The 545,186-nt window shown below is 35.3% G+C and overlaps 31 protein-coding genes and 2 long non-coding RNA genes across 38 annotated transcripts; 22 read left to right on the top strand and 11 right to left on the bottom strand.

The window, feature by feature from the left end:
- Positions 1-46,828: 46,828 nt before the first annotated feature.
- On the top strand, positions 46,829-50,341 carry LOC136813340 (protein Wnt-7b-like). The gene is made up of 5 exons (XM_067069852.1): positions 46,829-46,914; positions 48,117-48,156; positions 48,533-48,701; positions 49,223-49,494; positions 49,796-50,341. The coding sequence occupies exons 1-5, from the start codon at positions 46,829-46,831 to the stop codon at positions 50,291-50,293; spliced, it is 1,065 nt and encodes a 354-aa protein (XP_066925953.1). The 3' UTR covers positions 50,294-50,341.
- A 28,937-nt stretch (positions 50,342-79,278) lies between these two features.
- Positions 79,279-86,018, bottom strand: LOC136813441 (uncharacterized). Of its 2 annotated transcripts, XM_067069963.1 has the most exons (5): positions 85,774-86,018; positions 84,756-84,941; positions 83,388-83,654; positions 80,542-80,799; positions 79,279-79,864 (listed from the first exon to the last, which is right to left on the bottom strand). In XM_067069963.1, the coding sequence occupies exons 3-5, from the start codon at positions 83,644-83,646 to the stop codon at positions 79,851-79,853; spliced, it is 531 nt and encodes a 176-aa protein (XP_066926064.1). In that variant the 5' UTR covers positions 83,647-83,654; positions 84,756-84,941; positions 85,774-86,018; the 3' UTR covers positions 79,279-79,850. The 2 variants fall into 2 exon arrangements, 1 of the variants encoding a protein (XP_066926064.1); XR_010847470.1 differs by lacking the exon at positions 80,542-80,799 and having other exon boundaries at positions 79,527-79,864; positions 83,531-83,654.
- A 19,606-nt stretch (positions 86,019-105,624) lies between these two features.
- Positions 105,625-200,539, bottom strand: LOC136813427 (TBC1 domain family member 2B-like). 2 transcript variants are annotated; one of them, XM_067069946.1, is made up of 34 exons: positions 200,320-200,539; positions 197,166-197,208; positions 195,906-195,936; positions 195,558-195,626; positions 192,498-192,563; positions 191,369-191,492; positions 189,073-189,127; positions 187,959-188,079; positions 187,617-187,685; positions 186,839-186,876; positions 186,364-186,400; positions 185,917-185,955; positions 185,303-185,378; positions 184,630-184,679; positions 183,800-183,850; positions 183,448-183,483; positions 179,751-179,796; positions 178,686-178,744; positions 178,011-178,110; positions 173,389-173,465; positions 172,810-172,861; positions 171,165-171,271; positions 168,807-168,892; positions 130,745-130,847; positions 116,076-116,178; positions 115,432-115,512; positions 114,912-115,148; positions 114,516-114,640; positions 111,635-111,713; positions 111,057-111,121; positions 110,067-110,133; positions 109,420-109,464; positions 108,149-108,361; positions 105,625-107,654 (listed from the first exon to the last, which is right to left on the bottom strand). In XM_067069946.1, the coding sequence occupies exons 1-34, from the start codon at positions 200,452-200,454 to the stop codon at positions 107,550-107,552; spliced, it is 2,790 nt and encodes a 929-aa protein (XP_066926047.1). In that variant the 5' UTR covers positions 200,455-200,539; the 3' UTR covers positions 105,625-107,549. The 2 variants fall into 2 exon arrangements, with proteins under 2 accessions (XP_066926047.1, XP_066926048.1); XM_067069947.1 differs by lacking the exon at positions 187,617-187,685.
- LOC136813330 (uncharacterized) lies at positions 142,072-145,287 on the bottom strand. The gene is made up of 3 exons (XM_067069843.1): positions 144,481-145,287; positions 142,549-142,620; positions 142,072-142,317 (listed from the first exon to the last, which is right to left on the bottom strand). Exons 1-3 carry the CDS (start codon positions 144,922-144,924, stop codon positions 142,072-142,074), a joined length of 762 nt encoding a protein of 253 aa, XP_066925944.1. The 5' UTR covers positions 144,925-145,287.
- LOC136813431 (uncharacterized) lies at positions 146,771-157,998 on the top strand. Its single transcript, XM_067069952.1, has 8 exons — positions 146,771-146,958; positions 147,157-147,759; positions 150,229-150,376; positions 151,345-151,470; positions 151,718-151,896; positions 152,439-152,595; positions 153,962-154,059; positions 155,946-157,998. The coding sequence occupies exons 1-8, from the start codon at positions 146,878-146,880 to the stop codon at positions 156,252-156,254; spliced, it is 1,701 nt and encodes a 566-aa protein (XP_066926053.1). The 5' UTR covers positions 146,771-146,877; the 3' UTR covers positions 156,255-157,998.
- On the top strand, positions 158,366-166,230 carry LOC136813426 (uncharacterized). Its single transcript, XM_067069945.1, has 4 exons — positions 158,366-158,475; positions 161,062-161,765; positions 162,780-163,007; positions 163,741-166,230. The coding sequence occupies exons 2-4, from the start codon at positions 161,072-161,074 to the stop codon at positions 165,855-165,857; spliced, it is 3,039 nt and encodes a 1,012-aa protein (XP_066926046.1). The 5' UTR covers positions 158,366-158,475; positions 161,062-161,071; the 3' UTR covers positions 165,858-166,230.
- Positions 200,540-200,664: 125 nt separating the features above from the next.
- Positions 200,665-208,246, top strand: LOC136813439 (adenylate kinase 2, mitochondrial-like). Its single transcript, XM_067069960.1, has 6 exons — positions 200,665-200,876; positions 205,504-205,626; positions 205,991-206,104; positions 206,457-206,551; positions 206,813-206,885; positions 207,593-208,246. Exons 1-6 carry the CDS (start codon positions 200,784-200,786, stop codon positions 207,800-207,802), a joined length of 708 nt encoding a protein of 235 aa, XP_066926061.1. The 5' UTR covers positions 200,665-200,783; the 3' UTR covers positions 207,803-208,246.
- A 4,055-nt stretch (positions 208,247-212,301) lies between these two features.
- On the bottom strand, positions 212,302-231,723 carry LOC136813432 (sorting nexin-17-like). 2 transcript variants are annotated; one of them, XM_067069953.1, is made up of 13 exons: positions 231,517-231,723; positions 222,892-222,966; positions 222,277-222,462; positions 221,529-221,733; positions 220,630-220,714; positions 220,174-220,243; positions 219,509-219,601; positions 218,200-218,340; positions 217,351-217,416; positions 216,325-216,501; positions 215,531-215,605; positions 214,446-214,481; positions 212,303-213,399 (listed from the first exon to the last, which is right to left on the bottom strand). In XM_067069953.1, the coding sequence occupies exons 1-13, from the start codon at positions 231,574-231,576 to the stop codon at positions 213,310-213,312; spliced, it is 1,359 nt and encodes a 452-aa protein (XP_066926054.1). In that variant the 5' UTR covers positions 231,577-231,723; the 3' UTR covers positions 212,303-213,309. The 2 variants fall into 2 exon arrangements, with proteins under 2 accessions (XP_066926055.1, XP_066926054.1); XM_067069954.1 differs by lacking the exon at positions 214,446-214,481 and having other exon boundaries at positions 212,302-213,399.
- Positions 231,724-232,003: 280 nt separating this feature from the next.
- On the top strand, positions 232,004-244,995 carry LOC136813438 (chitinase domain-containing protein 1-like). Its single transcript, XM_067069959.1, has 10 exons — positions 232,004-232,236; positions 235,889-236,035; positions 236,960-237,303; positions 237,594-237,686; positions 238,447-238,545; positions 239,687-239,823; positions 240,407-240,422; positions 241,266-241,343; positions 244,013-244,058; positions 244,821-244,995. The coding sequence occupies exons 1-10, from the start codon at positions 232,084-232,086 to the stop codon at positions 244,917-244,919; spliced, it is 1,212 nt and encodes a 403-aa protein (XP_066926060.1). The 5' UTR covers positions 232,004-232,083; the 3' UTR covers positions 244,920-244,995.
- A 3,426-nt stretch (positions 244,996-248,421) lies between these two features.
- LOC136813436 (uncharacterized) lies at positions 248,422-250,802 on the bottom strand. Its single transcript, XM_067069958.1, has 3 exons — positions 250,383-250,802; positions 249,828-250,053; positions 248,422-248,782 (listed from the first exon to the last, which is right to left on the bottom strand). Exons 1-3 carry the CDS (start codon positions 250,749-250,751, stop codon positions 248,619-248,621), a joined length of 759 nt encoding a protein of 252 aa, XP_066926059.1. The 5' UTR covers positions 250,752-250,802; the 3' UTR covers positions 248,422-248,618.
- A 158-nt stretch (positions 250,803-250,960) lies between these two features.
- On the bottom strand, positions 250,961-254,196 carry LOC136813339 (uncharacterized). The gene is made up of 5 exons (XM_067069851.1): positions 254,170-254,196; positions 253,610-253,786; positions 252,839-252,944; positions 251,792-251,974; positions 250,961-250,992 (listed from the first exon to the last, which is right to left on the bottom strand). Exons 1-5 carry the CDS (start codon positions 254,194-254,196, stop codon positions 250,961-250,963), a joined length of 525 nt encoding a protein of 174 aa, XP_066925952.1.
- Positions 254,197-262,266: 8,070 nt separating this feature from the next.
- Positions 262,267-263,920, top strand: LOC136813442 (uncharacterized). Its single transcript, XR_010847471.1, has 2 exons — positions 262,267-262,795; positions 263,809-263,920. It is a non-coding gene; the product is annotated as an uncharacterized lncRNA (long non-coding RNA).
- Positions 263,921-263,946: 26 nt separating this feature from the next.
- LOC136813434 (uncharacterized) lies at positions 263,947-270,519 on the top strand. The gene is made up of 6 exons (XM_067069956.1): positions 263,947-263,972; positions 264,844-264,949; positions 265,808-265,990; positions 267,034-267,440; positions 268,097-268,322; positions 269,775-270,519. Exons 1-6 carry the CDS (start codon positions 263,970-263,972, stop codon positions 269,954-269,956), a joined length of 1,107 nt encoding a protein of 368 aa, XP_066926057.1. The 5' UTR covers positions 263,947-263,969; the 3' UTR covers positions 269,957-270,519.
- A 13,748-nt stretch (positions 270,520-284,267) lies between these two features.
- On the top strand, positions 284,268-297,553 carry LOC136813429 (uncharacterized). The gene is made up of 12 exons (XM_067069948.1): positions 284,268-284,500; positions 285,255-285,435; positions 285,905-286,080; positions 287,596-287,741; positions 288,491-288,831; positions 290,633-290,814; positions 292,794-292,883; positions 293,577-293,701; positions 294,510-294,624; positions 295,139-295,363; positions 296,175-296,327; positions 296,988-297,553. The coding sequence occupies exons 1-12, from the start codon at positions 284,377-284,379 to the stop codon at positions 297,353-297,355; spliced, it is 2,226 nt and encodes a 741-aa protein (XP_066926049.1). The 5' UTR covers positions 284,268-284,376; the 3' UTR covers positions 297,356-297,553.
- Positions 285,252-351,173, bottom strand: LOC136813430 (heparan-alpha-glucosaminide N-acetyltransferase-like). Of its 2 annotated transcripts, XM_067069950.1 has the most exons (18): positions 351,034-351,173; positions 349,415-349,536; positions 348,680-348,795; positions 348,007-348,076; positions 347,511-347,553; positions 346,873-346,947; positions 346,346-346,392; positions 345,520-345,596; positions 345,064-345,234; positions 344,617-344,729; positions 343,699-343,832; positions 343,092-343,218; positions 342,041-342,127; positions 310,311-310,385; positions 309,499-309,569; positions 308,100-308,212; positions 307,022-307,215; positions 285,252-285,335 (listed from the first exon to the last, which is right to left on the bottom strand). In XM_067069950.1, exons 1-17 carry the CDS (start codon positions 351,118-351,120, stop codon positions 307,043-307,045), a joined length of 1,701 nt encoding a protein of 566 aa, XP_066926051.1. In that variant the 5' UTR covers positions 351,121-351,173; the 3' UTR covers positions 285,252-285,335; positions 307,022-307,042. The 2 variants fall into 2 exon arrangements, with proteins under 2 accessions (XP_066926051.1, XP_066926050.1); XM_067069949.1 differs by lacking the exon at positions 285,252-285,335 and having other exon boundaries at positions 306,078-307,215.
- On the top strand, positions 301,738-305,947 carry LOC136813435 (selenoprotein P-like). Its single transcript, XM_067069957.1, has 5 exons — positions 301,738-301,938; positions 302,500-302,636; positions 303,567-303,755; positions 304,481-304,711; positions 305,201-305,947. Exons 1-5 carry the CDS (start codon positions 301,747-301,749, stop codon positions 305,406-305,408), a joined length of 957 nt encoding a protein of 318 aa, XP_066926058.1. The 5' UTR covers positions 301,738-301,746; the 3' UTR covers positions 305,409-305,947.
- On the top strand, positions 312,744-323,853 carry LOC136813329 (putative leucine-rich repeat-containing protein DDB_G0290503). The gene is made up of 6 exons (XM_067069842.1): positions 312,744-313,259; positions 313,553-314,743; positions 315,221-315,558; positions 316,579-316,845; positions 320,082-320,604; positions 322,513-323,853. Exons 1-6 carry the CDS (start codon positions 312,744-312,746, stop codon positions 323,851-323,853), a joined length of 4,176 nt encoding a protein of 1,391 aa, XP_066925943.1.
- On the top strand, positions 325,207-327,270 carry LOC136813423 (uncharacterized). The gene is made up of 2 exons (XR_010847468.1): positions 325,207-325,952; positions 326,699-327,270. It is a non-coding gene; the product is annotated as an uncharacterized lncRNA (long non-coding RNA).
- LOC136813422 (uncharacterized) lies at positions 334,142-336,325 on the top strand. The gene is made up of 2 exons (XM_067069943.1): positions 334,142-334,196; positions 334,991-336,325. The coding sequence occupies exon 2, from the start codon at positions 334,998-335,000 to the stop codon at positions 336,042-336,044; it is 1,047 nt and encodes a 348-aa protein (XP_066926044.1). The 5' UTR covers positions 334,142-334,196; positions 334,991-334,997; the 3' UTR covers positions 336,045-336,325.
- Positions 336,794-340,283, top strand: LOC136813328 (uncharacterized). The gene is made up of 3 exons (XM_067069841.1): positions 336,794-336,811; positions 338,630-338,964; positions 339,986-340,283. Exons 1-3 carry the CDS (start codon positions 336,794-336,796, stop codon positions 340,254-340,256), a joined length of 624 nt encoding a protein of 207 aa, XP_066925942.1. The 3' UTR covers positions 340,257-340,283.
- Positions 351,174-355,525: 4,352 nt separating the features above from the next.
- Positions 355,526-362,403, top strand: LOC136813421 (ferroportin-like). Its single transcript, XM_067069942.1, has 2 exons — positions 355,526-355,563; positions 360,777-362,403. The coding sequence occupies exon 2, from the start codon at positions 360,782-360,784 to the stop codon at positions 362,336-362,338; it is 1,557 nt and encodes a 518-aa protein (XP_066926043.1). The 5' UTR covers positions 355,526-355,563; positions 360,777-360,781; the 3' UTR covers positions 362,339-362,403.
- A 4,080-nt stretch (positions 362,404-366,483) lies between these two features.
- On the top strand, positions 366,484-380,932 carry LOC136813420 (tRNA (guanine(10)-N2)-methyltransferase homolog). Its single transcript, XM_067069941.1, has 14 exons — positions 366,484-366,569; positions 366,847-366,915; positions 367,216-367,289; positions 368,181-368,262; positions 368,732-368,824; positions 369,272-369,394; positions 370,160-370,273; positions 370,728-370,774; positions 371,177-371,289; positions 371,851-371,982; positions 376,055-376,130; positions 377,085-377,216; positions 377,633-377,756; positions 380,714-380,932. Exons 1-14 carry the CDS (start codon positions 366,519-366,521, stop codon positions 380,831-380,833), a joined length of 1,350 nt encoding a protein of 449 aa, XP_066926042.1. The 5' UTR covers positions 366,484-366,518; the 3' UTR covers positions 380,834-380,932.
- Positions 380,933-381,135: 203 nt separating this feature from the next.
- Positions 381,136-383,833, top strand: LOC136813419 (uncharacterized). Its single transcript, XM_067069940.1, has 2 exons — positions 381,136-381,609; positions 382,418-383,833. The coding sequence occupies exons 1-2, from the start codon at positions 381,204-381,206 to the stop codon at positions 383,701-383,703; spliced, it is 1,692 nt and encodes a 563-aa protein (XP_066926041.1). The 5' UTR covers positions 381,136-381,203; the 3' UTR covers positions 383,704-383,833.
- A 2,971-nt stretch (positions 383,834-386,804) lies between these two features.
- LOC136813417 (methylcrotonoyl-CoA carboxylase beta chain, mitochondrial-like) lies at positions 386,805-420,560 on the bottom strand. The gene is made up of 15 exons (XM_067069938.1): positions 420,398-420,560; positions 413,466-413,532; positions 412,948-413,032; positions 412,214-412,315; positions 411,407-411,534; positions 410,471-410,583; positions 409,677-409,790; positions 408,765-408,829; positions 406,753-406,852; positions 405,062-405,157; positions 390,840-391,056; positions 390,250-390,406; positions 389,473-389,587; positions 388,551-388,648; positions 386,805-387,019 (listed from the first exon to the last, which is right to left on the bottom strand). Exons 1-15 carry the CDS (start codon positions 420,524-420,526, stop codon positions 386,902-386,904), a joined length of 1,704 nt encoding a protein of 567 aa, XP_066926039.1. The 5' UTR covers positions 420,527-420,560; the 3' UTR covers positions 386,805-386,901.
- LOC136813418 (uncharacterized) lies at positions 400,666-403,139 on the top strand. The gene is made up of 3 exons (XM_067069939.1): positions 400,666-400,746; positions 401,587-401,710; positions 402,633-403,139. Exons 1-3 carry the CDS (start codon positions 400,708-400,710, stop codon positions 403,076-403,078), a joined length of 609 nt encoding a protein of 202 aa, XP_066926040.1. The 5' UTR covers positions 400,666-400,707; the 3' UTR covers positions 403,079-403,139.
- Positions 420,561-424,221: 3,661 nt separating the features above from the next.
- Positions 424,222-437,426, top strand: LOC136813416 (uncharacterized). Its single transcript, XM_067069937.1, has 2 exons — positions 424,222-424,284; positions 435,908-437,426. Exon 2 carries the CDS (start codon positions 436,114-436,116, stop codon positions 436,783-436,785), a length of 672 nt encoding a protein of 223 aa, XP_066926038.1. The 5' UTR covers positions 424,222-424,284; positions 435,908-436,113; the 3' UTR covers positions 436,786-437,426.
- Positions 437,427-442,990: 5,564 nt separating this feature from the next.
- On the top strand, positions 442,991-445,284 carry LOC136813415 (uncharacterized). The gene is made up of 2 exons (XM_067069936.1): positions 442,991-444,540; positions 444,717-445,284. The coding sequence occupies exons 1-2, from the start codon at positions 443,029-443,031 to the stop codon at positions 444,894-444,896; spliced, it is 1,692 nt and encodes a 563-aa protein (XP_066926037.1). The 5' UTR covers positions 442,991-443,028; the 3' UTR covers positions 444,897-445,284.
- A 2,952-nt stretch (positions 445,285-448,236) lies between these two features.
- Positions 448,237-454,243, top strand: LOC136813414 (selenoprotein Pa-like). Its single transcript, XM_067069935.1, has 4 exons — positions 448,237-448,560; positions 450,580-450,670; positions 451,804-452,034; positions 452,458-454,243. The coding sequence occupies exons 1-4, from the start codon at positions 448,275-448,277 to the stop codon at positions 452,657-452,659; spliced, it is 810 nt and encodes a 269-aa protein (XP_066926036.1). The 5' UTR covers positions 448,237-448,274; the 3' UTR covers positions 452,660-454,243.
- A 13,980-nt stretch (positions 454,244-468,223) lies between these two features.
- Positions 468,224-472,308, bottom strand: LOC136813413 (probable ATP-dependent RNA helicase DDX41). The gene is made up of 4 exons (XM_067069934.1): positions 472,162-472,308; positions 471,553-471,675; positions 469,772-470,604; positions 468,224-468,917 (listed from the first exon to the last, which is right to left on the bottom strand). The coding sequence occupies exons 1-4, from the start codon at positions 472,277-472,279 to the stop codon at positions 468,246-468,248; spliced, it is 1,746 nt and encodes a 581-aa protein (XP_066926035.1). The 5' UTR covers positions 472,280-472,308; the 3' UTR covers positions 468,224-468,245.
- A 9,836-nt stretch (positions 472,309-482,144) lies between these two features.
- On the top strand, positions 482,145-483,583 carry LOC136813412 (uncharacterized). The gene has a single exon (XM_067069933.1). It carries the CDS (start codon positions 482,277-482,279, stop codon positions 483,414-483,416), a length of 1,140 nt encoding a protein of 379 aa, XP_066926034.1. The 5' UTR covers positions 482,145-482,276; the 3' UTR covers positions 483,417-483,583.
- A 555-nt stretch (positions 483,584-484,138) lies between these two features.
- LOC136813338 (uncharacterized) lies at positions 484,139-486,193 on the top strand. Its single transcript, XM_067069850.1, has 3 exons — positions 484,139-484,151; positions 484,340-484,507; positions 485,116-486,193. Exons 1-3 carry the CDS (start codon positions 484,139-484,141, stop codon positions 486,132-486,134), a joined length of 1,200 nt encoding a protein of 399 aa, XP_066925951.1. The 3' UTR covers positions 486,135-486,193.
- A 29,263-nt stretch (positions 486,194-515,456) lies between these two features.
- Positions 515,457-530,743, bottom strand: LOC136813411 (elongin-A-like). 2 transcript variants are annotated; one of them, XM_067069930.1, is made up of 14 exons: positions 530,547-530,742; positions 528,269-528,325; positions 527,215-527,356; positions 526,735-526,949; positions 525,737-525,872; positions 525,222-525,305; positions 524,332-524,385; positions 523,379-523,433; positions 522,985-523,027; positions 520,937-521,044; positions 520,189-520,354; positions 519,393-519,593; positions 518,764-518,812; positions 515,457-515,694 (listed from the first exon to the last, which is right to left on the bottom strand). In XM_067069930.1, exons 1-14 carry the CDS (start codon positions 530,634-530,636, stop codon positions 515,661-515,663), a joined length of 1,434 nt encoding a protein of 477 aa, XP_066926031.1. In that variant the 5' UTR covers positions 530,637-530,742; the 3' UTR covers positions 515,457-515,660. The 2 variants fall into 2 exon arrangements, with proteins under 2 accessions (XP_066926031.1, XP_066926033.1); XM_067069932.1 differs by lacking the exon at positions 528,269-528,325 and having other exon boundaries at positions 530,547-530,743.
- An 11,177-nt stretch (positions 530,744-541,920) lies between these two features.
- LOC136813337 (golgin subfamily A member 6-like protein 25) lies at positions 541,921-543,167 on the bottom strand. Its single transcript, XM_067069849.1, has one exon. It carries the CDS (start codon positions 543,073-543,075, stop codon positions 541,921-541,923), a length of 1,155 nt encoding a protein of 384 aa, XP_066925950.1. The 5' UTR covers positions 543,076-543,167.
- Between the last annotated feature and the right edge of the window lie 2,019 nt (positions 543,168-545,186).

Below are 545,186 nucleotides of genomic sequence, written 5' to 3'. Positions count from 1 at the left end.
TCCAGGGGTATCGAAAAGATCTTGAAAAATGCCATGCCCATGGGATGAATTTGTCCAGGGGTAACTTTTAGTGTCAAGTGGGTCGATTTGATGCTTGTCCAGAGGGTAAAACTCAGGGGGTAAAACGCGTGTGCAGGGGGGTGTAAAGTCGAAATGTCCAGGAGTAGATCATTGAAAAAAATAATATATCCACCCCCCCCCCCATGAACGAATTTTTTTCTGAAAGAGCCCATTTTTTTGTTTTACTCGTCCTATTTCCTTTTACCAATATCGTATTGTCATTGTTGTAGTTAGGGTACTGCCTAAAATGAGAGAGGTTGATTATTTTATTATACTTGATTTTCTGCCAATTTGTGCTCGTGTAGGCTACCTTTGACCGTTGTTTGTGTGTTGTCAGCGTATGCACCACGGCGTTAAAATGTATATAGATTTTATTTTACCCTCAATATTTTTAACATTTTATGTCTATTATGTTTTGTTTTTGAATAATATTTTTTTTGATTTTTCTTGTGTTTTGTTTTTGTAATAATTATTTTTTAAGAAAATCTTTTTTTTAACATACAGTATTACAAACATAGTGTGTTGCATTTTTTTAGAGACAGAAATAAACAATATCAAAATTTTTACTTCTGAGTTGTCTTTTCATAATTTTTTAGTTTACTTGGTTATTTTCATCAGAATTTTTAGTAAAATACTCGAACTAATTTTACACACCTCTTTCTCACAGACCCGGTAGGATTTTTTCATCCAGTGGGGATAAAGATAACGGACTGAAACTCATTTTTTTCTCATAAATTTCTCTTAAATTCTTTTGTTTTTAAGTAAGAAAATTCAGTTAGGATGGGAAAAATAGCATAATATTTTGCAGTGAGGATTGGTATTTCTGATTATTATCAGTGGGGACAAAAATTGGAGAATAATTTCCCACGGGGACGATATTTTGAAGAATTTTTCCAGTGGGAAGGGTGGTGAGAGTCCCAGTGAGACTGTGAGAAGGGGGTGTATTCCTATACCAATACTTCTTTGGAAAAATAATTTTGAAGCTTTATCTTTATTGAGAAATTTCGGAAAAAAAAAGAAGAAAAAATGAATTTTTCTACTAGACCAAAAATTTTATAATTTTCTGATACTTTGAAGTTCAGATGATTTCAAATATGAATTCATACAGCCCTTCCACAAAGAGTCCATTTTGCCCGTTTGTAGCAATTGTTCAGTCTATATTGGAGGGTTGTAACTTTTTATCAAAGAAAGATACGAAATTCCTTAACCCTTCGAGCATTTTCCTCTTTTTTTTTACTAGGGAAAGCATCTAAGGGGGTATTGGTAGGGGCTCGAGAGAAATATTGAGGCATTTGAGGCTACTACTTTGACCTTGCCCCGACTTTTTTGAAAAGTAATATTTTAGCATTTAGGCCGTAACTTTTGATGTAGTTAACCTAATTTGACAAAGAACCCCTCAAAATTTTAGTTTATCCTTCCTCTTTCCAATGTGAAAGGATCGATTCTTTAACAGTTCATAGAATTCAGGAAATTTCACTTCAAAGAGGGGGGCTTTTTTTCTGGAACACCCGGTATTTGCCTAAAATGTTCTTATTTGGCGGTATTGTTCTTATAAAATTGTTCCTATAAAAAAAAGAGTGTAATGTTCTTCTCAGGGGACAGGTGAACTTTTTAAACATTTTCCCATAATTAATTTTGTTACTTTTTAAGTGACCTTTCTGATTGATACTGACATGACAGTCATGGTAATTTATGATCTAAAACTTAATCTTCACAAACAGGTGTCTTCAATTGAATGAAAGCATTAACCGGAGAATCTTAAAGATTCCGAAGCAATGGGCTTTTCCAGAAAAAAATTTGAATATGGGGGGTGGAGGATACAACTTTTTTTAGAAATTTACCCCCCCCCGGACTATATGTGAATTTTGAAAGCAGGTCTGAACCCCCGGACAAGCATCAGTTGACCGCCTGAACATTCAAAATAATCTTCAAACCGAGCAAAATTACCCCCAAACAGCAAGTATACCCCCCAGACATGGCAAATTTCGTAGATTTTTCACTACCCCCGGACACTATATCCCGCACCCCCATCTATGGACATTTCTGGAAGAGCCCAATTTCGTTTATAGATTCTATTTAAGACATGTGTTCTTCCGGACAGTTAAATTTCCCTTTAAGGTATTTACTACCCCATATATCAATATTCTAAGTGCTGCGCGCATTCTCATTGATATTCTTATTGATAGACTGCCTGTCATAACAATTTTTGATTTAACTTAATCTTTATAAAACAGGTGTTGATAAGTCTTTGGAAGTTTCATAAAAAATTCCGAAGCAATTTCGTTTGTGAATTGTTCCTACTTCTCTACTTTAAACAGGTGTTCTTCCGGACATTTAAGTTTTCCGTTAAGGTATTTATTACCTTATAAATCAAAGTGTTAAGTGTCATTTAACGTCATTTAAAAGTTTTCCTTTCAGCTTAATGTATGATTGATTGAAATGACTCAATTTAACTCAATATCTTTACATAAGTCAAGTATCTATAGCTTTATTATCCGACGCGCTAAATAGCGACTTTTGATTGACTTCTCTACTGTTTTCCGTTGAGGCTATATATATTTCCAGAAAAAAAGCTACCAAGATACCAATTTTATAACCTTAAGTTGGAATTATGCTTGAAAACGAGTAATTTAGCTTCTTGCTTCTCTCTCTTCTCTTCTTTACTCGGCAAAGCCTCGTCTAATATCTTTACTCGCACGCCCAATATTTTAGCATACCTTATCGGGAAAAAAATGTCGGGGGAAAGTGACGAAAATTTTTAGGGGGTGACGAAATTTTTCCCCGATATTTTATCACCCGACCAAAACTTGCACCCGATTGTGTTATCCCCGAGCAAAACATTTACCCAAAGTTTTTAACCGCAACCAAATTTCAAATCTAATTTTTTTACACCTTTATTTACCGAAATTTGTGCTTTAAACCTCGAATTACAATATCCATTTTTCCCCGATATTTTATCACCCGACCAAAACTTGCACCCGATTGTGTTATCCCCGAGCAAAACATTTACCCAAAGTTTTTAACCGCAACCAAATTTCAAATCTAATTTTTTTACACCTTTATTTACCGAAATTTGTGCTTTAAACCTCGAATTACAATATCCATTTTTGAGCTAGTGAAGGAAACCATTTCTTTTGGACAGTTTAGTCGGGAGAAAGTGACGAATTTTAAATCTTTGTCGGGGAAAAGTGACCACTTTGAAATCTTGGTAGTGGTAAAGTGACGAAAATGCCTCTAGGTGACGAAATTTTTCCCCGACGAAAAAAAAAACCCGATTAAATAAAACTCCGCGACATTTCTTCCCCCGATAAGGTATTGGATTCGATCTTGTCCAATAACTTTTTAGTAGGCGTTTATATTTTCATTTGAACATCGAAAAAATTTTTAGGATGTTATTTACCCTAATGTTACTCCGGGACGAAGACACATGACTATAGCTCTGCAGTCTCTTTCTTCTCTACAATCATGGTCAGAATATGCTAGCATTTCTGCTGGGTATTTAGCATCCTAAAGTTCGGTCGAGAATGACATTTTTAGGCCTTCTACTTTATCTGATCATATATTTGGATGAGGGAGGAAAATATTGGCTTCCAGCCTAGTCAGGCCATTCATAAGCTTTTGGGCTAAGGTCATAAGTCTTAAGTCTAATATTAAAACTCAGCGTTGAATCCCTACTTTCCAACCCTAAGTTAAGGCACATAAAACTACTTGCAGTTTTTTAAATTTTGCAGAGAAATTCCTTTTGTGCCAAATATTATGGCCATAGTTGTAGATGCACTTGGGAAAATAATTTCGCAAACATCTGGGGCTGTAGAGGAGAAAACTATTGATTCTTTTAATTTTCTTTCCGTCCGTCCGCGATGTATTTTGTTTATAGTGAACGCGCGAAAAATTTGAAACATATATTCCTTTTATAAAGGAAAAGTATGTCGGTAAAATTTGAAAATATCATCACATAATGGTATAAGTATCTTGTATTTTCGGGGTCCCGCTTTCTGAGGGAAATTGAAATCTTTTTATAAGAAATTGATACAAAGGTCTTGTTAGCTTTAAAATTTGAGAAATATCTTTTTTCCAATTTCAAAGACTTGTAATATTGAATAGTCTTTTGACCTTAACATGCAAAAGAGCTCTTCCAAAGAAAATCCGTTATTAGATAGAGTATAGAGAGCATATATGATTTTTCAAGCATAAAATTATCCCTTAGACGGACTGAAATTTTAGTAAATAACGAACACATCTCATATGACAGTTTTCTAGAACCTATTCGAAACTCCTGGGCAATAGATTTTATCTAAGTTTTTGATTTTTTCTAAAAAAGCGATGTATTGTGTTTCGGGAGTATTACAATAGAATTCCCTCGACGAATTCCTAAGAGATTTCTATATTGTAATACTCCCGAAACAATCCCACAATGCATTGCTATTTTAGAAAAATCAAAAACTCCGATAGGATCTATACATCTTCCATCCTCTATTAACCTGTGCCTTTGGAAAAATATTTCTTATAACTTAAGCTTTCATGTAACTCAGAAAATATAGCGCGTAACAATGATTTTGTTTTTATTTTAACTAAATCTTCTTTAAAAACATATATTTCAAGAATTTCTAGAATCCTTGATAAAATATGCTATTTTGATGTTATCATGTAGCCGGAACATATTTCGCGCTCTTTTCATGTTTAAAGTTTTCAAACATTTTTTTTGATGTCAAGTTCCCCTTTTTTAAGAAAGATTTTTAGTATTGTTTTGCCGTACTTTTTTTTTGAAACGCTTTTTTTCAAGGTCGGAAAAAATTCTTCTCAAACTAAATTTTAAACCGCGGTGATGTTGAATTGTTATATTTTGCAAAATTGAGCTGAATTATGATCTTGGAATGTGTTAACAAGTTCTTCCTAAACTACGATTTTTGAACCAGTAATGTGAAAATGTTATATATTTTGCAAAATAGAGCTGAATTTCGATCTGGGAATGTGTAAAAAAGTTGAACCAATAATGTTAAAATGCTAGATTTTAGTTTTATGGATGGCTACATATCGGATGCTGTTTGCTTTTTGATTTGATTTGTTTTGCTTGAAATGATTGTGTTGTGACTGTTCTGTGTCCATTCTCAAATGTGTTGAGCCTCATTTTATGAAATATTTAATCTCCCAAACAACAGGCAGACTAGAGGGTAATGCGCCATTTACAATGTTTTTAAAACAATAAAGGCCTTATTAAGGCTCGACTGCTCTTGTTTTATTTGCACTTTGATAGTCTCAAATTGTTGTTATCGTTTTGTAATTTTAGGGCAAAATTGAGATATCTTTTAGGCTTATTTACCGGATTTCTACTAGTGTGACTTTAAATTATTTCAAACTAAGCACCGTCAAAATATATTGATAATTTTGATTAATTCCTCGTTTCTAAAAACTATTTAAAGTTCGGGCGAGAAAGTCGCTTTTGGTCTATTTGATCAATTTATTCGGAGGAGTTTGTAGACTTACAGGCTATATTCTGAACCCTATCGGACCATTCTTGGACTTTTAAATCCTCATATCCTAAGACTTTAAGTCTAGCATTAAAACTTTGGAGTTAAAACTCTACCCTTTCAACTTAATTTTAGAGCGCTTCCAAATCGTTTGTGGTTGTAAGTTTTCTTGGGAATTCCCTTTTTTTCCCAAATAATAGGACTTTGATTGCAGCATTGTTCTTATATTTGTGAGGATTCTAAGCCAAACGTTCTTATAAAATTCTTATTATAAGCAAAAAAGAGTGTATCGTTAGCATAACATGAGCAGTAATTCGAGAGTCACTAAGATTTACGCTATGATCGGTCATCGATTCCAGGTCTTCAAGGAAGTCTTCCAATTGCTTTCACAGGACCAATTCATGTTACTGCTTTCCAGCTGGCACACAACGTTGTTTTAACGTTCAAATAACGTTATTTAGACGTTATGAATGTCACATGGACGTTGTTTTGACGTTGTGTGCCGTCTGGGTTTCTATTCATTAGTAAATTGACAGATCTATTCATCATCTAAACGAAACAAAGCCAATATTTATACGATGGGTATATCGTGTCTCCGTTGAGTTTGAAGCCCCGAATGGGCTAGAGGCGAATTTTTAACCTTTCTCGAGCAAGAAAAAGTGAAGCCATTAATTTGGGCCACAATTCGGGTGAAGAAACTAACACTTTCTATTGTTTTACATTTTTTCAAATTCTGGAGCCAAAACTTACTACCAATCCAACGCCGGCATGATAACCACGTGGACCGTGGCAACTCGTGTAGTAGACGATATTATCGTCCGTTACAGTATGATAGTAAAGGCGGGAAATATGGCGTTATGGCGGTACAGAAAGAAAATCGGCGGGAGAGTTTCGAAGAAGACTGGCAACTCTACCGACTGTAAACTCTTTTCGGCAAAAAAGCCCGTTTGCGAATTTTCTTCGGCTTTTGGCTTTTTTCTTAGATAATGATTCATCTTAGAGTATTGCATAGTATACTTATGTAGGAAAAAAGGGGTTTCGAATCCTACAGAGTAGATTCGATCTTAGCCTTCGGATGTTCTTAGATCTTTTTGAGTTTTAAAACCTGAGTTGCTTAATTTCCCAAGAAAATTAGTATTTTGGAGTCCGCATTATTAAAATGCTCTTAACTTGTTCTTAATATTTTTACCATCAATGCCTTAAAGGCTTGGGGCCACGAATGTTTTTTTTCGCGTTGGTGCAATGCAACATGCTCCGTCCCACCAACCTGAAACGCTTTCTCGTGTCTCCACCCCATTTTTCTTTCTACCAATTAAAGTGAAATCGACAACACTTTTAATAACATTTGTGTGTCTCTCACTTTTGTTCCAGGGACAAAATCAGCGTGTCTTTTGGGTATTTCCTTCACTTTTTGTCCCATGAAACAAAGAAATAAACCACGAGACACTTTTTCCTTGTGCTGGTGGGATGGAGCATGTTGCATTAAGTACCAACGCGAAAAAAACTTCTCATGTCCCCAAGGCTTTAGATTCTAATGTACAAGTTTATTCTTATAAAAAAGAACATGTATTTAATTACACCAAAGACGCAATATTAATCGATGTCTTATTCATTATTCTTATTGAAGCCTCATAAAGGATCATTAAGAACAAAACAAACAAAGACTTTTGATGGCATTCCGCGAAAATCAATGCTGCAGTCATCTGACGTCATTACTAGGTTTTTAATGAAGGTCGTTAAGATTTTAAATATCCTAAATGGTTTTCCCTAAGGTCATATTATTATAAATAGTTTTTTTTGTGTTTCGTTGTTAATGACAGGATTAAAATAATGATCCTTAATGGCTGCACTGGTTCACAACCCTTCGATCAATGAAGCATAAGCCCGAACGGCTAGAATCGAATCTTTAATCTTTCTCAGGCGAGAAAAAGAGAAGCCTTAGAATATAAGCCATATTTTTGACGACGGACTGAATTTAGCGGTATCTTTGATTTTGAGTGGTATAAATTTTGAAATCTAACGGAGAATTTTCCTTTCAATCCGCAATTCGTATAAAAACCACACGGGCCGCTCAAGGCCGTGCAACTTTGGTAGGATTTAGTGGCCTCAAATTCTACCTAGGAGATTCGCTTCAAGCCCTTCGGGCTTATAATACTTCATTTGTAGCTACCATTGACTTCCAAGCCCGAAGAGCTAGACACGAACTCCTGGATGGCAAATGAAGCCACTTGTCCCATTTAAACGCGTTACCCAAGTGGTTTTCACAAACACTAGAAGTAAAACATCGCCAGATTTCGAAAAAATATGCCGCGTGATCAGTCAACCGCAAATTTTGTATAATTCTAACAATTCAATGAAGAAAAAAAGGGAAATTTTCACAAAATCTTATAGCCACAGACGATTTGGAGGCGTAGATTTTAACTCTTAGTTTTAACGATAGACTTAAAACTTATGACCTTAGGGTCTGAGGATTCAAACGTTTAAAATTGGTTTAGCGTTTTAATTTTCCTGAGCCTCCGAAGCTTCCCTTCTAATTTTTCAGTTAGAATTCAGATTTAAAAGAAATTTCAAATCTTATAGAGAGCCGCCCACACCATAAATTTGTGCAAAACCAATTCATTATTCTAACCGCTTTAGCTTGCACTTTATTTATAAGAACAAACTATATAGGAAGATAAGGCTTCGATGAACAAAATGTTAAGAACATTTTAAGGCTTTGCGAATTTCATAGGAAAATGGACAACAATACTCAAATATGGCGAAAATAAGAACATTTCAGGACATTTTTAGGCTTAAAACTCAAAAGTTAAGAACATCTCAAGGCTTTAAAAGATTTTGGATTTTCTTATAATAAAAACGTGTATTTCCAATTAAAGAAGAGTTTACGCAATATGGGATATTATGTTATTTCTAAAATGGTCTGATAGGTAGTAATTTCAAGTTCTAAAGATTATCCGACTTCAATTGTGTTTTTGGGTATGATAACCATTATATATTAATTAAGCAAAACGCAATTGATTGGTGAATATAACAATTATGCATTGATTTTGACATGTGACGCATCGTACAAAATGCGGCAGGCAACATTTTTATGCTTTCGCGCATTAAATACAATACCAGAAAAACGCTGCAATCATCATCATCACAATTCATTGAATTTCCAAAGAAAAAAATAGCAAGAAAAAAATCCTAACGAAATCTGAAAAAAATTGGGGATCAACAATACAGATTGGCTTTTCCAGTAATAGTCCGTGTCCCCTCTGTTGAGGATATCAGACATTCAGGGGGTTCAATGCTATCAGAATATCCTAGGGGATAGGACCTTATAAAAGGGAGAGGATGTCCAGGGGGTGCAAGACAAAATACTTGGATATCCAGGGGGTAAAATACAAAGTGCATGGATATTCAGGAGGTACAGGACAAAATGTTTAAATATCCAGGGGGTACAAGACAAAATGGCTGGATATCCAGGGGGTACAGGACCAAAACGCATGGATATCCAGGGGGTACAGGACAAAATGCATGGATTCCTTAACCCTTTTATCCACTCTATCCACTAGGATATCCAGGGAGATGTAGAACTAAAAAAAATCAGGAAGTGTACGGAAAGTTTCTGAAAAATCCCAATGGATGATTTACATAATTACTTTGAGCTCTAAAAATGACCCCCTTTTATAAATAGAGTGTAGTTTGCATAAATCGAACCTCTATTACCCGAATACTTCCTCAACTCGAAAAGGTTTGCTGATTTCCATAACTCGAAGAAATTTATGTCCCCCCCTGCATGTTCGAGTTATGGAAACTCCAGTGTATGGCACCAAAGCAATACAGCCCAATGGAATGAAAAGCTCTTGATATTGAAATGTGATCCGCCGCACGGATTAGCGTTTTTTTCATGAATTGTTGTAATAACGGCTGCAATTATTGGTTTTATTTCAGATGTCACTAAATTTCCACAAGAAATCCAAAATGAAGGTACTTTTGCAATGGCTTGTTAAAATACCAAATTTGGGATTCAGGCTGATTGATAGTACTATCCTTATGTATTTATAGATCTCCTTTTACGTGTAAAATTAATTTGAAAGTTCACGATTTATATATTTTATCCTGCGAAACAGGTTCCGGCTGCTTTCCATTCAAATTTCTTTAATAAAAAACTAATTATTTCGCTGGTTTCTAAATTACTTTGTGCAAATGTTTTTTACAAGAACATCTAAAATTCTCGGAGCCTTCGGATGCTCTTAACTTTTTGAGTTTTAAGCATAGTAATGTTCTTAATCTGTTCTTATTTCCACCATTTTGTCAGTATTTTTGAATCGGGTGTTTTAGAGTCCGCGAAGCCTCAAGATGTTCGCAACTTGTTCCCAATATTAAGACCATCGAAGCTTTATATTCTTATATAGTTTGTTCTTATAAAAAAGGGTTCAATTTATTTTTGAAAAAGCGTGGTAACGAATTAGAACCTCAAACGACCCAGCGAAGGTAATATTGAGCCTCATTTATAGAAATCTCAGGAAATTATTATAGTGGGCTGAAAACTTTTTGATTGCGTCTTTTGAAAATCGAAATTTCCTTTAGCAGAATTTCATTGATTTCTGAAATACTGTTGTTAACTATATTGTGTAAAGTAAAGCTGCGTTACACAAGAATTTCTCGCAATGTTTACAAATAAGCGTACTTTGATCCATTACGGGGGGTTATTTGATACCTCTAATGATACCTCTAAACCCCCCAAAATAAGGTAATTAAAGACTAAAACCAGGCTATTTAGAGCAATTCAATTTTCGAGAGCTTGAAATATTTTCAAAAATAATTAAACAACGAGTGTCTCCTTTCTTGTCCCGAAAATTCTCTGGATCCTATGAAAAATCGGATTATCGAGAATTTTGGGAAATTTCTTCTTCTATTAATCATTTTGAAAGATTTAAAGGACTTAAATTCATCCTTTCAAGGTTATCTTTCCAACAAGATATCAAAATGTGTTTACTGTGGTATACTAAATCGAAATTTGGGTGTGATTTAAAAATATGAAAATCACAGGGAAAATTCTGTCGTTACGTGAAAATTAGTACACTTCGAATTGGGTATAAGACCATGTTCACAATTTACTGTTCCGCTTCGCTCCGGTATGATTTTTGTTGCGGATCGAGTGTGTTCACATTGGATTCGGAACATTTCGGAGCAAGAAAACGGAGCAGCTCCGTCCCGATGAAAAAAGTGGAGCGAAACCGTTTCGATCTGTTTTACTTTGTAACGTCTTCTTTTTTGACGTTTCAAATTTTGACGTTCACACTTGTTTCGGAACCGTTTCGGAACGGAACGGAACCGTGACGTCTGCACATGGTCTTAGCCTGTTTCATCGGATTCGTGCATTTGCTACATGCTATTTTCTATTCAATTTAAAGGAGAGAAAATACACAAAATATGTGATGTGAAAAATACGTTTAAAGTATTTCACGTATCACCGTGAAACATGCGGAAGTGAATTTCGGTTCGGAAGCAAATTTCAGTTCGGAAGTAAATTTCAGTTCCATCTTTGGAACTCTGACAGTCTCATGACGCTTGCAGTCTATCCTCGCCATGGAATCCTGTATAACTCATACCCGATTAAGGACCATTAAATCTATGATTTTCTCTACTAAATAGGTACTTATATTCCCATTAAATTTTTTCATATTTTCTTTAAAAAAGAAATTAAATCCCACGTCGTTAGAGTCTCAAAGCCAACTCGGTGACGTGGTGTACAAAGTTTGCGTCTAAAACACGTTCTTTTTGACGTTCAAATTTCTAAATATTAATTTGCGAAAATATCTTTGTGAAGATTTCATTACACCGACAAAGGATTTAATTATTTCCCTTGATTATATCATTATAAAATATTTCGGTACTTTCTTTGCTTGAGTTTCCAAGTAATCCAGAAATTAATTTCAGCAAATACCATTGATTAGTTATCCTCACCTTCAACTTTTTTTATAAGAACAAACTATGTAAGAAAATAAGACTTCGATGGCTAAAATATTAAGAACAAGTTAAGAACATTTTAAGGCTTTGCGGACTGTAGATACGGTACTCGATTCCTTAGGGAATATGGACAAAAGTACTCAAAAAATGGACAAAATGGTGAAATTAAGAATATCTTAAGAACACATGAAGGCTTAAAAAAATCTTTGAATGTTCTTATAAAAACAAAAACGTGTATGTCATTTATGTGAGATTTTCCTTCTCTATTTTTCTTTACGTAAATGAAAATTTTGTTTCAGTCAAAATTTGTCAATGCTTTCAGCGTGAATCAGCTCGTTGAGTTAAAGGTCATTGTAAATTTCCGTTAAATTCCAAGTTCAATTTTTATTCTACTTTCTCGCTGCAAGCAGGAGCAGATACCGTCGTTTCGTTTCGTACCGCTAAAGAGGCAACTTCCGTTTTTATTTCATCCCCCCTATATGTGTATTCCCCTATTTTAACAAATTTTCAAACCCGTGCTATTTACAGCAGCAGTCCACCAGTCATTCAAAACCAAAAACATTGAAATTTGTATTAGAAATTATATAAAATTATATAAAATATGATAGATATTTTGAGAAAAAGTTATTATCCCCCTATTTTTACTTGACCCCCACCCCCTAAAATCTCAAACCCCCCATTTTATTTTGAAAATCTCTTATCCCCTTTCAAGCACTTTTGGAAGAGTTGTATCCCACCTTCTTAAGATACCCCTGTCTCTCAGACCCATTGGGAGCCCAGCCCCACTGGAAACATTGAAAAGAATTTCATCCCCGGTGGGAAAATATCTTAGAATTTCAGCCTATTTCATCCTCATTCGAAACTCAATATTTAAAAATTTCACCTGAAAACCATTGCCACTGAATTTTTTAGCCTTGGAAGAAAGGAATTTCTATTCCCATTGGCATTTTTTATTATCCCCACTGAGAAAAAAGTTTCACTGGGGTTGTGAGATAAGGGTGTTTTAAGGGTTCACTCTATGAACGTTCTGACATCCTCTAGTAAGTTCGTTTTCTTTATAGAGGACACTTGATTAGCGGTATGAGGTTTGCGATTGGAAGTGTGCTCATTTTGAAAATAATATTTTAAACAATGTTTTCTACCATTTGCGTTTAATTGTGAGTTTAGCAAACAGACAAACAAACAGAGTGATATATAGAGTCGAGACCAGGGCAAATTTTCAGTCCATATCAATTGTTATTGTTTGCAACCGGGATTTAGGAGGAGGAATAAATTCGAAAAACGGAGGTAAGCCCGGGGCGGTGTAGACAGTGATGGAGGTGTAAACCGCCCGTTCACGGCTCACATTTATATTGTCCTGCATTCTACTTTTGGGTACCTAATAATAGCCGGGGGGGTTGGAATAAGCGGGGGGGTTGGAGAAAATCTCAAAACTTAATAAGCGGGGGGTTGGAATAAAAATGTCCAGGGTTGGAATAAAAATATCCCGGGTGGAAGATTTTTGAAAAGGAGGCTAATACAGCAGAATTAGGACAAAAGAGGAAACTTTCAAAAACATTTTCTGAAAAATTAATAGTGGGAGGTTGGCCCGGGTGGAAAATTGTTGAAAAATTAATTAGCGGTGGGGACGGCTATTAGGTGCCCGAGAGTACAATAGTGATCTACACACAATGACTCAAATACTCAAACAATATAAAATTCAGGGAATTTATTGACTGTCATCTTATTTTCGAAAAAAATTGATTTTGAAGCGTTTAAAGTAACTTTGGCACTCGAGAATTGTTTGGCCTGCATCTCAAAAATAAGAAGTAAATTTTCTCATTCATTTGTAATATCGTTTTGTGAGTTCATCTGTTAACAAACAAACCGATTTCCAGAGTTTATTTTTTCTTCCTAAAAGCGAACCCATTAAAGCCAAAAACGGCCAGTCCAATATTTGGCAAAAACATACAAAACAAAAAAATCACTCATTGGAGAGAACCAAAATACAGCTTTAAAAGGTTTTTAAAATGTTTTGGAAAACTCCTCCACATTGAGAAAAGCGCAGCCCTAAATAAACAAACATATTTACCATAATAATTTTAGTCAGGCTTATTAAAAACGCGTTAAATTTGCTGTTGACGTCGGATATTTAAAAATACATTAAAAACACATAATGGACCCCTGTTTCAAATGTTTTCCAAACGTAATTCCATTAACTTATTCGACCTTCAAACAGGATGATTAATTTTTCCGACCCCATCCATCAACATTCTGGTTTTTGATGATACACATTTTTTTTATAAGAACATCCAAAATTTTTGAAGCCTTCGGATGTTCTTAACATGTTCTTATTTTCCCCATTGTTTATATATTTTTGTCCATTTTCCTAAAGAATGAGGTGTTTTCGAGTCCGTGAACCCTTAACATGTTCTTAACTTGTTCTCAACATTTTGGCCATCAAAGCCTTGTATTGGGCTCTTCCAGAAAAAAACCATTCATGGGGGATGGAGGATATATTGTCCAGGGGTATTGAAAAAAACCTGAAAAACTGCCATGTCCATGGGGTGAATCAGCGATGTCCAGGGGTAAATATTTGTGTCCAGGGGGTCAATTTGATTATTGTCCAGGGGTAAAACACGTGTCCAGGGGGTGAAAATCGAAATGTCCAGGGGTAGATCAAAGACAAAATAAGATATCCTCCACCCCCCATGAACGAATTTTTTCTGGAAGAGCCCATTCTTATAAAGAGACCGCGTACCATAGTACGCATCAGGTGCGGTTGATTTGCTTCACAGAAAGTAAAGTTCAAGGTTCTACCGATACGTTCCATTCATTGATGATATTGAAACACCTCCTTCTCACAGACCCGGTAGGATCTTTTCAGCCAGTGAGGGTAAAATAACAGACTAAAACTCGATGGGGATTAATATTATCATATTTTTATGACTAGGGATTTAAAATCCATTCTTTCCAAGTCGCAAAATTCAATGGGGATGGTAAAATTAGCATAATATCTTGCAGTGAGGATTGGAGGATAATTTTCAATCGGGGACGATATTTTGGCCAATTTTTCCAGTAGGAAAGGTTCCCAGTGGGTCTGTGAGAAGGGGTGCACGATGTGTTGAAAGCCGCCATCAACAAAAAGTTTTCTATTCGATACCCACCCTTATTTGGGTTTTAAAATTCCATTTACTTGGCTAAGATTCCACTGCCTGTCACTTTCCAGCATAAAAAGACCAGGACTTGCGCATAGTCGGCCCAAATTTACGGTGCGGTGGCCCTTGTCTGTGTTTATTTCTTCGATCCTATTTTGTTGCGAAAATATTTTTTGTCATTGCTATATTCATCGTGCATCGGATCAGTTTTTGGTATTTATCATAAATTCGACATTTAATGTTGGTATGTTTTTGGCCCTAGACTCCCTAATTTTGAACCAAGGGAACGCAAGGCTAATTTTCAGTAATTTTCCACTTTAAAAACAATAATGTGCAAGAAATTAAATGTCTAGGTTGTATTTACTTTAGGCAAGAAATTCTTTTTTAGAAAAAAAACTCTGACCTCAAGAATTCGGTTAAAAATATTGGATTTTCAAATCGCTGGTAGCAAGCCTTAAAGCTTTATATGTCTCTCGGCTGAAATTCTATTTAGATATCAACGACATACAATAACATGATTAAGGTTTAAAACAACCACAAATTAACAAATTGAAATGGTTTTGTATCCGTTTTTGATTATCTTGAAAGAAAAAAAAAATTTTCCCATTTCAAAAATAAACAACCTTAATTATACTTTAATTAAGAAAGTGCGCCTTAAATTATGGTTTTAATGGTTTGACTTATGTAAACTACTTTAGGAATTTGGTTTCTGTATTTTAAAACAACTTTAGAAGTATGCAGTGTTTTGTCACCAAAAGGGTTGAAACTGCGCCATCGTCAGCGAAATTAGTAGCAAAATTCTATTAATAAGGACAATAAAACAGCCGTAATGACGGCTGCTAACTCCGTTAATTGTCATTTTTGAATAGCGAACCATTATGCAAACATCTTTATCGTGGTCAGCCTTTTTTAGTATATCTAATATAAAATTTAAAAAAGTATATCCTAGTAAGTGCGAGCGCAAACTCAAATCAAATCGAAAAATCAAACCCGACTATCGCGATTAATCGGATTTACGCACAATTACAAAACTTCTTAACCGGAGTTTAATGAGGCCCCCGTGTTTGCACTTATTTAATAATATCATCAAGATGGGACAAGCATCATATTAGGACGGATCCCAAAATGATACAAGTCATCTGGATGATAGCCCGTGTTTGCACTTAATGGGAGGGGCAGGGTGGTCTAATAATCCCTCCCCCACAAAATGATTGTTCATAACATCAGATATACACTACTTTATAAGCAACTTCAATTTTTTGGTCAGCACTTGGGTAGCTTTAGCGTTCTAGCTCATTTTCTGAAAAAATTTGCTTTTACCACCCCTGATATCACACCATATTTATTATTGGATCATAGGTCCTCGACCACTCGACCACAAGTGTAACAATTCTTATTGATATAAATGGCCTAAAAAGCTAGACTCTTATTGGCTTAAAAATTAACTTTGCCACAGAAAGATAAATAGCGGCTTTTCTTACTTAACAAAGAGTCCTTAAATGAAAAAATCTAATGAACAGGAGACCTGAAAAATAAACTTCATTGTAAATCGATTAACAGCTAGAGTACCTCAATGTTTGTGTTTGATTTGAGGTGCTCGTGATATTGTAATCTAATCCCTTTGAAATATTGTTTTTGGAAAATTGATCCGAATATGACGTCTAGATTCTAGGCATTTTTCCTTTTTTCGATATGGTCTACAACATCGGTCAAAATATATGGAGAATTTCAGTCATTTCCTCGTTTTTAGTAATTTAAAGCTCGGGTGAGAAAGTCGCCTTTGGACTAATTGATAAATTTTATCGAATATTTCAATTCGGGAGGGGTTTATAGATGACTTCCCGGCTATATTATGAGCCCTATTGGACCATTGAACTTTTGGATCCCCAGATCCTATGGTCCTAAGTCTTAAGTCTAGCGTTATAACTCAGAGATAAAACTCTACCCTTCCAACTTAAGTTTGTATTTTGTATCTTTAAACTCAAAGGTGTTGCCATTGAAAAAGATTAAGCATCAATAAAAAGCCCTACATTTAGCAACCAGCTAAATCTCGAGGGCTCAAAGTTGCCAAACTTTTTTCAGGATCTCGTGAACGTGTACTGTAAACGTCTTTTAAATGATCTTGTAACTTTTTTCGCAGGATTTTTGTTTCTCTAATTGAGATATGAGTTTTAGAAAGACAACAGTATGACAATGTAAGACAATGGAAAAGAGTTCTTGAATTCTCAACTCAATTGAATGATGACAAAAAATCAATTTGTACAGATTTGAACATTCTCACTTTGTAAATTGGATAGAAAAAACATGTTACAGATGCACAAATACTATGAAATACAGTAACCCAGCAGGTTTCATTCTTCTATACAATATCCATGGAGGGCATTTAGAAAGTGGCTTTCTAACGAAAATCATGAAATTAAAAACTTTTGGACCAAAATTGGTCAAAAATTGACCGAAAATCTCTCAAAGGGTCCGGAAAACGTCAAACTTGCCTCGCTCTTTACGGTTTAGGAAAGGTATTAATGTACTTGAAAAAGTATTTGACTGTAATGGTAAATAAGTCGGAGGTGAACCAAAGGCTCCTCGTTCACTAGCTATCTACCCGAATGTAGGGGACATAGTGGGCAACACCCCTCCAACCCCCACCTGAAAAAGGTCACCCCCACCTACATAGGGTTACCCCCACCTGAAATCTCATATCAGCCCAACCCCCACCTTTTGCCAACACCTCGCCGGTAGAAAGGGGCTACACCATACTCCAACTCATATGCGAAAAACGACGCAATCGAATCACACCATCGAATTTGGAGGTCTTGTTCCTTTTAGGAACACTAAAGATCCCAGTTAAAAGTCCTGAGGACTACAAACTGGAAAGGAAAAGACTGGAGAAAAAATGAACTCTTTTTAACCTTCAGAACTTATGACAGTCATTTGTTTATATTTTTATCTAGTATAGTATGTGGAAAGTTGAAAAAGACAAAAAAGTACAAAGTCAAACGAAGTTAAATACAGAAAACTTGACAACCCCCACCTGAAAAATGTTACCCCCACCTACATAGGGTTACCCCCACCTGAAATTTCTCATCAACCCAACCCCCACCTATTTTTAAAAATCTGAAAATCCTCAACCCCCCCCCAGAATCCAGGGGGGGTGCCCACTATGGGGGAGGGCACTACTCTTTCTCCTTAGTCGCTGAGAATGAAGCAGAAAGGCATCGAGTACCATTTTCGTACTAAGTACGAAGTCATCAGTATGACCCGGCCAGGGAATGAACCTACGACCTTGCGTACCGTAGTTGCAATCATGCTCAAAATCTATTGAGAATTTAGCTTTTTCCTCGTTTTTCGAGTTTTGGAGTTCGGGCGAGAAAGTTGATTTTGGGCCATCTTTTAAATTTAATCGGATATTTCTTCCCTTCTAACCTAACTTAGAGCACTTATCCAAATCGTTTGTGGTTTTGAAAATTCGTTTGAATCTCCCTTTTTTCTTAAATATTACGATCATGATTGTGGATTTTCTTGTGGATCTTCGTGCTACAGCTGTACCCAGTCGACTGTACCAGTTCAGGAACAGTGAAAGTTTTATGATAGATATTTCTCTGAATTTCAATCAAAACTAATATCTCATTTAAGCATCCTAATTGGAAAGACACGTTTCGGGAGTTTCTCTGTGAAGATGTAACTAATTCATTTTCCATTCAAATTTTTAAGAAAATAATTTTCAAAAATGCCGATGTCAGTAGGAAACATTTTCCTGTCACATAAGAAATTAATTTCAATTCAGAAACATCCTTGAAAAGGTTCCGCCTTTAAATTTGATGATTTTTACATATAATATTGCAACAACTTATTTTTCTAGATTTTCAGCGCTACTGACTGATATTTGAACCATTTTTGCGTTTTAATGCAACGACAGAATAATAGGTTTATGTGGGAAATTTTTCTCTGTACCATACCTGTGTTTTTTCGTTAACCTGTGCTCGTTGCGCAATGGGCTCTTCCAGAATAATTTGAATATGGGGGGGGTGGAGGATATAACATTATTTGGAAATTTACAACCGGAAAATGGATCTCAACAACAGGACAAAGGATCAGTTGACCCCTGGACATTTAAAATTACCTCTAATCAGAGTAAGTTTGCCCCTAAAACAAGGTAAATTTTGAAGATTTTTCACTACCCCCCCCCCCCCCCCAGACAAAGTACCCAGTATATCCTCCATCCCCATGTACAAAAAGTTTTGGTAATAATTCTTTCTATTTTGCACAAACTTTGTCTGATTCAGCAGTCATAGCACTTTGTACTTGGGGATTTTTGATTTTTGGTCACTTAAAACATGATGAGTGACGTCATTGAAAAAAAATATTGCCAGGGATTTTGTATGCTAAATTCCAGTCAAAAAGACAAACTAGGTCAAAAGTTAAGGGTTGATGCAGGAAAAGCCACCCTCCCCAATAGTTCTGAAGCGGTGGTCCTAATAGGGTAAGAGTAGGTGAGAAATGGAGAAACCAATGCTCCTCTGAGCCTCTAAAATGTAATTACCACTCTCTTACCAGAGGTAGAGAGGATGCTTATGCCATACACTTGAAGAAATATACCCCTGTGTCACAGACCCGGTGGGACCCCACAGGAGAATTTGCCTAGAGCTTCGTCCAAGATAGGAAAAAAACCTTACAATTTCAGTCCCACTAGAAAATTGACTTTGTTTTTATGCCTATTTATGAAATTCAATAGAAAAAATTACACTCCAAACCCCTTCCCAGTGGATTTTTTTACCTAGAAACAAGAAATTTGAATAAAATAAATTTCTATCCTAATTGGGCTGTGAGATAGGGGTGTAAAAATCTTCCCTGAATCCCTTTATCCCTAAAAGATTTTCCAGTAGTATTTTTGACAGTTTAGAAGCTAGGCATGCCTGGTAACCCAAAAAGACTAGGGTAGCCTGTCCCAGGGGGGAGCGTGGGGCTTTAGGCAAATTTGGATACGGGACGTGCCGTTAATTAAGGTGAAAATGGGGAAATAGTTCAATTTTTTGCCCTAAAAAGATCCCAAATTTACCTAACATTCATATTTGATAGGGTCCACTCCAGCGTCACGTCCCCGTCGGCCGTCAAGGTCAGTGCCACCCCCGGGCAGTCTGTTCACATTTTTTCATATCTGCTAATTAAGGTGTTAACCGTATTCAGAAAATATTTACTGTCACTGTTATAAAAGACTTCCTACTATGATGCATTAAGAACTTGAATATATCAAGCATTTTTATGAATATTTGTTGCTATGGTTACCTAGTTGTAAACAAACATACAAACAAAACTAGTACATCATTTCCCCACTATGTCATCATCATCAGGATGACTTTTAACCAAGAAGTACTTCAGATGCCCACCTTAATTCATTTCCTATTTGATATATAGCATTACGTGTATGGTGTACGTTTTTTTCTGCAGCTAACGCTCGCCTCACGCCCACTACGTTCGCTTAACATAGTTATTTCCATACTAAACTCACGGCTTTTTTCCCGCTTGTTATTAAATTAATTTCCCAATTTTGCGAGTACGAAAAACGACTGAAAGCTGATTTTTTGTAACCGAAGTGATCCTGCAGTTATGATTGTAAGTGGGCAATCCTCGTATACAGTGGAGTTTCTACATTGTTAATCAAAGGGACCATAAAACTTGTTCGAGTCGAGGTTGGAGTTAAAGAGATTTCAATGTACTAACACAAGTATCTGTTACGCCTCAAGCACAATCACTTCCGCATTATAATGTTGTTAATAAACTTTCTTTTATTCCTTAATTTGAGGTAAAATTCATCATACTTAGTGATAAGATATTTAGGGTGTTTATTTTATTTTCAGAACTTCCTGATTGATATTGTACGTGGAATGAAAGCTATTCATGATATGCACCATTGCAATGTCTTCTACGGACCCAACAGCTGATTGGTTGAAAGTGACGTATTGACTGATTTTACGTCATTTACAACCAATCAGCTATTGGGTCCATGATAGTAATGTCAGAAGACATTGTAATGGTGCATATCATGAATATGGCCTGCATAGCTATTCATTTCGAAATATGTGACTTGATTTTAAGGCCGAGGTAAACGATTCCAACATTTCATCCAACATAGAAATTGAAATGTTGGACGAATGTTGGATGAATTTTGGAAAGGTGTTGGATCTCCTTAAAATCGTTTCGTCGCAATGTCCAACATCATTTTCATCCAACATGGGTGTTCATTCGTTCTTTTTTTAATTCATTCTTTTCAAATTAGAAGTGGCGAGGATTATTATACCCAGTGTAACCAGTGCCACTACTGCTGTTCACGCGGAAAATTATAGTCTAACAATTCTGGCGAAATATCGACTCTTATGGTGCAATTTCCTGAAATTTATTTATCTATTTCAAGGCAAAAAATGGTCAAATTTTCTAAAATTTTGCAACAAAAACTATGTTCTCATTTTTTACACACTTACAGTGCATTTTGGGAAGCCTGAAAAAGGTACCTTTAAAGGGTCACACCTCTACGATAGATCGCTTAATTTCAGTGCCCCTCCCCCTTGGTTTATTTTCCGAAAAAAAAAACATTCGAGCTAGTAGCTTCTCTACTATCTTTTTAAATTTGTTACGAGATTTTTCGGATTTTTGACAAAAAAACATTCGATTCTTATTCTAATGACGTTTTGGACCTACCCCGGTGGGGTGAAGGTCCTATAAATTCACCTCTGTCCGTTCGTCCGTCCGTTCGTTACCAGCTTTTCTCGAGATTGAATCATAGGAATCATTTGATTTTTGGTACAAAGGTGCAAAACGGTGGTGGCCAAAATGTGACGGAGCCTGATTTTCTAAAAAAAAATTTTTTGGGCAAATTTGGGCCAAAAAACGGCTAAAAAACGGGTTTTTTGGACTTTGTGAAAAATTGGATCATTGATTTTTTCTGATTTTTTGCATGGAAGTGGGGTACCATCATAGGTAAAAGATGGCTCAGGGAGATTTTTGCAAAAAGATTTGTTGGTCAAAAACGATGTTATCTATAAGAATCACTATTAATAAGCATACATCAATGTTCTTAGTCAAATTACTCAATTTTTTTTGTGAGATAGATGTTTTTTTTGCTCACGAGGGCTTTCTTTTGAAGCATATGTGTGTTTAGACAGAAATTTGGTTGCTTGCGTGTTTGTTTTTTATAGAAAAACTGGCCAAATTCGATATTTTTTTATAAGCACATTATCAATTACCTAGGTGTTAGCTTTTCTCGAGATTGGCTCTTTCATTCTTTATGATTTTTTGCACAAAGATGCATAACTATAAACCCTCGAATGTGACTGAGCCTGATTTTCGAAAAAAAATGTTTATGGGCAAATTTGGGCCAAAAAACGGCTAAAAAAAGGGTTTTTTGGACTTTGTGAAATATTGGATCGTTGTTTTTTTCTGATTTTTTGCTTGAAAGTAGGTAAAAGATGGGTAAAGCAGATTTTTGTAAAAAAACTCTTTAGCTCAAAAAACGCATCTTTATCTATAAGGATCACTATTAATAAGCATACATCAATGTTCTTAGCCAAATTACTCAATTTTTTGATGAGATAGATGTTTTTTTATGCTCACGAAGTCTTGAATATGAAAGAATATTTCAAGAGCATGAAATTTTGGTTTCTAAACGTTTTTTTATAAGAAACAAACGACTAATTTTAATAGATAGTCACTATTTGTGTTCTGAATGATTGTTTAACGTTCATTCTCACGTAGATATCAATTATATATGTGTTAAATGCATAACCAGGTAGGTCCATAAAAGTATCACTTGTTCCCCTTCAAATGTTGGATGTGAGCTGAGTAAACGAATCCAACATGATCCAACACGAAAAGAAGAAGTAAATGTTGGACAAAATGTTTGATGGCGATCAAACTCCCATCCAACACTTTTTTCTTCTTCCAACATAATTTTTTCTTCCTTTCCGATTTTTGCATTCGAGTAAACGATTCCAACATTCTGTCCAACAGAGAGAAAATGGCATGTTGGATGGAATGTTGGAATCGTTTACCTCGGTCTTTAGTCTGTTATGATTTAGACGATCCTTTCGTCTACACACGGTCACTGTCAAGGGGATTATTTAGGTAGCGAGATAAATTTGAAAACGGAGGTTAGCTCGGGCAGAGTAAACAGTTACGAAGTTGTTCCTGCCTTAAGGGAACTTATTTTGGCGGGAACTAATTTTGACGAGCGGCAAAAAGCCAGAAAATTTTTTAAATTTTGGCGGGAACTAATTTTGACGAATTTTGTCTAAATTCGCTGAATTCGCCAAAATTAGTTCCCGCCAAAATAAGTTTCTTTAAAGGTAACTTTTTCCCTCTAACGGGCGATAGCATCGTCTGCTCATGATTTAAAGTTTTATCGAGAAGTTATGACGTATTAAGACCTTTTCAAGTGTCATCCTAACCAATCCTGATTTTCCCATTGAAAGCTTACACTCGAAAATCAATACTTTTTAAAAAGTCTGGGGCACGAGTGTCCTTTGAAGGTTTTGAAGCTGGCGTCATGTCTTATGACAAGCACTAGTAAACATTGGCTTAAAAGTTAAGCTGAGATCAAACAGGAATATTTAGTTTGACCTATCTACAGAGCTGCTTTTTGGTTTTATCCTAATTGTTGGGTGTGATAAGGGTACTAGAACCTTTAAGGGAAGAAAATGTAGTGGAAAGTAAATTTGGCAAAGTCAAGATTTTTGAAAATTCCCAGTACCTTAAGGGAAGAAGCAAATTTGGCGTATTTGGCCAAAATCTGCCACATTAAGTTCCCGCCGAATTCAGTTTTTCCCGCTATCCACCAAATTAAATTCCCGCCTGATTCATATTACTATTTTCATTTTGCAAATGTGTGCTATTTCAGGCCTTGAAACATGTTATTTTGATAGTGTTTTTTGCCAAAAATAACCTTCATCTGCCAAATCAAATTTCCACAAATATGTCTTCCCTTAAGGTATTAATAAGCAAGGATTGCGAAAAATAGGGATATAATGATTCCTAGATACTCAAGATTCAAGGGATATGGAGTAAAAAGTCATTTATAATATGTTTGTAGGAGCATCGACCAAATGTATGACAAACCCATCCCAAAGCCTTACTTTTGGGCTTTTTGTAGCTAGGCATTTGTTATAGGCCTTCGGTTAGCTCGCTCGTCCGGAAAGGCTTAGCGTTTGTTTACAAGCTATAATAGGTCAATCTTGGTCAAGCGGTCGTAGCATGAAGGTAGAACATCTAGCTACGGTGCGCAAGGTTGTGGGTTCATTCCCTGGCAGGGTCATACTCAAGATTCTCAAAATAGTACTTAATGCCTCTCTGCTTGATGCTCAGCAATTAAAGAGACGGTTCAAGGATAAGTAGAGAAATCCAGGGAAAGGAGTGGCGTCCTCCCCTTCCTTCGGGTAGACAGTTAGAGAAATAGGAGCTTTTGGATCGCCCTCGGCTGCGGTCGCTAACTTACTTATCTACTAGGTGAAGCTTTTTCTACAACATTAATAAAAACACTTTATTTATAGATTGCGTAAAGAAAGTTTATTCCAATTAAGTTCTGGCTTTTGAATAGAAGCCAAAACGGCAATCGGTAAATTGAACTAATTCTTATCAAACAAAACAAAAATTGTTTGTCCACGTCAAAAATTGATGTAATATTCTGCAAAAGAAATTTTCTAATTCCAAAAATCTCCCGCAACTTAATTCCTCTAATTGCTTTCCCATTTTTGTGGTTAGGTCTCTGACTTTAACACAACATTGTTTCAACGTTTTAAAAAACGTTATGGATGTAAGATGAATGTTATATGTACGTTAGATGTATGTTATATGAGCATTAAAGATGATAGATGGATAATGTTTTAATGTTATACACGTTTTTTATAAGAACAAACTATATAAGAACATAAGGCTTTGCTAGCCAAAATGTTAAGAACAAGTTAAGAACATTTTAAGGCGTTGTGGACTCAAAAACACCCTATTTCTTAGGAAAATGATCAAAAATATTCACAAAATGGACCAAAATAAGAACATGTTAAGAACATTCAGTCTTAAAACTCAAAAAGTTAAGAACATTCGAAGGCTTCAAAAAATTTGTGTTCTTATAGAAAAAAACGTGTATACCATAAGGGTGACTTGGATAGACAATTATAGCTTGATTGCATAGCAAGGTTACTTATTTTGGAATGCTTAAAATGCTTTTAATAGGTCTCCAATTTATGAAGGCGACTTTTTGATATCATGCGTCTAGCGGCATTGACTCTGGCGTAGACGGAAATAGGTATTACCAAACTGATTCTTTGAACTACGATTGATTCCACAACTAGAGATTTAGATAATTTGGACACCTTTTTCATTGGGAAGATCGAAGATGGCCATTTAGATTCTCCAGAATAAAGTAAAAGCATGAAATACAACATCCCCCAGATCCAGTGGTAATGTAAATATAGTGTAAATATAACGGACCAAAACTATTTTTTTAATGGCTGGGATTTGAATTCCATATTTTGCAGTGAGGATATGCTTATCTGATAATTTTCAACGGGAACAAAAATTAAAGTATAATTCTCCACTAGGGACGATATTTTGGCCAATTTATCCAATGGGAAGGGTTCCCAGTTGTTTTTGAACTCTTTGAGTGTTTCAAGGCGCTAAAAATGTTTTCATTTTCGCCATTTGAAGAGTATTTTTGTACAATTTCCTAAGAAATTTGGTATTAATGTCCAGAGTCAGCAAAACCTTAAAATGTTCTTAACCTGTTCTCAATATTTTGGTAATCGAAGCCTTATGCTCTTATATAGGTTCTTAAAAAGCCGGGTTTTTGATGATCTGCACCGACAAAGTGTCTCACTGCCGCTCAGCTATTTCCTGCACTCAGTCTTGCCATGTAAGACTTCCTAGCCAGTTTTAAGGCACTCTTTAATGCTGATCCCCTCGAGTTATTAGCGAGTTTTTGTATCGGAGGATATCGGTGGCGAGCGACGGTGAGTGAAGTCGACTCAAAACAAAGTCGATAGTTGATGAACGGCTCTTTATCGCCTTTGCCCACCTAAACAGACGACGGTATTTTGGTGTTTTTGAGCGGACGGCGATTTTGGAGACATATCGGGAAGTAGGCGCTTTATACTATCTCTTTCGATTTATGTCTAATACATAAACTAGCTATTGGCATTGCCACTATGGTTTATTTCTACACCAGGCATCAGAAAAGATCCTATAAACTCATAGTCCGAATCACAGGCCTCTAATCTGAATCATAGACCTCTACAAAAGCACAGGTAGTGCAAGAAGCACGAATTTGCTAGTGGACGCCAGCAGCCTAATAGCGAGTTTATGTATCTGTGTTTTTCTGCGGCGGAGACGGTAAGGTTCTGATTTGTCTACATTCTGATTGACACTGAGGACGACGGAAAGTCAGGTTTTACGGGTCAAATCTGCGGGCTGTTCCAAATCGTTTCATTCACTCTGCCGTTCTCAAAAGTGCAAATACATACCTTGCTAATAGAGAGATTATGTATTGGAGATATTCTACAGCTACGGTTGCGGGGCTGCCCATGCGGGTCGTCACAAAAGGCGACATGTCGTTGTCTACTTTGCTCTGTACGGGAAAACACCAAAACATCATATAAGCAAAACCGACAAAATGCCGTACGTCAAATATCGAACTTGCTTTAACCCGCCCTTACTTGCCTTACTTGCCATTTCCCTTGCCGCTTTAACCGTAGCCGTAGAGAATTCCAGACACATAAACTCGCTAAAACACGCACACATACACGGAAGTGCTTTAAAACAAACAAATTACGAAACCATTAAAAACCTTGTATGTAATAATGTTACTCATTCACAAAAACCGAAAATATGAATAATGTATAACGTCAGTAGGCGTACGCTTGTATCAGAAAGTGCCTTGTAATTGCCATTAAAACCAAACCCAAGAAACTATATTATGTCACAGCATCAGTTTCGAGAGGCTGTTTCAACTGCTATCTACTCTCGGGTACCTGAGTGATTTGTGCATTTCCCCCTTGTAAATTGAATAGAAAATACCATGTAACAGATGCACGAATTCTATGAAATAAGCTAATAACTTTTCACTCGAAAAGTGTTTGTAATTTCGACAACATTGTGTCGTTCAGGCATTTTCCTATCCCCGGTCTTTCATTCAAGATTTCTAGATCTTTCCAGAGCCTTGTCGGCCTTGTAGCGTATCAATGAAGTACTAAGAATACAAAATGACACCTTGTTATTATACCACATTTATGTTAATAAGACCTATCGTTTGCCATGATTAGATTGTCTAAAAAAGCTTTTACTTTACGAGATAGTGAAAAAGAAGTGGCAATTGTCAGGGCTCGAGCCTTAGCAGCCTGGTTCCCAGCTGGCACACAACGTTGTTTCAACGTTCATTTAATGTTCATAACGTCTATATAACGTTAGTCAAACGTCGAAAAAACGTTGTGTGTCAGTTGGGTTGCTTGTTAAAAAAAAGTGTATGACTTGAAAACCACCTCCCATTATCATAAAAAATGACGTAAGGTTTATCAACACTACATCATTGTTGACATGAAGCAATGGTAACAAAAAATGGAATTTGCGCGAATTTTCCTTCCTATCCCGTGTCTTGATAATTTTTGCGAAATTTCCGCAAATGAGTCAAAAATGATAATATTCTGTGTCAACGGGTGAGTCATAAGAGCGCTTAAGGATAAGTGTATCCCTGATTATAGCGAATTTCCATTACTGATGCGTATTTGATGGATAAAGCCGGATAAAGTCCATTTCCAATTTGCTCAAAAATCTGGGACGAGATGGAGTTACTTATTTGATTTGGTTCTCCATCCCATCTGAAAAATATCTGCTTTTCAAACCAAATTTCTTATTATCATAGGATGGTCAAACTTTCTTATTCTGGGGAAATATTCCTTGCGTATTTCCGGGATTTTTTTTGGTTATACCGATAAGAATGATTTCTGCTGGGTGGGCAATACCCTCGGTCTTGGGACTGACCATTTATTTAGATATCTCCAATTTTAGAGAAAGGGGTATACACGGCTACACGTATATCACCCCTGTGCATATTGTGATTGCTTCACGATTTTCCGTTGAGCCTGCTAAAGCAATGACCGGTGAATAGGTAAAATAGGATGATTTAAACAGCAACACTTAACCAAGAGGCTTTATTTCAGGAAACTTAACATCAACCTACACTCGGGGAAACTGCACGTGCTATGCGCACTTAACGATTCTAACGAAGAAGGGGCTATGGCCAAGCTAGACTTCTTCTCCTCCTCTAGCGAAAAAAGGTTTCTTATAGAGGCAGCTACTCAGAAGATTGTCTTTCCCATAAAATGCTGCTTTTTGCCCTTAAATAGGAGGTCTGCGATTCAGGCTATCCCAGCTGGTACACAACATTGTTTCAACGTTCATCTAACGTTATATGGACGTTGTGAACGTTGAATAAACGTTGAAACAACGTTGTGTGCCAGCTGGGATGGCTGAGCAAAGCTAAATCAAACTGAATAAATTAAAGAAGTGTTTTGTACTCTCTTCTGTAGTGACCATTTGAATGCGAAAAGAAATCCCAGCAAAATATACTGCCGATATGAATAAACGGGAATCTTCATAAACTCACGCCAACTGGGTACCCCACTCTAGTAGAGGACACTCATAATTTTAAATAGGGACTCTACTGACTCAAGAAATTTCAGTTGCCTCTAATCTACTCTTTTCTGTTCTCCAAGCTTAAGCTGAGGCATATTTACATTACAATCAAGGTTACTTATTCTACCTCTTGGGAATTACGACTTTTTTAAATTTTCTTATGAATTCAGATAATTTGGGGAATTTCTTCAATTCCTATGCCATGTTCCTACAATGTTCTTCTTTTTCTCCTCAAATTTCAGCCTAAATGTTCTTATAAACTGGGCTCTAATAAAAAAGATTATATATTCTTCGAAGTAATACGTGAAGCTTTGTTTATTGCAAACCCACTCTCTGTGGATCGCTCGTGCTCGAGTGTTTCCGCATTTTGTTGTGTTGTGACGCAATGTAAGTGTGTTTGAATGATTGTTGTTTATGTTCATGTTTGTGTTTTATGGAGTTTCTTTAACTCGAACCTCTACAACTCGGACAAATTCTTTGACTCGAACAATACCCTTTTTAAGCTGTAATTTTGTGATGTAATTTAAGTGTGTTTGAATAAATATTGTTTATGTTAATGTTTGTGTTTTATGGAGTTTCTTTAACTCGAACCTCTATTACTCGAATGTCTCTTTAACTCGAACAATACCCTTTTAAAGCTGTAATTTTGTGATGCAATGTAAGTGTGTGTGAATGATTGTTGTTTATGTTAATGTTTGTGTTTTATGGAGTTTCTTTAACTCGAACCTCTATTACTCGAATGTCTCTTTGACTCGAACAATACCCTTTTTAAGCTGTAATTTTGTGATGTAATTTAAGTGTGTTTCAATAAATATTGTTTATGTTAATGTTTGTGTTTTATGGAGTTTCTTTAACTCGAACCTCTATTACTCGAATGTCTCTTTAACTCGAACAATACCCTTTTAAAGCTGTAATTTTGTGATGTAATGTAAGTGTGTTTGAATGATTGTTGTTTATGTTAATGTTTGTGTTTTATGGAGTTTCTTTAACTCGAACCTCTACAACTCGGACAAATTCTTTGACTCGAACAATACCCTTTTTAAGCTGTAATTTTGTGATGTAATTTAAGTGTGTTTGAATAATATATTGTTTATGTTCATGTTTGTGTTTTATGGAGTTTCTTTAACTCGAACCTCTACAACTCGGACAAATTCTTTGACTCGAACATACCCCTTTTTAAGCTGTAATTTTGTGATGTAATTTAAGTGTGTTTCAATAAATATTGTTTATGTTAATGTTTGTGTTTTATGGAGTTTCTTTAACTCGAACCTCTACAACTCGGACAAATTCTTTGACTCGAACAATACCCTTTTTAAGCTGTAATTTTGTGATGTAATTTAAGTGTGTTTGAATAAATATTGTTTATGTTAATGTTTGTGTTTTATGGAGTTTCTTTAACTCGAACCTCTACAACTCGGACAAATTCTTTGACTCGAACAATACCCTTTTTAAGCTGTAATTTTGTGATGTAATTTAAGTGTGTTTCAATAAATATTGTTTATGTTCATGTTTGTGTTTTATGGAGTTTCATTAACTCAAACCTCTATAACTTGGACGAATTCTTTGACTCCATTAGTAAACAGTGTCTTTTAAATCTTACTCCATTACTCAAAGTTTCCTTAACTCGTCGAACAAATTTGTGTTCCCGTAAGTTGTTCGAGTTATGGAGATTTTAATTATAATTCTTGGTCTATTTTGAGAGCTTACAGGACTTAATAGAGCTTTCAGAGCGCATTTTTAATGTTAAAATTTGTCGAAATCAAGCTCCTAGCGGTGATGAAAAAAATTGGCCCTTTATTTTCCTCAAATGAATTATGTACAAATCTTTCAATTTAAAATTCAGGTTTTGGTTTTTAGCAATACCTATTATCAATACAGACTAAAATGATTTCAATCTGCTGAAATATATGTTGTTAATAAGTTCTGTAAACTTTGACAACGGTTTCGAAAAGGATTTTTAGGAATCTCAAAACTTCAGAAAAACATGTACCCAAAAACCGCAAAAAGTAAACTTTAGTTCCGCGAAACCGGTTCCAAAAACCTGTTCTGAATCCTATCAAAACAAAAACAATCGCAAATGAGCCAAAAAGTTGCCATTATTCATTTTGCGAAGGAAATTTGATTTTGAAGAGGCTATTTCCATGTGTTTTTTAACAAAAATAAAGTCACGACTTCATTAAGGGAAAATGGTGGGTGTTAAAATTATGTAAACTTTTAGATGGGCTTTTATGTGATGCCTGCAAAACGATCATTTATCCGCGTCTTGGTAAAACCAACACTAAGCAACCAACGCTCCTTTCAGTGTATTTTTCTGAAATTAAAATGTATCGCCAGATTTGGTCAAGGCGCCAGCTTCTGAACCAAGGACATCAAATGATAGACTATCAAACTAGTTCAAGGGTTTCCAGTTCGATTCTCCCATTGCTTCCAAGGTTTCGTTCATTTTAAAGAAAGCCTGACTGTGGATCCCGTGAAAACAATCAAATGGCTGTTATGTAAAAGTCCTATATTATTCGGATATCCATTTAGAATATTGACTCGAACCATATGTTAAATGAAATGCGCTAGATTCAATCCATCGTTCTAAAAGTGGCGCAAGTCTTAAAGGCTTCACTTTTTCTTGCTTGGGAAAGGTTGATAATTCAAATTAAGTCCTTTGGGTTAGAAGTTAATGGATATGAATCGATTCTATTGTATTGAATAAGCTCCAAATAAAAATGCTGACTCTGTTTTCGATTTGTTTATTAAACACGCAGTGATGATGTCATTAGTGTGCTCTGTCAATAAACAAAGCACTTCACTGAGATTTAAGAATCATCAATAACAATTTGGTTTTGCACCCCAAACAAAGTGTCTCCGTCCTGGCACGTATAACTAGTTAAAATTTGAAAAAAAACGGCTTTTGAAAATGATAAATGACAATCCTCAAAAACCAGAATTTTCATGTATTTGAAGAAAAGGGCAATAATGGTAGCTAGGAAACTATTGTCCTTACACATTAGTTTTTGACTTTGAAAGACATGAATGAATTAAGATAGTGGGCCTTTGGATGTTCTTAACTTTTGAGTTTTAAGCCTAAAAATGTTCTTAACATTTTCTTATTTTCACATTTGTAAATAATTTCATCCATTTTCCTAAGATATTGAGTTTTTGATTGATATTTTGTTTTCAAGCCCACTAAGCATTGTTCTTTATATTTTGGCCATCGAAGCCTTGTGTGGGGGTTGTGTCCTTTTATAAAAAACCGTGTGTATTTTTATGATAATTTTCTGCATCGACGTTTTCTGCATAAATCTAGAGAGTGTGCCATTCTTTGCATGTCTACTATAACAGTATATGGTTTTCTTGTTCGTTGTTCAAGGTAAAAACTGTCTAATCTGTCTAATTGATATGCTATGAAAAAAAGTAAGGGAGCTCTATTCTAGGGTCCAATATATAAAATTGTATGATCAATTTGTCATTTATGATGAGGCATGACGATTAAAATCATTTTGGTATGATCTTGACATAATTTTATAATTTTCTTGACGTTAAAATGTGGTTTTTTGCTTGTCAATTTATTGCAAATTGAAATACATTTCTCCTAATAAGGAAATTGGATATTGTAGGTACTTTTTATTGGCAAAGAGTCTTCCTAATTAGAACTAGTATGGGAAACCTTGAACATGGTCAAAAATACCCCCTGTTTTTGTGACATTTTGTATATGATATCTTTAACCAAAGGTTTTTAGTTGATATAATGTGGCTGACACTAAGTTTATATATTCCTCAAAAGGGGAAAAGATCGAATTTCAAAGTGCAGAAAAAACGGTTACAATATCTCTTCTAGATATCCCTAAATTTCACTCTAAATCAGGTGATTTTTTGTGGCTTACATTGTCATGCGGCTTACGTCAGTCACAATTTTTAGAGAACAATTGTGGCTTACCAGGTATGTGTAAAACAAACAGCGAAAATTTCAATGAAACGATAGAGAATTAAAATTTTTATTAATGGGTGATGGATCGTGGTTAAAACTCGACGTGAAAACACGTGGTTGACATTTCCAAGTAGTCAACTGTAAATGGTTGTAAGCCACAAACCATCACCTAACAGAACTTTTCAAACTACTACAAGCCTAGGTTAAGCTTTGAACTTGAAGTGTGTAAATTTTCAGCTGTCAAAACAAATGTCAGCAACATTTATCACCTGAAGTGTAAAAAAATTGAAAAATTGTCAATTTTCAAATGTCACACTATTTTTGACCATGATCCCTTATTCGTTTGGTTCGATTTACAGAGAGAATAGAATTTTTCAACATAATTTGTATTTGTAAGGGTTTTTCCTAAATGACACCACTGTCACAGGCCCGCTGGAACCCCAGAACCCTACTGGAAATTTGCCCAAAATTTCCTCCCCGGAGCAAAAAGCAAACTGCAATTTCAGCCCACAGGGATATTAGCTTTGATTTTATCCCCACTAAAAATTCAATGGATAAACTTGCACTCCAAAACCATCCCCACTAGAATTTTTCGCCTCAAAACATTAGAATTTCTATGCTCATTAAGAATCCGATAGAAATTTTTATCCCCACGAAGCTAAAAACTTCTACTGGGGTTGTGAAGCAGGGGTGTTGTATGAAATCAATTTGAATTATTGGTTTAAAATAGGAAAGGTTCAAATTAGCGAAAGTCGTGTTATGTATAGCTAGTTTTTATTTAAAGATTTAAGGTATAGAATTTGGGGAATCAAGAATTTTTTACATTCGGATTAAAGGAAAATAGCAGTGCAAATTCCTTTATGAAATAAGGACTAAAAGATTTTTTTGGCATACCCTAGCATACTAAACCATTAATTCAGACATAGTACAAAATAACAAATTTAAGTAATGTAAGGGGCAAATTTTAGATTGTATAATAACGACTGATATTATCTCATAACAATGATCGTATTATCATATAACATCCATATTACTGTAAAACACGGATAATACCAACTGATAACAACATCTATGTTACTATTTAACACGGTTAACACGAACTCCAGTCTAATTTTGTCAGTGTATTTCTGGCACAGACCATCCTCATGACGATAAAAATTCTCCTCCCATCCACTTCAAATTCATCCAAATTTAAAAAGTTTAACCAAATCAAAACATAACGCTACTTAGGAGAAAATAACTTTTTTCACACACAACTTTATAATTTCACAAGAGGCTTTTCAACGTAATCAAACTAAAACTTAACGTTTTATTTCTCACGGTTTCTAGTCTAGCATGCTAGACGACTTAACTCAGTAAAAAATAGGAAGTAGAAACAAACTTGTCAGGAGCATCAATATAGTTTATTTTAACCATATCCCGACATAAAAATTTCCCGCTTTCAACAAAAACGTTATAAACGACTGGATTCCCAGTCTACACGGTTTCTGGAACTCACACGGAAACATTTGCTGTTTTTGGATAATTTCCACGCCTAATAACTCTCAAAAAACTTTCGGGCGTTTACACCCTTAATTGAGCGGGCAACAGTAGTTCCTACGTCCCTAAGTTATGTGTCTGCCATTTTGAACGATTTTAAAATGGTGAAATACAGTTTAGCCATTCACTCTTTTTTCAGGTTTGACCGTGAAATTACACGGAGTTCTTAGAGGTTAAAATTCAATTGATTTTTATTTTATTATTTTATTTTTATAAAAAAAACGTGTATTCCACTATTTGCTTTCATTGGGGTAGCGATTTTTTATACCTTCTGTGCTTTACTATTACGATCATAGAATGACTCGGGTGGGACTAGAATATGCATCTACGAAAATGATTTGACAAGAAGCGCAAAACGTGTGAAAATGGCATACTTTTTGCATGATGCATAGTTAATTGAATGAAACTCTGTCATTGAGGTTGAAAATGTTTGCACAGATCTTAAATAACGACTGGAATGAGAATCTTTAAAATTTACTTAGTCTTATCATGAATTTCTTGAAAGTCCACGTTTCTACGGCTACCATATTGGGGCTTTGCCAAATTGTCACTTGAAATGGTCAGGAAACTCAAGCTCAGTATTTGGGGAAGGGTTGGTTATGTGTACTTTAAGCGCACACATAAGCTGAGATTGATTTCAGCTCAAAGTGATGATCTAATGATTTGGATGACCCGGACGTGACCAAGTCTTGATTTTAGAGTTCAGTTTCAAGGTTTTTTTCTTCTATTTCTTATCTCCAGGGCTATAAAGTATAAATCGTAAGGTATTAAGAAAGTCAATATTTGAAAACCCTTCATCAACATACATGCCTAATGAATGAATGATAAAGCATTAAAAATTGTAATATTATGAAATATAAATTTCAAGTGTTAAAAAAGGTATTCATTTTGTCTGATGCTGACTCAAGTCTAGTGAAGTAAAGGCGTCCCTACTTTTACACTTTTTTTATAAGAACATCCAACAATTTCAAAGCCTTCGGATGTTCTTAACTAACTTAACTAAAAATGTTCTTATTTTCACCATTTTGTGAGTATTTTTGTGTGATTTCCTTAAAAAATGGGTGTTTTTTCAGCGAAGCCTTAAAATGTTGTTAACTTATTCCTAGTATTTCGGCCTTCGAAGCCTTGTGTTCTTTTATAGTTTGTTCTTATAAAAAAAACGTGTAAATGCAAGGCGTCCCCATTGTTTGATGACTATTTGAGTGTTTGATTAGGGTCATTCTTTTTTAATCGCAAAAGTTGAAGTTCAAGTCTCTTTGGTCTAAAGTCTTACTGTGAGGTCTAAAGTCTTGCTACTCAGATAATAGATATTAGAGAGATTATGTGTCAGAGATATTCTACGGCTATGGTTGCGGAGTTGCCCATGCGGGTCGTCGCCAAAGGTGACATGTCGTTGTCTACTTTGCTCTGTACCGGATAACACCAAAACACCGTATAAGCAAAGTCGACATAATGCCGTACGTCAAATATCGAGCTTGCTTTCACCCGCCATTACTTGCCTTACTCGCCATTTCCCTCACCACTCAAATCGTAGTCGTAGAGAATTCCAGATACATAATCTCGCTATTGGGTTATTTCCCACTGTCTCTCACCTTCGCAGTTATAGAAGTTCGCGAAAAAAGTGAACCTGTACTAAAATCTTCACTTTCAAATCTTAACATATTTTAACGTAAAAAGGAACCCTGGAAATTATTTTTTCACCGCACATACCACCAGTCGGTAAACCAACTGCCCCGGGTAGAAATATCAACATTCTAATTAATACACAGTAAGATGTCGAAATAAGGAATCTTGTGAACTTTGAACAGCTTCCAGTGTTGTGTAGGTTATCGGATATTATTTCGCCTTCAGTTTCAATTTGGTGACCTTTTACCATTTTCTCTTCCAAAACTAGTTTCCAACACCTTAAGGGAATATGACAACTTGGAATCTTTCAATTCATGTTTTTTTCTTAACTTTAAAGACTTGATGATATACAAGTCACTCTCTCTAATTCGATCATCAAGGGGACCTAAAATTTTCTTCGAATTAGAGAAAAACTCGACCTAAAGAGAGTGATTAAAAAATCTTTTAGCTACGGGGACCAAAGAATTATAGAAAGATTCGAAAAATAGAGGTTCGAATTAGTGAGATTCCCTGTATTTTATGTGGATCCCATAAATTCGACTTCGTGTTAGAAAATCTAAATTCTACCCTTGAACACAAGGCTTACATAACAATCGCTATGTGCTGTATTAGAGAGTTTGTGCATTTGCACTTATGAGGACGGCGGAATGACTGAATTGATTTAGAAAAACCCGCATTTTTGCCCCGCAAAGTCGAGGACGATTTAGAGTCATCCACAGTCAGTCAGGATGTAGACAGATTAGAAAAACACAGATGCATAAACTCGCTATTGACGGTACTGAATTAAGGCTTTGGCGGGGATTTTTAATTGTGCAATTCGAAAAATTTGAGGTATTGGCTGCTTCACGTCACCGATTCCTCAGCCCTGGCTCCCGAGGATGACTTAATCTTGGAAAGAATACTAATTGTTAGCTCGCATACCAACCTCTTACAAAAATGACGCAATGAATTCGAATCAACCAATCGTTATACAGTTTTCTCTTCCGTCCTGCATACTTTAAAGATTGAATTGATCTTTAAGAACGCTTGATTAAGAAATTGTCGCATAGCTTTTCTTATGTTAGATTGTCACTCATTCAAAACGGTTTTTATAAGAACAAACTATATAAGAACACAAGGCTTTGATGACTGAAATGTTAAAATCAAGCTAAGAACATATTAAGGCTTTGCAGACTCAAAAACACCCAATTTCTTAGGAAACGGACAAAAATACTCGAAAAATGGCAAAAAATAAGAACATGTTAAGAACGTTTTTAGTCTTAAAACTCAAAAAGTTAAGAACATCCGAAGGCTTCAAAAATGTTGGATGTTCTTTTAAAAAAAACGTGTACATTCTTACACTGCAGTTTTTCAATTCTAAGTTCCGAAGATGCCAAGGGAGGTTGATCATCTAGAACTATCAAAAGACTGTCTCGAAATTATGCGCCTGTTATGTCTTAATTCATTATATTTATTCCGTAATCGTTACGAAAGCACCCGAAAAAAGACCGGTTTCGTGACTTGCCTTTCAAATTCAAAAAAGTTAAAAAGATAGGAAAAATCCAGTCGTTTGGGGGTGTTCCCGTATGAAATATATTATATCATGAATATCATGAATATCGATTCTAATTTTAAAAAAAGTTGATTAAAGGTTTTATTTTTATTTTTAAGTGTTCCCGTTTCATATCAGACACATATTTCATATCAGGACAGTGTCTTCCTATTGTTATATTATTCTGATATATATAAGCAAAAAAATGTTTTTCTTTTCCTCTTTCTGACCAATCTTGCTCCACATCCGTGTCAATCCAATGTGAAAAAGTTTGTGAATATACGATATCGGCTTAACGAGAAAACTCAGATTTGACCTCCGAGAATTGTCCACAATGCTTTGCGCGGGAAAAGGCTCATGGTGAAATTTTTTCCTCACAAAGCATTGTGGGAAATTCTCGGGGGTCAAACCTAGCTTTCATGTAAAGCCGATATCGTCTATTAAAGTTGATGAGTAAGCAAACGATATCACTTTTATTTAAAAACAAGTTGTTTAATGCTTATAAGAAATCGCAACACTGAAAAGCCTCATGATTGCTCAATCAAGGCGTACAATAAGAGAAAGAGAAAAATAGTTGCTTGAGAGAAGTATGTATAGCGATAATCGTTTGAATCAAGGAGTCGGCATATCCCTTTGATGTAATTTATAATGGGTCATAGAGCGAGCTACTAACGACGTACTTTACTATCGATGCTTTTGTTTTTATTGTGTATGTGCTATTAAAGAGAAAAAGATTGGAAAGAGCGCAGAGGAGAAATCGCTATAAAAACACATGAATTGTCACTATTTTAAATCATTTTCATTTTTTCCAGCATTGAATACACATCAACTGCTACTACTAAAATTCGAATATTTTTTTTTACTTTTTTTACTCGAATATTGTATCACTACTGCTGGTAAGATTATTTACACATGCGCATGATTTGATTTATTGTAACCACAAGTGAATATTAAACGCAACAGAGTATATATTTTGGGAAGGACGCACTGTTTAACAGAAGATTCATCATGAAGTTTGAGCTTGCGTTTCTGGTTTTGGCACAACTTGTTCTGCTCTACGGGTAAGTAAATTTCTTCTCCAGAGCAAGCTGGTACACAACGTTGCTTCAACGTTCATCTAACGTCATTTGGATGTTTTGAACGTTGGATAAACGTTGAAACAACGTTGTGTGTCAACTGGGAGAATCATTAGTGTCAAACTTCTTTTTTGATAGCTACAAATCTTAGTTCTTAGTATTTTTTGCGATTTCTTGTAAGTTTATCCCGGTAAATACCTGGGAATTTGAGGTACTTTCTGGTCATTGTTATTTGCCCGTTATGACAAAGTCAATAAGATCATAAAAAAGTGACATGGGAAAGGAAAATTTGTAGTTCTAGTAAATATTTATTTTGTTTAAGAGGTATTGGGGTCTATCAATGTATTTGTTTTGCTTTTGATTATGTCAAGGCTCAAAAACCATTAGATTGTAGCCTAATAAAAGTTTGTCAATATTTACTGTCGAGTGGTAACTAAAAAGCAAAAAAATGTTAATGAGTCTTTGCGAAGGAGGCTTGAATAGACGATATCGGCTTTCCGAATTCTCCCCGAATGATTACCCATGATGCATTGTTAGGGTTAGGGTTATCGTCCGTGAATTTTTTTGCGCAATGCATCATGGGTAATCATTCGGGGAGAATTCGGTTAAGCCGATATCGTCTATTGGCTTAATTTTGTACAATAAGGTTACATTTTGTGTTCCACCGTGCTTGTTTCTTAAATATCGACATTCCTGAAATAGCGACAAGGAGACCTTTTTAAGGGGTTAGTTATTAGGCTTTTCGTGACTTACATTTTTACTGAATCAAATAGAATAGTAAAAGTGCCGTAAGCAGTAAAAAAGATTTTCAACACGGGAAAATATAATGTCCGACATAGGGTTAGCTCATCCTTTTTTTTCAAAAGGTGTTAATGGGCTTCACACTTCCCAATGTGTTAAACGTTATTCTCTGTGACGGTACTTTCTTTGATGTTCGGGGCTATTAAGAAAACAAAAGAGCATAAGTGTTAATTATCCTCCCCCTCTTTCCTCCAAAAAGAATCCCCGTAAACTAAATCCGTGATATTTCAAGAAAAACACTGGACATTGGCCACTAGTTACCGTACTTACCCATAACAATCCAAAAGTCCCCCTACCAATCAAAAGCGCCAAAATCGCGAAAACTCGGATATTGCTGCGGTATAACCACTTTTTTTGCGATTTTGGCGCTTTTGATTCTTAAAGGAGCGTTTGGATTGTTTACGGTATGTTTCTTGGAGTTGAGCTTTGTGTAAAATTCCCAGTCCTTTTCGAATGTCCGTATTATAGCTTACATCAGTCAAAATAGTAGAAATTCTTCTTAAATATTTCTTTAGTACAAAAAGACGAATTTCACGTCATTCATTAAAACGCATTGAAAATGTAATAAAATGTAATTACCAAGAACAATCAATATACTCGCCCTGTTTCAGGCTGATGAAACACATACATTTTTTATAAGAACAAACTACATAAGAACATAATGCCTTGACAGCCAAAATATTAAGAAAACTAAGTCTTTATTGACCTAAAACACCCAATTTCTTATCAATTTGCACGAAAATGCTCACAAAATGGTGAAATTAAGAACAGTTTCAGGTTTATGATTAAAAAAACTTAAGAACATCCGAAAGCTTCCAAAAATTTGGATGTTCTTATAAAAAAGTCGTGTGATTGATCAAATGTTGTTTTCTCATAAGACTAATAAAGCGGCAAGCTTTGATCTTTTTTCAAGTATGATTGACGATAACTGTTTTAAACGGCCGTCAATTTAACTGGTCAAAATTCATAGCGTTCTTTGCTAATCAGTGAAAAGATAAGGATGATTTTGTTGTTACTTTTTTCGCGAAATTTAAGATATTGATCTTGTCTACGTTTTTTTTTGCGGTTTTCTTGTTTGTACTATATATTGTAATGGCGGCTTGTCTTTTTTTTAATCCGTATATTATTATTCCAATATTTTGACCGATGAAGCCCATATCACTATTATTTAGAAGCTAATTACACGTTTTTTTATATGAACATCCAATATTTTTGAAGCCATTGGATATCCTAACTTTTTAAGTTTTAAGCCTAAAAATATTCTTAATTTCACTATTTTGTGAGCATTTTTGTGTAATTTCTTAAGAAATTGATTTTTTTAGAGCCCATGAAGCCTTGAAGTGTTCTTAACTTGTCCTTAACATTTTTGCCATCGAAGCCGTATGTTCGAATATAGTTTGTTCTTATAAAAAACGCGTAATGCATCATAGGGTTTTAAAAGATATTTAATAATTTGTTAATTTTGTCGGCATTTTTTTTAGGCATCTTGGTATTCAGTTTGCCTCTGTTATATTCTTGTCTATATCAAGTAAAGATCGATAATCTATCATCGTAAAACAAAGCCTTTTGAAAAGAATTTTTAGCGTAAAAGAGCGCATCTGTTGTTTTTAATGAGGACAATTTTGCGGTCATTTAATAATTTATTTGCATCAATTTTTTTTTCTTAACTTGAATTCTTTTGCCGTAACTCGCGCACCACAACAACAAAAAGCCAGCGTAATTCTTCAAAGGCTATCAAAGAGCGGTATTTGCTCTGTAGCTTGAATTTGATTAAGTTTAATTTAACAGAGTAGTCGACGTAAAGTAATTACCTTGCCACTTCTGAAAAGTCAAAGGCGTTTTCAACAAAATTTATTCATTAAATTGATATTTGAAAGTTTATTCAAAGGAAGGATAAGTTATTTTAGTATTTGAAATTAATGTTTTTAAAGATTCACGGAGGCGTAAAATCATTCGCTGTTTTGTAACCAATTTTACCTTTACTTACAACAAACGATTTTAAACACATCTAAATCATGCAAAGTCAACATATAAAAACAACGTCTTTAGATTCTTTATTTTGTCGAAACTTTCAGAAATTTGTACTCTTGAATTTCAAACAAAACAACTAATTTAGGCAATATACAATGCAAAGAAACTACAATAAAGTTCTAAAAGATATATTAATGAAACTATCGACTTAAAAGGATTGATGTCTCAGTTTTATGGGCGGAAATATATGAATGTTGATATGTTTAAACTAACACTACTTCAGTCTAATAAAGTGCTAATTGGCTAGTTCCTACTACATCCGATTACTATAAATATTATTTTGTGTCAAATTTGATGACGCAAAGAATCACTAGATATATTGTTGATTTCAATGATTTCAAAAAAGCTTTCTTCATCAGTTGTACCCACATGAAAAAAAACGAAAAAAGGTCTAGCTATATCAGACAATAGACCACATTTATCACTCAAACTGCCTGAATTTCTTTTTGACGTGGAAGTACGTATTATTTTTACTTCTCGAGGAAGTTAAGGAAGTTCTAAAGAGGTATAGTGTTTGACACCCTATATTTCATTAGTTTAGCAAGAAGAGATTTTTTACAGATTTGAGTCAGCATGCTAATAAGTAAAGGCTAATGTGTAAGTTTTTTTCAAAGAATCTTTTATAAGAACACTAAAAGAGTATCCATTCCATTCGTAGTACTGTACAAATCTATCGCTACTTTTTTGTCTAAATCAGGTTTCAGGTCATGGACTCAAAATAATGATTTTACATACTCTTAGTATACCTACCTCTGAAAATTGTATCTTTTTGTAATTTGGGCGAATTTGAAAGAAAGCTTATACGGCAGCATATACTTAAAATTAGAAATATTGTAAATCAAACAAAATGACATTATTTTTCACACATAGATCAGCGAGTAGATGTTAATAGGGGATAAGGGAAGCTTATGGTTTTATCATCCAAATTTATTATTTTTCTCTTTTCACTTCACTACTGTATGTCACTCATTCATACAAAACATGAAGGCTCTGATCATCATTTATGATATATTCCCAGCTGGCACACAACGTTGTTTTAACGTTAGATGAACGTTGACACAACGTTGTGTGTCACCTGGGTTGTGTACCGTACCGTAGTCTGTGATAAGCGGGCGCACCCTCAAAGTTGCGGAAAAGTAACTCTTTTTTATACTAGCAGTAGCGTAGACACGGGGGCGCAAAATTTGTGTAGGAAAGCAGAATTTTATGACACAGTAATTAGCTTTTATATTATGAATAGATTATTAAAGTGTCATAAAGATCACAAATTTGCGCCCCTCCTGTCTACGCCACTGGACTAGGATCTCATCTTTGCAGATAAAGTGCAAAGAAACTGCAAAATTCTTTTAGGATAAGCTTTAGGTTAAGGTCTAAGTTTAATCTTCTTTCTATGATTCGATTCTCCAAGTTCTATAACGTGTCAGGATAAAGAGACTTCCAAATTTGAGAAGCATTAAGTTACCGAGTTGCAGTTTGCTTTACAGTATTATGATTCTGATAGCGCTTACAATCGGATTGTGTTGACGTCCATCAGTAAAATAAAAATGTGATGCAAGTTATACTCTGAATACGAAAAATCTTATATTTGAAATATTACTGCATCTCCCAAGTTGAAAAGAGTGATTTGTTGACTTGTGTGTAATTGCAGGACCTTATACTTAAGGAAACCAACACTTGGAGGCTATTATAATCCATTCAAAAAAACCACTTGTTATTAATAAGGTCCCAAAAACCTCTTATTCGAAGTGTTATCAAGAGAGTTACTACTCTAAGTGTATTTGCTAAAGAAAAATTCTGAAGTAGCGTTAGACACACATCAAACAGCGACCGAACTGAAATCACTGAAGTGCCTTTCACACTATATAGTAATACTATTTCAAAACAGATCATCTTTAGCCCTTGTATAATTCAACGTGGTATCAGAAAGTGAAGTAATACAGGCTAAAATGTTTTTGATAAGGATTTTCAAGGAAGTTTATGTTTGTTTTTATGAGATTATGAGACAGATTAGTCCGTTCTTTGAATTCTACCGACAATTTGGAGGTACGGTTAATTTGAAGGTTCTCTTTCCCCTGAAATTAAGTCACTAGAAAATTTTATTTTTCAAATCAGTCACCAAAAAGTCATGACGATTTTCTAGGTGAACTCGCAGTGAAAAGTTGCAATCTATTGAGAAACTTCACATTTTCACGGTTAAGTATTGATAGAATGCAGATCACCGCGAATACCTCAAATGTCCTTTGTATATGGAATATTATGGAAGATACGTGTTTTATAAGAACATCCAAAATTTTTTAATCCTTCGGATATTTTTGAGTTTTAAGCCTAAAATGTTCTTATTTTAGCCATTTTTTTTTGAGTATTTTTGTCCATTTCCCTAAGAAATTGGATGTTTTAGAGTCAGCAAAGCCTTAAGATGTTCTTAACTTGTTCTTAATACTTTTGCCATAGAAACCTTATGTTCTTATATAGTTTGTTCTTATAAAAAAAGTGTATTGATAAAAGGGGTCTTTCTATTTTGATATGTTTGTAGCCAGTACTTGACTTTGTTGTTACACCGCATAAAGGAAAGTGATATGTACAGGCTAATAAAGCAGCAGCAAGCTATCCAGCTGAAATAATAACTTAATCAAATTTAACTGAATTAGTAGACCTTCAAAGAACATAAAGATTGAGGGTAAATCAGCCGGCACACAACGTCAAAACAACGTTCGTTTAACATTCATAACGTCCAATTAACGTTACTTGAACGTTAAAACAACATCAATATTGAGAATCCAAAGAAGACGGTTGATTTTTGATGTTTTTATTATGATGCTCTTGAGCTGTCTTTTTTTACAGTATTTCGGCATTTTCCCTCTAATTAGATCCTTCTTATCTATGTTTGATAGGTAGGGTTTGTTTTTATCACTACATGAGGACAGCTTCCGTGTTGGTAACATCTTTTAAACGTTTTTCTAACGTTACGATTTGGTACTAGTTTAGAAAAGCGGTGTAAATCAAGGGACTAATTTAGGGTCATAAACTCCATTTATGGATAACCCCCGCCGGGTTGCTTGAGATCTAACACTTTTTCAGGTATATAATAAACCAAAAATGTCACTTTATTCTATCGCTCTAGTTATTTCTAAGGGCTATAACACCGCTCAACCTCAAAACCTTCTTTTTAGAATTTTTCAATTAATTAATTCGTCTTTGCAGCGGATGATAGACATCTTTATCAGGTCAAAGACTTTTAATTATTGGTTTACTAGCTTTCTGAACAGTTACCGTTTTATTAAGATCAATGTCGGTACGTCTCCTCTGTATTAAGGCTAATTGACCAGCATTGATCCGCTATCAACATTTGTGAGCAAAAAAAGGTATTTCTTTAAAACTTCGATAGAAAAAGTAAACTTTGCTGACAAGTGAGAAGTTACCGCTTATAGTCAGCGGCTTTTTAAAAACCAATTTTGATGACAAAACATTAAATAGAAACTTAATTTCTATTACAGAAAAATGAGTTAACTTTGGGTAGGCTATTTTTAAGCTTCTATACGTGTTTTTGGCGGGTATATTATAAAAGTTTATAATGGTCAAACAATTGAGTATGTCGTCATATTACTGCGCGGTCTCCCGTTTGATTTTTTTCCAGGCGGTTAAACGCCTGGTAACGGCGTCAAATGTCGAAACGTTTTAAGGATTTTAATCTCTTTTAAATGTTCGGTTATTATATCTAAAGAAGACAATAGAAAGTCAATAGGTTTTTATAACTTTCTTTTTGTGTCTTTTTGATATAGCAATGAAGACAGCATTTTTCAAATTAATAAATTTTGATAAAGTGTAAAAATGGTGTTAAGAAAGAAACCCTTGAGAATCAAATGGGTGTCCGCGTCCGTCCTCTATTAGCCAATCATCAAATATATATGATGAGCTGTTTTTTCAAGAGCATAGTCTACAGTATGTGTTCATTATAAGGCTATCTATACTGAAATACCTATCTATATCCCTGAGCTCAAATGGCCTTTGGAAGATTGCCTTTACAGGCTTGTACCTATAATCAGCACTTAAAATAATAGTGATATAGTTATGCACTATCCAAAGAGCTTATGATGCGTGGACGATTATTGAAATCTCATTATATACGTCTGCGTGTATATTCATACTGCCCGCGCGAAGATTCTCTCCCGCCAGTTTCCGTTTTTCGTTTGTTTGGCGCATTTCTCTAAAACGTTTTTCTTTCATCGCTTCGTATCAAGAACTCGTGTAGAGGCTAAAGCGCTTATTACTGCAGGTCGTCTTTCTTTTCAACCTTTTGAAGTCATCGCTATCTTATACACGTTTTTTTATAAGAACATCCAAAATTTTTGAAGCCTCTCGGATGTTCTTAACTTTTCGGGTTTTAAGCCTAAAAATGTTCTTAACATGTTCTTAATTCTACCATTTTGTGATCATTTTTACCTATTTTCCTAAGAAATTGGCTGTTTTAGAGTCCGCGAAGCTTTAAAGTATTCTTAACTTGTTCTTAACATTTTGGTCATCAAAGCTTTATGTTCTTATATAGTTTGTTCTTATAAAGAAATGTGTAAATTATGTTTTCTTTCGCTTGTCGCTTCTTTATAGTGTACATCTCAAGCTTCCGCCTGCTTTTAATAAATACAAAAAATAGGGTATTTTATTTAATTACCTATATATAAAAAGGGTAATTAAAAACATATAATACCTTTTTATAATGTATTATATTATTGTATATTTAAAAGATGATGTAAAACGAATTAAAGATGTGACCGCTAGAATTTTTTTTACGCGTTTTTTATAAGAGCAAACTGTAAGAACATAAGGCTTCAATGGCAAAAATATTAAGAACAAGTTAAGAACATTTAAGGCTTTGGGGACTCTAGAACACACGATTTCTTAGGAAAATGGACAAAAAGTGCTAACAAAATGGTGAAAATAATAATATTTTTAGACTTGATCCCAAAAAAGTTAAGAACATCCGAAGGCTCCAAAAATGTTGGATGTTCTTATAAAAAATAGTGTAAAAAGCTTTGCGGAATGTAAAAAACCGGTCGGTCGGTAACACAAAAAAAAGTCGTAGAGAACACCACATGCTGATTATAATAGTTCCTTATCCCAGCTTTAAAGGTGAGAGAATCGCTAGAAATTGGATGCTTAAACTGAGTACTAAAGGAAGTCACCGTGATGTTATAATCTCTTAACGAATGACGGCTTTTAGAAGTTCGGTTTTTTTTTTCGTTTTACCTTAATGCTTTTTTTTTATAGTAACGTTTGATGACTTTTTTAGATCATTTAAATAATACAACTCCTTGATTAGTGAATTATAAGTAAATCAATGGCGGTAATACAGCTTTTCGACCGTAGCCGCCAATTGCCACACGGCCAATTTTTTGTTAGTTTTACCATTTTAAAACCGTCCTAGTCTTTTTTTCCGCACTTGAAGACAATAGAAAAAAGTGTAAAAAAAAGGATTGGTGGTAAATTAAATAATAAAGTGGCACGTGCCTGACCGCTCGACTACGGTCGAAAGAATGTATGGCCTAAAATACCCCGAACATATGTTCAGCCCTTTTGCTGAAAACACGTTTCTCTGAACCACTCTTTAAATTTATTTCGTAAATAGGGCGAAGGTTTCTCAGCCTCGTTCCCTGTGTATTATGGGTGATTTGATGTTTACTGAAAACGCCAAATAATCCCCAAAGAGGGTGAACTCACACTAAACTACACTAGAGTAATCTTTAGCGTCCATCATTAACGTAAAATAAAGCCTCGAATACACGGGAAGAAGTTGAAGATACCTTAAACTTTAGTTTGAAACTTAGAAAGAAAATAAGCGACGTAATTTTCCTTTTTTTTTAAATACCGCGATACTTCAACATGACTTTCACATATTTATCTATATTTTTTAGGATTATGGATTTAGTAATATACACAAAACGTACTAAAAACAGTAATGTTTTATGTACATCTTTAAAACCATTTTCCTCAATCATTAAGGATAATATGTGATAATCATGTTCAAGTATTGCGACATAAAAGGACAATTCTTATTTCATTTGTTGGCACCCCGTGGTCGAAAGCTAAGTGTGACGTCAAAAGAGTAATAGGTACCGCTCATATCTGATTCGAAAATAGAATTATGAATTTATGACGTCATGCCTATGAATAATTCCAAAAAGTTAGTTTCATCTTTGGTTATACATGATTTTTTGACACGGAATCGAACTCTAGCCGACGCACGCAAAGCGCTAAAACAAACATCTATCTAACGTTCATTCTTTATGTTAGTCGAACGTTGAAACAACGTTGTGCATCAGCTTGGATATACGTTTTTTTATAAGAACAAACTATATAAGAACATAAGGCTTCGATGGCCAAAATGTTAAGAACAAGTTAAGAATATTCCAAGGCTTTTGGGACTCTAAAACACCCAATGTCTTAGGAAAATGGACAAATATACTCACAAAATAGGGAAAATAAGAACATGTTAAGAACATTTTTAGGCTCAAAACTCAAAAAGTTAAGAACATCTGAAGGCTTCAAAAATTTCAGATATTCTTATAAAAAAACGTATATGAATTGGTCTGTTTTTTTATTTCAGAAAACCTAATATAGAAAATTCATACAAAGAAATCAATAGCTTACCCTTAATGACCCTTAATGGCATATTTTACAGGATTAAGAGGGAAACCAAGAAAACACCTATTGAGCGGGAAGCCGCGGGAAGCCATTAAATTCGCATTTAATTAGCGATTATGATTTTTAATTTTTGCGGACTCATTCATTTTGAAACGTGTACATATTGCAATGGTGGATTCTTTTAGTTTTTTTTCAATTCCGCCCTGAAAGAACATTTTAATGATACTTTAATATCTTCCGTTGATATTTTGATTGGCAACAATCGCACCTTTGTTTGTTTTGCAATGGATATATATTATCGGATTTTTTGGAATTTTCTATCAAAGTTACCTTTGTTTTTACTAAATTTGCTTAAAATTGCCTTCTTCAAATTGATGTTCCTCTAATTCGACGTTCTTCTATGCAAACTACATTATTCGATAATATTGAAAGTTACTCTTAACAAGAAACTATTCTTAACGACGCTCTACTAATCGATACGCTCTCGTATTCGATGAAGGTACACGATTCATCTTGGAGAAATTAAATCAACATCAATTGTTTACATAGTTGCCTGAAAAAGTGTCTCGTACAAAACATGCCATGAAAGTCCCAGTAGCAAATGTAGAAACTTTTGTATAATAATCAAACCATTAAATAATTATCATTTTATTAATTTTTAAGGCAGCAACGCGAGAAGAAGATCAAAAAGAAAGGAGGCCTGGTAAGTAGTGTGACGTCATTCATTCATTACATCATTTTGCACCAATCATTTATTGATTTGCAATCAATATCTTTCTTTAAACAGAATATAAAAGCATCATTGACCAATATTGAGATGGTTTAAGTGGTCTGCATGCAATACCGAGAAAAAATCAGCAATTGTTTCCTCGAATACCGTATTACCGGATAGAGGAAAAGGCAATACCGTATCACCAAAAACGTTGAATTCCATTCAGAGGTTGAAAATTTTGCAAACGCGTACTAAAAATGATGATAAACAATAGTGCCCTAAAACTCAACAATAAGAACTAAACAGGCCTTCTTGAAGTCTCGCCGTTTCAACATATGTTCTTCATTCTTCAATTTTTCTTTTCCAGAACTTGAAGAAACTCTCTAAACTGGAAAACGATGCAGTTTTACACGGATATGCAGAATCGTATGAATTTTGTCAACAAAACTTCAAATATGAACCATGGAATTGTCCTAAACCTCAAGCAGTTAAGAATGCTAAGCACCCTATCTCATTTACTGATATATATGAACATGGTAAGTTAATAGTCTAACATAACTAAATTTGACAAAAAAACTTCTTCATACCAAATATGTGATCAACCTTTTAGCCGGCACACGACGTTGTTTCAACGTCTATCTCACATTCACAACGTCCATATAACGTTGAATGAACGTTGAAACAATGTTGTATGACAACTGAGTCACTTCACCCGGTCAAATGTCTCATGCTTAAAAACACTCAGAAAAATTCATAAAGAGATTTTCAAAAAGCAGCAATCGATATGTGGCGAATTTGAAAATGTGTTTAACTACAGACTTTAAAGGGGACGTCAGCTTTGGAATATCATTTTTACCAATAATAAGGATTGCAATCAGGAGGATTGATGATTTAGAATTATTTTTCAATCAAACTCATTCAATCAAACTCATACCCAGGGCTACTTTCTTACTTACTGATGGACATGATACAATTGTGACCGCTACCAAAATGATAAGAAAAGTGCTAAGGGACTATATATGAGTTTGTTCTTCATTTTTTTTGTTTCTACTTTCAGCTACCAAAGAAGCATCGTATATCTACTCCATTGTAGCTGCTGGAGTAACCCATTACGTCATCCGAGCATGTCAACAAGGTAAAGACCGGAACTGTCAATGTAAAAGCAAGAAGCCAAAGAACGGCCTCGGCGCGCCAGTTGTGATGTGCCAAAGTATTATTGATCACGGTACAAAACGTGCCCGACGTATTCTAAAGCAAATGGATTTCAAGAAAGTTTCAGATCCTGTCCGTAAAGCGTTCAACTGGAAAAATGCTGCAAGCGGACTTCAGGTAAGCTGATATTTTTTTGTCGTTTAAATGACTGAGAACTGGTGGGCGGGCTGTCAATTGCAATAAATGTAGAAATTTGATTTTTCGGAGATTCAATCATGTGTTTTTCCAATCACTATTCATATTTATGTGACGAAATGAGAATTTCTGTCCAACTGTATATCTGTATATTCACTCAGGAGATTAGGGTGGCAGTTTAAATGTGTCTATGCTTACAGAACCGGGCTGCACTGTTGAGCCCCGGGAAGAACGAAACACTTGTCTATTTGTAATTAAAGTTTATTTTTTTCTATCTTTCTAGGTCTATCGACAATTAATGCCAAGGGAATGTCGATGCAGTGGAGTATCTGGTCACTGTACTGCAACTGTATGTTGGGAAGCTACTCCACCATCTTTAAAAGTACCAGCACAACAATTAAAACAACTCTACAATAAAGCTGTTAAAATCAAACCAACTGAAATTGAAAAACCATTTTTCCCAACTAAAAATCCAAACCGTAGCAGACCTGCACGTAACCTTGTCAATGATACAAAACTAATCTATATTACTGACTCTCCGAGTTATTGTAAACCTAATCCGTTATTAGGGTTACCTGGTACTTTAAACCGGGAATGTGACCACACACAAGACAATAGTTGTAATAAATTATGCAGTAAATGTGGATATAGAAAACATTCGGTAGTGAAGAAACATATCAATACGAAATGTAATTGTAAATTCCATTGGTGCTGCAAGGTCACGTGTGATACTTGTATTGAACGTCGATTGGTTACTAAATGTTATTTACCGTCATCCTGAAGAGAAGGGATTTCATTGGTTGAAAGATAAAAGAATGAGGAGTAGAAAAAGGGAGGAGATCCGCAGTTCTATGGTAACCCTGGAAACACTGGAAGACTTAAAAAAACAATCTGAATCAACTGATCCGCTTTGCGTAAGTCAGAGCCTTATAGCTTGCACACAATGTTGTTTCAACATTCATCTGACGTTACATGGACGCCATGAACATTAGATAAACGTCGAAACAACGTTGTGTGCCAGCTAGGCTATAGCTTGCCTAAGCTGCAGTTGACACACCTTCTAATTCGATTTTTAAGGGGATTATGTATTTTTATCGAATAAGGGAGTGCATCGAATAGTAGAGCGTCGCTCATGAGAGTTTCTTGTTAACGGTGACTTTCAAAATTATCGAACAATAAAGAATATCGAATAGTAGGCTGTCGAATTAGAAAACGTCAACTGTATCTGAGATTGGCATAGTATCGGGTAACAGGCTATCGCAATCAGTATTAGAATACAATGTTATGTAAATCAGACACCATTATGAATCGTTGGCGGTTATAAAATTCACAATTCAAAAGGAAAACTTTGGATCAAGCTGATTGGTTCAAATAAGTCGATGACGTCCCTCTCAAGACAGACCTGTACACAAGGGAGTACAACAAACATACACTTTTGAAATGGATTATAAAAAAGAATATTAATTTTTCCTGGAAATAGCCATTGAATATTACAACTATCTTAGATTTTAAGGGTTTCTTACGGACATTGTTTGGCAACTTTGATCAGCCTTAATTTTATCCCCATTTAAGATTCAATGAAAAAAAATTACACTCTAAAACTATGGGAGCTGGGAACAATAAAACTTCTATTCCCATTGAGATCTTCATTTCCACTGTGGGAAAGAGTTTCATTGGGGCTGTGAGACAGGGATGTTTTTAAGGTTGATTTAATAGGTCTAATCACCTCCGACTGGAGAAATTGTTTATTGTGATTAAAATGATAGTGACCATCATCATTCAAGATATGAAATATTTTTTATAGTTTTAAACAGATTTATTAAAATATTGTAGAAGAGAAAAACTCAGGTATTAGAATTAATTTATAAAACAAAACTTTTATTATTAAAATAAAGGCATACAGAAATTTTAATTTATATGGTATATTTTCTTTTGTTTTTTTGTTGGTGAATATACACGTTTTTTTTCTATAGGAACAGACTTTATAAGAGCATAAGGTTTTCATGGCTAAAATATTAGGAGCAAGATAAGAATATTTTAAGGCTTTATGGACTCTAAAACACTCAATTTCTTAGGGAATTCAAATATACTTTTATATTTTGGATGTTTTAATAAAAATCTTTAAGATCTTTAAGATCTTAAACTAAGTTGAATTTTTTCTGAAATTAAAACCTTCAAGCCCTCTAAGTTATATCTTTAAAAAAAGTTATTTTTGTTTATAGTGTAACAATAGTTTTTATAACTTTACCCTAGATTTAAGTTTTATTTACACTTTGTTATTATGCGTTAGTTCATTTAATTATTATAAAAAGAAGGATAAATTTATTGTACAGAACAATTTTAGTAGACGTTAAAAGACAACTAAATTATTTAAATATTAAATTCTTTTGTCACCTTATTCTCGTTAGGCGAGACCAATTTGATTAGTTGTTTTATAGGTCCAACCAACCTTGAAATTCCAAAAATCGAAATGAAAATAAAATTGATTTTGGCAGTACAATGATGAGAACCATAAGAAGGGACTGAATTTTTTCATGCCAAAATTAAATCTTGAAGACATGCAAAATTCGAAAAAAATTCTTCTCTTTGCACCAACTAAAATCAGTATTTTACTCCCCTCTGAGCATTTTAAAGTAACTATTGACCGAAAAATAAAAACTTTCCTTAGACCCTCTGGAAATTTGTCTCTAATTACCCCTGGCAAATGTTCGTCCATTCCCTTACATGTATATAAAATGGAATGACCCACTCACTCTCTGTAATACAGGGTGCCCCGAAAAAAAGTATCGAGTTCGAACAAAAAAAATGTTTTACAACAGTCATTATGAATTAACTTCAAAAAGAATGAAATTTCTATACAATTTCATGGATGACGTTAAAGTTATTGTGAAGGCATACAGGAAAACTGGGAGCCGGGAGGCGGGAGGCTGAACCGGGAGCCGGGAGTCGGGAGGCTGAAATCGAAAGTGGGAGGCGGGAGGCGGGAGGCTGAAAACGAAAGTGGGAGGCGGGAGGCTGAAATTGAAAGTGGGAGGCGGGAGGCTGAAAACGAAAGTGGGAGGTGGGAGGCTGAAAACGAAAGCTGGGAGGCGGGAGGTGGGAGTCGGGAGGCTGAAATCGAAGGTGATATAGGCTGAAAACGAATAGACGAAAGGCCGAAAGCGAGAACCAAGTTGCAAAGATAAACAAAATCTTGTGAAGATAAACAAAGAAAACGGTTTAAAAAGCACTCTCACGAGTTCCGTATCGTTTGTTAGTATACGCTTTTTCAATTATAATAAGGATCCTTACGGAGCCTGGAGTATGTAATTGATCTAAACAGTTAGCCTAGCCCATGAGGTCCAAGGTCAGTTCACCCGTATATGCAGTAGTGTTTTTTATAAGGATTTTTGAATTAAGCAGTTTCGTATCGGCTCGATAGTACATAGCTAGCGTGCCGGACTCAGAAGCATTGACAAGAGATTTTGGTAGTTCAAGCCGGGGTCAAATTTTCAGTTTTGAAAAAAAATTCTAAGTCGCAAGGCGTTCTAATCATTTAGCTACATTTCACTCTTGGTGTTTCAAGTTAGTCTTTAATTATTGGAAATATGAATTAAAAAGGAAAATACTTTCATTTGTCTTTTTTTCTACGCTCAATGTCAATTTTCAGGATAGGACTCGAGGTTTGTTTACATCAGAGGAAACCCCGTTCTATTTAATTGTTAAAAAAATTCCATGACACAGCATTCGAAAAAGTAGAATAATTGGGCTTTCCACAAGTATATTACTTTTTGATAAATATAACGAGATTGCTCACGGAAATATCTAACCCGGGCCTGTCAATCATTTTCTAGACCTGTCAATCACTTTTTTGGCAGTATATTCAGTCAGTTTTGCTTTTCTTTTCATCGTGGTTCTGAAAAAAGTGTTTATAAGATATAATAAAAAAAGACGAAAGCCGATTTTTTAGCATTTTTTTAGTTGAAAGTTTTGGAACATTAGATTTTCAAGACAAGGTTAAGTCATAACTCTTGACTCTTGACTCTCCACCCGCTAATCAACCTGATCCATTTTGAAATACTGTACTTGAATCAAACTGCATTGAGCTGAGCTGAGGGGGGGGGTTACCATTTGACAGTATGTGCGGCAAAAAAATTGGCTTTTAGAATCGCGCACCCTTACAGTGCATTTATCAAAAGTCCACCCTTACAGTGCATTTCTGATAAATTGGAAAACATTATACCCTTAACCGTTATCTGGTACCAGATGTGGAAATATGCTACGACACGCTTTGCTCTAAAGGTCCGGCATATTTTATATTGGTCCGCTCCTTTAGAGCTTTAGCGTGGGCGGCCGCCAATACGCCATCGGAATATCAGATAGCCTAAACCGCTGCAGATACCCGTCGCGGCGTCGGTCAATTTGCCTGACTGCCCCCCCCCCAATTTTTGTTTCTTAAAATTTTAACGGAAATTTTCAAAAATATCAATAAGAGCTCATAAAACCAGAAAAAGTTTGATCAATGTTGACAAAACAGACAAAATAACACAATTTTCGTCGCACCCGTATAGGATTCAAACTCTCTATAATCATTACCCTTAAGTTGCCGTTTCATCGACTTATCCACTCAGCCACGCAGCTGATGTGCAAGAGAAGGGAACAATGATTATCATGAGACCTTTATTTTGCCATGACTTGTATAATTTTACCCTGTCAAGGTATTGACTTCTTAAAGAAATGATTTTAGATTATTTCCAACATGCAAGAGCCGATTGCACTAAATTTATATAACACTCGAAAACTATCATGTTATATTTTTTTGTAATTAAATCTTGCATCAGCAGTTTCGAAACAAAAGCATGCTATATTTTTATGTAAAATTATTTTTATAAAGAGAACGCTTCCTAGATTAAAGGAAATAAACCAGCTGTGCTGGAAGGTCAGCCCGAAAGGATAAGAAAGATTAGAAGATAAGAAGATTAAAATAATTAATTCAAGGAAAACTAGTTGTCCCTTATTTTCCAAGGAAAATTAATTATCGCGTATTTTCCAAGGAAATTTAGTTATCGCGTATTTTCCAAGGAAAATTAGTTATTGCTTATTTTCCAAGGAAGATCACTAGACTGTATTTTCCAAGGAAAATCACTGGTCCGTATTTTCTGAGGAAAATAGTTGTTGCGTATTTTCAAGGAAAATTAGTTGTTGCGTTTTCCAAAGAAATTTAGTTATTGCGTATTTTCCAAGGAAATCACTAACCATATTTTCCAAGGAAAATCACTGGTCCGTATTTTCTGAGGAAAATAGTTGTTGCGTATTTTCCAAGGAAAATTAGTTGTTGCGTATTTTCCAAGGAAAATTAGTTGTTGCGTATTTTCCAAGGAAAATTAGTTATTGCGTATTTTCCAAGGAAGATCACTAGATCGTATTTTCCAAGGAAAATCACTGGTCCGTATTTTCTGAGGAAAATTAGTTGTTGCGTATTTTCCAAGGAAAATCCTTTGTTCCGTTCTTTCCCAGGAAAATCAATTTTCACATATTTTCAAGGAAAATCAATTGTTCCCTATAGCTAATTTCCAAAGGAAATCATTTCTGTCGTATTCTCCAAGGAAAATCACAGCACTTTATTGATTTTCTTTTGAAAGAAAAGGTATTTCCCTTGCAAAAAAAATAATTTTAAATAACTGAAATTCCTTGAGCAATCATTAGTTGAATTTTTCTTTTTGAAAAAGAAGATTATTATTCCCTTGAGAAACACACAGAAAATCAATTTCCTATGGGAAAATTCATAGCCTGTCTTATTTAATTGGAAATGCAGATTTTATTTATTTTTCTCTTGGAAAACTGCTCAGAATGATGATTTCACAAACTGGGGGAAGGAGTCTTCAAAAGTCATGCATCCGACATGCTCTATAGTCCAACAGCTAAAAAGTCCGATAAGGCAATCGAAGGTTGCTCCAGTTTTTCCGAACCGATTTTGTCCGGCAAAAAGTGTCAAAAGAATATTTGTTTCAGAAAAAACGTTATTAGCCTGTCTGACTAACAACCAACCAATTTTTAACACTTCAAAGTAGGCGGAGAACCGTGTCCGTCTAGTACAGACTTTTAAACTAAATTTAGGGAAAAAATCTCTCAAAGGTCCCAAAATCATCAAAATTTTGTCTCTCAAAGGGGCGATTTTCGATTTTTGCCTCGGACATACCTGTCACCTCGCAAACCTAGTAAGCCCCCCCCCCCCGGAGCATCCGTACCCCTTTTTGCCAATATCCCCCCCATGTATATCTCGAGGAAAGTGTATTGGAACTTTGTGATTCAAAGACAGATTTTGGATGAAAATTGTATCAAAAGTATCAAAAGATTAAAGGACAACAAAAAGATCTGCTATTTAAAAAGAAAAATCAATATTTTTGATTAGGTCTGAAATATTTTTGATCCCTGTGGATAGATTAGTTTAGAAAAAAAAAATACGGATGGGGGATTCGAACTCTGCACCATTTGACCTTAAGTCTAATGCTCTACCGACTGAGCTAATTATTTGTATATAGAATGTGAGCAAATGTTTTTATATTACCATAAAAAGTAATAAAAAATGACGTAATGTAATTGCGTAAAACATTTTCATTCGCGCATACAAACAATAGGCAGGATTTTCATTGTTATTTTGTCGATACTGGCGTAATCATTTGAGAGTATTCCGATCAGAATAACAACTGATACTTGCTTAGCGCTAGCCATAAGCGATGCTAGGTTCTAGAAATCCGTTAGGGAATGTTTTGCCGAAAACGTAAATCGGGGAAACACTTTTTTTGAACGGAAACGGATGATAACATACTATTTGAAATATTTTTTATGATGGATTGTGTGTGTTTATAAAAAATAAATGATCTGATTTTTTCTCAGCTCTTTTTTTACCTATCCCTTGACCAAAAACGTTTGTGCGTGGCCTTATAATTGAGCCTCTCACTTTTGTTTTCAGCCTCCCGCCTCCCACTTTTGTTTTCAGCCTCCCGCCTCCCACTTTTGTTTTCAGCCTCCCGCCTCCCACTTCTTTTTGAGCCTCCCGCCTCCCACTTTCGATTTTAGCCTCCGCCTCCCATTTTCGTTTTCAGCCTCCCGCCTCCCGCCTCCCACTTTCGATTTTAGCCTCCCGCCTCCCACTTTCGTTTTTCAGCCTCCGCCTCCCGCCCTCCCCGCCTCCCGCCTCCCACTTTCGATTTCAGCCTCCCGACTCCCGGCTCCCGGTTCAGCCTCCCGCCTCCTGCCTCCCAGTTTTCCTGTATGATTGTGAATTGTTTTTTGTAAAAGTTATTCATAAAAGATGTCCCATGACAATTAATGTGAGACAGAGAAAATCTTTGATAAACATTGCAAACACACAAGAACTTTCTTTCTATAGAAGTGGTGCAACTTGATGCTTTTTTTCGGGAAACCCTGTAGAATCTGATTTGATCTTTCTCATTCAAAGATGGAATGACTAGTAATTATGCTTTTGAGCTTGGTGATTAACTGATTGATCTAAGCATGTTCCCAGCTAGCACCATCTAACGTTATATGGACGTCGTGAAAGTAGACAAATGTTGAAACAACGTAGTGTGTCAGCTCAGTGCCGTAGCAACTGGGGAGGCAAGGGGGGGGGCTCCCAATAATTCTTTCAAAAATGGTTATTTTGCAAATTGCAAAGTTTTTCTTTTTTAATTTGTCATAATTTTCACAATTGAGTGCATTTTCAAGCAATCTAGAGCTCAAATTTTCAAAATTTTCCCCCTTGGGCCAAACCATCGTTGGCCCTCGCGGTGTCACTAAACTTCAGCCCCCTCAATATGAAAATGCTTCCTACGGCACTCCAGCTGGGTTGTTTGTTTAGTCCTTCTTTCAAAAATTTCAGGCTTAAATTTTCTTAATATGCTTAGACTCTTTTTTTATAAAAACCAGCAAATTTTAGTTGTGGTACGGCTGTTTTTATTATCTTGAAATTTTTAGCCTCAAATTGTTCTTGTACTGTTCCAATTTTTAGGGTAAATTTTGGATTTTCTGGCTTGATACCCTATTTTCATTTTGCCGTTTTGACTGTTTAATTTGATCATAATTCAGCTTTTCCATGCTGAGGGTTGTTCTGGAATTGTTCTTACTTTTCGGAACTTTTTATCCTCATTTTTTTGCTTAACCATGAAACCCAATCCAATTGCTACGAGTTAGACCAATAATGACGATTTCTAACTTTGCCCTCCTATATAGCCCATGTTTAGTATACTCGTCATTGGTATTTAAATTGCTAATTTGATCAAACTTCAGATTTTCCATCCTGAGGGTTGTTCTGGAATTGTTCTTACTTTTCGGAACTTTTTATCCTCATTCCTCTTTTAAAATTGTTCTAATAAAAAAAAGAGTGGTAGAGCACTTTCAAATCGCTTCCAAAGATTTTGTGGGAATTTCCCTTCTTTCTCAAATATTATGACCTATATTGTTAAATTAGGAAATGTGCTCTTCATCTTCGCTTTTTTGAATGGTAATAAGAATGAGACATAAAAATTTCTTATAGTCCGTCTCCACAGGTTAAATGTTAAGAGAAAGCTAAACTGCGGTGCTCACAGTAGAATATAAAGCTAAATCAGGCAATTTGGTTCAAAATCAATTCAAAATTTTTGATAGAGGAAAACAAAATCTGCATTTAAAGGCCAATTTCTTTTAGGGATCAGGAAGTTGAATCCATGTAGAACCTGACTTTTTAAATACCCAATAATTACGTGATTATAGAAGATGTACTTCCGTTTTAGTTTTTGGCAATTCTTTGGCATTGCTTTAAAGAATTGAATGCGCCAAAGACCTAAACCGCGGCGTCTGAGTTTCTTCTTGGTTAAATGGTTGGCAACTCACCTACGCTGGGATAATTTTTGTTTATGATTGTCGACGTATTTATAGACCTTATGCGATCCCTAATCAATAATTTTTAATAATGAAAAAAGAGAAATAACTTACAATACAATCCACTCTTACATTTTTTCCCTGCTGATTGCGAGGCGACCTTTTTTCAGATGTGTTCTGAGAGCATATTTCAGCTAGAAATTTTGATCTGTTCTAATCAGATCTTCGAAAATTAATCAGCTAGAAATGTCTAGAAAGGATGATGTGTTCTGACGAGACAGGGGTATAATCAAGGTCATCTAACGTGTTCTTGTTGTCTAGGTAATCCTAGAAGGCTTCAGAACACATCTTTTAAGGAGACAGGGGTATAATCAAGCAAAAACTGATGTAATCTTGTTGCCTAGCAACCTTAGAAATTTTCAGAACACATATTTCGTGGAGAAAAACAAATATCTTACAAAACAGTTTTTCCTGGATTTTAGAACACATCAAAGCATAAAGTAGTGATAAGTTTAGGGATACAAATATTGCGCTAAAGGTTTCCTTGAAATCAGAACACATCATTTGGATAAAAAATTGAAAGGTCATAACATTTTGTCTCATAGAAGATAAGAACACATATTTCTAAAAATTCCATTCGCCGGCTGCTTCTGAATCTTGAGGTCCCAAATTTGTTCAATTTTGTTTATTTTACTATTTATTTCTACCTTTGAAGAAATAATTTTCCAATCTTCTGTTTCTTTTTGTTTTTTTCCAGCAATTTTCAAATAAAATAAATCATAAGAAACTATTCAAATATAACCATGTCATGGATTATTACATAATCATTCCGAAAATGATGACAGAATTTTTATTGCCATAATAAAAATGGCCATCTACATTTCCTTTATACCACTGGTCATTATTTGTATAAGTTGCTTTTTGCGGAATCTCCATTGTTTTAGATTGATCAGTTGGATGAAGTAACCATACTTTCCCTCTTTTCCAAAGATCACCATGAAATTCATCAACAGCAATGACATGTCCTCCCCATCCTCCAAATTTTATACTCTCTGATACAAACGTTATCCCGCAAAATCGTTGGCCAATCTCTTTCCGATAAAAAAAGTATTTTGCATTATCAAAGTACAGTTTTCCATTTGTCATAAACGACGAAATGTGTTCATACCATTGCTTATAAGAAACACTTGGGTTCAATTTCTTAACTACCAACCCTTCCATAAACTTTCCTGCACCCCAAACGAGACTCTCCATTTCTGGCAATTCATCAATAGAAGTTCTCATCATGTCTTTCACTTTCGTTTCAATCTTTAAAAGTGATTTTTGTGATTTTTTTTCCAACTCGGTCAATCTCTTCACAATGTCACCATCTGTCTTCTGCATCTTTTCTTCAACCTCTATCATCTTTCTTTGAATAGCAACTAGGTCATCCTTCGCTTCCATTTTTTGAATTATGTCTGTCTTCATTGCAGCAAGTTTGTTTTCAAAACCATCAATCTTGGTTTTCAATTGAATGATTTTCTTATCTTTTTCAACGGAGTGATTTTTGACTTCAACAATTTTTGCATCAATCATGGCAAGTTTGACATCGTTTAAGGTAATCTTGTTGTCAAATTCTTGAAATCTTGCAACCTCATTTTGAAGTCGTTCAACTTCTTTCTCAAAAGTCTGAAATTTTGATTTGCCTTCATTTTCGTCGCCATAATAAGTCATTTTCGATTTAACCTCGAATTCCTTCTGCTCCATTTTGAGCTTCTCGATTTCCCGCTGGTGCTTCATTGTTTGAATAATATTGTCTTTTTCACTCAAAGTTTTTTCAAACTCCAACACTTTAATTTGATGGTCATAACTCAAAACTTGTATTTTGCGTTCATAATCTTCTTTCATTTTGGTCATTTCAGCTTTCAATTTTTGAATTTGGTCGCCATTTTGATTTGGTTTCAAACGTAAAGGATAGGTAGCACAATGAGCAGAATCCATTTTTGTTATCTTTACCTTTTAGGACTACGCTCTCTACTTAAGAAAAAGTATTATATCAAATAATATCATATTTTTTTTACAAAAATGCAATGTTGTAGTTTTTTTGTTAATTTCGCTTAGCGAAAGTATTACGATAGCCTTTCTGCGGCGGCGGCGGGGGAGAATATTTTTGGGGCGAAGATTATGGCGTTGGCGTTTGACCCGGGCGTTCTCTGGTTAGTTGGTTCGGTATACTATGGAGATAATCATAAGTCGCGTTTTTTTTTTTGCTCGAATATTAATTCCACAAATTTTTAGCATATAACTGTTTGTTTTTTTATTTATTTTCTTATAAGCATATACTTTATAAGAATTAAATCAATAACTCTTGATAGAAGGTGATATATCTTACGGTAATTAGTTCTTACAATAACAAAGGATGGCGAACAATATGAGCATATTTATTTTTCTTATGAACATATACTTTATAAGAATCAACTCAATAACTCTTGATAGACAGTGATATATCTTTCGGTAATTAGTTCTTACAAAGTAAACAAGGGACAGCAAACAATATGAGCATATTTATTTTTCTTACAAGCATATACTTTATAAGAATCAAATCAATAACTCTTGATAGACGGTGATATACCTTTCGGTAATTACTTCTTACAAAGTAAACAAAGGATGGCGAACAATATGAGCATATTTATTTTTCTTATAAGCATATACTTTATAAGAATCAACTCAATAACTCTTGATAGACGGTGATATACCTTTCGGTAATTAGTTCTTACAAAGTAAACAAGGGACAGCAAACAATATGAGCATATTTATTTTTCTTATAAGCATATACTTTATAAGAATCAACTCAATAACTCATGATAGACGGTGATATATCTTTCGGTAATTAGTTCTTACAAAGTAAACAAGGGATGGCGAACAATATGAGCATATTTATTTTTCTTATAAGCATATACTTTATAAGAATCAAATCAATAACTCTTGATAGAAGGTGATATACCTTTCGGTAATTAGTTCTTGCAAAGTAAACAAAGGACGGCGAACAATATGAGCATATTTATTTTTCTTATAAGCATATACTTTATAAGAATCAACTCAATAACTCTTGATAGACGGTGATATACCTTTCGGTAATTAGTTCTTACAAAGTAAACAAGGGACAGCAAACAATATGAGCATATTTATTTTTCTTATAAGCATATACTTTATAAGAATCAACTCAATAACTCATGATAGACGGTGATATATCTTTCGGTAATTAGTTCTTACAAAGTAAACAAGGGATGGCGAACAATATGAGCATATTTATTTTTCTTATAAGCATATACTTTATAAGAATCAAATCAATAACTCTTGATAGAAGGTGATATACCTTTCGGTAATTAGTTCTTGCAAAGTAAACAAAGGATGGCGAACAATATGAGCATATTTATTTTTCTTATAAGCATATACTTTATAAGAATCAACTCAATAACTCTTGATAGACGGTGATATACCTTTCGGTAATTACTTCTTACATAGTAAACAAAGGATGGCGAACAATATGAGCATATTTATTTTTCTTATAAGCATATACTTTATAAGAATTAACTCAATAACTCTTGATAGACGGTGATATACCTTTCGGTAATTACTTCTTACAAAGTAAACAAAGGATGGCGAACAATATGAGCATATTTATTTTTCTTATAAGCATATACTTTATAAGAATCAACTCAATAACTCTTGATAGACGGTGATATACCTCTCGGTAATTACTTCTTACAAAGTAAACAAAGGATGGCGAACAATATGAGCATATTTATTTTTCTTATAAGCATATACTTTATAAGAATCAACTCAATAACTCTTGATAGACGGTGATATACCTTTCGGTAATTACTTCTTACAAAGTAAACAAAGGATGGCGAACAATATGAGCATATTTATTTTTCTTATAAGCATATACTTTATAAGAATCAACTCAATAACTCTTGATAGACGGTGATATACCTTTCGGTAATTAGTTCTTACAAAGTAAACAAGGGACAGCAAACAATATGAGCATATTTATTTTTCTTATAAGCATATACTTTATAAGAATCAACTCAATAACTCTTGATTGACGGTGATATACCTTTCGGTAATTAATTCTTACAAAGTAAACAAGGGATGGTGTAAAGTATGAGCATTTTTACTTTTCTTGTAAGCATATACTTTATAAGAATCAAATAAATAACTCTTGATAGACGGTGATATACCTTTCGGTAATTAGTTCTTACAAAGTAAACAAGGGACGGCGCACAATGTGAGCATATTTATTTTTTATAAGCATATACTTTGTAAGAGTTCTTAAAGATTAAACAGTAGTTGATCTTAAATTGGTCTTATTTTTTTAGTGATTTTAAGTCTCCTCCTTGTTCTTGTAAAATTGTTTCATCAAGGCTCGATGTAAAGTAGATTTCAGATTAGCTGCAGTTCAAGTTCTAGGCGAAATTTTCGACTTCAAGTCGTCTTGTTGTTATTTGCAATACGATACTGTTTTCATGGGATGTTGTTCAGTTTTTTTACTATAAGAACAAACTGATAAGATAAACAGTTCATTTTGTTGCATGTACGTATACTCTCTTTTTTGTCTTGTTAGTCTCTGTGTAATATTACTGAATCCCAGGGAGGAAACTCAAGGCAACTGATCCACCTACGTGCGCCCCTTAAGTGTATGTCTTCGAAGATAAAAAAATGACCGTTAGGGCCGAAATGAGTGAAGATGAGTTAAGGTGGTTCCCCACTGGAAATGCTAAAATGCTCAATATTGGTCCAATAAACTTGATATTTGGTCACATGAAAGTATTTGAGGTAAAAATAATTTTTTTTTAAAAAAAATTTCAATTTCCCTAATTTTCCTCATTTTGAGCATGATTTATTAGCCATTTAGAGGGCTCCATTCTGCAGTAAATGGAGGACGCAATTTTGATCAGAATGTTTTCAAATTTTGCAGGTGCATTTTATATAGAATTTTCCATGTTCCCTATAAATTTCTAAGAGTTTGGACTATTTTTTGTTGAGCTATGCTATTTTAAGTACGCAGTTATTAATTTGGCAAAACTTGGAGAAACTTCAAATCGTCACATTGAGCTCAATTTTTTTGCTGTCTTAAAGAAATTTATAGGGAACATGCATAATTCTAATATAAACATTCCCTGAAAATTTCAAGTGAAAAACTCAAACCGTTCTTGGGTTATCTTCTGCAGACTTTCTAAAAATTAAATGGAGAAAATCACGTTTAAAGTTTTTTCTTTACATTTTAGCCAAGAAAAGGACAAAGAAGGTCTAATTGACCAATCTTTTTGCTTTTTTCTAAAAGTTGGACGTATCAGCAGTCTTAAAAGTCACTTTGATCACAAACGGCGAGCACTAACGGCGAGCCTTGTCAAATTTTCTTTAAATCTTAGGCGCAAAATAACTCCTTGTGGTGGGCGGGGAAATTCCCCAATGACCAAATAATTTCCCCAGAAGTGAAGTTCAACCAAAAGGAAGTCTTTCTAGGTCAACTTTGAAAATGGTATTTTCCGGTGGGGAACCACCTTAAAGTACTCTCTAAGGGTGTAAAAAGTTTTTATTTTTATTTTTCGCCGACCGACCGACCCTCTTTTTGGGGTAGCTTGGCCCATAAAACAACAAATTACATTACAGTGCCGTAGCAACTGGGGGGGGGGGGGGCAAGGGGGGTATTCTCCCCCAATAATTTTTTTTCAGAAATGGTTATTTTGCAAAATGCAAAGTTTTTCTTTTCTAACTTGTCATAATTGCCACAATTGAGTGCATTTTCAAGCAATTTAGAGCTCAAATTCTCAAAATTCCCCCTCGGGCCAAACCATTGCGGCCCTGGCGGTGTCACTAAACTTCAGCCCCCCCCCCCCCAATATGAAGATGCTTCCTACGGCACTGCATTAGCCTCGCCTTATGTTTGAAATATTAATGATAGATGTTGACACAATCGCTCTGGTAAATAACTTTCGTAAGCACTATCAGAATCATTGAGTTTTAAGCCTGAAGTGCTAAAGGCGAAAATTTAACCCTTCTCAGGCAAGAGAAATTGTAGCCACTTATTTTCCATCCAAAACGCGCATAAAACGCGCTGTAATCATGACGACGGATTGTATCGATCTCTATTGGAGGACTAAACTTTTTTAAATCTAGCGATAGATTTTAGTTTCAATCCGGTGTTTGTGTAAAAACTACGCGCAGGCGTTCTGGATGGGAAATACGTGGCTTTATTTCCATCCAATTAATTTTTTTGGGACACCCTGTAGAATCTGATTTGATCTTTTTCATTCAAAGATGGAATGACTAGTAATTATGTCACTATTGACATTCGGAACCACTAGATGGAAATGGTAACTATTGCCTTAACAGGAAGTATTTCCCGAACGGGAAGGTGAAAATAACCCGAAAAGGAAACTGTTTCCAGATTGAAGATTTCATCACTTTTCATCGTTCCCGAACGGGAAATATAATTTTGTAAATAAAGCAGATTTTGTTTCCCGATCGAGAAAAAGTTTCCAAATAGGGAAGTTTTTAAGTGGAAATGGGGAAAGTAGAATTAAGAAGCGATAACCCGGTGGATTTCTTAACTACCCGGAGAAAGGTATTTATTAACCCTCTTTTACAATAGGCATCAGTTATTTACCTTCCATGACTATTTTCGGAGTGCGCAGAGGTCACATTCCCGATCGGGAAACTGGCGAACTTCCTGATTCGGAAACTCTAACCATTTCGGGAAGTTTTTCACCTTCCCGTTCGGGAAATATTTCCCGTTAAGGCAATAGTTGCCATTTCTATGTAGTGGTTCTGCCTGATTGAGCTTGGTGATTAACTGATTGATCTAAGCATGTTCCCAGCTGGCACACAACCTTGTTTCAACATACATCTGATGATGAGTGGCTTCTCTTTGCAGAGGACACCCAGTTCCGTATTGAGTGGTCTAGGAGTCGTCTCATTAGAACCATCTACGCGATGGTTTATACTGCGACCAGCTTGTGAGACACTGACACACAGTTTTTGGATCGAGTACGTTAAGTTCAGCGTGAACCACTGGGGAACAAGGCCAGCGCACTCTCACCTCATCCACGATGGATTGTGGAATCGATACCTAGCACAGTCACTGACAGGCTTCTTGTGTTTCTGTCTACTCATTCCCAATTCAATTGTTCTTGTCCTGTTCCAATTTTTAGGGCAGATTTTGGATATTTCTGGCTTGATACCCTATTTTCACCGATTTGACCCTTAATTCTTTAAGTACCACTGTCATTTTTTCTAAGTTTTTTAAAGAAAATTGCTAGCTCAAACTTTAAAGGCTTATATCTCCGGATCTAGAAGGAGCTATAAGCTTGTTTATAGTTCGTTGGATAGCTTAGAGTCTTTTCTTTCTTTAAGGCACCTTTAGCGCTGCCCAATTCAGGAAGACCAGGGTGGGCGGTGGTAGAGTGGAGGTTAGGTTAGGGGAATTAAAGCTGCGTGGACCTGCCTGAATGATAAAAAGGTGCCCAAAATTTCAAATCAATTCGCTAGAGGACAGAATCACGTAAGGCAGGGCCAATTTTGGAGGTTCTTGAATGAATCGTTGACCAAAAATAGTCAGAAAACGGTCAAAATCTTAAAAAAAATGGATTTTGTCAAAGTTTTTTTACTTTTTGTCTTAAAATCTCGCTTTTGTTTTTTTTGCTTAACCATGAAACCCAATCCAATTCCTACGAGTTAGACCAATAATGACGATTTCTAACTTTGCCCTCCTATATAGCCCATGTTTAGTATACTTGTGATTGTATTTAAATTGCTAATTTGATCAAACTTCAGATTTTCCATGCTGAGGGTTGTTCTGGAATTGTTCTTATTTTTTGGCATTTTTGAGCGTCATTGCTCTTTTGAAATTGTTCTAATAAAAAAAGAGTGTTAGAGCACTTCCAAATCGCTTCCAAAGATTTTGTGGGAATTTCTCTTCTTTCTCAAATATTATGACCTATATTGTTAAATTAGGAAATGCGCTCTTCATCTTCGAGTTTTTGAATGGTAATAAGAATGAGACAAATTTCCTATAGTCCGTCTCTGCAGGTTGAATGTTTAGAGACAGCTAAACTGCGGTGCTCACAGTAGAATATATAGCTAAATCAGGCAATTTGGTTCAAAATCAATTCGAAATTTTTGATAAAGGAAAACAAAATCTGCATTTAAAAGCCAATTTCTTTTAGAGATCAGGAAGTTGAATCCATGTAGAACCTGACTTTTTAAATACTCAATAATTACGTGATTATAGAAAAAATGTACTTTCGTTTTAGTTTTTGGCAATTCTTTGGCATTTCTTTAAAGAATTGAATGCGCCAAAGACCTAAACCGCGGCGCTTTAGTTTCTTCTTGGTTAAATGGTTAGCAACTCGCCTACGCTGGGATAATTTTTGTTTATGATTGTCGACGTATTTATAGACCTTATGCGATCCCTAATCAATAATTCTTAATAATGAAAAAAGAGAAATATCTTGCAATCCACTCTAACGTTTCTTCCCTACTGATTCAGTTAAGATCTTCAGGACCCATCGGTTTTGTCTTTTTTACGACGTATTTCTACCGTTAAAGAAATAATTTTCCAACCAATCTTCTTTTTCATTTTATTTTTTTTTCAGCAATTTTCAAATAAAATAAATCATAAGAAACTATTCAAATATAACCATTATGAACAATTTCTGGACGCTCTAAGAGACGCCTTTTTCTACCAACACGTTGATGAACCAACCCGAGCTAGAGGGACGGACACACCTTCCCTTATCGATCTAATCCTGACAAACGAAGAACACCAAGTCAATGATCTAATCTATCTAGCCCCCCTTGACAAAAGCGATCATAGTGTTCTCTCATTCACATTTGAATGTTATTTTGAAACCGAGCCTGTAGGTGCGAAATACAATTACAATAAAGCAGACTACGGAGCGATGAAAGGAGATCTTGAAAATTCTGAATGGGTTACTGATTTCATTAGCAGGGCAGACGTCACACATGTTAATGAGTGCTGGAATATGTTACGAGATAAACTTCTTGACCTTAGGAACCAATACGTACCATGCACAAAAGAAGAAAACTCTTATAAAAGAAAGAGGAAATTTGCGATTTCTACAGAACTTTGAAAAACCATCAAAGAAAAGCGTCGCCTACACCGCAAATGGATAAGGTCGATTGGCACAACAGAAATCATCAACAGAACAGAGAAGTAGAGCTGAATACGTGATGACAAGAAACCTTGTAAGTAGAAAAATAGCACAGACAAGAAGGAGGCTAGAAGAACAAATCTGTGATCAAGCGAAGAAAAGTCCAAAGAAATTCTGGAAACATATTCGCAGCTCCATGAAAACAAAACCGGGCATTTCTCCTCTCCTTCTTGACCCGAAGGATAACTCATCACTCTGTTATAGGGATGAAGATAAAGCAGACGTACTACAGGATCAATTTTGTAGTGTTTTTACACAAGAGCCTGCTGGACCACTACCAGAGTTTGCATCACGTACAGACTCATGTGTAACTTTCGATCTCAACATTGAAATGGTCCGAAAAGAACTGAAAGGCGTGGACCCTAACAAGTCACTGGGACCAGATGAGATACATCCTGCTATGTTGAAGGCGTTAGCTTTCTACCTATATTGCTGTCCCCCTATACATTGTTATGTCCAAATCCTTCGCAGAAAGTACACTACCGGATGATTGGAAAATTGCGCACGTATCCCCGATCTATGGAAAGGAAAAAAGAACTTGGCAGAAAATTACAGGCCAGTTAGCTTGACATCTATTGCTTGCAGATTGATGGAAAGAATTGTTAAGGACCAAATAATGAAGTTCCTAGTAGACAAAAAGTTACTTTCTGACAAGCAACACGGATTCTTGGGGAAAAGATCAACAGTCACACAATTATTGAGTTATCTTGATAAATGTTCAGACTCAATATCAGAAAGTAAAGTGGTAGATGTTATCTATTTCGACTTTGCCAAGGCCTTCGATACAGTTCCACACCGCAGATTACTCAAGAAACTCGACGCATACGGTATCAAAGGATTCACGTTAGACTGGATCAAATCCTTTCTGTCGGATCGATATCAGTATGTCAAGGTAAATGGTAAACTATCAAAGGAAGGTAAAGTACTCAGCGGTGTCCCACAGGGAAGTGTTCTTGGTCCATTACTTTTTGTGTTATATATCAATGATCTACCTGAGGTTACAAGCTCTGATATGTACCTCTTTGCAGACGACACTAAGCTTGTTGAGGAGATAAATAGTGCTGAAGATGCCACTCGCTTGCAACATGATATCGATGCAATGGAAAGATGGTCAAAGGACTGGCTACTCAGATTCCACCCAGATAAATGCCACGTGCTAACACTTGGAAAATTTTGGAACATCAAACATGCCCATCCATACAACATAGACGGGTTAATCCTGGAGCACGTGGGTCAAGAAAAAGATCTCGGAGTGATTATCGTCGGGGAACTGAATTTTGAAGAACACATCTTCGGTAAAATCAAGAAAGCTAACTCAATCGTTGGTCTGATCAGCAGAAGTTTTGACTTTCTTTCACCAGAAGACCTCATCTTGAGTACGCTCAAGCCGTTTGGTCTCCACGACTCATCAAACACATCGATGCGATCGAGAGTGTTCAGCGAAGGGCCACGAGACTGGTTAGCTGGTACAAGAACAAATCTTACGAATACCGTCTCCGTAAGATTAACCTTCTGACACTGAAAATCAGACGTAAAATTGGCGATATGGTTGAAGTATATAAACATCTTTACGTTTAAATCATCGGCCTGTCAAAAGTTTGTCCTTCGCGAACGCCCGAAACGTCAGCACGATTACGAACTACAAAGAAACTTTGCAAATGATGGTGTCAGAGGGTATCAAACAAATTCGTTGTTCTACAGAAGTATTGACATATGGAATGGTCTTGGAGTTGATGTTGTAGCTGCAACATCTGTCGCCGACTTCAAAGAAAAATTGCTCACAGAATGGGAAAAAGATCTCCATAAATTGTAAAATGTTAAGCATGATTATTTCATAGAGGTCGATAGACCTGGGAAATATATAAAAAAAATAGTAAATAAATAATAACCATATCATTGATTATTTTATTATACCGAAAATGATGACAGAATTTTTATATCCATAATAAAAATGGTCATCTACATTTGCATTTACATTAAGCCACTCGTCACGATCTGTACCACTGAAGTATTTCGGAAGCTCCAATTTTTTAGAATGATCGGTTGGATGAAGTAAAAAATGAAAAAAGAGAAATAACTTACAATACAATACAATCCACTCTTACATTTTTCCCTGCTGATTCAGTTAAGATTTTGAGGAACCAAATTTGTTCAATTTCGTCTATTTTACTATGTATTTCTACCTTTGAAGAAACAATTTTCCAATATTTTCTTCTTTTTTTTCAGCAATTTTCAAATAAAGTAAATCATAAGAAACTGTAATAGATATATATTTGAAATTCATACCTTATACTTATAACAAATCATTATTTTATCATACCGAAAATGATGACAGAATTTTTATTGCCATAATAAAAATGGTCATCTACATTTCCATTATAGCACTTGTCATAATTTGTTTCCGTTCTGGTTTTCGGAATTAGACCGCCAATAATCATATTTTGTATTCTTTTCGTGTTTCAGAATCTCCAATTTTTTAGATTGATCGGTTGGATGAAGTAACCATACTTTCCCTTTATTCCAAAGATCACCATGAAATTCATCAACAACAATGACATGTCTTCCCCATCTATTCCATTTCTTCCTCTCTGATAGAAACGCTATCCTTCGAAATCGTTCGTCCATCTCTTTCCGACAAAAGAAATAGTTTGCATAATCATAGTACAATTTTCCATTCGTCATAAACGACAAAATGTGTTCATACCATTGCTCATAAGACGGAGCTGGGTTCAATTTCTTAACTACCAACCCTTCCATAAACTTTCCAGCACCCCAAACGAGGCTCTCCATTTCTGGCAATTTATCAATAGAAGCACCCATCTCTTTCACTTTCGTTTCCATCTCCAAAAGTGATTTTTGCGATTTTTTTTCCAACTCAGTCAATCTCTTGACAATGTCACCATCTGTATTCTGCATCTTTTCTTCAACTTCTATTATCTTTCTTTGATTTTGAATGATTTTGTTATCTTTTTCAACGGAGTGGTTGTTGATTTCAACAATTTTTGCATCAATCATGGCAAGTTTGGCATCGTTTAAGGTAATCTTGTTGTCAAATTCTTGAAATCTTGCAACCTCATTTTGAAGTCGTTGGACTTCTCTCTCCAAAGTCTTAAGTTTTGATTTGCCTTCATTTTCGTCACCATTGTCGGTCATTTTCGATTTAACCTCAAATTCCTTCTGCTCCATTTTGAGCTTCTCGATTTCGCGTTGGTGCTTCATTGTTTGAATAATATTGTCTTTTTCACTCAAAGTTTTCTCAAACTCCAATACTTTAATTTGATGCTCATAATTCAAGACTTGAATTTTCCGTTCGTAATCTTCTTTCATTTTTGACATTTCAGCTTTCAATTTTTGAATTTGGTCGCCATTTTGATTTGGTTTCAAACGTAAAGGATCGGTATCGCAATGAGCAGAATCCATTTTTGTTACCTTTTCCTTTTGCTCTCTACGTTATCTACTCAAGAAAAAATATTATATCAAATCATATCATGCTTTTTACAAAAATGCAATGTTGTGGTTTTTTTGTTGTTATTTGCAATACGATCTGTACTAATTTGGTTTGTTGTTTTTACTATAAGAACAAACTGATAATATAAACAGTACATTTTGTTGCATGTACGTATACTATCTTTTTGTCTTGTTAGTCTCTGTGTAATATTACTCAATCCCAGGGGGATACTCAAGGCAACTGGTCCACCTACGTGCGCGTTTTCCAAGATAAAAATGACCGTTCGGGTCCAAATGAGCGAAGGTGAGTGAAAGTGAACTCTTTAAGGATGTAAAAAGTAAGCAAAACGAAGTTTTTTTTGGCAAAATTTTGTTCCTAAAAATGGATAAAAGAATCTTCAAGACAACGTACCGGTCGTTGACACCATAGTATAAGAAAGCCGCGGTTGGAATATGTACCACATTGTCTTCTCAGTTAATTGCTGTTCTATCTCTGTCTCCGAGCTTTATAAGAACATCAAGATGCTCAGTTTATTATTGGTAGATAGTTTTTGAAATTTTTCTCTTATTTTTCTTAACAAAAAGTTTTTTTATTGCTAGATATCTTTGAATCTGTACTAAATAGAACACTTGAACTAATTTGGACATATTTTAGGGGTATTTTGTGGAAACAATAGTTTTTCGCCAAAATTGAAATTATAAGAACTATATTCAAGATGACAACTTTCTTGTCAGTTTGAATGATAAATTTTGAAGGTGTTGGCTTGAAACTTTCACAGTATTATCTAGATGTACTTTTTCATTGATTTCTAAAAAGATTTCACTGAAATATTGCGAAGGCATTCGAGGCACTTTGTTTATTTTGAGTTCTTTCAGCCCAGACATTTTGTGCTTGATTAAATTTCTTATTGTTGATCTTTCCTTTACAATGATTTTATAATGCAAGTGTATTTATTATCAAAGGTATATCATTAATGTCTAAAACACACTGAAAAGTAAGTATTAACGACAAACCAATAAAATTTACAATTAAAGATGCTACATTACTGATCTCTTGATAAAAAAAATAGTCATCAAATACGACAGAGATAAAAATGGATAAAAGAATCTTCAAGACAACGTAACGGTCGTTGACACAGGATTATTGCAAAAACTCATCTCTTGCTAAAAGAAAATATGTAAGACGAGTTAAGTAATAAATTACTTAACATAACAAATATTTTTAATTTCGATTGGTAAGGTATTTTACTCTATTACCGATGGGCCTCGTAGTTTGATTTTAACTACACCTACGTTGTGGGGGCCTCGAACCAGCGTTTTGACAACCAGGAGTGTATTATTGAAAAGGTTTTACTTAAAAAGATTTGCCCTTAAGATTTATGATTTAAAACACTCTTAATCACATTTCCAAACTATGGTCAAAATTATATGTTCGTATTGTAAAAAGGTCTCGAGAAATCACTAAAATTGCAAACCTAAGTTTGGGGGCCATTAGAAAAAAACTACCTATCTTTAAGCGATCGAAAGATATCGTTGAAGTTGAAAATTTTGAAAAACTCTATTGTACGAAGTCGTAGAGCGTCGAATGAGAGAGTTTAACTGTATTTAGATTTTTTTTGTATTTTTGTCTACTAAGTAGAGACAGGGTTAATCAAATAAACCCGGAGATTGGGGAGGGGACTTACTAAGGCAAAAATCATGGTACTAGGTATGTGTGTGACTTGAGAGTTGGGTTTTTCACCTTCCCAAAGTCTCTCTAAAACGGTAACCAAAACATCAGAAACTAACACCAGTCTCTGTAAGGGTGTTTTAAAAGTATTGGATAATTTTATTTGAAAATCGAAGAAATTATTGGGTCATCTTTTCAGCAAAAGTCGGTCTCTCTTAGGGTAAGGGTTCGAAGATCCGGCACGCACATACCAAGCCTCCCTCAACTCTTACTCAAATCTGGTTACAAATCCCCCTCAGACAAACAAGTAATCGGATATGAAGAGAAAGTCAATGGTAAAACATTTATGTTAAGTATTATATAAGCTGGTGAAAACACCCCTATCTCAGTGATTCAGTGCAGTTAAAAAATAAAAAAAAAATAAAACTCAATGGGGGGAAAGTATTTAGGTCACTTTTTGCTGTAAGAGGGGAAAATTTTCATTTTAAAGCATTGATTGGGTTGAATTTTCTATGGGCTTTAAAAAAGTCATTTTTAGCAATATTTTTCACCGGGTTCGGGCGGATTTGACCGTGTCAGTGATACAGGGGTGTGTTAAAAAGATGAACAAAGTTTTGGTTCATCGGGAAAAAAACTTGAATGGAATAAAGGTGGAAAGAAGGAGTCAGTGTAAAGCTTGTCTACGGCTAATTTCAAAATTCATTGCCGTGGAGGGTCTGTCGTCATTCTCTTTTCTCGTTTGAGATTTTTCAAACCGACCGCTGCAATGGAGTGTTGGTGTGAGCGGGGAGACGATGAGAGAAGTATAAATCATACTTCATTGCAGAGGTCTCCGAACAGGGATTGTTTTATCAAACAGACAATATTCACAGAGTGTACTACGAAACGATAAACGTGAGATACACCCTGGTACACGAGAAAAGTGTAAATCAAGAAAGGGTTTAACAAACCAATTAGAAGCTAAGTTTGGGGTGTTTTTATCGTCATTGGTATGGACATATTATTAACCTGATGCAACACAAAAATATCTATTCAACGGATAAGTATAATATCTTGACTAAATCTCATTGAAAGTGTATTTCAGTCTTAACAAAAATATTACACACATTCTCACAGACCCGGTAGTAATAATTCAGCCAGTTAGGCTAAAAATAACGAGCTGAAACTCAATCAGGATTTACTTTTACATATACTTCATACGGCTGGGATTGAAAGTTCATTGTTTTAAAGTCAGATAATTTAGTGAGGATGAAAAAATATTTTAATATTTATAGTGAGGATTTGGTTTATTTGATAGATTTCAGTGGAGTCGAAATTAGAGTATAATTTTTCACTAGGAACATTATCTTTGTCAATCTTTTGTTCAGTGGGTCTGTGAAGGGGTGCAAAATTGACTAAAAAAATAAGAACTTCTAAATAGAAAATATAGAGAAATAAAACAATACAATAAACTGCCTATAAGACGCTCCATAAGAATTTTGCGTGTGATGACGTAATTAGGGCTCCTGAAGATTTTGGCAGCATGGAACCAGTGGCAAACGCCCGGGCTAATTTGGGTACTTTCGTACACATTGTATAATAAGTATCAAAAATTAAGCATTGTTTTTATTTAAAATACCAAAAATAATGACTGATTTATTATCTCCCCAATAATAGTCTGGTGTTTGTTCATCCACTTTCCATCTCTCATCTTCACCACTATCATCTCTTGAATAACGATCAAATTCCAAGCATTTCTCAAAACTCGTTGGGTGGAGTAAAAGAAAAACGCCTTTTTCCCATTGCTGGATTCCAATCCCTTCAACAATAAGAGTTGACATTCCTTCAGGATAGTGTGAATCTTTACGTTTTGAAACAAAATAGATGGACTTCCAAAAACCTTTGGAATATTCTTCAGTAAAATGCCGTTTCATGTCTTTGCGGATGAAGACGAAATCTTTTGATTGGTATTGGACTTTGTTGCGCATAACTTTCGTTATATTTGAATACCAGTGCTGATAGGAGCCGTATAAATCGAACTCCATTTCCTCACCTTTAAAGAATTTCTCAGCACCCCAAATCAGTTTATCAGTTTTCGACAAGAAAGATGGCAAGCTAGTATTCTTGTTATTGCAACTGTCGCTTTCTTGTTTCAACGTGTCAAGTTTATTTTCCAGCAATTCGATTCTTTGGCGTTGTTTAGAAATTGTGTCCTTAAGTAATTGGATATTGGTGGCATTTTCCATATGCAATATTTTCTTCTCTGGACATCCATTACATTTCAATTTCTTCTTTATTGAGTTAAGGTCGATTTCCAGCGTCTCTATTCTGCCATTTTGAGACATTACCTGACGTTGAATATTAATTTTGAAGTCGTCAAAAGATTTTTGATCCGTGGTACAATTTTTGTTTGGAATCTCAATGCTGCTCATTACAGCAGTATCATTCGTGTTGCTTTCATCCTTGACAGCATAACATTGCACACAATAAACGCTCAGAGAGAATGCCAGTAATATACAACTTGAGAACAAATTCATCTCGAGCAACAAATTATTTTTTAAGTTTCTTGTTTCAAGTCAAAACTTTACAGATGATAATATCTAATGTTTTGTCCAAACTTTTGATCCAAGATGAATGAATGATAACTACGAACCTCTCAAGGCCCTCTTCTGACCTTAAGTATGAAAATTTAAACGCAAAGTTTGCAGTTTTTGGTGGAATTTACTTCTTACACGTTGTTACGATTTATGACGATTTATGTTTAGATTGTCAAATGACGCGATTATTTGCTTAGTTTATACCTTTTTTATAAGCAAATCCATATTTTAGGTCAGGGCTGGAGTTGATTTGCATTTTAGTTTATTTTCTGAAAGTTTTGTCTTGACCACTGATAATATATTAAAATACCTTGACACACGATTGTATTAATAAGGATTTTATCATATTTATGTTTATTCATGATATTCATGGCGTAATGTTCTCTACGGAAATAACCCGGTTTTAGCCAGTAGTGGCAAATTTAAACTAGACAAAAATTGTACTGGCAAAAACCGGGGTCTTTCCGTAGAAAACATTACGTCATAAATATCACGAATTGGGTCAAGGGATGCTTAGATTATCTAAAAACCTTTTACTTTACGAGACAGTGAAAAAATATGGTAAATTCAGGGCTTGTTCATTAGCAACCTGGTTGCTTATAAGAAAATGTGTACTTGACATTTTTTTACTAGAATTAGACGATGTTATCGTCCGTTAGAGTGTCAGTAGTAAAAACAGGAAAATATATTTCCGCAGAGTCAGGGCGTCAGGGCGGTTTACGGGGGGGGGAAAGTGGCGACAACCGAGTGGATCGACCATACTAGAACGATTTAATTTTAGTTGAATTCAGATAATTTGGAGGAAATTTAGCTATTTTTCAATTCATAAATTACAAAATTAGTCTTTTTTAGATGTTTTTATAAACTGTTTTTCCTTATCAAAAATTGTGTATCTACTCTTTTTTAGGCTTTTCTTATACATTATTTTTTTGTAAGAACAGCGAATACCAATAAATAAGAACAACTCAAGAACAACTTAAGAACAATGCTGATTCCAGAATGGATCAATTTAAAGCAGATCAATGTTATAATGGTTAAAACATGCTATTAAACCTAAGATGTCTAGAAAATTTGTCCTAGAAATAATAAGAACAGGATTCCAAAAAAACATAAGAACAGCCTAGCCTCTACCGTGAAAAGCACAGCTCAAAATCATATATTTACGCTGTGCCGACGAATCGAGATTCTATTCATCGCGCAACCAGCGAAGACAAAAGTAACCATGACGACCATCCAAGATCTTGGATGAGCGTCATAGTCGATATTTTTATTCCCGTCGTTGAAAACACAACTTACAAAAAGTCATCAATGCTTTGTAAAAAGAGTCAGTGATAGAGAATCATAACATAAAGTCTGTCTATTATTTCGATTCAATTAAAGTAACATTTCCATAATTAAAAGTTTAGTAATTACTGTTATACATTTGGGAATCATGTAAAAGATTTCTTTCGAAATAAACTCATTTCAACTACACTTGGAGGTTTCTGGGGAATTCGTAAATAGTAAACTGCATACTGATACAGTCTGCTAGACATTAATATGGTAACATTTGCTCTTCATCTTTGATTTTTTCTACAGTGATTAGATTGACACATGCGCGATAAAATTTCTACTGTTTGTCTTCAGAGGTTACTATTTTCTTTGAAAACTTAATCTCTGATACTCAGGGTACCTAGCCTCGTGTAAAATTTACTGGTTGTTATGAATAGAGTTTGGTCATTTTTTTCTCCGTCTCTTACGTACAAAAGTTACATCACTTTCTGGTTCAAAAGGGGAACCCCATGCATGTGTGAAGTTCGTTTTAGGGCGTATGGGCAAATTAACCGATACCGGAGAAAAATGCTAACCCCCCTCTTCACCTTTGAAGGTGCTGTTGTGCAGTGGTTCACTCGGCAAGTGAATGAACCTTCGCCCGGGTCAACCCATGCCTAGACTAGCAAACGTCTGTCTTTCCTTGGACACAGGAACGCGGGAATAGTGCTTATAATAAAGAGTTCTTATAAAAAATAGAAATTGCCAAGGGAGAGTGGATTGGAAAGTGGATTGTATTCAGTGAACATATATAGAAATAGATCCCATTGCAAGTTTAATCTGCAGCGAAATACAACGACGTGGTTTACTAGTCCAACCTATGCCATGTGAGGGGAATTGGGTAGTCAGTTCAAGGTGCTGACGGGGCGCTAATTGAAAGCGTCTATAGTTGCGAGAACGGGGCCTCAAAGACTCCTGCGACTTAACCAAATAGAGAGCTGCGTACGTGCTATACGGAGACACTGTTCCCGCATTGAGTTAGAGTAGGCCTCCACTCTACGCGGGAGTATATGGTTCTCCTCCGTAACGTATTTTATGTTTCTCAGTGTTTCGTGAGCGTCTATTGTCTTGTTTTATGTATTGTCTTTATCTTGTCTTGTCCCTTGTGAATTTGTATCGTGACGTCACTTAATTGGATTTTGTAGGCGTTTTAAAATGTTATTTCTCAGAAAGTCGTTTACTAAAAAAAAATAAACTGTTGTTGTAAGTGCTGTGAGGGTGAAGTGAAAGAACTTTAGTATTTTAGTAAGTAGTTTCTATGTTTGTGTACAAACTTAAGTTCTTTGTTGGGCTTGCGTCTTCTGTGTGTTTTCCATTGCTTCGTCTCTTTGTGCTTCGTTTAGGTCTTGTTTGGGGGTTTGCGTCTTTTCTGTCTGCCAGCTATTCGTTTCTTTTGGGTCTAACTTAGGATATTTTCAGTTTCTTGTAACTAGTTTATTGCAATTTTTCTAACTTCTAGTTTTGTGCATTTGTTTTAGCGTCCCTGAAATATATGGTCAGAATATACTCATCGGGGTCAGTGATATATTCCTCGCTTCTGCGTTAGCAGTAACAGAGACTCTATAGTAAGGCTCAGTAAAAATTTACACATCACTGATGAAAAATCTACACAAAATTCAAAGTGATAAATTAAATCCAGATCCGAAAAATTTATTGTCTTCCAAACTCCAATTTTGGCATAAGGGCGTCTTTTGGGGACAAAAAAGCCACCAAGATCGAAAAATATAATTGAGATCACTGGGTATTTTGTCCTTTTTCAAAATTCCAAGTTTGGGTGAAAATGACGATCCACTTTGTTTGATTGGATTGTTCGATTTGGGAGAGGTTCATTAGATTCGAGGCTATATTCTAAGCCTTGTCGGACAATCTTTGAACATTTATATCCTGAGATCCTAACCTGTTCTATATTCCTGTAATGATTTAAAGCGCTTAAAAAAATCATTTTTGGCTTTTAAAATTTAGCAGGGAATTCACTTTTTTCTCGAATATTATGACTTTGGTTGTAACATGAACATATAAATGGTTGTAACAAGGACACTTGTATAGCAAAGCTTCAATATACAAGTGTCTTTGGTCGAAAGCATCCACCGAAGAGGGACTTCAAAATATCTGTTCTGAAGGCACGTTCCAGCTGGATATGGCAGTCTGTTCTTAGCGAACTAAAGAAAAAAGTCTGCTGGAAAAAAGTGGTCTGTTCTACTGAAGATTGGGACCAGCTGGAAAAATATGATCTGTTCTACTGAAAATTGGGACCAGCTGGAAAAATATGATCTGTTCTACTGAAAATTGGGACCAGCTGGAAAAATATGATCTATTCTTATGAAAAAATAGTTTGATATTCGAAAAATAAGGTGTCTAAGAATTTCCTATCTGTTCTGAGGGAATTTCAAAAAAGTCAAAAAGTCTTTGAGATCTGTTCTTTTCCTTTTGAATGTGGTTGCCTGGAGTGGCAGCTGAAAATTCTCCATCTGTTCTACAAAACATCTGGAAATTGTCGATCTGTTCGCACAAAATACTTAAAGTTAAACTGTTAGCTGGGAATTAAGTTTCTGTTCTTAAAAGTCCTTCAATGTCGAGCTGGAATTTAGCGATTTGTTCTTATAAGATTTTGTCAGCCCTGGTAGATAAGAACAGTTAACTCGCGTAAAATCAATCGCCTGGTAATTTTGTACCTGTTCCGAAAGTTTCTTTACCTCCTAGCTGGAAAATTATAACTGTTCTGAAGTAAAAATTTCTCCCCTGGAAAACGAGGAACTGTTCTTAATTTCGGGGAAATCCTTCCAGCTGGCAAATCAGAACAGATATTTGCAAATTTTAGGTCGGTGGCTGCTTCTGTTTGGTTGTAATAAAATATTCTAAAAACTAGTAGATTTGCTAAATAAACATAAAAAACACCCCTGTCTCACAGCCCCGCTGGAACTTTTTCCCCCAGTGGGGATGAAATGTTCTAAATTCCTATGGGAATAGAAATGCTATTGTTCTCAAGTCAAATAAATCCAAAATTTTCAATTTAATTTTAAATGGGGATGAAGAAAAAGTCAATTCTCGAGTTGGGCTGAAATTGTATGGTAATTTTGGCCAATTTTTCCAGTGCGTGTTAGGAGTCCCTCTTGGTCTGTGACACAGGGGTGTAATAAAGGATTCTTTAAATTCAAAAATATCACATGCTTTCATTTGTGTTCAGCTGTGTTGAATGACAATTTAATGCATTGACTTTTTGCCATCCATTTATTTAAACGTATTAGCGTATTTTCGTCGGTGTTGATTGGTTAATACATCTCAAATTTCATCTCCTAAAAATAACAGGAAGTAAACGTTTATATAAGAACGTAAGGCTTCAATGGCCAAAATATTAAAAACAAGTTAAGAACATTTCAAGGGTTTGCAGGCTCTAAAACACCCGATTTCTTAAGAAAATGGACAAAAACACTCATAAAATGGTGAAAATAATAACATGTTAAGAACATTTTTAGGCTTAAAACTCAAAAAGTTAAGAACATCCAAAGGCTTCAACTTTTTTTGGATATTCGTCCATTGTTTTTTAGATATTTTTGGTTGATAAGCAGTATAAAAAGTAAAGTTGAAAGTTGAAAAGGGTTACAGCCGGGGGGGGGGTATTTAACCAGAAAATTAAATTTTAGTCCAACTAAGGGTCGGAAAAATAAGAATATTTTAACTTTATATGATATTAACTTTTTGCTCCTTGAAAGATCAAAATTTGGTCAAATTAGTCCCAATAACGGTCGTAAAAATCGCAAAAATTTTCTTTTTAGTCCCGCTAAAGGTCCGTGGGTTAAAAGTCGGGCTGCACATAAAATGCCATTAGCCGTGTGTCTTAGACTTGTGAATACAGGCTTATTTAACTAGACCAGTCTTTATTGGTTGCTTCTGTACAAAACATCACATAATTTATATCACAAATTGTGAATTGATGATCGCGTAAGAAGAGGATTAGAAAGAGTTAATTTACCGTCATTTATAATCATTATTCTTGCCATCTTTCTCCAACACCATCGTCTCCTCCAACAATTCCAATCTCGTTTTTCGGCACCGTGTGTTTTATCATTTGTTTCTTCATTTTCGGCATCGTCTATTTGATCACTCATTTCTTCATTTTCGGTACCGTGTGTTTCGAAGCTCATTTCTTCGTTTCCGGTTCCGTGTGTTTGATCGCTTTCAAGGTTAATATCTACATTTTCGTTATCTGCACCAGCCTTTTGAATTTCGTCTAGAAATGTCGATACAATGGGTTATAAGCTTTTCATCATGAAAATGTGCTTTCAAGAATAAAGATTAAGAAAATGCTATGAATATCACCAACATTGGATTTTGGCATTTGCATTGAATTTATAACACACAACAAAGGCCGTTACTGAGCAGTGGCAGATCTGGAACTAAGGAACATTCAAAAAAGCACTCACGACAGAGAGTGTTTATCTTTTTTTTCATACTACTGCAGAGTCTTTCTATTACGGGTAGTTCATTTTATCTGGTGCAAAAAGTCGATGGATGAAAATGAAAATGATATGGAGGATTACCAATATAATATAAAAGGAATCTTTCCCAGAAAGTCCAATACTAAGTAGTGGCGGATTTAAGGGACATTAGAAAATTCAGACGGAGAGTGTCCTTTTAGCCATACTCATTATAAGGATGCGAAGACTCTCCGTCGCTGCAGAGTCATAGTACCCGATAAATTAGTGAACCTATTAAACAAATAGCCTGGAGATCCATGCTATGATTTCTTCTCTTATATACTGAAGGCGAAATGAATAGCATGGCGGTCGATCAAATTTTGTTATATTTTCACTGGTCACACTTTCTTAGAGAACGCAAGTTCTGAATTTTGGTTTTAATTTTAGAAAGTGAGGACAGCACTTAATTCGAATTTCCAACTGTAAATCTATTGAACAGTTCGAACCCGTCCTGTATATATCAGATTATAAAAATACAGGATGGGTCTGGTTAAAATTAATTTTAACACCAAAAAAAGATATAAGTGAAAAATTTCTGAAAGTCTGCTGACGTCAGCACTTTTCGGTTTTTCCCTAATATCTTTTTTTGGTGTTAAAATTAATTTTAACCAGACCCATCCTGTATTTTTATAATCTGATACGGGTTCGAGCTGTGAGGCAGATTTCTGCCTCAATAAATTTCGTATTTTGCTGATTTCTGCTGACGTCAGCAAATGTTGAAAAAAAGAATTATGTTAAAATGTTTTTTTTACTTTTTTGGGTGAAAAAATTAATTCTTTTAGCAGCGATTTCTGAATTCCACATCGTAATACGCTTCTTTAAAGGTATAAGTGAATATGTCTAAGGCCCTCAATTTTCGCCGCCAAACTTATGGCTTTTCGGACATGCCATAAGTTACATAGCAAGCACCTCACTAAAAACTGGGATTTTTCATCTCGTTTCTTAGTGAGTTCCACTTTGACGATTTTTGAAAATAGAAGCTTTTCAAGTGTTTTGACGCAAATTCGATTATTTTGCTACTGCAGGAGCTTCAAAAATTAAAAGTGACGTTAAAAAATCAAATGTTTAGAGCCCGAAAACCCGGGCTCAAAACATTCGAAAAAGTTGCAAAGTGGAATAGACGTTAATTGCGTAAAAAAAACGCGGGTGACGTCTAGTATAGGCTATAAGTTACACGAGTTCCTGAATCTGAAAATTTAAAAATCGTAATGAAAAATTTTGAAGAAGAAAATGAAGACTTTTAAAGTTCATAACGTCATATAACTAAATAACATAACTAAATTCTTAATTACTCTTGACAGGATAAATTACCATACAACCCGGGGGGGGGCACTCGATTTTGAAAACGATCGTACGTTCAGCCAAAAAATAGGTCTTTAGAATCGGACCCTTACAGTGCAGGAAAAATTTGGCTGAAAATCGACCCTTACAGTGCAATTTTTCGAATTTTTTTGCCCTTTTCAGGCCAAATTTTTTTGAAATTTCTCAAATTTTACCTCAAAACTTGGTATTTTACATCCTTTCCCACTTGCTCACAAATCAACCCTTACAGCACTTTCCAAAGTCCAAAAAACCTACCCTTAAGGGCCGCACGTCCGGTAGGTCACTTACCTGGAGTGCCCCCCCCCCGGGCCATACAACTTGTAAAGGCAGTTTTTTTGTTAAAAGTGTCAAGGAAACCAAAACAAAAAGTTTATCTTCAAATCCCTTAACAAATTTTCTGACTATGATCAGAGCCCTTAACTCACCCGAGTGAGTAAATAAGATTATATGAATAAATTTTTGGAAATATCATATTTCCAAAAGCTGGAAATATCATGAAATATGATATCTCCACAACTTTGGAAGTATAGAAAAGTCATATTTCCATATTTACAAAAGTATATGGAAATATCATATTTTCAAGATATTTCCAGGATTGGAAATCTCTTATTTCGCCCAGTGAAACTGAAAGGAACTTATTGTCTCGTCATTTTTTTTCGACAGATAACATGATTCATCATGCAATGAAAGGGTCTCAGAGTCGGAATAAGTACATTAAAGGAAGATTTCGGCAAAAATCCGTCAAATTTTCTTCCCGCCAAATTTTTTTTCCACCATCCGCCAAATTAAATACCTGCCAAATATAAGATTTCTCATATTTCTTTCGATTTTTCACTATTTAAGCCCTAAATGGGCGTATTTTTTTAACATTTTCACACTGATTTCGAACTCATAATCCGCCAAATTAAATTCCCGCCAAAATTAATTTGATTGCCGATCCGCTAAATTAAATTCCCTCTGCCATCCGCCAAAATAAATTTCCGCCAAAATTTCTTCCTTTAATGTAGAAAAAACTCACCGCTTTCACGCCACCGCCCTAAAGTACCGCCATTCCACCCTTCATGACCACCATACCACTGGTGTTTTCTTGTATCAGTATTTTCGGTAGGTTGGTTGTAACCTATAGAGGCGGCTTCTTTCTGTAAGGTTGAATTTTCGGACCCGGTAATTTTGTCACTTTTTCTTTCACCCATGTTCTCGGGACCGGTCATTTCGCCTGCTTTTACTTCCACTGTTTCCAACGTTGAATTGTTTTGGTGGTTGTCATGGCTTTCCATTTGAGGCTCTGGAGAAAAAAAGAAGAGATATCAACAACTCAAAGTAAAAATAAGAACGCCAGCTGGCTCACCACATTGATTTAACGTTTATCCAACATTCACAACAACGTTTTGTGCCAGCTGAGACCAGTTTTCGAAAATAAACTCACATAAGAACATAAAGCTTTAAAGAATTTCAGTTAAATTTGTATTTGGCGATTAATTTTTGCGATACTAATTTGTTAACACCGGGTGTGACAATTTGAATATTCTAAATTATTAGATTGTTTTTTAATTAATTGGATAGATTTACGCAAATTGAAATTTCGGGATTGACTTTAGGCGTACAAACTTTCGCGAGCAGAAACTTTCGAGAATTTTCCCGCATTTTGTACTTTTTCGCCAAAGTTAAAGTTGTAATGTCTTTGAAAATTCTTGACAGGGTAATTCGCGAAAGTTTGTACGCCTAAAGTAATTTGTCATTTAATTTCAATTTGATTTTAAATCTCCCAAAAGTACAAGCTCAAGATTTTCACGTTGGCTTATTTCCGTCGAGAGGTCAAATTACTCGGAATAATCACCACAAGATCCCAACAAAATCACCAAAATTCGAAAAAATCACAAAAAAATTGAAAAAATGATCACAAAAATTAAAGAAAATTAGTTTCCATTTCATGTTGATATACTACGACTGACTTATTTTCATGATAAAACGAAGAGCTCTATCTTTCCAAGAAATGTTCTTCAATTATAGCAATAAACCCCGCTGGGTGGGCACACAACGTTTTTTCGACGTTTATCTTACATTTACAATGTCCATATAACGTTAGGTAAGCCTAGACGGTGCTATTGTCCGTGTAATATATCATTATGAAATTACGATATAACATAGTTGTATATTATAAAACGTAATATGTCGCGCGGCGGAAAATAGAGTCTGTGTTTACGACATTAAGACATTGAGCACCTCCGACTATTTTTCGCCCTCGCGAACAAAATTTCCGCCCGACTGCTAATTTGCGTGTTTGAGGTTATTCTTTATTTTTCGAATTCGTCTTAGACTATAGCATAGTCTAGGTAAATCTTGAAACAACGTTGTGTGCTGGGAAGCGGCCTTGAAAAATTCTCACCATCACCAGCTCTGGCAAATCTACTCCACCTCCTTCGTCGCCTTCTTCTCCAATAATTTCGTTTCTCGATGCTGTGATTTTGAACGTATTCCTCATCATTCGACCAATCAAAATCTTCCTTTTCGTCATTTTGGTGGGCATGTTGTACATCTTTTCGTTCGAGTGTTGAACGTTTGCCTTTGCGAACTAGACAGATTTAGAGATATGAAGTAAGTATTTCTTCAGTTTTTTACAGTGCTCGATACAAAATTAGAGCGATGTCATTTAGAAATAAAAGACACTTTTTTACACTGCTACTGGCAGTTTCATGGTGGCAATCTTCAGGTAAGATAAAGTATAATTTTCTTCAATGTAGGTAAGACCACAGTCGGAGGCGACCCGAAGGCCCCCTTTTCGATACCTATCCACCTGAAGGTAGGGGAGGGCGCCACTCTTTCTCCCAGAAGTGCTCTGCTAACCTTTGATCCTTCTATTAATTGCTGAGCTTCAAGCAGAGAGGCATCAAGTACCATTTTGGGAATCTTTGGTATGACCTGAGTGGGGGTTGAACCCACAACCTTGCGAACCGTATACTCTTAAGTGCCAAATAAACGGGGGGGGGAGGGTTGGAAAACTTTCGAAATTTTAATAAACGGGGGGACCTAATTGCCGGGGGGTTGGAAATTGTATACTTCTGAAAACCCAAAAATAAGTGGAATATAGGCTACAATCAGGCTATTTGGAGCGGGGAGGGGGGTCCTAGAAAGGTCTGGGGGTTGGAAAATTCTCGAAAAATTAACTAAAGCGGGGGGCAGTCGTTTATTTGGCATCTAAGAGTAGCTGGATGCTCTACCACTGAGCTACGGTCGCTAATTAAAGATTGGTAAAAGTGGCTCCAGGTACGAGTTTGAACGAGGTCATAATAATGTAACTCAAGTTGCCAAGGAGACTTGTCAAAGTTACATAAAAAGGTACTTTTTTCTCAACTCACATAAAACTTGATCATAAAAAAAGAAAAAAAAGGGAAAGATCTTAATACTAAGTCTGCCGAAAGACCACCATTGATCTTGCACAATTTCTTCATCAGCATTGGTAGAATCTGACCAATCAGATACTGTATTTTCACTGATGACGTCATGTTTAGGGTTGATAAGCCAATCAGATTTCGAGGATCTTTCAATGATGCCATGGACATCATCTTTTCAGCAGTAATAAGCTGTAAGATGAATAAAACGATAGGCAAACAATGAAATTGCAACATTCCGCCGACCCCAACCAATGAAGTTTGTGAAATGTTTTAAGAAATTTTCTTCTTGAAAAATATATTTTCAACGAATCAAAGTTAATCACATAATATCGGAGAAGCTAACTATTTCAATGAGAAGTTGTATGGTAAATTTCTCACAGCGAAATATTAAAATTCTCTCACTTTTCAAGGGAAATTGATTCTCCTCAAATTAGGTTCATTAATATATTTGCTGTATTTTCCAGTAAAATTAGAAGAGCAAAAAAATAGGACGATCTAAAGAAAGAACATAACTTATTGCTTTCAGGTGTCAATGATACACGCTGAAAGTTTTTTTATAAGAACATCCAAAATTTTTGAAGCCTTCAGATGTTCTTAACTTTTTGAGTTTCAAGCCTAAAAATGTTCTTAACATGTTCTTATTTTCACTATTTTGTGAGTATTTTTGTTTAGTTTCCTAAGAAATTGGGTGTTTTCGGGTCCGAGAAGCCTTTAAAATGTTCTTAACTTGTTCTTAATATTTTGGCCATCGAAACCTTATGTTCTTATAGTTTGTTCTTATAAAAACGTGTATTTTATTGTATTAGAATGGTGTTTTTCTTTTTTTTCATCGATATTTTTAAAATTTTGATAAAACTAGCATTACTTGGTTAAAGTTTATGATGGTGATATTCTTAGCATGCACGTTTTTTTTATTAAAACACCTAAAATTTGGCTAAGCCTGGATGTGCTTATTCCTTTAGCAATTTTCAGCCTAAAATGTTCTTAAATTCGTTCTTAATTGTTCAGACTACTCTCAATCGACAATATCATGCAAAATAAAGAGCACTTAAAATTGGTAAAATTTGATGAACAATATTTGACTCTCGATTTTAGAAAATCCATGCCTAAGTTCAGTTAAAACTGCTTGAAAAGAGGAAAAATTGTAGTTTCTTGTCATTTTTTTCCAAACTGAGGCTGGGCATGTTCTTACGATGTTCTAAATTTGTCGACGAATTTCAGCCTCAATGTTCTTATAAACTGGGTTCTAATTAAAATCATCATCATCATTGCTCGACCGCAGTCGAGACAATGGATTCCACTCGCTGGCGCCAGGAGTCGCAGTTGCGCATAGCAGTGCCCAGGTCGCTAAGATCAAGGCCTGTATCCCTGCTCACCACATCCGGAAAGGTAAGTTTTCTCGATCTCTGAGCCACACGTTTAGGTTTCCAAAGCAATAGGGAGGAAATAACCTCAGATGAGGCACGGAAACAATGACCAGCAAATTGAACGCGCTTGGCTTTAAGGAGGAGAGAGATTGGTTTCAAGGAACCGTATATGGTACGTTTTGTTGGATGGTCACGCCAAGAGAGATTTTTAACCCTTCTCAGAAGTCTGGTATAGGTACCGTCTAGTTGCTTTTCAAACTTTTTGGTAAGGGACCAGGTTTCTGAACCATACATAAGAATTGGCTCAATAGTTGACTTGAAAAATTTTAACTTTGAGACTAGAGTCGATGAAGGAAGATGACCAAATACTATGCAGCTTATTGCATGCACTCCAAGCTAAACCTTTGCGAATTTTAAAATCTTTTTCAGAAGAAGAGATGTAAGAACCGAGATATTTGTAGTCTTCTACCTTTCGTAGGTTTGTACCAGATATTGTTTTAATATTGTCTGATGATGCGTTAACATTAAGAGTCAAATATTCGGTTTTTGGACTCATTGAGGTATAGGCCTGTACAGTTTGCAGCAGATTCAAGAGCAATTAGAAGATTTTGTGCATCCTCTAGGGTAGAGCTGATAAGTGCTATGTCGTCAGCAAAGTCTGTATCTGTTAAATGAACGGCAGGATTACGTGGACCAAGCCTACGTTGAAGAAGAAAACCGCAGCTAGATATTTTATCAACAGAAACGCGCATAAGGTAATCGACAACTAGAATAAAGAGAAATGGTGCAAGGGTATCACCCTGGAGAATACCAGCTAAAATAGAAAAGGTTGAAGTCTCACCATCAGGTGTTTGTACTGAAGATTTTGTATTAGTGTACAGAAGTTTTATGGCATCAATGATCTTTTGAGGGATACCGTAAAGAGAGAGAATATCAAACATTAAGTCGCGATCAACCGAATCAAAGGCTTTCTTGAAATCAACAAAAATCAAAATTGCTTCAAGATTGAAGTTTCTAGCTTCCTCTAAGATTCGTCGAAGAGCAAGAACTTGGCTTAAAGTAGAACGACCACTTCGAAAACCGTTTTGATTTTTACGAAGAATGGGTTCAACATGAAGCCGTATTCTATTTAGAAGAAGCTTATTATAGATTTTTGCTGCGATTGGGAGAAGAGAGATACCACGATAGTTTGTGGTAAGACTAAGGTCTCCCTTTTTTGGTACTGGAACGATGGTCGATTTTAACCAGTGTGTTGTACAAACTTTGTCTTCAAACGCGAGGTTGCATAGCTTTAAAAGGATATCATGAAAATTTCTGTCCTTCCAGATAATAGGTGGTATGTTATCTGGACCGAGGGCCTTGCATGATTTTGTTGTGGAAAGGACCTTTGTCAACTCTTCCATGGAAAAAGAAAAAGTAGATATATCTAGAGGGGGAGAAATTTGCTCTCGTGGAAGAAAGTTATTTGTTGCTAACACCGGTTTTTTTTTACCTAAAAGATTTTTTGAAATGCTGTAACCAATTATCTAAGCGTTTTTTTATCCGAGCCACCTTTCAGCTGGATGGACGGTTTTGAGTTCTTGCCACTTAGTTGTTGTACTACTTTCCAAGCATCGCGATGAGAATTTTTGGAAAATTGCTCAGACATGTCCTTCAGCTGAGTATCAATAAAAGAAACTTGAGCCTCTAGGTAGGCCTCGTCAAGTTTAATCTTGGCAGAGTTAAGTTGCTCCTTGCGTCTCCGCGTTGGTGCTGCATTATACAAAGAGGAAGCTTTTGTTAGATTTTCTCTTGCTTTCTTGACTAAGGGACATTCTTTTGGGTCTGATTTAGCTCGTTTTTGTTTTCTTGGAAGTTGCTCTAGGGCAACTTTTTCTGTGGAATCTTTAAGACAAGAATACGCTAGCTCAACATTATCTTTGGTCAATTCTTCGTTGAAAAGAGTAGAGAAACGGTTAAAGACCTCAATTCCAAACATGCTACAGACTTCAGGATTTGTAGAGGCTCTTTTCCAATCTATTTGTTTTAAAGGAATAGGTTTTGAAGGTTTAGAAGAGCGAAGACTAAGTTTGACCTTAGAAGATACGATGCGATGATCAGTACTCACAGTAGCAAAGGAAGAATATGCTCTTGAGTCCTGTATGCTATATTAAAATAAAAAATGTATTCTTTATTAATTTAACTTTATTGCCAATTTCATCATACTTTTTTATTGGCGTTCTTGAAAATAATTCATTCAGATAACCTTGGATTATAAAATTTGGCCTCAAGTTAAACAAATCTTCTCCAATTTAAAGATGGGAATTGAAAGATTTGATGTTCTTATTTGTCAAAATCCTCAACGCGTAAGCACAATCTCGAATTAAAGCAGATGAAATTAAGTTTTTATAAAATACTTTAATAATTGGTCATTTGAAGTAATCATCATCATCATTGCTCGACCGCAGTCGAGACAATGGATTCCACTCGCTGGCGCCAGGAGTCGCGGTTGCGCATAGCAGTGCCCAGGTCGCTAAGATCAAGGCCTGTATCCCTGCTCACCACATCCGGAAAGGTAAGTTTTCTCGATCTCTGAGCCACACGTTTAGGTTTCCAAAGCAATAGGGAGGAAATAACCTCAGATGAGGCACGGAAACAATGACCAGCAAATTGAACGCGCTTGGCTTTAAGGAGGAGAGAGATTGGTTTCAAGGAACCGTATATGGTACGTTTTGTTGGATGGTCACGCCAAGAGAGATTTTTAACCCTTCTCAGAAGTCTGGTATAGTTACCGTCTAGTTGCTTTTCAAACTTTTTGGTAAGGGACCAGGTTTCTGAACCATACATAAGAATTGGCTCAATAGTTGACTTGAAAATTTTAACTTTGAGACTAGAGTCGATGAAGGAAGATGACCAAATACTATGCAGCTTATTGCATGCACTCCAAGCTAAACCTTTACGAATTTTAAAGTCTTTTTCAGAAGAAGAGATGTAAGAACCGAGATATTTTGTAGTCTTCTTCTTCTACCTTTCGTAGGTTTGTACCAGATATTGTTTTAATATTGTCTGATGATGCGTTAACATTAAGAGTCAAATATTCGGTTTTGGACTCATTGAGGTATAGGCCTGTACAGTTTGCAGCAGATTCAAGAGCAATTAGAAGATTTTGTGCATCCTCTAGGGTAGAGCTGATAAGTGCTATGTCGTCAGCAAAGTCTGTATCTGTTAAATGAACGGCAGGATTACGTGGACCAAGCCTACGTTGAAGAAGAAAACCGCAGCTAGATATTTTATCAACAGAAACGCGCATAAGGTAATCGACAACTAGAATAAAGAGAAATGGTGCAAGGGTATCACCCTGAAGAATACCAGCTAAAATAGAAAAGGTTGAGGTCTCACCATCAGGTGTTTGTACTGAAGATTTTGTATTAGTGTACAGAAGTTTTATAGCATCAATGATCTTTTGAGGGATACCGTAAAGAGAGAGAATATCAAACATTAAGTTGCGATCAACTGAATCAAAGGCTTTCTTGAAATCAACAAAAATCAAAATTGCTTCAAGATTGAAGTTTCTAGCTTCCTCTAAGATTCGTCGAAGAGCAAGAACTTGGCTTAAAGTAGAACGACCACTTCGAAAACCGTTTTGATTTTTACGAAGAATGGGTTCAACATGAAGCCGTATTCTATTTAGAAGAAGCTTATTATAGATTTTTGCTGCGATTGGAAGAAGAGAGATACCACGATAGTTTGTGGCAAGACTAAGGTCTCCCTTTTTTGGTACTGGAACGATGGTCGATTTTAACCAGTGTGTTGTACAAACTTTGTCTTCAAACGCGAGGTTGCATAGCTTTAAAAGGATATCATGAAAATTTCTGTCCTTCCAGATAATAGGTGGTATGTTATCTGGACCGAGGGCCTTGCATGATTTTTGTTGTGGAAAGGACCTTTGTCAACTCTTCCATGGAAAAAGAAAAAGTAGATATATCTAGAGGGGGAGAAATTTGCTCTCGTGGAAGAAAGTTATTTGTTGCTAACACCGGTTTTTTACCTAAAAGATTTTTGAAATGCTGTAACCAGTTATCTAAGCGTTTTTTATCCGAGCCACCTTTCAGCTGGATGGACGGTTTTGAGTTCTTGCCACTTAGTTGTTGTACTACTTTCCAAGCATCGCGATGAGAATTTTTGGAAAATTGCTCAGACATGTCCTTCAGCTGAGTATCAATAAAAGAAACTTGAGCCTCTAGGTAGGCCTCGTCAAGTTTAATCTTGGCAGAGTTAAGTTGCTCCTTGCGTCTCCGCGTTGGTGCTGCATTATACAAAGAGGAAGCTTTTGTTAGATTTTCTCTTGCTTTCTTGACTAAGGGACATTCTTTTGGGTCTGATTTAGCTCGTTTTTGTTTTTTTGGAAGTTGCTCTAGGGCAACTTTTTCTGTGGAATCTTTAAGACAAGAATACGCTAGCTCAACATTATCTTTGGTCAATTCTTCGTTGAAAAGAGTAGAGAAACGGTTAAAGACCTCAATTCCAAACATGCTACAGACTTCAGGATTTGTAGAGGCTCTTTTCCAATCTATTTGTTTTAAAGGATTAGGTTTTGAAGGTTTAGAAGAGCGAAGACTAAGTTTGACCTTAGAAGATACGATGCGATGATCAGTACTCACAGTAGCAAAGGAAGAATATGCTCTTGAGTCCTGTATGCTATTACGCCATTTTTTCCGGAAAATGATATAGTCGATCTGTGCTTTATCGCCGTTTGGATATTTGAAGGTCCAGAGATGATTAGCACATTTCATGAAGGAGTTATTTGAGGGAAAAAGGTCAAATTCTTGTAGAAGATCTAAAAGGTGTTCACCGTTACGATTTGTAGCCTTGTCAAATGAAAAAGGAACATCAGGGTAGGCAAGTTTGGCATTAAAATCACCGGCTATGGAGAGAAAATTATGCCTTGGAATATGGCTAAGCAAGTTTTTAAGTGACGAATAAAACTCCTCGACATCTTCCTCGGGAGCACTGTTGTGGGGGCTATAGGCACACACTACTGTTAAAACTGGGTTGCTGGAAAATTCAGCAATCACGATTCTAGGTGTAATTTTTTCAATTCTTATTAAGTTGCTGGCTGCTCTAGATGAAAGAAGAAAGCCAATCCCTCCAACAGAAGCGTTAACCGTGTTTTTTGTTGCAGATGAGGTGATAAGTTGGGAGGAAGAAATAGAATCGTAAATTAAATCATCGTCAGGGTGAAATATTCGATGTTCTTGAAGAGCAATGATGTCTATAGAGTTATTAGACATGGAGAGTACAAGTTCATTAAGTTGTGTTGGTCCGCTTAGTGTGCGAACGTTAAAAGTACTGATTTTTAAGAAGTTAGAACATCTTAAAAGTTTTGTTGGTTTTGATTTTGATTGATCAGGTTCCATCTTATCTGGAGAGACCCTCCCATTGGGGTTTAAGATCTCACCTTCATTGGATCCCAAGGTGGAATCAAAGAGAGAAGAATGATCGAGAAAAGCAGGGGCTTGACCGGTAATCAAAGGCTTATCCCTGTTAGGGACTACCAATTGATCCCGGACCCTGGAGCTGTATGAGAAATCCATTGTCTTTTCAAATTGCTAATATAGTATGTGTTGCGCAACGACTACATACCCATTTTCCCATAGGTGGGGCAGTTCTCAACTAACTTGAGAGTTTTCTCCTTAACCAAGAGTGGTTAGGCAGAAGAGGATCAAAAACCATGTCAACTATCTGTTGTTAACTGCCTAATGATCCCTATCGCTCTACCTGCTATAGAACGAGATTTTTTTTTAGGCTGGTATACTCCAGCTGGTGTTATATCAGAGTTTTCCTTCTCCTATTTGAATTGCCTTACTGGGCTATAAGATGCTCCAACTACACCTAATTCTCCGAAGAGTATGGAATGAAAATAAAATAAAATTGTGATTAGAATATGATACATTATTATACATGACATTCTCGGATATATACAGATAAAAAAAAAGAAGGTTTATATACAGGTTAAAAAGAACATGTGCACTAGCTTTGCTTGCTATCCAGCTACCGATTTTCAACACTAAAGTGATTAACATCGTCATTCGCTGTAAATTCAAGACGATCTAAAATTATATAACATGCAGCGATTACTAACACTGAAGTGATTATCATCGTTACAGTCGTAGAAAGATGTAGCCTGGGAATCCAAGCTCATAATTTTAAAAAAAACAAAAAATAGCTCACCTCACAAAGTTCTAAAATTATAGAGCTTGGTGCAGGTAGATTAGTCTGACACAGAATGTTATAAACAGTCTGTGTGTGAACCCTGTTGACAAACTTTTTGAACTTTGGAAACCCAGGCAAACACACATAATCAACTTACCATAAAAACTCTTCCACAAGCTCTAAAGACTTTCAAAACTACTAAAAACCACACCCAAGACATTAGCCACATGTATTTAAACTTCCAGCCAACAGCCATTTTGTTTTGAAATGAATCTATGTTTTCATTTTCATTTGTTTTCCTTTTTTCTGCAGAGTCAGCTTTTTCCATAAATTATGCGCGCGCATCGAAATAATCAAAATGCGCGCGAAAGTACTGCTAAGTAATACGCCGAAAGCTGGCCAATCAGGCCGAACCTGCATTGCAGGGAAAAATCTCCCTGCAGGCGAGTTACATGCACCAAGCGTTAAACCAGCAGCAAAAATATCATAAACTAGACTGTGAAAAAAGTTTAACGCTTGGATTCCCAGGCTAAGAAAGATGGAAGTATAATTTAGGATATCAATGAAAAGAGCGAAGAACGGATGTCAAAAACAGCAGTGGAAGAAATGGTGAAACTGACTGTCAAGTAAAGCTAACTCGTTGGCTTTGCAGGGCAAGGGCGCCAGGCTTCGAGTGAAACCATCCTTGAGGAAGACTTGAGAGTCAACCCGCATACCCGCTAAGAAGCTGCTTTGAAGTAATAAGACGCGTTCTTTAGAAAAAGTAACAAAATTGTTTTATTACTGGTTAACGACCAACCAAATCAAGTAAGAGCTTGTAAAAATTGATCTCGTCCCAATTAAAGATGACTTTGCTAAAGACGGCATTAGAAGATACCAAACGAACGAATTCACTTGGAACGGTTTGGCAACCAATGTTGTAAATGCACCGTCCGTAGGGAAATTCAAACTAGTAGAATCAGAGGAATGTAAAGAGATGGAAAAACAGCTTCTTGAAAACAATGGAAAAACGGCTCGTCATATACCAGGTCTCTTGCCCTTAAGGGAGTTTATGTCGAGTAAATAGGTTTCTTTTGTTGTCGCTATAAATAATCTGCATAATTAGCGTGTTGTGACAAAATTCTTTTGTTTCGGCAAGCCTGATTATGTGCAAACTTTTAGGGCTTATATTTTGGGTACACCTCTCCTATACGAAAAGGTACCTATATCTTCTTGCTCAGAATTTCCTAACGATTCTACTGATATAACCGCATCATGACCGCACCATAATATGGAAAGCTAGAGCTCGAGAAAATTATACCTTCATCTTGATTTTACTCGACTTCTGACAGTTTTACAAGAACCAATTTAATACCATTGCGTTAAGAATTTCTTTTGTTATACATTGGTAAAAATATTGTTCCTTATTCTTAAAAATTGAACTAGTAATCGGCAAAAAAGGAAAAACAAATTTTCATTTTTATCGTCAAATCATGTAGAAACCGTCCGATTTGTATGGCGAGCCGTCTTTTCTGGACTTTCATTTAATGACCTAATCAACGTTTTTACAATAGAATTTTCAATAGAAGTGATCGTTGAACTTTGAGTAATCAGAAAAGCTGTTTTTCCATCTCTTTACATTCCTCTGGTAGAATACACTCTTCTCGAGATGCATAAATTTATTGTTGTCCTCGTTTTCAAACAGATTTCATTGCTATAAAATTACATATTCACAATGATAATTGTGTTGTTTAGACCTCATGAGACATTTTGAATTTCAAGTACTTTTGTTTTATAGAGTTAATGTTTGCCTTTTGGGAATTTAAATTGGTTTAAATGTATAGTTTCATAGCAATGAAATCTGTTTGAAAACGAGGACAACAATAAATTTATGCATCTCGAGAAGAGTGTATTGACAAACGAATAGAATGATAAGATCTATAGATTATAAAGAAGTAAGATTGTTTCATAGAGGTCAATAGACCTGAGAAATAGGCTTCTATAAATTATAAAGTTATTTATTCTCAAATTTCAGCCTAAATGTTCTTATAAAATGGTTTCTAATAAAAAAGAAAGAAATACTGTGAAATACAGTGGACGCTCTCTAGTTCGACGTTCTACTATTCGATAAGCTCCCGTTTTCGATGAAAATTTGAAGTCCCTTGAAGGTTTTTCTCTCTCTTATTCGATTTCTAGCGTGTAAAAAGGCCTTTAGGACGGAGTTCGAAATTCAAATTTTCGATTTTTTTGCGTTTGAATTATAATTTCGAAATTCGATTCCTCAAAACTTTTCAAAACAGGCAAATATAGAAGAACTTAGGTTTTCAGCAAGAATTTAGACATTTGTCCTGATTCGCGTTCAAACCAATCGAGTCTCGCTTATATTTTTCTTTCTCAGCTCTATATTTCGATATTTACCTCGTGTTTATCGGATTAGGGAGACTTCCTACTATTCGATACGCTCCCGTATTCGATGAAAATCCGATTCCCATTGAAAATCGAATTAGAGAGCGTCAACTGTATGTAATAGTTATCACACGGTACAGAGTACAATATGCGATATATTTTTCAGAGTTCAGATTTTTCGTCATATTTTCCGAGCCTAAAATATAGAAAAATCGAACGAATTACTTGTTTTTTTGTTAATCGGATTTAATTCGTGCCTTTAACTTTTCATGTCCTAGCAAAGGATGGCTTAAATGGAGCACATCAACACCCGCTTCAGAGACCCGGTGGAGCCCCTTCCCGCTGGAAAAATAGGCCGAAATATGTAAAATCATACTAAAATATGTATTTGTCACCGCTGAAAATGACCAAGCAAACAAATGCTCACTGCAATTTATCGTCTTTAGCACCCCCTTCTCACAGACCTAACAGGTTTTTTTCAGCCTGTTCGGATGGGAAAAATAGCAGAATATTTTTCAGTGAGGGTTGGTTTATTTGATTATTTTCAGTGGGTATAAAAATTAGAGTATAATTTTCCACCGTGGACGATATTTCGGCCAATTCTTTCAGTAGGAGGGGTCCCAGTGGGTAAAATGAGAAGGGGGTGTTCTTAATTTCCATCCCCACTGAATTTTCTGACTTCAAAACAGTGGAATTGAAGCCCAGCTGTAATAACATGGAAAATCGATTCCTATCGAGTCCGTAATATTTACCCCACTGGTTTAAAATATCCTACTGTGAGAAGGGGATGTACACATCAGATTTTGATGACATTTCCAATAGCTTGCACACAACGTTGTTTCAACGTTCCTGGACGTTATTAATATTAGATAAGCGTTGAAACAACGTTGTGTCAGCTGGGTTGGTATCTGGTGGTAAACCTATGCAAACGTTTTTCTAGTTAGCATAAAGCTTACGATATCCAGACTCAAATGTTGGAAAAACTTTCGAGTATAGAATTAATGAAATTAACGAATTTGTGAATTTTTTTCAACACATCAAATTTCCCAAATTGAATAAAAAATTTTAGAAAATATTCGATTTTGGATATAGAACATTTAAAACAGTTGAGTTTGAACGAAACTGGTTACCGTGGTTGTGGTATTACTGTGAATAAACGCTCCGGGCGTTAAATTAAAATTTTTGATGTTTAGGAGAGGGGCGTTGATTCAAGAGGTGGAATTGAAAATAAAAAATATAAAAATTTAAACTCCAGCGGCACATTCCCGTCGGTCGCATCGCCCCCACTAAAGGGTGTTACTGAAAAATCTTCCTTAAAGAAGAGGAGCGTTTATTCGAGGGGTGGTAAAAAGAAGGAGGCGTTCATTTGAAGTAATACGGTATATCTTACAAATGAGAATGGACTGAAACAAAAACAAGTATTGCCTAAGAGGGGGTATATCTAACAAATCCTGCATTGCTAAAAATAGACGAAAAGAACGACAAATTTCATAAAGAACGAAAAAAAAGAACGACAAATTTCATTTTCGCTGTTCACAACCCCGACCGAAAGTGACAGTACCACCCTTACGGATTCAATCCTCTTTGTTTACCACGGGAATTAACTACTGTACATGTGGTTTAAAAGAACGACAAATTACGCATGCGAGTTTCCTTAAGTGGGTAAATTTTTCTAACATAGGAATTCTATGGAGAATATGTATTTCTTTAGTAAAATACCACGTATTTTTTAGTTTACCAGAGACTAAAATACTCCCACTCGCCATATTAAATCTCCCCCAAATTTTACAAAAATGAACATTCGCTAAATTAAATCCACGCCAAAATTTATCCACTTAGGGTATTAATGTAGGAATTGCAAGACGAACATACTGCTAATAAAAGTACTCACTTCTTCTCTCAAACAAAATATGATATGAAATCCAGTACTTATTTATTAGAATATAAGAAAGTTACAAAATTAGAAAATTATAATTATAATCAGTGGCAACAAGAACATCTTTTTTGAATAACCAAACCATTTCGTTTCGATCTATAAGTGCTGTAATGTTTATAGTGGTGTGTTGTATCATGAGGTCTATACCCTTTGTTCAAACTCTTGTCGCGTTTGTTTCTGTTAGTATTTTGTTTTGAATTTTCATGAACGGTTCGTTTATGTCTTACGAGACTACTCTTACTCATATAATCTTTGTCACATTGTTCACATTCAAAAATTGGTGTCCGATTATTCTTGATAAGCATATACATATCGTTTGCCCATTTCAGAATGCATTTGCGAGAACATGCACTTAAATTTCCATGTGTAATAATTTTACCACAAACATGACATTTATTTGATATGCTACTTGCTTCTGATTTTTGACTTGGAACGGTGTTTAAAGGGATTTTACACCTTTCGACCAAAACAAAACAAGGTTTTATTCGTGGATCCACATTTTTCGGTTTACAATCATAGCCAATGTCTGACGGTTTGATATCCAATAAAAAATTGTCTTTATTTATCAAGAAACTATAATCAAATTCAACTTTTATTTTGTCCAACTCATTTAAATTTTCCGATACGGCATTAGTTGGTAGTGGCACTGTATCTTCGAATTCGATTTTAATATTGAAAGGATTGTTTTGTTGGAATATGGTTTCTTCGTATCCATTGTCTCCACTTTCGATTTTATTAGGTTTTCCACTTTCCATTTTTTCTTCTTGTTGTTCTACTCTAAAAGTGAAAGTGAAAAAAGAAAGAAGATATCATTTCACTAAATTTAAGTTACATATATAGGATCAAATCTTAGAGTTTGGGTATATACTAGCTCGCTATCCATAAGGGGTAACGCCAATATGTAGAGGAAGCCGGGGGGGGGGGCACTCGATTTCTAAACGACGACATTTGTCGCCAAAAAAATTGCTTTGAGAATCAAACCCTTGACCAGTAAAAAGGTACTCTTGCAGTGTATTTTATCGTACGTTTCTGACCCGTAAAGTGTAGTTTGATTTCATATCTTGTATTGTAGTGCACTCCAACGAAAGTACACCCTTTACAGTGCATTTCGAGAGAATCGAAAAACCTACCCTTAAGGGCGGCATATGCCGTGGATCGGACCATATGAGTGCCCCCCCCACCCCCGGAGAAAAGAATTTATGCGAAGTGAATCCCAAAATTGAAAATCAAACCTTATGCAAATTTGAAAAATCCAAACAAATGCAATGCAACATTTTTTATAAGCAACTAGAGGCCTCAAGTCGAATTAGCCGATTTTTTTCACTATCTCGTAAAGTAAAAGCTTTTAGATAATCTAACCATCGCAAAAGATAACCCTTGACCCAATAAGCACAAATATGGTATAAAATCAGCAGAGGGGTGGTCAAAGCAAATTTTCAGAAAATAAGCTGGATTGCTAAGCAACCCCAGGGGCTAACCCGAAAATTGGAATTGCTTGTAAAAAAAGAAAGAGTTATAAAGTTTTATTTATGATTATTTACAGAATATAAAGTTTGTGACTTGGACAGAAGTGTATAACTATGTACAGTAGAGTTTATGACAATATTGTAAGTTTATGACTGTGTACAGTAGAGTTTATGACCATGTACAGTAGAAATCAGTAGAGTTCATGACTGTGCAGTATATTGTAAGTTTATGACTGTGTACAGTAGAGTTTATGACTATGTGCAGTAGAATTCAGTAGACTTCATGACTGTGTGCAGTAGAGTTTATGACCATGTACAGTAGAATTCAGTAGAGTTCATGACTGTGCAGTATATTGTAAGTTTATGACTGTGTGCAGTAGAGTTTATGACTATGTGCAGTAGAATTCAGTAGAGTTCATGACTGTGTGCAGTAGAGTTTATGACTATGCGCAGTAGAATTCAGTAGAGTTTATGACCATGTACAGTAGAATTCAGTAGAGTTTATGACTATGCGCAGTAGAATTCAGTAGGGTTCATGACTGTGCAGTAGAGTTTATGACTATGTGCAGTAGAATTCAGTAGAGTTCATGACTGTGCAGTATATTGTAAGTTTATGACTGTGTGCAGTAGAGTTTATGACCATGTACAGTAGAATTCAGTAGGGTTCATGACTGTATTGTAAGTTTATGACTATGTACAGTAGTCTTTGTGACTGTATGTATGTAAGTAGAGTTTCAATCAGATTCATCATCTCCATGAAAGACTTGCGTTTGTTGCAAGAATTTTCAAGCATTTCAATTCTTTACTGTCTTGTTTTATCGATCTGTGAGATATTTTTATGTGTCGCTGTAATGCATCTTTTGATTTGAAAGTCTTTTCACATTCTGAGCAATCAAAAGCCTTGACTGTAGTATGGACAACAGATTTCAAATGCCGCTTAAGATGACTGTTAGAACCAAAACTTGAATCGCACTTCTCACACTTGAATTTTTTAATACCCTTACGGATCTTAAATATACCCTTACAGATTTTGCCTTCCTTGAATTTGCTTTTCGTGGTTACAGTCTGAGGGATTTTACACTTTGTTATTAGCACAACACATGGTTTTATTTCTGGGTTTTGGTACATTTTGTATTCAATCTTAGTGTCTAAAGATTTTGAGTCAAGTAAAAAGTTCTCTTTATTTCTCAAAAACCCGTAATCAAATTCAACTTTCATTGAGTCTAGTTCATTAAGAGTTTTATTTTTACGTGGATCTTCTGTTTTTGACGGTTCTAAATTTTCATTTCTCAAAAAGCCATAATCGAACTCAACTTTCATGAGATCCAGCTCATTAAGGTTTTCTTGCTGTAATGTTAATTCAAGATTTTCTTCTTTGCTTTCGATTTTAATACCAGGAGTAATATCTTTACCAGCAAACAATCTATTTTCTTCATAACCAACACTGTTATCTTCAATTTTTATTGCTTTTACTGTATCCATTTTACCTTTAGATAAAAAAAGGGGTTAAATAGACCTTTTTAATAATTACGATTTCATGCTGAATCATTAGAAACTCTAGCATCAAAACAATGATAAGAAAAAAATACACTTACAATAATTATATGTATTTTAATGGGGTCGTTGTAAAACATGCAGTAGCTCCATGGAGTACTCCAATGGAGTACCTATTGGAGTACTCTAAAAATATTGCAGACCAGATTTTAGATCGCCGCGAGAGGAAAATAAAGACCTGTATAATTTTGTATTTGCTCTAAAACCACTCTGTAGCAAGAATGTTGCTTTCATGTTGGTCTCTTTTTATATCCTTTCATGTCATCTGCATCACATTGAGTATGAAATTCTCACATCAAAGAAATAAGTTGGCGGACTTCATTTATTGTGATTGTCTTATTATTTTGTTAATTGAAGTGTATTTTGCCAATAAATGACAATGAATAATTTAATGCTCTAAAACCCCTCTGTAACCTCTCTCACAGACTGTCCCCAACTGCCATTTCATATCCAGCCATACTACCTGCATCATATTTAGTATGATAAAAATTCCGTGTTGATAAGCTATGTATCCTATGATTGTTACAATAATAATTATTAATAATGTGTAGAAATCTCATCTTAGTGCTTTTATTAAGAAACAAGTCCTCTAACTAGTTTAAATAAGCTCCTGATCAACTGGGTTGTAATCTAGCTAAATTGCCGACTAACAGTGAGTAAAATAAGGACCCTCCCGGTGCTCCGGAAACTTCAGGAGTTTTCCGACAGTATAGCCCAAACTGTTCATACTGTACCCGATGCTGCACTGTTGAAGTTTGCAAAAAAAAAACAAAGAAGATCTTTCAAATTCAGTATGTATTTTTCCTTTTTTTGCAAAAGTTCCAGAAATGAAAATAAAGGATATATATAATGGGCCATTCCAGAAAATTTTTGTTACTCACGGTGGACATTTTAAAGTATTTAGATTTTGCAGTTTAGCAATTTTAGAGGGAGCACACCACAATTGTTACGCGTAAGCAAAATCACGTATTACGAACAACCTCTAAATTGCTGAGTACAGGAGAAAAAAAATCGAAATTCAAAATGGCGGCCAAGCCCTCGCTGATAACTATCAAAAATCTTAGTTTTTCAATCAGCTATTGCAGCTCAATAAATCAATGAAATAATTTGAAATAAAAAGTAAACAAACCTTGAACGTTTAATGAATTCAAATAAATAAAAGTATTCATCTAAAGTGAAGATTACATTTCAAAATAAAATGATTTCCAAACCAAGTCAGTGTAGCTGGAACCTCGATATTCCAGGATTAGAAAAAGCTATACCTGTTATCTTTTTTCTTTAAAGAATCAACAAGCCATCAACTTTCATAAATTACACACATTTCCTCAGAAACTTTAAAAATTATCTGCCATTATGACTTTCTTGAAGCCGTTCCGAAATTAACCAATCGGTTTAGGTATCGGAATTCTTATGGGAGTCCTTTCCGAGTTTTGTAAAATAGCTAAGTCTGCAAAAAAACTTTTCCCGGGGGTTTGAGGAATAAACAGAACTGTTATCATTTGTTTTTACTCAACCATATATTTAAATTTGCGCTCAAAAATACTTAAATAAATATGTTAATAATATTCAATATTATACTATTTGTATCTCTCAGAAAATAAACACTTGGGACAGAACAACATAGTTTATCATTTGAAATACCCCCGTGTTTGGACCATTCTATCGGGGGCACAAAATAGGGCGGAAACTAAGTAGCACCCTCAGTGCAAGATTTCCGCCTCATCTCTACCGTAAGTTGGTCTAAGGTCAACATCCGTCTTCTAATTTCGACACCCTTCTTTAGAGATAGGAACAATAGAAACTGAGGAAGGTCGGAATAGCTGATTGACTTTGACTAGCGAGCGCGCTGAGAGGAAAAATCTTTAGTCTATCATTGATTTCGACCTTCTTATTATTCCTATCTATAAAGAAGGATGTCGAAATTAGAAGACGGATGTCGACATTAGACCAACTTACGGTATTCGCCTGCGCGAAAAGGCGTACTAATCATTTTTTTCTCGCGCGCTCAAGGGGAAAAGGAAAGTGATCGATATTCTTTGAAGGAAAAACGTCAGAAACAAATCCAAAGACCAAAAGATGTATTTTGTTGTTGAGAATCGATCCTATGAAGATGAAAAATTTCTGCTATGGCTTTTTTCGGAACGCTGAAAAACTCTAATTTCGATCTTCCTTATAAGGTAAAAAGTTGCGAGTTGGTTTAGCGAGGCAAAAATTGCTAAAAAACTGGTAAAATCGTAATCCTCAAAAATCCAGCCTCACTGAAAGTCAGTGTCTGCCAACTAAAACTTTCTCTGCGGGGTCACTGGCAAGGAGTTACGACTTCAGACTTTAGATTCCAATTCTTGTATAGGCTGCAACTACACTGCCAAATGATCTGTACTACAAATACTTCCAAATGGGTCCATAAGTTAAGAAAATGAGATTATCATCTAGCACGGGGGTTTTGTTTTTAAAAACAAACTTCAAAATAAAATTGTTAATGAACTTATTACTTAAAATATCACTTACTTACATAATTTATTTATGATATAACACCCCTTTCTTAAATAAATGGGCTCTTAAAAGTCTTTTAAGTTTGCCGCAAGAAGGGAGAAAAATTAAATTTGACCCCCGGTTTTTTCACTCTCTTTTTCTAGCTAGTTCCTGCGTGTTAGTGTAGAAGACACAACTTTAATCCGCGGAAATGAAGCGTTTTCATTGGTTTAAAATCACGGATGGTCACGTGACCAGAATTTTTATCCAGGGAAATGCCGTAGCGGCATTTGATTTGAGCGGGGGCAATTTCTGTACAAACCAAATTATGGCTTCGTTGGTATACCAGTTGAAACACTTATGACACTGCAACGGAGAGCGGTCAAATTTGCCACATTTACTCTTGGCAAAATACTCTATTGGCTTCTAATAGTTTCCAAATTCCAAAAGTAGTCACAAAAACTTCAAAACGCAAATTAAACAAATATCAAACGAATATCGAATATCAAACATAGAATGGGCTATTCCATTTTTAAACCATACAGGGTTCTGAGCCTTGATTTTCACAACATTTCACTTTCCAGGGGTGTCCACCCCTAATTTCCAGGGGATAGTTTGTTATCCAAAATTTCCAGGGGGGTTAGTAAAAAAAGTTTGTCAATACCCCTTTACAATTTTTTTTTTTGGAATAGCCCCAGCAATAACCAACTTCAACTTAATATAATATTTATAAAAATTTTATAAAAAATCTAAGATTGTTTTATAGAAGAAAAGAATTTACTTCCAGCTCGTTTCAACCCAATGAAAAGAGACATAAATATGATAATATATAAACCATAAAGGAAAGGTAAAAAGTAGAAGTTTATTCAGCAGAACCACAAGCACGTTTACAAAGAACTTCCCACGTGGGTTATGGACTTTTCGTGCCTCCACAGTTTACGATACCATTTTGAATTAAAAGTAAACAATATTTCACAAACCAATCAGATTTTCGCAATTTTCTTTCATGACGTAATATCGTCTCGAAGAGAAGGTGGTGGGAGCATAGATTTCAAAGCCCCAAAGGAGCTAGATAAAAACTCATGGATGGAAAACCCGGCGGTTTTTGGTTTTTGGTTGGCGGTTTTTTACTAGTTCGGGTTGGCACCCCTTTGAGGGGGAGGGGGGTTCATGGTTGGCGGAATTGACCCTTTTTTCGAACGGAGTGATGGAATTTGTACGGAAATTGGGTTCTCCGATGGAGAGACGGAAAATCAGACAATTTTAATGCGGGAAAACGGAATTTAGCAAAAAGTTTTGAAGAATTTCGGAATCGGCAAATAATATTCAAAATTCGAGTTGTTGACAAAAATCTTGAATTTCAAAGGAATTTTCGGTGGCGGAATTTCGGTACTGTGAAAAGCACAGGTCGAAATCATATATCGACGCTGTGCCGACGAATCGAGATTCTATTCAGAGCGCAGACAAAAGTAACCATGACGACCATCCAAGATCTTGGATGAAGTTCAAAGTTGATAATTTTATTCCCGTCGTTGAAAACACAACTAAAAAATATCATCAATGCTTTTTAAAAAGAGTCAGTGATAGAGAATCATAACATAAAGTCTATCTATTATTTCGATCCAATTAAAGTGACATTTCCATAATTAATAGTTTAGTAATTACTGTTATACATTTGGGGATCACGTAAAAGATTTCTTTCGAAAGAAACTCACTTCAATTACACTTGGAGTTTTTTGGGGAATTCGTAAATAGTCAACTGCATACTGATACAGTCTGCTAGACATTAATAAGATATTATTTGCTCTTCATCCTTGAGTCTTTCTACAGTGATTAGAGATTGACACATGCGCGATAAAATTTCTATTATTGGTCTTCAGAGGTTAATATATTCTTTGAAAACTTAACCTCTGATACTCAGGGTAGAATTTCGGTTCATTTAATTTTTAGACGGTTTGACGGAAATTGGAGAAAAAATTGGCAGAATTGCGGAATCGGGTACCCCCTGAACCCCCCCCCCCTTTGATGATGATGATATGATGACTGTAAAGTGTGTCAAAAAATTTGTCAAATATATATCGTTCAAACCGTAATAATTTATTGAATATTTTGCTATGGATAAAATAAGCATTCTAAAGTCAGGAAACTTTTTTCTGAGGCTTTGTTAGAATAAAATAGCTTTTTAGAAGAACAAAGGAATTCTTCGGTTTCGCTCACTTTGGGCACGATGAGTGACGTCATCAAAATCATTTTTGTCAAAAGCTACCTTTTATGTGTTAAATTCATGAACTGCCTCTAAAAGCCCTTTATGAATAGGGTTAAATTTTTCCAGAGAAAAAATCCCCTAGAAAAAAGAGGGAGGAAACCAAGTGTTGTCAGGTCAATCAGGTGCTTTGGACAAAAGACTCGGATTTCGTTTGGCACTATTTCACATATGAAATACATACTGATAAAAATACACATTTATAAAAGCAGTTAGAATTTTGAGTTGAGTTATATTTTATTGTCAAAGAATTATCTTGATTTAAAACTGAAAAAATATTAGCAATAAATTTAGGAAATAAAATCTGTAGAATCGTAATAAATTAAAAAAATTATTGTTATCCTGGTATATAAAAAGAATAAGAAAAACTAAATTGCAAAAAAAAAAACATATAAAAAAATCCTCTGAATATTTACAAGAAAGACAATAGAATTTCCCAGTTATCATTTATATAATTAACAAAAATCGAAGCTTATAATTTAAATTAATTTCAAAAAATATAAATCAAAAGTAAAAAAATCTATACCCTGAATTCAGCTTAATTAATTCGTTATATGAAGGTAAGTTTTTAACTCTTATCCCGAATGAGTAAAAATATCCCTGGAAAGAAATTGCCAAATGCTAAATTAAGATCTTATTCATGATATTCAATAATGTTTCAATAATATTCATAATATTATATTTAAACTAGATAAAAGTTAAATTTGCCACTACTGGCAAAAACCGGAGTATTTCCGTAGAAAACATTACGTCATGAATATCATTAATCAAGATATATGTGCACGAATCCTGGTCCCTGTGTATCCCAGGCTTTATTTACGTAACTTAACGATGGATGACAGAATACCTTGTGTCGTTTATTAGACCTCCCTCTCAAAAATAGGGAAATGGAAGCCAAAAAAAGTTTTAAAACATTGCTGTAGGTAACGAGACTCCCTTTTTTATCCTTTAATGACTAAAGTTTGCTTTTTAAAACAAATTAGAGATTGAATCATGACAATTTAGTGACTCGAAGAAGTTCGAGGGTGCATTATATACACTTTTAATTCATTTAAAAATTTACAGTCTATCAACAATTATATGATTAGGCGAGACCATTTTGATTAGTTGTTTTGCGGGTCCAAACAACCCTGAAATTTCAAAAATCGAAATAAAAATAAAATTAATTTTGGTAGCACATTTTTATTTTCATTGCTTTACAGACTCCCAAATTTTCGAAATAGGAGTTTGTTTTTCCAAAATTTTGAGAATTTAATGTTCTATTTATCATTTTATCCATGAATTCGACTAGAATTCGACCTTTTTGTGCCTTTTTATTTTCTATTTCGCATTTTTGTCAAGATGTAGTAGATTTGCTGCCTTTTAAGGAGATTTTAATAGGTAAAATCCTACTTTTATTTTTATTTTCAACCGACCGACCAGCCCTCTTTCTTGGGTCGCTTGGCCCGTAAAACAACAAATTAAGTTGGCCTCGCCTTAAGAAAAAAAAATTCCTAAATTGAACTTTGTATTCACATAAAAAATATTGGTATCCATTTCATTTAGTTTTGATCAACGAGTGACCTCAAAAACGGGTCAAAATTTCAGGCGAGAATAACAGTTAAAATTTAGCTAAAACCATAAAATATTTTTTAGTGGAATTTATCCAGGTTTAATCAGCTCTACCGTTTTAATGAAAGTAATCTATACAGTAATTGCGACATTAAATCGGGCTTTCTGATTGGTCAATCATTAGTTTCCAGTGTTTTAACATATAACAAGAATGGCCATACTTTAATTTTGGTCCAACTTGAAAGAACCAAACCTTTTCTTTGATCAGATTGGCTATCAATCCTTCTTAGTGTTTTCATTGGATGGTGACATCACAGTTTTCATGTGGTCTCGCGAGTTGATTGGATGATGAAATTAATCCTTGGATCCTGATTGGACAACCATAACAATTTCTCGCCATCTGATTGGATTATGAAATTAATCCTTGGATCCTGATTGGACAACCATAACAATTTCTCGCCATCTGATTGGATTATGAAATCAATCCTTGGATCCTGATTGGACAACTATACTATTTCTCGCCATCTGATTGGATTATGAAATCAATCCTTGGATCCTGATTGGACAACTATACTATTTCTCGCCATCTGATTGGATAATGGTTAGTTCTCGTCGTCACTGATTGGTTCTTCATCGTGAATAGAAATACTGTCTTCCCGCTTCTCCTTGTATTCCTCACGCATAATTTCAAACTCGTCAAGTTGTGCCTTTGAAGTTGAAAAAATACATTTTTTTACAAATGACTGTTTTTTAGAAACATCCATCGCCATGAAAATGCACCATAAGGGTCGGTAAGAAAAACGTGCGACGTAATATTAGCAAGTTTATGTATTTGCATTTTTGAGGACGGCGGAGTGACTGAGGCAATTTGGAATAACACACGAGACGGTTAGCGTCTATTTTGACTAGATCCTGACTGACTGAGGACGACACTTTTACCGTTCTCATCCTCAAAAGTGCAAATACATAAACTCGATAAAAAGACAACAAAAAACAAATTAATGCAGAAAAAATATTCTACAGTCAACTGTTTCTAAATAGAATCCCTTTATCCGAATCTCTCTGTGTATTTCGAAATAAAATATTAGTCGTCTCAGCTAGAAATTGATATAATTCAAATCTTTCTCTAATTCGAAGGAAATTCTTCGTCCTTTGGAGATCATGTTAGAAATTTAATTCAACTGTATTAACAAAGGCTTACTTGAAGAACAGGTCTGTAAAATTTCCTTTTCGATTCTACATTACGACGACTAAAGGGGTTCATCGTGTTGAAAGCTATGTAACAAATCTTTTGAATGTTGAATTTCTTTTTGGGTAGATTTCGGAAAAAGTTGAACATCGGTCCAGGATCTTTAAAACGTAGGAATTCTTCTTCGAAAAGTTTGAACACGGACAATGCGTACCGGAATAAAACCTGCATAAAAATAAAAATTATACAGTTGACACTCTCTAATTCGATGTTCTACTATTCGATAGATTTGATAGGATCCCATATTATTCGTCAACAAGAAACTCTCATAAATGACACATCCTTATTCTTGATAAGCAACTCCCTTATTCGATGAAAATCCAATTCCCCTTGATGATCGAATTAGAGAGCGTCAACTGCGTCAAAATTATTATACCTTACTCAGTGGAGTTTTTCCACTCTCGTACCAAGGGCCCCTTAAATAACTTTTTTATTTTTCTGATAGACGTTGGTACACGTCTCGTGAGCCCTATCAAAATTATTAAAAAAGCGAGCTAAGGGCCTGGGTTCGAGTTTGTTGTATTTCATAACATAATTCAGGTGGATAGAAGAAAGCCAAAAAATTTTCAAATTTCGACAGATTACAGCAAACTGTACAAGACTAACCTTACTACCCTTAAGGGGACTGATTTTCGCGTTTTTGTGTGTCTACCGCGAAAGATAGTTCCGCGAAATATGATTTTTACTAAAATCCTCAAAAACCTCCAGGAATATGGGAGAATTTCGCAAAAACTGGGTGTTAACCGCCAAAATTAGTTCCACAAAATGCGCCAATGTAATACCCTCGCACTGGGAAAATTTGTTCTCGCGAAAATTACATTTTGTGTACAGAGGAAATTTATTTAGTACGAGTATGACGGCCGATTTGGAGAGAATTCTCGACGCAAATTGAGTTGAAGGTCTTGGATAGCTAAATGCTTCCGCGCGGCAAAACAGGAAGGTCTTAGATAGATAAATCAGGTCTTGGATAGCTAGATTTTGCGCTAAAAAAGTTTTGGAGGTCTTGGATAGACCTTTTCATAAATTACGTTACGAACATCACTTGCCTCGTTTTGAAATTACTATAACTTTATAACTTTCTATTCAAAAAAAATCATTTTATGTCTCAAGGGACATAATCAACATGGTAATTATGTCTCAAGGGACATAATCACCATGGTAATTGCGTAACTGACAGTGAGTGTTTTGATAGAGTTAATCTGGATTGAAAAAACAAAACTTACCTTGCTACCTTCGAAGAGAAATGTATCCCACACTCTTAACGTCAACTGAAAATAACAAAATTTTTCAATAAATCTTAACGATTTTAAAGATCGCATCTAGAACTTATTCTATTTTCTATGATTCTTAACCTGTTCTTTCTCAAAGGTTTTTCCATAAAAAACACTTAACTGTTAACAATTAATAAATTTTAATCCGACAGTTTTTTTTTGTTTTTTTTGAAATGTCTAGTTCGGTATTTTCGTATTAATTTCTTGAATCTGTCATTCAGTTTAATCATAATTTAAAGGGATAATCGCAGATGGTCTAAGATATGTTTTGAGATTCTAAAGATTTTCGTAAATTTTTTTCAATGGTCCTGAGCAAAACCTCAAAATATTCTTGCTTAAAATCCTCTTTTCAAAACTCGAGATGTGCATAAGTTACAAGTTTTGACTTTTAGCAAGAAAATAATAGAACGTGTAAGAACCGATTTTTTAATATTTCAAAATGTGTTATCTCAACTTTGGAACAGAGTTATAGAGAAAATTTTTTTGAGGTTTTAATCAAAATCCTGGAAGGAGTCCAAGGATACAAGATCTCAAACAAACCGATTATACCTTTAACTTTTCAGCCTCGTGTTGTTTTTATAAAACCTACGGAAACTTACCTCAATCGGAAAGAGGTCTACAAAAACAGTCAGGAACCAATTGAATGATACCAACGATATGTCGAACCTGAGTCAATAAAAAATCATGTTATATGGGACTATTCGATACTTCAAAAACTACGACAATTAAATATTAGATCACAAGTAAAAGATCACCGATCAGTCTACATCCCCATAATTATCAAGTGATTTTCACAACTTTCACAATTATTTTCGCCATCACCCTTCGATGTCGGGAAAAAAAATGGAAAAAAGCCCTCCCTTCACAGTTTGCAATCAATCATCGCTATTTCCAGCTCTATCGTTTCCAGGCCTGTTTCTTGCTTTAGAGTGTTAGCGAACGTTCGTTTCATCGACCGTTCAGGACAGAAAGGACGCCAAAGTAAAAGATCTGGGGGGATGAGGGGTATGTGCGGATGAAACCTCCAAAAACCGACCCTTAGAGGTGAAAGTGAAAAGGTGACCCTTTTCGTCCGCACATACCCAGCACCCATTTTTGCCTAAGTACACACCCCGGGTAAAAGATCTGAGATTATTTCATTTTTTGAACGAAAACAATATCCTGCCAAAGCTAGCACCCTACTTGTAAAAATATTAGAAATTTTGGAGGGACCGTTGTAGATTTGCAAAAAAAAATAGTGATGATCACGTCAGTCTAGGATCTTTAAAGAGGCCCCCAGCGGTAACTCTGATCGATATATCACGCAAATTTTTGTCTTCAATCACGATCACGTAAAACAGCAAAAAAATGGATAATCACGCATGCCTTTGAAAAAGTTCAAATCACGCATCACGGCTCAAAAACCTTTCAAATCACGATCACGTTTTGACCTATGATCACACAATCACGAAATAAAAATTTCCAAATCAGGTAATCACGCTAGAAAAAAAGTCCCTATCACGCTGTCACGAAAACCGCTTGGGAGCCTATTTAAAAGATTGGTGTAACATTAAGAAGATTATGACAATAATGACATTGAAAATACTTACTGCAAGGAGACGAGATGAGCACTCAGTTTTGGACATTTTTCGTCTAACAGATCACGAAATACTTTCTGGAAAGGAACAAAATAAAATTAGAAATATATGGAAAAACTAACCTAACGTAACCTAACGTAATAAACTAAAAGATAGATAACATGCATCGAGATTATAAATTATATACAGTTGATTCTCAGTCAAGAATATAAACAAATTTATTTTCCGATACTCGGAGTTCGTGCCGTTTCAGGCAGTCTTCATTCAGATTTTAAAAAAATCTTCAATTATACAGTATGATATTATACAGTTGATCCTCCATAACTCGAACACAGACGGGGCATTCGAGTCAAGGAAATTTCGACATGAAATAAATTGTATACAATGCGGTAACCATATCTCGAACACGCAAGAGAGAAATTTAAATCCGTTCGAATTATGGAGATTTCGAGTTATGGAGAGTAGTTTACAAGACAATGTTAACTGAAAGAACAAGAAAACTTGCTCGAACTAAGGAGACATTTGAGTCATAGAGGTTCGATTTCTTGAGACTTCAGTAGCCTTTCCTTGAAAGTCACGACTTTACTCACTTGATCGATTTGAGCACCGAGCAGTGTTCTGCTGTAATAATCAATTGGCATTAGATGTTCAGTGATCGCTACAAGACACCTAAAAAGAAGAGAAAAAAAAAAGGTAATATAATTGTTGGAAAATGGTAAAATACAAATGGTAGGTTAACTTTTGACACTGCTTTCGTTCCGTCTCCTCGTCTTAACTTTTGACACAGCATATTTTTAGGCAATTTTGAGAAACAAAATAACTTAAAACTATTCTAAAGGCATGTTTCAAATTAAAAGAGAACAGTTTTTTTTCTTCAATAGCGAGTTTCTGTACTCGAAATAAATCGTGGGAGACGGTTTAAAGCAAAATTGACATGTCACCAAAACCACCGATTATGTGATTGTAAGAAACAAATGGAGGAACAGTGTTCGCAATGCTCAGTCCTATTCTTCTTTTTCTTCTGTTGGTTCTGACCACAGAATTGTTTCCTGTCGCATTTCTCTTAGCCTTAGATCATCTAAAAAGTCTAAACCTGACCCAATGAAATCCATCGATTGGCAACAGGTTTATTGTAACCACGACCTCCGAACTACTTACACTATTGAAGTGAAAAATAGATTTGATACATTGGCTCAAGCAGACGACGACATTGAGAAAAGTTACCAAAATCTGATTAAAGCTAATAAAGAAGTTAGTCTTGCTCTTCTACCAAAGAAACAAAAAGTCAAAAAGAAACATCTCTTTGAAAACAACCTTGTTTCTGATGCACGGAATGCACTTGTAGAGGCCAAACTAAAACATCAGCGACGCCCTACAAGAAGAACATCAAAAATCCTCTCTGATGCTCAAAAAGCTCTGGATGATGCCTACCTTAACGCCGAATCGATGTTTATTCAGGGTAAGATAAACTCAATTTCCAATCTTCATGTTAGCCATCAGCACTCGGCCGCTTGGAAAACGATCAATGATCTAACAGGTCGAAAAGACCACCCTTCTATTCAGCTCAAAGGTGGCTCACCAGATAAAAGAAGAGAAAACTGGCTCAACCACTTTAAAACTTTACTTGGAAACCAACCTATTTTAAATACTAATGCTCTCCCTTTAACTCAAACTTTTGATGAGCTTGACATATCAACTTCTCCTTTTACAATTGATGAACTTTCAAATTGCGTTAAACTTTTTTCAAATAATAAATCTTCAGGCCTTGATGATATTCCAACTCTGCTTTGGAAAGACCCCGTCTTTATGGAAATGCTTCTCAATTTTTGTAATCACACATTTGAGTTTCTAACTCCCCCTTCTGCTTGGTTAACTGGCGGTATCATTCCTGTTCCAAAAAAGGGTGATTTGACCTTAGCATCCAACTACAGAGGCATCACTCTTATGCCTATCGCCGCCAAAGTCTTCAACAAACTTCTTTTACAACGTATCGTTCCAGTTCTTGATCCTCTTCTAAGAAAAAACCAAAATGGTTTTCGGAAGGGAAGAAGTACTCTTACACAGATTTTAGCCATCAGGCGTATTTTGGAAGAAATGCGAAAACTTAAAAAAGATGCTTTTATTTGCTTTGTTGACTTTAAAAAAGCCTTTGATTCCATATCTCGTGTAAAAGTGTTTGAAATTCTTAAATTGTACGGCATTCCAGAGAAACTCATTTCAGCCATCAGGGCACTCTACGTGTCCACCAAAGCAAAGGTCATTACAGCTGACGGAGACACTGATATTTTTGACATTCATGCTGGAGTTCTACAAGGTGACACCTTAGCTCCCTTTCTTTTTATCATTGTTTTAGATTATGTTTTAAGAATTTCTGTTGACTTATCTAATGACAAGGGAATCAAAATTAAAGTTCCCCTGCGCAAGCGTAACCGCGGCCTTTTTCTGACCGATCTTGACTTTGCTGACGATCTTGCCTTAGTTTCTGAGAGTATTCAAAATCTTGAAAGTCTTCTTCACTCACTTGAAACTTCGGCCAGTCAAGTCGGTCTTTATTGCAATGCTGGAAAAACTGAATTTATCAGCTCCTCTGGGATTGTTCTCCCTTTAACTTCCAAGAATGGTGTCAATATCAAACTTGTGAAGGATTTTAAATATCTTGGCTCTCTTATTAACAGCTCTGAAAACGATTTTAAAATTAGGAAAGGTCTAGCTTGGAAAGCTTGTAATAAGTTAAACAAGATATGGCACTCTAATTTGTCTAACGCTCTTAAACTTCAAACTTTTAGAAGTCTTGTCGAGCCCATTCTTCTATATGGCTCGGAGACTTGGACCATGACAAAAACCATGCTGAAGAGCCTTGATGGCTGCTATACAAATCTTTTGAAAAGAGTCCAGAATCTTGATTGGCGCAACCACCCAACCCTTCAAGAGATATATCATGGACTCCCAAGAATTTCCTCTGTCCTGACTAGCAGGATGCTCTCTTTCTCAGGTCACTGTTTCCGAGCGAAAAACGAAATGGTGTCTGAGATCTTACTTTGGTGTCCTGCGGGCACTAGGCGCTCGAGAAAGCGCACTTTTCTTGATACTTTGAAACGAGAAACAGGGCTAGAGATTGAGGAACTGGGCACTGCAATGGCTGATCGAGAGCTGTGGAGGGAGGGTTATTGTTTGTTTCCGACCTAGGTCCATTCGGACCTAGGTCGAAGGATGATGATGATGATGAAAACCACCGTCCACTTTGCACGACGACGGTAAAAAACAACAAAATACCGTCGTCTGTTTAGGTGAGCAAAGGCGATATAGAGCGGTACATCAACTTTCGACTTTGTTTTGCGTTGACTTCACCTACTGTCGCCCTCAATATCCTCCGATACATAAACTGGTAATTTTGATCTGCGAAAGGCAGAAAACCTGAAGGGTTTCACATAAGAAAATTTTCGTCTTAAAAAACAATAATAATTCTTTTACCAGAAAGCTGTTTCTTCATCTAAATACAACAGTGCGATGGCTCCTAAACGATTTAATCCTTGGCAGTATCCAACAGCAGGGTTATGCCAACTGTACGCTGTCAAAATGCGTCGTAGTTTTGAAATCTGAAATAAAGAAACGAAAAGTTTGAAAAGTGAAGTCAAACCATCCACGTCTCCTTTAAAGAAGTGATGCGGATTCACGATATGCACCATCAGACCCAACAGCTGATTGGTATGGTAAGTGATGAACATCAGTCAATACGTCAGTGTCTACAGCTAAAAAAACTACATTTCAAGTTTTCTTTATCTCGAATTTAGGTTTTTAAATATCCTCGAGGCGTTCTAAGTATGGGTTTTCCATTATATAAGCACTAAATTCTATTAAATTACTCACCCCCTCAGATTCAAGCGTATCATAATATTTGTTGTTCGGTAACGTTCTCAACAAGTCCAATTCAATCTGTTTGGCAGACGGGGAGTAAGCTCCTTTCTTCTCTTTCAATAAGTTAGCATAGTAGCCTTGCCCAGCAATCGTCCGCTCGTGATCACTACGCAGGCGGACGAGATCGCCCCAGACGCGCGCACGGAATTCGTGTGGAATACCACTTCGAACGAGTGCTTTGAGTTCCTCCTGAAAAATGTAAAAGGTTTTAAGGGTCAATGATAAGTTGGTGATACTTTCTGAATGCTTTTGACACTGGTTAAAAACTAGTAAGAAACTAGGGTGGCTAAACTTACATATAGAAACTTACAGAGATGGGAACACATACATGACTTGAAAAGAACGGTCGAACATTGTCTGGACCCAAATTTCGATGAAATTTATCCTTGTTCGATCCAAAAGTCATAATTTTCAAACTAAGGCAACCCTGATCGGAACAATATTGAAATCGTTATTTCGAGCCATGACGTACCGTTTTCTGTAGTGGTGCGGTACCTTGTGCTACCAAATAATTTTCCCATTTCACGCCGTGTGAAACTTCTAATGAACCGAGCTAAAGAATAAGAAAAGTGTAAGTAAATTATGAGCCAGCAAGGTCATTCCTCAATCGATAACCCTGGAAGACAATTAATGTAGAGAGAACGTTACGGCGAGCCGGATAACGGGATTTTAACAAGCGAACTAGCACATATTCTTGAAATTTTTGGAAATTATTTGGAAACAGAAATATCTCTATCTATACTTTATTGAAATGTAAATTTGTCTCATGAAAACCTTTGTATTTTACTAAAGGCTTGAGGACACGAGAAGTTTTTTTCCGCGTTGGTGCAATGCAGCATGCTCCATCCCACCAATTTTGTCACTGGGACATTGGAACAAAATTGATTCGAATCGATTTTGCTCCATTGTCCCAGGGACAACAATGAGATTTCACTTTTATTATTGGTAGAAAAAGAAGAATGGAGTGGAGACACGAGGAGAAAGCGTTTCAGGTTGGTGGAATGGATCATGTTGCATTGCACCAACGCGAAAAAAACTTTTCGTGTCCCAAAGCCTTAAGAAAATAAAATGTAATTCGATCATCAGAATTGTTTGAAGTTTGTTTTTCAAAAATACCTCTTTATCCCCACTGAGTGATTCGAAATGGTCAGCAAGTGATTCTAAAGCGTTCTCGTCAGATTTCTCGATTTGATCATAAAATCCATACTTGTCTGCAAACCTAGAGAAATATCAAATGATTGGGAAAAGTTAATACAGATATCTCTACCCTACTATACTCTTAAAGGTTTTATTTCTACATAAGTGTTCCCGTTTCATATCAGACACATATTTCATATCAGGAAATTGTCTACCTATTGTTATATTGTACTGATATAAGCACAAAAATGCTTTTCTTTTCCTCTTTCTTGCTCCACATCCGTATCAATCCAAAGTGAAAAAGTTAGTGAATTCAAGACTGGCAGAAAACATTTTTAAAGGGCATAACAGCTCCGAAATAAAGTAGCATTGACTTTCCAACTTAAAAAAATAGTGAAACATAGTGAAGCTGAAATTCAAGTTATATTGGGGAATTATATTGGCCTAAAACGGAAAAAAATGCAAAGGAAATTTTTGGTAATCTTATTACCAAGGATCTGGAAGAAAATTCTCTTGGAACAGTTCAAAGACGATACTCTGCATTTTTTTAATTTCACCACGTTCCCTCTGATGCCCTTGTTTAAACAAAACGTCTCCAGTAGGTGTCAACCATAGAAAATTATATGTATTACTTTTTCTTTGAATTTTATTACTTATTATCATGAAAAGCTGAAAAGGAACATATTTTAATCAGTTATTGCAATACTTGAGCGAGGTCTTGTGTACAGTATCTCCCCTCTGTCTCAAACCTCTATAATTCGAATCTGTCTCTAATTCGAATCAACATAAACGTTTTTTTAATAAGAACATCCAAAATTTTAGAAGCCTTGGGATGTTCTTAAAATGTTCTCATTTTCACCATTTTTTAAGCATTTTTACCCATTTTCCTAAGAAAACGAGTGTTTTTGAGTCAACAAAGCCAAAAAAGTTCTTAACTTGTTCTTAGCATTTTGACCATCGAAGCCTTATGTTCTTATATAGTTTGCTCTTATAAAAAACCGTGTATTGGTCCTCTTAGCTGGAAGGTTGTTCGAATTAGTCTCTGTAATTCGAATCTTTCCCTAATTTCAAAGAAAATCGAATACCTTATCGGCCCTTTTTACGCCGACCCTTTTCACGCTGGCCTTAATTTAACGCCGGCCCCTTTTAACACCGGCCCTTATTACGCCGCGAGCCTAAAAATAACGCCAACAAGGGCCGGCGTAAAAAGGGCCAATAAGGTAGCCACAAGACATCCAATCTCGGTCAATAGTCTATAAGATTTAAAAGGACTAAAAGCCTGATCACCAAATCAACCAAATGAGTTGAAACACGTGTAGCAAGCAGTATATACGAAGCCAAAGACAGACAAAACTAATTGACAATAAAAATGCTATACTATTTCAAAGATCAATTTTTATTGTTTAACTTAAGTTATTGCTGCAGCGCTACTAAAATAACAAATTTGCAAAATAAAATGCCCATCTTAAATAAATAATTTATCATATCAGTTGTCGACAACATTAGAAACCAAAATAAGACTAGCCCCGTTCTTTTCATGATTTGCATCATTGCAATGTCTTTCACGGACCCAACAGCTGATTGGTTGCAAGTGACGTATTGACCGATTTTACGTCACTTACAACCAATCAGCTGTTACTTTAAGGTCTATGATGTAAAATCAGAAGTCCTTTCAATGGTGCATATCATAGATACCAGCTCATATGGGCCCCCAAGATTCAGTCGGCGTCTCAAAAAAGCTACTCTTCGACACTGGTTTGATAACTAGATTTAGATCATGTTCAGACGTCACCGTTCCGCTTTGTTCCGAAACGAAACGGTTCCGAAACAAGTGTTAACGTCAAAATTCGAAACGTCAAAAGAGAAGACGTTATACAGCAAAACAGATCGAAACGGTTTCACTCCACTATTTTCATCGGAACGGAACTGCTCCATTTTCTTGCTCCGAAACGTTTCGAAACTAATATCAACACTCTCGATCCGTAACGAAAATCAAACCAGAGCGACACGGAATCGTAATGCCTGAACATGGTCTTAATCTTCCAATGCAAATGACAGCATCTGCTGAAAACTGTATCATGATACAAATAGTCAATACCCCCTAAAAGTTTCATTATTTAATCAGCCGTGCCACGAAGAAACGACATACTAATTAAAAACGTCATCTCTTCTATTCTTTAGTTAGAACTACTCCTAACGTGCAAATAATTGAGAACAAAGGCTAACGCAAGATGCCTATAAATAGCCTGTAGCTGGTCTTTGAAGTAACCACATGAAGACAATGTGGGAGGGTTAAAGGACTGCTATTTTTTCCTTTGATAAACAAATAATTAAAGACTGACTTTAAAGGACATCCATATCAATTAAACAGTGATCCAAACGGTACGGAAAGTTCTTTTTTAAAGTTTCAATTATTCTCTCTAAAAATCAAGTCTCATCTCGGTGTCCATAAAAATAAAATTTGATGAGAATCCAATCACATGACAAAAAAAAAGAAGTCGAAACAATCAGAGCCTGTATAAAAAACCCTGGTCTGGAAGCCAATTGTTGTAACTTTTTGTCAACTTTTTCCTTTGTTAATAACGATTATAAAAATCGATTTGCTAAGTTTTTGATTACGTTACCAAATACTCCTCTCAGGATTGCTTCAAAAGTTTATCACATGACCAAAAAGTGAGCAAAACAAGATAATTTCTCAACGTAAGTTCAAGTTCACAATAGAAAGAAACAAAAAGCTTCCATACCGGGGTTTCTTATACGGACTATATGAAACAATGTAATGTGTTACAATCAACTCACATTCAAATCTCTATATTTCAGAGTTTCTGTATTATATTGCTACTACCACTTATAAAACAAACAAACAAAAAACACCCCAATCAAAAAAAAAGTTTTGCTTAGCCAGTATTGTAAAACTGCATCCAAGGTTCAAATAAAGCTCACACCCTGAAATCCTAAAACTTCGGTCCCTCAGCTGAAAAGTGGTATACAATCTATAACCTTACTCTAAACTCGTCCCTTGAAAATCAAATTAGAGTCATCTATATGTGGTTATTTCGAATCCTGTTTTTAAGTACTAGACTAACCTTTTACTATACAAGTTATCCTAACTCTGACTAAAAAACTAACTCAAAAAAGGCTGCTGAGTTTCGAACAACTATAACCCAAACTAAAGCAAAAAAAGCCAAAAGTTGTATCAAAACCTATAAAACTTGCATAAAACTTTTCAAAGCTGAAAATGAACATTTCCCGAGCAAACGTTACAATGTAAACATTCTGAAAGTTGGATATTATATCCTCATAGAAAACGTTATTGAATATCCTATGAGCTGTTGAACATTACCCGAGCAAACGCTACAAAGTAAAACCATTCTGAAAGTTGGATATTATATCCTCATAGAAAACGTTATTGAAAGTAATTTCAACCATTCTGAAAGTTGGATATTATATCCTCATAGAAAACGTTGTTGAATATCCTATGAGCTGTTGAACATTTCCCGAGCAAACGCTACAAAGTAATTTTAACCATTCTGAAAGTTGGATATTATATCCTCATAGAAAACGTTATTGAATATCCTATGAGCTGTTGAACATTACCCGAGCAAACGCTACAAAGTAATTTTAACCATTCTGAAAGTTGGATATTATATCCTCATAGAAAACGTTAGTTGAATATCCTATGAGCTGTTGGACATTTCCCGAGCAAACGTTACAAAGTAATTTTAACCATTCTGAAAGTTGGATATTATATCCTCATAGAAAACGTTGTTGAATATCCTATGAGCTATTGAACACATACCCGAGCAAACGCTACAAAGTAATTTTAACCATTCTGAAAGTTGGATATTATATCCTCATAGAAAACGTTATTGAATATCCTATGAGCTGTTGGACATTTCCCGAGCAAACGTTACAAAGTAATTTTAACCATTCTGAAAGTTAGACATTATATCCTCATAGAAAACGTTGTTGAATATCCTATGAGCTGTTGGACATTTCCCTTACCCGAGCAAACGCTACAAAGTAATTTTAACCATTCTGAAAGTTGGATATTATATCCTCATAGAAAACGTTATTGAATATCCTATGAGCTGTTGAACATTACCCGAGCAAACGCTACAAAGTAATTTTAACCATTCTGAAAGTTGGATATTATATCCTCATAGAAAACGTTGTTGAATATCCTATGAGCTGTTGAACATTTCCCGAGCAAACGCTACAAAGTAATTTTTAACCATTCTGAAAGTTGGATATTATATCCTCATAGAAAACGTTGTTGAATATCCTATGAGCTGTTGAACATTTCCCGAGCAAACGCTACAAAGTAATTTTAACCATTCTGAAAGTTGGATATTATATCCTCATAGAAAACGTTATTGAATATCCTATGAGCTGTTGAACATTACCCGAGCAAACGCTACAAAGTAATTTTAACCATTCTGAAAGTTGGATATTATATCCTCATAGAAAACGTTATTGAATATCATATGAGCTGTTGGACATTTCCCGAGCAAACGTTACAAAGTAATTTTAACCATTCTGAAAGTTGGATATTATATCCTCATAGAAAACGTTGTTGAATATCCTATGAGCTGTTGAACATTACCCGAGCAAACGCTACAAAGTAATTTTAACCATTCTGAAAGTTGGATATTATATCCTCATAGAAAACGTTATTGAATATCCTCTGAGCTGTTGGACATTTCCCGAGCAAATGTTACAAAGTAATTTTAACCATTCTGAAAGTTGGATATTATATCCTCATAGAAAACGTTGTTGAATATCCTATGAGCTGTTGAACATTACCCGAGCAAACGCTACAAAGTAATTTTAACCATTCTGAAAGTTGGATATTATATCCTCATAGAAAACGTTATTGAAAGTAATTTCAACCATTCTGAAAGTTGGATATTATATCCTCATAGAAAACGTTGTTGAATATCCTATGAGCTGTTGAACATTTCCCGAGCAAACGCTACAAAGTAATTTTAACCATTCTGAAAGTTGGATATTATATCCTCATAGAAAACGTTATTGAATATCCTATGAGCTGTTGAACATTACCCGAGCAAACGCTACAAAGTAATTTTAACCATTCTGAAAGTTGGATATTATATCCTCATAGAAAACGTTATTGAATATCCTATGAGCTGTTGGACATTTCCCGAGCAAACGTTACAAAGTAATTTTAACCATTCTGAAAGTTGGATATTATATCCTCATAGAAAACGTTGTTGAATATCCTATGAGCTGTTGAACATTTCCCGAGCAAACGCTACAAAGTAATTTTAACCATTCTGAAAGTTGGATATTATATCCTCATAGAAAACGTTGATGAATATCCTATGAGCTGTTGAACATTACCCGAGCAAACGCTACAAAGTAATTTTAACCATTCTGAAAGTTGGATATTATATCCTCATAGAAAACGTTATTGAAAGTAATTTCAACCATTCTGAAAGTTGGATATTATATCCTCATAGAAAACGTTGTTGAATATCCTATGAGCTGTTGAACATTTCCCGAGCAAACGCTACAAAGTAATTTTAACCATTCTGAAAGTTGGATATTATATCCTCATAGAAAACGTTATTGAATATCCTATGAGCTGTTGAACATTACCCGAGCAAACGCTACAAAGTAATTTTAACCATTCTGAAAGTTGGATATTATATCCTCATAGAAAACGTTATTGAATATCCTATGAGCTGTTGGACATTTCCCGAGCAAACGTTACAAAGTAATTTTAACCATTCTGAAAGTTGGATATTATATCCTCATAGAAAACGTTGTTGAATATCCTATGAGCTGTTGAACATTACCCGAGCAAACGCTACAAAGTAATTTTAACCATTCTGAAAGTTGGATATTATATCCTCATAGAAAACGTTATTGAATATCCTATGAGCTGTTGGACATTTCCCGAGCAAACGTTACAAAGTAATTTTAACCATTCTGAAAGTTAGACATTATATCCTCATAGAAAACGTTGTTGAATATCCTATGAGCTGTTGAACATTTCCCGAGCAAACGCTACAAAGTAATTTTAACCATTCTGAAAGTTGGATATTATATCCTCATAGAAAACGTTATTGAATATCCTATGAGCTGTTGGACATTTCCCGAGCAAACGTTACAAAGTAATTTTAACCATTCTGAAAGTTCGATATTATATCCTCATAGAAAAATTTTTATTATAGAGGACTTGAACTTCTTTTATTTTAATCGATCCATGATTTGAGAACCATTATTCTGAGTCCTTGCCCAGTAAAAAATTTCATGAAATTCATTCTATGATTCGAATCTCTGTAATTCGAACAAAATAAAAGATTCGTCTTTGTTCGAGATCGAATTAAACTATGTGCTTAGAAAAACATGCCAAGAATATAAACATCATTTTTCTTTTAGCAATAAGAACAGGATAAGAACAAATTAAAATTCAATATGCTAAAAACTGTACGATGAACAGATAAAATTCTAAAGTTGGGATGAGTAGTGAGCCACAGGAGAAGCGAGATACCCTGCAAAATTTATGAGGGAGTGCAGACGTTTATGACATATTCATTATCTTTTGATAAAACAAAGACAATAATTACAGTGTCGTAAAAACCGCTCTCATCCATAAATTTTGCAGGGTATCTCGCTACGCCTGTGGCTCACTACTCATCACAACTTTAGAATTTTATCTGTTCATAGTACAGTTTTTAGCACTTTGAATTTTAATTTGTTCTTAACCTGTTCTTATTGCTAAAAGAAAAATGAGTAGTGACAGATTAAATTCAGTTTGCTAACAAACTACACAATCCCAAACTTTCTGTTCTGACATTAAATCTTTTCCGTCGTAATCTCAAATCATTCAAACTTAACGGTGAGTGCATATCAATTTATTGACATAGAAAAGATAATTCATCGTTCAGGGTAATAAAATAAGAAAAATCATTTTCAACTGGGTATCAACACCGGAAAATGAAAACCGACAAAGAAGCATACCGAAAGAAAATGATCTTAATTAACTTCAGTACTGCGAGAGTACCACAAATTAATTTAATCACAGTTGGTTTTAAAGCTTTTTAATACCTAAAAGGTAAAACACAAGTAAGATTGTAAAGTGCTTATCGTTAGTATTATTAAGCATGGAATTATTATAGACACTGGAAAAACAATGAGCTGAATTTTGGCAATTTCTTGTGTACTGGCTATGTCCGCAGTAATGATATTATTGTTCACTCTCCTTCCCTCATTAAATGATTTTTCGAAGCATTTTTATTACATTTCTTATCGAAAATCACTCATCCAATTCCCAAAAGAGACTTAAAACTGTCCTTTGAGAGTCAGATTCTTCCACTTAATTGATAATTATAAGTCGTTATGACGTTTCAAGCTGTGAGAAAGATGTAAAAGACTTCAACCTCAAAAAAAACCACCTTGCCACCACGTGCCTCCAAAGGATTTTCATACCACAGTGGAGCCAAGAGACTCAAGTCTTATTTATGTTAATTTCAGCTCTTCTGGGGACAGTCTTGGAAAGATATTTCCAATTGAAAATTTTGTTACATTATAAGCATTTTGTCTGAATTTCTTGTCTAATGATGATTTTCTCACATTAGATTTCACAAATGTATCCAGCTTGGTATGCTAGCCTTACTTTCAAACTTTTTTTCTGCAAATGTACAAAAAGAAAGAGCTAGAGAATCTTTTAAACATAAGACTGATAAACGTTTTTTTAAATCGGACATCTTCGAGCCGCCATGACAGTTGTCCTTTGCGGACAAAGCTAGAACATCAATTGTTTTCTGAAACAATAGAAAGACAATACTTCGCTCTCCACCGTTTCATTCGATGTTTATCCAGAGTCTCTATAATAAATCCATGGATTAAGGAAGAAGGAGTAAGTAAGTAAGTCTGCGGCCGCAATCGGAGGCGACCCAAAGACTCCTCTTTCGATGGCTATCTACCTGAAGGTAGGGGACGAGGCCACCCTTTTTCCCTGAATTGCTCCACTTACCCTTGATCCTTCTCTTAATTGCTAAGCATTAAGCAGAGAGGCATCAAGTACCATATTGGCAATCTTTGATATGACCCGGCTGGGGGTTGAACCCACAACCTTGCAAACCGTAGACGGATGATCTACCACTGCACTACGGTCGCTAAAAGACAGAGTATGAGAAGCTTTGATAACCCACGAACACGCGTCCATTCCCTTGAAATCTTTGCCCTGATTTATTTATATAGGGACTTGAACAAATCGTAAAAGCAATTTCTTGAATGTCAAACACACTAACCTTTCTATCAGTAACAATACACCAGAAAACAATTTTGATGACTAATCTATGGGATTCAAATTTTTGAATACTCGGAAGCAGAATAAGTATAGTAATAAAATAAAAATGCCTTCCTAGGTCAAATCATGATTTCAAAGTAGATAATACTCAAATTCATTCAATTTTTTTTTTTTGAATTTCTCATAATAAAATCAGTCAAACCATTGCACATTCTTTTATAAGAACATACAAAATTTTTGAAGCCTTCGTCAGATGTTCTTATTTTTGAGTTTTAAGCCTAAAAATGTTCTTATCATGTTCTTATTTTCACCATTTTCTGAGCAACGTTATCCATTTTCTTATGAAATTGGGTGTTTTAGAATCCCCAAAGCCTTAAAATGTTCTTAACTTGTTCTTAACATTTCGGCCCACGAAGCCTTATGTTCTTATATAGTTTGTTCTCATAAACAAAACGTGTGTCACTTATTGACATTACTAAGGTTCTAGATTCACTGTAAAAAAAAACATCCTCTTTTGGCACTATTTAAAACCACTCTTCACAAATCATGAATCGATTGGTGAAAACATTATATTCCCTTAAAATAAGAAGATGAAACCTCAAAATCTGTCCCTGGCTAATCCCTTATGTATAGAATAGAAGAGCCTTCCTTACAACAAGATCTATCAATGAATCATCCTCCAAATCTGAAACAAGAGTTTCTGTATGTGTGTAAGCATGAACATATAAACGACTGGACATCTATCTTTTATTGTCTCTTTGAAGCGAGCTTCGTTGCCGCCTGTATTTCAAAATTGGTATGAAAAATCCGACAATATTCCGTCATAATTTTATTTTTTTGAATTATTTAGTTACAAAGATTGATAGAGCTTGAACATTACTCCTAATGCACAAAAAAATTATTTTTTACAAGTTTGCAATATATTTTATCATCATTTTCAACTCTGAAATGCAGAATTTCAACTGCGTGTATACTTTTGAATCCCTTTTGTCACTCGAAAAATTTTTTTTTGACTTGAAAAAAATAGCTTCCCAAAGTTGAGAGCCTGTGTAATAATAATATCGAAAATAGAATGTGACACTCTCTAAAATTATTAGACACTTTTAAGTCAAAATTTAGAAATATTAGTCGGAGTTTTGACAAGCTGACGATGATTTTGCCTCTGTTATCTTTGTTATGATATAGATAAAAGATTTGAGAAGAGTAGAACAACAGAGACTTTTGTCGAAGTTTTGACGTTGTTAGCAAGGTATTCCCAAGTGGTATATCATCAAAATCTATTGTTTCATTTTATACTTTTAGCGAGGCGGCAACGAAGCTAGCATTGTTATCTTCAAAAAGACAAAATAGATGGATGTCCAGTCGTTTATATGTTCATGGTGTAAGCGACGGGGACGGTAAGGTACTAATTATTTGACCAGATTCTAATCAACTGAGGACGACGGTAAATCAGCACTTTTACCGTCCTCGATTTTGCGGGGCAGAACTGCAGGATTTTTCGAATCGATTCAGTCACTTTACCATCCTCAAAAGTGCAAATACATAAACTCCCTATAAAATCCTCGAACATAACAACAACGTTCAACTGAGTCTGATCTCCCCTTCTTAAATGCCCCTAACCTTTAAAAAATGCCTATCCCCGAGGATTTTGGGCAGAAATAGCTAACAAATATATTTGACATATCTTTAGAAAGAGAAAGCGAAATAATAAACTTCTTTCTTCGTTTTGACACAGACTACTCTAACAGAAAACTTCCTTTCACGAAGACAAAATTTCATAACACTGCTTGAAAATAATGTACAATATATATGTAAGCCCTCCTCTTTTCTGACCCCCCCCTTCTTCATTTTGTTGGAAGGTGTCTTCCCCCTTAAAAAAAGAGGGGGGGCTATGACATAATCTATCAGCTTGGCTAGGAGACAAAATTGCTGGCTTTAGTAGATACAAAACTTACAACATTGATGTTTTTACAAAGCAAAACTGAATCTGAATCTAAAACTAAAATAAAAAAATAAAAAATAAGAAAAAAACTATTCTCTTGCCTCGGTAAGCCAAATCGAAGAATGAAAAACTTCAGAGTAAAAAAAAACAAAGTAATCGAGACATAAATCAATGCCAAATCAGCAATGTACGTCAATGCATTTAACTCTAATGAGTATTAATTAATGATAACGTGTAATTACTAGTAACTTTGCGACATACTGAGAAAATTAAAGTCTCATCTTCCTTTACTGGAAAAAGCTTCATAAAATAATTTTTTTTAATTTGTACATTCGTATTTCAATTTTCTAACAGATAACGATCCGTATGGCAACAGAGCACTATCAGTGAGTTCGACTGACAATTCCTGCATTGATAACACGCATGCGTAATTTGTCGTTCTTTTAAACCACATGTAGTTAATTCCCGTGATAAACAAAGAGGAATAAATTTTTGACTGAATGGAAAGGGAAGGTAGTGCTGCCTGAAAAGGACATAACTTCCCGATTTGGCCACTTTTTATATCTGAAAAAGCTAATTAAAATTCAGAAAACGCGTGTCAAACTAAAAATAAAAAACATTCAAACTGCGCGAGAAATCATTTTCACCCACTTTACGCAACAAGGACAAAAGTTGAAAACCAACAAAACAAAACAGCGACAAACCTTAAAACCAACAACAATAACAAAATAAAAATAAAGAACCAAAAAGTAACAACCCACAAATAAACAATCTTACAATAGACAAACAATAAATATAAATCTACAAATTTAGCGGAGAGAAATCCTGGTATTCTGGAAGGTGCAGTGTAGTGTAGTGTAGTGGTCGTCGTTCTTGACTTCCGTGCTGGAGGTCAGGGTTCGATTCGCACTCGGTGCTGCGATTCACTTGTCAAGTGAGTGTACCTTGGCCCGGGTCAACCCATACCATGTGAGGAGAATAGGGTACCATCACTCTGATACAAGTGTATGAGGAGATATGCTGGACATTGAATGTGGTAAATGACAATGATTTAAATGTTATATGACACGTTTACACTCTGATAGTCATGGATCTGTAAAAGGGTCTACCTAGGTTGGTGCTTCGATTTATTTCAAAGCAAAACGAAACAAAGATTTGAATGTTATAGGTGGATAACCAGGTCAGATCATCACATTCGCCACATCCTAGCTAGCACACAACATTGTTTCAACGTTAATCTAATGTTCACAACGTCCATATAACGTTAGATTAACGTTGTTCAACGTTGTGCACCGGCTGAGATCCCTACGAAGAATGAATGAATGTTGAAACCATTGAGTTTCAAGCCCGAAGGGCTAAAGGCGAAACTGTAACCTTTCTCAGGCAAGAGAAATTGAAGCCACTTATTTCCCATCCAAAACGCGCTTTGTTTTTGAGGACTACATTTTTTGAAATCTAGCGATACATTTTAGTTTCAATCCGGTGTTTGTGTAAAAACTGCGGGCGGGAAACAACAACGTTACGGGCTGTCTTGGTCCACACCTTATCCAGTCCAGTCTACCCAGACGGCACACAACTTCAAAACAACGTCCATGTGACATTCATAACGTCCAAATAACGTTATTTGAACGTTAACACAACGTTGTGTGCCAGCTGGGCTAGTTATGAGCATATAAACGACTTGGCATCTATTTCCTTTGTATTTATTTGTAGAAAGTCATGCTAGCTTCGTTGCCGTAACATTGAAATCATAAAATGAAACAATCATCCATTTTGATGATGGGAATACTTTGCTAACGACGAGAAAACTTCGACAAAACCTTAATGATTAAAATCTTTTTAACTCTTCAAATTACATTATGAGAAAGGTAAGAGAGGCAAAATACTTCATCAACTTGTTAAAACTCCGGCTAATATTCAATATAAGTTCCATTTATACTGAGACAGAAAAATCGTCTGAGACGAGTAGTTTGTAAAATGTGATCTGCGGAGGAGATCCTATTTATTGAAACATGAATGGAAAGTACACTCCATAATTCTAATTTTCTAAATTGCTTGTCTCCGTATAAATAGAACTATACAATCAAAGATAGATGTCCAGTCGTTTATATGTTCATGGTCTAGTGTACTCCAACCCAAAAGCACGTTCTTACCCTACCACACTAACAATAGAATCTTATACTAATTGTTTTGAAATACGTAAACAAAATATGAAAGGAAAAGTCCCGGAATGAGATTTAATGAATAGCACACAACAACAGATCTGGGTTTTTAACTTCCGAGTTTTATAATCCATTATATATATTCAAGGGCAGGAAATTTATATCTCCACGTCATAAAGCAGATTAAATTGCATCATTACTTAGTAGAATATCATTACAATGCATAGATACTATGTTAAGAGGAGGAGAGTATTGTCCTAGGGGGGGGGACCGTCCTGAAGTAACTGTCCAGGGGCAATCGTCTCGTGGAGGGGCGGGGGGGGGGGGTGGGGGATTACCCTAAGGGGTAATTGTCCAGGGGGGGTTAAATGTCCCGATACAATTGTCTCCGGGTACAATCTCCCGATGAGAAACTATAGGGAAAAACTGTTCGGGGCAATAGTCTCGGGGGATTATCCAAGAATCGCATAATATGGGCCTAAAGGTTAATAAATCAAATTAGAAATAAAATTCAAGTCGTTGCTACCCGAAAACTACAGGGTTAAGTAAAGCCATAATAGTATTAGACCGAAATCTAGATTTATCGTTTAAATTCAACAATATAACTCAGTGTCTCATCCACTCCGGAGGTCAGGTGAGTCCAACGCCCTTCCCAGCCAGACATTCTAAACAGATCAAAACTTTCATTTTGAAGGTTTTTAGTCGCACTTTCATATGGAAAAGAAAATTTGCAATCTAATAGCAAACTGCGATATGATAGCATGCTTATGCGTCTCTACAGAGAATTTTTTAATTAGTTGTCGGAGAAAATTGCTTTAAATACTAACTATTAATGATGTAGATACTTTAATTACGGTAATGATGAAATACATAACGGTAATATTCACACGAGTAAAATTAATAATCAGACATTGACCTTTAAGAAAAATATTATATCCTCCATTTTTTGCATATTGCGCAACTGACTGGGGTCGTCTTCAGTTTCTTCAAATTATTGAAAGGCCCGATTGTAGCAAAACAAAAAAAGCAGTGCCCAGCCACCAAAAATCAAAGTTTTGGAAAATTGAAACAACATCCTTAGATTTTCACCCAAGGAACAAGTGTTGGAATCGCATTGTTTTTAAATTGAAAGTTTAATTAAAAAGAATCTCCTTTCGATCAATGGGTTTAGGTTATCAACACTTAATTATTGAAAAGTGACCGTTTAAGCTTAATAAATGACACCTTACTTATTCATTAAACTAAAGATGAAATTGAGACGGTATCCCAGCGGGGTTGGAGAAACTCAATATATACGTACGTAGTCTAGCCTGCTAGACGACTAATTCAGACATACTTAGTAGAAAACGAGCAAGAAATAATGGAAGGTACAAAGTGCTTATAGAAACTGTAACAATTGTCGTATTATATAACACCTACAATCGGTGAAAAAATACTTGGCACAAAAGGGAAATCCACCGGGAAGTTTTGAAACCACAATCGATTTGTAAGTGCTCTAAAGTAGGTTCGAAGAGTAGAGTTTTAACTCTGAGTTTTAACGCTGGACTTAAGTCTTAGACCTTAGGATCTGAGGATCCAAAAGTTCAAAAATGGTCCAGTAGGGCTTGAAATATAGCCTAGAAACCAATAAATCGCTCCCAGATCGAAATAATCGATGAAATCAAGTTGAAGGCCCGAAATTGACATTCTCGCTCGAACTTCAATTTTCGAAAAATCGTAAATTAGCCAAAAGTGCCAATATGTTATGGCACTGATTGTAAATCACTGTGTTAGACGAATTACAAAAGTCTCCAGTCTAGCAAGTACGAGATTTCCGTATTGCGGAAATCAGCCATTTTAAACAATTGAGTTTAAAGGCCGAAGGGCTAGAGTAGAATCTCTAACCTTTCCCAGGCAAGAAAAAGTGAAGCCACTTGTTTCCTATCCAGAATGCGCCTAGAATGCGCTGCAATCATGACGACGACATGTATCTAGCGGTTACTCTGCATTTTTTGAAATCTAGCGATAGATTTTACTTTCAATCCAGCGTTTCTGTAAAAACCACGCGTGGGAGTTCTGGATGGAAAATAAGTAGCTTCTTTCCCCATCCAGGAGTCTGGAGGCTATTGGAAGCCAATCGTTTTTACTTCCGTAGTTCAATCCTAAAATGGTTTCGGTATCGGAGGAATAGACTTATCTTGGTAATAAGGAGATTTCATTCTTAAATTTCGGAATTTCGGCAAAATGGTTCAAAAAGGAAAAGACTTTAAAGATGATAATTTACCTTATCTCAGTAGGGCTTTTCTTTTCAGTTGTCGAGTCAGCTTTTTCATTGATGGCTTCATCGATTAATTTCTCCAGCACTCCGTCTGACTCCATGTTCGTTTCTAAAGAAAAAAAAGGAAAATATGAAAGACTGCTGAAAGATTGTACTGATGGCTTACTTTGTTGGGTTATCTGATATTCCGATGGCGGATTGGCGGCCACCCACGCTAAAGTTATAAAGGAGCGGGTCAATTTCCCATCGGAGATGAATGATAGTCGGCCTTTGATGTGCCGCATCCCCAGTCGGGTTCAAGTACCCTTGGGCGTAAACATAGAAATATTTCGGTTGGACCCGCCAATCCCCGAAAACGAGATCTGGGTTACCAGACCTCCTGCTGCAGAATAATTGAAGCGGTCTAGCAAAATTCCGTAATGTGAACCTTCCAGATATTGAAAAATTTCCCGACCTTCAGAGCATGTCGGATGAAAATTTCTGCATCTGGGTGCCAGATAATTTGTTGGAGAAAAAGTCAGGAGTGAGTGATAGGAGGCTAAAGGATCATTTAACCCTTTAACGACCGCTTATTTTATTTGTCCGCGGTACACTTGGAACAGAGTGCGCATACGAGATCGTTCGTCATCAGTAAAAAAAGGTTAACGTATCTCCTACCATTTGTTTACACCCCATTTTAAACAAAATAAAGAACAAACTTCTTCCCCTCAAGCAAAGCACGATCACAAATTTCGGGAAATGCTTATGTTAACTTTGCTTTGTCAGCATAAAAGAAGCGCTTCTCCTTTCTATATCCATTGTACAAAATTACTCTAAGGTTCCGAATAGACGTCCCCACCCGCTTATTAATTTTCGAAAATTTTCGGATCCCCCCCCCCGTTTATTTATTTTCCATTTTTTTTGTTTTTGAGGTGAAGTGTAAATCAGGCTTAAAATCTATTTCGAACGACCTTAGAGTACTGCAAACCAGGTCAAATACGTGTCAAATGATGATTTCCAGCCCCCCCCCGCGTTTATTCAGACCCTCCCGTTTATTATATTTTGCAAAAATTTCGGACCCCCCTATTATTCGGGACCTTAGAGTACTTTGTACGATTTATAGCTTAAAGTAAGTGTAGACGAACTGAAACTTTAGTCTTTTACCCCCTAAAATTTTTCTAGACTACCTTTTACTCCCAGGAATGACGAAAAAAATCTTTCCTCAGAACCCCCCCCTAGAAAATATTCTTGAATTTTCCGCTTGAAATGTTTGTCCACAACCCATGTATGGATATAAAGATAAAATGGCCCAATCTTACACCCTTGCTGTTTATCGATCGTAAAGTTAAGATTAACGACACGATTCCCTCTCGGATCCTAAGTTTTTTAGTCCTGTTAGAACAACGTCTTTAAATATTAAAAAAAAAGCTGCTAAACTTTTCGACGTGTATGTCATTCAAAACATATGTGGTATAAGGTTACGAAATTGTGAATTATCAAATAAAAATTGCCCTTTTATGTGAAAAAATGCCAATAATTGTCAATTTCATTCATTTGTCTAAATTACACCTACCAAGATTCGGGAAAACATTTTCTTCAACGACCCCTTCATCTTAGTCCAGTGTTTCCTCTATAGTTCTTACAGAATCATTAGAATTATCATAAACCAAACTTATTATGGTATGACCCGACCAGAGATTGAAACCCAACCTCGCGCATCGTAGCCGAACGTAGGCTGCAGTAGCGTAGCCAAGGGGGCGCAAAAATTGTGTAGGAGAGCAGATTTTGTGCCCTTCCTGTCCACGTTACTGGGCTGCTTGCATCCACTAACGGATTCGTGCTTATAGAACTACCTGGGGTTTTGTAGAGGTCTGCAATTCAGACTAAGTCGAATGCTCTACCTTTAACTAAGATCTTTATTTTAAGCCACCCAGTCGACATACAACGTTTGTTCAACGTTTATCTAACGTCCACAACGTCCATATAACGTTAGATAAACGTTGAAATAACGTTGTGTGCTAGCTGGGCACCTACCAAGATTCGGATCGCCATTTCCTTCGACGCCAGGGAACGCTTCAGCATCTGGATCTAATGTTTCCTCTATAGTTTTTATACCATCACTTGCATCATCATCATACACCAAACTAATTATGCCAGAACTGCCAGTATCTGGCATGTAATTTTTACTCAACAAAAAAACAGCTTTGATAAAAAGTTCGACATTAGAACTTCGTCGCCGGTCGTTTAGATCAGGAGACGCGGCTGCCATTTTGTCCAACATTACTTTCTCTGGCAAAGCTGCTTTAATTGCAGTATCAGCTATCTATTTGTTCATTTTTTCTATTCATCAACAAGCGTTGAAAAGATATTAGACAGACTCTCTGGCAAAGTTGCTTGAATTGCAATGATAGAACTAAGATTGCCAGTTATGATAGACAGGGCCTTATTTATTTCAAAAGCCCTTGAGACCTTACTTATATCTGATGTTTCATTTTTTTCTGTTCGTCTATGTCTGTCATAAATTGTTGGAAAGATATTAGACTTTGGTCATGGATAGACCCACGAGAATAAAATCGATCGAAGATATTTTTTAAATGTGTCCGGAACATATGGAATAATATAGAAAAAAAAATTCTTAAAATTTACAGTCACTAGTACTGAAATTATGAAACGCACGGTACCTGTATTCTTTGTTCATGAAAAAATAGTCAAAACCTTTTGAAACAAAGAAATTTTGAATATTTTGATAAAATCTAAAAACCTTATAATATAAATAACTATTCCTCTTTTTCCAGACACGCTGTATTCAAAACAAAGACGAACGAGATTTTAAACTTCCAAACGAAAACAAAAAGTAAAAGTCCAACCGCTATCCCCGTGTGAAATACACATTTTTTATAAGAACATCCAAAAATTTTGAAGCCTTCGCATCAGTTCTTAAATTTTAAGTTTTAAGCCTAAAAAATGTTCTTAAGATGTTCTAATTCTCACAATTTTGAGTATTTTCGTGCAATATCTTAAGAACAATGTGTCTTGGTCTTTCATATTCCACAAAGCCTTTAAACATTCTTAACTTGTTCTTAATATAATTAGCCATCGAAGTTTTGTATCATTTGTTCTTATAAAAATGCGTGCATCGAGTACTGTATTCGAAAGATTTGATGAACATGGTAAACTACACGTTTTTTTACAAGAACAAACTATATAAGAACATAAGGCTTCCATATGGCCGAAATGTTAAGAACAAGTTAAGAACATTTCAAGGTTTCGTGTACTCTAAAACAGCCAATTTCTTAGGAAAATAGGTAAAAATGGTGACAAAATGGTGAAATTAAGAACATTCTAAGAACATTTTTAATTTTAAAATCCAAAAAGTAAAGAACATCCGAAGGCTTCAAAAAATTTGTAGTTCTTATAAAACAACGTGTAGAACAAAAGCACCCAACAAACAAACAGACTACAGTTGACGCTCTCTAATCCGACGCTCTACTATTCGATATACTCCATTATTCGAAAATATTGGGACTCTCTTCCATTCGATATAAGGGATCATTTTCATTCGATGAAAATCCAATTCCCCTTAAAATCGAAAGACTAGAGAGCGTCAACTGAACTTAAAAAGGTCACCGTGTCGTAAACGACGCTCTACTATTCGACAGGCTCTCTTATTCGATAATATTGAAAGTCCCCGCCATCAAGAAACTCTCATATACGATGATCTACTATTTGATATGCTCTCTTATTCAATGTAAATCCAAACCCCCCTTAAAAATCGAATTAGAGAGAGCGTCAATTGTATCCACAGCTAAAATAAACAAATTCTTGAAACACGACAATGAGATGGTGCACAATTAACCTGAACAAAATAAAAAACAAAACTATAATATTCTGTTTTGAAAATTAATCCACATCCATCTCTGTAACGAATTGAATAAACGAAATTTTGTAATTTCTTAATTAGTTGACACAATACCTGCACGTTTCTTTTATAAGAACATCCTCAAAATTTTTGAAGCCTTCGTCGGATGTTCTCAACTTTTTGAGTTTTAAGCCTAAAAATGTTCTTATTTTCGCGATTTTTTGAGAATTTTTGTTATTTTTTTAAGAAATCGACTGTTTTAGATTCTGTAAAGTCTTAGAATGTTCTTAAATTGTTCTTAATATTGTGGCCATCGAAGCCTTAGGTTCTTAATATGTTCTTATAAAAAACGTGTAGTTGACACGATACCTACACAAAGTAACTGCTCAATTTTGGAAAGCGTCATTAAAAATTAGATTGCATGTAAAGAGAAGATAACACAAATATTTTACATAAGAACATACCATGTAAGAAGATGAGAATTTGGCCAAAAACTGCATGAGAACATTCTAAGGTTTTGAGTACTCTAGAATATACATTTTCTTAGGAGATTATAGCCTAATACACACAAAATGCCTAGAATAAAAACACTTCTATAAGATTCTTCATTATTAAAAATACACAAGAAATCAAGAGCATACAAAGTAATGAAACAATTGATATTCCTATAAAAAAAAACCCTAAATGGATGGTAATTATGCTTGGAAAAGATGTAAAGAAGCCAGCTTAATTTTCTAAATGGCTATTTCTTATAAGCAGAATTTCAATATCTTGATATAGCCATCGAGGTTAATTCAAACTTTAGTGGAAGCGACGGCAAGAAAAAAGACATGCTTTGTATGAACATTTTGGATGAATAAATCTTTATTGGTTGAAAAGAGCGTTTTGCGATGAATATCTTTGAAAGAAGAATTACCCTACCCTAAGCATAGGGCATAGGCCTTGCCCTAAGGGCAAGGATCACATCTAGAAATCGAAGCTAATTCAAAATTTGGTTGGAGCATTTCTTTTTACTTCACTTTGTTTTGGTTGGAAAGTTTTGTGATGAATATTTCTATTGGTCAAAAAAAGAGCGTTCTGTCTCTATTACATGATACTATCTGTTCTTACAATTTGTTCTTATGATATGATCACAGTATGTTAATCATTATTTTCAACCGCCACCCATTGACACGAGAATTGTTATTGTGCAATTAATTAGCGTCATTTGTATAATTAACCTTCTTGACAATACTGAGACTTAGATATAAGAACAGAATAAAAAAGACTTTGCACGTTTTTTATATAGGTTTGTTCTTATAAAAAACGTGTATCAAGCCTTTTATAAGAACCAGAAAATTATGGCTCAGGATGGGCCGTTCTTAACTTTTTGAAATTTTCAGGCTTAAATGTTCTTACGATGTGATTAACCCTTCGAGCATCTTCCTATTTTTTACTAGGGGAATCATCTTGAAGGGGGGAGGCTCGAGGACTCTTAAAAAAATCTCAAGATTGACAAGTGGTATGAACTTGAAATTTTGACCAGTAGTAGATATGGATAATTGGAGATGATTTACGAAATTTTGGTTTGGCCACCTGTTTGATTGGTATTTTTACTTGACCAAAATCATGTAATTGACTGATCGGCTCGTTCGATTTGACTGTAATTTGTCTGATTTATCAAATATGTTGGGTATTCTTATAAATAAACGTGTAACACAAGCCCGCTTTATAATTGAGAGACATTGGATTTGATTCTTATCAATAAAGATCTTCAATAAAAAAAAACTTGTGGTTAAAGTGACTTTTCGATCCACTTCAAAGCTTTGGAAACTGTTTCGATTAGTGTCAAGTCAATTGAGTGCACAGTGTGAGCAAATTATCAGACGAAACTTTTTATTGACAAATTGATAAATAATCGACACCATGCTGACGTTAAGAAAAATGCTTATTTTTTCCAAAAAATGACAAAAGGGAATGTTCCGAAATAAGAAAATCTGATTTTTACAGCCAAAGCACTTTGGGCACTTTTTGGCCCAAATTTCGCACTCGAAATATTTTCTTTTCGAAAACTGGGCTCTCTTATTTTTTAAGAACTGTCATTTTGCATCACTATGCAAAAAATCAGAAAAATTTAATGGGCCAGCCCCGAGAAAAGCTGGTGACAGACGAACGGAAGAACGCACGAACGGAAGGACGAACGAACAAAGGTTAAATTAAAAGACCTGTGAGGTAGGTCCAAAAAGCAACATGTTGAATAGACCTACCTGATATAGGTAGTCGGGAACATGCTGAATGAAGACGAAAATGTTCCAACGAAAAAGAAAAGAAAACAGTATAGCATAGAGACGCGTCACAATTTTCAGCCATTTGCCTTGTTACAATTTATGTAAATATAAAGGCAGTTAGTTAGTTGCGGTGAAAGTTGACGAAAGGGTCCTATTTTATCAAGAGATTGCATCTCTCTCATTCCAAACCAATTAAATGGAAACAAAACATCAAATCCAGGAAGGAATCAGTGGCGTGGTGGTAGGGGGTTGGGCCAGGCCCTACCAGCGAATGCCATTTTAGAAGGGGTGCCGAAAAATAAGGGGTGCCAAGAGGGATTTTTTAGATGACCCTATCGAAAGATCGGCAATTGAAAAACCAAAAATGGCGCCCCTTATCAACTCACAAACTCTGAATTTCGCTGGCTCGCTTCCCTCGCACACTCTTCTCTCTGTTTATGATTTAGTTGTTCGATTATCAAATGAATTTTTTGTAAGAAACTAGCTATAATAGGAGAAAAACCTAATAAAATTTAAAACGATCTTAGCTCCAGTGCTTAGTTTGTATTCGTAAGCAAATTAAATGTGTAGAGAGGGGTCGCCAAAAACAGAAAATTTCTAAAAAGGGCGCCAAATTTTGCTTGGCCCCATCACGCCACTGGAAGGAATAATGAAAGAACTTCATCATCAACCAATTCACACAAAAATCGTGATCTAATTCAACTCATTAAAGCATAAAAACCAAAGAAAAATAGCGAAAGAACAGTAGCAACAGTTGTTTATTTTTGTGGGAAAATAGTTCAGAGTTGTTTCGATTCATGACTTTTGGCTTTAATAGTTTAGCAAAAGTGATATTTCACGCGGTATAACCTAGTAGACTTTCCGATATCGGATCAAGCATATACAACCAAATTCTTACGTCTCGCACATGCGGATCTAGGCAAAGGATGCTCCAATAGCTATTCGCGCGCTCAAACGCTTGTTCCGCCAAAAAGTATTAATGAAGCAAGGAATTATACTGATATAAAAACAACATTGTTTTGTATCACGGAAAAAAACAACATTCTTGTAAAAAAAAAAACGTGTGCTTAAAAAGCAAATATTGACATATAATTGTCGTTGCGGCTTAAGATAACAATACGAAAATTTGGATGTGATGCTGCTCTTAGTAAATTGATAGATAATACACTGCAAAAACCCAAATCAAAAGTAAAATATTACTTTACTTCTAGCTAGCTGTTTTTGCTTGTGACTTCTAGCTACTTAGTTACAAAATGCTTCTAGGTAGTAAAATTTTACTTTTCATCATTTATGATGGAATATATTCAGATAATATTGCTTCTCAAAAGTTACTTAATACTTGGTCAAGATCTGGCTAACTCCTCTCGGGAGCGATAGAGCCAGGTCACCCTTTTTCTCTTACAACGTTGGCCAGAAAAGATTTTTCAGAGGGAATTTTATTTGGCGAATCAGCAAGAAAATTAATTTCGCGGACGATGTGTTGCAAGGCTCAAAATCAAGGTGAAAATTCTCTCTTTTGTGACCAAAATAGTGTAACTTGAATAAAAGTTTGAGAAAACTTAAATTTGATAGATGGGTTGGCAAAATAAATCTTTGTTTGGAACTTAATTGAGCGTAAAATTTGCCATATCAGCCGAAAGTTCTATTTTTAATGTATTCAATACTCGAAATTATTGGCTTTTATAGCGTGAGAAATAACTCCCCAGACCTTCCTATTAGGACCCCCGTTCATCATTTTTGTTAAAAATTTCCCGTTTCTAGGGAAATTTTTCTTAAAATGGCTTTTTCGGGCGGCGGATGCGGATGATAGAAGGATATTTGAAAGCGGTCGCGCGCTTTATTAGCGCGCAATCCTAATGGGAACTCGTGAGATTGTATCTCAAACGCTAAATAACTCATTGTGGTTCACATTTGTGTTGATTGGGAAAGTCCCCAAGAAATTCTTACTACTTGGTAGTTCTTTTAAAGAAGACGATGGGTATATTTTTTATAAGCACCTAATCTATAAGAATTAAATCAACGACTCATGATTGAAGGCAACACACCTTTCGGTAATTAGTTCTTTCAAAGTAAACCATGGATGACAGAGAAATGATGAGCTATTTATTTTTGTTATAAGCACCTAATTTATGAGAATTAACTTGGCAACTCTTTAATTTATAAGCTCAGTATACCTACCTTTCGGTGATTAGTTCTTTCAAAAGTAAACATGAAGCCATCATTGTAGAATAAAATATCGTCATGATGTCGGTCATGCTTATTTTTTTTATTTACTTTATAAGAATCAAATCAATAACTCTCGATTGAAGGCAATATACCTTTCGGTAATTAGTTGTTTACAAAGTAAACAATGGATGGCGAAAAAGATGAGCATATTTATTTTTCTTGTAAGCACTTACTTTATAAGAATCAAATCAATGACTCTCGATTGAAGGCATTATACCTTTCGGTAATTAGTTCTTACAAAGTAAACAATAGATGGCGAAGAAGATAAGCATATTTATTTTTCTTATAAGCATCTATTTTATAAGAATCAAATCAATAACTCTCGATTGAAGGCAATATACCTTTCGGTAATTAGTTCTTACAAAGTAAACAATGGATGGCGAAGAAGATGAGCATATCTATTTTTCTTGTAAGCATTTACTTTATAAGAATCAAATCAATAACTCTCGATTGAAGACATTATATGTTTTGGTAATTAGTTTTTACAAAGTAAACAACGGATGGCGAAGAAGATGAGCATATTTTCTTATAAGCACCTACTTTGTAGAAATAAAATCAATAGCTCTAGATTGAAGGCAATACAATTTTCGGTCATTAGTTTTAACAAAGTAAGTAATGGATTGGACACAAAATGAGAAAAGAGAATAGTTATTTTTTATAAGCACCTTTTATTAAGAAATAAATCAAAAAAGTAATAACTTGAAAGATTTGGCTTTTGGTAATGAGAACTTGCAAGAGCTTAACCAGAAATATGTTGTTATTTATATGAAGCCTATTGTATAAAATATTGCAATCTGATAAGCATTTTTCACGCTTATAAAAGGGAAATTTTTAGTCGCATTTTTGCGAATCTTGTTTAAAGTTCTAAAAGACCCCCTGCAATTTATCACAAAAGAGAAAGGTTTCGTACTTAACTAAAACAAAAGCCTGTGTGAATGAGGGTGAAAAAAATAAAGAAAGCTCAAACATAAAATATAGAGAATGTTTTTGCTATATTATTATACGTTCTCTATTTTTTGAAATATCTAAATTAATACTGAAAAATAAATTGGCAAACTTTATCCTAATGAAGGTCTAAAGGATTCTCTCCCTCTATAGATTCTAAAACAATATCTTTCAATGAATACTTTGGTTGTGCATAAGGATTACCATTAGAGTCAACCTTCAGATGCACCACATTGTAGTCCAATAGTGAATCATAAGATAGAAAATGGATCTCATCTGTGGGATCAACATTGTATGCATGGAACACTTCAGAATAATGCAATGTTCGATAAAGCTTCACCTTAAAGTAAATTAAATCGTGGATAACATATATTGAACAACTTGACCAAACATTGGTAGATTCGATTCTGTAACACCAACTGCCAATATTGCATTACTATTATACTTTGTTCCAAAACGTACCAACCAACTCACTTTAAATAGTTCATCAAATGCATACCAGGCAAAAGTCCGAATTCGTCAAAATTACGACGAAGGGAGAGGCGTTCTTCATCAGACAACTTGGAGACTACGCCATAATCTTTTTCTTCTATCGAACAAAGGATGGGATACAGCGGTTCTTTTTTGAATCTCCAAAGTTACTTGTCTCTAAGTACTGGTAACGTTTAGCTAGAGATAACGGCAGATTTTTGAAATTTTGCACACGAGCGATAGACTTGAAGTAATTATGGGCGGCTTCAAAGCTATAGCAGGAATACCTCATCGGTGGACCAAACATTTTAATAGTATCGACTATATGAAGTAGATAATGATGTTTAGGTACAAGGTTGCATGTAGGAAACAACTCCTTGAATTTGATGTAATGATTCTCTAACTTTTGGTTTAGTTCTGTGATGGTATCCTTTCTAATAACTGATGAACATAAGATCTGCATTATTTCAACAAGCTGAGTAATAAATTTGAAATGTTCGTCATCTACATCAATCAAGGGCTCAAGAACAAATGAAGATATGCGTAAAAACAACCTTGCTTGGTCAGCTTTGAATTTCAATTTGTATTTTTCATCGCCAGTAAAACATGTATCCTTGATTTTATGAGGTTTTGACCCAACCTCAGTATATCCAAAGCTGTGGTTTATAAGTGATGCATTTATATTATCTAAAGTTGTAAGCTTTGCTGTCTTAATAAAGTATTCAATTACCAACCTCAATTCATATTGGACGACACCCTCAAATGCAATGTGCATGATGTCTTGCGGAAGTTGTGTAATAATGTTGAAACCTGGTATCTTCATCAAGATGCTTCTTTTATTTATGCCATAAGCAACACTTAGATCTCTTCTTGATTCCTCTGTAGGTGCATTTTCAATTTCATAGCAATCTTGTTTATGAAGTGTTTTCTGTTCTAGGTGTAAAGTCTGTCAATTTGAATTTGCTTTGTAATTCATCGAAATTACAATAGCAATGACGGCATTTTTGGGTATGAAGTCCCTACACCTTCTTTGAATCCTGCCCATAAATGTTGTCCTGGGGTGTCTCCTAAGCACACTAACACTTTACCATGAATTATTTTATTCTGTCCGTTTTCAAATTCCATTTCAAAGCCATTATGTAACAAAAGCAACTCGTCAATTACAGGTTCAAGAATTTTTTCGATACCATATTTCTTAACCAGAGATGCATTTGCTATTGCAAGAAGTTTTACTGCACAATGACGGGATCTGTATTGTGGGGGAAGGTTTGCAATACAGTAGTAGTACATATCAATTTTGTGTTCTCCTGCAGAACTACTTAATGGGTTGCAAACCTCCAGCTCATCATGATACAATATTAGCACCAGGGCTTTTGGGTGTTCAGCAAAGTAAGGATCGTTTTTTATAGATAGAGCCATCAAAGAAATCGTAATAACACCATCTCTGGAGCTACTTGGTTTTTTGCATAGCAATTTTTCTAATTTTCCATTTCTTAGAATTTGGGATAGACTTTCTAGCAAAGGGATGTACATGAATGTTTCTTCTTTTTCAGTTATAACATGTTCTGATTTCTGTTTTTTTCGAACTAAAATTGACCCAAGTTTAATTTCTGTGGTTCAACATAAGGAAAGTTTGCTTTCACATAGGATTTATGCTGTGCTTCAGTAGATAAACCATCAAATACATTCCCAACGTCATCGAATATCTCTGCAATGGATTCAGCTGTAACAGGTTCGTTTGAATTGATTCTGTCAGCAATTTCTTGTTTCACAATATCCACATATTGGTCAATTAAACAAGTTGTATTATTCGTAATTCTGTCCATTGTTGCCTGTAATAACATGAACAGAAATCCGAAATTAATTTTCACATTTTTAATCCTGTTCACAAAAAAGCGTGCAGTAAAAATCGTAACTGTTTTTGAAATTATAGATATCAAAGTACAATGAAATAAATCACAGAGTCACAGAGTGCTCAAGAAAAGTTCGAGTGAGATAAAATCGAGAAATAAAGAACTAACTTACAATTAGATATCAAAGTAAAAAAAAATTATTTATCTTACCTGTGTTAGTCGATTCCTCTCCTTTGTTTTCAATATGAACATAGCAGCACATTTTTTCAAGTGATCTTTATCCTAAAATTGAATTATGAAAATGTTGCTTAAAAAATTGTTGTTCGAAGTGGATGCTATAAAAGAGGAGGTAAATTGTTCAGGGCTTTTTCACCCAGGGGTATATACTAGGGTTGGCGGATGAGGGGTATGTGCGAACCAGACCAGCCCTTAATAAAGAGACCAAATTTTAGTGAAAGGGTGACCCTTTGAGAGTCTTTATTGGAGAATTTTCTTCCAAATTTCGAGAAATTTCCTACCCTTAGAGAGACTTTTTCACAATTTTTTCTGTCAAAATTAAAAATTTTTCCAAAAATTCGTCAGTTTTCCAACCCTTAGAGGGATTACTTTAAAATTTTCTGATTTTTGTAACCCTTAAAGAGACTTTGGAAGGTGAAAAAGCTGACCTTTAAATTAACCCTATTTGCCCTGTGCCTTTATGACCTTGTCATGCCCCTTAAATTCTCCTGATAGGGTGTTCCAAATTTCATGAAACTTTGCACATACAAGCCCCATTATATAAAGAACAAATTCAAGGAAAAAGTTTTCTCGAATTTCCCAAAAACCTATACCAATATTGGCACCAAAATCCAGAAATCGATAAAACGGAAGATTTTAAAATTAAAAAAGTGTAAATCAATGCTTTTGATAGAATTTTTCTTTTCCCATGAAATTTGGAACAGAAGTAGTTTGGGATGACAAAATAAGCCCGGGTTTGTAATCAATATTTTTCAAAATGGCAGTCGAAGGACCGAAAAACCAAAAATTTTGGTAATAGGCCTACCCTCAAAAATTGACCACGTGACCCAGGCATTTTCAAGAAATTTTTTTTATGCAATCTTGTTCTGTATCAAATACTTTACCACTGTACAAAATTTCACCTCCATTGTAACTCAGGTTCAAATTTTATGGCCATATTGATATTGACCATATTGTACCGCTGATCAGGCAGCCGCCATCATGGCTGACATGGGCAGACTTAGTATTTTTTAAAATAAATTTTGAGAGAAGCGTCAAGAAATTTCAGGAGGTTTGGTTTAGTTGATAGATAATTCCAGAGAAAAAATCAGCACCCCCCCCCCCACAGGGCAGATAGGGTTAATAAGGTCTGCACATACCCACCACCCATTTTTGCCTAAGCACCAGGTTTTCCTCAATGTGTGAGTTTTCATCACCTGTAGTACAAATGACAGAACTTGTTGCTCGTCAATTTATAGATAAAAATTGTTAACAATAATGAACTGGACTTTAAAAAATGTTGGTTTGCCCTCACCTAATATTAAAGGTTTGCAGGACGGTCGGTCGGTCGGTCGGACGAAAAATATATTTTTATTGATTTTTGATTTATGAAATTTTAATGCAGGTATGGCTTTTGCTTTTTCTTATTTTCTAAGATAACAATAATTTTTTTGGGCCGGGAGGTCTCGAGTAGGGTCAGTTAGGTCCATAGTCATCTATGCGAGTAGCACTAGACTTGAAACAAGTAGATGGGAAATGAAGCCACTTAATTTCCCATCTATTGCCCATCTAGACCCGTGTCCATAGGCTAAAAATCCCGCAATTTCGTACAATTTAACATTTTTATGGTTTCACTTTTTCTTGCCTATGCGAGATTAAAGATTCACTTCTAGCCCCTTCAAATTCAATGGTTAGGTCACAACAAACCAACATCTTTTCCAGACCCGATCCATTGAAACTAATCGAACCAAATTTTTATCGAACTAATCAAACCCGGTCAAACCTAATCGAACGATTAGAGTTTGATTAATCGTAATAATTGAACTGTCAGGGTTTTCTTATAAAATTAGTTTGACTAAAAATCAGTACGGTTAGTGTCCAGCAAATTTTTATCTTCTCCCTATTTCTTCCCTTTTCACCACTTACATTCACAATTTCGTTAGCACAATCTTCTTCATCACTGCTGTCACTACTATCAGAGCTTGAATACAATCTTGGGATATTTAATTCCTGGTCATTTGCATCATCATCATATTCAATGTCACTCATATTATGGTCATCATCATTGTCATTTAAAAGACCGCCATGATCATCATTAGGCCCAGGAACTTCATCATCAATAGTAATATCCTGGTTCATTTCATCATTTGGATCTGCTCGAATACCTATGTTTTTGTATACCTCATTATGGTGCCTTATAACATGTCTGTAATACGAATTATAACGTTTGAATATAGAAGGGCAGCCTCCAACATTACACTTGATTGAGAAGTTCAGCTGGTTAGAATGTACCAAGTTGATATGATTCATATAACGTCGCAATGTGCGTGCTTTAAATGTATTACAAAGATTACAGCTGTATGTTTCCATATTTCAGTATAAAGTTCAAAATTTTAGAGTCAATAAAAACCTGTGGGGTAATGACGACAAGGTGGCCATTTTAGTTTTTGACGCGCGCAGCGTTTGTGGTTTTAGGCTATAGATATTAGATGTTTCAAAGCAAATCATATTTGTTCAAGATCTGGAAGAAGCTCTTTTATAAATTTTGGTGTAATGTAAACATTGAAAAATGATCAAAATCAATCTATGAAACATTATAGTTCAAATTTGGGATCTACTAATTTTCGCTGGTGATGATTATCAAATACTTTCTGAAGGTTTATGTCTGACTTGTTTTCTTATGACCATATTTGGTAATTAAATTACCCAAGACCCTTTGCGGAGTCGTCAATTTCGCGGCAAACATCAACTTGCCCGTTTGCTTCAAGAACTTCAACGACAACGTACACGTGTGGAGAGAATTTACCATCATCATTGATCGTTGTAAATGATGGAATTGCTAGACAAATAATAGACCAATACCCGGAGATTGGGAATTCCTAATTGGTGAGTATTTATACATTTTTTGGCTGACATCACTTCCATTCATTTCTTAAATAAAATAAATCAAGACTTGAACAGACAGATAAATGAAATGTGTGTTTTCCTGCAAAAGGCAGCCTGATTGAATATGTATTCTTCTTCTGAAATTTATAAAAAATTTTTCACAGGCAATTCTCTCTTTCTAGAGTGGGTGGGTACTACTCTCGGGTACCTGATAAGCCCCCCGCTAATTAATTTTTCGAAAGTTTTCCCCTGCTTATTAATATTTGGGAAAATATTTTTGATAGTTCTCTATTTTGCCCTAATTCTTCTGTATAAGCCTCCTTTTCAAAAATTTTCTACCCAGGAATTCAAATTCCAACCCCCCCCCGCTTAAGTTTTGAGATTTTTTCTGCCCACCCCGCTTATTCCAAACCCCCTGTTTAGAAGCTACCCCCAGACGATGTCAATCGAACGGAATCAAACGAAAATTCCAATCGAATCAATCGAACGCAATCGAATGATTGCGATTCGATTGCCGAATGCAATCGAATATCAATCGAACGTAAAATTCTGGGTAAAATTCGATTGATTCGATTGATGTTCGATTACGTTCGATTGATATTCGATTACGTTCGATTGATGTTCGATTACGTTCGACTGCATTCGACGGGTGGTCGATTAAATTAGATTCCAATTTACCTCAATTCCTTTCAATTTCGAGCGCCTCTTATCAGGGAGGTTAAGTATCGCGATACGATAGATAAATCAACGCAACGAACGGGCTTTGACACACAACTTGCAGTAAACATGTGGGCCTGCATGATCTGCATTTTCTAGAATCCAGGCTAAAATGATTCATATCATCTTGTTTAAATATTCAAATGTTGAACGAGAATCAATGTTAATCAACAGAATCAATTAGTAGAACCAGTCGAATGCATAAGCCAACCGAACGTAGTTGAATCAATCGAATCAATCGAATACATTAGTCAATCGAACGCAATCGAATCAATCGAATCCAGGCACTAATCGAACGCAATCGAATCAATCGAGAAAATCGCGGTAATATTTGATTGCCATTCGATTGCGTTCAGCAATCGAATTTCAATCATTCGATTGCGTTCGATTGCGTTCAATTGATTCGGCGTTCGATTCGTTCGATTGACATCGTCTGGCTACCCGAGAGTACCCTTCCAGACAAAATTATAAGATAAAATCAAGGCCACAGTCACAAATAACTTGCGTTTGTGTCATTTACAGCCCAAAATTGTGAGTCTGTTGGTCTGTTGTTTGATTTTAATTTTGATTAAGTTATAATCATAGGGCAGCACTAACCCAAAATTTTACCTTACTTGCTTACTTGAGTTCTAAACTTAAATCCTCTAGATAAAAAATTCTGAATACAGTTTATGTTTGTTCTTACGTTTAGAATCAAATTACTCCAGCCATAGTATTCTGATGTTAGAATACAAGGAACTCAAAACACTTTTGGTTGACTTTGATGCAAAGTTGAGATGTAAAGTCTGGAGACTAATTGACGTAAGAGATAATTGTTTATTCCACCGTTTATTCAATAATGAAAGGCCAGGCCTAGTCATGAGGCAAACCACGCTTCCGTGCAATAATAGCCTGATTTTTTCCCTAAAAATGCCAAATCTTCACTGATTTGCATTTTGTTACATAGTTATTTGTTCTTCTGACCATTCATCTTAAAGAATACAATTTTCATATTTTCAGGACCATTCTAAATCATGTGATACACCACCTATAAGTGTTAAGTCTGACAACTCTCCGCTGAGTCGAGAAGTTTCAAATATCACAAGCTCTAAGCGAAAATTATCAGACAAAGAGAATCAATCTCCACCCATGAACAAAGAATTCCATTTCAACACAGCAAATCAAGGCCCTTCCACCAAACAAGACTTGCCGAGCTCCAGCCGAGACATGCCGAGCTCCAGCCAAGACATGCCAAGCTCAAGCCGTGAATTGCTAAGCCAAACCAAACAAGACTTGCCGAGCTCCAGCCGAGACATGCCGAGCTCCAGCCAAGACATGCCAAGCTCAAGCCGTGAATTGCTAAGCCTAGTAAGACAACCTTCCATCCAAAGAATCGTGTATACATTATATAACGATAAAGAAGCAATAAACACAGAACGGGCCGGTGGTCTGACACCCAGACTTAAAGAGAGAGTCATCCGTATGCAAATCGAAACAATGACTACTGAAGCAGAACGCGCATTTCAGCGCAAACCTACCTTTACCGAAATTAAAGAAGTTGCTAAGTCCCTTGCAATACAATATCCATCATTGCAAGATAAAGACAAACCTCCTGGTTCCTTTGTAAGTTTCCTTTCATTCTTTTTCTTTTTTTCAGACATTTGATCAAAGTTTCATCCAATATCTTGCAAAACTGAAACTCATGAATTTTTAAACTTAAACTCTCGAATTTATATTAAAGCCACCTTAATGGAACTAATTTTTGCAGTACTTTTGAGGGTATGAAATTGGCGTTATCACAGAACTAACATGGTTTTTTGGTCATTCTTTTATTTTCCTAGGGGAAATTTTCCATGCAAATTTTATTTTGTGGTAGAACCACAAGTCGTCTTACCTAAAGTTTAGTACCGGTGTGTACCGGATTGATTCACCTATAAATAGGTTTAATTCTGAACGTAGTGAATGACCATTTTTAGTCTATGAAAAGGTTGGTAATGTGACTGAACTTTTAGTGTGATATTTATAGAAACTTGATTTTTTCTTTATTGATATCGCTACCTTAATTCAAAAGGGGCCTAAGTCCTGTGAGCCTTAATTCAAAAGGGGCCTAAGTCCATTTGGGTCATTTTGAGAAAATTGCAATTAAAGTTTTTCCTTGATTCTGAAACCATTTTTGATGGTAAAGCTTTGAAGTAAATGTTTTCTGAAAGCCATAGCTATAAGTGGTTTTTCCAATGAAAAGGCATTCGTTTGAAAGGAATGTATTTTTGTACGTAATAGGTGCAACTTAGTAAATCTTGCAGAGTGGACTTAGGCCTTTTTTGAATTAAACATGAATTTTGAAAAACGTGTGAGGGTTAATTTCTGCCTTTTAGAGTTCAAAACCTGCACATATGACACTCCAAAATAAAACCACTTACACCTACAATCTCCCTCGAAATATATTGAGATTTTAGTGTATTTTAACGTTTTTCAGAATTTCAAGTTCGGGCGAGAATTGCTATTTTAGCACTTCCACTTTCTTCCATTGAATGTTTCGATTTTAAAGGGGTTTGGTGGCTTCTAGGCTATATTCCAAGCCTCATTCGAGCAAATTTGAGCTTTTAAATCCTGAGATCCTAAGCTCCTAAGTCTTAAGTCTCATGTTAAAACTCAGAGTTAAAACTCTACTTTCCAACTGTAGTTTAAGGCGCCTAAAAATCAATTGTGGTGTTCAAAATTACACCGGGAACTCCCCTTTGTCTCAAATATTTCTTGAAGGATTGTAGATTCAAGATAAAGAGAAAAGACAATCTCAGTAAAATAAAGAAAAACTCAATTAAACTTTTTAGGATGCATGGACTTAGGCCCATTTGCAATTCAATTGGACTTAGGCCTCTTCAAAACTTAACAAACTTATTTTGGTGGACTTAGGCCTTTTTATTGTAAAAAGTTGATGGACTTAGGCCCTTAATTGTAAAAAGATGATGGACTTAGGCCTCTTTTGAATTAAACATCACTTTTATCAGAGCTTCAGTATGAAGTTTTGAACCTTTTTAACTTTAAAAACTACTTGTTATGTACATCAAAAGAGAGCAAATGAGCCAGAGATTGAGAAAAACTAAAGATCTCAAATTTCATAAAAATGGACTTAGGCCCCTTTTGAACTGGGGGGTACCTGGACTTAGGCCCCTTTTGAATTAAAGTAGCGATATGAATTTCTTTTACACGAAAGTGATTTCAAAGAACGGGAATACACTTCCATTACATCGTCAATCATAATAGAGTATTCCCTGTTCTTTGGAAACACTTTACAAAAGTGATTTCAAAGAACAGTGAATACACATCTATTTCAATGTCAATCATAATTCCTTAATTGGATTAATTTTCCCGTGGATTAATTTTCGCGTATTTTGGCCAATTTCGCAAAATTAAGTCCATGCAAAACTTTTGAAAATTTCTATGAACTGTCGCTAAAATAAAAAAAGTTTCATACCCTTGTAGTTTTTAAATTTATCTTCAGCTCTTCATCATTCAGAGTGAAAAGAATTGTTTGAACATTTCTCAAATTTCATTAAAACTAGCATATAAAGACTTCTACAGTCGCGAAATTTATTATCAAAACCCCTTTTCGCGAAATTTTGTCCACGCAAAATTTTTAGAACTACGCGATTTGCAAAATTTTATCCACGCGAAAATTTAAATTCTTGATTCGTCAGGATTCGTGAAATTTGTCCACGCGAAAATTAATCCACTTAAGGTAGTATATTCCTTGTCTTTGAAAACATTATGCAACACAGTGATTTCAAAGAACGGGTAATACACATCTTTTACATTGTCAATCATAATATTGTATTCCCCGTTCTTTGGAAACATACACAGCAGTGATTTAATGTTACAGATGGAAAGTTGTCTTTAATGGACTTTAATGTCGTTTGTGTTTTCAAAATCATATTTTTGGAGTCACCAAAACTTCATTTCTGAGTGGTACTAAATAAAAATATCTATTAAGTCTATTGTAAATTCCAATTTGGGACATGCTGGATAGCACCAAATCTGCAGGATTTAATCCAATCACATTAATGCATGTCTTTTTGAACATTACCATTATAGAAAACATTGTATGAAAAGATGAGAAAATGTGGTTATAATCGAACGCAAATGGAAAGAAAAGTGGTGGAAGCAAACGAGATGGAAGAAAAGATGAACGACTATGTACAACTACATTCTCGCCCAAAGAAAATAAAATTTATGCTAACAGGTAAATTAACATAGGAACACACTTAAGTTTTTGGACCTACCCCGGTGGAGGTCCTATAAATTAACCTTTGTCCGTTCGACCGTTCGTTCGTTAGTTATTAGCTTTCCTCGTGATTGGCTCGTTAGTTTTTTCTGATTTTTTGCACAAAGATGCATAACTATAAACCCTCGAATGTGACGGAGCCCGATTTTCAAAAAAAAAAATTTTTGGGCAAATTTGTGCCAAAAAACGGCTAAAAAACGGGTTTTTTGGACTTTGTGAAAAATTAGGTCGTTAATTTTTTCTGATTTTTTGCATGAAAGTAGGGTACCATCGTAGGTAAAAATTGGCTTAAGCAGATTTTTGCAAAAAAAATTTTGTTGGCTCAAAAAACGCATGTTTATCTATAAGAATCACTATTAATAAGCATACATCAATGTTCTTAGTCAAATAACTCAATTTTTTTATGAGATAGATGTTTTTTTGCTCTCGAACTTATGAATATGAAAGAATATTTCAAGAGCATGAAATTTTGGTTTCTAAACGTGTTTTTTTATAAGAAACAAACAACTAATTTTAATAGATCTTCACTATTTGTGTTCTGAATGATTGTTTAATGGTCACGCTTATGTAGATATAGATTATATATGTGTTAAATGCATAACCAGGTAGGTCCATAAAAGTATCACTTGTTTATTTTATAAAATGTTGTTGTCTCAAAGGGGGCATTGAAATTTAAAACTCATGCCTTCCCTAAATTCCTTACACCATTCAAAAGCTCTCAAGGCTTTTTTAGCAAATATGGCGGCACTGAAACAAAATTATTTGCCAGTAAGCACTCACTTTTGAATATTCTTCTACCTAGTGTGGAATCTTTTTGAAAGTTTAACACAGAGTCTGAATTTTCTCCTTGGGGAGAGAGCAGGATTTTTTGATACACTTGCATAAATAGTAATCCCTAAAGCTCTCTCCTAAACATCTTGATTTAGAATCGGAGTTAGCTCAATCAAAAGAAATCAAAGAAGAAAATAACAACGTACACCAAAATGTTTCTCCTGCCATTTCCCAGCCCAATGAAGAACTTACAACAGAAGAAAGCTTTCAGGAGGAAGCAGGTAAGTTCAAATACTTAGTTCAGAACATATGGTAGCTAGCTACCTTGCCCCATTCAAATTTTAAGAAAATAAAAGTACACTTTCTTATAAGCATACAGTTAATGTGGCAGCTCAATATTCTTAGGTAAGAGTTGATCTTGAGTATCAAATTATGCTTAACTTTATGAAAAAACCTCCCCCTAAGCTCAGGGGGGTGCTTCTCTGTCCGCCATCCGTCAAATTAATAAATTAGACCAATTTTTTTCAGTTCCAGAAATATCCAAATTTTTGTCCCTATTGGACAAAGAAATGAAGAAATCGAAACCCAATTTAACAGTTGTGAACTTGTATCTTGATAAAACATTTTCAACACGACGAGAACTATTACATGAGAAAGGTCAAGAAGAATACATAAAGATGTATCCTTGTTTTAACAGCCCTGTTATGGTAAATGTAATTTTTATTTCTGTATTATTAGCCAGAGGCAAATACACTTTTGAAAATTTTTTACATGATAAAGAGTGTCCCAGAAAAATAACCTCCTTTGACTAAGTGGAGAAATATTATCTTGTTTTTATAAAAAGTGACAAATAGCTGTCAATTATGTTACAAAACTTTTTCTTTTTCTTAAACAAAATAACTCTTAAAAGGTCCCTTGTGAATTATGAATTGCTTAATTTTGTTCGTCTTTACAACTTTTTATAAAAAAACTTAATTGATTGAGTGACATAATGACAAAATTTGTTTTAATATGACAGGGACAATGAGAGAAAATGTCACTTTTTATTAACAAAAAATTTTACTTTCTCTCATAGTTGAAGTGGGTAACTTTTATGGGGTGCTCTGTAATGCTCTACTCTCAAATAATTCTTCAACAGGTACAAAGTTGCATTATAACTCAATTTCTTTCAAAAGTTAAAGCTAATTCTGTTTTCACTACAGATTATTTTGGGGCAGGCTTCAGTAATGTATTGCTTTCTCATTTTCAGCTGATTGAAGAAGTGAGAAGAGTGCTAGGCAAACCAAACAACTCTGATAACTCCTACTTGAACCACTGTGCCCAGTCATTAATTGAAAATGTTGACCAAATCATCTATTTTGGACTGGATGAAAAAAGGATTGGGATACCAAAAAAGCCATCCCAGGGTAAGCTTGAAAAATTTATTTTCTTATCAATTTTTCTTGCGAGAAATCAAAAATTAACTTCCTATATAGTTCTTCAAGAGCTTTATCATGATATAAATAGTTGAAGATGCTTTTCGACATTTTTGGACCTACCTAGAGGTCCTATAAATTAACCTTTGTCCGTTCGTCCGTCCGTCCGTTCGTTACCAGCTTTTCTCGAGATTGGCTCATTTGTTTTTTCTGATTTTTGGCACAAAGATGCAAAATGGCAATGCCCAAAATGTGACGGAGCCCGATTTCTGGAAAAAATTCATTTCCGGCCGAAAATGCCGGAAATATGCCGGAAAAACCGGTTTTTTGGTATTTTCTCGAGATTTCCAAGCACTTTTCCTTACCACTGTTTTGGACCGATAAATTCGAACTTGATTACCGCCCGGGTGTTTATTAAATTTTTTGATTTTTAAGAGGGGCGTTTATTCGAGGGGGGCGTTTAAAAGAAGGGGGTGTTTATTAAATAACTTGTATCCAGGGTCCTTTTTTTAAGGAAATGGGGACCTTATTTTGCCTTTTCGTCATACTTTGAGTACAAATCTGTTTATTTAGAGATGTAGAAATAGGTCAAAGTTACTTTGAATACTAAAATAATATAATTTTAAACGTTTATCTAAGTTTTTCTTCATATGATACTTGGTCAAAGCTACTAGTTTCGAATAAACGCCCCTCCTAGAGGGGAGGCGTTTTCCTTTCAGGAGGGGCGTTTATTCGAGGGGGCGTTAAAAAGAAGGGGGCGTTTATTCGAAGTAATACGGTATGATAAAACAACTTTTATTTGAAATGTTTTGACTTCCTTCAAGTTTTCGTACCATCATTTCTCTACATTGCATTATTTACCTTTCACATTTTTTTCTTCACAAAATTGAATTTGAAAACTCAATTTGAAATTGAGTTTTTGTTACTGAATAATGGTGGTAAAAAAGTGCAGACAGTACAGTGAACAAAAGAAATGACGTCACTTAAACAATAGATGTACGCTTTTGCTAAACCCCCTTTCCCCCTTCACTGCATACGTACTATATGGATGGCCCATATACCTTAAGGGAATCATTCTTTGAGGGAACCACTTTTTGCAGTGTCAATCTGAGATTTTTTGTGGAACTTAAATTTTTAGAATTTTAGATAACCATTTTAATGTTTTTAACTAAAGATGCTGATTGTGATAAGATAACCAAATTTTTCTCATTTTGAAAGTTTTGCTGGAACTTGACTTTGCAGTTTGGGGTCAAATCTACAAAAAGTGCAAAATTTAGTTAGTTCCCTGAAGGTTATTCCATAGTTCCCTGAAGGTTATTCTCAAATTTGATTTCTTTTTCTTTCACTTTTTATTTAGATGGAAAGCTGATGCATCTGATGAGCAACTTAAATAAAATTTTTGGAAAGCTCAAGAAAAAGAGTGTAAAGACTCAGCAAATCTTTGTTGAACTTGCTGTAAGTTGAAATAATTTTTTTAATTTAGTTTTTTAATGGTCAAAGTGAATGATATTAATTCATTAACTTGTCAAGTTGGATCATTAACGATTGGACCTAACGATTTTTTTTTTATTGTCGATGATGGATGCATTTTTGGACCTAATTCATGTTATAGCATATCAAATATTGATTATAAGTCAAGTGCTGGTTTTTTTCGGAATTCCTGAGATAAAAATCTTTCATTTAAGAGTCATTTGTCTGTAAGAATCGGCAGTTTCTAGAAATATAGGAAGTGATGTCCTCAGGTTTTCCTCAAATTCAAACCATTGAAAGATACCTTAAGTGTATTAATTTTGGCAGGGATTAAATTTGGTTTTTGGTAAAATACACCAAATTAAATACCCGCCAAAATTTTGAAAATTCACCGTCCGCCAAATTAAATACCCGCCAAAATTAACAAAGTCCTTTTAGGATAGAAATTCTATCAAAAATCAGCATTTTTTAGTTGAAAACATTAAAATTTTTGATCTACAAGCCCCCAAAATTTTCCAAACCGCCAAATTTTACAAAATTTGCCATCTGCCAAATTAAATACCCGCCAAAATTGGCACTTTGGCCGACCGCCAAATCAAGTACACGCCAAAATTAATACACCTAAGGTATTATGGATTTGAGCAATTCCTGAACAATTTTTTTCATTTCGACCAAATTCAGGATTTTACGGCATTTTCAAATTTGACATGTTTTACCCATTTTTTGGGACCATGGCTTAACACCAACTTTGTCATTGCCGAAAATCTGAATGAGACTTATTGAGATGGATTTTTTACTGAAAGTGGTAGTATCAATGGGTTACTTCAGGTTTTGGCCAAAAAAAGGTGTCGTCCGCCGGACTCTAGGTGGCTAGAAATAATTGATCAAAACCACCTTTCCAAAACGACTGATAAAAAATATCTTGAGTTTGGAGGCCCGTTCAGGGGCTCATAAAATCTATTTTAAGCATCAAAATGCAACAAAACCTTTTGTAATGTGAAATATCAATAAAATACTACAAATCTAGCAAATAATAAGCACTTTGAACGATGGTGGTTTTGGGCTATGACCACTAGAAATATGAACCAGCCACAAGGTTTACTAGGTTCTAGACCCTTTTTGGCAACCGGACAGCATTTGAAAAACTGGATCTGGAGCGTACTTTGAACAACTCGAGAGTGATGGCAAGACAAGCAAACCCTCTCAAATCCCTGAAAAAATTCATAACCATGTCAGGTATCAGGTTTGGTTTGAATTTGAGCAAAATCTGAGGATATCACTTCCTAGCCCTGCCTGATTCTTACAGACAATGGCTCTTAAGCCATATTCAAGCAGAGTCTGATTCAAGCTCCTAATTTTCCAAACCCAGCAAAAGTGATGACGTCAGACGGGGACCAGTCAAATTTTCAAAATCGATTTCATCATCCCTTTTCTGCTGCCATCTTATTACCTTTTAATTTTGGCGTGTACTTAATTTGGTGGATGGCAAATTTGTTAAAATTTGGCGGGTATTTAATTTGGCGGATCAGGAAATTTTAGGTCCTTGTAGATCAAAAATATTAATGTTTATAAATTAAAGATGCTGATTTTTCGGTAGAATTTCTACCTAAAAGTATTTTGTTAAATTTGGCGGGTATTTAATTTGGCGGACGTTCAATTCTTAAAATTTTGGCGGGTATTTAATTTGGCGGATTTTACCAAAAATGGCCAAATCTGCCAAATTTAATCCCCGCCAAAATTAATACACTTAAGGTATTTAGAATACATTTTAGTGACCTTTCTTAATTTTTACCCTGCTGGATAAGTTGGGTTAAACTTCAGTTTATAGCAAAATTAAAATGATCTAAATGATGACTCTGCTTTCATTTTAGGACAATGAAGATCCCGAGGAAAAAATGTCAACGTGCAAAATCTCAACTTCGTGTCCCATCCTTCTCATAGAGAAAAATAAAATTCATCTTCTACTTCACAAGAAATTGTTGTTCAGCACTGAACGTAAATGCATTATTGAAGCCTTTGTCGCGTATATCGCGTCTTACTATCTGGTCAACATGGGTTACCCATTATCTTTGGAAATTGGCTTGTCAGTCCTACAACTCATCCTTTTCAAAGATGATAACATCAGGAGCGAAATAAAGGAGGACGTGCTCAAAATCCACAAAGAGTACCAAAAATTTTGAACAGACTACTTTAGGCTTCAGGTATTATGTATTTTAAACCTTTTTGATACTTAAGCCCCTGCACTATTAGTTTTTGGTTAGGTTAGGTTACTATACCGTATTTCTTCTAATAAGCGCCGCGGCGCTTATTAAATTTTCTTGATTTAAGGTGCGGCGCTTAATAAAGGGCGGCGCTTAATAGAGGGCGGCGCTTATTTCAAAATTTGAAAATTTAGTTTTTCAAAGGGCTTCAATAGTTTCACGAAGTTGGTTAAATGTATATAGATGGTGGGTTCTTTATACTTTAAAGCTCAGACGTTGTTGTAATGACATAGAATAATGATAGATTTATGATTTTAGAGTTCGCTATTGAAGGTATAAGTTTGAATGTCTTCATTTTCAAGCCATTTTCTAATAAGCGCCGCATTTAGAGGTGCGGCGCTTATTAGAGGGCGGCGCTTATATCGAAATTTAGATTTAAGGTGCGGCGCTTATTGGAGGAAATACGGTACTCTATTTTTGGACCTACCTGGAGGTCCTATAAATTAACCTTTGTCCGTCCGTCCGTTCGTTCGTTACCAGCTTTTCTCGAGATTGGCTCATTTGTTTTTTTCTGATTTTTGGCACAAAGATGCAAAATGGCAATGCCCAAAATGTGACGGAGCCCGATTTCCGGAAAAAATTCATTTCCGGCCGAAAATGCCGGAAATATGCCGGAAAAACCGGTTTTTTGGCATTTTCTCGAGATTTCATCATTAGTTTTTTCTGATTTTTTGCACAAAGACGCGTATTAGCAATGCTCAAAAGATGGCCGAGTCCGATTTTTGAGAAAAATTCTGTTCCGGCTGAAAATGCCGGAAATATGCCGGAAATCGCCGTTTTTTGCAGATTTTCATCGGACTTTTTCCTTATATTTAGTTGTTTTTTCACACAAAAACATTATTAGTAACAATACCCACCATCAAGCATGATTCAATTGTCAATAAAACTGATTTTTGAAGCCGGAACTTTCTAAAAATCGCCGGAACAGCCGATTTTCGTTAGATTGTTGTTACTTTTATCAAACTGACTATTTTAGGTTTTCGTTTATGTTGCTATTTTTTAGTTAGGTTATTGCTTTTTTCATGGTTTTACATTCGAAAATTGTACACGGGTTTCGAATTGAATCTCGCACTTTTCGTGCAAATTTGCATGCGATCGAATCTAAAGCTAAGCAAAAAAACTTGTGTATTGGTGAAATTAGGATCTCGGAATTTTCGAATCTGCGATTGTCCTCAAAATGCAAATAAAGATGAAAACGAATTGTAAAATCTTCTTTTAACTATATATGATAAACATATATTTGAAGCTATATCATAAACATATATTTGAAGCTATATAATACATTTATTTTAGCTATATATCATACATTTATTTTAGCTATATATCATACATTTATGTTAGCTATATATCATACACATATTTTACTAGATGTATATATTTTACGAAGAGGCAAACTAAACATTCAAATTGTATGTCGCATTTCTTCTTGCCTACAGCCTGGAGGACACTTAGAGCATTTTGATAAACTGGATGATGCTGATAAGTGGCCTGGAAGTATTGGGCGCCATTCTGATTTTTATTCTGCCCAAGCCGGACCACAGAAGGGTCTGAAGGATTTTAGTTGTTTTCGGAAGGTAAACAAGGATGGAGCAGTGTTATTTTTGCATAATTTGGTATTAAAAATCTTTTTATGTTTGTTTTTCCCTCTAAACCTTATTTTAGGTCAAAATGGCGCAAAATGACGATTTTAAACTCTAAGTGGTTTTTTTGTTATTTGGGAATTTTGGTCAAAATGGCGATTTTGCCAATAGCTTAGCAGTCTACTCTACTAAACTCAGCGTCATCAGAAATTATCAAAAAGCAAAGTTTAGCCAGGAGTAGACTCTAGTCTACTTGCCATACAAATCTCCTAACTAGTAAATAATAAATGCTTCCTACAAGTAAGTAAAATGTTTCTTGTGAGAAGTAAATTCTGTAGTAATATTTTCTTGACGTTCGGACAAATTAACTGTTACTTCTCTAAAGTAAAATATTACTTCCTAGAATTTTTTTTTACTTCCTAAAAGTATCTGGGTTTTTGCAGTGTACTGTTTGTAAAAAAGTTAAGGTCTTGATGTATGAGAAGGAAAGTTGTTTTGTTTCGTTTTATTATTGATAAAATTTACAATTTGATGTTTGATTGAAGTTTGGTTTTGACAGGGTATGTAAGTTACCTCACCAACTTTTTAGATTCATTCTTAAAAACGTTTATATGCCCAGGTCAAGTATATCTAACCTTTCGTAATTTATATAAAAAGGAATTTTTTTCATCTAGTCTTGTACAGCTAACGATTGTATTAACATGAAACTTAAAGTAGTTGTGTATTTTGTTTCTGAAAATTGTATCAGGCACCTTCACACTGTAGAACACTTTTGAAGCATCTCTTAACCTTTAATACATTCGTAGAAATATGTATTTTGCAGCCCTGATGAATATTACTTATTGAGGGGGGTCGGTGTTTGGTGAATTATCGAGGCTAATTCTAAGTGAAAGTGATCGAGAATCTTAACAGCATTAGGAAAAATAAAAAATGTCTAGCGTTTGGCAATTATCACACACCCCCTTCTCACAGACCCCTGGGTCTCCAAAATATCGTTCCCGGAGGAAAATTGTCCTCCAATTTTAGTCACCACTGAAAATAATCAAATAAACCAATCCTCACCGCAAAACATATGCTATTTTCTCAATCCCCATTAAATTTTTTGACTTTTAAACAAAATAATTGAAATCCCCATACATAAAAAATATGAGAATATCAATCCCCATCAAGTTTCCGTTACTTTTATCCCCACTGGCTGAAAGAATCCTACCGGGTCTGTGAAAAGGGACAAGTTTTAAGACACATGTTTGAAGTAAGTACGTAATAGGAATTTTGGATTTAGTTGGCCGAAAAAATCAACCCTGGCCGATATCGTGTATTTGAACTTAGGTTCGAATAGGCTTCTGCTCATCCTCTAGCGAAAAGGGTTTTTACAAGAAGGCATCATATACAGTAAACTCTCGCTTATTGGAACTTCTATTATTCCAATCTTAGTCCCCGTCAAGAAAAAACCTTCTTAAAATGCATTCTATAGTTCGAACAAATAAAATTCCCCGTTCGAGTTCGAATTACACGCTTTTTTTTATAAGAATACACTTTATAAGAATGTCCATGATGAAAATGGCCAAAAAATGAAGAATATGCTAAGAATATCACCATCATAGAATTTTGCTACTCAAGCTAAGAATGTCATTTTTAGACCATTCTTTAGTCAATTAGGATCATAACCTAAGAATGCTGTAAGAATATTTTAGGATGATTTTCCCAAAAAAGTTAAGAATATCCATGATGAAATGGATTTACACCATTCTTATAAAAAAAAGCGTGTAGCGAAATTCAACTGTATCAAGTTTCGAGAATTGAGAAGATATTGTATTGATACATACATACGTACATACATAACTTCATCCTACTCAGCGAGAAGGCGAAGCTTCGGGATTGTATTGATGATGCTATATGATGCTATATAAAATGGAAACACATTTTTTTTAAAGAACATCATTTTTTTGAAGGCTTCGGATGTTCTTAACTTTTTGGAATTTAAGCATAAAAATGTTCTTAACATGTTCTTATTTTCCCCCCTTTGTTTTTCCATTTTCCTAGAAGGAAATACCCGCAATGGTCCGATTCTCAACTTGTTCTTAATATTTTGGCCATCGAAGCTCGTATATAATTTCTTCTTATAAAAACGTATACAATATAAGACAAATGAGAGAGAAAAAAATTATTATTTTTGTTGTTTCTTTAAACAAGATGAACAAACATTATTACCTTACAATGCAAAGAGGGAATGTAATCAAACACCTTTCTTTATAGGAAACTAAATTGATCTTATATTCAAAGGTTTGATACAAAATTTAAAAGCTAGGACAAAATATCTAAATTGTAACAACTCCTTAATTGATTCTAAAGAAGTAAAATATGGGTCAAACTGATAATTTTGATCAAGTAGCAAAACTTTAAACCCTTGAAAAAAAAACAACAACTTTCATTTGATATTTTTCTTGTAGAAAATTATTATGCAATTGTTATTCAAAAGAAATACAGTTGCTTTGTAGTTTATTTATTTTGTAGTTTGTTTTGTCAATTATCTTGTAGCTTTAAAAAAATGTCACGAGAAAGAAACGTGATTTCTATGAATTTACAAAATACTTTTGAAAGGAAAAACATTTTTATACGGTTCACTCCCTCTAATTCGATCTTCGAGGAGCCAAAAATGTTATTCGAATTAGAGAAACTTTCGAATTACAGAGAGTAATTTAAACAACCTTCCAACTAAGGAGACCCACCAAATATTCGATCCCTTTCGTGCAAAAAATGGTCAAAATTCTAGCATTTTTGGTCAAAATATCTAGATTTTTCAAGAATTTTCTGAAATTTCTACCCTTACAGTGCATCTCTAGTTTTTCCAACCCTTACAGTGCTTTTAAACATATTGGAAATGGTACCCTTAGGACCCGCACATACCCGTCGGTCCTTTTGCTCAGCTGCCCCCCCCCTGGGCTGCACCTATAAGAAGCCATTTTTAGAGCATTTCACCATCAAATTGCCAATTATTCACCAGCAATGCTAAAACGTTCCACAAAAATGCTAAATTTTTGCTTGAGGTATGCATTACATGCTAGATTCCCCCCGGGTGCATAATTCAACATTGGTTTTAAAATCCGCCAACCCTATTAACGTACATATTTTTGTTTCTTTCTTAGGTGAAGCAAGATGAATCGCTCCATTGAAAAACTCATCAACGATATTCAATTCTGGCTGAGACTAGCAACATTCTTACATGAACCACTTAAGTTGTTCCTCATATGGATTTTACACAACCTTGGAAATGATCCATCGTACAAAGGATTGCCTCAAAATCCTCAACTACTATTCCAAGAGCTCTCAACGCTTGTCAATCAAAGGAAAATCAACAAATTGAAAGGAAAAGTTCTACAGCAAGATCAACTCGATCTCCTTCTACCACCGAGCGGGAACGCAACAGATTCAAGTACTTTCGACGTCACTTTATTATGCATACTCATACGAAACTTCACGACAATACCCGCACCTATAAACGGTTGGAATGACAAAAATCCTCCAGCTAACGATTTAAGTATCGCAGCATTCGTGATTCGTGCACGCGAATGGCGTAACTTTGTCCATCACACGGACCCTGACACCATAACGCAAGCAATGTTCAATCAAAAATGGCTAGAAGGAGAACAAATTATCAACAACTTTGGATTTACTTTCCTGACCGCAAAACTTCAAACTCAATCTCTTGACCCTCGTTACGACAATGTTTTCAATTCGTTACAACAATATGCCAAAGATAAAACAAACCTTCAACAGCAATTAATCGTCTTGGGGAATGAAATCAAAACGTTGAGAAGCCGAATCAAAACAATTCAACAAAAACCAGCAGGTATGATACACATTTTTTTTATTATAAGAACATCCAAAATTTTTGCAGCCTTGGGATGTTCTTAACTTTTTGGGTTTCGAGCCTCAAAATGTTCCTAAAATCTTCTTATTTTCACCATTTTGTGACCATTTTCCTAAGAAAACGGGTGTATTTATCAAAGCCTTAAAAATGTTCTTAAATTGTTCTTAATATTTTGGCCATCGAAGCCTTATGTTCTTATATAGTTTGTTCTTATAAAAACAATAGAGTGTCCGTAAAAAAAGTATCAAGTCGAAACACAACTATAGGGGGGAGTCACACTGGAAAATTAAAGCATGCTTTAGTTATTGAGGTTTCCTCGGAGCCGAAACACAACTATGTTTAGCCAAACGATTGTATTTTGAGTTTCTCCATCTTTTTCCTTTTCTACATTTGTGGAACCAGGTGCAACAAGGGAATAAATAAAGAGAGCTAGTGATTGATTGATACGTTAAAACAAATATTTGTAATAAGGCGAGACCAATTTAATTTGTTGTTCTACGGGTCCAACCGACCCTATTTTTGCCAAAATCAAAAAAATAATAATATTGAATTTCCACTACAATATATTTTACACACAAGTTATTTGTAAGAATCAAATTTGAATAAAGCCGAAAATTAATTCAAGAAATTGAAAAATTTAGAAAATCAAGCATTCCATACACTAAGATTTTATTATGATCTCTTCATCGAAGATAAAAAAAGTGCATTTTTGAACCAGATATTTTTTGGAAAACATTTTCGGTACTTTACCAACCCTGATAAATGAAAAAATTTTCTTATTTCACCGACCGACCGACCCATATTTTGCTAACGATCTGCCCGTAGAACAACAAATTAAATTGGTCTCGCCTAAGTCTGCATGTATGATGGTCGGAGTACTTTCTCATTGTTTTTTGGCAAGCAAACTTTTCTACTCAATAACATGCTCAACACGATACTTTTTTTGCCGTTTTGTTAAAGAGATGAAATCAAACTTTGTGCATTCGATCTTAGGTTCAACTTGTGTTAAAGAAGCCCTGGACCATATCTCAAAGAACATCACAGAAAACGAATCAAGAGAACTTCTAAAGAACCTTGGTATCGATGATGATGGTGATCCATTGAAAGATCTGGTAACGAAATTGGAAGATGAGAAATGGTTAGATATCAAGAGAGAATTGGAAGTGATCGGAAGACGCGATGTGGTCAAACAGATCCAGGAAAATACTCTCATCACCAAAGGTAATTTAAACTGGCGAGGTTACTACTGATCAAATGAAGTTTAGTGTGATCACACTTGATTTCGAAAAGTTCAAACTTATTTATCATGATTTACAATTTCAAAAGCTTAATTTCTGGGTAATATCAGTCTGAAACAGCGTCATTTCAAGACATAATATAATAGGAGGGGGAGGTCAAAATTGAAATCATCCTTGTCTTAGAAGAATTAGAATTCCCAGGAATTCTTTTAATCCATTTAATGTCCGAGCTTTGAATGAACTAACTTTAGAATTCAAAACTTTGGATTTTTTCAAAATTATATTATTCCTATCTAGAGAAGGGTGTCGGGATTAGATGAGGGATGTCGATAACAGACCAACTTACGGTATTCAGCAAGTTTGTTTCAAATCTTGTGCTTCGTTTCAATTTTTGCAAGATAATTACATCAATCGGGCCTACTATGAGTAAAAAGCTTTGAGGTGACAAACATTGACCCCACGCCCCGCTCCTAGTTTATAATGCCAAGGTGAGATGGTACAGAAAATTTGAGCAAAAAAGCGGAAAAAATTAGACAAGGCTCTTTTTCGGATACATCAAAATTTTATGACGTCATCAGGTGGCAATGACGTAATAATGTCAGAATGTGTCAAGCCTATCAAAATTAATGAAAATGTTTTGCTCAAAATAGAGGGCTATATGTTTCTCAAAGATGCTCAAAGGGTTAACTTAAAACTCTAATTATCTAATTTTTCAGCACTTCGCGCCGCATCACAGAAACTTGAGGAGCATTATGAAGACGAGTTGATCAGATGTCTGATTGAAAAGCCGCTTTCTGAAACCGACGGGGAAACCGATTATGTAATGCGAGAAGATGTCTTTATCGATCTTGTGGTGTTACCTTCTACTATTGTTGATAAAGAATGGTCCAACTCCGATCGTGCTGCTTTGATGGAACATGAGAATCTTCCAAAAACCACCATCCATAAATCCATAAACCAAGTCCTCTTGCCCAATGATGAACTCGTGTTCATCAGGGGTATTGGGGGTATCGGTAAAACGAGTTTATTGGATATGCTCACTTATAAATGGGCTAAAGGTGAGATTCCTGATCTCTCAGCGATCAAATTCCTCTTCAAATTCACTTGCCGGGACTTAAATGATGCTTCCGGTAAATTCTCTAACCTCCAGGAACTCTTTGAACTGAAATTTCCCAAGGTGTTTGAGTCGATCACTTTCGACGATTTGATGGAGATATCTGATAGAGTATTGGTGATTGTCGATGGTCTCGATGAACTCAAGGACATTTACGTCGAAAGCAAACCTGGAGCTTTCTCAAAAACCAGTCTAGCACAGCTAGTCTTCAAACTACTCGAACCAAAAGGAGATTGGCTCAAAAACCACAAAGTGTTAGCATGCGGCAGACCAAAGGCTATCGAGTATGTCAAAACCAAACTACCGACAAACTCTAAAAGAAAAACCATTGAAGTGTGCGGATTTGACGACGAAAACATCGTTAAATACATCGACAATTTTTTCGGTGAAAATGTTGAGAAAGCAACAACTGTCAAAGATTTAATCGTCCAATCATATGATTTACGTCTAATGGCACGTGTTCCAGTCTTTCTGTTTGTTATTTGTAGTGTTTACAAAGAAAACCTGCTGAAAAACTCTATAAACACACAAACAGAACTATACTTTTATTCCTCTTTGATTTTCATCAGGAATCATTTCAAAAGTAAACCGAATCAATACCCAAATCTCATGTCCATCATAGAAGATCGAAAAGTGGTAGAAATGTTGTATTCTATCATGCAGCTATCTGTCACCACATACATGGAAAACAAAGTCGTTTTCAATGAATCCGATATCCGATCTTTGGGTTGTCGTTTCCCGATTGAAGAAACCGGATTCGTCACTAAATACCGGACTGGGAATAAGCAAAAAGCGACGTTCCAGTTCCGACACTTGGTACTACACGAATATCATACCGCGTTGCACTTGTGCGTGACGAAGGATATCACACCTTTCAAATCGAACCGAGAATTATCAAGTTGCAAGCCAACCATGGTCGGAGTCCAACGAATGCTCGAAACGGGAGACAATACACTATTTGTCACTTTTTATGATAAGTTGATCGAAATATATCAATCAAGATGGTTTACTAAAATTAAACTTTTCAAAGGAAAAAAAGCAAAAACTTTTAAAAAATTCGTTGGAGCTTTTCTGAAACTACCATTAAGTATGATCAAAGATGGCAACATTCTTTTTATTGATGCCAATGACAATGACCATATAGAATTCTTAAATTTGTACAAAGAATCAGGTGGTGGCAACATCATATCGCCTGAATTGAAATCAGCAGAGCTTCATGTTAATGGATATAGAGATGCACAAAATATTGTCAACTTAATCAAACAATCGAAAGTAACGACAATAACGAAACTAGGAATCAATAACAGGACACCGTCCATTGATGAAGCAGAACAATACTTGATTTCATTAGCATTATCCAGCATTGGTGAATATGACGCAGTAATAAATATTTTCCGCACAGATACATACTGGAGATATAATGTAAAAGATAGTGAATTTTGGGTGGCTGGGAACCCTTCTTTTCTGAACACGATTTTTTATGAATGGTTGAAAAATGCAAATAATTTCCGCATCTTAATAGATAAAAGATTTCCTCTAAACACGAAAGAAGCGTTGGATTTCTTAAACCGCATAACATCTTACCAAAAACTAATAACATTACAGTGGCAATTTGAAATTGAAATTGAGGTGGAAACAGTTCGTGCAACATTGGAAAAACATCATATAGATACGACGAACATTCGTATCAGAGCTACGTATGGACCGATGTTAGACTAATTTGTGAGTGTTGGTCAATCGAATAGCATTGCACTGTAGCAAATGTAGCTCACAAAAGGAACATTGTTTCAGTTCATACGAAAATGATGAAAATTTTATTTCTTGATTATATTTTTTAGGCATTTTTTTAATTTGTAAACTTTAATTGATATATTTTTTTATAATAAGAACATAAGGCCAAGAGGTTAAAAATTTAAAAACATTCTAAGAAAGTCTAATGCTCTAAAACATGCAATATCTGAGGAGACCGAGGTAATTGGGCCAAAATACTTAAGGCCTAAAAACTTTTTGACGTTTTTGTAAGGTCATTGGTCGGTTGAAAAATGAAGCAATTCCATTGGTCAAAATTGACGTAACGGATGAAAAAAGTAGAACTTCCTTCAACTTTTTTTTGCTCGCACGAAACTTTTTTATGACAAAAAAAATTAAGAAAAAAACTGTCGCCCATTTCGCGTGAAAGTGGAGACCGGCCTTTAGACAATGCCGAAAATAAGAACATTTATAGCATTAAAAGAAGATTGATGTAATAAGAAAACAGGAAAAATGGCAACAATTTAGTAAAAAAAATACAAAAAAAATAAAACAAGCCCATGGTACTTTCCAACCATGAAATATCGATTGAAAATAAATTGATTTCTTATTAATCATTGATTACCGACTTATCAACCCTTTCATAAATTCTGGTCTGTAAAATACCATTGAACGTGGACTGGCTCAAAACAATGAATTTTACTTTGCATTATCCTTATTATTGCCGACCCAAAAAAATATCAGCGTTTTGATTGGTCGAGAGCATCGAGATATTTGCGATATTTCATATTTCTCTAGTATGGAAATATGACCGCGTTGACTTTTGGGGGACTGGGTAAGCGGCGGGAGAAAAATCAAAACAAAACAGCCGAAAAGAACTGAATTTCGGAGAAACTGACTTGGGAGTCAAAGGGAAAACGCAACAAAAATATTTTCAGATTAACTTTTACTTTGGAGTTCTTCCATAAAAGACACTAAAATCAAATCTGATGAACTAAGAAATTATAAAACTACTTGAGACCACCCAAATATTTTCAGCTTTTGGTATAAAATTCGTTCGTGTGATAACCAAACAGTTTTTTATCCATGCATACAAAAAAACTTGAGATTCTTGAATGTTTGCCAATAAAATTTCTCATAACATAGCAAGGGAAGTGAAATGTCTTGTATTAAACCAAACGACGAGTGATTTTTATAAAAGTTCTCTCCTAATTCTCGTTCTCGACGAGGTACGTCCTTGAATTTTCAACTCAACAATCATTACATCTTCCTTCTAAAATTCAAAACATTTAAAGCTTGACGATAATCAAGAAAGTATACAAATTGTATTGCTCCTGAAAAAATGTTGTTCTTTAACCATTATTACAAGCATACATTTCCATCATGGGACTCCTTTCCTCTGCTATTCTTTTCCATACATCGAAACAAAAAACATAGAAAAAGACTGAATGTTATCATCCAATGATGAACGGTTTCTTGTCTATCGAAACAATACTGTACACCATCTGCATTTTGAATTATCAATCTAGAAACTTTCAAATACATCTCTGAAAAATCTGCAACTCTTCAAAACAAAACTTCTGGATCGATAAAATGATCGAAAAATGCTTTTCTGTTTTGTTTTTGTGTGAATATTTTTTGCGGGAACATATCGAATTTTTTTGTTCGAATCTAACGTTCGAATTAGATTTTCGAATAAAAACATTCGAAACTACACAGAAGAAAGAAGCAAGGCGGAAGTAAGTTTTAAAACAAAAACAAAAAGAGATTTTTATCAGGACAATTTTTTTGAGTCGACAATAAATTAGTTATCACATGACTTCTCGTGCAATACTCGATATTTTACTCGTTCCGAGATTTTACCGATATTTTTCCTCGCCTAAAGGCTCGGAAAAATATTACGGAAAAATCTCGGCACTCGTAAAATATTTCTCGTATTGCACTCGAAGTCATGCGATAACTAGTACTTATCTATCACTGGTCAAAATTTCTAAATTCATACCACTCTCAAATAATGAGATAAGTTAAAGGGACATAAAAGTACTTTTGAAATTTGTAAACAAATCGTATGCAGCGGGATACAAAATCAAAACAAATGTCACATGTCAAAATAAAAATTAAAAACAAATATGGCTGACTTTGATTGTTTCAATTGTTTTACAAGTTTGTTTTGGACACGTGATTTTAATTGTTCTCTTTAAATGACACGCGGTTCGCGAAATGTTTACATTTTACTACTTTTATGTCTCTTTAATCGTTTATTAACCGTTGACTTAATTAACTCTACAATAGATTCTGGTCCGTAAAATAAAAATATTGGTTACTTAACATCCTTATAGACAATGAATTTTGACGTAATAGACCTTTTCATAAGTTACGTCACGAACATCACTTGCCTCGTATTCAAACAATTACCACGGCGATTATGTCCCTGACATTAAATAATTTTTTTATGAATAGAAAATAGTTTCAACAAAATCCGCTGGGAGTTAATCATCATGGCAATAATTTCAAAACGAGGCAAGTGATGTTCGTGACGTAATTTTATGAAAAGGTCTATTTCCTTGTAATTTTATTACAAAAACTCCTCAAAAGCCAACCGCGCCGCTAAGGATTGGGCCATTCTATTTCCCGTATATCCATACAGGGGAGGGGGTGGACGAACATTTCCAGGGGATAATTCGAGAATGATTTCCAGGGTGTCCCAAGGTGTGTTTTTTTAATTATTCAAGGCGGTAAAAAGGTTATTCTTAAATTTTCAGGGAGCAAAAAACTGGTTTTAGTTAGTGCAACGTTAAGTAAAGAATTTTTCCAAGGGTTTTTTTTTTTGCAAATTTTACTATTTCTAGAGGGTATCCACTGTATGGATTTTTAATGGAACAGCTCAGTGATAGTGTACGATTAAGATTAAGTTTATACCTCGTTTAGGTCCAGCACAATCTTTAAGTAACCATAAATATCGACTTCTGATTTTGATCACCTCCGCTTCTTTCATCTCAAGGTTACTGAAAACGAAAATAAAAAGATCAGCCTATACTAGACGTCACCCGCGAGGGAAAACAAACCAATAAGGTGAAAATAAAAAATGTAGTGTTTCTAGAAACAGGCCGGGTGAAAAAAATAATTTACTGACCCGGCCGCAGACTTCGTTAGTAGTTGATACATTAGTATTTAGGGCTTACTTCATACTGTTTGTACATAAAAGTTATCTTTATAGTTCTATTTCAATTATCTTAAGTTATCAAAAATATCAAAACAAGTGATACTTTTATGGACCTACCTGGTTATCAAACTAATCAATGAACATTGAAACAATGAAACACATAAGACATAATTGGTCAAAATACAAAAAAATAAAGAAAAATGAAAGCATATCTATTGGGAGAAACTATCAACACAATTGAAAAAGAAATAAAAAAAGCTATTAAACGCTTTTCTTTATAAAAACAATCCACTATCAGAAAAATGCACAGCTTAATAAATAAGGTTTACAGAAAACTCAAACCATCACACTCTACCGTGACATTTTCTCCTTTTAGAAATAATAATAAAAATAATAATTTGGCTAAGAACATCGATCTATGCTTATAAATAGTGATTCTTATAGATAAACATTCGTTTTTCAGCCAAAAAAATAGTGTTTTTAGAAAACTCAATCCCTCCACCGTGACATTTCCATCTTAAAAAAAAACTAATAAAAATAATAATATGGCTAAAAACATTGATCTATGCTTATTAATAGTGATTCTTATAGATAAACATGCGTTTTTTGAGCCAACAAAATTTTTTTGCAAAAATCTGCTTGAGCCATCTTTTACCTATGATGGTACCCTACTTTCATGCAAAAAATCAGAAAAAATTAATGATCCAATTTTCCACAAAGTCCAAAAAACCCGTTTTTTAGCCGTTTTTTGGCCCAAATTTACCCCCCAAAATTATTTTCGAAAATCGGGCTCCGTCACATTTTGGCCACCACCATTTTGCACCTTTGTACCAAAAATCAAAAGATTCCTATGATTCAATCCTGAGAAAAGTTGGTAACAGACGAACGGACGAACGGACGGACGAACACAGGTTAATTTATAGGACCTCCACCCCACCGGGGTAGGTCCAAAAAGAAGAGTTCTTTTACTTCAATATGAGGATTTAGTGTCGAAAGCGATGCGATCTGAGGAAATACGAGAATCCGCGGTGTCATGTAGTCATGTAGTCATGCACGAACACTGTATTTTCAAAAATGTTTAGCCATAAAGGGACCAATTTAGTATATCGTGCGCACATTTTACCAAACAAGATACGCGCGCATGAGGCCTAGGTAGGGTTGAAAAATCAGCAACATAGAAAAATTATCGTCTCTTGTAGAGAGCCGTTTTAGGGGAATTAAAAAAAAGAGAGAAAATTTTCTGAATTTCAGTCTCATTCAGAGCAAAAAAAAAAAAAAACGCGTAGGATCCATTTTTCGGATCTCAGTGGAAGACTCCCGTCGGTCGGCAAGGGTAGTACCAATGAAGCCATTCTATTGGTTACATTTTAGTGTTACGTCATTTCTAACCAATACCGGGTGTCCCAGAAAAAAGTCCCCCCTCTTTGAAGTGAGATTTCCTGAGTTCTATGAACTGTTAAAGAATCAATCATTTTGCATTGGAAAGAGGAAGGATAAACCTAAATTTTGAGGGGTTCTTTGTCAAATTTGGTTAACTACATCAAAAGTTACGGCCTAAATGCTAATTTATTACTTTTCAAAAAAACTGAAAAAGGCAAAACACGAGGGTATTAAATCATCATAAAGAAAGCACTTCTTTTATCAATTTATTAACGATCAAAGTCTTTCCATGTTGTTCTTTAAGGTGTCTTTATAATAATTTTCCTTTTGTTTAATTGTCTAATTTAACGAGCTTCCATGAGTATCATCAAGAGACATGATACTTTTTCAAGCCCTAAAAATTTCAGAATCTTAGCAAATTTTTGTATCTTTGTAATAAATTTAATACCCTCATTTTTCGCTTTTTCGACTTTTGTGAGAAGTAATATTTTAGCATTTAGTCCATAACCTTTGGTGTAGTTAACCGAATTTAACAAACAACCCCAACAAGTTTATCCTTCCTCTTTCTAATGAAAAAGGACCAATTCTTTAACAGTTCATACAACTTGAGAAATTACACTTCAAAGCCCCCCCCTTTGAAGTGAACTTTGAACTTTTTTCTGGGACACCCGGTAGAATGGCTTCATTTCGTTTCGGAGCGAAATGGAGCCGTCACGTGCGAATATTTCACTTACTCATTTGCATTCAATATCTTTTCAGCATCCAATGTACGTAGTTTGTGTAACTCCAATATTTCACTGTTCAAAAAATTGTTTTGAGCTTGGTAAGCTGAACAAGCCTCCTACAAAAAGAAATTAACTAAACTTTATGTCTATTGGTTTGTTGGTTCTTTTTCGCATAAAATTCTCATTTCTTGACAGGATGTTTGATTGGTTTGATTTATATATTTAGAAAAATTCAAAAAAATGGAAAAAAAACGTATAATTATAAAAATATTAGTGCCTTTTTATGTTTCATCTTTATTTTATTTCGTATTTTCAACACTTTCTCTCCTTGAGGTCAGATCTCTGATCTTCACCATATATAGTAAGCAAGTTTGCGACCGAAGTCGAGGGCGACCCAAAGGCTCCGCCCCTTTCGTATAGCTGTCTTCCCTGAAGTTAGGGGAGGGCGTTACTCCTTTCCCTGGATTTCTCCACTTACCCTTGATCCATCTCTTTAGTTGCTGAACATCAAGCAGAGAGGCATCAAGTAACATTTTGGAAATCTTTGGTATGACCCGGCTGGGGATCGAACCCACAACCTTGCGCACCGTATCTGGATGCTCTTCCTTCATGCTCCGGTCGCATGTTATTATACTTATGATATATATGGACCTACCTGACTGATGAACAGAAAACGTTAAATTCCCGTTTTTCCGCCGGCCATTACAGGATCTGGCGACCGGAAATTATTTTTTTCGAAAATTGGGCTCTGCCACATTTTGGGAATTACTATTTTCGTTTATCCTGGTTTATCGTGGGCTTTATCGAGGGTTATGATACACATTCTTAAATGCAAAAAAATGAGCCAATCTCGAGAAAAGCGTACATGGGTTAATTTATAGGATCTCCAAGTAAGTTCAAGTAGGTCCAGTAAGTACGCAGGCCCTCATTACACCACAAGCCAAAAAATGACGCCAATAAGGGCCGGTGTAAAAAGGGCCGATAAAGTACCTACTCGGGACAATACTTTTTGACATCACTCAATATTTCAGGGTATTGCTCTCATAAACAGTTAGTATAGCGTTAGTAATACACTGAACAAATCTAACGAAGATAATTTCATTTCACATTTTTAACCTTTTCTTGTGTTCTTTACTTATGCATTATTTGAGCCTGAAAGATGTGAAGAAGAAAACCGAATCATAGTGTCCTCCAGGGTTTGTTCCTACCCCACCAAATTCTTGATTGTTTTAAATCTCCTCCCTCTTTTTTCCCCCTATGACTTTTCAGTTTTTTAGCTTCCCCTCTCTTTTTTGCTTTCCCCCCAGAAAATTCTGAAAATATCAGTTCCCCCCATATACCCATATAAATTTCTCAAATTTCAACCTGACACAAACGTAAAATTTTGCTGCAAAATAGAACGAAAATGGGTTATTGTAAACAAACATGCTTAGAAAAGCAGACTTAAACCAACAATGAAATGAAAAATTAAAATCCTAAATAAAATAAAAACAACTTCCACCCACCAAATTTGCCAACTATCGATGTTTTCCTCCCACTCCCCCCCCCCCTTTACCATTCAAATTTTCATTTCCCCCCTCACCCATCCAAAATTGGAAAATTGGTGGGGAGGACACTATGCCGAATTTCCCAAAAACAAAACTCTTTGGCAAACCTTTAGTTGGTCGTAGTCTAGTTCAATAGGCGATGAATTGCTATCAGTCATTCTAAAGGGAAGAAAATTAATAATGTTTTTAATAACATTGAAATTGTATATTTGATAGTTAACAGTGAACTAGTGGTTAGACCAAGAAAACACAAAATAAGGATTACAAATAATCTTCAACAGTTCACGTTACGTCAGAGTAAATTAAAAAAAAAATGAATTTATAAAACAAAGTAAAATAGGGCAAATGACGCTCTTAGGAAGAGAACGAACGAACGAACGAACGAACGAACGAACGAACGAACGAACGAACGAACGAACGAACGAACGAACGAACGAACGAACGAACGAACGAACGAACGAACGAACGAACGAACGAACGAACGAACGAACGAACGAACGAACGAACGAACGAACGGGACGTCCATTCCTTTGCATGCGTGATATTGTGACAAAGAAAATACAGAATAAGGACTAATGATATTCAACTTACGTCAAGATATAAGAATTAAGAAATTAATGACTTATAATTCGACGAGCAGTTAAACAAGGAACAAAGGAATGAATAAATGAACGATAAAAACATACTCTGACGGTTTCTCTTCAAAAGCTATCAATACATCTTGAGCGACGTCTGTTGTTTCTTTCTCTTCCAAAGAAAATACCTAGACAACGAATGAATGGAAACGATACAGATAGATAATACAAGTGAAGTCTTCATAACTCGAACCCGCATGGGAAACACAAATTCGAATTATTGAAATTTCGAACAAGGTTTATATAAATGCATTGTTAACTGAGTAGAATAGACAACTTGTTCGTGTTTAGGAGACATTCCGCGTTATAGAGGCTTGAGTTAAAGAGACTCAGCTGTAGTAATGAAATTCTACAATTGACCATTGGTGGGGTGGTATCACGCCCATATGAATAATACCTAATCATAAGGCCTTCTTTCTCATTTAGATGTATTCCATGTGGACCTAGTCCAAATTCATATCATTACATTTCTTGATAAGGCAAGACAAGAGAACAAAATTGACTAAATCAATAGCACACCGATATACAAACGTCATAATTATTACTTTTAACATTTGACCGAAATTCAATCCCACAATACTTTTCATCTTGATTCGTAATGCGTGCAAGTTATTACTTTTGTATTGTCAATAAGTGTAATTAACTTGCAAAAGTAAGTAATGCAAAGGATGATGGGATTAAACTCGGACAAACAGTAATTTTGATGTCTTTTAGAATTACTGCGGTATGCTATTGTATTGAGACAGGCTAGTCCCTATATCTAGACTGCACACATCTCAATTCCCTTTGGAAGGTAACCTGGGGTAGCAACAATGTTTGATTTGCAGCTTAGACAGAGGGGGTCAAGCAGTTACTTTAGAACACTGTGAGTACTAACTGATTTCTGAAAATTTCGAAAAGGACTACCAACTCTTATCACAATGTTCTACACCATGTACCGGGTGTGTCAAAAAAAACGCCCCTATTTTACAATCTATGACGTACATTTTTCTATTCAGTTGAACGGCTTGAATTTTTTTGTGAGTATTGTACGTTTTATTTCCAAACATTTCTAAAAGTTTGGCAAAGTTACCTCAAATGAATTTAAAGTTATGAATATTCTCGCAAGATCACTACTTTTTGTGTTGTTTACAGTAGCAATTAATTGACGTCAAAGAAGACTCAAACCTTTACATTCTAGCTTTCCTATCAGCTGTAAAAACCGTTTTAAAGTGAAATTGAAGTTTAAGCTAGATGTAGAAAGGAATATTCCTACTAAACCAGAATTTTTTAATGTCAAACTTATCTAGTTTTCAAATTAAAGGGGTTTTGGGAATCTTTTCGCAAAGGTACTTAATTTTTTTTTCGCCATGAGGTCAAATGAATATTTTAATTTTTTAATGAAAGACAAGGTCTGCAAGGTACTAACTGTTTTTGTGGTCTAATTTCAATACATCACCCTCAAATACACCACCCCCCCAAATCCCAATTGATTTTAGGCAGTTAGTACACAAAATTAGCTGTTAAGTGCTAAGCATACAACCTGTTTTTGCACTTAGTACACTGGGTGTAAAAACTGTAGTGGACCACCACCGTATTAAGTGTACTAACTGCTTGCCACCTCCCCCCGTGGGGGGCACTCCAGGTAAGTGACCTACCGGACGTGCGGCCCTTAAGGGTAGTTTTTTTGGACTTTGGGAAGTGCACTGTAAAGGTTGATTTGTGAGAAAGTGGGAAAAAGTGCACTGTAAGGGTGTAAAATTATCAAATTTTGAGGTAAAATTTGAGAAATTTCAAAAAATTTGCCCTGAAAAGGGCAAAAGATTTCGAAAAATTGCACTGTAAGGGTCGATTTTCAGCCAAATTTTTCCTGCACTGTAAGGATCCGATTTTAGAGACCTGATTTTTGGCCGAACATACGGTCGTTTTCAAATTCGAGTGCCCCCTCCCCCGAGGGGCACCTCCCTGACCTAGATCCTAACTATTGAGGCCATTTTAGTTTTAAATTAATTCTGACTTCAATTCTTCTAATATCCCTACTCGTAGCCTTGGTTCCCTAGTCTCCATTCTGATTTTTAGATTTAGCCCATCTGTTCTTAGGTTTACTTAGTCTGTATTTTCTTCAGTGCATATATATGACTTTATTATATTCTAGTTCTATGAAGTTTTTTTTTTTTTTCCATTTGATGTTTAATTATTTTCAATTAATTTAATTTAGATAGTTGATAGCTCACTTATTTATGTCAAAATACTGGTCGTGTTTTGCAAGGTCCAGTACACTTTTACACAGCCTTCGGTGTTGCAATCTATGCAAGTTTTACTCATTCTATCTTACGCTCTGTCGTGATTCTATCTCACCGAGTTCTTAGATCTATTTTGTCGCTTACTTTACCTCTAGCCACCAATAGTACTTGAGCCTTAGTCTAGTCTAGCTTATAACATTATGTTAGTATTTTTTTTTTTTTTAACATATTCGTTAATTTTTTATAATAGCACACATTGCGATGGCCTCAGCTAGCATACTCAGATACTCGGATTTGTTTAGGTTTTAGTCTAGCTCTATCACTATTCACATTTTACCCCTTATACTTCTTAATCCTAATCATTTTATTCGTCATACTAGCCCACCGCTTCGTCCCTATCTGCTTGTCCGCATACGGCCCCAATTTTTCTTCAGTATACTACCAGGTTATTTTACAATTTTTTTTCTAGACATTGCACATATATTATATACAAAATTTTCAGGTGAAGAGCCAAATGTAAATTTTGGAAATGCCAGAAATATATCATTATTATTATTATTATTATTATTATTATTATTATTATTATTATTATTATTATTATTATTAAATTATGATTATTTCCGATTATTAGAGTCGGTGGTGCCTTTAAAGAACACCATTTAACGTACACGTTTCTTTTTATCAGAACCCAGTTTATAAGAACATTTACGTCGATAAATTAAGAACACCGTAAGAACATGACCATGAACATGACATGTTTGGAAAAAATGACAAGAAACTACAATTTTCTCCTCTTTTCAAGCAGTTTTAACCGAACTTAGGGATGGATTTTCTAAAGTCGAGAGTCAAATATTGTCCAAATTTTACCAATTTTAAGTGCTCTTTATTTTGCATGATATTGTCAATTTAGAGTAGTCTGAAAAATTAAGAACGCATTCAAGAACAGTCTAGGCTGAAAATTGCTAACAAAATAAGCATTTCCAGGCTCAGCCAAATTTAGGTGTTCTAATAAAAAAACGTGTATCTCCTACCATTTGCTTACACAGCATTTTTTCTAAACATAAGAAAAAAACAAATTTCTCCTCTTCCACTCAGCGCGAGCACAAAATTTGAAAAATTCTTTTGTTAATTATGCTTTGTCAGCATAAAAAGCGTGCCTCCTTTCGATACTGTTCGATATCACATAAAAAAAGAACTTAAAACAAAACCGCATCTAAATACATTTAACAGTAACTCGGAGACATACCAGTATTCCCGTGAACGATGCGAGAGATGGTATAAAAAAGGAAAAAAAATCTTCTACTTCAACTTCATTAAAGATATAAAATTTCTCATAAAACATTGATAATTTTTTTCGAGAGAAAGAAAAATATACACAGCAAAGATAACAAGATAAAAATACAGCAGATTTTAATTTGGAAAATTTATGTTTTTAGATTACAAGAAAATAACAGTTAATAGAAAGGAGGAGAGAGAAAAACAGATTATTTTAACTGACCATAGGAAGAAAAAGATATCTAGAGGGAAAAAATCCTAAACACTAAACCAAAAGCAACTAAGTGTAGAGGTATTAAGATTTTGGTCTCTCAAACTCAAGTATTATAGTATAGAAGCAAACCAAAATCAGCAACAAAAACATAATATCAAATCACCGTGTAGATCAAGTTCATTTTTCCAGCAATGAGATTTCCAAGTAAAAAATGTATGTGGGAGTGTTGAGGATATCGGACATTCAGGGGGTGTATGATATGAGTATCAAAAAAGGTTGCATATCCATGGTGTTTTCCAAGAAAAACGTAACGTTTGTGTGCTTAAAGCCAAACCCAGAGGCTCACATTGGAGCTATTGCGAAACAAAACTCAAAATAATAAAAAAGTTATGAATGTGTACAATTTCAGCCAACCCCGACCAGTGCCACAAAAAATCCGATCAAGGGTTATGCCTCAATTGAAATGACTTCACAAAAGACTTTAATTTCAGCCTTTTAATAGTTTGAAAACAATCCATTGAAGATCGAACTATTGAGAGAGAGTTCGACTGAAACCAGCAGTTTCCACATTGAGTTTAAAGCCCTGAAAGATAGAGGAATCTTAACCTTTCTCAAGCAAGAAAAAGCGAATCCTTGCGAAGATTTGCGCCGCATTTAGAATGACGTATTGAATCTATCCCATGGCGTTTTAAATTCAAGGCCTAGCAATCGTGCTTTGACATCAAAATCCTGTGGACCTAATTAATGATGTCATTGCAGTGCCTTGAATTTAGAACGCCATGAGCTATCCCTTTCTTTGGTTTTAAGGGGTATATTTCTAAAAATTTAGCGATTGGTTTAATTTCAATCTTGCGTTTGTGTCAAAAGCTCTCGAGAGTCTTGGATGGGAAATACGTTGCCTCTTTTCCCATCCAAGAGTTTCAAATCTAGCCCATTAGAGGCTTTAAAATTAACGGTCATACCTGGTTCGTCAAGGCGATGATTGAATTATCTTTAGCATGAATCATTTCTTTCAAGACTCTCTCCTTTTGCTCGTACTCTTCAAGAGTTCGTTCATTTTCACTAAAAAGTGAATGTAAGAAGTTTTTTTTTGCAGGCAAATTTCAGGAAAATAATGTTATAATAATTTCAAGATAATTCAGACAAAAAAAAATCTCAATTATCAGCAGACCAGAAAAATAAGCGCAGTAAATATCAATAATAAGAGTGAAAACTAAAAATTTAATTTTATTCATTTCTTGACGTTTCAGTTTCTTCTTTGCACCATGATCACAAGTATAGTAAAAAATTCAAATCGAATTTTAATTTACAACATTCAAGAATATATTATTTAATATTATTCAAGACAGACACATCAACAGTTCCACATAGGCAATAGTACATGTCCTTGCTTCTAACAAACAGGGATTCCTTCCTACTGGAAAATATAGCCAAAATATCGTCGTCCCCCGTGAAAAAACTAAACTCCAATTTTTGTCTCCGCTGAAAAAAAATGGGAATATCAATCCCAATCGTGTTATTTTTACCCCCCCCCCACCCCCATTGGCTGAAAAAACCCTTCCGAGTGTGTGAGAAGGGAGCTGAAACCTGAGAAGGGCTGCGCCAAACTATTCTATAAACAAAACAATGTACAATACCGTATCGTAGTTGTCAATTCGTCAACTTTTTCATTCAAGCTTTTTATCATTCGACTGAGCTAAAAAATAAATCACTATAAATTATAAATGGTGAAACATATAAAGGCTAAATTGGCTGTTCAAAAAGGAAAAAGGAAAGTCGAGGTCATTTTTGAAAGGTCAACAGCTGGCCCTCAATTCTTTTAGTCTCTTTTTAAAGGACCAAAAATCTTAGGTCTCTAGACGTTAACTCCGACTTCTTCGACATCGGGGGATGGAGGTGGTAAAACTTTCCCAATAACATTTTAACAGTTGACTCTTACTCTTAGGTTCCAAATAAACGGGGGGGGTCGAATAAACGAGGGGGTTCGAATAAACGAGAGGGTTGGAAAATTTTCGAAATTTTAATAAACGGGGGGACCTAATTGCCGGAGGGGTTGGAGATTGGAGCAAAATAAGGGGACTTTTTGCCAAATGAAACTATTCTTAAGAATTAATAAACGGGGGGGTCCTAATAAGGTCCGGGGGGGGGGTTCGAAAAGTTACAAAGCGGGGGGGGCGTTTATTTAGAACCTATAAGAGAACTAGTTTGAAATCTGGTTTCTATGTTAGATATAGAGATATTTTGATTGCTTTATAAATGGTTGAGAAATGATTCGTTGAGAAAACGAATCTCAAACTAATATTTGAATGACTGTCTATTTTTGTTTCTATTTTTTCTTCAACTTCAAACATGCTACAATCATCATGGTCGAAATATATTGACAATTTAGTGCATTTTAACGTTTTTCAGAATTTAAAGCTCATACGAGAATTGCTATTTTAGCACTTCCACTTCCTTTCATTGAATATTTCGATTTTAAAGGGGTTCGAAGGCTTCTAGAGGCTTTATTGCAAGCCTTATTACTTTTAAATCCTGAGATCCTAAGGTCCTAAGTCTTAAGTCTTGTATTAAAACTCAGAGTTAAAACTCTGTAATTTAACGCGCTTAAAAATCATTTGTGGTGTTTAAAATTTCGCAGGGAAATCAATCCCAATTGTTTCAAATGTTTTATCCATGATTGAAAATAAATTTAGGAAGAGTACCTTGAGTATATAGAGTTCCCGCTCTTCCGCTTCTTCGATGTCTGGTCTAAAGTAAACAAACAAACAAACAATTATTTTGTATATATATTTGGATTTGCCAAAAATATTAGGTATCATTTTGTTAAAGCCCAAAAATATATTTTCTGATCTCTGTAAAAACAATGCAAATTATTGCTCCCGAAGGGAGCCTATGTTGCTTCACGAGGCTGGGGGGATCGAGCTGGCGAAAAATTGTTCAAGAAAACGGGACGATGTAACCTAGTGACCGCATCTAAAAGATTGCCATGTGGTGAGCTTTTAAGCTAGCTCGACCGCGCGAACAGATATTTTGCGTTTTTGACGCTCCAAAGTCATAGTTTGGATTACAACAACACCGCGTGAACAGAAATTTAGCGTCTTTAGCGCTCCAAAGTCATAGCTTGGAATACAACAAAAAGCAACGAAGCAACTTGGGACCAGTTGGTTTCAGAAAGTAGAAGGTATAATACTATTTTATCAAAAGTAGTGTTTCAGATAGGAAGAGTATTGTTCCAAATGTTTCAGATAGGATGTATGATTGAAAATTATTTTAAAGAATTTCTTTTTGCTTTGTATCCTTGTTGTATAATGGGCTATTCCAGAAATAGTCTGTACCCCCTATGTTGAGGAGGTGTGACGTCCAGGGTAGTCTGGAAAATAAAACATCCAGGGTGGTCTGGTTTTTTGAATGATAAAATCCAGGGTGGTCAGTATAGGGAGGTCAAAAATCAAGGGTGGTCCATAGAAATGGGAGAAAAAAAATCCAAGGAGGTCCTGAAAAATTGGAAAAAAATCCAGGGGGGGTCACCTTTTAAAAAAAAGATCTCCTCAACATAGGGGGTACAACATTTTTCTGGAAAAGCCCAATCAGGCATCATCAGTTACTTTACTGTTACTTTTGGATAATTATTATCAGAAATTGGGAAAAACTTTGCATACAACGAACCTTCTGTTTATCTCCAGGCGATGTCAATTGAATTTAATTGATCCAAATTTTCGTAATTGAACTATCAAATTTTATCAAACAGAATCAAACTATAGGTGTTTGGTTACCGAACCTGATCGAAGACGAGCCTGTCGAACGAAAGAAATATTTCTATCCCCAGACAAACAAATTGCGCTGCCAGATAAGTGAGCCACGCGGCTGGATAAGTGAACGTGTTGTCACAAGTTAACGCATGGTCGACTAAGTTCGCATCATGAACACAGGCAGAATAGGGATGGTGAAATTGACGCCCATGTGTGATCGCCCAATTGTTTAAGTACGTCTCGCAGACCACGCGTTCAGTCCGGGTTAAGTCTCAAAAAGTAACGTTAAAATCCTCGGACACGCAACAAGAAAATCCCTGGAGTCCGGGGAATCGGCAGGGTTGTTCGAACATAATTCAACTTTACCAGAATCTTTTAGTTTCGTGACTGTTCGATTTGGTTGCGGTAATCTAACACCTATCATTTGATAATTTTAGATTAGATTGGTACCCGTGAAAAAGGGTAATTTGCATCATTTGAGGGAAACTTTACATTGCCTCCAAACTGCAGACCTTTCTTGGTCTGCACTTTGTCTAAGCTAAAATGTAAATAAAATGTTTTTGACTTTGGAATTTTTAAAATTTTATTACCAGAAAACTCTACTATTTGGAGGCGATACCAGTTTCCCTCCAGTGATTACCCTTTTTCACGGTAATCAAACAGTCTGATTGACATCACCTGGATATTTATTACAAATTATCTATTGACAGTTTCTTCTTCTCTATTCCTATTTCAGCTTTATGGTTTTGCCTTCCAGCCTTCGTTCATTCAAAAGATAGCAGTTGTTCAACCAATCATCAAACTTCATTTTAACATAACATTTTAATGACAAGAGAGTTTTGACTTCAAAATGTTGAACAAGAATTGGAATGAATTGTCTGCGTTTTTAATGGAGCTGTGCAATGTTTGTGCAATGGGACACCAAAACAGCAACCATTTTAACCGAACCTCCACAGAATCAACTTGTTTGTACTGTCCATGAAACATGGATCTGTTTGTTGTTGAAGAGGATGTGACGATAGAGAGAAAAAGCTGACCAGAAAGCAATATGTCCCATGTTATCTCAAGTAATCCCATTTTAGAGGAGTTGGCGGTACACAAACTTGAAATTAACACTCCTTTTGTTGGAGAAATTCCTGAAGGATATTTCATGTTATGTTCCTGTTGTTTGGTTGTATTTTGAATCATTTTGGTTTTGGAATGCTTCTGTATCCACTGTATTCTTTACAAAACAATATTACATTACGATATAGAAAACAACTTAGCTGAAAATTATATCATTGTCAAAATATAGTCTTGGAAATTATAAATTCATGTTTTGATATGTTTGTTATTTTTATTTTATTTTATTGTTGTTTCAAAGAAAATGCTTTTGAGAAGGAAGTCATTCTAAATATTTCCTGAAGATTATTCCAAGACCCTGCCTATAAAACATGAAAAGCTTTGTAATTCAAGCTTTATAAGGTATCTATTAAAGGGGACATGTTTAGTGCAAGCTATGGCTGAGAAAAATTGACTACTTTGCAATATCACTGTATTTCTGACAAAAATAAACACGGCATTTCGCCTTTTCTGAATTTCAATCAATCACTGTCAAATGCCTGTCATCGGGAGCATCATAGCGAAAGCTAATTGCTAGTTTATTCAAACCATTTTAAAGACCATTTCAATTTTTATTCAACATTTCCAACATCAAAATGTTCTAAATTGATGATCTGCATTAATGAATTTTTTTGGAAAGAAGACATTCCATTGTCAAATAGAACAGTCAACTGACAGATAGCCAGATTGTCAGACGTGATGTCTAAGCTCTAGTTTAGACGGCCGACTTGCTGCCCTGTCTATTCTAATTGTTAGAGTAGGCAGAAGTTGGGCAAAAAGTTGGCAGCTAAAATCTTTGCTTGGAAAAGATTGAAAGAGGGCAATGCATTGACGTCAAAAGAGGGCAATGCATTGACTTTAGACAGCTCACTTTATGCCCACTTTAATTCACAATTAGAATAGGCAGGGCAAAAAGTGGGTCGTCTAAACTAGAGCTAACCTCCGTTCAACGAGTTTTCACTACACTTATATACAAACGCCTGATGGCAAACAACTCTCGTTGCGGCTCTTTTTTATCGCGTCCAATCAGATTATTGTATCTTTTCTCTCGCAATCAAAACGACAATTTGTCGTTCCTGATTATTTTGATCAAAAAAACGCGTTCGAAACAAAGAGAAAAAGTTTGCTTTTTTTAATTGCTCTTGGGAATAACGTAGGTGTTATAATTTTTTGCCTTTGATGACAAATATTTTTATTGCCTTGGGAATTTGAAAAGTCTTCGGCAAAGGCGATCATGTTTTTACCGAGTTTGTTTGCAACTAAGCTAATAGTATGCACACCTAAAGCCAAAATTATACTATTAGCTTAGAACCTTGGCTAACTGACGGAACGCATTACATTTTGTTTTTGTGATCCTTTTTCAAAAAAAGTAATGTTTTTGCAAGCTCAGCATTTTTTTAATAGTAATTCAAACCTCAATTAAACATCGTTAAAACAAACGTGGCTTTAACCATAGAACATTTCAAGAAAACTAAATTAATAACAATTATTATGAGAGTTTCTACCATTAATGTTTGTCTTAAGGTTTTAATCAAGTTAAAATTCTTACGCTTTTTCCACTAATGTTGGGGAGCTTGATGCAAATCTAAATCATAAAAAATAATTGTAGTACATTGTTATTAATCTCTCTTTCTCTAATTTGAACCTCTTTTTATATGAATCTTCTGTTACTCGAACTAAAACAAGACTCCCCTCTCCTCAGCAGGAAAACTTGATCAGAAATTTGTATTTTTGTATTTTATGGTTCATTAAAAGTCGAATTATAGAGAGTCGTATGTACTAATTATTTCAATGTTAAATTGTAATTCTCTTGCGACTGTCCGACTGAGATGATTAAAATAAAATGAAAAAATCAAACCCAACCTTGCTCAGGAATATTCTTCAAACAAAATAAAATATACCTTAGTTGTTCGCTTATACTTTCAATAACCTCATCTCGTGTAGTAATTTCCCTGAAAAAATTGTTGAAATAAGTTGAAATTTATAAATTTAAAAAAATATTTTGATAGACTCAAATTCAAAGGATTAATCAGCTTGTTTGATATTTTTGGAATCCTTTCACGGTCACGGCAACTAATTTAGCTCTTTCTAAGAACCTAAATACATTTAACCTTTCCAATCCGACATTCCACTATTCGATACACTCTATTATTTGATAATATTCAAAACAACTGTCAACAAAAACTCTCAAACGACTCTCCCTTATTCGATGTAAAACTCAATTCCCCTTGTAGAGAGCACTACATGTAATCATTTTAGTGAACATATGGAGCTTTGCATGCAAAGGTACCTTGAGCTTTGTGTAATGTCGACATACCTTGTCTTATTCTGACATAGCAACTATCTGGTCTGCGAAATAGCTACGAGTAGTTAGAGTGATTTTAGATAGCTTATTTAGAAGATTTTATATATAAATATTTTAAAGACCAGATAGTTGCTATGACGAAATTAGACAAGGTATGTCAACATTACACGAAGTTACGGTGGTGAGTTCAACTAAAAGCTTGGTCTTATGAAGGACATTAAAAATTGTATCATATTTACTTTTATAAAAAAAGGGGCTCTAATAATACGAAGGCTTGAGGACAATGAAGAAAATATAAGGCCAACTGCCTCAGGTGGACAGATAGCAAATATAAGGTGAGGTAAGGGATATTCGGCTGGTTTTCTTTGACTATAATAAGAAAACTTACTTACTTTATTAGAGAATAAAAAGAGAAAAAAAGCATACTTTTCGGCCATTGAAATTGCTTCTTGGAGAGTTTTGACCATATTCAATTTCTATGAGAGAAAAATTTCTTATAGAGAACTCTGCTGTTTATAAAAGGAGCTCAAAAAGACTAAATAAGGTTAAAATAAGACTTAAATTAGACTTTAAACCTGTAAATCATATTAAAGAAATAACCCTCAAGACAGCTGTAAATAGTCTTTGCTAACCACAATCTTAGGTGGGGTAATTTTATTAAGGCAGAGAGGGAAACCAATACATACATTGTTTGTATGATGTGCTGAGCTTTATAATATTCCCTTGGGCAATGCTAGGTAAAAAAGTAGCTGACAGATATCGTATTCCTCCGCTGCCTTATAAACAGGGGATTGGGAGAAATGGCAGTTGGAAAAATCTTCGAATTAATAAATGAGGGGATTGGAAAATGTACCACTAAGTACAACAAAAAATAAGGTAATTATAGATTAAAACCAGGCTATTTAGAATAAAATAATGGACCCTTTCTTTGGCAGCTGGAAATATTTACAAAAGATTTATAAACGGGAGGTGGAGGGGTCCTTATAAGGATTGGAAAAAATCGCAAAATTAACAAGCGGGGGAGGGTCGTTTATTTGGCACCTAAAAGTCAGAATTACCTGGTCCAGGATTATATAAAGGTCAGTGGTCTTGGACCTACCTCCATACAATCTCGGCATTGATTTATGTTGTTGTTGTTTGGTTGAGGGGAGCTAATCACTGGCATATTTGTATTCCTGGAAAAAGAAATACGAGGAATATTAAGACTTGGGGATACGAGAAGTTTTTTGCCTTGGTGCAATGCAAAATGCTCTATCCCACCAACACAAGAAAAAAGTGCGCGTCCCATGGTTGTTTTTTTTGTTTCATGGGACAAAAAGTGAGGGAAATACCCGAAAGACACCCTGATTTTGTCCACGAGACAAAAGTAAGATTTCACTTTTATTGGTAGAAAGAAAAATGGAGTGGAGACACGATAAAGGCGTTTCAGGCTGGTGGGATGGAGCATGTTGCACTGCACCAACGCGAAAAAAAATATTTTTGTGTCTCTAAGCCTTTAGTATGATAGTATAAAAACAACAAAGCTTTATTTCAAAATAAGCAAATCATACTCAAGATGTTAAAAAGACCCAAAAAATAGCTGGGCTAGGGTTAGAATATTGGTACCATTATACCTTTATTCCAATTGGGTTTTTGAGCTTTTAGTTCCTGAGATCTGAAAGTACTAAAATGTTGAAAAGGATCGTTTTCGTTTAGATCCCATTAGTTACAAACCTCAGATTTGCTACCATCTTTGAGAAACCAAAATCGACTCTGAAATTGAAAAACAATACAGGGAATGAAATTATAGCCGTGTTTCTTCAAAAAAAAAAAGGGTTTCAGTGCAAAGAAATGCTAGAAAACGAATTCAATCAATAATGTAATACGAGCATTCGCTAAAATTTATCTACGCGAAATTTTTTGAAATCGTGATTCGCTAAAATAAATCCAAAAAAAATCAGGATTTTCCTGGCTCGCTAATATACGCTAAAATTAGTCTCGCTAAAATTTCTACGATTGAAGTAATATAAAATCTACTTTATACTGAATTATCTAAAGATTTGGCTAGCATGAAACCCAATGTAGTAATTGTAATTATGTTCTTTTTTGATCAGATATCTTGCTCTAATGGTTTCGAAAATTTGTAAGAGAGAGGTTTTATTAAAAATACAATATAGATACCTTCGTTTGTTTCCACTTTCTAGAATTTTTGTATCATCTGAAAGAAGAAAATATTGAGATTGGTCGAATCAGATTTAAAATTTAAACGAAAATCAGAACTAATATCTTTTGTTTCAGGCAAAAAAACACAGAAGATTTTTGATAACTAACTGAATTGATTGGAACGCCTCTTTCCAGAGAGGGAATTGTGTCTCAGGCGGTTGAACTTTGAACATTATGACCGTATGTGAAAAATCCCCGGTAGAAAAATTACCCTACAATTTCAGCCCCAATAGGAAATGGACTTAGATTTTATTCATCCCCATTTAAAATTCATTAGAAAAATTGCATTCCAAAATGATCATCTCTACCTGATTTTTCGACTTTAGGAAGAATATTCCATCGACATTGAGATTTTGATAGAAATCCACCCCCCCCCCATGGTGGAAAAAACTTTCATTAGCGTTGAGAAACAGGGGTTTAAAAGTCTAGGTACCTTCTCTTCTTTGCATGTTAGGACTTTTCTTTTCTTGTCTGAAAAGGTAAAAATACAAAATTATTGCATCGAAATTAAAAAATAGAATTCTAATCAAGAACTCTGACACAATAGTAAGTAGCAAAATAAAATCTTAGAAAGAAATATATGTACCTTTTAAGGGAAAAAATTCTGGCGAAAAGAAATTTAAATCTATAGATCATTCGCCAAAATAAATTCTTGCCAAATTTAATTTTCTTTTGATTTAGTCTCTATTTCTCCTGAAAACCCTTTTTCCCTCTTTTTCAGCTAAATTAAAATATTAACAAAAATGGGTCGTTCGCCAAAATTGATTCTCGCCAAAATTTCTTCTCTCAAGGTAATATGTGTAAATGAGCCTCTTTTTTGTCCAAAAAATTTTACGTCGAATCTTAGTCTTATCTTATAGCAGCTTTATGAAAATCCTTAGTATAATTAAAGGGACATAACAGTACTTGCGAAATTTGTAAACAAACTGTATGCAGCGGATACAAAATCAAAACAAATGTCACATGTCAAAATAAAAAATCAAACCAAATATGGCTAGTTTTGACTGTTCAATTGTTATACAAGTTTGTTTTGGACACGTGATTTTAATTGTTCTCTTTAATGACACGTGGTTCGCGCAATGTTTACATTTTACTACTTTAATGTCCCTTTAATAATAATAATAAAATAAGAGTGATTATCGTTATCAGTTATTTTAACAATGTTGTTAATAGTTAATTAAGAGTGAAATTTATAAATTTTCAGTCCTTACTCTGGCGTAGAAGCAGCTGATTTCTCATTTAAAATTGCCTCCCCAGTTTCTGTGTAAAAGGTTGATTTTCTGTGAATAAAAAGATTTTTTATGTCTTTTTACAAGTCTGATTTAATTTTTGTTTATTTATAATCATTTTTTACAGTTTTGGTACTTCAAAATATTGCAAAATTTTAAAATTTAGTTAGACATTAATATTTTGGAAATCCACTTTTATCTATAGCAAAATATCAACTGTCTCCAGAGCTAAATATTTGAAAAGGCTGTTTAGAAAATGTATAACAATCTGAGTTTAAAAAATAAAAACAAAAAACAAAAAAGTATAAAATATGATATCAATACCTCCAATTTTTGAATTCTTTGTTCAAGTGTGTGAATGAAAAATTTCCTTTAGAATCGAGAGCAGTCTTCTCACCAACATTGTGAGGTCTTTCAATTATTTTATTGAAACCATCAGCTTCATCTAAAGGATAGGAAAGTAAAGATTATCAAAGTATTGTTTCGCTGAATTTTCTCCTGCTAGCCCTGTATTCATTAAACTGTGTAACTCATTCAAAAGAACTCTGTTGTTTATCCATCTTCATTCATCGTCCATTTTTTAACCTATAAAGCCATGTGTCCACTCCGGATAATTTTCAACGGATCGGTTTGGATCGGAATATTTTGGAAAACCGATCCGGACAGTTTTGCAATATCCACTTCAAATTTTCTGAACCAGATTCTTTCTGTTTACGATATTTATACAAAGAAATCTTAATTAGTTTAATCTTCTACAGATGTTCTATTGTTTGAAATCAATAGAACCGTTTCGATCCGTTTGGACCAAAAACACGTGAACATTCGAACCGTTCACGTGAAACAAATATGAAGCAAATGGGTTGAAGATAATCCCCAGAACAATAGAAACCGTTCCGAACCGTACCGATTCGTTGAAAACTATCCGGAGTGGACACATGGCTTAAGGCTATTAGGGCCGGTCTCCACTTGTGCGCGCTTCCACGCTATTGGTCAAAAGAAAAATTAATTAAATCCATTGGCGCGATCGGACGTAACGGTTGAAAAAAGTTGAAATGTATTCAACTTTTTTTTCGAGCGCACGCTACATTTCTATGATGTAATCTTTTTCCAAGCAAAAAGGATTGAAGCCAAATGGTGTGATTGATGCACGCGTAAGTGGAGACCGGCCTTAAGTATGTTGTTACAAAGGAGAAAGTAAACTGTTATCAGGGGTCAACTGTTCTTTGGTTGAAGTCTAACCTCTCCACTCTCAGTCTTGTTCTTAAATTGTTCTCATTTTTATATGTTGTTTATGAGCCTCATTGCTATTATCAAAAATTGTTCAATAAAAAAAGTACAGTAGGTTAAATATTTTTTTTCATAATTTTTATAATGGAAAAAATCCATACAAATTCAACGAGTAATTTTATACACAAAACTACAGTACAACGTTTCTTACCATCACCTCCTTGTGGAGCATCTATCGGATCAGAAAGCAAACCACTTGTTGGTCTCTATAAGTATACAAAAATAAACAAGTGATACTTTTATGGACCTACCTGGTTAGTACTAGTAATCGTCAGTAAATAATCATTTCCAAACTTTTATATTTTTGTAAACATTCGAAAACCTCATTTTTTTCTTTTGTTTAAAAAGAAAACATTGCAGTGTAATTTTTCTTTGTTTTCAATTAAAAGAAGCTATTGTAACGTAAAATTTCTTTGTTCTTTTTTATATTGAAAAAAAAAATATCTTTGTTTTTTATTATATAGTAAAAAAAAGTCTCTGACACAGGACTTGGGAGAGAAAAGAATAAGGGGACAAAAGTGTCCCCCCGCCGAAGAGTGCAAAAAGTGGTAATAGTGCAATTAACGATTAATCGCACTCCTCTAAACCAATCAGATTCGAGTAATTTTGCACGGCTGACGATTATGCATTTAACACATTTATAATTGATATCTACGTGACGTGACCATTAAACAATCATTCAGAACACAAATAGTGACGATCTATTAAAATTAGTCGTTTGTTTCTTACAAAAAAAACACTTTAGAAACCAAAATTTCATGCTCTTGAAATATTCTTTCATATTCAAGACTTTGGGAGCAAAAGATCGAGCTCCGTCACATTCGAGGGTTTATAGTTATGCATTTTTGTGCAAAAAATCATAAAGAATGAAAGAGCCAATCTCGAGAAAAGCTAATACCTAAGTAATATTGATAATGTGCTTATAAAAACTATCGAATTTGGCCAGTTTTTCTATTTAAACACGCCAAGCAACCAAAATTTCATGTTTAAACACACATATTCTTCAAAAGTAAGCCCTCGTGAGCAAAAAAACCATCTATCTCATAAAAACATTGAGTAATTTGACTAAGAACATTGATGTACGCTTATTAATAGTGATTCTTATAGATAAACATGCGTTTTTTGAGCCAACAAAAGTTTTTTGCAAAAATCTGCTTGAGCCATCTTTTACCTATGATGGTACTCTACTTTCATGCAAAAAATCAGAAAAAAAGAATGATACAATTTTTCACAAAGTACAAAAAACCCATTTTTTAGCGGTTTTTTGGCCCAAATTTGCCCAAAAAAGTTTTTTCCGAAAACTAGGCTCCGTCACATTCGAGGGTTTATAATTATGCATCTTTGTGAAAAAATCATAAAGAATGAAAAAACAATCTCGAGAAAAGCTAATACCTAAGTTATTGATAATGTGCTTATAAAAATATATCGAATTTGGCCAGTTTTTCTATAAAAACACGCCAAGCAACCCAAAATTTCATGTTTAAACACACATATTTTTCAAAAGTAAGCCCTCGTGAGCAAAAAAAAACATCTATCTCATAAAAAAATTTAGTAATTTGACTAAGAACATTGATGTATGCTTATTAATAGTGATTCTTATAGATAAACATCCGTTTTTTGAGCCAACAAAATTGTTTTGCAAAAATCTGCTTGAACCATCTTTTACCTATGATGGTACCCTACTTTCATGCAAAAAAATCAGAAAAAATTAATGATACAATTTTTCACAAAGTCCAAAAAACCAGTTTTTTAGCCGTTTTTTTGCCCAAATTTGCCCCAAAAAATTTTTTTCTCGAAAATCGGACTCTGTCACATTTTGGCCACCACCATTTTGCACCTTTGTACCAAAAATCAAAAGATTCCTATGATTCAATCCTGAGAAAAGTTGGTAACAGACGAACGGACGAACAAACATAGGTTCATTTATAGGACCTCCACCGGGGTAGGTCCAAAAATTATAAACATGATGATTATTAACAGATGAGAAGTTTATCTTAAATTTTTTGATTCTTCTTATACCTTCCGAATTTTATTGTTCTAAATATATAAATCTCAATTTAATTAACATCAACTGCATATAATTAGTTAATTAGGAAAGCCTGTCGTCTCCCCCTTTTTTTTAATCTAACTTCTTGAACAAAAATCATGTGACATATAAGTAAGTCTGCGACCGCAGTTGGAGGCGACCCGAAGGCTCCTCTTTCAATAGCTATCTACCAAAAGGTAGATGAGGGCACCACTGTTTCTCCCTGGATTGCTCCACTTACCCTTAATCCTTCTCTTAATTATTGCTGAGCATCAAGCAGAGAGGCATCAATAGTACCATTTTGAGAACCTTTGGTATGACCCGGCTTGGGGTTGAACCCACAACCTTGCGAACTGTAGCCAGATGCTCTACCACTGCACTATGGGTAACATATAACATTTCAAAAAATAAATATACTAACATTATTGCCTGCATTTGCTTCTACAAGTTTTGAAAATTCTCGTCTTTTGGCTTGCAGTTCTTGTAACCAAAACATCATGGCGTTGTTGTCAGGTGCCTCAAGTTGATACAATCTGTCTCCAGAACTGTGTAATGAAGTAGCAAGAAATTATAATCATAAAAAGTTCGAGTGCTGCACCCTTAAAGTTCTGACTATTGCGTTTCGCAGGGTATTTCCCAAGCACTTTTCCTTACCACCATTTTGGTCTGAAGAATTGAGTTTCAATGCAGTGGTGTTAGTCCTTATCTTAAGCAAGCTTTCATTTTGAACTAAATAAACTAAACTAATCTCATTTTCATACCGTGGAAGAAGGTAAGTTTGAAATGGGACTTAGAAGTTTCATTACAACCAAACAATACTTTTTTTCGCCATTAACCTTTCTTTGTTGATGTATAAAGCAATTTGCTAAATTAGCAATAAACAATTCAATCGTTTGATCTTGTCTTATCAAAACATTTTTTTTAACTTTTACCTTCAAAAAATACTCGTTAGACTCTTTGCAATGGATTGAGTTGATTTTCCTTCAAGTTTTTGTACTATCATTCTTCTACTTTTCATCATTTACCCTTCACATTTTTTTCTTCAAAAAATTGAGTTTGAAAAATCAATTTGAAATTGAGTTTTTGCCACCGAATAACGGTGGTAAAAAAGTGCTTGAAAAATACCTTGGCTTTTGATGTTCGAAAATCTACTTTTGAAACAGTTGAAACAGATTCATTTGACCAATTTTTTAATATTCTTTGCATTTGACACAGTTTCTTTCATGTGAATCTTAACAGAATCTTAATTTTATTCTTGTAATTCTCAACTACCTTATAGGAACTATTTTTCGCGGTTGAAAAAAAAAATCGGAAAATTAGCATTTCGCGGGTTTTAAATTTCGCAGTTTTGCCCTTTTTTGAACAAATTTCTTTCATTTTCCTACAAGGGATTTTTTCAAATTTTTCAATAAAATTGGAAAAATTGTATTTCCCGAGTTCAAAAAACCCTAAAATTGATTCCCACTAAAATAAGTTCCAATAAGGTACATCTAGCGACGTATTAGATGTATTAGATTAGATTGACTTCAATAAAAATTATACTAACTCACCTTATTGAAAACAAGGCCTTTACATTTGGGTTGTAGGAAAATGTGGCACTTGCTATATCTATAGTCCTAAAATAACAAAAGGGAAGTCGAACTTTAACAAAAGGAAGGTAATGTCTTCAGACAGAAGTAAATAAATAGAACTCCACGAAGAGATTTATGTTTATTATCCAAACTTAACCAAACTCTAAACGATTAGAATTGACAGGACAGGTTATATGTATGTAGTATCTTTGGATAATACCTCGTTAATTCACATAATATTAGTTTTTGACATCGAAATTTTCAGAAGTGTCCTGTTATGTTAAATTTAAGGAGCGCTCTACTACAGTAAAAGATAGCTCTACAAAATATACTTCATTTTGACATGTTTCACAAAACACCCCCTTCTCACAGACCCACTGGGACCCCTTCCCATTGGAAAAATTGGCCAAAATATCATCACCAGTGGAAAATATTATACTCCAACTTTTGTCCCCACTGAAAATAACCAAATAAAACAATCCTCGCTGTAAAATATTATGATTTTCTTCCCATCCCCACTAATTTTTTTGCCTTGAAAACAAAAGAATTGAAATCCCCAGCCATAAAAAGTATTCAGTCCATTATTTTTACCCCCACTATCTAAAAAAATTCTACCAGGTCTGTGAGAAGAGGTCTTTGTCACAAGCTGTCATAAGTAGTCAAAATAATCAAGGGCAGTGGTCAAAGCAAGGATTTTACACAGCAATTTAGCAGATATTCCAGAAATTTTGGTGAATTATGCAGAATTCTGAGATGAAAAAGCCACTTTATATACTTTGTTGTTATTCAGAATTTTGAGAAGGAAAAGACACTTAGATGTCCGTCTGAGAAGGAAGAACTTTTAACACTGCAGGAGTCTCCATTTATTTCTACCCTCGTATCAGGCATGCCATTGTTTGATATTGTAGATTCCAACTTTTCAATGGATATATACAATAGAATACCGGGTGCACCAAAAAAAAGTATACAAGTTTGTCGAGCTACTGTGAGCTTTCAAATTAAATTTTTTTGTTCATTCTTTTTTAATCGTATAGAGGAAGCTCTAACTTAAATTTTGAGCTATCATACATTAAATTTGAAAAAGAAGTTCGAAAGTTATTCCAAAAAAACTGACTTTTTTTCATGTCGAAATTTCAAAAAATCGTTAAAAACAGCGAGCAAATTTCTCTCTTGACACTTACCTTCATTACACATCCAAATACTATCCAATGCAAGGTTGTCCATTAAAGGTCATTAGGGAATTCGAAAATGTGGAAAAATAAGCTATTCCCATGTGGGATTTTCGAAAAAGCTGAAAAAAATCTTTGGAAATCTCCAAGAGAGGTTTTTATGTTATGTGTGTATGTGTTGTGTGAAAAAACTTTTTGGTAAAACAGTTCACCATGCCTCGACTAACAGTTGCTCAAAGAACTTGGGTCTGCATTGAGTTTGCTCGTATTGGAAATGCGCATGAGGTGCAAAGAAGATGGAGAAACCGTTGGCAAAATATCAACCCTCCTACGGTTAGAACAATTCTGAAAAACTTTGAAAAATTTGAAGGTGAAGGGACTTGTCATAATTTAAATAAAGGGAGGAGTGGTAGACAACGTACTGTTAGAACCCCAGCAAACATCGCGCGTGTCCAACGTGCTCTTCAACGGAATGGCAAACGTTCTTCACGAAGGAATGGTCTCCATGTTTCACCAACTTCATTTCTTCGCATAGTCAAAGACATTAAATTCCACCCTTATGTCTTAGTATCGAGACAAAAGCTTGAACCCGCCGATCCTCCTCGAAGAGTCGTCTTTTGCAACTGGTTTCTCCAGATGGTAAATGGTGCAAACAACTTCTTAAACAATCTCATCGTATCTGATGAAGCAATTTTTAGCCTTAACTCTGAAGTCAATTCACGAAACGTTATCAAATACGCTCAATACGGTCAAGGACACCCTCCAGATCACTACGTTGAGTTTAAACAAGGTGCTGACCAAGTGATGGTCTGGATGGGGCTAACCGGCAGTGGACAAGTTCTTGGGCCCCACTTTGTAAGAGGCAGATTGGATGCAAGAGAGTATCTACGAGTAATCCGATATCGTGTAATCCAAGGGGACCTTCAAAGGCTTGGAATTCAAAGAAACAACATGTGGTGGCAGCAAGATGGTGCACCTGCGCACACAAGCAATCGAGCGATAAACTACCTGACTGGCCAATTTCCTGGTAGAGTTTTAAGTGGCCGAGGGGATCAAGATTGGCCTGCAAGATCACCAGACCTTACAGTGTGTGATTTCTTTCTATGGGGATATTTAAAACACCAGATTTGGAATCGGGATGTTGCACTACAACCAAAGAATTTGAGACAGTTAAAAGCAGCTATCACAACTGAATGTCAAAATCTCAACCCTGCCATGATCAGAGATGCTTTCCAAGGAATGGTTAACCGTGCTCAAAAGTGTTTGAATGTAAATGGAATTACTTTTCCTAATGAATAAGAAAAAAAAGTATCAACAAATAAAATAGTGTTTTTGTCATTCGTTCTTTCTTTTTATTAGGTTGATTGTTAAAAAAAATTTGCTCGCTGTTTTTAACGATTTTTTGAAATTTCGACATGAAAAAAAAGTCAGTTTTTTTGGAATAACTTTCGAACAACTTTTTCAAATTTAATGTATGATAGCTCAAAATTTAAGTTAAAGCTTCCTCTATACGATTAAAAAAGAATGAACAAAAAATTTAAATCTGAAAGCTCACAATAACTCGACAAACCTGTATACTTTTTTTTGGTGCACCCGGTATAAAAATGGAAGTTGGAAATGGAATCAACTATATTGTCTTTTGCTTTTTCAAAGTCCTATTATGGTAAAAAATGAATCAATAAAAAATCAAAAGATCTCTTAAAGTTAAAGAATCCTAAGAGAGTATTTCCAGTCTAAAGTTTAGCATATTTGAAGGGGTTATCTTTTATATGAAGGGTACATCATAATTTGAATTTTACAGACATATTTTGTGAACCACTTGGCACTTGGGTATATAACATATTATTTCTAAACACAGATAAAATCATACCCTAATGGTTCAGTGTCTTGGGGTCTACGATAATAGAAAAGTAGACATCTACGTGGATCATAAACAAACCTAAAGTTAAAAAAGATGTTCAAAAAATTACTATAATAAACTTGAAATAAAATCTTTTAGACGAGACTTTAAAAAAAATATTCATGCATACAGAATAGCAATTTCAAGGATTTTTCATAAATTCAATCACTGATTTATACCACCCTGGTTTTTGTTTTTAGAAAAGAATTAAAAGCCAAGAAGTTTAGTGGACAAAAACTTTTATCATTTTGAGAATAAGCTTTTGTTCTATACTATTTAAATACATCCAACTTTTTAACAGAGAGACTTTATTCTTACCATCTTTTCTTCCAACCTTTGATGATACCGGCTTAAAGAAAATGAAAAAAATCCTTCAACGTAAGATATTGAATACTTGCCTCACCACTAACTAATTTACAAAAATACCTTTATTTCAGTTATTTTAATTTTTAAGAGGTTTCCAGTGGATTCAACAAATTTCCACAACAAATACGTAAATTAAATATTATAGTCATTCTAAAAGTCCTGAAATAATTTGGAATTGTAGAGCAGGTCACGCCAAAGGCACTGAGAGGCATTAAGACAGGGAGCTTGTTATGTGCGCATGTTTTGTTTACATTAACACTATTGAGATTTTTCGTACCCTGGTATTATACCCTGGCCAACTTTTTTACTCTAAAGAAAGGTGTTGAAATTAGATGAGGGATGTCAAAATTAGACACAGTTAGGGTAAGCAGCAGAGTGAGTAGAATTTTTTAAGAAAAGTGAAGGAATCCGATTGCTAGAAGTTTGATGAAATAGGGATCGGAGTTTGGTTGACTTTTAAGCCAGCAAGTATTCTTTTGTAACTTGACCTTAACTTTCCTGATCAACCAGAGGTGCAAAGTCTCAAGCATTTCAAATTATTGCGCAATTTTTGAACACATTTTCAATTTTGAATTAAGCATTCTCAAATTTTCCTCAGAAAATCAGTTTTAAATTTGGGTCAACCTAGAAAAAATTAAGATAAAAGGTTTCTATTAAATAAAGATAATTTATAAACCGGTCAATTTTTTTGCCCTGGGATGATGCATTTTTTTATGACGTCGTCAATTTTTGGGCATTTTTTTTTTAACTTTTGCTTTTCTCATCTCTTAGTACTTCATCTTAAAGCTTTTTGCAAAGTTTGAAGGTCATATCATATCATAAGTTACAGATAATTTAAAAGATTTTTCAAAAACTCATTTTCTGCATTTTGGGGTTTTTATCACCTGTCACTGTTTGATAACTTTTTTACCCCAAGACGAAAAATTTGACCGGTTTCATTTTTGGAAAGCTGATAAAATTATCTTTCCAACAGTATATAGAAACCTTTTATAATAATTCTTTCTAGGTTGGCCCTATTTTAGACGAAATTCTACTGGAATAAATTTCATTCAAAAATTTAGATGTGTCATTTTAATGTGAAAAAAAGGTTTAAAGCCGTAGTTAAATTGAAAACAAAATAACTATGCTTACACATGTGAAAGTTATTTAAATGCTGGTAGTTTTTTTATTATTCCACATGTCATGATTAGGAAAAAATATATTTAAACTTACCTCCCATTTTATTCAAGTAGCCACACAACCTTTCTTTGTTGTCCTGAAAGTATAAACAAAAATAATTTAGAGTCATAATAAACAATGTCAATTCGAAACTGTTTCAAATGTCATTCCATTCTATTGTACAGAAATTTGACCTGCTCAAATCAAAACAACAAAATGGATGTGGGCAATCACACTAAATCAAAAAAATTGATATGAAGAATTTACCAAAATGAACTTCAATGTATTAGTACCTTTGATTCATCCAAATCTGTTCATTCTTTTTTTTTAAACAGTCAGAAATTATCAGGGAAACAAGTAAAAAACTGCATCTAACAATATCTTTTCTTTCCAAAGATGTTTTTCACAACTTAGCACTGACTCACTTACGGCACCAGAGAATTCATGACACACATGGTCATGGAAACAAATGGCTGTTGCTAATGAGCTGGTTCATCTTTTTGCTGTTTTTTAGTAATATTAGGCTACAATCCATAACATGCTGCTTTATTTGAAAACCTACAGGCCGTCTGGAATTTTGAAAAATAAAAGAAATTGCAATTTTTCGACAAGATCGCTCAATTAGCGATAAATCAAAGTTTAAAAGTCATTGGGCTGATTTTCAGACTGCGCCACCAAAACTTCTCACGCACAGCACACAGAAGGCTAGATTTCATTTCATTTCAAAAAATTATTTCTTGTTGGCGCGGGGTCATGCAAACGATTCTTTGGAAAGGTGATCTTTTGTGTTTTGAAATTAATGGAACAACTGTGGAAATACTTATCAAATTTTAATAAATGACCCATCATTTTTCTCACAAAGGCTTGAAAATGCTTGCCAAAGTATAAAAAGTAAAAAATAATAACCTTAATGGAAGAATTAATTCAGACCATTGGATTTCTCAGGTATTTTCTGATAAATATGAAAAGTTTCACTGTCTGAACATTTTTTCCTCCGGAGCGCTTTGAAATCAAAGATGAGTTGTGAAATTTTTTGTGTCCCGCAGTTCCAATTTTTCTAAAAATGGTCTTAGTTGGAACGAGTTTTTAGATAAAAGTGTAGAATATTACACCTGCATATTAAAATTATTAATTTCATAGCTCAACTACACAAAGAACAATTGCTTGTCAAAGTCGGACCTAAAATTGAAAATTTTCATGAGCGTCAAATAAAAAACAAGCAAACCTGGAATGGCTATGGGCCGAATTTTTTAACGGCATTTGGCCGTTAAGGGGGGGAGGGGGTCGACCATGTGCCGTTAAGGGAAGGTCGAAAATCTCTTTAGGGGTATACTCACCACATATCAATTCTTTTCACCAGAAAATATCGATTTTTGAGACGTTTATTCCATACAAATGTTACTTTCCATATTTCTTTTCCTCATTTTATCAACTAAGATACCTAAAGTATTCACTTCGCTATTTTTTAGAATAATTTTAACCAAAACAAACGACCCGATGTTTATGTCTCGTGTTCCTTTTGTTTACACGGTCCGCGCGGCCCTTGAATTTCGCAGACGGTCGGTCTTTTTTCTTTGAAATGTTGCTATTCTTTTTATTATGATTACGGAGATAATTAATTTGCGCAACTTTCGGAAAAAAGTTTAGAAACTATCTCCGTTATTTTTTAAATGTAAACTGAGCAAAGCCATAGCGAAAGTAAAGATGGCTGACGAAACAAAGATGAAAGTGAAGGAGAAAATTTAGAGTTTCAATTCATCGATTTTTGACAATTTTTTAACTTTAGAGAATTTGATGGCCATTAAGGTCGAGGGGGGGGAGGGGTCAGAGCCTTAACGGCCAAATGCCGATAAAAAATTCGAAAATCGAAAGTCGATGGCCCCTATATCAGTATACTCCATTGCATTATATTTTGAAATTGAATTCTTGTGCGTTCAAAATTGAAATATTAAGATTAAATATATACAAAGTTTGAAAGCTCCAAAACTTGCAATCAAATGCAATTGAAGTTAAGGGTACATTTCTTTGATCTTTGACTATTTTCTTTTGTTCAATGCATTGCAATGCATTACGGCAATTCTTTTACAAAATTATTGAGTTCAAAATATCGCACAGTGAGCTGAACTGACATACAGACTACAGCTAATAGTATACAGATTTACAAACAATCATTGCCAATCAACTGAATCTTTTGAACAATAGAGTCCCCTGCCCAGTTGGCGACTGGTCTAGTTGGCGACCGAACGTCTTTGAACCCAGAAAAGTCATACAAAAACAAACCTCTGGAGAATTTCTTTTGGTAGTTATCTGCCTTGACCTATTTTCCGTACTGTGTAAAAAAGGTTTTAGAAAAAAACGAGTAGAATCCGAAAGATCCAACTTTGCACGGAAGCACACGAAAAAGCCAGATTTTTCAAAAAAAATAAAAAATGGCTACCTGTGGACAAAAAAGCTTCGTAAGAAAAAACGCTTCAACTCCCACGCCAAAAAATACTTGTCCAAAACAATGAGTATGCTAGAAAGCATTTCTGTAAAAATCAGCTCAATACAGTTTCCTTCGTGTGAAATATTGATAAAAAAGTTGATGCAATCAGCTTTGAAATTTGACGTCCAGTCTGCGACCGACCAAACTCAAAAAGTGAAAAAGAAGACTCTACATTGCGATCAAAACATTCCAGACGCGAAGAGAAAAAAACAGGCACAAAAAATTCCCGCGTTTTTATCAAATGAAGACTCTCCATAGACCGCCACTTTCAAAACAAAACAAAAACAAACTTTAGAAAAAAATGGCGACTTGAAGAAAAATTCTGAAAAAAACATGCCGAAAGGGAAATAGTGAGCTATTTTAAAACAAAAGAACGAGTGTAAATAAATTTAATACGGGAAAAAGCTTATGAGTTTTTTTATCATCCTGATCAATTAATATGACCTTACCTGCAAGTAGAGCACTGATTTTCTCTTTTTAACGATCGGTCGCAGACTGGTACGTCGGTCGAGAACTGGGCACTAGTACCGCTCGCTTCGAAAGTTTTTTATTCTAAGAAGATCGCCTCAAATAAAAAATCAAAACAAACACGAAGAACATGTTAAAAGTTGTCTAACCGTTGGTTGAAAAGGATTTTCAAAAAAGTTAAAAGTAAGTGAAAAATTTGAATCCAAAAATTTCGGTCGCCAACTGGGCAGGGTACTCTACATAAATAATGTATACCTTTTTTGTTTTGCTGTTGTTTTGAGAAAAATCATTCTCTTCTCCCTCATCTTCATTGGATTTTGAAGAGAAATTTATCACAGCTGGAACCTCTAGTATTTCCCAAGGATCTTGGACTTCCTTTTTTGAAGTCATCAATGCGAAATGTATCTAACATAAAATTCAAATAAGGTGTGGAAATTGTAAGTGAAATGAACTGCTCTGCATGCATGAAAAAAAATTTTTCTAGTGAAAACGAAAGTGAAAATCTAGCCTCGGCATGTAAATTTATCTAGCCGCTCTCCGCGATTTCTTCGAAATCGAATCATTCTGCAAAATGTACACGTGGGTTCCGCTTATGACATCGGTAAAATTTGGTCCAAGGTCCAGGAGGTCAGCCAGACTGCAGACAGAGGCAGACGCCAAATCTATCAAATCTATACAGACATTATCCACCACTCTCACACCCACAACTTTCTGCAGATATGGCACCACAACAAGCACAGGCAGCACCAGAAACACCTAAAGGAATCAATGGAATCCTTCTTGGTCCACCAGGAGCAGGAAAAGGTACCCAGGTAAAAAGATTTGTTTTTCAATATTTGATTGGCTGTGTGTTTTCAACCGTCATTAGGATCTCGAAAATTCAAACTCTCAACCCAAATTCTATTCATTTTGTCATTAGTATATAGAAGAAGAAATCTCAGCTTGAATCTTCAGGCTATGATGGCAAGCAAAGGTAAAAATTTTGAAACAAAGCTCAGAAAAGCTCAGTGTTCAAGAGTGGTTCAAATCTAAAAACTTTGCTAACTTCTAAGAACAAAAGCCGACTACCACCTAACAGTCACCCTGGTGTGTATATGATAGAATGCGAATGTGGTAAAAGATATGTTGGCGAGACCGGGTTAAAGATATCCACATGTGTCAGCCAACACAAAAAGAACGTTGAAGATGAAAAATGGGACATTTCGGGTATAACTAACCATGCTAAAGACTGTACCCAAGGACTTAATTGGAACGAAGCTAGGCTTTTAAAGACTGAAGAGAACAAATTTGATAGAAAAGTGCGTTATTTATAAGATGCTTTGTTGTCTTTTTAATCTTTGTGTAAACTTGCATATGTTTTGCATACTTTCCAACTAAATCCAACCACGGCATTTTAGTTCCTGTATTTTTGCATACAATTCAAGATGGCGGATGGAAAGGCGAAAAGGTCTATTGCAATAAAGAGTTACCTTATGACTTTGAATAGACGCCCGGCAGTTACATCAATATGTCAAAAACATTTTGTTCAACCACCTTCACTTCAAGATAGGGTACCATAGAATGAACTTCCTTTTATAGGATGAACCATATTCATGTGGCTTTCAGCCTTGCACTCCATTGCAGAGGCTAATCAATTTTAATGACTTTTTTGACTAAATTTTTAATTTTTTTATATTTGAGTATTAAAAAGGCATGCATTCAAATAATAAAGGTTTAAAATTTTTCTCTGGGCTAGTTAGTAAAATATCTCAAATAGGCTTTGTGATGGAGTGCAAGGCTGAAAGCCACATGAATATGGTTCATCCTATAAAAGGAAGTTCATTCTATGGTGGCCTATCTTGAAGTGAAGGTGGTTGAACAAAATGTTTTCGGCATATTGATGTAACTGCCCGGTTGTTTATTAAGGGGGGGGGGGAAATGACACCTTCCAAAAAAGTGAAGAAGGGGGGATCAGAAATTTTCACTAAAAAGGGGGGGGAGGGATCGTTTAAGAAGGGGGGTCTTACATATGTTGTAGATTATTTTCCAGCACTGTTATGAAATTTAGTCTGCATGAAAGGAAGTTCTTTATTTTCACTAAAAAGTGGTATATATTTGCCAGACTTAATTTTTCTTTACTGTTTCCCATCCCTTTTTACCATAAAAAATTTAGCCCGAAATCCTTGGGGGATAGGTATTTTTAAAGGTTGGGGGGATGCCAAGAAGGGGGGGATCGTTTAAGAAGGGGGGATCATACCCCTTTCCGCACTATGTGTAAGCAAAATGATGAAAGGTGTAAAAAAGGATGAGATATTCCAAAAATATTGATAAAAAACGGGTTGTCCGAAAGAATGTTTTAAAAACTAATGGATATTATTTTGAGGATGAAAATTACATGAGTGTATAGTAAAAAGTGTATCTTTCAGAAAATAACAAAATATTCACTGAAAGAGTGACATAGGATGAAATATTCCACTTTTTATGTCACCCAAAACCGAAAATTGTGGAATTCTTCATCCTTTTCTACTCCTTGAATTTAAATTTGAAAATTTATGGTATCATCAATAGATTTCCAAAGAGTTTAGATGGTAAAGCCGTTTTAAAAAATTGCTATAGTAAAAATCAGAAAATTTTGATTTTCTAGAATATTTTATCCCAAATATCTTTGAAACCTATATCATTGGAATCCTCGTGGAAAAATACGTCATTTCTAAAAATAAGGTCCAAAAATTCCTAACATCAAAGTAGATATTGCGAAAAAGATGATTTTAAAGATCACTGAAAAGTCCATCAGGTACATTCTAAAAAAACACCGACATAAACAAAATTTAACATCTTTACAAAAGTTGTCTTTTTGATTTTTCAAACATTTGTTTTGTGCGTTCCCTACCACAATCCCGTGAAGTCCGGTAACTTGCATCAGCGTAGGCAAACATGCATAGCCATCAAATGACTGACCAATCAAAGCAAAATTTCAAAACAAATGAACTACGCAGCTCCGCTTGCAGCTCTACTCTACCATCTTTGTTTTGATTTGAGTTTGTATTTTAATGACCAGACAGATCATTCATTTGAGGGCTATGCATGTTTGCCTCCACTGATGCAAGTTACCCGACTTCACGGTAACTTATGTAATCGCACTTTCGGTAAGTTGGGTTAGTCATAATCCAAGATAAGAAATTAGAGGAGACTAAAAGACGGGGGAGTTAATGTACCGTGAGTTAATGTACCGTGAGTGGTCCTAAATCCAACAGCCCTGCCTAAATCCGACCCCCCCCCCAAATAACTGCTATAAAAAAAATTCTATATTTGTTCAAACATTCCCTCTCCAAGTTGAACAATAAATTATATTGCAAGGACTCTCGAAACAAAATATCTATAAACAAGATGACTAAAACCAGTCAATAAATGTGATCAAAAAAGTTTGAGTTGTAAAAACAATTACCTCTTTTATTCTGAATCTGTTGCTCGTGTTTAAAAAACGTTAACAATTTTGCAGAATTTTGTAATAAAAAATTATGTTTTGTATAAGAAGCAATTATTGTTATTTGGTTCAATTGGTTCAGTGTATCAAATCTCTCAGTTTAGTTGACACTTTGGTATCTTCATTGCGTCACAGCGAAAGGTTTGTTTCTATTTTAGTTTGAAATTTTTTTATCTTTGAAATACCCCATCAGATTTAGACAGGGCTGTCGGATTTAGGACCACTCACGGTATGTAATATTAATTCATAATTTCTTTATCTTTATTTTTCACGAATTCTCAACTTCAGTTGAGCTAGAATCTGAGAATGTCTGTGTGTCTGTCTGTGTGTCTGTCTGTGTGTCACCAAAACTTTGGGGCAGGCTGGAGACTTCAAAATTGGTCTGATTGGGCTGAAATTTTGCACACTTGATCCATGGGCAAATCCCTGGGGGTATTTTTTTCATTTTTTCAAAATTTTAATTTTTGAGGCCTGGGGACGAGTTTTTCGCCAAAACGAGGCTAAAACTTTGGGGCAGGCTGGAGACTTCAAAAATGGTCCGATTTGGCTGAAATTTTGCACACTTGATCCTTGGGCAAATCCCTGGGGGTGTTTTTTTTTCATTTTTTCAAAATTTTAATTTTTGGGGTCTGGGGACAAGTTTTTCGCCAAAACGAGGCTAAAACCCAAAATACAATAATTTTTCTTAAGCCATGAAGTTTACAATTAGGTCTACGAATGATTTCAAAGATACTGAAGTTGAGCCAGTGCGGTTAGTCATAATATTGTGCATGCAATTCAAATATTTCAATTGGTTAGTTGTCATTCGAACTTCTATTAAGTGACAAAAATTAAAGGGAACTTTGAAAAAATCTGCGAACACAATAATTACGAAGGAGGAGTGGCTGAATTTTAGTTTATCCATGATAATTAACAAGTAATAACATGGTCGTTTGGGTAACTTTGGGAATAATAGCCTCTTGTTTCATTGAAAACATTTCAAATAGCCCTCGCATACGTTTTTGGGGGCTAAGCTTTCTAGGGGGTGGGCTGAGTTTATGATTTAAGTTTTCAATAAAAACTTTCAGATCATTTCAAAAAAATGCCTGTTACATATATGTTAATATTATAATGCCTGTTATATAATTCATCACTGAATTACTGAAAAAAATAAGTTGCCTTCTAAGTGTCTTATTAAACTCAACTAAAGTGCTCTACCCAATGAGCTACATCTCTTTGGCAAAATAGAAACTGAAATGACAGGAATAGAACCGGCTACCTCTTCAGCTATTATTCAACACTTAGAAGATAGAAGTGTATATTAATATATCGACATTTTGTTGTTATATGCTAAAATTTTGTTAAATTTTTGTTAGCTTGTCCTTATTGTGACATAATGTTGATCTTTGTTAATTTAAGAAAAACTTATTTAGATGACCTTCTTTATTTTGTCTAAAAACTCTCAAGCACAATTTTCTTTTTGAGTTTTCCTTTCATGAAGGTGGGGGCGCTACATCTGGCTACATTCTTAGAATTTAGCTGGAGGCTATTTTCGTTAGCCCCCCCCCTGAAAAATACTGGGGACTGGACCCCTTTGCATACTATGCAGATTGTAAACAAAAAATCCTCTCAACTGCAAAATTAAATTCTGTGAAACTTCTGAATTTTGAGCTGTAAACCGCAAAATTCAATTCTGTGAAAATTCCTTCCCTTAAGGTAGTATTATTCTTTGGCAGGGAAATGATTATGAGACAAGGACAAATAATAAATATATTCTGGTCACACTTGAAATCCTTCTTATCCATTTGACTTTAAAAATGGTGAAGTGAGGGAGAGTCATAGTTTTGGGCAAAAAAATTTTTGCCTAACTTTGATGAGCGACAAAAACATTTTTCTACTTTTTACACATTTTCAACCATGAAAGGGGGAGTGTCTTTGAATTGGATTATATAATAGTCTTTGAAATATATAATACAGAAATTATTGTTTCTTTTTAGTCTCAACGGTTGATTGAAAAATATTGCATCTGTCATTTGGCTACTGGAGATTTATTACGAGCTGTCATTGCATCAGGATCAGATCTTGGAAAGAAAATAAAGGGTGTAATTGATGCTGGACAGGTATGAATTTCATTTGATTTGTTTCGTTATATTCTCTTGACTGGGGCATTACATTCCTGTATATTTATAAAGAGAATTTAGAAGTCAAACAAATTTCATTTTTATCCTTAGATGTGATTCAAAGTTTCAATCAAGTAGAAAAGTTCAAAAAGTTTTATTGAAATACCAAAAAATAAATAATTCGCTTAGAACTCAACTGCTATCATCGTTTCATCACAGATTCTATTTCTTTCAAGACTGATATCCACAATGCAACTTGTCTGGAGATTGCGCCAACGTAAAACACAATGTAGCTATTGATTGTAGATTCGTTCTTTATTTTCTCCGTATTACTAGCTCTTTATGCTTGTAACATTATTTGTAGCTTGTATCCGACGATCTGGTGGTTGAATTGATTGATTCAAATCTGAAGAAACCAGAATGTAAGAATGGATTTCTTTTGGACGGTTTCCCAAGAACTGTACCACAAGCTGAAAAGGTAATGTGCTATTTTGTTTTATGTTGTAGTAGTCAATTACTGATTACTGCTTCTGTGTATTCTTCTTTAGTTTTAAACAGAGTGTCCCAGCACTTTCTACCTTAGACAGATTGAATTTCTTTTGACCAATACCTGTAGGAAAATGAAAGAAATTAGGTGAAAATAAGGCTAATTCGCAAATTTTATTCCACGCGAAAATAAATCCAAGTTTAGGGTATTATTTGGAAGAAAAATATGATTTCACTCCCTCAGACTAGGATATCTTTCTTTAGGGACCATTTTTTTCGGATAGTTTACCCATTTGTTAATATGTGTTCTCTAATGTTTTGATTTTGTGATTTGTGTCTTTCAGTTGGATGATTTATTAGAAGAGCGAGGCACACCACTTGACCGGGTCATTGAGATGAAAATTGACGAAGAAAAACTTGTGTCAAGAATCGTTGGGAGGTAAAGTTCAGTTGTTATTCCTTTTAACAGGGTTGTTAGGTTTTATTAAAAATCTTCATCCTTGAATCTCCTTAAAAAATTGTAAATTTGGAAAATAATTATTATTACCTCATATCTCCTGAAATTCGATTTTCAAGGGATTTTCATCCCACTAAAGTATCAATACCCTATTGTTTCATGTAACCCATCAAAGGGGGTGATGTAAAATTTTATTTTCTACCAGAACCAAATCATTCCAAAATATTTCTTCTTTAATTTCAGATTATTCCACATCAAAAGCGGTAGATCGTATCACGAAGTTTTCAATCCACCCAAAAAAACAATGACTGATGACGTGGGTTGATTTGTTTGTGATTGTCTCTTTCTGAGTGTGCTAAATTAAGTGCGTATCGTGGCTTCGCGGCTTCGTGGGTTCGTGGGTCTGCGAGTCCGCGAATCCGCGCGAGGAATTTTCAACCCACGGACCCACAAGCAATTTTGGCCCACGAATCCGCAAACATTAATCACCCACGCACTCACGTGACTTTTTTTTTACCCATGAACCTGCGGACCCACAAAATTTGGGGACAAGCTGGAGTTTTTACAAGCTCTTATTTGATTTGGTTGGTCGTTAAGATGTAATAAAAGAATCTCATTACTTTTTCTAAAGAACGCGTCATCTCTATCACTTTAAATGACCAATTATTGAAGTATCTTGTAAAAACTCCAGCTCATCCCAAAATTTGACCCTCGAACCCTCGAGTAATTTAAACCCTCTCTCATCTATGTTGTTTGCCAATTGAATTATTTCGTTCAGTGTCTTGTTTGATGACCTTATTGAGTGATTTCTGCAGTCGACCTCTTTTCCTCGTCAAGTGGACAGGGTCCCAAAGAATCAATTTCGTAGCGGGTTCATTCCCTCTGATGCTTTGACACCACCCTTTTAGTACACTACTGACGTTCTCCGCGACCGGATATTTAATATCACCCTTTTAGTACACTGTACTGACTTTTCTCCATGACTGAATTTTTATTACCATTCTATCTTGAATTATCTTACAGATCACCGGTGAGCCATTAACAAGACGATCAGACGATAATGAAGAAGCTCTCCGCAAACGTTTAGCATCCTTCCACAAATCTACATCACCTTTAGTCAACTTCTATCAAAAACGTGGAATTCATAGCGCCGTCAATGCCGACCGATCCATGGACGCTGTTTTCGCTTCTATATCCGCCATCTTTGATGAAGCACGCGACAAAAGATCATAATAAAGCAACGTCGCCATAACGACGATCTCATTTGTTTGGTCTTAGGATCTGTTTTCAGCCAAACTTGTTGTTTTGATGTGTACCCCACAAATATTGAGTGGCCAGCGTGTAACAATTTCACTGAATTGGCGCTCTATCTGAAGTCCATGTCCAATCCAATGTACAGTGTGTCCCTAAAACGAGGACAAATTTTTATATGAAGTGAAATCCTCAAAACTCATCATATCTGGCCTGGAATAATTGAATTGAAAGAATTCTCTTTCAAATCAATAGATATTCAATTCTCAAGATAATTGAATAGGTTTTGGAGATTAAAATTAAATAAATAAGTCTTAAAATTTCGCACAAGTTATAAGGATTTTACTTTATATAAAAAGTTGTCCGCTTTTTTGGGCACGCTATATACCAGAAAAAGACTGTTAACACGTTACTTGTTCAGTTGAATTGTAAAAAAACTACTTTTTTAATTCGTTGATTGGTTGCCATTAGTTGTCCATATTGTTCTCCTTTTTCAAAATCTTTATAATTATTTCAATGTAAGGACCAGCTTTCATAGAAACCGCCGTAAACTTTAAAGCTTTAAATCATTAATAGTGTACAAAATAAGATCCAATTTTCGTGATTTTGCTTAAGCTTATGCCTTTTTAAACTACATTAACATACACGCTTTTTCTTATAAGAACAATTTTATAAGAGCACTAGTCTTAAAAATTTTCTAAGAACAATTTTAGCCTCAGATTTCAGAAATGATTAAGAAAGCACTGATTTTAACAGATTTTTAATCCATTTTCAGTTTTCAAAGTAAAGAAACTAAGCATATAAACATTGTATAAACATTCAAGCCTGAAAATTTCCAAAAATTAAGCCCAGCTTCAGCCAAAATTCACTGGTTCTTATAAAAACTTTATTTTGTTGTTTTTTTTCCTCTATCCATGGGTTTCATTACCTTTTTTAAAGACCAACTACATTTACCATTTTCTTAGTTTATCAAATTTAGGGTACGATTTTTTATAGTCCGTGTTTTATATTTGTGATGATTAAAACGATAAAATTAGAATAGCAAATAAAAAACTTGAAATTAAAAAATCTAATTATTTGTTTTACAGTCTTACGGTTTGCGATTTCCGAAATACCGAATAATTTTGCTAAAGTTTCTGAGATTCCGTAAAAAATACTTGCAATTCCGATACAGATACAGATTTTGGGGATTTTTCCTCGTTTTTACTAATTTTCATCAAATTTGATATTTTCAGGTATAAATTCCGAAAAAAAAAATTCATATGGATTTCCGATACCGAAACAATTTCAGCATTCCGAAATACCGAAGGAATTTTGGCCGATTTCCGAAATTCCGAAGAAAAAAAGGTCGATTTCCGCAATTACGGGATACCGTACGCACCCACTCTAAAGGCTCGGGGACACAAGAAGTTTTGCTTCATGCTCTGCTCCATCCCACCAACCTGAAACGCTTTCTCGTGTCTCCGCCCAATTTTTCGTTCTATCAATAAAAGTGAAATCTCACTTTTATCCCAGGGACAAAATCAGCGTGTCTTTTAGGTATTTCCCTCACTTTTTGTCCCGTGAAACAAAAAAAAGAACGCTAATTAAAAACTTCTCGTGTCCCCAAGCCTTAAAGCCCAAAAAATCTTTGTGTTGGATGAAGTTTGATCGCCATTAAACATTCCATCCAACATTTTCGGCGAGATCAAAGAAGCTCTCTCATTGAATTGTGTAATTTTTTGTGTTGGATTGGTTTGGTGGTACTTTTTTCTTTATTTTTTGAATTTTCATTTTTTCTAAGTCATGTTGGATCGGTTTGCCCCAGCCTTGATTTTCGCTTCATCCAACGCAAGTTTTTCCATCAAACATTTCATCCAACATTGGAAAATCATGTTTGATGAAATGTTGGACTGGTTTGCCATGGGTGCCTTTACAATTCAGCAGGTGCACTCTATCAGAGGAATGTACAGCTTCTTCAGAACAATAGACTCGTCATATACCAGCTCCTTTGCCCTTAAGGGAGTTTGGATTTCTTTTGTTGTTGCTTTAAAAAAGTTGTATAGTTAGCGTGGTATGACGAAATTCTTTTGTTTCAGGTCAAATTATGCGTAAACTTTAGGTGGGCTTATATTTTGGGGAGACCCCTTTTATACCAAAAGATACCTATATTATCTTGCTCAGAATTTTCTAGCGATATAACGGCATCATGACCGCATAATTAGATTAAAAGCTAACGTGCACGAAAATAAGAAATCAAATCTGTCTTTGATGAATTTCTATCAAATTTTTTAGAAATAATTTGGTATCATTGTGATGAAAATTTTTCAGACTACAAGTTAGTGTAAAATTTGTTACTGGATACTGAAAGTTTAAAAAGTAATGGATCAAAAACGAAAAACATAAAACCACTTTTATAAGCACAGCATATAGAAACCAGCCCTCTTCGCATAGCGAGCCGTTTTTTTCTGAACTTTTTGTAACGACTAAATTAAAGCTAAAACAAAGGAGTTTTCAATAGACACGATCAGAACACTTCGGGTAATCAGAGAAGCACTTTTTCTATTCCATCCCATTTCCCTGACTTTCTCAAGTACACCCTTACAACCTGTATCACGCAGCCCCGGTAAAACTTTTCCCCATAGCATGGATAATAATTTCTATTGTAACATCAATGGGAATAAAAATTCTATATTACAAGATTAAAAAATCCAGTGGGGATGGTTTTTGAGTGCAATTTTTAAACATTGAATTTCGAATGGAGGTAAAATCAAAGTCAATTTCCCAGTGGGGCCGAAATTCGAGGGTATTTTTCTCACCGGGGACGAACTTTTTACCAAATTTTTCAGTGTGGCTGGGATCTCAGCGGGTCTGTGACACAGGGGTATACGTGTACCCTTACAGTGCTTTTCGAGGGTCTCGAAAAACCTACCTTAAAGTTAGTTCATACCGTGGGTGGGGGACCATACGAGTTCCCGCCGGGTAATTTTGGAAATTTGAACCTTCCCAGGCCCAATAATCTCGTCCTCCCTCTAAAAAAAGTTTTGAAATACCAAGCACTGGAAATACATTGTACAATCGAATGTAACCAGTTTAGTTTATTTTTATAAGAACAAACTATATAAGAACATAAGGCTTCGATGGCCAAAATGTCAAGAACAAGTTAACATTTTAAGGCTTTGAGGACTCAAACTCAAAAACACCCAATTTCTTAGGGAAATAGCCAAAAATACTCACAAAATAAGAACATACTGAGAACATTTTTAGGCTTAAAACTCAAAAAGTTAAGAATATTCGAAGGCTTCAAAAAATTTGGATGTTCCTATAAAAAAAAAAGTGTAGTCATTTAAAAAATTGAAGGGACAATAGAAGCTTGATGGTGATTTTTCAAAGTTGTTTATAAAAAATGACATCAAAATTGTAAAAAAAAACACATTGTAACAAAAAAATCAAAATGAAATCAAAAAGAATTAACTATTTAAATTAGCTATTTTTGTACAATTATACGAATGAAGTAACTAAAAACATTAACAAAAAATATAAATTCCAACAAAATTTTTTACATATTAAACCATTTCGAATATTTACTGCTAAAACTGAAGGGAATTCAAAATTCAAATCTAACTGTATCGTCAAATTTTTTCACATGTTGCTGTAGAAGAGACTGGCTGGCATTGTTTTCAATCTGTTCTAAGGTTTTGGCCAGAATTAAGCTTTGTGTTCTTATAAAATTGTTCTTATAAAACTTTTTTTTCAAATATCATGTCTAAATGAAGTTATTAGAGTTTAAATCAAAAATAATCGAAGAATCAATTCAATTATGCCTTCCTTAAATTTGTCTGATTGATTGTACATTATAAAATGGGGAAACAAAAAATATATATATACACCCCTAACTAAAACTTATAATAATACATCTTTCGGAAAACTATCTACTTGGGCCAGGGGGGGGGGTGGGTACTAAAATCTCAGACATCATGACATTTAGTGACGTGGTGGTACTGCAAAAAAGCTCAAAAATGATTTTAGTACCATGTGTACTAAAACACCAAAAAGGGTCGTACCTTGAAGAAATTTTTGAAAAATCTTAGTATTTTGTTCTAAAATCAGCCAAAATGGAGCATTTATTTAACAATTTTGGAAAAAATTTGATTTTTTTTTCAGGAATTTTCGAAAAAATCTTCAGAAATCTTTCAGAATTTTTCTAATTTTTAAATATTTTTTAAAAATATTTTTATGTACAGTTCAGCACAGTTTAGTAATAAAATTATATTATTTTGCAGATTGATGCACTAAATTCGACTAGGTTTGTAACAATGACCCCATTTTGGTAAATTTAAAGCCGTAAAAGGGCAAAAAATGGGTGGTATCTATGTTAAATTGCTCAAAATAATTTTAGTACATGTGTACTAAAATAACATTTTCGAAAAATAGGTGGGGGTATGTCAAAAATTAGCGAAAATCCTTTTAGTACTCGTGTATGTATTACATTTTAGTACTGACCCCCCCCCCCCTGCTTGGGCTAACAAACAGATAACCCCCTTTAAAAATTGGCACAATCAGGCCAAAATTTTGAAATTGCGAAAAAATCGTTCGGATAGTAAACGAGAAAAATGCTTTGTAATTGAATGAGACAACCCTGCTGAAGCCACTGAGCTTTATATAGACCCTGGAGCCAGTTTCTCAATCTGAGCCAAGCAAAATCTTTGATCGCAGTTTTTTTAAAGGGCACTACTTAATAACGATGTAAAGGCATCGAGAGCGCAATATCAAGTTTTCTTCAAATACTTGTGATGATGTAGCACCGCTAGACGTTAATTTTTATCATTGCAATGGTTTCTTTGCTGGTATCACCTTCAAAAAAGTCCGATAAAAAATGGTAGATAAAGCTTTGTCCAGGGCCGTTTTTACGATTTAAGTAAACCGGTTTTAAAAAACTTTCTACGTAACATATTGCAGAAAACAGTATTATTCTGAATCGCAGACCTCTACAAAACCACAGGTAGTATAGAGCCTATAGCCTGTAAGAAACACGAATATGTTAGTGGATCCCAACAGCCTATAGAAATATGGATAGTTTCAAACAAAGCTTCCGTCAAATAAAATACAATGGAGTCTCCATAACTCGAACAAGCACGGGGAACACAAATTTGTTCGAGTGGAAATGTCGAGTTATAGAGAAGGGTTTATACATTGTTAACTGAAGGAACGTGGAAGCTTGTTCGAGTTAAGGAGGCATTCGAGTTATAGAGGTTCGAGTTATAGAGGTTAAAGTTCAAGAGACTCCACTGTATATAAAGAGCTTAAAATGAATTTCAGTAGCCCACAATTCGCATTAATACGTCCTTTCGATCGTATATATAGTAAACGAGTGAAGTCTCTATATGATTATATGAAACAGCTTTGAATTCTTCTCTCAAGATCCATCAATCAAAATCTCCCTTCTTTTAAGAGCGAGAAATGCCATCCTCACCACACATTGGCACATTGTAAAATTCGATTACGAACAGCTATAGATCATCGTCACCAATATTTCCAGCAGCAAAGTCTTCATTGACACCGATCCCTTTGTTTTTATCACTCCTTTTTGATTTTTTATCCTGAAAATCAAAAATAGAAAAATAGTATTACGAATATTAATAACGAACAGTACGGCCCTCTCTCCTCATCTCACGCAGTTGCGGAAACCACTACTCTGGGGGGGGGGCTTACGGGTTTGACGGTGTGACGGTATTAACCCTTTTTTCTGTCGGTGTTTCGGTGTTTGAAGAAAAAAATGACGGTATTTCGGTGTCAAACATGCCTCGCGGTGACAAAATAAGGATTTTACCAAATTTTGCTGTCGGTGTTGACGGTAATCTAAGAAATATGCGTCGGTATTTCGGTGTCTGCGACCCCCGTACGCCCCCTCTACTCTAGTATGCTTAATTTTAGTGGGGGTGGGTACTCCAGATAAAAATCAACGAAATGGGGGGGGGGGGGGGTCATAATTAAGTGCTATTGACCTGATTTCCCTAGGAAAATGAAGGTTTTTGGCCAATTTTGGCACTTCGTAGCATAGAGGTCATAAAATGGGGGAGTGGACTTTATAAAGCGATATGGGGGTGATTTTTTTCCAAAAATTGCAAAGTGACCCTCCCCCTACAATTAAGCACGTAATTTGTGAATAAACAAGGATAAACAGAGTGATACAGAGCACCGTGAAAATTTAAATTAGGTAAACAATTAAAAAAGAAACTCATCTCCAAGAAAACTTCCTTTGTAAGGCGAAAATAAAAAAAAATTAGTGTTTCCGGAAAGCTCTGATGCGGCCGGCCGGAAAAAAGTTTGCTATTTTTAACGAACAAAACTTGATTTAAAAGCGGCAATATCTAACCAAACGAAGTTTGATAGCTTGAACGGTCAACTTGATTTTCTTTATGATGAATCATATAGATGAACCCATAGTCTGCGGCCGGGTCAGAAAAATTATTTTTTTCACCCAGCCGGTTTCCGGAAACACTACATTTTTTTTGATCTACTAATAAGGGCAAAACTTTGCTATTTTGAGGTTTCGAGTAAAATTTTAATCACTAAGTGCCGATGGACAAGCCAACTAAATGAGTTATTGACATAATTAATAGTTCAGTTTCTTGTAAACACATACCTGACTTGATGATCGTATTAAGAAAGAGCGGTTAGTCTAGAGAAAGAAATTGGTTAATCGAGTTTAGTATGAAAAACTTACAAAATAGACGGGCTGTTCTTGAAATGGATTGTATTTAATACGGTCGAATTCGATTATGCCGAAATAGGTTTCAACACATTATATCGATCAAGAAACAGTTGAAATCGATTAAAAAATTAAATTGTTAGGTCACATATTGATTGAATTTCAAGAGTGATGTGAAATCAAGAAAGCACGGATCTCAGAATGTAGGATCATTTAAAAATATGGTTTGAATTTCCTTAATTGAAACGAATCACAGTAGACTCCCGCTTATTCGAACTTCTATTATTCGAATGTTTCTACAATTTGTCCCAGTCTCAGTCCCAGTCAAGGAGAAACCCTCTTGACCTCTTAAAATACTTTCTATAATTTGAATCTCTCTTTAAATCGAACAAATAAGATACCCCGTTTGAATTCGAATTCGCAAGAGTCAACTATAAATAAATATTCAAAACAGAGTACCTGAAGGATAGACCATCCCCATGGTAATTGTTTGAATACGAGGCTATGATGTTCGTGACGTAATTTATTAAAAGGTCTATTGCACTGCGAGGTCCACATGAATCTCAATTAAAATAAATTGCATTATTTTCCGCGATGAACCTAAATGGTTTCTCAGTAGTAAAGTTTTCTGCCCATCCAGTTGCCAAGATTTAATTTTTCTGTTACTTTTAACTGTGGCAACTGTAAGATAAGACTATTCATGATAATGCACCACTGGAGAGTTTTCTGAGAACTTTTAAAATTTTCCACCCAAATACTTCACTTAAACAATAAAAAAAGTGAAGTATTGGTTGGAACAAAAACAGAAAATTTGCATGATTTCGTGAAGTCGTTGCAGTGGTGCATATCATGAATAGAGTGGAGTCTCCATAATTCGAACACGCGCGGGGAATTGAAATTTGGTCGAGAGTTTTGGAAATGACAAGTTATAAAGATGTTTGTTTGTTGGAGGGACCAAGAAACTTGTTCCAATTAAGGAGACATTAGAGTTATGGCGACTCTACTGTATATGGACTTACCGTGCTATTTGAGGATTGTCCAGATATTGAAGACGACGATGTATCGTTCGGATCTTTCTTTTCTTTCTTTCGTGGCTAAACAAACAAAAAGTCAAGTTAAGAAAAAATCTTAGGTCACTATAAAAAAACATACCTATATAAGTTGATTAATTTTCGATTTAGTCCAAATTAGCGATAAGGCTCAATTTCACCTAATTTCTTTAATTTTTCTAGGGGGGTTTTGGCCAAAATTAGCGAAAATAGCAAAAAAATAATCCCCACAAAATTTAAGTAGAAAGTTTTATTCCAGAATAAAATAACATTTTACACGTTGCAGAGGAAAATCACCGCTTAATACGAAATTGCATTTTATTGGTCACTTTTGGAAGTGCAACTGTTTCAAACCAAAAAGAATACAGTTGACACTCCCTTATTGACGGTGACTTTCAATATTACCTAATAATGGAGCGCATCCAATAGTAGAACGTCGAGTTAGAGAGCGTCTTCGTAACCATAGATTTATAAAGCCTGAAGGGCTGGATGTCGTACTTTGGCTGAAAAGTGTACCGTAGTTAGGTAGGGAATTCTACCTGGGTCACGTAACATTACAATAGAATTTCGGCGCTTGACCAATTAGAAGCTTCGCGGGTTCTCGAAAACAATAACAGCAATATTTTCTGCGATATAAACTTTGTTTGTTTGGAAGAGCTTAAAGCACGATATCTAGCCCTTCGGGCTTTATAAATCTATGTCGTACCGTAACTCCTTTCCGCTTCAAAACAACAGATATCCGTAACGTGTAAACAAGAACTTACCAGCCTAATACCTTGACCACGTTTCTCTCTCAATATCTCATCAACGATTCCTTGTAAGGCCATGGACATCATGATCGCTTGATCTGATTCGATAGTTACCCAACGAAGTTCGTCTTTACCGAACAAATATTCGAAAGCAAATTGTAGTTTCTCTTTGCTCGCATCATCGTCCCCAGGCTTCGTAATAAAGAAAATTGAAAACGGTTAGGACTTAAAATGTGGAATCTCAAACCACTAAAGGGGCTAAAATGAAATAAGCCCTGGTCGAGACGGTCCTCTTTTCGCCCTGCCTATTCAAATTCGGAATTAAATCGGGCAGAAAGTTGACTGTCTAATGTCAATGCGTTACTTAACTTTCTTTTGACGTCAAAGGCGATGTCTTCTTTTCATCTTTTTCAAGTAAAAATTTTGGGTGGAAACCACCTCTCAAAAATGTGGCACAAGACTTTTCAAGCCTTTGATTGAAGAGGTCAATTCTTTTATTTGAGGCCTTTCAAGAAGTATATAAAACCTAGCTAAAGTGGGTAACATAATCCAACTTATACAAATTCATGCCTTTTAATTCAGAATGTAAAATCTATTTTTTTCACTTGCTTGAAAAGAGTACCTTTTGGCTATATTCAAGGTTTTAAAAATTAGATCAAAGGCAAGACATTTATGGCCCAATTGGCCATTTCATTTTATATCAATACACCCCCTGGACCAACTTCTCCTGGGAAAGTATTTCCAGAGGATCTAAGGAAACTTTTTTTTACCTTTCATGGGGTAACAAATTATTCCAAAACTTCCAGAGTTTAACAGACTGATTTTAGTTTGTCCACCCTCACTTTAAGGTATGAAGAATATTTTTTTTTTCCAAGGGTTTTTTTGCTGTTGCAAATTTTGACATTTTCAAGGGGGGTATCCACACATTTTAACGAATTCTTTCGTTTGAAAAGGTTCGTCCACCCCCCTGTAGGGATTTTAAATGGAACAGCCCAATCAATGGCGTCACATTAAAAAGACTCGGCTATTTATTGTCCTTACCAATGAAGTAAGCCTCCAGCTTCGAATTCGTTGAACTTTAAACCGACCCTCCATTACTTTTGTATCCTGAAAAAAAAATGAACAAGAAATTAGTTTAAGGCTTCGCACGGCTGTCCAAGGGGGGGCAGAAAGGTTCCCTTTTCGATCACTTTTAATATGAATTCGCGTTCTAAGGAGATATGTACTTAGAGGTTTGTCATGGCAGTCCAAGGAGACCCGAAAGGCTTTCTTTTAAGTAGCTTTCTGTTTGGAGCCAATGAAATCTATGTAATGGCAGTCAAAAGGGACCAGAATGGCTCCCGTGTCTACTCCTTTCCAAGAAATTCTATATATAATATATAATCACTTTAACCATTCGATATTGAGTGCTAAGCCAAAGTAGCAGGCTGTGTATGTTATCAATTCTGACCCATAAGGGGGTGTAGTTATTTTAACTTTCAATGGTTTGATTAATGAAGAGGGTGTAATCCGAAAAAATCTTAATATCAAAAACAGGATCTACAACTAATATTACTAAAATCGTGGTAAGCCCCTTTTCCTAACATCAACACTGATGCGAACTTTCAAGATGTGATAATTCCATTTCTCTAGCTGTCTACTCAAAAGTAGGGGAAGATGCAACTTCTTTCCCTGGTTTCCCCACTTACCCTTGATCCGTCTCTTTAGTTGCTGAGCATCAAGCATAGAGGCGTCAGGTACCATTTTGGGAATCTTTGGTATGACCCAGCTGGGGGGGGGGGTCGAACCCACAACCTTGCGCTCCCTAACTGGGTGCTCTACCTTCATGCTACGGCCGCTAAATATGTCATGTAACTTAGATTAAAAGGGAATATGAATTTATTGACTTACATTCTCCTTGGAGACACGTATGTTGAGTTCCCGATCACCGGAAGCGATCAATGCACTTGAATCGGGATCGGGATAATCAGACGTGCACGGCGAGTAATGTAGAAATCCATAAAATTTAAAGTCACGTGCCAACCTAAGTACCTGGAATGTTTGAATCGAAAATAACATTAAAGTACATATTCGCTTTAAGTGTACATTCTTCTTTGTTACCGTCAACTGCTCTAACTTGGGACTATCTGACAAAACATGGGACGGCATTTCGGCCACCATTTCACCGAACCTCCAAAGTCACCTGATTTGAGTCAATGAACGGTGTATTAATAAATACACGATTTCTCTTTCGCACCGAGTAGGCTTTTAAATCAAAATATGTAAAAAATTCGTAGTGGAACACGTAAATGTCTGGGACGAAGAAGAACAAATTAGTGGCAAAATGATGGAGACGTCACTCGCGCTGCAAGTTCCACACTCGTTAATTGTTAATCCCACCAGGCGATAGGCGGTTAGACGGTGGGTTTTCTCTAATTCTCCAATCGGCGTCCGGTCATTTTCAATGAAAACAAAACAGCTAAAAAGGGCGCACTATCAATGAAAGGTATCGTGACATGTTATGACAGTAAGATTGATAAACTTGGGGGAGTTATCAAAACAAATTTACTGTCCTGTTCAGTAAGTAAAAATACTGGCCAGATATCAACCAGTCCCATGTTTCGACCAATCGTCCCAAGTTAGAGCAGTTGACGGTACCATGTAGAAACCATATCAGCGTAATTTGAGTAATTTCCTTGAGAATTGTTATCATATGGTAGCGAAATACAGCGTACACTTAAAGGGACATAAAAGTACTGACGAAATTTGTAAACAAACCGTATGCAAATGTCACAATAAAAAATCAAAACAAATATGGCTGATTTTGATTGTTTTTAAATTGTTTTACAAGTTTGTTTAGGACACATGATTTTAATTGTTCTCTTTAATGAAACGTGGTTCGCACAATGTTTACATTTTACTATTTTTATGTTCCTTTAAAACGAATAGACTTTAAAAAATACATTATGATTATTTCAAATTGAAGCAAGTGGGTCTATAGTAGGAAGGATATTGTTTAATCCGAATGCCGACAATTTTGACATCTCTTTGAACATTTTACGACAATTTCCCAAAAAATCATTATTTTCCAAAATTTCGGCAAAAATCTCTAATGATTCGTTGAAGAATCGCATTAGTCAGCTTTTCAAATTTAAGACTCTTCGAATCTAAGGCTTTTCTATACTAGCGTTATAGATCTTCATTGCAATCAAGTTCTTACATCTTTTCTTGATCCTTGATTTTGTAATTTCTTCATTCTTTTTTTCTGTTCATCTGAACATAACATCCATCCACGGTCTAAGTCATCTGTGATCTACAAAGTCAAACACTCCATCATTAAAATCATAGCAAACTAGATCTACATGAGCAAAATGCTCACATCCCTGGTTCTCCGCAAAAACTTTCGCACTAAAGTAAAATCAAGATAATTGATGCATAGAGAAAATAATTGCATGCACTCATTTTGTTTTATAAGCATACTGAAGCTCAAATTTCAAGAAAAATTAAGCATATGCTAAGCATACCTTGAGGCACAGCCAAAGAAACTTTCAGAATCATAATTTCAAAAACTTCTGAAAATAACAGAAGAAATCATATGGTAAACATTCGAAAACAATAGAATGTCTTCATTTCTCTCAAGATTAAAGATAGGGGAAAATGCGCGAGAATTTTTACCACCCCTTCATAATTTTTTTACCAAGCATAGGGTTAAGTATAGTCGAGGCTCAAAATTGAGCTTTACTTAAGCATAGTGAGCTTCAGCCGAAATTTACCGTATGCTTATAACACAAAATGAGTGTATTAGTGGTCAAAGCAAAATTTTTAATCCCAGACGGAAAATGGAATCAATACGACAAATTGGCCTAGTTTTTAAAAATATGTAACCTGAACATATAGAAGGTTCATTGCTATCCTATCTTCCAATAAATCATCATCATAAGAAGGGCTCCAATAACTAGAAAATGAAAAATATTATTTTTATGTTAGGGAAATGACGGTTTCCTAAGGTTTTCTCACTTTTAAGCCTGAGGTACTAGATAGAAATCTTCAAAAATTCCCAAGGAAGGAAAAAGTGAAGCCCTATAATTTGGGACACTTTTTAATGGCCGGTTTAATCTGACGCTTACTTTGTTTTCACGCGGCATATTTTTTTGCAAAGTTAGGCCAAGGATTTTTCCTTTCAATCTAGCGTTTGTTCGAAAACCACCTGGGTAAAACGTTTCAGATAGGAAATAAGAGACTCTATTTATTTCCTATCCAAGGGTCCCAACAGGTTAAATTCTCGTCTCTTCGGGGCTTTAAAAAACTCATGGTTTATAGGTGTTTGAACAATGTACTTACTTTTTCCTGATGATAATGCGATGCGGTTTGGTTACAGCTTTCAAAGATAAGTATGGAGATTCGAAGTCTTGTAATTTTCGAACAACTGTAAAAACAAGATATTATTTTTAGTAAAGCCTTTGTTTTTTGCTTTGAAAAAAGTCTTTTTAAGGGTAGAAACATAGATTTATAAAGCCCGAAGGGCTAGATGTCGTGCTTTAAGCCATCACAGGCAAAAAAGTGAATATCGCTTGATGGTCAAGCGCTGAAATTCTACTTGTAATGTCACGTGACCTAGGTAGGATTTCCTATCTAACCACGGCACACTTGTCAGCAAAAGTACGCCATCTGGCCCTTCGGGCTTTATAAATCTATGGGTAGCAAGTTATTCAGAAATAGTCTCTCAGTTTTCGGAGGTCCGTTCTGTACACACCATATCTGGCTCTCGATGTAGAAAATTTTCTTCCGATACGCTAAAGCTCTGAAGGCCGGGAATATGTCCAACATCTGGAAGGTTTAGATTACAGAATTTCGCCAGACCTTGTCAAGGATATTGCAGTGGGAGGCCTGAACTCAAGCCCCTTGCATACCCCCACAAGAGTTGTTGAGTCCGGCTGGGGATGTGGTTTATCAAAGGCCGACAATCATTCCTCCCGATGGGAAGTTGCCGTGGGCGGCCGCCAATCTGCCATCTGTATATTAGATAAGTACGACAATTATTGTCAGGTGAATGATACGACGGAAACCTTTTAAATCTGGTACGGAGAATGAGGAAATTTAAGGGATTTTACCGACGAAGAGGAAAATTTTGGGATTTTTTGTGTAAATCTGATCTGGTACGGCGGATGCCGTACCCAGTGCGTCGTGCCTGGGTGAGTTACCGGTGAGGACCTGAAGTATCAATAGTGTTCAAAACTTACTTCTAATACCACCACCATTATCCTCCTTTCTCACAAAGAACAATGCAAAATAGTAATAGAACTTCTCTTGTAGTCCAATCTTGGTCATGGCTGCTTCAAGGACGTCGTCTGTCTGGTCCGTGGTACTAATCTCTAGCGTCACTTTATTTCCATTCATTAAAAAGACATCAAGTGATACGTTCTCAGACGGTATGTCTAGACCAGCCTGTAAAATATACAATTTCATTATTACTTTAGACGTAAAACTTTCGCGAGGTCGCAAAATTGCGAAATTTACGTCACAAATGCTCTTAATAAAACTTGATGCAACAACCTTCAGGGAAATCAATTGTATTTTAGTGTAAAATGTGGTGGAAATAAAGTTTACAAAACATTGCATTGTCTGTAGATTGCGCCAACATGAAACACGGTGTAGCAATTGTTGTACGTTAGTTCTTTATCTCTCGATAATTAAAACGGCCAGCAGCAGACTTCTGCTACTAATTTCATTTTTTTTTCTATGGGAAAAAAATCATCGTTTCTATTTTTACTCAAAAGAGTTCTAATGGTCAGTAATGTGTAATTCTTAAAAAGAATACATCACAACATTGTTAGAAAAACGATAATAATTAGCGCAGTCACGTAGCGCACGCTGTTTTGCTTGATCATTTACTTTAAAAACCGCAATACTGTTTGCAACAGCATTTGTTTTCAAAGAGATGACAGACTTTTTATTATACAGTCAATAAATCTGCATTTAAAACATTACCTGTTGAGCTTTAACAAAGAAATCATTGAATTGATCACTGACACCAATCACAGGATCCTGGCTGATGTGTTGAATGAATTTCTCTAACATGTCTCTTCGTTCCTCCAATTGATCAGGTGAAAGGGAAAACAATTTCTTCCCTGGAAATAACCTCGATTGAATCCTTCCAGGGAAATCATTCTTGAGCTGAGAAAGAAAAATTACATGTTTTTTTATTTATAAGCAAGTGTCTGTCCCTATTCCAGGCTTGCATTATGCTTAGCATTCTATTGTTCTAAAAAAAACTGAGCCTGTCCATACTTATAAACGTTATGCTTATAAAAGAAAAAACATGTATTCATTTATAATATTTGGTTAATCAAGAGAATATAAAAAACGCCATTAAAAACGGAATATACAAATTACAGCTGAGTTTCTATAAGAAGGGTCCTGTGAACCTTCGAAGTCTATTTTAAGGGTACCAGCTTTAATTTTGAAAGGCACTTAAAGAGGGGTGATACTCTTAATAAGGGAGACTGAAAAGGAAAGCAGAAATGTTGTCCATCACTCACAAGAAAGCAACTTCTTTTGACAATAGGTGAGGAGTAAATAATATTGCTTTCTATATTATATTACCTGTTCATAGAATTTGTCTAATTGAGAATAGCGCAACTTGCAATGAAACACCCCATTGACATGAATGTGAAAGTTCTGAAAACAAAAAATTAAAAAATTTACTTTTAAAAGTCATTTGTTGCAGTACATCCAAGGGTGGAAAAAGGAAGTATTAAAACAATTTTACTATAATTTCAAAATTGTATCTCTTTATGTAAATTTATGGTATTAGAAATTACTGTCGAACGTGCTAGTTGCACTGGCTCAATTTAACTATCTTTTAAATTACTCGTAGGCCCAATTATAAACATAAAAAAAAAAATTAAAAAAATATAAGAATAAATATTTGGTAAAACAAAAGTTTTAGCCTCATTTGGGTCTAAACCTTATGTCTGACCACGCCCTTTAAATGAAAATTTCGAAAAAATGAAGAAAAAAAAACAGAAATTCAGCCAAGGAACAAAGTGTGCAAAATTTCAGCCAAATCGGACCATTTATGAAGTCTTCAGCCTGCCCCAAAGCTTTAGCCTCGTTTTTGGCATAAAACTCATGACCATGCCCCTGAAAATCATAACTTTCAAAAAATGAAAAACTACCCCCGGATATTCACCCAAGGAACAAGTGTGAAGAATTTCAGCCAAATCTGACCATTTTTGAAGTCTCCAGCCTACCCAAAAGTTTTTTGCCTGCGTTTTGAGGCTAAAACTCGTGACCAGGCCCTAAAAATCGAAATTTTGAAAAAATGAAAATAACACCCCCAGATATTCACCCAAGGATAAGTACACACAAGTAACTCTTTCAAATAAGTTGCTCAATAAACATGTTAGGAAATATTAATGAAATCCATTGAACAAAGTATATAAGGTTATATTCTTGATGAACAGTAGTAGGGAATCATTGAAAATATTGTATTGAAAATATTAATGCCATCCAACAAAGTACTGTAACTTGGTCTAATGTCGACATCCCTCTTCTAATCCAGACACCATTCTTTAGAGATAGGAATAGTAAGGAAAGTCGGAATTGCTGATGGAAACTTTCTTTTTTTGCTTAGCAACCAGAGAGGAAAAATCTTTTGTCTATCAGTGAAATCTGACCTTACTATTATTCGTATCTCTAAAACTGGGTGTTGGAATTAGAAGATAATAATTTCTACAAGCCACAATGGACTATTTTGACTTTCTGATTTGTTTCTTGATCACTGATAGATTTTTTCGTGAGTTACATTAATATTTCCTGATATACCGTTGGTTTTTTAAGGAAAGAACGCGAGATAATAAAACAATGGCATTATAAAGCAAAAGAAAAAACATCGAAAAAAAAAAGACAAGAGTCATATATGGAAAGTGAGAGGTAGTCCTAGGACTAAACTCTATTTAAAGAAATTTACGACGGAAACAAAATGATTATAAGAAGAGTGGGTTAGAGGCCCAGGTGCCTAACTGTAAAACTCTATAACAGAATTGAAAAACGAATGGAACGAGAAGATCTATAAATTGTAAAGATGTAAGATTGTTTCATAGAGGTCAATAGACCTGAGAAATACACTTCTATAAATAAATAGTACTTTGTTCTCTAGTCTTGCTTATTCAAGATGGCGACATAAAGCTGAATAGCTTATTACTGTCTCAACTTAATCTGTCTAAATCAACTTGAATAAGTACATAACAACCATAGCTGAAAATTTCTCTATATAAGAAGGTTACAAAGGTTTCTTTAATGCCCACAATGTCACTTTTTTACCTGGTCCGAGAGGAAAAAGAATTTAAAATTCAATCTCTTCAAAATGAAAATCACCTTATTGGAACTAATTTTCGCAGTCGAAAAAAAATATCCAAAAAATTGCATTTCGCAGGTTTAAATTTTTGCGTTTTTTTTTTCATTCTGGAGTTTTTTGCGCGTTTTTATTTTCGCGGTTTTGCCCTTTTTTGGACAAATTTCTTTCATTTTCTTAGGGATTTTTCAAATTTTTTGATAAAATTGGAAAAAATTGTATTTCGCAGGAATTAATTTATGCGGCTTTTAACTCTCAAAATCGTTCGCGGGGTCAAATTTTTGACGAAAAACGCTAAAACTAATTCCCGCGAAAATTAGTTCCAATAAGGTAATACCACCATTCAAAAATTCTCAAAATTTGATATAGAAGACCTTTAAAGTAGATATATATGTTTTCTCAAAGTAACTTGAGAAAATTGATTTTGAAAAAAGGGCAATTGTGATGTATGTCATTAAAATTATAATTAACCGTTATAACTTTTTATAAGCAAATTTTCAAATATTGTTTATTGATCCTGAGCTTTTTCTTAATCTATACTATACCGTAAGTTGGTCTAATATCGACATCCCTTGTCTAATTCTGACATCCTTCTTTAGAGAAAGGAAGAATATAAAAGTTTGAATCACTGATTGAAAAAGGATTATTCCTCTCTGACCATTTAGCAAAGAAACACAGTTTCAGCCTTTCTATAAATTTCAGCTAATAAAGAGGGTGTCAGAATTAGAGGAGGGGTGTCGACATTAGACCAAGTTACGGTACGTGTCAACATGACACATGACCCTGTCCACACCCTGGACTTTACGAACACTGGACATGCAAAATCTGGTGTATATCAGATGAGTATACTTTTTAACACCAGACAATCTCAACTTGAGTCCGGTCCGTGCGCATTATTATTCTTGACACACGTGTCAAGTGTCCAGAAGTTTGAAAAATTAACATCGGACTAACACCAGAAAAAAGGTTTCCAGTGTGACTGAGGGATACTTTTACAGCAAAAACACCAGACTGTTTGGTGCATCAGCAGGGTCGTCATTACAAGAACAGTGCGTCACAAAGTGCAATATTGCGACCACACCGAAACGCTTCAAAAGACCAGCTTTTTTCGAGTTTAAGCCTCAAGACTAGAACCCCCAATTACGAGACATTTGGCTTATAATCATCATTAATTTTGTCAATTATCAGAACTGTTTACTCACTGGAAATACGCAACTTTCGGAAGTTTTAATTTTTTTTTAGGTTGTGCTTCATTTTAAAAATAATGAAGATGAAAAGTTACCATTGACCCTGGGAGCAAAAAGAGGTATTCCGACTAGTCTACGAAAATGTGCTCACGCACAGCGAATAGAATATTGCGCAAATTAATATATGCATAAAACTGACAAATTCCTTTCTTTTTTATTCTTAGGTGGCGTCACTATGTCGATTCTGACTTGACAGTAAGAACAATGGAGAACCAAATTTGACAATGCATAATTATTATGAACGGCTGGGAAAATTTGTGTGACGCAAAAATTGCGCGATAAAGGAAGCGCTAGAAAAATGCCCACTGAAAATTGAAACTAGGAATTATTGAATATTTCACTAATGAAGTATCAAACATTTTGTATTTTGTACTTATTATAAATTCATATTTTTTAAATACTATTTTTTGAAAGTCAAAGGGCAATCAAGGTGAATTTAAGATAATTGGTCGTACATTGGTCGGACGGGCATTTTGCACGTTCTGAGATCAGAAATTAGACGAGACTAAAAGACGGGGGCGTTTTAGTATGTAATATTAAGTGCAAAGTGAATTTTTGTATTTTTGAATTAAGGAAATATAATGTGATATATTATATTTAATTGTCAATACCAAAAGATATTTCTTTTAAAGAATAACCTGCTGTGTTGCTTCAACACTTACCCCCGGATTGTTTTTTAGTAGGCACTTCAGTCACAAGGTGACTAAAAACCGTGTATATGTTGAATTCGACTGACCAAAACAGCTATTACATAAATTATTGTGGAAGTGAACGCTTGAAAAAAATGTTTGGGAAATCAAAAAGACAACTTTTGTAAGGATGTTGAGTTTTGTCTATATCCCACTTTGTGATGCACTGACGAAGCTACCTACAATGTACTGTAACTTGGTCTAATGTCGACATCCCTCCTCTAATTTCAACACCCTTTTTAGGCGGTCATCAAAAAAATGCGGGCGGACGGGCGGTCAAAAACATTCCCGGGTTTTTTTTAATCACACCAGTAACTCAGGGCAAGTGGTAAGGGGAGGAAAACAATTTTGCGATGGTCGTCAGAGCAATTGAGAAAAAAGCTATACTTTAAAAGAACAAATTGCTTTTCCCAGATTTTTTTTCCGCATCTCCGCACCGGAAAATCAGCGGAAAATTTGATGCGGGCGGGTGACCACTGCTGTTATGGTGTCCATTCCAGCCAAGCCATATTTTATCATTCTACAGAAATCCCCGCTTGAAAAATCAAAACATTAATACGTGGTCGAGTTTACTAAACTTTGCTGAATTAAAACGCGCGAAAATATCATATGACGTATGACCATGGCTTCCGTTCACTCCGATCATGATTCTGATCACGTGATGTTTTGACTTTTTTAAACCAATGAAATCATTTGTTTATACCGCACTAAAGGCCTTTCTAGATTACAGCGCAAAAAAAAACTGGAGGTCAGTATGAACTTTTAAAGCCTGCTGCGGGAAAGGGAAATGGTTTTGAAGAACCAAATATATGCAAAAAGGTTTTAATATCATCCAAATATTACAAAATCAGGTGACATTTACATGGTTGATCTTTATAAAGTTTGATTTGATGGTTTGTTGTAAAAAAAGTTGACCCCTGTGTTGGTTTTATAGCCTATCTTTTTGGATTTGTGACAAGACAAATCTTATTGTAAAGAAAAGTCATTTGGAAGTGTAATCATACCCTTTCCAGGGAACTGGACCAACAGTTTTGAAGTCAGAATTCATTGCCAGTAATGCCGCAGCGTGGTTTGAAACCTTGCTGGTGGTTGTTGTAGGTCTGGTGGAAAATGGATTTATTTCTGAATATAAACATTACTGCAGCTAGAATATTTTCTTTATTTTGAAAAATAAAAGGTTCAAGGTTTGTTTACTTTTAATTTTACTGCATTTCTCTGTCTTATCCAGACGATCTCAATCGAACGGATTCAACGATCGAACCAGTCGAACCAAATCAAACGCAATTGACCGATTGAAATTCGATTGTTGAATGCAATCGAATCTCAATCGAATATTACCGCAATTTTCAGATTCGATTGGTATTCGATTGCGTTCATTCAATTGATGTTCCATTGATGTTCGATTGCGTTCGATCGTTGATTCATTGGCCCCCGGATTGTTCATCGCATAATTTCTACGGGAAATCAAAAGTAATTTCATTCGGCTTGTGATGTTTGAGAGCTTGGATGTTGGGAAGCTGCAAGAATAAAGCCAGACAATCTCAATCGAACGGAATCGACGATCGAACCAGTCGAACAACAATCGAACCAATCGAATATTACCCAGAATTTTGACGTTCGATTGAGATTCGATTGCGTTCGACAATCGAATTTCAATCGGTCGATTGCGTTCGATTTGGTTTGACTGGTTCGATCGTCGATTCCGTTCGATTGAGATCGTCTGGTCTTATTCTGCTGTAGTAGGCAATTGAAAACTCCTGATTTTTTGTTTTTGTCAGTGCTCACTCGGCAGCCATTTTGAATTTTTTTTTTCGATGTCTGTAGAGTCCCCTGCCCAGTTGGCGACCGGTCTAGTTGGCGACCGAACGTCTTTGATCCCAGAAAAGTCATACAAAAACAAACCTCTGGAGAATTTCTTTTGGTAGTAATCTGCCTTGACCTATTTCCCTAACTGTGTAAAAAAAATTCTAGAAAACAACGAGTAGAATTCGAAAGATCCAACTTTGCACGGAAGCACACGAAAAAGCCGGATTTTTCGAAAAAAATAAAAAATGGCTAACTGTGGACAAAAAAGCTTCGTAAGAAAAAACGCTTCAACTGCCACTCCAAAAATACTTGTCCAAAACTATGAGTATGTTAGAAAGCATTTCTGTAAAAATCAGCTCGATAGGGTTTCCTTCGTCTGAAATATTGATAAAAAAGTTGATGCAATCAGTTTCGAAATTAGACGTCCAGTCTGCGACCAACAAAATCGAAAGTAAGAAAAAGAACCCTACATTGCGATCAAAACATTCCAGATGCTGAGAAAAAAAGAAGACTTTACATTGCAATCACAACATTCAAGGGGCATGCCCGCGGTCTTTAACTTGACAACTCCAATGCGAAGTTTCTAGCTCCGGATTGAAATAACAAAGGAAACCGGTATATCGAATCTCTGGGTAGACATAAAAAATTCCCGCGTTTTTATCAAATGAAGACTCTCCATAGCCCGTCACTTTCAAAACAAAACAAAAACAAACTTTAGAAAAAAATGGCGACTTGAAGAAAAATTCTAAAAAAACATGCCAAAGGGAAATGTAAGTGAGCTATTTTAAAACAAAAGAATGAGTGCAAAGAAATTAAATACGGGAAAGCTTATGAGTTTTTTTATCATCCTGATCAATTCATATGACCTAACCTGCAAGTAGAGCACTGATTTTTTCTTTTTAGCGATCGGTCGCAGACTGGTACGTCGGTCGGGAACTGGGCACTAGTACTGCTCGCTTTGAAAGTTTTTTATTCTAAGAAGATCGCCTCAAATAAAAAATCAAAACAAATACGAAGAGCATGTTAAAAGTTGTCTAACAGTGTAGACCTAACTCTTCACACAAAAATTACGGGAAACGCATGTTTGGACTTTGTACCCTATGCTGCACTCAAGCACTTAAGCCAAAGTCCCGCTAAGGCGGGACAAAAATCAGTTTTTTGAAGTTTGCAAAAAAACGCCACATAGAAGATCTTTCAAATTCAGTATATGAATAGAGCAATAAAAAATACAACTTTTCTATTTTTCCTTTTTTTTGCAAAAGTTCTAGGAATGAAAATAAAGGGATAATAATATTTGAATACTATCCATTGATGATCCGCGGCACTATCGTAAAGCTAGAATCGCTTCGCGTACTCTTCGCTTGAGAAAATGATTGACAGATTGAAGTTTTTTACCCGTGCAGGAGTTCGCGGAGCGTACTCGGCTCAATCCTCAGACCGTGTTAAAAATGGTAGACTGAGCTGTGATAGATCATTTCGATGGAAGTTGTTGGAATGTTTACAAGGCTCTTGACAGAAAATTGTTTGTTTTATTGTCAATGATGACAGTGCGGTTATTAATTTTGTTAGATCTGACAAATTGATGTTTGTAAGTGCACTTTATAGTTTTGATTCCCATTGAAGAATCATGTTCTGGTTTTCATGTTATTAGATGCTGGTTTAGAGCTTTAGGGCTACAATGTCTAATTGTTAGTCGAAAAGGATTTTCAAAAAAGTAAAAAGTAAGTGAGAAATTTGAATTAAAAAATTTTGGTCGCCAACTGGGTGGGCAGGGTACTCTACTCGGCAATTTTGTGACATCTACAGAATCGACGATTTTGCCTGAGGGGAACAGCAGTGTGACGCGAATAGAACAATTTTTCAATGAAAAATGCAATGCGGGCGGACGGGCGATCAAAAACATTCCCAGTTTTTTTTTAATCACGCCAGTAACTCAGGGGCGGGTGGTAACGCGAGCAAAACAATTTTCGATGGTCGTCAGAGCAATTGAGAAAAAAGCTATACTTTAAAAGAAAAAATTGATTTTCCTAGATCTCCGCACTGGAAAATCAGCGGAAAATTTGATTAGGGTGGTCAGAGGAAATTTCAAACTTACTTGCAGAATACCAAACCAAGTTTAATGGAAAGCCATAACCATCAGAAGAAAAATGAGGGGTCATTTACCTTCCAATTCTTTAAAGTTCCAAAGATATTCCATTTTGAAGTTCAATTTTTCAAGCATTTTCGTGCACGCATCGCCAGCCATTTTGTACCTTCATCACGGCACCAAAAGCGAAAGTGTTTTATGAAAAATTCCGCGCGGGAGGTTTGGTGCGAGTTTTATTTTCCGTAGATGTAGCTGAAACGGGGGTAATTACACCATAATCTTTCCCTTAGCGCTTGCCACCGGAAACAGCTTGATTCTTACTTTTTTCACATTTGGAAAGAAAAAACATTGTTCTTTCTAAAAAATTCACGTTCGATAAAAAAATTTGATTTTTTCAATGAAAAAAAAACGCAAAAAAACGCATTTTAAGTACATAATTTGACTTCCTGAAAAATATACGTTGCTCCAACCAACGAACGTGGTACGTCTCAAAAGCTAAACTATCGCGGGGAACGATGCGAAAAATTCCAGGTCGATAGCTGTTTCGGGTGGCTAGCGCTTTGGATTTTAGAACCCCCGGATAAAAAATTTTGCCGTGCCGCGAACAAGAAGTTTGAAAAAACTCACCCGTGAGTACTCATTTTCAAATTTTGAAGGAAAATGAAGACATGATGTGCTGATTTTTTCTGCAAAAGAAAGCTGAATAAATTCTCTACACTTTGGAAAAAATACTTTTGTTAAAAGAGGTTTCCTTCCTTGAGGTATGTAAGCTTGAATATTTTTCTTCCAAAATCTATGTTTTGTTACTGCCGCACGCGTAAGGCCCGACCTCCCTAATTTGATGCGGGCGGGTGACGCGAATAGAACAATTTTTCAATGACCGCCTTACGGTAATTCACAGACAATGATAAGAAAAATTAATACACACCTAAAACAATCATGCATTAGCATGTCATAGTTTTAATGCTGCTATTCAAAATGACATTCTAACTAGCAAAAAGTCTATTCTAAACACGAAAGAAAAAATATGTAAAGAATTTTTACCCAAAACTTTGATCCATTCTCCTCTGATGCTTGAACCGTCTCTGGTATCGAAAAATGCATGCTAATACTAAGAAATACAAGATTATCAATGTCTCCTAGCTTTGAGTAAAATTAATACATTATCTTATTAAAGAAAAAATCTTTCAAAAGCCTTTTCGAGTCCTCTGAATCTGTTCTGTCTCCCTGTTCCCGTTCCGAAGTCTGTCAGTTTTCTCTCCACTGTCAGACTGTTCCTCATCCATTTCACTACCAAAGTCAGAAACGGCTTTTTCCGTTAGTTACCCTAACCGATTATATTTTTTTCTCTGTTTATTTTCAGAGTACTTTTGCTAAATCATCATATTAATTTTTGGAAATGTGAATTTTATTGATCCTTAGATGTATATTTCAGAGTGAATCAATTGTTATTATTCAGTTTTTGGGGTTTTAAGAATTAAACTTTAACCCGGAAACCTTAAAAACGCCCGGTCGGTTCACGATTTCTTGGAACTAGACGTAAACAAAGAGCGAAGCGAGCGCATAAGAAGCGTCAGACGTTTTTATGGTTTTTTACCCAAAAGAAATAAAATGGATCTCAAGTGGAACTTTTTAACTATTTTACTCCTTGAAATCATCTTTCTTTTACACCATGGATGGAAAGCCGATGCAACTCTTTCGAAATCAAAGAAAAAGAAAGACACCTGTAAAAGCAATGACTGCAAAGAAAAGATGCAGAAAGTGGTATGCGAAAGATCTAGCTTTTTTATAAATACTTTTTATTTTTGTACGCTACTAAACAAATATTCAGATATTTTGAAAAATTTCTTCAGCTGATTTTTGGAATTTTATGACAGGCTAGCTAGCTCTAAAAGCTCTAAAACAGCATATGCTAGCATCTAATAACATGAAAACCAGAATATGATTCTTCAATGGGAATCAAAACTATAAAGTGCACTTACAAACATCAGTTTGTCAGACCTAACAAAATTAATAACCGCACTGTCATCATTGACAATAAAACAAACAATTTTCTGTCAAGAGCCTTGTAAACATCCAGACGATGTCGATCGAACGAATCGAACGCCGAATCAATTGAACGCAATCGAACGCAATCGAATGATTGAAATTCGATTGCCGAACGCAATCGAATGCCAATCGAATATTACCGCGATTTTCTCGATTGATTAGATTGCGTTCGATTAGTGCCTGGATTTGATAGACCTTTTTTCAAAGAGGCCACCCTGTTGAATAATTATGTAGTCCAGCAGAAAAGCAATGATGCGTAATTATTACAATATGCATGATAAAGTACACTATCATTGTTTCTATGGCTGGACTACATAATTATTCAACAGGACGTCCTCTTTGAAAAAAGGTCTATTGATTCGATTGATTCGATTGCGTTCGATTGACTAATGTATTCGATTGATTCAACTACGTTCGGTTGGCTTATGCATTCGACTGGTTCGACTAATTGATTTGATTCTCGTTCAACATTTGAATAGTTAAACGAGATGATATGAATCATTTTAGCCTGGATTCTAGAAAATGCAGATCATGCAGGCCCACATGTTTACTGCAAGTTGTGTGTCAAAGCCCGTTCGTTGCGTTGATTGATCTATCGTATCGCGATACTTAACCTCCCTAATAAGAGGCGCTCGAAATTGAAAGGAATAGACCTTTTTTCAAAGAGGCCACCCTGTTGAATAATTATGTAGTCCAGCAGAAAAACAATGATAAAACCATGCTTAATTATTACAATATGCATGATATAGTAATTATGCATGGCTCTATCATTGTTTTTTATGGCTGGACTACATAATTATTCAACAGGACGTCCTCTTTGAAAAAAGGTCTATTGAGGTAAATTGGAATCTAATTTAATCAACCACCCGTCGAATGCAGTCGAACGTAATCGAACATCAATCAACGTAATCAAATATCAATCGAACGTAATCGAATATCAATCGAATCAATCGAATTTTACCCAGAATTTTACGTTCGATTGATATTCGATTGCGTTCGGCAATCGAATCGCAATCATTCGATTGCGTTCGATTGCGTTCGATTGATTCGATTGGAATTTTCGTTCGATTCCGTTCGATTGACATCGTCTGGAAACATTCCAACAACTTCCATCGAAATGATCTATCACGGCTCAGTCTACCATTTTTAGGATTGAGACGAGAATGCTTGCAGAACGCCTGCAGAACGCCTGCGAGCTCCAGCGCGTGTGAAAAACTTCAATCTGTCAATCATTTTCTCATACTGAATTTGAAAGATCTTCTAGTATATATGTGGCGTTTTTTTTGCAAACTTCAAACAACTGATTTTTGTTCCGCCTTTGTGGGACTTTGCTTGGCTTAAGTGCTTGGGTGCAGCATAGGGTACAAAGTCTAAACATGCGTCTCCCGTAATTTTTGAAGAGTTAGGTCTATACTGTATGGTGAAGCACGCACATGCAAGTCGGTTGGGGTTGGGTTATTCAGACCTGCCATCTTTCTTACCGTCTTACTTGCTTACTTGGGACGATTGGTCGAAACATGGGACTGTTGATATCTGGCCTGTATTTTCACTCACTGTTAAATCTCTTTGACAATAAATTTGTTTTGATAACTCCACCAAGTTTATCAATCATACTTTCACTGATAGCGCGCCCTTTTCTGTTTTCATTCAAAATGACCGGACGCAGATTGGAGAATTAGAGAACGTCTGCCGCCTATCGCCCGATGGGATTAACAAATAACGAGTGTGTAACTTGCTGTGCGAGTGTGTGCGAGTGACGTCAGACGCTCCATCGTTTTGCCTCTAATTTGTTCTTCTTCGTTCACGACACTCGCGTATGTTTCGCTAGGGATTTTTTTCATATTTCCATTTAAAAGCCTACTCGGTGCGAAAGAGAAATTGTGTATTTTTTAATACGCCGTTCATTAAATCAAATCAATTGCCGTCCCATGTTTTGTCAGATAGTCCCTGCCAAGTTAGAGCAGTTGACGGTAGCTGTCAACTCTCCTGCATGCCAATGTTTTCTCCCACGGAAATTGTGTATTTTTTAATACGCCGTTCATTAACTCAAATCAATTGCCGTCCCATGTTTTGTCAGATAGTCCCTGCCAAGTTANGAAAGAGAAATTGTGTATTTTTTAATACGCCGTTCATTAACTCAAATCAATTGCCGTCCCATGTTTTGTCAGATAGTCCCTGCCAAGTTAGAGCAGTTGACGGTAGCTGTCAACTCTCCCGCATGCCAATGTTTTCTTCCACGGGAAAAAATTCAGCCAGATTTCCAGCATTTTCAAGATTTTCTCCTGCATCTCCAGCTTTTCCAAAAATTTTCCAATTTCCTGAAAAAAATTCAGATTTTGAAAAAACGGAATGGCAAAATTGCCTGATTTTGGAAAATTGGGACAAAAAAATCCCCGATTTCTCCCCCTATTACCACTAGGCTTTATAATTTGAATTTAACTTCACCTACGTTTTGAGGGCCCTAAACCTGCGTTTTGACAACCAGGGGTATACCGTAAAAAAATTATCAAACTAATTTATGCCCAAAACCCTCTAAATCACATTTCCAAACTATGGTCAAAATTTTATATTCATATCTTAAAGATATCTCAAGAAATCGCTAAAATTGCAAACCTCTGTTTTGGGGGCCATTAGAAAAAAGCCACCTATCTTTAAGCGATTGAAATATTGTTGAAATTGAAGGTTTTGAGAAAGAACTTCCGGGAAATAAAGTAGAAATGTTAAAGTTTTTCATGCAGCAAAAATTTTTGTAAAACCTTTTTTCCTCAAGATTTGAGAGAAATTTTAAATTTGATTGACGTTTTGGGGGCCACATACTGTATAAAAAATGTGTGAGAAATCAAACTTTTTGCATAAGACAGTGTGGAATATAGGCCAAGGATCACAAATAACTTGTGTTTGTGTTGCTCGACCGACTGATATGATAATCTTTCTTAATTTTCCAATTCTTTTGATTCGGAAGGTTGCAAAATTTCCTATAGGTTAGCGGAAATGTGTTATTATGTCCCTAGTCATAAAAACAGAGATATTACATTTGAAAAAAGATGACTTGTATTGTAAAACTCAAGGACAGCATTATTGACGGACCGTCTACATAAACAAGGCAAAACTGCAGGCTGTTTATTTACATTTTCTGATAGTTTGAAAATCTATTTTGCCGACTGACTCTTCTTTTTTTTACATAAAAATGATGCAAACACAAGTTATTGGTGATGGTAGCCTAATTATCCTATGGATAGGATTTAGGGCTTGGTAGTTAAGAAGGGGTTTGGTTGAAATGACTGGCTAAACCAAAGATTTATCTACTTTTCTATCAACAAGAATCTCTTGAAATCATCATTTGAAAATTTCTTTATTATATATACAGGTTGGTCCAATCACTTCATCAGTGTTCACAAATAATCTGGTCAGCAAAAACATTAAATATCAAGATATTTTAAAATACAACAAAGCGTATTTTGATGATGTTTATGAAAGAAAGTTCATGGGTGATGTCCTTGGCTATGTTACACCTGTAAGTATGAGTTCTGTCACTTCAGAAGATCAGAAAAAATGAGTGATATTAAATTTAGCTCCCTCAGGTGCCTTATAAAGGTCGCCCCCTCTCCCCGTTTATTAATCTCTCGAATTTTTCAAACCCCTGGAGCTTAGGATCCCCTTTTTTCGAAACATTTTTAGCTGTCAAAAGAAGAGTTCCTATTTTGCTCTAAATAGCCTGGTTCTATAATCATCTTATTTTGATATTATTGAAATTTGAAGATTTTTCCAACCCCCTGTTTATCAACTTATTGGTTAAAAGGTTAAGCATTATAATGACTAAGCAAAAAAATGATGAACTAATATATGCTGTAAATCAGTCCCAAGATATGTATATAACACTCAACCCCTAAAACACAAAAAACTGTAAAAGATCGTAATTTGCGTGCCTCTCCTATGCCCCTTAACTAAATCATTTATCAGTTATTTATTAATAATATTATTTATTACTAATAAGTGACCTGGTAAATTTTTTAATGGCAGTTGGTATAAAACAAGGTACTACTGTATATACAGTAGAGATTTCAACAATATCAGTATATTACCCTATGGGGATGAAGTTCAGAGTGTCTTTCCCCTTGGCGACGAAAGTTCAACTTATTTTTCCAGTATATACAAGTTTTTTTATGAGAACATCGAAGATTTTTGAAGCTTTAGGATGTTCTTAATTTTCTCAGTTTTAAGCCTAAAAATGTTCTTAATTTCACAATTTTTGAACATTTTTGTGCAATTTCCTAAAATTAGGCATTTTAAGTCCCTTAAGCCTTAAAATGTTCTAAACTTGTTCTTAATATTTCGGCCTTGTGCTCTTATGATTCTATAGTTTAAAAAAACGCGTAGAGGTGAAATTTCACCTTCATTTCATCATTTCTAATTTCCCATTTTCCTTCTTTTTTTTCAGTGGAATAATCATGGATATGATGTTGCCAAAACATTCCCAAAGTTTACCTTAATTTCACCAGTCTGGTTACAAATTGTGCAACCACAGCTTGGAGTTTACAAAATCAAGGGTACGCATGACATTGATGAGAAATGGATAAGAGATGTTCGAAATAAAAACCATTTAGCTAAAATTGTACCAAGGATGCTTTTAGATGGATGGAGTTTGGAAGGTTTTGTTTCCTTATTCAGTCAAAGCCAATACATGTATAAGTTTGTGGATACCATTGTAAATTTTGTTGATGAAAGAAATTTGGATGGTATTGTATTGGAGATATGGTCACAACTTGGTGGGAATTATAAATCGTGAGCAACATTTTATGCTTTTATGCTCTTTTCTAAGATGTGTTTACTTGTTTAATAAAATTTATTTTTTGATAATATTGGAATTTTGATAGCAGGACGTGTATATATATTTTTAAACCAAGCGATTTATACAAAGCTCAACACTTAGTGTTTTGATCACTTTAATGCGACATCAGTCTATGCTACCTTACTCGAGCCTCACTGATGAGTCCTAGGAAGGACGAAGCACGTGTCTGCGGTTAAATACAGTGTTTTTAACCATGATGTCATGTTTTTTTGTTCTCATGTAGAGAAGCATCACAACTGATCAAAGAGCTTGGCGAAGCAATGATGTCACGAAAACAAAAACTTATACTGGTCATTCCACCGCCTTTGGCTGCCAGGTATAATGATTTTGACATAACTTCAATCAGAAAGATTTCTACGAGATTTGGTTTTGCGCATTCGCGAATTTTTTTATTCGAATTACGAAATTTCCGAAATGGGGTCTGACGAGCCCTATACAATTGGTTGTATGATCAGAACACTTGGGTGCCTTGGACACTATTAGTTAATGGGTTTTGAGTTTGTACCAAAGGAGTAACTCCCACAACTTACGGGTGGTGCACCCAAACCCACACCCACACATGTGCTTGTTCTGGCTTGTGTGAGTGTTTACCCTCCTACCCAGCTGACTCAGAACGTTGTTTCGACGTTTATCTAATGTTCACAACGTCCATATAACGTTAGATGAATGTTGAAACAACGTTGTGTGTGTCAGCAACGGTCTAAGTCCGTTCACCCGCATACCATATTACTTCAAATAAACGCCCCTTCTTTAAACGCCCCCTCATAAAACAATTTTATAGAAAAATTTAATGAACGCCAGGGGCGTTTATCGAAGTAGGTATCGAAGGTATTGTCAAATTTCGAATTTTGCGTGCAGCCTAGCGTAGTGCTAGCGTGCCGGGCTCAGAATTGCTCATGAAATAACTTAAGTTGGTCGAGTCAAATCTAGGGTTTTGTCTCGAGGTGTTCTGAGCATTTAGTTACGTGTTACCAAATGTTTTCATTGAATTAAATAAATTTTAAAATGTAGAGAGAAATAGATCGCTTTGTTCGTGAAGTTCCTCGACGATCTTTCCCATTTTTTTCATCATACAGAGATACACCAGGAATGTTTGATCGTAACGATTTTGAACTTTTGGCACCAATCGTTGATGGGTTTAGTTTGATGACGTATGATTATCCTCACTATGGAAGGTAAGAAAGTACAACATCTGTTTTGTGATCACAGATCACCTCGTCCCCGTGTATTCAAGGCACGTGACCAAGCTTTTTTTTAAATATTTATCGAAGCAAATACACATGTACACTACGAACATATATTACAAAACACTACTTAAACATAAAATATAGTCCCTCCCCCCGCTAGGAACTAACGTTATATCGCCAAGCTTTATCTAACTTCCATCTTTGATCAGAGTTTCTTTTAAGTGGTATACGCAAAGAAGCCATTGCAGTGTTAAAAATCAACCTCTAACTGCACTGTATCATCAAAACTATCCTCGGAAAAGTAGATCTAGTGCTCTCAATGCATTTACAATGCTATTGAGTAGTGCTATAATTAGGGTACCACTTTCAAGAAAACTCCGATCAAATATTTTACTTGACCATTTTACTTGGGTTGAGAAACTTGATCTCTAGGGTATATAAAGGTCAATGACTCCAGGTTTTATTTACCTTAAGGCCGGTTTTCACTTGCGCGTGCTACGATCGCACTTTTTAGCTTCAATCCTTTTTGCTTAAGGAAAAAAGATTACGTCATAAAAATGTAGCGTGCGCTCGAAAAAAAAATTTACTCCATTATGTCAGGTCGCGCCAATAGAATTGTTTCATTTTTCTTTTGACCAATAGCGTGGAAGCTTTGTTCGAAAATATGCGATCGCAGCGCGCGCAAGTGGAGACCGGCCTTTACAGACATTGCAAAGTAATGACCATTACACTGCAATGCAACAACTTCAAAATGTAAGAACAAATGAAATCTGACGAAATGAGATCTACTCAAATTTTCCTCTTTGATGATAACAAAGATAAAATTTATTGTAGAAATCATGCAAAGTTCCATCAATTGTGGTTTCAGTACATTTGAACGATTAAAACACTGCTTTTATGCACCGAAAACTTGAATTTTCTACTTAAAACATACCTAATTCGCAAGCATAAACAAAACAAAAGTTTATACTCGACGCGAAAATTTTTTATGTCAAATTCGCGAAAGTAAATGTCGTAAATTTCGCGAATTTTCGACCTCGCGAAAGTTTCTGCTCGCGAAAGTTTGTACGCCTAAAGTAGATCCATTCAGCATATGTATGGTAACTTGTTTTCTTTTCATATCTTTTAGCCCTGGAGCTGTTGCACCATACGATTGGATTAAAGATTGCGTAGAAAATCTTGTTCCAGAAAAAACATTATTTCGTCAAAAATTATTACTGGGGTTGAACTTTTATGGATACACTTATAAAGGAAGAAGTCAAACACGTAAGTAACCCTTAACGATTTTTATAAGAAGAAATTTATTAGAAATATTGTTATTGTTATTGGAATGTCGTTATCAATATTTATCCTAATTGATGATACCTCTGAAATCTACGCAGCCTAAAGAACAGGATAGGATTGTGTTCTGAAAATGTTCTTTTTGTATTACTTTAATCAGATTAAATTTCGCAATTTCTCGAATTTTTGCCATTTTCGCGAAATTAAAACTTGCGTGAGATTCCTGACTCGCGAAATTAAATCCATCACAAAATTTTAAATTTGCATTTTCGGTGGAGAAACCAGTCCAAAGTCTCCATTTGTGACCAAAAATGGCTATTTTTCAGCTGTTTTCAGGCTTATTCGCGAAATTAAATCCACGCGAAGTTTTTCAAAACTCTGACTCTCTAAATTAAATCCTGAAAATTTCGCGATTTTTTTCACTCGGTGGTGACTTATAGCCGACGAATATTTTGTCAATCACGAACTTTCTAACGATTAGGTGTCTTAGGTCTAAATTTTGAACTTAAGTTTGGGAATCTAAGCTTATTTGTCGCTAAAAATGGATTTTTTCTTCTTCTTTTTTCAGCTATCGTTGGCCATGCGTGAGTTTCATACTTTTTGTCTACTTTTTTTAATCTCAGATATTTCTGATATTCATGACGTAATGCGTTATACGTGTTGAAATTCAGAGACACATATTACAGAGACACTCTAGTCCTAAGAGCGTGAACATTCATGAAGAACATTCCAGACGATAGGACTGGAACATCATAGAACATAATATGTACATAGTAGAACATTCCATACTGAACATGGAACATTCTATTTCTTTCTGTTTAAGCTTTTTTGTTGTTTAGAACATTCTGGATACTTTACTTTTCTAGATTCATTTTCTAGACCATTCTCTGTAACTAGTATATAAGACAGTCTTGTAACTGATTTCTTTAGAGTTTAGAGTTTAAGTTTATTCGAAAGACAGTCTGAAACATAACCAACATCAATATTCAACAATAATACGGAATCGTCCAAAATAGCCTGGGCGTTTGCCTTTTGTTTTATTTCAAAAATTCATAAATAGTGACTAACACCCTGGTTAATTTGGGGGCTTCCGTTTAAAACATATCATGAATTCGCAGGATCTTAATGTTCTCAGCATTTTCATTTTTGGATACACGGATGAATGAACCCCACATATAAATCAGTTACCAAACAAAACTCAAACTGACTGAACTCAAAAGTAATGTCAAAGCCAGTTTTTGAGAAGCTAAAATTCATGATATGCACCATTGCAATGTCTCCTTACATTACATCACGGACCCAAAAACTGATTGGTTGTAAGTGACGTAAGGTCAGTCAATACGTCACTTTCAACCAATCAGCTATTGGGTTCGTGAAAGACCTGTTATCCCGAAAAAAAGATAGTATCGGTATACTTTTGTTTTTAGATATTTGGAAATGTTAGAGCAACATAAACCACATTTGAAATGGCAGAAGGAGAGCAGAGAACATAAAATCGAGTATAAGTAAGAATGATTTTCATTTATAATAAACTCGACGCGTTTAGACCCTGGCTTTAGACATATCAAGGGTCGAAACTCATAAGAACATAAAATCGAGTATAAGTAAGAATGATTTTCATTTATAATAAACTCAACGCGTTTAGACCCCGGCTTTAGACATATCAAGGGTCGAAACTCATAAGAACATAAAATCGAGTATAAGTAAGAATGATTTTCATTTGTAATAAACTCAACGCGTTTAGACCCCGGCTTTAGACATATCAAGGGTCGAAACTCATAAGAACATAAAATCGAGTATAAGTAAGAATGATTTTCATTTGTAATAAACTCAACGCGTTTAGACCCTGGCTTTAGACATATCAAGGGTCGAAACTCATAAGAACATAAAATCGAGTATAAGTAAGAATGATTTTCATTTGTAATAAACTCAACGCGTTTAGACCCTGGCTTTAGACATATCAAGGGTCGAAACTCATAAGAACATAAAATCGAGTATAAGTAAGAATGATTTTCATTTATAATAAACTCGACGCGTTTAGACCCTGGCTTTAGACATATCAAGGGTCGAAACTCATAAGAACAAGAACATAAAATCGAGTATAAGTAAGAATGATTTTCATTTGTAATAAACTCAACGCGTTTAGACCCTGGCTTTAGACATATCAAGGGTCGAAACTCATAAGAACATAAAATCGAGTATAAGTAAGAATGATTTTCATTTATAATAAACTCAACGCGTTTAGACCCGGCTTTAGACATATCAAGGGTCGAAACTCATAAGAACATAAAATCGAGTATAAGTAAGAAGATTTTCATTTGTAATAAACTCAACGCGTTTAGACCCTGGCTTTAGACATATCAAGGGTCGAAACTCATAAGAACATAAAATCGAGTATAAGTAAGAATGATTTTCATTTATAATAAACTCAACGCGTTTAGACCCCGGCTTTAGACATATCAAGGGTCGAAACTCATAAGAACATAAAATCGAGTATAAGTAAGAATGATTTTCATTTGTAATAAACTCAACGCGTTTAGACCCCGGCTTTAGACATATCAAGGGTCGAAACTCATAAGAACATAAAATCGAGTATAAGTAAGAATGATTTTCATTTGTATAATAAACTCAACGCGTTTAGACCCCGGCTTTAGACATATCAAGGGTCGAAACTCATAAGAACATAAAATCGAGAGTATAAGTAAGAATGATTTTCATTTGTAATAAACTCAACGCGTTTAGACCCCGGCTTTAGACATATCAAGGGTCGAAACTCATAAGAACATAAAATCGAGTATAAGTAAGAATGATTTTCATTTATAATAAACTCGACGCGTTTAGACATATCGAGGGTCGAAACTCATAAGAACATAAAATCGAGTATAAGTAAGAATGATTTTCATTTGTAATAAACTCAACGCGTTTAGACCCCGGCTTTAGACATATCAAGGGTCGAAACTCATAAGAACATAAAATCGAGTATAAGTAAGAATGATTTTCATTTATAATAAACTCGACGCGTTTAGACCCTGGCTTTAGACATATCAAGGGTCGAAACTCATAAGAACATAAAATCGAGTATAAGTAAGAAATGATTTTCATTTATAATAAACTCAACGCGTTTAGACCCCGGCTTTAGACATATCAAGGGTCGAAACTCATAAGAACATAAAATCGAGTATAAGTAAGAATGATTTTCATTTGTATAAACTCAACGCGTTTAGACCCCGGCTTTAGACATATCAAGGGTCGAAACTCATAAGAACATAAAATCGAGTATAAGTAAGAATGATTTTCATTTGTAATAAACTCAACGCGTTTAGACCCTGGCTTTAGACATATCAAGGGTCGAAACTCATAAGAACATAAAATCGAGTATAAGTAAGAATGATTTTCATTTGTAATAAACTCAACGCGTTTAGACCCCGGCTTTAGACATATCAAGGGTCGAAACTCATAAGAACATAAAATCGAGTATAAGTAAGAATGATTTTCATTTGTAATAAACTCAACGCGTTTAGACCCTGGCTTTAGACATATCAAGGGTCGAAACTCATAAGAACATAAAATCGAGTATAAGTAAGAATGATTTTCATTTATAATAAACTCAACGCCTTTAGACATATCGAGGGCCAAAACTCATAAGAACATAAAATCGAGTATAAGTAAGAATGATTTTCATTTATAATAAACTGAACGCGTTTAGACATATCGAGGGTCGAAACATGGTAGATTCTTAAGGAATGCTCAATAATATGCTAAGAATTAAGCACTAAAAAGTTGGTACACTATCGGGTTAACCGACTCTAAGATTATGTAAAGTTTTTGAGCCATTGTACAGTTTTGGAGTCAAAATTGTATCGCTTCGTGAAAATGTTCTATTGGTCTGTATTTCTCGCTTTACAATGCTTGGAGCAAGTAGTTTAAATGAATAGCCCTTTTCATAAATTACGTCATGAACATCGCTTGCCTCGTTTTCAAACAATTACTATGGTGATTATGTCCCATGAGACATTAAATGATTTTTTTATGAAAAGAAAATCTAGTTTAGATAAAATCTGCTGGGAGTTAATCACCTTGGCAATAATTGCAAAACGAGGCAAGTGATGTTCGTGACGTAATTTATGAAAATGCCTCTTCTAATGTATTCTTGTGTTTTCTTTTTGCTTTGCAGAGAGGATAAGAAAACACGAACGACGATCTATTATCCATCATTACAGGTGAGTTATTATATGATTGAAAGCGACCGTAGCATGAAGGTAAAGCATCCAGCTACGGTGCGCAAGGTTGTGGGTTCAATCCCCAGCCGGGTCATACCAAAGATTCCCAAAATGGTACTTGATGCGCCTCTGCTTGATGCTCAGCAACTAAAGAGACGGATCAAGGGTAAGTGGAGAAATCTAGGGAAAGGAGTGGCGCCCTCCCCTACCTTCGGGTAGACAGCTTTACGAAAAGGGAGCCCCCGGGTCGCCCTCGACTGCGGTCGCAAACTTACTTATATTTGAGAGAGAGATAGTCATTCCGGTAAACGGAACAGGCCCTACCCAGGACAGTATTCACTATCCTAGGATTGTGAAATTACTGCACTTACTTGACTCTGCAAACTCGTCCTCGCCACACTAATTTATTCGGATTAACTTTCGAGAGATTAAATTTCGCAAATTTTTGCCACTTTCGCGAAATTAAAATTCGCAAAATCGCGTGAAATTCCTGACTCGCGAAATTAAATTCACATTTTTGGCGGAAAAACCAGTCCAAAGTCATCATTTGTGGCAAAAAATGGCTATTTTTCAGCTGTTTTCAGGCCTATTCGCGAAATTAAATCCACGCGAAATTTTTCAAAACTCTGGCTCTGAGCTGAGAAAATTTAATCCGATTAAAGTATACTCGAACGACTCGGATGGCTTTCACCATAAAATGAGGACGTTTTCTGACTATCTATTAATGAAAACATAATCTATGAACTCTTTTTACCTTTGCAGTCAATTGAAGAACGAATCCAATTAGCAAACGAACTTGGAACAGGTCTTTCTATATGGGAAATCGGTCAAGGCTTAGACTTCTTTTATGATTTACTGTAGATTTAGAAAATATTTTAATCCAATAGGTTTTTTATTGTTACATTTCAAGAAAATTTATTTATACTACATCACTTTATTTGATATGCTTCCATTTTTGAAACCCCCTTTTCCGTTTATTGCAGTATATTTATTGATTGATTTGTTCATATCGCTTAATTTTGGTCCACGCATAACTTCTAATATTCTCGAATTCTCTGATTATTGAAAATGGTATTATACTGACGTTGGTCACCAAATTGTCTCGAAACCGTACGAAACATGGTTTTTTAAATTCTGGGCTCATGAATGCTTTTCGGCTCATATATTTTTTTTCCCAGGTTTAAGGGCAAACTTAGATAAGTAATAATTTTTGGTGTCGGTCAACCTTGTGATTCTTTTTTGGTCACCAAAGTGTTACCGTGTTATCAATTCTTTTACGAATTTGTTGATTTTCAATAAGTAAAAGTGAAAATGAATGCTTGCCATTTCATTTTATAATCATTTATGTTTGTATATGTTTTTTCAACAAATTTGGTCCCTGGTGGTAAAAACCCTATAGGAGATTGACTTTGATTTCAACCATATTTAAAACTCAAATCGTATCCACCTGGCTGGTAAGAAGTTCTGGGGTTGAAAATTCTCCGGGGGGGGGACCAAAATGAGTGCCGGGTACGTGCGAGTCATAAGGGTCCCTTTTTTACACCCTCGGAAGTCTCTCAAAGGGGTACAAAAACCATTAAAATGAAAGAGAGAGTCTTTGAAGGATCCAAAAATCACGAAATTCAAAATTTCCTCTCTCAAAGGTGATTTTTCAAAATTTGGACAAAAATCGAGTGAAAATCGATAAAAATTTTGAGAGAAGTCTCTCTTAGGTTAGGGTCCCCAAAAAGGCCAATTTTCTTCTCTGTAAGCCGCCCCCGGATAGATCTAAATACTTCTCAGAAACCTACTGTTAAAAAGGAAACAAATATATTTCCCTGGGCTGCCATGGTTCGCCCTGGAAAAAGTGGATTGGAAAAAATGCCCCTTCGAAACAAGGAAGTTTAAGAAACATGGATAGGGGAAATATTTCTTCTGTAAACGATTTGTGTAATGAGTGTCATTATGTTTACTATAGCTTGTACCAAGCTTGATTTACATTTTTGTAAGAGCAGGTCTTCTTTGGCAATATTTTTCAAAAATTGATACAGGCTTATTGGGCTTAATTGACTTAGATTCAATTTTGTGGTATTTGTAAATAAAAACAGTATTAACTTTTTATGTAATATGATTTTCAATTCCAAAACAAAATTACTTTGCTAATCATTTAGTTCTCTATAAGTAGAAGTTTATAGAGGAAGACAAATTTAACACGATTAAAGATTGAAGAAGCAATTGTCTGGTATTGAGGTGATAACAGTGCTAAAGTAAAAATCAAACCAAAGATATCAACGACGATTCGATCAATCATGGCATTTTTTCATCAACCATTGTTGAATACTTGGTGAGTATTTTAGTAACATTACTTACTGTATGTCAGAAATGTTTTCATCCTGTCAATCGAGCCACTCCCCAGTGACTTTTTTCTCCTTTTAATCTTTCGAGCATCCTTCAATTTTTACTAGGAAATGCATCTTGGGAGGGGGTTTCAAGGCCTTAGTTAAAATCTCATGATTGACTGTAGGCCCGGCGGACGTGGGGAGATTTTAGCCTCCCCATTTTTGACCAAATGAGATTTTTTTCTAAAATTTCTAGCCAATTTCATCTCATTTGAGCCTTCAGCCTCCCCACTTTTGACCAAATTAGATTTTTTTCTCAAATTTCTAGCCAATTTCATCTCATTTGAGCCTTGAGCCTCTCCACTTTTGACCAAATTAGATTTTTTTCTCAAATTTCTAGCGAATTTTATTTCATTTGAGCCTTCAGCCTCGCCATTAGTACTTAGGAAAAATGGGTGCCGGGTATGTGTGAGCCATAAGAGCCCCTTTTTCACACCCTCGTGTTCTCATTTTAGAGCATACCTTATTGGCATTATATTTCGCGTGTACTTAATTTCGCGATTTTTTAGGCCAAATTTCGCGAAATTTAATACCGTTTAAATTTTTCAAAAATTTGAAAATACCCAATTTAGTGAATTGCGAAATGTAATACACGCGAAAATTTCCAGAAACTGGCAATCGCGAAATTTAGTACACGCGAAAAAACGTTTCCTCGAAAAACTTTCGCGAATCGCGAAATTTTGTAACACGCGAAATATAATACCAATAAGGTAGTCAAACTTAAACCCAGTCCGTTAATTCGCTTTATATGAATCTGCAGTCAATTAAGATTATACTTAATTACGTCCACCAGCAAAATTCGTTTTTAATTCTCTTTCTATTATAGCCTGCAGATCAAGCAAGACGATAGGATCATCCAGGCAAGAAACAATAAGACCCAAAAGGAAGAAGCACAACCAAGTCACTTAAAAACGGTGAAACGTGGTACTGGACCTACATTCAAAATAAAGTTTTTAACCAAAGAGGAAACATTATTTTTCTCTGAATATGATACTATCGAATCTATTAAAAGATATATCGCAAAGAAATATGATATTCGAACTTTCGAACAAGTTATTATGTTTAAAGGTGTGAGGTTGAAACATCTTGATAAGATCTCCGATTTACGAGTTGACGAAGCTGAAATTTGTTTACATTTGGTTATCGAAAGAAAGCCACTAGACCTTTGTATTCGAATGGGGTCATTTGATAGCCCGGTACAGACTATATATATTACAGCAAGTCATACAAATAATATAAAAGAGGTTATTCAAAAAATTACAGATGCTACTAATATCCCAATTAAATATTTGAGTTTGGATGTAGCAATGAAGAATTCGAATGAGGAAAAAGATGATATTGTTAGCCTTGACGATGAAGTGAAAGTAATTCAAGATTACCTAAGCCCTGATGGAAGTTGTCCACTTTTTCGTGTAAAACAAGTGATAATAGCTAGGCTACATTTTCAAGAATCGAACCAAGTTATCAACTATTATGAAACTGTAGAGGAAGACTCAGGTGACACTATTGACGACTTATTGGTTAGAATTGTGATTGAAAGAAAGTTGGGGAGAAGGAATTTCAATGTTCGAGATACGGGGAGTCGAGCTAAATTGAAAAATAAGACTCTCTTAAGAACACTTTTTAAAATTGATATCTCAGTAGGTGACGCAATGGGTTCGCTTTGTTGTGGTTGCTTTGGATGAACAAATAAAGTTAGTTAGCAAGGGATTTCAAAAGGCTTTCACATTTTCTATAAGATATTTTCTGAAGAATAGACCTTATCGGAGTTTTTTTATTTTTCTAAAAAAGCGATGCATTGTGGCATTGTTTCGTGTGTATTACAATAGAAATCTCTTATGAATTCCTCGAGGGAATTCTATTGTAATACACTCAAAACAATCCAACTTTTCCGGAATCTTTCAGATTTTTCCCCGGGATAACCGGCATGAGATTGGAAAGGTTTTGTTTCTATAAAGGTATGGAAAATCTTGTGTTGACTCACGTTGAGCTAAAATTTAGATTTTTTAGTCTTTTTATAAATACAAAAAAAAAATTCAAAAATAAATCACATAAGTTACAAAAATGGTACAAAAAAGTAAGAATTTTTAGGTAAAATAATTTTTTAATTGAAAAAAAATAACGTTTACCATTTGTATTTAAATTTCGCTACATATTGCCACCGCAATGTTAATTTTACAATCTATTCTTTTGGAACAACGGTGGCAAGTTTGGATCTGACATCCAAAAAGTCATTACCATTTGGGTCAGGTACAATGCCTTGTAAATCGAAAGCCAATTCGACTCCTCTCTCGAAAATCAACAAATGCGAGGAACCTCCAAAGTGGAAACAACCAATACCTTCTCCTAAAGAAACAAAAAAAAATTAAGGTAATTAGAATTTAAAGGGAATTAAAATTCAAAAACTTCTAAACTTAAAATTCTTTTGGTAGTAAAACTTTCCTAAATAAACTTTCTATTTTGAAGGGTAGGGAGGGGCCTAAAATGGGTGGTGAAAGCTGTTTCGCTGGAACTTAATTTCAAGGTTAATTCTGTAAGGAAATAACATCTTCAAGAATTTGGGCCTTTTTGACTTTTGTTATGGTATCCAATTCCCATCGCATGGTATGGTTTAGCCCGCGAGTGGAGGCCAATTGCCAAGTGAACCACTTATACTATAACAGTGTTAGAATCGACTTCGCACCTCCCAGGCGAAAGGCAGGGGCGACAGCCACTATGCCTCTCCGTCTAAATACAGCTATCATTTCATGATATTCATGACGTAATGTCTTCAACGGAAACAACCTGGTTTTTACCAGTAGTTGCACTGGACTCCTCTAAAATTATCAAAAACCAAAGTTGAGTCAGAAGTACACTTTAGTCTAACCTAACAGCTGATTGCTTGTAAGTGATTTATTGTATTGACTGATTTTACGTCACTTGCAACCAATCAGCTGCAAGTTCTATGATGAAATTTCAGAAGATATTGCGATTGTGTATACCATGAATACTTTAATCGTATAAATTTTAGACTAATTTTAGCGCATATTAGCGAGCCAGAAAAATCTTGATTTTTTTTGGATTTAATTTAGCGAATCACGATTTCAAAAAATTTCGCGTGGATAAATTTTAGCGAATATTCGTATTACATTATTGACCAAATTCGTTTTCTAGCATTTCTTTGCACTGAAACCCATCCTATTGATAAAAATGTATCAAAGCAATATAACCAGAAATTTCGCATGGATAAATTTTAGCGATCTGTCGTTTCGGTGTGTTTTAGCGAGATTTATTTTAGCGAAAATAGGGAAAACTCGCTAAAACGCTAAAATTAGTCTCGCTAAAATTTCTACGATTAAAGTAATAGATTTAGATCATTGTGGGTTCATAAAAGAAAAAATTATCTGTTTACCTTTGACAACTTGTTTGGTATTTCTTTGTGTAATTGGTGACAAATCAACGGTCGACACATCCACCATACCAATAGGGATGAAAGCCACGTGACCAATGCTTGGATTCTTAGTATCAATAATGATCACACCACGTGTTGCCATGTGCGCCAAGTAAGGTTGTGATGCGATGTAGTTAGCTTGACTGTCTGTGTAGTAGGGTTGCGAAAAGTAAGTTCCAGGGACAACCTACAAAAAAAGCAATATTACCAAATTAGTGAACCGTCTCACCAATTTTCTTGTATCCAAACAAACGCTGCCTGTTCTTTTAGTGGACAAAACTTGCCGTGAATTAATTTACTGCAATTTTCGCGAAAATTTTAGTTCTCGTGAAAAATTCAAAATTCGATTTTAACCGAACCAACCCCCTAGGAGACTGAAGAAATTAAGTTCTCGTAAAAAAATTTAGATTCTCAATTCATCTGAGCAAAGATTAACCCAACAGATATAAAACCTTATGAAGGAATAAAGGAAGGCCAATCTTAACAGCGAAAGGTGGACATAAAAAAAAACGTTACCTTAGCAACTTTAAGTTCACCAGAGACGGGGGCATGGAAACGATGATATGTGTGGGGGCTCAAAAATCCTTGATAAACAGTACCACCAACAAATCTTTCAATGTATTCTTCAGCTCCCTTCAAAATGTATTGCAATGAATAGGGTTGTGATTTGATCCAAAAAGCATCATGTCTTTGAACTGAATATGCAACTTGGTAGGGAGCATTTTCACACGCATTTGCAATGATCATATCATCATCCGGGGATGCAATAGGACGTCGTCCATCCGGTCCTTCGATCAGGTATCGTGTAAAGAACTCGTCGAATGATCGGTAGCCGTAATGAGCAGCATCAGGGTTGCACACAAAGGTTTCATCAAAGTTTGGCATCTCATTCAAAGCTGCTGGAGTAAACCAACCACCTAAAAAGGAAAATGAAGATACGTGTAAAAAATGTGAAGAAATTCATCCTCTTTCATGGGATTGGGAGTAGGTTTATGCATTTTGTCCTTATCGGGATTCTTGTCGGATGGAAATATGTTTATTTGCTTCAGGTGTGCACTGGTTTCATGTTTCACATTTGCACTGAGATCAATGTATTAAACTAATTCCGTTGAGGGTGGTTCCATATCTTAGGAAGAAAGAATACGCACTTAAAGCGAATACACGTTTTTTTTTATAAGGACAAACTATATAAGAACATAAGGCTTCGAGGCCCAAAAATTTAAGAACATTCTAAGAACATACTAAGGCTTTGGAGACTTAAAAACATGCAATTTCTTAAGAAATTACATCAAAATGCTCAAAAAATGCTGAAAATAAGAACATTTTAAGAACATTTTTATGCTTCAAATCCAAAAAACTAAGAACATCCGAAGGCTTCGAAAATTTTTGACGTTCTTATAAAAAAAAAATGTGTAGACTTTAGTTCAATACATCAACAGCCTGCTTGAGGGAAGAAAAGATCAAATCATCATTGTCTGACATGCAATAAAGGCATCGACCAGTTGTACTTTCGACAAGAGGTCATCAGGTTGTTTTAGTAGATTACTTTACCTTTGAACTCATGATTGTGTCACGCTCATCAGTAAAACCAAAACATGGTCAAGCAGCTCTAGGTATTAGATTGGGGGGGGGGTGCTGAATCTACTGCTCTTCATGGGTCATGCAATTTTATAAAAGTCAACCTACTCCATTTACCCACGAAGGCTGCATGATACTAATATCAGATCACTTATTTAGTCCTTGTGGTGATATATAAAGATGACCCCTCCCCCTTCTTTTTTCGATCCATCTTTTTAAATTTCGTCAGAAAATGTTTTTCTAATGAAACAGTTATGCCAAATCTCAGCTGATTGGGAATTCTCTCCAGGCTTCATACAATACAATAAAAATTCCAACTATTACTACCAAGTCGAGTGTCAACTTACCGACGACATCTGGATCTGTAGTTAAGACGTCAGTGGATGCATAACTTGTCAAATATACTCCATAATCGTCCAAAATAGCTTTGAATAATTCGTTGATTCGGTTTTTAATGAAACCAGCGAAACCTCCAGGTGTTCCCATTGCGCATGTCAAAAGAGCTCCAACTGGGACAGGGATCTGAATATCTATAGTGAAAAAATGAGAAATTGGTTACTCTGAGATACCCATCAATAACCAAAGGCTGAATCGAAGACCTCGAAAAAACCGCAGGTAGTATAGCATATGTTTATATATATAAGGGGCACGAATCCGCCAGTGTTAGCAGCCTACCACTCTTGTGTGCTTAAATTGTAGGGGGGGGGGTGGAATAAGCAGGGGGCGGGTACTCCAGATAAAAATCAACAAAATGGAGGGGGGTCATAATTAAGTGCTATTGACCTGATTTTGCTAGAAATCCCTAGAAAAATGAAGGTTTTTGGCCAAGCCAACGCGTGATTTTTTCCGAAAATTGCAAAATGACCCCCCCCCCCCAAAGAATTAAGCAGACAAGAGTACCATAACCCTTGATGGCCTTGGAGTTTTTCTGATAGCTTATAAATCAATTTATGTATCTAAACTTTTACAAAGGTAAGTGACTAAACTGATTTGAGATAACCCCGAAGTTTTGACCCTAAAGTGTCGAGGAATAAATTAAATTTCTCAACATTCATGCTTGCACGGCGTAGAAGGAGAGAAAGTTGTTCTTTCTGCTCTTATGTTTAAAAATGTTGTGTAAAAATCTTGGCTATCTATCCGGTAGGGGGTACTAGGGTTGGCCAGATGAGGAGTATGTGCGGATGGGACCTCCAAAAACCGAGCGATTTTTGCTAAAAAGTGACTAAATAAAAAAAATCCTCAAAATCTTGATTTTTACGACCCTTAGAGAGATTTCGAGAGGTGAAAAAACCAACCCTTACCTAGCACCCATTTTTTCCTAAGTACCCGCCCCCGGGTTATCTATAATTAGAATAAAGAACTGTTCCCATTATAAGAGAAGAAGTTTTACTCACTTTCATCTTCAATGAATCTTGGTGCTTGTCGAATGGTGATGTTCAACCAAAACAAGAAATCACGAGCGTTCATTTCAGCATCCGAATTGAACATTGTACACATCACCTGTTTAGAGGATTGGAATATGTTTTGTTGGTTTTACACACTGACCTTTATAAACCCTGGACCAAAGCTATCTACCGTATTTTGTCGGAGTTTTTTTAAAGTGGTACCCGCAAAGAAGCCATTTTACCTAACTACAAACGGCGCTACATCGCTATTGCAAGCAAAGTAGATACAACGCTCTCGATGCAAGTACCACTTTCAAAAAAACTCTGAACAAAATATTTGCTTGGCCGGGATTGACTGCTTCCAGGGTCTAAACAAAGATCAGTGATTTCACCATACATTTCTCCTGACTGACATTCAGTGAGTTTCATTGACCCGGTGAGAAGTTTTTAAGAGGTAAAATCTAAAGGGGATTATCCCGGGGGGGGGGGGGGGGGGCACTCAAGGTAAACGACCTACCGTACGTGCAGCCCTTAAGGGTATATTTTTCAATGTTCCCAAAGTGTACTGCGAGGGTCGAGATGAGCAAAAATGAGAAAAATTGTACTCTCAGGGTGTAAAATGTCGAAAATCTGACCATATTTGGCCTGAAAATGGTCAATCTAATTAAGGGTCGATTTTACAGTTTCAAAAAATGTCTGAAATTTGGTCTGATGGAAAATACATGAACCTGATTGGCCCAAAATGTGTATAGTTGTGTATAATGTGTATAATATACTCACCATAGCAACATCTGGTTCCTTGCCCATCGCTTCAGCCAAATCATTGACAACCGGTAAGAGAAGTGTGGCAGGTGCAATTTTACTGACATTTCTTGCAAAGATTTGAATTTCTTCATCCACCGAATGTGTTTCTGGGAATAATGCAACCAACTTTGCGTACTGTTCGGCATGTGTCACCTAGATAAGTAATATAAAGTGGAATTGTTATCTTTTTTTCTTGGTATATGACATTACATAGAATGTGAATTTTCGAAAAGATGATGCCTTCCGCTCAAACACAATAAATTACTCTTAGGCTCCAAATAAACGCCCCCCCCTGCTTGTTAAATCCAACCCCCCCCGGACCTTATTAGGGCCCCCCGTTTATTATTTTTTAAGAATTTTTTCAGCTTTCAAAGAGAAGGTCCCTTATTCTGCTCTAAATAGCCTGATTTTAGCCTATATTTACCTTATTTTTGGGTTTTTGCAAGTACAATTTTCAACCCCCCCGGCAATTAGGTTCCCCCGTTTATTAAAATTTGGAAAATTTTCCAGCCCGTTTATTTGGAACCTAAGAGTACACCTCCTTCAAGAGAATCCATAGACATAGACTCGTATAGATTCAGCTAGTACTATTCTCCGTTAGAGAGATATTAAACGCGGAAAATATATATGCGTGGAGTTTACATGAGCAGATTGCTAAAAAAGACGACGAAATCAAAAAACTCAAAAAACAACTGACCAAAAACCGAGAAGTCATCAACAGCGACATCGAAACAATGCTAACACAAAAGATGAGCGACCTAGAAGCCAAAACAAGGAAAATGATAAAAGAAGAGATACAACAGACGAAAGATTTTATGAAAGAGTCATCCCGTAAAACCTACGCTGATATAACCAAAGCACACAAGGAAAATCTTAAATCTGTTGTTGCGGAACAAAAAGAAGAGGAGAGGATAGAAAAACGATATATCGAATCAAGAAGAAAAAACATCATAATTCATGGACTCTGTGAACAAGCTGAAGACACGAAAGAAGAAGATCAAGAAGAGGACAAAAAGGAAATTGAGGATCTGCTCAAAGATATCGGCATCCGCGACATCAAACCAACGCATCGACATCGTATTGGGTTCGAACATGAAAAATCGAAGAAAAATCGTCCGATAAAGATGACCTTGCAAAGTGAAGAAGAAAAAGAAAGAATCATGAGCAACCTTAAAGCCTTAAAAAAGTTTGGATATCATCTAAGCATCACTGATGATTTCACCATCAATGAAAGAAGAAAAATCAAAGAGATGTGCGAAAAAGCTAAAAAATGGAACCCCGAATGTGATGGTGATTTCATTTGGCGTGTGAGAGGAAGTCCCAGAACAGTTAACCTTCACTTGATAAAAACAAACAAAAACTTTGCCAACCAAAAGCTGTCAATATCTAGCCTCAGTAGCAGCGACGATGAGCTGCCAACAAAACATTAGTCTTTTTTAATTGTAAAGTAGCGTTGACTTTTATTAGCCTTTGTTGCTACCTTTTCGTCAACATGAAATAAACTATTACTTACTACTTACTTTACAATCGCAACGGGCGATAGACGGAAAAATAGCGGCGGTAGAGTTTAGAACTTTAAACACCTCCGTGACTATTTACTCTGCTCCCGCGGGCTTCCGTTTTTCAAATTTATCTTGCTTCCTAATTTATTTCCTTTTATAGCGACCTTGTGTAGATGATAGGATCACCAAGAGAAACCAATACGGTGGAGTCTCCTTAACTCGAACACGCACGAGTAACACATATTTGTTCTAGTTAAAGTAATTTCGAGTTATTGAGTAAGGTTTATAAGGCATCGTTAACTGAAGGGACCAGAAAACCTTTTCGCGTTAAGAGAGACATTCGAGTTATAGGGGGTTTGAGTTATGAACACTCCACTGTAGTTCGAATTATACAAAGATTCGAATTATGGAGGTTCGAAATAGAGAGAGTTTGCTGATAAGGAGATTGAAAATCTGACATTCAAGTTGTAGAGGTTCGAGTTATGAAGACTCCACTGTATATCAGAATGCCTAGGGGGGGGGGCACTTAGGCAAGTGATAAAAACTGGAAAAAATTTCAATTTTTCGTTCTGACAAGGTCACCATTTTAACCAAAATTCATAACTGACAGCGTAAACTATTCGAACTCCAGCGGCACGTCCTCTTCAGCCGTCAAGGTCAGTGACCCCTCCGGGTCAGAATGTCAATTTTTGGAACAAAATTCCTTTAAGTTAACTTTTCGAACCTACCTTATACTCCTCAAGCCTTCTTTTAGCCCATTTCATAATAGCTACTCTGTCTTGTGGAATCCATTTCCCGATAAACAGATTTTGTCTCTTTGGTCTCTCGCCAGCCATCTTGAAAGAATTTTTTTGTTTTTATGAGTTGATACTTTGAAGTCTGTTTGAAGTCTGTTGCTTTCTAGTTATAGTTGTTCCACCTGAGTGAGGTGAAGTTTCGTGGACCAAATGAACCCCTTTTTATACAGAAACTGGTTTCGATAGATTCTGATTTCCTAGGGTGATGGGATTTTTGTCTCACCTTGAGAAAAGGTCCCCGGGAGGAGTGTTTGCACTTCTGTATTTGGTTTTAGTTGGTGAAGTTGAGCTTCCCCATAGATTTCCAGTAGACAAATTTGTCCCTTCAAACCCCCCTTTGGTTAATTTAAGTTCTATAGAGGGCTTGAGTTTTTTGCAAGTCAAACACGAGTTGCGTTAAGGTTATTGGGTTGGTCTTATCACAAACTTGCTTAAACTGGTTAAAACAAACGATATAATGTTTACAAAGAGCCAATAGGAGGGTAGTTTGTAAAACAACATATAGACCCTATATCCAAATTATTATCAACGGCTTAAAATTTCTATTTTTGATTTTACAGATTTGGAGTTTTGTTTATTTGGAAAACTGGAAAACTGTGTTAGCATATAATTCCTCCAACATCTGGAAGAATGTTGTTTTTCGCAGTCATTTTACGGTCAATCGATATTTTCTTGGTTACAACATCTTCTGTTATTTTTACGTCAACACTGTAAAGGGATTTTTTATTTTGATCCTTTGACGATAAACCAAATAACATTCTTGCACGCGAGACATTCTATTGAGAAACTAAAGGGTTTAACAAATTTAGGTCAAAAATATTTTACTAATCGAGTTTTATGAAGGACAAGATTGAAGCTCATTTCCATTCAGGGCTACCAGATGGTTTGGGGATATTTTGCCTTGAATGGGCCTGAGCAACAAGTCTAGATATTTTTGCTTAACGTTTGTTTTTGACTAGAACCCAGGTCGTTTCTTAATGATTCTGATAACGCTTATGAGCTGTATCCACAGATATCTTATATAAAACACTAGATAGAGCCACTCCGTCCCTAGCTGAAGCAAAATAATCTGCCATCTTTGATAAGTAGACCATAGTTCGGTGCCGGCAATTCAATCCGATTGTATCTATCTTTCGGCTCGCTGGTTCGCGCCATTCAGGAGTTTTTTGCTTGGTTGAACAAATTGCCGGTACCGAACTGATCTACTGTGACCTACTTGCGACAAAGATGGCGCATTATTATGCTTCACCTGCCGTTGCTTGGGAAATATAGAGTAGCTCTATCTAGTGTTTTATATATAAGATATCTGTGGTTGTATCACGATCATAAGTAAATTCAAAAACGTGACTGTCTTGGGGTACGAGATATTCAAAGTTAAGATAATAGTTAAGGAGGTTTCGCTTAGGATCATTGAAATAAATTTATAGACAAAAATCATCAAACCATCTGGTTAAGATCCCCTTAAGATTGCCAACATTTTAACTGCAGTCAGCGGCAACTCGACGCCTCCTTTTTTGAAAAGGTAACTCTTTCTTTATCACTCTATCTAGGCCTTTTAGATCATCATAACTTTTTGAAAAATTAACAAGCGGGGGCGTTCATTTGGAACCTAAGAGTAAGAACTGATTTGAGCATTGGAAGGCCCCTAAGAAGGGAACTTTTTAGCACATTTCGAAAATGTCTCAAAAATTCTGAACAATGAAACCTTCTCTCCCTGAAATAGTTTTAAAATCACGGTAATTCAAAAGTTCAATGGGTCGTAATTTCTAGTCTTCTAGAATATTCGGGTCCCAAAAACGTCAATAAAAAGGTTGCAAAATTAAAGTCTAAAAACAAATCATGCCTTTTAGTCCGGGAGCCAAATCCTATATCTCCATAAATAAGCACTTTTGCTTAACCAAAGATTCTACAGGATAAACTATACATTTTTGGAATCCTCAACTATCCTAGTTTAAGAAATGGTCGGTCCCCAAAGCTAACTCCTGGTCAATTTTTCATACTGGGCCCGAATTTAGGAGGTACTTTTTGCCCTTTGTAAGGATTTGTTAAGGAAAATATCTTTCCATGTATGATATAATTTGCTATATCTCATGAATAAATTGCTTTGAAACTTTGCCAAAAGTTTCAAGATAGATTGGTGATCATCATTGGCAAAGATTTTTGCGAAAAATTATTTTTGGGGGTTTACCTGGGGAAAAATAGGGAAAATTTGGGTATTTTCACTGAATTTTGACACTTTATAAGACTTTTTGACTTTTTCTTTGACTTTTTGACTTTTCTTTTGACTTTTTTGACTTTTTTTTTGACTTTTTATAGAGATGTACGATAATTTTTCGAGTGATTTACCCCTCGTCCAAACTCAGGTGGATGCGAACTAGAAATTGGCATATTTACCCCCTGATTTTCCACCTGTATCCCTGGATGACGGACAATGAAAATCACAAATTGCTTTCCTCTATTGCCTACCAAAAATATCAATGTTTCCAGTAGTTAAAAATCAAACTTTGCACACCTTAATACTGTTTTATGGGTCAAATATAGGCCCAAAAATCAATAACAACGATAAAAGATTGGCAATTTTACCCCCTGATTTCTCCAACTGCACCCTTGTATGTGAGAGTTATAAGTCAGAATTGTAATTTTCTTGTGTATATCACACAAAGATCAAGTTAAAACTATTCGCAGATATTTTTAGGCGAGATAAGCAGTGAAAATTGCTCAAATTATGTAAAAATTCAACAAAATGGGCATTTTTACCCCCTGAAGCGTCGAAAATGATACTAAATACAGTTGACAAGAAATTTTTCTGGTGTATCGCATCAAATTTTATCATAACACAAAGTTTGTGCCTCGTTAGAAGTTGTTTTGGTAGGTCCCAGTCTCATAAAGTGTCATTCTTCAGGTTTGGCTCCCGGACTATTTACTCGAAATTTTTATGTGCATACATGACATTTATTTCTAATTGGTTCAAATTTATTGACACTAAGGGTGTATTCATACTGAAAGTTTCAAGCTAATGGCATTAACGTGTGTCTAAATCATAAAAATGTTTTGTTGATAGAATGATGAAAGTCTACAAAAAAGAAAATAATTTTTACTACTTCTTGCTGATATACGTGAAACGTTCATACATCATTGCCTTTGTTTCTTTGACGTAGGTTTCGAAGCAACTTAAAATTTAAAATGTTGTAACAATGAACTCTGCTAATTTAAGCCGTTCATTGTTAGGCTCAAAATACAACGAATTCACGTTGATATACACAGTGTTCAAGGATTGCCTTCTCACTGATAAAAAGTATTGTTTTACCATCAACACAAAACCAGACGTTTATGACATATTCATTATCTTTTGATAAAACAAAGACAATAATTCCAGTGTCTTAAAAACCGCTCTCATCCATAAAATTTGCAGGGTATCTCGCTACACCCACAGATCTGTAAAGCCCGAAGGGCTAGATTTGCGGCTTTTATCGAAAAGTGAAGCCTATGTTTGGAAGGATTTCCTACCAAAGTCACGTGACATATATGCAATTTCACCGGTTTGAGAGATGTGAAATAGCGTTTGCCGCCTATTTTTTTTGATCTCGCGCTCCGAAAACAATTAAAATGCTAGATCCTATCCATCGGCACGAAATTAAAAAAGTCAAATTTTTGCTTCACTTTTTTTGCTGGAGAAAGCTTAAAGTTGCCTATCTAGCCCTTCGGGCTTTACAGATATCTGTGGCTACACCTATGTCGTTCGGCTTGAAGTTTGCTTGAAACACAATCACAACGATCGTGCAAACTTAGATAATTAGAGACAAAGGAGAAAATCGTGCAATTCTTAGTTCCCATATTTTCAAGCAACTTTAAAGCAACAGTGAGAATACACCCTAATAAAGTTAGTTATCCGCTGTAAGTCGTAAAGCAAGTAAAATGGGAATAAAATCACTTGAACTTTTTCGAGCAATCACATGTTTTGACTGCATTGATATAATTTTGCAACACGTGTATTTTTCCTTATTTTTCTACGGTTTGGACATCTCGTATGTTTGTAGTTCCTTTCCCCGGCTCCATTCTATGTTAAGAACATCTCTCAACAGGTCATGTTGTTTCAATTTATCCTCTAAATATTAGAACTGTGCGCAGATTCTTGATGAAAGCCAAATAAAAACCCGGCTTAATATATTTTTAGAACTTCGAGCTTCCAAATCTTAACCTGAGATCAGATTGTGGTTGTTTTCTGCCCACCACGCTGAAGCTCTAAAGGGATGGGTGAAAACATACAATATGACGAATATGCAATCTCAAAATCGTAAAGACAGCGCTCATCTAAAAGGACTGGGAACGACAACAAAGTTGCGTGATTGTGTTTATGAATAGGGCGCCGTATCAGTTTTTAATTTTCCGGCGCACAACAAGATTCTTGTTTTAGAATTTTCTGCGAGAGGACTATTTTCCTCAGATGTATAATTTTCAAGCACCTTCAGAGGTTTACCGTGCGCGTAAGAAAATTACGAACAGCTGTTATCAGGTTACCAAATCTTGTCTTTCAAAACTTGTTTTTTGTTATTTTTATCAATCAAGTCTTTAACGATCAAGACAATGTCTTTTCCAGTAAAGTAGGATCCACTGATCTCTAGAATTAAGAATGGATTGGTCATCTCCTTGCAACCTCTCAATACAGTTAAAGCTTATTGCTTTTTTCTCACTATGTTTAAAATAATAATACCTTGGAAAAATGTGCATAAGACATTAATCAAGATGGCAGCCAAGACTAGAATAACTTCAGTCTCCTCTTACATACGTGTACTTGAATATTCTTCTAGTTTTTATTTTAGAGTTCGGTAGGGTGGTATTGTTATTGTCTTTCTTATATGGAGTTTGCTGTTCAATTCAAGCCATTTATCGATTCAATTTGATTCAATAGTTTTTCTTTGTTTCTTATTTTAATTTTTGAAAAAAAGTTTAGTGTTGTGCGAGCTAATTAAAAAAAGGAGCGATAACCGAGTGTTAGCGAAGGGCTAGAGTAGAATCTCTGACCTTTCCAAGGCAAGAAAAAGTGAAGCCACTTATTTCTCATCCAGAACGGGCCTAGAACGCGCCAAAAGCCCGAAGGGCTAGACTCGAGACTCCTGGATGGGAAATGAAGCCACTTGTTTCCCATCCAAAACGCCCGTGCGTGGTTTTTACACAAACGTCGGATTAGTAAAATCTATCGCTAGATTTCAAAAATGCAGTCTTTAAAAACAAAGGGAGGACTAGATAAAATCCATTGTCATGATTGCGGTGCGTTCTAGGCGCATTCTGTTTCTTGCCTGGGAAAGGTTAGAGATTCTACTCTAGCATTTCGGGCTTTAAACTTAATGGTCAAAACATGTGATTACTCGAAAAAGTTCACGTGATTTTATTCCCATGTTACTTGGTTTACAATTCAGATTTAATTACTTTTATTAGTATTAACAAATTATTCAAACCCATCAGAAATAAAGAAATTTCGAGTAAAAGCGTAATTTGATTTAAACTTTATTATTGCAATCTGTGTATTAAAATATTCTAGGAGTTTTTCTGTTCACCAAAACTAGTTCTCGCCAAGCAATATTAGTTTCCTTAGTACGACTTAAAAGAGATGTCTGGGAATTTGATGAAATGGCAGACCAAGGCTGATAATAATTGCCGTGCCAAGAAAAACTATAGACTGGCACAACAATGGGATCTTCCAGAAAATGTTCGTACATTGGGGGCTGGAGGATATAGTGTACAAAATTTGCCTAGTCCGGGGGGATAAACTTTCTCTGTTTGGGGGTAATTTTGATTGTCCATGGGGTCAACTAATGCTTGTCCAGGGGGTTAGACCTGCGGTCCGGGGGATCAAAAGTTACAATTTCCGAGGGGGTAAAATTCTTAAAATGTCCTCTACCCCTCATATTCAAATTTCTTCTGGAAAAGTCCAATGTCTCAATATCGAAAGACTCGTCTATGAATAAAAGCTGTTTCTGGATTAACTATTTAAAAGATAGGTTTATAATTTATGACGAGCAGCTTGATGTAAAAATAACATTTCGTAAAGTTTTTACGAACCAAAAAATATCAATTGACTGTAAAATGACTGCGAAAAAACAACACTGTCCCACATGTTTGGGGAATTATATGTTTACACAGTTGCAAATAAACAAGGCCCAAACTATTGTTTCAACGTTCATTTAACGTAATATGGACGTTAGACAAACGTTAAAACAACGTTGTGTGCCAGCTGGGTTCCAGTTTTCCAAATAAACAAGGGTCCAAATCTGTAACAACGAAAATAGAAATTAAAGACGTTAATAATAAACCCTCTCCTATTGGCTCTTCGCAAACAATCTATGCTTTGTTATAAACAGGTTGAACAGGTTTCTCGAAACCTACCCTCTGACCTTATTAACATAACTCATGTTTGAATTACACAATACTCCACTCCTCTACAGAGCTTTAATTAGCAGAAGGGGTTGTAAGGGGCAGAATTGCCTATTGAAAAATAACTGTGGGGAAGCTCAACTTCACCAAGTAAAACCAAATACAGGAGTGCAAACACTCCTCCTGGGATCTTTTGTCATGGCGAGACAATAAGCCGATCACCCTAGGACATCAGAATCTATCGAAACCAGTTTCTATATAAAAAGGTTCGTTTGGTCCACGAAACTTCACCTCACTCAGGTGGAACAACTATAACTAGGAAGCAACAAACTTCAAACAGACTTGAAAATATCAACTCATAAAAAACAAGAAATTCTTTCAAAATGGCTGGCGAGAGACCGAAGAGACAAAATCTGTTTATCGGAAAATGGATTCCACAAGACAGAGTAGCCATTATGAAATGGGCTAAAAGAAGACTTGAGGAATACAAGGTAGGTTCTCATTAAAATGTTTTATCGTGTAAAAGGGGCTGACAATGAAAAAGAAATTTGTACCCCCCTATGTTAAGGAGATCTTTTCTGGTAAAGGTGACCGCCGTAGATATTTTTTTTGGAATTTTTCAGGACCTTTTGATTTTTCACCTCATTTATGTGGATTTTTACACTCGAAAAACAAGACCAGGGGGGGGGGATTTTTATTTTCTAGACCACCCTGGACGTCGAGCTTCCTCAACATAAGAGTTACAGAATTTTTCTGGAATAACCCAAAAATGAAAAATCCAGGGAGATAAAAAGTCCAAAATAAAAGTCCAAGGGAAACTTGAACTGCGACTCATTTAGACAGACGAGTTTAATACCTTTTGAAAATTGAGGAAAGAATTTTTTTTAGAAGACTTTCTTAAAGTCATCACAAAGATGTCATATGTGGGCGTAACAAGTTTATGTCCCTTAGTGCTGTAGGAAGTATTTTGAATTTTGGTTTGGGGGGGGGTTAAGGTTTAGTAACACTACGAGGGGAAAGAAAATTAGAAATCCCAAGGTTCCCCCGGTCCCAGTAGCTACTACTTTGTACCAGAGTGTATCTCACGTTTATCTTTTCCTAGTACGGCCTCTACGGCAATAAATTTTGAAATTAGACGTAGATATCAGGTCTGTGTACAGACTACAATCATGGTCAAAATTCAATCAGAATTTAGCTTATTTTCTCGTTTTTCGAAATTTGGAGAACGTCGCTTTTGGGCTAATTGATAAATTTATTCGAGTATTTCAATTCGGGAGGGTTTATAGACTTCCAGGCAATATTCTGAGCCGTATTGGAACATTCTTGAACTTTTGGATCCTTAGAACCTAAGTGTGGCGTTAAAACTCGGAGTTAAAACCGTACCTTTTTAGAGCGCTTCCAAATTTCCCTTTTTTCTCAAATATTACGACCATGAATGTAGATAGCTACACCGCTGTTTCCATACTGTAGATAATAATTCCACTTTATAATATTTCTTATCAAGGTGAAACACGCAGAACAGTACGCAAAGTTGGTTGCATTATTCCCAGATACACATTCAGTGGATGAAGAAATTCAAGTCTTTGCAAGAAATGTCAGTAAAATTGCACCTGCCACACTTTTCTTACCGGTTGTCAATGATTTGGCAATGAACCAGATGTTGCTATGGTGAGTATAATGATACACATTTTAGACCAATCAGATTCATGCATTTTCGATCAACCTATAAATTCCTGGATGATCTTATCGTCTATACAATGTCACTAAAAAGAGGAATAATTTAGGAGGTGCGATAAATTTGAAAATAGAGTTTAGCTTGGGGCGGAGTGAGCAGTGGCGGAGGTGTTTTCAGTGTTTGTTCCAAACACTACCGCCACTATTTTCCCCGCCGTGATGATCGTAAAATCTGCGCTTTTTTTTTCTCCCGCGTTTGCTATCCCTATAACGGGCGATAGCAGCCTATGAATTCCCAATTATAGAAAAGTGCTATAGCTATCATTTTCACTGAAGTGAATCCTTGATCATAGAACGTCATTACTGTGAAAAAATTTCTAAATAATCATTCAGTCAAAAGATATCAAACAAAGTTATAAGCTAATTGTCGTCTAAAAACTCTGTTTTCTGCTGTTTTCTGTTGTTTTTTGGGGTCAATCACTTACTAACTTTGTATCATAACTTTATATTGAATAAATATTTCAGTGAAACTTCTTCACAGTGATGACCTCCTAAGATCAAAGAATCTCTCCAGTGGAAATGAAAGTTATATCACTTTTCTACAAGATCTTCATTTTCATCTTTGTTTTTAAAAATTTTTTAAAGACTTTTTTATTTCAAGTTGTTCCACTCGCAAATATCTTTCCAACGATACCAAATTTATAAAGATTTAAGAATTCCTTCAAAAGTTATAAGTAAACGAAAAAAGAGTGCACACTTATCGTGAACAGACTTTAGTTATAATTTCCTGGAAATTTGAAAGTGGAATGAGCAATGAAACAGTGGTAAAACCAACAAAATATTTTTCCACCACTTCTCTAAACAGGTGATGTGTACAATGTTCAATTCTGATTCTGAAATGAACGCTCGTGATTTCTTGTTTTGGTTGAACATCACCATTCGACAAGCACCAAGATTCATTGAAGATGAAAGTGAGTAAACCTTCTTCTCTTCTAATGGAAACAGTTGGATCGGAACACCCAACAGGCAGACAACGTTGTTTCAACGTTTATCTCATGTTCACAACGTCCACATATAACGTTAGGATGCACGTTGAAACGACGTTGTCTGCTACCTTAGCAGTTCTTTTGATAGTTAAGAAAGCCGCGGCTGGAATGATGACGCTATTGTTTTTGTCGTTAATGGATGTTCTATCTGTGATCTGTGTCTCCGTGGTTTATAAGATTTAAACTTATCACAATACAAAACGAGGCGCCTCCTATAGCAAGTTTGTGAGGCGGCCAAAAATTTCCAGTTAAGGAAGGGTTTTTATTCCTTTAAAAAATCACTTTTGTTGTCCTTGACTTTTTGGGTCAAAACTGTCGGTTATTTCAAATCATTTCAGTATTAATATGAAAATTACCATATTTTTGGCAAACATTATCCGGCGGGTAATGATCAAACCAAATGATTTACTACGAATGATACTATAATAAAGTTTCCCTGTAGAGGTGTTACATAATTGTTTACGCCTTAATTTTCGCGAAAAACCGCTAAAACCAAAAAGTGATAACGTCAGCAAAACTTTTTTTTAAAATAACTCCAGTTCGGCTAATGGTAGAAACATGAAATTTGGACTAAAGTTGCACATCATTAAAAGGATAATTTTGCAAAAAAAAAATTAATTTTGCTGACGTAAGCACTTTTTTGCAACATTTCGTATTTTGCTGATTTCTGCTGACAATAGCAATCTTTGAAAAAACTCACTTATCATATAGACAATCTCCTAGGTCTATTATCGATTATCGACTAAAAATCAAAGTAACTAATTCTCATTTTTTCCACTATAGATATTCAGATCCCGGTCCCAGTTGGAGCTCTCTTGACATGCGCAATGGGAACACCTGGAGGTTTCGCTGGTTTCATTAAAAACCGAATTAATGAATTATTCAAAGCTATCTTGGACGATTATGGAATGTATTTGACAACTTATGCATCAACTAGCGTCTTAACAGAGGATCCAGATTTCGTTGGTGAGTTCAAATGCAACATAAGTGTTCCCGTTTCATATCAGACACATATTTCATATCAGGACAGTGTCTGCCTATTGTTATATTGTGCTGATATAAGCAAAAAATGCTTTTCTTTTCCTCTTTCTGACCAATCTTGCTCCACATCCGTGTCAATTCAATACCAAAAAGCTTGTAATTTAAAATTGAGGAGTAAGCAAATGATATCACTTTTATTTAAAAACAAAACCTTTAAAAACCTCAGTAGTATACCATTCTTCTTGGGAATCTTGTAAGTAAGTTTGCAACCGCAGTCCAGGTCGACCCGAAGGATCTTTTTTCTCTAGCTGTCCACCCGAAGGTAGGGGACGACTCCACTCCTTTCCCTGGATCACTCCACTTATCCTTTATTATCAAGCCATCGAGGCATCAAGGACTCTTTTGAGCATCTTTAGGATAACCCTGGGCACTGTAGCTGGATGCTCTGTCTTCATGCTACAGCCATTGGGAATCTACATAACACTGTAGCCCGAACAAGTTTTCAGACCCTTTTAAAGGGAAACTTGAGTCACAAATGGGAACCAGTTAACCTCAAAACAAACCAACATATGACAAAATGGGTATGGTTATAAGGCCGGTCTTCACTTTCGCACGACAGAAGCAAAAACTTTTAGACGTTTGTGTAAGGTCATTGGTCGGTTGAAAAATGAAGCAATTCCATTGGTCAAAATTGACGTAACGGATGAAAAAAGGAGAACTTCCTTCAACTTTTTTTGATCGCGCGAAACTTTTTTATGTTATGACGTAATCTTTTCTTCAGGCAAAATAGGTTAAGAAAAAAACTGTCGCCTATTTCGCGCGAAAGTGGAGACCGGCCTTTACATATATAGTCAAGAAGTATACGAAACCTTCAACTAGTCAAAATGGAAACATAGAGAATAAAACCCACAAAACAAAATACAAGACAAATCACAACAAATATCTATCTATCCACAAGTAAAGCTATCAGGTTTGTTAAGAAATGGAATTAATGTGTTTCCTTGAACTAAAATGTATTTTTCTTTTAGGTGGTTGGTTTACTCCAGCAGCTTTGAATGAGATGCCAAACTTTGCTGAAATCTTTGTGTGCAACCCTGATGATCCAAGAGGACATTGGGGTTTTAACTCATTTGATGAGTTTTTCACTCGAAATCTGGTAGAAGGACCAGCTGGCCGACGTCCTATTGCATCTCCAGATAACGATTTGGTTGTTGCCAATGCTTGTGAAAATGCTCCCTACCAAGTTGCATATTCAGTTCAAAGACATGATGCTTTTTGGATCAAATCACAGCCCTATTCCTTGCAATACATTTTGAAGGGAGCTGAAGAATACGTTGAAAGATTTATTGGTGGGACTGTTTATCAAGGATTTTTGAGCCCCCACACCTATCATCGTTTCCATGCCCCCGTCTCTGGTGAAGTTAAGGTTGCTAAGGTAAATAATTGGAATTTTACGAACACCTTTGTTGCGGCTTTTTACGGCTGGCTCTTATTGCCGTTATTTTCAGGCATGCGTCATAAAGAAGGCGAACGATGTAAAAAGGTCGATGTCAAAAGGGTTGTAAGCTTTGAATTTTGAGCCTAAAATCAACGATATAATTTTTAAAATTTAATAAACGGTAACGGTTATGCTGCTTGCATTCACTAAAGGATTTGTGCTCCTTATGCTACCGGCGGTTTTGATAGTATGCGATTCAGACTGATAAAGGGTTGGAGCCTAAAAGCTGTTGGAGGAGATTTTTAATTTAAAACTTACGGGAAGCTTGACAAAGTTTTTTTCCGAATGGAATTTAATCTAAATTTCCTCTTTCTTAAAAAGTTATCTTTTAATAGGAGTTTCATTTGATCGTGTTTTCCTGGAACTTACTTACCACAACCCTTCTATGGTGACTTCGGAGCCAATTACTTCGCATCGCAACTCTAGGGCTAATTTTCGCGAAACATGCCTAAATTCGCGACATTGCGGTCAATTAATTCACGCAAAGTACGACCCACTAAAGAAAGGAACAAGAACCCTTTGTTAGAAGACAAAATCATTGTCGAAACAGCGACAAAAAAATCACTAATTGGGTCCCATATTGCTTTTCGTAGGTTGTCCCTGGAACTTACTTTTCGCAACCCTACTACACAGACAGTCAAGCTAACTACATCGCATCACAACCTTACTTGGCGCATATGGCAACACGTGGTGTGATCATTATTGATACTAAGAATCCAAGTATTGGTCACGTGGCTTTCATCCCTATTGGTATGGTGGATGTGTCGACCGTTGATTTGTCACCACTTGATGCCAGTGTTACTAGACAAGTGAAAAAAGGTAGATGTCAATTTATTTATTCTCTACACATTTTTTTTGCAAGGTTGCTAAGGGTCCCAGGGGGGGGTACTTAAGCAAATGGTGGGTACGCTATGTGCCGCCCTTAAGGTCACCTTTTTGGACTTCCAAAGTCCCGCTAAGGGTCGGAAAATCAGAAAATCAAATTTCATTCCAACTAAGGGTCGGAAAAATAGGAAAAATTCAACTTTTTACCCCCTGAAAGATCGAAATTTGGTCAATTTGTTCCGCTAAAAGGGTCGTAAAATTCACAAAGTTTTCCTTTGTTTTCTCCTTTTTAGTACCGGTAAGGGCCCAAAGTTTGAAAGTCAGGCGGCACCCCCGTCAGCACACAACCCTAGTACCCCCCCCGCGCTAAGGATCGAAGGCTTAAATATGCCAATTTTTTTTCACTGTCTCATAAAGTAAAGGCTTTTTAGATAATTTAACCATGGCAAACGATAGTCTTTGACCCTATGAGCATAAATAGTATATTTAGGGGTGGTCAAAGTATATTTTTCAAAAAATAAACTAGAATGCTAAGCAACTCAAGGACCCAAATATTGGAGAGTTGCTTATAAAAAGAAATTTGTAATCTAAAAACGGTCCTTACACCCTATGTTCATTGAGTTTCAAGCCTGAAGGGCTAGACGCGAGACTCCTGGATGGGAAATGAAACCACTTATTTCCCTCCACAACGCCCGCGCGTAGTTTTTACACAAACACCGGATTGAAACTTATTAAATTTATCGCTAGATTTCCCAAAACAAAGTTACCGCTAGATACAATCCGTCGTCATGATTACGGCGCGTTCTATGCGCGTTTTGGATGGGAAATAAGTGGCTTCAATTTCTCTTGCCTGAGAAGGGTTAAAGTTTTACCTCTAGCCCTTCGGGCTTTAAACTCAATGGTTAAGGTCTGTTTGGACTGGAGTCCTTCATAATCATTTATTGATATAGTAATACACACAGGTGTTACATAATAATACAATAGTAGTTGTTGGTTTATAGAAGTTTCTATAAACCACGACTTTTGTTTTCGACTATTTTTTTATTATTATCTACTATGTCTGAATAAGTCTTTTACTCTGTCTTAATAAGTCATTTACGAAGCCTGAATAAGTCATTTACGATGTCTGAATAAGTCATTTACTCTGTCTGAATAAGTAATTTACTCTGTCTGAATAAGTCATTTACGAGGCCTGAGTAAGTCACTTACTCTGTCTGAATAAGTAATTTACTCTGTCTGAATAAGTCATTTACTCTGTCTGAATAAGTCATCTAGCATGCGAGACTATTGTTTTTTCCAAGGATCTATGATGCTAAAACTACAGGGTGTCCCGATAAAAAATATCAAGTCGTACCACTGGAGAGTTGTCAAAAGTCCGACACTTTCAAGTCCAACAGCAAAAATGTCTGACCATACAATTAATGGTTTATTTAATTATTTCTTTAGGTGATGGAATTGGTTGTTTCCACTTTGGAGGTTCCTCGCATTTGTTGATTTTCGAGAGAGGAGTCGAATTGGCTTTCGATTTACAAGGCATTGTACCTGACCCAAATGGTAATGACTTTTTGGATGTCAGATCTAAACTTGCCACTGTTATTTCAAAAAGAGTTCCATTGCGTAAAGATTGAACTACAACTTGTTGGTGGTGGTGGCAAAGAGTTAAAGCCCATTCGTAATTCATGATATTTATTACGTAATCTTTTCTACGGAAAGGCACCGGTTTTTCCCAGTAGTATCTAAGCTAGAGATAAGTTACACTGCTGACATCCACTAACGGATTCGTGCTCCTTATACTACCTGCGATTTTGTAGAGGTCTGCGATTCAGACTAGAAATAAGTTTTTCAAAAATTTGGCACTACTGGTATTTCTGTAGAAAAACTACGTCATGAATATTACGAATTAGAGTGTACTCTTTTTTATACCATATGGAAACCATGTCAGCGTAAATCGACTTATTCCCTTGATAGTGGTTTTTACATGGTAGCAAATGAACTTTAGACTACTTAGGAGAAAAATTCTGAAATTAACCTATAGTATACCGAAAAATTTATCTGATTTAAAAACTGAAAATTTTTTTTGCCCAAAATTCATATTTTTGTATGACCTAATATTTCCTTAAAGTAATATTTTTTGTATCACTTCTGTAACTTTATGATATATTTTATTTGAAATAAAAAACTGAAAAAATTATTGATTTGAACAATCAGAAAAATGACCCCGACAAATTATAATCCTTGTTTTATAAAAACTGACATACTAAGTTTTTTTTATTAGAGCGTTTCAATTCGGGCCGAGCCTGCTTATTATCTTTTAAAAGATAATTATTTAGCAAATTTGCCTAATTGCTTCATTCCCAGCTGGCACACAACGTTGTTTCAACGTTAATCTAACGTTATATGGACGTTGTGATCAAATAAATAATTTGGTTTAGTGGGAAGGTACTGACTAAGGAGTTCCTGGCTCGAGTCCCTATAGACTTATTCGGTGAAATCCAGTCAGGCGTCATCTTCATCCAAATTTCAAGCAAGCTGCATGTTCCTAATTTACAGGATTTTTACCCACGAAATAAGCCCCGTCAAAGCATGGACGGTATAAAGAAACAGGAGAAGTATGCTATTGTAACCAAGCTCGCCATACGATTAAAAAAGTTAAGATGTATGCATACTCATAATCTCATATATCGTGCATTTTTAATGAGCTCTTTTATCCATAGGTGAAATCTTATTGGCTCATTTATATAGGGTGAAAAACCTAGTTTTTCTGTAGAAAACCTAGGTTTTCCCGGTTTTCCTGGAGCTTATAAATTTTCAAGAGAAAACTCAGGTTTGTCAATCGCGCTTTTAAATGATCGCTTTTAATATCGAAAAATCGTCTGCCGTAAAATTCGAATAAGTAACTTAGATTTTCTGAAAAGAAGCGTATTGGTCTTTTTTTTCCAGAAATTCATGGTTATGTTTATCTATTGCACATTCCGACAATTTAAATTTTCCGGGGGTTTTGTTGTTCGGGATTGCTTAGGTCAGGGTTGCTAGTAACGGCTTGTCACTGTGCCAGGTGCATACTCGGCGCCTTGGGCCCCGCAGGGTTGCTAGTAACGGCTCGAATTTCAGTCAGGTTAAAAAAGGGGCAATTTTACCCATATTATAATAACATTACCCCCGTCTTTTTTGTCATTCTATAAGTATTTCCAAATCTTATCTCTCGTCAACCGAGATTTCTTGTCTTTTAGTAATTCATCAAAACAACATTGACCAAAGGAGACATGTTCTATCAAAAAACTTGAATTTTCTGAGATCTTATTGTGTCTTCTTTAGAAAAACTAGGGTTTTCACCCGAAAAACCAGGTTTTTGACAGAAGAAAACCCATGTTTTTGGCAGAAAAACCTAGTTTTTCTCGAAATTGTGATTTTCGCTTGCCATACATTTAAGCTTTAGAAATTAGATGAGACGAGATTTATTGTTTCTGACATCAGTGTAAGAAATATTTGGAATAAAAAAGGCTTGTAAACCGCTTGGCAATCCTTCATCAAATAATAAAATTTTTCAATCAATGTTTTCTTTATAAGGTGAATTATTGTTTGATACTTTCCTCCAAAATTCTCCAACGACTTTATGTCTACAAATTGAGTCTCAAATCGTGTGTGCTTATAAAATTTTCATTTTCTGGCTTGAGAAAATATATTTTCAAAACAAAAGTGAACGGATAACGAAATGAAACATAAACTTGTCGCGCGGGAGAGGTTGCGCAGTCCTCTCCTGGCGCGATAAGCGAATATTTATTTTTATGCCCCAGGCGTTTAAGATCTGACCCGCCGCTAGAAGACGGGGAGGACTTGAATGTACAGTGGAATTCAGAGTGACAGTAGAACAAAGTAGACAAGAGTTTTTCGGCTCGTGCATATTTATTTCAATCCATCCAAATGATAAGGTAAAGTTACACACAATAAACAAACAAATTTAAATGTCAATAATTCACCTGCGTCCAGGCGTCGCCGCTCATTGCAGTTTATTGCGACTTGGGTTTTATTGTTAACTCTGCGCGAGAACCCCGTAACTCCGCAGTTCACCCCGTTTGATTCACCACCTGTCTCACCCAGGCACTTCCCAACCTTACGGTCCAGTCTCTAAACGACTCTGCTTCAGCATTCTTTGTGGATGCGCATGGCAGTCAGACCGGGTGTCAACGGGGTCCACTTGTGGAACCAGGCTAACCTAGGTCTGATGGCCACGCAATCCGTGATTCCTCAATACGTCTTGTCCGGACGAACGCTCGCTGAAGAATGTCTGAATTTCTATATCTGGTTGAGATATTTCTATCTCATGCATAATGCATATTTACAAACATTCAAACATACAAAATTCTATTTATAAATCCCTCATGACAAACTTGTTTCGTGGACGAAGTTTTATCTAATAATCGAGTTCTACTAAAAAGTCTTATTTCATCGGGCGAGCTTAGAATTTCTTTTGATACATTTATAAAAGAAATCAAAAGACTTTAACGACCAATTACCGACACATTCAACTGCTGTTTTTCTTTATACCTAGAAAAACTCTTAGAGTCTTATACTAGCAAAACGAACACATGGAATTTGCGTTCAAAAGGAATGGTATTAGCCCTACAGTAATTTTTATCAAGAGTGGCTTCTCATCTGAGACAAAATTCAGTCTTCAAATGCTAACAAATATGCCAAGGGAGTGATTTACAGTTATAGTTTAAGTCTAGCAAGCTAGACGACTAATTCATACATAGTAGAAATAAAGCAAAAAGTAATAAAGGGAACAATTTTAGTCGTCTAGAAACCTTTGTGCACTAACTCCAAATAAAAGAAAAGTGTCAATATTTGCAATTATAATTTTTTCCCGCTCCAAATAATTCTTGAGAAAAACATGTGTGTGGATTTGTGTATTGAAAGTTTTTCATTTGAGTTGATTTTGTTTTGAGACTTTGTTATTGCTTGATAAATTGTTTTCTCGCTACGCAAGTTTCTGCGTAGCTAGCCCCTGTATCTATAAGGCTGGAACACCGGATTCTTCCAGTCGTTTATACATACTAAATCCCGTTTTATTATTATTAGTATTGGTATTATTAGTATTACACGCATTATAAACGACTCCAGTCTATTATAGTTTCAAAAGTAAAGCCCATTTTGTTTTGGCGTCTACTTAGAGTGACATCTGTGCCATGCCTTAAACGCTTTTTTATAAGAACAATTTCATAAAAATACAAGGCTGAAATTTGACCAAAACCTAAGAACAAAGTATGAACAATTTGAGCCACAAATTTCAGAAATTACTGAGTGTTGCATTGAACCAACGCGAAAAAAACTTTTTGTGTTCCAACGCCTTAAAGATATTGCTCTCATATGTTATTTTACACGTTAAGTGGGTTGAGTGACATAACTATGCAAATATTTTCTGTTGAGTGATTTTTTAACCTACGCGGAGCGCTTAATAACTACTTGTGGTAGAAAAAAGGGAATTTCCCATTTAAATGGGTAATCAGATCAAAATAACTCCGGAAATTCTTTACGATGATGATAAAACAATAGAGAGACAGTCAAGATAAGAATGCTACCATAGTCATTATAAAAAACACTGGTCTGGCAATGTATTGTTTTAGCTTTATTGTCAAATTTTCTTTTGTTATAAATAAAAGGCAAGATGCGATTTGCAAACTTTTTGATCACGTTACCAAATTCTCCTCTTGGGATTGGTCTAGTTTTCAATCACATGATCAAAAAGTATGCAAAACAAGTCGATTAGCGAACGCAAGCTCTAACTGTTAACAATAGAAATAAACAAAAGCCTTCCAGACCGGGGTTTTTTATAATGACTATGATGCTACCGGGACACCATTTAAGCAGAACTAAAATACTGAAAATACGCACTCAAAATTATGAGATGTTTGCCCAACTTTCTTATGCGTGAAGCTATGAACGCCATCCTCGGTCGCTCTAGGCTCTCTGCGGTGGCAATTACTGTGCTATCTAACATCAATTCTAACCATATGCGTACCATGCCTAGTAATCAGAATCTGCCCGGAGAAGAAAAACAGTATCACACCACATCACGAAACTATCAAGAGTTTCATTTCTGAAAACCGATCCAACTATGACATTTAATACACATTTTTTATAAGAACAAACTATATAAAAACAAAAAGTTTCGATGGCCTTAATATTAAGAAGAAGTTAAGAACATTTTTAAGGCTTCGCAGACTCTTAAGAGACACCCAATTTCTAAGAAAATCACAAAGGCACTTCCAAAATGTTTGAAATAAGAATATTTTTTAGGCATAAAGCTAAAAAAGTAATGAGCATCCGAAGGCTTTGGGTATTCTTATAAAAAACGCATATTTCACAGTGCAAAAAATATATGAATATTCCGTTAAGGTCATGTTTAGTGTCTGTAGTTTTCAATATTTCTGAAACAGGGTCAAACATTAAAGCCTATATTTTTTCGCTTTCAATTAACTTTTAAAGGAAAAATCAGATGGTTTGTGCATATTTGGCATGTGTATTTCCTCTATGGTAGTCCTGGGGGGGGGGGAGCTCAAAATATTTTTGTCTAGCCTTTTTTTAAACTCGAGATATTCAAGTTAAAAGCTTATTTTCTTTTAGTAAGAAGTATTGTAATTTCAAATTGTGATACGGGGGTAGGCGTTTATTCGAAGTAATACGTTATCTCGACTTTAGGAAAATAGTTTGACACAATTATTTTTAAGTCTTCTTCTAGATCATCGGTGGTTTCTGTATGCCAAATATTTTAAACCATCTGATTACTCTTTCAAATATTTGAAATATAATTGAAAATGAAATCATAACATCAGTAAAATACTTTGCAAGATATAACGTTGCGTTGGATCAGACATCTGAATGTGAATTATTTTGTGTTGTTAAGTTTGATTTCGTTGGAATTGTTTGTCCATATATGAGTAAAATTTATAAATTTTGATTTACTGTATGGGAGATGTGAGCTTAGGTGGAATCTGATGCCAAAATTCGGACCAATTTTTGCTAAATTCCGTTTCTCTGGAAAAAAAATGGCCCAATTTTCCGAGTCCAAATTTTCTGGTGATTCCGCCATTCCCAAAGAACGCTTCTCCGCCAAACACCTCCGTGAAACTCCCTTTTTACTCGACTTAAGATCTTGCAAGATGTAATCAAGTAATTTCAATACTTTATTAATTTAATGAATCAGGACAGGACAGCATCTCAGGATAGCGCCAATCGATTAGACAGATAACCCAGAACAACGTTTTTAAAGTCAGAAGTCTGGCGAATATTCAAATAACTTGTTAACATGTGTGAATTGGATTTCACTATCATTGATGGAAGAATCAAGTATGCTTTTGGTGTAGCCTTTATCTGCATTGGTATTGCAGCAGTTTGCGGTAAAAATCTCACCCATTAATGGGAACAAGCCAAAATAACGTTAATACACCCCTGTGTCACAGATCCGCCAGGGACCCCTACACCACTGGAAAATTTAAACTCTGAATAGAAGGTGATAGCTAAACCGTTAATGATTGGTACCGTTGGGGGGGAAAGCTCTTTAAAAGCTCTATCTTTTCAGCGTGCCAAATTTCTGAATTAGGTCCAAAATTTCGCTGGTGGGACTTCAAGGAGTTACCGTTTTGTACGGAAAATTTCACAAGATTTTTCATTCGTCTAGGGAACATTAACATTATTTTTCTCAACATTCAAATTAGAATGAAAAATCATAAACTTTTTCTTTCGTCTCTAGGGAACATCATTGCACTTGTATCAATCTTCAAATCAACACGAACAAATCGTTCAGATATCCTTCTGATATCTCTGGCATCAAATGATCTCATCATTGGACTTTTAATATGCCCTTTCCTTGGAATTGAACAGTTCTTGAATTATTACCCAGATGTTTGCAATTTCCAAGCGCCAGGTATGTCATGCTATCTCCTCCTCCCTCTAATACGGACCCGGTGGAATCCCCTACCGATTTTCCCATAAACTCAGAACATTTTGATAGTCTCTACTATCTATCTTGGTCTTCTATTGGGTGTTTAGTTTTCTATATTATAACAAAATGAATTAATTAAAATGAATTAATTCAGCGGTAAGGCTACCAGAAACATTTCCTGTAAACCCCCCTTAAAAAGATCAGAATTGCCCTCTAAATGAGAGTTCGTGTCTGCACCTCTGTAAATCTAATGGAAGACAACTTAGACTTATGATTCAATTCACTTCTCAATATAATTTCTGTTACGTTATAGGAGTGAGCAGTCTATTCTGCATTACCTCTCTAAACGTGGCATTGATAGCTTTCTATAAATGTTTTATTTTGGCACGAGAAACCACAGAAGAAGATTTTCTATCCATGAAGACATTAGTATTTTGTGTTGTGGGGTCATGGCTGCTACCTCCGATGGTCACCTCGATAAGTTATTTCTTCCTATTAAAGGTACTAGACTTTTCACTTTTTGCTCGTGCTAAAGCTCTGCAATTAAGGGGGGGGGGGTATCAAAAATTCTTTTAAGTTATTTCTTCCTACTACAGGTAAGTTAACGTAAAAAAATTGGCGGGAATTTTATTTGGCGGAAAACAAAATTTATGCCTTTCCCGATAATGATTGCGCGATACTAAAACACGGGAAATTCAACATAAAAGTAAATTCCCTTAAAAAGGTCAGGCTTCGTGGCATATGGTAGATACCACCTATCAGTGGCCTTGTTGGAAAATTTTTCTGGAGGGGCCAAAGTCAATTTTTTTAAATGGCCCCCCCCCCCCAATTTTCCAAAGTGGCGCTCCACCCACCAGTTTCAAAACTTTTACTAATTCATTTGCCTAGGCATAAAGAGGAAGGGAATATTTAGTGGATAAGAGGAGATATATCTTGATGATGAATGGAAAAGGGAAAAACAGGCCCCACCATAAATCTGACACTTGCTCGAGTGAAGAGAAACTAAAAGAAACTATGTGTAATACGAGCGAAGCGAAAATATATAATTTCAATATTGTTGTCAGCAAATTGGTCCTGGGGCGCAGTTTAAGGCACATAAAGTATGATTTTTAAGATTGAGTTAAAAAAAATCTCTTTTGGCACCCCATGCTCTTCGGCGCCCCTTCAAAAAAGCTCTGCTGGGGGCCATTTTCGCCCGGGTCAACCCATGCCATTTGAGGGAAATTGGGTATCATTACTCTGATACAAGAGTGTGGGTAGATTAGACAGACATTGTGACGTGCCGTGGCGCTCAAAAGGTTCGGCATTGCATGAGCATCGCTTTCCCAGCGTCGTTCGAGTGTCATGGTATACTCCATGGCTTGGCAGCTCGCATCTGTCAAATCGCAGTGACTGTCAACGCTTTGAGTTCTACTCTTTCGGGAATAGGACCCATCTCGAATGATTCGAATGGCATATATCTATCTATCTATAGAAATTATACCTTATCGGGGAAAACTTCGTCAGGGAAAAGTGACAAAATTTTGGACATGCGATGAATATTTTCCCCGACGAAAATTTTCCCCGGCCTTAATGCGTTTATCAACTGCCAGCAAGTGACGAATTTTTCCGCGACGAAAATTTTCCCCGATAAGGTATCTATAGAGGTCTAAAATTCAGACTTTGTATCACGCATCTCTTTTTTTTTTCTCCCCAGGTCTTTGTATCCATCATCAACTCGATTTTCATTATCACTTTGCTCGTGATGTTAGTCTGTTACGCTCTCATCATCTTATACATCAAACGCACAAAACAGTCTTTAAAGAATTTCCAGAACACAAAAATTAACGCCAGCCAACAGACCCTATCATTACAAATGAAAGCTGCACGGAAAGTAACTGTTTTGGTTCTATGTTATGTCGTCTGTTTTCTACCTATCGTGGCTTGCATTTTAATAAACTTGTTTTATGTTGATGGGACAAAAGTACGCACAGAAACTCTGGAGACAATATTTTTATTCGCTGACTTTATATCGTGTTTTAACGCTTTTCTTAATCCCTGGATTTACACCACCATATTTAAAAACTTGAAACGCTCAACAAAATACAGACTTATAAAGGAAGATCATAAGAGACGGAAAAATTACGGTGCAGTTCTTGGGCAATAGAATAATGGTGTTCATTATCACCCAGATTTGCCTGTATCAGACGCCATACATTTGGAAATTTCAAAAAACTTTTTCGGGTAAAATCTTTTGACGGAAAAAAAATCTTCATAATTTTTATGAAAATCGTTGTCATAACCAGCGGATGGGCTTTAGAATGTAGTAAATATTCTTGAATTTACTCTACATATCAACTTATAAACCGGAGGCTAGAGGGGAATCGCCAACCTTTCCCAAGCAAGAAAAAGTGAAGCCTTAAATTTTGCATTTTGGAGGACAGGAGGAAAAATTGACGAAAAATTGAAAAGCTTTCTAATATCCACCCTGAAAATTGTCCAAAATAACCAAAAGTCAACCCTGTCAGATACACATTTTGAAAATTAGTAAATTTGGGACCGTGTCCGATATCTTCAGAGCTTAAAAAGTGACCCTGACTAGCAGCACGTCCCCGAACCCAATTTTGCCTAGGTGCCCTCATGGGGTTTTCACGTTTTACATCTTCATATTTCTGGATGTAAATGTTACTTCCAAACTAGCATTTGCATGAAAACAACGTGAGTCACGTAACTTATGTAGGAAACAAATGGGTAGTCCTCAATAGGAAATTTGACTCTAGCCTTCGATTATTACTTTTTGCGTGTACCTACTTTAAAGTATGAAATATATTGTTTACATTTGTAGTGTGTAGCTTGTCAAAACTTTTAATATAGGAAGTATAATGTGTACAACCTTTTTTGTCATATTTTCAATCAAAATAAACAAAGTTGTCATTGATTGAGCAATACTCTGAAAATATTTTGAAAATCAACATACACAACTTCATTATTAGATTTAGTTCTGAAGTTCTAGAGTTGTATTATAGTAAAAACATATATCTTTCAGTTTTTCTTGGAGGACGGAGAATGAGACAAAAATGCTATTAGCAGAGCGTAGCCAAGATGGGCGCAAAATTTGTGTAGGAGAGCAGATTTTTATGACATTGTAATTACCTATTCATGATATTGAAAGATCGTTTAATGGCATAAAAATCTTCTCTCCTACACAAATTTTGCACCCCTCTTGGCTACGGTACTGTATTAGATGCTAGAAATTTTCTATATAGATTATTACTGAAAGACATAGGCGTAGCGAGATACCCTGGAAAATTTATGGATGAGAGCGGTTTTCGCGACACTGTAATTATTGTCTTTGTTTTATCAAAAGATTATGAATATGTCATAAACGTCTGCACTCCATCATAAATTTTGGGGTATCTCGCTACGCCTATGCCTAAGGGGGGAGGGGTACTGAGGGAAAATGGGTGTCGGGTATGTGCTTAAAATTGGGAAAAATTGTCTCTCAAAGGACTTAAAAGAGTTAAAAAGGGGCAAAACTTCGAAATTTAGCCTTTCGACGTTTGGCTCGGACATACCCGTCACCTCGCAACCTAGTACCCCGGGTATTACTTGATTAATTTTGTAAGTATCCATTTTTTAGGATTTCCTAAGAAATTGGGTTCTTAGTATCTGCAAATTATCAAAAATTTTATTCTATTTTATTATTTTTTTTTCATCATTAATTTCTTGATCTCCAAAAGTATATTGGTTCTTCTTACAAGAAGTTGAAATATTTTATGTATATGTTATGTATATAAATGTATATAAAATTCTACGATTCAAACTGATACGAAGTGGACAGCTAAATCACTTATGAAAGCTTAGTGGGCTGGTCGGCTACATAGTATAGAAATATGTAGTAAATCAATGGGCAACCTAATATAGTAGACGCTGAAAAATAGGTTCGTCGGATAAGATGATATAGATAAAAAATCACATAGGTCGAATTGTGTAGGTTGTCAAAGTCCTAGTTATGCAATGAAATAGTAAATATTAAATATTAGGGAGAAAAACTACTTATATGATAATATTTTAATATATTCATAGGAGATCAAACTGAGAAGAAAATTCGAATGTAGAATAGACTAGACGTAATAGCGCAACATCGAATTAACATCAAAACTAAAATCATTCGGTTAAATTTGATATTGTGATGGCAAAATTGTGGAATGGCTGCGGTAAAATAGAATATAGGTTCGGTCTCATTTAGGAATATAAAATGCTAGAACAATGTTTTAGATAAAATAAAATAAATATTAAAATAAAATAAATATATCAAAAGGGGAACGCTAGAATCGCTGGAGGGCTAGAAAACACAAGAAGAGTGAGTCCAAATATATAGCAAGTGATTGAAAATAAACGACCTTAGAAAATAGACTAGGCTGCAAATGGTAAAGACTACACGTAAGTATCAGATACTAGATCGACTATGTTGATTAAGTTTGTGACTCGAGGTTGAATTGAACTAGCTTAGAGATTTGGCTAGCGCCCTATCAAAATAAAAATTCCAGCATTTATCAACAAAGCTTTCCTTTTTGTCAATTCGTTTGATATCAACAGGCAAGTTGTTGAAGCATTTTGCGGCTTCATGTGCAAAGGTGCCAGTTAGACGAGATGTGTCCTCAATGTCATGTGCGACCAAATTACCATTTCGGAGCTCTCTGTCTGGATCCGGTCGTCTATTGAGTTTGAGGTATGACGGCCAGCTGGGGTTGTGGAGAGCGCTATGGGCAATCTTGGCGATTGTTAGATCAACCAACTGGTAAGCATCAAGAAACTGGTAACCATTCGAGATCGATTACGTCGCTGGTTCTGGCATAACGTTTGAGCACGAAGCCAGCGGCGGCGTTCTGGATTTTCTGAAGACGCTTAATCTGGGCTTTTGTAGCATCGGATAGTAAAGCGATGCCATATGTCAGTTTACTGAGAACCAGTGACTCCATAAGCATTTTGCGCTGCTGCCATGATGCGGTGTTCTTGAATCGTTTTAAGCTGCTAACGTGGCAAAACAAGATCTCATGGTATGGTTGACATGTTCAGTCCAGTCTAGATGCTCATTAAATCTAACACCGAGAATTTTGAAATTTTTGACCTGTTCAATATCCTGTCCAGCGCTTTTGATAACCATGACGAGTTCCGCGAGGGAATGGCGTTGTGCAAGTTGTCTGGTCGAAAAGATTGTCATTTTTGTCTTTTTTGTGTTTACACAAAGATTGTTTTGCTCAGACCAAAGGTTGATGTTGTCTATTTCATTTTGGACCGATTCGATGGCGCTCTGCAGTTCTTGGATCTTTGTGTGTCGGAGTAGCGTAGTATCATCGGCATATAGCAGGTATGTGCTCGGGCCGTTGGTGTTTATAGTGGTCACATACAAATTGAACAAGATCGGGCCAAGTATACTCCCCTGTGGAACGCCAAACTGTACGTCTAATTTGCTCGATGATTTATCGTCGATTTGGGCGTATTGTTTGCGTTCTGATAGATAATCTCTAATCAAATAAAGTACTTTTCGAGAGAAGCCAAGGTTACTAAGTTGTTTTATTAAAGTTCGATAGTCAACGGTGTCAAAAGCCTTTGAGAAATCGGCAAATACAGATAGCGTTACTTCGCTTCTGCTCATTGCAACTTTAATATCGTTTTTCAGCTTGAGTAGGACGGTTATAGTTGAATGCGATTTTCTGAAACCAGATTGACTCTCGAGGTAAATCGATTTTTCTTCGATGTGCTCGGTTAATTGTTTGAGGATAATTCTTTCAAAGACTTTTGACAAGATTGGCAAGATGCTGATTGTCTGATGTCTGTAGTCTGTCAAGGATTGGGGGTCGGTGACTTTGGGAACTGGGCAAAATCGACTAGTTTTCCATTCTTCTGGGAAGGTCGATGATTGGATACAGTTATTGATGATATCGGTTAGAGGTGATGTGAGATATTGGGATACTGGCTTGATGAATTTTGAAGAGATGTTGTCGGGTCCGGTGGAACAATCTGATCTAAGTTTCTGGATAGCTCTCGAAACTTCATCGTACGTAGCAGGACGGAGATGGAAGCTGTCTGGATGTTCGGGTAGTTCTTCAATGAACGATTTTGAGAGGTCTCCTGCATTTCTTCCTGTTGTCCTCATGGCAGTTGAGTTGAAAAACAAATTTGTTGATGACCTTTAATGTTTCGGCTGAGGATTTGTTAGCTAGGAGGTTCTTAAGGAATTTCTTTTTCGCTCCTCGGATGGTCGATTTGAGGTTGTTCCTCACGTTTCTTAGTTGGTCAAGTTGTTCATTGTTGCGGTTATTTTTCAAATTTAGCCGTAGTTCATTTTTCGGCGATTCTCGGCTGTTCTGGCGATTTTTAGAAAGTTCCTATACCAAAACGTACCAAAATCAGTTCCATTGAAAATTGAACCATGTTTAATTGTGGACATTCTTATAAATAATGTTTTTGTTTGAAAAAAAAAAACAAAGACATAAAACGAAAAAGTCCAATGAAAATCTGCAAAAACGGAAATTTCCGGCATTTTTGGTCGGAAAAAATTTTTCTCAAAAATCGAACTCGGTCATGTTTGGAGCATTGCTAATACGCATCTTTCTGCAAAAAAATCAGAAAAAACTAGGGATGAAAGTTCGAGAAAATGTCAAAAGACCGGTCTTTCCGGCATATTTCCGGCATTTTCGCCCGGAAATAAATGTTTTTCGAAAATCAGGCTCCGTCTCAAAAAATATAAAGTACAGCTCGAGAAATTCAAGAAATACTATCTTTCCGGCGAAAATAGATTGTTCCGGCAATTTTTAAATAGTTCCGGCTTCAAAAATCAATTTTATTGAAAATTGAAACATCCTTGATGGTTGGCATTGCTATAAGGAAGAGTCCAATGAAAACCCAGAAAAACGGCGATATCCGGCATATTTCCGGTATTTTCGGCCGGAAAAAAATTTTCCTCATAAATCGAACTTGGCCATGTTTTGAACATTGTTAATACGCATCTTTGAGCAAAAAATCAGAAAAAACTAATGATAAAATCTCGAGAAAATGCCAAAAAACAGTTTTTCCGGCATATTTCCGGTATTTTAGGCCGGAGATTTTTTTTTTCCAAAATCGGGCTCCGTCACATTTTGGGCATTGCCATTTTGCATCATTGTGCCAAAAATCAGAAAAAACTAATGAGCCAATCCTGAGAAAAGCTGGTAACAGACGGACGAACGAACGGACATCGGTTAATTTATAGGACCTCTACCCCACCGGGGTAGGTCCAAAAAATAATTTTTTCCATAAGAGTAAACTTTATAAGAAGACAAGGCTTCGATGGTCAAAATGTTAAGAGTAAGTTAAGAACATTTTATAGCATTGTGGATTCTGAAACACCCGATTTTTAGGAAAATGGGCAAAAATACTTACACCTGATGAAAATAAGAGCATCCGAAGGCTTCAAAAATATTAGATGTTCTTATAAAAAACGTTGTACAATTTTAGTCTAAGTCGTTTTTAATCCGTGAAATACAGTAATATGGGTGTTATATAATAGTATAATATACGTTACGAGATAGCATCAGTTTGTATACACAATTTGTCCCTTCTATTACTTTTTGCTTATTCTCTACTATCTTTGAATTGGTCGTCTAGGCTAAGCATTTACAAAGTTGAACTCTACACCTCGTTTTGGGGGGATTGTCCACAAACTAAAACGTGGAACCTTTATCCTCAAGGAGGCCCCACCAGCGATGAAATTGAACCCCTTGATTTGAGATTTTAGAGTGGGCCGCTACCAATCCGCCATCAGAGTATTAGATCGAACTTTTTAAAAAATTTCCAAGGCTTTGGTTGCATATTCAGAATGATATAGGTCACGAATAAGAAAATGCAATAAATATTAGTTTTAAAATTGAAAATAAGTTTATCAAAAATTGTTATGATTGCATTCGCTGTAGAGTTATTCGTTCATTAAAAAAAAGAAGAAAATTTTGAAAAATATTTTCTTCCCTTGTAGAGTATAACAGTAACACTTCAAGATATTTGAATTTTGTTAATATAAATGCTGAGTTTAAATGGCACTGGAATGAATCGCGTACTTTCAATAAAATAGCGAAAATTATTTTGGATATGTCGTTGGTATCAGTAAGAAAAATAATTTTTTGCATTTTATTGATTTTGGCTCTCTTTGATGGAGTTATATGCACTGATGGACAATCGATAACCAAATGTATATGGAACAGTTTGGGGAAAGGTAGGTGGATAACCATTGAGTTTAAAGCCTGAAAGGGGCTAGAGATGAATCTTTTTCTAAATCTTCTGAATCTTTCTTAACTTTGAGTTTAAGGCACCGTGAGCTTTCTCTGAATTTAAGCTGTGGAGATAAACTGTGAGAATTTTAGTCGCACAGGTTTTAATCAAATTACGATTCAAAGAATCGAAGATTAACAGCACGACCTCATGTTAAGCTCGAGCAGATTATAAAATTACCTATTTCCAGTTTTTAATTCTTCTGAGACAAATGAATATCAGCGAAGTGAGCTTTCTTCAAAAGATTATCTGGCACCCAGATAAAGGAATTTTTATCCGACACGCTAAAGCTCTGAAGGTCGGAAAAATTTTCAACATCTGGAAGGATTAGATTATGGAATTTTGCAAGACTGCGTCAAGGATTTTGCAGCGGGGGGTCTTGTAACCCAGCCTTCGTATCCGGGGGTTGGCTGGTTCAACCGATACATTTTTAGCTTTACGGGCAAAAGTAGTTGAACCCGACTGGGGATCCGGCACATCAAAGGCCGACTGTCATTCCTCTCCGATGGGAAATTGGCCCACTCCTTTAGGGCCTTAGCGTGGGCGGCCGCCAATCCGCCATCGAAATATCAGATAGTTCAAAAGAAAGCCTTTCTGAATTCTAATCATGTGTAGTCTTTTTCGTTATACTTAAAGTAAGCTCCATCAAGCTATTATCGAGAAAGAAAAAATATAAACATACCCTTTATCTTTATTAGATAACCAATGTATCTTGAATGCTGGTCAATATAATGACGTCACCAAGATCAACAATCTTCATGGACCATCATCAAGTCGACCTATTGTCATAAAAGGAGATTCATTAAAGAAGACGGTCATTTCAGGCGTAATGGAAGTCAAACACAATGGTTGGCAAACAGATGATGGGAGGATTTATAAGTAATTACATCCCTGTGTCACAGACCCAATGGGACCCCAGCCCCACTAGAAAATTTGGCAAAAATTCAGTCCCGGTGCCCTTGATAGGGGGGGATATTTTAAATTTTGAAAAAAGAAAAGAAAATATTTCGCATTTTCAATTTTAATCTTTATGAAATTAGCTGCCGGTGAGCCGGTGGTATATAATGTTAGGGGAGTCTAACATGGGTTAACAGCTTCGAAGGGCCTGGAGATTAATAAATTCTTGGAATCAAGCCACTTTCCATCTAAGATTCTATCCGTAATTCCAAAATCTTAAAGCCTCACTATTTGTGTTTGAGGAAGGTTGAAGATACCTCTCTAGTCCTTCAGTTTTTAAACTCGGTGCATTTATGAAATGTACAAAGGCACTTAAGGGTTAAGGATTTAAAATATAAAATATGTTACTCCTTTTCCAAACGCACCGTTTATACCCTGAATTTATCACTAGGACCAAGCTTCCCGAAGACCATCCAGATATTTGGCAATTATTCATAAATGACGTCATGATGACAAATGCAAGATGGCCCAATTCAAAATGGTCTGACAAAAGTATTTTCCATGGAAAATTTTGGTCCAAAATGGATAAAGGTTCTTCACCAGGGAGAGTTAAAACTGGTGGTTATGGTAATTTCATTTATGGACATGTTTTTTTTTGACTGTACCAAAATCAGGTTTTCGAAAATCGTGAAAATCACTTTATTTTAATTATTTCGTCACTCGCATGATGAATTTTCCCAAAATTTTGATATGTATTGAAATTTGGGAAGGGCTTTAAAATGAGCTATTTGAAATTTGAAAATTCGGAGTATTTCAGGATTAATTAATCATGGAGTGTTTTGGATCATATCTCACTCCATGACTCATTATTCGGTCCTGAGGAGGTTTCTATGCATTCCTGAGGTACTCTAAAATCATAAAATAGCCTGAGGAGTAATTTTTTTTAAAGACTGGAGTGAGTTATGATCAAGACTTTTTCAATCATTTTTCACTCATTTTAACAATTCCCGTTTTCTTTAGTTCGTTCCTTTCTTATCAACTAAACAAAAGTCTCAAATCACTTCCCCGATAAATAGACTCGTTAGGAAAATATATACGATTAGAATTAGCACCTAGATTTCAAAAATTATCAATTTGATCCCATTTTCCTCCGTTTTTTTCCAAAAAAAAGAGGTCGATGTGAAAATTCAATCCTTTAGCTACACCCTCATATAAGTTTCGTATATAAATTGGACACGACAAAGGCCAAATATAGAGCCGACTTTATAAATCCGAAATAGACTATGATTTTTTTCATCCCTGAAATACTCCGGCTTCAACAAGCGATATCTTAAGTTCCATAAAAGCTATTAAGATCGGACAAAAAGTATCGGGCAGAGCTACTAATCTATTTTCTTATTTTTGAATAACGATAAGAAAGGGTTCAGCTGTCTCTGTTAGTGCAAATTTGAACCGGGTTGGTTGAAAATCGGCATTTTGGTACAGTAAAAAAAAAACATGTCCTTATTAGTTTGTAGGAGATTGTTTTGAGATTGGCGTGAATTTAGCCCGGGTTTTACTCAAAGCTTTTTGATAGACTGGATGACACGATCCGTGGCCCGGTAGTATTTGGTAATATACTTTTGCTTTTTGAAAGGTAAAAAAAGAAATGAAGTAATTATATCTTTAACTCAAGTAGTTTTTTTTATTATTTGGAACTTTTGTGTTTTTCTTTCAAATTGGCGACATCGTCAATTGCTCCTAGTCTACTTAACTTGACTCAGCGTCATCAAAAATCATCAAAAGCATAGTTCAACCAGAAGTAGACTCTAGTCTAGGGTGAATATGGAAATTCAAATGGGAATGGAAATATTTAGATGTGAATACGGTTAAATCTCTCTAATTCGATTTTCAAGGGACAGAAAAATCTTCTTCGAATTAGTGAAAGATTCTAATTACAGAGATTATTTTATTCTATTATCCAGTCAAGGGGGCCAATGTTCTAATTCAAATTATAGCGAAAGATTCGAAGTACAGAAGTTCGGATTAGAAAGAGTGGACTGCTGTAGTCAACTTGGGTGAACAACAAGGTCAGATCCTCACCGCCACATCCTTTAAGGCACCAAAGCATGTGTAAGTTAACCAACTTTAATCTTTAACCAGGGAAAGTCGTGGATTCAGATTTATCTCAATTCGATGGAAAAGACCTCGATGGAGCAATGGCCATTTTGAATATCGGAAGTTTCAATACTTTCGTTGGGAAGGTTGAAGATTATGGAAGAGAAGGAAATGGTTCTTTCAAATTTAAGGTATGTTAAAGGCTTTTAATAAAACAGGCCATTTCGCAGTCGCAATGGATCATGGGTAATCAGGACTGATTGCGTCTCCATAACGGCTTTCTGTTGGCTGGACGGACGCGAAAGTCTTCAAAAAGCTCAAAGCTTTTGACCAATAGTGAGCCGTCAAAAGCGCGCAGAAGTCCTAATTACCCATTATGCTTTGCGAATGTGAAATGGTTTATGGTGCACAAGCCTGTCTGAATTGGCGGTAACTATCAAAGCCCAGGATTCCACTTAAGACTTCTTTTTAGACTCGGTCATATATTGTAGCTCAACTTTATAATCCCTGAACCAAGTTACTATCCAGGCTAACCAAAAATCTAATGTCACCTAATGGCGGCAAGTACTCAATAGCGGTGAAAATGCATCGATGGCGCTAGATCTACTTTTCCTCGAATACTTTTGATGATGTAGCGCCGTTAGACGTTAATTTTTAACATTGCTATGGCTAAATTTCAGTTTCCCAAAGTACTGAAGGAGAAAATTTGTAAAGCGATTGCAATTCTCACAAATATCTTATTGCACGAATATTAATAGTATTCAGCGGCCTTGAAATTAACACGCAAAGAATTAACACGAATTCTATTAGCTTTTTCAAGAACACCACGTCTGGTTTTAATTAAAGGGGTTTTTATTAGCACGAAATTTTTCAATTCGTGTTAATAAAATGACTAGTAATATTCGTGTACTAATAAGGTATATTTTGTACACCTTTTCAGGACACGTTCGGTAAATATCATTTCAAAGTCAAACGTTGTCGATACTTCCTAGAAGACCATATCGCATTCCTTGATCAACCTGAAGAATGGTTTTATGAACGATCCACAAACACACTTTACGTATATCCACAAGAAGGAGTTGATCTAAATAACAAAGATACAACCATCTTTGGCAAAATCACCACTTATTCTCTCACTATTGAGAAATCATCCAACATTTTGATTCAGAATCTGGAATTTTTCGCAACAACGTTGTATATCGTGGATAGTTTTAATATAACTGTTGATTCTTGTTCATTCAAGTTTCCATCGTATTCCAAACGAATGCTGGGAGATACCAGGTAAATATTAAGTCTGTCCCAAAACAATGGGCAGTGATATATAGAAGTGGCTAATTCAAACTCGAACGGGGAATCTTATTTGTTCGAAATACAAAGAGTTTCGGATTACAGAAAGTATTTTAAGAGGGTTTCTCCTTGACGGGGACTAGAAGCAATTTCAAATTATAGAAAGAGTCGATTAACAGAAGTTCGAATAACCAAGAGTTAATTGTATCTTTCTTTGGCTCAGATTGTACTCTCTCTTAAAATGGTAGCTGGGTAACCATGTAGTTCTTCCGGAAAGGGGGCGCACTCAGGTAAAGAGTGGTACAAGGATGGCCTAATTTCAAGTTCGTTTGTGTTCTTAGTTTCTCTTGATAAATATTTTTATTCTTAAAACCACACGGTCTACAACTACACGCTTTCTTTATGAGAATACACTTTATAAGAATGTCCATGATAAAAATGGCCAAAACATTAAGAATATGCTAAGAATATCATCATCGTGGAATTTTGCTACTCAAGCTAAGAATGCCATTTTTATAGCACTTTCAATTATAAATTGTCAATCACCCCCAAGTTTCACAAAAATGCCGTTTTATGCTTGAGACGTATGCACTAAATGTTAAATCTTGTCTCAATTAGGATCCTAAACTAAGAATGCTGTAAGAATATTTTAGGATGATTTTCCCAAAAAAAATTAAGAATATCCATGATGAAATGGATTTACACCATTCTTATAAAAAAAGCGTGTATTTCGATATTCAGAGGGAACCAAGGATCCGAATATTTTTTATTTTTTTATTTAAATCTCTTTTATCACCATTAGATTTGGTATAATACTTACATCCAAAAGAAATTTACAACTAAATAAAAACTATGTTTAAAATAAAATGTACATGTTCTCGTTTTTATTTGAAAAGAAATGCATAAATAACGACACCCGATGTTAAAAATACCCTGGGTCACTTCGTTATGGAGGAGAGACCGCGATATCATCAGGGCCTACCAGAGATAAAGAAGCGGCCTTGCCTCCAAACGACCTAAAGTGAACCCCATAAAGATATGAAACTCTATAGACTTAGAATGGATCAGATGCCCATAATGGATATAAACTGTGAATCGAAAAAATAGGAACAAAACTACAAGGAATGATGGCTACCCCTATGTGCATAGAATAAGTGATATAGCATCTCAGAAGTTTCAAGAGAAAAAAGAAAAAAAAGAAAACAGAAAAAATAAAAATATTAAGTAAAGTTCAAATAAAATATACCGCGTAAAACACTATCTTTGTATGGCAGATTCTAAAATCTCCACAAATCGTCGTCTACACAAAACATCATACCATTCCAGAGTACAATCTCTCAACTCCAATTGCTCCTCCGAAAGTGGAGGGAAGCTTACACTAATCCGTTTTGACTTTTTATTAAATATGCAGTCGTAGATGTTCACATTGTTAACCAAACAAATTTCATAGATTTCGTCAACGATCGAAAACGAGCGATCATGCTTCTCAAGCGACAACATAGACAATATGTAGTCTCGAGTATTAGGGGATTTGTAGTTTAGGGGATCAATATTGCAGTTTGAATCAAAGAAAGGTTTTTATTATAGAGAAAGTTGACTGAATTTTATATCTAGGATCTGTAAACAAAGAGCTTTAAACAAAAGCTTTCTTACTACAATGGCCATATCGGTTAGACGCAACCGATATGGACAATGGCATGTCATCCAGAGACAGCAGAGAGGGACTTAAAATAATGTAAAGGAACTGGAATATTCTTAAAAGTAGTGTTTCTTTTAAACTCCTCTTTTGCACTAGTCTCATCCAATGGACAAAAGTGGATGGGGAAAGTCACAATGTGAAATTCATCAACAACGAATTCTATGGATCAGATGGTTGTGTTTTACAAGGTGGGAAAGGTGCAAAGGATATGGTCATTGAGAATAATCGGTTTGAATTCAATGATTGGAGTGGAGCCAATATGGAAAGGATGATGGGAGGTGAGTGTCTATAGAGTACATGTTTTTTTTTATAAGCAAGTGTCTGTTCCTATGTCAGGCTCGCATTATGCTTAGCATCCTATTGTTCTCAAACAATAGAGCCATTGTTTAGGTACCAAAAGCTGAGCCTGTATATAAACGGTATGCTTATAAAAGAAAAACATGTACAGAAATAACCTTAGCCCGATTCGCAAATTTTGGTGTAATTTACAGATATTATTTTGGCGATTAAAGAATAATTTTATAAAGGGATTATCAGATGATTTTTGGTATTTGATATTTTAAATACCTATTATGGTCATAAGAAATACACCTCCAAAGTTTTTGAATCAGTTATTTTCCAAAACTGAGATATTCGACTTTGAATTTTCAAATTTTTACTTGAAAACAATAGGAATTCAACGTTAAGACTGTGTAAAGACTCATTTTTAGAGATTTCAAAGGCAAATATCTCAGCTTTGGAGAAAAAAATTGGGTCAAAAGATTTAGAGGTGTCTCTCTGGACCATAAAAAATCTCTAAGCCAAATATACAACCATCTGATACCACGCTATATACTTACGGCTATAACAATCAGAAAATTTCGCTTAACAATCAAATCAAAACATTTCTACTGAAAATTTCCGAATAATTCGAGGGACGAACAAAGCTGGCTGCCTGACAAAAACTTCAAAAAGACCTTTTCGGATAATGTGCCAGCTTGGTTTCGTCTCATTCAAAGTGGCTGAACCACAGCATTATTCGAAGTTTTGTAACGTTGACTTGATTATTGAACGGAACTTTGGATTGCTAACCTTCTGGGAAGCTGGTGGACAATGTTCGGACAATATAGTTTGCGGACCAGAACGAAGTAACCAATGGGCACAAACGTCTTTTGGACGTCTAATGTACGTTTCCAAAACATCCAAAGGTCTTAAAGCCGTCCATTGAATGTCCATAAGGCGTTACATGCCCATAGGGTAAACCATACTAATTTTTTTTGGATGTGTGTGGTATAATTCTTTTTTGGGTACGAAGTGGGACAGTGGATGGGTGTGGCATAATTCTTGTTCGGGTACGAAGTGGGACAGTGGATGGGTTTGGCATAATTCTTGTTCGGGTACGAAGTGGGACAGTGAATGGGTGTGGTATAATCTTAGTTTGGGTACGAAGCGGGACAGTGGATGGGTGTGGTATAATCTTAGTTTGGGTACGAAGCGGGACAGTGGATGGGTGTGACATAATTCCAAATTGGGTACTTTAATGGAATAAACTTTCGAGGGGATTAAATTTCGCGGTTGGGCCTATCCGCGAAATTCAAAAATTTGGCGTGGCATTGTTTTCTCAATTTTGTGACTTTTACTGTCAAATCATGCATGTTGGTTGTTGAAATACACATTTTTTGCGCTTCATTCATGCAAGTAACCATACAAATAGTATTATTTGACATATTTTGAGTTTTGTTTAGAAATATTTCGCAGATGAGGCTATTCCAAATTTCCAATGGGTCTTAATTTCACGGATTTTTGCGGATGACATTCAAATCCGCAAAATCCGCGAAATTTACTCCCCGCGAAAGTTTATCCCATTAAAGTACGAAGCAGGACAGTCGAAAAAAATAGTCGTTTTGCGTGCGATGAGGGACAGCCGAAAGCTACAGAGAATTTTTTGGTCTGTAAAATTGATGTTAGGCACGAAAAGACAGTGGGACAGTCGCTTTAACTGTCCGGGTTATAATGTACCACGCTAACTCGACCTGGTCGCAAATTTTGTGGAACTTTTGAAAATTTTACAGAGTTTTCTTGCCTTGAGCAAGAAAAAGTAATTTTGAAGTTTTTTTTTTCTTTTTTGATAGCTCGACATAGAGTGGTAACTCTCTGAAGTGAATAGGCCTCATGGGCGAGAGTCATGACTCTATGTCCAACTTTACCCAGTAATGGGTGGTTGTAAATAAATCATTATTATTATTATCTGGAATTACGTCCTATGTTTTTTTCATAGGTATGTCAACTGTAAAAACAGATGGAGAAGGGAGTATAATGAGAATGAACACTTTGAATAATAATGGTGCTAACGTCGGGTTGAGACCAGGTAGGGATAAATTGAGTTGCCAAATGTCGACAATTAGACTAGTGGCCAAATGACCCATTTTTTGCCTCAAACTTTTACGAGTAGTACAGAAGGCATTGCTAACTGAAAGAACAAGAAAACTTGTTTGATTTAAGGAGACATTCAAGTTACAAATGTTCCAAAGACTTTGCTGTATATGCAGTATGTTTTTGTTTTTTTTTTAAATCCCATTGGGACTTCAAAACCAGTTTTTGCCAAACTGTCAAAGCTGGGGAAATTTCAATTGAGTATTTAAGTTGGTTAGGTCAATTTGGCCTGGTTACCCTTAAGAAAGTCAATTTTTTAAGTCCTAAGGGACCATATAATAAAAAAATAAAATAAAAGCCCATAAACCCATACTTATGAGCGAACATAGCTCATAGCCCATAGCTTTTTTTAAGGGCAAACCAAGACCTCGCCCGGACTTAACTGGGGTAGAGTAGTTCTATTTAGTTTTTATATGTAAAATACATATTTTTTTTTATAAGCAAGTGTCTGTCCCTATGTCAGGCTCGCATTATGCTTAGCATTCTATTGTTCTCAAACAATAGAGCCATTGTTTAGGTACCAGAAACTGAGCCTGCATATGCTTACAAACGTTATGCTTATAAAAGAAAAAACATGTACCTCCTTGCACGATTAGAATTTTTGTAAAACTTCTTTTCCTGAATTTAGGTACGAATTCAATTGTTACAATGAACCGTATCACCAGACAATGTTTTGGTGTCATTCAAAATGATGGTGCAGGTATACAACTTCAAAGGAAACCACAATACTATGCACAAATCACACATAATTGGGTAAGATTAAAATAAGCTTGATTTGAATCATCACAAAACCACAATAACACCCCTGTCTCACAGCCCCGGTGGAACTTTTTTTCTCAGTGGGATAAAAATTAATATTGAAATCCCAATGGGGATAGAAATTCTATTGCTCCAAATTTAAAAATTCCAGTGGGTATGGTTTTGAAGTACAACTTTTAAACATTGAATATCGAATGGGCTTTTCCAGAAAAAAAACGTATACCCCCTGTTGAGGAGGTCCATTTCCGTTCCAAGGGGGTAAGGTTTGATATGTGGCGGAATTCCATAGGGAGATATAAAAATCTGTCAAAAATAACTGGAATTCCATTGGGGTAGCCTTTTAAATCCTACTAAAATTCAGAATTCCAGGGAGTTTAAGCCTAAAATTGCCTGGAATTCCAGGGCGTTGAATCATTTCCAGCCACAAAATGATGGACCTCCTCATCAGGGGGTATACGTTTTTTTTCTGGAAAAGCCCAATGGGGATCAAGTTAAAGTCAATTTCCCAGTTGGGCTTAAATTCCAGAGTATTTTCCCACCGGGTACGAAACTTTCGCAGAACTTTCCAGTGGGGCTTGGGTCCCATACAATACAAATTTGTAAGGATAACGCATCCATGAAAGCGTCAAATAATGCCTATTAAACCTTTAAATTATAGCTTGGATGCGGTGCTATAGAGAGCGGCACTAATCGGAGGGCGGTACTAAACATCGGAAATACGATATTCTTGATTTGATTGTTGAACGAATTTTTGACAGCCTGGTTTAAGTACAGTTCATTAGTCTCGATCTTCCATTTAAAGGTATTCGACTCCCCTAAATACGGGATTCGATTTGATGGTCAGTTACCGAAGATCGGAACAAACGGAAATATGTCTTACAATGTGGTTTGGCGGTGTAACGGAATGATGGTCAAAGGTGAGGCATCTCACTAGACTCGTAGACTCAGGGTCATTCTTTGTATTCTTTCGCGAACACTGCATAGCTGAACACTTAACCGTTCATATTTTTGACTGTATTTTCTCAAGCAACCTTGCTTCCCTTAAATCAATCCCAAAGGGATAGAGAATGGTGTGATATTTCGGGAAATTTGCGATCGTTATCCTAATGCTGCTTGTGGATGTGTGAATATGGAAAAATGGGTACCCTCCTTAGGAAGTGACATTCGGAGAAGGGATACAATTAAAAAGGTTTTGTAAAATTTAGGTGCAAATAAGGAAAATGAAGGCAAAAGCTGGAATCTGTGTCACTCCAAGACTCTGGAAAAGTTGAGGTGGGCAAGAAAAGCAAGGGGAACTGGAAAAGGGTCAAGAGGCAAGGAACAATTGGAATAGAAAGATGGGGAACAGCTCAGCAGGGCAAATTGGGTATGTAAATGGAAGGGGACGCTGTATACGTCCTAATTCAATTGTCTATCTCCTTTTTGTTATAGGTGATTACCACAATGTGACAAACAACCTTGCTTTCCACAAGCGAAACGCTCAAGATAGTGATGGCCAAGGCACAGGTTGTATGCTGTGTGTCATCTCGAAGCTTCGGCAATTCCCTGGCATCATGAACAACCATACAGAAGTGTGTAACAATGCTGCTGATGTGGCGAACGGTGGTGTCAATGTCAAAGATAGGAAGAATCCTTTACCGTTCTCTGCTGTCTTGAGTAAGTGTAAAATTAATTCCAACTCCAGCGGAAAGTCCAATTTTTTCAAATTACAGAGGGATTTGAGCTATATAAAGCACTTTTCCGAGGGTTTTTTTAACCTTTTGACATTTTTGAATTGACTCCAACATTCGAACTCCAACTCCAACAGGAAGTTCAATTTGTTCGAATTACAGAGATATTTCAATTATAAAAACTATTCTAGAAGGGTTTTCTTTACCGTTCACTGCTGTCTTGAGTAACTCCCGCTAATCTCAAACTCGAACGGGAAGTCTTTTTTGTTCAAATTATAGAAGCGATAGTCCATTTGAGACTTTACGAGGCATTTCTAACAGAAAAAACCTTGACCAAGGAATATCCGACATCTTTAATCGAAACTGTTTTGAATTTGTACCCGTGAAGAAGCCATTGCAATGTTAAAAATTAATATCTAACGGCGCTACATCATCAAAAGTTTCCTAGGGAAAGTAAATCTAGCGCTCTCGATGCATTTACACCGCTATTGAGTAGTGCCGCCATTAGGGTACCATTTTTCAAAAAACTCAAAGATTTAGTTTGGCCGAGATTGGGAAACTTGGTCCAGGGTATATAAAGGTCAGTACATAAAACACCTAGCCCAAAGCGATCAAGAATCTTGTAGGGCGTTAAGGCCCAGCGAAAGTAACAACGCGCCGGTTCTTCAAAAATGGACTTGAATTGACAAAGTGCTGCTTATTCGAAAACGGACATACAGCACGTGCGACATGAAAGGCCCAATGCTGGGCTAACTGTTAATCAAAGAAAATTAATTGAGTGTTTGTTCAATATTTAGGAAACAATTTATTTAATGATGACTTCATAGCAAATGACAATTTCATTGATATTCAAAATTTCGATTTTCGGCCTGTCCCGTTATCGGAAGCAGCTACAAAGAGGATTGGACCTTACAATGATGTGAATGAGACTAACGTTTATTGGATCCCAGGTGAGAAAAAGAACTTTCCTTGTACTAATAGTAAAGAGGGCACTTGATCACCTTCCACACCGCTTAAAAGAATTTCTAAAAGTCTGACATTTTCACCGCGTGAGAGACCGTTACTTTTTTCCTCAAACACCAAAAAACCGACGAAAAAGGGCGGCTATAATACCCATAATACCGTCACACTTCAAACATGTATTCTCTGCCCTAAGGAAGCTAGTACAGAAAATTAGCGTTTTTTTGCAGGAACTAAAATTTCGCGATGGATACCCTCTTTTTTCATTTTCTTTGTAGTTTTTACAAATTTATGATTCGTAACAAATTTTTGAGTATTTTTTCAACAACCAGTTGCCTATTAAACGGAGAGGGTCCCTTTGGTGATTTAATTTTATTGTTTGTGAGAAAAGAGTTTGCGAATTTCCTTGGTGGACCGTAATATACGCCTGAAAATTATTTTCTTACGAAGACCAGGAATCCATTTGTTTGAGTTAACAAAAATTCAAGTTATGGAGTAAGGTTCATAAGGCATTGTTACCTGAAGGGACGAGAGAACTTGTTCGAGTTAAGGAGACCTTACTGTATTACAATACATATGAACATTCAAAAACGTTCTGTTTCAGCCAGGAAATCCCACATAATAAATCAGCATTACGTTTTACATTATAGGGCGTGAAGAAAAGACGCCATCATTCCCTATCCCACCACACAAATCACAGATCGATATTCGAAACCCACGTGATTCCCTTATATGGAAGAACGCGTATGGTTGTCATAAACACCGAGTATTTTTCGGTGAAAGTCGGGAAACGATGATTAAACTCGGTGATGTTGAAAAGCCGAGAAATATGATCGAGTTACCGAGTCAATTAAAAAATAATTTGGTTTATTATTGGAAAGTAGAACCCTTTTGTAATGACAATGGAGATTTGACGGTTGCTAGGAAACGAGAATCTGTTAATGGTGATAGAGTGAGTAACGATTGGACCAGAACCAGGACCATTGAGAGTCAGATATGGACATTCAAAACGAACTGACCTAAAATCCTAAAATTGATATCATTCTTCAGTAATATTCTTCAAATTCTTTCCAAATTTTGTGATTATTTTTGTGCTATATCCAAAGAAACTCGCAAATAAATTAAAATGTTCTCAACTAAAATGTTCTTAATATTTTGGCCATTGAATCCTTATGTTCTTACATAGTTTGTTCTTATAAAGAAAAGTACACCGGTATCACCAAATGACTCATCGATTCCTCTTCTCAAAAACATATTATCCCGTAACAATTATCGCATTATCATATAACACTCATATAACACTCGTATTACACGAAATTATAAACAACTCCAGTCTACCATTTTGGCTATTTATTAGTATTGAGGCATTTGAATGACTCACCGCTTCCTCTCAAAAATATTTGTAAAGTAAAGTTTATCAATGTATAAAAGAATGAAATAAAAAAATCGTTTGTCTCACTTGAATTAGACATTGTTTATAAAATTTCACCCCACTATAGACACAGTTTTGACAAATAATAAAAACAAACGATAACTTAGTGACAAGGTTCTTATCTTTGGTGGAGAGTGTTTTGTTTAGTTACATTCCTTATAAGGAAGTTAGTGCTCTCCGCCATAGAGTCAGTGACCCCTTTCGATCTCATCAAAACAATGACATATGACCTTGTCAATGAGCAGATAGGTAACAAATTATTTTAACGAAAGCTTCTTGTCATCTCATTGAAGATATTTACTTGGTTTGCGTGCTTGGTGGTTTTTGATGGTCAAAACAATCTATTTTATTGCTACTTTACTTTGGTGGTAAGGTGATTTTCGCGAAATAATGTATAATATAGATGTACAATAGGCTATTCCATTTTATATCCATACAGGAGGGGGTTGACGAACATTCCCAGGGGGTAATTCGAGCCAGAAATCCCAGGTGTTAAAGACTTATTTTAATTCGTCCATCATCACTTTAAGGTATGAATTTTCCAAGGGTCTTTTTGCTAATTTTGCCATTTTCCAGGGGGTATCAACACATTCTAAAAAATTGTTTTTTACTTGAAAAAGGTCGTCCACCCCCTGATGGAAATTTAAAGGAATGGCCCAATACACTGTAAAAGAGCTGAACATTGAGTATAATCAATTTGGTTTTTGAAAATGTGGCAGTTGTGTTGTTCGTCTGTCAGAGACGAAACGACGATTTTGCATTTATTCGGGGAAGGGTGGTGGATTGCCAACTACTTGCCCGACTTTATTAGTGGTACCATAAGTTGGTCTAACATGACGTTTATTCTAATTCTGTCATCCCCTTTCAGAGATTTTCAGACTGATTGAAACTGACATTGTCGGGGGCATAGAGGGGGGACATTCAGACAAAATGGAATGCGGAGACTTGTCACTGGCCTGGTTCTATTTTTGAAGCTCTGGAAATATCTGACGGGATCGCAAATTCATTAAATGAGGAAAAATGTATTTGAAAATCAGACGTGCGAAAGAATTGTAGACATTGTCCCAAAACAAACGACCATTTATTTAGCGTCAGCTTCTAGACTATACTATAAACAACTAAATTCGCAGTAAGACACTTGATCTTAGCATCATCATTATTTGTGTTTAGATTATCAACTACACACATAGTATATAATATAAATCTGTTCACCGCGAGTAACCATAGCACGATTGTAAAGTTTGAGTAAGGAGTTCATCGCCTGAAGCTGTGAATTGTAAATATTAGGGTGCTATTTTTCTCAACGGAGAAAATTGTCTTTATCAGGCCCAGTAGCGTGGTGGGTGGACCAAAGCCGAGAAGTAATTTTCCAAAGATGGGACTTTGGCGCCCCCTTCTAAAAGTAAAAATGATGTGCCCAAAGCGAACACGAAAATTTTGGGGTATTTTTTCCCTTTTTGTTTGAAATTACTAATTATAAGGTGTTAAAAAGCAAAGGGGCACCAAAATTAGTAATCAGAGTCGCCTTTTTTCGACCCTTGTCTTCGCCCTCGGTGATCCCCGAAGAATCGGCCGCTGGGAGAGGCGGGGATGGACTTTTAAACTATGTGAGCAATTTCGTGACTTAAGGCCTTATTTACTTCACTTCTTAATGTCTTTGTGATTGTGTTTTGTGTGGAAATTGTTTGCTTTGAGGATAAACAAAAAATTTTCAAAGAGATGTACAGTTGACAACAGTGTAACCAATGTCTAAGAGGTGAATATTATAGTCAATAGTCAATTAAGTAGAGAGTAGAGCAGACAAGTAAAGTATAAAGAATATAAGTATAGTTTAAAGCAACTAGCTAGTAAAAGTAGGTTTGTTTGTTTGTGTCATCCATGGAACAATTTATCTCCGAGAAGACTAGATTCTGACTACTCCAACCTTACATGTTTTCACTCTAAAGGTCATGGCTCCGTAAGAGAATCTGCCCAAGTTGGCGCATCATTTTGATTTTTTTCATCCAGATTCGGAATGAATATTTAATGGCTAAAGCAAAACAATCGCATTAAAATAAACGCCAATCAAAAACTTAAACATTACAACCCAGTCACTTTCAATTTCGTTTTGGATTTGGTTTTCAAGCAAAAAGCCACGTTGCTTTGGCTGAGAGAACCCATTGAGTTAAAGCCCGAAGGGCTAGAGTAGAATCTCTAACCTTTACCAGGCAAGAAAAAGTGAAGCCACTTTTTTCCTAGTAGTCTCGAGTCTAGCTCTTCGCGGGTTTGAAAGTCAATGGAACAACCAGGACAGACCATCACATTTTCCATATCTCTTTAGAGAAGAATATCTTTAGAGAAGAATATCTTTAGAGAAGACGTGCAGAATGGATGATCTGTTATGAGATTATGGAAAATCACAAGCGGATTGCACAAGATATGAATAGCTAGTGAGGTATATGTATATCACTCAGTACAGTGTCACGCTAGAATACAACCCTGATCCAATAAGATGGGGTCAGTTCAACACGACCTGACACCAGTATGGGCAAACCTACAGTGCAGGTTTTTCGTTGAAATGCGACATATTGCATCGCTGAGTGCAAGCACTGATACGTCGAAAATCGGCGGGATAGTCCATCAGTGTTTACGGGACAGTGCCATTGAAGGACCGCAAGGTCGCGGGCAAACCGTATGTACTCGGCTGTCTAGAAGAAACATTTCTGATATTCTATTTTGAATTGTGCCAGTGATTTAATCTCACAAAGTCACGAAAATTTGCCAACGAATCGAGAATCTTATTTCAAAGCTTTCGCGAAATTGAGCTTTCTTGACCATAACGAAAAGTTAATCCGCAAAAACAAATTGTTTTACTTAAATCTTTTTGATAAAATGGTTGCTATAGAATTCACTGTTTAAAAAGTTTTGCTTTCTTGACTTCCTGTTGGAGTCAGCCACAGTGTCACTATTGTGGTTTCTTATTATATTATTTGAAAATTGGGTGTCGTTTTGCTAAAACGATTCAGCTAGTATAGTTTTTATGTGTTGCTGACATTTTGTTGTTTTGATTTTGATTGAAAATTGGGTGTCAATTTTAAGGATTTAACTAGAAAGTTTTTGCTTTAGCTTTGTTCAGACATTATTTATTGCTTAGGTTTTTCTTTAAAACTTCGTACGTTATTGACCTTCAAACTAATGTCTATCTTAGAATTGGGTGTTTCAATAGGAGATGAAATTTACAAGAAAAATCAGTATGACTTTTTTGTTGTATTTGACATGCAACTTTCGAAAACTTTTAGCTTTATGGCATGCATTATTGGAACAATAAGCTATTTAATGTGAATTTGCCACCAAAAGTGCTACGGAAAACTTTTTTTGATTTTTTCTTGTGTTACAGTATAGTGGGGTCGACGGATATGGGTGTTTTCTTTTGTTTATTTTCTTTTATGCCTGAATATAAGTCGCCTAGCATGCTAGACTGATGCTACCGTGGTGAACTAAACATTTTCAAAAGTTTTTTTAGACAATGTCATAAAGATGATTATTTCTTTCATGTACTAAAGCGGTGAACCAAAAAATGTTTTGACATAAACCTTTCGAGAAAAAAATATATAATTCTTTATAAAATGACTTCCAACTCGTAACAACTGGGAAGGGAGGGAACATAGTAGACTGAGAAAATTGCGATCATTAAGTTCTGGCATTGAAATATTTGGTCAACCCATAATCAGTTTTGGGAAAGTTTGTTCCCCTGCTAGTGATAAACTAGAAACCCATATCTGTAGGGCGGAAGGGTGGTAAAAATTTTCTCCTTGATTTGTGCGCCTCCATTGTGGATCTTGGAGTTTCCAAAGTATAGCCAATATGGTACGGAACCAAAGAAGAGTAGCACTAAATGGCGGGACGCCTAGATGGGCCACGTCGGGCGGAGGTTTTGGGGAAAATTAGTCCCGACCGAAGGTAAAGATTAAAGTATATTTTTTAGAAAATACATAAAGATGAAGAAAATAAAAACCATATTAGCGCTGTTTTCAATCTTGACATGTCATTGGTTAATTACTCCAGTCCACAGTTCAGAACTTAAGCAACACCAAGTGGAACATAACCAAGCAAAAAGACAACATCAAGTTCAACAGCAAGCACATTATAACCAGAAATATCAACAACAGCACTTTAACTACAAGAATCAGGTAAGGTTTAGACCCAATATCAATTGAATGCAGGGTTGCTACCGGTTTGCAAAGTTGAAAATTCCAGACTCAAAAAACGCAAGTAAAAAGGGTGAATTTCAATTTATTTTGGTCACGTGATCAATATCGATCGATAATCTACACCTACAGTCGTTTAGCTGGGTGGCGTCACGTTTTCCTTCAACTCCAACGAGTACTGACCACTATCTGACGCGTATTTTGATCATTTGATCAAAAACGATAGGTGAATATTTATCAACCTCGAAAAGTTCAACCAGAAGTAGACTTTAGTTTATTTCGAGCTTGCTTGGATTTATACGAAGAAATTGAGGAAATTTGGGTTGACACTAAGGAAATTTGGGCTGACACTAAGGAAATAACTAAACACTCATAAATAATGCTTATGACACAACCCTTCAGATATTCTTAACTTTTCGAGTTAAATCAGGCGTTTCAAAGTCAAATAGGCCTTAAAATGTTCTTAACTTGTTCTTAATATTTTTGCTAACCAAAGCCTATGTTTGTTCCTATTTTTTTAATGTTTTTTTTTTCTTTCCCTAGATAGAAAACCAAAGACGACAACAGCAAAAAACATCAACGTACCGACAGCCTGTGTACCAACATAAAAAGAGACCAGTCTATCATTATAAGAAACAACCTGTCTATCACAACAAGAAAACATATCACTATAAAAAGAAGTGAGTACAACCTCGTTCCCTGTATAGTATCGGCTTTTTGATGTTCATTGATAGCGATTAAGTCCATTGGCCCCCCCTGTTAAGTATACCGGATATCCAGGGTGTTAACGATTTTTGATCAAAAGTGGATATCTAGGGAGTTAAATATCTACAAGGGAGCGGATATCCAGGGGGTAAAGTGTCTTTTCATATAAAAAATACGATATCCAGGGAGTAAGCATCATTATAAGAGAGGATATCCAGGGAGTTGAGCACATTTTTAAGAGTGGATACCCAGGGGGGTCTTTACTAATAAAGTAGGATATCCAGGGGGTTCGATACTTCGAAAAATCAATATCCTTAACAGTGGCGGTAAAATTTCTTTCTGGAAAAGTCCATTAGTAACGAAGACGAACCCTGGTGCACACGGGATCGAGGTTGGTAAAAATGCTTTGATTAACTTGGATAAGGACAGATGGTCCAATTGACAGAACCGTCAGTGTTACAATCCTACTCCTCCAAATATTTCGTCCAGTTGATATAGCCGAGCCGGCTGGCCGTGAGTCCCATTAAATGATCGAAGGAGTAAAAGTTCTACCTAACATCAAACGGTGCTAGGAAAAATAAATCTAGTGATCTCAATGTATTACACCGCTATTGAGTATATTGAATGTTGGGACATTAGATTAGGGTATCACTTTAGAAAAACTCTAATCAAAAGATCTTAACTGCTAGCCAGGTTGAGAACTTAGTGCAATCTCGTACCCGGAGCCACTTGTACCACGTTTTGATTTTAATAATGGACGTAAATACAATGGTTCGTGCATGCTATCCAAATCATCAAAAAGCAAAAAAAGGACTGGATTCGAGTTCGAGCTCAGTGGTGCCGATAGATAAACAGACGACACAGGGCAAAGTACAATTTCTAAATCTCACGTTTCTTTTCTGTAGGTACAAGTACATCAAATGGCCACGCATTCGAGGGCGTTGCAAATACTCGCCCTGGACCGTTGATGGCGTTAACCCTGTTTTAGATGAAGCCGACAAAGGGAATATGGTTTTGTTGTTCATGTTGAAAGTTGGAGACCCGTTCTCATATAACCAGCTAGGAAGATTGAATGATTTAGCTGAACATTACCTGTAAGGTCTTTTCGAATAATTTTAAGTTTTTTTGCAGTGTTTTACCATATTTTGATACCCATAACAATCCAAATCTTCCGTCACCGATTAAACGCGCCAATACGACAAAAACTTGACCAGTCACCTTGGTTCGTCCCTCGAATAGATCGGCAATCTTAGTTTTTAGCGGAAATGTTTTAATTTGATTATCAAGGGAACTTTGGGATTGTTATGGGTAAGGTATATAGTAAAAGCCCCTTTGGTAAACTAGCGTTAGTTCACAAGGTTAAAAAAGGTTAAGGGTTTTGAAGGGCGCTCTTTCCAAAGGTTTGGGCACTATGAATGAATTCCGATTGGAAAATCCATACTTTTATCTTTATATCATATGGAACTTGGTTTGTTTTGAAAGTCATCCAATATTTTTGCATATTACACCCCCTTCTCATAGACCCACTGGGACCCCCTCCTACTGAAAGAATTGGCCAAAATATCGTCCCCGGTGGAAAATTATCCTCTTATTTTTGTCCCAACTGAAAAAAATCAAATAAACCAATTCCATGCTATTTTCCCATCCTCACTAATTTTCTGTCTTGAAACAATGAACAATTGAAATCCCCAGCCATAAAAACATGGGAATATCGATCCCCATCGACTTCCCACAGTCCGTTATTTTTACGAGAAGGATGTGTCACAATTGTCATATTGGATTCAACTTGGAATATCTGTTACCACCATTTACCTTACAGCGATATTGGCAGAAAGATTACAGTTATGGCTTTGGCTCATCGACGACGCACAATCCCTGCGAGTTACCGTGAACGATTCCCGTTGGTTCAATTCCATCAAGAACCGAAATCCAAAAATATATACAACCAAATCCGGGCTAAATATCGATTTAACATCATTTATGATAAATGCGGACGTCAACAGTACCACTTCGGGCCACCGTATAGTTGGCTAGGTTACGACATTACAAGGTGAGGCTATGGAGATAACATTCTTAACGTTTAGTTTTACGATAATGCGATAAGGCGGGATTTCGGGAATGCGGGACCACCGTATAGTTGGCTAGTTTATGATGTCAAAAGGTTAGGCTATGGCGGTAGCTTTCTTTAAAAAACTTCAAAAAGCGTCAACAATACCATTTCGGGCCACCGTATAGTTGGCTAGGTTACGATATCACGAGGTAAGGCTATGACAGTAGAACTCTTAATAAACACTCAATTCTACGTTAATCTGAGCGTTTAACCCCTGGTCAAGCATCAAAACGACCCCCTGGTCAAGCATCAAAGCAACCCCCTGGACACTAAAATTTACCCCTGGACATAGCAGTTTTTCAAAAATTTTTCGATACCCCTGGACAGTATATCTTCCACTCCCTATGAACCGTTTTTTTCTGGAAGAACCCATTTACACCAAACGGATGACAGAAAACAAAACAAATTTGTTTTCTCTTATCTTTTTAGGCTTGCCATTGAAAATGTCCGAAGATTTCATACAGACTACAACTTGTGTGGGAAATGTAGAGCAAGACCTTTAACAACAGTTGGCCCAACCAACGCCCTGAATTCGACCGCCACTGCCCCACCCTCTACTAAGCCACCCACTAAGGCGACAGAATCAGCAGTTGATGGACCGTACACAAATATCCCGGTTGCCGTCAAAAAAGCATGAACATCAAAACTGTACTAAAAGTGACGTAAATCTCGAATGCAACCAATAGATTTTCTTCATTTCATTTCGGAGCGAAACGGAACATTAGCGTGTGAACGTGGTCTAAGTATTATGAAAATTGTATTTGAGTACAATAAAACTAGATTTATTTCAAGGTAGATATACACTGTTTGGGTTTACCTATATGTCTTTAGGCTCTGATGGAGGCAATGAAATGGAGGACGAGTGGGATTTACGAAGGTGAGACTAAGACTTTGTTTCAGAAAATTCAAATTTTTGATACATGTTGCAGCCACACTCTAAAATCGAGCAAGTTTCAAATTTTTTATCAGCGAATAACCTTGACCGTGTGCCATCCTACGGCAAAATAACTAGATACTACAGTACTTTTGATCATATTTTTGACCTATTATAGCAATAAGGTTTTTATTTTCATATAATTTCATCAGGTTTTTATATCAAAATCATTTTAGTGGTATGTAAAAATCGAAAATATGTACATCTCAAAATAATTCAAAAATATATTTTTCTCTAGAAAACTTGGGATTATAATATATACATAGTTTAGGTCTCAATGAATTTGGTTAGGTTCGATTAGTAAGATTTTTGTTGGCACGTGTTAGAGTAGCTTTAGGAACATAATTTCCATATTTTTTTTTGTTGTTCCACTAATTTCTCTTGGCTTTTAATCAGCATCATATACAGTACTCTTGATACGCCAAGAGCTGCATGGCCATGGGAGAAGATTGGACACCCAAGTTTATCAGGCTCGAATGACGTCAAATACAGAGGCACCCAAAAATAGCCCGGGCGTTGGCCACCAGTTTTATTGTTTGAATTTAGTAGTAAAAACACGGCCATTTTTTGTGTGCCTTACGTCATAAATATCATGAATTAAAATCTTATGTGGATAATCCTATTTATAATGAGTCAATCTAAAAAAAAATGTAACCTCCCAGCTGACACACAACATTGTTTCAACGTTAATCTAGTGTTTACAACGTCCAAATAACGTTAGATTAACGTTGAAACAACGTTGTGTGCCAAGCGGGCTGTGAAAGTGAAACTGAATGAAATACATTTCGAGAGAAACACACCTGAAAGGTCCTTTACAAATTTAGATAGGCTAACTGCTCACTGAATTCCCGTGAAAGGCTATCCAGTTTTGAAGTCGAATTGTCCGCCATGTTGTTTTCTAGTTTACTTTAGACTTTTGAGCGATCGAATTTCAAAACATTTAAACGGGAAGCCCGTTCCAGTCAAGAAGATAGAGATCCGTCGCTGGAATGGTCTGGATTTGTGAACTTATTATTACTTGGGGAAACATTTTAAGTAAGTATTTTCATGTCATGACTGTTGGTAGAGCCGTGAGTAAGAGGGGGTTTACCCCTTTTTCTATTTGCGCTAGACCTGGGAGCAATACACCTACTCTCAGCTCCCTGTAACTAACCACCTAGATCAGATTACCAAATCTAAGCTACTCATTCGCTGAGTTTTCGGTGACTGGGGAACGAACCCACAACCCTTGGATACCGACTGAGCTACCCGGCAATTAGGTTAATATTTACTGGTCAATCAAACGTTTATAAGTTAGTAAAGTTTTTAAAACTTACGTTAGTTGCCTTGTTAGTTGATTAGACTGTGAAAAATAATTTCTTCCAATACAAATAATACGCCCATATAATCCATATCAGTGTGCCACCGCCCGCTCTGACTGTGGCAGAAGTGTGTGTCTGGGGATCAGTGTGCCAGTAGAAGTTGAACGGTATTAACATGTGACCGAGGTAAAGCGCAATGGCATTCATACCTAAAACACGATGGATAGAGATATTAATGTAGGTGACGCGACAAGACCAAGCCTGAAGGTCTATGGAGGCCTATAGACTGGATTTAACATAAAAATAGTCGTACTTATAAAGATAAAAACAAATCTCTTAAAAGAAGCAAATATCATATATCATTATATAATGGAGTCAGTAAAGAATTCCGTACGGAATTCACCTTCAGTCTAATATTTCTCTCAGTTTGAACTACAAGTGATTTTGTGGTTTAGAGATATTTGCTAAATCGATCTGGCCCACCAGGGTGAAGTACGTAGTGTTGACGAGTCCCAATAAGGACTACATGTATACAGCTGGTCTACCACCCAATCTCCTGAGTGAGTGTGTATAGCTGAACATAATTTCTTATTTCTTCGCATCTATCGTTTACTATATATCAAAATTTGTAAAACATCTATCTACAATCGTAGACAGAACTACTGCCCCGTCACTCATTTGCTGAGCCACCCTTCTCACTTTCAATGTTGGAGGGTGGAATCTTGCGCCTTTCACTGATTCCACACTGAAGATTGGGAAGGGGAAGACAAATAGTTTTGCGCAGGATTTTGGCACTTTACAATGCTTTTTTGTGAGCGTTAGCAAATATACCGTTAAGTCGGGTAACTTGCATCAGTGGAGGGAAACTTGAATAGCCCTCAAATGAATGACCTGGCTGGTCATTAAAATACAAATTAAATCAAAACAAAATGGTAGAGTAGAGCTGCGAGCAGAGCTGCGTAGTTCATTTGTTTTGAAATTTTGCTGTTTTGGTTGGTCAGTCATTTGATGGCTATGCAAGTGGAGACTGATGCAAGTTGCCCGACTTCACAGAAGTAACCAATTACAAGAAAGAAAAGATTACACTTCTTACCACAAAAATAAAAGGGAGCGCCATTCCAAATTCTCCGTATATCGTTAAGCAGATAACATAAGATCATCATTATGTAACATGTGGAAGCAGACACCAAAACAAAGGATATGGACCTACATAGAAATAGATGAATATATTCTTTCAACCTTTAACCCTTTAAGTGCCGATGTCGTATATATACGACATGGGCTATATAGGAGGGCGAAGCCCTCCTGTAATGCCCAGTTTGAGTTAGAAATCGTTATTTTTGGTCGAACTCGTAAGAATTAGATTGTCCTTTATGGTCAAGCAAAAAAAATTTCAAAAATGAGTCTTTCCAGCGAGATTTTAAGCAAAAAAGTCAAAAAAATGCAAAAAATTGACAAAAATTCACTTTTTTGAGATTCTGACCGTTTTTTGACTATTTTTGGTCAACGAGTGATCCAAGAACCTCCAAATTTGGCCCTGTTTTACTTTATTCTGTCTTCTAGTGAATTGATTTGAAGTTTTACCACTGGCACCTTTCCATCAGTTCAGTCAGGTCCGCGCAGCGGGCCTGACTGCTTTAATTCCCCTAACGTACCCCCCCCCCCCTTGGGCCGCCGCCCACCACGCCCTTCCTCAATCGGGCGGCGCCGAAGGCGCCCAAAAGAAAGAGGAGACTCTAAGCTATCCAACGAGCTATATACGAGCTTCTAATTCTTTCTAGATCAGGAGATATAAGCCCTTAAAGTTTGAACTAGCGATTTTTAAAAAAAAACTTAGAAAAAAAGAACCCTGGCACTCAAAGGGTTAAGCACTGTGATTTCCTAGATTTATTTACTTTTATAGTTATTTTTCTAAGCCAGGTCCTTATTGTCAATGATGGTTAGTCTCTCTCTCATCAACCTTTAAAGCATAATACTGAGCTTAAGTTTACCAGATTTCAGTTGACGTCCAATTCATAAATTTATAAAGCCCGAAGGGTTAGCCGGTGTGGCCGGGTAGCTCAGTCGGTAGAGCATTCGCCTTACAATCTTGGGTTCGATCCCCAGTCTTCACCAACACAGCGGATGAGTAGCTTAGATTGGGTAAACTGATCTAGGCGGTAAGTTACTGGGAGCTGAGAGTAGGTGTGGCGCTCCACCTCAGCATTCGATCTCCCAGGTCTAGTGCAAATAGAAAAGGGGATAGACTTCCTTACTCCCGGCTCCGCCGACAGCCACCAGGTTAATATAATTACTTATTTTAAGTGCTAGATGTCGTGCTTTGGCTGAAAAGTGAGCCGAGGTTAGGTAAGAAATCCTACCTGGGTCACGACATTACAATAAAATTTCAGCGCTTAACCAATAAGAAGCTTCGCAGGTTTTCGAAAACGATAGCAGCAATATTTTTGAAAATAGGATAAGAGAGAGAGTCAACTGTACATGTGTGTGATTACCATAAATTTTTGTTGATTGGGATGATTCCTTCATTCAATGTTCCAAATGTCATTGATATACCAATACCAGCCTGAAATAAACATTGTCAGACGTACCGTCATTTTGGTAAGCTTCCCAGACTAAGGTTCCATTGACTTTTCCAGTATTTTTTCCCAGGATAACCGTCGAGAGATTTGAAAGTGTACGGAAACTTGGGTTAGGAAACTGTTTGGAGTCCTGGTCGTTTTCCGCTAGAAAGTGGCGGTGGGATCCTACCCTAAACGGTGGTACAGATTTTCACTAATTTTAAAAAATTCGATTAATTCAATCGGATTAGGGAGGTTTATTGTATCACGATGCAGTAGACTAAAGAACAGTTAGCAAAGCCAGGGTAAAAATGAAAATGTTTTTCAAAAAATGATATTGAAAAATGAATATTATTCTCTTCTGAGTGAAGCAATCAATTATGAAGAACAAAAGACAATGTATCTGTAAAAAACACTGACCTTTATATATCCCTGGACCAAGTTACTCAATCTCGTCCATCTCCGCCATCTTTTATCGGAGTTTTTTTTAAAATGGTACCCTAATGGCGGCACTACTCAATAGCGGTGAAAATGAATCGAGAGCGCTAGATCGACTTTTCCTCGAGTACTTTAGATGATGTAGCACCGATAGACGTTAATTTTTAACATTGCAATGGCTTCATCTCGGGTACCAATTCCAAAAAAACTCTAATCAAAGATGGCGGATATAGCTTGGTCCAGGGATATAATAAAGGTCAGTGGTAAAAACCTGGCAAGGAAAAAACGACAATATACAAAATAATTACCGTTATAAGGGCCCATACCAACCAACGTAATAAACGACTTTTGTGTGATGGAAACAGTGTTATAATCTCGCCTGCCTACAAAAAATAAAGGTGGAAATTTAAAATCGTCCATCAAAATAGACAAGTGAATGTACCTTCGCCCGGGTCGACCCATACCATGTGAGGGGAACTGGGTACCATCACTCTGACTGATAAAAAGTATGGGGAGTGTGCTAGGCATTGCATGTGGTGTGATGACGATACTCACAGGTTCAACACTTGCGAAGATGTATGTCCTCCCGTGTAGTTCGAGTATCATCGTCTCACGCCGTGTCGCGAGCGTAGGGTTAACAGTGTCTGGTAAGCATGTTAATTTCCCTATCCTAAGATAGGTATCTATCCAGAGATAGGGATGGACCCTAAATCCCCTTAGAATCTTGTTACGCGGCATATAGCCTTTACGCCCTTTACTGACGAAGAAACACTAGACATGGTATAGCTGTTTCTTTCGCGGTAGAAATCCTCAAAGTATGGCTATCCAAGAAACTATATAGATTATTGAGGTACTCGCTAGGTTTGCCCTAGACAACAGTCATGAAATTTACTTTTAAATTTATAATTATATCTATAGTAGTAAGTCTGTGATTCTTTCAAGATGGCTTGCGAGAGACCAAAGAGACAAAATTTGACAGAGTAGCTGTCATGAAATAGGCTAAAAGAAGACTCGAGGAGTATAAGGTAGATTCGAAATGTTAACTTAAATGAATTTTGTTCCAAAAGTGACATTCCGAGCATTCTGATATACTATCATAACTCGAATCTCTACAACTTGAATGTCTCCTTAACTCGAACAAGTTTTCTGGTTCCTTAAGAATGCCTTATAGTAAGTAAGTCTGCAACCGTAGTTGGAGGCGGCCCAAAGGCCCCTCTTTCGAAAGCCATATCCGAAGGTAGGAGATGTCGCCACTCTTTCTCCCTGGATTGCTCCCCTTACCCTTGATCTTTCTCTTTAATTGCTGAGCATCAAGCAGAGAAACATTAAGTACCATTTTGGGAATCTTTGATATAACCCACAACCTTGCGCACCGTTGCCGGATGCTCTACCACTGCACTAGGGTCGCTAGTAGTATAGCAGTAGTAATCCTAATCTTAATTTTCATATTAGAAAATCTTCAAACTTAGAGGGTTATCATTAAAATAAGCTTATGTCACTATTAAATTTCAATATAATGAGCATATATAAGCACAAATGAGGATGGAAACAATGTTTTTTTCGACTGGCCAAATACATCGTACAATACGAATGCACATTTTAGTGACTGTAACGTGCTAAAGCACTGGGCTCAACTTCAGTGTACGTGTGAAAGTGGAAGGCCCAATTGTAAACACTTTTTTAAAACAGGGTGATGGGCTCTCATGATAATAGAAGGCCGTTGCAAACCCAAGGTGATAGGCGCTCGTGATTAAGGAAGGTCCAATTATTGTAAACCCAGGGTGACGGTTACTCGGGATAAGAGAAACTTCGTTGTAAACCCAGGGTGATAAGCGCTCGAGATTAAGGAAGGTCAAATTGTAAACCCAAGGTAATGGTTACTCAGGATAAGAGAAAACTCAATTGTAAAGCCAGGGTGATAGGCGTTCGGGATAAGAGAAGGTCCAGGTGTAAACCCAGAGTGATGGGCACTCAGAATTAGGGAAAGCTTGCTTGTAAGCCCAGAGTGATGGATACTCGGGATAAGGTAGCTAAATTGCAAACACGGGGTGAAAAAAGCCTTCTTTGATGGGCACTCAGGAAAGGGAAGGTTCAATTATAAAACCCAGAGCGATGAGTACTCAGAAGGATTAGAGAAAGCTCAGTTGTAGGTAAATTTAGAATAAATATTTTTTTTCCGTGTGTAGAGCAACCTTTTATTTTGGCACCTAGATAAATTGACGTCAAATATTTTTCAACATGATCAAAAATTTCTATTTTTGTATTTTTAGCATTAAAAAAATTTTTGACGTCATTTATTTCGACTTTTATGACGTTAAATAAGCGCAAAATCCCGGTAAAATGGGGATAACTCGCGAAAAAAAGCAAAATTAAAAAAAATGAAAAAACTACCCCTAAGTTTTAACATAAGGATGGCGTGTGCCAAATTTCAGCTCCTTAAGCCAATTATTCCGCTCTCTACGCCGCCCCAAAGTTTGCGGACAAACTCATAAACTCACAAACATTCTGAGATTCTAGCTCAACTGAAGTTGAGAACTTAATAGTAGAAAGTCGTAGCTGCAGCAAAAAAAAATTATGAATTTACACGCATGCGCGTGACGTCAATTATTTTGCAAATTCTATTTGACGTCAAAAGTTTCAGACCACTTATTTTCGATTTTAAAACAGTGGATTATTTTAAACCACAATTGAAGGAAATTGGACGCATATGTTTGAAAAATATTTTCACATATTAATGCATAATGGAGGTCGAAAGCCACAAGATGTCTCAAAGTCCTTCCATTAGCAAAACTAATATCGAAAGTCACGTCCCTAAACGTCGATCCAATGTTATCAACTTAGACGCGACAAAGTTTCTACTACAAAACGAAACAAGTTCACGGCGATTGATTGGAGCGTCCGTCTTCATACCGAGCACGTGTTGGAGTAAAAATTCTTCTTGCGACCGCGATATTGAAATCAATATCAATGCTGGTGGAAATAATTTGAGTATGAGCAAGTCAACCAACCAAAGTGGTGAAAAGTTAGACGAGATTACTCCAGTTATTAAAAACTGCACGAACGATGAACACAAAACAACCGTGATAGACGTGGAAACTTCAAATCTTCACCAGAAAAAATTCATCAGTTCTACAATCTTCGTGCCAAGTTCTTCCGAACCAAAGAACAGTCGCGATATCGAGATTAACATCCTTGGCGACACTCGAGCGGCAATGGAGAAGAGGAAAAAAGAAATGACTGTTATTACTGAGGAAAAGGTGCTTATTATTTTAGACATTTTTTATATAAGAACATTCAAGATTTTTTAAGCCTTCGGATGCGCTTAACTTTTTCAGTTTTAAGCCTAAAATTGTTCTTATTTTCGCCATTTTGTGAGTATCTTTATCCATTTTTCAACGAGATTCGGTGTTTTAGAGTCCGCAAAGCCTTAACATGTTCTTAATCAATCGAAGCCTTATGTTACTTTGTTTTTATAAAAAAACGTGTATGTTGTAGCGGTATATGTAATATGAAGACTCAAAATTCATAGAATTTACCGATTGATTTTTAGGAAGAAAAAGAGATTCTATCAATCTCTCGATCTGATGAAGAACAGACCAGCAAGAAGGACGCATCTCAGAAAGACGAAAGTAAAAAAGACGAAAGTCAGAAGAAGATCGATGACCTTTTGCAACGACTGACACGTAGCAAGGAAGATGTCGAAAAACAAAGAACTTTGTGCCGCGAAGAACGCGTAAATCTTGACATCACCAGAAGTAGCCTTATCGACATGCAAGTCAAATACATAAGAGAGTACGGAAAACACAAACAAACTCAAAAAGTCAGTGATGAAAAATATCAAGAGCTTTCAAACAAATTAAACGAACAACAAAACTTAATTGAGAAGTTGGTGACTGAGAAAAATGCTCTATCAGTTGAAAGAGACTCTCGAATCTCGGCCGAGCAAAAGATTAAAGACCTTGAATCGTGCTTGACTAAGGAACGTGATAACCATCGTGCAATTCTCCTGGAAAAATGTCAAAGCATAGAAGAAATGAAACGTGAGCTCGAAGAGCTCAATACCCTCAACGAACGACTTAAGGGAATTAGCAAGAGTGAAAAAGAATTTCACCAAAAAGAGCTCCAAGCCAAACAACAGATCATCGAGGAACTATCGAAGGAAAAACTAAAAGCAGAATCTACCTTGGAGAAAGAACAAGATGAAACGGCTCAACTCAAAGATGTTTTGGATAAAAGAGAAAAAGAAATCAGGGAGCTGGAGAAAGGGAAAGTCTGCGTAGAAAATGCATTGCAATCTCAAACAAAAAGCGTTGATGAAGTTATTAACAAGCTTCAATACCAGCTCGATAGCAGTAACATTCAAAGAGAATCTACGTTACACAAAGTCACCGAGTTAGAAGAAAAATATTCTTCCAAAGAATTAATGACAGATGTTTTGAAAAATAAGTTGGAAAAGACATCAAAAGAATGCCAGGATACTCGAGAAGCGCTTAAAGAGAAAGTGAAAGCGTTTGAAAAATTAGCAAAACTTGAAAACAAAATGGCGACGAAGGTCGAGCAGCGGGAAATACAACTTCGTGCTCGTAATGCAGAAGTTGCCAAATTGAACAAAGCGTTGAAAATGAATGAAGAGTCTGTTCGCAATAAGAACGATGAATTAATCAAAGCCAAAGATAAACTGAAACGCCAGGAGGCAATAAACAAATCTTTGCTGAATAAGCAAAAAGTTAACAAAACAGAGGTAAGGACTCTGACTTTCAAGCTCAAAGGGCTAGACTCGAGACTCCTGAATGGGAAATGAAGCCACTTATTTCCCACCCAGAACGTCCGCGCATGGTTTTTACACAAACCCCGGACTGAAAGTAAAAATCTATCGCTAGATTTCAAAAAATGTAGTCCTCCAAAGCAAAGGAACCGCTAGATACAATCCATCGTCATGATTGCGGCGCGTTCTGGATGGACAAGAAGCCTGGGAAAGGTCAGAGATTCTACTCTAGCCCTTCGGCCTTTAAATTCAATGGGTAAGGAGCAATTAGCAAGAAAATTTCTATGCTATAGCGAATAGAAGGCCGTGTACTCAGTACTGTGTGGATGAACATTTGTGAGCTCAAGTTTCTTGTCCAAAAAATATACTCATTGAAAATTGTAGACAGAATGTGAAATATAATTACAATTTAATCAACATTTATTCATAAGCATCCTCTCTTATAAATTTCAGGCTCAAGCTAAAGATGAGGAACTCTCCAAAGTAAAAAACAAGCTTGCAGCAACACAAAAGTATGTGATTTCATTAAAAGAAGAGATTACTCAACAGAAATCAGAAACGGACATTGTTGGAAGCACCAAATCCAAGAAGAAAAGAAAGAAGAAGAATAAATCACAACAACAACTGACAGAACAAGATTCACTTGAACCACCTTCCTCGCAAAGAGTGTTGAATAAAAATGAGAAAACCTCAGACCATAGTTTTGTGGGACAGAAAGCCAGTGAGGATGATATGACAACTAAGGAGACTGAGAACGAGATCATTGTGACTGTTACACAAAAAAATGATACGTGAGTTGTTAACCCTTTGTGCGCGCTGTTTTTTTTTTAAATTTGAAATTTTTTATATTTTCTTTTTTGAAACTCAAAATATTAAAGTGCCATAAAAGCTTGTAGCTTTTGATTTAGAAGATGGTAATGGTACCATTGGAAAGCTATTTTTATACTCTTTCTAAAAGCTTTGGGTTATGCCTCTTTAAATCAAGTGGTCAGGAGCTACGTCTTTTTTTTTTAAGAAACACACTTTTAAGAAACATGAGGCTCAGAATGCCTAAAAACTAAGAAACATCTAAGAAACATGCTGAGGCTGAGAATGAGAAAATAACATTTTTAAACGGTTTTTTTAGAACCTTCCAATCTTTGCATGAAAAATAGGCTGATTATGTCAAAAAGTTTAGAAACATGTAAGAAACATTTAAGGCTCAAAAGGCTGATTTCTTAAGAAACATTGAGGCTGCTTGGTAAAACTAGTTTCTTAAAAAAAAAAACGTGTATGGCCTCAAGTCTGACACTCAGTATTTTGGCTTGTTTTGGACGCATATACGCGTCCTTCGTGGTCTAAGGGTTAATTTTACAATATGCATGATAGACTGGAGTCGTTTATAGTCTGTTTAATACAGTCACTTGGTGTCTTATGATACTACGATGATTGTTACGAGATAATATCAGGATAATATCAATTTGTTCCTTCCATAATTTTTTGCTTAGTTTTTACTATATTTTTAATTAGTCATCTAGTTTGCTAGACAATATACATGACAAATAATATGATCAGGCCCGGCGGAAGCTTGGAGACTTCAGCCTCTCCACTTTTGCGAAAAAGATTTTTTTCTCAAATTCCAAGCTAATTTTATCCCATTTGAGCCTTCAGTCTCCCCACTTTTACGGTTGTTCCGCCGGGTATGATGGTCTGAAAATCGAGATATTTGATATTTAACAAAGGATTTTAAGAAGAATTTCCAAGGTCCATAAACTGGCAAAATGAGCGATTATTCCAAAATAATAGAAATTAATCTTTATTTATCATTTCAGGACAAAGCCAGAGGCAGCAGCACAAAATAGCAATATAACGACAAAACTTGACATCGAATTCGATGAAGAAGAAAATGAAGACAAAGGATGGGGCTTCAAAAAAATTTTGTTGTTCGTTTTCTTCATCATTTCAATTGTATTATGTTTTGATTTGTATCTCTCAACTTTCCAAAGTAGCATTTGGGATCTCGCTGATGTCAGCATTGATCTTTTCTCTGTCATCCAAGGGATGTGGAATTATTGTATGGGAGATATGCAGTTCTCTTTGTAATTTATTTAAAAATATGTATTTTATAGGTATTTTATAGGTATTTTCAATAGGATTTTTAAATAAGTATTTTAAATAGGATTTTTTTTTAATTGTTTAGTGTAAAATGTTGAGTCGACTGTAAATGTTCTTATTACTTTAAAATATAAATTTTTCACCAAAATATAAATGTTGTTATTTTATCAATGTGCCAAACACTTCCCTCTCCAATCGAGAACAATCTCACATGAAGACGAGGCTATGGGCTATAGACGATTTATCACTCCCCTGTGTCACAGACCTGCTGGGACCCCCAACCACTGGAAAATTTGGCAAAAATTTTGTTCAAAGATGGGATAAGTACCCTAAAATTTTAGCCCCACCGGGAAAATTACCTTAATCTCATCACCATTCGAAATTAAATGTTTAGATATTGCACTCCAAAACCATTCCCACTAGATTTTTTAGCATTGGGAAAAGGCAGTTGACAATACTGTAACGCCCTAATACTAACTTCACACATACTACTAGATTTTTTAACCTTGGCACAATAATTTTCATCCCTATTGGAATTTCAGTAGAAATTTTTTATCCAAACTTGTGGGAAAAAGTTTCACCGGGGCTGTGAGACAGGGTGTTTTATCACAGCCGAAAAACAAATCAAGAACAGTCTTGAAGCCGAAAAACAAATCAAGAACAGTCTTGAAGCCATAAATGCTCAAGAACAGACCTATTTTTAACATTTAAAAATAAAGTAAGTGAATAGACCTTTATAGATCTAATCACGTCATGAACATCGGTTGCCTCGTTTGAAATTATTGCCAAGGTGATTAACTCCCAGCGGATCTATTAAAACTACTTTCTATTCGTAAAAAACTATTTGTCTGAGCAACTATTCAAATTTCCGAAAGGAAGGATGGTCCTGCCGATGCGGGTATCCTTAGAAACTGGATGTTTTAGAGACTGTAAATCCTTAAAATGTTTTTATCTTATTATGAATATTTTGGCAACTCAAGCATACGTTCTTATACATAGTTTGCTCTCATGAAGAAACGCGTATCGATGTGAGCATCAAGCAGAGAGGCATCAAGTACCGAGTACCCTTGAAAACCGTGTTTTTCAGCCAGAAACAGCTGTTGTGTCCAGTTTTTGCGCTTTTTGAAGCTCAATATCTCGAGTTAGGTACTGAAATCACCTATACTTGCAACATATCTCTGATTCTAATTTTTTGAGAGCTTTCCAAAAATATACAACAGGTCTCTGTTTTCTCAAGCTAAAATTTTCATTAATTTTTAACCCTATGATTTTTGCCTTAGACCGTCATATTTGTCCGAAAATCACACCAAAGTGTCCGAAAAAAATTGGAAACATGGTAATTTCGATTACTCTAAGGTTGAAGTTTCCAAAAATGCATAACAAGTGCTTCTAATAAAACAATCGAGCGATTTTACAAAATGCCCTCTACGTAGCTGTTTCTTTCGCGGTAGAAATCCTCAAAGTATGGCTATCCAAGAAACTATATAGATTATTGACGTACTCGCTAGGTTTTCCCTAGATAACAGTCACGAAATTTACTTTTAAGTTTATAATTATATCCAGAGGAATGTAAAGAGATGGAAAAACAGCTTCTTGAAAACAAAGGAAAAACGGCTCGTCATATACCAGGTCTCTTGCCCTTAAGGGAGTTTATGTCGAGTAAATAGGTTTCTTTTGTTGTCGCTATAAAAAATCTGCATAATTAGCGTGTTGTGACAAAATTCTTTTGTTTCAAGCCTGATTATGCGCAAACCTTTAGGGCTTATATTTTGGGTACACCTCTCCTATACGAAAAGGTACCTATATCTTCTTGCTCAGAATTTCCTAGTGATTCTACTGATATAACCGCATCTTGACCGCATCATTATATGGAAAGCTAGAGCGCGAGAAAATTATAACTTCATCTTGATTTTACTCGACTTCTGACAGTTTTACAAGAACCAATTTAATATCATTGCGTTAAGAATTTCTTTTGCTATACATTGGTAAAAATATTGCTCCTTATTCTTAAAAATTGAACTAGTAATCGGCGAAAAAGGAAAAACAAATTTTCATTTTTATCGTCGAATCATGTAGAAACCGTCCGATTTTCATGGCGAGCCGTCTTTTCTGGACTTTCATTTAATGACCTAATCAACGTTTTTACAATAGAATTTTCAATAGAAGTGATCGTTGAACTTTGAGTAATCAGAAAAGCTGGTTTTCCATCTCTTTACATTCCTCTGTTATATCTATAGCAGTAAGTCTACGACCGCAGTCGGAGCCGATCCGAAGGCTCCTCTTTCGATAGCCATCCACCCGAAGGTAGGGGAGGGCGCCACTTGTTCTCCCTGGATTGCTCCATTTTCCCTTGATCCTATTCTTAATTGCTGAGCATCAAGCTGAGAGGCATCAAGTACCATTTTGGGAATCTTTGGTATGACCCAGCTGGGAGTTGAACACACGACCTTGTGCACCGCAGCCGCATGCTCTACTCTACCACTACTTACAGTCGCTAGTACCAGTATATATGATAGTAGTATAGCAGTAGTAGTCTTAATCTTCATTTCTAGAAGGTTAGGTGGGCTTAGGTGGAGCAGTTTTCCACAGTGATCATATTGTAAGATTAAAATTAATACTTGAAAAAATTTTCTTCTGGGCCAAATTATTCTCAAAAAAAAAGTGAAGACAAAAAACAAAATTTTGTTCATCCTTGACGTTTCGATTAAAATTAATGTTGTGAAAAAGGTAACAGCACAATCGTTCACGAAGTTGATGTTCATTCTTTTCATTTTTATCATTTTCCTTTTATTTTCATTCTTTTCTATTTGGAAATATTCCACTCTTAAATATCTTTTCAACGAACATATATTTGCTATTTTAATCAAATTCTATCAATAGTCACAGTTTTAGGGTGGGCATTGTGCCAAACTATGAAGTAGGAAAAAAAATAATTATAAGAACAATGTAAACTAGTTAAATGAGAACAGAACATTGGGACAGGCGAGAACAGGAACTCCTGGTTTAAGACGCTGACGCATTTGACCACTTGGCCATCGCTCTTTGCAGCAAAAAAATTATAAACTTCACGCATGCGCGTGACGTCAATTATTTTGCGAAATTCTATTTGACGTCAATAGTTTTAATTCACTTATCTTCGATTTTAAAACACTGATTTATTTTGAACCACAATCTAAAGGAAATTGGACGCATATTTGCAAAATATTTTCATATAACGGAGATTAATGGAGATTGAAAGTCACAAGATGGCTCAAAGTCCTTCCATTAGCAACCAAAACTATATCGAAAGTCACGTCCCTAAACGTCGATCCAATGTTATCAACTTAGATGCGACAAAGTTTCTACTACAAAACGAAACAAGTTCACGACGATTGATTGGAGCGTCCGTCTTCATACCGAGCACGTGTTGGAATAAAAATTCTTCTTGTGGCCGTGATATTGAAATTAATATCAATGCTGGTGAAAATAATTTGAGTATGAGCAAGTCAACCAACCAAAGTGGTGAAAAATTAGACGAGATTTCTCCAGTTATTAAAAACTGCACGAACGATGAACATAAGACAACCGTGATAGACGTGGAAACTTCAAATCTTCACCATAAAAAATTTATCAGTTCTACAATCTTTGTACCAAGTTCTTCCAAAGCAAAGAACAGTCGCGATATCGAGGTTAACATCCTTGGAGACACTCAAGCGGCAATGGAGAAGAGGAAAAAAAAGTTGACTGTTATTACTGACGAAAAGGTGGTTATTGTTTTACACACTTTTTTATAAGAACATTCAGAATTTTTGAAGCCTTCGGATGTTTTTAACTTTTTGAGTTTTAAGCCTGAAATTGTTCTTATTTTCGATATTTTGTGAGTATCTTTGTCCATTTTTCAATGAGATTCGGTGTTCTAGAGTCCACAAAGCCTTAAAAACATGTTCTTAACTAATCGAAGCCTTATGTTACTTATATAGTTTGTTTTATCAGGGGGGGTATCGAGTCAGAGTACTGGCCCATAGCTGGTGGGGTGGTGTATTTTTAAGGTTAAAGTGAGCTAGTACAGTGTACTAAAAGGGTGGTAATCTGAGAAAAATACAATGAAAAAGTTAGTACAGTGTACTAAAAGGGTGGTCCTCTGAGAAAAATACAATGAAAAAGTTAGTACACTGTACTAAAAAGGGTGGTGTTCTGAATTGATACACACTGAGAAGTTAGTACATTGTACTAATTTCAGTGGTAACACACAAACCCAGTGAATTCCCATGTATATTTGCCCTAATTTGTCAGGTCCAATTTGGTCCGAGACCCTCAAATTAAGGCTGGTTAAGCTATACAAATTGGTACACTGATTTTCTCCCAATGTTTCCTGTTTACTTGATTGGATTTGTTTCAGAGTCGCAGCATGCGCAAGTGGATACCGGCCTTAAGTCCAATCTTGTTTACGTTTTCTTTAAGGCCCTATCTACATTATGGCAACAACAAGAATTTGAATGTGTAAATGTTCGAATCGAAGCTTTCAAGTTTTATAAAAACAAATCCGCTCTATTGTTTTATGTTTTTTAAACCTTGTTGGATTGATGTTAGTTGAAAAAAATCTGTATATAAGTGAAATCACCGGGGGGAGGGGGTGAAAACGACCGTACGTTCGGACAAAAATCAGGTCTCTAAAATCGGTCCCTTACAGTGCAGGAAAAATTTGGCTGAAAATCGACCCTTATAGTGTAATTTTTTGAAATTTCTCAAATTTTACCTCAAAATTTGGTATTATAAAATTTTACACCCTTACAGTGCACTTTTTCCCATTTGCTCACAAAGCAACCCTTACAGTGCACTTTCCAAAGTCCAAAAAACCTACCCTTAAGATCCGCGCGTCCAGTAGGTCACTTACCTGGAGTGCCCCCCCCCCCGGGGAAAGCACCTTTTTATATATTTTGTATAATATTACATTTGATAAAAGATTTTCCATTTCAGTTTGTGTACAATGTTATTAAGTCTTTTATTTTTATTTTTCAAAAAAGAAAAACTGCTACAGCTTGCCAGACAACCAGAAATCAAGTCACAAGAAGGGAAATAACTCAAAGTTGGTTTTGAGTGTTTTGACGTGCTAATTTCAGCTAATTTCACTGTATTTGATTGACTTTGCTTTGTCTGTTTCATTGTTTCCGTGTTTGTACTACAAGGATTCAAATATTTTAATATTCAAATCTTTCCTTTTCTATAATTTGGTGCTTTTCTTAGCAAAATGCTTCAAAACCTTTGTATATGGTGGCAATTAAACTTATCTGGCCAAGAAGAAATTAAACTTATCTGATCGAAAAAAAAGCTAGTACAGTGTACTAAAAGGGTGGTATCAAAGCTCCGGCTGTGGAAGAAAGTTAGTACAGTGTACTAAAAGGGTGGTGTCAAAGCCCCGACCGTGAAAAAAAGTCAGTACAGTGTACTAAAAGGGTGGTGTCAAAGCCCCGACCGTGAAAAAAAGTTAGTACAGTGTACTAAAAAGGGTGGTGGTCTAATTTTTTGGAAAAAAATCCAAAAATCAAATTAGTACCCTATGGTCCAGTACACTGACTTGGTACCCCCCTGGTTTTATAACAAAACGTGTATGTTGTAGCGGTGTATGTAATATGAAGACTCAAAATTCATAGAATTTACCGATTGATTTTTAGGAAGAAAAGGAGATTCTATCAATCTCTCGATCTGATGAAGAACAGACCATTAAGAAAAGCGTATCTCAGAAAGACGCATCTCAGAAAGACGCATCGCAGAAAGGCGTATCTCAGAAAGAGGAAAGTCGAGAAAGCGTATCTCAGAAAGACGTATTTCAAAAAAGCGGAACTCGTAAAAGCGAAAGTCAGGAGAAGATCGACGAGCTTTTGCAACAACTGACACGTAGCAAGGAAGATGTCGAAAAACAAAGAACTTTGTGCCGCAAAGAACGCGTAAATCTTGACATCACAAGAAGCAGCCTTATCGATATGCAAGTCAAATACATAAGAGAGTACGGAAAACACAAACATACTCGAAAAGTCAGTGACGAAAAACATCAAGAGCTTTTCAATAAATTAAACGAAAAACAAAACTTAATTGAGAAGTTGGTGACTGAGAAAAATGCTCTATCGGTTGAAAGAGACTCTAGAATATCGGCCGAGCAAAAGATTAAAGACCTTGAATCGTGCTTGACTAAGGAACGAGATAACAATCGCACAATTCTCCTGGAAAAATGCCAAAGCATAGAAGAAATGAGACGTGCGCTCGAAGAGCTCAAAACCCTCAACGAACGACTTAAGGGAATTAGCAAGAGTGAAAAAGAATTTCACCAAAAAGAGCTCCAAGCCAAACAACAGATCATCGAGAAACTATCGAAGGAAAAGCTAAAAGCAGAATCTATCTTGGAGAAAGAACAAGATGAAATGGCTCAACTCAATGAGGTTTTGGATAAAAGAGAAAAAGAAATCAAGGAGCTGGAGAAAGGGAAAATCTGCGTAGAAAATGCATTAAAATGTCAAACAAAAAGCGTCGATGAAGTTATCAACAAACTTCAAGACCAGCTCAATTACAGTAACGTTGATAGAGAATCTGCGTTAGACAAAGTCACCGAGTTGGTAGAAAAATATTCTTCCAAAGAATTAATGATAGCTGTTTTGAAAAACGAGTTGGAAAAGACATCGAAAGAATGCCAGGATACTCGAGAAGCGCTTAAAGAGAAAGTGAAAGCGTTTGAAAAATTAGCAAAACTTGAAAGCAAAATGGTAGCAAAGGTCGAGCAGCGGGAAATACAACTTCGTGCTCGTAATGCAGAAGTTGTCAAATTGAACAAAGCGATGAAGATGAATGAAGAATCTGTTCGCAATAAGAACGACAAATTAATGAAAGCCAAAGACAAGCTGAAACGCCAGGAGGCAATAAACAAATCTTTGCTGAATAAGCAAAAAGTTAACAAAACAGAGGCAAGGACATTGACTTTCAAGCTCAAAGGGCTAGACTCGAGACTCCTGAATGGGAAATGAAGCCACTTATTTCCCATCCAGAACGTCCGCGCATGGTTTTTACACAAACGCCAAATTGAAAGTAAAATATATGGATAGATCTAAAAAAATGTAGTCCTCCAAAGCAAAGGAACCGCTAGATACAATCCATCGTCATGATTGCGGCGCGTTTTAGGCGTGTTCTGGATGGGAAATAAGTGTCTTCACTCTTTCTTGCATGGGAAAGGTTAGAAATTCTACTCTCCGCCCTTCGGCCTTTAAAACTCAATGGGTAAGGAGCAATCAGCCTGAAAATTTCTATGCTTTAGCGAATAGAAGGCCGGTGTACTCAGTAAATGAAGTGAAATATAAGTGAAATATAATCGCAAATTGATCAAGATTTATTCACAAGCATCCTCTCTTATTGGCCCAGCAGCGCAGCGTAGTGGGCCTTTCATCTGCACAGTGCCCGTACGTTTGTTAGTTAGTTACGCAAAGCAATTAGGCGGTGTTCCGCGAGAGTACATATATTTTCCAGGCTAAACTTAGCGCTATAATGTAGAGGGATCGACAGGGATCGTCATAGCGCTATAATGTAGAGGGATCGACAGGGATCGTCATAGTCAATTTTGTCTGTCGGCTAGCATACAATTATCTATCCTCTAGCAAAGCCGAACAAAGCCATATGTTGATATATGGCTGAAGACTGTATCTTGTTATTGTCTGTATTTCGTATAGTCTACCACCTACATAGACTATCTTCAACTCAACGTGGAGTGTTCAGCGTGATCTCTTTTTCTCTCAAAGACTGAGAAGTAAAGAGTTCAAGAAGTAAGAAGATAAATCAAGATTTTACTGTCACTGACTGCTGCTGCCATTCATAAAGGTAAATCTCTATTGTGTGCTCCAGTAGTATCATAAGAATATTGACCTTTTGCAACAAGACACTCTGCGAAATACAAAAAATCTGCCAGGTTAATTCTCAAATTAAGGGCTAGGTAGGAGGGGGAAAGAATCAGGCAATTCCACTTATACAAAAAGTGCAGCGCCGGTCACTATTGGGTTGTTTGGTGTCTGCCTTTATTTTGAAAACAGCTATTCTATCGATTACGTCGGTCGGTCGATACTCGAAACCAATGATCTCAGTCGAACGGAACCAATGGCCGAACCAGATCGAACGCAATCAAATGATTAAAATTGATTGTCCTTTTGCAACAAGACACTCTGCGAAATACAAAAACTCTGCAAGGTTAATTCTCAAATTAAGGGCTAGGTAGGAGGGGGAAAGAATCAGGCAATTCCACTTATACAAAAAGTGCAGCGCCGGTCACTATTGGGTCGTTTGGTGTCTGCTTTTATTTTGAAAACAGCTATTCTATCGATTACGTACGTCGGTCGGTCGATACTCGAAACCAATGATCTCAGTCGAACGGAACCAATGATCGAACCAGATCGAACGCAATCAAACGATTAAAATTGATTGGCCTTTTGCAACAAGACACTCTGCGAAATACAAAAACTCTGCAAGGTTAATTCTCAAATTGATGGCTAGGTAGGAGGGGTAAGAATCAGGCAATTCCACTTACAAAAAGTGCAGCGCAGGTCGTTTGGCGTCTGCTTTACGAAAATCTCAATCGAACGAATCAAATATTACCTGAAATTCTGCCGTTGGATTGAGATTTGTTTGCGTTCGACAATCGAATTTCAATTCCGTTCGATTGAGATTGTCTGGTCAAAATGAAGAAAAAAATTCTACTTGGGGTAGCAAAAACTTGAAATTCACTAATTTCAGTTCTAACCAAAATTGATTCTTGTCGTCAATCATTTAAAAAAGGTAATAGAAAGGGAAGATTTGCCTGGCCATTCGCCAAAATAAGTTCTTATCAAAATTTATAATATATTTATTCACATTTTTGCTGACTTCAGTTGTTTGCCAAAATAAGTTCTCAGCAAAAAATGTTCCCTTAAAGGTATTACTCCAGTTCATGCCTAATGATTGTACTTTTTGTTAATAAGAATCATATTTGTTTTTCTTTTTGTACAGTTTTGGACCATCTATCATCCATATACATCAAGACTGTTATCGTACATCATATCCAGACGGATTGGTTCCCACTGATTGATTGATACCCAATCTTAAGGTGAGTTTGAATTTGATTTTCTTCAGGATTTATCATTAAAAGGCTTGGTAACCTAATGACTTAAGTGAAAAATCAAGTTGTGTATTACCATTTACTGCAAAATCTTTGTGAGGCTGGGGGAAACGTGGTAAAGAGAAGGCCATTGTTGGCTATAGTCTAGAGAAGGATTTCTTTTTTTGATTCGTAATTTTTTGTCCTTTTTGAAACTTTTAAAGGGATAACAAGATAAAATATGAAAATTGGCTAAAAGATTCTTTCCATGGTCCTTAGTAAGCCCTCCAAATATTTTAGAGAAATAACATTCCAGAGTCAAGATATGACAATTAGAAATCTCAGTTTTTCGTACCTCACACGTACCTCACGTTGAAATTCTATTGTTTTCCAGCAGAAATTAAAAATTACAAACCTAAAATATTTCGACTTTGAAAAACAAGTAGCCTGTAAAATTTGGTTTGCTAAGGACTATGGAAGGAATCTTTGGGCTGAATTTTATTTTTTATCTGGTTATCCCTTTAAGGTAGCTTGGAAATGAGATTTTCACTTGTATTTGTAAAACATCATGATCAGATTTCATCTCGGGTTCTTTATGTTGTTGTGCGAAAAAATTGTGACCTATAAATGCTTGCATGCCTCAATTTTCAACAAAAAGCAAGTGTCTTCCTGAGCTTTACGATTTATGAACATGGTAGTATACTCCAGTTGAACGCGACTGTTTGGGTAATTTCGTTTTTGTTTTTATTTTTCAGGGTTCATCAAGTCCACATCATTCAGTGTATAGCTACTCTGGTCAATCTGGATTTACATTAGATAGCTTGGTTATAAAAAGCTAACTTGGATTTACACAGTTAACTCAGATTTAAAGGATTCCCCTCTATTCACTTGGCTCACCAGAATACACTTCGAATACTTTGTTTTACTCAGTTTATTTGGTTTTACAAGGCTCAATTGATATTACTCGGCTCACTTGATATTACTCGGCTCACTTGATATTACTCGGCTCACTTGATACTACTCGGCTAACTTGATATTACTCGGCTAACTTGATATTACTCGGCTAACTTGATATTACTCGGCTAACTTGATATTACTCGGCTAACTTGATATTACTCGGCTAACTTGATATTACTCGGCTAACTTGACACTACTCGGCTCACTTGATTCTACATAGTTCACTTGATTCAATTAACTTGTGTTTCATTGGCTAACCCGGTATTTATGATTTTTTTGACATTTCATTGTTTACCACTTACTTGCTCAGCTTTTTTTAACTTGTTAAAAAACAATAGGCTATTAAAATAAATATACATTATATTTGAAACTGACGTATTTATCATTTTTTTACATTCCCTTTTTCAAAACATGATATCAATCGAAGCATACCGTAGTTCAATCGGCAACTTTAACGGGACAAGGCAATATGATCTCCGCTCAATTTATCGTCATTTAGTAGTCAACTCTACTATTTCAAGCAACGGGGTTTCACGATTATTTAAGCCCTTACCCTTTTTAGCCATTGCTTTATATATTTTTATTATGCTTCTTCGATCGGGTGATGTAGAACATAATCCAGGCCCAGTTACAATATTTAAGGTAGTAAAAGCATCGACCCACCAAGGCAATGCCGTTATTTTCGGTAGGACTGCAGGCTCCCAATGTACATTTATGTCTCTCTCAGCAATTGTTTATTCAAACGTAAAAATCGCTCACTTACTGGACACAAAACGATTTAGACGCTATTCTTAATACCGGTAATGATTTGTACTCTAGTTTCGGATATGTCGATACATTTTTAGATCTCCGTGAGTTGCCCCTTCAAATTCAGATAGAAAATACAAAAATCGAGTTTGAACGAACAGTTCCTAATGTTTCGTCTTTGTCTTCGGAAAGTCGAAATTTCATTGATATACCGGCTGGCTACAATAGCGGGATAATATTAGCGGGCTCAACGAGTAGGGCTTTCATATTCTATAAATCTTCTTACTATCTATTTGATTCCCATAGTCGAAACGAGGAAGGTATGTTTGGTGGAAGCACAGGGACGGCGGTTTTGCTTGTATTCCAGACTAAATTTGACCTTGAAAACTACTTAACGGCGTACCATGTTGATCAGTTTTCCAAGGAGTTTGAAGGTATTGAAATTCAATATGTGAAGGTTAACGTTACCGTTGATTCTCTTCAAAATCTGAGAACCTTTTTTCGTAACGTGATTAAGTTTAGGAAACGCACAGCCTCAAGCATTCCTAGTGCATACCAGACTCCTGAAAAAAAATCTAAGATAAACGAACATAGCAGATCAAGAATGTCTAAATTTCGCGCAAACTTCTCACCTGAGAAAATAACTACAAATAATGAAAATTCTCGAGAAAAAATGGCCGATATGCGCGCAAATCTTACACCTGAGAAAAAATCAGTCATCAATGAAAAATCTCGTGAAAGTATGGCCAATATGCGTGCAAATCTCACACCTGAGAAAAAAACAGTCACCAATAAAAAAGAACGTGAAAGAATGGCAAAAATGCGCGCAAATCTCACACCTGAGAAAAAATCAGTTAACCAGAAAAGACAGAGGACACGAAGATCCGCTAACAGAGCAAGAGGTAGGACATGTGTGGCTAAAATAGAAAAATTTAGAACGGAAATACGACAAGGCCCGTTTTATATTTGCGTCATTTGCAACAGACTCCTGTATAAAGTAACTGTCAATTTATTTGACGAGAACAAATATCGTGGTGTAGACGGAGAGGTTTTTCAATATCGCGTTCTTAGTTTCGATGGGAAAGAATACATTTGTAACACATGTAATAAAAAGCTAGCTAAAAATAACATTCCTTGTCAAGCTGTGGTTAACGACTTGCAAATCATTGATCTACCAGAAAGATTCTCGGATATCAGAAAACTGGAACGTGTCATCATAGCAAAACGCCTTTTGTTTAAGAGAATAACAATAATGAGTAAAGGTCAAGCGCCAAAAATGAAAGGAGCTATCTGTAATGTACCTATTAAAGCTGATGATATTTGTAACATTCTACCACGTGGTATGGATAATAACGGTGTAGTGCGAGTTGCTTTAAAAAAGAAATTGAGCTTCAAATCGAATGTGTACTTTGAACCAGTTAGACCCCAATTCATAAGAGAAATTTTGATGTACTTAAAAAATAACAATCCTTTGTATTCTGACATTGAGATAAATGTCGACGATATTCCAAGATTTTGGATAAATATGATCAATAATGAAGATGATGACGAAAGTAATGACATTGATTTCGTTAATGAAGAAGATTCAGAGCACGTAGACAAAAATGATAATGTCGAAGAGAATGATAACCCATTAGATCGTTTTCCGAATTCCAGCTTCCGAAACTGTTTTTGTGCCAGAATTAGCTCATCATATTATTGATGACTCAAATGTCACCATAGCGCCTGGGGAAGATAAAGAACCTTTGCCAATTATTTGCGATGAACAATGTGAAATACTTGCACATCCTTATTTATTTCCTACAGGTAAATTTGGATATACCTATAAACGCGATATCAAATTAACTCCATGCAAGTATTTTAATCAGAGGTTACTAAATTATACTCAAAAGTTCTCCTCAGATTCGGACTATATATTTTACGCACAGTCTGTAATGCAACATTTGAATTTGAATAGCAGCATAAACACAGCCTTGAAGAAGATTCAAACTGAGGGATTAACTGCTGGTCGTTTGTCACAGAATTTCAAAGAAACAATATCTAATCTAATAGCTAATGATGACGCTTTTAGATTCATGAATAATTTGAAAGGAACTCCAGCTTACTGGAAAAGGTTTTTATATGAAACGCTTGCTATGGTAAAACAATTAGGTCTACCAACCTGGTTCATGAGCTTTTCTTGCGCTGATTTGAGATGGCCTGAAATAATTGAGATCATTCAAAAGATAAAGGGTAATGAAATGACAGAGGAAGAAATAAAAAATTTGACCTACAAGGAACGAACAGAAATTCTTCAGTCTAATCCAGTTTTAATGGCGAGACATTTCCAATATCGCGTTGAATGTTTTTTCAAAACTATTTTGGCGAAAGACACTCTGGGAGGTACACTTAAACATTATTCTATCAGGGTAGAATTTCAAGCTCGTGGTAGTCCCCATATTCACTGTCTTGCATGGATAGAAGGAGCTCCAACATTAACACACGAAAATATAGATGAATATCGAGATTTTATTGACAGAGTTGTTAAATGCGATCTACCAGAGGATAAGGAGAGTGAGTTATATAAATTAGTGACAACATATCAAGTTCATAGACATTCGAAATCCTGTCGGAAATACAAAAACCAACCATGCAGATATCACTTTGGAAGGTTTTTTACTGAAAGAACTATCATTGCCAAGCCTATTGACCCTAGCGTTAGCAACAGAGATGAGATATTAAAAGAAAGAAAAAACTATTTTGTCCCCGGTTAAAGAATACATTGACGATCATTTTGACCCAAGATACAATAACACACTTGATCCTTTAAAGGATAACTACAAAGAACCGAAATCAATCGATGAAATCTTAAATGAGCTAGGAATACCGAAAGATGTTTATTACAAAAATCTGGCTATTTCAACTGATACGGGATTTCAAATACACACTACAAGCGCTCCCCAGCTGCATGTTTCATAAATAACTACTTCGAAGAAGGTTTACTAGCATGGAGAGGAAATCTAGATATACAGCCTGTCATGGATTATCATAAAGCAGTATCTTACATGTGTGCTTATATTTCAAAATCTGAAGATCAAACTACTGAAGCTATGAAGCAGGCGGCAAAGGAGGCTATGAATTCAAATCATACCCTTAGAGAAAAAATGAAATCTGTGTCAAGAGCATACCGAACGTCAAGAGAAATGTCAATTCAAGAAGCTGTGGCAATAATACTTCCAGAAATTTGGCTGAGAAAAACCTCACCAGGTGTAATTTTTGCAAACAGTAACTTGCCAGAAAATCGTTATCGTGTATGCAAAAGCGAAGAAGAAATTTTAAATATGGATGATGATGATACAAATGTTTTTAAAAAGAATATGCTGGACCGATATATAGATAGACCGAACAGAGCTTTCAAAAATGGTAGATATGCTGCAATGGACGCCTTATGTTACGCTCAATTTTTGTCGAACTACTATTTAGAACCTAAAAAGAAAGAAATTGAGAATGACTATCAACCAGAAATTCTCGACGAATTAGACCCAGCTGAAGCTGCAGACCTAGCACTGCCCAACTCGGTACCTTTGATGTCAAGTAAAGAGCGTTTGAAATTACGAAAAAAATAAATCTGTTTTACGGTATCATGTACCAAGTAAAGAGAAAAAACCCGAACATCACGCGCATCATCTACTTTTCATGTTTTATCCTTTTAGAAACGAAGAAGAGCTCAAAAATACACCTTCAGGATCATTTACTGAGAAATTGTTCTCACCCGAAGTTATTGAAATTGTCAACAGAAATAAAGCAATTTTTGAACCCTACGCCGATGCCGTAGATGGTGGTGCCATGCTAAATTTTCGCGAAAATGTTAGAGGATTTGACATTTACGGTGAGCAGGAAAATGATGACGTAAGAGAAGAAGAAAGAAATTATGCAAGCGGAGAAGAATTGGATAATGAAGAAAACACTGAAAATGTTTATAGTGGTGGAGCACCTATTCAGCCAATAGAACCTTTAATATCTGATAATGAACTAAGTAGGAGAATACGATCCCTCAATGAAAAACAGCGGGAAATGTTTGACTACATTGTAAAATGGTCTAAAAAGACCTCGCAAAACTTACGAACAAGTACTGCTACGAAGCCCGATCCGTTTTATATCTTTCTAACTGGTAGTGCAGGTTGTGGAAAATCGTACACTTTAAATACGATCAAGTATTATTTGCAGAAAGCGTTATCTTATGGATCAAGAGATGCCTCAAAAGAGCGGTTACTTACCATGGCACCGACGGGTGTGGCCGCAGTGAATGTAGCCGGTTCAACTTAATAATTCTGTATTTAGCTTACCCCCTGGCTATGAGTTTAGTAAACATATAAATAAACTCCACGACAGTGTCCGTTCAAGCCTTCAAATCAAAAGCGGCTTTTCAGAACTACAATTATTATTGATGAATTTCAATGGTTTCAAAGTATCGTCTATTACATATTCATCAAAGACTTTCAAAATATCTTTGAATGCACTGAGAACGTTCCATTTGCTGGTATTTCAATAATAACTTGTGAGATTTTTATCAATTACCCTCCAATCAAAGGTGGTACAATAATATTTTCACACTTTTTCCGGATGCCCTTTTGAATATTGATCATTGCTGGAGACATTTCAAAATAGTCGAGCTCACGGAGGTTATGAGACAACGAGGCGACCAGGTTTTTATAGATATACTCAATAACATTAGAATAGGCGTCGTCGATGAAAACAATATTGATATCTTAAAGGAAAGAATCGTTAATAAAGACCATCCTGAATACCCTAAAGGATGCCGTACATTTGTGGGCTGAAAACCAACCAGTTAATGATCACAACATGCTAAAATTGAGTGAGTTACCCGGCGAAGAAGTAAAAGTAGACTCAATAGATAAATTTCCCGACAAAATAAGCCCAGAAAGATAAAGATAAGGCTAATGCATTAAAACGAAGTCAAATGCAAACTGGAGGTCTAGCCCATAAGTTCACTTTCAAACTTGGTGCAAAAGGTAATGATAACTTCAAATATCGATGTCGAGGATAAGCTTTGCAATGGTCAAATGGGTACTATACAATATATAAAGTTAAACCTCGAGAGGAAAGTGACACACATTTATCTAAGAATGGATGAAGATGATATAGGTACAAAAGCGAAAACTAACGATACTTATGGACGCGAGAATAACCTAGTGCCGATAGAAAAAATAGAGAAAGAGTTTGGTGTTAAACCAGGTAGACATCGCCCTTCAATCAAACGAATTCAATTTCCACTAATGCTAGCGTGGGCATGTACCGTACATAAAGTTCAAGGACAGACGTTTTCAAAAATTGTTTTCAATTTTGATTTATACGGCCAAAGATATTTTAATGCTGGTCAAGTTTATGTAGCCTTAAGCCGTGTTACTTCATTGCAGGGTTTATACCTAATGGGGAAATTTAATACAAAAGCAATAAGATGTGACACTAAAGCCACAGAGGAATATAACTACATGAGAGAAAATTTGAGTTTGAAAACTACAACTGATGAAGAACTGCTTAATGATAATGGACTCAAGATTTCACTTTTGAATGTACGTTCACTAAAGAAACATGCCATTGATATAAAGCATGATAAATCAATTTCTGAAAGCGGTTTAATATTTATGACAGAAACTCAACTAGCAAATAACTCTGAAGAAGTTGAAAATATATTAACACCTTTATCATTACATACAAACAATTATGATGAACACGTATTTTCTAATACTGCTGCTGCATACAATAAAAATCAAATCCGGTTACTAGATGCCCACGACATCCCAGGTGCCACTTTATACAGTTTTAAACATTCCATGGTAAATTTTCCACTTAATATCATTCTTCTATATCGTCAACAAAATCTTGAAAATGATCATTTTCTTTACAAAATTCGGCATTTACGGGATATAGTTGAAAAAACCCATATCATTCTCGGAGACTTTAACAAAAACTATTATACTGCGGAAAGTAGCTTTTTAAAAGAATACCTAGAAGAAGAGTACGAGATGATTGTTAAAGAACCTACTCATATTTCCGGTTCATTGATCGACCATGTTTACGTCCATAAAGATTTAAAAACAGAATTTGGAACTCGAACTTCCATACATAGTATATATTTTTCAGACCATGATGCAATTCAAATAAAATTCAAAGCCTTATTCGAATAAAACCATTATTATTATTATTGTTATTTTTATTATTATTACGGAGTTTCTCTAACCAACCCACCACCACCTCTACTCATATTTCTGGCTCATTAATATAACGACTTAAATTATCATAGTGAAAGCTACTTGCTAGTATTAACAATTTATCAGCATGAATCCTCAGGTAGCGTGTCCTGCCGCCCGGCGCTCGCACCACTATTTTACGCCCGCCATCCATCCGCCGCACGCCCATTGCGTAGCGGGCGTGATGTACCTGATATCAAATGTGCCCAACGCCAAATTTCGAGATATGAAAGGATTCACGTGGATCAAATGGCCTTTCACTCACAAACTACGAATGCAAAGTCAGAGAAATCAATCGGTAATTATCTTTCAATTACTTTTTCTAAGATTACTTTCACTGATAATCGTTTAATCCTAGTAAACCCATTTAGTTATAACATGTTTTATTTCTGTTGCTAGTAAACTAAGGTTTCAGTGGATTTTCTGTAGGGTTCCCACTCTTATGAAATCAAAAAGTGTTTCTTTTGGCACTTTTTTGAAAAGTTATTCTTTTTATGTTATTCTTTTTGCACTTTTTGTGAAAAAAGTGATTCTTTCTGAAAGTGACCACTTTTTGATTTCATAGTGCCAACAGTCAGGGAAAACCAGCCAGGAAAGAGGGTTATTTTCACGAAAGTTCAGGGAATTTCTTTCCAGAATCCTTTGAAATTGACGGTTTGTTGCCAATCTTGGAATCCCTATTTTTTTTAAATTTTCCTTGTCAGGCTTAACCATGATGGTTGGCCCTCAAATAGTATAAATATTACTGATATCGGTCAAAGAAAAAAGTCTATTTTCACCTTGATGTCAGGAAAAACTACACTTTTTCAGTACTTTTGTCAGGGAAAATACTTCTGGGGAACTGCAGGGAACCCTGTTCTGAATTATCTATCCAAATCCTGTTTTGTTGCCTCGAAGCTATCTTTCATATAAGTTCAATGATAGGATTTACCACAATTTCCCAATTTACGTACCAACAATTGTTGCAATGAGCTATATTTAACCTTTCAACCATATTTTGTAAGGGATCCAGACTTCTATAAAATAAAGTTAGAGATATATCACACTTTTCTCTTCATGAGTTTAAAGCAGCTGTCTTTTTTTTAATTTTAGAAACAAAATGGCATCAAAGCGCAAATCAATAACATGTTACATCAACCAAACAAGCCCTATGAAAAGAAAACATATTAATTTTAAAATGCAAACATCTTCAAATCAATCACTGAGACGTGGTATATGTTTCAACACTGACTCGTGTCCAGAATTTAAATCGCTTGAAAGTTCTGGGAAAGCAGTAACACTGCGAAACGTTAAAGAGGTTGTTCCTGATAATCCAAACTTTGCGGAAATCATCTTTGATGATCATTCCACCATTGAAGTTATCGCGCCAGGTAGTATGTCATTTGAGCGACATGAATTGAAATCAGCACCCAAGAAAACTGTTAATGAAATAGCATCTCAGCCGTTTGATCCTATGGACAACTCTGTAACCGTAAGAGGTGTCGTTACTCATGACAAGAAAGTGGTAAATCGTGGTGGTTTTGAACTCCTGGAGGGAATATTTGCTGACTCAACCGGCCAAATGCCAATCTCAATTTGGTCATCCAACATAGAGATCTTCGTTAAAAACAGTGACAGCTGTTTCGAAATGAAAAATGTAGCCATAAAAGAACGAAACGGGATACTGACTCTTACAACAAATTCCAACTCTACAATAACAGCGAACAATCCAGACAAAAAATTTAAAGTGCTGTATGAAAAACTCCGCAAGACACCAATCAAGCCAACTGACACCATTAAAGGCAAAATAAAATTTATGAAAGACTTCACTTGTGGGTCCAGATGTTCCATTTGTACAAGATTGGTTCAACATGCCCTAACCTCGCATAAATTCAGGTGCGTTCCATGCAATTCAATTCAGCCCGTCGAATCAGTGTCAAAAAAGGTTATTCTTGGAGTCGACCATTTGAATTTGATACTCCACAGTGAAGTGTGGAATTACACTTTATTTGGAGAAGAAGAAATTTCAGATTTCCTTCTTGGAAAATTTGTTGATGTAACCTATGTTGTAGAGTCAAACGAAATCACTATTATCAAACTAGCAGATCAAGACACCAGTGGATCAGGAAATCTTGAAATTGTTAAAACTGCTGCAAAACAAAAGTGACAATTTATATTTTAGTGGGTTTTCACTTATATAGTTGATATTCTTTTAGTTTCGTTTAATTTCTTTGTTTACTTTTTGAAAACATAACATTTTTGAAGTGACTGTACTTTGGCTTTGCTTCAAGTTGTCTTTTAAAATTGACATTTGTAGTACACTAGTCAACCTAAAGGTGCACATTTGAATATTGGAGGATGTTTGCTTTTCTTCAGCTTTTTAGGATTTTTTTGTACATTTAAACAGTTCTTGACATTTTATTTTACCTAGACATTTGAAGAGTTAACCCTTGATAGTTTTGTTAATATTTTATTTAAAAAAAAGATTTTTAGACATTTTGAACTTAGATATATAAAACTGAAAAACCCTGTACAGTACGAGTTTATATAAAGATTCATTTTACACATTTATAACAAACTCTTGACATTTTTTTAACTAGTTTACTTTAGTTATATATATTTTTAAAGCTTTTTGACATCATTTTAACCTATATTTTTTAAAACTTAAAAACCCTGTACAGTAAGAAGTTGCTTCATATATTTTAAATAAAAACTTTTAAAAATTTTTGAACCAAGATATTTAAAACTCAAAAGCCCTGTACAGATAATATGTCTACCAAGATTTTACTTTTTGCATTTATGAAAGCTGTTTTAGATTTTTAACCTAGCTACATTTATTTTATTTTTATGATACGATGGAAAACTTTTGATTTTGCTTTTACCATTTATAGTTAGAAAAAGTTATCAAAATTTAAAATGCAACTTTTTGTCAGAGTATTTTTCTCACCAATAAAGCCCTAACTATTTTAAAGAAATCTCTAAAATCACAGACAGGTCTTGGGGATTTCACTCCATTTGTTTTTCCTTTGAAACTTCAAATCTTTCTTTGAGGCATTATAACAGGCTGTTATGGGAACCACGACACCATTCATTTTGCAAGTTATGGAAAAAGGTTAAAAAATACTAATTTTTGAGTGGCAATAAAGCTCCTGGTGATTATTAGATCTGTTTCGACTTGCTTGTAACAAACTAGATTTTTAACCAACTGAACAAAAAATCTTTGAAATAGCGCGCCATTTTGAAACAACGACGTCATCGAAAAAGTTTTATACGGATTATTTTGTGTGCTACCGTATAAAAGATTACATCATGAATAGATGATGGAAATTTTAAGTCCTACCTTTTTTTCATTCAAGAGAAGCTTAACTTTTAATTTTCCAAAATTTCCTTGTTCTTTGTGCAGAAAAATTTAGTAGGATATTCGAAAATGCTGACGTCAGCAAATACAAAATCTTTGTATAACCTTTTTGGAAAATACACCCAAAGTTGGCAAAAGTCACAAAGTTTCGATACCATATTAGTACGAGCTGGATAGCCATGTGAAAAAAGTTTGAAGGGAGGATGATTTGTACCCCCTCCCCATGCCAGTAGTGTTAAGACATTGTGTTTAAAGGGGTGTCCGTCTACTACGCACCGCGAAATCAGTTCCCTTAGTAGGGTATTTCCCGTCCAGGCAAAAAATCCCGCAATTCCGTACAAACATTTTTAAGGTTGAGAGATGAAAGATTCACTTTAGCCCTTTCGGGGCTTTAAATTCAAAGGGTAAAGAACCACAAATTCGACAAACGCTCCTGTATTCCAATATACATGTTTTCGACAATTTGTTGTCCGTTTACGGGTGTTCAAGGAATTACTAAAGATCGAAATTTTATGTTTGTGACACTTTAATTAGAGACAAATTTCATTTGGGCTAAAATAAAAATCTTTTTTATACATCAGTAACAATACCTACAAATATTACATGTAAAAATACTACTGTTGACAATTACATCTCATATGTCTAATTGAATAAAAAACAATCCCAGGAGCTCGAGTTGAATGCAATGCTGCTTTTTCTGGGGAATCCAAATTATAGACGTCCAATTGTTTGATCATTGATCCTGACAATGTAAATAAAAAAGTCAACAGCAGCAATAAAAAAACAAAGGATCTCTTAGGAAATTTCAATTTAATTTTGATTATTTTGCCTGGAAAAAAATTTGGCAAACTGAACGTTTTTGAGGCAATCCCGTGTAGCACCGTTACCCCGGTATTCTCGTATATAGTACGTTCACTCTAACTTGGATAATAGCGAGGTTAAGTATCGGTAGATAACTCAGGACGACGGACGAATTTTTGAAGCCTTCGTTCGCGCTACGGCACTTTTCTACAGGCTAACCCGGAAGCAAGGCAGACATACCCCGGGCAAATATATCGGGTTTGCTCTAGAACACGTTTCCGTTCAGTTTCTCGTTCTAGAGCAAATCCGATATTTTTACCCGGGGTATGTCTGCCTAGCTTCCGGGTTAGCCTGTAGAAAAGTGCCGTAACGCGAACGAAGGCTTCAAAAATTCGTCCGTCGTCCTGAGTTATCTACCGATACTTAACCTCGCTAATGTCTTTTTTACAAACACTCAATTTCCATTGTTTTCGGTGGTTGAAAGAAAAAACTTCCACCTGAAAGTCATTAAAAAAGTTAAAGTAGACGGATTATATTTTTGACCATTATTTGTAAAAGCTGGGCCTTCACGCCCTTGGGCGCCTTGTTTTCAGGTTCAAACAAAAGATGAGGAACTCTCCAAAGTGAAAAACAAGCTTGCAGCAACACAAAAATATGTGATTTCATTAAAAGAAGAGATTGCTCAACAGAAATCAGAAACGGACATTGTTGGAAGCACAACATCCAAGAAGAAAAGAAAGAAGAAAAGTAAACCACAACAACTGATAGAACAAGATTCACTTGAACCACCTTCCTCGCAAAGAGTGTTGAATAAAAACGAGAAAAACTCAGACCATAGTTTTGTGGGGCAGAAAGCTAGTGAGGTTGATATAACAGCTAAGGGGACTGAGAACAACATCATTGTGACTGTTACACAAAAAGATGATACGTAAGTTGTTAACCCTTTGCGCGCGCTGTTTTTTTTTTAAATTTGAAATTTTTTATATTTTCTTTTTTGAAACTCAAAATATTAAAGTGCCATAAAAGCTTGTAGCTTTTGATTTAGAAGATGGTTATGGTACCATTGGAAAGCTATTTTTATACTCTTTCTAAAAGCTTTGGGTTATGCCTCTTTAAATCAAGTGGTCAGGAGCTACGTCTTTTTTTTTTAAGAAACACACTTTTAAGAAACATGAGGCTCAGAATGCCTAAAAACTAAGAAACATCTAAGAAACATGCTGAGGCTGAGAATGAGAAAATAACATTTTTAAACGGTTTTTTAGAACCTTCCAATCTTTGCATGAAAAATAGGCTGATTATGTCAAAAAGTTTAGAAACATGTAAGAAACATTTAAGGCTCAAAAGGCTGATTTCTTAAGAAACATTGAGGCTGCTTGGTAAAACTAGTTTCTTAAAAAAAAAAACGTGTATGGCCTCAAGTCTGACACTCGGTATTTTGGCTTGTTTTGGACGCATATACGCGTCCTTCGTGGTCTAAGGGTTAATTTTACAATATGCATGATAGACTGGAGTCGTTTATAGTCTGTTTAATACAGTCACTTGGTGTCTTATGATACTACGATGATTGTTACGAGATAATATCAGGATAATATCAATTTGTTCCTTCCATAATTTTTTGCTTAGTTTTTACTATATCTTTAATTAGTCATCTAGTTTGCTAGACAATATACATGACAAATAATATGATCAGGCCCGGCGGAAGCTTGGAGACTTCAGCCTCTCCACTTTTGAGAAAAAGAGATTTTTTTCTCAAATTCCAAGCTAATTTTATCCCATTTGAGCCTTCAGTCTCCCCACTTTTACGGTTGTTCCGCCGGGTATGATGGTCTGAAAATCGAGATATTTGATATTTAACAAAGGATTTTAAGAAGAATTTCCAAGGTCCATAAACTGGCAAAATGAGCGATTATTCCAAAATAATAGAAATTAATCTTTATTTATCATTTCAGGACAAAGCCAGAGGCAGCAGCACAAAATAGCAATATAACGACAAAACGTGACATCGAATTCGATGAAGAAGAAAATGAAGACAAAGGATGGGGCTTCAAAAAAATTTTGTTGTTCGTTTTCTTCATCATTTCAATTGTATTATGTTTTGATTTGTATCTCTCAACTTTCCAAAGTAGCATTTGGGATCTCGCTGATGTCAGCATTGATCTTTTCTCTGTCATCCAAGGGATGTGGAATTATTGTATGGGAGATATGCAGTTCTCTTTGTAATTTATTTAAAAATATGTATTTTATAGGTATTTTATAGGTATTTTCAATAGGATTTTTAAATAATTATTTTAAATAGGATTTTTTTTTAATTGTTTAGTGTAAAATGTTGAGTCGACTGTAAATGTTCTTATTACTTTAAAATATAAATTTTTCACCAAAATATAAATCTCGTTATTTTATTGCTTTAAGGCCAGAAACTTTCGTGGGCAGAAACTTTTGCCTTTTTCGCGATTTTGATACTTTTTCGCGAAAGTTTCTGCCAGGTAAGAAATTAAACCTGAAAAACGCGAAAGTTTTCTTTCGCGAAAAATAAACTTTCCTACTCAGTTTTGCACTGTTTGCTAAATTTTTGCGTATTTTATGAGTTTTTGTTACCAAAAAAGGTAAATTTTATATAAATTCGCGAAAGTTCTATCTGTGAAATAGCTGAAACCATAATTCGCGAAACTTTCTGCCCTTAAAGTAGCCAATCGAGAACAATCTCATATGAAGACAAGGCTAAAGGGCTACATACACTACAGATAGTATATTGCTGAATACCGGCAATATATTGAAAAGGTGTCCACAATAGACGAACGTGCGCAACGCACTGGGCTCAACTTCAGTGCCTTCAAATCATTCATAGGCCCAATTGTAGACCCCCAGATATTCACCCAATGGACAAGTGTGCCAAATTTCAACCAAATCCGATCATTTTGGAGGCCTGTAGACTGCTCCAAAGCTTTAGCCTCGTTTTGGCAAAAAACTCGTTCCCAGGCCCCAAAAATCAAAATTTTTGAAAAATGCAAAAAGCACCCCCAGATATTCACCCAAGGAACAAGTGTGCAAAATTTCAGCCAAGTCGAACAATTTTTGAAGTCTCCAGGCTGCCCTAAAGTTTTAACCTCGTTTTGGCGAAAAACTCGTCCCCAGGCCCCAAAAATCAAAATTTTCAAAAAAAGAAAAAAACACCCCCAGATATTCACCCAAGAAACAAGTGTGCAAAATTTCAGCCAAATCCAAGCATTTTTGAAGTCTACAGGCTGCCCTAAAGTTTTTGTGACAGACACACACACACACCACAGACAGACAAACATTGTCAGATTGTAGCTCAACTGAAGTTGAGAATATATTGTCAGCTCGATTTGCAATATTTCGATAATTAGGAGGATTGTTTACAAAAAGATCTTTTTTACAATAGATCACCTGTTGTTTACTTCGTACATTACGGTCCGCAAACTATATTGTCAAATATTGCTTGTCAATATATTGTGTAGTCTAAGTAATTCTTAAGGGTAATATATCTCCCCACACTTTTATATCGGAGTATGGTATTCAATTCCCTTCGCATAGTAGGAAAAGACGGTACATTCACTTTCCAAGAGAGTCGTAGCCCACAAAATGGGAATCGTAACCTGGCCTCACGTGTGGGATGAGTCAAGACAACAACCACTACAAAACTGCCAAGATGTTCTTTAGTTACCAAAAAAAAACATAAATAAAAGTCATTCGTGACACCAACCGTTTCGGGGGACCGTTGTTCTAGTTTGCTTGCTCCCTTAGCTCTTATCTCTTCTTTTAATTTCTTGTTATTTTTTATTTTGTCTTATATAAGATATATATTTTCCTTTTGATTCCTACCTCCTGGCGGTAAAATCTAGGCTAGAAACCTTTAGTGTTTGTATATTTGTTCCGTTTAGAACCTATTATAGATAAACAAAAAATTTAAAAAAAACATCAGTCCGGACAGAGGAAACCACTTTTTCGGACAGTTTAAAACCGGTATAAGTTTCAATGATACTCACGTGAACACCGAGAAATGTCAACAATAACGATGGAAGTATACCAAGAATTCCTTCTGGATCAAAATGTTGTTTCGTTTGGTACATCTCCTATAAAGAAGATGAGATGGAGTTTTTATAAGATACTTTAATAATTGGTCAATTTGAAGTAATAAAAGTGACGCATCCTTTAGAAAAAGTAACGAAATTGTTTTATTACTGGTTAACGACCAACCAAATCAAAAAAGAGCTTGTAAAAACTCCATTGTCCCCTATAAAGAGAGTATTTTAGGGGTACAAAATATCGCAAAGTGGAAAAAGTAGCGAAATTTACAAAATAACCTTTCGCCAATGAAGTAGGAAATATTTTTCGCATTAAAATAATTTCGCGAATCATTTGGAAAAATATCTTTCAACTAAATTTGGGTATTTTTTGATAAACGCTCCCTGAAATCTAGTTAAAATGACTGTCATTTGAACCGGTGAAGGCTGAAAGGCTAAAACCATACCAGCGTTTTGATACTCATAACGATTTCGAAGTATTAGGCTTTTTTAGTTATAATTCAAATATTTTTCAGCATAAGCTCTTCGTTTTATTAAAAAACATTATCAGTGCATATACAAGTAAAACGTTCAAAATAGCTGAAAAATTTTTGTCAAAATGTTTTTTGAATTATAACTTTAATTTTCTGGTTTTTTATCACAACAAGATGTTTTTTTTTCGAGCTTAAATCTTCGTGAATCGTTTCAAGGACATTCAGATTCGTGAAAAGGGCCAAAACTCACGACAATCGCAAAAGCTTCTGTTCGTGAAAATTTGTACACTTAAAGTAAGTAACATGGGCATATACTTCAAAGAAAGCTGTTGCCTCGTTTATAATTATACCCAATAGTTTGATACTTTTCTTCTTACTGAATGGTTTTAGAATCACCACCGTAAACTTTAGCCTAGAAATGTAAGCTTGTTTGATTTTTTTCCAAAATATTCACCCACCCCCCACTCAAAATGGCTCGCCGGTGCCATGTTTCTATATGAACTAGTATTAAAAAACATAGAGCAATGACAATCATATACCTTACAAGTAGGATATCCATAGATATGATTATCACCGAGTACTAATCGATCAATGTATCCGGCAGCGCCACCAGTGCAATTCTCATAATGACCATGGTTGTCCAAACCACCAGGTCCCAAATATCCTCTATAAAAAGTTTTATAAGAATAATGTCATATCCATTGACTTCCAAAACCGAAGGGCTAGATTCGAAACTCTTGGATGGGAAATGAATAATTAAGTGGCTTCACTTTTTCTTGCCAGGGAAAGGTTAGAGATTCTATTCTAGCCCTTCGGACTTTAAACTCAATGGTCATATCCTCTATAGAAAGTTTAAAAGAATGCTCCCATAAAGATTCTTTGCAACTAAACGTACTAAAACGTATTGCAGCAGCTGACTCGGACGCCTAAAAGATGTCTATAAAACGTCCTTCAGAATTCTAAGTTTAAAAGCAACGTCTATATACCATCTATTTCGCGGACATAAAAGGACGTCTTATTTGGACTAAAATCGGACGGACGGATAAGACTTCATTTTTGCACGTTCATGAAACGTCCAATATTATGTCCTCGCTGGATGACAAAAGTCTTACCTTGAGATTCCTATGTAAAAGGAAAAGAACAAACCTTGGACATCCTGGTACATCGAGTTTGAAGGTGACAATAATATGTGAAGCCACAATGGCAAACATAATGAACCATTGAATCAAATGTGGTACTAAATCTTTAAAAGGAGATGTCCAGCTTCTTGAATTAACAAGCTAAAATTTAGAATACAAATAAATAATTTAATAAATAATGTTCAGACGTTACGGTTCCGTTTGACTTTAAAAGGAGATGTCCAGCTTCTTGAATTAACAAGCTAAAATTTAGAATACAAATAAATAATTTAATAAATAATGTTCAGACGTTACGGTTCCGTTTGACTCCGGTGTGATTTTCGTTACGTATCGAGAGCGTTCATATTGGTTTCGGAACGTTTCGGAGCAAGAAAACGGAGCTGTTCCGTTCCGATGAAAATAGTGGAGCGAAACCGTTTCGATTTGTTTTGCTGTGTAACGTCTTCTTTTTTGACGTTTCGAATTTTGACGGAGCGAAACGGAGCCGTAACGTCTGAACATGGTCTAAAAGGAAGTTCTATACTAAATTCCCCGCCATTTTCAGGTATAATTTGAAACGCAGCCCCGAGGTCACATAGAACGAGCATCACAAGCCAAACGTAATCATGCCGTCAAAACAGTCATAAATGATAAAGTAGTTTCTTAGCTTCTACAGTTGACGCTATTGGATTCGACTTATTCTACCATTCGATACGCTTCCATTTCCGATAAAAATCCAATTTCCCTTGAAATCTGAGCTAGAACACCCCTTCCCACTGTAAAAATTGTCCAAAATATCGTCCCCGGTGGAAAACAATCCTCCAATTGTTATCTCCACTGACTAAAAAAAATCTAACCGAGTCTGAAAAGGGGGTGTGCTAGAGAGCGTCAATACTGTAGCTCGATAAGAATAAAATCAAAGAAAGTAAACATGTTTTCGACATACGATCAATGTTTTCTGACTGGGATAGGTGAACAAGTTGAGTGTAGCCACGAACAGATAACAAATAGCAAAACGTTGCAGTACACCTGGTACTCGCCATGTTGTCATGTTTTGACCTATGAAATTATTTAAAAAGAAACTCATAGTGAGCTGATAGTGGGTTGCATTTTATTTTTTCTGGGTACTCTAAGATCCCGAATAGTAATAAAAGAGTTTTCTATAATCCGTTAAAAATATCGAGTGAGACATTTATACAGAGAGAGGAGAGGTTTTTCATGTTACGCAACACCATTATGGAAAAAACGACTTGCGTAAATAATCTCCTCCACGAATTCGAATATTTTATTCCATAATGGAGGATTTTCTGCCAGGTAAGATAACTTTTGCAAAAGCTTAAAAACCAACCACACCACTAAAGTTTAATAGGTGTATTTAGTTAAGACTTCTTACCCATATTTAAGAGCATTCCCAATGCAAATAGTTTGACTGATCGGACTAGAATATCAACGAAAGCTTGTTTGTACGTTTTTGCACTCTTACGGAAAGAGTTAAAGGATAAAGTGATTGAAATTCCCATGATGAACATGAACCACGGGAATACCAAGTCTGTTATCGTCAACCCTAAAAATATAAAAATAAAAGGATTGCTGTATCACTTCGAGAGGTTTATTAATTGTTTCTTTGGTTTCCAGGAGCGGTATTTAAAAAAAGGGGGCATTTATCATTTAACAATTCATAACAAATGTCACTTTAGTGTACTGTATGGATACCTTATTTTGCCTTTTCACAACTCTCGTAAACGAAGTTCTACAATTCGATACACTCCCTTGTTCGATGAAAAATTGAATTTCCCCTGAAAATCGAACGAGCTAGCATCAAGTGTAATACTGATGAAGAGGGAATTACCGTTCCAAACAGAATGTTGAAAGAAATGATATCCACCGCCACCATAGTTGACAAAGATCATCAAACATATTGTGATCCTATCCAGAAAAGAGAGTAGAGTGGAGATAGTCTGTTAACTCTATATTGCCCTAGGAATGGAGGGGGTAAAACCTACCACGTCGCTGCTCTCTAGTGTTTATCTCAGGTATATCTGTATCAGGTCTTCTAGATAAAAAGATTATCTACACCCCCACCCCTAGGGCTACAAGAATCGACAAATTTTAGGGTTAATAATGATATAAAATGTCTCCGTAACTCGGATCTTTTTAATATCGAATTTAATCCTATCAATATCGAATAATAAAGGGTTCAGTGGCGTGTTATTTTAGTCTACTACAACCATAGCTCTCTCCACGTCACACCTTGTTTTACTTTTTCCTTTCTTCATAGCCTTACCTCTGGCGATATAACTTAAGTTTCTAGCGGAGGGAGGGACTATATTAATGTTTAGTAGTATTTTATATTATATGTTCGTAATGTACCCTGTGTTTATGTTTCAATAAAGAAAAAAAATAAAATAAAAAAATAAAGGGTCAGCATAGAAAAACGGTAAGAGGAGAACCCCTATGGGTACGCAACGTCTTATGGACATTCAATGAACGGCTTTAAGACCTTTGGGCGTCCTAGAAACGTACATTAGACGTCCAAAAGACGTTTGTGCCCATTGGAACAGAACAAATGTAGGTCGTTTGAGTGCAATCAAAACTACGGTAGATCATGAAATTAGTTAGCTTTCCTTCTAAAATATTTGAAATTTCACCTTAATTTATCAACAAAAAAAACTTACCCTCTAAATACATCGATGGACCGAAGACGTTTCTTTCTCTGATTTCTCTATGAAATGAAGAGCGAATGATATCCCAGACGGCACACAACGTCAAAACAAGGTCCATGTGACATTCATAACGTCCAAATAACGTTATTTGAACGTTAAAGCAACGTTGTGTGCCAGCTGGGATAAAGAGAGATTTCAACCACTTTATATATTTTTTCAAACAAACTATTCAATTGGTGTCGTTTATAATTCGTGTAATATAGTAATATGAATGTAAAATGAATTGTTACTGGATAATAGCAGTTTGTATTGTTTGTGCAATTTATCCATTCCAGTATTTTTGCTTATTTTCTACTATGTTTGAATTAAGCGTCTAGTATGCTAGACTACGAATAATTCTTTAGAGAGATTCTGTGCAAATCTTTAGCCATTTTATTTTTTCCTAACAAATTAATAGACTAGAGTGTTTATAATTCATGTAATACTAAAACTGTGATATGATAATATGATAATTGTTACAGGATAATATCGGTATGTACCTTTTTACGTTCATCGCTATTATTAGTATTGTCTCTGCTCAAAGAATCAATTTTTTGTTCCCATTCTTCCATTTCCTATGAAAGAAGAAGAAAGAATAAGAAGAAGAATTCACCTATCTAAACCAAAAGAAAAACGAGTTGACTGGATTGGGCTTCCTATATAAAAAACCCCCTTTTCAGACCCACTGGGGCGTTTTCCCACTGGAAAAATTGGCCAAAATATCGTCCCCAGTGGAAAACTAAAGTCCAATTCTCGTCCCCACTGAAAGTAATCAAATAAACCAATCCTCCCTGTAAAATATTATGCTGTTTTTCCTATCCCCACTGAATTTTCTGACTTGAAAACAATGGAATTTAAATCCCCATCGACTTTCACTCTATTATGTTCATCCCCACTGGCCGAAAATCATATCGGGTCTGTGAGAAGGGGGTGTATAAAATAAAACGTGACTAGTTTAGAGCTGACTAGTTCGCCATCTTGTTTTTAATTCTGATCGTCAACAGCACGATTCCAATGTTTTGAAATCAAAGTCCAATTTCCAAATGGCTGACAGTAGGGTAATTTTCCCACTGGGAACGAAATTTTTGCTCAATGTCAGGGGTCCCAGCGGGTCTATGAGACGGATTCAAAAACATACCATAAAATAGTTGGTTTCTTCACCTTTCAGCTTGCGAATATGTCTGTGGAATAACACAAAAATAATATATGAGAAGAACTGACAGGGCGTTCTACTGGGAGAATTAAATTGAAATCCTGTATCATTCGTTTATCTAAAACGTTACATTTCATTTTTTATTTCAATAGACCTTATCAGAGTTTTTTATTTTTCTAAAAAAGAGATGCATTGTGAGATTGTTTAAGGAGTATTACAAAAGAAATCTCAAGAAATCTCTTAGGAATTCCTCGAGGGAACTCTATTGTAATACTCCCGAAACAATACCACAATACATCGTTTTTTTTTAAAAATCAAAAACTCCGATAAGATCTATTCACTTGTGATGACACAATTATGAGACACTGTGAGATATTTTCCAGAGATTTAAATGAGATCCTTGCAAAAGACACGTTTCTGTACCAATTTGATAATGGATTAAAAGGTGACAAAAAGTGATGTGAAAATGCACCAATAATACCTTCGGGCGAGTTTGAACAATGGCCATAGGATGATGAATCCAAGAAGAAATGAAGATAAAACTATTAGTGCTGTAAAAGAGAGAAAACAAACGGATCAATCAAATTCAAGGTAAAGACCTTTGTTTCTTTAGCAGATCCCATAGCAGGAACTCCTGGGATTAACACTTCTAATATCCCAATAAGCAATCTGGGACTCCAATTCGGATTTTTCATTCTCAAATTTAGGTATAAGTCAATATCTATTTACATAATAATGAAAAGTTTTCACTTGGGCAAAACTTTCGATTTTCATTCTCCTTAAAGACTGGAAGCTAGATACAAATGAAACACATAATTCTAGTTAACACAATAGACAGCTCTAGTCTTAAAGGCCTTACGAAGATACAAGGTCAAAACATTTTAGAAAAGGGAATTAGTTATTCCAAAAGTCTCAGAATATAGCCTGGAAGTCAATAAACCCCTCCCAAATTGAAATATTCGATTACATTTAACAAATAACCCAAAAGCAACTTTCTCGCTTGAACTTTAAATTTCTTAAAACAAGGAAGTAACCAAAATTCTTAATATATTTTGAACCGACTTGTTGGTGTTATACGCTTGGTACGATGGAAGATATGACGTAGCCTAAGAGGACACATAACGTCAAAACACATCCATCCATTTAGGACTTACGTAGATATTGGTTAGTTGGTTTGTTGATAAGATGGCTTTGAAAGTTGACAATCTGATCTTCATATTGATCGAAACTAATATTGTACTCTCCTCCTTCGGAGAAATGTTGTGTGTGTCTACAGGAGGAGGGAAAATAATACTCTTAAGGTCGGTCTCCATTTTTGCGCGCTTCGATCGCACTTTTCCAAGCAAAGCTTCCGTACTATTGGTCAAAAGAAAAATGAAGCAACTCCATTTGCGCGATCTGACGTAACGGTTGAAAAAAGTTAAAATGTATTCAACTTTTTTCTCGAGCGGGCGCTACATTTTTATGACGTAATCTTTTTTGCAAGCAAAATGGATTGAAGCCAAAAAGTGCGATTGCAGCGCGCGCAAGTGGAAACCGGCCTTTAGAGAAAGAGATCAGACTTTTCTAAGCAATTTAACTTTGCATTATTTTCCTATTGAAATAGAGTCTCAAGGAAGGAAATAAAAAAAAACATTTGAGGGCTTATAGTTTGTGTAAAAAGCCAAGAAAGTTGAATGAGCCCGAGAAAAGCTACGGTGACTAAAAAAACATAGGTTTATAGTTTGTGCAAAAAGCAAAAAAAGTTGAATGAGCTGGAGAAAAGGTCGCTGGTGACTTACGAACTAACTAACATACATAATACTAACATAATGGACAGGTTAAGTTATAATTTTTTGAAATAACAAAGTTAAATAATTTTCTTTAACAATTAACTATTCACAACTTACTGAAAAGTAGTTTGCGATCCAGTGTTTTTTGTCTTAAGTTGAATTCGGTAAGGCCATATTGAGTCAACAGCAAATATGAATGGATGACCGAAAGAAGTTTGACCAAGAAATTGAAGATTACACTGAAAATCAAAAATGAAATAAAGAAGTTTAATAGTTTAGATTCAAATTTGAGATTTTTGGTTTACTCTGGCTTTTAATTTGGCAAAAAGTCCATCAGTGTAAAAATCATTCAATAATTGGCATAAATTCTGAGGAAGTAGTCTACCCATAGATAAGGACAGAATTTTCGAACTTCAGTCTCTCTAAAGAAATTTTCGAAATTAAGCTTGGATATACCCGTCATCTTGCAAACCTAGTACTCCCCCCAGGTTTGGAAATTATGTAAAGACCACTTTTCAAGGAAGAATTAGTCTGGTCAATAAAATCTTGAAAAAGATTAACTGAAAAAGAGTAATTGATATAGAGTTACTATGCAACAATTTCCTTTGGCATGCAAAAATTATCTACAGTATATAAATCAAATTTTTAAGATTGATAGTAGCTATAGTTTGAATGCAAAAAAACTCCATTTAAAAACTTTCAGATGACGTAATCATTAATAGATAACATAAACCCCTGTGTGCCTAATCCAATCTTTATAACCATTAAGAAGATTTTAAGCCCTTTTGAACATAATGATTACATCTGAGTAGAAAGGATTACTCTTAGGTGCCAAATAAACGCCCCCCCCCCCCCCCGCTGTTAATTTTTCGTAAATTTTTCAACCCCCCCGGACCTTATTAGGACCCCCCCGTTTATTAATTTTTAAGAATATTTTCAATTGGCAAAATGAAGGCCCCTTATTTTGCTCCAAAAAGCCTGATTTTAGCCTATATTTACCTTATTTTGGGTTTTCATAAGTACAATTTCCAACCCCCCCCCCCCCCCCCGGCAATTAGATCCTCCCCGTTTATTAAAATTTTGAAGATTTTCCAACCCGCCCCCATTTATTTGGCACCTAAGAGTAGCCATTTTCATCGGAAAAGGGATGGATTATAAATTAGTATCAGAGGCTTTAAAGTCTTGAAAATATAATTGCTATAATTGCAAATATGATTACTAGTGCAGGGTATTCCGAAAAGAGTCTCTACAAAGGTCTCTTATAAACAAAGTAAAAAGACATTAACGATCGCATTATATCAAAATACGCAAACACTAACCTTTGACATACACAAAAATATTTATCTACTTGTCGTCATGTTTTGTAACAGTTTTTTTTCAGGACACCCTGTATAGGTAAAATTTTTTCAAATGACATGACAAGAATATAAATCGTATTATAGTAAGTAAGTCTGCGACCGCAGTCGGAGGCGACCCGAAGGCTCCTCTTTCGATAGCTATCTACCCGAAGGTAGGGGAGGGCGCCACTCTTTCTCCCTGGATTTCTCCACTTACCCTTGATCCTTCTCTTAGTTGCTGAGCATCAAGCAGAGAGGCATCAAGTACCATTTTGGGAATCTTTGGTATGACCCGGCTGGGGGTTGAACCCACAACCTTGCGAACCGTAGCCGGATGCTCTACCACTGTACTACGGTCACTAAAATTGTAATATACTTTTCAATAAATAAGGTTCTTACCTTAAAGCAATGGTCACTGATACCAAAAATTTCTACATCATCAGTAGAGTTTGATATGAACTGCAATTTTGCTTGATTCATCATCATTCTATAGTCAACAAGACCAAATTAATTTTTTTTTTCTACGGGCCCGAACAACCCTATTTTTCCCAAAATCGAAAAAATAATAAAATTGAATTTGCAAAGCTAAAGGATGGACTTGAAAAGTTTTTTTTTGCAGATATTTTTAACTGAACAATTTAAAAGTGTAAATTCATCCCAGAACTTAGACGAATTTAAAATATAACTATGGAAATGGCACGAAAGTCATTCATCAATAAAGAGGAAAATAGTCTAGTTCTTCAAAACGTCACAAATTTTTTAGATCTTGACCTTTCAACCCTAGATTTTAAGAAATTTAGTTTTACTATACTGATCAACACATACTTCCGGTGGAAGAATAAATTAAATTTGATTCACCTTAAGCGTATAATGTCACACAAACAACTAAAGGGAAATTGAAAAACACTTTGCTGTAGTTAAAATTTGATGCCTTAAAACTGTCAAATATATAAGATAGATATAGCATATTCATCATGAAATGTTTCAGACACAGATAAAAAATTGAAATGTTTAGATTTCTGAAATGTTGCAAAAATGCAGAAATGTGAGAAATATAAAAAAAAGATTTTGCAATATGTGCTTGGTCTAAAATAAAAAATAAAAGCATTTTCAAGAAAATTAATCAAGCAAAGATATTCTGAGCAAATTCTGCAAAAACTTTCAATTCAAACAAACCTTAATTTTCTAAAAGAAATTTTAAAGTATCAAAGTCTTTGTAAAAAGAAGCTTACTCAATTGTAAAGTAACATCTACTCTAATACCCTAAACACCCAAATCTTTTTTACACTGGATTTATTTGTTTATTTGACAAGTAGCAAGATTTGTAATTCAACACCTTAAACTTGTTTTGTTTTAGTAGATGCAGATTAAACATGTCTCATTGACAATAGAAGTGCAAATCTTTTGACGATTCATGATTTTGAATTATGTAAATATAACATCAAAAAGCAAGTATTAAATTCATAGTAAAGTAGCACAAATTTAAAACACTACTAAGAAGAATCATAGAAATTAGATTTGCCCAAATAACTTCTCATAAAAAATAAATCAGCTTCTCAAGTTCTATCAAATTACCAAAAGTGGTATATTTGATATAAAGTGTTGAAGCTAAGATAACAAAAACGACTCAAATATTTCCTTCCTTCCTAATGGACATTTAATGCAAAAGTAGTATATTCTCTATCAATAGATAATTTCCAGGAAAAGTAACAAAAAATTTCAAAAAATGTGATATTAATTTGAGCGTCTTTTTAACAATTTTCAACAGAATTCTTTTGGGAATTTTCTTTTGAGAAAGTGCCATATGTACTATTTTTGCCCCTCTTTTTTATATCAAAGCAGCTTAAATCATCAATTAGGGGGAGGGTCATAAAATCCATTTAAATAGAAAAAGACTGTTATTTTTTGGTGTTCTTAAAGACAAATGTTGCTTAAAATCAGTCAAATTCTATGCTTATTCTAAATATTCCTCATACTTGTGATTTGAAACCATTTTCTTATCAAAATTTACTGGTCAGAAATAAAGAAACCAATTTGAAAAAAGGAAACTTTACAGCACCACTTAACCAAGTATTAATTTTAAAATCTCTATTTGACCAACCTTTTTCCTGCCCCCTCCTTTTATAAAACCCATATTTCTTTACTCCTCCTAAGGTATTTTGTTAGGGTCCAACTCACCCTGTATAAAAGAGGGGTTAACACTGGTTAACACTTTGATACAGGTATACAAATTAAGCATTATTATATAATGTTTAGGAGTATTGTGTATTTTTTGCTGCTAATTTTTGGAGTCAAATAGTATCGCATCCTACAAATGTTTGCTCTTCAAAACATGTTTGTTTGATCAAGAAAGACCAATATCATTCTGGTCCATCAGCAAAAAAGTCCAACCATGCAAGCAAGTATTGATCTGTTGTTAGATGAAGTTCACTCTCAGCATCAACCAACACCAGGGTGTACTCTGAATTCCATCAGAAATGTAGATAAAGCCTGTGATAGGAGTTAAGGCAATCACAACAGTCTAATGAATAGCTAATTACTACAGCATAAATTTCTTAATTACATACCATCATCCAGTCCCAGTTTATTTGTACAAGGCGGCCATTGCCTAGAAGCAAAATAATTTATCCCATTTGTGCTGGCTGAGGTTGAGTAATGTATGATATAGTAATTTATCATTCAATAGATAGACTGTCGTGTTTCCTTAGCTTGGTAACCTGGGAATGAAAACATGTTTGATGAATCTAGAGTGTCACAAAATTTGTGTAGGAGAGCAGATTTTTATGACCAGACGGTGTCAATTGAACGAATCTAACGCCAAATCAATTGAACACAATTGAACAAAATTGAACACAATCAAATAATTGCAATTCAATTGTCGAATGCAATCGAATCGCAATCGAATATTACCCAGGATTTGCCGTTCGATTGCTTCGATTACGTTCGATTGTATTCGATTATGTCAGTCAGTCACACTAGTAAATCAAGCTTTCAGAAAAAACAACATTAGTCATCTACAGGATATAATTGCAACAGCAAGGATGAGAGTTACCTGAATCAACTTCAAGTTCCCAAGACAATTAATCAAAACTTGAAAACTTAAAATTAGTCTAAATGACCGATTGCGAGGCCTTGTTTACATGCTAAAGTAAAAATAATTCCGCACATGTAAATGGGTCAGTGTTTGAGGTCCGGCAAAATTTCTGGGAAATAGTCTATCCGGTAGTGCACCGATCTAGGTGGGTTCCGTCTCCCCGTAGATCTTTTTCTTGGGAAGTTGATCTTCAAATTAGTTTTCAAGGTTAGCTTGGCTCAAATTTTTCATCTATGGCTCAAATTTTAGGCAATTTCTCATAGTTTATGAAAATGTTAATTTCATTAAAGAGCGCCGGTTTATTTTTTCATGAATCCCTTTAGAAGTTTTTTTTGCTTTAGAAGCATTTGTTTGCTTGCGAGTCAAGTAAATGATATAGCGCTTTTGCAGCATTAATCTTTGATATGCATTTTGGCGGGAAGCTAGTGTGACTAACATGTATTACGTTCGATTGATTTAGATTTTATTCGTTTTTGTACGATACTTAAGCGCTCGGCCGCCCACGCTAAAAAGCTCTAACGGAGTGATCTAATTTAATTTAATCACAATCAAACTCATCGACAGATCCAACACAATCCTAATCGCACGAAATCGAAGATTAATTGAATGTAATTGACAATCAATAGGTACCAATGGAACATAGCCAACTATTAATCTAGTCTGGAGACCATACTCTGTTACAAAAATATTTCTATCCTGTTAAAGTCCCAACAACTTCACTGAAATACAGAGTATGGAATTATTGACTCAATTCAAATCACTTCAAATCACAAAAGAAAAAACCGTTATTTTTTCAAAACAATTCAAAAGCTCGCGCCACTTCTTGAAACAATAGAGCTCTTTGACGTCATACTTTTGTTTATCAAATCATAACAATAAGATATTAGCCAATCAAATTCTGCGATTAATTCTTGCATCTTGTATAATTCCCGGCTACTACTGTCTATACTTAGATATTTTTTTGAAACCACATAGACAGAGAAGTCGGGTCTCCCAGCTACTATTAATCTAACCAATCTAACCTTACTCGAATGCAATCGAACACAATCGAATATTACCCGCCAGGAATCGGCCGTTTGATTGATTGAGATTCGATTACGTTCGACAATCGAATTGCAATATTCGATTGTGTTCGATTACGTTCGATTGGTTCGATTGCAATTTTTGTTCGGAGTTGCTCGATCGACACCGTCTGGACATAGTAGTAATTATCTTTTTCTTTTTCGGTAACTTACTTGTAATGCCAATAATAGATAATGACTGCCTGTTTTGCCTAAATGTATCTTGATGAATATCTGCTCTTCTGCACAAATTTCGCAACACCCCTGTCTACGCTACTGCCAATGGCTTCAGCAACAGATTTGGTCAAAAGCAGGAGAGGAGAGACCTAGCACAGTTTTCTGTACTCATATTTTGATAGGCTTAGAAATTTTGAGAAACAATTTGAATTTCTCTTCAAAAGACAAAGAATTTTTATCTGACATGAAAGATAAAACATTTTTTCAACAAAAAGATTATAATTTGATACCTTACAAGATGGGGTGTGTGAAAGTGTAATGGGTCATCAGTTTTAAATATGCACGTGGATGGCCATGTGTGTATGTCTCTTATAAATTTACATTTCCCGCGTAATTTCGCGCGCGAACCATCCATCCTTCAAACTTTCCGTGGTCACATTAGCAACTTAGTAAATACCCTAACTAGTTCGATATTCTTTCGTTTGTAGTGAGACCAGAGTGTCTAAAATCGAAAGTGGAATGCCTACGGTAAAATGACTAACAAGATGGAGGTCGTGGTGCACATTTGGAGATTTGATTTGGATTGAGATTGTCAGGGTAGGTATTATTTACAGTCGCGTTTTATCGTAGCATTCTAAGACATAACATCATTATGACATCTTTTTAACATTCAATTCACGTATAATTTTTTTTTTCCTTTTAAATATATACTAAAAGCAACCATAAATCTAAGAATTTTACTGTTTCCTTACAAAAATTCACTGTCAGTCAGGCACATCCTGGCTAGCAACTCCAGAAGATTTTTCAAATTTTAATTTTTTTTTCAAAACCTATCCTATCTTGTAGAGCTTTGAAAAAGAAAGAAAATGAGGGGTCATAGGCCTCCAGAGGATAAGTGGTTGTAAAGATATTCAAATTTTAGTGTCAAAATTTTGACTAAAAATGTCAAAAAAAAGGTTAGGAAAATAGCCTGGAAAAATTCCAAAAATGTGTCAAAAAAGAAAAAAAAGAAATTTTCCAGTCATGCTTCTTCAATTTTGCATATCTCTTTTTCTAGTGTAGCTAGAGACCTGAAATTTGGAGGGAGAATTCTTTGATGGTGTTAGAATATCATTATATAAAAATATTTGTAAAATATTTAGTATATTTATCAAAATAACGAAAGATATATCTTTTTTTGAAAAAAGATGACATTGCATTGTTTTATTTTTGTTTTTGAAGAAAATTAGCTTGGAAAAGGTTGAAATGAGTCAAAAAAGGTGGTAGGACCCATTTTCAAGGGGCCTCTGGAAATGGAGGAACAAAAACTTATGAATAAAAAATAAGTTTTTCTGAAAAGAGAAACCCCAAATGAAAAGAAAATCCATTTCGGCAGAAATAAAAACTTTTTTTTGGGACATTCCCATGCAAAAGAAGCAAAAAAGTGAAAAAAACTACATGAAAATGAAAGAATTAGAATTAGCGATTGTGATTTTTGAATTCCTCACCCTTTTCTGATAAACATACAAAGTTTCAACCTTCAAACACATTTTCCTCCGTTTCCAGACACATTTATTCATCGAAAGTTGCAAAATGTTTTTCTCCCGTCGGCAAACAATTTTCAAAATGTTGCAAAACGTTTGGCATTTTACCAATTTGCCGTCTAGCCTGTGTCCACAGTGTTATATACCGCTGGAAAGCTAAGATCACGGGCTTTCATTTAGTAAAAACCGGAACGCTTTAGCATACATAGAAAAGAAGTTCCAAGGGTTCAAAGTTCACAGAAAAATGAAACATTTGGTTTGACGTCAACGAAAGTTGCATGACTTCTGGAGTCGCTATCCTGGCAAATGAACAGGGTGAGCATTTGCATGGGGTATTCGCCACCCAGTGTAAATGAGATAGGATGTCTCAGACTAAAAGCGTGAAAATTAATAAAAATGAACTTCAAACTGAAAAAGGGAAAAAATGAAGAAAACTGGGAACTTTATTTTTTCGTTAAAAGTTTCTTCAATCTTCGAAGACAAAATTGACCCATGGAAAAAATTTTCATCTATGCAGTTCTTTGAAATGAAGCAAAATATTTCCAACCCGGTTCAATTAAACTGGGTCTTCGGCGCTATTACGTCGCTTTCGTTTTCGACCCCGTTCATTTGCCAATGGTCAGCGACTCCAGAACGCCGAAGTCACGCAACTTTCGTTGACGTCAAACCAAATGTTTCATTTTTCCGTGAACTTTGAACCCTTCGAACTTCTTTTCTATGTATGCTAAAGCGTTCCGGTTTTTACTAAATGAAAGCCTGTGATCTTAGCTTTCCAGCGGTATATAACACTGTGGACACGGGCTAGACGGCAAATTGGTAAAATGCCGAACGTTTTGCAACATTTTGAAAATTGTTTGCCGACGGGAGAAAAACATTTTGCAACTTTCGATGAATAAACGTGTCTGGAAACAGAGGAAAATGTGTTTGAAGGCTGAAACTTTGTATGTTCATCAGAAAAAGGGTGAGGAATTCAAAAATCACAATCACTAATTCTAATAGACCTTTTTTTAAAGAGGCAACCCTGTTGAATAATTATGTAGTCCAGCATAAAAACAATGATACAGCCATGCATAATTACTGTTTCATGCATATTATAATAATTGTGCATGGCTATATCATTATATTTTTTGCTGGACTACATAATTATTCAACATGGCGGCCTCATTAAAAAAAGGTCTATTCTTTCATTTTCATGTAGTTTTTTTCACTTTTTTGCTTCTTTTGCATGGGAATGTCCCAAAAAAAAGTTTTTATTTCTGCCGAAATGGATTTTCTTTTCATTTGGGGTTTCTCCTTTCAGAAAAACTTATTCTTTATTCATAAGTTTTTGTTCCTCCATTTCCAGAGGCCCCTTGAAACCATGTCCTACCACCTTTTTTGACTCATTTCAACCTTTTCCAAGCTAATTTTCTTCAAAAACAAAAATAAAACAATGCAATGTCTTCTTTTTTCAAAAAAAGATATATCTTTCATTATTTTGATAAATATACTAAATATTTTACAAATATTTTTATATAATAATATTCTAACACCATCAAAGAATTCTCCCTCCAAATTTCAGGTCTCTGGCTACACTAGAAAAAGAGATATGCAAAATTGAAGAAGCATGACTGGAAATTTTTTTTTTCTTTTTTGACATATTTTTCGAATTTTTCCAAGCTATTTTCCCAACCTTTTTTTGACATTTTTAGTCAAATTTTTGACACTAAAAGTTGAATATCTTTACAACCACTTATCCTCTAGAGGCCTATGACCCCTCATTTTCTTTCTTTTTCAAAGCTCTACAAGATAGGATAGGTTTTGAGAAAAAAATTAAAATTTGAAAAATCTTCTGGAGTTGAAAAATACCCCGTTCATTTGCCAGGATGTCCCTGACTGACTGTTGCTTTGTTTCTTAATCATTTATGACCAGTTAACATAACGATAGCCCCCCTGTTACCGTTAGTTGGTTTAATATCGACACCCCTCTTCTAATTTTTCGACACCCTTCTTTTTTAAAATAGGAATAATAGGATTAGGAAAGTCGGAATCGCCGATGCGATTAAAACTTTTTTTTTTTGCTTAGCGATCAGAGAGGAAAATACCTTTTATCTATCACTGATTCCAACCTTCCTATAATTCCTATCTCTAAAGAAGGATGTCAAAATTAGAAGAGGGATGTCAATATTAGACCAACTTACGGTAGTTGGGGCGGGGGGTTTACACCCCTCTACAATTTCAACCAATTGAAAGCTTTATGAAGCTGAAAATTTTTTGTCTGTGGGGCAATGTTTTTTTTGTAAAATGAGCAAAATATTTTGTCTTACTTATTATCCTTCGAACAACAACTGCAACACAATTTAAATTGAGTAACCCTTTTTTTGTGGATCAATCTTTTAAAAGTGTTGAGGGTTGAAAGCAACCCCAGGCTGATGCTATGGTTGATTAGAGGCTACTCATTAAAACGCTGGAGCGGGACCATTAATTAATGGTATTATAAATAATATGTAGGGATATTATATGGTATTATATTGTGCAGGGATTGCAGTGTAAAGAACGGGTCTACCAGAACAAACTCTCAGCTCTTGGCAGTTAGTCACACTAGCTTCCCGTCAAAATGTGTATCAAAGATTAATGCTGCGAAAGCACTATATTGTTTACTTGACTCTCAAGCAAAAAAATGCGCCGTAAAACTTCTAAAGGGATTCATGAAAAAATAACCCGGCGCTTTTTAATGAAATTAACATTTTCAAAAACTTTGAGAAATTGCCTAAAATTTGAGCCATAGATGAAAAAAATTGAGCCAAGCCAACCTTGAAAACTAATTTGAAGATCAACTTCCCAAGAAAAAGATCTACGGGGGAGGCGGAACCCACCTAGATCCGCGCACCGCCGGATAGGCTATTTCCCGGAAATTTTGCCGGACCTCAAACAATGACCCATTTACATGTGCGGAATTGTTTTTACTTTAGCGTATAAACTAGGCCTTAAAAATCGAAGCGCTGTCTCGGGAATTGAATGACAAATTTTGGTTGGTTGATTTTGGCTGCTGCACGTTTTATTTTGTTTCAAACTTTCAAGTTTTAATTTTAATTGTCTTGCAAACTTGATTCAGGTAACTCTCATCCTTGTTGTTGCAAATACATCCTGTAGATGACTGATGTTGTTTTTTCTAAAAGCTAGATTTCCTAGTGTGACTAACTGCTTGGCAGCTTGGTCTATCTGTTACAGTAATTGAAATATTTCTATCCTAAATATCTTAGACTGTAGTAAAATCATTTAGGAAAAGGACTTGTACGATTGATTAGAAGTAATTCTAAATAAAAAAGACTTGAATTAACTCCTAACAAAATCGTCACGCTCTTAGCATTCTAGGACCTCTTAGTATATACAACCTAATACCATATATCTTAGTATATTTAAGAGATTGTAGTCTTAGTATGCTATGGTTAAACCTGACTGTTTGGATTGGTTGCACAGTTACATTCCTAATCTTCTTACAGTAAGATAAAGTCTTTTGAATTAAACATGTTTGGTCATTCTTTGAGACTTTTCTTCTTTGTGGGTGAAAATCTCTCCTGCCCCCTGAATTTAACAAACGGTTTTTTAAGCCTCTGTATTTGGACTTAGGAAAATGAAAATTGCCTCAACATACAAAGTTATAAAATTTTAGAGTCAGTGCATCTAGAGAAGTCTGAAACAGTTTGTTTACTGTTTACGATGAAATGAACTATTTTTGTTGAACAGACATTTGTTTATTTGACAGAACTCAAAAACCTCTAAAAACTTTTTGAGAATCTCCCAAAAAATCTTAAATATATGTAGATAATATTAGTTTTATAGTTTTGCTTGTAAACAACAATACTAAAAAGTTAAATTTTGATGTGAAATATTTTTCCTATTTTAGATTTAGAGCAGAAGAAGGGGCTGAGCTAATAATTTAAGTAATTTTCAATCAATTATTTCAATGATTTTGATAGATCAATTTCATTGCTTTTTATATACCGAAAACACTTTGAATGTTTTGTCTTTAAGTAAACCGTTATACCCTGTTATAACCTTTTCTGTTTCGCGGAAATGGGGACTCTGTTCTTAAAATTTTTATTAGCCCTCCTCCCTGAAAATTTGAAAATGGAACTTGTTGGTATTATCTGGCTCTCTAATCCATGGAAAAGGCTTAGAGCAAAATTTTGGCTATAATATTTGCTGGGCCTGTAGCCATTGAAAGTGGAAAAATGAATAATTATTATATTTCCCTCTAGAGATATTCTATAAATTTCATTTTGACAATATTTATTTTACCTTTAGAGAAAATGAAGGCTGAGTCATACCTTTGCATCAGTGCCTTTTTCACATTTTGGGGTGACCGTATGTGGCAATTTGCTACTGGCATCTTCCTAATTCAACTCACACCAGAATCGTTACGCTTGGCAGCTACTTATGGGTTATGTTTATCTCTGATTGCCATAATTTTCTCACCCATGATTGGAGACTGGGTTGATAGAACAGCAAGATTAGAAGTCATTCAGTTATTATTGTTGATTCAAAACTCTCTAGTTGTTGTATGTGCAATAACAATTTATCTTTGTATGAGATATAAAACGGGTAATCTGCAACTTTTTCTTCAAGCACTTATAATCTTGTTAGGATCTGCAGCAAATTTAGCCTCTCAGGGACAAAAGATTGCAATTGGTAAGGACTGGATTGTTGTGGTTTGTAAACAAGATAAAGATTTACTCGCTCATACCAATGCCTTGCTAAGAAGAATTGATCTTACTGTTGCAATCCTTGCTCCATTAGTTGTCGGCTTTCTAATGAGTGGCATCTCAACATTGGCTGGTATCATATTTATTTGCGTTTGGAATGTTTTATCCTTGTTTTTTGAATATGGATTCTTATTAAAAGTCTATAATTTGACTCCAGATCTATCAGTGAAGAATAACACAAAAAAGCCAAAAAATAACCCAGATGATGACAACCACGCTGCCAAAACAGAAGATGCTAAATCAAATCAAGTTGAAGAGATCCAGGTTGCTGTTACAAATGCCAATAAAGAAACAAGCAGCTGGAACCTTATCAAACGTGTTCAACTTGTTATCTCAGGCTGGCATATTTATTATCGTCAAACTGTCTTCTTAGCTGGTTGTTCGCTATCAATGTTGTATCTTACCGTCATTGGGTTTAGTGCAATCACCACTGGTTTTGCCTATGAACTTGGCTTAAGTGAGCTTTATGTCAGTATCTGTATGGGTTTGGGGTCTTTGTTTGGTGTCTTTGGCACCCTACTCTTTCCTAAAATACGTAACCGGCTTGGATTAGTGAAATCTGGTATTGTTGGATTTTTGTTGCAGTTATCAATGCTTGTGTTTTGTGTTGTATCCATATGGATGCCAGGTAGTCCTAGTAATCTTTACAATGGTAAACAATTTATAATATCTGCATTACCAGCAACCAATATGACTGCCCTCAATACTACAAGTGGTAACCATACAGGCCCAACTTTGCAGCCAACAGTTACACCGAAACCACAACGCATCCTAACATCGATTATCTTTCTCATGACTGGTATTATATTATCGCGTACTGGTTTATGGTTATCAGACCTCACCATCACTCAACTTCAACAAGAATATGTTTCAGAAAGTGAACGGGGTATTGTCGGTGGTGTACAATACTCTTCCAATTGTCTTTTAGACCTGGTCCATTTTCTTCTCACCATCTCCTTACCAAAACCAGATCAATTTGGTATTTTGATTTTGATATCATTTTGTGCAATTGGCTGTGCTGGTTTCATCTACTTGGTTTTTGTTTCCAGATTTCATTCTTCTGTCAAGCAGGATGCAAATAAATACAAAACAATGGAGGATTGAGGTACTTTAGGCACTTTAGTAGTAGTTTTACTACCTTATTGGAACTAATTTTCGCGGGAACTTATATTATTTGCGTTTGAAAAAAAATCGGAAAAATTGCATTTTGCGGATTTTAATTTTCGCGGTTTTGCCCTTTTTTGGACAATTTTCTTTCATTTTCCTAGGGATTTTCAAATTTTTTGATCAATTGGAAAAATTGTATTGTGCGGGTTCAAACTTTTGCAGTTTTGCCAAAAACCGCAAAAAACGCTAAAATTAATTCCCGCAAAAATTAGTTTATATAAGGTAGTCTTTTCATCGTTTTGATGGTACATTCTTTTTTACCGTGTACCCCAAGAAAGATAAAAAATTTAATGAACTTTTCTTTTTTATTAGTGGTAAGTAAATGTCACTATCATTAGAGTTTGCAGGAGAGGAAACTGTCCAAAAATCATATTTTCAAATATTGTTTGCCAATACTTTATGTAGTCTAAGTAGCTTTTAGTTAAAGCATAAACTGACCTGGCCAAGGGGTATGTTACTTACTAGAGCCGACTAAATCAGATTAGTTTTTTTGTAAACATTTAAGGTTTATATATTTTTGATACACATGCTCGTTTATACACTTTCATTTATGTAAATACAGTTCTGTGATTATTTCCTAAGATTTATATAATTTCATTCATATTTTTTTTGCTACCAATGTTTTTTATTGATGACTTTTTTTGTTCAAGATTTTATACTAATGCATACGAGGTATGTTCTTGTTTGTTTAAAATAAGCACAAAGTTTTTGAAGCTTTTTTCAAGCCGATACTATTTGATAGCTTAGTTTCAGGGTTTTTTTAAGCCCATTGTTAAACTTCATTTAAAGGAACCAAAGGGTACCCCCACCCACAATACCTTGTCCACTTTAAGAAACATATTCTTGTTGAAGTTAAGTGATGGCCCATTATTAAACTTCATTCTTATGAAAGAACTCTATGTTATTGATTTTTTAAACTCTTCTTAGAAAAACTACTCTTTAAACTCATTTTCATTCATTATAATAGTAAAGAAAATAATTCTTTAAGCTAACGTTATTGATTTTCTATTAGATTCAGATGCCTTTTTAGTATTGATACTGTTATAGCATATTATGTGGTCACGCACGTTAAATATATAGAATATATATTTTATAAGTGGATTAATATAATTACAGTTGCAATATATTTCAGATAATTTATGTTTAATTATCACATTGATTCGAATTTACTTTATTAAACTGATATCATCGCATTATTGGTTGCATTGAAGAGATAAATTTATTGTAAATATTTTCTATTCCATAAATTGTTAAGATATAGATAGAGCTCTAGATAATATATGCATTTATAATTATGTTGTAACTTTCTTTTACATCCATTTTGTTAGTATTGAAAAAAGATTCATATTCACAAAGCTACATTTTCCTGATCAAAAAGCCTGGATTGAGGCATGATTTAGAACGCCATGGATTGAGGTTGAACTGAGAATGTTATGGAAATTACCATTGTTTTTTCCAGCAATCCAAAACCTTTGTAAATCAAAGCGCGAAGTATATAAAGAGGCTTAAGTCTGTATCAAAATTCTGTATTTTCCACCAAAATTTAAGAAATATGTGCTAATTTGCTGTGTTGAATCCATTTTCTGTCTTGGAGGAAAACCTTGCTTTGGCAACTGATATCATTCTTAACTTAACTACAATTTATCTCCATTTTAGAAAGATTATAATAAAAAAAACTTACAGTTCACATTTGGCAATTACAATGAAGTGTGTATGTTTATATGCCCAAGAATTTACAAACTTCAGGCTTGCTGTAAGTAGTGTTATCTTTGATTCTTGAGATGCTGTGAATTTTCGAACCAAACCTTCAATCCAAGATCTTAAGATTTTGTCTTTGCTAAAAAGTGACCTATGGAGTTTTTATTAATAAATTTCTTCAATTTTGTGGAGAAATTTCAGTCCATTTGATTTGAATTTGCAATGTTTCCCTTGAGGAGACTTTTTCGTCATTTTGTTGTCTTAGTAACCAGTAGTAACCCATGATATAAAATAAGTTGAATTAACGTTGTGTGTTTCTTCACAAAATATAGGAGTTAGAATCGATTTGTGATTTACTGAAGATTGATATCAAGATACACAAAGAAATTTACAATGACCAGGTTAAGTCTCTCAGATGCCTACTAAACATTACTTGTTTCTTTTTTTTGACTTAATTCCAATGAATTTGACTTATGGTACTCCGTCCCCCGTTTATTTGTTTTCAAAAAAAGTTCAGTTTCGTTTGCTGGCTTTGCTGGTTTGGATTTGAGACCACACATTCACTGAGACTTTCCTGGAATATCAATTGAATGGTGACTTTCCTATGTTTATATGATTTGTGATTCGATAAGAATTGCCCTTCACAAAAACCATACCAGATCTTTTAAGTCTTTGCAAGTGACCTGCAGTTTTTTTTTTTTTTTTTTTTTTTTTTCTTTTTTTTTCTTTTTTGTTTTTTTTTTTATTTTTTTTTTTTTTTTTTTATTTTTTTTTCTTTTTTGTTTTTTTTTTTTTTTTTTTTCAAAAGGATCAAATTTTCAGAATGTTGTTTTTTTTTTTCATTTTTTTGATCAATTGGAAAAATTGTATTGTGGGGTCAAACTTTGCAGTTTTGCCAAAAACCGCAAAAAACGCTAAAATTAATTCCCGCAAAAATTAGTTTATATAAGGTAGTCTTTTCATCGTTTTGATGGTACATTCTTTTTTACCGTGTACCCCAAGAAAGATAAAAAATTTAATGAACTTTTCTTTTTTATTAGTGGTAAGTAAATGTCACTATCATTAGAGTTTGCAGGAGAGGAAACTGTCCAAAAATCATATTTTCAAATATTGTTTGCCAATACTTTATGTAGTCTAAGTAGCTTTTAGTTAAAGCATAAACTGACCTGGCCAAGGGGTATGTTACTTACTAGAGCCGACTAAATCAGATTAGTTTTTTTGTAAACATTTAAGGTTTATATATTTTTGATACACATGCTCGTTTATACACTTTCATTTATGTAAATACAGTTCTGTGATTATTTCCTAAGATTTATATAATTTCATTCATATTTTTTTTGCTACCAATGTTTTTTATTGATGACTTTTTTTGTTCAAGATTTTATACTAATGCATACGAGGTATGTTCTTGTTTGTTTAAAAATAAGCACAAAGTTTTTGAAGCTTTTTTCAAGCCGATACTATTTGATAGCTTAGTTTCAGGGTTTTTTTAAGCCCATTGTTAAACTTCATTTAAAGGAACCAAAGGGTACCCCCACCCACAATACCTTGTCCACTTTAAGAAACATATTCTTGTTGAAGTTAAGTGATGGCCCATTATTAAACTTCATTCTTATGGAAAGAACTCTATGTTATTGATTTTTTAAACTCTTCTTAGAAAAACTACTCTTTAAACTCATTTTCATTCATTATAATAGTAAAGAAAATAATTCTTTAAGCTAACGTTATTGATTTTCTATTAGATTCAGATGCCTTTTTAGTATTGATACTGTTATAGCATATTATGTGGTCACGCACGTTAAATATTATAGAATATATATTTTATAAGTGGATTAATATAATTACAGTTGCAATATATTTCAGATAATTTATGTTTAATTATCACATTGATTCGAATTTACTTTATTAAACTGATATCATCGCATTATTGGTTGCATTGAAGAGATAAATTTATTGTAAATATTTTCTATTCCATAAATTGTTAAGATATAGATAGAGCTCTAGATAATATATGCATTTATAATTATGTTGTAACTTTCTTTTACATCCATTTTGTTAGTATTGAAAAAAAGATTCATATTCAAAAGCTACATTTTCCTGATCAAAAGCCTGGATTGAGGCATGATTTAGAACGCCATGGATTGAGGTTGAACTGAGAATGTTATGGAAATTACCATTGTTTTTTCCAGCAATCCAAAACCTTTGTAAATCAAAGCGCGAAGTATATAAAGAGGCTTAAGTCTGTATCAAAATTCTGTATTTTCCACCAAAATTTAAGAAATATGTGCTAATTTGCTGTGTTGAATCCATTTTCTGTCTTGGAGGAAAACCTTGCTTTAGCAACTGGTATCATTCTTAACTTAACTACAATTTATCTCCATTTTAGAAAGGTTAAAATAAAAAAAACTTACAGTTGACAATGAAATGTGTGTGTTTATATGCCCAAGAATTTACAAACTTCAGGCTTGCTGTAAGTAGTGTTATCTTTGATTCTTGAGATGCTGTGAATTTTCGAACCAAACCTTCAATCCAAGATCTTAAGATTTTGTCTTTGCTAAAAAGTGACCTATGGAGTTTTTATTAATAAATTTCTTCAATTTTGTGGAGAAATTTCAGTCCATTTGATTTGAATTTGCAATGTTTCCCTTGAGGAGACTTTTTCGTCATTTTGTTGTCTTAGTAACCAGTAGTAACCCATGATATAAAATAAGTTGAATTAACGTTGTGTGTTTCTTCACAAAATATAGGAGTTAGAATCGATTTGTGATTTACTGAAGATTGATATCAAGATACACAAAGAAATTTACAATGACCAGGTTAAGTCTCTCAGATGCCTACTAAACATTACTTGTTTCTTTTTTTTGACTTAATTCCAATGAATTTGACTTATGGTACTCCGTCCCCCGTTTATTTGTTTTCAAAAAAAGTTCAGTTTCGTTTGCTGGCTTTGCTGGTTTGGATTTGAGACCACACATTCACTGAGACTTTCCTGGAATATCAATTGAATGGTGACTTTCCTATGTTTATATGATTTGTGATTCGATAAGAATTGCCCTGGTTCACTGCACAATTTTGAAAAGGTTATCAATAGAATGTTGTTTTTTTTTTCATTTCAGAGACCTTACTTGATAATTGATGTTGAAAACGATGAAGATGTGAAAAGGATTCTGTCGAGAAGTGTTCTCATGAAGTAAACCCTCTTATTATTACATGTTTTTTTTATAAGCATAATAACGCTTATAACCATATGAAGGCTCAGATTTGCAGATTTCCTAAGCATAACATAAGCATATACGCTAGCCTGAAATATTTTTCAAGTAGTCAATCTCTTTCTATTCAAAAAGGTTTGCAAGTGGTCAAGAAAAGACATTCCACGGCTAGCCACATTCCATTGCTCAAAAATTTAAATGCTTTTTGAATCGAATATTAACAAAATTTTAAAGATTTTATTAAAAATTTGGTTGGGTGAATCAAAAGCATAATAATTGTTAAGCATATAATAAGCATATTCTATGTCTGGATGCTTTGAAAGCTTAAGCATACTCGAGCCTGACCAAGGGGTATACACTTTTGCTACTTGCTTATATAAAAAAACATGTTTTTCCTATTCTCAGGTGCCTGATAAACTCGTTGTGTTGCATGATTTTTAATTCCATTAAAGGAGGACCTTGTCGTTGGAGGTTCGGACTATAACAGGCGCCTTTTCAGGCCTTTTCTATTAGCTAAGAGGATGGGCGTTGTGGCTCTGAGAAAATTGAAAAACAAACAGGGATCGTTTACGAGACACTTGAGATTTTATCCCAGATGAGAAACTTGCTGCTAAAATCTGGGAACGTCCGTTTGTCTGGCTTGTTCATAATTAGTAGGCAGCTTTTCGACAAATTTGGCTGAATTTTCATATTAATCCTGGCGTATTTTAGTATTTTTCAACATCTATACTCAGATTCCAAATATATCCATGAATGTAATGGAAAAACCAACTGATGAATGCTTGAGAAAGCAAGAAACTTTGTATTGAAAAAATATCTCTCTTTATTTTCTAAGTACGTTATACACACACTTAGCGACATACTTGTTTCAGGAGCATTTCAGAGTTGTTTGTGCAAAGTGAAAGTTTTGATGCCATCACAACACAAAACACAGAATGGAAAGAAAGATTTAAGGTGAGTTGTTTTAATCCTTTACCATTTCGACTTGGTTTGGCTGAATTTGGAATTACCTAAATGAAACGGAAATGTTGTGTTCAAGTCATGAAAAATCGGTTTAAAAATCTGTAAATGATATGTACATACTTTTGAAAATCAGCTAATTTATTGCAGTTAATTGTACTGTAGCAAATTTTTCTCGGACAAAATATAAAATCCGATAAAATGGATTTTTTTCTTCCCTAGATGGGAATTGCTTTCTAAAATCTGATGGTCAGTTGATGTAAGTAGTAAGTCTGCGACCGCAGTTAGAGGCGACCTGAAGGCTCCTCTTTCGATAGCTATCCACCCGAAGGTAGGGGAGGGCGCCACTTTTTCTCCCTGGGTTGCTCCACTTACCCTTGACCCTTCTCTTAATTGCGGAGCATCAAGCAGAGAGTTGCTCAGTTGATATAGATTTTGTTGACGGTAACAATTTTCGTTTTAGAAATTGTTTACAGAGAGAAAAGAAACATTCAAATTCGAAGTGGAAGTATACAATAAGAGAATCACGTTAAATGACAAAGTCTATTATATTGAGGTTAGTATTTTTTTATGATCATCAACATGAAAAATATGAGCATTCTGATTGGCTAAAAAACGCGTACATCAAATGCTGTATTTCATATTGTACCGTACAAATACAAGAGCGCGTTCAAAAAAGGGGTCTGGTAAGCGAAGGATCGTATCTTGCAGTATCTTGTACAATTCAGAAATGTTTTCTTTTCGCTTGCAATACACAACAGCTTATCAAAAGATTCTTTTTTAATGACCATTCGATTTTTTTTTCGAATGTTTTGATGCTGATTTCATCTAAATAAAAGAATTTAAAAGGAAGTGACGTCGAGATTCTTTGTCTTTGAAAACGTTATTGCGACGACTTGAGACATTTTGACTTCATTCCTTCTTAGTAAACTCTAGCACAGTCTTCTCACGCGCTTTTAAGGTTGATAGATGTATTTAAGCTAATACCATTTTGTATCACTAGGAAATTCAAAAATATATTGCCATCCCTGGAGACGTCAACTTGAAGAAGGCAGATCTTAATTTCAGCTTGCTGTTAGATTTTGAGAATAGTGGGCAGTTGACGCAGCTGTTCTTTGGTCGTTTGGTAAGACCTGGGCTCTAACTTATATTTATTTTTAGTAAGAAAATATTTCTATTTGGTCGAGTTGCAGGAGGCTTTGAGGCCTATTTTCTCAACCATAGGTGCTTTCAATGAGCGCCCCGTCAGCCCCTTGAAGTGACTACCCAATTCCCCTCACATGGCATGGGTTAACCCTGGAGAAGGTTCATTCACTTGCCAAGTGAACCGCTGCGAGTGGGAATCGAACCTCAGTCGCCTGTGCAGCAACCAAGGTCAATGACCACTATACCACAGCGCCAATAACAATAATATCTCAACGTAAGAATCGTGTAAAAACCCATTTTTTTTTAATTTCAAATTGTGATATCTCGACTTTAGAAAATAGTTCGACAAAAATATTGGTGGTTTTACTCATAAACACAGAAGGTTTCTGCAGGCCAAATATATCAAACTATCTGATTATCCTTTTAACGTTTGTTCGAAAACCCACTGTACAATCATGATGAATACACTTTTTCTTTATAAGAACATCCAAATTATTTGAAGCCTTCGGATGTTCTTAGCTTTTAGAGTTTTTAGCCTAATAATGTTCTTAACATGTTCTTGTTTTCACCATTTTGTGACTATTTTTGCCTGTTTTCCTAAGAAATTGGCTGTTTTAGAGTTCTCGAAGCCTTAAAATATTCTGAACTTGTTCTTAACATTTTGACCATCGAAGCCTTTGTTCTTATATAGTTTGTTCTTATAAAAAAACGTGTACATCACATATTGTTTGTTTCAATACACCAGATAGGAAACAGCCAACGGAACAGTATATTCAAGTACACTTTGAAGACCAGATATTTTATTGGCAATACTTCTATGGATCCGCAGCTCTCAATGGTCATGGCAAATCAAGCTCAGGTCTGTTAAATTCATTCCATGAAGATATTTTAAAGATTGGGGATCCTACTAAAGTTATTATCTATGCATGATAAAGACACCCCCTTCTCACGGACCCACTGGGAAAAACACTTCCCACTGGAAAAATTGTCGAAAATATCGTCCCCGTCGGAGAATTATCCTTCAATTTTTGTCCCCATCGAAAATATAAATCCTCACTGCAAAATATTTTTTTTTCCATCCCCACTGAGTTTTCTGACTTGAAAACAAAATAATTGAAATCCCCACTCAAGGGGTTGTATAAGAACCAGTAAATTTTTACACAGCAATATTTTTTTCGTATTTTTTTCGTATTTTTTTCAACAATCTTATCATTACCTCGCTCAGATGCAATTTTTTAATGGGACAAAATCTAGAATTTGATGCTCTTATGACAACTTTTGTTTGTATTGATTTTAATTTTCATTGATTTCAGGTCCGAAAAGGTAGTTTTTGTTACGACCCGTTCGTCGGGACTGGCAGGTAAAAACATTTTAATTCGTTCGTTTGTTTGTTCCTTCGTTCGTTTAGCACTTTCAATTAAGTTTTTTTATCAATTTTAAGATCTTTGAATTTAGTCCGTGGCGAATGTTTTACTTTTTTTTCAAAATGTCCATGACCAACTTTTTGATAAATTTCTTATCCTCTTTTTTTGAGGTAGCTCAGAATTTAAAACCCACAGTTTTTGCATAATTCTTTTCTAGACATTGAAATTTTCCAGCCATCAAAGGTTTATGTTCTTAAGTTTGTTCATTATGGAAGAAAACATTCGATTTGCGCTAAGAGTCGCCCCTTCAAGTTCGGACGTTTGCTTCCATAATGGCGGATTTTAGTTAAGTTATGTAAATTTGACAATACCTGAAAAACCTCGTATTATACTTTTAGTATCATTGTGGCGTGTTCACATTTTGGAGCGATGTGTGGTGGGAATGATATCGATTACAACATCATATATGGGCGTGGTAAATCGTCTCGGGCGGGAAACAAAAATTATCGAGGTAAGTACGTTTTGTTTTGTTTCATTCTGCTCATTAAGGGTTATCTGTACCATTCTCAACATTAGCGAGTTTATGTATTTGCACTATCGAGGATGGCGAAATGACTGGAGTGACTGGGAATAATCTTCAGTTTCGACCTACAAAATCGAGGGTTTTGTCGAGGTGTTTGTTTACCGTCACCCCTGAGGAAGTCAGCTTCTAAATTAAATCAAAAGCTAACCGTCACTGTCGACATAACTCGCTATTCTTCCCTAACTAACGTATTTTCAAACTCACCAATTCAGGGATAATATCGATTTTGAGATTATCCCATCGGGGTTAACTTTCTGTTAGAGTATCTCTGAACTGACTGATAAAAGGAATAAGTTCCTAACGTAGGATCCCTAAGATTAAGCGGCATACTTTTTTTACGAAAAGAATTAAGTATACGGTATGTATTGTAATAGTTTAAAATGAAGAAAGGGACCATATTTTTATTTGAGAATAGTTTTCAGAACAACTAAAATTCAAAAAAAATGAGTGATTTTTATTTACTTTTAAAAATTTTATTTGCTTCTTTAGCCAAGGACGAAATCATACGGACAAACTTTGAGAATTACGATTTGTTACCGTTTTATTGGGACATAATGGCAGCAGATGCTACGCATGCACCATTTCGAACGAAAGAAATATTCGACGCCATCGTCACAGATCGTGAGTGACTCAAAGTGTCTTTTTTTATATTTAAAACCTGTAGAGTTTTGACCGTTAAACTTATTTATAACCCTAGGCCCTCTCTGATACATAACCCCGACTCATCAAAATCTTTAGTCGAAGTCTTTTTTGGACCTACCTGGAGGTCCTATAAATTAACCCAGGGTGTGAAAATAGATAAATTTTCACCCCCTGATTAACCTCGCTTTTCTCAGGATTGGCTCATTATTTTTTTCTGATTTTTGGCACACTGATGCAAAATGGCAATGCCCAAAATGTGACGGAGCCCGATTTTCGAAAAAAAATCATTTCCGGCCAAAAATGCCGGAAATATGCCGGAAAAACCGGTTTTAGGCATTTTCTCAAGATTTCATCATTAGTTTTTTCTGATTTTTTGCACAAAGATGCGTATTAGCAGTGCCCAAAACTTGGCCGAGTGCAATTTTTGATAAAAAATCTTTTCCGGTCGAAAATGCCGGAAATATGCCGGAAATCGCCGTTTTTGCAGATTTTCATTGGACTTTTTCCTTATATTTCGTTGTTTTTTCATACAAAAACATTATTAATAGCAATGTCCACGATCAAGCATGATTCAATTGTCAATAAAACTGATTTTTGAAGCCGGAACTTTCTAAAAAATCGCCGGAACGGAACAGCCGATTTTCGCCGGAAAAACAGTATTTCTTGAATTTCTTGAGCTGTACTTTATATTTTTTCATGAAATTTTGCACACTGATGCAAAATGTCAATACCTAAATTGTGACGAAGCCTGATTTTCGCAAAAAAAAAAAATTCATTTCCGGCCGAAAAATACCGGAATATACCGGAAAAAAACTGGATTTTTGGCATTTTCTCGAGATTTTATCATTAGTTTTTTCTGATTTTTTGCTCAAAGATGCTTATTAACAATGCCCAAAACATGACCGAGTCCGATTTTTGAGAAAATAATTTTTCCGGCGGAAAATGCCTGAAATATGCCGGAAATCGCCGTTTTTCTAGATTTCCATTGGACTTTTTCCTTATAATTGGTTGTTTTTTCATTCAAAAACATTTTTAATAGCAATGCCCACGATCAAGCATGTTTCAATTTTCAATAAAATTGATTTTTGAAGCCGGAACTTTTTTAAAAGTCGCCGGAACAACCTATTTTCGCCGGAAAGACAGTATTTCTTGAATTTCTCGAGCTGTCCTTTATATTTTTTTATGAAATTTTGCACACTGACGCAATATGACAATATCTAAAATGTGACGGAGCCCGATTTTCGAAAAAAATTTTTTCGGTCTAAAATGCCGGAAATATGCCGGAAAAACCGGTTTTTTGACATTTCCTCGAATTTTAATTTTTGGTTTTTTCTGATTTTTGTAGAAAGATGCGTATTCGCAATGCTCAAAACATGGCCGTGTTCGATTTTTGAGAAAAAATTTTTCCGGTTGAAAATTCCAGAAATCGCCGTTTTTGCAGATTTTCATTGGGTTTTTTCCTCATATTTCTATGTTTTTTACACAAAAACATTATCGATAACAATGCTCACCATCAAGCATGATTCAATTGTCAATAAAACTGATTTCGACCAGAACTTTCTATTTATTTTTTCCCTTCAACCCTTCCCTCTCCCCCCACCATCAATCAATGATGAATTTCTTGCGTTATGCATTTTCGCTAAACGCTATGTTTTCTGACTGATTTTTTTCATTTTCTCCTTGCATTGCTATCTAACTTTCATCATCAGGTAGGTCCATTCAGCATCTAGCTTGTTTTATTAGCCTCCGTCTCGGAAGAGGACTGGGCCCGAATTTGCGGACGTTTTCACAGTTTCACTTTCGTTTTCGGCTATACGACATCGTTTTCAAGCAGAAAGCAAAGGAAAACTGTGAAATTATGGCAGGGAATGCTAACCTATTTTTCCAGTGTTTCTCAAGATTGGAGCAAGATTATTGTTCTAGAAAGTTCATAAAGGCCTAATAGTTTCAGATTAGTATGATTTCATCAGAAAGAACATTTTTTACACCAAAGCTCCTTATTGATATGTGAAGGCTACCAAAAATAACAATGTCCTCCATCAGAACAACTTTAACATAAGGGACAAGGACAGTCAAGAAGTCTACTTCTTTGTTGAAAATTTGCACAAAATACTTAGAGAAAATGGTACTATGGAAGCCCATTCTATACTCCTAAATGATAGTTGAAAGATCAGCAGTTGAGAGGGTTGATTAAAATAGAACTCAAAGCACACAATAAAGTATACATATATATTTGTCCAGAAAGAACTGGCATGTTGTTTGCTTTGTTTTGGTGTTTAAAAATATGTAATTATCAGTCCTAAAAAAATACAAATTCGATGAGGGCAACGAGTCTGGTTAAATGTTACTATATTTACAAGAAAGGATTACTGAAAAAATACCACTGTATGTACTACTGATGAACTAAACTCAAAAACTAAAACTTTACCATAAATTTACTACGACAATTTAAAAATCTATCTTTAATAGCAACAAAGAAAAAAACATGGCTCAAGTTTTAAAAACACAGCTAGTCAGAGCTTCAATTCAGTAGGTATAGAGCTTTCAAAATTTGAAAACAGACACTGCATTGGTTACTACAAGACATACTATCCACACGGCGGTTTTTTCGATTCATGAAAAAAATAAAGTATTTATCAAAAAAAAGGCTCTCTTATTTTTTGGTAATCAATTCCAACAAACAACAATCAATATAACAGTTTTTTGAAAACCATCCCGCAGTGTAAACATTATCAACCAACTAAACCCACACCATCAAAATTGTAAAAATAAGTCAATATCATTTCTCTCGTAAAATGTTTATTTCCAACATTCTGATACCAATCATGGCTGGAGGCATCATGTGTAGAGTGACTGTGTGGCATTTCATTGCTTTTAATGATCACGATACCAAACATCAACCAAACAAAACTGACGCAAAACCAAATCTGTCGATTAAAAATGTCCATGAAAATTATAATTGAAACTTATCTCGTAAAATGCTTTTCTCAACATTCTGGAGGTGTTCAAAGTTAGAGGTATCATATGTAGAGCCAAGCAATACATGAAAAGTCATTTGCTATCCCATTTGCCATGAGATATATGAGTCAACAAATCAAACAAAAACCAACAAATCATGTCTCTTCAACTTCACTTCTTTCATGTCACATCGTGTTTATATGGGGTATCAGAAAGCCAATCCACAAGAAGAGCCATCTTCCTTTATTATGGAGTGTTCCAAAACTATTGGTAGGTTGTTTGGAAGTAAAGAAACCCATACAGTTTGTTTTATTTTGAAGATTTAACTTGAAAACAAACTGCGTCTTTCCAGTAGAAACTCATGTTTCAACCTGCTACATAACATTGGTCAGTCGGGTCTGCTACTAACATGTAATAGTTTTATTATAGCCGAGCTTGAGAATGCGTAGGCAGAACTTGTAACATGTATTATGTGTATAATTATGTCAGTCGACTTGAATTATGATACATTACTCACATTTCACTGGATGCATTTTCGCTGTGAAATTATCCGCAAAATTTTCTGACCGCGTTCTGAGACGGAGGCTAATTAAAGTTAATGTCTTGAAAATTCCTACACAGCGGTCGATGCCTGCAAACTTTCTAACCGCGAAACTTTCAATGCGTACGGAAATCTTTCCAATCGACTCGTGAAAATAGATTAGTTCAAAACGTCTGTTTTCAACACCTCCTGCTTATTGATCCCATACATGTTTTTTAATAAGCAATTGTCTACCCCAGGCTCGCATTATGCTTAGCACTCTATTGCTCTTAAATATTAGAGCCATATTGTTTAGGTAGCAAAAACTGAGCCTGCATATGCTTATAAATGTTATGCTTATAGAAAAAACTTTGAAACTTTGAAACGTCAAACACAACTGTTTTTTTTTCATGTTCAATTATTATAAGAATACTTTATAATAACTTTTTAATGTAATAATAAGTCTAATTTTCTGTGTATAATCCGTTTTCCGTCTCCGTCGAAAAACCTTCTCCGCTGATTAATTTATCCGTGAACTATGTATAAAATGAAGACTTTTATAATCTTTTGCAGCGCCTTACGGCATACGAGAAGGTGGTCGGAAACTGGGTTCTAAAAAAGATACCACGTGGGATATACCTGAAGAAGTGTAAGAAATTATTTTCTTTTTATTTAAAGTAGGTTGGTTGATGTTATTCATGATATTGACGGTGTAATGTTTTATACGGAAGCAAAAGTAGCTGCCAGAGTATATATATTTTCTCAAACAGCGATTACGCCCATCGTCGTATCTTTAACACGCCCTTTTTAGAAATTGAAAATTTGACCTCTTGAAATTTTAACTTTCAAGTTTAACTTTCAGAGGTTCTCCTGGCCTGACTTTTGCTTCAAACTTGTATACCAATCCATGGCTCCGCCCCTCCCCCTCTTATTTGGGGGGGGGGGGTGTAAATCTGAAATCAGCCTAAAAGTGGGTGGGAGCTGTCTCATTTTTTAAACTCAGGGGGGTCTAAAAAAGTGGGGGGACCTGAAGGGCTGCATTAAAGTTCTGGGGACTAATTACAATAATTAAGAAATTGTAAAAATATTTTTTTGTTTGGTTTTAATGTTCTGTTTTTAAATATTCTACCGTTTTATTTTCATCTGCGTGCGAGAGGGGGTGGTACCCACACCACAAAAAGAAGACATTCCATTTAAAAGTATATAACATATTGAAATTGAAATAATTTGGTGCCGAATTATTTTTCATTGCTGGGACCTGAACCTTGAAAGTACTTTTTGCAGGGACCTGAACCTTTAGATTTCAACAACTGGGACCTGAACCTTACTGAAAAGTGGGGGGACCTAAAACTTAGGGGGCGACCTAAATTTGTTGGGGGGACCTAGAACCCCATTCGGAGCCATGCAATCGACGCAGAATTTATCTTTGATTTCAAAACTACAATAAAACAGGGAGCAAAAATTCCTCAATCAAGAGCTATAGCCCTTGAAGTAAAACTGGTATTTTAAACCCCCTACTACGATTATACTCGTATTCGGCAGCGAACGTATTAAAGTTTTTAACGGAGGATGCTGGAATTAGAATAAAACTTTATATTTCCAGACGTGATGAGCATATTCCAGCCAAGAAGCTTCACACTCTCTCCAAAATCATCTTAGACTTACTAGCATTTGCACTACAGTATTTGGTGGTCGGAGGGAGACTTGTCTACTGGCTGCCTGTCTATAAACCTACGTAAGTTAAAGATAACTTATCAATAAAGTTTTCAAATTACACGCTTTTCTTTGTAACAATTGACCCCATAAGAATATTCATACGATTGGCCAAAGATTAAGAATATTCCTCTGTGGGGTTTCTATTAAAATTTGAGCAATGACCGCGACTTCATCAAATTTGCCATATTTCAGCTGGAAGAATGTGTTACTTGTTAAATATAGGCTAGCTAACCTAGAAATACCTTAATAATATTTCAAGATATGAATTTTCTGATTTGTTTTATTTTTCTTTTCGTCAACCTTTAAACTTTGCAACTCTTGGTAATATTTGGTTTGAAAGATTCTCAATTCTCCAAGGAAACTTGGGAAAACTTCATTTTCGTTTTCCTCCTATGATTAAAATTTCATTTTCCTTTCTTTTGTTTTTCCATTCAGTTATTCAGAAGAGGCTATCCCAAAACATCCAGCCTTCAGGCTAGTTTCTAATTGCGAACAGAACCTGACAAAGACAGTTTCAAGACGATTAATCACAATGGTCAAAACCAAGCGATTGGAAGAGGTATGATTATGACAATGGGCTCTTCCAGAAAATGTTCGTACACCCCGGCGGGAGGATATATTGTCCAGGGAGTAGCGAAAAATCATCAAAATTTGTCTTGTCCGGGGGGTAGCGAAAAATCATCAAAACTTGCCTTGTCCGGGGGTAAATTTGCTCTGTCCGGGGGATCAACTCATGCTTGTCCGGCGAGTAAAACCCGCTGTCTGGGGAGTAAAACCCGTTGTCCGGGGGGGGCTAAAAGTCACTTTATCCGGGGGTAAACCACTGAAAATTGATATATCCTCCACCCCCATATACAATTTTTTTCTGAAAAAACCTAATGATTGAGCCGGGTTTGGGGGGATGCATTCAGGCTAAGTCCAAAATACGCATTGAGTTTAAAGTCCGAAGAGTTACAGTAGAATCTCTAACCTTACTCAGGCAAAGAAAAGTGAAGCCACTTATTTCCCATTCAGAATGCGCCTACTATAACGCATCGCAATCATGACGACGGATTGTAGTATCTAGCGGTTCCTTTGTTTTTGAGGACTGCATTTTTTCAAATCTTGCGATAGATTTTACTTTCAATCCGGCGTTTGTGGAAACACGCGGCAGTTCAGGAAAGCGATCCTCTTCTAGTGCAAAGCTCAAAATATCCTTAATTTCACCAATTTCACCCCGAAAATGTTTGTTGTCTCAAATAATTAAGTCAATCGCACTAATTCTTTCGTTGACCATTACATTACACTTTCATAAAACCTAAGTTGACTGAATGGTCTAAGGACCATATATACGTCATTTTTATTTTGGAAATGACAGTTCAGTGTATTTTTTCGATGAAATGAAAGTTCATGGTATTTTTCCTGATTTTTCTCACCCGTAAATATACGGCGTGCTAACTTCTTTTTGTTTACGGCCAATGGGCTCTTCCAGAAAATGCCCGTACATGGGGGGGGGGGGGGGTGGAGGATATAGTGTCCGGGGGGTAGTGAAAATCTGCATAATTTGCCTTGTCCGGGCGTAAATTTGCTCTTTTTGGGGGTAATTTCACCCTGTGTGATGGTAATTTTGTCCAGGGGGTCAACTGATGCTTGTCCAGGGGGTAAAACCTACTGTCCGGGGGGTCAAAAATCACAATGTCCGGGGGGTGAATTTCCAAAAAATGTTATATCCTCCACCCCCTGTATTCATATTTTTTCTGGAAAAGCCCAATACGGAACCTTGACGTGTGGAAGTGGCCTTATCAAAGATTAATTATGTGGATATGGCTTATTTTGAGAATGGCAAGGTATTTCTTGCAGAACCAATCTCCTCAGTGACAATCGCTTGAGAAAAACTATCGAAAACCGTCGAAAGGTTTGGTTTTGTAAAACTATTTTAACACTATTTCGTTTTTCTTAGAAAGATGCTTTCAAAACAGAGCATACACTTTTAAGAACAATGCACTCAAAAAAACTTTATCTAAACTTTTCTCCGATTAGGCCAACAAACACATTGTTGAGGTTCAAAATTCACTTATCGGAACGTAAAATGAAAAGTAAAGTTTGGCTGATAACTCTTTCGCTATACAACTACTAATATAAATTAGTGTTGCCAAGTTATTATGACGAAAAATTCTTTCTACCTATCTGTTCTTAAAGAAAACTGATTCCAAGACTGTAATTTAATCTTGCTTGGTTGCTATTAGATACGACTAGATATAAAAGATAACGGAGGTTCTCTTCTCTCTTTTAGAAGTTGATTTTTTGTTGAAGTCTTATTTATTTGCTCTGTTTGAGAGGTGATGTCTCTGCTGAAATGTTGTGTTTAAGATCTAGGGTTTTTGAGAGATTTTTGGTGCTGAGATTTGGTTTGCAGGTTGATGTACTAAAGTCACCAAAGGGTGATTAGCTATATTAGCAAAATACCATCTATGACATGGTGTCAGGGTAGCCTAGGTATCTAAGCCAGTTTTCAGTCACTTGCTATAAAATATGAAAGTTCAGCGCTAACTTAAATTTCACGGATATAAAAAAATCATTAAAGCACCGAAAAACGCTATGCATTTATATACAGTATATCGCGCGCTGTAATATCTGGCTTGATTAATCAGGCTAGTGCCAGGGTAAGGTACATGAGAAGAATGCTGATAATCTTTTAGAAGTGATGTTTCCGATGTGTTTAAGGTTTTTAAAAAAATCTTTGCTGGAAGGGATTTTTGGAGCTGTGATTTGGTTTCCCAGATTGATGTACTAAAGTCACTAAAGCTTAAATGAAGTACCTGAGATGGCTTCAGGGTTTATAAGAATGCGAATAATCTTTTAGAAGTGATGTATCTGATGAAAAATGCTGTGTTTAAGGTTTTTTAAAAGAGATCTTTTCTGGAAGGTTTTTTTGGAGCTGAAATTTGGTTTTCTAGATTAATGTACTAAAGAGTGATTAGCTTAAGTGATATTTATCTATGAGCCTTTTGATTTAAAGGCGATATTTAGATTATGTGTATACCTACATGTTTCCAATTTTTGTATACTTTCACTTTTGATTTGTTTGCTGGAATTTGGTCATTCCATTTTATATCCATACAGGGAGTTGGACGAGCATTTCCAGGGGGTAAAAGACTGATTTTAGTTCGTCCACCCTCACTTTTAGGGTATGCAAATAATTTTTCCAAGAATATTTTTGGAAATTTTTCAATTTCCCAGGGGGGGGGCACACGTTTCTAAGAATCAGTTTCGAAATTTTATGAATGACCCAATACAGTAGGACTCAATTGTTGTTTATTCTAGGGCCATTCCTATTTTGACTTAGGTAACTGACCTGACTGCCTGCATGCCTTAATTACTAAAGGGAAATTTAGATTCAAGAACTAGTCAGTCAGAAAGAAAAGACATCTTTTTATTCTGCTACTGGCAGTTTTATGCCACTTTTGTGACAATCTTCAGGCAACTAAAACTATAGATTCAAGAACTAGAAACCTTTTAAGCTTTTAAACTTTTTAGTGTTCTGATGACGTCATTCTCCACAACTCGGAAGACTGGATCCAACAACAGAACGATTTTCGTGATAATTATTTTGCTGGTAAAAAACTTGATGAAAAACCTCATCAAACAGAAAGCTAGCGAATGTTATCAACTCTATTAGTAGATGGTTTTTATAATTTTTGTATACATATAGATATTTTTTATCAATAATTAGTAAGATTATATGGAACTTAACAAGCATCAGAGTTATACTTCTATTTCCCAATCGTTTGGAAAAATCAGTACTGCTAACCTGTTGAGAGGTGTGGTAATTTTAACTTTGGAAGTGCCTTGACTTTAATGATGATTTCTTTACCAATGGGTGCTCTTTTAATAATGATTTTTTAAATGAAATCCCTTCCGGAAAATATACATTTGCTCTCTGTTTATTTTTTAGATCTAAAAAATGAAACTAAACCAATAAAATAAAATAAAAAAACAAAACAGGAAAATACCAGTTGCCAGAAGTATGAGTGAAATACAAGATACGCCCTGTCATGCCAACAGTGGTAATGATCAAACGCCCTTCAATGAAATACAAACACCGATGACTGAAGCACAAGCGCCCTCAAATAGAAATGAAACGCCATTGGTTGAAAATCCAACGCCCTTGGCCGAAAATTCAACACTTTTCGTGGAAAATCCAACACCTTTGACAGGAAATCCAACACCACTAGCGGAAAATCCAACGCCCTTGGCCGAAAATCCAACACCTTTCGTGGAAAATCCAACGCCTTTGACAGGAAATTCAACACCACTAGCGGAAAATCCAACGCCCTTGGTGAATCACATAACAGTACCAATTGCAACATTTAAGAGTGGACCTTTGAAATATAAGAAGAAGAAAATGAAGGATGTCGAACCTGAAAAGTTAGGTAAGTAGAATGTTAGAGATTTTAGAATGTCTGATTCTTGACAAGGTTTCTCAAAAGACCAAACTTTTGTTTGTTGTAAAAGTTTTGTAGCTGTAGTCGAGGGCAATCCGAAGGCTTCCTTTTCTTATAGCTAGTCTATCTGGATTGCTCCACTAACCCTTAATCCTTCCAATGAAAAATAACCAAATACACAAATCTACTATTAGCAAATTCATGTAAAAAAGTCACGAAAAACGTTGAGTAAAGCTCTGATGTATGAGGTAATTTGTCATGTATTAGCCAATCAGAGCTTTACTCGGCGGTTTTTCGTGACTTTTTTATATGAATCTGCTAATAGTAAATTCGTGTGTTTGGAGTTCGATTTTACTTTCAATCCGGCGTTTGTGTGAAACCCACGTGGGTCACCCGATTTCTGTAGAGAATAACTGGCTTCATACCCCACATAGGAGATCCAACTCTTACCCTTCGAGCTTAAAATCTTTATTCATTTTCCTTCAGTGTTTACATTTTATGTAAGGTTCCTTCTCCCGATAATTCTCTTATCCGCAACATTTATTGGGTTTTAAGTATATATTGATATTAACTCTTTTGTCATTCATAATATAACAGCTAGTCAAAAGGGAAAATCTGAGTGGACGGAATCTTAAAATTTAAAAACTATTCCTTAATGATCTTGGGTTTTAAAAATTCTAAATCATATGTGTTTAGTTGCCTGAAGATTGTCACCAAAGTGGCATGAAACTGCCATCAGCAGAATAAAAATGTGTCTTTTCTTCCTGACTAAATCACATTTTTTTATTGTTTTCAGCGCCAACTGATTGTTGTATCGTTTACGAAGAAGGCTCATCAAAATTATACTTCAAACTTATCGATCAAAACAAATTCTTAAAAACGGGCATCAAAAAACATACAACACTTGAATTTGATGACGTAACAGCTGCTGATCTTAAAGTGACGTCGAAATTCGGTTCCTGGGATAGCATGTCGACTCGATTGTTAGTGGAAAATCGCACACCGTTAATTGCTTGGACCGTAGAGAAATTAGCAGATGTTGAAGGCCTTTTGAATCGGAAAGCACCTGTGAAGGAGACATTGCAAAATCAGCAAAACGATGGAGAGCAGACAGCTTACCTGAGGCGAGAGCAAGAATCGTGTATGGTCAAAGCGACGTTTGACGTACAAGATTTGCAACAGTTGCGTGAAATTTTACACGCGCTCAAAATAAGAAAATTACGTGAACGGACAGCTATGTTGGAAAATCATGAACGTGGGTTACAGAAAGACGTACGCCCGCTTTCGAAGATACGGGAAGGTCTTCCAGAATGGGTCAACTATATCCCAGCCAAATGGTATTCTTCCACCATTCGTCAAGTGTTTGAGTATCTTATTATTATTTATACCCTGCTTACACTATCATGGGCTATATGGCAGTTGTATAAACATGTTGGTTTTATACGGAAGTTCTTACGGCCTGTTTTGGAGATCCTGGAATTTTATCTTGAAATGCTTCGCGGATGGTTTCGTTGGCTTGACCTTGTTACCGACGTTATTACGGATTATTGGTGGATGTATATGAAACCTGTTATCTTGTTAGCGACTCCGCTTTATACGGCGCTTGCTATGCTGTTCAAACCATTACGTAATGTTGCTAATGTTGTCACTATGGTTACTACACCAGTCATGTCTTGTTTGCGTCTCATGGCGTCCGCTTTAAGCCCGCTCGCTCAGCCGGCTCTTATGTTTTGGAATACTGTGAGACAAGTTTTTGTTAAATTTGCAGACTCCTTATCCTTTATATGGGGTATTGTTGCACGCTGGTCTATAGTACGTATTGTCGCTGATAAATTCCAGGGATTGGGTCTGCAAAATCTACTGAATGAACTTTCGAATACTAATTTGGATCCATTGAAAGCACAAATGTTGGTGATACAGAATTTATTGTTAAGAAGTTCCAAACAGATTTATTATGGTATACGTTTCTTCATGTTGAAGATTTCATACATGTTTGTATTCGTGAAACGTGAACGTGATTACGCACGTGAAGAAACGGCCACGGAAATAAAGAAACGTGAGGGTAAAGAAAAAGAGGAATAAACAATCTCATACACGCTTCTCGAGATGCATTACCGAGTTTATGTATTTGCGCTTTTGAGGACGGTAAAGTGGCTGAAGCGATTTGGAATAACCCGCAGTTCTGCCCCGCAATATCGAGGACGGTAAAAGTGCTGATTTACCGTCTTCCTCAGTTGGTCAGGATGTAGAAAAATTAGAACCTTACCGTCTCCCATCATAGAAAAACACACATACATAAACTCGGTATTAAAATATTGCAGGCCTCAAGCCTCAACTGTATTTCCAAAAGAGCGTCATCAATCAATTTTAATACAAAAACACAGACGCCCAAAAATACCTATTATTTCTAGTGAAGTACTCTCGGGTACCTAATAGCCGGGGGGTTGGAATAAGCGGGGGGGTTGAAAAAAATCTCAAAACTTAATAAGCGGGGGGGGGGGGGGGGGGTGAATAAAAATGTCCTGGGTGGAATTTTTTTGAAAAGGAGGCTAATACAGCTGAATAAGAACAAAAGAGGGAACTTTCAAAAATATTTTCCCAAAAATTAATAAGCGGGGGGGGGGTTGTAATTAGAATGTCCTGGGTGGAAAATTTTCGAAAAATTAATTAGCGGGGGGGACGGCTATTAGGTACCCGAGAGTATTTTGTGTGAAAGAACTTTGAAAACGAGTTATGATTTAATGTATTTTGAGAAGTGCGTTTTATGTATCGTATTTTTGGTGCCGTTGAAACATGGAACTTGGAAATGGGCCGTTTACTGTGACAGAAACTCTGTGGACTTAATGTTGTACGCAACTAAAAGACGATGATTGATATTTTAGAATATTGTGTTGTAGGTGTGTTGTAGTAAAGTACTCTCGGGTACCCCGTAAAGGTTTGAAATAGCTTGAGAGATTTTATTTGTCAAAAATATCTTGACAAAGCGGGGCAGTAAAATTAACAATCATGCTATCTATTGTATCCCAAAACTATATGGACTCATTCCTGATTATTTATACCTTGCCATTCAATGAGAGCTTTTCGAATTTGAATTTTTAAATTTAAACTGAAATCCCCCAATTTTTCGTAAAATTCCGACCCCAAAAAAGTTAAACAACTTAGTGGCAAAGAGGTTTTTCGCAATTATTCGAACTGTTATTTAAATTCGGGGGGGGTACTAGATTTGCGAGAAGACGAGTATGTCCGAGCCAAAGTTTGTAAATCGACCCTTAGAGAGACTGAATTTCGACAACTTTGCGACCCTTTGAGAGACTATTTTTCCAACTTTGTCCGTTTTTTGAGAGGGAGTCGATTTTTTATTTTCATAATTTTGGAAACCTTACAGAGACTCGATTGCTATTTATTTAATGGCTTTTGCACCCCATTGAGGGACTTTTTAGAGTGTGGCACGCACATACCCGTCATCGATTTTACCTAAGTGACCTCCCCCCCTTGGGTCAGATAACTGGGGGTTTGCTCTGTATTGTTATTGACCAGTTATAAAATCAGGGGAAAAGCTGAAATTTAATTTGTGTCTTGCAAATTTTCCACTTTCCTTGATAATTTGTTTTCTAATTAATAGTATCAGTATCGGTTAATATTTTGTATTTCATGGATTTGTAAATAGGTTGAAAGAAATTTTATTATTTTTATGATTTATCGATTCGAATTGTTAATAGGCATTTTATATCTCAAAATTGATTCTAAAATTTTCCAGCATTCTTCTCTTGCACATTCGAAATTTAAAAAACGCGTGCCTTCATTTAACCAAAATTAAAGGCTCAATTTAATCTGCAGCGGAGATAAAAAAGGCTGTAGTTTTTGGTAAAATTGGAATTAGATATCGGTTGAAAAGGTATTCAGGAGTAGAATATCATAAAGCACAAAAAAAATCGGAAAATGAAGATGAAAATTGCAGAAGAAAAATATTTTCACAGTGATGACCTTCTAAGCTTTTCTGAGACGAAAATAGTGATTACAGCACGTTAGAAGTTTGTTTCTTCATCGTCATTTCTGATCCTCTTTTCCCAAATTTCAAAACCTCTTTTCAATTTGATAGTATTCCATTCCTGATTTTTATTTTCAAGAGCACAAAACCATTATTTAATTCGAATTCTTTCAAAAGTTACAGCCTTTTTGTCTCCGCTGCAGATTATTTTAAGATAGGCTTTATTATTTCCACAGCACTGACTTCGAGTTCGAGAAACCTCACAGTCAGTTTGATAGAAAATAAGATTTCCCCGGAATAAAGTACTCCGCAGAAATAAATACATCCGGTACTTTTTTCCCTTAGTTTGCGTGTACAATTACCTTGAAGCATGGACTTATGCCTGCCTTACTGCCTCCCCTTCTTTGTGAATGAAAAATAAGTTGTGTGTCTTTCATCATGTTTATGCTTTCATGCTTCGAATAAGTTTATCCTGGGAATACTAGGTGAGAACTTGTACAGCTGCTTGTTATTTCAAATACCTAATGACCCTTCTAATCCCAAATGACACAATTTTTGTCCTTGAGTCCTTAATTTTGACGTGGACTAAGCATGAATTCCCACCATTTTTTCCCCAGCTAGGTACGTTTTCTTTGATTTTAGGAAATAGTTTGGCAAAAAAATAGTTCCAAGGTGACGTAAATAATACGCGATAGTTCATTTACTTTCATTTTTTATATATTTTCATAAAAATTCGAGAACAAAATTGTAGTAAATTTTTTTTGACAGATCTAACCAAAATAATTGGTTTCAAAAAAATTATTGCTAAAAATTCTATTTTTCCACGTTTTATAAATAAAAAGTTAGTTTTAATGTATAAGAAAAATGACTGACAAACTTTAAGCTTATTAAGCTTTAAGCTTCAAGCTAGCGATAATTATTCGGCGGAAGGGTTTATACAGTGTTTCAGAGAATTATAATAAAAAATCTTTTTTAACCGTTAGCTAATTTTGTGAACCGTACAAACTTTCGCGAGTTCCCAAATCGTTAGTCTGAATCGTAGACCTCTACAAAACCACAGGTAGTATAGTGGACGTTAGCAGCCTAAAATATCGCGAAATTTACGACATTTTCTTTTGCGGGAATAAACTTTTGCGAATTAAGACAGAAAAATGAAAATTTTCACAAGAAAAAATTTTGACGTAGATTGTAGATATATGGACATTAACTGCATCACTGCTTGAAAGATAAAATTCCAAAAAAAATAGTTTCCTAGCTGGTTTAAAAAAAATTGCACATATGCTACATTTCTTTTACATTCTGAACACGCCAAATTTGGTTGGTTGTATCTTGGCGTTCAGTGAGGCGCTGACGGCCAGCCCGAGTACCGTTCGCGTGTCTTTTGGATCAATAACTCCATCATCCCACAGTCTAAACAATCAAAGAAAAGGTTGAAAAGATTAGCAATTCACGACTCCATGACGTAATGTTTCAAGGGAAACACCCCGGTTATTGCCAGTATCGGCAAATTTTGAACATTTTTTTCTCTAAAACTAGTTTGAGTTAAAGAGACTTTAGTGCTGTAGAGATTTGTTTGTAAAAATTTTTTTCTCTGAAGGAACTAAAATACTTGTTCAAGTTAAGAAGATATTATAGTTACAACTCGACTCTTTTAACCGGATTAATTTTCGCGAGATTAAATTTCGCGATTTCGCGAATTTTTGCCATTTTCGCGAAATTAAAACTCGCGAACACGCGTGAGATTCCTGATTCGCGAAATTAAATCCACCACAAAACTTTTAAAATTGTATTTTTTGGCGGAGAAACTAGTTCTAAGTCTCCATTTATGGCAAAAAATGGCTATTTTCAGCTGTTTTCTGGATTATTCGCGAAATTAAATCCACGCGAGATTATTCTTCAATTTCTATCAACTTGATTTTTACTTCTTCTGATAGATATATACTTTTATTGCCGTTATTACAGCTATATAATATTTTACTTTTGCCAAGGAATTTCGTTGTTTTACCTTTGCAATTAAAAGTTGTGTTTGATTTAAAGAACTTTTTAGAGGATCTGAGTTAAAAATATGGTATATACAAGTCATAATAACAACAAAGAGCTGCTTTTGCTGGCTTTTGAAAGATTGGGACCATGCTTGGCAAGTTTTAAGGGTGGTGTCTCCTATTTTCCTTGGTAATTTTAAAGCCGGTACCCGGTACTAAAAAGGGGGTGGGGGTCCCTTTTTCCTTAAAAAAAAGTAAGTATCCGGTACTAAAAGGGGGGTGGGGGTCCCTTTTTCCTTAAGAAAAAGTAAGTACCCGGTACTAAAAAGGGGGTGGTGGTACCTAAGACAATTTTTCCTTAAAAATCAGGTTAGTACCCTATGGGTTAGTACCCTGCGGCTGTACCCCCCCCCCTGATAGGACCCCTAAAAATCTTAAAATTAAAAGATTTTTTCAACTCCCTCCCTCCGTTTATTAGGCACATGGGCCTGAGAGTAAGGGTTCGACCTATTTACATTTTTATGATGTAAAAAAACTTTTATTTTTGTTGACCTGATTTAATCTATTTTCACAGGCCGGTCTAGATGATGCTATCGTCCGTTTAAAAGTCAGTAAACGCAGCAAAGAGTTAGGGCGTCAGGGCGGTTTACGGGAAAAAAGTGGCGGTAGAGTTTTGGAACACTGTAAACATTTCCGCGCCACTGCTTACTCCACCCGAATTTATCACGCCTCTCCTAAACTATTCCCTTTTTTAGTGATCTTGTGTAGACGATAGGATCGTCTAAGGCCGGTCTGACTAAGATTTTTAATCCTTGCCGACCTAGTTTAATGTTGCAAGATTTTTGACTTACCCCAAACAAAGTTTCAAGAAAATACTCTGAAGCTTCGAGTAGATTGTCCTCACAGGGCTTTCTGAATAAGATTTTTACCGACAAATTAAACTCAAAGGAGTAGTGTACCTTGCACTAGCGAAGTATGGGTGTCCTTCTTTATCAAATTGTTTCACTAAAGGTGCTTTCAATTCTGCGTCGATCTTTGCTTCAATCTCAGGCGTGATCTAAAATGGAAGAAAAGTGTAGAGTAAAAAATCAGCTTCGAGTTATCTTCAACCCTGCTTCGTCAGATATTTCAGAATTTTAGCGTCAGTTAATTGACACGGTTCTAAGTGCTATGAGGAACATAATTCTGAATTCATCATAACAGTGTAATGCACATTGACTTCCAAGCCCAAAGGGCTTGACTCGAGACTGCTTGTTGGGAAATGAAGCCACTTATTGCCTATCAAGAACGCCGCGTGTGGTTTTTATACAAACAAAAGTAATTAAGATTGAAAGTAAAATCTGTCACTAGATTTCAAAAAATGTAGTTCTCAGAAACAAAGGAACCGCTAGATACAATCCGTCGTCATTATGGGGGGGGGACGTTCTGGATGGGAAATAAGTGGCTTCACTTTTTCTTGCCTAGGAAAGGTAAGAGATTCTACTCTTTGCGGGCACTTAAAACAAAAACTCCGATTAAATATAGAGGCTTGGTCCACGGTTTATACTTTAAGGGGATAACCTTTCACCGGGACTAAATTTCGCGGTTGGGCCTATCCGCGAAATTAAAAAATTTCGCGGGGACTTAATTTCGCAGGTGGCACTATTGGATGGCAATATGTTGCTTGTTGAAATACACATTACTTGCGCTTTTTTGATGCAAGTTACCATTTAAAAAGTATCTATTTGACATATTTTGAGTTTTGTATAGAAACATTTCGCGGATGATGAGGCCCTTTCAAATTTTGCGGATTTTCGCGGATGACACCCAAATCCGCGAAATCCGCGAGATTTAATTCCCGCGAAAGTTTATCCCATTAAAGTAAACATCAGCGCAAAATACCTCTTGTCCTTGTTTCATGAGTTGAGCTTTCTTGACGGTGGATAAAACGGTTCCAGCTTGTTCACCTCCCATCACTGAAATCCGTGCGTTTGGCCACATGAACAAAAATCGCGGGCTGAACAAGAAATATGAATGGTGTGTCGTTAATAATCCGTGTAATATAGTAATATGGGTGTTATACGATAATATGATAATTGTTACGGGATAATATCACTCTGTTCCTACCATCGAATCGAATCGAAGTTCCTCTCGAATCGAAGGTTCTATAATTTTAGCATAAAAAAATCACCGATAGGCCTCTTTTTTCAGCTTATTTTGGCATAAAATCATGGCTTTAAATGGAAAAATTTCATTCCATTATAGGCGACTGTTGTAAGAGTATGCAACCAAATCCAAAGCACTGTTTTAATAGTGATGTGATTTTCAGTACAGAATTTGGTTACCAATCATAATTTGGAATAATGGAAAGGTAAAAAGCTCCTTTTTAATCGCTTAAATCAAAACATCTTAAACACATCCAACATTTTTGAAGCCTTCCGATGTTCTTAACTTTTTGAATTTTAAGCCTTAAAATGCAATTTTCACTATTTGGTGAGTATTTCTGTGCGATTTTCAAAGAAATCGGGTGTTTTAGGCTATGACTCCTTAAAATATTCTTGATTTGTTCTCTACATTATGACCATCGAAGTCTCATGTTCTCATATAGTGTGTTCGTGTAAAGAAAAACATCAAAAACACGAACGAAAATAGGTCTCAAAACGATCCGGCAACACTTACTTATAAGCTCTGCCACACATCCCATAATTCCCGGCACCGTAACTTCCACCAATAATGACAGTGAACTTTGGAACATTGGCGCACGCAACTGCAGTTACCATCTTGGCTCCATTTTTAGCGATCCCGCCAGCCTCCGCGTCTTTACCAACCATGAAACCTTTGAGAAAGATAAAGAGGAGAATAAGATGATACAGTAACCCGGGGGAGGCACTCGATCGGAAAACTACCGCATACGAGAATAAAAACTACGGTCTAAAAATCGGACCCTTACGGTGCATTTTCTTGAAAATATTCTTCCATTCAAAGGCTAAAAACGATTTTTCCATTTTTACTGAACGAATAAGGGTACTTCGATAGACCTTTTCATAAATTACGTTACGAACATCACTTACCTTGTTTCGAAATTACTGCCATGGTGATTAACTCCCAGCAGATTTTATTAAAACTACGTTCTACTCATAAAAGAATCATTTAATGTCTCAAAGGACATAATCACCATGATAATTGTTTGAATACGAGGCAAGTGATGTTCGTGACGTAATTTATGAAAAGGTCTATTCTCATAAGACTGGCCCGATGAAAGAACATACCTGTGATATTTTGTAAGAATACGAGAGGTATTTTTCGTTGACAACACAGCTCAATGAAATGGGATGCTTTCAGGGCTGACTCGCTATGAAGGACGCCATTATTACCAATGATACCGACTGGGTAACCATGGATACGAGCAAATCCGGTGACAACGGTTTCACCGTATAATGCTTTGAATTCGTCGAACTCACTGCTGTCAACAATACGAGCTATGACCTGTGGAAATGAAGAAAAAGATGGTTTGAACATGGATACAGGTTTATCATGTTAAGATACGTAACTTCCACCATTATGGAAAAAACGTTCAAATTTGTAGAGGTGATCCCTTACGCAAATCGAACGTTTGCTTCCATAATGGCGGAAATTACGTAACTTAACAAAACATAAATAGCCTCTATACACGTTTTTTTTATTATAAGAACACCTAAGATTTTTGAAGCCTTCAGATGTTAACTTTTTGAGTTATAAGCCTAAAAATGTTCTTTAGAGTGTTGTGTTCGTAAATAATCCACTTAACAAAAAAACATAGTAACACTTAATTACATATTGCTTATGAGAGACCTGACAATTGTTTAACTGACCATTTAACTTATATTAACACCACGCGAACATTTGAAAGCAAAATTTTGTTCGATATAAGATTAGAGCAATATCCAAATTTCTACAATAAAACATTATTTTTCATAAAATTTAGTAAAGCTGTGTCGAGGCTCGCTCGTCTTTATGTTTCATAGGAAATTGCTCAAAAATTCTCTTAGCGAAAATAAGAACATTTTAAGAACATATCTAAGGATGCTTCAAAAATTTTAGAGGTTCTTATAAAAAAACGTGTATTCTTACTACTTTCAGCCTAAATTGTGCTTACAGTTCAGACTAGGAATGGTCTGAAATTACTCTTTTCTTATAAAAGACGTTTTTAGTAATTTGAAGTAAAGTCCGAATATTTGAAAAAGGAAAAAGCCATATTTTGAAAAGCATGTTCACATGCTCACAACTGTTCACAATTTTACAACTTATTTCATCTTAGTAGACTTTGGTTGGGTTTGAATTTTAGGAGAAATTAGGTCCGTCTTATGTAAAACCACGTCCACGTTCAAGTATATCAAAAATCTTTCTATCGTGGTTGATTGAAATTCGGTTGACGTTTTTGCTTACGTTAATTTGTAATTTCCCGCGAACTTGTAATTTCACTCCTGGCTTTTATAGTTTCCCTCCTAGATTTTGTAATTTCCCGCAAAGAGATTGTTAGTACAGATTTTAGCGAGCAAAACAAAACGCGAGCAAAATTGCGATTCACCATTTCTTTAAAATTTCTGACTTTCGCGAAAAGGGCTTAAATTTGCTGAAATTGCGAAAGTCTGCACGCCTAAAGTAGCATCCTTGGGTCATTATACTGAGAACTAAATTCATTTATTTTAGCATTTTCATAATAAAAAAACTAACTTTGAAGATATGAATATCAAATCATTTCCCTTGAGCCTTTTAGTGGTATTGGCGGCGTTCACTGACATGAGTGCTTTCACCGAACCCGACATATCATTGAGGGTTAATATGTGCCGATTAAATGCCGAAAATCTATGTCAACGGATGACCAATAAAGCTGACTCAACAAAATTTTTCAACTGCTGTCGTGTAACCATGAGTTATTGTATCTTGCCATCTTTTTTTTCCCGGGAGACTCACGTGGCAGAACGTTGTCACAAAGTGCATAGGAATTTCATCTTTTGTTACCACGTAACTGGTGAATGCCAAAATTTGATTTTCGAAGAGAAAGTATGTACAATTGTATAGACTCTTACATATTTGTAAGTCCATAGTCATTATAAAAAACCCTGGTCTGGCAATGTATTGTTATAGCTTTTTGTTCAATTTTCTTTTGTACAAACAAAGTTGCGATTTGCATACTTTTTGATGCAAAATAAATCGATTTTGGTACGTAAGCTCCATCTTTTAACAATAAAAAGAGACAAAAGCCTTCCAGACCAGTGTTTTTATAATGACTATGTTAAGACGTGGCAGTACGATTTTCGAAGAGATCGTATGTTCAATTGTATTGACTCTTACATATATGCTAAATTTACTAAATGTATTTACACTTTCCTTACCTGTTAATGGGCTGTTCCAAAAAATTTCCATACAGAAGGGGGTGGACGAACCTTTTCAAGTCAAAACTAAATCTTGGAAATACCCCCTGGAAAATTGCAAAATTTACAAAAACACTCTGGAAAAAATTATTTTCATGTCTTAACCCTATTAGCCCCAGGGGGGGGGGGGTAGAATCTACCACGCTGGAGTTCTTTTGCGTATATCTCGGAGAAAAATTTTTTAAACGACTTGAAACTTTCGGACTTTTAACAAAATCCTATTAAGAGTATTTGTGCAAAATTTTAGGATTATAACTTGTCCAGATCAAGTTTTATGACTTTATTGTGAAACAGCTAAAATCGCTTAAAACTCAAAATTTTAAAGTGCTGATAACTTTTGAACTATTTATTCAATCATCTTCAAATTTTGACACGTGATAGGTATTGACAATATCAATTTGAAAAATTAGAAAAAAAAATTTAAGAATGATGACGTCATCATTTATGACGTCATCAAATTTTGAAAATTTTACTCATCTTCAGGACAGATTTTAAGATAAAATCTTCATGGAAACTGCAAAATCGGCAATTATTGCCCCCGCAGGAGCGTAGCGACGAGGAGGCACTCATAGTTTCACGCATAGATATTGGACTGGACTCTCGAAAATTGTTGTCTTGTCGCGCAAGCATCCCCGTAGTTAGTCTCTTCCGTAAATGTTCGGTTTTTTTCCGGGACGGTAGTATACATATTTTCATGTTATGTTATGTGGTATTATCATTATTACATATTACAATTTTAGTTTTGATTTAGCTTTGAAAAGCTGAAGCGAGTGTTATAAATGCAAATCAAAACAGTGTATGATATAACACGAATTACAATATTACTTGTGCAAATCAAAACAAACAAAATGGCAGACTGGTTATGATGATGATGAGCTGATTCATTGACTAGAAAAAGTGTTTTGTATGTCAAATTTTGTTTCTTGTCTTTGAAACTGAATACTAACTACTGTAATTTAGTCAGAAGTTCACTTCAGCAATGATTTCAATTCTTTTTCCGGAATCTTTAAAGAAATTTGCTTAAGTTTTCAAATGTATATTTGATATTTTTGTTCAAACCAGTTCAAACTCTAATTTATTTTTGTCTGTCATTTTATTAATAACTACCTTTATTTTTTATAGGGTTTCTTGAGCTTTAAATACCATCATATGGTCATAACTCGAAAAAGTCCTTCTTAACTTAGTAAAACAACCGGCAAAGTACAAAAAAGTTGAATGTACGCATATGTAAAGTTGAATGGTTGACTTTTTCTTTTGTTCTTCAAAATGATTTACCTCACTTAGAGTGTGGTAAATCTTTTTCAAAAACCTGAAAAAAGTTTGTTTACTTGTTAAACTTTACATGTGCACGTTTAAACTTTTTCATGCAATTGTGATAGCCTAAATAACTTTCGCTCCAGTGGTTTGGTGAAATAGCTCCAAATTCTGGCTTTCCAAGTTAGGAGAGACCTTCCCGAAGGCATTTAACGGTGGTTAGACTAGGTACACAGACAGTCATACAGAAACACCATAAAAGGAAAGTATATCGCTAGCTATGAACTCAAAAAGTCTAGCTTCCTGAAGGCACGTCTCTTCATTGTCTGCGCTGCGATCAGCTTGGAGAAAAGATTGCATCATGAAAAAGTACTATGCACTTGAAAAGAAATTTAGGCACATTTTAACTTTTCTCGACTGTACGTCTGAATGAACCACAATGGCATTCCTTTACTTTTCTTTTGACCAACAACATAGAAGATTTTGCTTGAGAAGTGCAATCACAGCGTACAAGTGGAGCCCGGTCCTTAACTAGGATAAGGAGTTTATTTCACCAACTAAGATGGCGCAGAACTTTTGATAAATATTATACGCAAGAGCCCTTGACTATTGTTTAGTAGGCAATAGCATAGAGAATGTTGAAAATAGAACCAATGAAAAAAAACAAAATACATGACATTATCGCTATAAGAAAGAACTAGGAGAAAGACAACAAACAGGAGATGTGAAAATCAGTAGATAATGATACCATAACCATAACTTTTTAATAATTTATTGAGAGCTTTTTCCAGATTTTCATTAAATTTTATTAATATCAAGCTGGCATGAAATTCATTCAAGTATGTTTTTTTTAATAATGAAATATAAATTGTTTTTTTTTTTCAAGCAAACGCCTCAATCAATCAATAAATCAATCAATCAACCAATCAATCAATAATTAAATCAATCAATTATTCCTGATTATTTTTTAATGTTTAATCTTCAAAGCATTAAAGCTTTATAAGTGCATGACATGATCTTTAAGTGGGGGCATTTAGTGAAAGCTATGACTAGTGTTAAAGAAGAACCTTCTATCTTTCAGAATTTTCAAACAGAATCTAAGTATTATTATTGGTTCGATTGTAATTGACATTTTTGTAAACCGTATATTTTGGCTTTTTGCCGACAGGTGGAAATTCTGGGATGACGTCATCGGTTTTTGAATGACGTCATCAATTTTTTTTGTTCCAGGAAATTTGTGTCATGATGGAGAACATCTGTACCAAATTTCATGACCGCAGCTCTCCTAGATCAAAAATAATCGAGGGTGGTAGATTCTATCCCCCCCTCTGGGGATACAAAAGTTCAAAAAAAAAACCTGGGCTACTAGTACTAGGTTAAAAGATGAAGTTGAGAGAACTACATCAGTCGTTTCTATCCTTAAAAATAAAAATACCCCTTTTAATTACCCACCCTGGAAACAGGAAAATACTTCCTGTTAGACCTCCGAAATTCTTTCTCGACGCACCCCCTTGAAAAATCACGTCCATCCCCCTTTACTGGTTTAAAATGGAATTGCCCAATAATTTTGAATAATAAGACCGGTGTCCCAGCAAAAAGTTCCGCGCTTTGAAGGAATTTTCCTCGAGTTTTATGCACTTTAGATATGAATCTTTTTGGCAGTTTGAAAGAGGAAGGATAGAACTAAATTTAGGGGTCATTTAATTAATAAGTCAACTTGATCAAAAGTTATAGGCACTAAATGCTAAAACTTAATTTTCAAAAAAGTCAAAAAAGACGAAAAAGAGGAGATCAATCATCATAAAGAAAGGCACTTCTTTGCACCATTTATTTAACGCTCAAAGTTTTTTTGCCTGCAGTTCCTTAAGGTGTCTTTATTTTATTGTTAATTCCTTTTGGCTTTTCTTTGTCTAATTTAACGAGCTCCCATGGTCATATCAAGGACAACGGGCTTTTTCAAGCTCCAAACATTCATCATCTTACCAGAGTTCCAAAGCTTTTTTGTGTCTTTTCTTAGCAATGAATTTAATCCCGCATTTTGTCTTTTTTTGACTTTTTTGAAAAGTGATGTTTTTAAGCGCATTGGTGACCCCTCCAGAAGCGATGTGGGAGTACATTTAAAAATAGACCGGGCTTGGTGGCGGACAGGATCGATAATATGTGCGGCAAAAAAGCGGCGAACGATTTACCGTGCGGTAAAATATACCATTTGTATCGGACCTCGAAATCATCCAAAATCTTTTCTAAAATCCTTTCAAAGAGCAATCGATAGGTCCTAAGAGTCACCAGTTGAATAAAGTGCAGTTCAGGGAGGTCAGGGTGCGGACATTTTGCCGTTCGAAACGTTTGCCGGCAAACGAGAAATCATAACAAACAGCATACAGCATACATACAAACGGCGGGACCGCACCATCGTCCGCTTTAGTCGACGAGGACCGCACCATTGTCCGCTTTAGTCGGCGTTTTGTACGCACGGCCCATACAGTACTGTGCGGTCTTCTGGCCGCTTTTTTCAACTTTTACTCGCACAATTAACCAGTCGGAAAGCGGCACGAGCACGACCGCACCAAAGACCAGTCTCGTTTTTAATGTACTCCAAATCGTTTGGAGGGTCACATTTAGGCCATAACTTTTGATCAAGTTGACTTAATTTAATAAATGACCCCTCAAAATTTAAGTTTATCCTTCCTCTTTCCAATGCAAAAAGATTCATTGTCTAAAAGTTCATAGAACTCGAGAAAATTCACTTCAAAGAGCGGAACTTTTTTCTGGGACACCCGGTAGTAATAATGATATTAACAACACTATGTATGAAAAACAGTTTTATCACGGGGAAAAATTAATAGTTATTTCTAATATTTCAAAGGGGGTTACACCCAGGCACGACGCAACGGGTACGGCAGGTACGGCGGTCGCCGTACCAGATTTTCACAAAAATACCCGAAGTTTTCCTCTTCGTCGGTCAAATCGCTATAAAATCGCTTAAATTTCCTCATTCGCCGTACCAGATATAAAAAGCTTCCGTCGTGCCTGGTTACACCTCTAGATTCCTCCCCAACGAAAAATCTCCCTTCTCAATACACCTTTTCGACCGTAGTCGCGTGGTCAGGCACGTGCCACTTTATTATTTAATTATCCCCTAAACTCGATCCAATCCTTTTTTTACACTTTTTTCTATTGTTTTTCTATCTATTTTTCTATGTGTGGTAAAACGGACAAAAAATGCCCGCGCGGCAATTGGTGGCTACGGTCGAAAAGGTCAATTCCAGCGGGTGAGGTAGAATCTTTTATAATTGCCATATCGAAACTTCTTTCCCTCAACAAAAGGGGTGGGAGGTCAGTGTCGAAACCATAGACATATTATACAAGGACTAAAAAATATTTTGGAGAATTTAAAACTTTCAAGGCTCCTGCAAGCAAAATTGTAACGTTATTACATTAAAGATGGCGCATAATTTTGCTTCAGTTAGGGACGTAGGAGCTCGATCTAGTGTTTTATAGAAGATATCTGTGGAGTATTAGTACAATGAGCTTTAGTTTAGACGGTCAACTTTCTGCCCAGCCTTATTCTAAATGTTAGAGTAGGCAGAAATAAAGTGGGCACAAAGTTGGCAGTTAAAACCTTTGCTAGGAAAAATATTGAGAGAAGTCATTGACGTCAAAAGAGGGCAATGCATTGGCTTTAGACAGCCAAACCCTTTGTCCATTTTCAAAATTAGAATAGGTAGGGCGAAAAGGGGACTGTCTAAACCAGAGTTGACTTTTTTGAAACTCTCAAATCAATGAATATGTACACGCTTTTTTATAAGAATACACTTTATAAGAATGTCCATGATATAAATGGTCAAAAAATTTGGAATATCACCATCATGGAATTTGGCTACTCTTGAAAGCTGAGAATGCTATTTTTAGAGCATTTTCAATTATAAATTGTCAATTACCCCCAAGTAAGGCTCACTCCTTAATGTCATTTTATGCTTGAGACGTATGTACTAAATGTTAAATCTAGTCTCAATTAGGATCCTAACGGGTGACCTAAGAATGCTGTAAGAATATTCTAGGATAATTTTCCAAAAAAAGTTAAGATTATCCATGATGAAATGGATTTACACCACCTTCTTAAAAAAAAAGCGTGTAGTCACAAAATTTATATTTGGATGACTCTCATATTATATTGTACCTTTAATTATTCACGAATCATTCGTTTTGAATAAATCGATCGAATGCCCTATAGTAAACAATTGTTGCTACAAGAAAATACCAACTTTTTTTAAAGAAAACTTTGTGAGTTTTAAGCCTCAATATCCTTATTTCCACCATTTTATGAAATGTTTTCGGCCATTTCCTAAAAAATCGGGTGTGTTAGAGTCCTTGAAGTCTTAAAAATGTTCTAAATATATTCTTAATTTGTTAACATCGAATGTTCTTATGTTCTTATATAGTTTGTTCTTATCAAAAAAACATGTAGATCGAATGCACTATTCTTTGCCACGGAAAGTCATGTGACATCTTTTTCAACCAATAAGATTTAATAATTTCGAGGGTAAAACAAACACTATGGTTTAACTCACTAAAAGATTATGTTTACTGAAAACACATAATTAATCTTTAGTAAGTGTTCTGTTGTAACCCAGTTCTGACCGTTCTGACGTCATACCGTGGCGAAGAATAATAAACAATTGTTGCTACGAAAAAATGTGTTACATGGAAACTAAAATTACCACATTTCTGCATAATTTATAACTTTAAGTTTCACGGCACCAATAATCAATAATTCTTTTAAGGCTAAACCTAAACATAGTATCCTTGACGAACAGGTTTTATGAATTATACAAGTTAGAAATAAACAACAATACGCGTTATTTATAAGAACAAACTATATAAGAACATACGGCTTTAATGGCCAAAATATTAAGAACATTCTAAGGCTTTGTGGGCGATTTAAAATACCCATTCCCTTAGGAAATTGCACAAAAGTACTGAAATCAAGGTGAAATCAAGAACATTTTAAGCTCAAATCTTAAAAAGTTAAGAACAGCCGAAGGCTTCAAAAAATTTAGATGTTCTTATAAAAAAACGTGTATGGAGATATACATAAGTAAAAAAAAAAAGAATTTTTACACAAGAAAGTGGGTAAGAAAAAGTTGATAGATTGTCAACAAACACATCATTCGGATTTATGTTACTGACCGTCAAATCTTCACCGAGTATCCTTGACGAACAAATAAATGAGAATAGTGATTTAAGAAAAAAACAACATACATCCAGAAAAAAAAGAGATATCGGTTTACAAGTCAAAACAACATTCGAACTAACTGTAGCTGCAACAAGATACTTACATTAGAAAAAAACTTGAATTGAATTTGGTGTGACAAAAGACAACATTCGAATTTAGCCTTCTGTCTGTGAAGGCCTCACATTGAAGGAAAACTTTTCCTTACATTATTGTCAAAAGGTTACCGCACTCTGAGAGCACTAGTGTTACCAGTGTGGATGGATTCTCATCATTGGCTAAAGTTACCCTTCATGGTTTGGTGGCTGGTCACAGTAGTAAAGCAATGTCATGGTCAAATTAGAAGAACAACCTCTGATAGTTTAACATCTAAAGGTAGTAAAGCATTGTCCTTGTCAAACTAGATGAGATAAGATGAGATAAGCTCATGTTCATAAAAGAACAGCATGTTCTTAACTTTTTGAGTTTTTCAATTCGTGGTCACAGTAGAAAAGCACTGTCATTGTCAATAAATTAGAAGAACAAGCTCATAAGAAGAATAGATAAGATGAGATAAGCTCATGTTCATCATAAGAACAGTCTTTGAATTGTTTTTAACTTTTTTGAGTTTTTCAATTGGTGGTCACAGTAGTAAAGCAATGTCATTGTCAAATCAGAAAAACAACCACTGATAGTTTAACATTTAAAGGTAGACAGTATTTTGATAAGAACAGCATTCGAAATGTTCTTAACTTTTTCGAGTTTCAAAGGCTAAAAATTTTGAGTCAAATTCGCTAAAATAATTTCTCTTATTCATGATATGCACCATTGCAATGTCTTCGGACATTACATCACGGACCCAACAACTGATTAGTTGAAAGTGACGTAAAATCAGTCACTTTCAACCAATCAGCTATTGGGTCCGTGATGTAATGTTAGAAGACATTGCAATGGTGCATATCATGAATAAGAGAAATTATTTTAGCGAATTTGTAACCAAGACGTCATCTAATTTTTCCGATAAATAAACTTTCAATTTTTACTTCAGCAACATACGGATACATAAGCGTCAAAAAACACGACGGCGTCAAACTTGACGTCGAAATTCTCAACAAACCACAAAAGTCAACACACCAAGAATGCATCGCAGGCTGCCGTGATTTTCCCAACTGTTTCAGTATCAATGTAAACCAGATAGATGCGGACTCAGTCGATTGTGAATTATTGGAAGGTGACCGTTTTCGGAATATCGCAAACATGACGTCAGCTGTTGGGTACACGCATTACTCTATTAACGTAAGTAAACATTCTTTTCATCATACACCACTGAGAAAACAAAAAGTCTTGAATAGACCAGCTCTCGATCCCGGCCATTTCACCAAGTCGCTAAAAAATTTCACAAATACAAAATAAATGTAGAACAAAAGGAAGAATAGATTTTTAAATCTACTTCAAACTTGACTAAAAATTGACAACGACGAAAAAAATAGCCGGTGATACCTCTCCCACCGTCCACTGTTTTTTATTACCGATTTTATGTATCGTAGGATATCGAGGGCGACGGTAAGTGAAATCGATACAAAATAAAGTCGATAGTTGATGTACGGTTCTATATCGCCTTTGCTCACCTAAACAGACGACGGTATCTTGGTGTTTTTACCGTCGTCGAGCAAAGTGGACGGCGATTTATCTCGAATACATAAACTCGCCATTAGCTTTGTTTTGAAGACGCTGGTGTGACTAGGGTGATTTGGAAAAACCCATAGCTCTAACCCTCAAAAACAAGGACAGCTAAATTGTTTGCTTACCGTCGTCCTCAGTTGATCAGGATTTAACCGTCTCAAATATATTTTTAGAGTTTGGGGGGGGGGGTTGCGTTCGCGAATAAAATACCGTAAGTTGGTCTAATATCGACATCCCTCGTCTAATTCCGACACCCTTCTTTAGAGAAAAGAATAATATGAAAGCTTGAGTCACTGATTGAAAAAGGATTATTCCTCTCTGACCACTAAGCAAAGAAAAACAGTTTCAACCTTTCTATAAATTTCAGCTGATAAAAAGAGTGTCGGAATTAGCGGTGGGGTGTCGATATTAGACCAAGTTACGGTATTGTTTAAAATCATAATTTTTTTATAGCATGATTGCGAATATGAAGACACGTGTATCCATCCAAACAAGATATGCATCCCAAACTATGTTAATGGAAGTCATCAGTGCATTTGCCCTGATGAGTTTGTTGATGAATTCTGTTTAAAAAGACGTGAGTCGCTCCCCCTCCCTCTCTCTCTCTAGAGACATATGAATTTACAATTTCATTTATTGTCAAAAATTCTCAATCTCTCTGCTCTTTCTTTTATTCAACATTCAAGCAAATAAGAATATTATTATTTCGAATAAGAGAAAATTCGAATAAGAGAAAATTCGAATTAGAGAGAGAGCCGACAGTACATTCTATAAAATCTTTGAATTTTTATTTAATTCACGTAAAATCTAATTCCACTTAAAGTGTAGTACTTGCGATTTAAGAAAATTTGCATAAGTTTTTAGTGAAACCCCTATTAGTATTATCAAACAAGGGGGTAAATCATTTATCATCAGCATTCTACTGCGCATGACGGGAGAAATGATATGCTTGACGTGTGTAAATTATTTTTCTAACGGAAAAAAAAGCCGGGATTTACTTAAAAAGAAACACGATGCATAACGTTCGCAATATTTCTTGTTTTTAATTTCAATCTGCTCTTAATCATGCTATGGAGCAGGATTAAGGCTTGTTTGGAGCCGCTAAGGCTCTCGTTAATCGGGATTTAATATTTTCGTAATCGCAATTAAGTTCGTGAGTTTTCGAACAACCGCTTAATCGGCGCTAATCGTAACTTAATCCGGGATTAAGCTAATCCAGCCTTAATCGCTTTTTGAACAACCGGGCCCTGGCGCTTATAAATCTTGACTTACGCATAGCAAGAGTTCTATGCCAGCGAATTTTGTTTACAGGCCATTTTTCATGCCCTTTAAGCGACCGGTTATCGCGTCCGGTTATCGGACGCTGCCCCTGCTGAAATTACTAAAATATTGGTAAAAACTGCCTTTTTAGTTAAACAACACAGGAAAAAGTGCCCTTTTTAGCCACCTATGGATGCTGTCATGCCTTTCTAAAATATAGCCTGTTTCATATTTCACAGGAGACGATACTCTGAACTTGGCTTACCAAAAGCCCGCTACACAATCAGCACCTTACAACCACGACTTCGTAGACCTAACACCAGTCACCAATGGAATCTACGGAGAAGGCTGCCAACACATACACACAGAGAAAAATTATGCTCCGTGGTTGAGAATCGACTTAGGCACTTGGAATTATATCACGAAAGTGGACATATATAACAGAGTCGGTACAACCACTACTTACTTGAATCGTATCTTAAACACAGAAATATATGTTTATGGTGAAAGCCCAGATAAAGAACGCAAACTGTGTGGTGTTACTAAGGGCGGTCCAGAATTCATCTCGACTGTATGCCCGAAAGCACTCCCTGGAAAAGGTGTTGAGCTTTCCAAACCATCTCCTGGCTCAAATGGAAAGACCATACACATTTGTGAAGTCCTCGTTTATGGGGCAGAAAGATAGCTCTGTTCGGAAGAATATCAAAACGAGTATTAAATAAAAGTGTCGCGTGTTTAACTAACTTTGAATTATACAAAGTATAAAGTATTCAATGGGTAAAAAGGGTAGTATGCTGCATAGGGTAGAATGGTTTGAAGCATCGTAAAATGTTTAATTGTTGGGTGGGGTTACATTGAGATTGGTTTATGGCAGGGTATGTTTGGCTATGCGAGGGCGTGATGGGGTAGGGTGTGATGGGGAAGGGTAGGATGTGGTAGATTATGGTAGGGTAAGGAACGATACGGTACGGTAGGGAAAGGTACGGTTGCGATTAAGTAGGTAGGGTAGGGTGGGGTCGGGTGTGAGGTAGGGTAAGGTAGGGTAGTAGGGTTAAGTAGGTCGGGTAGGTAAGGTAGTAAGGGTGGGTGTAAGGTAAGGGCGGTAGGTAAGTAAGGTACAGGTAAGGTTAAGGTAAGGTAAGGTAAGGTAAGGTAAGGTAAGGTAAGGTAAGGTAAGGTAAGGTAAGGTAAGGTAAGGTAAGGTAAGGTAAGGTAAGGTAAGGTAAGGTAGTAAGGTAGGGTCGGTAGGTAGGTACGGGGTAGGTAGGGTAGGTAGGGGGTAGGGTAGGGTAGGGTAGGGTAGGGTAGGGTAGGGTAGGGTAGGGTAGGGGAGGTAAGTGATTTTTCTTCTTCCCTATCAACAAAATTTATTTAAACAAATCCGTTTTAATATTCACGTTATAATTTAATGATTTTTAAGCTTTTTTCACATGCACGTACAATTTTACTTTAGACCTTACGAAAAATCGTTCGTAAGGCTGTCTTTTGGGAATTCCCCCTACATTTTGTAGAGTTTTTGTTGATTAAGAGGGTCTTACGTGACTTTTCCTTCCATTCAAAACTTTTTGAACATAAGCTAACTCTACATAAGGCCTTAAACACTACATAAGCCTAGGGAAATTCCCCACCCTTCAAGGTCTTAAGCAAAATTTTACGTACATGTGAAAAAAAGCTTTAGCAAGCACTTTTTTATTTGTATTATATGTTGTTTTATATGCTACATAAAAGATATCATCTGAAGAAACAGTAAAAACAGCCTTTTTTCTAACTTTCTTAAAAAAATCGATCATATTATTTTCCAAAAGCAGTCACAACATTTGACTACAGTAAACATTTTACGTAAAAAAAACCATACACCTAAAATCCGAAGGCGTCAAAGTACCTTTATATTTTTTTTTTTATTAGAACAATTTTATAAGAACGAGGGCTCAAAATCACCAAAAATTAAGAACAATTTAAGAAATATTGTTGAGCCTGAAATTACTCATTTCAAGCAATTTTAGGGGTCAAAGTAGTAAAAATTGGGTATAACAACGCAATTGCACCCTATAAATAAGAACATGATAGGAACAATTTGAGGCTCGAAGTGCACAGCCGAGCCTCAGCAAAATTTTACTGGTTCTTACAAAAAAAAGTCCATTAAGGATGAAAAAATTTCCATCTTCATTTTCAACGGTATGTAAATTGTGGAACGTTGAAACATATTGTTTTAAAAAGTGACATGTGAATCCCAGAAACAACACAATAAAAACGCGTCTGTAAAAATTGTTGAATGTTGGAAGTTTGCTTTTCAAGTGTTTCGTCAGATTGAACCTATGGAAAAGCTTCATTTTTTCGACCAATAACGTCAAAGCTTCGGTTGCCTCGGTTGAATAGAAGCAATCGCAGACGTCACGGTATTTTTCTACGCAGTAAGGTCAAAAAGTCAAATTTTTGGAGCCCGAAAATTTGGACTCCAATTATCCCGAAAAGTCGCAGAGTGGAATGCGTAGAAAAAAAGTCTATTATGTACTATAGGCTACCAGAACATCATCTCTATCCCAACACGCAATTTTTTTTATCACTCTGTTGGTCTATCACTTGTTACCACTTTCGCGGTATCGAGGAAAAAGCCGTGGTCGTCTGATACAGGCAACCAGAACAAAAAATGAAAAAAACTTTCCCATACCTCGCGCACATCAAACGAACGTTTCAAGTTGGCACCAACGATTCCATAGAGATCTTCAATAGGGTAAGCTGGCTCGTTCGGGTCTTGAGTCACAACCTAAAAAGTATAGTTCAGTGGTCAAAGTACAGTCTTTTACATCTGAGACGGATTATGAGTTTTACACAGTAAATTAGCATTATATTCTTAAAACTTTAGTAGATTATGTAGAATTTGTACTAGTAATCTCATGGTTATGAGGGAAATTCGGGATAAATTTCCCGAGGTCAATTTTGAAATTTTTTGAAATTTCCCGAGTGCAACGAGGGAAATTTAAAACATTTCGAAATTTGACCGAGGGTAATTTATCCAGAATTTCACGAAAACAAGCATGGGATTCCTGGTTAATCTCATGGTTTGGGTTGAAATTCTAGCAATTCTGAAAGACGTCAATTTTACACTGGAAATCAATCTGAAACTTTAAAAAGAGGTCTGAAAAAAGTCATAGAAGCGCGATTCGAGTTTTAATCGAATAATATTCCATTTAATTAAGCCTTCGAAGTTAGTAAGAAATTTGAAAAAGGTGATGAATTTCCAAACGATGGAAATTTCACTTTCGCGGGAAATTACAAAATCTAGGAGGGAAATTACAAAAGCTAGAAGGGAAATTACAAGTTCGCGGGAAATTACATATTAACGTAAGCTAAAATGTCAATCGAATTTCAATCAACCATGAGATTATGAGATGGAAAAACCTATTTATATACTTAACTGTGACGGAAATGCCGCCAACCTTAAGCCCTTGTTTCATGTTTGCTTTGCTTCTAATTACCATTTTATACTTATTAATTAGCAACATTATTCATTTATTATTTAATTATTCAATTTTAAAAGGGAATCTAAAGTCTAGACACCAAGGTATATGTTTAGTTCTTCAGCCACTCAGCTCCAACTATCCAAATTGAGTCATTATCAATAGCTTCTTATTGAAGATAAAATCTACTCATCATATGCGTTTAATCTATAATTGCCAATCTCACCCTGTTGTCTACTGTATTTTGTTTGCATGTTAATTTTTCTATTTTATTTTTATTCATAGCACATTAACTTCTTGTAAGAAGAACCAAATATTTTGGAGACAAGAAGATAGTGTCGATAGTAAAAAAAAAGGGAAATTCCAGAAAAGGTGGTCTTTTTCGGGAAAGGTGACAACCTGGATTTTTTCGCACTGAAAAACCAAACCACCCTGGATTTTTTCACTCTGTAAAACCAGACAAACCTGATCTTTTTCATTCTGAAATGCCAGACCAACCTGATCTTTTTCACTCTAAAAAACTAGACCACCCTGGATCTTTTCATTTTGAAAAACCAGACCATCCTCCATTTTTCATCTTTATTTTCCATACCATATCTCCTCAACATAAAGGTACAGACTTTTTCTGGAATACAGTAGCCCAATCCGTTTGAAGTGGAAGAACATATTTAACACTGAGAATCATTCTTCTTGAGACGGAAGAGCTTTTGAAACTGAATATTATGGGTTAAAAACCTTGAAACCATGACGCAATTCTTTGTCACAGAAAGTCACGTGACATCTTTTTCAACCAATAAGATTTAATAATTTCGAAGGTAAAACAAACACTATGGTTTAACTCACTAAAAGATTATGTTTACTGAAAACACATAATTAATCTTTAGTAAGTGTTCTGTTGTACCTGGTTTTCTTTCTGGTAGTTGATATTTTTGATACATTGTCGTGCCAAATGTAAAGCATGGAAATCATCTACAGCATAATGATCGGTCACTCCAGATTTCCTGGAAAATAGAGATACAGTCAGCTTTCTCTTATTCGAGCCTCGTAATTTTTTGTAATTCGAATTAAAACGTCGGTCCCCTCAGTTGAGGTATAAAATACTCTCTGCAATTCGATTTTCTGTCCTTTGAAAATCGAATAAGAGAGAGTTGACTGTAGCAATAAGAGAAAGAGTTTTATAGAATTTCTAAAGATTCATACTCACGCCCTTACCTAGTACACGATGCAGAAATAAGTTCAGAAGGTCAGAAAACTTTTAAACCTCTAGAAGGCCTAGATTTCATGACCTGGTCACCAGGACCAGGCTTGACCTTACAATTCGTGATATTCATGACGTAATGTTTTATACGGAAGAACCCGGCAAAGGACAGGGTGTTTGCCATCAATAGACCTTATTGGAGTTTTCAATTTTTCTAAAACAGCGATGCATTGTGGGATTGTTTCGGGGTTATTACAATAGAATTCCCTCGAGGAATTCCTAAGAGATTTCTATTGTAATACCCCGAAACAATCCCACAATGTTTTGCCTTTTTACCGGGTGTCTCTGAAAAAACTTCCCCCTGTTTGATTCAAAATTGCGAAAAAGTGAAAAAATATATTAGCTTGATTTTTTCGAAATCGTTTAGAGGAGGGTTTAACTTAAATTTTGGTATATCAAACTTTAAAATTGCTTCGTTAGATCAAAAGTTATGACAAAAAGAGTAAAAAAATTGTTTTCAAAAAGAGCGCAAAAATACGAAAAAACAGGGTATCAAATTAGACAAGAAAACACTGTACTTTATTGGCAGTAAAGTTTTACTTTTGAGCTTCTTTGCATCTTTTTTGTTTTATTATTCGTTTTTGATGATTTTTATTGCCAATTTAGAGCTCCTTTTGGATTCAATAATGAGCATGAAGCTTAAACATATCAAAATTTTTCTAAAAGTTTCCAAAGCTTAGCGAGTCTATTTGAGTGGAGAAGAGAAAGTTTGAGTGTCTTTTTTTTGTAACAAAAGATTTGATACCCTGTTTTTTCGTCTTTTTGCGCTCTTTTTGAAAACAATTTTTTTACTCTTTTTGTCATAACTTTTGATCTAATGAAGCAATTTTAAAGTTTGATATACCAAAATTTAAGTTAAACCCTCCTCTAAACGATTTCGAAAAAATCAAGCTAATGTATTTTTTCACTTTTTCATAATTTTGAATCAAACAGGGGGAAGTTTTTTCAGAGACACCCGGTAGAAAAATCAAAAACTCTGATAAGATCTATTTTGAAAACTAGTGGTAAACGCCTGGGTTATTTTGGGTGCTATCGCATTAAAAATTACGTCATGAATATCATGAATAATAACAACAACAACTATTAGTGTAATAGCAACGAAGCAATAGCACAGGTGGGAGAGCAATCGCCCGGCAAGCGAGAGGTCGTGGGTTCAATTCCCACTCGATTCGTTACCTTTGAGAAAACTGGGAAGTACATTAGTGCAGGATCCGTTGATTCATTTAACAACAACAACATTTCAACGCTTTTTTGGAATGTTTAGGCACAACCCAAAATTTTCTCTTTTGATCAACAATGGTAGGTTAAAACCAACAGGATTGTAGACACATCAAAGGGCAACTTCCTTACACTGATAAATTGGTTTGTGCCTTGAGCTTTAGCGAAGTCAGCCAAAACCATTCCAGGGAAAATAGTTTGCCGAGATGGATAAAAATTTTGAGTTGAGGCCTAAATTCTTGACCGATCAATTACAAGATCAATTGACAAAATAAACAAATTTGACCACCACTCACTTTTTTTTGAGGCGACTAATTGTGTTGATTTACAGTATTTCTCCATCAAAACAACATGGTCTGTCTCCAGGGGACGTGCATCAAAGGGATTACAATCAAAGGGATTACAATCAAAGGGATTACAATCAAAGGTTTACCTACCTACAGTGAAGATCAGCCCCTCCAAGTTGTTCAGCGGTCACTTCTTCTCCTAAAGCTGCTTTGACCTGTTCATAAAAAAACAACATGTAAATGAATTTGAAATCATAGTTGAAGTTGTGAAAAAGATTTTTTCAACTGAGGATTGTTTGAATAAGACATGAAACTGTCAGTATTGAAATAATAATTTCCACAACTTCATCTATGATATCACGCTTCTGACTTCGGTTGGTTAAGCACTCTATTGATGGATAAAAGCATCGTATCAACAAATTAAATAAATTTGAAATGTCTTCAAATAACAGAACTTAGTCAACTGCTTGATATTACAAAAACATTTCCTTTATCAAAAATACATTCTAAAAGTGCAATAAGTGACACTTATTACTTATTACTAAAACCGAGTGCTCTTATTGAGCTTCCAGAGTAGATGGGTGCCATATGCAGAAATCTATACAAAAACTTGTATAAAATCATGTGATAGACAGGTATTTTTGGCTTTTGATTGGTCGATTTTTGTAAACAGTTAAAAAAGCCAATGTCTCTTAATGTCATCAAACTGATTTTTCACTCATGTGCGAATCTCATGTTATCCTCAGTAGATGTTAAAATATATCTACAATGTGAAAATTAGTCCAGCCAAAAAAATTAGTATCGCCTTTAGTTATCAGGTGAACCCATAGCATCGTCGTTGACTAGTCTGACATTTTGTTTTCTATAGTATAATATAGATTAATACCTTAGATTTTCAAACGTACGAATTTCAAAACATTCGAATGGCGCAGCTGACAACCAGCATTGAAAACAAGATGGCGGATTCAAGGATAGTCAGCTCTAAACCTAGAGATTGTGTTTAGGATTAGCCCAATCCAGTCAAGTTGTTAGAGATCAGGAATAAGGAATTTTCTTACTTACCAAAGGAGGTCCTGCAAGAAATACAGTGCCCTGATTGCGAACGATAATACTTTCATCAGCCATAGCAGGGATGTAAGCTCCACCTGCAGTGCATGAGCCAAGGACTACAGCGATCTATAAGTAAAGTAAATAAATTGAATATTCCATTTTGTATGGTTAACTTTCATACCCAAAGTTAAAACAGTTAATAATTGTGAACCTTAACATAATTCATCTTAATAAGTTTGAGTTTATTGATCCAGTGATAGTCATATTGGAAGTTTATCGTGGCTTGGATCACGAAATTTACGTTTGGCTACGTTTCGAGAGATTCTTCTCCCATCATCTGGCAATGTGTACATAATTAGCGATTTGGATGTGTTCTAAGGCTTGTAAAAGAAAGGTCGTTATAGAAGCCCAGGACAAGGGAAAAGCAGTAGTGCCCTTGTTGATATTGGTGATGATACTGCCCTCAGAGAAAGGGGAAAAAAACCCTATCAATTGTGTATCCAGATATAATATTGGCAGTGGAAACAAGAATGCCTATCTTCTTATAGTCAAATAAAATTGTATAAATTTTTTTTTTGCTTGTTTAAGAGGATCAAAAGTGCTATATTTGAATGTATTTTTGGTTGAAAAATTCGCGATTTTTAACGGTTAATTTTGCGATTTAGAAAATTGAGCCAATTATATCTGGATACACTTTAGATTCAAACAACAGTAAATCACAAGAATTAAAATCAGATTGATATCTTTTGGACCAAACATCAAAACAACATTCATACGACATCCATATGGCGTTGAATTCAGATTACCTGTGGAATTTTCTTAGCAGACATGTTAGCCTGGTTATAGAAGATGCGGCCAAAATGTTCCTTGTCTGGAAACACTTCAGTTTGTCGTGGAAGATTTGCACCACCAGAGTCCACTAAAAACACAATAGTATTACAAATTATCATCTGACCAAATTGGCCCCCATATTAAGAAATAAGCTGTTTCGGCGATTTTGGATTTTAAAGTGCACAAGAAAAAAACAAAATTGAATTATGACAGTACTTCAAGTTGCGTCTTTATCGAATCGTCATTTATTTTTTCTTGTACGCTTTATGAAGCTCCTGATCCTGATCAGTGAGCACTCTTTGATGAAATCATCTCCCACTTATTGGTTTTGGATTTTACAATTTCATGATATGCACCACTGCAATGACTTCACGAAATTATGTAACTTTTCTGTTTTTATTATCCACCCAATATGTCACTTTTTCTATTGTTTAAGTGACGTATTGGGGGGGGGGTTAAAAATTCTCAGAAGACTCTCCAGTGGTGTATATCATAAATAATATCTTCTACCCTTAGTGGGACTGAAAATTAATTTTCTGATTTTTCTGACCTTTAGCGGGACTTTGGAAATCCAAAAAAGGTACCCTTAAGGGTGTCAAAACCGTACCCTCCATTTGCCTAAGTACCCCCCCCCCCAGCATGAATACCAATTTCGCTTGTAGTCTAATATCAGCTGTTAATATATGTAAATGAAAAACATATTTGTAAGCTTAATTCATGATATGCACCATTGGAGAGTCTTCTGAGAACTTTTAAAACTTTCCACCCAATACGTCACTATACAATAGAAAAAGTGACGTATTGGGTGGAACAAAAACAGAAAAGTTGTATAATTTCGTGAATTCATTACAGTGGTGCATATCATGAATTAAGATCTAAAATGTGCTGAGTGTTTAAGAAACTTTTCTTACCTAAATATATACATGGTAAGTTGTTTTCAGTGGCAATTTCTTGCGCACGTAAATGCTTCTTGATTGTGATTGGATAGTAACTTCCTCCTTTAACTGTTGGGTCATTTGCTACTATCATGCATTCAACACTGAAAAGTGAAACCCAAAGATGAGATATGGAATTGAGACATAATGCTTTCAAAGTCAAGCCTCAAGAATTTGTGTCTTCTTGATGAAAAGTTACAAAAGTTATGAAGTTAGAAAAACTACTATTTTGAAATCAAGTCGTGGTATAAAATAAAAAAATAAAACAAAAACATCACTTTTCCAAAATTATTAACTAAAATCTCAATTATCCTGCAAGTTGCCAATGGATTTGATGGTGTCACCCAGAACTTAGTTTCAAACATATATTGTTTATTAATAAATTGACAGTCAAAAAAAAATAATTTGATTTTAAAAATGCTAATTTTTGACTAGGCTGCACTTGTCCCCTCTGATATGTTTTGATATAGGGATGCTATCGTGTATAAAATTCCCTTCCGAGAATTGCCCCTGTCTTTGTGTTTTTGAGTTTTTGAAACTTGATTAGCTTGATTATATACAATAAATCTTTGAATTTCATTAAATTCGAATGGGCAGAGGTCAAAATAATTTTAGATTTCTGAGCTTTTCCAAGAAAATTGAAACAGGTTATCCTAAAATTTGAGGTAACTCTCAGACGAGCATTTTATACATGACACGCATCCCCTGTATCAAACATATCAGAGGGTATACCTGCGGCCTAATTTTAGACATAAACACTTTTGAACAATATTTGTAGCTCACCCTGATACTTTTCCAATGCCTGCAATAATTCCTCCAGCCGGTACTTCTTCTTTACCATATAGATTATAACCAGCTAGTTGTGATAATTCTAAAAAGGGTGATCTAAAAAAAAAAAAATCTAGGCTATGTACATTTGAGGATTTTTCATAAGCATAATAAAAACTATATTCGCACGATGGGTTATTTTTTCTCATTTGGCACGCCCTCAAAGAGAGCAATTAATCGTTAATTGCATCCTGTAGAGAGCAATTAATCGTTAATCACACTCTCCAATGCCGCGCCAATGTTTACAAAATTGATTTTAATGTTTTTTTCTTATATTTTTTTTGCATCGAACGTTTTAATTGCATTCGAAATTTATTTTGTGAGAAAGAATATCAATAAACAACAATAAAAGAAAGACATAAAGAGAAGAGAAAAATATAAAACTCTCAGTGTAATTTCTGTAATTTATTTTCCTAACTGGGAAAAAGTAGTGAAAGACATTGTGCGATTAGCTTGTAATCACATAATAACTCGTACAATTCGAAAATTGCACTCATGATTTTTTTGTTTTGAATTTTCCTCGTCCTTTCGGACTCGGAAAATTAATAACAAAAAAATCACTCGTGCAATTATATTCGAATTGCACTCGTTATCATGTGATTACATGTACTAATTCTTCTGTGATCATTAGATTTGAAAAATTTGATGCTGTGTTACAACAAGTTAACAGTAAAATGAATGAAAATTACCCTGGGTCTAAAACACTGCTTATCCTCTCTCTTGGTAACAGTTTATTCCGTGACAAATGTCTTTGTTTTGCCTTCTCGCCACCACCTTGGATCAGAAAAAAAAGTACCATAATTACACAGATATTAGCCTTTTTACCACAAGTGAACTACGTTAAAGTTCACCATATTCTAATGTCTTTGAACATACTAAAGAGATAGCAAACCATTTTTTAAATTTAGATAGATATAAAATTGCACAAAAGATTCTGCTATTTATGCATTGTAAATAACGTAAGGTATAGGCAAGATTCTTTCTTAAAAAAAGTTACTCTATATCTATAACACGTAAAATATAATGAAAGTTGACTAAATTCTTATTTTAATTCACAAACATGTACATTCACTTTAGCTTGGTTGCTAGATTTAAACCCTATCCTGCTTTTTGCACAAGGCAAGATGGACGTCTGTATGATAATTAGAAACAGTTTTTATTTCAGTAAGTAATAATTTCCTTCAATGTTTTAAAAGCATCAACTAACCATCTTTAATTTTGGTGCACACTCCTTTGAGATCTTCAACCAATTCACTCATCTGGTGCTCATTTTCCTGTAAAGATAAAGCAAGTTAAAGATTTATCACTAAATAAAAGAATTTTCAAGACTTTATTTCATTTTATGTTGGAAAACAACTATTTTCTTTTCAATCCAAATATATATAAACAAAAACATGGTTGCTCGATTGGCACCCGCCTGGCACCACCCTACTCAGACCAATTTTTCTGAAAGGTTGAAAAAGAAAATATACTTACACAAAACTATACAAAACACATTAATCTCTACAAAAGATTCCTTGATGATATATTCATGTTATGGAATGGAACTTTACGTGAACTAGATACTTTTATGATACAATATATCAACGACATACACCAAATATACCCTTGCAAACCATTTATTGTATAAAGAAGACATAAAACCTTAAAGACATACTAACCAAAACTAAATTTACAAACTTGTAGTCTACGATTACGAATTTAAAGTTTAAAATCAATATACATATATTTCTTCTTTCTTCTTTCTAGGAAATAAACTATTAATATATTATCAAAATGTTCTTATCAAAAAGCCAAATGTGTTCTTATGAAAAAGCATACTTTTAAAATCTTAATATGCTTATAAAAAGATAATTGCAAAAAATGCTTATACCAAGAAAATCACCAAATCACCGAATCACAGACTCGTCATTAAAGGACATAGCTTCAGCCAGGTTTCCAGCTCCCCACCCCAACAAAGTAAGGTCCCCCCAATAATTTAGCTCCCACAAAAAAATTACCTTGTGCTAGGTCCCCTAACACTTCAGGTCCCCCCAAAAATTTACTTTGTGCTACAATCATCCACTAAATATTTGAGACAAAGAGGAGTTCCCGGTGTAATTTTGAACACCACAATTGATTTTTAAGCACCTTAAACTACAGTTGGAAAGTAGAGTTTTAACTCTGAGTTTTAACATGAGACTTAAAGACTTAGGACCTTAGGATCTCAGGATTTAAAAGCTCAAATTTGCTCGAATGAGGCTTGGAATATAGCCTAGAAGCCACCAAACCCCTCTAAAATCGAAATATTCAATGGTAGAAAGTGGAAGTGCTAAAATAGCACAAACTTTAAATTCTGAAAAACGTTAAATACACTAAAATCTCTATATATTTTGAGGGTGATTGTAGGTCCTATTATCATTATAGCTTACCATGGAATTTTCGTCAATAAAAAATATATGCGAGTACAGTACTGATAAATGAAAACTAAATTTTACTTGTATTAATAGTTATGTTTACAAATCTTTTGCTTTTTATATTTGATTTTAGCTGAACAGCCCCAGAGTCTCAGTCAGATCATCTAGGCCCCCCCCCAACAATCTAGGTCCCCCCAAATATTTTGGTAATTTTAGCCCCCAGGTTCTTTAAAGGCCAAAATATTTCTTAGCCCCCCCCCCAAAAAAAAAAGTAAGAGAGGCTGAAGCTATGAAGGATCACACTCAACAATACCTTTGTAAGAAATATCTACATTGCAAAAGAAAACCACTAAAACTAAGAAAATCACTCAAAGTTACACCACCCTTTGTATATAGTAGAGGCCACTATGTCTTCCCGTGTGCAGCAGCTTGTGCAAAGGGATTTTATGATTGAATATTGCTCCTTGAATGTAGAAGATCAAAATTGGAGAGGTAAGGCGGGGTGTGACCACCTATTGACATGAAAACTGACGTCATTGGTTACTATGGCAACCAAAGTAAAAGTCGTCAAAATTGAAAATTTTTGTTCCATTCAAAAGAGCATGAAAAACTGATTACAACTTATATCTGAAAATGAATATATCAGTAGATATCAAGAAAATAAGGAAAAATGACGTCATGAAACAATGACGTCATCAAGTTCCAGTCCCTAAACCATAACAAACTATACAGTTTTGGAAGCGTATTTGGATGTAGAATGTAACTTAAATTCTTTCTCAGCAGAATTTGAGTTTTTTTAAGAAAACGTGATTATGACGTCATTTATTTAAAAAAATTGAATATCTCAAGAACTATAACACAAAGCTTTATGAAATTTGGACCAATGATAGAACTCATTAAGAGGAGGAGAATTTTTTTTAAATTGAAAATTTGCTGATGTCAGTATTTTATCGCAAAAATTCGAATTCTTGTAATTTCTGCAGGGGAAGATGTATAGTTTGTTATGGTTTAGAGACTGGAACTGGGGCGGAAAAATTAATGCAATTCTGGGACATGCATTAAGTTACGCGAGGAAGCAGCTGGAAGGTATTCTTTTTCAATTTTGCCTGTAATGTGCTGGCTGGGCGTACCCCAAGCTCCAACCTTCGACAGGCAAAAATTTAAAATATCAATTTTGGCCAATAGACTTTTTTTAACGAATTCTCAAACGTTTTCATAATTATATTTTATGTTCACTGGAGGGTCTTCTTTCCAAAAAACCAAAATTTTTCGAATTTTGACAATTTTTATTTTTCAATGACGTCATCGTTTCATGACGTCATTTTGCCTTATTTCCTTAAATATCTCCTGGTATATTCATTTTCAGATATAGGTTGTGACCGTTTTCTTTATCAGTTTTCCATGCTCTTTCGAATGGAACAAAAGTTTTTCAATTTTTTAATAATAAATTTAATTTTTAATAGGAGGGCGAGCTGGGTTATAATAACATACTTCTCCTGTTTTTCTTCATACCTCCATGATTCACATGAACAAGGAGTGACTATTAATATTGAACATTTATTTCTAGCTATCTGAATACTAACAAGCCTCTTGGGATAGTGTGACAGTAATTAAAAACGACATGATGATGGCATTTGATATTTTTCAATTATTCAATAATTGACTCCTTTCCATTTCTCGGTATTGTAACACTTAACAACGCCTTCAACTTGGAGCAAAAATGGGTGATTAGCGTTTTAACGCAAACAATTTTCCGTCCTAACATTAGAATGGAAATACGAAGAATAGACATTGTTTTTCGTTTAGTGAATCAAAGATTGTATACAACTGTCTTTCCGGGCAATGGAAACAGGCCTAAAGAAGTTGAAAATGGTCAAAAGTGGGCGGTAAATACCTGTTGCCAAGTTCTTAAAGGTTGAGCATTACCAAAATTCAAAGGAAAGTAAAATCGAACCGATCGAAGTGAAATCGAAGTCCATCCAGGTAACATCGAACTTAATTGAATCAATCGAAAACGAATCGAATTGATGATTGAGCCAAAAAATGTAAATTCGATTGAGATTTGATCGATTCAGCTAATGAGTCTCAATCATTCAATTAACTTTGCATAGTTTGCAGAGGGGTATGAACCCCCCTAGGTTTATTTCATCCCCCCCTATATACCCATCCTCCCCTTTTGTAATGAAATCTTACCCCCCCCCTTTTTTTTACAGAAAATCTGTTTCGAAGGAAACTCGCTTTCCCACCTACCAGCAAAATTATCAACAAGAAAGAGTATGAAGTATTATAGTCACGAGCCAACAATGACAGAATATAACTAGCGCTTTTCATTAATCTTGATCATTTTAAAATCTAATCTAAAATGTGTGTGTTCTGTTGAAAGTTCTTCAGGTCCCCCCCTTTTTTATTTGATCCCCCCCCTACATTCCCATCCCCCCTAGTTTTTTCGGCAGATCTCGGTACCCCCCCTACAAAGGCCCTCCAGAAAGTTGGCATCCCCCCCTATTAAAAAGGGGGGGGGTGCAAACTATGCTTTGATTCACTTGATCCGTTCAGCAACCCAAAAAATTTGATTGATATCCTCTGGAGTAGAAGAGACCACTTTTTTGTTGCAGATTTTGATAGAAACTTCTCTCAGAGTATACTTGTCAATATGTTGTGTCAACGGTGTCAACCGAACTACTTTGAACTGCAGTCAGTTACATCAATATGCCAAAAACATTTTGTTCAACCACCTTCACTTCAAGATAGGCCACCATAGAATGAACTTCCTTTAATAGGATGAACCATGTGGCGTCAGCCTTGCACTCCATAGTCAGTAAAATATCACAAATAGGCTCTGTGATGGAGTGCAAGGCTGAAAGCCACATGAATATGGTTCATCTTATAAAAGGGAGTTCATTCTATGGTGGCCTATCTTGAAGTGAAGGTGGTTGAACAAAATGTTTTTGGCATATTGATGTAACTGCCAGTGATGCTTTCAAATATAGCTAGCTAATTGGGCTAATGTGACAAATTCAATTTCATTGGCTGAACCATCATCCTCAAAGTATTTTACATAGTGTCCTCCAGGGTTTGTTCCCCCCACCAAATTCTTGATTTTTTTAAATCTCCCCCCTCTTTTTTCCCCCCTATGACTTTTCAGTTTTTTAGTTTCCCCCCTCTTTTTTGCTTTCCCCCCAGAAAATTCTGAAAATATCATTTTCCCCCCATATAACCGTGTAAATTTCTCAAATTTCAACCTGACACAAACGTAAAATTTTGCTGCAAAAGGAATACTAGACAAAATAGAACGAAAATTGGTTAATTTTTCAATCATGATCTAATCACATGATATCATATGGACTGACCTTGGTTGCTGAGATAAAATTGAAGTGATTTCACACTTCCCCCCACCAAATTTGCCAACTATCGATGTTTTCCCCCCTCTTTTTTTCCCCCCTTTACTATTCAAATTTTCATTTCCCCCCCTCGCCTATTCAAAATTGGAAAATTGGAAAATTGGTTTTTATTTGACCAAATTTGACCAAAGTGTCCATAACCTGGGGACCTGTTTTTTTAGCCAGAAGGTACTAACCGACAGTGTAGCTCTAAAGCTCTAAAACAGCATCTAATAACATGAAAACCAGAATATGATTCTTCAATGGGAATCAAAACTATAAAGCGCACTTACAAACATCAATTTGTCAGATCTAACAAAATTTATAACGGCACTGTCATCATTGACAATAAAACAAACAATATTCTGTCAAGAGCCTTGTAAACATTCTAACAACTTCCATCGAAATGATCTATCACAGCTACGTCTACCATTTTTAGCGCAGTCCGAGGATTGAGCAGAGAACTCTGGCAGAGCGCCCAAGCTCTCGATTGAAAAACTTCAATCTGTCAATCATTTTTTCAAGCGAAGAGTACGCAAAGCAATTCTAGCTTTACGATAGTGCCGCGGATCATCAATGGATAGTATTCAATTATCATTATCCCTTTATTTTCATTCCTAGAACTTTTGCAAAAAAAAGGAAAAATAGAAAAGTTGTATTTTTTAATGCTCTATTCACATATATACTGAATTTGAAAGATCTTCTATCTTGCGTTTTTTTGCAAACTTCAAAAAACTAATTTTTGTCTCGCCTTTGCGGGATTTTGGCTTAATTGCTTGAGTGCAGCATAGGGTACAAAGTCCAAACACACGTTTCCCGTAATTTTTGTGTGAAGAGTTAGGTCTACACTGCCATGACATAATTTTTTAGACCAAGACCAATCAAAACATTTCCGCCCTGGGTTTCCTCAAGTATATAACTCATATCGCGCTTTCTGATTGGTCGGAGAAAACGAAAGTGGTTTTCGTGCGTTCTGATTGGTCGGAGGAAACGAAAGTGGTTTTCCTTTCTGAATCGTACGTTTTTATTGGGTGAGATAAACTCGGTTCTAGTTTCTGACATCCTTTTAATCATAAATTCAAGATGGCAGCGCATGAGGGAGCATGACTATGTGAAAGTTTAAACACAAAGGAAATATGATTAGATTTAAAGGTTAAAACTCTTCATTTTTCTCTTAGTTTGATAATTTAAAGATTCTAAAATGTTTTGGGAGTCTAAATATCCAAAGATTTTTGGTGTCAATGGGAAAAAGTGGCAAAACGGAAACTTTCTTTACACTGAAGGTTCGGGCCGATGTGTATTGAAAAAATAATGAATAATGAATAATGAACTTTTGCCGCATCAAATATTTTTTCCAACGCGACGGTAAACCCGTTCATTAATTCTCCTTGCCTAACCGTGCGTTCGAGTACTTTGATTGTTATTGATTACTTTTAATAACTTTGACAACTTTGATAACCAATTGAATACTTCGATAACTAATTTCTAAGATATGATATATCTTTAAGAAAAACCAAAAAAACTGACCTAAAACCAATGCACAAAAAGAAGCCCCACCATAAAGATTGACCCCCTTATCCCAGCCATTTTCCCTGCCATTTTGTGTCCCTTTGCCCTGGGTTTCCTCAAGTAAATCATATCGCGCATTTTGATTGGTCGGAGAAAACTTGGTTTCAGATTATTTTGACGCGCTGGCTACTAGAGAAACATATTTGATAAAATCATTATAACAATAATATTTATTTTAAATTTTAAATTTTATATGTGGCGAATATGGGCTCACGCCTAATGCTACTTAATTAAATAGATAGATCGATAGATAGACAAAGGCTGGAAAGTACTCAATACAATCGAAAGTATTCAATATGATTGAAGGTAATCGAAAAGTAAACGAAATGAGTGAACAAAGCGTCATTACATAAATTATTATGGAAATGAACACTTAGACAAATGTTTGGGAAATCAAAAAGACAACTTACTTTGGTAAGGACCATTGAGTTTCAAGCCCGAAGGGCTAGAGGTCAATCTCTAACCTTTCTCAGGCAAGAAAAATTGGAGCCTAAAAATATGTGCCGTATTTTTGATGGCGGATTGAATCTAGCAATTCCTTTGTTTTTGAGTGATATTTTTTTCGAAATTAAGCGGTAAATTTTAGTTTCAATCTGTCATTTGTGTAAAAACCAGGAGGGTCGCTCAAGACCGCGCAACTTTGGTAGGATTTGTTGGCTTCAAATCCTACCAAAGAGATTGACCTCTAGCCCTTCGGGCTTGAAACTCAATATAGTAAGGACGTTAACTTTTTAGACTGTTTTTTATAGACTGATTAAGCTCTGCTGAGGGTTCAAAATGTTGTAAAACAATACCTTGAATTCTGCAGTATTCTTGTTAATAGTGGAATTCAAAACACCAGCTCTTGAAAGATCATGATACCTTTTAATTCTAACTCCATTCGACAAAATATTTTTCCAAACTCGTGGCTTCCAGCACGCCATCTTGGATTCGACTGATAATGAAAACGAAAGTGATTTCTAGCCTAAGTACTTTAAGCTGGACCCTTTGCATACGGCGGCGCGGCGGAGTCGTATCGTATCGGAAATTTTCTCTCTTTTTTGGCCCAGCGCTAAGCGAGTGGGCCTTTCATTTGCAACGTTCTGTTCGTACGTGTGTCTGTCCGGGTCTGTTTTGGTAGAAACGGCGCTTAAAACCAGTACCACACTTCTTAATTTTGGCGTCTTAAAAGCAAAGAGCTCGTCAAAGTCGGATACTGGCTATGAAAGATATATTCTCTGATTTCGCGCTCCGTAAACAAACAACGTTTGCACAAAAACAAAACAAGATGGCGGTCGAAGCGAGAGTAGGCTTTAGACTTTCTAGACCATTTTCTTTAAATATATTTGGTCAAGAGACTTTCAAATCGAACAAAATTTGTAGTGAATTTGCTTTGTAAACCTTTTTTCAAACATTTTGCCAAATCTTCTTGTCTTTGTTCAAGTTTTCATGAAGTTTTATGAGTGATAATTTCATAAACATAAAATTCTACCTCAATAGTATTGCTGTCTTTTTTCTTTCTTGTTTTTTAAAAGACTTTATTTTTAGTAAATGGCTTTGATATCAAAAACAAATAAAGATGGAGTTACAGTAGATTACAAATACAAATCATGAAATAGTTTATCAAATTTGGTTGTAAAGTATGTGGTGTGATTGGATAGAGTAAGAGCAGTAGCGGCCTGGCTTAATTTTCTTGGTGGTGCAAACTATGAAATTGGCGCCCCTGGTATTTTTGTCCTTATTTGCGCCCTCCACCATTAAGTGAAAATATTAAACTGTAAGAGTAGTGACTGGTTGAAAGTAACACCCGGAATCTCTGAGTTAACAAACTTTTATTTATACAAAGGTTGTGGTAATGATAACTTGATATCTATTTCCTTGTTATTTCCTGGTGTTACTTCACTCTCCATTAAAGATCAATGGCTGAAAGAGGCCCTAAAATTCTGAAAGTTGGCAGTAATAAGGGTTCTTTGTAATTCTTGTGCCGCAGGCAAAAAAATTTGGTGTAAGAAAGGTCAAATAGCTCAAAAAATATTCTAAAAAGGAGAAAGTTAGTCCGCATAAGACCACAAAAACCACGGCGAGCAGTTTCGATCAATCTTTCATTTTGGGGGTGAGCATCCTCTTTAACCCCTGGAAGATACACAACACTTCTCTTGCTTTGACTTTTCACAATTCAATGTTTATAGTAGCTTTGATAAAATTCGTAAAATAAAAGGAAGCGCCGCAGGCGAAAAAAAGCAAAGCCCAAGCAAAGATCAAAAAAAATTTTGGCGCCCCCTTGAAAAGCTTTTTTGGCGCCCCTCTCAGGTCTTTCTGGGTGGTGCACTGCACACCCTGCACCCCCTGCCAGGCCGCCACTGAGTAAGAGATCGGTGATGGGTTTTTAGTGTTGCAGGACGCAGGATTTATTTAAAATTAACACATTTTGTTGTCGTTTCAATTTGAATGATGGAAGCCATTACTGGATTTTGACAATTTGACAACTTTGGACAACTGAACTGTGCTGGACAATTTTTTATGTTGGGGCGATTCCATTTTTCAAGATACCAACTATGGTTTTTATTGAGATAACTTTTTTTGGATGAATATTCAAATTGATTTATGGCAAACCAGTGGGTTTCTACAAAACATTACTGAAAGATGATACAATTTCCAATAGTCGTTTTTAGGCAATCACAATGGTCTAGGCCGTTCGTAAAAAATAGCTTGGTTCCCATCACACCCGACCGACCCTATTTTTTTTTAAGTAAAAGGAGTCGAAGGGACAGGAAGCAGTTTTTTTGGCGCTGCTCGAATGTCATCATCAACCTCCGCCATTACAAACTCTGAGCGATTGTAGCGAGCGGCGTTTGAGCGGATTTCCATCCAAATTTAATCCGAAATCCAGCTTTGTATGGATTTTTTTTTTCCCGATTTTCATTTTTTGGACCAAATGGAACCACTCTGGCTATAAGAACCTGGGGCTTAATTTTTAGAGAAGGGCTTTTAAAACAACCTGGCGGATGAAGATACTGAGTCGCATGATATTTTTGAGCATAAATTTTTTTAACCCCGACCGACCCACTTTTTCAAAGTTGGGGTGACGGGAACCAAACTATTTTTTACTAACGGCCCTATTGAATATAACTAATTACTACAGACTGTCACGTTCGCCTAAAGCTCCCCATAATTAGTGACAAAAATATTACGTAATAAATTAACGACATAATAACCTGGTGCCTTACAACAACAGAACTTTCCTGGCACTTATTCGGGATCCTTCCGCTGCTTTTATCTGATAAACTGGCAAAGATAGTTGTTCAGCTGTGTATTAATGCCTAGGAAATGATGTGTTGCCTTGGAAATGACCGCCTAACTAATTATTTTGATTGAGTACCTACTTCAACTTTTTACCAAAACTTGGAAAAAACTGTTTTCTGGTCTACTTTTCTTACCTCATCAAGTCGCACAAATCAAGTTGCATATAAATGAAAGGCTTTTATAATATGATACATAATCACAGTTAGGAGCTATCTTCCCAAGTTTGGGCAAATGAAATTTGGATTAAAACTGCAAGCCATCAGAAGGAAAGTTTTGAAGAGGTTTTTCTTTCGAATTAACTGACGTCAGCATTGTGCAGGGTGATTGTTTTTGCTGAATTGTGCTGACGTCAGCAAAGTTTGAAAAAAGATTTTTGTCGAGTTTTTTTCTTTTGATATTTTGCAACTTTGCTTCAAAGCTATGGCTAGTGGTAATTAAGTAAAAGTAACAAAAGATTGGAACATGCTGTTTGACCGAATTTGCCTAAATTTCATAAAAATGACTTTCTTAAATTCGGAATTTAATCGTATTTAGTAAATAAGTGAACAAAAGACCACCGACATTTTTATATGTTTTACTAGGTTATATTCTTTTCATTACGTTTTAATGGTCATTCTTCATAATATAAATTTAAGAAACAATATTTCGACCTCCTTCGTGGAGGTCTTCATCAGGTTTAACAAACGTTCGGTTGAGATCATTGAATTGACGTCAGATGACATCAATGCAATCATGCAATGAACTCAACCTGGTGTGCGAAAGCATTGGTTTCCAGAACCTTGACGTCACATACTGACCATCGTCTAGATTTAGACCCTGTTCACTATGTGGCGCCGTCTTACGGAACTGGATCTCCAATATATTATAATAGGTTATATTGTGCTCTAGAATTTATTTGAAGTTTTACCTCTGGCACCCTTGTTAATCAAGTGAGGGTCTCACTCCAACCTATCTTTATCTTTCGACCTCTCATCTCTCTCTCTACTTTTGATACCTTTAATCAGTTTCAAGTTTTTAATTTTTTTCATCGGGCTGGGCCTTCACGCCGCTAGGCTTCTTGTCTTTGTTTATATTGCTTCATTTTATCTTCTTCCTTGCAATTCTTCAAAATGTATTCAAATCAAAATTCAACTAACTACATATAGTTTATATATAAAACAATATAGCATTCAGTCGCGAAGCATAATGAATCACATTTTCTTTGAAAAAGGAAAGGAAAAAGAAAAAGAAAACGAATAAGATAAATATTTAAAAAGAACAATAAAAGGGGTTTGAAATTTTTATTAACACTAAGAACTAAGAATAAATTTTAAATTCGTAGAGACACTTGTGTTACATGTCACATGATTTATATAAAACTTGTGTGATAACGAAAAGTATTTTCTTTCAACAAAATAAGGTAAGTGTAAGTTCGAAAGTTTCCTTTTCGTTTTTGTTTGGGTCCTCAGATCAGTCATCCATCAATAGTAATCGAACGTAAAACGTTCGAAAGTGGAAATCGAAGCGCGGGAAAACAACAAACATTCGAAAGACAGAACGAGTTTCGATCAGTGTTCAGCTGGACTGCCAGACCGCTGGATAGTTGAATTTGGATGCCAGCAGCTCTTCAAGAAACTTTATATACTTTTAATGTGATCTCAAACTTGTATTTTTAGTAATATTTATCGGCAGCGCGTTTCTAAAGCTTTTAAAAAAGAGGTTTGACTGCTCCAAACAGCTCTGTATCTGTCTGTATTTTTAGTATTTTAGATACCGGTGCGCGGTGGTGGTGATCCTAAATTTCATACTCAGAAAAAGTATTCACAGGGCCCACGCCATGAAATTGAAAGTGGAGGGACCGATGAATATGGAGTCTAAAAGGAGGCACAACCAAAAGTTTTTACTTTCCCAAAAAGTTGGGGGCCATTCATATCAAGAATCCTCCTTAAGTTTTATGTACCATCTTTTGATAATTGTTTGATAAGTACACTCCCTCGTCGGAGAAGTTTCAAACGATTTACAGGTCTGTGTCTAGGCTGGTCTGTATATGGTCGGTCAGAACATTATGAATATAAATTTTTTCAAGTTATTATTTTGGTCTATTGAATTTCGCAACGCCAGTATTCCGTGGGGGGGGTGTACGAGGTTTTGAATTACCGTCATCGCAGCCATTTTTTTGAAAATTACCGTTATCCTGTCCAAAATTTTCGAAAATACCGGTAAGCTTTAAATTTTTTATTAGACTTGTTTATGGACTTTTTAAAAAGTGACTTTTGACTTCCAAAGCTTAACTTGAGAACTACTGAACCAAATTTAAAGGTCATCATGTCTAGTTTGCTAAGAATATATTTAGTACTGGTAAAAAGCTCCGATGTGTGACAATTTAGTCAATGAAGCAGGGTACTGTTAGTTTAAATTAAATTGAAAATACCTTGGTACTGTATATATAAGATTAAAATGTCTTCTTATACAATTTGATTTCTTTAGAAACGTTTGCTAAAAATACCTCTGACTCGACACCCTTTGTCCGTTATCAGAAATATAAATAAAAAATTTTTGCGTCTATAAGAATATTATCAAATTTTATCATCAGGGTCTTATTAATTCATTGATAGAAAAATTAATTTTCAGTGGCCACAAACTTCGTTACTTTTATTGACGGATGGAGCGATAAGGTGAGATTTGCATAAGGGTATCATTGAGGAGTGATCATAGTCGAGATAGAGTGCGTTACTTTAAAAACCTTAAGACAAATGGTTCAAGTGGCAGTTATGAGAGGAATTAAAAATTTTTGACGAAGAGTGATGATTTTCTAATAAAGAATTTGGAAACCACTCAGACTCGCTACTGGGTTCCTCTGGCGATGTCACGAAGACTCAAAGGATTAAAATTGCATTTATTTTGCGGATCCATCTTTCTTGGCAAATTACCTATTTAAAAAACTATTTTGTCTTCTGATGAGTTCACCAAGATTCTTTGTTCAGAGACAAATCCCAATAACGTACCTTTTTGGAATATTGACTGGAATTTCGAGTCACGTTTTCCAAGTAAAAGTTTTCAAATTTTTTTTTCAGAAATACAAAAAAATACCTCATTTCTTAATGTTTTTTATACAAAAACCTTAATCTGACCTTAATCTTAGTGCATGCTCTTTTCTTAAAGTTGAAAAGACGAGAGATTTTTATTTTGCTACCAAAGAGCAAGAAAAATTAAAAAGTTTAATTAATTCAAAATTGAATTTAAAACCTCTCTCGAAACTAAAAAATAGAATGAGTAAAAGTTGAGTCGTACTAGAGACAAAACTGTTGTATAGATAAAATAAAATTGGAGTATCTAAGGACGTTCCTCTGATAGTAAAGTAGACATAATGAACCTAATTTCCAAAAATATATAGGAAAATTTTTGATTTTCAATGTCTTGTTTGGCTAAAACCATTCCCTTTTTTCTCAAATTTTGCAACTTTAAAAAATTCAAAATAAGAATATAAATGAATTCAGGCAAATACGTTCATGTCAAAATTTTATGTTCCATTTTCTATGAACCCTTCGACAGCGCACCGGTTTTTGAAAGTAGCGTTTTTTTCCAAGTTTTTTTCATTAAAAATCAATTTTTAAATAACGATATTTTGGCTCTAAAAATGGCTTTAAAGCAAAAACTTTGGTACAGTTGGAAAGCTCTCGGTCTCAGCTTTCTAAAACAACTAGGGTATTTTATCTGAAAACGTGGTAGCTCTGAGTTATAGTTGGTAGCATTTTTTTAAGATTTACTCGCCAGTAAATTGTCAATGTTTGCTTTTGTGCCCGATTTTGTGCAACACATACTTGCCTATTAGCAGTGCAGTATAAGGCTGATTGTTTTTAGTAGTAAAAGCGCTAAGAATGTTGCGCCCTCGCTTCGCTCGCGTTAGAGAGGGCCTGCCTTGGGAATTTGTGTCCCCCTGCTTGCCCCTTGTCGCACTGCTGTACATACACTAATTTACGAACTTTCATGATCAGTCATGATCTGATAGATATTAATACTTTAATTAGATTGACAGCAACCGACCCATTTTTAGATGAGCTTGAGTGGAAAAACAACAAAGTGTTATATGCAGTTTTACTGCTTTGATTGATTTTTTGTGTATTTCATTTTCACAACATGGATTTCATAAGGGAAGAGGAGACTCTAGTGAAGTGACCCTTTTGAAGGGAAAATTCTACTGGGGTACATCAAAATCAGAACATTTTGAACATCAAGATCAGAACATTTTGAACATCAAAGTCAGAACATTTTGAGTGGGGTATTTGGGTTTCTTCGTTATTTTCAAGGGGGTCATTTTCAGCTACAAGATTCCAGTGGGGTAAGTGATTTATCTAGTGGGGTAAAAAAATGGGCCATTTTTGGAAATATTTTTCACTGGGATGGCCAGTGGGGTGAATCCCACTGGGTCACAACAGAGACGGGGGTGTTTTTATGTACCATCTTTTGATACTTGTTTGTACATACTTTTTTTTATAAGCATACAAAAATCCAAACACTGGCTCGGAAATGCTTAGATCGAGAGATTTAAAAAGCTGAAAAATGCTTTGAGGGATGCTTATATATCCTAAGCAAAATTTTAGAGAAATTTTGAAAATCCGTAAAATTCCAGTCAAAAAGAAACAAATTCTGAGTACCTTAAAGGAAGAAATTTTGGCAGGAATTTAATTTGGCGGTTGCCCGAAAAAGTTTTTTAGATGGAATTTAATTTGGCGGATGGACGAAAAAACTAAATTTGGCGGGAATTTAATTTAGCGTTTGCTGAAAATTTTATCCTTAAAATGGCGTAAAAACAGCTAAAAAAATGCAAAAACACCTTAAAAGGGATCATATTTTCAAAAAGTTTAATTTGGCGGAATTTAATTTGGCGAATGGCGGAAAAAAGAAATTTTGGCGGGAACTTAATTTGGCGGATTCTAGCTAAGTCCGCCAAATCCGCCAAATTTTCTTTCCGCCAAAATTTCTTCCTTTAAGGTATGAAGGCTCAAAGTAATGTTTAGCATAAGCTTAAATTTTTGCCATATATGAGCCTAGTTTTGCTTATAAGCGCAATGCTTATAAAGAAAAAACATGTAAGTACACTCCCTCGTCGAAGAAGTTTTAAACGGTTTGTCTAGGCTGGTCTGTAATTTAATAGGATAAACTTTCGCGGGGATTAAAATTCGCGGATTTCGCGGATTGGGTGTCATCCGCGAAAATCCGCGAAATTAAGTCCCATTAGAAATTTGGATGGGCCTCATTCGCGAAATATTTCTAAACAAAACTCAAAATATGTCAAATAAATACTATTTAAATGGTTACTTGCATCAAAGAAGCGCAAATAATGTGTATTTCAACAACCAACATGCATGATTTGACAGTAGAAGTCACAAAATCGTGAAAATATTGCCACCCAATAGTGCCACACGCGAAATTAGGTTCCCGCGAAATTTTAGAATTTCGCGGATAGGCTCAACCGCGAGATCTAATCCCCGCGAAAGTTTATTCCATTAAAGAATATGGTTGGTCAGTGTCTCAGAACATTATAATTTATAAAACATAAATTTTGTCAAGTTATTTTTTTGGTTTACCGAATTTCGCAACACCATATTCCTTGATTTGATTTAGTATTTCAGTGTGAGTTTTAGATTGTCAAATCGATTGTTCTTGTTGCATAAAACAGTATGCAATGATCCTGCTTAGAAATTGAATTTCCTGTTTTTATCGTGTATGACAAGAAAGATTGTTTTTGTAAGATGATCTTTCTTACTATTTCTTCATAATGTTTGACATAAGTCAGAGTTTCTCTGAATTTCTCAATCAACTCTAGAGGCTGTAATACATCCCTGTGTCGCATACACCGTGAGACCCCCCAACCATCGAAAAATAAGCCAAAGAATTCCCTAAATTTTATTTCTAGAGGAAAATTCTTTAATATTTCAGACCTTTAACAGCTTAAGGCCTGCACATACCCAGAACCCGTTTTTACTTGTCTAAATATTCCCACCGAGTCACTGCAGCAGTTTCAGCATTTTTCGTTATTGAAAAAAAGCCTAAAAAGTTCTGCTCCGTTGGAAGGGTGAAAGGAGAAAATAGTTCGTCAAGCAGGAATGTTTTATTTCGTCTTTTGTGCTTAATATCTGACTGATCTTGTCTGGTAGAGAGATTAATAAAAGCAAGGGACATTGACAGAATTGACAGCGGTTGAAAGCTACCGATTAGTGAGCTTAATAGTTTGTATGATTATTTTACCAGATATATACTAAGACAACTATTTGATGTGTCCCGATGTGTACAATGGAAGAAGTCCAAATGAAAGGTCTATCCAAAAACCGTTTTAATCAAATATTGGACATAAATTTGCCATTTTTGACATAGATCAGAAACAGAAAAAGGCTTATATTTAGCCGCGCTGTTAGAAGGGGTGCTGTATTTCTGAAATTTGGTCTATTGGTTGGTAGTTAAACTGATTTCAACATTTTCTAATGATACATAGGCATATATCCTTCATGTTTTAGTTGGACTTTGTACAGAAAAAGAACAGCGAGGCTCCCATAAATAATGTGTGTACATTCCTATGTGACATTATGTCAACAAAAAGACAAGTACGATTTTTTTGCAAATGAAAGCAAGTACTTTCCTGAGTAGCTGTAATTGATGGAATCTGCATGCAAACTCTTAAGGCTCTGTATACATTACAAATATAAAAGTTTTATAACTCGAACATTCCACTGGAGTCTTGTCACGGGTGATTTTTTATCATCTTTGGTACAGTATGGTGTGATTAGCGTGTTTTTTATCGTCCCCGCTGAAAAAATCAATGCATATCACTGAAACAGGTTATCTGATATTCCGATGGCGGATTGGCGGCCGCCCACGCTAAAGCTCTAAAGGAGCGGGCCAATTTCCCATAGGAGAAGAATGATAGTCGGCCTTTGATGTGCTTCATCCCCAGTCGGGTTTAACTACCCTTGAGGACAAACTTCAAAATATTTCGGTTGGACCCGCCAATCCCCGAAAACAAGCAGACCTCCCGCTGGAAAATCATAAATTTTGCCGACCTTCAGAGCTTTAGCGTGTCGGTTGAAAATTTGAAAACAATGATTTAGAAAGGGGGTTTAGGAGGAGTATTCGATTCGAGCTAGAACCAAATTTCTCCCTGTACCGCTAACCGTGAAACCCCCTTGAAAGGCTGTTCCACCGGGGTTGTGAGACAGGGGTGTCTAAAGGTGATTTGCGGCGCAAACCTTAAGGTTTCACTTTTTCTTGCTTGAGAAAGGTTGAAGATTCATCTCTAGCCCCTTCGGGGCTTTAAACTCAATGGTCTTGACCCTTATAGAAACCACAATAGGCAGCATTCGAATGATTCAAAAGATGGAATTAAGATACTGTGATCTTTATCTTTCCTTGTTTTGAAAATATGCTTTGTAATGTAATATCATTTTCGTTTTGAATAATTGTTTTGCTTTGTATATGTTTTTATTTTACATAGATAAAGGGAGAGAGAGAGAGAAAGAGAGTTTGTTGTGATTTTGTTTCTTGCTGTTTGTTGCTGTGTTATAGATTGAGGTATGAATCTTTTTTAAAGTTCACCGAGTCGCTAGTACAAACTAAATATATTTGGCCCCTATATTGACCATATTTCGTCGTTTTTCAGATTTTGAAGTTCGGACGAGAAAGACGATTTCAGTATTTCCACTTTTATTTCAATGGATATTTTGATTTGGGAGGTGTTTTGTGGTTTCCTCAGATCCTAACTAAATTAGCATTTTATCACCGCTAAGTTCACTGAGTGTCCAAATAGAAGAAGTTGAAATTATTAATTATTCTAAAAGAGTCTCTTTTTCGGAGATCCTTACCTACATACCCTGTTCACTTTGTTTCTAGGTTTTAGTCTCTGTAATGATAAATTTGGGTAGTCAAATAGACGTTCTTACACCCCCTTTTCACAGACCCGGTGGGATTTTATCAGCCAGTGGGGCTAAAAAGTGGGGCTAAAAGTAACGGACCGAAACTCGATGGGGATTGATATTCCCATGTTTTTTATTGCTGGGGATTTGAATTCCATTTTTTTTAGCCAAAAAAATCAGTGGGGATGGAAAAATAGCACAATATTTTGCAGTGCGGATGAGCTTATCTGATTTTTTTTAGCAGGGACAAAAATGAGAGTATGATTTTCCACTGGGGACGATATTTTGGCCAATTTTTCGAGTGGAAAGGGTTCCCAGTGGGTCTGTATAGAAGATGTGTTCTTTTGCCAGGGTTCGGAAAGGTTTTTCGCCTTCAGGTTCTGTGGTGATACAGGGAAAAAGAATTTGGATGATTTTCCGTATGTTTTAACAATGAGTCATCAGGCATGCACAACCAGCCCGATTTTGTTTATGTAACGGTCACTAATGGATACGCAATGGGATACATACAAATTTTTTTTATAAGAACAAAGTAGATAGGAACATAAGGCTTCCATGGCCAAAATATTAAGAACAAGTAGGCTTTGCCGACTCTAAAACAATCCATGGTGAAAATAAGAACATTTTTAGGCTTAAAGCTCGGAAAGTTAAGAACATCCGACGGCTTCAAAAAATTTGGATGTTCTTATAAAAAAAATATGGTAAAAACAAAACGGGGGAAGGGTAAATCTCATAACCGTGACCGTGGGATGGAACGGGATGTTCTGGAGTTTTTATAAGATACTCCACTAATTAGTCATCTAAAGTAATAGAGATGAAGCGTTCTTAAGAGAGCTACAAAATTGTTTTATTACTGGTTAACGAACAACCAAATCAAAAAAGAGCTTGTAAAAACTCCAGCTTGTCCCAATGGAATAAACAACTGATGTTATTCAAAAGAATTAAAAAAATTAAAATACGTCATTTTAATACAACTAATTAGCTACACGAAATCTCATGAGTTTTAAGTACGTAATAAACGTTTTTCTAAGTGCCCTATCACTTATTGTCAACGTCTGATAAAAAGCTCATTAATAAAGAATGTAAGTGAGATTAGAAGTAGATTTTAAGTCTAGAGAGCGCTGGTTTCCTTATAAGGAACATAGATAATAGTTATCACTCTCCGTCATTGAGTTTAATTACCATCTACACCCGCAGTTGTGATTTGGTAGTTTAAATTGGTAATTAGTAATGTTTCAAAAGGATGTCAATGTGTAAACGTAAACATACAATAGTCATAATTAAAAGCTTTCATTCAGGCTTGTACTTTGTACAATTTTTATGTTTTTATAAAACAAAATCATCAAAAAGACCATATCTATTTTTTTTTCAGTTTTTGAAGGTATTTCGAAGTGACTGCTCTCTGGACGTGGTAAGATAATGGTTTTGTTTATATACTCATTTTTTTAGTTTATGCGAGAACACAAATTACTTCAAGTTATTGAAATTTCGAGATATGGAGTACTAAGGTTTATAAAAGTAAAGCATTGTTAAGTAAATGGACCAGAAAACTTGTTTGAGTTCAGAAAACATAGAGGTTCGAGTTACAGACTCCACTTTTTGATACAAATTTATCTGGCTCAATAGATCTCAATAAGCCTTCAAAATTTGTACAGCATTTCCGATGACAGATTGAATCTAACACTTTCTTTGTATTCGCGGTAATTATTTTTTCAATACAGCTTTTGTATAAAAACCACGCTGGCCGCGCAACTTATGTAGGAACATAGTCCGATAAGAAACCCTTGTCTAGAAGCCTTTAGTTTTTTTTTATTGTTGCGAACTCGAACTTGCGTTGAGAAATTATCTTATTTTGCTCACTTTTTGATCATGTGAATAACTTTTGAACCAATTCCAAGAAGAATATTTGGTAACGTGATCAAAAACTGAGCAAATCGATTTTTATAATCGTTAGTAACAAAGGAAAAAGTTAACAAAAAGTTATAACAATAGGCTTTCAGACCAGGGTTTTTCATACGGACTATGGTAGAAAATAAGTGAATCTAACTCCTACATAGGAGATTCAACTCTAGCTTTCGGCTGTTATATATTTTATTGGTTACATGACCCGTGTGGTTTTCACACAAACACTACCGTGAAGCGGGGTAACTTACATCAGTGGAGGGAAACTTGCATAGCCATCAAATGACTGACCAATCAAAGTAGCAAAATTTCAAACAAATGAACTACGCAGCTCTGCTCGCAGCTCTAATCTACCATTTTTTGTTTTGATTTTACTTTGTATTTTAATGACCAGACAGGTCTTTCATTTGAGGGTTCGAAAACTGGGAACAAAGAGAAAGTGCTGTATTCCGTGCAAATTTTAGGCACAATTTAAGCACCTTTGCTTTGCCTGTAAAAGTGTTAAGGAACCCTTCTAGCATACAGTATACTAAACCGGATATAATGGTATAATAACGTTAAACTGTCAAACCATAGATCACTGTACATTTTCAAAAACTAGAAATTTAACAGATTGTATGTTCTTTGATGTTAATTTTTTTTGCCTTTTCGCAATTGGTATTTAGATTTCTAAAAAGACATCAAAAAGCTTAATCTATTTCTAGCGAGGTCTACAAATCATAGAGTACGAACTATTTTCTATGTGACTTTCTAAAGAAATGTCAAGCATTCTGATAAAGAAGTGAATAAATATTGTTTAAAGGATTATTTACATTACACCCCCTACCTACCTTCCTTATGAATAACGGTTTGATAATTTATAATTAAATTGACTTTTTTAACAATATAGGAAGATAAACGTAGTCTGAAAATTTGAAAAAGCAGATAGCAGATAGGTATCAAATTCCAAAACTTACACATTTTTTATAAGAACATCCAAAATTTTTGAAGCCTTCGGATGTTCTTAACTTTTTGAGTTCTAAGCCTAAAAATGTTCTTAAGATGTTCTTATTTTTACCATTTTGGGAATATTTTTGTCCCTTTTACTAAGAAATAGGGTGTTTTGAGTCCAGCCTTAAAATGTTCTTCACTTGTTTTTAACATTTTGCCCAGCGAAGCCAATTAGCCATAACTATATGTTCTTATATAGGCGTATTTAAATTTTGTTTTTGTCTGACTTGATTCTATCAGCTCAAATTAAAGATTCTATTCTAAGTGCATCACACCTTTAGTAAAATAACTTTAGTGGGGATTAAATTTTTGGCAAAGATCGCCAAATTAAATTCATTCCAAAATAATTCACTTATAGTATCCTTTGTGTTTTGCTACATATGTGTTCTTTTGTTTTAGTTTTTTTTGAAAAAGGCGTCTTTACATTTTGTTTAATTTACTTTTTGAGCTAAATTTGTGGTTATTCAAAGGAAACACCTTTTGGCAGGAATTTAATTTGGTGAACTGGGCCAAAATCATCCAAATTTAACTTTTCCTGCCATCCGCCAAATTTAGATTATTGCTTTCTTCCCCCAAATGCTCTCTATTTGGGGGGGATGTTATTTTGCAAAAATGGCATAAATTCTTAGCCCATTTGTCAAAAGTTGCCTTTGGGTATAAAAAGAAGAAAAAATTATGTTAAAACCCTGAGGTACCCTGTTCAAGGTTGCCACGGGCAGGGTGCCACCGTGGCTCCGCCAGCAAAATCGAAATTTCAAAAATTTTCAAAATATAGTGAAGTGACCCCTCATTTGAAAGGTATTTTCATGCTGGTTAAGAAAATCAATATAATGAGGTTGAATAACACTGTCACAAAAAGGAATTTCCAACAGTTGGCAAAATTTTGAGGATTTTGCTAAAAACGCAATTTTTTGATCGTTTTTCTTAAGTTACTTCTTGTGAGAGTGTCTTTCACCCTTACAATATTGATTTTCTTAATCAGCATGAAAACACCTTTCAAATGAGGGGTCACTTCGCTATGTTTTAAAATTTTTTTTGAAATTTCGATTTTGCTGGCGGAGCGGCGGTGGCACCCTACCCGTGGCAACCTTGAAAAAAGTTCCACAGGGTTTTTACATGAATTTTTCTTCTTTTTATACCCAATGGCAACTTTTGACAAATGGGCTTAAAAAATTAGTCCTAACATCCCCCCCCCCTACGTCTATTTTAAGGCAAATAAATTCTTGCCAAAACTAATTTTTCAAGCCGGCAGCTTGAAAATTCCCTCATTAAATTCCCTCCAAATTTTTACTTTTGTTAAGATTACTTCAACAACTGTTTTGTTAGATTTACTATAATAATTTATTGAAACTTTCTAGCAGCAATTTCTTATTGTACAAGCAAGAAAAATTCATTGATTGATATTACATAGTTAAACATGATATGATTAGCTGAATGTCTTCAAACTCGAACCCTATAACTTGAATGTTTCCTTAACTCAAACGGTTTTTTTATCCCTTCAGAACAAATTTAGGCTGTTTTCACCTATATCCCTAATGTTAGTTTAAAAAAATGATAACTTTCTGAATAACCTATAAGATTTCAGGAATGACAAAAGCAATATTTTACATATTTGTTTTTGAAAAATATTTTTCAGGCTGATTCCAATCTCATTATCTTTTCTAACATTTAATTAACTTAAAATCAATTTCAGCAATTTTGACACTGACACGAATCAAAAGTACGTTGCTTTTTAACGATTTTGTACATTCGCAGGTCACGTGTTACACTGTTAAGCTCTTTTACTTTTTTCAAACTTTTAACTTACTCTTTAAGCTATTCATTCAGGCGACCTTCCAGCGCAGTGGGTTTATTATCATTGCACAGCCTCTCTGTTTTAATTATACAGTTTTTCATCTATTCTGACGTGTAAACTCAACCTTATCTTTTAACCTGTTTATACATGAATTACTGTATTATCATAGATAAAGTATTTCTTATGTTGCAATGGTCTGTCAAAAAATTACGAAAGACAAAAGTTTTTGCATAATAATACCTTGGCATATAGGGTTTTACAAGATCTTATTCAATTGGTCAACTCAAACTATCAATACAATAGGTTTTATCAAGTAAACGTTATTTCTGCCAATCGTATGCTAGATTTTTAAAGAAAGCCTCCTCAGTCTAACGACGGTTTGCATAGAGATGACTAAACAAAATTATTTGTACAAAACCTTTAATCTTGTGTTTTTTTATTTCTTCTAGCATTTGGACGTGTCGAATACACACCACTCTTAAGCAAACCGTCAACAGTTTGCACAAACAACTCAACAAGGACTTTGTCTTCAATTTTCAACTGAAACTAAAAAAACTTATTTCAGAATATCCTGAATTAGTTCGAATCAAACATTCAATAACTTCAGACGATTCAAAAAACCTCGTTTCACAGGATTTACATATCAACCAACAAGATGACTTCAGTAGATGCATATGATGAAGAATACGATTCTGCCCGTTTATCAGGCACCAATGCTGTCGTCGAATTCTACAATTCATACGCTGAAGAATATGAACGAATCTTGGATGAGCAAGTCTTTTTCTGGATCGGTGAATACAGTGCTGGTGTCTTATGGAAAGTGATGACAGATAAGAAAACAGATGAAGAGAAAGCCAATCTAGCTGTCCTTGATGTTGCTTGTGGTACTGGTAAAACTGGTGAATTCTTAAAAGAAGTTGGATTCTCCATTGTCGATGGTTGTGATCCAGCTTTGAAAATGGTGGAAATTGCCAAACAAAAGAAAATCTTCCGTGATATCCATATCGGTCAAATGGGACCAAATCCAGAAGACGGTTTCAAGACCATTCCTGATGGTACATATGACGGACTTTTGTGTGTCGGTTGCTTAACACGTGGTGCAGCTGCCGTTAAAGACGCATTGCCAGAATTTGTGCGCGTGCTCAAAAAAGGCGGCTACGGGGTTTACGTCATCTCACAGTCCCTTAACAAAATTGATGCCTTAAAGGACCATTTAAAATACTTCGAAAGTCAACAATTAGATATTATCACAATTGAAAAGAAATTTTATCGTATTTATAATGAGGTTACCACATATTGTCATGTTTACATTGTGCAAAAAATGTAAATTTATTTTGTGGTATTCCAAATATGTTCTCTTCAATTTGTAACTTATATCACTTATTTTTTGAAATCTTTCTCTTAAGTCAGTTTATCATTAAGATTTACTGATAATCTTTTAAACTTAAGCTACTATGTCAGCCCTACTACATATTGAAGTAGAAAAGATTAAAAGAGTCTAAATTTACATTTTTACCCGATGTAAATTCTAGCTCAGGTCGTGAGCAGACGTACATTTAATTCTTTTGTCTCTATGATGACATTTGATAAATATTGCTTCTTTAGGTAAATAAAAATTGTAATATTTTTACTGAATTTCGGTAGGGAATAAATAAAGCGTTTTATTTTAGCATGAAAGAACTTAGAATCCATTGAAAAACTGACTAAAGATAGATTTCATTTTCACAAAACACATTATACATTATACATTGTAGCAAAATGTTGTATATTACATTTGATAATTTGTTATAGTGTTATTGTATAATTTTTAACAGACTACTGATTTTGTCGTTTATAGCATAACTTTTTTTTGTGTTTTAGCTAAATGTTATATCGTTATACATATTATAATTTAACTTATAACTTGTTGTAAAACTAATTTTTTTTCAATATTTGAATAGAGTCGCACTTTGAAAAGTAAAAGTAAAACTTTGTATCATTTATCACTCGTATGTAGACATAGAACTTGCCTCCCCCTGGCCTTCCCCTTCATCATACACGTTTTTTTATAAGAATAATTAATTTTAATAAGCCTTCAAATGTTCCTAACTTTTTGAGTTTTAAGCCTAAAAATGTTCTTAACATGTTCGTATTTTTACCACTTTTTGAGCATTTTTGTTCATTTTTGTTCATTTTCCTAAGAAATTGGGTGTTTTAGAGTCTTAAGAAATGTTCTTAACTTGTTCGTAACATTTTCACCATAGAAGCCTTATGTTCTTATATAGTTTGTTCTTATAAAAAAACGTGTAAAGGCTTTTGTGTCCTAAAGATATTATTGAACCTGAAATTCGAACTCATAGTGGTAAACATTTCGACCTGGGAGGTTGGAATTAAATAAAATTTTTGACCTAAAAGATCATAAGCCATTTTTTAACCTACTTTAAATTTAGCAAGTCAGCTTATTTTTTATGATTTTTTGACAACTGAATTTTACAAAATTTCCAATAAATGCACGAAAATTTGTCAAAATAAATCAAATTCACTTAAGTTTTGCAAGTATGTTCTTTGTCGAAACCTAAAGTGATATTTCTTGTTTTTGCACGCTAAAGCACTCTGCTTTTTCAAGGCTACGTAAATAAGGATTTCACACCACTGTAATTCGAACTGTCAATTCTTTTTAACAAAACTGCTTATCTAACTTGACTGTGATTTTATTTTGTATGCCAATACTTCGATTAGAGACTTCATCAATTGACACAAAAGAAAACACCCAAAGGCCACAAGAGGTGACTCGTATTATCATGTATTTTCTATCTTAGGAAACACCAGTCGTCAATGCTCTTAAATTTCAAGAGACCATGAGATCATGACGTACTCTTTTATATTGCTGAGAAACTGCAAGAATTTCGAGACGACCCTTTTACCCAGATCCCCTTTCTTGTATTAGCTGATTCATGATGGTCATGACTTCGATTAGGGACTTCATAAATTGACACAAAAGAAAACACCCAAAGGTCACAAGAGCTGACTCGTATTATCATGTATTTTCTATCTTAGGAAACACCAGTCGTCGATGCTCTTAAATTTCGAGAGAACCCACTTACTAAGACCCCCTTTCTTGAATTATCTGATTCATGATGGTCATGACGTAATCTTTTATATTGAAACTGCAAGAATTTCGAGACGACCCTTTTACCCAGACCCCCTTTCTTGAATTAGCTGATTCATGATGGTCATGACTTCGATTACGGACTTCATAAATTGACACAAAAGAAAACACCCAAAGGTCACAAGAGGTGACTTGTATTATCATGTATTTTCTATCTTAGGAAACACCAGTCGTCGATGCTCTTAAATTTCAAAAGAACCCACTTACCAAGACCCCCTTTCTTGAATTATCTGATTCATGATGGTCATGACGTAATCCTTTGTATTGAAACTGCAAGAATTCTGAAAGGACCCTTTTACCCAGACCCCCTTTCTTGAATTATCTGATTCGTGATGTTCATGACGTAATCTTTCATTTTGCTGAGAAACTGCAAGAATTTCAAGAGGACCAGAGGACGTCTTCGGATGTGGTACATTTGAGTATATCTTTAAGCAGAGATTTGGGCTTTAATTTGTGCTAAAAAATCAATTTTTGAGCTGAAATTTGTATAAAAGTTCCCGATAAATTGATAAATAGGCGAGAGCTATAAATTTTAAGAAAAAAAATACTCAAGTTTGATTCTTATGAAATAGACTCATCTTATCGTAATCGACTGTAGAAGGTTTCAAGTTAAAGAATCACCCCTGCTTTTCACACTCAAATCATAGCCCTAAAAACGGCTTAGATATCTTCATCGTAACATTTAAAAAACTTGGATTGAGTCGATCTAAAACACTGTGGTTACATTAGGTGACATGCGGTGTAGACATTGTACTAATATTTAGAAAGGTGATACTTAGCTTTGTTTTTTTCTTTTTCTTCTCGTGACATTTATCAAAATCTTGCTTGATTGGTTTAGATTCCATTGTAAAATAATTCCAGTATGCATTAAACGTAGGGGGTCTGAATGTGCATAATAAAACACTCCTGTGTGGCAAACACGGCTGCCACTTACTCTCGCGTAACTAATATACGGGGGGGTTGGAAAAAGTCGTCTCAACACTTAATAAGCGGGGGGGGGCAGGGGTTGGGATAAAAATGTCCTGGGTGGAAAATCTTTGAAAAGGAGGCTAATACAGCAATGTTAGGGAAAAAGAGGGAATTTTCAAAACATTTTCCCAAAAATTGATAAGCAGGGGGGGTGGAATAAAAATGTTCTGGCTGGAAAATTTTCGAGAAATTAATTAGTGGGGGACGCTTAGCAAGTGAGTCCGAGAGTACGTTTGCTTTCCAAACCAGTCTCCTGCGGCAATTTCTCTTCTTTATAAAAACTCTTTATAAGCACTCTTCCCGCATTCCTGTGTCCATGGAAAGGCAGACGCATCTAGTCTCTACATCTCCACTGTGGCAAGAATTCTCACCGTGACCACGAGATAGGGTTGCAATAGACGTATGTGGTTTACTCGCCAAATTAAATTTTAGTCAAAATCAATTTTAAACAATTTTTGCCCCTTGCCAAAATTTAAGTCGGAAAGTATGTTGTAGTATGAACCTTGTGTCTTGTTCCAAATTTCTTGTTTTTTCATTTTAGTTCTCACGACATAAATCTCTATTGCAGGCTTCGATGATTGTTGTTCAATAAATCTACCTTAACAAGTTATCAATAGTTGAAATGGATGAAATAGTCCATGAGCTGGGGGTCAAAATGGGCTCAATGAGGTTACCAGACATATTATATACCAAAAGATCCCAAATTTTATGTAGAGTGGAAATTTCCATGTTAGCAAGGTCAAAAAGTATGGAATCGAAAGATTTCGGGTTTAGACTGAGGGGTGGTATGTTGTTAACACCTCAAAAATTGGGAATTTATTCTCTACCCTAGTTTTACATTTTTGTTAATATTTCAAAAAGTAAGAAAGATATAGACCTGAAATTTTTTGTAGATACTCATACCATCCTAAAGAATCCCAGAATGCAATATCAATGATATGTCATTTACTAAATCGGTCCTATGACGTCATAAAGGCGTGCCAAAACGATTAAAATCAAAATTTTCATGAAATCTAAGAAAAAAATCAACATCTTTAAGGTTTTTAGAGTTAAAACAGTATAAAAGCAATAAAAAAGCATTTTTTCATACAAGTATAGGTCTTAGCCATTCAAAATAACTTTCTTTGATTATTGATGGGGCGCCAAATCTTCAAAAATTCGATTTTCCTGTTTCGAGCCAAAAATGACCAATTTTACACCTCTTGGAGAAAAATGGGCTATGGGTTAAAACGAATGTATAATTCATGGATACCATGAATATACAGTAAATTGAAAAAGAAAACACCCAAAGTGACCTTTTTTAAATGCTGTATGGTGCGCCAAATCAACGAAAATTCAATTTTCCTGGTCAAAGCTCAATCTGATCAATCATTGTTTATCGGTTTTCTTTTGATATCTTAATAATTGCTTTCATAGCTGTTTGACGTAATTGTTATTACAAAGGTCTCCGAATGTAACAGTATTTGTCATAATTCAAGCAATTATCACTATTTAAACTCGTGTTATATTTTTTCATTCAGAAACTGGAAAAATTTATTCTTCATATGTGCCGCTTTGGACAAGGTTATGATAGTATTAGATATGGATTAGCGAAGTTTTTGAGATTCAAGACATTTTTAAAAATTATTTTCGTATTTTGTAATGGTGTAATGAAATTTAGCTGTTTTTTTATTTAAGAGAAAAAGTAGTACAGAGATAAAACAATGGTTAAATATAAAAAGAAAAGAAAGAAGAGTGAGAAAGATGATGACCCTGACTTTGTTCCTTCTCAATCAATTGCAAGTAGTTCTAAATCAAGAAAACACAAGGAAAATGACCGAAATTCTTCTAATGTGGTGAGTTTAGCCTTCGTACCATACAGTATTTTATTGCTTGTCTGATAAAATCAAAACGGCATGTGAGATATAGGGCAGTTCAATTTTCCTAGTATATTACATCTGATTCGTATAGATTTACTAAAATGCGATGGGGAATAGGAAACTTCTTTTTCATATTCTTTGTAATCATAGAAATAATGATATGTGATGCAATTTTAACCAGCCTTCCGTATGCATTTGATAATATTTTGCAACTTTTCCTCTTCACAGCAACAAAATTGCGTCATCCATTGCAACGATTCTTGTGAAGAGCTTGTGACTTTGACCAAGCTGGACACGTGGTTAAAACTAAAGGAGGCAGCCACTCTAAGAAAACACCCCCTTATGGAAACAAAATCAGATAGTCCAAGCGAAATACCTGCAAATATCCTATATCACCGGAAATGTTATCGGCTCATATAGTTATGGCTCCTCTAATAATCATTTTACCCTAAGATAATTAAAATCTCGTACTATTTAGGTACTCTCCCGAGCACTGGAAATAATCGATTCCTTGAAGCTGAAGTCAATCGTTTGCGTTTTCGACCAAGCAATTTATTGCAAGGCCTGTGAGATAAAGTGGAAAGAACCGGAGAAGTTTCACAACTGTGTCCTGATGATGGGAATGTTTCATATGATCATGACGTACATGCATATCCTTTCAAAGCGTTTTGCTGATGGCGGACTGAAAGACGCCCTCATCCAAAGCACCGTCATTGCTGAAGGCTCCGTCGATTCAGCATTACGAGGAAAGGGCTACAATCGGGGTGTGCGGATGTACAAGCTCTTCTATGAAGCCCTTCAACGTCTTTTGCTCGAGAAACTTGTGGAAACTGGAAAATGTGGTCGAGTTGATGAAGTGTGCAGCCAACTTTCATTGGAGAAGATCGACGAAAATGTTTACAATATCTTGGACGCTGATGAAACAATCGAGCAGTATTTCAACAATTACATCGACCTGACAGATGAAATCAAATCGTCAGATTTTAATTTGCCGAAATTTTGGATCAGCTACATCGAAATGGTCGAGCTTCTATTGAACGTAATATATGCTTGCAGAGCTGGTTTGTGGGATCTTCTGCTTGAATGTATTCGTGAAATAATCCCATATGCCTTTGCCTACGATAACATCAACTACGCAAGGTACTTGTCTGTGATGCTTGGTGACATGTTGGCTTTGGAACACGACTTTCCTGAAATTTACGAGCAGTTCATTCTTGGGAATTTCACAGCCCAAATAAGTGACGGTGTTTTCAGCAGAGTAGAGACCGACAAAGTGATCGAGATGACGTTGAATAAAGACACCAAGACACCAGGTGGCACAACTGGCTTCTCGACAAACATAGGAGCAGTCCATAGATGGGAACTTAACGCTACATACAGGGCATCCCTTCGCGAAGTGTTTCATCAGCATTTAAATTTCACAAGTCAAAAGCACAAGCACAAAGATCTATCTCCAGCACGGATCAAAAAGGATGAAGCAGCCGTACAATCAATCATTTCGATCCTGGAGGAAACTTTCGTCCATCCATTTGCTGAGATGCCATTGCTGTCGATTTCAAGAGGAATTGTATAGGATGAAGCCACAGCAGACAAAATGCTTTCAGTTAAAGAGATAGGTAAAGAGCTCATGATTACCTTCAACAAGGAGCGTCTGGAAGAAGGCCATACTTTATCAATCTTTGATCGCATGAAGAAACAAAAATTACCCACTTTTTCCAATATTGCGATGTCAAAAGCAGCAAAGCACAAGGCAAGATTAGTGGCTATTGAAAGTACGAAAGAGTTGTTTGCAAAAATTGCTATCATCGCTCAATCTAGAGTCATCGATCTAAAACAACTCCTCTCATTTCCCCTGATTGAGCTACCTCTGTCATTGTCAGAACCGGATGGTACCTTGAAGAAAACAGCCAAGTCACGACTATTACACGCGGTCGAGGGGGAAACCACTCCAGTTGAAATGCTACAAGGAGATCACGCATTTGTCGTTGATGGAATGGCATATGTTCGGCAGCTCAAGTCTGGTGGGTTGACTTTCGACCAGTTCTCCACAAAGCTCTTGAAGTCAATCGTCAGCGCTACGCCATCGGCATCTAGAATCGACGTCGTTTTTGATGTTTACTTCGAAACTTCAATCAAAGATGTTGAACGCCAAAGGAGATCAACTGGTGAGATGACAGTCAAACAAATAGTCTCGTCAGCACCGATCAAACAATGGGGTCAACTTCTTTCATCAGGAGAATTCAAGAATAAGCTAATCACATACTTCCTGAACGATTGGAAAAGTAAAAGGCATCTGTTGGGTGACAAGATTCTCTATGTAAATGACTCCACTGAAACCTGGAAACTAACCAAACAACACATGGAAATTTGCGATCGTTTGCGATCAAACCAGGAGGAAGCTGATACAAGAATGATTCTTCACACAAAAGACGCAGCTTCAAATCATGAAAAAGTAATCATTGCAACTCCTGATACAGATGTATTCATCATTGCAGCTTCGAATCTCAATGCACTTCGCTGCAATTTGTTCATGCTAACTGGAACTGGTGATAACAGAAGGCTTATTGATCTGAACCTGGCATGTAAAAACTACTACTCACAGATCAACAAACCAGATTACACTCAAGAAATGTTCCTCAAAGCTTTGCCTGGTTTTCATTGCTTCACAGGATGTGATTCGATCAGCGCTTTCGCCGGACGAGGAAAAATCAAACCTTTGAAAATTTTGATACAGAAGAAGGAGTACGTTGAAGCATTTGGAGAGCTTGGGATGAGCTGGAACATAAGTGAAGAAACCCAATCAGTTTTGGAAAGTTTTGTCTGCCATATGTATGGAAAGAAAGATGCCTTGAAACTTGGAATTTCAGTAAACGATCTACGCTACGATATATATTGTCGAAAAAGTGGAAAGGTTTCGTGCGAAGGACTTCCACCATGTCTAAACGTATTAAGCCAGCACATCAAAAGGGCCAACTATCAAGCGAAGATTTGGAGGATGTGTCTCAATCCATTAGTTGAAAGATGTGATCCTTCGGAACATGGTTGGGGAATCGACGATGGTGGTTTGTTTGTCAAGTGGATGACTTGCAATCCTGCATTGGACGAGGTGAATATAAGATGATCATACCTTATCGTGTCTAGATCTAATCTAAAAGACTTCCTTTGAAAATGTTAGCCTCAAAATGATAGAAAACTATTTAGGGTTTAGAAAACTGAAAAGCCGCGCTCAAGTCTTAGAGAAACTCGTAGACTACTCATCTAAAAATTTAATTTAATTTTTAGGTACTCTCACTTGTTACGTGCGATTGCAAAAAGTCATGTGGAGCGACTTGTCCGTGTGTGATGAACAAGATGGAATGCAGTGATGCGTGTGGATGTGGTGATTGTGGAAATCGAGACGAAGACGACCAGGAAAGCGAAGACTTCGAAAGTGACGAAGAAAGTGATCTTGAGGAAAATTGATTTTTGAATATATGACAACTATTCAGCAATTTAGAACAATAATTTGATTCTCTAATGTAGTGTATTGAGAATGACAATGCGAATAAGTATCTCGAGTCGAGATCAGAGAGATCATCTACTGGGGTTAGTCTGACCATAAATTTATTATTTTGGTATCAACTGAAATTTCATTTTGATGAAAAATTATCCATTTATTGATATTTGATAATATGATTGACTCTTTGCTCTTCTTTAAATTTGCATTTAAAGGGTCCTTTGAAGCCTTCCCTTTAATTTTTACAATAATATTTTGTCACTCTATTTAGGTTTTTTATGTCAATAGTCTCTACCTTTTGACATAGGGCTAAAATTTGATTTTCGTTGATTTGGCGCGCCATACAGCATTTAAAGAAAGGTCACTTTGGTTATTTCTTTTTCAATTTACTGTATATTCATAGTATCCATGAATTATACATTCGTTTTAACCCATAGCCCATTTTTCTCCATGAGGTGTAAAATTGGTCATTTTTGGCTCGAAACAGGAAAATCGAATTTTTGAAGATTTGGCGCCCCATCAATAATCAAAGAAAGTTATTTTGAATGGCTAAGACCTATACTTGTATGAAAAAATGCTTTTTTATTGCTTTTATACTGTTTTAACTCTAAAAACCTTAAAGATGTTGATTTTTTTCTTAGATTTCATGAAAATTTTGATTTTAATCGTTTTGGCACGCCTTTATGACGTCATAGGACCGATTTAGTAAATGACATATCATTGATATTGCATTCTGGGATTCTTTAGGATAGTATGAGTATCTACAAAAAATTTCAGGTCTATATCTTTCTTACTTTCTGAAATATTAACAAAAATGTAAAACTAGGGTAGAGAATAAATTCCCAATTTTTGAGGTGTTAACAACATACCACCCCTCAGTCTAAACCCGAAATCTTTCGATTCCATACTTTTTGACCTTGCTAACATGGAAATTTCCACTCTACATAAAATTTGGGATCTTTTGGTATATAATATGTCTGGTAACCTCGTTGAGCCCAAAATCTCAAAATTAGGCCCTCAGCTCATGGACTAAAAGGTAGGTCGAGCATTTATTGTCAACTTTTCTTGCCACCGCATCTGGAAACCTGAAAAAGCGAGAAAATGAATTTCATACTTCACATAAGATGTTTTAGTGTCATATAATTGTTCAATGATTTGGTTTAGTCTTTGGTAAAAGTTTGAGATTCTACTCTAGCCCTTCGAGCTTCAAACTCAATGATGTCATCGCATATGAATATATCGCATTTATTTCATGATATTTCCAGGATTGAAACATCATATTTTCCAAATGTTTCCAAATTTTGGAAATATAGAAAAGTTATATTTCCATATTTACAAATGTATATGGAAATATCATATTTTCAAGATATTTCCAGGATTGGAAATCTCTTATTTCGCCTAGAGTATGTTTGTTTTTCTCTCTCTCTCTTGCGTATAAACTGACATCTACAATTACTGAATATTGTTTCATATGCAATGACATCATTGAGTTTAAAGCCCGAAGGGCTAAGAGTAGAATCTCTAACCCCAGGGGGGGGGGTACTTAGGCAATGGAGGGTACGGTGTGTGCCGCTCTTAAGGGTACCTTTTTTGGACTTAAAAAAAAATTAGAAAATAATTTCAGTCCTACTAAGGGTCAGAAAAATAAGAAGTTTTCAACTTTTTACCCCCTAAAAGATCGAAATTTGGTCAAAATTAGTCGAATTTGTCCAGCTAAGGGTCGTTAAATTCCCAAAAATTTCCTTTGTTTTCTCCATTTTTGTCCCGGTAAGGGTCAAAAGTTCGAAAGTCGGGCGGCACCCCCCCCCCCCCGTCAGCTCGCAACCCTAGTACCCCCCCCGGGCTCTAACCTTTCTTAGGCAAGAAAAAGTGGAGCCACTTATTTCCCATCCAGACGCGTCTAGAACGCGCCACAATCATACCGATTCCTTTGTTTTTGAGGACTGCATTTTTTGGAATCTAGCGGATAATTTTTACTTTGAATCCGGCGTTTGTGTAAAAACTACGTGCGGGCGTTCTGGATGGGAAATTAAGTAGCTTCATTGTCCATCTAAAAGTTTCTACTCTAGGATGACATCCTAACAGAAGAACAAAGGTTAAATTCATCTCAATTATATATTGCCCAATCTCATAGGATTTTAGTACATTTTTTCTATAATTTTGGACAAATCTGCTGTCCGATAACCTATTTCAATGTTGAATTGGAGGGAGGAACCTACACATTTCAGACTTCACATCAAGATTGAATAATTGGTGAAGGGGGACATTTGATGCGTTCAGCTTACCCTGTTTCATTGGCAACTTTTTTAAAGTTGAGCATTCTTTTGCGAATTGAAGTATATATAGCTTTTACAAAGATAGCAACAATGGAAAAAAACTCAATTGAAAGATGACAAAAATCAATTTTTTCAACGTCTTTCTTGACAGGAAATCTGCACAATTTTGTGCATCTCTCCTCTGTAAATTGAATAGAAAATAGCAGATGCACGAATCGTATAAAATATGCTAATTGGCATCACCCTTAAAAGCCCCCTACCTGCGTTTAAATTTGGCAGGGCAACGGAAATGTAAACAGAAATTGGGGGAGGATCGAAATGAATGAAAATATTTAAAATCAATTCTACTGCCAAATTTATTTGCAGGGATTGTAGTATTAAAAGTTAGTTGTAACAGTTATAAAGAAAGAAAATTTCAAGACCACTTTATAACCCATAACCTAGACACCAAAGAATCTGAAAAAATATAACTCTGGATAAAAAAGCTGGATATAAAAAGTCTCAAAGATGGAGTTATTTAGAGTATGGATCGCTACTGATCGCTCTATAAATTTGAAAGTACGCACCCTTCATCGCTTGGTTTTACCGCACGACCGTTATAGCTTTAAGTAAATAGCGGGATCATCATTATAGGGGTGACTATATGATATTATAGTGTCAAAAAAAGTTTTTCCAACCGTACGCATACATTTTCATAGAAAACACAAAAAGATTTCTGTGTGTATCTTTGTATGTCTGACAGTGACATTTAACTGTAGTATTTTGAGATATTTTATGCTAGATTTTCATTGGTAAAATGTAGTAGTTTTGTTTTATCAAGGCAAATAAATTTCTTTTAATGTTTTTAGCTACATAGTAAATTAGAGTTTGTAACGGGCCAGCATTGAAAATATCGAGTTAAACAGTACTCCACTTTCAAGATTGTAATAAAGATTTGAAGCTTGGGAATTTTCGACAAAAGTTCAAGTAAATGCTCTTTCAATTTGAATACGCTTTAGTCTTGAACCTTTGACCCTTTTCAAAATGCCTTCTAACTTCTGATATTTTTTTTCAGAAAATCTGACAAGCATGAATTTGCCGTTACACCTCTGTCTCGGCTTTTTCATCATTTTGTGTTACAGTCAACTTGGTTCGGTAGAGGGGACAACCAAAAAAGTGATTATAGTATACAAGACAACTAAAAAGAGTTGGTATCAAAAACAAGTAGATCGATACTATAACTACCACAAATACAAACGAAAATTGGAGCAAGTAAGACGAGGGCGTAAGAAATGGCCTAAAAAGAAGGGGCGTTGCGCCCATTCACCCTGGAAAATTGATGACGTCAATCCGGTCATAGAAGAAGCAAAGAGAGGTACTTCATTGAATCTTTTTCAGGGCTAAGACAAAATAATGCACCTTTTCGACCGTAGCCACCAATACAAGGAGCGATAAGGGGAAATGCCTTATAAAAGGTTGACAGATTTCCTTTCTTCTCTTTTGAAAGCCAGGTGTTCATTCAAAAGATGTTTTTCTACTTTAAATTCAATAAAAGAAATATGATTAAACGACTGACTTTTTATTTTAATGTTTTTTGTTTTTATAATGACCCATAAAGTCTGTCAAAATGGAAAAATGAACTAAAATTGCTTGATACACGGCCAATTTTCGTTCTGTTTACTTGATATTTTTCGTGCAAATTTACATGGGATCAAAGCTAAAGCTAAGCAAAAATTTAATTCGAAACCCGTGTATTGCCGCACGGGCCTTTTCCCGTCCGTTTTACCACCCTAAAGTCGTCCCTGTCTTTTTTGTACCTATAGACAATAGAAAAGGTGTAAAAAGATTGGATCGAGTTTATGGTGGTAAAACGGACGAAAAAAATACCCGCGCGGCAATTGGTGGCTACGGTCGAAAAGGTACATTGGTAGACGATGTTATCGTCCGTTACAATGATAGTTAAGGCGGGAAAATATGGCGGTATGGCGTTATGGCGGTATACGGGAAAAAATCGGCGGGAGAGTTTCAAAGACTGGCAACTCTACCGACTGTAAACTCTTTTCGGTAAAAAAATCCGTTTGCGAATTTTCTTCGGCTTTGGGCTTTTTTCTTAGATAGTGATTCGTCTTAGACTATAACATAGTCTAGTGCATTTAGACGACTTAACTCAGTAAAAAATAGGAAGTAGAAAACTTGGCAGGAGCATCAATATGTTCGTCTAGAATATTTTGTGCACAACAAACTTTTCATAAAAATTCTCTTTTTTCATGTTTTTGGATAACATTTTCAGGGGGTCTTGTTGGTTTGTTTTGGTTTTTTTTTTTTTCTTTCACTTAGAAATTCTCATTGGCTGAAATTTTTATTTGTTTATATATTTTGTTGTATATGATTGTTTTCTCACCCCGCAGAAATCTGCGGGCCCTGCTGGAACTCCCGTAAGCTACGGAAACCACCTTAGCCCAGTCGTTTATTTTAACCATATCCCGACATAAAAATTTCCCGCTTTCAACAAAAACGTTATAAACGACTGGATTTCCAGTCTATGAAATCATGGAAAATGACGTCGTAGTCATACAGTTTATATTTCTTATTTTTCGCGAAAGTAAGGCAACTTTGCATTGGAGGATAAAGTCGTCATCTTTTGCGACGGCTGGAATGGCTATCTAAATATATTATAAAAAGTGATGTCTTCAATAGCGCTAATAAAATACAGTTGATGCACTCTAATTCGATGTTCTTCTATTTGACACGCTCCCCTATTCGATTTGTCTGTACCCAGTATCTACAGCTAATTTCAAAATTTATTGCCGTAGAGGGTTTGTTGTTATTGTCTTTTCTCATTTGAGATTTTTCAACCCGACCGCTGTGATTGAGTGTTGGTGAGAGGGGTGAGGCGATAAGAGAAGTGTTGCTATCATACTTCATCGCAGAGTTCTCCGTACGGGAATTTTTTATCAAACAGACAATGCGCACAGAGTGTTCTACGAAGCGATAAACGTGAGATACACTCTGGTACAGAGTATTATTCGATAAGCTCCCCAATTCGATGAAAATCCGATTCCCAATGAAGATCGAATTCTGTATAGTGAAAAATCCTCTTTGACGACGTCTGGGATCGATAGTTAATTGTTATTTGTTAATACACCTTTTCGACCGTAGCCGCCAAGTGCCACGCGGGAATGTTTTGTCCGCTTTACCATCCTCTAAAACCGTCCTAGTATTTTTTCGCACCTAGGGACAATAGTAAAAAAGTAGACGTAGCAGTAGAAGAAAGTGTAAAAAAAGGATTGGATCGAGTTTAGGGTGGTAAATTAAATAATAAAGTGGCACGCGCCTGGCCACGCAACTACGGTTGAAAAGGTTTATAGTTGATCAATTATTTCTTCTCTTCTAGGCAATATGGTTTTGTTGCTGGTCTTTCGGCCTGGTACACGATACGGAATTCATCAATTGGACTTCCTCAATGATAACACTCTATATTACCAGTAAGTCTTTTGGAAATTTATTTCAGGGACTGGGCATCCTAAGAATCTCGTTTAAAATGACATTTCAAGAACCAAAAAACTTTATACCTATGAATTCTATGGATCTCCAAATACACCCCTGTGTCACAGACCTACTGGGACTGAAGCCCCACTGAAAAATTTGGCAAATCTTTCACCCCCGGTGGGATACCCTTGAATTTCAGCCCCACTGGGAAATTGACTTTGATTTTATCCCCATTCGAAATTCAATACCTAAAAACTACACTCCAAAATCATCCTTACTGGATTTTTTAACCTTGAAACAATAGAATTTCTATCCCCATTGGGATTTCAATAGGAGTTTTTATCCCCATTGAAGAAAAGGTTCCACCGGGGCTGTGAGACAGGGGTGTTAGAATGTCAATTTAACAACTTCAGTCATTTTGACGTCATTCCTTCCTGGCAAACTCGAGCACAGTCTCTTTACGCGCTTTTAGGGTTGACAGATGTATTGTCACCAGTAGCGTAGCCAATAGGAGGGGGTAAAATTTGTGTAGGAGAGCAGATTTTTATAACACTGTAATTATCTATTCATAATATAAAAGATAATTACTGTGTCATAAAAACTGCTCTCCTTCATATATTTTGCGCCCCCCCCCCCTTGGCTACGCTACTGAGTTTTAACAGCAGATGTTGTTTTTGTGGTTTGCTGCAACACATACAAGCTAACTATAATCTAAACACGCAAAATCTAAGCCCCAATGAAATTTTCCACCCGATTTCTAAACGACGGCATCAACCACCAAAAAATTTGCTTTCGAAATCGGATCCTTACAGTGCAGCTCTTGAGTAGGGAAAATTTACCCTTACAGTGCATTTTACAAAACGTTTCTCGCCCTTGTAGTGTTTTTTGGTTGCATATCTTATTTTTATGATACCAGCCAAAAATGAGCCTGAGATGTCGACACAATGTACATAAAACAAATCAAAATAGGTGTGCACCATTACAGTGTATCCAGCTAAAAGAAGACCCTTATAGCTCATTTCCAGGGTCTCAAAAAACCTACTCTTAAGGGCGGCACATGCTGTGAGAATATGAATGCCCCCCGGACATTATCTCGTTTGTATAAAGTCCATTAAGCTTTTTTCTCTAGAAAGGTTGGCTGGAAATTTACATCAATTGTTTTAGTGGAACGTGGATACAAACTCCCTGAGTACTACGTCCAAAGATACAAACACATTCGTTTCTACCAAGAACCGAAATCCCAGAATATCTTGAAGAAAATCTACGCCCGTTCTGAACATATGGTCATTTATGATGCTTGTGGACGTCAGCAATACTCCATTGGAAGACCGTATAGTTATACTAGATTCGATCTGATAAGGTATGTTGTATCACATCCCCTGAATCAAGCTAGCCTAGTTAACTAAGTCCGTATTCACAAGGCTAGGACACACGCCCTTATGGCAATATAGCGTTTTAGGCGCTTTAAAGATTTTTTATATTTACGGAATTTAAGTTTGCCTTGGAATACTGTTATTCAGTCACAACTTAACCATCCAAGTGACTGAATCAAACTAGCTTAGATTTCTAGGCTAGAATCAAGTCTAATTTAGGTCAATTAAAACACTCCTGTCTCACAGCCCCAGTGAAACTTTTTCCACATCGCCGGGTCTGTGATACGGATGCGTATGAGAAAAATTCAGAAAAATTTGGACGAAATTTGATGAATTTTGGCAAGAAACTTTTGCAATGCACATAAGCATTGAAATGAGCGTGTTCAAATAAGCTCTTCTTCTAATTTTAGATCTGCAATTCGTAATACATATTACCATTACGAGCAACCAAGATTTTGTGGTAAATGTTTACCGTATATAGAGCCAACTTCAAAGACATTGACAAATGGTACAACATCTGCTATTCGAACCAAGTTACCAATGAAACCTACAAAACAAGCTACAACGGTTGAAAGATTTGATGGACCTTTTACAAATAGACCTTTTGAATAATTATATATTGCTTTATCATTAGAGGACAAATGGGCTTATCCCAGGACCCTCCCCCTGAGGCAAAATGAAAAAAAAAAATTCCTCTCTCAAAAAGTCGTGATTTTCAAAAATTTGAACAAAATTGAGTGAAAATCTACAAAAATTTTAAGAAAAGTCTCTCTAAGGGTCTCAAAAACGTCGATTTTTCCCACTCTCGCTCATTTTGGGAAAAGTCTCTCTAAGGAAGGGTCCCAAAAAGGCCAATTTCTAAGGGCCGATTGATTTTCGATTTTTGGCTCGGACAAAGCTGTCACCTCCACAAACCCAGTACCCCCCCCCCCCATTTATCCATAGTGGCCTATCCATTTAATATCAATACAGTGGAGTGGTCAAATCTTTTCAAGTCAAAACATTTCTCAAAATATGTGCATACCCCTTTGAACACCCCCTGCTCACAGACCCGGTAGGGTCTTTTTAACCAGTGGGGATAACAAAACGAACTGAAACTTAATGGGGATTGACATTCTCATATTTTTTAGGACTGCGAATTCTCTTGTTTTCAAGTCAGAAAATTCAGTGGGGGTGGGAAAAATAATGAAAATTTTGCAATGAGGATTGGTTTATTTGATTATTTTAAGTGAGGAGAAAAATTGGAGGACAATTTTCCGAGGACAATTTTCCACCGGGGGCGATATTTTGGCCAATTTTTCCAGTGAGAGACTGGGAGCCCAGTGGGTCTGTGAGAAGGAGGTGTCTTTAGAAAGATGGCAAAATTGTAAAAGACCATTGGAGAGGGTGGACCAAAATCAGTCTTTTATCCCCTGGAAATTCTAGAATAACTTAACCCCCTGGGTTAGTTAAAAAAAATTAAATTAGGTCCCTTGAAATACCTCTAAATACTTTTCATTTCCCCCTGGAAAAAATGACTTTGGTTAGACATCCTGGAAACTCCTACCCTGAGTATCAGAGGTTAAGTTTTCAAAGAATATATAAACCTCTGAAGACCAATGATAGAAATTTTATCGCGCATCGTGTCAATCTAATCACTGTAGAAAGAATTAAAGATGAAGAGCAAATATTACCTTATTAATGTCTAGCAGACTGTATCAGTATGCAGTTTACTATTTACGAATTCCCCAGAAACCTCCAAGTGTAATCGAAGTGAGTTTCTTTCGAAAGAAATCTTTTACATGATCCCCAAATGTCAAACAGTAATTACTAAACTATTAATTATGGAAATGTCACTTTTAATTGAATCGAAATAATAGACAGACTTTATGTTATAATTCTCTATCACTGACTCTTTTTAAAGAGCATTGATGATATTTTTTTGTTGTGTTTTCAACGACGGAATAAAAATATCAACTTTGAACCTCATCCAAGATCTTGGATGGTCTTCATTGTTACTTTTGTCTTCGTTGATTGCACGATGAATAGAATCTCGATTCGTCGGCACAGCGTCAATATATGATTTTGACCTGTGCTTTTCACGGTAGGAAACTCCCCTACCTCCTGGAAATGTTTGTCCAACCCACTGTATATGGATGTAAAATGGAATGGTCCAATACTTCAGTCGAAATACAATTTGTATCAGTTTTTTAATGACGATTATGAAGATACCAAATACCTTATCTGTAAAAAACTTTAGGCAAAAAAACTAACAAAAAGTTAAAACAATGAGCTTCTAGACCAGGTTTTTTATAAGGACTGTATATATGCTGTAATTGTGTAAACATACCGAGTTTATGTATGTGTGTTTTTCAGCGACGGAGACGGTAAGGTTCTAATTTGACTAGATCATGACCAACTGAGGACGACGGTAAATCAGCACTTTTACCGTCCTCGATTTTGCGGGTCAGAACTGCGGGTTTTTCCAAATCGCTTCAGTCACTCTACCGTCCTCAAAAGTGCAAATACATAAACTCGCTATCATTGCATTGTGGAGGAACTTTTTCTCTGAAACCATAGTCATTATAAAACACACAGTCTTCTTCGAAACTCTCCCGCCGATTTTTTCTCCATATACTGCCGCACTGCCATTATTTCCCGCCTTTACTATCACTGAATCCTTAAAAAGATCGACATAACTTCTTCAAAGGTTTTTATTTTCGAGTCGACTTCTTCTTTAATCTTTGTAACCAGATTACCCAGCTGACACACGACGTTATTTCGACGTTCATTTAACTGTATATGGACGTTGTGAATATTAGAAAAACGCTGAAACGACGTTGTGTGCCAGCTGGGTAAGGATGTTTTCCTTTGCATCCTCAAGATTCTTGACATTTGTCAAAGCTTTATCTTTAATTTCTGGAACTATTCCAAGCCCAAGTGGAGGCAGAAACAGAACAGAAGGATAGAAAGAGTTTTAACAGCTAAAACCGAGACATAGAATTTATATTTAACTTATATCAGGAAACTTTTCGTTTTGGGTAAGGTTCCACTTACGCATATAGACTAAGAATCCACTGCCACTTTTCTATCAAATCCAGGAACAAATGAAATCTGACGTTTTCTTTTTAGATTACGTAAGCTCACGCGTTCAAAAACCAGACAATGCCAGGGTATTATCTAACGCTCATCAGTATCAAAAAGCTGATAATACGCAGGGAACGAGGTTGCAGGACACTCACATGTGATCATCCGACACCCCGTTCTCACAGACCCAGTGAGACCCTTCTTCACTGGAAAAATTGACCAAAATATCATCCTCAGTGAAAATTATACTCTAATTTTTGTCCCCGCTAAAAAGAAATCCTCATACTGCAAAATATTGTGCCATTTTTTCCATCACCACTGAATTTCACCAAACGCATTTAAGTCTGCCAGTAATGTCAATTCTAATTTATATTATTCTGTATTTTGGCTTTTCTTAAGAAAACTAAAACAACTTGAGGTAATACAATGGCAGTCTGCGTCAGAAAAATACAGACAAAAAAATTAAGAGCCTTACCCAGCTGGCACACAAAGTCGTTTCAACGTTTTAGTTTAGTTTAGTTTAGTTCGGGGTGGAGTAAACAGTGGCGGAGGTGTGTACAGTGTTCCAAACTCTACCGCCACTATTTTTTCCCTTAAACCGCCCTAACGCCCTGACTCTGCGCATATATATTTTCCCGCGTTTACTGACCCTCTATCGTCTAACACGGCATTAACCTATACTACACGTCACCCGCGTTTTTTTACGCAATTAACGTCCACTTTGCGACTTTTTCGAATGTTTTGAGCCCGGGTTATCCACCCTTTAAAACCCGCAAAGTTGCGTTTTGTACCACAGATTAGAGACGGACTGTTGTGAGAATTTTATCGCGTGTGTCTCAATCAAATCAATATTCAAAGGAGGAAGTAGGCTGCTGGCATCCACTAACGGATTCGTGCTATACTACCTGGCGTTTTGTAATGGTCGGCGATTCAAACTAAAAATGGAGATCACATATCCCCATGTTAAGCTCAGGCAGATTATATTATCATATGTTATGTTCTAAGATTGGTATCTTCCAGAAAGATTTAGAATATCAGTTCGGCAAATTGCACAGATCCGCAACGCTGCAAAATTCTGCATCTTTAGCGTTGTGATATTCCGCAACGTTGCGAAATTCTGCATCTTTACTGCTGCATAATTTCGCAGCTCTGGCCTTTGGACCAAAATCGGCATCGCAGGGCTTGGACCGGGGTCCCAAAATAATGTGCATTTTGAAGAACAACCCAAAAGGAAACTTTTCACCCTAGCATCTTAATTTCCTACCTGGCGATTATTCACAATCATTCTTGGAAGAAATGCTACTTCGTTCAAAATAGCGCTACTTTGTTCAAGAAAACAAGTTTTTGCCTGATTTTGCATGTGTTTAGATTGGCAGGCGCTTATAATTTTTAAAATCACAAGCTTCAATTGGAAGCGTTGCGTAAAATAGCAGTGCAACCCTAGGGAAAAGCTGCGAAAAACCGCAACGTTGCGGATCTATTTAATTTGCCGAACTGATATGGGTGTGGAGGCTATAACAATTTTTTGAATATAACTGTGAACCTACCGGACAACACATCTCAGCCCCCGGACAAGCATCAGTTGACCCCCGGACATTTAAAATTTCACCTAAGCAGAGCAAGTTTATCTTCATAACAAAGCAAATTTTGCAGATTTCTTCACTACTTCCAGGACAATATATTCAATATATATCCTCCACACCCCATGTACAAAAATTTTCTTTCAATGAATCCCTACTACGTTTCTTACCTATTCCAAGATCCTGTATGATACTATTGTATTTGCTGAGTGCGAGTTGAATAAAACCAGGATTGTCTAAACCATTGACTTCCAAGCCCGAAGGGCTAAACTCGAGAGTCCTGGATGGAAGATGAAGCCACTTATTTACCAAGCAGAACGCCCGCGCGTAGTTAAATCTATCGCTAGATTAAAAAAAAATGAAGTCCTCAAAAACAAAGGAACCGTTAGATACAATCTGTCGCCATCATTACGGCACGTTCTATGCGCGTTCTGATTGGGAAATAAGTGACATTACTTTTTCTTGCCTGGGAAAGGTAAGGGTTATACTATAATATACTATGTGATATTCACGGAAGTATATCTACAGAACAACCGCCTTTACCGTTAATTATTAAATCTTACAAATCTGGCATGACACAGCACTATTTTATGAATTCCATCTTCTTCTATAGTTGTTTTCTGATGGAATAATTATAGACTCAAATCGCTAGCGAATTATAAGTTTCCGATTTTCTACCACGTGAGCCGTTGGCTTAGACTTGTGAATACGGGTTGCAAAATTAAAATCTGCAAACGAATCACGCTTTTACTCAAAAATTTTATGTGCTTGTTACATGACATTTATTTCTGATTGATTCGAATTTATTGACACTAATAAAGTTATCAGCTGTAAGTCGTAAAGCGAGTAACATGGGCTAAAACCACGTGAACTTTACTTACTCGAGTAATGACATGTTTTGACTGCAATAATATAATTTTATAACCCATCTATTAGCTAAGGTAACACACACCCAAATCACAGACCCATTGGGCCCCACATTCTACAATCAAACTAGAAAAGTCAGGTTTGGTAGGCCGTACATTGAATTCTCATTCGATGTTTAAAGCACTAATTTCGATTAATAAAGGCAAAATTTGGATTTGAATTTTGGTTGGAGGGAAAAAATCGAGTAAAAATTTTGGTCGGGGATAAAAAAATCGGGTAAAAAGTTTGGTCAGGTGATAAAATGTCGGGGATAAATTTCGCCGGGAAAAATTTCGTCACTTTCCCCGCTAAGGTACATACTTTTGATATAATTGTTGCAAATGACATTTACACGTTTTCAATTTTGATACAAATAACCGCAAACGCTTTCAAAAATTTTATTATGTCTATCGACGTTGAAGTATCTCGCAACAATATTTTGAAACGAGGTTAGCAATTATCTTATGCATTTCAAGAGAATACACGATTTCTTTTATAAGAACATCCAAAATTTTTGAAGTCTTCGGATGTTCTTAACTTTTTGAGTTTCAAGCCGAAGAATATTCTTAAAATGTTCTTATTTTCATCATTTTGTGGGTATTTGTGTCCATTATCCTAAGAAATCGGATCCGTTCTTAATTTTTGGCCATCGAAGCCTTATGTTCTTATGTAGTTTGTTCTTATATAGAAAACGTGTACTTTTCGTCTAAAACATTTCAAAGACGGTAAGGATATAAGAATTTATTTGGATTAACATAAAATGTTTCTTACTATTATAAGATACCTAGTTTAAGTCAATTGTACAGTTTAACAAAGAAAATGTCAAAAAAATGTAAACAAAAGATTATATAAATAGATGTAAAATAATCATAAAATTGATATATACCATATTGGAGAGTTTGGTTAATAAGATAAACTGGATCACACTTCAATGTTCATGATTGCACTCAAGTCCAAAGTATCCATCCACCAAAAGAATATTGATGCCAAAGGTTATGTGAATGGCAATCAAGAAACCATAAGTCAAAAAAAAGTTAAAATCAAGTTTTTGGTTACACATATAGAAATGTATAACCATAACAATGAAGAATTTACCATCCAGATTTCCCTTCCTTCATGTGAACAGCAACCTCATAACATAATTTCACACCTTTAAATAACATCTCATTCAATTGTTTGATAGGTTCAATACAGACTTCGAATGGGAGACAACAGACGTACCAAGATGCACAGAATCCAGAAATTGGCCATCCGATGAAAATGAGAACAAGAAACCATATGATAGCCCATAAAACATTCATGATTATTGATTTGATTGGTTAGTTCTTTCCTGGAAAGGTAAAAAAAATAAAAGGTTTTTATAAAAACAGCCTTAGTCAAAGTACACGTTTTTTATAAGAACATCCAAAAATTTTGAAGCCTTGGGATGTTCTTAACCTTTTGAGTTTTAAGCCTAAAATGTTCTTAACATATTCTTATTTTCACCATTTTTTGAGTATTTTTGTCCGTTTTCCTGTGAAATAGGGTGTTTACATAGCCTTAAAATGTTCTTAACATTTTGGCCAGCAAAAAATTGTGTTCTTATATAAAAAACGTGTACGGGAATGTTTGCTATGTACGTCATGTCACACCTGTGAGTCCCATTCAGAGAGAGGGGGGATTAGACAAAATAGGTGTCGGGTATGCGTGAGTTATAATGGTCCTTTTAACAACCTCAAAAGTGTCTCACAGCGGTGCAGAAATCATAAATTGGCAGTTAAGTCTCTGAAAGGGTCCCAAAAATTTTACTCCCTTAGAAGGTCATAAAATCTCATAATTTAGATTTACGTTTGAAAACTTTGCATGAAAACTGTTGAAATACACGCTTTTTTTATATAAGAATACACTTTATAAGAATGTCCATGATGAAAATGGCTAAAAAATTAAGAATAATGCTAAGAATATCACCATCATGGAATTTGGCTACTCATGCTAAGAATGCCATTTAGAGCATTTTCAATTATAAATTGCCAATTACCCCCAAGTAGAGCTCACTCCTTTCACAAAAATGCCATTTTATGCTTGAGACGTATGTACTAAATATTAAATCTAGTCTGAATTAGTGTCCTAACCTAAGAATGCTGTAAGAATATTTAAGGATGATTTTCCCAAAAAGTTAAGAATATCCATGATGAAATGTTTTTACACCATTCTTATAGAAAAAAGCGTGTACTCGTAGATTTAGCCCAAGCCCGAAGGACTAGATAGAGTGCTTTTGCTGAAAAGTGTGCCGAGGTTAGGTAGGAATACTACCTAAGTCAAGTGACTGACCAATCAGAAGCTTCGCGGGTTTTCGAAAACAAAAGCAGCAATATTTTTTGCTTGGAAGAGCTTAAAGCACGCCATCTAGCCCTTCGGGCTTTAAAAACCTATGGGAATACTCTCGTGAGGTCATAAAAACGTCAAAGGGACAAATTTTTTGAAATCCAGTCTTTAGCTGTGATATACTATATAACCTCTTTAACCTTGACTCCCGCCGGGGGCTCCAAAATCACAAAATTTTCAAATTGTCACACACAAAGCACTAAAATTACCATAAAACACATTCACAGTAAAAACCCTTGAAAATAGACATAGAAAAAGTGTCTTAGAAAAGCATAATCGTGTCATCCTTCAAGATAATATATAATGAATCTCAGAATTGATAAAATTGTTGTGGTTTTTAATATCATCTCATTCATCTAGTCTATTTGATTAAATTGTTGCGGTTTTTAATATCTATTTGATTATACATTTTTGAGGCAAATAAAATCAGTAAAAGAACAGTTGTTTACTTCAAACCGTCAATTGATCTACACATTTTATTTATAAGAACGTCCAAATTTTTTTTCCAAGATTTTGAATGTATTTAAGATTTAACTTTTTAAGTTTCAAGCTAACAATTGTTATCATTTTCAGCAATGTGCAATTTCCTTAGAAATTGAATCTTAAAGCCTAACTGTTCTAAATGTTTTGGCCATCGAAAACTTTACGTTCTTACATAATTTGATCTTATAAAAACGTGTAAGCTTTGCTCAATACAAATATTGCGAGCAAGCTTAGCAATTTGACTACACTTTGACTTTTTATAAAGAACATCCAAAATTTTTGAAGCCTTCGGATGTTCTTAACTTTTTTTGTTTTAGCCTAAAAATATCCTTATCTTCTCCATTTTGTGACCATTTTGACCCATTTCCAAAAGAATCGGGTGTTTTCGAGTCCGCAATTAAACCTTAAAATGTTTTTAGTATTTTGGACATCGAAGTCTTATGTTCTTATATTGTTTACTCTTATCAAAAACGTGTATATCTCTGCAAGAAAATACATGCAGATGTCAGATTTTAGTTCTATTTGCCATGCACATAGTTAAAGTCTCCCCCCTAAGTATATCATCAATAATCAGATAAATATTTCTATTACACACCCCTGTCTCATGGACTTATCTGGACACCGGTCATCCTTCTGGGCATGTAAGCCAAACCAAGCCAAACGTTTTTTTTTAGAACAAACTATATTAGAACATAAGGCTTCGATGGCCAAAATGTTAAGAACATTTTAAGACTTTGGTCTCAAAAAACACCCTTTTTCTAAGAAAATTGCACAAAAATATTCACAAAATGGTCAAAACAAGAACATTCTAAGAACATTTGTAGGCTTAAACTAAAAAACTTAAGAATATTCTAAGGCTTCAAAAATTTTGGCTGTTCTTATAAAAAAACGTGTACCATCATTGCGTTTAAAGCCCCGTCGGAGGTAGAGATGAATTGGATTGGTTGGGAAATGAAGCCTCTTATTCCCCCATCCGAGTGTCCCCCATGTAGTGCGTAACTTGAGAATTGAAAGTAAAATTCATCGCCAGATTTCGAAAAAAGCAAGCCGCGTAATAACAAAGGCGCTAGATTCAATCCATCATTCTAAAAGCTACACGCTTTTTTTTTTATAAGAATACACTTTATAAGAATGTCACTGATGAAAATGGCCAAAGAAAATGCTAAGAATGTCACCATCATGGAATTTTGCTATTCGAGCAAAGAATGTCATTTTTAGAACCATTCTAAATTATAAATTGCCAATGACCCCCGAGTAATAAGAATGCTGTAAGAATATTTTAGGATATTTTTCCCAAAATAGTTAAGAACATATCCATTATGAAATGGATTTACACCATTCTTATAAAAAAGAGCGTCTACACAAACCTTAAATACTTCACTTTTTCTTAATTAAGAAACGTTCCCTATCAAGCCTTTCGGGCTTTCAAAATTAAAAAAATATCCACCACCAAACAAAACGCCTAAAATGCTAATGTTTTTAGAAAGACATTAAGTGTCAAACTTTGGTCAAAACAAGCATCAAAGGAATATTAGACAGGGGAATAGCTTTTAATTGCATACTTAATGAAATTAAATAGAAAACAAAACCACTTCGATTTAATAAGCATGTACCTATATAGAATAATAAGCCAATTATAAGATAATTATCAATAATTAGCAGCAGGCTGTCGCATATTAACTCTAACAAAGGGAGTCGACTTTATAGTGCTTTTTATATTGCTATGGCTACGAAAGCTTGCATAACAACGACAATATCTTTAATAAGGCTTCGAAGTGGGGATTAGTCATTTGGCTTGTGAATATCAGTGCCAGAAGAGAAATAAAAGCATTTAAAAATGATCAAACGTAAAATACGTGCGGTTGGGAAAGTCACCAATTTCGTTTTGTTTTTTTCGAATCTAAAGGTTTATGGATGTTCTTTTAAAAAAACGTAAGGAACAATTTTTGCATCTCAAGCTGTGCATACCACAATTCCTGAGTACCGTTCATACGCGTTTTTTATGAGAACAAAATATGAGAACATAAGGCGATTACCAAAAATATCAAGAACCAGTTAGAAATTTGAGGACTCTAACACACCAAAATATTTAATCCTCAGATTTTATAAACCTGGCAAAGAAATAAAGGCTTAAAATTGAGAATGATCATTTGGCACCTAAATTTTCAGCAACTATTAAAAAATTTTTAAGTTGCGAAGCCTGAGCTGTAAAAAAACAAGCATTTCTCTTTTCAAAGCCCAAAGGAATTTGAACATAAATTTAGCTTGCATTTCTGTAGCCTGGAGTTCCATGCTATGATGTCTTATTCTAGATATACTGATGGCGATAAATATATAGCATGGGATAGGCTGAGAGTAGGAATTTCCAAGATCCTAATAACGGATGAAAACACAGCCAATCAAATTTTTTTTTCTTTTACTGGTTGTTACTGGTCACACTTTCTTAGAGAAAGCGCAACTTCCGAAATTTGGTTTTTATTTTAGTGAGTGAGAACAGCGCTAAATTCGAATTACCTACTGTAAATTTTTTGAGGCAGAAATATGCCTCATAGGTCATACCCGTCCTGTATACATCAGATTATAAAAAAACAGGACGGGTCTCCGGTCTAGCATTCCTGAGGATAAGATTTTAATCATAACCACTTTCTAAACTTGAATGAAGGGTGTGCATAAACCTCATAAAGCTTTAAATTGTCTACAAAAAATGACAAAAATATGACCTGGCAGAGAAAATTATGAAAGATTTTAATCAACCACTTTTTAAACTTATGAATGAAGGGTGGTGCATAAACCTCATACAGTAAAGCTTTAAAATGTCTACAAAAAATGACAAAAATATGACCTGGCAGAGAAAATTATGAAAGATAGCCAAGAGATTTTAAGAATTTTATTTAGCCTTTTAAACTTACGAATCAAACAAAGTAGAGTTTACATTTTAAAATCATGTTTCGTTAATTTTTTTTGGCAAGATCAATAAATTCTGTTGCTGTCAATGATACATATGTCAGTCTTACATTACTTTTTTTTAAAGAACCCTCCGGGGGGGGGGGTACTAGGTTTGCGAGGTGACGGATATGTCCGAGCCGAAAAGCGAAAATCGACCCTTTGAGAGACAAAATTTTGGTGATTTTGGGACCCTTTGAGAGACTTTTTCCAAAATTTTGGTCCATTTTTTTCAAATTTTGGTTTTATTGTCACCAAATTTTGGTCAAAATTTTTGGAAATCGTGACCCTTTGATAGAGAAATTTTTGATTTTCGTGATTTTGGGACCCTTTCAGAGACTTACTTTTGAATTTGTACCCCTTTGAGAGACTTTTGAGGAATGAGAAAAGGTACCCTTATGGCTCGCACATACCCGGCACCCATTTTGCCTAAGTACCCCGGGAGAACCCTCAAAACCCATTTAAAAGCAATAAATTTTGTTGAGGCTTCACGACTGTCCTTATCTTTCTTACTATTGAATGACCTGGCTGGTCATTAAAATACAACTACGCAGCTCCGCTCGCAGCTCTACTCTACCATTTTTGTTTTGATTCATTTTTGTATTTTAATGACCAGCCAGGTCTTTCATTTGAGGGCTATGCATGTTAGCCTCCACTGATGCAAGTTACCCGATCTCACGGTAGTAGAAACATCACAGGCCTTAAACCAGTTCTTCTTACTTAGTTGTAAACAAAAAACACAAATATTTATTTAATATGTAGAAATCTTAAATGTTAGGTTGGAAATATAAAGTATAAATTTTTTTTAAGAAGAGGGGCAAATGATTGTATTCGTGGCTAGCAAGTTTTTCAGTGAAGTGGCTGACTTCATTACACAGGTTTGACCTCAAAGACATCCCTATGTATGTGCCTATATGTCACAGACCCGGTATCACCCTAACCACACTGAAAAATTTGGCCAAAATTTTGTCCCCAGAAGGAAATGTGAGGGAAAATACCCTTTCAGCACCACTGGAACATTGACTTTAAAATTGCACTCCAAAACAATTCCATTGAATTTTTAACCTGAGAGCAATAGAATTTCAATCTTTATTCCCACTGTAAGAAGAAACTCCGCACCGGGGCTGTGAGACAGGTCAAAATTTGTTTTCAATAGGAAAAGTGAGGGAAAATACCCTATAATTTCAGCCCTACTGGAAAATTGACTTAAAAATTGCACTCCAAAACCATCCCATTAGATTTGACCTGAGAACAATAGAACTACAGTCTTGATTATGGAAAGAAGCTCCACACTCGACACCGGGGTTGTGAGACAGGGGTGTTCGAGGACACTCTGAACGAAATAAGTTATACCCCATAGAATATAGACTGACAGAGGGTTTTTAAAACATTAAATTCGCTAAAACATAGTTAGATAAAAAAGAATTAAAATATCATCTTTTGCTTCGTTTAGATTTTTAGAAGAGAAACTAAAATACCTCTTGAAAGTAAAGATTTTCTCATAAACCACAAAGACCTGAAACACTTTTCCCCCCTTTTTCATAGATTTATCAATGTAGGAGTTAAAAGTATACAAGAATAACAATATAAGCGGACATAAAAATCAAAATTTGAAAGCTGACACGGGCCACAATCAAAATATAAATATAAACATACCTTTAGAAAAACTTGAAGTGCTTGATAAAGTGAATCTGCTTTGGATGACCTTGCTGAGCTGGAATCACGTTTCTGAATGCAAAAAATAATACGAAAAGTTATTTTATTAAGTCCTCTCTACTATAAAAAGCACACACCTACTTTTATATATATTGTATGGTTTCAACTCAACGAAAAACCCGGGCGCTTAGTCGTAGATAACAATAGATTAGCTTTTGTTATTACACCAACGGTAACATAATATGTTTTTATGTTTTTTCTTTTAAAAATGTGGTCTCATGAGATTGAACTCCACCGCAGTGTTTCGACTGCATCTTTTTTTTATAAGAACATGGTAAGCTTTTGTTATCTTAACTATGACAGTTCAATTGCAACCATTTCAAATTTAATTTTAATAAAACAGATGGAATTGGAGTTAATTGAGTTAATTGATGAACTAATGATCTGGAAATTAAAAAACAAGTTACATCTAAAAAAACCTGGTCGGAGGACAAGAACGGCTTGGGAACGGCTCATCTCCGAAATCACATAAAATTTTCCTACAACTTTCTTATAAAATGCTTTCCCCTTTTTTGATAAAAATAAAAATGAATCGAAATATGGCTATAGAGCTTTGAAACAACTAATTATTAAATAGGCCTTTTATCACCTTTTTGATGAATTGTATTCATTCAGCTGGTATGATGTTGAATAAAAAAACATTCCGTTTGTCGGTAAAATATGATTTTTTTATAAGAATCAAAAATTCCTAATGGAAATGATAGCAAGAGATACAGGGGCTTGATACAGTGGTCGCATCTTTGGTCTACGTGCCTGTAAGCACATTAACTTTGCGAATGTTCTTGACAATTTCTTCATCGCAAAAAGAAAAATTTATCTCGAGGCATCAAAACAGGGGTGGATATAATTATTCCAAAAGTGAAGAATATGATAATAACACCCCTGTCTCAAAGCCCCGGTGGAAGTTTTTCCACGCGGGGATGAAAATTTTGATCGAAATCCCGATGGGGATAGAAATTTCGTAAATTTCGAATACACTTTTTTTTATATAGGAGCAAACATGAGGCTTCGATGGCCAAAATATTAAGAATATTTTTAAAGGCTTTGACTCCAAAACACCCGATTTTTTAACAAATGACACAAAAATCCTCTCAAAATAGAGAAAATAAGAAGATTTTCAGGCTTAAAACTCAAAAAGTTAAGAACATCCTAAGGTTTCAAAATTTTGTATGTTCTTATAAAAAAAACGTGTAAGGATGAAATCAAAGTTGACCGAGGGTATTTTCCCCAACAACGGAGACGAAATTTTGGCCAGATTGTCCAATTTGGTCGGGGGGTCCCACCGGGTCCAAGATGCCCTAGTGGGTTATACTGTAGTACACGCTTTCTTTTATAGCGTGTAGCTCTTCGCTTTTGGTCTTTGTGCAAATAATACACTTTTTTTAAAGAATATACTTTATAAGAATACTCATGATGAAATTTGCCAAAAAATTAAGAATATGCTAAAAATATCACCATCATGGAATTAGCCAAAAAATCTAAGAATGCCACCCCCCTCAAGGCTAAAAATGTTCACAAAAATGCCATTTTTTGCATGTGTGTTTCTTGTTAAATTTTGGTTGAATTTCGACTCTAACCTAAGAAAATACCCTAAGAATATTTTAGGATGATTATCCCAAAAAAAGTTAAGAATATCCATGATGAAATTAAAAAACACCATTCTTATATAAAATAACGTGTATTCTTCTTGATTTCAAGCAGAGTAAATTTCATTAACAGCCCAACGATGGAGTGTGTTTCACTCACCTTTTTAGCGCCCAATCAGTATTGTTTATAACGTTTGTTATTTCGCGAAAAAATTATTTTCTCAAATTTCCTACTTTTCTTTTCGCTGGTCGTGCGTTGTTTCCCCTTTTTCTGTCAGTTTAAGAATAAATTTATACACCCCTCTGTCACAGACCAAATAGCAATTCAAGTTTTATTTTATAAGAACATCCAAAATTTTGAAGCTTATTCTTATAAAAACAAGTGATACTTTTATGGACCTACCTGGTTATGCATTTAACACATTTATAATTGATATCTACGTGACGTGACCATTAAACAATCATTCAGAACACAAATAGTGACGATATATTAAAATTAGTCGTTTGTTTCTTATAAAAAAAACGTTTAGAAACCAAAATTGAGTAATTTGGCTAAGAACATTGATGTATGCTTATTAATAGTGATTCTTATAGATAAAGATGCGCTTTTTGAGCTTAAAAATTCTTTTTTTACAAAAATCTGATTGAGCCATCTTTTACCTATGATGGTACCTTACTTTCATGCAAAAAAATTGGAAAAAATTAATGATCCAATTTTTCACAAAGTCCAAAAAACCCTTTTTAGCCGTTTTTTGGCCCAAATTTGCCCAAAATTTTTTTTCGAAAATCGGGCTCCGTTACATTCGAGGGTTCTTGGCCCAAATTTTTTTTTTCGAAAATCGGGCTCCGTCACATTTTGGCCACCACCATTTTGCACCTTTGTATCAAAAATCAAAAGATTCCTATGATTCAATCCTGAGAAAAGTTGGTAACAGACGAACGAACGGACGGACGAACGGACGAACAAACACAGGTTAATTTATAGGACCTCCACCGGGGTAGGTCCAAAAACGTGTGGACTTGATAATTTTGTCTATATTTCGTCCATGGTGGAAAAATACACTACAATTTTATCCCTACTGGCACATTAACTTTCTTTGTTCAAAGCTGAAAAAACCTAGTGCGCCGTTGATTTTGGAGTGCAATTTTTTTCATCCTCATTTAAAACATAGTCATCATAAAACACGTTATTTGTAACGACTATGTTTAAAATTTAAAATTCAATCATCCCCACGGCGCACTGATTTTTTTTAGCTTTTAACAAAGACTTCTCTCGGCAAGGGGGGAGTTCCACCAGGGCTGTGGAACAGGGGTGTATCGAAGGGCGGAAGAAATATAATATCAGCCTGTAAAAAAGTGCCGTAGCGCAAATGAAGGCTAGAGAAAATTCGTCCGTCGTCGTGATTTATTTATCGATACTTAACCTCACTAATGTTCCAATTCAAAAATTCGAAATCGTCATGAACCCAAAGAAAATCTACAAATCGAAGTCTACGCATATGAATATGTGCATAAATTAAGGCTGAAATTACCTTATTATCTCTTCTTTTTCCATCAAGCGACACGATCACCCATTTCCGTATGAAGTACTTTTTGTCCAAACATTTTCACATCCCTCAACTGAAGAGGAACATCACAATTCGAACATTCCAAAAGTTCTTTCAACTCGTTCGCAATCTTACAATCAAGAGTCAAAAAAGTAGTCACGTTACCCGCGCGACCAAAACGTCCTGTCCGCCCGACACGATGTATATAATCCTCTATAGTATCAGGTGTATCATAATTAATAATGTGTGTTATAGTTGGGACATCAAGACCACGGCTTGCTAAGTCAGTCGCCACTAAAATATCAATCTCATCGCTACGGAAAGACGTTATAACGTCATTACGATAGTCTTGTGGGTACCCAGAATGCAACGCAGCTGCGTGAAACTGTTCACCATGTAAAAATTCAGTGACGTCATCAACTTTATCTTTTGACGACGTGAAAACCAGAACGGGCGGGTACGGAATTTGACGTAAAACGTCTAATAACACTTCACGTTTCTGGTACGTATGTAGGAAACGTACGTCTTGCTGGATGTTACGTGGGACAGAATTTTTGATACCGCAACAGACGTAGATTGGATGTATGACCGCGGATCGTGCGATTCTTTCTAATGATTCGGGAAGAGTCGCTGACCACAAGCTTGTACGGATATCATCATGGTTGGAGTTGATTGTCACCTGAGAATCAACAAAAAAACAAAGGCTAAAAAGCGCGCAACACATCCCTATTTCAGGCACAGAAGGAACTTCTTTTTCTAGTGATGAGTTATTTTAGTCTGGTGGAATTTAGTTTTTACCTTAAAAAATATCATATGGCTGTTATATGACTTTTTTAAGAGTCTTTTTTGTGGGGCCAGCTACAGCTTGGTTCGTCTCTCGAATTATTCGGATAAATTTTTACTTGATTGTTGAGCGAAATTTTGGATTGCTACTCGTAAATGCGGTATAAGATATCGGAAATATATTAAGCACAAACTTGAGACAACTCGAACACGCACTGGAAACACTAATTTGCTCGATTTATTGAAATCTCGAGTTATGAAGTAAGGTTTGGCATAGCTAACTGAAGGGATAAGAAAGAATTAATGAGACATAAGAGTATTCTTAGGTTCTAAATAAACAGGGGGGGGTCGAATAAACCGGGGGGGGGGTTCGAAGATTTTCGAGATTTTAATAAACGGGAGGCGCCTAATTGCCGGGGGGTTGGAAATTGTACTTCTGAAAACCCAAAAATAAGGTAAATATAGGCTAAAATCAGGCTATTTAGAGAATAAATAGGGGCCTTTTCTTTGACAGCTGAAAATATTCTTAAAATTTAATAAACGGGGAAGGGGGTCCTAATAAGGCCCGGAGGTTCGAAAATTAACAAGCTGGGTCCGTTTATTTGGAACCTAAGATAATAAGGGTTAGGCTTCTGCTCATCCTCTAGCGAAAACAATTTCTTATAGGAAGTATATCTATAGAAGTCTGCGATTCAGATTAAATAAGGGTTCGAGTTCTTGAGACTGCAGTGTAATATTGAGTAGACGAACCTTTGCAACGATTTGTCTCAATTGTTCCTCCATTCCCATATCAAGTATCCGATCGCATTCATCAATCACAAAATATCTCACTCCATCAAGATTCAACACGTTCCTTGAACATAGGTCTAAGAGACGACCTGGAGTTGCTATAACAACTACATGTTGATCAATATTGAGTCGTGTAACGTCATCATGTACTGGTGTTCCACCACAGAGTCCTATTATTTTTTGCTTCACAATCTTTTCGATGTTAGCGTATTGCTGGTTGGCATTCGGGATTTGAGATTCGTATGCATATCCGACATTATTGGCCATATTAGACATTTGCTGCTGATAAGATGGGCGTTGAGGCAGTGTGTAGGGTGGGTGTGGGCGTCGAGGCGGTGTGTAGGGCGGGTGTTGATTATAATTCGGAGTGTTTATAGGTTGTTGAATAAATTGTGACCGTGGCGGGTGAAAATTCCATTGATTCGGTAACGCCCTTCCACCCGTATTATTAAATGGAGGGTGATTCACAGGTGACGAATTATCGACGAAGTGCGAGGGACCTGGAGTCGAATGCCCGTTTCTTTGTGAATGTCCATAGTTGGTTGATGATTGCACGAAAATATTAGAAGCTGATAATAATTCTCGTGTGATGGCTAATACTTGGTTCACCAACTCTCTTGTTGGTACAATGATGAGACATAATGGCTGACTTGCTTGTTGATTTCGTTGTGCTTGGTGATGAATATTGTTTTGGCGTTTCCATAGAAACGAACATAATGGCAGCAAGTAGCCGTATGTTTTCCCGGTGCCTGTAGCACTAAGACATATGATGTCACGTTGATGTTGTAAACAACCTATATGGAACGAGGAAAGATTTTACAAATGAAAGTTTTTGTTTATTGGGCTTTGATTAGGACTAGAAAGGGAGAAAACAAAAAAATGCGGAGCCACTGGATGTAGGGTTACACTAAATGAGGTGAAAAAACCAAGAGATCACACCCTTTACCAAAATGAAAGAAACCACTGGCTCCACTCATTTTGTCTGTCGGGGAAATGTCTGTCGGGGAAACGTCTGTCGGGGAAACGTCTGTCGGGGAAACGTCTGTCGGGGAAACGTCAGGTCACCAAACTGAAAGTTTTATTGGGCTTTTCCAGAAATAGTCCGTGTCCCCCTGTTGAGGATATCGGATATCCAGGGGGTTAACGATTTTTGTTCGAAAGTGGATATCTAGGGGGTTAAATATCTACAAGGGAGCGGATATCCAGGGGGTAAAGTGTCTTTTCACGTAAAAAATACGATATCCAGGGGTAAGCATCTTTATAAGAGGGGATATCCAGGGGGTTGAGCATATTTTTAAGAGTGGATATCCAGGGGGTCTTTATTAATGAAGTAGGATATATAATATCCTCAACAGTGGGGTAAAATTCTTTTCGGGAAAAGCCCATTCCCTTCTGGATTAAAAAGTTTCTCGAGTCATGTTAGGTCTAATATTTGGTCTAAACAGTCTTACCTTCCAACCCAACTATCGAAAGGTTAACTATAGAAAGGGATAATCAGATGGTTTGAGTTCTTCGGCTTGTACAATTGTCCCAAAATCCTGAGAGAAACTTCCAAATATTTTGTCTAACTCTTTTCCAAATTTTCCAAAGTCGAAATATGACAATTTGAAATCTTTCAAAACGGGTTCTAAGATGGTTCTTAAAATATCTCGACTTTGGAAAACATTTGGACAAAAAGATTCGGAGAGTCAAAATATCTCAAACCATCTGACTATCCCATAAGAAACAACTGAACAACATACTTATCGATTGCATTTGAATTGGTGTAGGTTTCGAGATTTTCTTGACACGTTTTAAAAAGATTTTCAACGCTTGTGGAATCTCCATTTCATCGAAACTTGATATCGGGTCAGGTACATTGTCACCTAAAAACAAAGAAAAATGAGGTGGAATAGCTTATATCATTTAGCTCCAAAACTATAGAATTTTTGATATTTTTCTAAGTTACGTAACGTCCACCATTATGGAAGCAAACGTTCGATTTCGCCTTTACAGATTCGAACGTTTGCTTTCATAATGGCATTACTTAACAAAAGACGAAAAAATCTTTTACTGTAAAAGTGAAATGAAGGGTTTATCCAACGTATGTATTGATACATTCCAAAAGTTTGCCTCGACCAAAGATTTGGAGAAAACAGTCTTTTTTATGAGATTTCTTCGTCCGGGAGGTCAACAACAGACTACACCATTCTAATTTGTCTGACATTCCAGAAAGATTCGAATTAAAGTGTGTTTTTAAGGAGGATTTCTCTTTAAGGGGAGCTGAGAATAAGTTGCGATTCGAATGATAGAAATTCGAATTAGAGAGAGTCCGCTGTACCAACATTAGCAAACTACAAAGTAGCTTTTACCTTCGACTTCAATTCCGTGACGACTTCTGACAGCATCAGCAGATATGTTTTGATTGGCTCTTAATGACGTTTGAATTGTACTTGGTTGATTACGTAATGGTACAAAATTTTGCAACATTTTTTGAGATTTTAATTTTGATTATTCTTCTAAGAATGATAAAGAATAAGTAATTTACCAAGTTTCATTTTAGAAAAGATTGATGTATAATATTAATAGCTTAAAATCATTTTTATTAAATTTTCCACCCCTTTGATTTCCAATGACACAAGTTTTTAAACCAGTAATCTTTTCAAGAGACTCCTGATTTCACCAGCAACAGTTACAAAAGTAGAGCATTCGGCTACGGCGCCCAAAGTGGCAGGATAACAATAAAGACTTCCTACTTAGTAAGAAAATAATACTTGATGCCTCTCCAAAGGCAATTTGAGTAATCCACAGAGAAAAAGTAGCACCCTCCCCTACCTTCGGGTCGTCTCAGACCGAAAACAAAAGATTCTCATAAAACTTATTATATTGATCGCAGACAAGTTGAATATACTCAGTCAAAAGACAGACATCTTAAAAGTCAAATCTAAAAAGCACTTATTAAAAAATAAACAAGTTAGAATTAATTCATTATTTGTGATAGTATATGTTCGTATATGTCAAGAAAAGTTACATGATTGGAATAAAACTTATGCATTATAAAAAGAAATCAAATAAATAAAAAGTATTTAAAAGTAAAAAATTAAAAAAGACAAATTCATCCTCCCTAAAATTTAGCCATTAACTCTAAAAAGAAAATTTGATCAGTTGGTTATTTTCAATAGATTTGAAATTTGAAATAATTCATGTTGTTAGAATTTTTATTTTGACATTTTAACATTTTAGATTTGACACTCTATTATTGAGATAAAAAAATTTAAATTTTGGACCCAAACAAATTTAATGATTTTTCTGAAACAAATAAAACATTGCTTCCTTTTTCAACTTAAACGACCGTCTCGCTTTAGGTTTGTTGATACTTTCATCAGCCATTTCTCTTGTAATCTTTTCACCATCCAGAGTCCTAAAGTGCTGGTCCAACACAATCTGCTCATTGACAAGTTCTTTTTTTTCTGAATCCCATACATATTTGAGTGTATATTCATTATCAAGGGATAACATTCTGGCATCATAATGAGCATCTGAGATTAAATAGTACCCTCCTTTCCTCAAATATTTGGAGGTTGATGTTGATACAATACCAGCACAGGCAGATATCAATAAATCAAAACTTTCCTCCACAACTCCTTGTAAATTATGTGTAAAATCACCACAAATGAATTTCAGTTTACAGTCATTGTCATATTCCTTGTTATCATTAAGCCATTGTAAAGTAGAATCATCTTCAAAACAATTTTGTACTTTAGAATCAAAATCGACATAAATCACATCTTTGAAAGTAAGTGATGCAGTGATATGACGATGGCATCCTGGGTAAAATACCATTTCTGGTTGGACCAGTTTTTGTACAGCTCGAAATAATGTTATATGCATTTCATCTCCATTTTTGTAGCTTTTCAAATAGGCTGACAAAGCAGTTGAACTTTTTTTTGGCCTCTTGACAGACACTGAGATTGGTTTTGGAGGTTTAACTATTTTCCTTTTTGAACTTCTTGTTTCCATTTTAGATTATTACAGCCTAGCGTTTATGATAATAACAATTGTATAAAAATATTTCATAAATTTGGTCCAATCCTGAGAACAATCTAACAAGAGTGGGATTTCGAAAATGACCTTATCATACGAAAATAAGTAGACATGTAATTAATACGAACTAAGAAATTTTGTGTTAAAATTAAAACCCTTTTAATTAAAACCAGCCATAGCGTCCTTGAAAAAAGCAAAAAAAATTTGTGTTAATTTTTTGCATAATAATTTCAAGGCTATTTATTGTTATATAATGTCAACTTATTTTTGTGTAATAAAGTACCTACTAAGAAAATAATGACTCAAAAAGATTATAAGGTCATTTTCAATCTTTAAGTTCCTTCAGCATTATTTTAAAATAAAATCTTTAAAATGAGAGCAAATAAGGTCAAAATTCACTGGTGCATTGATTGTTATCTAAACACAGGGCTCGATAGCATTTTTAGAAATCAGAAAACAGGACATTTACTTTATTCGAACTAAATTTTGGGAGATCAAATTTTGCGAGCCAAAAAAGTCGCAAATTTTTTCGGATTTAATTTCGCAAGTCAAGAGTTTCAAAAATTTCGCATGGATTTAGTTTCCCGAATCGAGCAACCCACGCGTTTCCGCGAGTTTTAATTTCGCAAAAAGGGCAAAAAATCTAAATTTAATCTTGCAAAATTTAATCTGATTAAAGTAAATGTTCTGTTTTCTGATTTATGTAAAACGCTAGAACCCTGTGTTATCAAAATTATTATTAAAAAGAACAGGACGTTCATTCAAGAACGTTTACCATAGAATTATTCACGGTCTGTTCCCATATACCTAAAATGAAAGTTTTAATTTGTTCCTCCTCTCAAATAAACTTTGGGTTTAGTAAAGGAAATATGATTTGACAAGCAACCTAAAAAATTATTTTTTTGCCCTCCTGATAACACCCACTATGCCTATTCCCTGACTGATTTTGAGTTAAGTCAAAACTTAGGTAAAATATACTTGTTTTTCTTGTGAAGAAAGAAGCGCTTTGTTGATAGCAAAGCCAAAGAATACAAAAGAACATGATGGGGCAAGATAATTTTGGGCCATGAAAATGGAAATTTATGTCCATCCATGTCTAAAAAGAGACTTTTTGATGGAGTGACTCACGGAAACCACTGAGAAGAAGAACCCACTTTTTGTTTTTATGGCAGATTTTGATAGAAACCTTGCCTGGGGAATACTTCTGTCAATATGTATTTATGTGTCGACTATGTAAGCATTGTACTATGTAAGCAATGTAATGTTGGAATAGAAAAGAGAAAAGAGGTAAGTTTAGCTCAGCCTAAACAAAAATTCAAAATTTCCAAGGCGAGAGAAGAATTGTATGAATTTCCAAGGCAACGGTAATTGAATTAAAAACAGCAAAAAAGAATGGAATTTTCTACGCCTTTTGAAAAAATATACTGTGAAGTCGGGTAGCTTGCATCAGTGGAAGCTAACATGCATAGCCCTCAATTGAATGAGTTGGCTGGTCATCAAAATATATACAAAGCTAAACTGAGTTAAATAAAAACAAATTCTCCTAATCATGAAAGTGGCAGTCTGTGCTTAAATACAGTTAGGCAAGCCATCCAGGATCCTGCCATTCTATAAGCCAGAAAAAACTAAATGACACCTTGTAAACTTAAGTTTCTTACCATTTCCCATCGAAAACAACCAAAAACATCGGCTAGTTCGAAACGCAGGTTCAGGTTTCAGGTTTCAGGTTACAGGTTCAGGTTACAGGTTAAATCTTTTTTATGGAAATTTCAAAAACAAAATATCCCAACATGTAGAGTGGAGCTTTGGGGTTTCGACAATATATAAATTATTCTATAATTGTTAGTAGTCATTGAATTATCATACAAAGTAAAATGTCTGTTTTTATTTTGAAACGCGTTCAATTTACTGATTTAACATTCATTTTACAGACCGGTGTTTCTAATCCTAAGTTCACGCACTGTGGATCCCGGTTAGTGTAAAACGCAGGTCACAGGTCACAGGTCGCAGGTCACAGGTCACAGGTCAGTGATGACAGGTTAACTCTAATCAATGTCATTGCAGAGGAAAATGTTTGGAAAACACAAAGAATTATCAAAAACATAATTCTCAAGCAATTTCATCCATATAAAACCATTTCAAACATCAAAATTTAACCATGTGCTTTTATCGATCTTTCGCAGTTTGCGCCGTGTATAAAGCAGACCAGAAAATATTTGAAACCATATTATACGTATAACAGGTATATTACATATTGTAATGTTTGTAATGTTATATGATGGTTACATATAATAAAACACATCGCTCTAAAACTACCTTCTCAGAGAACTCACGAGCTTCTGATTGGTGTAATTTTATATCCAGCCATATTGTTATCATCACATTCGGCATGCTGAATATTTTTGGTGTTTTTCTCTTGTAAGACATAATATTTTGTAATTCTGTCAATATTTTTGTCAAAAATTGTCATTAAGTCATTAAAATGACAATTGAATAATTAATTAGTTTCATCCTTCTAAAACCACTCTCTTAGGGACCCCACAAGCTTCTGATTGGTGCCGTTTTATATCCATTCACACTATCTACATCACATTCTGTATTATAAATATTTTTCGTTTTTTTGTCTGTTCTTGCATCATATTTTATGATTCTGTTAATATTTTTGTCAAAAATTGTCATTAAGACATTAAAATAATAACTGAATAATTAATTAGTTCCATCCTTCTAAAACCACTCTCTTAGGGTCCTTGCAAGCTTCTGTTTGGTGCCATATTATATCCATTCACACCATCCACATCACATTCTGTATAATAAATATTTTTCGTGCTTTTGTCTTGCTAGGCATCATATTTTATGATTTTGTCATTATTTTTGTAAGTAAGTGTCACTATGTCAAAATAGGTTGTTATTCTATTCAATTGTCATTTTATAATATCTAAATAGCATGTATTACTTTTTTGTAATTTAATGCGCTATGTATTGATGTTATTGTTATGTATATGTTATGATCTTATTTTTTTTTCCGGTCTGCACTTTGTTGACCTGTGACCTGCGACCTGTGAACTGTGACCTGTGACCTGCGTTTTACACTAACCGCTGTGGATCCCCTGATTGAATCCGATCCGGTTCGGGTCAAAGTCCCAATTTTTGACCAGGTTTTGATATTTTATGTTTTTTTGGGTGTAGATTCCAAAAAAAGTGGTCCGAAGTCCTGAAAAGTTCATGGGAAGGCTCTACAGGGGGGTCAGAACTCGTACCAGACCAGCTTGGAGTCCCCGGTGGGATGGAAAGCAGTGAGACGTTTCTACAACTCGTGAACCACTTGGTACTGACGTACACTATCAGCCAAGTCTAAAAAATACTCTGAGGGGTCCCTATTGAGCTCTGGGCCGAAGCCAAGCTAGCCAAGGAATGACATCGCTGAGAAATATCATCTACGCACACCCTGAAGTTAGCCCAGTGGTACAAGGTGTTGAGTTCACGCACTAGGGATCCCTGGATCGAGTCGGGTCAAGGTCACCTTTAAAATTTTTATCCAGGTTTTGATATTTCATGTTTTTTTGGGTGTAGATTCCGAAAAAATAGGTCCCAAGTCCTGAAAAGTTGACGGAAGGGTGCTACGGGACCGTAAAGGACCTGTATGGGACAGTAAATGACCCCCTCCCCCAGCGCCGGACGTGGTAAGTCTTATGGCTTGAAACTTTCTGGAGACGTCAAGCATATCGAAGGGGGAAAGCATGCCAAATTTCATCACTCCACCGTCACTGGTTGCCTGGCTACGGGCCGCGCAAGGTACGCTGCAGGACGTCCCCGTACGAACGATTGCCGGGCCACCATACGGCGTTTTTAGCCGGTCAATTTTTCTTTTTTATCACCCAGAAATATATACAGAATATACAGAATATACAGAAATATACCAGAAATATATACAGAAGAAAACTGTATACATGTTAGAAAAAAAACTTTTAACATACACAGAAAAGAGAGAAATAAAATTTAAATTATTTATGTAAGAATTTTTTTTATCTGGTCTGCAAACTTCAAGTCGAAATGATATATCTGGTCTGGCAATTATTCCGTTTTAACCTGTAACCTGAAACCTGAACCTGCGTTTCGAACTAGCCGCAAAAACATTGCTACTTCCCAAAGCCGGAGACCAAAACAAATTATCTTCCAAGATTATGGCGCCCTTTTGGATCTATTGTTAAGGCCATCTAAAATGGTGGAAAGAGTTGCGGAAAGACAGAGGCGCCTGCTGCTTTCAGGGTGGTAACGCCAAAACGCCCAATATGATCTTCCAACAGAAGGCGAGTTAGTTGCCGCGCAAGTTACGTCACGCACTCCACCGCAGTGCACAACGAACAATGTTTCAGTGAACATCAATAATTATAAAAATATCTTATGTGGTTAACTTCAGTAAACCTCAAGTGCTTCAATGAAGATGAAGAAGGTAAGAAGATGAAAAATGCGCTGGATAATTTTCACTATAACAGTTTGGTCAATCAGTGCGTCGCAAACAGCGATATTTCGATCGCACGGAAGCGCTTCAAAACACCAGCTTTTTTTGAGTTTTGTCTCTTTTACCCAAACGCTTCAATCTCGCGTAGGCTTAGGGGTCAAGACTAGAACCACCAATACGAGACATTTGCCTGACCGAAAAAAAATCATCATCATCAATTTGTTAATTGTCAGAATTGTTTACTCACTGGAAATACGCAACTTTCTGAAGTTTTGTTTTTTTTCGGTTGTGCTTCATTTTAAAAATAACGAAGATGAAAAGTTACCATCAATCCTGCAAGTAAAAGAAAGTATTCCGACTAGTCTACGAAAAGTGCGCTCGCGCGGCGAATAGAATATCTCGCAAATTAATATATGCATAAAACTGACGAAATCCTTTCTTTTTTATGCTTAGGTGACATCACCATTGATCCTGACTTGACAATGGAGAACCAAATTTGGCAATGCATAATTATTACGAGCGGCCGAGAAAGTTTTTGTGACGCAAAAATTGCCCGATAAAAGAAGCTCTAGAAAAACGCCCACTGAAAATTGAAACTAGGAATTTATTGAATATTTCCCTAATGAAGTATCAAACTTTTTGTTTTCTGTAATTATTGTAAATTCATAATTTTTAAATATTATTTTTTGAAAGTCAAAGGACAATGAAAGCGAATTTAAGCTGATTGGGTGGATATTGGGCGGAAGGGCGTTTTGCACGTTCCGAGATCGGAAATTAAACGATAGTAAAAGACGGGGGCGTCTTAGTATGTAATATTAATTCATTACTTTTTTCTTTTTTTTTCGCGAAAGGAAAATGAATTTTTGATTTTTGAATTTAAAGAAAATATAATATAATATATTTTATCGGCGATCCGAAAAATATCTGCAATCCGATTGGTTAAAAAGAGTACAATATATCTTGTATTTTACATGTAAAAATATAAATTAACGAAAAGATGTTGTTGCATTGTAGCGGTAGCAGCAATCTAACGTCACTTTGTTACATAGTGCCCTGCGTTTTTTTTCAACACAAAAAGTGCATTTTTTGGGTCACCGATAAACCAGTTATCAGACATTTGCTCGTATAATATGGAAATATTTCACTCGTTCCGGATTTTCCGTATATTTTCCTCGCCTAATGGCTCGGAAAATATTGTACGGAAAAATCGCGGAACTCGTAAAATATTTCTCATATTGTACTCGCAAATGTCCGATAACTATTACATATTTGATTGTCAATGCTAAAAGATATTTCTTTACTTTACAAATAATCTGCTGTGTTGCTTCGCCACTTACCCCCGGATTGTTTTAGTAGGCATTTCGGTCACGTAAATAAAAACACGTGTATATGTTGAAGCCGACTGTGGACTGAACAAAATTGCAATTACATAAATTATTGTGGAAGTGAACGCTTTAGACGAATGTTTGGGAAATCAAAAAGACAACTCTTGTGAGAATGTTGAGTTTTGTATATATGGCTGTTTGTGACGCACTGTCAATCATTGCTGAAAGTTTGAAAAAGTTTTTCCAATGCGAAAAAAAAAATTCAGCCAATTAAAAGCACAGTGTGCTTATACTTAGTTTGTTTGCTACATCGTCTAGGCTAAAAAAAGTGAGAAAAGACACAAACGCCATTTTTTAATGAGTGTTGTTATGATTTTTTTGATTAAGGCGGCGTACAGGAACTCGCCAAATGTTCCTAACTAAAATATATCAAGATTACAGGATTTGGAGTGCAGGACGACCCACGGCATGGCCCGAACATGTTTGGGCCGATGTGGTTTTATTTTTTTAAGAACGGTCTGAACATGGCCCGCGCAGACCCGAACATGTTCGGACCAGCTTTTTCGGACCAGCTTTTTCGGAAAGCTTCTACGATCTTATGTGTAATTTATTTCAGGACCTGATGTTTTATATATTTTAATCCATTGTTTAGCAATTGAATTTGAAAATCTTCATTGATATCATTAGGCAGTCATCGAAAAAATGCTCTTTTCGCGTCGCAACAGGTGTTAAAAATGCATGCGGGCGGACGGGCGGTCAAAAACATTCCCGGTTTTTTTTTAATCACGCCAGTAACTCAGGGGCGGGTGGTAACGCGAGCAAAACAATTTTTCGATGGTTGTCAGAGCAATTGGGAAAAAAGCTATACTTTAAAAGAACAAATTGCTTTTCCCAGATTTTTTTCCACATCTCCGCACCGAAAAATCAGCGGAAAATTTGATGCGGGCGGGTGACGCGGATAGAACAATTTTTCGATGACCGCCTTAATTTAATCATTTATTTTTAATTAATAGTCATTCTTAATGTATAATAGACCTTTTCGCCTTTGCGTCCGCCATATTGAATTGTATGCAAAAATACAAGAACGAAAATGCCGTGGTTGGATTTAGTTGGAATGTATGCAAAACATATGCAAGTTTACACAAAGATTAAAAAGACAACAAAGCATCTTATAAATAAATATTATAATCATTAGAACAATAAAAGATGGAATTTCTTAATCCAAAAGGAAATATTTACAAATCAACAAAAGCCTTTTAGGAATTTGTTCTTAAAGACATTGCATATTCTGTTTTCATGCCATTAAGAAACTCCACGAAGACGGAGTACACACATCAAACTTTCAAAACACGCAAACTGAAAGCAGTAATTATGACGTCACACTTTATCAATGTTTTGATTTGATCATTTGGCGGCTCTATTCCCAGGAGAATAATTTGCCGTCAGCCGAATAAGGATTGTTTTTTACCTTCGCGGGTGATTTTTCAGTTTGAGATTCTGTCTAATGTTATGGTCTTTTGAAGTGCTTGTTCTAAGAGATGAGTGAATATAATTGTTTTTAGTTTTCAAGAGAAGCAAATTTAATCTTTCTTCTACAAGATTACACTTTAATATAATGCCAATTATGCATGTAAGTTTTTATTTAATACTTTCTTTTTGCATATGTTTTGCATACTTTCTAAGGGAATTTCACCACGGCAATTCGGCAACCATAATTTTTGCATACAATTCAATATGGCGGACGCAAAGGCGAAAAGGTCTATTATTATCATCAAAACTCTTTTAAATGATACAAAAGTTCAAAACACATGGTCTTTATTTTATTTGTTTCTTCCGCCATGCGCTTCTTCTCACTTGCTTGCTAATAACAAGCCACCAATGTCAATCGAAGAAAAAAATTTTATATGATGTGATGGGGACGAGGATTTTTCTCCAAACTGTGCACTGTACTGATGCAAGTTAGAAGTTACCCGACCTCACGATATGGATTTTCATCGGAATTTCTAATCACCAATATTTTTTTTCCAAGCTGACTGATCATAGAAAAAAACGTCTATATCCAAAACCAGAGGTACTAGAATGAATACATAGTACAGTGGAAGAATGTTGAGCAAATGGTCAAGAAACTGAAACTACCCAATTTTGTTAACAACAAAAAAAGCTAAGATCGTCAAGTAACACACCCCCCACACCCCTTTACAAGATTAGTACAAAGACTCACTACAACCTCTTGAAAAAGCAAGGGTCAGACACCTTGGGAATTTTTGCCCTTTGCCCTGTCCAGAAACAACACATTTTTGCAAATTTTTTTGTGATTTTATCCGCCATTTTGTTGCACTTTCACTTTCACTTTAAAATCATCCTGCTTTCTGTATCCTGTGTCCTGCATATTTAAGCAGAGGTTTGAAGTCGCAATCTCTTTATTTTTGATTGGATGATGAATCTCATTGGTTATTTGCTAGATGATATGGGTGTCGATTGGTTAAACATGTAAATAATAGCTACTTTATCGCTGTAGAGATAAAAGGAGGCTAAAATCGTTTATTGCTGAGGTGGCACTGACAAAGCCCTGACTCAGGCATCGCCATCAAAACATTGGAAAGGAGAATTTAAATTTTTTTTTGTAAATCAGTCCATGTGGATTTGATATATAAAGACGATGAGCTCAAACATTGTAACCGATAGTTCGAAGAATTCTGCAGAAGCAACAGCACTAATCAAGGAGATAATAGCAGCCAATTACAAATCTCAGAAGCCTTCTGTGGCTTATCCTTCCTTTGCACAATCTGGTCTTGAAGCTGCCGTTGTAGCAGGCGAGAAGAGAAGTTTTGATTCTGTTACTATTCCAAGTCATCTTCAAGATCACCAGATTGCTTTGGCTACTACACCAAAACAGGCTCGAAGTGATGAAATTGTTGTTTCATTAAGTAATGTCCATTCATTGAACGAGCAAGGCAGTTCAAATACAACAATTCAAGTTGTCGATGTTGATACAACTGATAATAATATTGTTATAGACCCATCAAAGCAAATAACTCAAATTCATAACAACAACGATATTGGATCAACAGCAGCAATCAACATTGTTGAAGAGGGATCTGATATGACTGGGGATAAAATAACCACTGTTAATATGACAATGCCAAATGTAGATATCCCAAATAATGTCTCTACTGCAGCCGCAAACCAGCAATCATCTCAACAAAGTAACTTTGTCATTACAGAAATTAAACCTCCAGAAAATCAGCAGATTGTCCTGACAGAAGAAGAACTTGCTGAAATGCCAGTCAAAGATTTGAATGCTCTTTTGAGAGGATTGCCAGATGCAGAAGTGATTAAACTGAAACAGCGTAGACGAACAATTAAAAATAGAGGCTATGCACAAACAAGTCGAACGAAAAGAACAACACAAAAAAGCACTTTAGAGGATGAGAAATCTATATTAGAATCAGAACTGCAAAAACTCGCAGATGAGAATGACTTGCTTCGTAAAGAAAGAGATGAAGCTAAAATTAAATTGGAAGCATTTGAAAGATTTGCCGGTATGAGTGGGATAGTTATTGTAACAAATGATAATGCAGCATCAATGCAAGCTAACACCACAACAAATGTAGTGACTCAAATGAAACAAGAAAATAAACAGACAATAATAAACAATCCTACACAACCTATTGATATTTCGTCAACAAACATTGTTAATTTATTAGATAGAAATAGATCTCAAAAATTTAATGTTGCTGGTATAATAAACACTGGAATGGCTCCTGGTCTTGCACCCAGTTTGGTCAAAAAGCCTTAAAAATATCGATTTTTTACTTTTTCTCACATTTTATTATTCTGTAGATACTGAATGTACATATATACCCTAAGATTTATCATTTTTTTTAGTTTTATTTTCTTTACTATTTTACAGCTGATGATTTTTGTTGGTTAAAAGTCACAAAAATTGTAAATTATAGTAATGTACACATTATCTTCATAGTTTCCTCCAGGTTTTCAGGTCCCCCCCATGGGGCCTAAAACCCCCATTTGGTCTTCTCCCTCCACCTACCCTTTTTCTGGGGTCCCCCCATTGGAAGAATGTTTTCGTGACCCAATGATTTGCTATATTTTGCATAATAACTTAAAAAAATAAAAATTTCCTGCAATGAACACACAAATGCTGGAAACATTGACACACCTAATCATCTATTTGAAATATTTTATCTAACTTCTGCAATTTTTACCCCCACTTCCCATAAAATATCCCGAAATTCCCCCATCAAGGTGAAAATATTCACTTCCCCCTCCAGGACAATTTCTCCCTCTATCTTCCTGGGGCTGAGGATCCCATGATCTTTTTTCCCTGGAATTGAAAAAGTTCATTTTTGGTAATATAATTTGGCTTGGAAAAGGAAAAGTACATTACTTTGACTGTAGAAATTTGTCATAGCAGGGTTTGAGAAAAGAGGACGGAAAATGGCCTATTCATCTATTGGAACTAGGTTTGATGAGTAATTATTCAACCAGCAGGACAACAAAATGGCGTCTACAAGTGATGAGATTATGGACGACTTTGTTTTGAATTTTGATACAGAGTTGCCAGAGGAGCTGTTATCGATTGAAAATTTGGAATTAGATGATATGAATCTCGATGAAGATGAAGAAATACAATTTGACATTGAACCAATCATAGTGGATGAGGACATTATCCAGGAGGCAGATGAACTTGAGCCAATTCAGAAATCTCAATCATTTTTACAAGTGACACTGATGTAGCCATTGTAAAATCATATGATGAACTGGTTGAAGATAAGAAAGAGACCAAGGATAAACCTATTTTGCACTGCAAGCATTGCAACAAGCAGTATGTCATCCCTAAATACTTGAAAGATCACGAAGAATCATGTGGTGAGTTTTACTTGATAATTATATATGTATATGTATATATGTCTCAGTTTTTCTGTTCTGCTTTAATTCAATTGCCTGCTCATGCAGTCATGATATGATCGCTTAGTCTGAAGACCGTAGTCTTTGTAATGCAACGTCCCCTAGCATATCAAGAAAAAAAAGAGGATTTTCCTTACCTACTACTACTACTATACTGTGGCTATGTAGCCAAAACTTTGTTTACATTCTTCAATCAAAACTACTCAATAAACTGTACCAGTTTGTTGGATGATACCGTCAACAGCTCTAACTTGGGACAGTCTGACAAAACATGGGACAGCAATTTGGCCATCATTTTACTGAACCTCCAAAGTCATCAAATTAACATAGTCGCAAAATCATAGAAAACAAACTTGTTGTCAACAGAGATTTAACAGTAAGTGAAAATATAGACCAGAAAGTCAACCATACCATGATATGACCACCCATCCCAAGTTAGAGCTGTTGACGGTATTACACAAAATCCTTCCTTTCTTTGTTATTTTTTGGATCAAAATATGATATATTATGTCCCCATATGATCAGATATGATGGCATGTTGAATAATCATGATTTTATTTTTATTTCAGTATCCAAATCAAGCAAGAACCTCACAGAATGGAGGAGAAATATACAACAACAAACATTCAAATTTTTGGAGAATGCTGTTGAAGATGCTTCAAAAGACAGAATATTCAACCTGAAAAAGGAATCAATTATCCATCAGCTCATCAAATATTTGAAATCCAAATTGGAAGAAAAGGACAACACGACAACAATCAATTCTTTCAAACAATTTACTGTATGTATGCTTCAGTGCATACCGGATCACCCTTCTAAAATCGAAAGTTGTACATTCAAATTAGAGGAAGTTTTCAGCAACAAAACCATATGGACACTATGGAGAACATTATTCAAGGACTTTCCAGAGACCAAAGAGCTTAGAATTTTACTCCATTACATACTTCAAAAACTCCATAAAGAGATATGGAATTATCGAAATAATCTTGAGGAAAACAGGCCTGAAACAAAAAAACTTGAGTTAAAACTGACACTTCAGGAAGAAAATATTTTACGGTATGTCGCAGGTTACATTCCATACGTACTCCTGAAAAAGCTTGAAGACAGGAAAGAATCAGACTCAAAAACGGCTTTGTTGTTAGTGCTCCATAGCTGGAGCCAAGAACAAGGTGGCAAGGTCATCCCTTTTCTAGAATACACTCGTGCATGGACTGAAAGAATTAACAGAGGAGGAGCATATGTCATCAATGATGAATTTTACATTTTTATACGCCGTTTGGAGAATGTTATTCGGACAGTTCTCAACAGAAATTTGATGGTGCACTATGCTGGGGAGGATTTGAGACCTTTGATTTATGAGAAAATGGACAAGAGTAGTCTTGTGAGAATGTCATGGGACTCCCTGACGAAAGATTTAAATGATTCTCTCTCCAACTATTTAAGGAAGGCTGTCTTCAAAATATGGACCAATGTTCGTGCTAACGCATTCATCAAGGCTTGGGTTACTATTATTAAACTTAAAAAGAACAGTAAAACAAATATTGACGATAAGGGAAAACCAGCACAGAGAAAACAGCTTTCAGGATAGAATTGGGTTGATAGTTTGTCAGGTTAATAAAATGGTACAGATTTTTTGTAATTAAGGTTCCTCATAATTTTGCTGAAATCAAAATGCTCTTTTACAAAATGCTCTTTTTTAGTTCAATAGATTATTCTGAATAAGAAATATGATGAATTCTGTGTAAGAAGTGGCAAAAAAACCATGAGGATTTTAATGCATAAATTTTGTTATCATTTTCTGAACACTGTAGACTTGACGCTTATGTTTATGTTTTTAAAATTCAATCAAAGTACTTCATTCAATTATATATTTTTGCACTCAAGACAAAATGTTTCAGGTTCTATCCCGAACTGCTGTTTTCTTTTGTTGTTTTTTTTCTTCAAATTTAGTTTAGAGTAACCATTTTCACTATTAGCAGAGTGATTTTTTAATTTGTGACATTTACTGTTTTAACGTACACCTCTTGTGGTAAGGACATAAAAGTTTGTGGACCTTTTGAAATTTTGTGAGAAGTTTCAAATTCTTATGTTTGTTTTGTTGTTTGTTATACAAAACAACGAAGCTGTGTATTTAGTACTTTTTCTAAATTGCAAAAAACCCAATTATCAAAATTTCCAGACGAACATTTTGATGTTTTATAGCCCTGCAATACATTTGTCAATCATTTTTGAGAAAACTGATTGGATAATTGATGTCACGTGGCCGGTTAATATTTCCCAGTTATGACCAGTAGTAGTGACCAGTTATGAAATTGACATCTTTAGAATGTTAATTTTTACGATGTAGAACAATAGAATACACTTGTTAATTACTTTTATTAAATAAATTTTTGCATGGCTATAAATGGATTATTAACCTCAGTAAGCCTGTCTCTCTGGAAAATATTCACCTCGGCACACGTGCCCTCGATTAATAATCCATAAAAACTGATTTTATATACTAGTACATTCAGTTTTTCATGATATCTCATATTTTTGTAATATTTACATGTGCTTGTCAAATCTTTACTTTATTTACTTTATTGTCAAAAATGAAAACGACATCATTTATAGACAAGAGTAACAATATTTCTGTCTTTTTTATTTTTCATCTGGATCTTTCAACTTACAAATATACACATTCAAAATCATAATATACCCAGTGAATACTTCAAATTTTCGAAAAATTTTGATAAATTCTTGTTGCCAGTTGCTTTTTAATTATACTTTAGCTTAAAATTCAAATACTGGGGTTATTTCGAGACAATGAAGTATGAATATTGTGCACGCTTTTCATAAGCATTCTTTTGACAAGCTATTTGTAGGGACCCCTTTGTTTTTTGGGTAAAAGAAACCACCTATTTCCATTTATTTACATAATTAACTTGAAATATCACCCCCTCCTTGATAAGGATTGCAAAGGAAACATGCTGGGAACGAAATAGATTTGAAGTTAAAGTTTGCTAAAGCCACTTTGCAAGCACAGGAAATCATAACTAGTAACAGACAAATTTGATAATCATCTTCTCTTCAACCTGTTTTGTTTTTGAAAATGTCAAACAGAACTGGTGGTTAATTTTGTTTCTAAAAATAAAAATAAAATCTTATAATCAGAATAAAATTAAAAACAATTTTTTTTCCAAAAAATAGACAAAAACACAGGACAATTATATGAAACAAATGTCCTGCATTCGTGTTCTATTTTTTGTTTATCTTACTCCCTAATGAAAATATACAATAAAAGCTATATTACAAAAATACTTATTATCGGATGATCTCTGTGTACACATTTTTTTTATAAGCAAGCAACTCCATTTTTAGGGTCAGGCCTGGAGTTGCTAAGGATTTTTTGAAATCCAGACCCAAAGTTGCTTGTAAGGTTGCTTAAAAATTTTCAACATTTTTGCATTTTACAACAATTTTTTCAATTTTGAATGGGCAGTAGAGGCAATTTTCGAAGATTTTCAAGTCTTTCTTTAAAAGTTGTGTCAAAGTCATTTTTTATTGCTGAGGAAAAAATATGCTAATTAGGATTTAAGGCCTCAGGGTTGCTAAGCAAGTTGCTTATTTTTTGGGCCATTTTGAGGCCTGAGCCCTTGGCAACTCGGTTGCTTATAAAAAAATGTGTATTTTTTGTATGTGAAAGCAAAAAAATATCTTGATGGTGCTATTCATAGTTTGCTAGTCTCTTAATTAATGGTTCGAAATGTTCCTGAAAACACTGAAAATTCTTATACATATATAAGTCTAATGAAAAATAAAAACAAAATGGCTGACAAAGTACAAGAATTAAGGCAATGAAATAAGCATTAAAAGAGACTGAAACAAAAGATAGAAATGGCAAATTGCCCTAAAAGATCAATTATATATTGATTTTAAGCAAGAAAAATTAACATTTTAATTTTTTCCTTTGATTACGTGCAATTAAAAAGTCATTTTGCTAAATTTCCAAATAGACCATCATCATCGTCATCTTTTTTCTTCTTCCTTTGTTCGGTTTTTGGACGTTTTGGCAGAGGTGTCATGTCATGAATGTTAATCTGAGGTTTTTGTTTTACTTTATTCCTACCAGAACTGTTACCACGCATGACAAGAATGGCTTGATCCTTCGCAGTTATCAGTTTTCCTTCACTTGATCCATATTGACCTAGGCTAGGATTGTCACAACCACCAAGTCTTGCTCTTTGCTTACCTTCAAGAAAGTAGTATATCTTTCAATATTTTGAGATAATTATATGAGTGTAAGGGACTCAAAGTGTCAAAAATGAGAACAATCAATAACAGCCCTCGTTAGATTTGTTTCAAAGCAATTCCAGGTGTTGAAAAATAAGAGCGGTGAGTCTCAACGAAAGTTTACTGTTTTGAGGAGAATGTGTTTACTCACCAAAATGTTCTTCAATTGGATCTTGATTAAAGCGGTCGGTCAAAACGAATTCTATTCCCGGTTCTTTGAGAAGTATCGGAATCAATCTGATTGTAGAATGAACTAAACAAGTAGAGAAATTATGTTATCAGTAACGTAATTTCATGCAATAGATTGTTATTCAGGAAGGGGAATAAGATGAATCATTGTCCACCAGGAAAATCAGAGGGTTTCTTGAGTCTGCTTACGTTTTGTATTTCAACAAAAAGAACTCGTTTCGATTGACAAAAGTTTTATATAAATATAAATACCAGTAATTCGTAATCCAGTTAGAGTTTGAGGGGAAAGGCACATTCTTAATTTTCTTTTATCGTCAACATCAGGAATTGCTTTTATTTCTGCTTGCCAATCGTTCAAGAATTTGAGAAAGTTTGTCTCCAACCACTGCAAAATAAAGAATAGAAATAATTATCAAAGGTGTGAAAAGGTCTTGTTGATACTCTTTAGATACCGTATAACGAGCCCTTTATCTTACTATATTATCATATAAATATATTCTTACATCCAAACGTCCATCTGGTTTTAAAGGGTTAGGTTTTTTGAACGGCTTCAAGTTTTCTTTGTTCGTGTGAATTCCTGCCACTGTAGATTTGACGTTCATGATGTCAAAAAATTCGTCTATTTTAAGGAATAGTTTTCTGGTCGAGACAGTAACATCAGGGTTGTGCTGTTCCATGGCATCAGCAACTGATTTGCTTAAAACCTAAAACAAGAGACATGTGTTTAAGCTAGGGATCAATAGTAGAGACAGTTTAATTACAACTGAATATTAAAACGTTTTGTGTGAAAAGTTTTGTCTAAAATTCTAAAATCAAATTTTTATGGCTCCTCAAAAATACGTACTTGAGCCGCCAAGGCAACATTCATCCTGGCTCTTGGTGTCAAACGCACATGTTCAACAGTCAGTTTAGTTTGATGAAATCCAGGTGCATCACGATCTATACCAACGTCGTATTCCAAAAGTCCAATGACATGCTGCCAGCTAATCTCTTTCCCATCAAGCTTAAATGTAAAATAAAACAAAGTCATTCTCAATTTCAGCCTCATTGTATGGGTCGGTTTGCGTAAAAGTGGACATGAAAAAGGGTTAAAAAATTTTTTTTCTGTTGTTTGAATTTTTTATTGTAATGACGTTTTTTCTTTACCTTATGGATTTAAGTTTCATATTCCGAAGCAGTCCTACGTGATTCTGATCTGAAAGAAAATGGCGGCTACTTCAATGTTGAAGGCACCCAAAAAATTGTCCCGTACGTAACAATCATTAAAATTTACTATAATTTTTTTCTAAAAAGCCTGGAATACCCTTTATTGATATTTTCCACTCCTACTACATGGTTGCCATCAATTTTCAATAAAATGTTACACATAGAAAGAATCATAAGCAAAAAATTTTCAACATATTTATGATTTTTTTAACGGAAAATCCTATTCTACCCCATATTAACTATGATTAACTCTAAAATAGAAGTGCATGAAAAACCTAAACTGATTAAATTATAGTTACAGCTATATATGAGGAGAAAAAAACAATAAAACACTGTAAGGTCAAGTAATCCTCGGTATAAAATAGCATCTTTAAAGCCACTGGGGGTGACAAAAAATGTCCCGTACGTAACAAAATTTTTAAAAATTGCTTGGAAGTCTGAAACTTTTCCAACAAAACAAGCAGTTTCACAGAACAAGAATTTTTGTTGGTGTGGTAAAGTGTAAGCTTTGTCCCAGATGTTTTTTCTTTTGCCCACTCCAAGTACTTAAACTCTTTTTTACATGTTTTAATTTTGGCGTGCAATTCTTCCAATTTGTTTTGACTATTTGGACTGTCACCTCTGAAAGATCTTTGATTGTTTAATTAATATTGGGTAAAGTTTTTTTATACATGATAGTTTAAACTCAGGTTCATGCAGGTCATGCATAAGCCTCTGGCTTCGGCTTAATAATATTTTCTGGAACATAGCGCCAGAATTGAGCATATGAAATTTCCTTGTCATAATTTTCCGCATCAAACTTATGCCATAGAGTTTTTATTGATGACTCTGTATCGCAGATTTTTATGACTTTTCTTTTCATCGAGAACAACAACAGAATTAATGTCCTGATTCATGAAATTTATGACCTTCTCGTGAAGAAAAGATCGGGTGTCTTCTTTGGCTTTGAGCCTACTTTCCACCTTATCAAGACGTAAAGCGGACTGACTTCTAATGGAGGATTGCTCAAGGCTAATCTTTGTAGGGCGCGTCTTTTTCCATGAGGTGATACACTGTTTATGACTAATGTATCAAGGTTTACAGATTCTGGGGTTGCAGACTGACTGGTTTCATTCTCATTGCTTGCCTACTGTCTTTTAAGCCTTCTGTTCTTGTTGTATGTAAGCTTAACTTTAATTTTTAAAGTGTCCTGTTCTTTTCTCATGTTTTCAGAATTTCGCTTTCTCTTTTTCTTGCCAATTAGTTTATTTCTTTGTAAAATTGATAACTCAGATGCTTGTCCCTCACTTTATCTTTTTCTGGCCTGTTGTAATCTCTTACTCGCTCTTCCCTTCTTGCAATACTCCTCTTTTGCCTCATCATTTTTAAGTCGTTGTTTTTTCTGCTTTTCCCTGATCTTCTCTATCCTTCCTCTTTTCATCTCTTTAAATACTTCACCTCCCAATGAATCTTTCATACACTGCCGATGCTCTCTTACTCGTTGATTGACTGGTTTCATTATTATCTTGTTTTATTCTACTTTAAAAAACAAACATAAGATCTATCATAATTTGCTTATGTTAGCAATCTAGCCTCAAATGAATGTTACTATTGCTGATAATCATAAGTTTTTTGTTGTTACGTACGGGACAAACTTTCAAAATACTACATACACTCTCTCACATCTCTAGACTCTATATATCATGAAAAAGGGTCACCTAAAATTTCAAACCAATAACTTATAAAGTCAGAGAAACAGCTAGAGAAAAAACTAAAAGGGTTTCAGTGAAATCTCAGGTTACGTTTAGTGGGTCACACTATAGATATAGATTGGACTCTGTATTGCGACCTTTTGAATTGTATCACTCCCTCACAGCTATCAATGACCCTCTCAATCACTCAACTGACTGAAAAAAGTTGTCTTGAAGGTAGGTGATTGATAACAGCCATCATTATGTTCAATAAAATTGGAAGTAAACACTAAAATATAGTTTAAGAAACAGCTGTGTATTTAATAGAAATTTGTTGTTACGTACAGGACAAAGTTACGTACGGGACAAATTTTATTTCTAAGCAGTTTTTTGGAAAAACGATGTAGACCCAGAGAATTTAGCAATCATTTTTAGAGAGGGATCTGGAAAACTTACAAAAAACTGAAAAAAAACAAATTTTAAACCAAACTTTCAGCGAGATATGCCCAATTTTATAGGTGTTACGTACGGGACATTCACGCAGAACCATCTCCAATTAGGCTCAAATCAGTTAAAATATCTTTTTTTCTATGGTTTTTACAGCAAATTTTAAATTTTAGTTATGATCCACAGATATCAATTAAGAAATCTATGTAAATTATTTGTCATAATGGTTTCACAAAAGATTATACCAGTTCATTCAACCAAACTGTTACGTACGGGACATAAAAGCTCAACCGTGAAGTAAAATCTCTGCCCATTTCTCCCACTAGCACTTATAAATAAAAACAAGGCAAAAAAATTTACTTCAACCTATCCTTCATTGGATGATCCAACAAAAGATGCCACACAACACAAGGATTATGTTACAATTAAAGCTTTAAAATTAGAATTTTCTCAAAACCGTCCCGTACGTAACGCAAAATGTCCCGTACGTAACGCGATATTTCCAGATTGGTACAAATTCTGGTGAAAAAATTTTACAGTGAGATTTGGTATATTAACAGTAACATATAAAAACAAAAAACCAACAAATTGAAGCACTCTTATAATCCCTGTGAGTTAAACCGTCTCCATGTCCACTTTTACGCAAACCGACCTATGATAGTACCTTTCTTAATTTTGATCCAGTGATTATAAGGTATTTCGATTTAGACAACAAAACAGAGGGGGAAAACACTAATGAGTTTTTATTGAAACATACTAAATGATATTCTTACAAAGAGTTCTCTGGTATTTTGATGAGCATGTGAATTTGCTACACAATTTCGTGTAGTTTTGATTAAGTGAGGAACGTCACAAATAAAATAAATTCGACGAGTTGGGTCGAACTTATTGATCGTCGAGTAAACAACCCCATCAATAATGTTTTCCTTTCTTTTGTGGTAGTTGTAAAACTTCCTGTTTGGTGAAGCCCCATCACTGACAACAAACCACACCTAGAAATATGAAAAGTCTCCACATTTACAAACCAATTCTACTAAAAAGACACCAAAAAGGTTTCATCAGATAATGATTGTCAAATCAAAAAAAATTCCATTCAATTTAATTCAATTGAAGACATTATAAAAGTAATAAGCAAGCAGGAAAGGTAAAACTTAAAACGAATTTACCAAAAGACTTGAAATAATATAAACAGTATACAAGCAGTATGATACCTTGAAGTCAAGGAATTCTAAAATTCGGATGGCTTCCCAAATGATATGATACAGTTCATATCCCTTGACACCAGCTCCTGCAAAATAGGCGACAGGGTAATTGAGATGAAAGTTAATGGCACGGACCATTAGAGTGAGTACGTGAGTAGCAATAGGAGGATGCTCGTCTTGGTTAGTTACACGGCGATCAAAACAGGTTATCTCATTATTGATATCTCCAAGATCACAAAATCCAACAATCTTGCCAGAATTCTTACTGTAGACAATACCAGATTTTATCTTCATTTCGTCATGCACAAGACCAACATGCAAATGTTGCTGGTTCTCTGTTAATCGGAGTAGATTCTCTAATACATCATGGTTGAACCCAGTGTTATGGGTAGTGAAGTTGACGTATTTATCCAAGGTTTTTTTGGATGGCAGGACCAAAAAGCCAGAATTTCGTAGATGCTCATATGTTCCAGAAGATTTAAGGTAAATGGATATGCACCATCGAAGCATCACAGGGTGCCATCTCATAGTCCGTTTGTTTTCCAATGACACCTGCTTTTTCTGTTGTTCCCAAAGCAAGTGGATAGGACTGTCCTCATCAAAAGGTGAATCATTTGTTGAAACTACGTTGTTGCATATTTCTGTATAAAGACAGAAAGCATTAAATATCATGATATGTCGACCATTAGAATGTCTAAATGAGGAATCTTGTTGTGAAAATCTTGTTCATGTTAGAGAAAGTGTAACCCAAAATACCCCGCATTTAGTAAAGACTTCGTTTTGTGAAATAATTCAGTTAGATGCTAAACTTACTAACCTATTTGACAAGGTTAGTCAAAAGTTGAATATTTTTGGGTAAAAGCGAAGAAAATTGAAACTTTTATCAATAAACTTTTTTTAAAACATAAAAACCAAGAATTCCTTTTCAACAAACCTTTCAATAGATTGTTCTCTACAGCACATCCTTCACTTTCAACCAATTGACTAACAAAGGTTCTCATGGACTCAAGGCTACGCTTCAATGATTTGATCTTTTTTTGTTGATTAGTTGCCTTTATCATCAAAAAATCTTTAGTTAGATGTTTGTTTGCAGTGAATTTGGATGGTACTTCTGGACTCATTGAGCGCCGATAAACAGTATTATGCAAATACTGGCGGTATTTTATGCATGGCTGGCACCTCATAGCATCATTCCTCACCATCAACTCACAATCTTTGACACGTATCGTTGTGAGGTCATCCACACCTGATAAGTTATCATTTTCAATTCTAGCCCTAATATTGCCTTGCTTGTCCTTAAAAGAACTTTCTTTTGGATCAACTTTTTCATTAATAAGTTTCTCAAAGTCATCATTTCCCTGACAAAGTTTGCACTTACTTAGCGTTTCAAAAATTAACAAGGCATTTTCCAAATCAATTACCTCAGGTAGACATTTTAAAATGTTATGATCCTTTTTAATCAAGTACTTTCCATGGTATAAATTCCATCTGCCATCGATCTCCACTTCCACTCTGAACCCGATCACAAAACCGGTATCAATGAAAGCAAAAGTGTAAGTAGGATCCCCAAACTTGCTCAGATCCACTAAATTGCATTGTTTTGCGGCTTCAGCTAGCGAAGAAATATTTGTGTTAGAAGGATTTCCGATCACTTTTGATTCTTTCGTAATTTTTGTTATTTTGAATCCCTTATGGCGCACTGTTGGCAAATTACAAATATTACATGCAGTATCTGAGTGAGCTTGGAAAATTGGTAGAGAGTCAGAAGTAGAATGCTTGGACTTTGTCGCATTATCCAATTTCTTCCGACAGGTGTCACATAAATTAGGTGGGTGGATTCCCGATACATCTTCCTTTATGTTACAATCAAAAAGTTGTTGAATTGTTGTTTCATATACTAATGCTGATTTTGGCTTGTAGGGCTTGTCACGCTTGATGACAATCTTGTTTCCACAGGTTCGACATATTTCATCTAACTTGGAAAGGTGTTTCCTAAAAGAAACATAACTTTAATGATTTGACTATAATATTTCAAAGAACAAAGACTTTATACAACACAATGCAGGCCCAATGCATTTCAAATGTTTACAAAATATTGAGCAAATTCGTGGCGCACCTGCCCATTGGGGGCACCTAGCAGCACTTATAGTTACCCTGGGGTAAAAAAAGATTCTTGAGTTGATGAATGATGACTCCTAACCCAGAGCAAATTATTAAGGGCACCTAATTCAATTCATTGGGGGCACCTAAAAAGTGGGCTGAAACCATGAATCATATACATTATTCGTATATTCTATAACGTTCATACTTACACAGATGCCTCCATTTTTGAAATTCAATTAAACTTTGTTTATTTTATACATTTTGAGAAATTCTAAAATAAAACATGGTCAGATCTGATATATTATTGGAGTAGACCTTGTCACTACAGCCATCTTGGATTAGTGAACAAAATCCTCTCATTCAAAGTTTAATGGATCTTATCAGTAATAACATTTCTAAGACTAATATCAGAGATGAGTGAATAACGATAAAATTTGCTTTTCTGCAATTGATCTTCAATTGACCCCCCTTGTGGTACTATAAGTTGAGAATCAGAAAATGTTGCGGCTTATAGAGTTGACAAAAGTTACTCCGCACTAATGATGATTTATGAAAAGTACAACTAATTGGGGTCAACCAATGTCAACCACAACCCTTTGCTGGTATATACCAATTAAAATTTATAAAATTCATTAATAAATGAATGAATTATACCCGAAGGGTGGGGTACTAACCTTTAGCCGCCAACTGACGGGAGAACGTTTCACTGAGATTCAAAAACTGACCCTATGTGGGACTAAATAAAATTTATAAAAAAAGTGACCCTAAATAGGACTGAAATTCCAAAATTTCCCCAAACTTTTCCCCGAAACTTTCCAAAATAGAAAACCTACAAGGAGTGTTTTTGCAAACAGTACCTGGGACTTTTAGTATTCAGGAAAATATACTTAAAAATCATACTACCCACAGAAATACTACATTGTTAACTTTTATTGTTTTTAGGAGATGGTGTTGTTGTTATACTATAATATATCACACAGAACCGTAGCTAGCTCCCTTGAGCTAGAAAAAAATTAATTATTATGTGTATAGAAAAAAAATGACAACTCTAAAAATTATTTTGTTCTATTGTCTGTTCTCACTATGCTCAGCAGCTACTCTGGACTATAACTCTCTATAAGGTGGTTCCTCCCCCCATTGTATACCCTAGTTATGTTTTTTTTATGAATAGAATGTGAATGTGGTGGTCAGTGGTGCATGCGAAAACGCCTAATAATACCATGTTTAAACCAATTTCAACTTTCCAAGACATTGTAAGGTAAAAAATTTAACACAAAGTGATGGTGCTCTTAATTTTTACAAAATAATTTGCAGTCTCGACTTCTGCAACATTGACATTTACATCCTGGAGGGGACAAAAAGTAGTAAATTGCTTGTTTGAAGGCAGTAAAACTGGCAATTTTCAAGAGCTGTGCGAGTTGAAAATGGCCTATCCGAGTTTACAAATATATATTTCTGGATAGCACAATGTTTAAGGATTCCAAAAAACTTTGACTTGAATGCTAGATACTTATCTTTCGTGTGAAATGGACATCCTCCCAGACACCAGTTTTGAATTGTAAAAATTGCACTACTTGTCTGCAATATTGAATATCTTTTGCACAAGGCAAGGTTTTCCTCTGATTTCTTTTGCAAGGGAAACCCAAATGCATGAACAAACCAATCAAACAAGAGTTCTCTCTATAATTGAGAGGAAAACCCTCAAAAAAGAGGATAAAGTTGACTGAACATGAACAGCACTGTACATAATCGCCATCGCAATTTTATTTCCCATCTACCAAAATCCGCCATTTTAATAACATATCCCGGAACCATCAAAGGGTGCCGCTTTGAATAGAAAAACAATAAAACCCGAAATCATTTTCCATCCTCTTTTCTCAAACCCTGGTCATAGCAAAGACGTAATTACTTTATAAATTACATGGCAATTTCAAAAATGCTGATCTAGTAATTCATTGAAATGAAAGTGATATTGAAAAATTTCATTTTGAAATATTTGTGAAGCAATTTAAAGTCATTTAAACAAGGAAGAAAAGCAATTTAACTTTTTGACTACCCACAAAAAAGATGAGTTTGCATAAAACCCTGATAAAATATTTTGCTGACTGAACCCTTTTGGTAATTAAGATAAAAATTGCAAATATCTAAGCATACAATACTACTTTAAGAATACCCCTAAATTAACTGTTTATGATGTAATTAACCTCGTCAATGAACTTTTTCTGCATGAATACCTTCTTTTATAGACCATATTTTGACCATTTTTCATTTTGAGTTAAACTTTTGAATTGAGATTATTGGTAAAAATGTCCAGAGGATATTGAGCTCTAGTCCCATTTTCTCGATTCTTATCAGAGTCAGTGCTTATAAAATCCTTTATAATATTGACAAGTCAGCAGAAAACAAAACCACACAATCATTTCCGTTTCTATGAAAATGCTTACCTCGTGTTTTTCTATCATTTAAATGCTTTTCATAAGCATAACGCTTATACTCTCGGGTACCTAATAGCCGGGGCGTTGGAAAAAATCTCAAAACTTAATAAGCGGGGGGGGGGAGGTTGGAATAAAAATGTCCTGGGTGGAAAATTTTTGAAAAGGAGGCTAATACAGCTAATTAGGACAAAAGAAGAAACTCTCAAAAATGTTTTTACCCAAAAATAATAAGCGGGGGGGGGGAGGTTGGAATAAGAATATCCTGGGTGGAAAACTTTTGAAAAATTAATTAGTGGATGGGGGCGGCTTTTAGATAACCGAGAGTAAGCATATGAAGGCTCAGATTTCCTAATTCCACTTATATTCAAAATTTGAGCGCTATTTGAATCAAATGTTTGCAAAATTTATGGGATTTTATGAATTTAGCATTCACAACTTAGCAAAATAACCACTTCATAAGGGGCCGTCCACATAGAATGTACGCACTAAGGGGGAAGGGGGATTTTTTAAAGCGTATGCTTGCGTACAGGAATAGGGTAGGTAGGGGTCAAAGGAAAATGTACGTACGCAGAGAAAATCTTTTCATAGCCCTTTTTTGCTTGTTTTTTGTCCTTCTTCTTATACGCATCAAGGAAAAGAAAGAGTTTATGTTTATGTATGAAATAAAGTTCCTAACCAAACAATTTGAATTCGAAATTTTCTTTAACGGGGGAGGGGGGGAGCGTACACTTTCGCTAGATTTACTTGAATGGATTTAGTTTAGGAAAACAATTTTAAAGATTTTGTGGGGATGTCCAAATCTCTACCCGTCAATTTAAACGTTGCAGATTATTTCGAGGAGCAATTATTGAAATTTGAATTCTATCAGAAGTCATCACTGAAATCACAGTGTTCAGCCTCACTAATTAGAACTTTTTGAATCCTTCTTTTTAAATTGAACTGACTATCAGTCTCCGTCAAAGTTAAAAGCTCGCGAAATAATTTTTAAATATCATAGCAGTCTGTTCCTCGAAAGAATCCTGCATTGTAACATACGCAAACAAAGAGGAATGAATCTGTAGGGGTGGTCCAGACTTTCGTTCGGTGTTGTGGACGGCGAAATTTTTCGTTCTCTATGAAATTTGTCGTTCTTTTTGTCTATTTTCAGTAATGCAGGTTTTCTTTAGATAAACCCCCTCTAGGTTTTCGCTTACGTTATTTTTTTCTCCATGTTTTAGCCACTCCCCATCTCATTCAAACAATAGACATACGCTTTGGTGAACCCCCCTCTTTTCTTCACTGCGCTCGGAATATATGTGATAACCCCTTCCCTTTTCACAGCATTGCAATATTATCACCCGGGGTGAAGTGACCTTGGACGGCCGACGTGGACGTACCGCTCGAGTTTGAAAATGAAATCTGTCAATTACGAATGTTTGGTAAATTTGGGATACGCTGTCAGAACGAAAATTGAAAAAATGGCAAAATGACTTAAAAAGTAGACAAAAAACTGAAAACTTTTCTGTGAAGTTTTTTGTATAGTTCTTTACTTATTTTTAGGTCTTGGGGTTGTTGATTATGTCAAAAATTTTGATTACGTCATCATAAGTTCTAATTTTCCGTTTTTTTTTATTTTATGCTGACGTCATCAACAATGTAGAAAAAATTTCTTTCTACTGAAACAGTTTATCAATACAATACAAACTTTTGGTGAAAATTTGAAGTGATTTTGATAAGTTCTTCTTGAGATATTCAATTTCAACCATGTTTTTGGGTAATAACTTTTTTTTTTAGTTGCAAAAATTAATTCCAACACAGTATTTTTGTTAATGTACATTGAAATACGCCTCTTTTGATTTATGAATGAGTACCTTAAAATGAGTGCTATTGGTTTGTATTGGAGTTGGACACGCTGTAACTCGCATGAGCGCTCTTAAAATATTTCTTACTCCCCATCGAGATTCTATTCAGTGCGCAATCAAAGCAGAGAAAAGTAACCATGACGACCATCCAAGATCTTGGAAGTTCAAAGTTGATATTTTTGTTCCCATCGTTGAAAACACAACTCAAAAATGTAATCAATGCTTTTTAAAAAGAGTCAGTGATAGAGAATCATAACATTGGCTGCGTTTAGACCAGCCTGGCATTTGTAATTACTTGCAGTATTCTTTTGAATTCTATTGTTCCGCGCAATTGTTCGGTTTGTCAAATGCCTAATGATGCCAGCGTGTTGGCATTTCGTTGGCATTTGAAATGCCATTTTGAGCAAAGGAATCCCCTTTTCTGGCATTTCAAATCAAACAAAGGAACCAAAACAAAGAGAAAAAATGACATTTCTGATTTTTTAAAGTATTTTCACGTTTTTTATTCAGTTCTTTCTATAGATTGTAAAATTTGCAAGATTTGCCATAGGCTAGCCCTACGGCAAAAAGTTTCAATCTTAATGACTGCAGTTTTTGAGATATTCCATGCTTTTCATTGTTTGATTTGTCAAAGTTGAACTTGAGGGAATCACCTTTTCAGTAATGACTCTAAAAAGACGATTCCTTAAATGCCATGACAGAAAATACAATGGAAAAGCTATTACAATCGACTCCCTCGTGAGCAAATACCAAATTACAAATGCCAGTTGGTCTAAACGCAGCCATTAAGTCTGTCTATTATTTCGATTCAATTAAAGTGACATCTCCATAATTAAAAGTTTAGTAATTACTGTTATACATTTGGGGATCATGTAAAATATTTCTTTTGAAAGAAACTCACTTCAATTACACTTGGAGGTTTCTGGGGAATTCGTATATAGTAAACTGTATACTGATACAGGCTGCGTTTAGACCAACTGGTATTTGTAATTTGGCATTTGCTCACGAGGGAGTCGATTGTAATAGCTTTTCCATTGTACTTTCTGTCATGGCATTTAAGGAATCGTCTTTTTAGAGTCATTACTGAAAAGGTGATTCCCTCAAGTTCAACTTTGACAAATCAAACAATGAAAAGCATGGAATATCTCAAAAACTGCAGTCATTAAGATTGAAACTTTTTGCCGTAGGGCTAGCCTATGGCAAATCTTGCAAATTTTACAATCTATAGAAAGAACTGAATAAAAAACGTGAAAATACTTTAAAAAATAAAAAATGTCATTTTTTCTCTTTGTTTTGGTTCCTTTGTTTGATTTGAAATGCAAGAAAAGGGGATTCCTTTGCTTAAAATGGCATTTCAAATGCCAACGAAATGCCAACACGCTGGCATCATTAGGCATTTGACAAACCGAACAATTGCGCGGAACAATAGAATTCAAAAGAATACTGCAAGTAATTACAAATGCCAGGCTGGTCTAAACGCAGCCACAGTCTGCTAGACATTAATATGGTAATATTTGCTCTTATCATCCTTGATTTTTTCTACAGTGATTAGATTGGCACATGTGCGATAAAATTTCTATTATTGGTCTTCAAAGGTTGAAATATTCTCAACCTCTGATACTCAGGGTAAGTGCTGGTGATTTGCCTTGCTGTCTTTAGACAATGTGTTATCTTTAATAATTTTGTGCATCTGATAAAAAGTACCAAAAAGTTAAACTGCGGAGGAATATTCACCAGTATATTTATTTTACGCGAAAGTTTTCTGACTCACAAAACACACAAAATTTTTCTAAATATAAATATGTAATTTCATTTTTCTTAGGGCCAAGTTCAGTGATAGTACTTTAATGGGATAAATTTTCGCGGGGATTAATTTTCGCGGATTTCGCGGATGACACCCAAAAATAAGTCCCATTGGAAATTTGAAAAAGGCCCATCCGCGAAAATTAGTTTCCGCGAAAAATTTGAATAATTTTTTTGCAATCCGCGAAACTTCTATTTTTATCGTTTTTTATTTCTTTTCTACATGAGAGGGCACGCAACCCTCGAAAAAGGTCAAATCCTCGATATGCTTGTTAGCAAAAAATCGTTTTCCTCAAAATTTTCTTCACAAATTTACAAACTTGGAAGAGGTATTGGAAAATTTTTTATCTACTCTCGGGTACCTAATAGCCTGGGGGGGGGGGGGTTGGAATAAGCAGGGGGTTAGAAAAAAATTTTAAAATTTAAAGCGGGGGGGGGGGTTGGAATAAAAATTTCCTGGGTGGAAGATGTTTGAAAAGGAGGCTAATACAGCAGAATTAAGACAAAAAAGGAAACTTTCAAAAACATTTTCCCAAAAATTAATAAGCGGGGGGGGGAATAAGAATGTCTGGGTGGAAAATTTTCAAAAAATTAATTAGCGGGGGGGGGGGAGGCGGCTATTAGGTACCCGAGAGTAAAGTGATCGCTTATTGTTAAAAGCTTTTCAATGCAAGAGGGTAATCCAACTGGCTTGAAATTAAACATTTAAAAGGATATGTAAGAAAAGGAGGCAAAACGGAAAACAAAAGAATTTATTTTCAATGATAAAAAAGATTTTATTTCAATGTTTTGACCCTTTTCAAAAATTTTAATTTGTACCCCAATCCGCGAAATTAAATCCCCATGAAAAATCAGGAAATCCCTTATCCGCGAAAATTAATCCCCGCGAAATCTTAAAATTTCGCGGATGAGCTCAACCGCGAAATTTAATCCCCGCGAAAATTTATCCCATTGGCGTTATGACGGTATACGGAAAAAAAATCGGCGGGAGAGTTTCGAATAAAAACCACTGTTTTATTATATTTGTTCTCATATAAAAACAAAACAAATTAATGCGCTATCGTATTGCAAATAACAACAAACAACCACAGACATTACATTTTTGCAAAAACATGACAAGTTTTAAGATATGAGATAGTTTGCTATCTAGCCTGTCGGGCTTTGCAGATCTGTGGTTTCGGCACAAAATTTTCAAATTTTCCGAAATTTTGCCCAAATAACTTGCTCACTTTGTACACCCTTAGAGTCTTAGAGTGCACTTTCACTCATGCCTTCGCTCATTTCGACCCTGACGGTCATTTTCATCTTGGAAAACACACTCTTAAGGAGCGCACGTAGGTTGATCATTTGCCTTGAGTGTCCCCCCCTGGGATTGAGCAATATTACACACTTGGAAATCAACAGAATACCAAGACAAAAAAGGATTACAGTATGTGGCCCCCAAAACGGCGATCAAATTTGAAATTTCTCTCAAATCTAGAGGAAAAGAGATTTTACAAAACTTTTTGCTGCATGAAAACCTTTAACATCTCTACTTTATTTCCTGGAAGTTCTTTTTCAAAATTTTCAATTTCAACAATATTTTTCGATCGCTTAAAGATAGGTAGCTTTTTTCTAATGGCCCCCAAAACGGAGGTTTGAAATTTTAGCGATTTCTCGAAATATCTTTAAGATATGTTATCTTTGAAATATGATTTAGAGGGTTTTGGGCATAGATTTATTTGATAAAATTTTTACAGTATACCCCTGGTTGTCAAAATGCAGGTTTGGGGCCCCCAAAACGGAGGCGTAGTTAAAATCAAATTATTAAGCCCAGTGGTAATTGGGGGAGAAACTATGAACATATTTGTGTTTCCCCTTAAATTACGACCCGATGGATGTAAAATGTATGATTTTATGAAATATTTCAAGATTTTCGATATTGCAAAGTCCAAACTGAAAATTTAGAAATTTTCAAAATGACAATTTTGATTTAACAACGTCTTAATCAAGTTTTTGAAAACAAATCTCTTTTGAAAATAGTTCCATTCATGTATGGAATAAGCTGTGAAAATTTTAGAAAAAAAGCTTAACTGAAACTGAAAATATTAAGCTTTAAAGATAATTTTCTCCTATATTTTGCAAAAAAATTACAGAATTTGCCGTTTTTGCTGATTCAGCGAAAATTTTTATATAAAATGTTAATTTTTTGTTATAAACTATTAACTCAAGTTCCAAGATTTTTTGCTTTTTCTCATGTTTAGAATTTTCGGTTTTGTTAATGCTGATTCTAGGGCTCCAAAATACTGGTTGACCTTCAAGATGCTATATCTTTTACCCAGCCTCTAAAGTCACAGATGTATTTGCATTTTCTGAACGTCATTAGATGTAGAAAGTTTCCTATACCACGTTTTCATAACTTATTTTCAATATCCAAGGAGCTAGAGTGAGTTATATACAATTTTTATCTAATTTTGGTGTTAAAATATTTCCTTTAGACGCAAATATGTTATTTTGAATCTGTCTCAAACCAGCAAAAACATGCTCATTTTTAAGTATAACCATCATTCTTTCAAATAAACAAAAATCGTTTAATTCTGATAAATCTACAAGTCAGAATCTTCATTTTAATGAAAACCTCCGTTTTGGGGGCCGTCTCTTTTGTGGGCCACTATATACATAAAACGTATTATTTAAACATGAACAAAAGTACTGTTATTAATTCGCTAGCGAAAGTATTACGATAGCCTTCCGTGTGTCGGCTGGCGAGACATTTTTTGGGGCGCAAATTATGGCGTGGGCGTTTGGCTGCGGGCGTGCTACGCAAATATTCTAAAGTGGACTCACTCACAAGATAAAAGTGATAAAAAACAGGGCTTTTCTTAATAAATAAAATCCGATAGTGCAAAAAGTGTAACCAAGCCTTTGTAAACAATCATTGTGAAACTTTTTAATGGCTGCTTGATTATGCACATCAGACATGCTTTTGATACTTGCTGCTGCTGTATAAATTTTTATCATATTTTCTGGTCTTTTGTAGAGTATTTAAAGAGGTTTGATATTTGTTTACTACTAAGTATTTTGTGTAGTTAGTGAATGCACCAATAAATTGATCATGCTCAGTAAGCAGTACAAGAAGAGTTAATTTTCCAAAACAAACAACAACATTATTAACCCTCTCTTCTCTTCTTCACCAAAACTACAAACAGCACAGGTATGATCTTTTTTTCCTTTTTTCACCAGATAGTTATGTGTTAATAGTGAAACTAGTTGTGACAAACAGTCACTTTAGCAAGTACCGTGAAGTCGGGTGACTTGCATCTCAGTGGAGGGTAACTTGCACAGCCATCAAATGACTGACCAATCAAAGCAGCAAAATAGACCTTTTTTCAAAGAGGCCACCCTGTTGAATAATTATGTAGTCCAGCAGAAAAACAATGATAAAACCATGCATAATTATTACAATAATGCATGATACAGTAATTATGCATGGCTCTATCATTGTTTTTATAGCTGGACTACATAATTATTCAACAGGACGTCCTCTTTGAAAAAAGGTCTATTTCAAAACAAATGAACTATTCAGCTCCGCTTGCAGCTCTAGCCTACCATTTTTGTTTTGATTTAACTTTGTATTTTAATGACCTGTATTTTAATGACCAAATGGGTCATTCATTCATTTGAGGGCTATGCGTATGCAAGTTACCCGATCTCACGGTATTTCTTAGAAATCATGTCAATTGAAATTCAGCAACCATTTTTGTATAATCGAAACGACCCTGACACTACACGGTGTACGGTGATTGTACGGTGATTTATGGTGGGTAAGGTGGGGTGTACAGATAATACAGCAGATTTCAAATTAACCTATTTTCATCGCCGTACAAAGGACATTTAGATCCAGCCCCACCGTACACCACCGCACAATGTACAGCGGTCCCTCGTTAATGATGACAGTTTTTTATCCGATGAAGTTTGATTGGTGTTCGATGAGTTTGATTAGTAAAAGTTCCAGCTTTTCCTCCCTGATGGGATGATAGATATTGGCTCGCTCTTTAAGCTTTAGCGTGGGTGTCTGCTAATAAGCCTTCGGAATGTAAAAAGAATGGGCAACAAGGTAATAAATCAAACTAATTGAGCTTCAATCAAACTTCACCGATCTTGATACACCTTTTGCTAATTAGGATTTTCATTTTGAACCATGGTACGTTGTCTGTATAAGATTCACATTTCCGCACTAAGATTCTTGTTACTTTTCTGGAATCTTTCCCTATATATTTTTCACAGGATAATTGGCAAGAGATTGGGGAGGGTTTGTTTAATGGCATGCATTTTAAAGCAGTTATAAAGGAGTCAAAGTTTAATCTCAAGGAGTATTATTTCTTTAAAGCTTAAGTTGGCTAGTTTTTTACCCTGCAATTTTCTAGTCCAGAGCTGGAGCTGGAGCTCAATTACACTCATTTTTTTATAAGAAACGTTTTAAGCATACTGAAGCTCAAATTTCCAGAAAAAATTAAGCATATGCTAAGCATACCTTGAGGCAACCCTAAGAAATTTTTAGATCATAATTTCCCAAACTTCAGAAAATAAACAGAAGAATGAAGAAGAGAATTACAAACCAAAATTCGAAAAATTGGTGATTTTTCTTTGTTTAATCTCTTATAAATAACAACTTGGTCTCTTGAGAATGTACATTATCTAAACTTACATAATTTTTTTACCAAGCATAGGGTTAAGCATAATTTGAGTCTCAATAATATTGAGATTTACTTAAGCATAGTGAGCTTCAGCCGAAATTTACCGTATGCTTATAAAAAAAATGAGTGTCTCAACTGCTTTTTGCCTTTAATGGGCTCTTCCAGAAATGTCTGTACATGGGGTGGGGAGGGGGTAGTGAAAAATCTACACAAAATTGTCCTGATCCTGTCCGGGGCGGGGAGGTTAGACCTGCTGTCCGGGGGATCAAAAGTCACAATGTCCAGGGGGGGGTTCCAAAAAAGGTTATATCCTTCACCCCCCCCCATATTCAATTTTTTTCTGGAAAAGTCCAATGATTTTGATGGTGGTGGGCCATCATTATCAGAAAGCGAAGATAGTATACAACAGATTTTCTGACTAGCCATTTTTCTCAATTTTAGATAAATTCTACTGTTTATAAAAAGAAGTTGATATAAACTTTACGCAAAAGTGAAAAGAAGTCTTTATCACAAGTTCCTTCAAAGCACAAAATGAGGTTTCTGGCATCAAAGAATGAAAAGTTCATTTTTTCTTCTTCGTTTTCAAAAAAATTTACAAATTATTTTTCTCAAGTATATTGCAGTTCTCTGAATTATTCTGAATTGAAAGATTTTGTTTACGCTTTATAGAATAGATTCTTTAGTCGCATTTTAAAGGAATCTTTTTTTTAATGGATTGAGATTTTTCATTAAAAAAACAGGGTATCTATGACCTGTGTGTACAATACATTGTGTATATTTTGTGTAACGCTTCATTCAAAATGCATAATGCTGCAGGAGTCACGTATCACGCGTCTTCGTCGTTGATGTTCAAGTATTATGCGAAATTTTCGACTTTAAGTCGTCTTGTTTTAACAGTTTGTTTTCAGGGTTTTTCATAGTAAACATAAAAAAAAAACACAAACATTGCACTTACGCAAAAATTTTATGATATGATTTGATATAATATTTTTTCTTGAGTAGATAACGTAGAGAGCAAACGGAAAAGGTAACAAAAATGGATTCTGCTCATTGCGCTACCGATCCTTTACGTTTGAAACCAAGTCAAAATGGCGACCAAATTCAAAAATTGAAAGCTGAAATGACAAAAATGAAAGAAGATTATGAACGAAAAATACAAGGCTTGAATTATGAGCATCAAATTAAAGTGTTGGAGTTTGAGAAAACTTTGAGTGAAAAAGACAATATTATTCAAATAATGAAGCACAAGCAGGAAATCGACAAGCTCAAAATGGAACAGAAAGAATTCGAGGTTAAATCGAAAATGACTTATAATGGCGATGAAAGTGAAGGCAAATAAAATTAATGACTTTGGAGGGAGAAGTTCAACGACTTCAAAATGAGGTTGCAAGATTTCAAGAATTTGACAAAATGATTACCTTAAACGATGCCAAACTTGCCATGATTGATGCAAAATTTGTTGAAAGAGATGGCAAAATCATTCAATTGAAAACCGAAATTGATGACAAACTTGCTGCAATGAAGACAGACATAATTCAAAAAGTGGAAGCTAAACTAGAGAAGGGTGATCTAGTTGTTATTCAAAGANATAAGCCTTCGGAATGTAAAAAGAATGGGCAACAAGGTAATAAATCAAACTAATTGAGCTTCAATCAAACTTCACCGATCTTGATACACCTTTTGCTAATTAGGATTTTCATTTTGAACCATGGTACGTTGTCTGTATAAGATTCACATTTCCGCACTAAGATTCTTGTTACTTTTCTGGAATCTTTCCCCTATATATTTTTCACAGGATAATTGGCAAGAGATTGGGGAGGGTTTGTTTAATGGCATGCATTTTAAAGCAGTTATAAAGGAGTCAAAGTTTAATCTCAAGGAGTATTATTTCTTTAAAGCTTAAAGTTGGCTAGTTTTTACCCTGCAATTTTCTAGTCCAGAAGCTGGAGCTGGAGCTCAACTACACTCATTTTTTTTATAAGCATAACGTTTATAAGCATACTGAAGCTCAAATTTCCAGAAAAATTAAGCATATGCTAAGCATACCTTGAGGCTCACCCTAAGAAATTTTTAGAATCATAATTTCCCAAACTTCAGAAAATAACAGAAGAATGAAGAAGAGAATTACAAACAAAATTCGAAAAATTGGTGATTTTATTTTGTTTAATCTCTTATAAATAACAACTTGGTCTCTTGAGAATGTACATTATCTAAACTTACATAATTTTTTTACCAAGCATAGGGTTAAGCATAATTTGAGTCTCAATAATATTGAGATTTACTTAAGCATAGTGAGCTTCAGCCGAAATTTACCGTATGCTTATAAAAAAATGAGTGTCCTCAACTGCTTTTTGCCTTTAATGGGCTCTTCCAGAAAATGTCTGTACATGGGGGTGGGGGAGGGTAGTGAAAAATCTACAAAATTTGTCCTGATCCTTGTCCGGGGCGGGGAGGTTAGACCTGCTGTCCGGGGGATCAAAAGTCACAATGTCCAGGGGGGGGGGTTTCCAAAAAAGGTTATATCCTTCACCCCCCCCCATATTCAATTTTTTTCTGGAAAAGTCCAATGATTTTGATGGTGGTGGGCCATCATTCATATCAGAAAGCGAAGATAGTATACAACAGATTTTTCTGACTAGCCATTTTTCTCAATTTTAGATAAATTCTACTGTTTATAAAAAGAAGTTGATATAAACTTTACGCAAAAGTGAAAGAAGTCTTTATCACAAGTTCCTTCAAAGCACAAAATGAGGTTTCTGGCATCAAAGAATGAAAAGTTCATTTTTTCTTCTTCGTTTTCAAAAAAATTTACAAATTATTTTTCTCAAGTATATTGCAGTTCTCTGAATTATTCTGAATTGAAAGATTTTGTTTACGCTTTATAGAATAGAATTCTTTAGTCGCATTTTTAAAGGAATCTTTTTTTTAATGGATTGAGATTTTTCATTAAAAAAACAGGGTATCTATGACCTGTGTGTACAATACATTGTGTATATTTTGTGTAACGCTTCATTCAAAATGCATAATGCTGCAGGAGTCACGTATCACGCGTCTTCGTCGTTGATGTTCAAGTATTATGCGAAATTTTCGACTTTAAGTCGTCTTGTTTTAACAGTTTGTTTTCAGGGTTTTTCATAGTAAACATAAAAAAAAAACACAAACATTGCACTTACGCAAAAATTTTATGATATGATTTGATATAATATTTTTTCTTGAGTAGATAACGTAGAGAGCAAACGGAAAAGGTAACAAAAATGGATTCTGCTCATTGCGCTACCGATCCTTTACGTTTGAAACCAAGTCAAAATGGCGACCAAATTCAAAAATTGAAAGCTGAAATGACAAAAATGAAAGAAGATTATGAACGAAAAATACAAGGCTTGAATTATGAGCATCAAATTAAAGTGTTGGAGTTTGAGAAAACTTTGAGTGAAAAAGACAATATTATTCAAATAATGAAGCACAAGCAGGAAATCGACAAGCTCAAAATGGAACAGAAAGAATTCGAGGTTAAATCGAAAATGACTTATAATGGCGATGAAAGTGAAGGCAAATAAAATTAATGACTTTGGAGGGAGAAGTTCAACGACTTCAAAATGAGGTTGCAAGATTTCAAGAATTTGACAAAATGATTACCTTAAACGATGCCAAACTTGCCATGATTGATGCAAAATTTGTTGAAAGAGATGGCAAAATCATTCAATTGAAAACCGAAATTGATGACAAACTTGCTGCAATGAAGACAGACATAATTCAAAAAGTGGAAGCTAAACTAGAGAAGGGTGATCTAGTTGTTATTCAAAGAAAGATGACAGAAGTTGAAGAAAAGATGCAGGAGACAGATGGTGACATTTTGAAGAGATTGACTGAGTTGGAAGAACAATCACAAAAGTCACTTTGGGAGTTGGAAACGAAAGTGAAAGAGATTGGAACTTCTATTGATGAATTGCCAGAAATGGAGAGCCTCGTTTGGGGTGCAAGAAAGTTTATGGAAGGGTTGATAGTCAAGAAATTGAACCCATCCCCAACCTATAAGCAATGGTATGAACACATTTCGTCGTTTATGACAAATGGAAAATTGTACTATGATAATGCAAAATACTTTTTTTGTCGGAAAGAGATGGACGAACAACGATTTGGCGAGATAATGTTTGTATCAGAGAGGAAGAAATGTGGATGGGCAAGATATGTCATTGCTGTTGATGAATTTCATGGTGATCTTTGGAATAAAGGGAAAGCAGGGCTCGAAATAACGGTCGGACATCGGACATTGTCCGACCCAATTGCTGAAATGTCTGACCCAAATCGATTCTAGTCGGACATCATGTCCGACCCAATTACTTTCGGTGCCTTCAAAAAATTTGTCAGATGCGCTGTGAAATTTCCAAAAGAAATTATAATTTACATAGAATTAGTAACTTCTTTATTTACACACAAAAACTCTCAAAGCTGCGATCATTAGTGTTAGATATTCATTTTGTGTGATGCTTTTTCTCAACAAATGAAAGCATGCTTCAAGTAAAATCATGGGCTTCTGACCATTAATTGGCATTTGTTTAGCTTCTTCATGATCAATGTAAAAATTCTATCAGAAGCTTGTATTAGTACTACCTTAAAGGAAGAAATTTTGGCGGGAATTTAATTTGGCGGATGGCCGAAAAAGTTTTTTAGAGGGAATTTAATTTGGCGGATGGACGAAAAAAACTAAATTTGGCGGGAATTTAATTTGGCGTTTGCTGAAAAATTTATCTTAAAATGGCGTTTAAAACAGCAAAAAAAATGCAAAAACACCTTTAAAAGAGATCATATTTTCAAAAAGTTTAATTGGCGGGAACTTAATTTGGCGGATTCTGGCCAAATCCGCCAAATTTACTTTCCGCCAAAATTTCTTCCTTTAAGGTAGTAATAACATGGTTAGAGGGTGATTGGGATTAATAACGATGGGTTATTAATCCAAAATCACCCGAGAATACCATGTTATTCCGCGTTAATTATATGGTCAAAAAAGAATTGAAGAACACTCAATCACTATTCTTTTCGAACTTATAAAAACATTCGAAACTATAAAAAACATTCGAAACTATAAAAAAACATTCGACTGACACTCTTATTTTGATTGGTTTAAAAATTTTGTACGATATTTTGTTAACCAATCAAAATATCCTACGATACTTTTCTTTCAACCAATAGAAATTTTTGGTTACATCAGGGCGATTACAAAAAAGCGGGGCTATTACGGATTTATCACCCCGCTCGTCCTTTACAAATCAAAGCTAAATGTAATCAACCATATAATTATACTTGAAATATACCCCATATAAAAATCAATCGGACATGTCCGACCCATTTTACTTTAAAAGCCTTAGAACATGTCCGACCCAAATCAATTTTTGATCAGACAATGTGTCCGACCACCTAAATATCGTTATTTCGAGCCCTGGGAAAGTATGGTTACTTCATCCAATCGATCAATCTAAAAAATTGGAGATTCCGAAAAACTACACTGATACAGATCGTGACACGTGGTATAAAGAAAATGTAGATGACCATTTTTATTATGGGAATAAAAATTCTGTCATCATTTTTGGTATGATAAAATAATCAATTACATGGCTATATTTGAATAGTTTCTTATGATTTATAGTTTCTTCTGATTTATTTTAATTTGAAAATTGCTGAAAAGAAAAAAAGAGAAAAGAAAAAGAAGATTGGAAAATTATTTCTTGAAAGGTAAAAATACGTAGTAAAAAAATGAAATCGAGCAAATTTGAGTTCTCAAACTAAATCAGTAGGGAAGAAATGTCAGAGTGGATTGTAAACTTAATCTCTTTTTTTCATTACACGCTTTTCTATAAAAATAGTGTACTTTGGATGAGGGTCAAGTATTCTTTAGAAAGTGCCAAAATTGAGGGGGAAATATTCTCGTATTCTCAATTTTTTAAACTTGATTTTTTTTTCAAAAATGAGAAAAGTTTTGGACTTTGGTGTGAACATTTGGGTTAAAATTACATTTTTTCCTAAAAGCTTCAATTTATCTCTAGCAAAGGAAGCAGTTTTTTCTGTTGATTAAATACAAAATGACTGTATTCTTATCAAATTATGTGAAAATCACCCTAAAGGGTATTCTTAGGGTATTCGTAATAATTTTATTAGAAATTGAGACCCACAATGTTGTTGGTTTATCTCGAGAATTGTGTATTGTGTATTAAAGAGAAGGGCCACGGGTAATTGTAGAGAGAAAGAGGGAGGCCCCGACTACAGTTAGACTTACTAACTACAAATTGGCGAGAAAGAGTATTCCGAGATTAGACTTTATGTATTTCGAACGCAATTGTATGGCTATACATTGAAATGATAAAACTTTCTTTTTATGGAGTTAAAAATAACTAATAACAGTGTTCAATAAAGCGAATTAAATAACCAAAAATTTAAGAATACTACTAGGTTCTACAAAATAAAATTTATAAAAAATTTGAATTTATTGAATATCAATACAATTTAATTTCGCATAATCCATGAAATCTTTTCCGATGCAGTGCTTGCAAGTTTCAACAATGAAAACCAAGGTTTTTACTGTAACCAAGGTTTTTACTGTAACCACTGATCTTTATATACCCTGGACCAAGTTTCTCAATCGCGACCAAGTAAAATCATTGATCGGACGTTTTTAAAAAGGTACCCTAATGGCGGCACTACTCAATAGTGGTGTAAATGCATCGAGAGCGGTATGTGGACTCGAATACTTCTGACGATGTAGCGCCGTTAGACGTTAATCTTTAAAGCCATTGCAGATGGCTTCTTTGCGGGTACCCCTTCAAAAAAACTTCGATCAAAGAGGATCTATATAAAGGTCAGTGACTGTAAAGATGGCGGATTATTTTGCTTCACCTGCCGTTGCTTTAGAAATACCATGGACATACAGAGCATACAGTAATAGAAGATATCAGCTTCACATAAAAACTCAGATTTGACCACCGAGAATTCCCCACAATGCTTTGTGCGGAAAAAATTTCACGAGTTTTCACGTTAAGCCGATATCGTCTATTTATACAAGATATAATATGGTACATCCCATTGAGTTTCAAGCCCGAAGAGCTAGAGGCGTGACTCCTGGATGGGAAATGAAACCACTTATTTTCCATCCAGAACGCCAGCGCGTAGCTTTTTACACAAACGTCGAATCGAAACTAAAATCTATCGCTAGATTTAAAAAATGTAGTCCTCCAAAACAAAGGAACCGCTAGATATAATCCGTCGTCATGATTACGACACGTTCTATGCGCGTTTTGGATGGGAAATAAGTGGCTTCAATTTCTCTTGCCTGAGAAGGGTTAAAGTTTCGCCTCTAGCCCTTCGGACTTGAAACTCAATGGTTCATCCCCTACATTGTAGATCAGCATCATGATTAGTCTGAAATGGACTGGATTTGCCTAATTGAATACTTTCAGCATGTCATACATACATGTAGAAAAAAAACACCGAATATTAAAAAAAAATTCTTTTGTGTAAAAAAAACGTTGAAAAATTTGCAAATAAACAAAATTATATTATTCAACTCAAAACCGAAAATCAACTATTACTTTCCACGGAAAGATTATAAAATGCTTTTTCTTGCTGACTAATAAATGGCGGATTAAATAGTTATTCGAATTTCCTAGCTCTGCTAATTGACGGTACAGATCAAATTAAAATTGCCTTCAACCTAGTTGTACTAATTTGCAGTAAAGGCCAAACTAAAATTGCCAATAGATTTAACCTTATTGAAATTTAGAGCCATAAAGTTACCCTTGATCCATGGGAGCCGTGGAAACCATGTCAGCGTAATTAAGAGTAATTCCTTAGAGAGTGGTTTCTATATTGTCTTCAGATTAAACCCAATTGAAATTCGCAGAATCATAAAGTTCCTAACCTTCAAATATATATGGAAACCATGTCAGCATAATTAAGAGTAATTCCTTTGAGAATGGTTTCTATATTGTCTTCAGATTAAACCCAATTGAAATTCGCAGAATCATAAAGTTCCTAACCTTCAAATATAACCCATCACCATAAAAGAATGAAAGAGTTGAACTTACCGTACGAGAATGGGCTCATCCAGAAAAAAATTGTATATGGGGGGGGGGGTGGAGGATGTGACATTTTTTGGAAATTCACCCCCCAGGGGCATTGTGAATTTTGATCCCCGGACAAGCATCAGTTGATCTCCCGGACATTCATAATTGCACCTAAACAGAGCAGTTTTGCCCCTCCAAACAAGGCAAATTTTGTAGATTTTCCACAACTCCCCACCCGGACAATATATCCAATATATCCCAAATCTTTTGATTCCATACTTTTTGACCTTGCTAGCATAGAAATTTCCACTCTACATAAAATTTGGAATCTTTTGGTATATAATATGTCTGGTAACCTCGTTGAGCCCAAAGTCTCAAAATTTGGCCCTCAGCTCATGGACTAATATTATCCTCCACCCCCAATGTAAAAATTCTTTCTGGAAGGTCTCAATGTCTTGTATCCGTCTGAGACGGATGAACTTTGTACACTGTAGCTATAAGCATTATCTGATATTCCGATGGCGGATTGGCGGCCGCCCTAGACGATCCTATCGTCTACACAAGATCACTAAAAAGGGAATAGTTTAGGAGAGGCGTGATAAATTCGGGTGGAGTAAGCAGTGGCGGAGATGTTTACAGTGTAAACTCTACTGCCACTTTTTTCCCGTAAACCACCCTGACGCCCTAACTCTCGCATTTGCTTTAAACGGACGATAGCATCGTCTACGGCCGCCCACGCTAAAGCTCTAAGGGGAGCGGGCCAATTTCCCATCGGAGAGGAATGATAGTCGGCCTTTGATGTGCCGCACCCCAAGTCGGGTTCAAAAGCCCTTGTGCATAAACTTATAAATACTTCGGTTGGACCCGCCAATCTCCGAAAACGAGGGCTGGGTTACCAGACCTCCCACTGCAAAATTCTTGACGCAGTCTCGCAAAATTCCGTAATGCAAACCTTCCCGACCTTCAGAGCGTGTCGGATGAAAATCTCACCATCTGGGTGCCAGATAAACTATAAGCATCAGAACCACTAAATCAAGAGTCCAATTCAACACGAGTTGAATTGAAAGTTATACACGAATGTGTCTAGTAAAATACATTTTGACCTCTCCAATCTACGAGGTATCAATTTGTATTCATTCCTATTTCCTTTCCTTGAAATGTGGATGGGATCCAGTCCTCAAGAAATGACGTAACCATCGGTCCTTTTCGGGATGCATCATCTACGAATGATTTGAGACGAAGATCTGCCCCTGAAATTATTAAAAAAATATAAGAATTTAACCGAACGTTTAAGGTAAACAAAAATAAACCAGCTGCGCTGGAAGGTCGCCTAAATGGAATAGCTTTTTAAAGAGCTTAAAAGTTTGAAAAAAGTAAAAGACGAAAAGCTTAACAGTGTAACACGTGATTTGCGAATGTGCAAAATTGTTAAAAAGCAACGTGCTTTTATGATATTATTTTTGTCATCCCTAAAATCTTAAAGGTTTTCAGAAAGTTATCATTTTTTAAAACTGACATTACAATCATGGACAAAAGGTTTGTAGACTTCTGCAATATTTGCAAAATACTTCAATATCGATCAAAGACAAGTTCCCAAGAGGTTCTGGGTGCTTTCCAAACCCATCCAAAGTCTTTCAAAGTTACCCACTGCAGTCTAACCACAAGGGCTTGATTAACTGGCTTACACCAGTATCAAAACGCTAATTTCTTGCTTGTGGTTCCCTCAAAAGCAATTCAAAAGCAATGCAACGACTTCAAAAGTGTTTTTCTTAACTTCCCTCCCTTTTCAGACACATTGAAGAGTCATTTTGCTCTATTTGTCATCATTTGTCTACAACCTTTTGTCCATGATTGTAGGGATATAGATGAAAATAGCCTAAATTTGTTCTGAAGGGATAAAAAGACCGTTTCAGTTAAGGACACATTCAAGTTATAGGGTTTGAGTTTGAAGACGGTCACTTAATCATATCATGTTTAACTTATATTAATGAATGTTTCTTGTTTGTACAATAAAAAATTGTTGCTAGAAAGTTTCAATAAATTATTATAGTAAATCTAATAATACAGTTAAAGTATTCTTAACAAAAGTAAAGATTTTGGAGGGAATTTAATATGGCTGCCAGCTTTGAAAAATTAAATTTGACGGGAAGTTATTTGCCTTAAAATAGATAACATTTGAGGGAGAGAAAACAATAATCTAAATTTGGCGGCGGATGGCAGTAAAAATTACATGTGGATGATTTTGGCCCAATCCACCAAATTAAATTCCCGCTAAATTTAATTTTCAAGTTAACCACCAAATTAAAAGGACCCTCCCGGTGCTCCGGAAACTTCCGGAGTTTTCCAGAGCAGCTAAAAAAAACACTATTATCATCTCCGGAAAGTTACTCTTAACACAGCTCCAGAGTTCCAGTGTAGATCAATTGCCGAAATACGAGAAAAACGACACTTTTTGCTCCGGACGTTTCTGGAGTGCCGGGAGGGTCTTAAATTAAATTCCCTCTGAAAAAACTTTTTCGGCCATCCGCCAAATTAAATTCCTGCCAAAATTTCTTCTTTTAATGTAGGTGCAATGTCACGTTGTGTAATCAAAACTGCAGTAAATATCTTGATAACTCCATGTTTCAATGGATGCAAGGGGAACAGCAATAATAATCAAAAGGGCCATTCCAGAGAAAGGATACGTAACGTCAATCTCATTTTTGACTAAATGCCAGTAGTCCCCTACATAGAGACTGTTGTTCAGCCAGGCATAGACTCCAATAATTTCAGTTGACAACTGGACAATATCTTGAAATGGCCCAAAAATTGTGCCCGAAATAAAAGAAATAAACTGGCTGCCAAACAGCCGACAGTTGTGTATGTTTGTTCAAGAAATTTTAAGTCAATACTTGCAATGGTTACACTTGTCTTGGAACGGTGAATCGTCAATCAAATCTTGCTTTAGCGTTTAGGTGATAAATGTTCTTTTGCTTCACTTTAAATCTGCTAATTGTAGCTAAGGTACATTGGTTAGGTTGCCATATATGCAGTGATTGATCTTGGTTGGGACATGCTATCAACTGTTATCATAGATTTCGAGTAATTGAAACAATAATAAACTTTTTGTTATCTAGTCTATCTTATTTTTCTTGTCAACACAAACTCAAACACATCCATCTTCCAAAACCAAATGTTTTAACATCTCAAAAGTGATTCTAGTGAAAGGAGGTTTGTTTTCAACAACATCACGAGTGTGGTAGTTTGAATGGAATAATATCAATGAAGAACCATAAATTTCAATTTCAATTTTGAAGAATCCTTATTGTAGTTGTAGATTTAAAATCTACATCAAGAATTACCTGCTGTTTGCACTTGCAGTAGAAACTTTTGACAGACTTTCACGAGGCTTTTAATTATCACTGTTATTTAGATTTCATAAAACAAGTGCGCTAACTACTACGGAGCTAATTAGAATCTATACACCGCAAATACTGTCCGATAAGTTTGCGTGGCGTAATATAACAGAGATAAAACGGCTTATGCAAGAATTTACGCGGGAAATAATTTCCCGATTCACCGAACATTTAATTCCGAATCGGGCGACCAAACTTTCACAAAAAAAGTCTTATGGAGAAAACACCGAATTTAAAGGTCTCCTTCACTTGCGTGAGGCGACCAATAAATAAAAATTTGTCCTAGTGTCTGGGATCCATACCATAGATTGGCTAAGCTTCCTCATTCCTGAGGAAACTGACCTAATGCCACTTTAACGACGAAGAAAGACCAACACTCTGGGTAGGAACAAAAGTAGCTTTAATTTGTTGCACAAGTAGTCTCAGAGCCGTTCTGTGGTGTCTATACAATTGTCCACATACCCGTAAAAAAGGGGAAAGAATCCCGGAAATGAACCAAGATTGTTTCCCCGGGAACAATAAATTAAAATTGAAGTAGCAATACTACGGTACATTGTACATTTTCTTTGACAATAGATGGAAAAAATGCTCACCCTCAGGCAAACTATTCTTATTGAAAAGTGTATGAGAATTCTCTAAACATTACAAAGAAGTTTGGCATCCACTAACGGATTCGACTTCCCTATAGGAGGGACGAGATTTACTTTTTACAAGCTCTTATTTGATTTGATTGGTCGTTAACTAGTAATGAAATAATTTTGTTACTTTCTCTAAAGAATTACTTCAAGTGACCAATTATTAAAGTATCTTTTAAAAGCTCCATCTCATCTGCTAAGCAGTGTGATTTTGTAAAGGTTTTCGATTAAGAAGTCAGATCGACCGGTATGAAGAGCTTATGACAAAGAAAAAAGAAAATTCTCTTACTGTTGGTTTTTCAACAATTTCATTGCTGCCGCCATCATTGGTTTCTTAGCTGAAATAAAGAAATAAGCAAAAAGATTCAATTTTTGAAGAACTCACTTTTTAAAGATCATTTTTTCATAAGAAAGTTGAAAGATTTCGAAGCCCTTCAAAGTATGTTGTAAAATGGCCATTTCTGGTGTGGGAACCTTTTGCTAGAAAATTTACGATGAATGTAAAATGGCTAAAAAATACCCTCGAATTTCCATGTCTTGTTATGTAATTGACCAAAAATCCAAGGGCTATAAAAAATCCTGCGCGAGAAGGCCATTTCACATTCATCAGTTTTTAAGGTCCTTCAATTTTCATTGTAAGGAGATAAGGCTTATTCAAAATTTGACTTATTCTTAGGATTTGGTCAAAATTGTTCTTATAAAAAACATATAAGATTATGAAAAGAAAGATGAAGAGCAAGATCTTAAAAAAACAATAGTATAATATTCATGATATGCACCATTGCAATGTATTCCATGGGCCCAACAGCTGATTGGTTGCAAGTGACGTAAAATCAGTCAATACGTCACTTTCAACTAATCAGCTGTTGGGTCCATGGAAGACATTGCAATGGTGCATATTATGAATATGGTACATACTTGGTTTCTTAATAGCAGTTGGATTTAGCCTGGACGGACCGGAGGATTCGCCGTTAATCCTTCGAGGTGGCATAGGAATCTTGTCACGATTTGTAGAAGTCAGGCTAGTTGGTGGTTTTCGAGAGCAGCGGTCTCGTTTGGGTATTTTACCGAACGGTATGGCAACCTCAGCTGTACTTCGCTGATCATTATCGATCCTATCTATAAATTGAAGAAGAAGATTTTAGAAGAGTAATAAGAGTGCTTTAGTCCCGGAATCTGCCCATTTGTTATTATTTTGAAAATAGTCTGAACAGTGAGTAAATGGAACACGCACAGGGGACACACATTTACTCGAGTCTCGAAAGTTTTGAGATTTGGATTAAGGTTTATAAGGATTGTTACAAAAGACGAGAAAACTTGTTCGAGTTGAGGAGATACAGAGGTTCGAGTTATGAAGACTCCATTACATTTTGGAATTAGTACAAGATATTCATTCTTTCAATTCCGTAAAAGAATCCCAACAAAAACATCTTTCCGTCACATTGTCAGCTAAAGTTTACCTCAGATGATACACAATTTTTTAAAGAACAAACTAGTCTTGGGTGACCAAAATGTTAAGAACAAGTTAAGAACATTTCAAGGCTTTGTAGACCCTAAAACACCCAATTTCTTAGGAAAATGGGCAAAAATTCTCACAAAATGGTGAAAATAAGAACATGTTAAGAACATTTTAGGCTTAAAATTCTAAAAGTTAATGTTCTTATAAAAAAAGTGTTTCTTTAGAAAATGGAATGTTTGATAGATAAACTCTTACTTTTTAGCTCCTTTTTATCGTTAAACTTTTTCATGTGACCCCAACCTTTGATCGATCCTGCAACGTAGGCAAGTTTGGTTGAACGCTCGGGTAGTTTGGATAATTGTGAAGCAGATATTTTGTTACTCAGTCTTTGAAGGCGTTCCTCTCTTTCTTCATTCAATCTCTGTAAAGAAAATATGAATCATAAGTTCAATAGTATTCACTTCAGAAGCAGAGAAGAATCAGTCCGACAATTCTGAATTTATTTTCGCTAATCAGCGTTTGGAAAGATTTTACGTGGACTAAATTAGCCAAAAATAAGTTCAAAGTAGCCTTAAAAACGCCCTAAATATCATATCATATTGATACAGCAAAATTTGATCTCGCTAGATTTTTTTATCTTGAAAATGACAAATATTCGCGAAAACGCAAAATTAAATCTTGTGAAAATCAATCAATCGATAGAGTAATGTGCCTTGGGTAGTGGATGCTACCAACGAAGTAGGAGTCAATGCACGGCCATGCATCTTTACAGATGAGGCATACCTTGACACCCGAACGACACTGGGTGAACGGTGTTCATGGCCGAAGCTGACTCGTGGCGAGTTACAATACAAGTCATGTCACTTGATAAGGGAGGGTGTAAACTAAGGCTAAAGGATTGTACTCCAAATAATTTTTTCATTATAGGTAGGTGACAAAAGGAAAGAGCGACCGATGGATGGAACTAAAAAAGAAACTAAAATCAAATTAAAATGAAACTAACCGAGAAAGTGTCTCTCCAGTATTCGTCATCTCTTTGCTGAACACGTGATCCTTTGAATTCTTTATGACAATGGCTTTTCCATAAGATATCGGAGTCGTCTAATATATACTGTGCAAGGTGAAGATAGAAAAGCAAAACATTAATTTTCAGTATTGATAAACAATAGGCTATTCAAGAAAAAACTGTACCCCCTATGTTGTTGAGGAGGTCTTTTTTTGGGAAAGGTGACCCCCTAGATTATTTTCAATATCTCAGGACCCCTTGAATTCTTTTCTCATTTTCGGACCACCCTGGATTTTCAACTTAATTTTACTGACCACCCTGGATTTTTGCAATCGAAAAGCCAGACCACCCTGGACCCCATTACCTATTTTTGCAGACCACCCTGGACACCTCCTCAACATAAGAGTTACAGACTATTTCTGAAACAGCCAACACATCATATATTTTATAAGGCCGGGGTTCGAATTATAGCTTCGCACTTCGCAAAATGCGAAGTGAATTTTAGATTTAGCGATCCAAAAAGATTTCGTAACTCAAAAATGAGAAGTTAAAAAGTTATAAGAAAACACCTATTTGCTACTTCTTTCATTTATTTATTATCTATTTCTTTGTCAACTTGCCACTTCGCTACTTTATTCATTCATTTATCTATTGCTTTATCAACTCACTCCTGGCTACTTTATTCACTCGTTTATCTATTGCTTTATCAACTTGCCACTTTGCAACTTTATTCACTTGTTTAAATATTGCTTTATCTACTCGCTACTTCGCTACTTTATTTATTCGTTTATCTATTGCTTTATCAACTCACTACTTCGCTACTTTATTCATTCGTTTATATATTGCTTTATCAACTCGCTACTTTGCTACTTTATTCATTCGTTTATTTATCTATTGCTTTATCAACTCGCTACTTCGCAACTTTATTCAATCATTTATCTATTGCTTTATCAACTCGCTACCTCGCAACTTTATTCATTCGCTTATCTATTGCTTTATCTACTCGCAACTTCACTACTTTATTCATTCGTTTATCTATTGCTTTTTTTATCAACTCGCTACTTCGCAACTTTATTCATTCGTTTATCTATTGCTTTATCAACTCGCTTATTTCAAAACTTTCTTCATCTGCTTATTTATTGCTTTATAAACTCACAACTTTACTTACTCGTTTATCTATTGCTTTACTCGCCACTTCAAAACTTCACTATTCTTTGCTTTGTCTATAATTTCTTACTTCAAGTCTTACTTTGCTTTTCTCGAGAAATGCATTGAATATAGTTTCGCATTTTCTTCTAAACAACATCGCAAAATAATGAAAATGCTTCGCAAACAGTGAAAAAAAATCACCTGCGGCGCTGCTTTTTCACCTCGCTTCGCTCGAAAAAATAGCGAAGCTCCTAAAATTTATAATTCGAACCCTGAAGGGAACTAATAAACAATCTATTATGTGCACACCACGCTCTGCTCGCTCTAGAGAGATGTGGCGAATATAATGATTTGACCTGAGGCCCGGAAAACCCGAGTTAAAAGAAACCGGAGTCACTTTTTGTGAAGTATTAATTTAAGGGTAACTCGGATTTTTATGGTACACCTTTTTTAGAGTTAAAAGTTAACTCGATTTTCTTAAGGTTACCTTAAATTGTCGAGTTAGGTAACTCGGATCTTTAAGGTGCATCTAAAACTTTCGAGTTAATTAACTCGGATTTTTAAGGCACACCTAAATTTTCTGCGAAAACATTCAAAGCCGTATTGCCTTCTGCTTACAAACAAAAGAGACTGGGTTCTAATGTTTATTTCAATGTTGACGTTTGATTGTTTTGCGTTAGCCAATCGGTACACTCAAAAGCTAAGTGTTTTTTTCTTTCGTTTAAAAATGATGTACGTTAAATAAATGATGTCCTTCAACAATATACCTATTGGGCACGCAACGTCTTATGGACGCTCCATGGACGTCTTTAAGACGTTCTAGAAACGTACATTCAACGTCCTAAAGACGTTGTTATTTTTTTAGAAAGCAAAATTCAAATGAATTGAAAACTCACCTCGTTATAATATTCGAATCTTTGCAGCTGCGACGGTGTACATCTTAAGTTTAAAAACACGGAAATCAAAAATTTCAAAATTCTGAATTTTTTTCTGATTCAAAGGGCATATACGAGACCCTAATTATAATACATATATGTAAAGCATCAGGGTTTAAAGTTTCAGAAAAGTATATAATAAAGTTTTTGCCGGGTAGAAAAAAATCTCCACTTTTTTTCTTCATTTTTTCAAACTTTCATGAAATTTTACAAAGTTTACTATGTCAAGCAACTCAAAATCATCTTCCCAACGAAGTATTTTTTTAAGCTACTTCTTTTTTCCTTCAGGAGCAACCAATTTCCGTAGAATAAATTAAATGTAGACAAAAAACTCAAATGGTTAATAGAGTCTTACTTTGACAGTAAAGGTTCAAGTAAAGCATAAGGTACTCCGCCAGTCTCATATAAACCTACGTAGAAAAATTCAAAAGTTATTAACAGCTTGACCACTATAATCCCCCAAGTAGTTCAAAAGTTATGAGTTTCCATTTTTACTTTTAAGGGTTGGATTTGATGTCATGTTTCACAATAAGGTACTAAAACCCGATGGAGACAATCTATTATTCCAAAAAATCATACATGCACTGTCAATTGCATCCAAAATCTACAAAATACTGCAAACATAGAGAGGAGAATCTGAAGCTTCAAATTGTTACATAACAAAATAAATTTAATTCAAAAGTAGTCAAAACATATTTACCCAGATAGAGTTTTTTTGGTAAGACGAATATCGGTACTAGAGATTCCAAAACTATTCAGCTTTTACTGACTACCTTATTGGCCCTTTTTACGCCGGCCCTAATTTAACGCCGGCCCCTTTTACGCCGGCCCTTAATATACCACAGTCTAATTTTGGGTTTACGCCAATTAGGGCCGTAAATAACGCCAAAATTTGTAAAAATTTGTAAAAATGGTTACTTATACTTCAAATTAGCAAACAATCTTTAAAATTTACATTAAAATGTCATGCTGTTTCGCTAGTAAATTGTCGAAAATTCCATTTAAAATCACTGATTTTCGTGAGGTCTTAGATATGGAGTAAAACAATGGATAATTTTTGTTTTCGAATCATACCTAAAATCCTTTAAATTGAGAAATAATGATCGAAAATTAACGCCATTTTTAGGTAAAAATTGCAAAATCTTGGCCGTTTTTACGCTGGCCCTTTTAACATCGGCCCTTAAAATTACGCCCAAAAGTAACGCCAATAAGGGCCGGCGTAAAAAGGGCCGATAAGGTATTTGGATTTTACTGACTTTCTTTTGTTTTAATGTAAATGTTGAATCCTTTTACCAATAACATACTTACAATCAAAATTGTCCAGTAAGACTTTCATACATGTTTGGTACAGTGACTGAACAACTAAAAAGAAACGAAAAAATGAGTCAATCCGATAACATCAACAAGATAACAAGATAATTATTGGGAGAATTCCGCTAATAAATAAGGTGTCTGCTTAATTAGAATCGTCAAGCTAGAAAAAAAAGTTTGCTAGAAAATGGGGAAAGCTGTGTCTACATTATGGAGTGTCTACCTTTTAGAGTGCGTTTCGGTCGTAGCAAAAATTGCATTGACTAGCTGCTTAAACTACACAATATATTGGCGAGCAATATTCATATCATAGATACAATATAATTGCCGGCTCTCGCCAAAATATTGTCTGACAATATATTGCGCAATGAATGTAGCCCTTTAAACTGCAGCCTTTAGGACGACTTTCGTCAAAAATAGCGAGTTTATGTATGCTATTTTTAGTTGTTTTTTTTTTGCAGCGGGACGGTTCTTTTGATGTTATTGTCTACATCCACTCTAACTGAGAACGACGGTCAACCAGAGCCTTTTAACGTCTTACATCTTTGGTTATTTCAAATCGTTTGAGTCACTCCTCGTCCCTCAAGAGAGTAGATACATAAACTCTCACGGTCAGGGAAAAAATTCATGTGACTTTTTGAAGGTTTTATTTTTACGTAAGTGTTTCCGTTTCATATCAGACACATATTTCATATCGGTGCAGTGTCTGCCTATTATTATATTGTACTGATATAGCACAAAAATGTTTTTCTTTTCCTCTTTCTGACCAATCTTGCTCCACATCAGTGTCAATCCAATGTGAAAAAGCTTGTGAATTAAAATTGACGAGTAAGCAAACGATATCACTCTTATTTAAAATGAAAAGAAAATCTTTAAAGTACACTTACCTCCACTAGTGTTAGCTTTCTTTCCAGTGTACATTTGAGATCTGGTCTTCTTGGATGTAATGTCGACGTTGTAATTTGGTGCTTCTAAAAAAGGTGAATTAGATTACAAGTTATATACTATATACTATATAAATAAAGGGTGGTCGAGTGGTTAGCGCGCTCGATTACTAATCGGAAGGTGCAAATCAACTATCGCTGTAAACAAACTTATCTGATATTCCGATGGTGGATTGGCAACCTAAAGCTCTAAAGGCAAATTTCCCATCGGAGAAGAAATGATAGTTGGCCTTTGATGTGCTGCATCTTGCGCCTGAAAATCTTTTTGTAGGAACCACCAATCCTCGAAGTAAAAATGTTGTAGAAAAAGAATTTTAAATCAAAAAAAAAACTTCAATTATTTCTGATGCAGTCTGGCGTATCTTTATGTCAAATACCACAAAAAAGCCCCATATTGACGTCTACGATCTCGATTTCAATTTGCCAATTCAAGCAAATAATTGATGCCTTTCAAATACCTTTGACTGGCTTCTTTTCAGGTCTCGTCATATTGATTTGTGGTAAAGTTCTATTTGGTTTGTAAACAGGTTCTGGTGTAAAACTACCTTCATCGTCATTCAATGATGGAAGATCAATGCGTGATGGTAAGGGCATCTACAAAACAGAAATAACAGTAAAAATGTATAAGACAACCGTAGTGCACAGGTAGTGTTCGTCTACGGTGCACAAGGTTCTGGGTTCAATTCCCGGTTGGGTTAAGCCAAAGACTTCGTACTTAATACAAAAATGGTTTTTGATGCCTATCCGCTTTGCACTCAGCAATCAAGGAGCTGGTTCAAGGCTGTGTAGAGCAATTCAGGGAGAAGGAGTAGTGCCCTCTCCTACCTTCGGGTAGATAGCTTCTGAATGGAGGTTATTAAATATATCAGATTTAATGGCAATCTTCCAGCCGATTTCTTGTTCGACCTTTCTACTGTAGTGGTGATAAGGGATTGAAAAGATAAAATAAATTTAGTTATAATGAAATTAATTCAGAAGACCAAAACCTCTTTGAAACAGATACTCCATTGAAAAGTTTTTATACCCACCAGCTGAAAAATACTACCGGGTCTGTGAGAAGGGGCGTATAAAAATAGGAATGAGTGAGGAATGAAAAAGGAATAACAAGGAAAGAAACCCATAGGATTTGAGCTTGGGTTAGTAAAATGTAACATCGAACGAAATACCTTATTACATGAAAACAAGTAAGAAAAAAAGATAAATTTTTTAAGCAAAAATTAACACCAATTTCATTAGTTTTTTCAAGGACACCACGGCTGTAAGACGTGGTTTTAATTAACACGAAATTTCTTAATTTGAGTTAATTATATGTCTACTTATTTTCGTATAATAAGGTAATTTCAAAATCTTAGTCTTGTTAGATTGTTCTCAGGATTGGACGAAATTTATGAAATTATTTTTTGCCTACTTATTTCCGTATAAATAAGGTATATCCTTTCCTCTCACTCTGCCTCACCTTCAACAAATCATTATCTTTTTTCTTTTTCTTTTTCTTCTTATTGACATCAATGACAGGCATCATGAGAGCATCACCGAAAGAAACATTCCCATTATTACGAATAGATGAATCTTTATCCTTCTTTTGTTCATTTTCGTTATCACTTTCGTCATTGTTGGTGGGAGATTTTCTGCTGGATGATTTGGATAGTGACGATGATGGCCTACTGGAACCTATGAGTAATTCCAATCACTTTCTGTAAGACTGAATGGAAGTTTGATACAATATTGTGAAAACCTTACTTTGCAAACCTTAAATTTTTGCACGCCTTCAATTTTTACACCTCTAATTTCCCGCACATCTCAGGAGTCTGAATTTTCAAGTGTATTTACTAGGGGAGGTCACCACTTAAGAGAGGGTCTTCCTACCTAAGAGGAGGGGGTCTTGACCTCTCTAGAAACTATGAGCTTGATTTAATATATCGATTTTTTGACTTACTACTATAAGATTTCTCTGGTGATCTTGTTTTCTCATCAGATGCAAGTCTCTTCCATTTATTGACAAGGTGGTCAGATTTTTGTGATATAACTTCATCTTGATCTTGTCTGAGTTTGTTTACAAATTTTCCAACACCTGTTGACTATAACATAAGAGTAAATTTTTAATTTAAAAGATGAAATTTAAGTAATAATTATGATGAGCCCTTTCTTTTCCATACTTAGAGAATATCTTTTAATTTCAATAATAGTTACTTTAAGTAAGTGGATAATTTCTTGTGAGCAGATATTTTTGCAAGCAAATTTTTTCAAAAAATAATTTAATTTTCACGGGACTTATTATTCCCCTTATTCAACCAATTTCCTTCGCTTACTAGTTCTTTTGGGAGAGATCCTGTGTTGAAAATTTTCATGAGCATTAAATTTCCTGAATTTTCTGAAAAGCTTGCGAAAATTGCAAAATTACGTAAATTAATAAAATCAGTTTTGGCAGTGTTTATTGTGTGTTTGCTTGTAACAAAGAAATCCAGGAAAGGTGTTGGAGCGCCCAATCTCAAAATTAGTATCTGTAGTAAGGAAACTGAAACTTTTTTGCTTTCCTAACTTAAATTTGGAATTGGCCTTTTTCTCGTAGTGAGAAGGATCCTATCTACACCTAAGGAAAGTAAGAAACAATAAGGAAAGTAAGCTCTAGTTTAGATGGCCCACTTTTCTCCCTGCCTATTCTAATTGTGAATTAAAGTTGGCATAAAGTAAATGCATTGCCATCTTTTGACGCCAATCCAATGTCTTCTTTCAATCTTTTCCAAGCAAAGGTTTTAACTTCCAACTTTGTGCCCACTTTCTGCCTACTCTAACAATTAGAATAGGCAGGACAGAAAGTCGGCCGTCTAAACTAGAGCTAATACAATCTCAGTTTTCTCAAACACCAATTTTGAGATTTGAAATCTTGCCCTAAGGGCACCTGGAAGTGACTTTTGCTTGTGACTACATTGAAGAAAGTGTTGACTGTCCACTACACTTGTCACGCTAACACTTCAAATTGGAAAACTTACCTTTAGGATTATAAGTGATATTGGCAGATGGTCCAGTTGCTGCAAGTATTTGATTTTCTAAAAAAAAACACTCAAAGAATATTGAATGTGCTTTATTATCCATTTTTTTTTAATTTCAGTAAGGGTTAATCAATGAGTACAAGAAAATAAAAAATAAATATGTAATGTGTAATGTGATGGGTTGGTGATAGGGATAAAAATTAGAGTTCTGATACCTTTCCGGCTATTTAAAAAAAAACAAGTGTCATTGTTTTAATGCTAGAGTTTTAAAATTATTAAATACAGTAGGACATCCTAACTAGCAAAAGGTCTATTTGTCAAATATTTCATGTTAGTCAAACTTGAATTTAAAAGTCTAATAGTAAAATACCAACAATTTTAACAAGTTTTAAAAAGTCAGATAAATGAATCTTTTGTCGTTTGATTAATTTGAATAGTTTGGTCATCAAACTGTTTGATTAAGAACGCCTTGGCTCAACTCTTTAATTTCAAAATCTTACTGTTTCTTGGTTTCTTATTGAATTAGGTGCCACAAAATAGTCCTTTATGAGATGGCAATGCTATAGTCGTTCGGAAGAACGCATAAACCTATTGACTCAGTTTCAAATATTAAATTACTTCTCAGCCATTCAGGTAATGTGGGGCAACACTAACAGCCAGAGAGATGATTTTTTCTTCCTAATTTTCTTTATTAGAAATCATGAAAAGGACCAAAAAAGAAATTTTCTCGGCCACCCGCATGACTTTTTTTTTCGTCACCCGGTGGACCGGAAACAAAAATTTTTTTAGGGTGCACCTTATAGGTAATATATAATTTCCCGCTAGTTTTACTTGCATCCACTGAAGTATGGAGTAATTAGTTATGAAATAGATTTTTGCTTTCACCTAAAGAAGATTTTTTTGACATTTACTCCAGCTCTTTTTTCTGCCGCTTTCCATGGGGCCGACCCTAAAAATATTTTTATTTCCGGTCCACTGGCCTGTTGAATATCTTTTTTGTCACCAATCCGCCACAATTTTTTTTTTTACATTGCAATTTGTATCTCACAAATTTTTCAAAATATAAACAAAGTTTGATTAAGTTCAAAAAGTTAAAAAAATCAAACGTTGTCAAACTTTGTTGAGCTTAATATGTTTTGTCAAACTTAATGAAATACTCACAGTTTTAGTTACTTTTGAAAAGTTTGATTAAAGAATTTTTAAATCGGCCTTTTGTCATTCATTTTTTTCAGCAAAGTTTGATTAGTTTGGTGACCAAACTGTTTGATTGATTACGTCTGGCTTAAACCTCAGTTTATCAACTCCCTTTCTTCAAGAAACTCCAAGTGCTCCCTTGAGTGCTTCCATAATTTGAGTTTTGGGATCAAAATTTAGCAAAAAAATTTTTTCGTTACTGACCGGGTGATTATTTTTCGTCACCCACAGGCCACAGAGCCACAGAGGACTGGAAACAAAAATATTTTTAGGGTCAGCTAAGTTGTTTTATCTCCTAAAGGACTATCCAAAAGACTCTGGTATAGTACTATTTGTACTAGTGATCTCTCCTTATAACCGTTCCCTCTAAGATCAGTTCTCTCATGGATTGGAATGTTTTATTTTATATTTATTTTAATGAACTGACAAGTTAATACTGGGGAAAAGAACCTGGACAGTACCGCGAGTGGTCCTAAATCCGACAACCCTGCCTAATTTCGACCCCCCAAATAACTGTTATGAAAAAAATTCTATGTTTACAAACATTCCCTCTCCAAGTTGAACAATAAACTATTGCAAGAACTCTTAAAAAAAAGCATCTAAACAAGATTGTCAAAATGTCAATCAATGTAATTTTAAAAAGTGTGAATTGTAAAAATAATTACTTTTTATGATGCTGTTACTGTTGTTGTCATCATTTATGATGTACATATTGCAATAAAAAATTATGTTTTGTATAAAAAGCAATTAGGTATTGAAATTGTTATTTGGTTCAATGTATCAAATCTCTTAGTTTAGTTGACACTTTGGTATCTTCGTTGCGTCACAGCGAAAGGTTTGTTTTTGTTTTAGTTTGTATCTTTGAAAGACCCCATCGGATTTAGGCAGGACTGTCGGATTTAGGACCACTCACGGTAAGTGATAAAGAGCTCATAAAAAATAAAAAAGATAGCTAGAAACTCCTAGAAATTCTTTGTATTGGATGAAATTGCCACGATTTTAGGTGACTGGAACTTAAACAGTTTAGTTAAAGATTTCTTATTTAAAAAAAATAAAAATGAAGAAAAAAGTGTAAAAATAATACCTTTTCAGTTGGGATATCCTCTTGAAATTTTCTTTTGACACGTTGGATTGTTTTCTCTATGACTTCGATTTCCTTTGAGTTGTCCTCCATCGTTATTCAGGGAAATAAACAGCAAAAAATATTTCACAAAACACAAAAAAAAGTCGTGTCATTCAACTTTTTTCAGAGTTTTTTGCAGGGTAAAAAATACGACTTTTTCACTTTCGTTTTCTACTGTTTTGGTAAGGGTCAGTAGAATACACGTTTACTTTTAAATAAATTAAAGACTCACTGTTTTTAATTTTTATTAGTGCTAATTCAGATAAATAAGCAAAAATCATTTTAGGCCTTAAAAATTAATACTAATTTGAATTTTTAAAAGTAAAATATTAAACATAATAACTGTTAATACCAAATTAAGTTGTTTACTTTCGGTCCTTATTTTGTTTAGTGGTCACTAAAATTAGATTTTACCGAACAAGACCAAGACGAATCGAATGTTTTGATTTCTCAGCCGTGATCACGATCTGGCATGGCAGCTCCACCACACGATCCTAATATTTTTTAGCAAGTACCTGATGACTGACCTACTGCAGGATAGAAGAAGACTGACCATGTCAATCATGTCCTCATATAAATATAGGCAATAGGTAGGTAGTATTAATGCTACTTTTGATCATTCACCAGGTTTTGAGATAAGCGATTGCTGCTGAGGTTGGGGTGTTTGGGTTTGGATATCATAGCATAACAACCTCGAGGATGTGGGATGTTTTTTTGTCTATTTTTTTCCTTTGATCGGTTTTCTTGTTTCTTTTGACTAACTGAGGCTTGTCTTTTGACTTTGAAAATATTCTCTTATCAAGTTGTCAATCATTTTTGGAACAATCAAACACTAGGGCACCGTTTGGTGTTTTAACAAGGAAAACACTCCTGTCTAGCTCATTCCGACATTTTAATAAGTCGCTTAGACCAGACCCGATCAATCATGTTATTAATAGTTTTGAATAACAGGTTTACAGCATGCTTTGATGGCCCAGTGTGGGTAGCGCTCCAAGGCTCGAAATAACGATTTCAAGTGGATCAGACAAAATGTTCAATCAGGGTTGCTTTAGCTTGAAAAATATGACTTTTGGGTTGGACAAGGAGCAATTTTGGTCAGACAATGTTCGATTTCCGACTGTTATTTCAAGCCCTGGTGCTCTGGCTTGGTATTCACTGATTCTTTACATTTGGTGGGCTTGAATCTGGGTTAAAATTTTAAGGTAAGGCGAAATGCTTTAAAATAGTCACAATGAATAAGTTAAAAAAGTCAACAGGGGTAAAAAAAAGCATCAGAGACAGTACAGCAGAAATGAAAAGACCATGGTTATGAGCTATATAGACAAGAGTTTTTCCGTTTAACAAAGTAGACCTTTCAATTTGTAGATGCCTGGCAGTGTAGGTCTATTAATTCTTCCTACAAAATCGATAGGGGAGACACATACCCAATGCACGCAAACACTTTAAGCTAAAGTCCCCCAAAAACGGGACAAACATCTGGTTTTGAAGTTTGCAAAATAACGCCAAATAGAAGATCTTTCAAAATCAGTATGTGAATAAAGCAGTAAAAAAAAGAACTTTTCTATTTTTCTATTTTTTTACAAAAATTTCAGATATGAAAATAAAGGGATACTGATAATAGACCTTTTCGCCTTTCCGTCCACCATCTTGAGTTGTAAAAGTATGGCTCGAGTGAGTTTAGGGTGTGTCTAGAATTAAAAAAATAACAAATCCCAAATTTGCGATCAATAGCACCCATTAAATTAATCATTAAGGAAAACGTGAATTATGACGTGATAAATCGTAAAATAGCTATACTGTAACTCTATAAGTATATGTCGAACGTATGATTTTTAGGGTGATATTTCATTAGGTCACAACCTGATTCGTAAACTTCAAGTTATAGAGGAGCTTCATAGTTCTAAGTGGACCTCTTAATCTAGCTGCCATTGATAGCAAAAACTTAGGGTAAACCGTCACTCAAGGGCAAATTTGCTGTGGTCAGATTTCATTGAAAAATACTGAAAAATATGCAAAAAAATGGTATTAATATAAAGCTTACATGCATAATTTATATTATATTTTAATGTGTAAATATTGTAGCAGAAATATAAATTTTGCTTCTCTTAAAAACTATAAATATTTATATCCATTCATCTCTTAAAACAAGCACTTCAAAAATCGAGACTGTCTCACTGGATACAACCAATAACTTTTTCCAATCAATGACCAATGGATGGATTGGATATCGATAGAATAGGCTTGATTACTTATTGATTAATTAATTGACGGAATTAATCAATATCCAATTCACGATTGGTAATTGATTGGTCATCGATTGGAAAAATTTACTAATTGTATTGAGTGGAAGAATCTGGAAAAATCATAACATTAACATTAAGCATAAACTCAAGCTGGAAAATCAGCACTTTTTTTTTCAAATGGTGTTTTCCCAAGTGTTTTAATATGTTATGCAATAATTTCGATTAAATTGGAGGTGGAGAAGTAACTAGTACTTTCATGCATGTAGAACAAGACGCCGCTGACTGCAGAAAAGCCTTACCATCATGAAGGTGAAAATGAGGAAATTCAGGAATTTTACCATACTAATTCTTAGAGCTGACTCTTCTTCTAGTCTTCTTTTCTTGTATTTTCTATTTTCTGCACCACTTTTCTTCCTTTTTTTTGTCACTCATTTTGTGATTTAGATTTTTCAAATAATCTTTCTCTCATCACAACACACAACCCTTATATGTTCATAGCCCCCCTTTTACCACTGGGGTCATTCAAAAATTACGTACACTCTAAAGTCGCCCCTCCTATAAGGATAAAATTTGAAATTATAGCAGAGATTGACTGACACATGATATTATTTATCTTTCAAGACAAGATCAAAGTTAAAGAAACTTAAAGATTATAATAGGTTTCAGTGTTAAAAGTTCTTCCTTCTCAGACGGAGTTTCGTCTCAACAAAGTATCTTCTCAAAGTGGCTTTTCCATCTCAAAATTCTGCATAATTCATCAAAGTTTCAGGAATATCTGCTAATTTACTGTGTAAAATCCATCCTTTATCTCAGACGAAATCCTCGCTTTGACCACTGAGGTTGATATATGGATAACACAAGTAAGATGGGTTAAAATGTTTCGATTTTTCAAATAGTTAGTTGGAAATAATTCATCAAAGTTTCAGGAATATGTGCTTATTTACTGTGTAAAATCCACCTTCCATCTCAGACGAAATCCTCGCTTTGACCACTGAGGTTGATATATGGATAACACAAGTAAGATGGGTTAAAATGTTTCGATTTTTCAATAGTTAGTTGGAAATAATTCACAAAGTTTTCAGAATATCTGCTAATTTACTGTGTAAAATCCACCTTCCATCCAGAAGAAATCCCGCTTTGACCACTGAGGTTGATATGGATAACACAAGTAAGATGGGTTAAAATGTTTGATTTTCAAATATTATTGGAAATAATTCATCAAAGTTTTCATAATATGTGCTGTTTACTGTGTAAAATCCATCCTTTATCTCAGACGAAATCCTCGCTTTGACCACTGAGGTTGATATATGGATACACAAGTAAGATGGGTAAAATGTTTCGATTTTTTCAAATAGTTAGTTGAAATAATTCAACAAAGTTTGGAATATCTGCTTAGTTACTTGTAAAATCCACTTCATCTCAGACGAAATCCTCGCGTTGACCACTGAGTTGAGATATGGATAACAAAGTAAGATGGGTTAAAATGTGGCGATTTTTTCAAATAGTTAGTTGGAAATAATCATCAAGTTCAGGAATATGGCTTATTTACTGTGGTTAAAAATCCACTTCATCCAAGACGAAATCCCCTCGCTTTGACCACTGAGGTTGATTAGGGATAAACAAGTAAGATGGTTTAAAATGTTTCGATTTTCAATAGTTAGTTGGAAATAATTCAAATCAAATTTCAGGATTCGCTTTTTTACGGGTAAATCCACCTTTTCTCAGACGAAATCCCGCTTTGACCACTGAGGTTGATATATGGATAACACAAGTCATAAAGTTACCAGCGTCCGAGATTTCAAAGAAAAGCCCCTTTAAAAGGTTTTTCGTAGGGAACCCTTAGATCAGGAGAATTTTGATATAGCTCCTAATAGGTATAGAATAACAAAAAAAATTTGCCCTCGAATCTCCTGCAGTTTTCGATGAATCAGTTTAGTTAATCGATAGAACTTATCAGGGTCCCCCCTTTACTATGTTTTTTTCTTCTGAAAATCAATATTTGAGATACAACTGAGTAGCGTGAAAAGTAGTAAAGAAAATGGTATTTTAGTTTCGACCACCTGGTGCGAGAAAGGCATTTTTAAGGCGAAAAAACGATGTTTTTGGCGTTTCCGATGACTCAGCATTTTCCTATGAGCATTTTCAGAAAAAATCATTCCAAGCTGGATAGCCCTGAATTAGTAGTCTCCAGAATGGTATGGTTTTCAACTTTCATGTATAGATCTCGAGATAAGTCATTTTAAGGTGGATAAATGCTGAAAACTGCTGACTCAGCAAAATTCGATAATTTTCAATATTAACTAAAAGTCTCGAGATCTAGACATCGAAAGTTAACAAACATACCATTTTGGATACTTATTCAGGGCTCCAGTTGTGGGAATTATTTTTTTCTGAAAATGCTCATAGAAATGCAGTCATCGGAAAACGCCAAAAACTGATTTTCGCCTTAAAAATGCCATTTCCCAGCACCAGGTGGTCGAAACTTAACAAATAACCCCATTTTCTTTATCTACTTTTCACGCTGAATCCGTTGGTATTCTCAGATATTTGATTTTCAGACTTCGAAAAAACCGTTAGTAAAGGGGGGACCCTTGATAAGTTCTATCGATTAACTAAAAATCGATTCACTCGAAAACTGCAGGAGATTCGAAGGGCAAATTTTTTTTGTTAATTCTACACCCTATTAGGAGCATAATGTCAAAAATTTGCCCTGATCTAAGGGGTGCCCTACGAAGTGACACAATCCACTGCCTCGGCCGCTGGTCTATAAGATGGGTTAAAATGTTTCGATTTTTCAAATAGTTAGTTGGAAATAATTTATCAAAGTTTCAGGAATATCTGCTTATTTACTGTGTAAAAGCACCTTCCCTCAGAGAAATCCGCGCTTTGACCACTGAGTTGATATATGGATAACACAAGTAAGATGGTTAAAGTTGATTTTTTCAAATAGTTAGTTGGAAATAATCATCAAAGTTCAGGAATACTGCTTATTACTGTGTAAATCCAACTCCTCCCAGACGAAATCCTCGCTTTGACCACTGAGGTTGATATATGGATAACACAAGTAAGATGGGTTAAAATGTTTCGATTTTTCAAATAGTTAGTTGGAAATAATTCAACAAAGTTTCAGGAATATCTGCTTATTTACTGTGTAAAATCCACCTTCCATCTCAGACGAAATCCTCGCTTTGACCACTGAGGTTGATATATGGATAACACAAGTAAGATGTTAAATGTTTCGATTTTCAAATAGTTAGTTTGGAAATAATTCATCAAAGTTTCAGAATATGTGCTTATTTACTTGTAAAATCCACCTCCATCCAGACGAAATCCTCGCTTTGACCACTGATGTTGATATATGGATAACACAAGTAAGATGGGTTAAAATGTTTTGATTTTTCAAATAGTTAGTTGGAAATATTTCATCAAAGTTTCAGGATATCTGCTTATTACTGTGTAAAATCCACCTTCCATCCCAGACGAAATCCTCGCTTTGACCACTGAGGTTGATATATGGATAACACAAGTAAGATGGGTTAAAATGTTTCGATTTTTCAAATAGTTAGTTGGAAATAATTCATCAAATTTCAGGAATATCGCTAATTACTGTGGAAATCCTCCTTTATCTCAGACGAAATCCTCGCTTTGACCACTGAGGTTGATATATGGATAACACAAGTAAGATGGGTTAAAATGTTTCGATTTTTCAAATAGTTAGTTGGAAATAATTCATCAAAAGTTCAGGAAGATCTGCTTATTACTGTGTAAAATCCACCTCCATCTCAGACGAAAGCTCGCTTTGATATGCCACGAGGTTGATATATGGATAACAAGTAAGATGGGTTAAAATGTTTCGATTTTTCAAATAGTTAGTTGGAAATAATTCATCAAAGTTTCAGGAATATGTGCTTATTTACTGTGTAAAATCCACCTTCCATCCCAGACGAAATCCTCGCTTTGACCACTGATGTTGATATATGGATAACACAAGTAAGATGGGTTAAAATGTTTTGATTTTTCAAATAGTTAGTTGGAAATATTTCATCAAAGTTTCAGGAATATCTGCTTATTTACTGTGTAAAATCCACCTTCCATCCCAGACGAAGTCCTCGCTTTGACCACTGAGGTTGATATATGGATAACACAAGTAAGATGGGTTAAAATGTTTCGATTTTTCAAATAGTTAGTTGGAAATAATTCATCAAAGTTTCAGGAATATCTGCTAATTTACTGTGTAAAATCCATCCTTTATCTCAGACGAAATCCTCGCTTTGACCACTGAGGTTGATATATGGATAACACAAGTAAGATGGGTTAAAATGTTTCGATTTTTCAAATAGTTAGTTGGAAATAATTCATCAAAGTTTCAGGAATATCTGCTTATTTACTGTGTAAAATCCACCTTCCATCCCAGACGAAATCCTCGCTTTGACCACGAGGTTGATATATGGACAACACAGTAAGATGGGTTAAAATGTTTCGATTTTTCAATAGTTTAGTTGGAAATAATTAATCAAAGTTTCAGAATATCTGCTTTTTACTGTGTAAAATCCACCTTCCATCCAGACGAAATCCTCGCTTTGACCACTGAGGTTGATATGTGGATAACACAAGTAAGATGGTAAAATGTTTGACTTTTCAAATTCGATTTTTCAAATAGTATTGAAATAATTCAACAAAGTTTCAGGATATCTTATTACTGTGTAAAACCACCTTCCATCTCAGACGAAATCCTCGCTTTGACCACTGAGTTGATATATGGATAACACAAGTAGAGGGGTTAAATGTTTCGATTTTCAAATAGTTAGTTGGAAAAATTCATCAAATTTCAGGATATGGGCTTATTTCTGTGTAAAATCCACCTTCCATCCCAGACGAAATCCTCGCTTTGACCACTGATTGATATAGGATAACACAAGTAAGATGGGTTAAAGTTTTGATTTTCAAATAGTTAGTTGGAAATATTTCATCAAAGTTTCAGGAATATCTGCTTATTTACTGTGTAAAATCCACCTTCCATCCCAGACGAAGTCCTCGCTTTGACCACTGAGGTTGATATATGGATAACACAAGTAAGATGGGTTAAAATGTTTCGATTTTTCAAATAGTTAGTTGGAAATAATTCATCAAAGTTTCAGGAATATCTGCTAATTTACTGTGTAAAATCCATCCTTTATCTCAGACGAAATCCTCGCTTTGACCACTGAGGTTGATATATGATAACACAGTAAGATGTTAAAATGTTTCGAGTTTCAAATAGTTAGTTTGGAATAATTCATCCAGTTTAGAATATCTGCTTATTTACTGTGTAAAATCCACCTTCCATCTCAGACGAAATCCTCGCTTTGATGACCACGAGGTTGAATATGGATAACAAGAAGAGGGTTAAAATGTTTCGATTTTTCAATAGTTAGTTGAATAATTCAATCAATTTCAGGGAATATGTGCTTATTTCTGTGTAAAATCCCTTCCATCCCAGACGAATCCTCGCTTTGAACTGATGTTGATATATGGATAACACAAGTAAAAGATGGGTTAAATGTTTTGATTTTTCAAATAGTTAGTTGGACATATTTCATCAAAGTTTTCAGGAATCCTGCTTATTTACTGTGTAAAATCCACCTTCCATCCCAGACGAAGTCCTCGCTTTGACCACTGAGGTTGATATATGGATAACACAAGTAAGATGGGTTAAAATGTTTCGATTTTTCAAATAGTTAGTTGGAAATAATTCATCAAAGTTTCAGGAATATCTGCTTATTTACTGTGTAAAATCCATCCTTTATCTCAGACGAAATCCTCGCTTTGACCACTGAGGTTGATATATGGATAACACAAGTAAGATGGGTTAAAATGTTTCGATTTTTCAAATAGTTAGTTGGAAATAATTCATCAAAGTTTCAGGATATCTGCTTATTTACTGTGTAAAATCCAACTTCCATCCAGACGCTCGCTTTGACCACTGAGGTTGATATATGATAACACAAGTAGATGGGTTAAAATGTTTCGATTTTCAATAGTTAGTTGGAAATAATTTATCAAAGTTTCAGGAATATCTGCTTATTTACTGTGTAAAATCCACCTTCCATCTCAGACGAAATCCTCGCTTTGACCACTGAGGTTGATATATGGATAACACAAGTAAGATGGGTTAAAATGTTTCGACTTTTCAAATAGTTAGTTGGAAATAATTCATCAAAGTTTCAGGAATATCTGCTTATTTACTGTGTAAAATCCACCTTCCATCCCAGACGAAATCCTCGCTTTGACCACTGAGGTTGATATATGGATAACACAAGTAAGATGGGTTAAAATGTTTTGATTTTTCAAATAGTTAGTTGGAAATAATTCATCAAAGTTTCAGGAATATCTGCTTATTTACTGTGTAAAATCCACCTTCCATCCCAGACGAAATCCTCGCTTTGACCACTGAGGTTGATATATGGATAACACAAGTAAGATGGGTTAAAATGTTTCGACTTTTCAAATAGTTAGTTGGAAATAATTCATCAAAGTTTCAGGAATATCTGCTTATTTACTGTGTAAAATCCATCCTTTATCTCAGACGAAATCCTCGCTTTGACCACTGAGGTTGATATATGGATACACAAGTAAATGGGTTAAATGTTCGATTTTTCAAATAGTTAGTTGGAAATAATTCATCAAAGTTTCAGGAATATCTGTTATTTACTGTGTAAAATCACCTTCCATTCAGACGAATCCTCGCTGATTGACCACTGAGGTTGATATATGGATAACAAGTAAGATGGTTAAATGTTTCGATTTTTCAAATAGTTAGTTGGAAATAATTCATCAAAAGTTCAGGAATATCTGCTTATTTGTGTAAATCCACCTCCATTCAGGAGAAATCCTCGCTTTGACCACTGAGGTTGATATATGGATAACACAAGTAGAGGGTTAAAATGTTTTGATTTTTTCAACTGTTAGTGGAAATAATCTCAAAGTTTCAGGAATATCTGCTTATTTACTGTGTAAAATCACCTTCCATTCCCAACGAAATCGCTTTGACCACTGAGTTGATATATGGATAACACTAGTAAGATGGTTAAAAGTTTCGACTTTCAAATAGTTAGTTGGAAATAATTCATCAAAGTTCAGGAATATCGCTTATTTACTGTGTAAATCCACTTCCATCCCAGACGAAATCCTCGCTTTGACCACTGAGGTTGATATATGGATAACACAAGGTAAGATGGGTTAAAATGTTTCGATTTTTCAAATAGTTAGTTGGAAATAATTCATCAAAGTTTCAGGAATATCTGCTTATTTACTGTGTAAAATCCACCTTCCATCCCAGACGAAATCCTCGCTTTGACCACTGAGGTTGATATATGGATAACACAAGTAAGATGGGTTAAAATGTTTCGACTTTTCAAATAGTTAGTTGGAAATAATTCATCAAAGTTTCAGGAATATCTGCTTATTTACTGTGTAAAATCCATCCTTTATCTCAGACGAAATCCTCGCTTTGACCACTGAGGTTGATATATGGATAACACAAGTAAGATGGGTTAAAATGTTTCGATTTTTCAATAGTTAGTTGGAAATAATCATCAAAGTTTTCAGGAATATCGCTTATTTCCTGTGTAAATCCACCTTCCATCTCAGACGAAATCCTCGCTTTACCACTGAGGTGATTATGGATAACACAAGTAAGTGGGTTTTTAAAATGTTTGACTTTCAATAGTTAGTTGGAAATAATTCATCAAGTTTCAGGAAATCTGTTATTTACTGTGTAAAATCCATCCTTCATCTCAGACGAAATCCTCGCTTTGACCACTGAGGTTGATATATGGATAACACAAGTAAGATGGGTTAAAATGTTTCGATTTTTCAAATAGTTAGTTGGAAATAATTCATCAAAGTTTCAGGAATATCTGCTTATTTACTGTGTAAAATCCACCTTCCATCTCAGACGAAATCCTCGCTTTGATATGACCACTGAGGTTGATATATGGATAACAAGTAAGATGGGTTAAAATGTTTCGATTTTTCAAATAGTTAGTTGGAAATAATTCATCAAAGTTTCAGGAATATCTGCTTATTTACTGTGTAAAATCCACCTTCCATCCCAGACGAAATCCTCGCTTTGACCACTGAGGTTGATATATGGATAACACAAGTAAGATGGGTTAAAATGTTTCGATTTTTCAAATAGTTAGTTGGAAATAATTCATCAAAGTTTCAGGAATATCTGCTTATTTACTGTGTAAAATCCACCTTCCATCTCAGACGAAATCCTCGCTTTGATATGACCACTGAGGTTGATATATGGATAACAAGTAAGATGGGTTAAAATGTTTCGATTTTTCAAATAGTTAGTTGGAAATAACAGTTTGAAAAAATCTGCAAAGCGTACGTACATTTTCTTGATTGACCCCTCCCCACGTACGCCTTAGTACGCTTTTCGAAGGACCTCCCCTCCCCCTCAGAGCTTACGTACTTTTTGAATGGTCCCCTGGGATTCATAATGAGATTTTAACTACACCTACGTTTTAGGGGCCCCAAACCTGCGTTTTAACAACCAGTTGTAAAACTTTTATCAAACTAAATTATGCCTCTAAATCACATTTCCAAACTATGGTCAAAATTTTGTTTTCATTTTTTTTCTCGAGAAATTGCTAAAATTGATTAATTGCAAACCTACGTTTTGGGGGCCATTAGAAAAAAGTTAGCTATCTTTAAGCGATCGAAAAATATTGTTGAAATTGAAAAATTATGAAAAAGAACTTTCGGGAAATAAAGTAGAGAGGTTAAAGTTTTGCATGCAGCAAAAAAAAAAGCGTATGCAGTTAACTATAAAATTTTGCTGCTTCTGAATTCTATGGGGCGCTAGCTAGCAAGCTAAGGGTGCAAAGGTTTTGAAAAAAAATGAAGGTTATTCCTAGTCCTAGTCTCATTTATTGATTTTGTCGGCCCTGGTTCATCGGCGCCACCTCGAAAGAATTCCGCTGAAGGGCCATGGCTAAAAGAAAGGATTTCAGTTTTACAAGGTTTTAAATGTGAATCTGCATTTCTTTTGATAATGAAACTTAAATTTGAAATTCATAGCTTATAGTTATAATAAATCATTATTTTATACCAAAAATGACGACAGAATTTTTATCGCCATAATAAAAATGGTCATCTACATTTACATTATACCAGCTGTCATAATTTGTATGAGTTCCGCCTTTCGGAAGCTCCAATTTTTTAGATTGATCGGTTGGATGAAGTAACCATACTTTCCCTTTATCCCGAAGATCACCATGAAATTTATCAACAACAATGGTATGTTTTGCCCACATACATTTCTTCCTCTCTGATGCAAACCCTATCCTGTCGAATCGTCCGTCCATCTCTTTCCGACAAAAAAAGTATTTTGCATTATCATAGTACAATTTTCCATTTGTCATAAACGACGAAATGTGTTCATACCATTTCTTATAGGTTGGGGCTGGGTTAAATTTCTTGACTACCAACCCTTCCATAAACTTTCTTGCACCCCAAACGAGGCTCTCCATTTCTGGCAATTCATCAATAGAAGTTCCCATCTCTTTCACTTTTGCTTCCAACTCCCAAAGTGATTTTTGTGATTGTTCTTCCAACTCAATCAATCTCTTCACAATGTCACCATCTGTCTCCTGCATCTTTTCTTCAACTTCTACCATCTTTCTTTGAATAGCAACTAGGTCATCCTTCTCTAGTTTCGCTTCCACTTTTTGTATTATGTCTGTCTTCATTGCAGCAAGTTCGTCATCAATTTTGGTTTTCAATTGAATGATTTTGTTATCTTTTTCAACGGATTGGTTGTTGATTTCAACAACTTTTGCATCAATCATGGCAAGTTTGGCATCGTTTAAGGTTGTCTTGTTGTCAAATTCTTGAAATCTTGCAACCTCATTTTGAAGTCGTTGGACTTCTCTCTCCAAAGTCTTAAGTTTTGATTGGACTTCACTTTCGTCTCCATTATAAGCCATTTTGGATTTCACCTCGAATTCTTTCTGCTCCATTTTGAGCTTCTCTATTTCCCGTTGGTGCTTCATTGTTTGAATAATATTGTTTTTTTCACTCAAAGTTTTCTCAAACTCCAACACTTTAATTTGATGCTCATAATTCAAGACTTGTATTTTGCGTTCATAATCTTCCTTCATTTTTGTCATTTCAGCTTTCAATTTTTGAATTTGGTCGTCATTTTGATTTGGTTTCAAACGTAAAGGATCGGTAGCGCAATGAGCAGAATCCATTTTTGATGTCTTTTCCTTTCAGCACTACGCTCAAGAAAATATTATCATCTTAAAAGTTGTCATGCTTTTTCTTGCAATAAAGTACTGTCTGTGTTGTTGTTGTTGTTTTTTTTTGTATTGAAAAAAATGTGATATCTCTCTCTCTCTGTGGTTTGTATTATTTGCATCTAAAAAGCTCATTAATTAGATTTCATACTTTTTATAAGAATATTTTAAGAAGCACGTGATTACTCCACTTATCCTACACGTTTTTTTATAAGAACGAACTATATATGAGAACATGAGGCTTCGATGGCCAAAATATTTAGAACAATTTAAGAACATTTTAAGGCTTTGCAAACTCTAAAACACCCGATTTCTTAGGAAGGACACAAAACGTTGAAAATAAGAACATGTTAAGAACATTTTTAGGCTGAAAGCTCAAAAAGTTAAGAACATTCGATATAGCTTCAAAGATGTTTTATACTTCCTTGTAGAGCTTATCTGGAGTTTATCTGGATTCGACATTGAAATTATCGAGTGTTTGTTTCTCAACTGGATTACCATCAAACTCAGTCTGAATTTCGTATAAACGACATTCCATATGGCGCGCCAAAGCGGAAATAAATACTATCTCTTTAAAACAATACTATCTTCGTTTAAAACATACTATCTTTTTTAAAAAATACTATTTTCGATTAAAACATACTATTTTCGTTCAAAAAATACTATTTTCGTTCAAAAAATACTATTTCCGTTTGAAAAAATACTATTCTCGTTTAAAACATACTATCTTCGTTTAAAAACATACTATCTTTTGTAATGATACTATCTTTTTTTAAACAATACTATCTATTTTAAAACGATACTATCTTTTTTAAAACATACTATCTTTTCGAAAACAGTCTGGAAACGAGGTTGGCACGTCTTGCCTCGCTCATTTTAAAGTTTGCATGCATGACCCGCGCATGGTGGGACGGCGGGACCATGCTTGCTGGATGGAAAGAACAACATGCTTTATATGGAAATGGCGGAACAGAAAGTCCAAAATGTGGTGAAAACACCACAGTTTTGGTTTTGATCTCAATGTTATGTGGTCATGTCCTTTTTTTCTTCTATTGATTATGGTGTAAATGCCTGAAAGCTGCTTTAAATGGAGTAGTTAGTTGAACACCAACGCCCATTACACGCCCCTCAAAATGAAAATTACACAAATTTGAATAATCGAGGCAACCTATATTCGAAAAAAGATAGTATTTTTTAAAAAGATAGTATTTTTTAAAAAGATAGTATTTTTTTAAAAGATAGTATTTTTTAAACGAAGATAGTATGTTTACAACAAAGATAGTATTGTTTTAAAAAGATAGTATGAAAGATAGTAAAAATAGTATTATTTTTTAAAGATACTATGTTTTAAACGAAAATAGTATTTTTTAAGCAAAAAATAGTATGTTTTAAAAAAGATAGTATGTTTTAAACGAAGATAGTATGTTTACAACAAAGATAGTATGTTTTAAACGAAGATAGTATTGTTTTAAAAAGATAGTATTTATTTCCGCTTTGGCGCGCCATAATTCCACCCTAACCTTACTAATTAAACTGAGGAATGATATCAAAAACGTAATGGCCAAAAGCGAAGTTACCTTATCCATCCTAATAGATTACTCGAAAGCCTTCGATACCATTGACCACAAGAATATGCTGGTGAAGTTACGAAGTATGAATTTTTCCATCGATTCTCTCCAGTTAATATCAAGCTATTTAAAGTCCAAGTTCAGGATAAAACTTTATCGATTAAATCTATGTATAGGCCCGGTGTTATTCAATCTCTACGCCGTTGAACTTTCGACCAAATAATATCCAGTAGTATTCAGTATGTCGGCGACACAACACTACAAAGTTAAAGACTTATTGCAAGCAATCAAGGAAATGGAGAAAGATGTCGAGAATCTTTGATCCTGGTCGAAGGATAGTAATCTTATTATTAACCGTGATAAACTTGATCTTACTTTATCATCTTTTTCGATGCTCTGGGAAATTCATCTAACACAAAGTTAATGTCAAACGACTTGGTGTTCAACTCAACGAAAACCTTACTTGGTCGACACACATAAACGGTTTCATTAAATCAT

This window comes from Clytia hemisphaerica, unplaced genomic scaffold (assembly GCF_902728285.1).
Source record: "Clytia hemisphaerica strain Z4C2 unplaced genomic scaffold, Clytia hemisphaerica genome assembly, whole genome shotgun sequence".
NCBI classification, from domain to species: domain Eukaryota; kingdom Metazoa; phylum Cnidaria; class Hydrozoa; order Leptothecata; family Clytiidae; genus Clytia; species Clytia hemisphaerica.
The sequence above is the reverse complement of the archived record's forward strand: the minus strand, read 5'-3'. Positions and strand labels throughout refer to the sequence as shown.

Bases quoted from the DNA above. Each gene is read 5' to 3' on its own strand.
- LOC136813412 (XM_067069933.1), top strand. From the start codon at position 482,277: ATGAGCTCAAACATTGTAACCGATAGTTCGAAGAATTCTGCAGAAGCA.
- LOC136813421 (XM_067069942.1), top strand. From the start codon at position 360,782: ATGAAGGCTGAGTCATACCTTTGCATCAGTGCCTTTTTCACATTTTGG.
- LOC136813338 (XM_067069850.1), top strand. The intron at 484,508-485,115 runs GTGAGTTTTACT...TTTTTATTTCAG, and splicing joins AGATCACGAAGAATCATGTG to TATCCAAATCAAGCAAGAAC.
- LOC136813431 (XM_067069952.1), top strand. From the start codon at position 146,878: ATGTTAGAATACAAGGAACTCAAAACACTTTTGGTTGACTTTGATGCA. The intron at 151,897-152,438 runs GTAAATGTAATT...TCTCATTTTCAG, and splicing joins GTTTTAACAGCCCTGTTATG to CTGATTGAAGAAGTGAGAAG. The intron at 154,060-155,945 runs GTAAGTTGAAAT...CTTTCATTTTAG, and splicing joins AAATCTTTGTTGAACTTGCT to GACAATGAAGATCCCGAGGA.
- LOC136813417 (XM_067069938.1), bottom strand. From the start codon at position 420,526: ATGGCGTGCTGGAAGCCACGAGTTTGGAAAAATATTTTGTCGAATGGA. The intron at 413,533-420,397 runs GTATTGTTTTAC...TTATCTTTACAG, and splicing joins AGAATACTGCAGAATTCAAG to GAAAATGAGCACCAGATGAG. The intron at 409,791-410,470 runs GTAATCTGAATT...CTTTACTTATAG, and splicing joins CTGCTAAGAAAATTCCACAG to ATCGCTGTAGTCCTTGGCTC.
- LOC136813429 (XM_067069948.1), top strand. From the start codon at position 284,377: ATGTCGTTGGTATCAGTAAGAAAAATAATTTTTTGCATTTTATTGATT. The intron at 286,081-287,595 runs GTAATTTCATTT...ATCTTTAACCAG, and splicing joins AGTTAAAACTGGTGGTTATG to GGAAAGTCGTGGATTCAGAT. The intron at 295,364-296,174 runs GTAAGTGTAAAA...TTCAATATTTAG, and splicing joins ACCGTTCTCTGCTGTCTTGA to GAAACAATTTATTTAATGAT.
- LOC136813432 (XM_067069953.1), bottom strand. From the start codon at position 231,576: ATGCATTTTTCGATACCAGAGACGGTTCAAGCATCAGAGGAGAATGGA. The intron at 222,463-222,891 runs GTAATATAATAT...TTTCTTTCTCAG, and splicing joins TAGACAAATTCTATGAACAG to CTCAAGAATGATTTCCCTGG. The intron at 218,341-219,508 runs GTAAGAACTTGA...CAAACATTCCAG, and splicing joins ATCAAGGATCAAGAAAAGAT to GTACTTAGGTTGGCACGTGA.
- LOC136813439 (XM_067069960.1), top strand. From the start codon at position 200,784: ATGGCACCACAACAAGCACAGGCAGCACCAGAAACACCTAAAGGAATC. The intron at 205,627-205,990 runs GTATGAATTTCA...CATTATTTGTAG, and splicing joins GTGTAATTGATGCTGGACAG to CTTGTATCCGACGATCTGGT. The intron at 206,552-206,812 runs GTAAAGTTCAGT...CTTTAATTTCAG, and splicing joins GTGTCAAGAATCGTTGGGAG to ATTATTCCACATCAAAAGCG.
- LOC136813329 (XM_067069842.1), top strand. From the start codon at position 312,744: ATGGAGGTCGAAAGCCACAAGATGTCTCAAAGTCCTTCCATTAGCAAA. The intron at 313,260-313,552 runs GTGCTTATTATT...ATTGATTTTTAG, and splicing joins CTGTTATTACTGAGGAAAAG to GAAGAAAAAGAGATTCTATC. The intron at 314,744-315,220 runs GTAAGGACTCTG...TATAAATTTCAG, and splicing joins AAAAAGTTAACAAAACAGAG to GCTCAAGCTAAAGATGAGGA.
- LOC136813337 (XM_067069849.1), bottom strand. From the start codon at position 543,075: ATGGATTCTGCTCATTGCGCTACCGATCCTTTACGTTTGAAACCAAAT.
- LOC136813427 (XM_067069946.1), bottom strand. From the start codon at position 200,454: ATGACTTCAAAAAAGGAAGTCCAAGATCCTTGGGAAATACTAGAGGTT. The intron at 186,401-186,838 runs GTACCTAGACTT...TTCTTCTTTCAG, and splicing joins TAACATGCAAAGAAGAGAAG to ATGATACAAAAATTCTAGAA. The intron at 173,466-178,010 runs GTATGACCGTTA...TTCGTTGTCTAG, and splicing joins TCATCGCCTTGACGAACCAG to GTATTTTCTTTGGAAGAGAA.
- LOC136813441 (XM_067069963.1), bottom strand. From the start codon at position 83,646: ATGGAAAGCCATGACAACCACCAAAACAATTCAACGTTGGAAACAGTG. The intron at 80,800-83,387 runs GTGAGTTTTTTC...CGACATTTCTAG, and splicing joins AGGGCGGTGGCGTGAAAGCG to ACGAAATTCAAAAGGCTGGT.
- LOC136813430 (XM_067069950.1), bottom strand. From the start codon at position 351,120: ATGATGATGAATCAAGCAAAATTGCAGTTCATATCAAACTCTACTGAT. The intron at 343,219-343,698 runs GTTTGTTCTTTT...AACTTTTTATAG, and splicing joins GATGTACCAGGATGTCCAAG to AGGATATTTGGGACCTGGTG. The intron at 342,128-343,091 runs GTATATGATTGT...TCTTCTTTATAG, and splicing joins ATGGATATCCTACTTGTAAG to GAGATGTACCAAACGAAACA.
- LOC136813435 (XM_067069957.1), top strand. From the start codon at position 301,747: ATGAAGAAAATAAAAACCATATTAGCGCTGTTTTCAATCTTGACATGT. The intron at 301,939-302,499 runs GTAAGGTTTAGA...TTCTTTCCCTAG, and splicing joins ACTTTAACTACAAGAATCAG to ATAGAAAACCAAAGACGACA. The intron at 303,756-304,480 runs GTAAGGTCTTTT...TTTACCTTACAG, and splicing joins GATTTAGCTGAACATTACCT to CGATATTGGCAGAAAGATTA.
- LOC136813339 (XM_067069851.1), bottom strand. From the start codon at position 254,196: ATGTCTATGGATTCTCTTGAAGGAGGT. The intron at 251,975-252,838 runs GTGAGTAAAACT...TTTTCACTATAG, and splicing joins AAGATTCATTGAAGATGAAA to ATATTCAGATCCCTGTCCCA. The intron at 250,993-251,791 runs GTAAGTTGACAC...TTTCTTCCTAAG, and splicing joins TACAGATCCAGATGTCGTCG to ATATGGAACCACCCTCAACG.
- LOC136813330 (XM_067069843.1), bottom strand. From the start codon at position 144,924: ATGGAAACATACAGCTGTAATCTTTGTAATACATTTAAAGCACGCACA. The intron at 142,621-144,480 runs GTAAGTGGTGAA...ATTCAATTTTAG, and splicing joins GTGCTAACGAAATTGTGAAT to GATAAAGATCACTTGAAAAA. The intron at 142,318-142,548 runs GTAAGATAAATA...ATGTTATTACAG, and splicing joins AGAGGAATCGACTAACACAG to GCAACAATGGACAGAATTAC.
- LOC136813413 (XM_067069934.1), bottom strand. From the start codon at position 472,279: ATGTTGCAAAATTTTGTACCATTACGTAATCAACCAAGTACAATTCAA. The intron at 471,676-472,161 runs GTAAAAGCTACT...CTTTGTTTTTAG, and splicing joins TCACGGAATTGAAGTCGAAG to GTGACAATGTACCTGACCCG. The intron at 470,605-471,552 runs GTATGTTGTTCA...CGTTCCATATAG, and splicing joins AATTCAAATGCAATCGATAA to GTTGTTTACAACATCAACGT.
- LOC136813340 (XM_067069852.1), top strand. From the start codon at position 46,829: ATGTTCAAGTATTGCGACATAAAAGGACAATTCTTATTTCATTTGTTG. The intron at 48,157-48,532 runs GTAAGTAGTGTG...TTTCTTTTCCAG, and splicing joins TCAAAAAGAAAGGAGGCCTG to AACTTGAAGAAACTCTCTAA. The intron at 48,702-49,222 runs GTAAGTTAATAG...TTCTACTTTCAG, and splicing joins TACTGATATATATGAACATG to CTACCAAAGAAGCATCGTAT.
- LOC136813419 (XM_067069940.1), top strand. From the start codon at position 381,204: ATGAGTGAAATACAAGATACGCCCTGTCATGCCAACAGTGGTAATGAT. The intron at 381,610-382,417 runs GTAAGTAGAATG...TATTGTTTTCAG, and splicing joins TGTCGAACCTGAAAAGTTAG to CGCCAACTGATTGTTGTATC.
- LOC136813434 (XM_067069956.1), top strand. The intron at 267,441-268,096 runs GTAAATAATTGG...TGCTTTTCGTAG, and splicing joins GTGAAGTTAAGGTTGCTAAG to GTTGTCCCTGGAACTTACTT. The intron at 268,323-269,774 runs GTAGATGTCAAT...TTATTTCTTTAG, and splicing joins TACTAGACAAGTGAAAAAAG to GTGATGGAATTGGTTGTTTC.
- LOC136813411 (XM_067069930.1), bottom strand. From the start codon at position 530,636: ATGGAGGACAACTCAAAGGAAATCGAAGTCATAGAGAAAACAATCCAA. The intron at 524,386-525,221 runs GTAAGTGTACTT...GTTTCTTTTTAG, and splicing joins GAAAGCTAACACTAGTGGAG to TTGTTCAGTCACTGTACCAA. The intron at 515,695-518,763 runs GTAAGAGAATTT...TAATAATTTCAG, and splicing joins AAATTGTTGAAAAACCAACA to GGGCAGATCTTCGTCTCAAA.
- LOC136813420 (XM_067069941.1), top strand. From the start codon at position 366,519: ATGAAATGTGTGTGTTTATATGCCCAAGAATTTACAAACTTCAGGCTT. The intron at 368,263-368,731 runs GTGAGTTGTTTT...TTTTCGTTTTAG, and splicing joins AATGGAAAGAAAGATTTAAG to AAATTGTTTACAGAGAGAAA. The intron at 368,825-369,271 runs GTTAGTATTTTT...TTGTATCACTAG, and splicing joins ACAAAGTCTATTATATTGAG to GAAATTCAAAAATATATTGC.
- LOC136813418 (XM_067069939.1), top strand. From the start codon at position 400,708: ATGACGTCAGCTGTTGGGTACACGCATTACTCTATTAAC. The intron at 400,747-401,586 runs GTAAGTAAACAT...ATTTTTTTATAG, and splicing joins ACACGCATTACTCTATTAAC to CATGATTGCGAATATGAAGA. The intron at 401,711-402,632 runs GTGAGTCGCTCC...CATATTTCACAG, and splicing joins TGAATTCTGTTTAAAAAGAC to GAGACGATACTCTGAACTTG.
- LOC136813328 (XM_067069841.1), top strand. The intron at 338,965-339,985 runs GTAAGTTGTTAA...TTATCATTTCAG, and splicing joins GTTACACAAAAAGATGATAC to GACAAAGCCAGAGGCAGCAG.
- LOC136813436 (XM_067069958.1), bottom strand. From the start codon at position 250,751: ATGCCAAACTTTGATGAAACCTTTGTGTGCAACCCTGATGCTGCTCAT. The intron at 250,054-250,382 runs GTAACGTTTTTT...CTTTTTTTGTAG, and splicing joins GTGAACTTAAAGTTGCTAAG to GTTGTCCCTGGAACTTACTT. The intron at 248,783-249,827 runs GTAAACAGATAA...TTGTTTCTTTAG, and splicing joins TACCAAACAAGTTGTCAAAG to GAGAAGGTATTGGTTGTTTC.
- LOC136813414 (XM_067069935.1), top strand. From the start codon at position 448,275: ATGAATTTGCCGTTACACCTCTGTCTCGGCTTTTTCATCATTTTGTGT. The intron at 448,561-450,579 runs GTACTTCATTGA...CTTCTCTTCTAG, and splicing joins CATAGAAGAAGCAAAGAGAG to GCAATATGGTTTTGTTGCTG. The intron at 452,035-452,457 runs GTATGTTGTATC...TTCTAATTTTAG, and splicing joins ACTAGATTCGATCTGATAAG to ATCTGCAATTCGTAATACAT.
- LOC136813438 (XM_067069959.1), top strand. From the start codon at position 232,084: ATGGATCTCAAGTGGAACTTTTTAACTATTTTACTCCTTGAAATCATC. The intron at 237,304-237,593 runs GTGAGCAACATT...GTTCTCATGTAG, and splicing joins CTTGGTGGGAATTATAAATC to AGAAGCATCACAACTGATCA. The intron at 237,687-238,446 runs GTATAATGATTT...TTCATCATACAG, and splicing joins CCACCGCCTTTGGCTGCCAG to AGATACACCAGGAATGTTTG.
- LOC136813416 (XM_067069937.1), top strand. From the start codon at position 436,114: ATGACTTCAGTAGATGCATATGATGAAGAATACGATTCTGCCCGTTTA.
- LOC136813422 (XM_067069943.1), top strand. From the start codon at position 334,998: ATGGCATCAAAGCGCAAATCAATAACATGTTACATCAACCAAACAAGC.
- LOC136813415 (XM_067069936.1), top strand. From the start codon at position 443,029: ATGCTTTCAGTTAAAGAGATAGGTAAAGAGCTCATGATTACCTTCAAC. The intron at 444,541-444,716 runs GTGAATATAAGA...TTTAATTTTTAG, and splicing joins GCAATCCTGCATTGGACGAG to GTACTCTCACTTGTTACGTG.
- LOC136813426 (XM_067069945.1), top strand. From the start codon at position 161,072: ATGAATCGCTCCATTGAAAAACTCATCAACGATATTCAATTCTGGCTG. The intron at 161,766-162,779 runs GTATGATACACA...ATTCGATCTTAG, and splicing joins AATTCAACAAAAACCAGCAG to GTTCAACTTGTGTTAAAGAA. The intron at 163,008-163,740 runs GTAATTTAAACT...CTAATTTTTCAG, and splicing joins AAATACTCTCATCACCAAAG to CACTTCGCGCCGCATCACAG.